The following is a 576716-nucleotide window of genomic DNA, read 5'->3' as shown; positions in this document are numbered from 1 at the left end:
GCTGGTTGGCCTCACGGTTTGGAGTGTAGCTCTGACACAGAGTTTTCCTGGTGGAATTATGAAGAAGCACTCTTGGGCCTGACTTCGTTACAGCTGCCAGCTCTTGGTCCGTGGGTATCAGATAGAAAGATGAGAATCACGAAGATGGTCCCAGGATCTCTTTCCCGCAGCTGCTGCCTCTTCTCTTTTTATGTTTTTGAGCATGACTTTCTTTCTTTTTTTTTTTTTAATTCCTGTTACTTCTATTCCAAGATCTTCCTCCAGCTGTCTGTCTGCCACCTCAGGGTGCTTTGGTGTCCTTATCCAGCTCCCACAGCAGGGCTCCCAGCCTTCCCCCCTTTCCTGGGGGCTCTGAGCATCCCTCCCTCTAGGAACTCCTTTTCCTTCACCTCCTACCTGGGGGACCATGTGGCTGCACTCACAGCTTCAAATCCTTCTGCGCTCCTTCCCCACCAGGCTTCTGTTTATCCCCCGCTTCCCAGAGCATATCCAGACACACTTCAGAATCTACAGAAACGGACAGTGGTTCATTTTTCCTCTCACTGTTTCCAGCAGTGCGAAGCTGCTCAGTGGGCCTGACCAGTGGGTCAGAAAATCCACATATTGGTCCTTCACCAATGGCCCACAGGAGCAGAACACAGGGCACTGCTCTACCACCGACCTTGCCACAGAAAGCAGATAAACAAGCCTTGGCCACTGAATGCACAGCATCAGTGCCTGTTACCCACCATCCTGGATTTCCCTGCTGCACTGTCAGAGACCCTAATCCCAAGGGCTTGGAGGGGCCAAGAGCTGAAACAGACAAGAAGAACAAGCCAGGAATCTGTGGGCGCCACTGAGCCAGGGCTGGAAAAACATTTTTTGAATCTGAAAAACTTTTTATCAGCCAAAAAGTGAGGATGAGGAAGTGCTTGGGTTTCTTGTTTTGTCCCAAGAGGATGTTGAGGATCCAAAGATGAATCATGAACCCCCAGTGGTTCAGGCAACTCTCCCGGGAGCCCCTACCTTTGCCACCCTGCTGACACCCGGAACATGTCATTCTGTATTATAATTGCCTGCCGAGCAGTCAGTTTCCTCATTAGACCCCAATCTCCTCTTGGGAATGTATTTTTTTTCACGGTTGTACCTTCTGCATCCAACACAGGGTCTGCTGTATAGCAGGCTCTCAGTGAGTGTTTGTTGATTGAATAATGGAAGGCAGCTATGCTCGCCACTATACCACCAATGCTATTGATTGACTAACGAACGGAACAAATGATGAAGGCTCTAATCCATAATTCATATCCTGCTGATGCATTCAGGGAGAATTCTGTGTTATGGGCCACTTCGTTTAAAACCTGCAAATGGCTAGAATTTAGTTGTAAGAGAATGGTCAACATTGTTCCCAATTAGAATTTATTCAGTATCTACTATATGCCAAGTTCAAGGTGCTGAATTGCACAGTAAGTAGACCAAAGTTTGGAGCATATAAGGGCTCTGTTTGGGGAAATGGTGGAACATTTGCAAAGTTTATCTCAAGAACTTCCAGGGAAGTCTGAAGTTCAAGTCTGAATTTCCACGACATCAGACCCAAGGCTGCCATACAGGCCTGATCTGGAGTGCCTGAATTGTAAAACCCAGCTTGGATTAAAAACTTGTACCATAGTCTCCAACCTAACATGAAATTTTAGGCCTTTTTCTTCCTGGAGAAATGTTTATTTTAATTTTTCCCCACCATATCTTGAATGCAGAAGTCAAGGAAAGTGAAGTTGAAAGACAGCTTTACAAAACAATAGGGGCATTTCTGCCACCTTGCAGTGTAAAGATAGAGCCAATCAGGATGATAAGACCAGGGGAATGACTGCCACTTTCTCAGTTTACATAGCAAGGGATAGTGTCAGAATCAAGGAGGTGTTCTTCTCGGCAATTTCCTTTTGTTAATCCTGGTTGAGGATCATCAGGGGCTGCTGGGAAGAGGTCAGGATGAACAGGGCTGAGTGGCAAATACACTGTAGCTCATACAGAAGCAAATGGGGGATTAGTCCAAGATCAAGGCACAGGCTGACACCTGATAGTGAGGCATGAGGAACAGAGGTTTCAGGACCATTGATTCCAGTGCAAAGCCAAGACACAACAAAGAGATGAGTCACAATGGAGAACAATAGAAAAGCGGGCTTGAGGTGATAGATGAGTGCCTGAAATTTGGAGTCAGGTTGACCTGAGATGGAATCCTTGCTCCATGTCACTCTTGCTGTGAAAACCCTGGTCGTTTTCATAACATCACTCATAAAATGGATATAAACACATTTGCCATGGGAACTAAATGAAATCTGTATGGGAAAATGCCTGTTTTATTCATTCCTTCATTCAACATAGTTGCGATCAAGGATGATAAGTAGCATTTGTTGGGTGCTTACTAGGCACCAGGTAATGTTGAAAGCACTTTATATGTACTAACTCTTTCAGTCCTTAGAATAACCCTATGAAGTAAGAATGACTATCATTATCACCTTTTTACAAATGAGAATAGTGAGGCACAGAGAGGTTCATCAACAGAAGGAAGGTCACACAGCAAGTGAACTTCACACCTACAATTTGAACTGAGGACAGCTGGCTGTGGAGGCCATGTTCTTTTTTTTTTTTTTTAATTGAAGTATAGTTGATTTACAGTATTGTGTTAGTTTCAGGTGTACAGCAAAGTGACTTGGTTATACATATGTATGTATATATCTACTTTCTTTTTCTATTCTTTTCCATTACAGTTTATTATAAGATATTGAATATAGTTCCCTGTTCTATACAGTAAATCCTTGTTTATCTATTTTATATATTGGTAGTGGGCATCTGTTAATCCTATACTCCCAATTTATGCCTCTCCCCATTTCCCTTTGGTAACCATAAGTTTGTTTTCTATGTCTGTGTGTCTGTTTCTGTTTTGTAAATAAGGTCACATTTTTTTTTTTTTTTTTTTTTTGTGGTACGCGGGCCTCTCACTGTTGTGGCCTCTCCCGTTGCAGAGCACAGGCTCCGGACGCGCAGGCTCAGCGGCCATGGCTCACGGGCCCAGCCGCTCCGCGGCATGTGGGATCCTCCCAGACCGGGGCACGAACCCGCGTCCCCTACATCGGCAGGCGGACTCTCAACCACTGCGCCACCACGGAAGCCCCAATAAGGCCACATTCTTAACCACTATGCTTACTAATGATGGGAATGACTCTAGGCATAGGAGATATAGTAGTGCATAACACCACCAAGACCCCTGTTCTTATAGTATTAACATTACAGTGGGAGAGAGAGATAGTAAAGAGAATAAATAATAAAGAGAATAATTGCAGGTAATGGTGAGAGCCATAAAGAAAATCAGCCAGGCTGATGTGATTGGTAACAAGAAGGGCTACTTCTGATAAGTCAGCTTCTCTGAGTAAATAATATTTGAGTTGAGTTGAGATTCCAATGATTAGAAAAAGCCAACTGGATGATGACTTAGAAGAAAAGTGTCCCAAACAAAAGGAACAGCAGGCATGAAGTCCCCAAAATGGGAACAAGCTAAGAAATATCAAGAAACAAAAGAAAATAACTATCCTAATACTTGGGAAGTGAAATTTCATTGTGGTTTTGATTTGCATTTCCTTGATGATTAGTGACGCTGAGCATCTTTTCATGTACCCATTGGCCATTTTTATGTCTTCTTTGGAGAAGTGTCTATTCAAATTCTGTTGGTGAGGATATGGAGAAATTGGAATTCTTGTACGCTATTGGAGGGACTGCAAAATGGCGTAGCCACTATGGAAAACAGGATGGAGTTTCCTCAAAAAATAAAAATAAATGGAAATACTGTATGATCCAGCAATCCCAATTCTAGGCATTTATCCAAAAGAATTGAAATCAAGGTCTCAAAGAGATAGCAGCACTCCCATGTTCATTGCAGCACTATGTACCATAGCCAAGATGTGGAAACAACCTAAGGGTCCATCAACAGAGGAATGAATAAGGAAACTGTGTTATATATATATGATGGAATATTAGCCTTCAAAAGGGAGGAAATTCTGCCATATGCAACAACATGGATGAACCTTGGGGACGCTATGCTAAGTGAAATAAGCCAGTCCTAGAAGATAAATACTGCATGATTCTACTTATATGAGGTGTCTAAAACACTCAAATTTATAGAATAAGAGAGCAAAATAGTGATTGCTTGGGGGTTGAGGAAGGGGAAGCGAGGAGTTGCTAGTCAGTAAATATAAAGTTTGAGTTATGCAAGATGAATAAGTTCTAGAGATCCCCTGTATGACATTGTGCCTATAGTCAACAATGTTGAATTGTACACTTAAAAAATGTTCATGGGTAGATCTCATGCTAAGTGTTGCTATCACTCTATATATAATGGGAAAAGAAACAGAAAGAAGCTGAACTGTAGTGAGCAAGGGGAGCTACAGTAAGTTAAGAAAAAGGAGAGAAAACAGTGGTCAGATCAAGTAGGTCAGTTCAAGAAGCTGGATGGTCAGGATAAGAAGTTGGGTTTTTCTGAATGCAAAGGAAATGCCACTTGAATAGTCCTTAAAAGAGAAAAGAATAATATGATGCTGCTTTTAAAAGATCGCTCTGTCAGATGTGTCAAGAATGGATCAAACTCCTTCCTGGCAGAAATTAAGCACTCACTAAACATACGTTCCTTCCACAGGCTGGGAGACGCCTGGAGAAAAGAATAGTAAGCTAATACTAAGTGCAGTAAGTGTGCCACTCAAAGCCCTTTCTCCTCCTATAAACAACTGCAGGGAAAAAAGGACTTTGAGACTATTTTGTTTGGCTTTGTGCTTCAGACAGGATGCCTTGTAGAGAAATGAGGTTTGTCCTTTGCCAAGCTCTATCCTCTGTTCAGAAACCTCTTTCCTTGTCCGTTGTGGCCTTGTGTGGTATGTATCTTCTAATGTGACCCAAACTAGCAAGTCCTTTCAGAGCAATATTCATACATCAGTACCCCAAGAGGAGCAATCAGTTTGGCAGAGGGCAAAGGCAGTAAGTTTATGCCCGCTGACCAGTCAAGGCATCTCTAATCAAAAGAATCTTTCCTCAGATTGGCTGCTGAGACATTAATCCCTAATTCTGATGTCTGAAACTGTTTTCTTCTTACTCTGGACCAGGAGGACTGACTCATTCTCTTGGTTGCCAAAAACAAAGACGACAAAACCAAATTTCTTGTCTTTAAAGAAAGACAGGCTTTGGATTTAATAGGAAACAATGCATTTCAACAGGAAAACAAGGCATGTTAGTGATGGTCAACCCAAAGGTGCTGGACATTCCATTTCATGTACAGCATCTTCACACCATTTTCTTTTCTCTCATTTTTGAGTAGCTGCCTACAGACCCAGAACTGGACCTCGTAAAGGTCAGAGTTCAGTTATGTGCTCAGAAGCCACACACAGATATTTGTTCTTCAAACAAGTGTCCCTCAAAATGTCTCTGGGTCTCTCAATTTCATAATGTCCATGCAGTATGGGTTTCAAGACCATGACTGGCTGGAGTCCTGACTGGTAAGAGAGTCCATAAATGGCTACCACTGCAAACCTGGATGATGTCACAAGCCTAAAAGTGGTAGCAAAAAGCTGGTAATAGAAAGCAGGTACTGAAGGTCAGTGCAGGTCACCTGGTGAACCAGGTGAAACAAAAGCGTTGTGCAAAACCCTTTTTTATGCTCAAAACCATTACATTTCTGGATAAAATAATTTCAAATAAATAAAATACAACCTGGTGCCCAAGTCCAGAAGGGTGATCCTCAGGTAATCTAGAGATGATGAGGGACCATACGAGTTCAGGGGAGAGCGGAATCTGAACCTCTGAGGCTGAGATGTTGATGCTCTCAGAGAAACGGTAGTCCAGGTGGCAGTCTCTGTGCACTGCAAGGAGTAGGAATGGGGACCCTTGAATACATAAGGGTCCCAGGAGAGATGCTAAGTCTATAAAAACGGAGGAGAAACTACCTTCCAGCCCCAGGACAGGAGTGTCTTCCCAGGTCGCTGAGAGAAAGTAGTTATTCATAAAGTGTTAGGACCATGGATGTGCATGGGATGTAGACGATAAACCTGAGTTCTAAATCCTTACACAGAGGAGAAACTCCAAGCTATAAAATTAATGTAAAAGCTAGCCAGGAACTAGGGAATCTCTGGCAGAGGCAACTCTGAAACCAGACTGTGGCATTCCTCCCAAATGTGCATGTGCACAGCTCCTGGAGGTGACAGCTCCTACTGACAGTGGGATCATGGGCAAAAATTACAAAATAAACTATATTAAAAACTACATAAGGACTAGGAGAATTTACTTCCAAAGAGAATACTTGCTGAAGGAACTTCTAAACGCTATGATCTAGCAAGAAGAAAATTGAATCCAGGTGAAAGAAGGCTGATGCAAGAAGCAATATGGGGCTTCCCTGGTGGCGCAGTGGTTGAGAGTCCGCCTGCCGATGCAGGGGACACGGGTTCGTGCCCCGGTCCGGGAAGATCCCACATGCCGCGGAGCGGCTGGGCCCGTGAGCCATGGCCGCTGAGCCTGAGCATCCGGAGCCTGTGCTCCGCAACGGGAGAGGCCACAACAGTGAGAGGCCCGCGTACTGCAAAAAAAAAAAAAAAAAAGAAGCAATATGGAGCAAAGAAACAGAACTGAAGGGATAGAAGAAAGCAAAGTAAATATGGTCCCTTCTTGGCCAGACAATTGACAAGTTAGCAAGTGAACACAGATCTGGCTTGGGGATGCTCCCAGACAGATGGGGAGTATCATAGGAAGAAAGAGGGGCTACATTTCCAGCTACATTTTCTCTCCTACCCTGGACAGCTGGCTGCCCACTGTCTCTGGAGCCAGGAGCTGATCCTGGTTTTCTAGCTACAAAGTTTACTCACGGCATCAAAGGTTAAGTGTGTTTGCACCAGGGTGAGGAGACAGAAGAAGAAAGCCAGCTTTCCTCAACCAGTGCAGCCTTCCGATGCATGGCTTGACCCACACACCTGCTCCTCCAAGTAGAACCAACTTCATCATTGTGTTTGGCCCATTAAGAAGCTTAAGGAAGTCAAGAGGCTTTTTCTTTTTTCTTGTTTTTCATGGCAATATCTGCTGACCTAAGCATGGCCTCCTGTGTAGCACCCATGAGCCAGCGATGGCAATGGTAGAAAAATCACATGATGTCAGCACTCACGTATGCATTTGGATGTGAACATGTTGGCAAATTACAGCCTGTCACTCTCAAATGAGTGAACTGAGATGGAAATGTCAATTTGAGCAGATGCCTTTCTTGCATTTTCTCTACAATTTAGGGAGGTGGCACGAATATCATAAAGTACATGCCTAATGGATGAGTTTGAAATTCAATAGTGAAAGGGGGAAGAGGTTGAAAGAGGGTGATAAAAGGATTTTTATGAGCAGTAAACATGGGCTGGGTAAGAGGAATAACACGGACTAGCGAGATCAGCTCTTCTCCTTCATTTAGGGAAGATGCCATGAAAACGACCAGAGCTTGATTTCAAAAGCAGCCTAGCCGGAATACAAGAGAGATCTTAGCAACAGGAACATGTCTGCAGGAAGCTCCCCGTGAGTTAACAATGTGTCATGGCTGCTGGAGCTACTCCAGGGATCTTGAGAGCAGAAGCAAGTCTCAAACACAGCAACATGTCTGATGTCTGCAGAGGGGACCATGGTACCTGGTGAGGATAAAGTCCTTTTGGGTCCCTTTCGAGTCCTATGATATTAAGACTTAAGAGAAATCAATTTCTGTGCTTTAAGCTCCTCGAAGTAAAGAAACTGGGTTCTGTTTACTGTTTCTAGCAAGCAAAGCATAAAACAGCAACGTTGTTTATTTTCTGAAAAGTGTTCTTTCTCCCTGCCACGGGCCCCAGGCATGTGGAGCAAAATATAAACACCGAAAGACAGCACAGTAAACGAGCGCTGTGTTAAGGACCTTGATTCTCTCTGGTTCCAGTTCAAGAGGTGGGAGGTTCGCTGCAGGGGTCCCTGAGAACCTTAGAGGTAAGTTCTCAGATTTCATCACTATTTTCTGCCCAGGAAAGCAAAAGGTTTGGGTCAAGTTTACAAGAGGGGACTATGAAAGGGATTTGGGGTGAGCTATATTGGGCACCCAGATAAAGGGCAGAAGATACTTTAAATCATTTTGACCCTCATTTCTCTCCTTTTTTCTCCTTCCGGGCAGTGTTTCCACAGCTTCCAAGCATCCTATCTTAGCTTCTCTTTTATGGACTTTGACAGCCCCGAAATAATTTGAGCTGGAAGCTTTTATCTTTCCCCTATTTGATGTGAGAGTTGGGAAGACATAAAGAATAAAAACTGCAGCTCACACTTATTGAACACTTACTAGGAACCAGGGATTGGCCTATTTAATCGTCACAGTCTTTGAGAGAAGTACTAACAGTTATCCATATCGGTTTTTGAAACTCAGACTCATAGGCTCAGCAAGAGGTTGAGCAGACAGACTGTGGAAATGTAGGCTTATCCGTTACTCCCTAAGGTGTCCCATCTAAACGGCACGCTGACGGCCAAGTTGATTGGAACGACAACTGCAACTCTTTTGTCAGCAGGTGACAAAAACCGTAAAAAGATGATTCAGTCATGACATGAAACCTTGGAGCAGAAATACTGATGAATTTAAAGGAAGGTTTTGCTACCAACCAGGGTTCTTGGTTAGAAATTGATAAGAGGCCAGACGAGATATTCAGGCAAGGGTCTACTGGGACTCGTGGAGTGAGTGAGCAAAAGCAAGTAACAGATGCCCTTGCTTTCTGAGAGTGGGCAAGCTGGTTCCTTATATGGGGGGAGGTAGGGGCGGGTTCAGGAGTCGGGCCAGAGGCGTGGCTTAGGTGGTCTGCCCAGCCCCTTGGTGGTGCTGTGTGCAGAGTGCATGCACAGGACCCTGTTTTTGCTCCCAGCTTCTCAGAAGTGGCAGCTGGGTTTTGGTCTTTTTGTATCTTGTTATTCATAATTTGCCCCAACTACACATGCATGCAGTTACTTTTAGTCCCATATAGTTTCTTTGTATTTTGTTGCTTGAGGAGAAGTTTGTCCAGGTGCAAGCACTGAGGCAAAGGGTCCCAGGTCCCAGGTCCCAGCCTGTCTCAGTTTCATTTCCAAGGTATCTCTGCCCTTACCTAATGACGTCCCCTGCTAGGAATAAGGTACGGATTACCTCAGCACCCATGACAAACTTTTCAAATAAAAATTAATATACTTCATTTTTTAGCATAGTTTTAGTTTCACAGAAAAATTGAACAGATAGTACAGAGAGTCCTATATACAGACCCCACCTCCACTCTGCCATTTCAGCGCATAATTTCCTCTACTACGAACATCTTGCATTTGTGTGTTGCATTTGTTACAACTACTACACATCATTATTTACTAAAGTCCTTAGTTTACATTAAGGTTCTTTCTTTGTGTTGTACACTTCTATGAGTTTTGACAGGTGCATGACATGTACCCACCATTATGGTATCATGCAGAAAAGTTTCATCACCCAAAAAATTTCCTGTGCTTTGTCTTTTCATCCCTCTCTACCCTCCCCCCAAACCTCTGGCAGCCACTGATCTTTTTACTGTCTCTACAGTTTTGTCTTTTTCCAAAATGTCATCTAGTTAGAATCATATAGTAGGTTTTCCAGACTGGCTTTTTCCACTGAGAAAAAAAATGCATTTAAAGTTCTTCCATGTCTTTTCAGGGTTTGACAGTTTACTTCTTTTTATTGCTGAATAATATTCTATTATACAGATATATCACAGATTGTTCATTCACTTATTGAGGAGCATCTTGGTTGCTTCCAGATTTTGCTTATTATAAATGAAGCTGCTATAAAGCGGTGTGCATGGTTTTTTGCATACGTAAGTTTTCAACTATTTTGGATAAATACCTACGAGCATAACTGCTGCATCATATGGTAAGGCTATGTTCAGCTTTGTAAGAAAACTCCATTCTGTGTTCCAAAGTCACTGTACCACTTAATATTCCCATCAGCAATGAATAGTCCTTCCTGTTGCTCTGCATCTTTGTCAGCATTTGGTATTGTCAGTTTTTTCCTTTTTGGATTTTAGTCATTCTAACAGTTGTGTAATAATACCTCATTGTCGTCTTAATTTGCAATTCCCTAACACACGATGTTGAACATATTTTCATATGCTTATTTGCCTTTTGAATATCTTTTATGGAGAGGTATGTGTCAGATCTTTTGCCCTTTTTTTTTTTTTAAATTGGGTTGTTAGTTTTCTTAATGTTGAGTTCCAAGAACTCTTTGTATATTTTGGGTAAATTCTTTACCAGATATGTGTTTTGCAGGTATGTCCTCCCAACCTGTGGCTTGTCTCTTCAATGTCTTAAGAGTATCTTTCTCAGAGAAAAGTTCTTGATTTTAATAAGGTCCAACTTATCAATTTTTTTCTTTTATAGAGTGTGCTTTTTGTGTTATATCTAAAAACTTATCAACAATCCCAAGGCCACCTAGATTCTCTCCTGTTACCTTCTAGAAATTTTGTGACTTGCAATTTACATTTAAGATCTATTTCAAATTAAATTAATCTTTGTGAAGATTTTTTTAAACATACAGATTTCCAAATGTTTCAGCACCATTTGTTTGAAAGGCTATACGTTCCCTGTTAAAGTATCTCTGCTCGTTTGTCAAAGATGAGTTGGCTATATTTGTGGGGGTCTATTTCTGGGTTCTCTATTTTAGTCTATTGATCATTTGCCTGTACTTTCATCAATACCATGTGTCATAATTGTTGCAAGTTTATACTAAGTCTTAAAGTCAGGTGGTGTCAGTCCTTTGGCTCTGTTCTTCTTCAGTGTTGTGCTAAATACTCTGTGTCTTTTGCGTTTCCATACAAACTTTAGAATCAGTTTGTCAATATCTACAAAATAGCTTAGTCAGATTTTGATTGTGATTGCTTTGAATCTATAGATTAAGTTGGGAAGAATTCGTATGTTAACACTACTGAGTCTTCTTATTATACATATGAAATGTCTCTTCATTTAGTTAGCTCTTCTTGGGCTAGAATTATGCCTAGGTGTTGTTTGTATGGTTTTTCTTTTCTTTTTTTCTTTTTCTTTCTTTTTTTTTTTTTTTTTTTTGGTGCTGATACAACATTGTATTTTGTTTTTAATTTCAAATTCCAATTGTTAATTTCTGGTATCCAGGGAAATTGACATTTATGTATTAATCTCATATCCTATAACCTGGCTATAACTGCTTATTAGTTCCAGAAATTTTTGTTGATTCTTTGGGATATTCTACCAAGACAACCATGTCGTCTGCAAACAAAGATAGTTTTATTTCTTCCTCCCTACACATTTTATTTCGCTTTCTTGTGTTACTGCATTAGCTAGAATTTCCAGTACATTGTTGAATAGGAGTGGTGACAGGGGACATCATTGCCTAGTTCCTAAACTGAAGGAGAAGGCATATTCTTTTTCACCATTATGTATGACTTTTTAGATAATTTTTTTAACAAGTTGAAGTTTTCTGAGGGTTTTTATTATAAATGGGTGTTGGATTTTGTCAAATGCTTTTTCTCTTTTTATTGATATGATCATACGATTCTTCTTTTTTTACCTGTTGATATGATAGATTACATTGCTTGAGTTTCAATGTTGAACCACCCTTGTAAACCTGGAATAAATCCTACAGGGTCATAGTGTATAATTATAATTTCATATATTACTGGATTCTAGTTTCTAATGTGTTGTTGAGGATTTTCACATCTATGTTCATGAGACTGATGTGTAGTTTTCCTTTCTTATAATGACTTTACCTGGGATTTGTATTAAGGTAATGCTGGCCTCATAGAATGAGTTAGGAGGTTTCTCTCTACCTTTATCTTTTGGAATGTATTGTAGAGAATAGCTAGCATTTCTTCCTTTAAATGTTTGGTAGCATTCACCAGTGAAATCATCTGTGCCTGGTTCTTTCTTTTTAAGGAGATTGTTAATAATAATTTCAATTTATTTAATAGATGTAAGCCTATTTAGATTATCTATTTTTCCTTGCATGTGCTTTGATGGTTTATGTCTTTCAGGGAATTTATGTAATCAAATTTGGAGGCATAGAGATATTTATAATATTTATTTACTACCCTTTTAATGTTTCTGGGATCAGTAGTGATGTCCCCTCTTTCATTTCTGATATTAGCAATTTGTGTCTTCTCTATTTTTTCTTGGTTACACTGACTAGAGGTCTACCAATTTCACTGATCTTTTCAAAAACCTGCTGTTGGTTTCGTTGCCTTTCTCTATTGATTTCCTTGTTTTCAATTTTATTAATTTCTGCTCTTTCATCATTTACTTCTTTCTATTTGCTTTAGGTTTGAATTGCTCTTCTTTATCTAGTTTTTTAATATGGAAGTTTAGACTATTGACCTTTGATTTTTTTTCCTTTCTAAAGTGTACATTCCATGCTGTATATCATCCTCTACACCGGCTGGGGGTGGGGGTTAGGGGACAGGGAAGTCCCTACCCCCAGCTTTCTTGGCTGGATTCTGATACTGATTCTGCTTTTGCTAACATTACAGACAATTTCAAAAATAGAAAAATTCAGCTATAATCCCACTTTCCTAAAATAACTGCTGTTACTTTTTGGTTAGCTTTCGGTATACTTCCTTTCATTTTTCATCCTTTGTCATATCTTTTTTTTAAAATTGTGATAGATACACGAAACATAACACTTACCACTGTAACCATTTTAAGGTGTAAAATTCAGGGACGTTACACTCACAGTGTTGTGCAACCATCACCAGTATCCTGTTTCAGAACATTTTCATCACCCCAAAAAGAAGCCCCGTATCCATGAGCAGTCATTCTCCCTTCTCCCCTTACTCTAGCCCCCACCGACCACAATGTCCATCTGTCTGTCTCTGCTAATTTGCTTATTCTGGTTACTTCATGCTGAGTGGCATGTTTTTAAGCTAAGTTTATTTCTAATGTATAAGGGTATCTAATTTATTTTTTAACTTATTATTATACTTCACATAGTCTTCCATATAATCAGTGTAATCATTACGTTTGGTGCTGCATAATATGCTACTGAGAAAATGTCATAGCTGACTTAATCCTTTCTTATTTTGGGTTTGTTACAAAATGTCTTTTTTGGGGGCTGGGGGGTTGCTGCTCTAGCTAACACCACAATGAACTTCTTCATGCATATAGTTCCTTTCCAGGTTGTAGTTCTTTCCTTGGATTTGATTTCTGTATGCAGAATTCCTGGATGGAGGCATGAAGCATTATGGTATTCTCTAAGCTGTCTTTTAACATCTCCAATTTACTTTTCAATAGGGTTATATTAATTTTCAATATTACTGGCTATATCTGAGGTACCTGTTTCATCATACCCTTGCCAGAGTGGCCACAAATATTTTTCTCTGAGTCTCCTTGGCTTGTGACATACGACTTTGAAAACAAAGATGTTTTAAGCTCCTCCATTCCCTCACCACTGGCAGAGTGATTTTCTCCCAAAAACTGGCATATTAAGCCAGATAACATTTCCAATTTATTGCTCCCGTGAAAGTGGCTGCAGGATAAGAACAAATACAGTCTGTGTTCAATCTATTCAATTAGAACAGAACAAGGAATTTATTTCAACGCACACAAATCAGCATATCCCATTCTGGTTGAATCCCATTTAGCATTTATGTAAGCTTAATTAAATCACCAATGGGGTTTCTTACAAGGAGAACGGCCTTCAGGAAATATGCTTGCTAAATACTCTTCAATAATGGTTGGGGAGTGTAATAAATAAGTGATACGTGCTGGTTCTCAGAGTTCCTTACATCTCCTCCAAGTTTCAGATCTCTGCTAGAGCTCTGAGCTTGTAAACAAAGGAGTTAAAGCTGGGGTGGGGGGCAAGGGAGCATTGTGCAGCTAGATTTATAAGCACCAAGCTCTCTGCCAGCCCTTTCGGGAGTAAGCATACCTTCTAACACAGGGCTATTCTTACATAAACAACCCAGCTCTCAACAAAGTGGAGGGTCAAAAGGACAAATATCATATGATATCCCTTATATGTGGAATCTAGAACAATGGTACAAATGAACTTATTTACAAAGCAGAAATAGAGGTACAAATGTAGAAAACAATCTTATGGTTACCAGGGGGGAAAGCGGGGGAGGGATCAATTGGGAGATTGGGGTTGACATATACACACTACCATATATAAAATAGATAACTAATAAGGGCCTGCTATATAGCACAGGGAACTCTACTCAATACTCTGTAATGACCTATATGGGAAAAGAATCTCAAAAAGAATGGATATAGGTATATGTATAACTGATTCACTTTGCCATACAGCAGAAAGTAACACAACATGGTAAATCAACTAGACTCCAAAAAAAATTTTTTTTAAAAAGACGCTATTGAAATCCAAGTTCTAACCACCTCCTGCAAGTTACTCATCCCTATGTGCTCCTGTATGTATGCACAGTGCACGCATTAATAAAATTCTGTCTTTCTCTTATTAAAAAAAACAATAAAGTACATGGTCAGGCAGGAGACAGGGAGAAGGAGGCCATTTGCCTGCTCGGAGCCTACCACCTGGCTTCCTCTGCATCCAAGTGCACTTTCCAAATGCTCCCTACCTCTCCCTCTGTTCTGTCTCTCTGTCTCTCTGTCTCTCCAGTTAAGAAGTATCCAGTACAAAGTGGTAAATGATACTACTTATGGGTGACAAGATCCCTGTGTTTCCAACCACCCAAGCCAGGATGGTATCATTCTGAGGAGTTCAGGCACATCGATGGCCCTGATCATTCTTGATCAGCTGAGCATCTCACTACCTTTCAAGTATGCGGCTAAGATTGTCATGGACTCCTTGGGTCACAATCAAGGAGGGAGATACTGTAATTGCCTCCATTTTACAGAGGAAGAAGCAGGATAAGAGAAGTTAAGGAATGGGAGTTAAACCCAGACCTTTGCTGTCTGGTATCTGAGGTCAATTTTTTAACTACTATCTTAAACCCAGATTATGGAGAAGAGAAACCTAAGGATGCCTTTCCCAAGAGCATGTGCCTCTTGTATGGAGCCCCAGGAAGGCACCAACATAATTTCCCATGAGCGTTCTCTTCTGATAAATCATGGGTTTCTGTGTCTTAAAGCATTTAGGAGAAGCCTGTAGCTAATTAGACCTGAGGGTGAGATCCAACATATTAACAGATAGGCAGAAAAAGAGGAGTTTTTTCTTTTAATTATGCTTCTATTAGTCACATCTTGTCTCCCTAATTTCTTTTTCTTGAATTCCCAGGCTCCAAGATTTTGAAGTCTATTTGGGGGAAATTACTATAAATAGATCCCATCCCAATAAGGCTGAAATGGCCTTGGAAGCACCTCATCCATCCCCTTCCATTTACAGATGAGGACCGCAGAAGGGAAGTCATCTTGCCAGGATCACACAGAGCCAGAGCCAGCCCCTTGGTCTTTATATCCTCAGCTCCATGCTCCCTGCAGGAGACCAATGTCATTTATCTTCTCTTTGAAAAACAGAGGATGGTGTTTCCCAGGAAGGATGAGTTCCAACTCCAGTGATCCTTATTTACAAAGATGCTAACTCCATTTGCTTTGCTTTGCAGGTCTCAGGTGGTGGTGATGTGGTAGATTAATAGCCTCTTTGAATATGAAGACATGAACTGGGCAGCAGCTGAGTGTAACAGAAAATAAATTTGAGAGTCGAAGACTAGGGTTGAGATTCTGGTTCTACCACTTGCTACTTGTTTGATCTGGAAGAGCTCTATAATCTCACTATGCCTACACTATTCACCATGGTACCCTAGGTGTCTATGGCAGAGCCTGACACATATTAGGTGACACCACCATACATTCAAACATAACTCATCCTTTTAAAAATGTCATTGAATAATTGTCATCATGGTCTGTGTATCTGGCTGCCTGACTCAACTTTATGCTAAATCTCTGACCCTAGGAAGTAAGTTAATAATTCAGAACCTCAGTTTTATTGTCTGGAAAATAAGAGCAATAATAGGATCCACTCCAAAGAGCTGTTGAGAGTGCGGGCACAAAACCTGGTACCTAGCAAACTCTTGATTATCTTTCTATGTACATGTAGGGAGAGGTGGAAGGAGGTGGAGACGCAAGTTCAGAAGGGACCCTATTTTGAATGACCTTGAATGTTACACTGTGGAATTGAAATTTTTCTTACAAACATCAGATTTTATGGAACTAATTCCAAATTGTGCAAGTCTTGGGAAGCTTGTTTCTACCATGCTAGAAATGTGTTCATGACAAGCATATCAGAAAGGCTTCCTTCCCTCCTTTCTTCCATTCTTCATTCTCCTTCTCCCTTTTCTTCTTTCCTTTTCCAGCTTGGACATCAGATGGCAGGTCTCATTTGCAAACTTTTCCCTTTTGGTTGCCAAATCCCCAACTAACTGCCCCTCCCAGAAGCAAATTACCTAACCCTGAGTGGGTGGTGAACACAGGGAGAAGTTTAAATCCATCCCACTTGGCAGAAAAGCAAGAGCCTCAAATCTTATTATAATCTCCTGTTCTCTCTCATTCTGTTCCTCGCCACCAAGGTAGTTGGAACCTCTGTCTTCAGCCTCCTCCTCTCATCCTGTCTGATTCATGTGTTGATGTCTCGATTCTGAGCCAGCTGCTGCAATGAACTGCAATATCAAAGGCAGGATTTATTAGCAGCAGAAGCATCTGTCAGGAGAAAGTAGGAGAGGCTGAGGAATACTCCACAGGAAGAGAGATGGGCCGAGCTCAGACTGAACCATGAGTGAGGCCGTTGTACACTGTTATTTACTACTAATAAAAAATAACCTATGTGCTAAGTGCTTTTAAACACATTAGCTTTGATTTTCTTAATATCCCTATGAAGTGTGTATTATTATTCCTATTTTATAGATGAGGAAACTGAGGTTCAGAGGCATTAGTGGCTTGCCCGACTTTGGATATCTAGTCATCGATAAAGCTAGGGTTTAAACGTAGGTCTGAGGGAGTATAAAGTCTGTGCCCTTAACCTGAACTTTCTCCCATTCGAAGACCCTCACCTAAAAGGAAAAGACATGAGGGACTATTCTTTGCACATTCTCAGGGTTAGAACGGGGATCCCATATTAAGACACGTGGAGAAATGTGTGAGGATTGGCATGTGATTTATGCAGGAAGCAGGGAGAGTGCACTGGCTGGCATTAGGCAGAAGACTTACCCTATCGGTCAGAGCAGGTACTGAGAAACTCAGTCTGGCTGCAAATACTGACCTCAGGGGTGCAAGTAAGCAACTGAAGTCTGGTGTTAAGGCATAAACTTAATTTCAATCGTCTGAGATTGTAGCAGACCCTAGTAATACAGAGGTTAGGTGAGCAGGTAATCCCACCTGGTGACTCAGTTCTGGGAATAGGAGTAAAAGATTAGACTTCAGCCCTGGTAAGGAAGGCTGGCTAGAGGCAGGCAGAGCAAAGAAGTCAGCACCTTGGACAGCGAAGGAGGCCCTGGGGTAACCGGCAAAACCTAGGGGCAGGGCTCAATCACGTTCAAGGCCATTCCTGCACCGAACAAAAAGGAATCAAGGATGCCATCCATGTACTTGAGCAGTTAATCCACAATCTACCAGCAGAAAATTGCAATGTAGCATGATAAGTGGTAGCTATCATGGGGAAGCATGTATTCCCATGAAGGTGCAACTATATCTCAGTTTGAAGTGGTGATATCAAAGAAGTCTTCATGGAATGAGTGCACGTTGCCATCTCAGCCAAAGGAAGAAAGGGGTGGGAGGTAGAGGGAAGTCTGAGCAAAAGGGGCAGCAGAGACAAAGACTTGAAGGTGGGAAACTGCCTGATGCATAATGACAATCAAGAGTTAGATTACCATGACTGGAGGGTGAAATGCAGATGGGGTGAGAAGAGAGAGGAGTTTGGAAAGATAGAAAGAGAAGCAAAACCTAAAAGAGCTTTGAAAACCCTGATGAGGAGTTTGGGAAATTATAAATACCAAGGAACCCTGGATGTCTGGCTTTTCTTTCAAAAAGAGAAGAAAAGATCTGGCAACACCTGGACCCATGTTGCTATATAACTTGGAGCTGAAGAATAGCTGTCCCATTTAGGATGTTGAATGTATTCCAATTTCCCATACCTTCCTTCTTCATGCTCTAGCAGGCCTTGGTAGAACAGCTGAGTTTTATTTTGAGTATTTATTTCAAGCAGGAGAGTGACATGATCTTATCTTTACAAACATCACCCTGACTTCTTGAGGAAGGAGAGATTGAAGGGAGAATTATCAATTAGCTATCAACATTCTATAGGTGGAAGATAATGGTGACCTGAATGATGATGGTGGACATGGAGAAAAGGATGGATGGATAGATAGATAGATAGATAGATAGATAGATAGATAGATAGATAGATAGATACAAGGAAGGAGGAAGGGAGAAAGAGAAGGAGAGGGAGAGAGAGAGTTTTTAAGGAATCATCACACTCATAATTGCGGAGGCTGGCAAGTGCAAAATCTGCAGGGTAGACCAGCAAGCTGAAGATTCAGAGAAAAGTTGCAGTTCAAGTCCAAAAGCAAATTGGCAGAATTCCCTTCTCCTCATGAGAGGTCAGACTTTTTTCTACTAAGGTCTTCAACTGATTGGATTAAGCCCACCCACATTATGGAAGGTTCATTTCTTTACTTAAAATCTACTGACTTAAATGTTAATTTCATCTAAAAAATATTTTCACAGAAATGTCTAGAATAATGTTTGACCAAATACCTGGTTACTACTGCCTAGTCAGGCTGATACATAAAATTTACCATCACAGAGAGGAATTGTTCAAGTTTGTTAATATCAAAACACCTATTAGAGATTCAAGAGTGAGTATCAAATCTTGCCTGCCACCTGCTTTGGTAAATAAAGTTTTATTGACATACGATCACATCTATTTACTTATGTATTGCCCATGGCTGCTTTCATGCTACAATGACAGAGTTGGGTATTTGTGACAGAAACCATATGGCTTGCAAAGTTGAAAATATTTACTATCTGGCCCTTTATAGGAAAAGTGTGCTGTCTCCTGATACAGACAATTAAAGATATGTGTCTGGAACTCAACTTTCAAGTCTGCATTGGAGACAGGAAGGTAGAAGGAGTGTGGATTGGAAATGGCATGCGTATCTGGACAGGTTTCTGAGGAGTCCTAACGTTTAGAGGTCAAGCAGAGGAGTGTGGTTGCAGAAAGGAATATGAAAAGATGTAGCCAGTGAGGTTGAAGGAAAACCAGAAGAATGTGGTGTTACAACAGCTCAGAGAGGAAGAAATCTCCAGAAGGAGATAAGCTATGTCAAATTCTCCCTAAATGCAAAGTAAGGTGGGGACCCCTGGACTTGGCAACATGGTGGGGAGGGGGACATTGATGATTTTTGAATCATGTCAATGAAGTTGTGAAAAGGAAACTAGACTGAAATAAAATGAAAAGCAAATGAGACATGGGGAAGTCGATCTATCAAGAATAGACAATGTTTTCAGGAAGTTTTGCCATAAAGTAGAGAAATAAGATGTTACAGGAAGGGGGTCATGGATTTAAAATTAAATATTTTTGTTAAACTCTAACATATATAGAAGATAGCGTAAATCATAGGTGTGCAGATCAAACATTTTACACAAAGTGAACATACCTATGTAACAGCTACTCAGATCATAAAACAGAATATTACCAGCAGCTCAGAAGCCATCTATTAAAGACTGTATGTTTGTGTCTCCCCAAAATTCATATGCTGAAACCCCAACCTCCAGTGTGATAGTGCTTGGAGATAAGGCCTTTGGTATGTAATTAGGACATGAGGATGGAGTCCTCGTGATGGGATTCTTGTCCTTATAAGAAGAATAAGAAGAGAGCTTCCGGGGCTTCCCTGGTGGTGCAATGGTTGAGAGTCCACCTGCCGATGCAGGGGACACGGGTTCGTGCCCTAGTCCGGGAAGATACCACATGCCGCGGAGTGGCTGGGCCCGTGAGCCATGGCTGCTGAGCCTGCGCTTCCGGAGGCTGTGCTCCGCAACGGGAGAGGCCACAACCGTGAGAGGTCCACGTACCGCAAAAAAAAAAAAAAGAAGAAGAGAGCTTCCTTCTTTCTCTGCAAGGAAACAAGGAGAAGATAGCCACCTACAAGCTAAGAAGAGGGCCTACCAGAATGCAGCCATTCTGGCACCCTGATCTTGGACTTCCAGAAATATGAGAAGTATATTTCTGTTGTTTAAACCATGTAGTCTGTGGTATTTTGTTATGGCAGCCAGGGCAGAATAAGATGCCTTCCTTGGACACCCTACAGTCTCTGGGGTGATCTGCTCTAGAGATGAACTTTCAGGTTTTGTTTGCTTGATGAAGTCTTTATTTCACCTTCATTTTTGAAGGAGATTTTCACAAGGATTATATTCTTTTCTTTCAGCATTCAGAATAAATCATTACATTTTCTTCTGCATTCCACCATTTCGGTTGGGAATCGAACCATCAGTTTTACTGTTATCCTTTTAATACAACCTACCCCTACACCCTCTTCTAGCTGCTTTTACAATTTCCCCTTTGTGTTTGGTTTTTGCAGTTCTCTACAATGTGCTTACGTGTGTTTGGGTTTTATGTTTGTTTGTTATCCTGCCTGGGGTTTGTAGTGATTCCTGAATCTATAGGTTTCATCTATTTTGAAAAAATCTATTTTCACTCTATTCTCTCTGTGTGTCTCTATCTCTCTTTCTTTCCTCTCCTTATGAGATTCCAATTACACAAATGTGAAATAATTTCATTTTGTCCAATATGTCTCTCAAACTCTCTTTTTATTTTGAGTCTTTTTCCTTTCTTCTTAATACAGTCTGAATTATTTTTTATAAAGTCCTGTTTTCCAGGTCAATGATTTTTTTCTTAATTTGTTATTAAACCCAACCACTGAATTTTTAAACTTGATTTATTTTCTTTCTTATTTTTTGATTTTTAATTTAATATATATTTCAGTTCTCTGGTAAAATTCTCCACCTTCTCACCTATTCAATTAAACATATTGATCAGAATTATTTTAGCATCTATGCCCCAAAAGTCCAATACCTGAATCATCTATGGGTTGTTCCTATTATAGTTCTCCTTGGTTCCATTTCTTTATGTGCTTGGTAATTTTTTATTGTATGCTGGACATTGTACATGAAAAATTGTATGTCTATGAATGATGTTATTTTCCTCCATAGTATTTATTTTAGCTACTGTAAGACAGATTGAGATAGATCATCTTAATCCAATCAGGTATTGAGGTAATTTAAGGCTGGGTTTCAGACTACGTAAGGTCCTATATCTAGTTTACCTTTATTCCCAAGGTATAGCCCTTTAGAAGTACCTACTAGACTCCTGAGTGTTTTCAGGGCCCTGAAACCAAAAGCCTTGCTTAGATTCTAAGCCTCTTAATAGCAATTCTTATTCAGGTTCTTAATCTTATCCTGTGACGCTTATGAATTGGCAAATGCCTTTGGGGAGAAACTGCCACAGAGTTTTAGGCTTACCTCTCACTGGCATCTTGGCCCCTCAATTTCTGGCTGCTTTAGTAACTTAGAATCCCAATTTTCATTTTCCTAGTCCCAAGAGACTGCCAGAAGTCTGTTTTCTGTTACTTTTTGCTCCAGTTCTTGACATCCTGACTCTTTGTAATTAACAAATATTTTTATTATGGTAAAACATATACAGCATAAAATTTACCATTTTAAAGTATACAGTTCAGTGTATTCAATACACTCACATTGTTGTGTAACCATTACCACTATCCATCTCCAGAAATTTTTTTATTATCCCAAGCTGAAATTCTATATCCATTAAACTTTAACTCCCCATTCCTCCATTCAGCCCTGTTTCCTCCAACTTAACAGGAGGAAAGTCTAAGAAGAGTAAGCAGGTATGAGTAGATTAGTGGTGAGGTAGTGAACAATTTCCTCCATTAACTTTTATTTTCCCAAAACATATGAAGTCATACCATTGTGAGAGAATAGAATAGGCTGCATGGGGAATGAGAATGAAGCGTCTGAAGAGAGAAGAGAAATGATGAAACAGTCCTCTTGAGGATAGGAAGTAGTCTTACTCAAGAAGCACTGTAGGGTGGTAGAGCAGCCATGTGAGGTGTGTGGTCATGAATTTTAAGTGGAACTAGTTGCTCTGCCTGTTTGATTTTTTTCCTCAGTGATGTTTAGCTAGTTAGAGGAGTTTAGCCATCTGAATGAGATGAAAGGAGAGAGAGAGAGAGAGAGAGAGAGAGAGAGAGAGAGAAGGGAGTTTCACTGTTTTCAAGGGAGTAATTATAAAAGTGAGTCATGAAATCTAAGCTGGATAAGGAGACAAGCAAAGATAGAAGATTGATGAACGGTGGAAAGATAATAGGGGTAATGAACCAGAGGATTGTGAACAAGGAAGAATTGTTGTGTTGAAGATTCTGCCATAAATGAGCAGGAATATTGAGTGATGGTTTAAGACTGAGTTCTTTTAAATATATTTCAGATGTGCAGAAAGGATAGCATTACTGGTAGTACAAAGTTCAGGGTATGAACACAGGAGTGGGTGATAGAGGTGGAATAGAACAAAAGGTGGTTGGAGGAGAGTAGGTCAAAGAACCAAGTGACTTAGTCATATGAATTTTTTGGCCACCAAGAATGAGAAGAAGAATTGGGGTAGGAAGAAAGATTGTGAGCCAGGAGCTAATAGACTCAGTGAATAAAGAAATCCAAGGGGTCTCTGCCTCCAATTTTAGACATACTTCATTCTCTCTCTCTCTCTCTCTCTCTCTCTCTCTCTCTCTCTCTTGATCTCACTCTCCTCAACTCTGTCACAAGGCATCCAACGACCAGTAGATCAAACCTCCTACCCTTTAAAATAGATTTATGCCACCCTGAGATAATCCTCAGAAATTTATCTGGATTTCCATGTGCCTCACTTTGAGAAGAGATTCTATGTACTGGCAAAGCCAACATTAAATTACTTTGGGAATCTAGTTTGTACCTACTGAAGTTCTCCCTAATTAAAAAAAATCTATGAAGGCCTGGAGAGAAAGTAACTACACAGGAAATGTGCAGTTCCTCCCCATTATCCATTTATCTTATTGAGAAGTAGCTATGTTGTTTGGGTGGAATTGACTCTACTCAGGTTAATCAGCCTAATGTCGTTCCCTTTGGACATGATTGCCTTAGTGTTAGGCAAGGAAACTAAGTTCTAGCGATCAGAGTAAAGCTCAGAACTTCTTATGGTTGGGAAAGAGGAGCTTTCTCAGGATCTGATACGAATTCCAGACCTGCTTCAGCTATTTGGCTACCATGAGAACAAAGTTGAGAGGGCAAGGCTGGAGGATGACAGAAATTGGAGAAGAATGCTGATCCAACAATTCCTGAAGCCTAATGACCCTAGACTCCTTTTTTTTTTTTTAATGAACCCATAAAATTCTGCCTGTATTTAATCCAGTTTGTTTAGGTTTTCAGTAAATTGCACCTGAAAGGATCCTTACTAATACAGAAATATTTGACAAGCCCCCTTCTTCACTTTTACCAAATATAGCTGAATTCAGAGCATCTTCAAGATGGATAATCATATCTAACCAAGGCTGAATCATGACCAAGGTACACACTGATAAGCTCATGTTCTGTTTTCTGCCATGCTTTTGGCAAAAGTTCTCCAATGGGAGTTCTCCAGTAAAATAACTGAATGCTGAGTGACCTGAAGATTTAATTTGATTTCAGATGCACCTGTTCTCATGAATGTCACTCTGGCATGGCCACAGAGGCTGGTTTCAGGCAAGGAGCAGATATTGTGCAAACACACTTGCCGCCGTCACAGAGGTTCTTCTCTGCATATGCAAGCTTCCTCCAACATTATTTTTTCTTCAGGCCTATGCTCCTTGATATTGGAGCTGATTTAAGCTGCTGGATCGTGAAATATAGCTTTGCTCTGATGCCTTGAGGGAGCTCAGTGGAGAGACCGCTGGCAGCTGACTAGGTCAGAAATGCAGCCCTATCAGACATGCCTATTGACAATCTAATTTGAAAGCCAAGAGTTTCCCTTGCCTATTAGGCTGCTCTAGTTGGCCTTATCACTGTACACACCTAATGAGGAAAGAGACTCATAAAGTGTTCGTAGAAGAACAGTACTTCCTTCTAAACTGGCTACTGAGCTTGTTGTTGCATAAAGTACCATCTGATTTACCTACTGGAGGGAAAGTTGATGTTAAAACAGCTGCAGGATCTAGGGAAGGAAACAGCCTAACTAGACCCTTCTTTAGAAACCTGGGCTTATTGGACTAAGGAGCTAGCGGGACCCAGGATAGAATGTGTAATCCTCTTTGCCAGTGTTTTACTTAATAAAAAATGAGTTTTAGCTTCTGATTTCCTCATCTCCGTTTGGCTGCCGTTGTTTTTACAACTTCAACATGCAGAATAGACCTTCTCAGAAGCTAAGACGTCAGATGAGGAATACACCAGCATCTCCATTTGCATCATTTGCCTCGAAATAGTATTTTAGACATATGTCTATCTTACAGATCGGGAGGCTAAAGCTGTAAACTTATCCAAAGTTATAGAGCTAATAAATGTTGCAGCTGAAATTTAACCTGAGCCCTCCTGATAGCAAACTCTTTCCCCTTTACCAGAGGTTCTCAACCCTGGCTGCACATTGGAATCACCTCGGCACCCTTTTAAAAATTACCAGTAAAGAGATCCTACCCAAGTTTCCACCCAGTTCATCAGAATATTTTGGATTGGGGCTTGGACATCAATATTTTATAGGATCTTACCAGATGAGCTTAAGTTGCTGCTGGAGATGAGAAAAACAGGGCTATCGCAGAGAATCTCAAACTTTAATATGCATATAAATCATGGGGGATTATTGTTAAAATGCGGATCCTGATTCAGTAGGTCTGGGGGTTGGGCCTGAGATGCTACACTTAATTGATCTGCATTGAGAAAACCACCAGCATGTGCAACTTTCTACAAACTTGCCTGCTATAAGAAGAGTGGGTTCCTTGGCCTGATCCCCAGGCGTTCCCTGTGAATTACAATCAATGGGAGGTGAACCTGAGAATCTATATTTTTAGCAAGTATCACAGGTCCTCTTTTGATCAAGTAAGGTTTAAAAATAAACACTAGGTATGAAACAAAATGACCCCAGGAATGTTTAAAGAAAATATTTTTTGCTTTTCTTTGAGTTTGAAATGAATCTCATCTTTCTTGCTGAATCTTGGAAATTTGCACTGCATCTTCTAAAACTTGAAAGCTAAACTTTGGTTAGTGTTAGGTCCCTGCTATTAATTATAGCCATTGTTTGTCTCAAGGTTCTTGGGACTTGTTTCCTCCATTTATAAAGTGAGGGTTGTCCCACTACTCAGCCTCTAAGAATGTTTCTATACCATATTATAGGAAGAAGGTTAGTGAAGTAGACTCCTGTTGTTTGCCTCCCTGGAAACTCTTCCATGTACTTCGAGAAGCAGTCCTTGTTTTCATTTGAGGGTTTTTCTCTTCTCCCACTCTCTGACCCAGCTTCAGGAGTTGATATGTGTATTAGTGAGAGTTCTCCAGAGAAACAAAGAGAGAGGGAGAGAGACAGATGGAGAAAGAGAGACAGAGACAGAGACAGAGAGAGAAAAAGAGAAACAGAGAGAGAGAGAGATGTGTTATGAGGAATTGGCTCATATGATCATAGAGGCTGAGAATTCCCATGATCTGCCATCTGCAAGATGGAGACACAGGAAAGCCAGTGGTATAATTCCAGTCTTAGTATGAAAGCCTGAGAACCAGGGGAGCTGATGGTATAGATCCCAACCCGAGGGCAGAAAATGACATGCGATGTCTCAGCTCAAGTAGTGAGGTAGAAATGGGTGCTTGCTCCTATTTCCACCTTTTGTTCTATTCAGGCCTCAATGGATTGGAGATGCCCACTCACATTGGGGAGGGCCATCTACTTTACTGAGTCCAATTCAAATGCTAAATGTTCAGGAAGCACCCTCACAGACACACCCATAAACAAAGGCCAGTCAAGGTGACACATGAAATTAACCATCACACCATAGCACACAAACTAGACCTAAGTCAATCAATGTATCCCACGCCCTTGGCCCACGATTGGTTCAAGAATGGGCATGTGAATAGGTTTGTGACTCAAATAGAGTAAAACAAAACAAAGAAATAGAGTCTTTTGCTTCTGGGAGAGAAACAAGTCCTCTTTCCCCATTGGGACTGAACCTGATTACATGTGAAGAGGGGCTGCTGTATTCATTTTGCTTTCTGAAAGAGAGTTTGGGTCACTGAGCTTGAGAATGAAACCAACATAATAACAAAACTGAAACTTCAACAAAGACAACCAAATCCTGGATATATTGCTTAGTCCCTGGATCCAGCTATGCCTGAAGACATCCCCCGCTGATTTCTACTGTGTGAGCCAATTTGGATTTTGTGCAAGCCAGTTTGGATTGATTGTCCTTTCTTGGAATCAAAGCACAGTTTCCTGGTGTAGTTAGTATTTAGAAGGTGACTTGGGTGTACGCCACAAGAATATGGAAACTGACCTAAAGCCTCAAAGAATATACATAAAAACTGGTACATGAGCAGAAAAGGCTACCCCCATTGAATATTTTTCACCACTTAATAAGGCAGTAGGAGACAAGAGTGTGGTTTGCAAAGGTAACTGTCTTACATAATAAGAGACAATTTCCTTTATCCATCATTAGAATATTTGAAAAATTCAGAGAACTCTTCCTAGGACTGTACCTTCTCACTTATATCCTCATCAGACCCTTTAGTGGTCATCTAGTGAGTTCAAAGACTACAAAGTTTTGGTATTTTTTGAAAGATTCATCACAATTTTTTCAAATAATAAAACCTAGCATATAACGTTTGATCAGTTATTAGTAAGGACAAAAACGTTCTTTTCCACTAGAGCAGTGGTTCTCAGTCAGGGGCTATTTTGTCCCCAGGAGACATTTGGCAATATCTAGAGATACCGTGGGCTTTCACACTGTGGGAGGGGGTGCTGCTGGCATCTAGTGGACCAGGATTGCTAAGAGTGTTGCTAAATATTCTATCCTCTACAAGAAAGCCTTCAAACACAGAACTATTTAGCCCCAAATTACAATAGTGTGGGTGTGGACGCTCAGTCAGCTAGAGGTCAGATTATGCTTGCAATCTTGCACCTACATTAATCATGGTTGAATCAGCATAGGAGAGGTTCAATATCCAAATTTGTTACCACTTTCTACCAAATTAGAGAATCCCAGTGCACTATTAAAGATTGCTGAAAATAATATAAAATATTTAGTAGCTTTGTCATATAGCGAGGAGATACATTGACTGTAAATAGACCAAAAAAGCTATTCAGGAGCCAAGGAAAGTCAGGATACTAGCTACTTTCTCTGATCCTTATGCCTTTGGTTAGCTATCTTTCATGGTACTTGCCTTTTGTCTTTACCTGTTCCAGTCCTCTCTCCTGTTGGCTAGCCAATTGCTTCCATATTTCTGAGGCCAATTGGTGTGGGTAATGACCACAACAAAGGCACAGGTAACACAGCCACCTTTAGTTCTCAAGGATCTCAAAAACAGCTCATCAGTAGGCATGACTTAGAAATAACAATTCTTTCCATTTGTATAGATCTTTCATGTCATCAAGGCGTGTTCACATACATAGTTTTAGCTGGTCTGTGGTGTAGCTTTGTTAAGGAAGATAAAATGGGTGCCATTAGTCTGAATCTAAAGGTAAGGAGATACAAGCTCAGTGTTTCAGCTACTTCCCTGACGTCACACAGCTGTTAATAGGAAGAGCCAGGTATAGAGTCTGGTTTCTGTGACTGCTACTCTCATCTTATTTTTAAAAAGATGTTTTCTTGTTTTTATTTAAATTAGGAAAGAGTTTATGTTCTGATTAACTAACAGAGCAATGAAAGAACTTGAAGAAACAGTTAAAACTCTCCTCATTTCCAATTTCTGAAGCAATGGTTCTCAACCCTGGCTATGTATTAGAACTATATGGGGATCTTTTTTTAATGTAATGCTAGAAATTCATCCCCAAGGGTACTGGAGTGGTCTGGATTAGGCTATAGACATCAAGGTTTTTCAAAAGTCTTCCAGGAACTAAAAAAAATGTAGTTGAGCTAAGTAACTTTGGAAAATGGTATTTTGATCAGAAACTGTAAGGCTAAAGAGAAAAAGAAGTTTACATAAACACTGAACTCTATTTTTTAAAGTGTTTATCATAGGGATATGATTACCAGTTCTCAAAGTACTTTCATCTACACTAGAGTTGAACAAATAAGTAAATGAATGGTAGATAAGGGGATCCAAATATTTCACTATCAGTGAAAGAAATTATAAATAAGCAAGGAGGAAAGGGGAGAATGAATCCTGAGGTATTGGAATAGAGACAGAAACATTGGTATGAACTTGTATTTAATTTTCGAAATATTATGTGTACATATATAATTATATATTGCACATAATTATTATATATATACTACATATAGGTATTATATACATATATATGGAAAGAGAGAGAAAAAAGAGAAATAATTATAGATATATATGTATACATGGGTTATGTACATATATTTCCTAGTTCTGCTTGCTAAGAGGCCCCAGAAACAGTGACACCTCTGCAGCAATGAGAAAACCCCACCCAGATCTCCATTTCTAAATATCATCCTTCTTGGAGAAATAACTGATTCTAAGGCTGGGGCAGGTACTATACAAGATGAGATTGGAATATCTTACAGTTCCAGAAAGTAAAGAAATGCTCAAAAAACAAAGGTAGGGACATGCCAAAGGGACACACAAGCAAACCAGAAAAAACTCTCAATGGCCAAGGCTGGAACACCTTGAGTAACAAAGTCATAGGGTATTAAATTACAAGCCAAAGTATAAAACAAATATACACAAATCCATACTGATATAAATAAATGACTGAATCTATAAATAAATAGGAGAGAAGAGGGCACCTTCAAGATGGTGGAGGAGTAAGACATGGAGATCACCTTCCTCCCCACAAATACATCAAAACTACATCTACACGTGGAACAACTTCTACAGAACACCTACTGAACGCTGGCAGAAGACCTCAGACTTCCCAAAAGGCAAGAAAGGCCCCACGTACCTGGGTAGGGCAAAAGAAAAACAGAGGCAAAAGAATAGGGATGGGACCTGAACCTTGGGGAGGGAGCTGTGAAGGAGGAAAAGTTTCCTTACACTAGGAAGCCCCTTAACTGGTGGAGACTGGGGGGGTGAGCAGGGGGGAAGCTTCGGAGCCACAGAGGAAAGCGCAGCAGCAGGGGTGCGGAGGGCAAAGCAGAGAGATTCCCGCACAGAGGATCGGTGCCGACCGGCACTCACCAGCCTGAGAGGCTTCTCTGCTCAACCGCCGGGGTGGGCGGAGGCTGGGAGCTGAGGCTCGGGCTTCGGTCGGAGCGCAGGCAGAGGACTGGGGTTGGCGGCGTGAACACAGCCTGAAGTGGGCTAGTGCGCCACAGCTAGCCGGGAGGGAGTCTGGGAAAAAGTCTGGAACTGCCTAAGAGGCAAGAGATCATTGTTTTGGGGTGTGCAAGGAGAGGGGATTCAGAGCACCACCTAAAAGAGCTCCAGAGAAGGGCGGGAGCCGTGGCTATCAGCGCGGACCCCAGAGACGGGCATGAGACGCTAAGGCTGCTGCTGCCGCCACCAAGAAGCCCGTGTGCGAGCACAGGTCACTCTCCACACCTCACCTCCCCAGAGCCTGTGCAGCCGCCATGGCCAGGGTCCCATGATCCAGGGACAACTTCCCCGGGAGAACACACGGCACACCTCAGGCTGGTGCAATGTCACGCCGGCCTCTGCCGCCTCAGGCTCGCCCCGCATTCCTCCCTCCCCCAGGCCTGAGTGAGCCAACACCTCCTAATCAGGCGCTCCTTCAACCCCGTCTTGTCTGAGCAAAGAACAGATGCCCTCAGGCGACCTACACACAGAGGCGGGGCCAAATCCAAAGCTGAACCCCAGGAGCTGTGCGAATGAAGAAGAGAAAGGGAAATCTCTCCCAGCAGCCTCAGGAGCAGCGGATTAAATCTCCACAGTCAACTGGAGGTACCCTGCATCGGTGGAATTCCTGAATGGACAACGAATCATCCCAAATTGAGGAGGTGGACTTTGGGAGCAACTGTAGACTTGGGGTTTACTTTCTGCATCTAATTTGTTTCTGCTTTTATGTTTATCTTAGTTTAGTATTTAGAGATTATTATCACTGGTAGATTTGTTTATTGATTTGGTTGCTCTCTTCCTTTTTTTATTTTTTTTACATATATATATTTTTTTCCTTTTTCTCTTTTTGTGAGTGTGTATGTGTCTGCTTCTTTGTATGATTTTGTCTGTATAGCTTTGCTTTTGCCATTTGTCCTAGGGTTCTGACTGTCCTTTTTTTTTTTTTTTTTTTTTTTTAGTATAGTTTTTAGCACTTGTTTTCATTGGTGGGATTGGTTTTTAGTTTGGTTGCTCTCTTCTTTCTTTCCCTCTTTCTTTTTTTAATACTTTTTTATTTTTAATGATTTTTTTCTATTTTAATAACTTTATTTTATTTTTCTTTCTTTCTTCTTTCTTTTTCTCCCTTTTCTTCTGAGCTGTGTGGCTGACAGGGTCTTGGTGCTCTGGACAGGTGTCAGGCCTGAGCCTCTGAGGTGGGAGAGCCTAGTTCAGGACACTGGTCCACCAGAGACCTCCTGGCCCCAAGTAATATCAAATGGTGAAAGCTCTCCCAGAGATCTCCATCTCAACGCCAAGACCCAGCTCCACTCAACGACCAGCAAGCTACAGTGCTGGACACCCTATACCAAACAACTAGCAAGGCAAGAACACAAACCCACCCATTAGTAGAGAAGCTGCTTAAAATCATAATAAGTTCACAGGAACCCCAAAACACACCACTAAACATGGTCCTGCCCACCAGAAAGACAAGATCCAGCCTCATCCACCAGAACACAGGCACCAGTCCCCTCCACTAGGGAGCCTACACAACCCACTGAGCCAACCTTACCCACTGGGAGCAGACACCAAAAACAACGGGAACTACAAACCGGCAGCCTGCAAAAAGGAGAACCCAAACACAGAAAGTGAAGCACAATGAAAAGACAGAGAAACACACAGCAGATGAAGGAGCAAGGTAAAAACCCACCAGACCAAACAAATGAAGAGGAAATAGGCAGTCTACCTGAAAAAGAATTCAGAGTAATGATACTACAGATGATCCAAAATCTTGGGAATAGAATGGAGAAAATACAAGAAATGTTTAACAAGGACCTAGAAGAACTAAAGAACAAAAAACAATGATGAACAACACAATAAATGAAACTAAAAATTCTCTAGAAGGAATCAATAGCAGAGTAACTGAGGCAGAAGAATGGATAAGTGACCTGGAAGATAAAATAGTGGAAATAACTACCACAAGATAACTACCATAAGATGCCACAAGATCAATCAATGTGATAAACCATATTAACAAATTGAAAGAGAAAAACCATATGATCATCTCAATAGATGCAGAATAAGCTTTTGGCAAAACTCAACACCCATTTATGATAAAAAGCCTCCAGAAAGTAGGCATAGAGGGGACTTACCTCAACATAATAAAGGCCATAAATGACAAACCAACAGCCAACATCATTCTCAGTGGTGAAAAACTGAAACCATTTCCTCTAAGATCAGGAACAAGACAAGGTTGCCCACTCTCACCACTATTATTCAGCACAGTTTTGGAAGTTTTAGCCACAGCAATCAGAAAAGAAAAAGAAATAAAAGGAATCCGAATTGGAAAAGAAGAAGTAAAACTGTCACTGTCATCCTAAAGATGCTACCAGAAAACTACTAGAGCTAATCAATGAATTTGGTAAACTAGCAGGATACAAAATTGATGCACAGAAATCTCTTGCATTCCTATACACTAATGATGAAAAATCTGAAAGAGAAATTAAGGAAACACTCCCATTTGCCATTGCAGCAAACAGAACAAAATACCTAGGAATAAACCTACCTAAGGAGACAAAAGACCTGTATACAGAAAACTCTAAGACACTGATGAAAGAAATTAAAGATAATAAAAACAGATGGAGAGATATACCATATTCTTGGATTGGAAGAATCAACATTCTGAAAATGACTATACTACCCAAAGCAATCTACAGATTAAATGCAATCCCTATCAAACTACCACTGGCATTTTTCACAGAACTAGAACAAAAAAATTCACAATTTGTATGGAAACACAAAAGATCCTGAAAACAAAAGCAGTCTTAGAAAGAAAAACGGAGCTGGAGGAATCAGGTTCCCTGACTTCAGACTATACTACAAAACTACAGTAATCAAGACAGTATGGTACTGGCACAAAAACAGAAATATAGCTCAATGGAACAGGATAGAAAGCCCAGAGATAAACCCATGCACATATGGGCAACTTATCTTTGATAAAGGAGGTAAGAATATACAATGGAGAAAATACAGCCTCTTCAAAAAGTGGTGCTGGGAAAACTGGACAACTACATGTAAAAGAATGAAATTAGAGCACTCCCTGACACCATACAGAAAAATAAACTCAAAATGGATTGAGGACCTAAATGTAAAGCCAGACACTATAAAACTCTTAGAGGTAACATAGGCAGAACATTCCATGAGATAAATCACAGCAAGATCCTTTTTGACCCACCTCCTAGCGAAATGGAAATTTAAAAAAAATTAACAAATGGGACCTAATGAAACTTAAAAGCTTTTGCACAGCAAAGGAAAACATAAATAAGACCAAAAGACAACCCTCAGAATGGGAGAAAATATTTGCAAATGAAGCCGCTGACAAAGGATTAATTTCCAAAATATACAAGCAGCTCATGCAGCTCAATATCAAAAAAACAAACAACCCAATCCAAAAATGAGCAGAAGACCTACATAGACATCTCTCCAAAGAAGATATACAGATTGCCAATAAACACATGTAAGGAAGCTGAACATCACTGATCATTAGAGAAATGCAAGTCAAAACTACAATGGGGTATCACCTCACACCAGTCAGAATGGCCATCATCAAAAAATCTACAAACAATAAATGCTGGAGAGGGTGTGGAGAAAAGGGAACACTCTTGCACTGTTGGTGGGTATGTAAATTGACATAGCCACTATGGAAAACAGTGTGGAGGTTCCTTAAAAAACTAAAAACAGAACCACCATATGACCCAGCAGTCCTACTACTGGGCACATACCCTGAGAAAACCATAATTCAAAAAGAGTCATGTACCACAATGTTCATTGTAGCACTATTTACAATACCCAAGACATGGAAGCAACCTAACTGTCCATTGACAGATGAATGGATAAAGAAGATATGGCACATATATACAATTGAATATTACTCAGCCATAAAAAGAAACGAAATAGATTTATTTGGAGTGAGGTGGATGGACCTAGAATCTGTCATACAGAGTGAAGTAAGTCAGAAAGAGTAAAACAAATATCCTATGCTAACACATATATATGGAATCTAAAAAAAAAAAAATTGTTCTGACGAACCTAAGGACAGGACAGGAATAAAGACTCAGATGTAGAGAATGGACTTGAGGATACATGGAGCATGGAGGGTAAGCTGGGTCGAAGTGAGAGAGTAGTATTTACATATATACACTACCAAATGTAAAATAGATAGCTAGTGGGAATCAGCTGCATCACACAAGGAAATCAGCTCGGTGCTTTGTGACCACCTAGAGGGGTGGGATAGGGAGGGTGGGAGGGATACCAAGAGGGAGGAGATATGGGGATGTACGTATATGTATAGCTGATTCACTTTGTTATACAGCAGAAACTAGCACACCATTGTAAAGCAATTATACTCCAGTAAATATGTTAAAAAACTAGTAAGTTATCAGCTAAAAAAGAAAAAATAGAAGAGACAAATCATCCTCACAGAATAATTCTGAATATATATATGTTTTTTCCCCTGATCCAGAAGGTGGAACTTAAACCTCTCCCCATCAAATGTGGGGTGGACTTAGTGACTCACTTCCAAGAAATAGAGTATAGAAGGGGAAAAGTAGTAACTTAAGAGTGGAGAGCCCTGGCAGACAGCATCTTAACCCAGCGATCAAGGTTAACATCACCAGTGACTGTTGGTGGTGTATGGTGAGAAGGGCACATCACCTCTGGCATTATTTCCCAAAGTCCATAGCCTCCTTCTAATCATAGAAAAACATCAAACAAACCCCAATTGAGGGACATGCAATAAAATACCTGACCAGGACTCTTCAAAACTGTCAAGGTCAGGAAAAATAAGGAGAGACTGAGAAACTAACATAGACCAGAGGAGACTAAGATATGATGACTAAAGCAACGTGGTATCCTGAATTGGGTCCTGGAACAGCCAAAGGACATTAGTGGAAAAAAAATAAAGTCTGGAGTTAGTTAAGAGTAATACTCTAATGTTGATTCTTTAGTTTTGACAAATGTACCATTGTTACCCAAGATATTAACAATAGGGGAAACTGTGTGAAGGAGATGCAGGATAATCTGTACTATCTTTGCAGAAAACTTTCTGTACAATCTAAAATTATTCCAAAATTAAGTCAAAGTTTACTTAAAATATGTAATTTCCCAGTATTAAAGTTCATAGTTGCTCTGGGGGAAAATTTCCCCTGTTATTCCTAACATTCAGCCAGTGTTGAGAACCATCTTCCCAACAATACTTCAGAAAGTAATCTTCCTACATACTGTATGATATCGCTTTATGTGGAATCTAAAAAATACAACAAACTAGTGCATGTAGCGTAAAAGAAGCAGACTCACAGAGAACAAAATAGTGGTTACCAGTGGTTGGGGGGTGATGCCAATAAGGGATGAGGGAGTGGAAGGCACAAACTACTGGGTGTAGGATAGGCTCAAGGATGTATTGTACCACCTGGGGAATATAGCCAATATTTTGTAATAGCTGTAAATGGAAAGTAACCTCTAAAATTGTATAAAAACTTAAAAAAATTTTTTTTAAAGTTTAAGAAATGGTAATCTTCCACACCAGTCCATTAGTGTATACATTCAAACACCTAAAAATACACTTACTTTGAAAATCATCAATGTTTGCTTTAAATAGATCATACTAAACACGTTTCTTTGCAAGTTCTTCTCATTTAGTTGCATCATGTCCCATAATCACATGCATATGCCACCACTTAGCAGACCATTCTTTTCTTGATACATATTTAGTGTGTCACACTCTGTTTTCAGTATGTCCCACTGTCTTATTCCATAAAATGTGTCCGTGATGTTGATGTTAATGCTTTGGGCTAGTATTTTCATGGATGGTTTTGTGATCCCTCCCTGACAAAAGGTAAATTTTCTCTTTTTGTCTGTTGCAAATCCTTTTCTGTTCCCAACGGAACAATGGCACATTCTGAAGGGTTGCCCACATCTCTGATTTTGGATTCACTCTTTGCCCTCTCAAGCCCTCATCTGAAAAACCATTGTCCCCTGTGCACTGAGGCAAGAGGCATTGTGCGTTGCTCGGCAACACAGGGGCAGTGAGAATGAAAAATAGGTGAGTGGCGATCGGTCAGAAGCATGCTCACAGGGCAGGAGGATGGGATGAAGGGAAAGTAAGACCAGGACCAGAGAAGGCGGTGGTCGGGTCCAGACACTATGTCCCAGGGGAAGCACTCTTTGCTCCTTTCTTTACCTGGCTGACTCAGGGATGGTTACAAGATGTAAATCAGATCCAACCCCTCCCTATTCCATGCTATTCGAACTCTTCTATGATTTTCATTTTCACTTGGAACAAAATATAACCTCCATACTGTGACCTCAAGGACTTGTATTTTCTGCTTCTCCTGCTACTTCTCGGGCTTCACATCACGCCTTTTTCTCACTTGCCTTACTCCCGACACCCTGGTCACCTGTCAGTTCATGCAGGGCGTCCATCTCTGTCCCACCTCAATGCCTTTCTACTTGGGTTTCCTTGAGTATTTGAATGATTGGCACCATCTCATCTCTCACTTCTCACCTCTGTGGTCAGCCCTACAGACAAGACTTATCTCACCACGCTATCTTAGTTTTCCTGTTAGTGTCCAGTATTGCACCTTGTGTATTCCGGTCCTAGCACATTTCATAATCTGCGAAGTCTTCTATTTTACATGCCTTTTCTTCCCTAGAGTGAAGTTCCATGAGAGCAGGGACCTGATTATCTGGTTCATCTCTGTATCCCTAGCGTCTGACACATAGTAGATACTCAATAAATATTTTAGTGAATGGATAAACAAATGTGTAAATAAATGTGACATGTCTGAGATATTTCCCTATTTGTAAGCTAACAAATTAGCCTGTTTTTGTTTCATAGGTGTTGGTAAAGACAAAGACTCCTGGGCCAGAGATGAAGGAAAGTTTATCACTTGCAGCAATACCGATAGCCGGCGTATCAGCATACGTAATGGTTCCCTGAGCCCCGATTTCCACAGGGTGATGCAGCGAAAATAAGATGACATCTGCACAAGCGTAGGATGCATTACAGGAAAGGAATCTGCGCTTAGGAAAGCTGAATCTTTTATAACAAGCAGTAAGCGTGCCTGCTGAAAGCAAACCTATTCTACACTCTAGAGGGAGACACTCTACCTTCCAAGGCTGATTACAAACATCCTTGAAAAGATGGTCCAGAATAAAGTCAGTCCCTTTGCTCTCATGACATACAGAAAAGCAAGAGGTCCATGAAGACTCGTCTCCTTTGACTAGTACCTCCCCATTTCCCCCTCCACCCAGATTTTGGCAACCGCCACTTTACTCTCTGCTTCTGTGAGTTTGACTATTTTAGATTCATTGTATTCAGTGGTACCATATAGCATTTGTCCTTCTGTGTCTGGCTTATTTCATTTAACATAATGTCCTCCAGATTCAGCCCTGTTGTCACAAATGACAGGATTTCCTCAATAAGAAGGTTAAACAAAGAATTGCCTCTTAATAGAAAGAATGGATATTTCATTTCAGGGTTTAGGACCCATTTATCCTGATTTATTTAAACAGACCTGGCACAGTAATAATTAATTCAGACTTGAGGATTTCCCAAATAGTCTCGCATAGCCTGTGGAATTCTCACAGCAGGTGTGGAGGTGGAATGCAGTCTCCTAACCTCAGAGATGGGAACAGAGTGCTTTGCAAAGCAGCAGGATCCCAACATATGGTCTAGAATTCAAGGTGAAGTTCTTGGGAGGCAGGTGGACAATAGTTAATATAAAGTAGGGAAGACCAACGTGGACATTTGACTCTGTGAACTGGGCAATCACAGAGTTATGAAGCTCTGTGAGGATGGGGACAGCATTCATCTGGCTCATCCTTGTGTCCCCAGCACCCCGTACTGTGCCTCATATAGAAATCTCTCCTTAACTATTTGTTGAATTAAGGACTGGATATTGAAATGAATGAATAAACCAGAGGGGAAGGTTTTGGGTTTTTTCTAAACAAGCATGTAGTTTTCATCGTGGGGAAAGGGGTCCCCTATCCTGGAAATCTCAACAGCTACAGCTTGTCTCCTGATTCCCAGGCTTCGATGTGGAGAACAAGAATTAATATCCCATTTTTTCTACATTTTCCTGAGAACCAAAACAAACAAACAAAAAACAACAGCAAAAAAAAAACAACCCTAAACTTGGCCTTTAGTAGGCTTGGCTGGGTGGAAGTGAAACTGTAGGCACAAAGGCAACTAGGTTAAGTCGGTTAACTGTTATGGCAGGTTAGGGAGAAGCACTCGTATTTCTACCCGTAGATCGGCAAGCACTTTTTAAACATTTAATTATGAAAACTGGTGGTGAGGCTATGAAGAAACAGTGACTTTCAAGTACTGCTGTTAAGAAAGTAATTTGGCAATATCTGTTAAAACCATCAATGCTCTAAGTGATTCCATTATTGCTACCTGCCCTGGAGACACACATGCATATGTACTGCAGCATTACTTACTTTAGTGAAAAGGTAGGAACAACCTAATATCCATTAGCAGGGGAATAGTTAAATTAAATAGAATAAAGTGGTATAGAGCTATGAAATGCGATATTTTTGAATGAAAAAAAAATCGTCTCAAGAATGATACAAAAAAACCCCCCACACACAAAAAGAGAATGATACAGAATGATAACATTGACTTAAGACACAGAGAGATTCTATTGTATTTATTTGTTGTATTATTATTGTTATTTATTGTATTCTATTTGTATACATGTAACAGATACTTCCCAAGCTGAAGGTAACCACTACCTTTGGGTATGGGAAGAAGAGACAGTGATTGGGTTGGTGATCAAAGGTGACGTTACCTTAATATGAAAAAAAAATAACTTACTGGGAGAATGAATATATGTGCAATGTAGAATAGCAGTTAACTAGGGGCATCATCTTATTTAAATTTGACTATTTGAGTCCTGTCTTTGCCACTTACTAGCTGTGTGACCTTAGGCACATTGGTTAACCTCTCTGTGCCCCATTTTCCTCATCTATAACATGGGATCATAATAATATCTGCGTCATAGGGCATTAAGGAGATTTCAAGTGTTATTGAAAATACTTAGAAAGGTGCCTAGCACATAGTAAGCCATCAATAAATGTTAGCTATTAATATGTTACTCATATAATTAAAATCAATTTAAAATATTATTCAAGATATAAAGGAAGGAAAGAAGAAAAGAAGGAAAGAAGAGTTTATGTTGCTCTTTCCAAAGTAAAGACAGACTTTGATCAAAAGAGTGTGTTTACGAAACAAAATGTCCTCTTGAATCATCTGGAAATGTCATCTTCTTCCTCCCACAATTGAGGTAATTATCGCGGCTGGGAGCTATTTCTTTAACACATACCCAATCATGATGTGGCAGCCCAAGAGTTCAGAGACGGGGAAATGTCTTTCTCTCTCTCTCCCTCTCTCTCTCTCTCTTTTTCTTTTTAACATAATCTAAATTTAACAAGCCCATTAAAGCAAATGTTTCAAGTCGACATTGAACTGATTACAATATTTAATAAATCCTACCCCCAAAGGAGGGCTTTTAACTGCCAGCCAGGAATCAAAGTTGTACTATATTCATCCCTTTTGTGCCAAGATCTTGTGGGAGTGTGAGATGGGGAACCCCCTTTGTGCTCCATCAAAGCAAGGGAAGTAATTATGATCACCTTTAAAAGTGCCATTTATAGTTCCCAATTCACTTCATAATGCTTGAGAGAGCTGGAATCCAGCTTCCCCCCGCCCACCCCCACAGCAGAGTAAGACACTATTTCAACGGGGAGGAAAAATCTCATCCTTCTGAGACGCTAAAACATGGCCAAGGATGTCTAGTTCTCACCCTGGGTATGTGACATGGGGGGTACAACCTCGCCTTCCTGGACTTGACTCAGCTCTAAAACAAAAGGATTTGACCAAATGAGGATTTGCTTTGCTAATTTATGCTTCTGTGATTACAGTTCCAGAGTCACTGCCCTTTTCTAAGTGACTGGAGGGAGGACAAATTTCCCATGAAATTGATTCACAGCCTTCTGTTTCCCATGTGCAGATTATCTTCCTACACACTGAGGTCTTTGTGTTAAAGTTCAACTGCCTTCCTGCTGGGGTCTGCAAGGGGGAAGCTTGGTTCATTCGCATGGCAGGTGGATTGGGGTCTCCCCATTCTGGAAAGGTCTTTCCTGCTATGAGGAAGAGGGGAACCTGCAGACTGGAAATAAAAATGGTGGCAGTGGATCCCAAACATATCCGGGACCGTCCTGGAGAAGAATTGCATCTCTCAGTTTGTCTGTCTCTCAAAGCACCTGAGGATATAAGTATCGCCAAGCCTCTGTGTATCTGGGTCTCTGACTCTTGCCTACATCTTTTTTGGATGAGGCCCAATCCTCCCAGGCGTGTATCTGTCTGTATACCTGCAGCTTTTTTTATCTCCCAAGGGGCAGCTCTTTTGCTGTTCCTTGGGGGCATGTGTCCCTTGGGTATTGGCACCTCAGTCTGTCTCTCCATTTCCTTCTCTTTCCTGTATTTTTTTCTTTGGGGTTTGAAATTTCCTGACCTTTGTGGCTCATGGCTTATGTTTAAACTAGTTGGGGCTTTTAAAGGTTCAAATTTTACAGCCAGATAAAAGAAAAAGTCAGCCTCTGAAAATCCCAGTGCAAGGCACCAGCCCAAGGGTAAGTGCCCTTGACAGCCAGCATTCACTGCCTTAGGGGAATCCTTCTTCCCTCAGAGACCCTCAGCCAGCAGGCCTGATGGGAGATACTAAGATGAATCAGCCTAGCCCCAGGTTCCCCAGGGGAAGGGAGAGAAAGCCAGAGAGCTATGCATCATCTGTGTTTTCCTGCCTCGTGTCTGTGGGCTGCTTAGAAAACAGTCCAGGGAGGTCCCTATATCAGATGGGCTGACGACCTCACGCCCCTCTGGTTCCCAGGGAAATCACGCTTCGGTCGATCATAGGATTTTCTTGGAACACTAGCCTGGGCATAAATACACAGCAGAAAGGCGTATGCCCTCCTGCAAGATGCACGGTATGTTCCGGGGGCTGTCAGCCAAGCTGATCTCTCCTTCCCATCCCTCCTCCAGCACCCGGCTGCTCAGGGAGGGGCAGAAGGCTGAGACACAGAAGGACCGTGCCCGCTCAAGCCACGTGTCCTTCAATTAGCCATTACTGCGTTGTTCCTGCCAGCTTCACCCCCAGGTCTGAGGCTACATGAGGGCACAATCTGGTTTGTACAACAGGATCTAACATGAGGCTTGGTGTGCAGTCAGGAAAAATATCTATTTGCTCGATGTGTAAAAGGTGGTTTAGGTCCCCAGAGAGAAGCAGAAGGAGGTCTCAATCCAATCGGAAGATTTTACAGCCGCCCTCTCCCCACCTTTCCTACCAGGGCTGCATCCTCCATACTCTCCGCATTTTTCTTCTTCAAAAAAGCAAAATGATACGTAAGAACTAAGCAAAATGGCTGCTTCCAAGGAGGAGCTGGGACACATCAGGGGCGGAAAGGAGACTTAATTTAACCTGTATAATCTTTGATTTAAAACAATCATATACAGGAATTGTCTTATCAGATATTAAGATAAGTTTAAATTTTGAATACAAAATATAATACTAGGCATGGAAAGCATTTTAAAAGTACAGCTATATCCAATGACAATGAAGTTTCCCATCTACCCTTCTGTGGCAGAATAATGGTCCCAAGAGATGTTCATTTCCTACTCTCTGCAACCTGTGAATGTGTCACCTTACCTGGCAAAAGGAACTCTCCTGGGCTTCCCTGGTGGCACAGTGGTTGAGAGTCCGCCTGCCAATGTAGGGGACGCAGGTTCGTGCCCCGGTCCGGGAAGATCCCACATGCCGCGGAGCAGCTGGGCCCGTGAGCCATGGCCGCTGAGCCTGTGCGTCCAGAGCCCTGCAACGGGAGAGGCCACAACAGTGAGAGGCCCACGTACTGCAAAAAAAAAAAAAAAAAAAAAAGGACCTCTCCTGATGTGATTAAGCTCAGGATTTTGAGTTGGGAAGATTGTGCTGGATTCTCCAGATGGATCCAGTGTAATCACAACAGTCCTTTTAAGAGGGAAGAAGGAGGGTGACAGTCAGAGTCAGGAAAAGAGATGTGACCACAGAAACAGAGATAGAGAGATGAAGGACCACGAGCAAAGGAATATGGCAGAGTCTCTAGAGGATGGAAAAGGCAAGGAAATAGGTTCTGCCCTAGAGCTTCCAGAAGGGATGTGGCCCTGACCACCCATTTGAGGACTTCTGACATCCAGAACTGTAAGATAAAGGGTGTTGTTTTAAACCACTGAGTGAGTGATGAATTGTTAAAACAACAGTAGGAAACTAATACAATCTCTGACTTCTTAGTTCCCCTTCCCAGAGGCAATTTTCTCCTCCCTGTTCTTTTGTCTCCTTCAAGAAACAATATACAGCTGACCCTTGAACAATGTAGTGGTTAGGGGCTCCAACTCCCCTGTGCAGTTGAAAATACACGTATAACTGCAGTCAGCCCTCCTACCCAAAATTCTGCATCCGTGGATTCAACCAACTTCAGATCATATAGTACTACAGTAGGTATTGAGTGAAAAGAATCTGTGTATAAGCTCAAACCTGTGTTGTTCAAAGGTCAGCAACATACACACACACACACACACACACACACACACACACACACACATATATATAAATTACTATATTGCAAAATATATATACATACACACAAGCATATATGTGATAGATACGTAAATGCAGAGAGGGCAATGGATATATAAATGCATAGGTAACATAGATAATGTATATGTCACATCTATAAAATATAAAAGATACTAAGAATATGTGCATAGGTATGTACGTATATTTGCTTTGTTTTACACAAATAGCACGTACCATACATCTTTCTTCACCTGCTTTTCTCTCCTAACACTATATCTTGGAGACCTTTCAATACCAGTGCACACGGATATGCTTTATTCCTCCAAATAAATATATCAATAAAAAATATCAAGAAATTTCTTGAGACATAGTGTGTTTTGATTTCTTGATTCTAGCTACACTGTCCTGCTTCCTAGGTGCCCCTCCTTTAGTTCCCTGAAGGACTTTATTGATAATTTACTGGGTGGTGATAGAGGGGGAGAAAGCTGTCTTGTTTCTGATGTTCTATCCACTTCTCTCTGCCCCTCCCTTCTCATAGCTGGTACCTCCTTCTAAAAGAAAGAAAGCACAATCAGGCCAGAGGCACTTGCGTACGTAGTGCCTGGACACAGGGCACTTATCCCATAGACGGATTTAGTCCATTTGGAAATTACCAGCCCCCAAAACACTCACGTCTCTGAAACCAGGGAGTCCTGGGTTCAAATTCTGGCTGAACACTTACTAGGGGTGTGAACTTGCCCTGCTGTTTCACCTTCAAAGACAGTCTCTGAGTATACCAGTTTCATCTCTTAGTGGAATATCAAATTAAATGAGATATCACAAATAAAGCACCCAGCACCATGCCTGTGTTGGGGGTCCCCAAGACTGCCTTCAGTTTTCAGGGTTCTCTAGAAAAACTCAGAAAATCTGTTATACTCACAGTTATGGTTTATGACAGTGAAAGGATACATATTAAAATCAGCAAAAGAAATAGACACATAGGGTAAAGTCCTTCCATTTGTGTTCTCCATAAGGAGAGAGCTTAGTGCTCCCAGCAATGTCATATGACAACATGTGTGAAGTATTGCCAACCAAGGAAGCTCATGCAAACCTTGGTGTCCAGAGTTTTTATCAGGGGTCGGTCACATAGGATGGAGCAGCCCCCACCTCAATGTCAAATTGACACAGCATGCTCCAAAGTCCCAGGCATGAAAAACATGATAATTTTTCCTACATCACATTGTTAGCATAAACAACCTGGCATGATCCAGAGTTCAGATATACAAAGATGCTCTTACTGGAGAGAATATTTCAAGGATATTCACAGGTCATCTTCCAGGAGCTGGTCAACGACAGGAAAATCTTTGGAACGTGCAGCCTTTGGGCAAATCACGTCTGCTGAGTTAAACTTTCCTGCACAATGGCTATCATAGTAAATAAATAAAGGTTTGTTTCTCTCTTCAAAACCCTCCCTTTGAGGGGGATGGCGGAGGAGTAAGACGTGTAGATCACTTTCCTCCCCACAGATACATCAAAAATACATCTACATGTGGAACAACTCCTACAGAACACCTACTGAACGCTGACGGAAGACCTCAGACCTCCCAAAAGGCATAAAAATCCCCATGTACCTGGGTAGGGCAAAAGAAAAAAGAAAAAACAGAGACAAAAGAATAGTGATGGGACCTGCACCAGCGGGAGGGAGCTGTGAAGGAGGAAAGGTTTCCACACACTAGGAAGTCCCTTCACTGGCAGAGATGGGGGTGGGCGGGGGCAGGGAAGCTTCAGAGCCACAGAGGAGAGCGCAGCAACAGAGGTGCAGAGGGCAAAGTGGAGAGATTCCTGCACAGAAGATTGGTGCCGACCAGCACTCACGAGCCCAAGAGGTTTGTCTGCTCCCATGCCGGGGCGGGCGGGGGCTGGGAGCTGAGGCTCGGGCTTTGGTCGGATCCCAGGGACAGGACTGGGGTTGGCGGCGTGAACACAGCCTGAAGAGGGCTAGTGCACCACGGCTAGCTGGGACGGAGTCCGGGAATAACTCTGGACCTGCCTATGAAGCAAGACACCATTGTTTCAGGGTGCACGAGGAGAGGGGATTCCTTCCCTGTCTGCCCACAGAAGGCAGAGCACCGCCTAAATGAGCTCCAGAGACAGGTGTGAGTCGCGGCTACCAGCTCAGACCCAGAGATGGGCATGAAAGGCTAATGCTGCTGCTGCTGTCATCAAGAATCTTGTGTGTGAGCACAGGTCACTCTCCACACCTCCCCTCCTGAGAGCCTGTGCCTCCCGCCACTGCCAGGGTCCCGTGATCCAGGGACAACTTCCCCGGGAGAACACATGGCATGCCTCAGGCTGTTGCAATGTCACGCCAGCCTCTGCAGCTGCAGGCTCGCCCTGCATTCCGTACCCCTCCCTCCCCACAGCCTGAGTGAGCCAGAGCCCCCTAATCAGCCGCTCCGTTAACCCTGTCCTCTCTTGGTGGGGAACAGACGCCCTCAGGCGACCTACACACAGAGGCAGGGCCAAATCCAAATCTGAACCCCAGGAGCTGTGCGAATGAAAAAGAGAAAGGGAAATCTCTCCCAGCAGCCTCAGGAGCAGCGGATTAAAGCTCCACAATCAACTTGATGTACCCTGTATCTGTGGAATACCTGAAAATACAACAAATCATCCAAAAACTGAGGCAGTGGACTTTGGGTGCAACTGTAAATTGGAGTTTGCTGTCTGCAACTGATTTCTTTCTGATTTTTTATGTTTATCATAGTAGTTTTTAGTGTTTGTTATCATTGGTGGATTTGTTTACTGGTTTGGTTGTTCACTTTTTAAAAAATTTTTTTATTATCATTTTATTTATTTATTTAATAATTACTTTTTTAATTAAAAAAATTTTTTTTTCTTTCTTTTCTTCTAAGCCATGTGGCTGACAGGGTCTTGGTGCTATGGCCTGGTGTCAGGCCTGAGCCTCTGAAGTGGGAGAGGTGAGTTCAGGACATTGGACCACCGGACACCTCCCAGCCCCAAGTAATATCAATTGGCAAGACGTCTCCCAGAGATCTCCATCTCAATGCTAAGACCCAACTCCACCCAACGGCCAGCAGGCTCCAGCAATGGGTGTCACATGCCAAACAACTAGCAAAACAGGAACACAACTCCACCCATTAGCAGAGAGGCTGCTGAAAATCATACTAAGTTCACAGACACCCCCAAACACATCACCAGATGTGGTCCTTCCCACAAGAGAAAAAGATCCAGGCCAACCCACCAGAACATAGGCACCAGTCCCCTAATCAGGAAGCCTACACAAGCCACTGAACCAACCTCACCCACTGGGGGCAGACGCCAAAAACAATGGGAACTACGAACCTGCAGGCTGCAAAAATGAGAATGCAAACACAGTAAGTTAAACAAAATGAAAAGACAGAAAAATATGCAGCAGATGAAAGAGCAAGGTAAGCACCCACCAGACCAAACAAATGAAGAGGAAATAGGCAATCTACCTGAAAAAAATTCAGAGTAATGATAGTAAACATGATCCAAAATCTTGGAAATAGAATGGAGAAAATACAAGAAACATTTAACAAGGAACTAGAAGAACTAAAGCGCAAATAAACAATGATGAACAACACAATAAATGAAATTAAAAATTCTCTAGAAAGAATCAATAGCAGAATAACTGAGGCAGAAGAATGGATAAGTGACCTGGAAGATAAAATAGTGGAAATAACTACCACAGAGCAGAATAAAGAAAAAATAATGAAAAGAATCGAGGACAGTCTCAGAGACTTCTGGGACAACATTAAACACAACAACATTCAAATTACAGGGGTCCCAGAAGAAGAAGAGAAAAAGAAAGGTTTTAGAAGCTATTGGAAGAGATTATAGTTGAAAACTTCCCTAACATGGGTAAGGAAATAGTCAATCAAGTCCAGGAAGTGCAGAAAGTCCCACACAGGATAAATCCATGGAGAAACACACCAAGACACATATTAATCAAGCTATCAAAAATTAAATACAAAGAAAAATATTAAAAGCAGCAAGGGAAAAACAACAAATAACACACAAGGGAATCCCCATAAGGTTAACAGCTGATCTTTCAGCAGAAACTCTGCAAGCCATCAGGGAGTAACAGGACATTTTTAAAGTGATGAAAGGGAAAAACCTACAACCAAGATTACTCTACCCAGCAAGGATCTCATTCAGATTTGATGGAGAAATCAAAACCTTTACAGACAAGCAAAAGCTAAGAGAATTCAGCACCACAAAACCAGCTTTACAACAAATGTTAAAAGAACATCTCTAGGCAGGAAACACAAGAGAAGGAAAAGACAGGCAAAAACAAACCCAAAACAATTAAGAAAATGGTAATAGGAACATACATATTGATAATTACCTTAAATGTAAATGGATTAAATGCTCCAACCAAAAGACATAAACTGGCTGAATGGATACAAAAACAAGACCTGTATATATGCTGTCTACAAGAGACCCACTTCAGACCTAGGGATACATACAGACTGAAAGTGAGGGGATGGAAAAAGATATTCCATGAAAATGGAAATCAAAAGAAAGCTGGAGTAGCAAGTCTCATATCAGACAAGATAGACTTTAAAATAAAGACTATTACAAGAGACAAAGAAGGACACTACATAATGATCAAGGGATCAATCCAAGAAGAAGATATAAAAATTGTAAATATTTATTCACCCAACATAGGAGCACCTCAATACATAAAACAAATGCTAACAGCCATAAAAGGGGAAATCAGCAGTAACACATTAATAGTAGAGGGTTTTAACACCCCACTTTCACCAATGGACAGATCATCCAAAATGAAAATAAATAAAGAGACAGAAGCTTTAAATGAAACATTAAAGAAGATGGACTTAATTAATATTTATAGGACATTCCATCCAAACAAACCAGAATACACTTTCTTCACAAGTGCTCATGGAACATTCTCCAGGATAGATCATATCTTGGGTCACAAATCAAGCCTTGGTAAATTTAAGAAAATTGAAATTGTATCAAGTATTTTTTCCGACCACAATGCTATGAGACTAGATATCAATTACAGGAAAAAAATCTGTAAAAAATACAAACACATGGAGACCAAACAATACACTACTAAAAAAACAAGAGATCACTGAAGAAATCAAAGAGGAAATTAAAAAATACCTAGAAACAAATGAAAATAAAAACACAATGACCCAAAACCTATGGGATGCAGCAAAAGCAGTTCTAAGAGGGAAGTTTATAGCAATACAATCCTACCTCAAGAAACAAGAAACATCTCAAAGGAACAACATAACCTTACACCTAAAGCAAATAGAGAAAGAAGAACAAAAAACCCCCAAAGTTAGCAGAAGGAAAGAAATCATAAAGATCAGATCAGAAATAAATGAAAAAGAAATGAAAGAAACAATAGCAAAGATCAATAAAACTAAAAGCTTGTTCTTTGAGAAGATAAACAAAATTGATAAATCATTAGCCAGACTCATCAAGAAAAAGAGTGAAAAGACTCAAATCAACAGAATTAGAAATGAAAAAGGAGAAGTAATAACTGACACTGAAGAAATACAAAGTATCATGAGAGAGTACTACAAGCAACTTTATGCCAATAAAATGGACAACCTGGAAGAAATGGACAAATTCTTAGAAAAGCACAACCTTCCAAGACTGAACCCGGAAGAAATAGAAAATATAAACAGTCCAATCACAAGCACTGAAATTTAAATCATGATTAAAAATCTTCCAACAAACAAAAGTCCAGGACCAGATGTCTTCACAGGCGAATTCTATCAAACATTTAGAGAAGAGCTAACACCTATCTTTCTCAAACTCTTCCAAAATATAGCAGAGGGAGGAACACTCCCAAACTAATTCTATGAGGCCACCATCACTCTGATACCAAAACCAGAAAAAGATGTCCCCCAAAAATAAAACTACAGGCCAATATCACTGATGAACATAGATGCAAAATCCTCAACAAAATACTAGCAAACAGAATCCAACAGCACATTAAAAGGATCATACACCATGATCAAGTGGGGTTTATACCAGGAATGCAAGGATTCTTCAATAGACACAAATCAATCAATGTGATAAACCATATTAACAAATTGAAGGAGAAAAACCGTATGATCATCTCAATAGATGCAGAAAAACTTTCGACAAAAATCAACACCCTTTTATGATTAAAAACCCTCCAGAAAGTAGGAATAGAGGGAACTTATCTCAACATAATAAAGGCCACATATGATGAACCCACAGCCAACATCGTTCTCAATGGTGAAAAACTGAAACCATTTCCTCTAAGATCAGGAACAAGACAAGGTTGTCCACTCTCACCACTATTGTTCAACATAGCTTTGGAAGTTTTATCCACGGCAATCAGAGAAGAAAAAGAAATAAAAGGAATCCAAATCGGAAAAGAAGTAAAGCTGTCACTATTTGCAGATGACATGATACTATACATAGAGAATCCTAATGATGCTACCAGAAAACTACTAGAGCTAATCAATGAATTTAGTAAAGTAGCAGGATACAAAATTAATGCACAGAAATCTCTTGCATTCCTATACACTAATGATGAAAAATCTGAAAGAGAAATTAAGGAAACACTCCCATTTGCCATTGCAACAAACAGAATAAAATACCTAGGAATAAACCTACCTAAGGAGACAAAAGACTTGTATGCAGAAAACTCTAAGACACTGATGAAAGAAATTAAAGATGATACAAACAGATGGAGAGATATACCATGTTCTTAGATTGGAAGAATCAACATTCTGAAAATGACTCTACTACCCAAAGTAATCTACAGATTCAATGCAATCCCTATCAAGCTACCACTGGCTTTTTTCACAGAACTAGAACACAAAAATTCACAATTTGTATGGAAACACAAAAGATCCTGAAAACAAAAGCAATCTTGAGAAAGAAAAATGGAGCTGGAGGAATCAGGTTCCCTGACTTCAGACTATACTACAAAACTACAGTAATCAAGACAGTATGGTACTGGCACAAAAACAGAAATATAGCTCAATGGAACAGGATAGAAAGCCCAGAGATAAACCCACACACATATGGTCACCTTATCTTTGATAAGGGAGGCAAGAATGTACAGTGGAGAAAAGACAGCCTCTTCAATAAGTGGTGTTGGGAAAACTGGACAGCTACATGTAAAAGAATGAAATTAGAACACTCCCTAACACCATACACAAAAATAAGCTCAAAATGGATTAAAGACCCAAATGTAAGGCCAGAAACTATCAAACTCTTAGAGGAAAACATAGGCAGAACACTCTATGACATACAGCAAGATCCTTTTTGACCCACCTCCTAGAGAAATGGAAATAAAAACAAAAATTAACAAATGGGACCTAATGAAACTTAAAAGCTTTTGCACAGCAAAGGAAATCATAAACAAGACAAAAAGACAACCCTCAGAATGGGAGAAAATATTTGCAAATTTAGCAACTGACAAAGGATTAATCTCCAAAATATACAAGCAGCTCATGCAGCTCAATAGCAAAAAAAGCAAACAACCCAATCCAAAAATGGGCAGAAGACCTAAACAGACATTTCTCCAACGAAGATATACAGATTACCAGTAAATACATGTAAGGATGCTCAACATCACTGATCATTAGAGAAATGCAAATCAAAACTACAATGAGGTATCACCTCACACCAGTCAGAATGGCCATCATCAAAAAATCTACAAACAATAAATACTGGAGAGGGTGTGGAGAAAAGGGAACCCTCTTGCACTGTTGGTGAGTATGTAAATTGACATAGCCACTATGGAAAACAGTGTGGAGGTTCCTTAAAAAACTACAAATAGAACTACCATATGACCCAGCAGTCCCACTACTGGGCACATACCCTGAGAAACCAAAAGAGTCATGTACCACAATGTTCATTGTAGCACTATTTACAATACCCAGAACATGGAAGCAACCTAATTGTCCATTGACAGATGAATGGATAAAGAAAATGTGGCACATTTATACAACTGAATATTACTCAGCCATAAAAAGAAATGAAATAAAGTTATTTGTAGTGAGGTGGATGGACCTAGAATCTGTCATACAGAGTGAAGTAAGTCAGAAAGAGTAAAACAAATATCGTACGTTAACACATATATATGGAGTCTAAGAAATAACATAAAATTGTTCTGACGAACCTAAGGGCAGGACAGGAATAAAGACTCAGATATAGAGAATGGACTTGAGGATACGGGTAGGGTGGAGGGTACGCTGGGTCGAAGTGAGAGAGTAGCATTGACATGTATACACTACCAAATGTAAAATAGATAGCTAGTGGGAATCAACTGCATCACACAGGGAAATCAGCTCGGTGCTTTGTGACCACATAGAGTAGTGAGATAGGGAGGGTGGAAGGGAGATGCAAGAGGGTGGGGATATGGGCATATATGTATACATATAGCTGATTCAATTTGTTATACAGAAGAAACTAACACAACATTGTAAAGCAATTATACTCCAATAAAGATGTTAAAAAAAAAACAACAACACAAACCCTCCCTTCCTTCCAACTCAAACAAGACACCAAGCTTTGTCTTTGTGTGAAGCATTTTGTTCAGCATCACCCTACTTGAACTTCACAATGATTTTCAATGGTATCACTTGGTTTCCTATTTTACAGAAGATGAAACCAAGCCCAGAGAGGTTGAGTAATTTATTTAACATCACGCTTTCACTGTGTTCAGGGAGAGGATTCAAGTCAAGACTCTGACAACACAGCCTATACTATAATCATTTCTGCTTCACCCACATTTACTAAAATGGGGACCAAACAGAGATGACTGGCTTGGCGATTTGCATGGATGCCCACCAAAAAATGAAATTTTTAAAAATCTTTTTCTTAAATATCACTTCCCCAAGAAAGAATTCTGTGGATCCTCAAACGTAATTCAATCTACTTGTCAGCACCATCACAAGCAATTTGTACTAAGGACAATCAGGAAGAAATGGAGACTTAAGTAATGAGAGGAAGTGGATGAAAACAGGGTATCTCATTTGCTGCCACAGGCCAGTGGACACCCTGTCCTTGACCAAGAGGATGGGCACCACTTCCCCTGCCAACTGTCAAGGAGGCTCATCCTAGACAAACACCCGATTGCTCTCATGACGGGGGAAGTAGCAGACTACAATGTTTGTAAGAAAGGCATTTTCTGAGGGAGAAAGGGCATGACATTTGTACAGTCTTTTAAATCATTATTTTAAATGTTAAGTGTTTCAATTTCTTGGACTGTGGACAAATTCCCAAATCACACTATTATTTAAAGCTTGCACAGTGCTGCATTTTATTGCTTCTTTGAAGTGTACAGGAAAACTGTAATAACAATTATTTAATATTCATAATAGCTATTTTCCTAATATGTATTATAAGTTGCTTGAAAGCAAGAATCATATATGACTTATTCATCATTATATTATCAATGTCCTCAACAATGCCCAGCATGTAACAGACTTTCAACAAATGCTTGATGAATAAGTACATGAATAAATTAATACAGTGTAATAAGAAGTATGTTCTCCTTAAGGATAGTTTCTTACACCCTCTGGGAGGGCTGACCACTTAGGGATAAAACATTGTTTTATCAGGATAGGCAGAAGTGTATATGGACTGAATTGTGTATCCCCAGAATTCTTATGGTCAAGCCCTAATCCCCAGTGTGACTGTATTTAGAGATAGGATCTTCATGGAGGTAATTTAGGTTAAATGAGGTCATAAGTATAGAGCTTTGATCCCATAGAATTAATGCACTTGTAAGAGGAGACCCCAGAGAATTCTGTCTCTCTCTCTCCACCACGTGAGGACACAGTTAGAAAGTGGCCATCTCCAAGCAAGGAAGAGAGCTCTCAGCAGAAACATTTGCCGGCACCTTAATCTTGGACTGCCCAACTTCTAGAACTTTAAGAAAATAAGTTCTGTTGTCTAAGCCACTCGGTCTGTGTTATTTTGTTACAGCAGCCTGAGCAGACTAATACAAAAGCTGCAGAGGTTAAGGGTACCTGCCCAGAAACCAGATTTGCCTGAGTTCATTCCCCATTTCTGCAACTTACTACCTCTGTAAGATTCATCTTATTAATAATCCTTTCTGTGCCTCTATTTCCCCAGCCATATGATGAAGATTATAAAATTAATCTATCTCTCAAGGTTTTGAGGATTAAAGAGCTTATTGTTACAATGGAAAGGCTTAGAACAGAGCCTGGAACATGGTATGAGCTATATGAATGAGATGGGCTGTTTCCAAAGATGGCCAGAGCAAGGTCTCATTTCACATGCTTTTCTGCAATGAGAGCTCACCACTCACTCATGAAGAAAGAGGTGGAGTCCATGGTCCCTTTGCTTAAATATGGGTTTTCCCCATGAGCTGCTTGGACCAATACAATGGGGTAGGAGAAAGCTGTGTAACTTTAGGCTTTGAAAGATCATCTTCCATCTTCATCTCTTGGAACACAGCTTTTTGGAACTTGGTCACTATGCTGTGAGGAAGCTAAATGGTCCATGAGGAGGCACAAATGCAAGAAAACCAAGACCCCAGCTCACATTCCCAGATGAGCTCCAAATGGCATCTGACACCAATTGTCAGCCATGTGAGTGAGGTCATCTTGGACCTCCTAGCTTTCCCAGAACATCAACTAACACCATTTGAAGCAGGAATACCACCACCAACAAACCCACAAAGTCATGAAAGTAATAAAGTGTTATTGTTTTAAGACATAAAATTTGGGGTGGATTTAACATAACAAAAGGTAACCCAAACAAAACTTAATACCAAAAGCTGTGTCCTGTGTAACAAAAACCTAAAACATGTGGCACTAGCTTTGGGATTAGAAAACAGCATAGGCTGAAGGGCAGGGAGGAGACTGCTAATAAAGGCTGGAAAGGCAGTGAGAAAATTGTTGTTGGAGGTTTGGGTAAAGGAGACCCGTGCTAGGTAATAGCACAGCATTTGGCAACACTTTTATCTATAGCAAGATGAGACATAAAAGGCATACCGAATACACTTATGAATCTGATTAAGGAGATTTTCTGAATAATATTGAAATTACCAAATGACTTTTTTTTCAGCTGCCTATGATAAAGTATGGGGGAAATGATGATCTAAAGAAGGAAATGGTCAATATTCAAGCAGAAATTAGAGAAAATATTCTCAGCCTAGGACTTGCAGGTTTAAAAAATAAAATTGTTTCTATTTCTCAGGTTCTCTATGGAGTCAAAGAGTCTCAAAGTAAAAAAAAAAATCTTGTGGTAAAGATCAAATCTAGGATATTGCCACTAAAACAGAGCCTCGGGTCAAGATCAAGTAAAGGATTTGGCTGTAACATTCGTTGTTAAAGCCTCAGAAAAATATAAAGAGGTATGTCCCAGACCCCACCACCAGACAAAAGGACTTCAAATAATGTTGTACTGCAGGATCTTGACTACATCCCAAAGTAGAGAGACATCTTTCCCATAGAGATCTGTGAGGGTGTTTTTCGTCTGGTAGTGTGAACCTCAACAAGATTCATAAAAAAAAACACAGTTTTAAAGAGAATTGCATTAATAGGAGTGACACCAGCTTGAACCAAAGAGACAAAGACAATTCAAAATGCAAAAAAAAAACAAACCTCTGGGCCCCCAAATTTCTATGAGTAGGGAGTAAGTGTAGACAGAAACTCAGCTATAAAATTTTCTAATGGAAAAGAAAAAAGTTACTCAGAAGGAAAAATCCAGAGGTCAGAGACCAGAGCTAAAAGTTACTGAGAATGATTCCAGGAAGCAGAAATGGATCCTAATCAATCCACATCCTCTGCCTGCAGAGCAGGGAGAAGTGGCAACATGCACACTGGATTTCAGAAATGCTATGGCCCAGTGGTTACCATGAGCCTCCCAGTCAGGCTGCTTTTCTTGTTCTATTTGCTGGGCTTGTGGAAGCAGATAGATTGTCTCTTTGGCTCATAGGCCTCTTCATCTGAGGAACTATATCCAAGGAACTGAACCCAAAGATCCTCATTTGGATTTAGGTGACAAGATCTTGAACCTTGAAGCTGAGCCTGATGCCATAATGAGATGGGAATATTAGTGGTCTTTGGAGGAAATGAATACAGTTTGCATGCCAGAGGAATACTAATTGTGGCCATAGGGTGGACTGTGCTGGATCTCGTTTCTAATAGCTCCAGCCATGCTTTCATTCCACATGCCCTTTGCAATGTGATCTTAAGGATGTTGTGACAGTGACAAATCAGAAACAACCTAAGTGTCCAACATCAGGGGATGGGCAAATTGTGGTTACAGGGCATTAAAATAATGTAATAGTTGAATATTTAACAACATAGGGCAAATAATTCTCATGACAAAATTTTTAAATAAAAAAGGCAGAGTACAAAATAAGTGTATATATATTATACATGTATATATATATGTGTGTGTGTGTATATATATATATATATATATATATATATATATATATATATATTTATATATGTAAAACCCCAAATGTAAAGAACATTATCATTACCTCCTAAGTGGGATCGTGGTAATTTTTGTTTGCTTTTTTACTTATTTGCATTCTCTAAAAGTGAAATTTGCAAATTTGGGATGTATATATTTTTACTTTTTCATAATTATATATACACATACACACAGCAACACCGTGACACTGTCATGTCTCCTGGATTCTTGGATTTCAGAGCTCATCTCCTTTCTAATGAAAATTCTGAGGGGTCGGGTGTGTAAATTCCATCATTGAGCCTCAGTTTCCTCATCTGCAAAATCCAAGCTGACCCTGTGACCATTTATAGTCAGTGGAGTGTGGTGGGAGAGGACCATGCAACTTGCAAGGCTGGACCTGAAGGGGGCTGCAGCCTCCACCCATATCTATTGGAATACTGACCGGGGAGAGGCCCACATGGAGGAGAACAGAGACCGAAGTGGCAGCTGAACTCCCAGACAGCATCCAACACCAACTGCTCACAGTATCCATGAGGCCATTTTTGAACTTCTAGTTTTCCTGTGCTGGCCCATCGTCACCTGAAGCAGAGGAACCATCTAATCAAATCCCAGAACTGTGAGACATTATAAGTTGCTGTTTTATGTAACTATGTTTTGGTGTAAGTTATTACACAGCAACAGGTAACCAAAATAAAGAGTGCTTATTTTTACTCTGACTTTTAAAAAAATATATTTCCATGTTGTTTCATTTTTCCTTGCCTTGGATCAGGCTCATACTGGATTCAGTGGAGAAATGGGCACTCAGTATGTTCAGTTGTCACTCAATCTTTGCTTGCAGTGAAGCAGCTCTGCAAATCACCTCTTACACAGCCTGCTGGAACCCAAATTGAGTCACAGATTGAGAGGCACAAGGATGACACAGACACCTGTCAGAGGATATGATAAAGTTTAACAAGGATGAATGCAAGGCCCTGAATTTGTATGAAGAAACCAGCTGCCCAAGGACATGTGGCTTAGCAGAAACGCACATTTAAAAACTCAACTTTTATTTTTCCTTTTTTTTTTGCATTAAGTTTATAAGTATTGCAAGAGTGATGAGGCTGCCAAAAAATCGGATGCGATTGTAGACTCTCTTAATAGAAGTAAAGCACCCAGAATAAGGATGGCTATGCACTTACCGTAATGGGGTCAGACCACATGTAAAAGATTCAGTGTTGCCCAAAGCACTGGAAAAGTGAGACGGACAAACTTGAGTCAATTCAGGGGAGAGTAGCAAGACAGTACTCAAGGAGACACATATTACTCTCAATTTTAAAAATCTTTTTTTTAACATTATTGGATTATAATTGCTTTTCAATGTTGTGTTAGTTTCTGCTGTATAGCAAAGTGAATCAGTTATATATATACATATATCCCCATATCCCCTCCTTCTTGCACATCCCTCCCACCCTCCCTACCCCACCCCTCTAGGTGGTCACAAAGCACCGAGCTGATCTTCCTGTGCTATATGGCTCCTTCCCACTAGCTATCTATTTTACATTTGGTAGTGTATATATGTCCATGCCACTCTTTCACTTCGACCCAGTTTACCTTCCCCCTCCCTGTGTTCTCAAGTCCATTCTCTACATCTGCATCTTTATTCCCGTCCTGCCCCTAGATTCAAATCTAAAAACATATCTTGAGTTAATGAGTGTGTAGATGAATAGTTCAATGAATAAGGGAGTAAATGTTAAACATTTTAAGGTAGCAACACCATGTCCTGGTTTCATCTATGTGTTGAACAAATACTTGCTAAACAGATACTGAATTCTGAGCATTCTTCTAAGCATTAGAGAGAGAACAGTGAGCTTCCTGCCATCTTGTACCTTGTATTTCAGATGAAACCAAGTAAACGAACAAGATAATTTGGGAGTTATGTGTTAGGAAGCAAATAAATAAGGTTGATTGGGTAGAAAACGTCTGTGGTATCAAAAAATTTTCATTTTTGGTTATTCAAAGAAAGCCTCTCTAAGGAAATGACATTTGAAATGAGATTTAACTAATAAGAAAGTTGTGCAACAGAACTGAGAAGTATCTTTCTAGACAGCAGGAACAGAAAGTGGAAATATCCTCTATCAGGGACAAGTTGGAATGTTAAAATTAAAAGAGAGGAAAAGCCAGTGTGGTTGGAGCATAAAGAGAAGAGGAAAGTGGTGTGCGCTAAGATTAATCAGGTGGGCATGTCCATCCTGAACTCAAATGTTGTCCCACTGTCCCCAGAGTATTGTTGACCCTGCCATATTTGGGGGCTTGAAGTCAGCTTTGGGGCTTGACTAATACCTAGAAGATATAAGGAAAGGGACTAGAGAAGCAGCCATAGGAATATTCTAGTTCCCGTAGGAGCCACAGTCAGCTCTCTGGAAGGCTGGCATGTAGAATTTGGGTAGGAATAGCGTCAGGCTTTCTTTGTCCCCAAGAGGTAACACTGTGATATCAGTTGACGGAAACTATAGGGGTTGTTCAGCTCAGCCAAGCTGATAGGTATATGCACGTACATATCTCTAGACGGGTAGGTAGAGATAGAGATGGAACAGTAACAAAAACATTAGGGGAATTTCCTGTTTTGTGCTAATATGGGGGTGGGATCTTCAGGCACCACTTGGTCCAGGGGATCAAGTGCTAATGTGAAGATTTGCTTTTACCCACTTCTTGGCTCTGAGTAGTTTCATCATCAGCCTCTACAAGGTGGCCTTTGTCAGTTCCAGACTTGCATCCTTCAAAGGTCAACTACAAAGTGAAGATAGCATCACATCCCCCAACAGTGCAAACGATTGTCATGGGTCTGAATGCCTCTGCTCTCAATCACATGCTCATCCCTGAGCTAGTTACTGAGGTCAGAGAATGGGGCCCACTATTACCTCAATCACGGGCCTGAGGGTAGAGTGGGTTGACTCCCCAAAAAGAATGAATTCAGGGTATTATCAGAAGTAGGGTGAGAGTATTTGGAACAGGAATAACAGAGCTCCATTGCACCATTGCTTCTCAAACATTAATATACACAAGAATCACCTGGGGATTGGTTAAAATGAAGATTCTATTTCATTAGGTCTGTGATAGGGCTTGAAATTGGCATCTGTAATAAACTCCAGATAAATCCAATACTGCCGGTCCACGGACCACACTTTGAGTACCAAGCCATTATAACGTATGTTACTGCATCCCAGAGGCTGGCTGATAACCATTCCTAATAATAGTAAGTGGTTGGACTAAGCAGGGAGGGAGATTCTGCTTCAACACAACATATTATCAGCCACTACTCACCACTGCAATAAAGGCCTTGGCTTTCACTTCCAGAGGGAGCCTGTCTCTTCCTTGCCTGATGGAGGCATAGATAGAAAGGTGGTCAGATACATACAAAGTGTAGTAGGAGCCCCTGGGGCTGCTCAGTGATATTCAGGGTACGTGAGGACAGATAAAGATGTCCCTGTTACCTGGATGCCTTTGTGTAGAAGCCTGCATTCCTCAGTATTTACACAATTCACCATTTGGATCAGAGAAACAGCCAGAGCTGCTGTTTGTATTCTATGAGCGAGATTCATTGGAGAAAACCAGAGGTCAACGTAGAGTCATATAATTTCATGGTTGAAGACTTTAGCCCATACTGCATACTTCTCAGATAAGGTGTTTATTGATGTAGGGGAAATTTGAACTTTGTTGGACAAAGGAGACCAAAGTCTTTTACTTTCTAAATACCATGTTAGTCTTTCAGCCAAAGGCTTACAGTCAGCCTTCTGTGTCTGGGTTTTAAAGAGTGTAGGATTTGGGAGGTATCTGACATGAGAGAATCATTGAGCCTTATAGAACATGTCTACAACTGGATCAACTGTTCCAAGTTTTATGCCAGACAATCAATAGCTGATTCAATCAGGATTTTAGCTATAACAAGGAACGGTTATATGTTTGTCATTAGGGGCATTTGATTCATCTTTTCATAGTTGATCCAATATTGGATTCAGATATTGGCCACAATGATTATCAAGCACATAAATAAAACAAACACACACAAAAAATTTAGTATTCTTCAAGGAGTTGTGATTATGTCACAGGATTGCGATATGACTTGTAATAGTAATTTCAGCCACATTTCACAGAGAGACAAAATATCGCTCAGCCAGGCCAAGGAAACTTGAGTTCATGGTATGGGGTAGAAGTTGAGTTTCAAAGCCATGTATCCCAGCTCCTTTGTACATCTGCATGGCCTGAAATCAATCTCCCTTGTTACAATAAATTTGAAATGATGAGGATTTATTTCTAAAGTATCTTACTTCATTTCATTTAATCATTTGATTTTTAAGTTCATCCATGTGTTCCTGTATTACGTTCCAAAATGAAACCAAATCTATAATGGAAAAAGTAATCAGGAATATATGAGTATTTTCCTTGATTGAATGGACTTCCCATGAGGACAGAGAAAGTAGGTCTTGCCCAACATGGATCTCTATCATCTAGCACAGTGTCTGGCACATAGGGGGCATTTGACTCTATTATTAAATGGATGATATAATAGATCACTGGATTAAAATATCTAGAAAGACATGTTTTTCCTCTCACAGAGTTGAATCTCTGGTGGGAAGATAAAATTGTATAAGGAAGTGAAAATATGTGTGCAAAGAAACAGAGGCATAAAATTGCCTGGTGTGTTTCAAAACAGGCAAAGATTTTGATACAAATAATGTGATGAATGACATGGTGGGGAAAGGTGAGAAGTTAAGTAGGAAAATGGGAGGGGAGCAGATTATGATATTTATTTGCCACACCTTTTCAGTTGCAAGTGGCAAAACCCAATTAAAATTGGTTTAAGCATAAAATAAATTATATTGGCATATGTAACTGAAAACTCCAGAATATCTGGATCAGGCATAGTTAGATATAGATGTTCAAATGATGTCATTAAATATATATATATATTTTGTTTGTTTGTTTGTTTTGGTTTTGGTGGTTTTTTTGCGGTACGCGGGCCTCTCACCGTTGTGGCCTCTCCCACTGTGGAGCACAGGCTCCGGACGCGCAGGCTCAGCGGCCATGGCTCATGGGCCAGCATATCTTAATTCGGATTGCTGGCAATCAGACTGTGTAACTACAGACACTATGTTTGAAGTTATTCTGATGGTAATCTCTAAAAATCTAAATAATAAGCTGCTATCACATATACAATCAAATGCCAAAACCCTCACCTCCCGGAGAGATTCTTCAGTTTTAGAGGTTAATACTCTAGCTTCTGTCTGGGGGGGTACATTCTTCTTATGAATCAGGAGTAGGGTTAAGGGTACAGTAGGGGGAATAGTAAGCTATTCTAGGCTGACTCAGCAAAGGGTCCTCAATCATTTGCCTTAAATTTGGCCACTCTTCTCAGTTCTCTTCTCTATATTAGCCAACTGTGCTGGGAGTAGGTAATTGAGTGAAATGGTGTCAACTCAGTTTTGAAAAATAGAATTTCACTCCTTTCTTTCTCCCTCTGGTGCTGGCACAATATCAATCCTGAAGGGTGTGTCCCCAGCAGATTGACAGATGGACACAGCTTACTTTTAGTATCCTTTGCCTCCCTATCAGCTTCCTTACTGGTCTAGGGGCCCTGAACAATGTCAACATAACTGATCCTATCCCAGGGAAAGATGAGTTGTGGATGGTAAAGACATTTTCCACACTCACAACATAGAACATACGTCCTTTCCCTGCAAGTTCTTCCTATTCTAGCTACTTAGAAAACCCTTGCTCATACCTTCTTGACCTGACACAAATGTTAATTCTCCTTGGGAAACCTTCAGCACCACTAATCTCCCTCTTTCTTCATTCCAAATTCCCCTTTATATCTTCCTTCTATTAAAGCCCTTAACACTTTTTACTATGATAGCTTATTCCTTTCTCTGCCACCCCAAGATATTATTACATTTTCCAAGGAAAAGATTATGCCATTCATCTCTTCATTCTCTGTGATTATCACAAAGTTTTTCCCATAGTAGATATTCAGTCACGGGGGCTTCTCCGGTTCACTGAATAGAGGAAAGCTAATTGGCCCATATGGGGGAATAAACGTGTGACATTGGCTTTATCTCCCTGAGCTTGGAGACAAGATTTGCATGCTTTTGTTGTCCTGGGTCAAGGGAACCACATGCACTTCAAAGTATGGGGGGTTGAATACAGGGATATTTGACAATACACCTCTTTAGTTAGATAAAGGGGACCTATTCATATACTGTGGGAAGGGAATCATTGAAGCTCCTGGCCCCTTTGTCTTTGACAATAGTCTTTCTGAGCAGCAGAAAAAGAGAGCCTCTGAGAAGGTGATTCATGTGAGCGCCTGCTGGGGACTTCAAATTGATCTTGGCAAAGAAAATGTCATTTCTCTGCCTGACCCTTGGTTTCAGAGAGAAATATGGAAAGGAGAGTTTCAAACAGACTGAAGAGGATACACGAGATTATTTTCAAGGAAGACAGTAAGACCATCTGAGGGTTAAAACAAATGCATTCATCAACTCAGTAATTAAAGTTCATTTCCATACTACATTGCCTCCACAATGAGTTGCCTTGTTGATTGTTATCATCTTCAACAATGACACACCTGACCCTCTATGGGACTTTTATTCGTTGTTTCATGTATTAATAGCATACATACTATTTGCCTGACACTGTCCTCGGTTTTGAGGAAGTAGAAATAAATCAGACATGGTCCCAACCCTGAAGAAGCTTGTATCCTAGTGGAGAAACATATATAAAAACATGAAATTATCATCTACTGTCAGAAATGTTCTAATAGAGATAACAATGAAACATACTGGTGAAACAGAAAAAAGAATTCACTTTTTTTGTCACTTTGTTCATTCAAGACATGTATATTAGCAATGAACATGTGGTATACCAGGCTGTGGGGTTACAGCAGTGAAAAGAACTAGTCGCTATTTTGAAAGGTCCCTGAGCTGATAAACACTTGGATTGCTCAGAGATCTGAAGAGATAACCGTGTGGCTAGAACTTAGTGGTCAAAGGCAGAGTGACATAAAATGAAGTTGCAGAGCTGGGTCACAGTCATGAAGGGCTTTATAGGAAATGCTAAGAAGTTAGTTTTTCATGTTTCTTTTTTTCTAGATGAAGGTAAACGGGGAGTAACAAAATATGATTTATATTTTTCCATGATCATTCTGGCTGCCAAGTGAAGAATGGATTTGGGGTGGTTGAGGGTAAAAGAAAGTTGAGATTTGAAGCAGAGAGATCAGTTGGGAAGTTGCTGTAGTCATTTAGGTGAGAAATTATGGCACATTAGACTTGGATATGGCAGTAAAGATGCAGAGAAGATGGGTGGGAAGGCATTCTTCAGACATACAATAAGGCAGGGATGAGCAAGAAGAATCCAGGAAAAGGGGGAAATGTGTAAAAAATATGGAAGCAAGAAACAGTTCAGGGAACTTTATCTTTTCCTGAGTCACCAATAAGGGTATAATCACACCAGAAACATCACAGCCACCATCACCATAATCATCATCACCAGCTACCCTCACTACCCATCATCATCATCACCACCAACCACAATCATCACCATTATCTTCGCAACCATAATCATCATCATCACTACCATTATCACCATCACCTTCATGTCTTCAATCTGAGTAACCATCATAGTGAACAATAATTTGTAAGGCACAATAGTCTTAGTTTAAAAATGAATTTTCATCAGCATGAATTCATTTGAATTTCTCAAGTTGGCACATCAATTTTGAGTTCCCAATCTCTGAATGCAACTTCCTTATATGAAACCTCTTTCCCCACCACTCCATTCCTTGTCACTGGATGTTCAGTTCCTACACGCCTCTGCATTGTCCTAAAGTCTTTTATCTCTCTATCTTCTTGTGCCTTCCTTCCTAGTTTTATCACTTGCTCTGACATTCCAAAGTTGTCCTTTACAGCCCTGTAGGTTTAATCATTTGTTTGATATCACGTACACACTAACAAGTTCTTAAACTTGGATTACACAAGTATTCAATTTTTCTGATTATGAACATCACAAAATCTTGAAGAAGGAATCATAATTCAAGTTTGCTTATTTAATCCCCTTAGGAAATAACTTACACTTTTCAAGTCAGCCCCACACCATCCAAGCCCCAATATCATCTTTTTTTTTTTAACATCTTTATTGGAGTATAATTGCTTTACAATGGTGTGTTTGTTTCTGCTTTATAACAAAGTGAATCAGTTATATATATACATATGTCCCCATATCTCTTCCCTCTTGCGTTACCTTCCCTCCCACCCTCCCTATCCCACCCCTCTAGGTGGTCACAAAGCACCGAGCTGATCTCCCTGTGCTATGCGGCTGCTTCCCCCTAGCTATCTATTTTACGTTTGGTAGTGCACTGTTGGTGGGAATGTAAATTGATACAGCCAGTATGGAGAACAGTATGGAGGTTCCTTAAAAAACTAAAAATAGAACTACCATACAAACCAGCAATCCAACTACTGGGCATATACCCTGAGAAAACCATAATTCAAAAAGAGTCATGTACCAAAATGTTCATTGCAGCTCTATTTACAATAGCCAGGACATGGAAGCAACCTAAGTGTCCATCAACAGATGAATGGATAAAGAAGATGTGGCACATATATTCAATGGAATATTACTCAGCCATAAAAAGAAATGAAATTGAGTTACTTGTAGTGAGGTGGATAGACCTAGAGTCTGTCATACAGAGTGAAGTAAGTCAGAAAGAGAAAAACAAATACCATATGCTAACACATATATATGGAATCTAAGAAAAAAAAAAAGGTCATGAAGAACCTAGGGGCAAGATGGGAATAAAGACACAGACCTACTAGAGAATGGACTTGAGGATATGGGGAGGGTGAAGGGTAAGCTGTGACAAAGTGAGAGAGTGGCACGGACATATATACACTACCCAATATCATCTTGATCCCTCTCTATTCAGCAGTCAGCTCCATGGAGAAAATGGGAAGAAAGGTTCTAAAGAATGTTAAACACATAATATGCACCAAATACCTTTCTTATTCATTACAAACAGAAGTCCTGGGGCAGGACGGTATGGGTTTGAACTTTAGTTTAGCCACTTCCTAACTTTGTGAGTTTGGAGAAGTTAATTTGACTCTTTTATACTTTAACAACATCATTTCTGAAATGGGAACAGTAACAGTAACCCTGCCTCATTGGGTTTACATAGAGGTAAAAATGTACATAAAGGTTTAAAGGTACATAAGTATACAGTGGAAGAGTACCTTGCACATACTCAGCATGTAATAAGGTTCTGTTGCTAGAATATTGGGATACAATTTTTAATTCCTTTTCACAAGTGAGTAACTGAGGTTCCAAAAGTTGACACCCTTTGTTCCATGTTCCCCACGGCCTGTGATGTTGCCATTACGCATGCATGTGTGGTGCATGGTAAATGAGTATTTACTCATTCCTTATGGATGCCTTTAATCCTTTGCTTGAACACCAGTGATATCACTGTCTCTAGGTCAACTATGTCCTTACTATACAAAACTCTGAATACTAGAACGTACTCCTTATACCTGAAGGACTTTCATTAACATGGTGAATATGTCTTTCTTTGACCCCCAAAGACCAACAGGTGGAAGTTACTAGAAACTAATTTCAGAAGAACAGGAGGCGGGGAAGTAGTATTTCTAAGACTAGTTCTTCCCAGTTGCTGTCTGTCGTTTCCAGCGCTTAAATATGAAATCATCTAAAAGAAGTGAAAGAAAGGATAGGAAGCACAGAGCCAAAATGTGTCATAAAAGCCAGGTAGACCTAAGCGAATTATTGGAAGATGAGGTACATAGCTGAACAGGTGCCAGAGAACCTACAGAGTTAAGGGTAAAGAGCAGAGGACTATATGACTTTGCAAAAGTCATTTGACCTCTCTTAAACCCAGTAAAATGCAAATAAACAAAATAAAATCACATGTAATTAGATAGAATATATCCAACCTATGCATTTAAAAACTGTTCACATTTTACTTATTTTTATTTTTACATCTTTGCCATAGTGTACATGAATAGCCCCTTGCCGCCTTCTTTTTCTTAACAAATTTATTGAGGTGTGATTGACATTTGAAAAGCAGGATGTATTTAATGTATACAAATCAATGAGTTTAGGGATAAGTATACACCCATGAAACCATAACCACCATCAAAGCCAGAAACATATCCATCTCCTCCTAAATGTTCCTCCTGCCTGTTTAATCATTATGATTATGATTATCGTTATTGTTAGTATTTTTTTTAGTGGTAAGAATGCTTAGCATAAGATCTACTCTCTTAGAAATTTTTTTTTTTTGCGGTACGTGGGCCTCTCACTGTTGTGGCCTCTCCCGTTGCGGAGCACAGGCTCCGGACGCGCAGGCTCAGCAGCCATGGCTCACGGGCACAGCCGCTCCGCGGCACGTGGGATCTTCCCAGACCGGGGTACGAACCCGTGTCCTCTGCATCGGCAGGCGGACTCTCAACCACTGCGCCACCAGGGAAACTCAGAAAATTTAAGTATGCAATACAGTATTGTTAGCTATAGACACTGTACTGTATATTAGCTCTCCAGTATTTGTTATCTTGCACAACGGAAACCTTGTACCCTTTGACCATTCACCTCAATATTTCCCCATTTCCCCAGCCCATGACAACGACCATGCTACTCTCTGCTACTTTAGATTCCACATATAAGTGAGATGATGCTGTATTAGTCTTTCCATGTCCAGCTTATTTCATTTAGCATCATGTCCTCCAGATACATCCATGTTGTCACAAATATCTCTGCCTACTTCTTGGCACCCCTATTATTCTGCTCGTCTCTCACTAAACCCCACTGGTGTGGTTTTCATTTTTTCTTTGAAAATGTCTAGCTTCTCCATGCTTCAGAGCCTTTGCATTTGTTCTTCTCTCTATCTTGAACTCTTTTTCTCCACCTCCCCTGGCTGGCTCCTTCTCGTCACTCAGGTCTCAGATGTAGACTGTCCCAATCATCTGCCCTCCACATTTCCCCATTCCTTTCCTTCACTGCACTCCTAGAAACCTGTAAGTCCTTTATTCCCTTATTTGCTTAGCCACTAAACACTCTTTTCCTTTGATGCAGCGATCCCCAACCTTTTTGGCACCAGGGACTGGTTCTGTGGAAGACAATTTTTCCATGGGGGGGCTGGGGATGGTTCAGGTGGTAATGCAAGCGATGGGGAGCGATGGGGAGCGGCAGATGAAGCTTCGCTTGCTCACCTGCCGCTCACCTCCTGCTGTGCGGCCTGGCTCCTAACAGGCCGTGGACTGCTACCAGTCCACGTCCCGGGGGTTGGGAACCCCTGATGAAGAATGTGAACTTTATGAGGACAAGGTCATTTTACATTTACTTTCTCACAGCCTGTCCACCTCCTATTATGGAATCTTGCACACAGTGAAATCTTAATATATAGTAAAAATAAGAATAATAAAGACTGATGGAGTCCTTACACCTCCATGATTCTAAGTGGTTTTCACATATTAAAAAATTTACCCTCACCATAATCCACGGAGTTTGTTGTTGTTGTTATCATTATTATTCCTATTTTATAGATGAGATAGTAAGCTCAGAGAAGTCAAATATCTTCCCCAAAGTCACACTGCCACAGAGTGCCAGAGCTGGGATTCTGCCTCAAGAAGTTTAGTTCTAGAGCCCAAGCTCTTAGCTACTCTCCACATTCTTACCCACAATTGTCTTGATATTAGGAATGAATGAATGAATGATTATCCTCAGGATGATTGGGGGTCCTAAGACTCAGATGGCCTTTTCTGACTTCCCAGCCACATTTGCATGGGCTGGAAAAACTCATTAAAAGGAATTGGCCTGGGGAGGGTCAGGCACCGAGTGGTCTCAAGGCTTCCGGGTCCGTTTATTTTTCTGCGGAGGCACACCCACCATGACAAGCTGACTCATCAGGGCCAAATCAACACTGTGTGATGGGAGGATTACGATTCTTGCGGCTGTTGTTGCATTATTAATGACTAGGGTCAGTCCTTGGGGGCTTGACTATTTACAAAGTGTTAAATTCAGAGTTGCCATGGGAAATTCTCAGACCTTCTCCTTACCCTCTGAAGAAGTATGGGAGCAGAGTCAGAAACTGCTCCCAGACTTTCTTCTTGTTCCTTTTGCCTTCTAGATAGTCTTTAAACACAAGATTCAAGGACCGTGTGAGTTTTTGTGTCCATATGTGGGAGGGTCCGCTTTGTCATCTTTCATAATTGTTTCCTAAATGTTTCCAGAACACAGGTCTGAATGTTGTGAATGGCCCCGGAAAAAATGATCTCCTTTCACTTTCAGGTCTTAGCAATTTTATTCCAATAGTGTCATCAATATTGATTATGTGTCTACTCTATGCATAATGATAATACTAATAACCTGTATTTATACAGTCCATGTAAACCCTCAAGTTTTCAAGGAAACTTGAAGGTCATCAACTCTAACACAGCAGCCCCCCCACTCCCCTGCCATTTACTCTCAGCATTGATTTTATCTTTTTCAATCCTCACAACCATGGAAGGTAAGTTAGATTTTTGGTCCTCCTTTAAAGATGGAGGGAGGCAGCAGGAATGACTTACCCAAGGTCACACCGGCATAAATGACAGAGCTGCCTGTAAAGTGACATGTTGTGATAGACATGAAAATTTGCTGACTCTACCTGGTATGTATTGGTTAGCTTTTGCTATGTAACAAACCTTCCCTAAACTTAGTGGCTTAAAACAAGTCTTTCAGTTACCATGGGTTGGCAAATTAGACTGAGATCAATGGGGTGTCTCTTTGGGTCTCACTTGGGCTCATTTGGGCATCTGTGGTCAGCTACTGGGTAGCTGAGAGTTGCTGGCCTACGATGGACTCAGCTGAGATGGTTCATCTCTAACAGTCTCACCTTCAGCAACCTAGCCGAGGCTTTCATTGATGACTGGTAGAGTCCCAATAGGGGAAATAAGCTGCAAAATCTCTTTTCGCCTAGGCTCAGAACTGGTATAGCGTTGCTTCTGTCACATTCTATTAGCCTAAGCAAGTCACAAGACCAGCCCAGATTCAAGGGAAGGGTTACAAACCCCACCTCCTGATGGAGCTGCAAAGTCCTCTATTGAAAGGTTATGAAAACAGGGAAGGAAGGCACCTATGACCTTTTTTAAAAAAACATCTATAGGGTATTACAAAAAAATCTTTTTTAATTTTTAAAAGACATAATCCTTACATGCAGGACATTTATAGTCCAAAGATTTGATACCTTTGAGCACAAATATATAAAAATAACTCACATATAAAGGTTGAATTTAATGTATATGAATTATACCTTAATAAAAAATGAAAAAAAGCCTTAGAGACAGATCCTTCTCATCTATAAATATATTAATATTTATTTCACTAGAAAACTAGTGTTTTAATGTACCAACACCTATTAGCCCAGTTGGAAAAATGTCAGTGGTTTCTTACTCTCTTCTCATGAGGGGCTAAAGCCATCAACTTTGGAATGCTAGTGAGTTTTGTACTGTTCTACTCAACTCATGACTAATTTTTTTCAAAAACAAAAGCTGTAAGATCTCTGTTTGCATATGTACGTCTGTTTGTGTATGTGTATATATATGTATGTATGTCTGTGTATGTGTATATATATGTATGTATGTATGTGTATATATATATGTATGTATGTCTGTGTATATATATGTATGTCTGTTTGTGTATATATATGTATGTCTGTGTATGTGTATATATATGTATGTCTGCATATGTATGTATGTGTATATATATGTATGTTTTAGATGTGTGGTATTTTTCTACCTCTGGGTGGTATTACCAAAATTAATTTATAAAGAGCTGTATTTAATTGGTTTAGAACTAAACACTTATAAGTTAAGTATTCCTAAAGTTCTCAGAAATATAATGAAAACTAACCCAAATGCTTTTCATGAGGTTTACATGGGCTGGGAAAATACTAATTATTAAAGCTTATTTAAATTTCTTGGTTTAATTAAAATAGGCATGTCTTAGAGTTATCAACATTAAATTAAAAACTTTTATTCCACCTGGGTTTACTAGTCAAGTAAGCTCATGCTATCTCTCTTACGAAATCTGTCAGCAAGAAAAATATATTGGTATGATAAAATTTTCATATCATAATTGTTAAAAACAAATAAATTATACAGATATAAGTAAGATGAGAGTTTTTAGGTGCAATAATTATGATTTATGATATGTGTACTTAAAAATAGCTTTCAAAATCTTTTGGTAAGTTGACACTTTAGGATTTTGCTAAGTTAAATTAATGATGAAAACTTATTGATATCTAGATCATTTTCAAATAAGATAAAATATTGAACATTAATTACTGAATATAAGTTTATCTACTTTTGGCTTCCTATTACAGAGGAACCAAAAGATAAATTTGGGTTTGTTAGTAAACATGTCTTGTGCTTTATTGAAAAGGTGTACTATGAGAAACATATGTGTCTAGAAATTCTTTTAAAAATACTTATGAGTCTGCCTCTGCCTCTCCCCCATCATCTTTTGCCTTTAGCTGAAAGTGGTATTTAAGGTGATGGCTTTGGCCGTTTGGGGGAGTTACTATTTTTCTGGGTATCTCCCACGTATACATGTTATTAAACTTTCATTTGTTTTTCCCCTGTTACTCTGTCTGGTATTACAGGAGGTGTCGCAGCCAAGAACCTAGAAGGTTAGATGGAAAATTATTTTTCCTCCTCTACATTTCTAATGTAGCTGGATTCCTATTGGGTTTGGTCAAAGGCAGGCACTGGCAGGATATGGGATAGCAAGGAGAAAGGAGACATGGGACGTTCCTCCCTTTCTACTCTGTGCAGATGGTTTCTGGGGCAGGAGCTGTCTACCTTCCATGGCTTCAGCTCTTCCCAGGCACATCCTCATGGTTCCAGCTTCTGCCAGGTGCCCCTTCTTTCTACCTCTCTGGCGCAAAGTTGGCAGCAATCTCTGGGTCACCTTATTATCTTATGTTTGGTCTCATCATCTCTTTCATCTGGGTAAATAATTCCCTCCATTACATTCTTTCTGTTTTAAATACTTGAAGTCATTTCTGTCTTCCTGCTTAAATACAGACTGATAATTGTATCACCATCCCGGAGATTTTTGTGACCCTCAGTTTGAAAAACACGGATCTGATTCTCGACTCCTAGTTCGTCATGAATTCACGTGTGCAGTCTTGGCCATGGCAATAAATAGCACAGTTTTCCCAGTTGTAAGGCAAAGGTGTTCAGAGGAGTGATCACTAAGGGCTGCTATCATGCTAGAAGCCTCCTTGCAGGGCTTGGACGCATTTTTTCATCATTAGTCTTACGAACACGTATCTGCATTCTCCTCACCACCGGCATCTGATTGTGTGGTTTCTCTAGGTGGCTGAGCCAATTACGAAATACGCTGAGCTGGATCCAGGTGGTGGAAAATGAGTGGAGTGGCTGAGCGAGGTGGAGACAGCCCGCTCCTCCCATGCCTTGGGGAACACCAGACAGCCAGAGCATCCTCGCCCCACACATACGAGGCCTGCCCCACACTTGGAGGCGTTGCCGGCTCTTCACTCAGCCACCCTAAGGCACACAGCCAGCAGCCCTGCTGGTTCCGTGAACATCACACGTTGAAAAGCCTAGAAATAGGAACACTCCCCTGTCTGAGTTAATTAAGATTTCAGCCTCCAGCAGATGCTACTGTCACTGTGGAAAAAGAAAAAAAAAAAACCAGTTTTCTTTTTCCCGAGCTCTTCCTTCTCTTCATGTAGATATGTTCCCTTGAGACACTAATGGAAGGAACACTGATTCTGACTCAGTTTTCACAGACCATCATAGCAACCACCTATAATGGACCACCTATAATCATAACAATAACATTAACAACAATAATAATACTAGCCATCACTTCCTAAATGTTTTCTATGTTCCAGGCACCTTGTCAGGTACATTCAAACTTAGCACCTCATTTAATCCTCTCTCTACAACCTAAAAACTAAATAAATTCCATGTTCCACATTTTCAGCAGAAACTGATCTTAGGAGTAGTTATGTCACTGCTGAAATGCCTGTCACCTTACCAAGTAGAATTTTCCAGACCCACCTTGTCTGAAATAAAATGCACTCCATATAGGCACACATACACAGATGTATTTTCACCTCATCTGCTTTACTTGTTGTCATAATTCTCATCACCACCCAATATCTATGTTCATTTTTTATCATCCGTCTTTTCCTATTAGAATGTAGATTCTGAGAATAGAGTCTATTATTTTCACTCTTTGTATCTCCAGCGTCTAGAACAGCAACTGACACAGAGTAGGTGCTTGATAAATATCTGTTGTATTGTTGCAGGAAGGGGGACCTCTTCCAGGGCCCGAGAGTGGGCTCTTGTCTAACACTCAGAAATGAATTGTCCGAGGAGACACACGGGCTGACGAAGCAAGAGACTTTATTGGGAAGGGGCGCCCGGGAGGAGAGCAGCAGGTAAGGGAACCCAGGAGGACTGCTCTGCCACGTGGCTCAGTCTTGGGTGTTACGGTGATGGGGTTTGTTTCCAAGTTGTCTCTAGTCAATCATTCTGACTCAGGGTCCTTCCTGGTGGCGAGCCCATCGCTCAGCCCAGATGGATTCCAGGGAGAAGGATTCCGGAAGTTTGGCAGGACCTATGGACCGGCGCCTCCTCTCTCCTTTTGACCTTCCCCAAATTCTTCAGGTTGGTGGTAGCTTGTTAGTTCCACAATCCATACCAGGACCTCCTGTTGTAAGATAACATATGCAAGTGGTGACTATCGTGTCTGGCCAGGCCAGGTGGTATCGGTCAGTGGTTCCCCCTAACAGTATCAACACATTAAACGATACACTCATGTCCCTCAGAGCATTTATTATTATCTGGAATGATTTTCATTATTTATATGATGACAGTGACCATCTGTCTCCCTGAACTGGGATGTTAGATCCAGGAGATCAGAGGCCTTTTTGCCCTTTTGGCTCGCTACTGTATTCCTTGTGCTTAAAACAGTGCTTTCCACCCAGCAGGTGGTCAATAAATGTCTTTTCAGGACCCAGAGCTGATAAGGAACAGAACTGGCATTGAGCTCCTTGCTCTCCTTGATTCCAAATGCCCTGTTTTTGTCCTCCAGCGTCAGATTAGTCCTCAGATTTCTTGTATCACAAACATCCCTGCAACCTGAATGAGAAGATGCCAGCTCCATGTCCTTCCTGACAGAGAACTCCAGAAAGTGAGATCTATTCACATAGACCTTTCTTGACCTTTCCTTGGCCTCCTTGACCTTTCATGAGTTCCAAAGACATCGTCTGTCTTCCCTTCCACCACCTGGGCACAGCTATGGAAACAGGGCCCAGATGGGGAGACTGGGATGTGAATCACAACAAACATCATTGTCTCCCAGCTTTTGAGTGCTGAGAAGGTCAGTGGAGGGACTGCCTGGAGTATTAGGCAGAGAAGAATGAGTCCAGGCATATGCCTGATAGGATAAATAAGGAAGAGAGCTGTTAGTTTATTCACAAACATTCATCGAGCACTGACTCAGTGATAGGTCTTATTCCAAGTGCTAGAGATCAGTAGGTGAAAAGGAAGATATCATTGTCCCTAATTTCATGGAACTCGAATCCCCCCACTGTGCCCAAGGTCCCAAAGCCAGGACCTTAATGCAAAGCACCTGATCTCCAAGTCCACGCATTTCCATATTATGTAGATGGGGGAGCACTTTTGGAGCAATAGTACAACTTGAGGATCAGAAAGGCTAAAAGATGTATGCAACTTCACACAGCAAATCAGTGCCGAATCCAACTTCACAAATACCAGGTGTGGTCCTACTGAGCTAACACTGCAGACCTAGGGCAGAATGAGGCAGGCGTGGTACCTCGAGGAGAAAACAAGTCACCTCTCCTCTCTTCTCCTTTATACTCACTGAACTAAAGCAATTCATTTAAGGGGTTCTGTCCTTGACAATCAGGGACATGTCTACCGCTTTATTCTCTGTTGGAAATGGGAGTGGCCCATTAAGTGGGTATTCACATTCAAAGCTTTATTTTTTTTTTTATCAAAGCTTTTTTTAGTGCCTTGATCTTGACATACTATCCCAGAGTGCTGCTGCCCTAGTCAATGCTGCATTTCCCCATAAATCAAAGAGGCCAGGATCACTCCTCAGGAAGAGGTCCCTCTTCTGGGAATCTCAACGCCCACTCCTCCTCTTCTTAAGCTGAAGCCCACTTTCATGGCCCCCCAGACCTCAGTTCAGATCAACCCTAAAGTTCATTCAGGTCATGGTCTCTTTCTTCCAGGTTCCAGGACTTAGACTCTGTAAAGCCTACATGGCTTCATCACACCCTGGGATCCTCCTCTAAGTCAGGCTTGACTCACTCTCCCCATTTTCCAGGTAAGTGAACTAAGGAGCCCTGCAGTTTCCTGGATGATCTAAGGTCAGACATCCAAGAAGCTGGACAATGATTCTAACCCATACTTACTTTATCCTAAAAGTGCTGACCAGAGCCAAGTGTAATGATAAAAGCCCCCTACATCTTTTTTCAAAATTAAACTTTTGCGATATTTGTAGAGTCACATACAGTTGTAAGAAATAACACAAAGAAGATCCCATACATGCTTGACTCAGTTTCTCCCAGTGGTAACATCTTGCAAAATAAATAGTGCGATGACACAGCCAGAATATTGACATTCCACAGTCAGGATACAGAACGTTTCCATCACCACAGAAATCCCTCACGTTGCTCTTTTAAAGCCACATCCACTGTTCCCCCAACCTTGACCCCTTCCTTATCCTCCGGCAACCACCAATCAATCTGGTCTCCATTTCTGCAAAGCTGTCATTTCAAGAATATTATACAAATGAAATCCTTTGTTTCATTGATTTTCTCTATTTTTTCTGCTTGTAATTAACCAATCTGTGCTTTTTATCTTTATTATTTTCTTTTTCTGCTCTTTTAAGGTTTATTTTGCTTTTCTTTGCCTGAATTCTTGAGGTGGGAGTTTACTGATTTGAGGCTTTTCCATTTTTTCTAATGTATGCATTTAATGCTATAAATTTCCCTCAGTACTACTTTAGCTGTTTTCCACAATTTTTGATATGTTTTATTTTCATTATCATTCCATTCAATTTATTTTTGTTTCTGTTGAAACCTTCTCTTTGATCCATGGATTATTTAAAATTGTCCTGTTTATTTTCAAACTGTTCACAATTTTTTGATATTTTCCTGTAACTGACTTCCAGCTTGATTCCCTTGTGATCAGAAAACATAGTCTGTGGTTATTTGAGTATTTTTACGAATTCCATTTTGATTTATCTGTCGTGCTTTTGAGAGTATCTCCTTGTGTGGCTTTTTCAGTGATTGGTCTCGATATCACCTTTCATATACAAAATTTATCACAGTTTTCTAATGTTGTTATTTTACCAATTCAAGTGAAATCTTACTTTCTCTATCCTCTCCACTTATAATATAATCATCTTAAATGTTTCCTTTACATATATTTAAAACCACATCAGTAGGGCTTCCCTGGTGGTGCAGTGGTTGAGAGTCCGCCTGCCGATGCAGGGGACACAGGTTCGTGCCCCGGTCCGGGAAGATCCCACATGCCGCGGAGCAGCTGGGCCCGTGAGCCATGGCCGCTGAGCCTGCACGTCCGGAGCCTGTGCTCCCCAACGGGAGAGGCCACAACAGTGAGAGGCCCGCGCACCACAAAAAAAAAACACATCAGTGTTATAATTTTCTCTTCCATCAACAAATACAATTTTGAAAACTCAAGAAGAGAAGGAAAATCTATTATATTTACCCAAATTTTTGTTTACCACCTTCTTTCTTTCTTCCTGATAGTCCAAGATTCTTTATTTTACAGTTTTCTTTCTGTTTAGAGACCTTCTTTTAAAAGTGTTTAGAAATCTTCCTTTTTTAGGCAGATCTGCTGATAACAAATTCTCTTAGTTACCCTTCATCTGAGAATGTCTGGATTTCTCCTTCATTCCTGAACGACAGTTTCACTAGTTAAAATTTTGAGTTGACAATTATTTTCTTTCAGCTTGAAAGACAATGTTGTGCCACTTCCTTCTGTTCTCCCTGTCTGATGAGAAATCCTCTGTGATTCAAATTATTTTCTCCTATAGAATAAGGAGGCATTTCTCTCTGCTGTCAATATCTTTCCTTTGCTTTTAGCATTCAGAACTTTGTGATTTTTCTTGGTGTGATTCCTTTGGATTTATCCTATTTGGAATTCACAAATCAGCTTTTTGAATCTATAGGTTCATACCTTTTGCCAAAAATAGGAAGTTTTCAGCCATTATTTCTTCAAGTGCTTCTTTGGCCCCATCTTCTTCTCCTCTTCGTCTGGGACTTTCATGACATATATTAGAACCTTTGTTAAAGCCCCACTAGCCCTTGAGGACCTGTTCGTTTTGTTTAGTCATTTTTCTCTGTGACTCAGATTTGGTAATTTCTCTTGTTCTGTCTTCCAGTTCACTGATTCTTTTTTCCTCTCCATTCTGCTGTTGAGTCCATTCATTGGGCTTTTTAGTTCAATTACTCTATTTTTCAGATCTAAAATTTCCTTTTAGTTCTAATTTAGAGCATCTGTTTCTTTGCTGAGAGTTTCTTTTGTGTGTGTGTGTGTTCATGATATGTTTGCAATTTGCTCATTGAAGCATTTTTTTGTGACGACTACTTTAAAATCTTTCTCAGATAATTCTAACCTCTTTGTCATTTTCATACTGGCATTGATTGATTGTCTTTTTTCATTTAAGTTGAAATTTTCTTGGTTCTTAGAGTCATGAGTGATTTTAATTGAAACCTGGACATTTTGGGTATTATGTTATGAGAGTCTCTACATCTTATTTGGACTTTCTGCACCAGCTGGCTTTCTGTGACACTGCTTCAGCAGGGGAACGGGCTCACCACCTCCTTACTGCTGGGTGGGGGCAGAAGTCCAAGTTCCTCACTGAATCTCTGTGGATAGCCAAGTGGGGGATGGACTTGACTTCTGCTGGTACCTCCCTGGCTGAGAGGGGCAGATGTGCCTTGTTGTTGCTTCCCAGTGTTCACCACTGACACCACAGGGTGTGGCCTCACTGCTGGGCAATGGTGTAAGCCCTGACACCACCCCAATGGGGAGAGAATCAGAGTCAGAAAAGGAGATGTGAGAATGGAAACAGAGGTTGGAGTGATGTGATTACTGGCACTGAAGGTGGAAGATGGAAGAGGTCCATCAGCTCAGGAATCCAACAGCCTCTAGAAGCTGCAAAGGCAAGGAAACACAACTCTGCCAACACCTTGATTTTAGCCCAGAATTTTAAGATAATAAATTTGCATTGTTTGAAGCCACCAAACTTGTGGTAATTTGTTACCGCAGCAATAGGAAACTAATACAGTGCAAATTGCTGATATCTAATAGGCAATTCTTTAACAAGATTATGATGAAGACTGAATGCATTCATTTATTCAAGTTATTGACTACCTACTATGTGCCAGGCACAGTCTTAAGTGTGGGAAGATGACAGAGTGGGTGGATTTAAACGTGAATTGAAGGTTTCTCTGCCCTCAAGACACTCACAGTAAGGAGGCATTGCACCCATAGACAATGGTCACATGATGCAATGATTATCAGTGTTTGTGGAGAAGTGGAGTCTACCAAGATTTTTGGGCAAAGAGAGAATTCATCTTTGCCCAGCACTTATTCCCTTATAAAATATTCTGCTTATAAGCTGATTTAAACCAGATTTGAAGGAACTTCTGGAAGTGTCCTGGTACTGTGACCCAGAAAGCAACAACAATGCATCAGAACCACAGTACAACTCCTGCTTGTTTTCAGTCCTGGTTCCTACATCCAGTTGATCTTGAGCACATTCTAGGATGATAATAGGAGCATTTACTTTTCAGGGCTGTTATGAAAACTAAATGAGTCAGTTTGTGTAAGCACTTAGAACAGTACATGACATATATTAAATGGAATATATAAGATTGCTAAATTAAAAGAAAAATCCTGAGTCAGACCCCAAATCAGAATTTCTGGAAGCAGTGCTTGGAAATCTGCATTTTAACCTCTTGCATACTCAAGATGGGGAACTGCTGTGCTAGCCTACTCCATCTCGCCCCTCCAAGCAAGGTAAGCATTCAACCACTCCACATGCTTTTTTGTTTTTGTTGTGTTTTCTAGAGAAAGGCTTTATGAAGTTTACTCTGTCAACATTTTCTTTCCCAGACTCATGAACTTTCTTGCAACCTGGCCCAAACTTCATTTGTTGCAAATTTACCCATTTTTATAAATGCCAGAAGTTGGCTCTTTATAAGGAAAGATCAATGAGAATTATCTGTATGTTCACTGTGCACACTTAATCATTTATTCACTCATTCACTCATCCAGAGCTATTTAATGAGTCACACCCTGTGCCAGATACATGTGTGTGCATGCAAGTGTGGGGTGTGTGTGTGTGTGTGTGTGTGTGTAATTACATTTATTCTGGAGGAGGCAAAATCTTTAATAGTAAAAAAGAAGTCAACCAATCAAATGTCCATGTGAGGGTACAGAGAAAAAGGTACTCCAGGCAGCCAAAGACAGTCTTTCATTGAGAAAACTCTGCAGCCTCAACTTTTCTCTCCTATGGGTGAAGAGAAAAACTGTGCCTTATCCCTCCATTCAGCACTGCAATGCAGGGCATGACAAGGCTATACTCATAGAGGCAATAGTGGCTGGCACCTGAGGAAACAGAAATTCCATATCCAAATTCATTTATGGTGCAGGGAGGAGCTGCACGGAGGAGGCTAGCATCAACAGGAGGTAGCAGGACAAAGTTCAGGGAGTCCCAGCCGTGCACCAAGGTGGCTAACATCATGGCGCTGGGAGACAGACAGACTTGGGTTCAGACCCTGATTCTGCCAACTACTGGCTGTGTGGACTTGGGTGACTCCTCAGTAAAATACAGACATATAGTCAACATAGCAAAATACAATAGAAGTAAAATTGTACTTCCCCTAAGGGATCTGGGAGGATTGCTGACATAACACTTATAAATATTTAGCCCAACACCTGGCACATAGTTATTTAAAGAAAAGTAGTTGTTAATATTGGTGTGTTTGGGGTTGATCATGGTAGAGCTGGGTATTTTTGTTTGTATCTGTTTTGTTTTTATTTTTTGTTTCTTATCAGAGTAATGAATGTAATACAAGTTCATTAGCAGATAAGAAAATACTAACTGCTTATGTTTCTCCTTAGCCCCTTTACCTGGCCACCTAAGGTACCTCTGCAGCCCACCTAGGACTCCACTGACACAGCTAAAAACCAATAATGCAGGCAAATGAGGCCTTCATGATTGGCTCAAGAAGACTCTGAAGTCTTTTAAATAAGTCTCTCCCTCTCTCCTGTCCTATTAGGATGGGGTGGCCTAAGAGCCTCATGATGGAACTTACTTAGGAGGTAACTGTCCTTCCAATCCAACCCTTGATCCTGGTTCTTGGACAAGGAGTTTCTAGGGATTGGGCAGAATGTAAAGGTGCTGCTTGACCTGTCTCCACAGAGCCTTCAGTGCAAGGGGAGCCTTTCCCTGTCAAGTCCTGGAGGATGCATAAGGCCTTTTTAGAGCTCTATAAAACACCAGCAGTTTATAAACGGTGGTCTCGGAGGCTGTTGAGTGCCATCGTTTCCCATTCTTCACATCTGCTCCATTCTGTCTGTACTACACAGCATGCCGATCATTAGAACCTATTAGGGCAGCAAAATACTCTCAATGAAGTCATGCAACAACTGATCACTGAGCACCTACCATGTATCATTTTCTTAATAGATAAATAATGATGGATGGGAATTAACCAAAAGCAGCAGACCTTTCTAGAGAACACCATGTGACTATGTAAAGACCAGAGAGGAAGCATAGTGTAAAATTAAGGTCAAGGACCAGAGCCAGAGCATTTAGCTCAAATCCTAGCTTGGCCACCCACTACCTGGGTGACCTTAGGATGCTGACAACCTCCATGTGACTCATCCTCCTCATCTATAAACAGGCACCACGTTATTATCATGAAAGAACAGTGTATATTTCACAAGGGTGTTGTGAAGACCAAATGAAGCTCCCTTTGGCATCTACATGTTTGATTTTATAAACTCTGCTGGCGAACGCCCTGACACAAGATATCTCTGGCAACGTTGCACTTGTTTCCAAAAGTTTTAATAACACGGACACCCGTAGGTTCCTGAGCCTCAGGCTTGGGGAGAGAAGAAAAGAAGGCAAAGAATTACAGAAGGTAAGAAGAAACAGCTCTTGGAGTCTATTAAGGAGTCTCCACATATAGCAAAGAAATAGGTATTTGGAAAAAGAAGAAATCAATGTGCTGACTGAATCACTCGATCGGTTCACTCACTTACTAGTGCACAGCCTTGGCTCCTGGCATTTGGGAGGAGAATGGATTTTTATTGCTTAATTCCCTGTAAGTGAAGGACTAGTGAATTGTAAAATCCTGTTGCTTAACATGTAACATTAAGTATTGAACTAGCAAAAAAAAAAAAAAAATCGATTCCAGGTTTGGTTGCTGATTAGTTTTTCTCAGGGAATTGAGAGTAAAGTGCCATTATTGTTCTTCTCTTTAATTCATAAAACACTGTGCATGAGACACCTAAGCAAATGTTTGCTATCTTAGAGCACAGTTCGCACTCAGTGGCCAGCATGTTACAGACCCTTCACGGGCTCCCTTATGATATGATGCCAGCAGCTTCTCTGGGTGAGCCAGAGCTATGGAGAAGAGGGCTCCTCAGTGTGGATGTGCAGAGATTCCACTGCTTTGAAGAAATTCCAGCTTCTGGGGCGCTCTCCTTTGAGCATCAGTCCCCTGCTGTCCCCAGTCTCAATTAACTGCGTGTCCGACCACCTTACCCAGGCATTCAGGGCAATAAAACTTCTACCTCCACCTGCAGGTGGTGTCTACAATTAGTTTGTCTCCATAAACCCTGCATTGCCGTACTGGGAATGTCTGACCCCTGTCTGCCCATGGACCTGCAGTCCAGCTGTGAGGCAGCCTTCTCAAGTCTACTTGATGTGATCAACTCTTTGTTTCTTATTCAGCCATCCACATCGAGAAGGCAGAAATCAATATTTCTATGATATTATTTATTTTCATTTGTTTACATTGATACAGCAATGATTTGGGGCTAAAGAAAATATACCAAAGGCCAAATTCAGTCACAGTTTTGTGACTTTTGAGAGAAGACATCCTACAACCCAAGAGCTCCCTTCCTTCTACCACTGACTCTTCCCTATTCTTGAAGTATCTCTTCCATAAGTTTACTGATTAATTTCATTTTTTGAGAGAGTCTACCTTTCCAGGTCTCTCTTTTTAAAACTGCTTGTATAATTTCTAAGTTACTATAGCCACATTGCTGCTTGTGCTAGTCTGTTCTAGAGAATCCTTCTCTTTCCTCCTTTCCTTCTTTTTCCAAAAAAAATATTTAAGTGCTGAGTATGTCCCAGACACTGGGTTTGAAAAATGAGTCAGAAAGCAAACTTTCATCTTGAAAAACTCACAGACAAGTGGAGTAGATGGACAGACTATCAGGGCATTATGATACAGCATAATAAGCATGATAGGATTGAAAACCAGAAAAGGAATCTTCAACACTACCCTAGGCAGGGCAAAAAAGGCTTTGCAGAGAAGGTAACATTTGAGGTGAGTCCTGACAGATGAGAGGGAGGAGAAAAACAAAGGTTGAAAAGAGGTCATTCAGGAAGGTAAGATACATTCAAGAGATTGCAACTCACTCATCATGAGATATGACCTAGAAATTGGCAGGAGACAAGGGAAGTAGGCAGTGCCCAGCTCAAGAAGGGTCTTGTTCTCCACACAGAGATCTGTTTTTGATCCTACCTGCCAATGGTAGGGCCATCTGTAGGTTCCTAAGCTGAAAATGAACATGTTCTTAAGCTGAAAATGAGCATGGCTTGCTTTTAAGAAAGTTCCTTCTGGCAGCAACATGAAGAATGGTTTGAAGGAAGGGGAGAGACTGGAGGCAGGTAGACAAGGTAAGAAATAACGAGCGTGATCTGAACCACGACAGCAGCAGTAGGGATGAAGAAGAGGCAATAGATAAGAGATGAATTTAGGAGGAAGAGCATCCTCCCAGTGTGTAGCAACTGCCCCAATCCAGGCTGTCTTCCCTTCTCACCTGGACCACTGCAGCAGCCTCCTTAGTCATCTCTGCTTCTAGTCTCTCCCTCTCCAATCTGTCTTCTACCAGAAAGGTTATTCTAAGAATCAGTACTTTAAAAACTGTTTACTTCCTATCAGCTATAACAGTGGCTCTCAAGGGAGTAGAGGCGGGTATTTTGTCCCCAAGATGACATTTAACAACATCTGGAGACTTGTTTTGTTTTCACAACTGGAGGCGGGGGGTTGCTACTACCGTCTAATCAATAGACATCTAGGATGTTGCTAAACATCCTACAATGCACAGGACAGCCTCCTACAACAGACTCATCTGGCCCAAAATGTCAATGGTGCTGAGATACCCTGAGCTGTAGTATAAAATCCCAAGCTCTCAGTATGCTATGACACAGTCCCAACTTACTTCTTTCTCTCCAGCCTCATTTAATTTCCAAGGAACTTCTTAACATCTCTGTGCCCTTGCTCATGCTCTATGCTTTACCTGGAATGTCTTACTTCTCTACCTGAGGAATTTGCTCTCTTCTTCCAAGGTCTGTTTCAGATAGCCTCCTCTCTGAGATCTTTCCAGTTTCCTTTGGACAGTGTTAATATCTACCTTCCTACACCCCTGAGACATAGTCCTATGATAGGACAGCTTCCCCTTTTTTTATTTTTCCTATTTAAAAAAAATTATATTAAAATTTTCAGATTACAGAAATACGTTGATTGAAATAATACAATATAAAATTGTATCTATGAAAATCCAGCATTTCCGTTTTCCCACTTCCTATGTTTTTTTCTCCCCATTACCCCCCAACCCCTCAACGTGATAGAATGTACGCGACTCTTCTTCTAAGTCATACAACTATACATCACCTTATGTATGCATATAAGGGGTTTTCTTTGCTCTTTATTTATGCATTACTATGCAACTTGGATTTTGTGCTTGACAACCTTATGAGTCAATAGATATAAATATAATCTTTTTACTAATTTATTTATGCATATATATGCAGATATATGTAACAAACCAAAAAGGGATCATATCATAAGTGGGGAGTTCTATTCGTCTATTACAATGATTTTTGGGGGGCCCACTCCAAAAATCCCATAACCAGGTAACCTGTGCTAACAAAACAGCTGTAAATTCTTCTCTTTCTCTATTTCATGTAACTATTTGCAAACTTACACACACACATGCGCACACACACACACACACCTTTTTTGTCATTATTAGCTTAATAAAAATAGTGTCATAGGAAACACATCTCTTTGCCTTTTGTTTCTTACTCAACAATACCTCGTAGAAATTCTTCTAACTCTTATAGCTATAATTCATTCTTTTAAGCAGCTGCAAAATATTCTAATATATAGATTTTTCAACTCTTTTTTGTCATTGGCACTTATTTTTGCCACCCCATGCAATGTTGCTATAGACATCCTGGTATATGTGTCCTAATGTATTGATGTTTTTAATACTAAGGGTTGTATTTCCAGAAGTGGAATTGCTAGGTTGAATAGCATGTGTACTTTTAATTTTAAGAGACATTGCCATTTTACTTTCTAAAAGGACTGTAAAAATTTATACTTCCTTCAGTAACTTTTGAGACAAGAATTTTCCCCTTATGCCCACCAGGAATAAGTGTTAAATTTTCCAATTTTTTTTCCAAACTCTTGAGAGCAGAAGGATATTTTGTTGTTACATTGATTTAAATTTTCTGACTGTGAATGAGTCTGAACCCCGACCTCACATCACATAAAAAAAATAAATTCCATATCCCTGCCAAGACTGTACAGGAATATTCTTAACAATATTATTCAAAAGAGCAAAAAACTCTCCATCAACTGGAAAATCAACCGACTTATAAATAAAATCTAAATTAAAATATTAGAAAACAATTGAAGAGACTACACTTACAAATTCTTAAGATAATAAAGCCTTATGAATTGGGACAGGATACACAGAGACTACGGAAGGATATATAGGCAATGTGACTGAATATAATTTTATGATGTTTATATGTCAAAACATATTTTAAACAGTCAAAAGACAAATATAGATTTGAGGGACATTTTTAATAGAGATGATATGAAATGGCTAAAAATCTATAACAGTCCATGAGCTCTTACATGTTGAAATAAAGAGGCCAGTAATAATAGAGATATTGACAATGCCTATCAAATCACAGAAGAGCAAATCCAAGTGGCCAGGGAAAAAAAGGAATTTTAGTTAACCATAAAGTGAGTACATGATTATTGTGAAAAAATGAAATCAATAAACAGTACAGAAGTATCTAGAATGAAAAGTTAATCACCTCCTGTATGAGACAGAGTGTTGACAGGAAGCAGAAGACCTGCTCGAGGGGTTTAACTAGAGAGAGTTAAATGAAGGTGCAGTAGGAAGAGGTGTGGGCAGGGAAAAGGAAATCAACAAGGGGTGGTGAAATACTAAGTCCCACCAGCAGCAAGAAGCTCTTGATGCCCAGGTTGAAAGTGGCCCGGAAAGAGTTTCTAGATCAACAGTTGGACCTGTGGAATCACAGCCATCTGTCAGACAGAAGCTGTGACCACAGAGGGATGGCAGGCTCTGCCAGAACCACAGCAAGGCAGGCAGGGAGTGGGGGAGGACACACACTCCTTCCCCTCTCTCCTCCTGACCTCTGATATAATGTCGCTGACGCCCATTAGCCGAAACCAACTGGAAAATAAAGGGCAAAGGAGTCCTAAGAATCCAGCGTGTAGAGGCCAACCTCCTGAGGCACAGAGTAGGACAGGAAAGGGTGGAGATGAGTCAGGAGAGAGAGGCAAACAGAAAAACTAGCTTCCTTCTTACCACTAACCCTAATGCCCAGAGATAGAATAATGATTACTGATGGTTTGGGATTTATTCTACTAGCATGTTTTCTATGCACATTCTTATCACCGAAAGCGAATATATTTGATATTTAAATAACTTTAGTGGATCCGTAAAGAAAGAAATGAGGAATATACAATAGAAAAGAAGGAGCATAAATTAATTGTTCACAAATGAAGAAATACATATGGATAATATAAGGCTAAAAGAATCATCTTATTTTGCAACCAAATACATGCAAATTAAAACAACAACAAAATGCCATTATTCATCTATCAAATTGACAAAAAGTAAAATTGTATATGGAATGCCTCTTGTTGTCAAGAATGAGATAATACTTTCACTGATGGTAGGAGAATAAACTGCTTTATCCTTCCTTGAGGGTAATTTGGCAAGACATATCAAAAGGCTTATGAGGGCTTCCCTGGTGGCGCAGTGGTTGAGAGTCCGCCTGCCAATGCAGGGGACACGGGTTCGTGCCCTGGTCCGGGAAGATCCCACATGCCGCGGGGCGGCTGGGCCCGTGAGCCATGGCCGCTGAGCCTGCGTGTCTGGAGCCTGTGCTCCGCAGCGGGAGAGGCCACAACAGTGCAAGGCCCGCGTACAGCAAAAAAAAAGGCTTATGAAAAGTGTTTATATTCTCTCCCCTAGTAATTCTGCTTGCAGGAATTTATCCAAAGGAAATATTCAGAAATGTACATGTGATATTATCACAGCATTATTTACAATAGTGATTTTTTTAATATAAATATTCACAGTAAGAGAGTTGTGAATAAATTATGGTATGGACATACAATGAAATATTATACAGCCATTAAAATCATGTTGTAGAGAATATTTAGTGACACAAGATAATGCATATGGTATTTCATTAAGCAAAATAATCTGAATGAAAGCCAGGATATATTGTATATTCCATAACCTTAATTTTATAAAAAACAAAAAGTGTGTGTGTGTGTATGTATACATATGTAGTTCCAGTTTGTACCTACTCAAGGTAGCTACTATTGTGTTGGCCAAAACGTTCATTCGGGTTTTTCCGTAACATCTTGGCCAACCCAGTATCTATCTATCTGTATAGAGATACAGATACTTACATCTGTTATATCTGTACCTACACATAGAGAGAGGAAGGCGAGACACTAGAAGGAAATATACTGAATATTGATAGAGGTTCTACCTGTGGGGTAAATATACTGTATTTTCCACAGTGAACATATTCTATTAAATATGTAAATTTTGTGGAGACAGGCATAGGTATTCTACCAGTCAAGTCATCTTCTATCTGGCCATATGCGGCAGCCACTTCTCCTTCATATGTCCACTGAGTTGATAAGTATGTTAAATTCCCAAATAAGATGTATAAAATTCCCAGAATTTGAAGAAGAAATGTCAGTGTTCTTCCAAATACATTAGGATGCCAAGCTCTATGAGGTTAACTCCTTGTGTGATTTTCCTATTGATGCAAAAATAGTTGGATTTTTAAAAATCTATATTCTGGAAGAGGAAATAAAATCATCCTTTTGCATGTAATTCAACCTCAGAGTTCTGTGTACTTCTGGCTCTCTAAACTGTGATTGCTAATGGATGAACTGTCTCTAACAAAAAGGATTTGTGGGAGAGAACTTGGATGAGAGCATCCTTCTGTGAAACTGCCTTTAACTTTGTGGGTCTCAGTTTGTAAGGACTCAAGAAGGCTATGTGCCACCACACATACACGGAGGAGACCGTATCTCCCAGGCTGGTGTGGCATGTTCCACACAAGGCAAAGTTTTCCATCAAAACATATTTATTGCTACTATGCTAGAGTCAAGTAGAAAGTTAAAGTTCCTTCAAAAAGAGAATCTAGTCATTAGGGTGACAGAGTTCCTACCATATATATTTCGAGACCCCAACGACTGATCATGGTCAAGTGGGCACCAATGACTAATCTAAGTATTACAAAGGCTTCTTTCTGGCCAGTGAAGCGTTGGAGCATGGGAATCGGTGGGTGGGACTGAGAACCGGCATCTTTAGACTTCCAGGCCAGCTGGAGAATTGAGCTGGGCCAATCAGAGCAAAACCCACAAACACCAGGTTTGGAAAATGGAGCCATTGAAACGACTATAGGCCTGGGAAGCAGAGTAGCTCTCGCGCTTCATGAGCTGAGCCGCATGACCTCCTTCTGTGGGAGGGCCACATGCCCAGCACCTGTCTTCATCCACATCTGGTTTCCCTGCAGCCATTCTTGGGCACCTGACAGCTTACACCCTGGAGCTGGTGGGCGAGAAGACCGACAACAGTAGAAAGAGATGTGTCCCCGCAAAACATGTGCATACGGTGATGCACAACCCCCAGCTTAGCCACTAACCTGGGAATGTGACCATCTCACAGGTTAATAAAATGCCTTGATCAAGGGAGAACTACTGATGCTTGGGTCCCATACCCTGGTGTGAGTCTGTCGGTACTAAAATGTCTCACAGGTGAGGGAGCCCCAGTGTTCTGCTATCAGCAAATGCAATTAAAGTTTAAATCAATGGATGTTCATTTGATTCCTCTTAGTTTCAATCGTTTTGAGTTGGAGGTATCTGTAAGACATTCAAGCATATATATCCCATGATAGTTGGAGATATAGAAGGTAATGCTCATGATTTCAGAGAGGGGCAGATTCTAATGGTGACAGTGCAGGGAGTGGCCCCGGGTGGAGATAGCTAGCTGAGGTGAAGGGACACAGAAGACTTCCTCATTGACTTTAAGGAAGTCAAGTCCCTGTGAAGTCGTGATGGTGGCTTGGGGCTTCCTTGGCATGTGGAGTCTCAGAGTAATGGTAATAATTGGGGTGGAGCTGAAGACCATGACTGAGGCACCAATGTCTTTATTCACCTTAGGGAATGTCTAAAGGTGAGATGGCAGTGTGGGTGGCGGTGGAGAGGATGACACAGCAGTTGGTGTGAACTTAAATGGGACAGAAGCTTTTACATAAAGATTGAAGAGTGATAGGAGAAACAACAAAAAATATATCAAGAAGGGGAAAAACAAAGGAAGAAAAAAAACACCCCTAATCTTACAACCCAAAGAAAACTATGACTTGTCTTACATCCATCCATCCACTTTCCTAAATACATTGGCTTTTTTTTCGAAAGTGGATTCAACAATATATCATTAGCATCTTTCTGTAGCAATGCTTGAAGAGTTACCATTTTAGTTATTTCTGTTAAATGAATTTTCATTGTTTTCAATAATTTCTTAGTGTTGAAACATCCCCATGTTTTTTTTTAATCTGAAAAATATTGCTGTGATAAGAACAAATTGTAAAACAACCCCCTTCACTTCCTTAAAAAGAATAAAAATCCATTCACAACCAGACACTGTCATTGAACACTCTTGGGTCTTACAGGTGGAGTCTCGGCTGTTACGGATGCTGTAGTTTATAAGCTCTCACTGGCACTATAGACTCTCTGTCACTCAGGCCCGGAGATCATTCTCCTTGATGTGACTCCCTTCTTTCCAAGGTATTACTTTTCTGAGAATAATCTGAAAGTGCCCCTCCATCCCCTAAGCTTTGGCAAGATAGTATCTGCGTGTCATTTTTCTCCTTTTATGTAGTTTAGTTAACAAACTTGAATGCTTACTGTGTGCCAACGTTCAAAGAATTTTACAAATTTACTAATGTATCCTCACAACAACTCTATAATGTACATTTTAAGTATGGGGAAACGAAGGCTCAGAGAGGTTACTTTGCCCAAATTAGCCAGATAAAAAGTGGCAGAATGGAGATAACAAGGCAGCAAGGTTCTTTTCCCTTCCACATAATTTTGTTGATGGAAAAGAGTGAAAGCTATTGTACAAAGGTAGCATAAACTGTACGCTCCGAAATGTGTGTGGGGTATGTGTGCATGTGCACGCTTGCAGAAGAGAGTAATTTTTTTTAACCTATGAGAACCCCTTCATCCTTATTTTCTTGAATGAAATAATCACCAGCCAAGACAGTGATGGAATCTAAGGGGCCAGCAAGCTGTAACTTTTACAGTCTTGCTTCGTATAAAGGAACCACATCCTTTCTGTTACAGTGTCTGAACTTCTTAGGACGTAACCTTTCAAACCTGAGAGAAAAGGTCAATTTTAACTAGAGAACAAAAGAGGTGTCTGCATTTGAGGGGGGGCAGACTTTCACAGCCTCAGCTTCCCCAGTCTTTCCCCACCTCAGGGATGTTGAAAATTCAGCCGTGTTTGTAGGAATCCAATTACTCCTGCAGATTACACAGAGATTATCCAAGTTATAAACAGCAGAATATTTGCAGAGATCAATGGAGTACAACAAGGCTCACATTTAATGGGAGAAACAAAAGGACGGGAGCTTCCGCAGCCAGTGACTGAGGAGTGTAATGTCACATCATCAGGCTGAAGGTGAAGATGTAATTGAAATCAACATAATAGCACGATGTTCTTCAGCTCTCCTGCACTTTGAGAGCGCAATTCTGATTTCATAGCTGAGCAATTCATTTGTCATAAACAGCGCACGATTAGGAGGGTGTTTTTATTATGTTGCCTCTTCATGAGGTTTGAATTCGGTAAGATAGTGGCAAATTAGGTCGCCTTTCAGCAAACCAGATGATGACAGATTGTTTGCAAAACCTCTGCATCCTCATATTCCCAGCCGGAGATTTAGGAGCTGGAGCCAGATGCAGGATTCTACAGTGGTGAGAGGAATGGGCTTTGATGCTGGAGAGATGTGGCCTCTGGGCTACATTCCCCCACATGCTCGTTGGGTGACCTTAAGCAAGTCACTTGACATCTAGTTGTAGGCCACCTCTTCTGTAAAATTGTGTCTTTCTGGGAATTAAGTGAGATAATATATTAGGGGCTCATAGCCGTCATTCATCGACATTATCTAACACTTGTGCCAATACGATTTATCAAACTCATCATCCCTGACACCTCTTCCAGGAAGCCTTTCTTAATACCCAAAGGCAGAAAAGATTTTCCCACTCTGAGTTCTCTTGGCGCTTAATTTTTTATTAACAATTTTATTGAGACATGGTTTACATACCATAAAATTAATTGGGGTTTTGTGTAATTTAACGGTTTTTAAAAACTTACTGAGTTGTGAAATCAACGCCATAATCCAACTTTAAAACCGTTTTATCAGCCCAATAATATTCCTCACGCCTGTTTAGAGTTAATCTCCCTCCCACACACAGACCCATGGTATGTCCGGGCAACAAAATACTGTTCAGCAGTAAAAAGGAACATGATACTGATACGTGCAACGACCTGCAAGAACCTTGAAAACATAATGCTAAGTGACACACACACACACACACACACACACACACACACACACACACACATTGTATGATTCCAATTATATGAAATGTCCAGAAAGAGGTTTTCCATTTTACCCTCTTTTGACCTTTGATTACTTTGAGTCCCTTTTTCTTTTTAACTGACTTGAAGGAGGGAAGTCAAATTCATCACTATTTCCCCCATGACACCTAATGAAATGTCTTGTAAAGTGCTCAGCTAATTTTTAACATCTGTTGAAAAGTTAGATCAACAGGAAACCAGCTAAGCTTTGTTACCTATAGAAGCAGCGTTAGCGCTGAATTTATGGGTATATCCTTTTAACATCAAGAAGGAGCACTGCTTTTCCACCGAAGGTCACCTCCTGGAGGAAGGACTAATAGTGGGACTATTAACCCAGCAGCTGGAAACTATGCCTATTTCTTGGGGTACCACTGCTGTAGACAGCTACCATTTCTGGAGCTCTTCCCATGTATCAGGAAGCGTTTGGTGATTTCCCTTCTGTTTTAACTCTTACGACAGCCTATGAGGTAGGTATTCTTACTGTTATTACTGTTCCCATATTGCTGGTGAGGAAAGTAAGGTTTAGAGAGGTTAAAGAACCTGCCCCAAATCACACAGTCAATAGGTGTGGAGACAGACAGACATGACTTAACCAACTACAGCAGCTGTTGTTTCCTTAACTCCCCACAAAAAGGTAAGAAAATGGTGCCGGACTAGTCACAATGGCCAAGACATGGAAACAATGGCATACTACTCGGCCATAAAAAAGAATGAAACAATGCCATTTGCAGCAACATGGATGGACCTCGAGATGATCATACTAAGTGAGCTAAGTCAGAAGGAGAAAGACAAATACCATATGAAACCGCTTCTATGTGGAATCTAAAATATGGCACAAATGAACTTATCTACAAAACACACTCAGAGACATAGAGAACAGACTTGTGGTTGCCAAGGGGGAGGGGGAGTGGGGGAGGGATGGAGTGGGAGTTTGGGATTAGCAGAAGCAAAATATTACGTATAGAATGGATAAACAACAAGGTCCTACTGTATAGCACAGGGAACTATATTCAGTATTCTATGATAACCATAATGGAAAAGAATATGAAAAAGAATGTATATCTATGTATAACTGAACCACTTTGCTGTACAGCAGAAATTAATACAGCATTGTAAATCAACTATACTTGAATAAAATATTTTTTTAAATGCAAAAAAAAAAAAAAGAAAGAAAGACAATGGTACTAGAAAAAGCACTTCCCCAGAATTAAAATTCTATCCGTAACTTATTGGTAAAAAAAACAAACACAAACCAAAAAACAATAGTAATATCTAATGCTTATATAGTGTTTACCATGAGCAGGCATTATTCTAATGCTTTACAAATCTTAGCTGTTTAATCCTCATGGCAACTCTGTGAGATGAACACTGCTATTATCTGTACTTTAAAGATAAGGAAACTTAGGCACAGAGACGTTAAATCACTTGCCCAAGTTCTGATCTCTAGGAAATGAGAGCATTGAGGTTTGAACCCAGGCAGTCTGGGTCTAAAGTGTCTATCCTATCTTGTCCTCTTAAATAATAAGCACTTCAGGAGTAGCATTCACACCCCTTGTTCCTCAATCCAAGCACAGGGCATGACCCCATATAGAAAATGAATACTTGGGAAATTTTCCTAGAAAAACATTGTGAAAGGGCAACAATTCACATGGGAGGGAATGAAGACGGCATCCTCTGGGCATCCCTATGTAGAGCCTAGAGGGCTGAACTGAGTCCAGTGGGTGGGAAAGAATGTGCTGATCCTAGAAATCAGGAGACTCAGTTTCTACATTTCGTCTTGGCACTAACTTGCTCTTCATCCTTCATTTACCATTCTTTTATTCAACACATGTTAATTCAGCACCTACTATGTTCCAGGCACTGATCTAGGTCCTGGGGATACAGTCGTGTGCAAGACAGACCTGATCTCTGCTACTTGCAAAGGAAGAACAAACAATAATTTAGTAATCATAAGGGTGATGAAGGTTATGAGAGGGCAAATATATGATGACTAGAGGGTGAAAGCAAGTGAATCTCCCTGGCCAAGGGCTCTAACAAAGTCCTTCATGAGGAAGTAGCTTTCAGATGAGGCCTTAAGGAGAGCAAAAGAGGGTCAGAGTGAAGATGAGGGGAGTGTGGTCCAAGCTCAGAAAATCAAAGGGACCTCATGCCAGGTCTAATTGTTTATGTCCTATTAACAATACTGCTGGTCATTAAGTGGAACCCTAAAAAAAATACGGTGCATGTGTTTATTCTGTGAAAAAAAGAAGAAATAAAGGATCTTTTCTTTATTATCTGCACATACAAATATTAAAAAGCTGCAAATCACAGTAATTAAGACCTTCATGGACTTGGGCTTGAATTTCGTCTCTTAATGTTAACCACTTTTCTTCTCTGAACTCCTTTATGACAACTGCAATCTAGAAGCTGGGTTAGAACTGTATGGTTTCTTCCAGTTTGGTAATTTAAAAAATCTCATGTCTCTAACTAATCACTTAGCTACAGCCAGTGAGGTCTCTCTTGGATCCACAGCTCAGATTTCATTCTCCCCCTGCTGCTCTAAAATCACTTTGTGATTTTAGATATTTTATCTAAATTGGCTATAATTCTAAGCAACATCTAGGCACTAAAGTGTTGTTTGTAGGTCAGGCCTCCATCCTGAAGCAACATGGTGCCTAATCAGTAGAGCCATCACCTGTAATTCCCTAATGGCCTTATCTTCTATAATTCCCACCACGTTGCAATGGATTCTGGAACAAGGACAGAAATTACATGAATATAGATAGATACAGATATAGATATAGGCTACATACTCATACATACATATATATATATATTATCTCCATACACACACATGTATATATATTGACATTACATGTGTAAAATGAGAAATATATGTACGCTCATTATAGAGTTAATAAACCACTTGAATTTTTCAGCCATTCTGTCTGCGAGATCTAACCATGTTTTGGAAGTGGATCAGATGAGGCTTAGACAATGGCAAGAGATGAAGAGACGCTCATTTATCTTTCAAAGAAGCCAAGAGGGCTATGAGCCCAAGCTGTTGGTTGTTCATGGTCACCTGGAAGTTTCCAAATGACTCACACAAATGTGTTTGGACCATGGACATCTTCATCTATAGTTCAGCAAGCGAGACACTTGGGACTTGGGATACTCAAAGCCAGCCAAGAAGTAGAGCCAGGCTCTGGGTTAGTGTACAATAACAAAGGGTCCAGGCCAATAACGGAAGCACAGGAAGTAGGACCTGACCCTTGGGTGAAAAGCTCCAGGTAAGTTGGCTGATTTTCAGAATTGCAATTCATTCTTTGCAGAGAGAGAGAGAAAGCTTAGACACAAATGGTGAGAGAAGAGTCCAGATAGTAAAGCAGACCACACAGGGACCTTGCAGGTGACTATGTCTCAGAAGCTATGTGGATACAGTTCCTCTCCATGTCTGCAAATACCAGTTCTCTACCATAAAAAAAGTGAAAAAATAAATCAACAACTGAAAACATTTCTGCAACATGAATAACCAAGGAAGAATCCACATCATCTACAAATCAAATAGAAAAAGAAAAAAACTACACGATAGAAAAATGAACTTTGAAAGGGAAGGAAATATGAATAGCCCATAAATCTACTATTTTAACATCATTATTAATCAGGAAATTTATTGAGATAACTTTCTACCTCATGAGACTGGCAACATTGAAAAAAGAAGTCTAATATTATCATGCATGTTGAGGATGTGGAACAATAGGACTTCTCGTTCATGGCTAGTGGGCGTGTAAACTGTTACGCCCACTTAGGAAAGGGTCTATCCTTACACGATAGAGTTAAACATGCATACTGTCAAGGCCGAGCAATTCCATTTGTAGGTGTACATTCTAGAAAAACTTTTGCATATGTGTACTGGGAGACAAGTTCAATAATGCTCTACAGCAGTAGCATTTGTAATAACAAAAGAATAAATATTCCAAGTGCCCATCTTCAAAGGAATGTGTCTATAAATTAAGGTGCATTTGTACAGTAGAATGCTACGCAGCAATCAGAGTGAATGAATTGCAAAGCAGCACGCATAGATCTTAAATTATAATTTTAAGCATAAAAAGGAAGTTGTAAAAGAATGCATTCCCTATGATTCTTTGTATATTATCTAAAACAGGCAAAAGCCGTGTTTGGGAATGCATACCTCTGTGGAAAATCTATAAAGTAAAGCAAAGAAAGAATAACAGAAAATCTGAAGAGCATTTTCCTCTAAAAAGGAAAAAAAGAGGTGATCAGAAAGGGACACAGGGATGACTTTCATAGTTCTGATAATGTTTAACATTCTATTTCTCAAGCGAAGTCATACATACATAGGTATTTGTTTAAATGTTATTTTAAAATACACACATCCTTCCCATGTACTTGTATAAAAAGATATATTTAATAAGTAAAAGATAATTTAAAATGAAATACAGTTATGAGGCAGTAAGACTATTTCCAAACTGTCATCAAGATGGTTGTTGTATAGTACCTGTCAAGGAAGGAGATTGGCTTAAAAATGTATAATTGGCTTAAAAATGTATCTCATAATAACAACCAGAAGAAGATGGACAAGGTGAGATTTATCCCACAGTGTTATGTGGACATCCAGCAATTCCTTTTTTTTTTTTTTTTTTTTTTTTGGTACGCGGGCTTCTCACTGTTGTGGCCTCTCCCGTTGCAGAGCACAGGCTCCGGATGCGCAGGCTCAGCGGCCATGGCTCACGGGCCCAGCCGCTCCGCAGCATGTGGGATCTTCCCGGACCGGGGCACGAACCCGTGTCCCCTGCATCGGCAGGCGGACTCTCAACCACTGCGCCACCAGGGAAGCCCCAGCAATTCCTTCATAGTTATGAGTTTTCTAGGACAATTTTCCAAATCCAATATTTGCTGATAGTGGTAGGAAGACTATTCCTACTATAATCCAGCCACTTTCCTAAGTGTCTGTATAAAAATTATTTCCTTTAATCTTCACAATAATCTAATAGGGTAGGTACTAATATTAGACATATTTTACCCATGAGGACACTGAAACTAAGATGTTTGTTTAAAACGAAGAAGCTATAAAGTGGTAGAGGCTGAACTAAACTAGATAACATTTGGACCCAAGTTCTTTGGTCTAAATCATGCTAAACTGTCTCTTTGAGTTCCATATGATTGTATTTAAACATAAGAACCTGAGTTCAAAAGTTTCCATTTACGGGCTTCCCTGGTGGCGCAGCGGTTGAGAGTCCGCCTGCTGATGCAGGGGACACGGGTTCGTGCCCCGGTCCGGGAGGATCCCACGTGCCGCGGAGCGGCTGGGCCCGTGAGCCATGGCCGCTGGGCCTATGCGTCCGGAGCCTGTGCTCCGCAGCGGGGGAGGCCACAGCAGTGAGAGGCCCGCGTACCGCAAAAAAAAAAAAAAAAAAAAAAAAGAAGAAAAGTTTCCATTTACTCCTCTTTTTTTTCCCCAAAGGAATAGATGCATCCACCCTCCTCTCTTTTGAATGTCTTACTTTAAGCGCTAGCTATATATTTCATACAGCACGAAGTGATGAATTTTGGTATATGATTCTACTCATGTTTCCTCTGTCTTTGATGGTAATTCTGAGCTATAATGTGAAAGGCAGACTGAGAGAGGCCTCCTGGGATTTCTTCTAACAATCTATTAATAAAGCTATTATTATGAATAATAAATTTCTCTTTATTAGCTTTTCATTTGCCAAAACTTTTTTTGCCTTATTTAGAAGATTTAAAAAATAAGTTTTTGGCCCCCTAAGTAATTACTTTTATTTCTAAGAATTTAATCTAAGAAATATCCAGAGAAGAGTTTTATGGTGTCATTTTCAGTTGTCCAGCATCCATTCCCTTTTTTCTGATTGAAGCCCTTGGATTTTTCTTTGGGAAATGATTCTTTCTCTTTGTGATTTTGGTAGGACTGTAAATAAAGATGCCATGTGTTCTCTTGGCCAAATAGTGGGCATGGAACAAGGTAAACCTTACGGACCCTCTTACCCAGACTTCAGTGGAGGTGACTCAAGGTCAGAAAATAGTTGAAGTTGATTCATGTCCATGGTAGTGACCTGAATAGACTTTCCATTAGCTTCTGGTACTTGGGTCTTCAGAGCTTCCCAGATACATCTCCTTTCTGATGTCTAGTCATTTCGCTTGTGATTCAATTTCGTAACTTACCTCAATCATTCCAGTAAATTCTTTCTCCCTTCAAGCTAGCCATGATTGACTTCTGTTCCTTAAAACTGAAGGATCCTGGTTGAACTATTATCCAAAAATGTATTACAAGACACTTATCATTGTATTGTTCATACTAGTGAAAAAAGAGGAAATGTCTACAACACAAGAATAGTTTACATAAATAAGGATTTATTCAAATAATGAAGTGTTCTACAACTATTCAAATTAGTGATGTAGTTTTATATTTACTGACTTGAAAAATGTTTGCAACATATTGTTAAGTGAAAAAGCAAGTTACAGAACAGTATTTATAATATGATTCATTATACAATATCATTATACACCAACCTATTAATAGTGATCACTCCTGGGTAGTGGGGTTATGAATGTTGTATTGCTTCACTGTATTTGCTAGTTTTTCTTCAATGTATTTGCAACTCTCAAGAGAAAAAATGTATTATTTTAATTTATGCTCATGAACAAATACATTTTTCTGGAGGAATTTTTAAGCTACATATCTAAGAAATAAAAATGAGAATCCCAAATATACTATTCCTAAGCGTTTCAATAAAGCACTACCGTTTTTCATGGGACAGATTTCTGCTCCGTGTTTTTTGCAGCCTAAGTGATGGGCCAAATCAAAAACAATGAAAAGAACTTGAGAGAAAAGTATCAATGGCTTAAAGAAACTACTGGTCAGCCTTATCACAAATCATAGTATGATTAGTTATACTTTAAAAACGCGTCAGAGTTGTATAGTGGGAAAATCACTGAACTGGAGTCAAAAGAAATGGGTTTCACCCCAGATCTGTCACTAACTAGCTCCATATCACTGGGCAAGTCACTTAACCTTTTAGTCCTCATACATAAAATGAGAGGCAGAAATAGATTCTCTCTCTAGAGTCTAAGATTCCTCAATTTATAAAAGGGTATAGAAACTCATTTCCGTGTTCAACCTGTTGCATTATTTGTCTAGCATCTCCTCTGGTTATAGCACCTGTTGTTGAAGTGGGAAGCCAATCTCAAACCATCAGGTGTTTAATAAATCAGACATAGTGAGTTTGTTCTGGCTAACGGAGAGTCAGTGGTCGGTTCAGATATCACTGTGCACCAGGGACCTTTCCAGGATGGATTGGGAAAGAGGTACTTTCTTTCTACTAGAATGGATTAAAACTGCAAGATAGTTTCCCTTGAAGTCATCTTTGCCACCAGAAGAGGAGACCATGGATGAAAATTATACCCATAGAGAGGAAAGTAAGTCAATATGAGAAGAAAGAGAAAACCCTCATATTATCATTTGAACAACTGAATCCAGCCATTCCCGAAATCATTATGATAGCTAATCAATTAACTTCCCTTTTAGAAAGCTTAAGCCCGTTTAAATTGGGTTGCGGTGATGGTTAATTTTTTACGACAACTTGACTGGGCTAAGGGATGCCTTGATAGCTGGTGAAACATTATTTCTGGGTGTGTCTGTGAGGGTGTATCCAGAAGAGATTCCCATTTGAATTGGTGAACTGAGTAAAGCAGATTGCCCTCCCAATGTGGGTGGGCAATACCCAATTCACTGAGGGCCCACATAGAATAAAACGTGGAGGAAGGGTGAAGTTGCTCTCTCTCTCTGCTTGAGTTGAGACACCCATCTTCTCTTCTCCTGCCCTGGGACAGTGATGCTCCTGGTTTCAGATTCAGGTGGAGACTTACATCACCAGTCCTAGCCTCTGCCCTCCTCCTCCCTGCCATTCCAGGCCTTACACCATGAGCTTTCCTGGATCTCCAGCTTGCAAATGGCAGACCATGGGACTTCTCAGACTCCATAACCACGTGAGCCAATTCCTGTAATTAACTAATTAATTAATTAATTATCCTATTGGCTTCATTTCTCTGGAGAACCCTGATACCGTTGCCGTTGCTAGAAACCAAAAGGGTCCTATCTTTTACTATCTCTTTCTAGGTTGATAAACTTCTTTATGGAGTAAAACTGCATAACATTTATTCTAAAAGTCAAATCTATAACAAAAAACCTACCTGCATAGGGAGTCACAAATTTCATCCTCATTGTCACAAAAATCTGGGAAGGTAGTTATTATTATCTTCATTTTAAGGACAAGGAATGTGAGGGGTTTTTTTAAACATAAATTTATTTATTTTTGGCTGTGTTGGGTCTCCGTTGCTGCGCGAGGGCTTTCTCTAGTTGCGGTGAGCGGGGGCTACTCTTCGTTACTGTGCGCACTGCAGTGGCTTCTCTTGCTGCAGGGCACAGGCTCTAGGCATGTGGGCTTCAGTAGTTGTGGCACGTGGGCTCAGTAGCTGTGGCTCGCAGGCTCTAGTAGTTGTGGCACACTGGCTTTGTTGTTCCGCAGCATGTGGGATCTTCCCGGACCAGGGCTCGAACCTGTGTCCCCTGCATTGGCAGGCAGATTGTTTTTTTTTTTTTTTTTTTGCGGTACGCGGGCCTCTCACTGTTGTGGCCTCTCCCGTTGCGGAGCACAGGTTCCGGACGCGCAGGCTCAGCGGCCATGGCTCACGGGCCCAGCTGCTCCGCGGCATGTGGGATCCTCCCGGACCGGGGCACGAACCCGTGTCCCCTGCATCGGCAGGCGGACTCTCAACCACTGCGCCACCAGGGAAGCCCTGCAGGCAGATTCTTAACCACTGTGCCACCAGGGAAGTCCCTTCCTCTCCATTTTACATAAGAGTGATAAACTTCCATTTTTTTAAGCTACTTTTTTTAGTCTCTCTCACTTGCTGCCAAACATAATTCAAAGCGATCCTGTTTATTTGATGGAACTATTGACACATAGAACTGTAAGATTTTAGAGCTGGAAGGAAGTTTTCAGGGCCTTAAGTCCTATATTCACATTTCAGAAGTGGGGACCTTAAGTCTTTAAAAGAGGGGACTGTTCTTTTAAAGGTGAATCAATAATCATTTTAGTTATCTCTTTGCTTGATAAATGCCCTTACATTTTAATCCAATGGCATAAATTTCTTGGCACCCAAACTGCTCTGATTATTTAGCCAGTTTGATTTCAACTTTCTTAAGGAATCAATAGGAATAATTGAAAAATAAAACATGAGGTTTTTATTTCATATATTCATGAATTTGGATCCCAATTGTATCTACTTTTTGACTCCAGAACTTCCTGGTCCTTACTCAGTTCAATTACTTGTACATTTCAGCTGCTAACACTTACTTTATAAAATTTTAAGAAGATGATATAATGAGTTGATGTCTACGAAACACCAGTGTCAAATACATAGCAGGAGCTCAATCAATATAATTTTATTCTTTCATATGGGGAACACAGCCTCACTCCACAGTTTGGACAGTGTGGTGTGATGTAATAAATATTTATCTGGACACAACCTGGGTTTTATTCTATTACCCCATCCACTGAGTATTTGATTTTTAACAATACTTAACTTATTAAACCCTTATTTTTCAAGATGCAAAATTAGTTTCATTGTATATCATATAGGTGGTGACAATGATTAGATATAATTTGTCCAAAGACTCTGATATATAGTAGGTGTTCACTAAATAGAAGCTATTATTAATGCTGCGGTTCCACTGCTACTCCTGGCAACATACATTTCTTAATATAACAGAAGTTTCTCTGGATTCACTGCAGTAATGAGAGGAAAACTAAGAATAGTCTGACTTTGGGGTCTTCAAACATTTTTATTATTCTTACTGAAAGACATGATGGGATAACTCAAGTCCTTTTTAAGTACATTTAGAGGTACATTTAGAAAAAATGATAAATAATTTAAATTAACTTGCCTCTTTTGGTTATAAATGAGGGAAACCCCAATGAACACTGACGTGAGCACCACACACCCCAAAATGTACTGTCTACGTAATTGAGAAGCCTCAGCCATGGTTCAATGTACATATTTAATCTGCATATTTAATTAAATATGTACATATTTAATGATGCCATCATGCACGTGCTCTCTCCCGCCCTCCTCCTACTCATAGCTCTGCCTTCATCTATTTCAGCATTTTTACTAGTTGAGTTACCCCCACAAGATGGCAAAGATGTCCACCAATAGCGATAAGCTTACATCCTATCAGCTTAGCCACCTATGAAAAAGAGAATGTCACTTTCCCACCAGTGTTTGAAAATTAAATTAGTAGAGAAGAAGTAGATTATGAAGGGCTTTGTGTGCATATCAAGGATTTTGGCTTCATCATGAAAGCCATAGGGAACCATTGAAAATTTCCAAGTTGGAAATATTCTCTCTCCATAATAGACAATGTAAGAGGGTAGCAAGAGTAAAAGCATGGAGATGAGTTGGAAAGTAGTTGCAGAAATTTAGGTGGGTCATTAGATCATGAACTATAGTGATGGCAACAGAGACAGAGAGGAGAATTCTGAATCAAGAAATCGTTTTGAGGTCAAATTGATAAGATATGGCTACTTCTATGGGGAGAAGTAGAAAGAGTGATTCAGGGTATTTCTAAGTTGAGCAAATTAGATCTTAGCGGAGTTACTTGAAACTGGTAATCTAAGAAGAATGTCGGTAGGAGGAAGTGAGGAGTTCAATGGACAACTTGAGTATGACCTGTCTCCACAAGTAGAGATGCTCGTAATTGGAAATATGTCCAGAGCATTGTAGAACTGTGGAGACCAGAGATACAGTGTGAAAAAGAATTGAGGACAATTCACAGAGGCACACTTCAAGTGGGTAACTGACAAATTAGAACAAATTCAGGGCAGGAAGCCATGATGATGAGGTGCCTGAGAGTTAGTATCCAGTGGCCAGGTATTTTATCTGTCTGTTTCTTATTATTATGGTGAATAATTAAAGTATTTCAATGAGTGCAGGGTTTTCTCAGGAGTACTAAATACTCAATGAAAGGAAATTGTTATTAAGAATCAAAGAAGGGGGCTTCCCTGGTGATGCAGTGGTTGAGAGTCTGCCTGCCGATGCAGGGGACACGGGTTCGTGTCCCGGTCCTGGAGGATCCCACGTGCCGTGGAGCGGCTGGGCCCGTGAGCCATGGCCGCTGAGCCTGCGCGTCCGGAGCCTGTGCTCCGCAACGGGAGAGGCCACAACAGTGAGAGGCCCGCGTACCGCAAAAAAAAAAAAAAAAAAAAAAAAAAAGAAGAATCAAAGAAGGAAAGAGTTGCTTGGCTCTAAAAAACAAATAATATGGCAGCTGGTAACGGATCAAGTGATGCACTAATGCATGTACATGTATATCAAATCATACTGTTGTACACCTTAAATATATTATATAATATATTATATTATATATTATATATATAATATTATATATATAATATATTATATATTATATATATTATTAAATATATTATAATTTTGTCAATTATACTTCAATAAAGCTGGAGAATTATCTTAAAAGTCATTAAAACTATTTCCAAGGGATAGAAAAAGAAATTTTCTGCCTACAAAACAAGGCACCCTGAGAACACTCCCCACGACTTAAATAACCCTGCTCATGCCCTTTGGGATTTTGTAGAAATACATTTCAAAGGTAAAAGAAAAGCAATATCTAGCAATGTGCATTAGACCCAGAGAAAATTGAAAACTATAACGTCAATTGTCCTCTATTTGCAACTGAATACCTTCTGCATAAGCCTAGTGAGGCTCGTCAGGCTAATGAAATTTGGGACTTGATCGCATTTCTATAGAAAATGAATTAGAGATGAGACTCACAGAAATTTTAGTACTGGGAAATGCCTTAGAGATGTTTGGTACAACCCACTTACTTTATAAATGTGAAAGTGAAACCCAGAGAAGTCAAATGACATCCTCAAACCCTGGAAGCTCGTTTTAGTAAAAGAGTAACTGCTAGAACCAAGTCAACTTGGAGATGTCTGTTCTCTTTCACTCTGTAGAAAATACACCGCTGCGGTTGGTGCCGATCTGCAGGAATGGGATACCCTTCCAATGCGGGTCACACATGAAAAAGAAGATAATGATTTGATCTATTTGTAAAGGGTTAGCTTTCCTTTTCTCAGTTTGCAGAGAAATATGAAGCATTCAAGTTTTCTCTAAAAATCAGTAATAGGAAACACACTCTTTTCGTAAGCAAGCATTTAAGAACTTGTCTGGGCCCCTGAGAAAGGCAGAGACCAAACAGAGAAGACAGAAGATCAGAGAGAGGAAAAGATACATGTTAGGATGTAATAAGGAATAGGAAAGGTAGAAGAGGAAGAGGGGGGAAAGTAAGAAAAGAAGTAGAAAAGAGCAATAAGAGAAGACAGGAAGTAATAGAAAGAAAAAGGGGAAAACTCCAACGGAAACAATTAATCCCAATATTAGGAAGAAAGTGAACATATAAGGTGAAGCGTACTCCAGAATCAGAGAAAGAGCACATTGGTGTACGAGGTGCACTTACTGGATCCTGTAATATTGTATGAAGAGTTATTGCTTGGCCATACATTAGAGAAATGACATTAGAGAAAATCATGTCCAGTTAATACTATCCTTTGGACAGTATTTTCTATTTATCATTAAGAACAACAGTATCTACCATTTTTAAAGCTCCTACTGTGTACCAGGTACTCTACAAGGGTCAGTGCTAACCTTCAGAATATGTGAGTATTATCATGTTTCCTGACAGAAAGCGAAGGTCTTGAGAAGTAACTTGCCCAAGTTCACCAGGAAACAGCTTTCTTCTTTCCATTTAAAAGTGTTGTTATATGAGGAATAAGGCTAGTTTCTCCCCAAATAAATCAAGAAGATTTTACAAGTTGTAAAGTAAGAACTTTGATTTTAGAAATCCTTTTGTTCTGTAATTCAGCACCAAAAACAATTCTCAGAACATTTTGAGCATTCAAACCACATTTGTTGAATGAATAAGTAAGTGGACGGCTGGGTGGATCCACCAGTATTTGTTGAGAATTATGCCTCCCATACTGGACACTGAAGATACAGAGGTGACTAGATATGTAAGCAATCATAAGATATTTTGATGAAAGTTGAGGCTGTAATTAGAAAACCCGAGTAAACCAAACAAAGACGCAGTTTCTAGGGTCCTAGACCCTGAATTGTAATTTCTTGGAGGTGGGAGGATTAGTAACCTGTAGTGTAAAAACTTCCCCAGGTGACTCTTATACACATTATTGTTGAGAACCATCACTAGGTTCAGGGTTTCTTAAATTTGCCCAAAGATAATATCCCCGAAGGATAAGCATACAAGTGCAGGGTCCCAGCCCAGACCAAGAGAATCAGAATATCTTGGGTTACTGTCTGCGTCTTCCTTTGCTGGTCAGCTAGGACTTGCTGGGTATGTGATAAATTGCAGAAAACGAATAACAAAATTGTAGGGGTGAGTATTGCCCAGTGTACTGAGGACAGCCCTGGTTGCGATTTTCTTCTTCAAGATGACGCCTGAACAAGAATTCCTAATGTAATTACCGTAATCATTAATTAGAAACTTTCTCTCTGCAGGCCACTGGGCTTAGATCATTCATTCAGACAGCATCTCATTACATTCTCACCACGACAGGAGGAGGTCAACATTCTTAGCATACTCTTGTTAGAAATGGGGAAAGCGAGGCTCCAAGAGCTTGAGAAACATGGCCAAGGTCACCCAGCTAGGTCTGAGAGAGCCAGAATTCAAATCCAGGTCTGCCTAGCTGGAACTCTCCATCAGCAATTACTATGATCCTTTATCAACCACATTTTTGTTTATTCTGCTCCCAGCCTCTCACCCGCCTGGATTTCCAAATTTTCCCTGGTTGCCATACAACAAGCTTCCCCAGGAAACTTTTTCCCCCAGGCTAACTATGACCTTTAGCTCTTGATAAGATGTGCTAAGGTATCTCTGCTTTGGGGTGAAGCTAGACTAACAGCGGAAATTGGGAGGCTAATTAGGAAGTTGTAGGATCATAGGTAAGTTTTGTAACTGCAGACAAGCCCTCGGTTATTTAATCTGTCAAATAGGGATATTGAAGTATACCTTGCTAGGCTGTTGTGGGAATGAACCAAATAACATAAATAAAGAGACTTGCACATGTCCGTCAAGGCTCTGACAGATATTAATTCCCTCCCCTTCTCCGACTGCTGGAGCTGAACTTTGCACTACATCTGAGTGGCAGAAAGTTCTATTGTCACCAGGAATTAGCTTGTGAGTACAAGAAGACTCAGGCTCATAGAATGCTTTCAGATCTATTTTAAGGGCATTCAAGACAATGACCTTCCTCTCATCCATCTATATCCCCGCCCCCATCACAGTGCCTGGGGCTGTGTCTGGCATATAACAAGTATCAAATGGGTATTTGAATGAAAGACTTTCCTATGAAAACACGGCAAGCCTGGTCACATTCACCATCTATCTTAAGTCTCCTTGCAAGTGTGGAGAGTTTAGCCTAGAGGTTTAAAGCATGGAGGCTAGAGTCAGACCACTTGGGATTAAACCCTTTCTCCTCCACTTACTATCTGTGTGACCTGGAGGAAGTTACATAACGCCTCTGTGTCTCAGTTTCCTCATCTGTAAAATGGGGATGAGAAACCAACCAACATCATAGTGTTGTCATGACAACATAGTGAATAAAGTGTTTAGAACAGTGCCTGGCAGATGGTACATGTGATAAAAAGTCAGTTATTATCATTGTTATAATCATCCCATCTTATGGATGAGAAAGCTAAGGCTCAAATGATTTGTCTGCAGTCGTCAAGTAGCTCTGTGGCATGACTGCTGTCTTGGACATCTAGCCATAGGCTCCGGCCATTAATGGGGGCTTCTCAAGTTTTCCCTTGGGATTGGAGAAGTGCTGCGGAGGGTGGAAGGCAGGAAAGGAAAGCAAAAGTCAAGCATTTTCCAGAAGGGATCAGCTTATCCCTTATCCCTGGGGAGCTTATAGCTCTCCCCATCTTCCTCGACCTCCTACCCCCATACGTACATTTCAAGCTGCTACTCTCATAGTCTGCAAGCAACGGGATGCCAAACACCCATTGAAAGAAATGCCCTGCGCTAAGGACCCATGGTCTCAACACAGTTTTATTAAAAACTAAGTCGCAAATTATAACACTCACCGGGGAAGACTTGCTTTCCTCCCAATTACAGTTAATAGAAGAAAATTAATGTAGCGATTAATGTGGCTGTTCTTACAGCCCAATGTAATATGTGCAGGGACACAGCTCCCATTATAACCACGGCCTGATGACAGAACCAGGGCCTAGAGCTTAGCAAAGTTTTGCTTTGCCTGTGTTTAAACTCTCAGGTCATAACTTACTTAAGAAACACACGAAAGAAGAGATTATTTAACATTTTAGAGGTTCCCATGAGCCATAAATCATTTTCACACGTGCCATATTTGTTGAAAAGGACAGAACACATTCAATTTTACAGTATATTAAACTTCATCTAATTTGAACGTAAGAACAGGCCAGCAAAATAAATGACCAATTTCTGAAGCAGAAATTACCATTTGGTTGGTGCCATTACAGAGCTGCTGGTATTTTATCATGTTCTTAACATAACATTGCTTGTCTAGCGATGCATAGTTATAATGCTATTCAAAATTAGAAGGCGGTGAAAGAGAAGTGCATGCGTTTTTTTTTTAACAGGTGTCATTTGTCAGATGTTATTCGGAGGGCTTTGTGCTGATGATAATATGCAGATTAAAGGAGAAGCAAATCGGGGAAAAAGGAGCCGCCAGGAGGAAAGAAGTCCCCTCTCTTGGGCTTCTAGGAGCTCCAGCTGTCAGGGAGAGAGCGATGGCCAGGTGGCCACAGCCCCCAAACACAGATAACAGTAATTAATTTGCCCTGACAACGTCCAGGGAAAGGAAGTTGGTGGTGTTCGACAAAAAGAAAAATGCCACCCGGAATTCCAATGTGGGGTCTTAGCCTGTATAGTAACAACTGTAATAACCACTGGCAGGTTGCCGGGTCATCTACGAAACGTTCCACATCCATTATCAGGCTGGATGGGCAAAGAAAGCCCCAGAGGTCGTCACCTCGTTCCCTGATTAAACCTGTGTTAGAGGGAATTAGACCTAGGGTTGATAAAGTAAAGGAACTTGCTGGAGTGGTCACAGGTAGGAAAGGCAGAGCAGGGATGCAAAACCAGGCCGATCAACCTTTATTCATCAATTTAGCCGTTCATTCGACAAATGGTAAGCTGCCAGGCTCTGTGCCAGGTGTATGAATAATACAGAGCTTGGACCCCGACTCTCTGGAAAGCTCATGGTCTAAGGAGCCCTAAGCTGAGCACATGAGTTAAATGAATGGATTTGGAATTAAACTGCCTGGGTTTGAATCCCAGTTTGTCACTTAAAAACTGTGTGACCTTAAGCAGATTACTTAACCTCTCTGTGACTCACTTTTCTTCTCTGTAAAGAGGACACACTAGTAGCACCTATAGCACAGACTCATGAAAGTGAAATCGGTTAAGCTGCACCTGGACAGCGCCCAGCTCACTGTCACTTATTATCTGCTTTACGTCCAACCTGTACATTCTCTGTCACTGGCTAATCCAAGTCACCATCATCTCTCACCTGGAGTTCTCTGCCTCTGACCTGGTCGTCCAGGCTCCTCGGTCAATTTTGCATAGAAACCCCCCGGGGGAAATCTGTGGAGAGAAAATCCGATCACGCTGTGCCTTCTTCCCATTTCCCTTTGGATGAAGTTCAAACTCCTTATCCTGGCTAAAAAAAGGTCTCCACAATCAGACCCCTGTCCACCTCTCCAACATCTTTCTCTCACTACTCTAATCTATTCTGCTCTCCACCATACTGAATGACTAACCACTCCAGAGTTTTCTAACCCGTCTCCCATTTCTTTGACTTTGCAAAAGACAATCTCTCTTCCTAAAAGTCTCATTCATGTTTAAGCTTAAAGAGACCCTCCTCTGGAAAGCCAACCCTCATGCTCAAGACTAGCTGAGATGCTGCCATCTTTGCTCCCTGAATTTGGTTCCTGGACCCAATTCCGTGTGTGTGGGAAAGCTTCCTCATACCAACCAGCAATTCTCAGATACCACCAGGGTGTCCAAGAATTCAACTCAACGCAACTCAGTTCTGACGCTATTTACCCAGAGATAGAATCAGATTCCACAGGTTAAGGGCTCAGCCCCACAAGACCACCCTCAACTTCAGATGCCGATCGCCAGCCCAGCTTGTCACCTGTAATTGATCCCCTCCCTGGGTTCTATTAATTTGCTAGAACAGCTCACAATACTCAGGAAACCCATTTACTCACTAGATCATCAATTTATTACAAAGGATATTAAATGATATAAATCAACAGCCAGATGAAGAGATACACAGGGTGAGGTCCTGAACAAAGGAGCCTCTGTCCTCAGGGATCTTGGGACTTGATACAGTGGCACTGAGGCAGGAGATAGACGGGACCCAGGCTGAGCAGCTGGAGTTTTGTCTCCCGTGGAAGAGCTGAGCCCCGCCCACATAAAAGACAGAGACCACATATTTCTCATTCTCAAGGTCAAGGAGACCTTCCCGAGTATACATGTGCAGAAAGCCTCCTTGGAGGTCAAAAAGGGAGCGATGTCAACCTTCCCATAGGCCTCTTCAGTAGAACCCATCTTGGCTAAGAGATGTGCACGCACGCATGGGAGGATCCTGAGATAAACCAGATACGGACTCAGAACCAGGCAAAGCAAGATGATTGGCCAAAGGAAACCTGGAAGAAATGCCCCATAAAAGTGATACAAACTACCACGAGGGCGCAACTTTCTCTCTGAGTCCACCCATGCATCTGTGTATCCACACGTACTCTTTTCCCTCCTAATAAACACTTTACTTGTTTCACTACTTTCCATTTCTTTGTGGAAATTCATTTTCTGCAAAGCCGAAGGGCCAGAGGCCTTGTCACTGGCCACTGTTCCTGGTGGTCTAGTGGCTCTCACTGAAGCAGACTGACTTCAATCTCTGGCTGGGGAAATGAAATCATGCTTCAAGCCACTGCAGGTCGAGGCCACTTGAGATCAGCACATGGAAGGGCTCTGGTTTCCCAACCTGGAAATTCTCAGAACCCCTGCTTTTGGGTGTTTATGGAGGCTTCATTATATAGGCATGATTTGATTAACTCATTGGCCATTGGTGATTGTTTCAACATCTAACCCCTCTCCCCTCCCTGGAATTCAGGGGGTGGGACTGAGACTTCCAATGCTCTATTCACAGTTGGTTCCCTTGGCAACTAGCCTCCAACCTCAGGTGCTTTCCAAAAGTCACCTTCATGACATAAACCCAGCTGTGGAAAGGGCCTTGTTATGAATAACAAAACACCCATTTCACTTTTATGGCTCTGAAGTGTTTTCAGGAACTGAGGACAAGAGACCAAATATGATAATAAAAGATGCTCTCATTGCTCTTATCACTCAGGAAATTCCAAGGGTTTTGGGAGCTGTGAGCCAGGAACTGTGGATGAAAACCAAATACATATGAGAAATATATCTTGGTCATCTGAATGACCAAATAAGTGTATTTCTCACAAACCACAATACCACACTCCCATGGCACCTTGTGTTTCCCTTATCATAGCTCTTCTTATACCATAATAAAATTATTGGCTGTCTTGTTTATTCCTCCCAATGGAGTATGCGTATCAATAGAGTCGGGACTGTGTCTTTCAAGTTCTCCGCTTACATCCCAAGTACCAAGCACAGGACCGGGCACAGAGAAAGTTTGCAATATTTATTCGTTGAGTAAATGATTGAATAAATGAGACCCAGCAGCCTCTGAGCTTGGACCTTGACCTCATCCTCTGTAACACCCACAGTAAGGTGAGAAGGGGCTCAGGGCTTGTGCTGTGTGCCAAGGTGTGCCAGGCTGAATCAGGGGTCCCTGCAAGCCTCGGATTTATGCCTCCCAGATCACATAAATCATCATGCGGCAATCTGGCTCCCGAGATGGGGAACCTCCTAAGCTCATAGCTCTCTGCAAAGGAGCCATTGGAATTAGGCATAAATCCACTTCTTGATTGAATAAGCAAACACCCCACTGCTCAAAATGATTTACTAAATTACAATGAACAATGGTAGGCTTGGGAGATGCAAGCATGGACCTGCTTAGCAAGCAGACCTCCTCTAACCATATGGCTTCCTCTGCCTCTGCCCCTCTATGGTACCACCTGTGACTTCTCTCCACCTGCTCGGTACAATCAACATTCATGGAGTCCCCACATCTTGCCAGGTTAGGTGCTTACACATGTATTAGCTCGTGTAAGTAAGTTTAATCTATCCAACAACCCCAGAAATTTGGTATCATTTTTTTCTCCCATTTTTCAGGTGAGGGAACTGAGGTTCAGAGAGGTTAAGAAACACCCAGTATCATACAGCTAGTAAGAGGCACAGTTGAGATTCAACCTGCAAAATATCCGTCAACAAGCCCAAGAATAAGTCTACTGCAGACCAGATTCTCTGTTGTAGTGTTTCTTCTTTTCGTCCATAAATACCTCTTTCCACTTCCTTTTTTTATGCTTTTTCTTTTACTTTTTTTTTCCAGCTTTACTGAAGTGTCATTGCTATACAAAACACTGCATATAATTAATGTGTACATTTTGAAGAGTTTGGACATATATACAGTGGTGTTACCAATACCACAGTCAAGGTAATAAAAATATCCATCACCTCCCAAAGTTCCCTTTATTGTTTTTGATTGTTTGGGTTGTCTGTTTGTTTTTGGCGGTAAGAACACTTAAAATGAGATCTACCTCCAACACATTTTTAAACGCACAGTACCCTATTATTAACTATCTGCACTATGTTGTACAGCAGATCTCTGGAACTTTCCCATCTGTATAACTATAACTTTATATCCTTTGAACAATGACCTCCCATATTCCCTCCCCTATCCCCCCATAACCACCATTCTATTGGCTACTTCTTAATGTTAGATTATTTTAGCTGTCTTATATAAGAGCAATCATGCGGTATCTGTCCTTCTGTGACTGACTTATTTCACTTAGCGTGATGTCTTCCAGGTCCATCATGTTGTTGTTTTTCTTTCTCTTCTACTTGCATGAGTCAGGATAGGGTAGGTTATGCTGAAGTGACAATACCCCATATCTCAATGGCTTAATATAACAGAAACTTTTCTGTTTTTTGTTCAACCTCCACATTTAATATAGTCAAGCTCCAAGTCTTTACTCCACATAGACACTCAGGCACTTAGGCTGACAGTCTCTGCCCTTCTGTAGGGCATCGTTTGGAATGCAGGGTCATCTTGATCACTCGGCAGGAAAACAGAGAGAATGGAAAGTTTAGCACGGGCGATTGATGGCTTTGACTGAGAGGTACACCTGACCCTTCTGCTCCCAAGCCACTTGATAGGACATAATTAGTCATGTGGTCCCACATCCCCACAACAAGATTCAGAAGTACAGTCTTCCATGTGTTCTAAAGGATATAACATTTTATTGATGAGTACTGCACCACAGGCTTCTCCCCCTCTTCTTGTTCTCATTCACTTACAGAGGTGAAACCAAGCACACATGATCCCTGCACTCAGGAAGCTTACTTTATGATTAGGGACACATATATTAATTCAATAAGTGTGCAAGTAAACCAGTGTCCAGTTCTGTGAAAGATAAACGAACGGCTTTATGAAAATCTATAACAGAAGTGTGATCTAATCTGGCAATAAGGGAAAGCTTTTGTTCAAGTGAAATTTTTGATGGCAAGCCACAGAATCCAACTCTGGCCAAATTAAATAGAGAAGGAATGTAATCAGAGGCTATTGGGTAGATCACAGAAGTGAATCTACACAAGCCCTGATTCTTTCAATTTGAAATCTGGGACACGTACTTTTGTTTGGCGAAATAATGTCTCTTTTGTGGCTCAAAGAAATTCTGGAAACAAAAGTATCTGGCTTCTACAGATGCCAAAAAAGAGTGACAAGTGTCCATTGCAGCTACTCTGAGAAAGTAATAGTGGAGCTGAGATTTAAGGGAATAACAGGATCTAACAAAAGGAATAGGAAAGGGAGCAATAATCGTATACTTTCCTGTCCCCATCTAAAAAATACAATTACATACAAAAGTAGAGAAGATAATATAAAGAAACTCCATGTACCCATCACTTTGCTTCAACAATAATGAACTCCACATGGTTTCATTTATACCCTCATCCACTTTTCCCTGCCTATGTATAATTATAATATACCTACATATCCCAGACACCATGCAAATAGTTTATTTGTATATATATTATTTATTTTGATATCTTTATTGGAGTATAATTGCTTTACAGTGTTGTGTTAGTTTCTGCTGTACAACAAAGTGAATCAGCTATATGTATACATATATCCCCATATCCCCTCCCTCTTGAGCCTCCCTCCCACCCTCCCTATCCCACCCCTCTACGTCATCACAATGTATATATAGTTATTAAAAAATAACAACTTATTTAGGAAAACAACATAACCCTGATGCAATTATCACACCTAAATATACAATAATTATTTGTTATCACCAAATACCCAATTAGCATTTACATTTCCTTGATTGTCTCAAAAATTGTTATTCAGTGCAATTGATCTGACTCCAAATGAAGTCCATATCTTGTGACTGATTGACATGTCTCTTATCTCTCTTTTAAGATGTAGGTCTGTCCTCTATATATTTTCCTTGTAATTGATAAGAAGGCATTGACACAAAGTCAGATATAGGCATAGATACGAAAATTACCTAGACATAGTTATAGGCAAAAACATAAATATAGATAGCTAGAAAAAAAACTGAGTCACGTGTTCCCATAGTTTGAATTATGCCAATTGTTCCTCTATCTCTTGTATTTCCTATAAATTGGTGTAGACCCAGATGCTTGATCAGATTCAATTTCAAGTTTTTGGAAGTACACATCATGGGAGATGTGTACTTCCATTAGAAGGCACGTCATTTTTGGTTGTCTTCATTTTTATCACGCCATTGCTAATCAATGACTAGACCAATTATTTCATTAGGGATTGCAAAATGGTGATGTTTGTGTTATACTATATCTTCTTTGTTCATTAGGTGGGATGCAGAGTTAATATAGGAAAGTCAGGATAAATGCTTAATTCTTCCCTTTATTTACCAGTTTTCAAAACAATGAATTGGTTCTTCAGCATTTTCCAATAGTAAATAATAGGTTGTTTATTATTTTAGAATCATCATGAACTCATGAATTTAAAAATACTTGATGCAATTTAATTTATTGAAGTTAGGATCCTTGTTTTTTTGCTCTAGTGGTCCCATTTTTGGCCAGAGGGATCTTATCATGTTGGTTTCTGAGTCCTTGTCTCAACCCTACAACTCTCTGATAGCTCTCTTGCTTTCTAGAAAAACAATATACTTCAGGCTTATATTGCACATTTTCTACCATACTCCTGGATTTAGCTATTTTGCCAATCAGCCTTGGCTGCTCTGAGTGAGAAATGGTATTTAGAGATAATAATATGAGCAGTAGAAGTATTCATTGCCAATGAGTTGGTCATTGTTTCTAGGCCTTTTCAGTGGGCTCCCTTCATACTTATTCATCCTCTTCTTCCAGACCTTCTTGACATCAAAGACTATGAGCTTTTACCACTATGAAAGCAGCTCTTTTGCCCCTTTCCCATTTGCCCATTTCTGTTCCCCTGTAACCTTAAAAGAACCTAATTATAGGAATGAGATCACTAGGCAATTTAACCTAACTCTTGACTTATGCTGTCCTGAATGCACACCATGCCTCGTCTAACCTGTTGATTCTTTTCCCAGAAAAAATAAAGTAAGAATGAAGAATGAAGTAGTTAGAGAATGCTTAGCCCTCTACCCTGAACAGCCCCCTAAGGAATCCTGCAGGCAGATCACCCAGGCAAGATAACATCAGAAGAGAGAGTCAGCCAGTCTGCGTGCAGTGGAGATTGGTGCAGGACCGAACTTCTTGCCTCCGTGACTCACTGAGATTCTTCCCCCCATTTTTTTCCTTTAAAAAGTGTCATGGCTGAGCAGAATCTTGGGAATTGGTCTCTGGACACAAGCCTACCTTCTCCCCAGATTGCCAGCCTTTCTGATTGAAGCATCTTTCCTTTCTACTGCATTTGCCTCTTGAATTATTGGCTTTTGAGTGGTGAGCAGACAAACCTGGGTTCAGTAACAACTGCTTGTTGCTGGAGTCTAAGCAACAGTCAGTAGCAAATGTAAAGGCTGGTGGTGAAGACATTGCAGGTGGCCAACCATCGAAAGCAGACCCCCCCGCTTCCCCGGCCAAAGGATTCATTCCTCTTGAGTTGACAAGAAGTTTGAGCACAGTGTCCTTCTTCTACCAAGCAGGGGGCTGGGGGGAGAGCCAGGAAAAGCCTCAAGTCCCTGGTTGGGAAGTAAGTCATTCCTCAGCTCTTCTCTGCACCTCTACCTCCTGATCCAACCCTCCCTCATCACTCGCAAAGCTATTATAGCAACCTCAGAACTCTTTTTCCTGAAGTCTATAATCAAAGTTCCAGCCACTGCAGCTGTTTTAAAGTATCAGTGAGATCCTACCTCTCCTTTACACAAAACTCTCCAAAGGTTCCTCCTCTTTCCCAACGTAAAAGCCAAAATCCTCGCAGTGACATATAGGGCTGCTCCTTGTCAGTGTCACCACCTCTCTGGGACTTGTTGGACTGCTGTATCCCAAGTGCCAGCCGTGTCGAAGACACTCAACAAACGTTTGTCTAGTGAAGAGTAAATGAGGCAGAAGCCCCTTGCAGGGCAGTACGCTGAGACTGACATGATAGGAAATGGCTCTCAATGATCCCTGCCTCCTGGCGTTCACAGCTTTGTATAATCTCTTCCCCTTGAGTGTGGGTGAGACCTGTGACTTAATTCTAACCATTAGAATAGGGCAAGGGTGATAGCATGTATGTGATTACGTGTATATGATTATGTACTAAGATTGTAGTGTTCATCTTGCTGAGGTCTCTCTCTCACACCCTATTGGCTTTGAATGAGCAAGTTGCCATATTGTGGGCTACCTATGTTGAGAGGCTCACGTGCCAGGAACCGAAGGCAGCCTCCAGCAATAAACTGGCTTATAATCAGTCTTATAATCATAAGGAATTGCCGTATTCCAACAAAGGCAGTGCGTTGCTGATTGCAGCCCCAGCTGACACCTTGACTACAGCATTATAAGCATCGTTATGAGTGGAGGTCATAGCTAAGTCATGCCTGGCTCACAGAACTATAAGATAATAAGTGTGTGTTGCTTTCAACCACTAAAGTTTTGATAATGTGTGTGCAGGAATGGAAACTAACACAAACAGGCTAATACTCATGGTCTGTTATCCATCACATGGAAGATTCTAGGTCTAAGATAGTGTATCAGTTAGCTTTTGCTGTGTAACTAGCCATTGCAATAACTCAGTGGCTTAAAACGACAGCATAGTTAGTTTATGACTCTGGCTTAACTGTGGTTTAACAGTTAACCCAAGGGTTTCTTGTGGTCTGGGCCAACAGGATCCAGCTCTGCTCAACTCTCCCATGCATCTTTGGGTAGCTAGCATTCAATCATATCTTGAGCTCCTACAATGAACCAGGACTTATAATTAATTCTTCCATTTATACAAACCACTCTCTCATTCTGATGCATAATCTTTTTTATACAACTAGCACAAACATACCTAAGCCCACGCGTGCGTGCACGCACACACACGCGCACACACACACACACACACACACACACACATCTTATTCTTTTAGACCCCCTTATCTTTTTACATTTTCTTTCATGCTAGTCCAGTGAATCTTAAATAAAAGAAGCCTTTCAAAATTGCTACTCGCATCCAAACTAGCTCTGTGGAAGAGAAGAAAGCACTTGCCACACAAAACGTTCTGGAAACCAGGCTTCAAGGGGTAAAGGTAGGGTGTCCACTGTCGGCCACAGAGGAGTCTGTGCTATGTCCCTTTTCATGGGAATCTGAAGAAGAGATAAGATTTTAGTAGGATCTTCAACTTTTCATTTTCTCTGGAAGAATTGAAGTTCTGGTTTCCCACGAGAATTTTGTGATAGAAGTAAGTATTGGGATTACTTGAATGAATTAATTCACTCAACAGAGAGGTATTCATCCTACATGCCAGGCACTGTGCTGGGTGCTTACCGTGGGTAGCGGGCAGAGATCTGCCCTTATGACGCTTATTCTCTAGTGAAGTGAGATGGATGTTTCATAAGTCAACACATAGATGTATCAATATAAGACACTTTTAGAGTTCAGTAAGTGTTATTTTGGACATAAAGTAGGGTAAAGGGGTAGAGTGTGACAAAGGGAGACGCTAGTGTGGTTGCTTTCTATAGGGAGTTCTTTCTGTGTTTCTCAACCCTACCCAGAACCCATCTGTGAAGCAAGGCAGCCCAAGCAAGGAGACTTAGATCTCTCATGCAAGTGGGAACCATGGTGAGAAGAATGGCAAAGGTGAAACAGATACAGCTAAGACATGTGCCTAAACAAAGCCCGAAGTCACGGATCAAAATTTGGGGATGATGGGGGCTTGGGAAACAGAGGAATCCCAACAGAGATTGTCAATCCTGGCTTCCTATTGGAATCACTGGGGAACAATTTTTTTTTAACTTCTTTTTGATGTGGACCATTTTTTAAAAGTCTTTATGGAATTTGTTACACGATTGCTTCTGTTCTATGTTTTTTTGTCCATGAAGCATGTGGGATCCCAGCTCCCTGACCAGGGATCAAACCCGCACCCCCTGCACTGGAAGGTGAAGTCCTAACCACTGGACCACCAGGGAAGTCCCTCACTGGGGAACTTTAAAACATAACAATATTTGAGCTCCCGGCCCCAGTGAATCTGATGTCATTGGTCTCAAGTGGGACCAGGGCATCAGCCTGTAATAAAGGCTCCCCTGGGGATCTTAATAGGAAGCCATGAACGAGAACCACTGGGTCAAGGACCACCCCAAAGGTTTCATCTCTCTTGCTACAATCCACGTGAAATTCTGAATTCTCAGCTTGCTTCCCACACCCTTTTCTTAATTATCCTGTTGTTGATCTTGTTTCCCTGACTCCAGCAGTGACTGACTCCAGAGTTCTAGCCTCTTCTCTCAGGAAGTTTTCCCTGTCTACTGCAGCCTGATGATCCCAGCTTTCATGCATAATGTAATGCAGGAAGAATCACAGCATGATGGAAGAATGCAAATTCTGGTGTCACAGAGGAAGAACGCAACAACGTGATGGAAAAGCCAGCAGGGGAATTCAAAAGATGCAGTGCTCTAAAGAAATGTGGTATAGGGACAACAAGGCTACCTATTTCAAAGACCCTGCACTAGAGTAGCTTAATCCAGTACAGTGGTTCTCAACGTGAGATCCCCAGACCAGCAGCATCACCATCACCTGGGAACTTGTTAGAAATACAGACTTCATACCTCTTTGAAGCTACTGAATTCGAATCTCTGTGTGGGGAAGGGTGGAGTACAGGAATCTGTGTTTTAGCCAGCCTCTGGATAATTCTCAGGTGAACCCAAGATTGAGAACCATTGTCCTAGTGGATGTTCAAAATGATGGCCATGCAAAAAATTAAATTATTCTTTGAGAAGCTGATGCACGTATGATGCCTGTTAAACAGATTTCCACCAACCCGTCTTCAGTCTACAACCCCGTGGGTGTGACAAAGATTCTCTCCTATTTACTTGACCTATTCTCGGTTCTTCTGTTCATTCATAAGAAATTACTGAGCACTGGCTTCATCCTGAGTGCACAGTGCCTGCCCTCTCTTAGTGGGGGAGAGCTGTGAACAAATCGTGACAACACAGAGTGCAGGAGTCCATAGACCTCGACCATGTCTTTGAAGCCCAGCAAAGGGAGGAGCTGCCTGGAGCACCTACAAGATTCCCAGAGAAAGTCTGCTTGATCTGTGTCTTGCAAGGGGGCAATCATTCCCAAGACTCAGAGTGGGGCCCAGGAGCCCGGGCAGCAAAGGGCAGAGACAGAAAAGAACACTGCATCTCAAGGCACAGAAGGCCCCTCGAATGTCAAATGTGGCCAATTTCAGAAATGGAATGAGGAGGCCTGAATGCTGGGATCTGGTGTACACAAGAAAATGCTTTTAATCAAGATTCTGCTGCAGTTGAATTTTGCACAGGGAAAGTATAGACTTTTCAGTCTGCGCTCACCCTCTCCTACCATCGGATCCTTCAGTAAAACCTGTCAGTTCCTGAGATCAATATTTCTGTTTCTTCTCCTCAGCCTGTCTCCCAGTTTCTCTTATCACGATGCTTCAAACAGGGCCTGTATCTTTCTCAGCTCGCACCTGTCAGCGCTTGCTAGAGAGAGGTAAGAGTCTGTTATGGAAAGTGGGCCAAGGCCTCAGAGGTGCCTTTCTTGCAGTGTGTGTGTGCGGGGAGGGTGGCGTGCACACGTGCACAACTTTGGAGCAGAGAGAAGAGGCCATGACAATTTCAGGGACTGTCATCATGGCACATTTTAGGGCAAGAAAGCCACTTAAAAATTACCTTTCTGTTGTAAGGAAAAAAAAAAAATATATATATATATATAAGAATGTTTATATATGTATAACTGAATCATTTTGCTCTACAGCAGAAATTAACACAACATGGTAAATCAATGATACTTCAATAAAAAATTAAAAAATATAAATAGTGAAGGTAAAAACAAGGAAGTGACCCCAGAGAGTTCAGTGATTTCTCAAAGTCACACAGCAATACTCATGTGGGTAGACAGCACGGAGTCATTAGATATTCCCAAATTTAACTGCCTATTAAAAAGTCCTGGGAAGCTTTTAAAAGAAAATAGATTGTGAACACCCCTCACACTGGTGGAACTAAAAGTTTTTAGAGAATCTGTGTTTTTTATAAAGCTACCTAGATATTCTAGGAAGAGCCTAGAGCCTGAGATCCATGATATGGGAGAAAAAGCAAAGGTCTTGGCATGTGATTTATTAGCATTATTTTCATTCCAAGTTCTTAATTCATACTGGCAAAAGCCAAAACAGGGATTTATTCTTCGTGGAACTAATTCCAGGATTAACGGTTTCAGGCATGGCTGGATCCAGGCGCTTTGAATAATGTCATCTGCAATCTCTCTTCATCTCTCAGCTCTGCTTCATTCTCAGCTAGGTTCTTCCCACCAGTGGCAAAAATAGTCACTAATGTCTCAGAGTTTGCATTTTATCTTTTTAATGACTCTGGCAGAACAAGAGCATCTCTTTTACAACTCCATCAAAATTATCTGGATTATTGCCCTGCCAGTCCTATGCCATGTGCCCATCCCTAAATCAACCACTGTATTGGAGAAATGCTCTGATTAGCCTGGCCTAAACCACATGCCCAACCCTGGATCCAAAAATTTGTGGAACGAGCCCTGCATGATATTCACTACGCGTGGGTCCAAATTTGGGGGCCATAAGTGCTAGAAATGGGACTAGAACTCAAGGTTCCTGAGTAGAGTCTTCCATTACAACACAAGGAGGGGGCAAGATGCTTAAATATCATCTTCTATCATCATCACGTAAGACCCTGCATTAGCTCTAATGTTGTCCGAGTGATTGACTCCTGGCCCCTTTAAATAGACACAAACACACACCTCAGGAAATCCCAGCTTTAGATGCAGCCTCCTCTCCTTGTTTGAAACAGATCACTGGTTGCTCCCCACTCTCCATTCTGTCCCATGTTGCCGTTTCAGCTGGACACATTCCCAGCATCCCTTGCAGCTATGGGTGGTCATGTGACGGTAAACTAGCCACTGCTAACTGATTGGGCAGAGGATCCCCTGATCTCTGACATCCTCCTTATGAGATGGGAGAAGGACAGAAATGGGGCAGCTGATCTGAACCACAGAGGAAGCTTCGTGTTTAGGGTGGCAATTCAACCTGCTCACCACCTGTACCCCTGGACTGTTCTGTGAGAGAGAAATGAAACTCCCTTTTGTTTAAGACACTTTAACTTTGAGTTTCTCTATTATAGCAGCTCAGCCTTATCCTAACTAATAAGCCATCCTTGTAATTCATCCAAATCATCTCCCTTTAGCCACTTCCGACCTACTGATCTCCATTCCATCCTCCCTGGATTTTCTAATCCACTGACAGTTTCTTTATCTTAGCTCACAATGTGCCTTAGGAGCCTAGCATTGTAGGTTCATTTTCCAGATGGGAAAAATAAGGACCAAAGTCATATGACCTTTTAGTGTTGGAGTGAGGAACAGAACATAGATCCTCTGCCACCAGCTAGTTCTTGGAATTCAGAATTCATTCCTAAATAACTTCTAAATAACTTCACCTCAAGAGATGGCATTCCCAGACATGGACATGACATTCTCATGAGAATGTCAGGACTCTTCAAAACACAAATAAAAATCTCTCCCTATTTAATACATGGGAAAATGAGACCCCAAGGCAAAATCAGCTGATTTATCTAATGTTCCCTTTTGAGGCTTTTCCACACAGTGATTTAGAGCAAGGGGTTCATCAACTGGGCCTAAGGGGTTTCATGAATGAGAAAAGAAGAGAAGGAAAGAGGGGAGGAGAGGGAAGGTGAGGGAGGGAGTGGGGAGAGGAGGAGAGCAGAATAAGAGAAGGCGATTACAGATAACATTGTAGTGAAAAATCTTTGTACATATAGATTTTTTTCTTTTCTTGAATTACATCTAGACAATTTTTTGAGGACTTACATATTGGTATATATATGTGTGCACATGTGTTGTATATATATATATATATATATATGCATGTATATGTGTATATGTTGTGTGTTTGTGTGTGTATATATATATGTGTGTATATATATAAATATGCTTTTAACTACTTTCTTAAAGGAGGGTATTCATTTCTATTGCTTTTTACATATTATTTAAAATGTATTTTAGTATCCATAAGCAGTGTGTCTGTGTAAGTATGTGTGTGTGCGCATGTGTACACACACACACACACACACACACACACACACACACACGTAAACCACAAAGGTGACTAATTGGATTATTTCCCTTCTATTGAGAAAGAACCTTTGTCTCCTATGTTTCATTACAGTTTATTTTTCCTGTCCTAATGACAAAGATGATCATAAAAACCACAATAACCATAATAAATTAGATTGATTGAAAGCTTACCGACACATATTAGGTTCAATGCTAGGTTTTTTTAGGCCTTTTTACATCCAATCAGGGAGGTACAATTATTCATTCCAGTGTAAAAATCTAGAGACTGAAGTAAATAGAAGATGAGTAACTTACCAAGTTGGCAAGGATAGAGCCAGAATGGGACCCCATATCTGAGGTGAAAGTTCCACTACGGGAAACAAAGAATAAAAACCAGAAAAAGCTTTGACCAGGTTTTTCCCAGACAGACAATTCTGCAGATGCCTAGGCCCATGTGATGCTTACCTGGAATGCTTTTATGAAGCCAGTACCTCCTCTCCCAGAGGGCACTCCCTAAGTAATTAAGGGGGTAACACATATCTTCTTCCATAATGGGGTACCCTCTGTTTGTATGCCCTGGGCATAAGCTACTTTCTTGGTTATCCCTATTCCCACTGTTTTTTATCATCTGAAGTATTGGAAGGATATAGCATGGTAGTCTTCCAAGTTCAGCTATTTCTTGCATATCACCAGCATGATTGGCATAACTGTGCACTATCTGTACTATAATAGTAATACAGCATGTTAATTAAATTAATTATTTGATATTAATTGATATTAATACACTGTGAATGCTACTTATTGAATGCTTATCAAGTGCTAACCATGTATTAACTCACTTCGATTTGAATATAATTCTATACGGTAAGTACTACCCATGCCCACTTCTCAAAAGAAGAAACTAGACGCACAGAGAGTTTAAGGCGCTTGTCAGAGGTCACAGGGCCCGTACATGGTAGAGCCTCCCTTTTAATTTTTAGACCCAACGATAATAATCTACCTATATTTGTCCTAATCCAAATAAACTTTTTTCTTTTTGAATGACCTATCTCTCTTAGTCTCACACTAAACTCAAGATCCATGAACCACAGCTTTGATAGGTTGGTTATATATTTTTTCTAAAACACATAGTTATTACAATAAAAATGATCTCCATAAAGTCAGCTCACCCACCTGTAGAAGTGTGAGTGCCCACTTTAGAAAATTCTGATGAGCAGAGAGACCCCCCAACTTTGCCTTAATGTCCTGCATTGAAACCCTGACCCTTCCACCTACTGGGTGAATGAATATGGTGGTCTCTTCACCTTCTTGTACTTGAGGTTCCCTGAAGCTTTTCTTCTGTAAAATGGGAATTGGAGCACGTACCTCTGTGAGTGGGGATGAGGAGGGATAATATTTATATGAGAAACATGAAAGCCAATACCATGCTTAGCACAGAGTGATTTTAAAAAAATACTAGCATATTTAGTACCTGTTCTGTGCCCAGAAGTAAGGAAGGTATATATATGCCTTTTGAATACACACACACACACACACACACACACACACACACACACACACACACAAACATACATTCAAATCCTCAATCTCATAACAGACCTGCAAGATACACATTGCTATTTTAAAAACAGAAAAATAGAATCTGGGAAGCTAAGAAACTCATCCATAATGACACAGCCGGTAAGTGAGGTAGTCAGGACTTGAATCTGAGTCTGCTTGTATCCAGAGATTGTATTCTTTATTATGTCCAAATTGCATTCCATTCATCCTTTATATATTTTTTCAACATCACAAATGGGCATAATTGAGCTGTGTTCCAGACACCAAACTAGGCACTGAACTGAAAATAAGAAGATATGGGGCTTCCCTGGTGGCGCAGTGGTTGAGAGTCTGCCTGCCAATGCAGGGGACACGGGTTCGTGCCCCTGTCTGGGAAGATCCCACATGCCGCGTAGCGGCGGGGCCTGTGAGCCATGGCCGCTGAGCCTGCGCGTCCAGAGCCTGTGCTCTGCAAGGGGAGAGGCCACAACAGGGAGAGGCCACAACAGTGAGAGGCCCGCGTACCGCAAAAAAAAAAAAAAAAAAAAGAAGATATGTACTTTGCCGTTGGGGAGTGCAAAATTTGATGCCTGAGACAGAAGTTTAATCAAATAATCACAGTTCTGGGTGGTAAGTCCACAGGATGTTTTGGGGCCCAGAATTGACAGCTGGGCTATCAGAACTGGACAGAGACAGGAGCTGGGGAAACATTACTCAGGGTTCTTTTAGCTGTTTGCTTCCTAGGCTGGAAATCAGATGGTCTTTACTGGGGTGGGGAGAAAGGGCAGTTAGGGGTCTCTTCCAGCTGATGGAGGCAGGACCTAGTGCAGGTGGTGGGCGCCGGCATCACCAGCTCTGTTCCTGCTTATCATCTAACTGAGGGAAATGCATTCAGCTAATGTTATAATGCTGGTCACCTGCCCGGGGAGAAGCAGCTTCAGCCCAGAGAACAGAATGTTGCAGTCTTTCCGGTCCACTCAACAAACATTCACTGCAGGCTTCCATGAGCCTGGCCCTGTGCCGGACCCTGGGGTCTCAGAGATGCTCTGGGGTCTTGGAGGAAAATGTAGCACAGCCAAAACTGAAGCTGCAGTGTTATCTGGGGTCAGGTTATAAAGGTCCTGAGTGCCAGACCGTGGAGAAGGGGGCATATCTTCTAGGTAATGGGAGCTCTGAAAGGTTATTAAACAGAAAGAGGCAGCATCTCTATGCTTTACAAAGCATTCTGGGAGAATCTTGGAAAATGGAGACACATGGTTGGAAGCCCAGGGGTCAGGGAACTCAGACCTGGCAAGTTCACCTGTTTCAATACTTCCAAAAACCGACAAAGTTGGAAAGAGACCAGATTCACATTTTCTTTACTCTGAGGAAGAACTAGAAGTTGAAAAATATGGCTGGAAAAAGTCAGGTCTTTCTCCAGTTGCAAATGGTAGAGATCCAATCCCAACGGACCGCAGCCAAAAGAGACTGTCTTTGTTCATGTATCTGAAATGTGCAGGGATAATTCAGCCTTGGGCAAAGCATCATCTAAAGGCTCAGACAATGTCTTCAGGAATCTGACTGTGTCAGCGCTATCTTCCTCTGCATTAGACCTATTTTAAGCAAACCTTTTCCTCATGTTGACGAGATGGTTGCCAGTAGCTCCAGACCCACCATTATCTCTGAACTTCCAGCAGAAAGAGGGATTCTGTTCCCTAGTGTCTCAAAGACAGCTTTCAGAACCAAGTGTCATTGGTATAGTCAGCCCACCTAAACCTAAATATTCTGGGAGAATGGGTGAAAAATGGTTACCAAAGGAAAATCAGAGTAGTGGTTTTTTGTTTGTTTGGATTTTTTGTTTACGTAAAGAAAAGAAAAATGGATCCTAAGTGAGCAAAATCAATAGATGCAACACTATAATAATGCCCATATTCTATTGATAAGATGTTTCTAAGTCAGTGATTCTCAACCAGGACAATATTGCCCATCCCCGGAGGACCTGGGGCCATGTCTGAAGATAGTTTCGGTTATCACAGTCTGGGGAGAGAGGTATCACTAGCATTTAGAGAGTAGAGACCAAGGATGCTGCTAAACATTGAACGATGTACAGCACAGGCCCCTGCAACGAAGAGTTATCCAGCTCAGTAAGCTTGAGGAGTAATAAGATATTAACTAAAACTATCACTCCATGAGATAGTTATTATCGCAAAGGGGGAAAGAGTAACTTTACACCGAACAAACCTGGCAGACTCAGCCTTAACCACATGATTAAACCATTAGGGAGATGAGTAGACATCACGTGCCTCTGTGCCTTGGATTCGTGCACTGAGAAGAACACAGTGGTCCTTAGGTAGCATTTCTGTCAAAAGGGCAAAGCCTGAATCTAACCATGAGGAAACATCAAACAAACCAAAATTCGAGGACATTCTATATAATAATGGACAGGTACTCTTCAACAATGTCAATGACACGAGACAAAAGAAAGACCGAGAAATGGTTCCCAGTGAAAAGAGACTGGATTTAACGTACAATCCAGGATTTTCTTACTGTAAAGACATTTGGCGGATAATTGATGGAATCTGACTACTAAGGTTTGCACTTAAACAATATTATTGCATCAGTGTTAATTTCCTCATTTTGTAAAAGATTAAACAATAAATAAGGAGGGGAAAAAGTAAGTTGTAGGATATATACATATGTGTGTATATATACGTTTGTATGTGTGTATATATATATATATATATATATATACACACACACACATATACCATTCTTTAAAAAAAATACAAATATTAGAGATAAATTTTCTAAGCACAAAATAAAGGTGAGAAGCATCAAAAAGAGTCATCCAGCCTGAAATATCAACAATGCTGAGACTGAAAAGCCCTGGGATAAGCGATAAAGTGCCTTGGAACATAGAGAGCTCCCCAGCAGGAAAGGTAACCAAGCAGAACCTGCTTGGCCATTCGTCTGGCAATGCTGCATTAAGGATTTAAGGTCTGATGAAAGGTCAGACTACATCAGAATGTCTCATCGCTTAGCTCCTCTTTGGCATGGCATACAGGCTGCAGGGATCCTGCAGGTGCCAGGTAACATAGAAGTCATAAGCCTATGCTTATTTAAACTACACGTTATCCTCTGCTCTCGCTTATACACGAATACAGGTTGGTTCTTCCTCATGAAGGAAAGCATCTCACCAACCAAACTTGGGAATCACTGACTTATTTTTATAAGGCGCCTCTAGTCCTGACATATGATTATTGGAGACATTGAGGCCTTAAAAAATGAAAGCAATTTTGGGGGGACAAGCTTAACAAGGGGAGACTGCAGGCCCTTAGAATTCATTCACTTATTTATTCATATATTCCTTCAGCAAAAAGTTTACCAAGCACTATTCTAGGTGCTGGGAAAAAATAGGAAATAAGATATATTTACCCAACTCTCATGAATATCCAGGTTTGACAGGAGAAGAACACAAACAAATAGAATGGTAATTATAAAATAGCACTAGGAGTATTTTGATAAAATTGTATAGCATGTGCTCTGGAAGCACAGAGTAGTGTTTGCTGAGCCCAACTTGGGTTCAGGGAAGGCTTTCGGGGAGGTGACATTTAAGCTGAAGGATATGAAGGAGGTATCCAGGGGGAGTGAGGGAGAAGGGCCAGGCAGAGGAAGCAGCATGAGAAATGGCTTGGAGGTAAGAAAGATCCCAGTGGTAAGCCTTTGCCACCTTCCAAGTCGGCACCACCATGCGCCAGGCTGGGAAGAAGAAGGTGCTGGATTTTCTAGCTCTTTGGGCGAACTGGCCAAGAATCCAGTTTGGGGCCTGACCCATCTGTCTTGATGTTTCCAGCTCTCCAGAAGTGAATAATTTCCCACTTGCTTCTGGGGTGACATTTTTCCTCCCAAACCATGATCTGTAAAATTAGACGTCTCCAGCAGCAATGTTCTCTGAAGGGAAGACTGCGTGCTCTGAGCCCAGGCTGGAAGATGCGTGTGTGTTTCTGTTTTCTGCCAGGAGAGCTGGACGGAACCCAGACACAGCAATTGCCAGAGACATTTGGGAGGAAATAGAGGGTGTGAAAGACACTGGGTTTTCATACGGGAAAGGCTTACATCTTTGATGCCTTGGGTATGAGAACATTCAGAAGGCTAGTGAGGGGTTGAACTAATAATAAAAGAGAATCCTGCATATTTAAGAATTTTAATATGGCAAACAAGACCCTTGATGATCCAGCTTCTCTTTGCTTCTTCATCCTCCTGTCATGTCACTTTCACTGCCCCCAGACACACTGACATCCTTTTACTTCCTTTAAGCCACCATATTGTCCCTCATTTTCAAGCCTTACTCTCCCTGTGCAAGGAATACTGGAAGATTCTTCCTCTGTGACTTTACCAAACCAAATGTCCTCAGCTCAAACAGCCTTTTCTGGCCTAGCCTACCTCTCAAAAAGATATTATGTTTTATATGTTCATCTGTAGTACACTTACTTATCCCAGTGCCATCTTTATTATATAGCACTACAATGGCTTTTAAATTTGTCCATCTATCCTTGTATGTGTAACTTGCTCTCCACATATATCTGGCAAGTAATAAAGTGCCTTATATACACTTTCAATAAATATTTGATGAATAAATGAGTGATTGAATTAGATGTGGAAGAAAATTTAGAGCTGATGAAAAGCGCACCCGCATCTTCCACAGGAGAAACTGAAGTCTTGGAGGTAGTAAGTGAAAACCAGGATTCGGTGTCAGCCTTCCTTGTTTCCACCAAGGCCAGGCCAATTTCCACTGCAAAACTCTAAATTGGGTATGAGATAAGTGCCCCCAGGGAATTACCACTTTTTGTTTGTTTGTTTGTTTTACTTTTGGGAGCAAGGGGCAGGGCAGTGTCTAATAATGGAAATTTGAGGCCGAGGCGCTCTCTGCCTCTGTTGGCCTTTGACATTCATGACCCTACCATCCCCACTTGATCCCGAATAGGAGCCCCAGTGACTCCACCCATGAGATCCACCCTCCTCCCTAGGGACAGAAACCACTGGCAGTGTCAGCACTTGGCTTTTCCATCTAGAATCTCTCACCTTCCCTCATCTTAGACTCTACTTTTTATGCCTAGAAATCTGGACATGGGGCAGTAGGAATGTCTATGTAAAGCCTCCTTTCTAGAACAGAAATAAACAGGAATTGCATTAGTGTTTTGCAGAGAAACAGAATCAATTGGATATATATGTATATTTATATATGTATATTTATTTACGTATACAAACTATATACACATATTTTATATAGACATACTATATAAAGATACATATATACATATAAAGAAGATAGATTAATCATTTGATTGATTGATTACGAAGGCTGAGAAGTCCATACCCAAGAGAGCCAATGGTATCGTTCCAAGTCCAAGTGCCTGAGAAGCAGGAGAGCTTCTTCTGGCATAAAGTTCAGTCTGAGTCTGATCTTGTGTTTCCCAAGGCAGAAGACCAGCCTTGTGCCAGCCCCAGTATAAGCAGAGAAATGTATATTATAAATTTAACAATTGCTTATAAAGGAGCTCAGCCTAGTTGGATAAGATGAACTGGGCTGGGCAGTAACTTTGGGAGATACAGAGAAAAAGCCCATTGAAAACTAGACGGAGGAGTCTAGCTGACCCAATCCACACTAAAGGGCCACGCAGTGCAGGTTCTTTAGCACCAGATGCCAAGGGACCGTGAGTGGCAGTGATGGGCATCCATTCTGGGCTAAAGCGATTCACGGTTGCTGTGTATCCTCAATACGTCCCTTTCCTTCATGTAGTATATTTGTGGCCTACATTTTACACATGGTGTCGCTACATAATAGTGGAGGATCACCTGACCCACATTACATTTCCCTCCACAATTTGTTATAAAATATTTCAAAAATACAGAAAGTTTGGAAGAATTGTACAGTGAACACCCATATACCTATCATTAACATCTTATTATACTTACTTTATCACACATATCAATCCTCTATCATCATTTAATCCATCCATCACCTATCTGTTTTTTGAAACTGCATCTGATTTAATAAGAACAATTAATAAACCTCGGTGGGGCTGAGCCACTGAGATTTCAAGTTTTTCTGTCGCATCAGTCAACCTCAATTATTCTGACTACTACACATGATCCATTCCTGAAATCAACCATTTTCTGAAGAGTTTAGATACTCAACAAGCTATGGAAGTTTCTCAGAGATGGATGTCCAGCCTGATCTAGCTGTATCTAAAAGAATGGACAGAATTTAACAGGTAGGAAAGTAGGAAGCTCTATATATCCATGGTCCTTGCAAATAAGGTCTAAGGGGTAAGAAAACTTTTCTGCATGAGGGCTAATCAAGCAAAAAGAATAATAAATACATTTATCAAAAGAAATTATTTCATGGTATAAGAAAATTCAGTGTAAATCTCCTTTATCATTTGTTTAGCCCTCCCCCTATCTTTGAAAGGTTTTTATACTCATTTTGCCATGAAAATGTTTTTATTGAGGTAAAATTCACATAACACACAATTAATCTTTTTAAAGTGTGGAATTCAGGAGTACTTAGTGTGTTCACAATGTTGTGCAACCAACAGCTTTCTCTACTTTCAAAATATGTTCATCACCCATAAAAAATCCTATATTCATTAATTACTTCTCACTCTCCCCTCCCCTTCACCCTGGTAACTTCTAAGCTGCTTTTTCTCTGTGGCTTTGCCTAAGGGTTTAATACCTAGAATCTGTAAAGAACTGTTACAACTCAGCAACAAAAAGACAAACAATCCAGTTTTTTAAATGGGAAAACAACTTGAATAGACATTTCTCCAAAGACATACAAATGGCCAACAAGCACATGCAAAGATGTTCAGCATCATTGATTAAGGAAACACAAACCATGGTGAGATACAACATCACACCCCCTACAATGTCTTTAATTTTTTTTAAAAAAATGAAAAATAAGAAGTGTTTATGAAGATATGGAGAAATAAAAACTTTTGTACATTGCTGGTGGGAGTATAAAATGGTGCAGCTACTGTAGAAAACAGTTTGGCAGCTCCTCAAAACATCAAACATAGGTTTACTATGTGACGCAACACTTCCGCTCCTAAGTATAGACTCAGGAGAAATGAAAATATATGTCCACACAGAAACTTGCACATGAATTTTTATAGTAACATTATTCATAATAACCAAACTGTGGAAACAACCCAAATGTCCATCAATGGATGGATGGATGGATGGATAAACAAATTATTGAATGTTTTCTTTTTCTTTTTCTTTTTTTTTTTTTTTTTGTGGTACGCGGGCCTCTCACTGCTGTGGCCTCTCCCGTTGCGGAGCACAGGCTCTGGACGCACAGGCTCAGCGGCCATGGCTCACAGGCCCAGCCGCTCCGCGGCATGTGGGATCTTCCCGGACCGGGGCACGAACCCGTGTCCCCTGCATCGGCAGGCGGACTCTCAACCACTGCGCCACCAGGGAAGCCCGAATATTTTCATTTTTAAAGATAAATCTCAGAAGCTGTTTTTCTTTTATTTATCTTCCCTTGACTGACTCTGTGATTCTCAGATACTTAACTGCAGAATAAGGTTTGTTCCACCATAACTTTCAATATTGCATTATTTTGAAGTAAAGTATATATTTCCAATTGCAAGTAAAGCAAATAGCAATGCTTTTAACACTCACAAAGATGTACTCCTCAATACACGTTCACTGAAATTTCCTTTCATTCGTTACATATCTATTATTGGTATTAACCATAAGAACATATTGAGAAAATAACCCTCATCAGTCTTCCTATATCAGAACAGAATCACTCTTTGCTTTTCCCAGTAGATTTTTAAATTATAAGATGGAACTTAGAGACCACCAATCCGTGTATATCTGAGACTTAGTTATGCTTCTCAGGTCCTGCATAATCTAGTGCCTTACTAGACTACAAACGAGTCTATAAACCAGTCTATAAACTCATCTTGTTTCTCTCTACCCCTTGATCAAAATCCTCCAGTCACTCTGGGTTCCTGGGTTAATACAAGCTCAATTTCAAGTCCTTTGCATCTGCCAGCAATATTTTTCCTCTTGCAAGTTCCATGGTTTCCTTTCTTTATTCAGGTGTCAGCTCACTTTTGAAGTCAAGGAATCCTTCCCTGACTGCCTTCTCTGCTGTGGCCTCCAATCTGGTTCACTTTCTTTCACATTCTTATGTTTAATTCCTTATAAGAAATTTGGCACTCTCTCCAGTTACCTTGTATATTCATTTGTTTCCTTTATTTTATACCTCTCCATAATAGAATGCGTGTTCCATGGGGACAACAAACTCCTTTCACTGGTCTATCCTCAGTGTCATAATACTTTCTGCCATACAGTGAGCTCCCAATAAATATTTGTTTAATCAGTGAGATAATTAGGCTACCACTCCTAATTCTAGAAGGCTTTTCAAAAGAGATGACATTTGATCTGAGCCTTTACAGTAGAGTAGAATTTGTTGTATATGAACAATTGCAGAATCCAGAGAAAACCATAATTTGAAAGGATACATGCATCCCAGTGTTCATTGAAGCACTATTTACAATAGCCAGGACATGGAAGCAACCTAAATGTCCATCGACAGAGGAGTGGATAAAGAAGATGTGATACGTATACACAATGGGATATTACTTAGCCATAAAAAGAATGAAATAATGTCATTTGCAGTGACATGGATGGGCCTAAAAATTGTCATACTGAGTGAAGTAAGTCAGACAAAGAAAGACAAACATCATATGATATTGCTTATATGTGGAATATAAAAAATGGTAAAAATGAACCTATTTACAAGACAGAAATAGAATCACAGATGTAGAAAACAAGCTCATGGTTACCAAGGAGAAAAGGGAGGGAGGGATAAATTGGGAGGCTGGGATTGACATATACACACTATTATATATAAAATAGATAACTAATAAGAACCTACTGTATAGCACAGGGAACTCCATTCAATACTCTGTAATGACCTATATGGGAATAGAATCTAAAAAAGAGTGGATATACGTACAGTATACGTATAATTGATTCACTTTGCTGTACAGCAGAAACTAACACAGCAGTGTAAATCAACTGTACTCCAATAAAAATTAATTTATTTAAAAAAAAGAACAATTGCAAAGACCCAGAGGAGGAAATGAGCATTGATGGGTGTGTGGAGAGGCACTCTCTCCAACCACCTTTAGTATAACAATTACCATGTGCCAAGCAGTGTGCTAAGTGCTTTACCAACATCACCTCATTTAATCCTCATAACAATCTTACAAATATGGCAATATTGTCATTATATTTTCTAAATGAAACAAATTCTCAGATTGAAAAAAGTACTTGAATAAAGGATCCAGTGGTTATGTGTTGGGGTGCTCTTAGGTACTGTGCCTTACTGATGTAGTGAGTAGGAGGAGTGGGAGATAACTGGAAAGTAGGGGGAATTCGTGGTTGAAGTCTTCGTACTCCAAGATAAGAAATCTGGATCCATTTCTATCAGGAATTAGGGATCCTTCTAAGGTAAGGGAAACATAACCAGATTTGCGTATTAGTCATATCACTGTCCAGTGTGAAGACGGATGTGAGGGGGCAGAGATAAAGTTAAGACGTAAAGAAATTAGAAAGTTTAGGAGAGAAAGAAGATCGTTTTGTCCAAAATAGTGGTAGTGGAGGTACAGAGGAGAGCAGGGATTTCTGTGATTTGGGGGAGAGGGTTTAGACCCATGAAGAGGGTTCAATAGCTAGTTGGATAAATAGGGAAATGATCTCCCTAAGAGGGAAAAATAAAGATGCTCAGCCTCTAAGAATCAGACTTTAGCACACAGCTGGAGTAGTACATGCAGGTCTAGTTACTCTCTCTTCGTGAAAGGCAGAGCCAAGCTGTCACAGGTCCAGAGGAGTCTGCCAGCCCTGTTATTTCAACTCAGTGAGAGGAGTCATACACCCCTTTGCTCAAGACACACTCCGTCCTCTGCCTCACTTCCCACACTAATTAGTCATAGCGTCCAGCCTCTTCTCCCTCCACCTAAATCTCCTAAATCCTTCTACACATCACAGTTTCCATGCCACCGCCATAGACGGACACGATCGCCTCCTGCCCAGACAGAGGGGTTCTCGCATCCTCTCTTGATGCACTTGAAATGAATGCCTTTCAAGAGTTTCCAAATGTTCTTACCTCAGATCCATAAGATGATAAACAAGGACCTGCATGATCTCTGCATTTAACTCTGCCTACCTCTCCAGCTAATCTTGATTTTTGTATATTTTGGTAGAATTTCAAATTTATAGAAAAGTTGTATGAACGCCCATATTTTCACTTAGATTGATCACTTATTTCCATTTTGCCCTATTTGAATTACATTTTCTCTAGATAGATAGATGATAGCTAGCTAGCTAGCTAGATAGGTGTTAGATAATATAGAATTATTTTTTCTGAGAAATGGTGTGCTTTTTCAGTGTGTATCTCTCAGAACAAAAGCATTCTCTTACATGTCCAGTTATCAAAATCAAACATTTTAACACTGCAATACAATACTATTGTATTGTATTGTATTGTATACAATACAACACTGCAATGCAATACTATTATCTAATCCTCAGCCATATGCAAAATTTGTCAATTCTCCCAGTATATCCTTTTAAGCTATTTTTATTTTCTAGTCCAGGATCTAATCCAGAATAAGGCATGGGATTCAGTTGTCATGTCTTTTATTGTCTCTTTTAATTAAGAACAGTTCCATGCCTTTGTCTTTTTCTATCTTGACATTTTTGAAGCCTGCAGGTCAGTTATTTTGTAGCATGTCCTTGATTTTGAGTTTGCCTGATGTCTCCTCATGACTGGATCTGAGTTAAGAATTTTTTCAGAACTCTGCAGAAGTGTTGTGTTTTTCTCAGTACATCATATCATCAGGAGGCCCGTCATGTCAGGTTGCCCCAGTATCTGCAATGCTAACATCGATCAACTGGTTAAATTTGTATCACTAAGTTTCTCTACCTATAAAGTTTCTATTTTCCCCTTTTTTAAATTAATAAGCATCTTGTGAGAAAGTATATAAATATCGCATGTCTCATCAAATTTTAGCCACAAATTTTATAATTCATTGATAATCTTCTAATGCCATCATTCCTTCTATATTTATTAGTTATACTTTCTATAAGGAGGAGCTGCCCTTTCTTCTAGTGTTTATTTAGATATTTATTCATCAACTTATGACAGAGATGATTCACTGATTTTTATTTCATTTGATGGATTAGAATCCATTTCTATCATCATTTATCTTGATGATCAAATTGTCCCTTATTTGGCCAGGGGGTGGCCGTTTATTTATTTATTTATTCATTCATTTATTTTATTGAAGTATAGTTGATTTACAATGTTGTGTTAGTTTCAGGTATACAGCACAATGATTCAGATATATATATATATATATATATATATATATATATAGTTTTCCAGATTCTTTTCCCTTATACGTTATTACAAAATATTTAGTATAGTTCCCTGTGCTATACAGTAGGTCCTTTTTGGTTATCTATTTTATATATAGTATATGTTAACATATGTGTATATGTTAATCCTAACTCCCCTTTGGTAATACTCCTGGGCATATATCCAGAGAAAACGCTAATTTGAAGAAACATATGCACCCCAAAGTTCATAACAGCACTGTTTACAATAGCCAAGACATGGAAGCAATCTAAATGTCCACTGACAGGTGAAATGGATAAAGAATATGCAGTACATATATATATAATGGAATATTACTCAGCCATAAAAATGAATGAAATAATGCCATTTGTGGTAACAAGGATGGACCTAGAGATTATTATACTAAGTGAAGTAAGCCAGACAAAGATAAATATAATATGATATCGTTTATATGTTGAATCTAAAGAAAAAGATACAAATGAACTTATTTAGAAAACAGAAATAGACCCACAGATATAGGAGGTGGCCCTTCAGGTTGGTTCCTTGACTTTTCAATATGTCCCTATCTTTCTGAGCAAGTTATCACTTGTAAGGCACAAGATGTTCCAGCCTAGCCAATCCTATACTTCTCTCTAAGAAAATCTCTTATCCAGTCATACTGGCCTTTTTTCCATTCTTTAAGTAGTACAAGCTCTTCTTTCTGCATTAGGGCTTTGGGGCACGTTTGTCCAGCTATCTACATAGTTTTTCCTCCCATATGTTTACCAGATACATAGTAAGAGTACAACAAATGTAGCTGACCAAATGAATAAAAATGTGAAATAAGGAAGCAGATTTCTATTTGAGTTCAGAAGACGAAAATATGGACACATGAGTAGCAATTACAGTGTCAGGATTCTACTTAGTGTAACAAGGAACTTGGGAATGTATTCAAGCAGTTACTTTTGACCTTTTGCCAGTAATATCACAGAGAGAAACCTTGCTCTATAGAAAGGAGTGGACCAGATGGGCTCTGATGTTTCTTCTGATTCTAAGAACCTGTTTCTGGTATTCTAGAAAATATTCTTGGGCAGACATTTCTAATATATCTGAGAGCCCAGCATGTGGGTGGATTTCTAACCTTCCTTTTCTCCTAGCATTTTCACTAAGATTCCTGGGCAGTTTGATGATTTCAGTTGCAGATTTTCCCATCAAGGTTGTCATCAGTTAAGAGGAGTTAACAAGCATACTCAGGAAGAAATCAGTTATAGCAATTTATTCTTTCCAACTTTAGAAGGCATAATTACATGCCTTTCAACATGGAGGAGGGATCCAATCCCTTTTTGCCCTAGGAATCAGGGTGGTACAGAGGAAGGGCAACTGAACTAGTGATGAACAAAGTGGGCTTGTCTTACAGATTCCACATCTGCTGGTTAAGGTTTCGGGCTGGTTTAAGATGAGAATCCTAGCTTAACTATCCAAGAAGTGTGGGAAATTTATAATGCTCCAACTCAGTAAACCTCAATTTCCTCATCTACAAAATGGGAAAATAAAGCCTATCTATCAGGAATGCTGTAAGGATTAAGAGATAATATTGGTGAATTAATTGGCAAAGAGCAAGGCTCATAGTAAGGGCTAAATACATAATGATTGCTATTGTTATATAAAAGACCTTAAGCAAGTTGCTAAGTTCTTCGAATCTTACTCTCTGCATCTATTACACTGAATGATAATTACAAGTCAGCCCTCCATATCCGCGGATTCCACACCCGCGGATTCAACCAACCTCGGATCAGAACCAGCGGGTAAAGAGTGCCGACTGTACTCTACCATTCTATGTAAGGGACTTGAGCATCTCCAGACTTTGGCATCCACAGGGGTCGTGGAACCAATTCCTCATGGACACAGAGGAACAACTTATCTTACAGGTTTTTTTTTTTATTAAGTTTTCACTGCACTAGGGCATGTTTGAGTTTCGAGCATACAGACAAGTTCTAAGTAAATGCTCTGAAATTTTTGTTAAAATTTAATCTGATATATAGCGACTTATACAAGAGTTTAGAGTTTAGCAATATGATATTTTTAATCAAATTCTCAGACCAAAGATAGGCAAAATATAATTTTTTCCATGCAGACTTTACCTTTACAAATTTGCACCAGCCAGGACTTAATTGAAAAATACCTCTTTCTATTTGGTTTCCAAAATACGAAAGTAGTTTAAAAGGCTGTGACATTTTCAAATATTTCTCGTCTCACTGAGAAAATATTTTTCAATGCAAAATGCTTTGGGCTTCTTATTTTTACTAATGAGACTGTATGGATGACAAGAATTGCTTTGGGGACAAGTCCAGGTTGACTTGTTCTAATCAACTCCTTTTTTATTTCCTGGTCTTACTCTGTCCACACACAGTGCCCTGGATAAGTCACCAGACGACTTGCAATTAGACTTTGGGTTCTGTAGAGTGTGGTTGCCGTATGTACTGCAGGTGTGAAATAGTCCTCTCCTCCTGTACATCATTTCACATGATGTATCACCCCCCTGAAATGTCCATCCTCATTGCCACTCTACTCGTGCCCGTCCTCCTGTAAAACTCCTACTCTGGTTTCAAATCCAAGCTCAAACAATTAACAGTCTCTCCATGGTTTATCAAACTTGGAAAGGGGTTTCAAGGAACCTGTTTGAACGGGCAGGAGAGACTAGTAGAATTTCCAAGAATAGTGATAGACCTGTATTGGGAGGAGGGAAAGAGGAAAATTTTGTGTTGGGGGGGTGGCCCAAGAAAACAAACTCACCATTTACACAATGAAAGGTCAAAAAAAAATCTGAAGTTGATAAAAAAATAATAATACAATGAGTGTATTACCTTAAAATATGGTAAATACCACCAAAAGAGCTAACAATGATAATGATTAAATGTGGAGACAAAAAGTGGGGGGAATGATTCAACAAAGACTCTTGCATTATTTTATACGTTTAAAAATCCATATTCCTATATTGTTCTGATATGATAAATTAAATTAAATCATTTCTCTCATGTCCCTGGGTAAGTCATTCCTGAGTGACTCTGGAATCCCCGGATACAACAACACATTGTTTATAATTATGTTTGTTTGTTTGTTCTTCGGTACACAGGCCTCTCACTGTTGCGGCCTCTCCCGTTGCGGGGCACAGGCTCCGGACGCGCAGGCTCAGCGGCCATGGCTCACGGGCCCAGCGGCCATGGCTCACGGGCCCAGCCGCTCCGCGGTACGTGGGATCTTCCCGGACCGGGGACACGGCCAGGGAAGCCCTATAATTATGTTTTTATATTTAACTCTTTTATCAAACTGTGAGTGCCTCATTGGCAGGTACTGTACCTTGGTTAACTCAGTTGCCTTAATGGGTCCAGCACATAGTAAGTACACGGGAAAAGGTTGCTGAATGAATTCCAGAGAACTGGGGTTATGAAAAGGAACTAAAACTGACATGAAGCTTTCATTTAGAAGTTAATTAAATCATCCTATTAGTGAATATGTAATAGCAAACTGATTATAATGCTCTGATGAATAAGTACACAGTTCTAGGAAACCGTGAAACAAAGGACCTGAGTTAGGCTCGTGAGAATATAGGGGTGGTCAGGGAGGTCTTAAAGAAATAACATCTGTGCGGAAAACTGGCATTAGTGGGTCAAAATAAATCAACTGTAGTCACTTGTAAGAAGGGAACAAAGGAATAGCCACTAATTCAGGCTTTACATTCTGCTTTTATTGCAACTGAATGTTTTGGGACAGAAAAAAGGTGTTTTCAGCCAGATGTTTTCTGAGTTCAAGCCAGAGACAGATTCAGGAGCCAACATTTTTGGAAGAGAAAGGGGCTGTCATAGGAAACGATATGAAGCATTCATCGAAAGGGGTAGGGAAATGGTGTTTACTGCTCAATGTGTTGTGGTTTCTCCCATTAGAAAAATAAGTTTTGATGCTTCTTCTACTGCCATATTCTGTCCTATTTCTTTGGTCTCCTTGGCAGTAAAATATATAGTGTTCTACATTTTCTATCTCTAATTCTTCTCTTCCCTTTCTCTCTTAAACTTGCTCCATAAAAACTGCTCTTTTTTAGGTCAATAGTGACCTCCAGGTTGCCAAATCCTGGGATAAATGATTAGCCTTATTAACCCTGAGCCCTCAGGAGCGCTTCACGTCATCATTCTTGCTTCCTCCCAGATATCCTTTCTTCACTTGACTTTCCTGGAGTTTCTCCTATCTCATTGGTTCTCCTTCTCAGTTTCTTTTGTAGATCCTCATCTTCCTTAACCCCTTATTGCTGGAGTGCCAAGAACTCAGTCCTCGGACCTATCCTCTTCTCTAGTTACACAAACCTCTTGGGTTTCATTCAATCTCATGACTATTCCTAGTGACTCCCAGTTTTGTATTTCCAACCCAGAATTCACTCCTAATCTTCAGACACATAAATGGGGCTGCTTAATAAGTATTTCTGCTAGGATGTCCAAGAGACATCTCAGACTTACCATGTCCAAAGCTAAATGCTTGGCATACCCAAATCCTGCTGCAAACACCACCTTTCCCAGCTCCCGTGAAGGCATCTCCCACCGGTTATCAGTGTGGAGGACAATAAACGTTCATCCTTATCTAACATCCTTATCTAAACACTGATGGATTATGAACTGAAATGTAAAAGATAAAGCTATAAAATGTCTAGAACGAAACAGGAAAAAAGATCTTTGTGATCTTGTGTTAGACAAGGATGTCTTAGATAGAGCACAGGAACTCAAAATCTTATCTCTGGCAGCAATAATTTCAAGGAACCGCTTATGTTGCAATCACTCAACAAAAACACTTTCTAATTGGGGTTCCCAGAAAGCTGAATAAGCAGTTAGGGATGAGATACAAAGGGGGGATCGTCAGAAGGCTTTAAAGAAAACATCAGCCCCATCCAGATGTCCTTACCGACTTCATCCTCCCTGAAGGTAGAACTAAGACTCCTCGGGGTTAATCTTGGCTCTAGAGCTGATGTTCTTTTCACAATTATCCATTCAGTTCAATTAAACAAATACTTAAATCTGCCAGTGTAGTGCTGGTACTGTGCCAAACAGGGATGAGCAAGCATCAGAATCACCTAGAGAACTGGTTAAAACATAAATTGCTAGGGCACCTCAGACTTCCTGATAATGGAGCTCTTGGGGGGCTCCGTTTGCAATTCCAGCACGTTCCTCTGTGATACTGACGGTGTTGCTCCTAGTCTGGGGATTTCACTTTCAGATCCACTGCTTTAAGCTAAGGAATCTGGCATTAAAGGTGCAGTTTTTTTTAAAATGAAAAGTGCTATTTCAAGAAAAATAAACGTCTATAATTTTTTTAAAAAAAGAGCTTGTGATTTCTCGTTTGACCAGTGGTGTGCTCAAGCCAGCTTCTGCTGGCTTGCAAGAGCTGATCTGTGGCTTGAAATCCACTATGATGGGAATAGTTCCACCAGAGAAACTGACAAACTCTATAAATGAGGAGTCATTTTTATTTCCTAGAGAGCTCCTTGTTGACATTGACCAACATGCTGTTGAATCAGACACACCTATCCAAGTTCAAATGCTAGTTTTCCTGTACCTGTTAATATGTGAACCCTTTAGCAAGGCACTTAACATCACTAAGCCTCAGTTTCCCCATCTGCAAACAGGCGCGCCTACCTCTACAGGATTGTTGTAAAGATTAGCTGATAATAACATTAAGCATTTAGTACATGGCACATTTTATGTGCCCATAATGGAGCTATTATTTTATTATTAGTGAGCAGACTGCAATGTAAATGCACATTGGAGATACAGTCCGACACATGCCCCCTTAGGAGGATTGGCAGAGTGACATCAGGGTGGTACAAAAGAAGGCTCTAACTTCCAGATCGGAAGGGGATGGTCAGGGACATCTTTCTTTATCATTTCTTTAGAATCCAGCAGGATGCATGTATGGGGGAGGGGGAAGGGAGGGACCCAAGAGCCTGGCTATCATGGAGGAACCTTATGAAATTAGATAGTTAGACTTGATTCCTACACAGTGAAATCCAGGTTCTGCACATCATTAAATAAGTGTCAGCTTCAGTTTGTCATCCTTGATCACATCGAGAGCCCTGTTCCTGTTAGCCTAGACTTCATAGCTGATTGCTGTGGCATTACGGCTGTCTGCTGAAGGCTTTAATAATGAAAAGGACTGGGGTTTATGCAATACTTTACAGTTTGCACAGAATTTTGGCTTTCGTACCTTATTTCATTTTCACAAACAATATGATGAGAAATATAGGTTTATTTGTTCATTTGCCTATTTATTCACAGATATTCCCTTGGTGCCCACACTGTGCCAGACACTATAAAGAACACTTAAGATACTGTAGGACACAACAGATAGGGTCCTTGCACTCACGGAAAGTGTGGATTTAACCCACTCGTCCTTCGTTTCCTAGTTTAATTACTATTGGGAAAATAAAATGTGAGCTCGTAATTAGGAAACTCATGTGTCTGAGAAAGTGACGTTTACCCTGATACCTAAAAGGATGAAGGGGAATTAGCCAATGATGTTGGGTAGGAGATAAGGAAGAGGACCCCATGCTCGGGGAGAACTTTGTACCAAGGAAGCAGCAGAAACTGGGGCTGTCAATGATGTAAAAAAAAAAAAGGGCAGTGTGGCTAGAGATCAGGAAGCAAAAGGGAAATGCATGACATGCGGCTGAGAAAAGCGCCACGGTATGATTACACAGGGCCTTACAAGCCAGGCTAAGGATCTGGGTCTTTTTCCTAAGAGAATTAAAGATTCTAAGCAGGGAAGTGACATGATCAGATTTGCATCTTTTAAAACTCTCTATAGAAAAGGGAAACATCTGAGACAAAGACTGGAAGGATATTCTGCAAGACTTGTTGATTCTTTGGAGGTAGACAGTGAGAGAGAGGGTAAGGTCGAAGACGAGTTTGGGTTTTAGATGTGAAAGTCTGGGTGGGCGGGATGCTCTATTATGGAGATTAACACTGGGGAAGATCAGCTTGGGAAACTGGAGGTGCTGAGGAGGAACTGGGACCATGTGAGATATCTAGGTGGTGACCTCAAGCCATCAGAGATATCTGGGAATGGACCTCAGAGGAAAGATCTGGGCTAGAATGATAAACGTCCAGAGTTTATCAGCAAATATTTGGGGGGGGGGCAAAAAGTTCGTTCGGGTTCTCCACACCATCTTATGGAAAAACCCAAACTAAACTTCTGGCTAACCCAATAGATGACAGTTAAAGCCATGGATGTAAATGCTCTCAACTGGGGGCAGGGAGGCCGTGGGAAGAAACAGGGTCTGGGATGCTGCCCTAAGTAATGACAATGAAAGAACTGGACAAGGAGAGTCAGGGAAGACAGAGGAACATGGTGGGGAGTGTGATGAGAAATAAGCCAAAGAAAGACAATTTTTCTAGAAAAAGAAAGTGGTCAGTAGTCCATATCAGCTAAGCTGTAAGCAGTAAGTGAAGCCAGGAATGGAAAGAGCTCCTTGGACCTATAGCCAAACAGAGTAATTAGTGACCTCAGGGAGGAATCTTCTGGGGGATTGCCGAAGGCAGCGTCCAGATTGGAGGAGGTGGGTGGCAAATGAAGGTGAAGGAGGGGAGTCAGTGAATTTACTGAGACTTTTCCTGTGAGTTGTTTGCCGTGAAGAGGAAGCAAGAGAAATTTAGCTGCTAGAGTGAGATTTAGGAGACATTTTTGTCTTACGTTTCCATTTTGTGCCCGTTACGATGCCTTTCTGCATCTGTATCAAGTAACAATGGCAAATTGATCATTCAGTGAATTGAATTTCTTTTTTCTTTACAGTTTGATTTTAGGCTAATTTCAGTAAATTGACCTAGAGCCAAATTCAGAAGTCCATGTCAATAAAAAACATCAACTTTTGAGTACTTTCTACATGGCAGGCTCCCTGCTGGGTCAGTAGTACTCTATGTTGCCACATTTAACTCCTCACAAATCACTGGCAAATAGGTGGTTTTCGTCTCAATTTACCAGCCAGGAGACCGAGGCACAGGAAGGGTCTGTAACTTGCCTAAGGTCACCCAGCTGGTAAGGGATGGAGTCTGAATTCAAGTTGGACCTGCCTGGCACCAAGGCCAGGGCTCTTCATTGCCAAGCCTGGGCTTGCTTCCAGCACATGGGAAAGGTCTGGAATACCACACCAAAAACTGGCATCCTTAACTGTAAGCAGCAAGGAACTACTTCAGATCCTAGAGTGAGAGTGTGATCTTAGAAAACCATTATTCCAGGCTTTTCTCAGATACCTAGGAAGGGTGGGCTTATATTGGGGAGGGCTTCCTTCTTCTTCTCACCTTGACTTAAATATACTATTTCATCTCTCAGATTTCAGTGTAATTGTCTCTCTGTCACTAAGTGGGAGATTTCCCTTTATGGATGTGGAGTTCCATAGCTCCGTGCTTCACTTCTTTTCAGCACTTAGTTTTCATGTGATTTTGGGATGAGTAACATCTACCCTCTCCACCCCCATTAGAAGGTTAGATTTATGAAGTCAGGAACCGGGAAGCCTTCCTTTGCTCTAGCACATTACACAGTCCTTGGAACGTATTAGTGCTCCGTAAACGTTTGTTGAATTAACATGTTGCGGGAGCATCTCACCAGGGTTTCAGGGATGGGACTGTAGCTCCATCACAACATCTACCCTCATCCTGGATACCCTACAACGCTGAGAGTGCAGGATGTGAGTTCCCTGGGGAGCAGACAGTCACAGGGATGGAAGGGAGGAGGTTGGTTCAGGCACTTAGGTCTCGAGATCTGTCTTAGTGAATCAAAGAGGCCAAATAGCTTAGCCATGCTTTAATCCCCCTGCTGGGGACCCTGGCTGATGAAATTGGCCTCTGGATCAAAAGGACATTGAACTGGATAATAATAATCAGATATTTCTGCTCTGCTTTTTTTTTTTTTTTTTTGCGGTACGCGGGCCTCTCACTGCTGCGGCCTCTCCCGTTGCGGAGCACAGGCTCCGGACGCGCAGGCTCAGCGGCCATGGCTCACTGGCCCAGCCGCTCTGCGGTATGTGGGATCTTCGCGGACAGGGGCACGAACCCGCGTCCCCTGCATCGGCAGGCGGACTCTCAACCACTGCGCCACCAGGGAAGCCCCTCTGCTCTGCTTTTTAAATGGAAGGGCCTTTGGTGTATTTGGCAGGCTATGGACAGATGTCAAATCAGGCTTGCTTGTCCATAGTTGGGTTGGGGATCAGGGTACACCATGACCAGGATGTCCGAGTCAGCTCCTCAGCCATCTTAGAATTCTCCCTGGCCCCCCATCCCCTCCCTCTGCCTTCCTCTACACATGTGCACAAGCTCATAATTATGGCGTCTTCCTCATAAATCTCTCCCTAATTCATCCTCGCTTCTCCAATCCCATTGCCTTAGTTCAGGATTTCACTCTTTCTTACCTAGGGTTTCATTTCAACCTGCCATTGGTATCACCTGCCACCCCTCCACGCAGCAGGCATGATCTTTGTCAAACACCAATCTGCTCATGTCACTGCTCTTAGAAAGCACATCAGCGGCTCTCCATTGCCCTTAGGATAGAGTGCAAGCTCTCTAGACAGGCAATAACATCTCCCCACAGTCTAGTTCCATCAGATCCCTCCCACTCCATCTCTGACCATTTCTCTTAAGGAGGACTTTTGCTTTAGTCATGATGTACCTGGCCTCTCCTGATCGTGTACCCTGTGAATATATTCAAGTCACCATGCCTACGAAAAAGTCACTTCCTCCACCTAGAAAGCCAGGTCCACATGGTGAAGTCCTGGTGACTTTTCAGGGCTGAAATCATTTATCCCCTTTGCCCAGTCATCCCCCAAACCTTAGGATAATTCAGTTGTATTCAGCTGATAGTCAGACGATACTCCATTGTCGGTGAACCCCCTGAACCTTATGCAATGATCTCAGAGCTCTTAACACCTTCTGTTGTATTTATCTGCATGTCTGCCTCCCCACTGGACTGTGGGAAACTTGGAGAGGTTCAGGGTAATATAGCCAAGAGGTTCAGAATTCAGTCTCATAAAGTTCTAAGTCTAAATCCTGGTTATGTCACAGTGTGACCCTGGGGGATTTATTTAACTCTCTGCACTTGAGATATTTTTAATCTGTAAAATGGGCACAATAGCTACCAACTTGTGCTCTTCTTATGATATGGATTGAGTACTGAATGCTTAGCAGCATCAACTGATGGCTTTATCAGACAGCACATAAAGTGTAGAGAGATAATCAGATGAAAACGTTACTCAAAGACACATTTCACGTCCTTTCGTCTTCTCATCCCAACAATACAGTGGTATTAAAGGAGGTATAAAATACTGGGGAATGAATGAGGTAAGCTTTCATAGGGAGATGTGGGGACCAGGAGACACACCCATTTCTTCTATCTGTACTCACAGGCTAGAATTTCACCACCCAGCTTTGAGTCCTTCTAAGCACAGAGGTTGGAAAGAGATTTGACATTTTCCTAAGCAGCCATCATTGAACCCTGTCTGTGCTCCAGGTTACTGTGCTGTATGCCTTCACGTGTGAGCCCGATGTGAGCATTTCCCATTTTTAAACAAGAAAACTGATGCAGTGAAGGTAAGTCAGTAAGTAGCACTGGAAGGGCTTGAACCAAGATCTGCCTGATTCCAGGTTCCAAACTCCAACTTCTGTAGTCAGCAGCGGCAGCAGCATTATTCCCAACTAGAAAGTTCTCCCAGGTTTCCCAGGCAGCCCTGGCATTTCTTTGCAGAAAAAGATTCAGAGGATCGTCCATTATGCCAATGCTGTTGCCTTGAAACATAAATAGTCACTCACTGTGGAACTGTTTGTTATGAGGAATGTGCAGACTGGAGAGAAGTGAGACATAAAACCATTATTTCACGCAGAAAGACATTGCCAAAAGGATAGAATTACTTACTATATTAATTCTGTCCTTCAGCCCCCAGCTCATCTCTCTGCATAATGACTTAGTCACAGAATGTATTGTTGGCAACATTTGGGGACATTTCCACTATGATTTTTGAAGAAATTGAATCATCTAAGACTTCCCGTTCTATTCCCTTTCGCTCTAACTACCTCCTCTCTCTTCTGCTGGTCTGTCAACACTTCTTCCTCTACCCCACCCTATTTCACCCTATGTGCAATCCCTATTTCTTCCCACCCACCTCCTTTCCTTCTACTACTCACTCAAATGCACTTCTTATTTCCCTTTCTCTTCCGCCAAACCCCTCTGTCAACCCTCCATTTCTTCTCTCTCATTTTCCATCTGTTGAATGTCATCTTCTACAGCAGGCTGGAGGAGCTGACAGTGGAAATTCCACACTAGTCTTAAAAATGGCACTATGGGGAGAGTGCACATAGGGCATCATTTAGAATCATTGTCTAGAAGCATCCTATAGAATCACCCTCTGGATTCAACCCATAGATCCGTCATGGAGAGCTATCATAGAGAGCTATCCTATAAAACCACCAGATAGAACCATCACATAGCATCTCAGAATTAGAATGACAAGGATTAAGACAGTGGGGAGGTAAACAACATCTGTTTGCCCCTGTGTTTATGTTTCCATGAATCATTCTTAATCCAAATCATACTTAATGGCAGAACATGATAGGCATTTCCAATTCAGTTAGAAATCCGGTAGCTTTCATTTGGTGTAGTTGGATGGATCTGCTATGGAGCGTGAAGCTGGACTGAGAAAAACAGAGTTAAATCCACAATATTCCAACTTGGACGATGTTTGCTGTCTTGTGGTCTCACTTCAAAAGATTTACGGGCTAACTGTACCAGGTGCATAGAGAGTCGTCATGTGGAAGAGGAATTTTCTTCATGGTCTAGTATGATCGTGATTATCTAAGGCTGTTCTACAATTTCTTTTAAATTAACACCAATTCTTACCATCACAAGTTGAACACCTGCTGTGTTGGGCACTGCTCTGGGAGCTTTAAAATTACCACCTCATTTAACCCTCACAGCATCTGTGAGAGGCAGGGGTGAGCACGTCTGGTTCAAAAATGAGCTGAGGGGGCTTCCCTGGCGGCGTAGTGGTTGAGGGTCCGCCTGCCGATGCAGGGGACACGGGTTCGTGCCCCGGTCCGGGAAGATCCCACATGCCGCGGGGCGGCTGGGCCCGTGAGCCATGGCCGCTGAGCCTGCGTGTCCGGAGCCTGTGCTCCGCGACGGGAGAGGCCACAACAGTGAGAGGCCCGCGTACCGGAAAAAAAAGAGCTGAGGAAGTTCGGAGAGGTGAAGGAATCTCTCCTATATTACAGTGCTGTGGAATATAAATAGTAGTTATAACTGTTGCAAGGTGGACACGAAGTGCTCAAGATCAGTACACAATTGCTACAAATATTTACCGAGAGCTCATAAATGCAGGCTGAGAAAACTGAGACTTGCTATGTGTTTCTTTGGAAGAATAATATTTTAAAACTATTAACTCTCCTAATTTATGAGTGTAAACAATTTAAAACCAAATCTGAGTAATTTTTCACATCTTAACAGAGTTATTCTTAAATTTAAAAAGTAAACATCCTGGAGCAGCTAGAAAAATATTAATAAGCAGTGAGAAGAGTGTATGTTAGTGTAAACTAATAAACTAATTTACTAATATAATAATGTAATGATATGCTAATGAATAATATGTCTGTAAATTATAATATTAATAAAATTAATATACTTGTTTCAAACATTATGGGAACTGGCTCAAGAATGGGTAGTTTGATCAAAGAAAACGCAGAGATAGCCCAAGAAGAGACCAATATATATATAAATGTACAAGATGATAAATATGGCATTTTCCATCAGCAAGAGTAGGGAGAATCTTATTCTATATATGGTCAACCCACTATTCACTTATAAAAATGACAGTAGTAAGAAGAAGAAAAAAGAGAAGCAGAAAGGAGACGTTGAATGGTTACTTGAAGGTATAAAACAAAATAAATAAGTGGATTAAAGCATTGTAATGTTACAAGCACAGGAAGAGAAGAAGGGAGGAAGGAAATAAGGAAAGAAACTACAAATAATGAAAGATACTCTATGTAACCAAACTTGGTATAGAAAGGAAGACTTCTTTAGAGTAACTCGAAGAAAAAATAAAGGAATATATCAATAGATATGATTACCTTAAATATTTTCATATAAATTATTTATATCAAAAATATCATAAAACTGAAAGGCCAATTACAAATTGTGAAAAAGTTTTTGTCAACTATGTAACAGAAATAGTCTAGTTAAGTTTTTTAATGTTTATGTCTATTCTATTATTATTTATGTAACACAAATAGAATATTCTAACTATGCAGACCTCTTAGAAATCACTAAGAAATGACACGTGCCCTGAGAGGAAAATGGGCAAAAGGTGTGAACTAGCTGTTTCCAGGAAAAAAAAAAAAAATCCAAATACTTAATAAACATGGAGTGTTGGATTCCTAGCAGTTAAAAAAAAAAGGGAAGAAAAAGATTGTGAACTATGTTTCACTCAACTTGGGAGTGAATAAAAACCATTGTTGATGAAATGCTATGACATTTTTTTATTGTTGAAGATATTATGGGTTTATGTATCAAAAGCCTTAGGAAACATGCATAACAATAAACAATATGCATGATCCAACCCAGTGATTCTCCTAGAAAACATATTCCAAATAAGCAACCAGAGGTATACTACAATATGTGTGAGGATGAAGAAGTCTCCAGGTAAGAATACAGATATTCATAGCAACCTGCAGTACGCAGCTTCTAACATGACTTTCAATTACTCTGTCTTCTGGTATGTACACCCTTGTGTTACCCCACTGCACTTAGCCACTTGCTTCTATAACAAAAAGAATATGGGAAAATGATGGGCTGTGTCTTCTGTGATTAAGTTACAAAGACTGATTTCTGTCTTGCTGGCACTGCCTTCTCTCTCTCTCTCTCTTTTTTCTTTTATAAATTTATTCTATTTATTTATTTTTGGCTGCATTGGGTCTTCGTTGCTATGCACCGGCTTTCTCTAGTTGTGGTGAGCGGGGGCTACTCTTCGTTGCGATGCGCAGGCTTCTCATTGCAGTGCTTCTCCTGTTGCGTGTAGAGCACGGGCTCTAGGCATGCGGGCTTCAGTAGTCGTGGCACGCGGGCTCAGTAGTTGTGGCTCGCAGGCTCTAGAGTGCAGGCTCATAGCGTACGGGCTTAGTTGCTCTGCGGCATGTGGGATTTTCCCGGACCAGGGCTCGAACCCATGTCCCCTGCATTGGCAGGCGGATTCTTAACCACTGCGCCACCAGGGAGGTCCCTCCCTTCTCTCATGATTGCTCTGACAAAGTAAGATGCCAGGCTGTGAGGTATCCCCTGCAGAGGTCCATGTGGAACAGGACTGAGGGAGGCCTCCAGCCAATGGTCAGTGAGGAACTGAGGCACTCAGACCACCAACTCACAAAGAACTGAATCCTACCACCAACCACATGTGTGGTCTAGGAAGTGGATCCTTCCCAGATGAGCCTTTAGGTATGATCAAGGCTGCAGCCAAGGAATCGGGGTTCCTTGATTACAGCCTGTGAGACACCCAGCTAAACTATGCTCGGATTCTTGAGCACAGAAACTGTGAGATAATAAATGTAGTTTTAGGCCACTAAATTTGAGAATAAATGGGCCCTTGGAAGAAGCTGATCAGACAATTTAAAGACACAGGTTTCCGAAATTCCTCCCAACTGAATTTAATCTCTTCTCCCTCTCCAGGCTCTCCCTTCTCTATCTCAGGCAACTTTGACCAGTATGAGAGTTTCTCATTGGCAACTGGGACCTGGAGTCATTATCATGAACCAAAGCATAGAGCTGGCCTTCAAGGCACAGCACCTCCCAGCCCACGTGAGTTTGTTGGCATCTGTCTGCGGTAGATGCTTTGTAATCCAGCCCCACTGTGCCTCCCGTGGAGCTCTGCAGTGGACATTGGTCACTACGTGTAACTGGACTTCTAGGTCATTCTCTCTGTCATGCAGCTAATTAGCCCAATGGCCAAGGCTCTTCTCCTAGTCTGCTTAATACTGACTATTGCTATAATAACTGACAATTATTAAGCACTTGCTCTGTGATAATAGCATGGTAGACATAATCCCATTTAATCCTCTCCACAAATGTGTGAGGTAGGTATGGCTATGAGAAAACTGGGGTTCAGGGTGGGCTGAACTCATTTAGTGTCATAAAATCATGAAGTGTCAAGATTGAGATATGAGCCCAGATCTCCTTGGTTTCAGGACTTTTTATTTGCCTTTCCCCAAGAAATCACATTTTGATTTCCTCACTTTTTTTCCTCCTCCCTTCCTATCTCATAGTAACTGATTTGGGGTGCTTCTTGGTTTTTGGAAACACATTGAGCAGAACTGTTTCCTGACCCATACAGCCTCTCTAACCTTGCAATGCTAGCCTCTGAAACTGAATCTACCGCTCACGCCAACATTACTCCACTCAGGCCTTGCCTTCCTTCTCCCTCATCCATGCTACCCCTGCTATGAAATGATGGAGGCCGATTGCAATGCAAACTGTAAAGTGATGAGTACATGAGGGTGACCCTATGGAGGATATGGGACACTCAAATCTTCTGCTCTGGGCCTGGGGCCCTGTGTATAGCTTGTTGTGCAGTGAACAACCTATACAGCATATGAGGTGGCCCTGCGTCCCTTATTGTAGGTTTCAGGGTCAAAAATCCATTGGTTTCCCGGCCAAACCTAGGCTGCATAGCAGAATCACCTGACATCAGAGAGAGAGAGAGAGAGAGACATCCCCAAGTCTCACTCCAGACCCAGAGAATGGAAATTGGAGAGCAGAACGTAATCTTTATTTTTCATAAGCATCTCATAGAATTCTTAAGAAGCCTCTCTATGGTCAGACGTTTCCTTTTCCTAAATGGATTATGTCTATAGCACCATTCAGGTGATTATACAGGTGAAACCCAGGTCCTAGGGCTGTTTGCCCAGGAGATGAATTTCCAAGTCTCTCCTGCATCGTCCAGCCTTCATCACAGAGGATGGAATTCCAGGCGTGGTTAATGAATCTGTGGGAGGTTGTGTGAAAGAATGTGGCATTTTATAATTGGGGGTTGCCCACTGAGCCGTCTATTGGCTTTACCCCTAAGCTGATCTTGTTTGTGAGCCCAGGCAGGCCTCAATGATTTAATCCATGTAACTCAGAGACTGTAATAGTGTACTAAAGCTATGTTACAGGCTTAATTGTGTTCCCTCAAAATTCATCTTAAAGTCTTTACTCCCGGGCTTCCCTGGTGGTGCAGTGGTTGAGAGTCTGCCTGCCGATGCAGGGGACACGGGTTCGTGCCCCGGTCCGGGAAGATCCCACATACCGCGGAGCGGCTGGGCCCGTGAGTCATGGCCGCTGAGCCTGCACGTCCGGAGCCTGTGCTCCACAAAGCGAGAGGCCACAACAGTGAGAGGCCCGCGTACCAGGAAAAGACACTAGGGATGCAGGCACACAGAAATGACCATGTGCAGAGGCAGCAAGAAGGTGGTCAGTTGCAAGCCAAGGAGAGAGGCCCCAGAGGAAACCAAACCTGCTTGTTTAAGATACCCCATCTCTGTGGATGGACCTAGAGATCGTCATACAGAGTGAAGTAAGTCAGAAAGAGAAAAACAAAGATCGTATAATATCACTTCTATGCGGAATCTAGAAGAACGGTACAGGTGAACTTATTTGCAAAGCAGAAATAGAGTCACAGATGTAGAGAACAAACTTATGGTTACCAAGTGGGGAGGGGGGTGGGATGAACTGGGAGATTGCGATTGACATATACGCACTACTATGTATAAAATAGGTAACTAATGAGAACCTGCTGTATAGCACAGGGAACACAGTGCTCTGTGGTGACCTAAATGGGAAGGAAATCTAAAAAAGAGTGGATATATGTATACGTACAACTGATTCACTTTGCTGTACAGCAGTAACTAACACAACATGGTAAAGCAACTATACTCCAATGAAAAACAAAAGGAGACCCCGTCTCTTATTCTTTATTAGGGCAGCCTGTGTTCGTCTGCTAGGACTGCCATAACAAAATGCAATGGACTGCCATTTCTTTCTGTGTCTGTGTCCTCTTCTTATGAGGACACCAGTCATATTGGATTAGGGCCCACCCAGAGGACCTTATATATATATATTTACCTTAATCACCTCTTTAAAGACCCTATCTCCAAATGCAATGACATTGTGAGGTACTGGGGCTTAGGACTTCCACATATGAATTTGGGGTCGGGGGTGGGGACACAATCCAGCCCATAACAGAGACCTTAAGAAAGATAAGGAGAGAGAGAAGAACACTGCTTCTCTGGATGACGTGCTTTGGGCCAAACCCTGCACTGGGTGCGTCCAATCCTTACAAAAGCGCTGGGAGGTAAACCACATGGTCTCCCTTTTAAAGGTGAAAGAGCCGAGGCCTGGAGAGTAAACATCCAGTCACCACCCCCAGCCCCAGGTGGGAAGGGAAGGGAAGGGCTTGTGGGGTATGAATTTCTTCTCAGTGTAGCCCTGGGTCACCTAACCCGCCTCTTTTCTAGCCGTTCACAGCTCCCAACCAGAACCAATTTTTGCAGAATTGGCCAGTCGCAACTGGGATGCTAATGGGACCAGGCTCTTAGGCTTGTGGGGGCATGAGATTGCCATGCAGAGCACTCAGCAAAGTGCTCAGACCTGGCAGATGCTCTAAGCAGTGACGGCTCTGCTCATCACGACGATTATTTTGTTGCCTTGAAAACTTTTGAGTGCAGGAGAAAGAGGCTATCGAACTGGTGATTTTGCCATCTACTTCTAGGTACCTCAGCCAACACCTGGAAACTGAGCTAGGGATGTTTTCTCACACATTAGCAGCCCTGGGAAGGAAGAATCATTATTATCTTCCAGGTAGAGATATCCCTGAGGAGGCCCAGCTGAAAATGCAGAAGCCCAGGCTTTGTCAGCTCACTTGAATGGGCTCATCTAAATAGAACTGAACGCCAGCCTCAGCCACTGCCTCAGCCCTACCCCCCCACATCATCGTGCTCCACAGCCCTGGAGATGGTCAATCACAGCCAGTCTCTTCTCAGCCAAAGAACATACAACCTTATCCTCTGTCCCACCTAGACTCTCCTTCCAATTTTCGCTAGTCAAAGCTGCCTGGTCTTAAAAGTTCATCCCTGCAGCTCCGTTCCTGGATCTGCTCTAGGTCCCTGAGGAATCTTCCATATTGAAGGGTAGAGGAGAAATATCTAATGGTTATTAGGGCCTAGGGTGGACCTTTCACGTCCTGTATGCTTTACTGCCCCTAACTAGTGTTATGAGGAGGCAGTGTATTGGTCCAGACTTTAGGGATGACTGAGGTCATAAAAATGTTCAGTAACTTGCCAAGGTCACCCTACCACTAAGGGACAAACCCAAGCCAGACTGACTTCATCTTTCCAGGGTATATATATATATTACATACGTATGTATGTATATATATATATTTCTTTTTTTTTTTTCTGTATTTGATTCTTAAGCCTCCAACCAATTTTACCAATAAGGAAATTGAGAGTGATTTGGTGACATGCTAAGCTCAGTTAGCTCCCAAGATGGAGCTGAGATTAGAAACTAGTTCTTCTAAGTCCAATGGTCCAATCAAGGGTCATTTATTTATTCAACATAAATGAACTGAGCTAAAACTTAGAAGCGACCCCAATGTCCATCCATGGATGAATAGATAAGCAAAATGCGTTCGATACACACAACAGAACATCCTCCTGTCTTAAAAAGAAAGGACATTCTGACGTATGCTGCGACGTGGATGAACCTTGAGGACATTATGCCAAATGAAACAAGCCAGTCGCGAAAGGGCACTCTCCGTATGAGTCCACTTGTATGAGGCACATAGAGACAGAAAAGAGAATGGCGGCTGCCGGAGGCTGGCGGAAGCGGGCAATGGTGAGTTCCTATTTTATGGGCCCAGAGTTTCAGTTTTATAAGCGGAAAAGAGCTACGGAGACGGATGGCTGTGACGCTTGCACAACGTTACGAGTGCATTTAACACCACGGAACTGTACCCTTAAAAGCGGTCTAGGTGGTACATTTTATGTTATGTGTATTTACCAGAATTAAAATATCAGGAAAAACTTGGACTGAGCACTTGCTGTGCACAAGGTAGCCTTCGAGTCAATGAGAATTCACTCTCATCCCTGCCTGTCTAGTGGCAGGGGATGTGGGGCGATGTACAGTTAACAATAAATGTAACATGAATACTCTGGGTCATATGTTAATAGGTAGGAAAAGTTAAAAGGTACGTTAAATGGGAAAAATGGTGGCCATTTTAAATGAGTGAGGAGTTAACCTTTGAGCAAAGACTTGAAGGAGGAAGAGGAATGAGGCTGTGGTTACCTGGGAGGGAAGCATCCCAGACAGAGCAAAGACAGAGAATGAACATGGCGGCCGAGCACGCTGGCTTGGTACACAGCAATAAGGTCAACATGGGTGAGGCAAGGGCAGTAGTAGGAGATGATGACAGAGAGGAAGATGAGTTATGGAAACCACTGGAGGGACCTGGCTTTCTAACATGAGAAATACAGGAAAGCCCACAGTCACAGACTAAATTGTCCCCACGGCCCAGGCTGGTGATGTCACCCCAGGATGGCTCAGGTAGGCAAACAAGTGTGTCTGCCTCTTGTGAATGGGGCAGCCCCTACTCACGTTCATTCCAGATGTCCCCAAAGGAGAAGGCAAGCCTGATGTTGTCTGCTCTGCTTTTCAACAGAAGCCAGAAATCTGGACTTTTACATGAAGCTTCCTGATTTTTTAAAAATACTAGCAATGAGTTCCATTTTGTCAAAGCACCACATCTCCACCCAGGAAGCCTCTGATTATAGAATTGTAACAAATTGACCCAGTTTGAAGCCTGTGCATTATACCGGGTTGCCATGTAATCCTACATCACCAGGCCTGTCTGATAGATTTTGAGGCATTAGGAAGAATCAGGCCATTATATTCATTACCTGTATTCAGACATGAGATTTAACCTCTATCAGTGCAGTTACCTCTTTGTGTTGCAATGATCTGTGTATATGTCTGTTTCTCTTACTAATTTGTGAGCTAGTCAAGGCCAGACACTGAGTTTTCCTTGGCTTTGAACCCCTGGAAGAAGGCTACACACATAATAGGAGTCCAGTAAATATTTATTGAATAAAGCTGTAATGGTGAATGGGTAAAAATAGCTTGCATATGTATTGAGGACAGAAGGAAAAGAAAAGACATGAAAGTAAAATGTGGATTGTGTTAGAGGTTGGCATTTAAGGAAGTTATTTTCTTTTGTTTTCCAAACTCCCCATACTGTTATTATATTGATTTTGTAACTGTTAATGGGAGAAAACGTTTTAACAAAAAAACATCAGTTAGTCTTCTAGGCCTCTCCTTTCAGAGATGCTCTCGTTGGGATACAAACCCTGTTGGGGAGAATTCCCTGCAATATCCCACTTGCTGGCCCCAAGCACTTGCTCACATCACTGAGCTCAGAACCAATCCAACATTATAGCTGGACATATGGGAATCCACACGATAGGCTTGATATCTTCTCTATACCAAAGAGCCAATCCAGCCCAGCCCAGACAATTCCTGCTAAATTCCCAGGGTCTTTCTAAGAAAGGTTGTATTTAAGAAATGCTGGTGTTTCTGCAGGGAGGACAAACATCAGGGAAGCAGGGTCTTGGTGATGGGACAAAATAGATGACATGTTGACCTCACAGGTCATGTGTAACAGGTGTGTGTGGTGGTGTGGGAATTCAATTCAGCAGCCAGGGCATAGCACAACAGAAGCCAAGTGACAATTGAACACTGGGGACCAGATGCATAGTGAACGTCCATCCACTCCTTCCTGTGGCTACCACTCCATGTACTCCATTTTGGAACAAGATGTGATGTGGGTATTTGCAAATGGTGCCTGAGTAGGCAAATGTGCTCTGCATGGGGTGGGGGGTAGGGGTGTCCATGTGGGCTCTGGTGTGTGAACAAAACACTGGTATATTAGGCAGGGCAATCGATCAGTCCTAACTGGAAGCACCTATTACAGAATCTCTGTCCTGTGGATTAAGCCAACAGAGTGGAGAGGAAAATGAAACCAACTTGCTATGATGGATTCTGGTACTAAAGATCTACCTCCATCCTGCTCCAGGGTCTGACTACAGAGAATAAAGAAACTGATAGCCAAGTGAGAACTTGGCCATCAGCTTTATTAAAACCCAATCCCTCCTTGACCCCCTTCCCTCCAGAGGAAGGCCCTCTGGAGAGCATGGATTGAATCTGACCCTAGAGTAGAGGTTTCCAATTCTATTCCTCATGCTTTGGGATGATGCTGTTCTGTACAGCAGACCCAGAGTTGACCCAAGGTCGAATGGAAGAAGCTGGGGAACAGAGCCATCTCCTCCTCCATATCTTCCCTCTAAGCACAGGCAGGTCCAAGAGATCAAGGTCCAAGGTACACATGAGCAGTGATCAAACCTATAGGCAAACATTGTCCAACACATACCATGTTCTCATCAATTATAGTGGCTACTCTACCTCCCGTGGGGAAGAACAAGAAAGATGGGTAGAACCCTTACAACCTTTCTTGGAAGGTTAGAAGCGTTGACAAAAGTCTCCCTTTCTGTAGAAACACAAAAATGAGTAGGAACATACCTACTATGGATTAGACAATTTCCTCTGTCTAATCCTCTATAAGAATGCTACCATGGATTGAGCCCTTTCCAGTGCTCTAGGCATCTTTCCATATATTCATTCATTTAACCCTCCCAACAATCTTATGAGGTAACTAAGATGAGATGAGGCACAGGGAGGCCAAATGATGCAGCTAGTAAGTGACCGAGTCAGACTAAGAACCCAAAGGCATCACACCAGAGTATGGACTCTGAACCTCTGCTCTGGAGCTGATGCAAGCAACATTACACCAGCCCTTTGTCCCGGTTTGATAGCTAAGGAACTTGAGGTTTGCCCATGATGTCAAAGAAAGCTGGGTCTAAACTCCATGCCTGCCTGAACCTAGAGCGTGTTCAATTACACCACGAAAGAGCTGCTGCATATAAGCAGTTATAAAGGCCCCCAAGTCTTGTATCTGATGGGCAGATAGCAACTCACCTGAGGAGATCCCACAATTCCAGTTGAGCCAATGCATCATGGTTCTGACCCGTTATTTAATCCTAAACTCCAGTCAACTGAACGCACACGAGACAAGAGGAAGGCAGAGGTTACTGTGCTCCCTACCTCTCTGGTCTGGAAGGTCTGAGTTTGCAGCTGGCGAGGGTGAAGGCTGTAACCGTCATCCCTGGTTGCACCTTAGAACCACTTGGGATAAATTTTTAAAAACATTTTTTAAAAGTTCCAGTGTAATTGATCTGAAGTACAGCCCTGGCATAAAGGTGTTTTTGTTTTATTTTAAGTTCCCTAGGGGATTCTAGTGTGTAGCCATAGTAGAGAAACACTGGGCCGGGAAACACACCCCAAGCTGACAATTAGAATTAAAATCTTCCCCTAAACTAACCTTCATCTTAGACACCTGGGACTTGACTGAGCAATGACACTTGAAATGGAAACAGTCTGCCATTATTTATGGAGTTTAATTTCAGCTGGTGATCCTAATGCTGGGTCTGTGAGGAGGGCTTGGGGAGGGGAACTTGTGGGGGGAGGTGAAATTGAAGGATGAGGCCATACAGATGGGACAAGAACCAGCAATTCACTGCCCTTGTTTGGTAAACACACCCAGTGCTTAATGGTGCCTAATGGTGCCTGTAATTGATGTCTAAAGTTATTTAAAAGTAAATTTACTAGAAAATAATTAGCAATTTTATAGTTCACTACTTCCTCATTTTGGGGATAAAAATTTTTTCAATGGTTTTATCAGGCACCACAATACAACAGTGCTGTGAAATCAGTTGCCCAAAGTGGAGGTAGACATGGGTCCCCTAAAGAGATAAATACGTTTAAAAAAATGTTTGATTAGCTATTTTCATTCATTGGAATGTAAGCCTATTTTCCCCTCCACTACCACTCCCCACCATGCCAATCTCCCGTTTGAATCTGTAATAAATTATCCTTAATCAACAACAAGGGAAAGTTATAGGAAGGCAGCTTGGGGATGGCTTAGATTTGACCTTGGGAGTCCTTAACCTTAGCAGTGGGAGTGGAGAAGAAAACTGTTCTCTCATTAGGCCAGATACATCTTTCCTTAATGAGCTTGCAGGAATATTCATTACAATACATTAGCTCATCTCTTCCTCTTTCTGCCCAGCTAGCCCAGGGCTACAAGGAGAGATGGAATGATAGAAATAAATTTACTAAAGATTTTATTGAAGATCTACTGAAGAGGGCTTCCCTGGTGGCGCAGCGGTTGAGAGTCTGCCTGCCGATGCAGGGGACACGGGTTCGTGCCCCGGTCCGGAAGGATCCCACATGCCGCGGAGCGGCTGGGCCCGTGAGCCATGGCCGCTGGGCCTGCGCGTCCGGAGCCTGTGCTCCGCAACGGGAGAGGCCACAGCAGTGAGAGGTCCGCATACCGCAAAAAAACAAAAAAGATTTACTAAAGAATTTGCTTGGACTTCTCTTTCTGGAGCCCTCTGCTCACAGCCAATGGGGAAAGGAATTGCTGTTGTTTTCAGTTCAGACAGAGGCTCTCAGTGGCTTTTACAAACTGTCTGCAGATGATCACCAGTTTCCACATCTGTGAAATGGGTAAGACAGTCGTTCCTCTGCTTGTTCATGGCTCAGCAGCATCAGCGACCTTGGAAGTTTGTTAGAAACGCAGAATTTCAGGCTCCTCCTCAAAACTACCCAAAAAGAATCTCTAGGGGTGTGAAGCTAGATACTAGTGTTTTCGTAAGTTTTCAGGTACTTCTTACGCATGCTTGAGTTTAAGAACCAGTGCTTTACAGGAGTGCTGTGAACAGCAAATGAGATAAGTGAAAATATACTCTGGAAAAAAACTGGAAGATGCTAACAAGATTCTGGGTATTACTGTTTCTCTTCATATTATTAAATGTAAATGTCACAAAAATATTAAGAGGTATAGGCCTAGAAGACTCATCCTGTAGCTTCATCAAAATTCTCTATCGGTGGTGTTAAATCTTGAGCCTTTTGGAGGCAGACATATGGAAGACAGAAAGCAGGCTGATGGAAGTCTCTAAGGACATATGGGGAGTGGGGTGAAGTAGGGACCCACACCCTTCCTAGGAGCACTCCAGTTCTGTTTCAAAACAATAGAATTGTGCAGGCCAGATAGAACAGTTCTGCAAACTGAATTTGGTCTGGGGACTAATGATATGCATGGTACAAAAGTTTGGAATGCCCAAGAAAAATGTGTCCCCAATATCCCTTTTATTACTTTTCTTCAATTTTTGATATTATAGAAATTAATTGTTTAAGGGTCTAGTGGAAGTCACTCCAAAAGGTTCTGCCTCATATTAGCTTTCCTGATCATTTATAAATTTATAATTTTATTTTCACATGGCTGTTGGTTAGCTGTGTTTCACTGAACATTTTCATTTTTGGATATCAGTTGTTAGAAAGATAGCTAAATGTGACACCTTCTTACTGAATATCTGGGGTCTATAACTGTGTGTTTACATATGACTTATTTCTTCATCTAGAAAAATATTTTGGCTGCAATCTTACCTTCTTGTAGCATCAACACTGTGCTTGAAATGTGAACTAAACTCTTTTAAAATATTTTTCCCTATATTAAAATCTACTACAATATAACATAGCCATTAAGAATATGAGTTTTACAAGAGAAAAAGACAACATGGGAGAAAATATTTGCAAATGAAGCAACTGACAAAGGATTAATCTCCAAAATATATAAGCAGCTCATGCAGCTCAGTCTCAAAAAAACAAACAACCCAATCCAAAAATGGGCAGAAGACCTAAATAGACATTTCTCCAAAGAAGATATACAGACTGCCAACAAACACATGAAAGAATGCTCAACATCATTAATCATTAGAGAAATGCAAATGGAAACTACAATGAGGTATCACCTCACACCAGTCAGAATGGCCATCATCAAAAATTCTGCAAACAATAAATACTGGAGAGGGTGTGGAGAAAAGGGAACCCTCTTGCACTGTTGGTGGGAATGTAAATTGATGCAGTCACTATGGAGAACAGTATGGATGTTCCTTAAAAAACTAAAAATGGAACTACCATATGACCCAGCAATCCCACTACTGGGCATATACCCTGAGAAAACCATAATTCAAAAAGTCATTACCACAATGTTCATTGCAGCTCTATTTACAATAGCCAGACATGGAAGCAACCTAAATGTCCATCAACAGAGGAATGGATAAAGAAGATGTAGCATATATACACAATGGAATATTACTCAGCCATAAAAAGGAACGAAACTGACTTATTTGTAGTGAGGTGGATGGACCTAGAGTCTGTCATACAGAGTGAAGTAAGTCAGAAAGAGAAAAACAAATACCGTATGCTAACACATATATATGGAATCTAAAAAAAAAAAAAAGGTTCTGAAGAACATAGGGGCAGGACAGGAATAAAGACACAGACCTACTAGAGAATGGACTTGAGGACACGGGGAGCAGGAAGGGTAAGCTGGAACGAAGTGAGAGAGTGGCATGGACATATATACACTACCAAATGTAAAATAGGTAGCTGGTGGGACGCAGCCGCATAGCACAGTGCGGTCAGCTCGGTGCTTTGTGTCCACTTAGAGGGGTGGGATAGGCAGGGTGGGAGGGAGCCGCAAGAAGGAGGAGATATGGGGATATATGTATATGTATAGCTGATTCACTTTGTTATAAAGCAGAAACTGACACACCATTGTGGAGCAATTTTACTCCAATAAAGATGTTAAAAAATTTTTTTAAAAAAAGAATATGCATTTTAGAGCAAGACAAACTTGGGCTCAGATAGTGGTTCTGTGCCTTACTAGCTGTGTATCCTTGGAAAAATAACTCCCACTCTTTAAACCTTAGTTGTATTATCTGAAAAATGGGGTCAATAATTTCTACCTTACAACGCTGTTTTAAGAATAAATGAGATGGGAAATGAGTATCATGCTGTATGTGGCATCTTTTATTATTATTTAATATATATAGGATAATATTGTTGCTATGTTTGTTCATAGAACAGTGTATTGTATTGGGAGATGATATCTTGTAGGAGAATGGTTCCTTATGAAGTGAATAATTAAAAAAAAATAAGAGTCTAGTGGAGTTCAGTAGTTTTCTTGAGTGACAGATTGTTTGGGCCATCTCCCCACGGTCTAGTAAGGTCACCTGGGAGAAGACGTCATCATTTTCCTCTGGGTAAGGGGGCTCTGTTTACTCTCTCTAGCCACAAAGCACTTCATAAGATTAAGAATGCAGAGGGGGTTGGCTAGAGTAAGGTCATCTTGGGTTAGCAACACTGGCTATCCTTGAGGAATAGCTTCTCTGTTTGAATGGAATATAAAGATTTAATGGCCATTTTGTTTTTAAAAAGGAGGAACTTTGCAAATGGAATGCACCTTACCAGGAACTGTCAGGAAGATCCATTCTAGCAAAAAATGACCAATAGCCTTGCATAGTCTGGGTTGCAGAAGGCTTTGGTATGAGTCTGTGTTCTTCCTGCCTGCTCCACATGCGGCTATAAGCTCACTGCCTGGGGAGAAGGGCAGGGAAAAGGAAACTAGACACAGTTGGAAAACTTCCTCTGGGACAGCTCTCTTAGCCTCCCTATCTTTTGTTTCTTTCTCTGCAGGATGGGAACCATAACCTAAATCAGAGTCGAGTGACATCGTGGATGGGAAAACGATTTATAACCTGCAAAGTTAAGAAGTCAGCCCCATAGCTCATCTGTGTCAGTCCAGCAATAGCTCAGTAAATCTCTTTCCTCTGGGGTCCGCATGGTGACAGAGAATGGTTGGCCTGGGAAAATGTCCCACTAGGAACTTGAGAAGAATATAAAATCCCATCTCTGCTTTTCTAGTGAAGCCCAGAGATTCCCCAAAGAGGGAGATGCTCAACTGGACCCTGGGTCCTGGTTCTGCCACTTATTAGTTATGTGACCCCTTAACCCCTCTGAGCTTCAATTTCCTCATCTATAAAATGGAATGATATTAATGCCTACCTCATAGGGTTGTGGGGTAAATTTGAGTAAAATAATCTATGTGAGGTGCTCGATATGTCTTCATCAACTTGGTAAATATTTACTGAGTGCGTACTGTGTGTGAGGCACTTTTCCAGGAGCTCGGGGCAGAGCGGTAGACCACAGCCAGGGGGTCTTTGCCCACTCACCTGTCCCCCCAAGGGTTATGTCCCAGTGGAGGAGACAGGTAGTGAGCAATTGAACACCTTATGGTGATGTATGCTGTAATATAACAAGAGGCACTGAGAAATGCTATGAGCAAAAACAGTACAGGCTAAAGGGATAAAGCTCCAAGGTGGAAGGGTTGTGTCTTTAAAAGGCGTGGTCAGGGAAGGCCTTTCTAAGATAGGGATATTTGAGCAGAGACCCGATGGAATGAGGCGAGTCATGCAGTATCTGGCAGAAGAGCATTCCAGGTGGAGGGAATAGCACTTGACACTTAGTAGGTGCTCAGTAAACACTAGCTTAAAATAAAGGGAAAGCTCTACAAACAGATGGCATCTAGTCAGGCATAAAGGTGGAACTCTTATCCATGATGATAGAATGCTAAAAGGAGTATTGATTGAGGTCTGAAGGCTCTGAAGCCTTTCTCCAAAGAGATAAAGAACTGTCTTCCTCTTGGAGTTCTTAATGATGTTTTCAGAAGAAAAGTCAGATGCCCATTCAGCCTGGCAAAATATACAGGGGAGATGTGCACAGCTCTTCTCTTTCCATTTTTCATCAGGTTATCCCTTTACAAGAGATCAGTACGCTCAGTAGGTAAAAAGGCAACAATGGGAAAGTGAGATTAAGAGAAGGTAACAGGACTTCCCTGACGGTCCAGTGGTTAAGACTCCGCGCTTCCACTGCAGGGGGCACGGGTTCGATCCCTGGTCGGGAACTAAGATCCCGCGTGCTGCGCAGCGCAGCCAAAAAAAAAAAAAAAAGAAAAAAAAAGAAAAGAAAAGAAAGAAAGGGATGGGCTTGTTCAAGGTTAAAGAGTAGGTAACTAAGTAGAGGGGAGTGGGCTCAAATGAAGACTGCAATCTCTTTGCCTGGTGCTCTCCTCATTAAATAACATGTTTACTCATTCGTCGAACCTTTCATTCATCCCTTTGTTTGATACCTGCTGTATCAATCCTAAGATGTGGCATCAGTGGAACAGAGCTGAATAAGACATTCCTATCCCATCCCCCCAAACAATGGCTCAGGGAAATGATTTACAGGGTCTCCATAGCATTGTAGAATCCTTAAAATGCGGAGGATGGGACAACCACTTCCGCCAGGGAATCGTGGAAGGAATATTTCCATCGGGTCTTTAAGCATGGGAAAGAAAGGATTGGTGCAGGGAGTACAGGTGAGCAAAAACTCTGTAGGGGATGATGACAAGTCGGTGCGGCAGGACCACTGAGTATGCAGTAGTCGCCAGGGAGGAGGCTGGAGGAGGGGATTGGTTTGGGGAGCAGACTGTAAAATTCTGAACGCACTAAGCTGAGGAATTTGGAATCTATCATGAAGGCGACAGGAAACTATGAAAAACGTTTTATCGGGGCTTCCCTGGTGGCGCAGTCGTTGATTATCTGCCTGCTAATGCAGGGGACACGGGTTCAAGCCCTGGTCTGGGAGGATCCCACATGCCGCGGAGCAACTGGGCCCGTGAGCCACAACTACTGAGCCTGCGCGTCTGGAGCCTGTGCTCCGCAACAAGAGAGGCCACGATAGGGAGAGGCCCGCGCACCGCGATGAAGAGTAGCCCCCGCTTGCCACAGCTAGAGAAAGCCCTTGCACAGAAATGAAGACCCAACCCAGCATAAATAAATTAATAAAACTCCTATCCCAACATCTTCTAAAAAAAAAAAAACCAAAAAACATTTTATCGGCTTCCCGTCATCTCCTTTTGGAATCACTTCCCCCCATTCAATAATTGTGTTTTCCAAATCATAAGGGCAGGGTCTGCCTCTGCCTGGTTCCCACGTGGGACTAGAGCCAGGCTAGGAGACTGCTTTAGATCCTTGGCCACCGTGACTGCTTCCTGAGTGGCCATGCGATCCATTTTTGATGGAGCTCTTAGGAAAATGTGTTTCCTGGGGAATTGCTAAGAGTCATGTAGGTTGGACTGCAAGTGTCCATAATAATATAATATGAAAACACTTTGAGAATGAAAGACTGTTATCAAGTGAAAAGAGATCAGTGGAGACAAAATATTGGAAAAGAGAGTGGGTAAAGGAGAAGGGATTGAAAAAGAGCAAATCTACTGGTATTATTCAACCCTTGGATTCAGCATACCTTAAGCCAATACCTTCTGGAAAACTCAGTTGCGAGCCAGTCAATTCCTTTAGTCCTTAATATCATTTGAGTCATGCTGTCTGTCACTGCCAGTTAAGAGGTGACTGACTAATCTAGGAGGCATGAGTAGTTTATTAGTAAGGGGATGTTATAATGTTTCCCTCGTCAGCTAACATAGCCCCAGATGCAGAATTGACTGTAAGTAAGAAAGGGACAACACTAGTGGAAGGGAGACCATTTATGTGCAGATCTCAGAAGACCATATGAGAAATGTAAATTGTGAGTATAAATGTGTTTTATGCAATTATTTGCTAAATCCGACAGCCCTAAGTGGAGGCGATGAGAAGTAGCTGAATTCTGGACATATTTGCTTTTAAATTATATGCAGGGGATAAGGAGAAAGAGAAAAATGAGGATGAATATAAGTTTTTGGCTTGGAGAGACAAAGAAGCCATTTACTCAGATGGTAAGACATTGGGGGGCACAGAATTGGGTGGGTTAAAACATCTGGAATTTGACTTGAGTGTATTAAGATTGAGATATCTTCTATACCCCCCCAAATGGACAAGACAAATGTTGTTCAGTATAAGAATCTGGAGTTCAAGAGAGAGATCTGGGCTAAAAATGTGAGATTGAGAGTCACCAGCATAGAGATGGTGTTTAAAACCATGAGAATATATGAGATCACCGGTTAATGATTGTTAACATTCTGAGGTCATAATGATTCCCCAGATACTGAGGTATGCTGACCCATGCATTCTCTTTCTTGTCCCAAGGACTCTAGGGGCTTGTAATTTAGGATGCTTTAACATGCAAGAAAAATTATTCATAATTACAAGTGTCTCAAGCCACAAAGATATTTCTTCTCTCACTTGACAAAAAGCTTTGTTGTCCTCATGGTTACAAGTTGGCTGCCACAACTCTAAATCTGTCATCCTTTTACAACGGGGTTCAAATGTAGAAAACAATGGATTCCTATCATATCTTTTCTTATCATTGGCCACTCTTTTTTTTAATCTTTAAAGATTATATTTCTCAAAAGCCCTGAGCTGTCCACTGCTCAGGACCCACTGGCCATAAGAGGATCACGTGTCTCCTGGCAGTGGGGAATTAAATGAGCATAATTGCTTAGATTGGTCATGGTTCATTTCTTGGGTTGTGGAAGAAGTCCACTTTCCATGTATGTATATTGACACCTCTTTCTAGAACAAAACCAGGGCTCTGTTTTCAAGGAAAAGGGGAATAGATAGCTGTTGGATAGGCTACCAACAACATGTTAAAAGAATTGTGACCATTGACACCATAGTTTTGGGAACTTGCTTATGACTTATAGTTGAAACCATGGGAGTAAATGAGATGGTGCAGAGCATCCACACAATGAGGAATGGACCAAGGATGGAAACCTCCACCATTAACTGAAAAAAAAAAAAAAGACAGGAGGCGGAGTCTGTGAAGGAGAGATAGGAAGAGCTGGAAGAAGTATCAGAGAGAAGACGATATAGAAGATAGAGTAGGAGGGCTCCATGGAGCAATGGGGTAACCAATAGTGTCAAATGCTAAGGAGAGATTAAGTAGATGAAGGCTGAAAATGGCCTGTATATTTGGCAATTGTAACGTTACTGACGACCTCAAGCATTTCTTTAGACTTATGGGAGCTGACCTCAGGACTCAGGGGTGTAAGAAGAGGACAGCAGTTGAGAGACTGCAGAGAAAGTAGAATCTACTTTCCAAAGCTTTAGCTGTGAAGGCGGGATGGCGTATGGTCTTTTAAAAAATAAATTTATTTATTTTTGGCTGCGTTGGGTCTTTGTTGCTGCGCGTGGGCTTTCTCTAGTTGCGGCGAGCGGGGGCTACTCTTCATTGCGGTGCGTGGGCTTCTCATTGCGGTGGCTTGTCTTGTTGTGAAGCGCGGGCTCTAGGCACGTGGGCTTCAGCAGTTGTGGCACACAGGCTCAGTAGTTGTGGCACACGGGCTTAGTTGCTCCGCGGCATGTGGGATCTTCCCAGACCAGGGCTCAAACCCGTGTCCCCTGCATTGGCAGGCAGATTCTTAACCACTGCGCCACCAGGGAAGTCCTGTATGGTATCTTGAAGAGTGCTACAGAAAGTTTTTGTCTTTAAATTAGTGATGGGATGATCTGTTTTAGATTGACCTTAAATGTAAATTCCAGTGAAGAGGGGGCTAAATGAATAAAGTACGTGATTCTAGAGGTTAAGAATTAGGGATTCAAGGCAACAGTAGGACATGATGAGACATGGGTGGAGGAATTAAGGATTCACACCATAGCTAGTAATTTTTATAATAATATATTTATAGTAATGATAATAACAGCAAGCGTACTGAGCTCTTTCTTCTTTCCAGTCCCTCTTTTAAGTTCCTTGCCTGTATCATCTCACTTAGTCCTCACCCTGTCCTATGAGGTGGGCACTATTATTGTTTCCATCTGACGGATGAGGGGAGGCAAGACCAATGAGAGGCAGAGAGAGATGACCTTGACTTTCTCTACTATGTCAATTCTCTTGACCAATAGAACAAAAGGGAGGGGACATGGGTAGGGATAGAAAGCTTGAAAGAAGGTGGAAATTTCTGAAACATATACAAGGGACCTGGGGGAAAAAAGCTGCCAGGGGAGAAATCAAAGGGATGAATAACAGAACTGAGAACCTAGCTGAGGTTAGAAACCAGAAATTGATAGAGACCCCAATCTGCATCGTCTCCCAAGAGCACCAGAGCAGAATAAATGGCTGATGGGATCCATCCTGGCTTGGGGAGTAGTCTGCGAGTCTATGATTTAGACTCAGTGCTCAGATGTGCTGCTGTCTGTGGCATAAACAGTTCCCATTTGAATTTCTGCTTTTTCTTTCCTCTCAGCAGGATGGCCAGAGTAATGAAAGCCCTTCCCCCGAGCATTCCCAGAAGCAGAGCCTCTCCCCTGGCACCCTTTAGAAGCACTTCTACTGGGATAAAAGCGAACTCTTTTCTTCCTTAAATGACGGTAAAGAAGCTATCTCCTTCTCCATCACGCAGTCTTGCCTTTGATCGTCAAAGCCACAGTGGGATCTGCAGCCATCAGCTCGAACGTTACTTGCTCTTTCCTCGTGGGATAGAAGGAAGCAAAGTGATTGCTAAATATTGCTTTTTCCATGAGTTATCAAAAAGAACACACACCACTTTTTTTTTCTTTATACCATTTATTATAGACTTTTTCTTGTTCCCAAGCCTGTTCCCATGATCTTAGAAACAAACTAGTGACAAAAGCACATCCCCTAAAGGCACGTACATTTAAGGGGAAATATCCTTTGTCATAGAGACACTGGTGTAACCGATTTGCAAGTAAGGATATGGCAGAGTTAGGTCTGCCAAGGAGATTGGGCTTCTTGAAATTTTTTAGGGAAAAAAGACTAAATCCTTCCATCCAGCACAGAGCTGTGTGAAGGCTACCCTGTACTGTCCCACTTTTGCCTTTGTGGACCCACTCCCAAGGCATGCAGGACATGAAGTGAGGGGTTCTTAACTTAACCTTTCAAGAACCATAATTTGTCATTTTTCCAACCTGGTTCCAACCTAATCCTGCATTCCAGCTCATCTTACTCCCTTTTCCCCAGAATATTTTGTGTTTCTTCCAGGCAGGGAAAACTAAAACAACAACCCCCAAAGAAAGTTAGTTAGAAATGTTCAAAAAGCTTAATATCAACTCCTGTCTCAAATTGAGACTTAAAGGAAGGAGATATCCAATATCTTCTAGAGCCCCAGATCCCCTTAATAATCAAATTCCAGAAGTTAATGTCCTCTGGGAAACCATCCTAGCCATTCTTGCTTACTGGCTGCATTGCTCTCGTACCTTTCCAGACAGATGGGCAACTTTCTCCTATTACAGCTTCAGGAGGATAGGTAACAGGACTTCTTGTTCACAACCTTCCTCTAACACCTGGCACACCTATGATACATAAATGCTTGCCAACTTAGTGATAGAATTGGATAAATGGTGGGGATTTCACAGCCTACTTGGTTTGCTTTAACAACTGTCACTGCCTAAAACTTCCCTCTTGTGCTTAATTTAGTGGATTCTGGATAGGGATGATTCCCAGTGGCCTCCTTGGGACTTCACATCTTGCTCCTGATCCCAAGATGCCTCTCCTAGTCGACAGATTAAACGTAGAGTTGACAAAGAGCAGTGGAAAGGTATGTGTACTGGTCAAACACACACACAGGTCTAGGTCCACCCAAAGGTGTGCTCTCTGCAGAACTCTGGAACGCTCTCAGCCTGCATCATTAGTATCTCATAAGGTGGGGCCTCTGACTTTGGGAACACCATTAAGAAAGGTTGGACTGCATTCCAACAAGGCAAAGCTGGGGCACATTTAGAATCAAGCATAAATTCATCCCTTGCTTCCTGAAAAAGTCTCCCTGTCAGTATTTGTAGAAGCACCACATTTCTGAGATCAGTCGGTTAGGCAGAGCTCCTTTTAAGACCTTTGGTTTGTCTCCTTAATCTCGAATGTGAGGGTGTGGAAAGTGCATTGGGCTACAAGTCAGTAGATCCAGGTTGGGAGCGTGGCTATTCTATTATCTTAAATGAGACAGGATGCTTCTTAATTTTGCATCTATAAAGTGAAGACATAAGACATGATTCTTCACACCAAGTTTCTCTATTGGTCTGCACCTAGACTCCTACAGTAACTTATTCTAATTCTCAGAGCACCCTAAAGCTTCTTCCTGACTTTCTATTGCCTTTTTTTCTCAGAATGGCCTGTCCTGGAGCTACAGGATCCAGGTGCCCAAGGCACGTGGAATAGATAATCTGGCATCTCTGTAAGGGAAAGCTTCTCTCAGTAGAGACAATGATATATGTGGTTACTGGAAGATGAGAGCAAGAAAACAAGAAATTTATTAGGGAAATAAGCTGTCCAGGAAGGATCCATCCAGGACACCTGCTAGGAAGTACTTCCTGGAGCCAGGTGGCTGAGAGAGGGTATACTGCTCTGGGTCTCACTGTGAACATAGATCTTTGTTTGATCTTGGACCAAGGGCCAGGGAATGACGAGACTGGCCAATGAGAAATGTTCACCCAAATGAGCTCCTTGTCTCACATTCAGACCTACTTACCCCACAACTGTCATAACAACAGCATGTTATAGGTCCACTCAGAGCCAGAAAGAAGCTGTGATGAAGATATTCCTGACCCCAAAACACAACAGACTGTTCCAGCTCTAGTCTACTCATGGCCTCAAGGATGAGCTGCTGACTGGTCATTCATCTGAAAATCATACTTTCCAAGTGATCCAGAATGATTAGATGAAATCAGAGCTATTCAAGGAAAGCTGTTTAAGCCCAGGAGAGGGCTTAGAGAAAAGATTATGAAAATATCCTTTGAAATGTTTCCTGCTGTTCTTTAGAACAGGCTGTACTGAAGCTTCTTTCTCCTACAATCCCCAGTTCAGCACCCTGTGTTGTGATTTTATTTCAGTCATTACACTGATGTGCAACTTTGGGAAAGTCCCCTAAATTCCCAAACCATCATAGTTCCCATCTGTAAATTACAGGGTAAGGCTTGTCGGTAATCCCTGACCTAGAGGACAAGTCTATATCCAACTTAAGATGTGCGAGTGTGTGTGTTTTCATTTCACTATTATTGAGTTTAGCACATTTTCAGAAAAGTTGGAAATTGGTTCCATTGGTCTGCTATATGAATCAACAAGTAGCTAACAGCTAAGGAAAGGGGGGGGGTCATCATTTGACCTTGGCCTTACACAACGCCAAGGACACTATAGTTGGGGGCGGAAATCTCTGTAAGGACTTATGTTCCCTATTAATGGCTTGGCTATGATCAGTTAGAGATACACACCTTTTCTTCTGTGAAAAAATTATCCTTGATAGCAACATCCCTCATGCATACTTCTCTCTTTTTCCCCCCAAATCTCTGCCTTATAACCCTCTTAATTATCCATTCTTGTATTATGTTTTATCTTGCTAGTGTCTACTTCTCTGTGCTTTAGCCTAACTCTAAAGAATAAGAATAGTTTTACGATTTGAGATGAGGCAAAATGCTGCTGAGTAGGGTCTTCGATACCACAAGTACTTGGTGGTCTTTCCTTTTCCCTAGTTATGACCACCCCACCCCACCCCCATTTCATGTTTCCATAGCACCCTATGCATCCCATCTCATAACAGTGTAAACCTTTTTTGTATACACTTCTCCTGTGTCCATCTTCCCCAGTAGGCTGGGAGCCATGTCAAGGCCAGTCAGCTTTGCTCTCTCTTTCAATTGCCCCTTGGTCACTCTACACATATTTGTGGAATAAAATCTGAAGGAAACATGGTTGACTCTGGAGCACAGCTTCTTTCCTGTACCCGGGGACACTCAAGATGCTTGCCTATCTTCCTCCTGTGGACTCACATTTTCTTGGCCTTTATTTTTTGCCTTGATGATGTACTATCATTACCTTGAAATAACATATTTTCACAATTAAAAAAAGTGGTTTCCCATATCTCTTATATTTGAAACTGACACATCCTCACCCACTTGATAAGCTAGAAATCATATGAACTCATCTCTCCCCACCCCAAGTTGTCACACGAAGAACCTCAGGAGGTTCCCCCAGCCCACTTTATTTCCAGAAACGTATGAGACCTGCTCCCAAGCCCCTGCCCTGATTCTCAAGCTTCTTCATCTTCCAGGTAAACGTTTAGGAGTCAGAGTTCCAAGCACAGAAGTCATAGCCTGGAAGCTTGAAGACTTCACTCCCACTTCCATCTCAAGAGAATCTGTGTGGCTCTTTGTGAATGAGCCTTGGTGACTTGTAGCATCTTAAAGAACCTTGAGTGAGGAGAAAGGCCAGAGTGAGGTGACCCTGTCTGGGCATGGGGTGGGGGGAGGGGCCTGACCTGGGTAGGGAGGAGATTTCTCATTTAAATGCCTGAAATCCAGCCAGTTCTGAGCCATTTATAGAGGGCTTTTCTTCTGGCCTCAGCTCAGAGCAAAATCAATGGTGGTCCCCTTCTTCCTGGCCTTCTTATGATTGTCCAGTCTGAGTAAAGATACACCCTTGAAATACTGTAAAGGTATGTTGTTCTGGAAGGGCTATCGGGAGCCTCCTTCCTTCTTCTCCTCCCTCATCTTCTTCATGATCATCAGAAAGGTCACCACCATCATCTCACTATCCAGTGTGTTCTTTTCAAATACCTTCCCACCTATTAATGCAGTTTGGTCATCACAACAACTCTGGGTGGTAGTCCAGTAGGGATCAAATACGTCCGTTTTTGACATAGGAAAACTAAGGTTCAGATAGGGAAGGCTACTTGTCCAAGATGGAGGCAAGGATAAAACCCAGCTACTGGGCTTCCCTGGTGGCACAGTGGTTGGGAGTCCGCCTGCCGATGCAGGGGACACGGGTTCGTGCCCCGGTCCGGGAAGATCCCACATGCCGCGGAGCAGAGCGACTGGGCCCGTGAGCCATGGCCGCTGAGCCTGCGCGTCCGGAGCCTGTGCTCCGCGATGGGAGAGGCCACAACAGTGAGAGGCCCGCGTACCGCAAAAAACAAAAAACAAACAAACAAAAAAAACCCAGCTACCTTTCTTCTGACAGTAGTGAGACAGAAGTGGTGTTTTGGGGGATGGGGTGGGGGTGGGGATGAGGTGGAGGATGGGCAAACGGGAAGGGGGAAGACAGGCTGGAAGGATCGGGGAGCCAGAACCAAGGGGCTGAAGATTTAAAGACGTGAAACTCAGATGAAGACCCCCAGTACCACGGGAATGCGCCGGCCACACTCCCCTGAACTTAAAATTTGGTCCAAGAGGCTCATGAAGTTGCAGGGAATTCCCAGTGAATGGCCACATCCTTCCAACTCTGAAATCAGGGTTTTCATACACAGTCTAAAGATAAATAGGGATGCTGAATGTTTTTGTTATTATTGCTATTGTGTTTGGAGCTGGGAGGTCTCAGTTATAAGGTCAAGGCATTCATACCCTTCAGGTACAGACTATTACCTGCAAAAAGCGATGAACACGAGAACAATGCCAGCTGCACTACTTGGAAGGATGAATTCTCCCTTTTTTATCTTCGAACCACTCGCAGCAGCCTTTCCACGGCTGTGAATCATCCATTCAAGGGAAGGGAAGGGAATAGAACATTAAATATAATTTATGTTTTGCTAATTGAAATCAAATACAAAATTCAGTCTCCCGTGAGTTGCCGTGCTCGTGTTTAAACAGGGCGGAAGTATCATTAACCTGATTCTATTTTAGTAGGTTGACTTAGCTTTTTCTGGATAGGAATGAATTCCTTTGTCAAGTTTCCCCACGGAAGAAGGGGATGTGGCTTAGTGACTCGCTCCAAGTCACAAGGATCAAGCTAGAGGAGACACTGCCGAAAAGAGAACCTAAACATGTCAACTTGGCATTTCTTTTCAGAGCCATGAGCTTTCAACCATATCGCCAGACAGATGCTTAAAATACAAATCCTCCAGATCTCAAGGCTTAGGCCTCTGCCCTATTTCTCCAGAGAACTTTAGCCTACTGTTCTATGCAAGAGTGGATAAATTCTTTAAGGAGGTTTCCCCACTTTGATTTCCCAGGTCAAAATGGCTTCTTAACCATGGGCTAACCATTTTAAAAATGGATTCGCTTGTCCTCTTTATGTGAGGATGCATACTTACTAGGTTTCTTTTTAAGCAGCACTTAAGGTCTTGATGTTCTGGGTTTATGGGGACAGGCAGAGAGCCAGGGAGGTGGCACATGGACAGCAGGTGTGATTGAGGGGCTGAGCTAATAGGTGCCCACCCACCACAGAAGAGATGCTGGTAGGCTAGAGTAATGTTCATCCTTCCTTGGTGGAAAAACATCTTTAAAGCTTTCCTACCAGCAGCTGCTCCTTTGACCTCCTAAGTTATAAGATCATCCCTTACCTCGTTGTCACTGTACTCCCAGAGAGACCTATTCCTTCAAGGAAGCCATGAACCCTAGGGACCATGTCTCTCGGAAGTAATCCCCACAAAAGCATAAAAGGAGGGGAGGAAGGAGGATGAGGGGACAAAGAAATACACAGGTGAGACTTGCCTCATTCTCAATCCCACCTTCCATAAGATGGAATCTTTTGAAAGGATAGACGTCTGGGCCCTACCCTAGAAATTCTGATCCTTTAAAAAGGCTGCAGTGGGGCTTCCCTGGTGGTGCAGTGGTTGAGCGTCCGCCTGTCGACGCAGAGGACACGGGTTCGTGCCCCGGTGCGCGAAGATCCGACAGGCCGCGGAGCGGCTAGGCCCGTGAGCCATGGCCGCTGAGCCTGCGCGTCCGGAGCCTGTGCTCCGCAACGGGAGAGGCCACAACAGTGAGAGGCCCACATACCACAAAAAAAAAAAAAAAAAAAAAAAGGCTGCAGTGGAGCTTAGGAAGCTGTAGCTTGAAAACACCACACATCTGCCTCTGGTGTGTAACTAACTAGATCCACTCCTTGCTTTGCTTATAGAACAAGGCCCCAGACCAGCTAGCCCACAGTACACTCTTCTGATTAAGCAGGCGTTCTTTTTTCCAGTAGGTGTAGATGGGTACGTGTGTACGTATTTTTATATTTATCGTCTTTTACTTTGGTAGTAAAGGCATATATGTCGCCTTCAGCTCAATAACCACTTTCTTATCTGGAAAAAATTTACTTGTTTCTGAATCTGGCACGTCAGTCCATTCTTTGCCAGGATGGGTTAAGACAGGAGGGTACCGCACCCCTTACAGCAGTTGCTTCCTTTGTGCTATTTCAAGAATCATCCTGACCTGCAGACAGAATTCCCTGAAAGATTCTCTAATCTGGATCTTTCCGGCTATCCCAGAGAAGGGATACTCCCAGAATTCGAGGATAGGGGTAGAGGTGGGAATGGAGGTGACCAACACAAACACACCATCAAAACCCATTAATCAGATTGCATTAAGCTTTATAACAACACAGTTTTCAGTTAGCGGGAGAAATGACAGTTTAATAACAGCCGAACAGATTTCACTCCCCCCCAACTCATACATATTTCCAATTTTGCTAGAACAGTTCCTGGTTTTGGAGATCCGTGAAGAGCGCTTTATGTCAAATGTTGCATTTTAATGGAATCAAACTAATGGGAAGGGACATTTTATGCAGCAGCCCCTGATGGGGGCGTCCGCAGACAGCCCTTACCCTCCCCCACCCCCAGACACTGGATCTGATAAATGGAGTCAGCCCTCTTGTCACCGCCCCAATGTGTACCATCTCTGAATTAAGCAAAGGAAGCACGAGATGACCATGTAGGGGAGACGGTGGGACAAAGAGAAGGATGGTGACCGATCCCCTGTGGGTTGTGCTGCTAAAGGTTATTCACGACAAAAGACATGCCAGCTCTCTGGTCCTCGCCCCTCTGGGGACCCTAAGGGACAGAGCCCATCCTGATAGCATGTGTCAGAACCATGCGGCTGAGGGTCTTCAGGGATGGAGACCTCCCACCGAAATGACTGGCTTCCTTTTTTTCACTCCCAGAGATGGCATTCATCTTTCCCAACCGCAGGGCTCTGAGCTCTGCTGCAACCCCCCTGCTCTGAGAGCCGCCCTGTGATTCTGATTCTAAGGAGGCACAGGCTAAGCTTCTCCGCCGCCCAGGATACTCACAAAGAGAGAGACTCAACCCCGCTTCGGGGGCTCCTAGAAAGGCTTCCAGGGGTGTCAGCGTTTTTTGGTGAGAAACATGCATGCCTCTGCCTTCATAAGGTGAGGAGGGAGTAAGTCAAAGGTTGTGGGACGAGACCTTTAAGGAGAAGGTTAGAGACACTTTAAGAGGGAGGACCTTGCTCCCTAGGAGTCCTGGAGCAATTGGCCACAATTAGTATTCTGGCAAGATGCCAAAGCAGAGGTTGCTAGAGCAGGGGCCTTTGCCAGATATGGGGCTAGAACTCGGGCTTCCCAGATTAAAGTGAGAGACTCCGGCCAAAAGTTGACCTTCCTTTCTTTTTTGTCATTTAAACAAACATTCATGCCACTGTCTCTGACCTTGACAACTATTTACGTGTCCTGTCTTCAGACTTGATTAACGAGCAGAAGACAAGAATTAGCAGTGGATTCTGGTGGCCATCTGGTCAACCAGATGCTGCTACCCAGGCAGGCCTGGTACCCTCATGAGTATGCCATGGGATCCATCCCTTTGCCTAAGTCAACAGCGTTGGAAGCAATCCTGATTGGACAAAGGAGGAGATCTACTTGGCACCCCAGCAAGCCTGAGGCTGCAGACCCTGGGGGATTCAGGACTCAGGTAAGGAGCCTCCCTAGCTATTCACCAGCCTTCCCTCCACATCTCTAGCCTCATTTGTCACCCTCTTCCTGTTCCCACTGGAAATTTTGACCAGTCATTTGGTAAAACATCATGTTGAAGGGTTTGTAGAATTTCCGCAGTCTGTGGATCACATCGGGGTCGATGCGGGGATGAGTCCGACCTTTGCTCTTGCCTAGGCACCTGGGGGCGCTGCTGTCTTCTGGCTTCTTTAGGCAAGGGAACCCCTTGGTTTTGTTGAAATAGAAATGCTTCTCAGTCACAACGCGCTTGAGGCCTAGAAAATCCTGTACTTTGGCCATTTCCCCGGCGGGGTCCACTATGAGTCGCTCACCGCTGACGAAGAGGATCTGAGAGAGGGGGAAATACTGGAGCCAGTTTTCCAGATGCAGAGCATAGATCCCTATTCGAATGGCGCTCCAGGAGGCATCGATCAGCCCTAGGGTCCGATTTTTGAAGGCCAGCACCTCGAAGGTGGGGATCTCGGGTTTCTTTGACAGTGTCTGGGTGTAATCGGAGATGGCCCTGGTCACGGGGTTTCTCACCACCACGATGAGTTTGATGTCCTTGGCCATGGAGTGGATGCGCTTGGGGGCCTCATTTGTCACAAAGTAACTTGGTGTCTTCTCCATGGTTAACTGCCCATCCAAAGTCTTAGGCATCACATTTCTGGAAGACGGAGGAAAACAAAAGAGTGATTATTCCTGTCCAGAAATAACTGAACTTGTTGCACGAAATGTATGATATAAATAGCCCAGTGGGGAGCTACCCAATAAAATTCATGTATACTTGGGAGTTCTTTTTGGACTATATATCCCTCTATAGTTCTGATTATAGTATTATCAGAAAAAGCAGCATAAAGCTTGCGCAATTCATTCATGGGAATCTTATGCACCGCCATTTAAATTTCTGCTCTATCTTTTACCAGTTATGTTTAACCTAGATCGACTCTTAATTTCTCTATGTATTAGTTTTATAATCTCTGAAATGAAGACAATGATAGCACCTACTTCACACAGTTGTAAAAAGATTAAGGGAGATAATGCTTTTAAAGCATTTGGCACAGAATCTGGCATGTGTAAGATCTTAATAAATCAGGGATATGATTGTTGTAGTATCTTTGAGAGAGCGTTTGAGCTCAACAAGACCTCAAAGATGATCTAGTCCAGGGGTTGGCAAACTACTGCCTGCCTCCTGTCATTGTATGGCCCACAGCTAAGAATGATTTTTCATCTTTAAAGGATGGGGAAAAAAACAAAATAATAAGACTAAAATTTTGTGATGCATGAAGATTATATGTAATTCAAATTTCAATGCTTATAAATAAACTTTTATTGGAACACGGCCACACATTCCTTTCTGTGGCTTTTTGCATCTACATCAGCAGAGTGGAGTAGTTGCAACAGAGACTGTATGACATGCAAAGCTGAACACATTTCCTATCTGGCCCTTTAAGAAAACATTTCTTGACCCCTAACCTAATCCAAAGGCATCTTTATGCAAATGAGGAAACTGAAGCCCAGAGACAGGGAATCAGACAGGCTTTGTGACCTCAGCAATTTGAATCACATCCCTGAGCCTTATTATCCTCATCTGTAAAAATCCTAAAACTTGCTTCAAGTTCAGTTGAGGATGAAACGAATGACATATAGTGTGACAGCATCTAGCATAGAATTAGTTTTATACATGGAATTTCTTCTTTCTTGGCTCCCAAGGTTGCCCAGTGACCCAGTGATAGATCCCACAGCAGGAGGCATATCTCTTGGTTTCCTTCCCAAGGTTGCTTCTCCAAACCCACCCCTCCATCCACGTTTGCCTTCAGAGTGGCCTTGTCTTACTTGGGAACTTCAAGAGATTAAAGTAGTTTGATGTACTTGTACCTGTCGGTACAGCAGGTCATCTGCCACCACGTGCTCCATCCATCTCCATTAAGTCCATTCACTTCCGAGCCTTGCACCAAAGTGGTACATTTAGGATTACACAAGACCTCTTTGTTATGATGACATGCTTTTAAGTGTCTCAGCTAATAAAACTTAATACAGACGAAGATCCCTCAGCTTCCCCTACCATAATTAAATGTATTTACTATTGCGTGTGTGGAGAAGGAAGGATTCTTCTTTTATCTCTAATTCACATGCTCTGTCAATAGTTAATTGCTACTGGGTTCTGAGCGTTCTCGGCAAGCATTTCTATCAGGCAACAGGCACTTGCCTAATGTAGAGAAATTCACATGGAGGTTGATGTGGTTCGTGTATAATGGTTGGGCAGTGAGGAGTTTTCAGATCAAAGCAATAGCCCTGGCCATAAATAATCATGCTCATCTTGAACTGATATTATCTCCCCAGTATTTTGAAAGTGTTCATGTTTGTGTGCCTGTTTGGCTCTTATCAGGTTTAATTGTGACGTTTGGAGGGGCGGGGCTAAGGACCACAGTTTTACGGGAGTCACGTGAGCCTGATTTAAGACTTCTGACGACCTATGTCACCTTGATGAAGTGCCTAAACCCACTCTGAATCTCCATTTTCTCATCTAAAAAATAGGGTTAAAAAGAGTCCCTCCCTTACAGGATTGTAATGAAGATTGAACGCGATAAGGCAGGTAAACCACTTAGAATACTGTCCAGTGAATGCCAGAATTTTAAGAGGCACAAGAGCATTGGCACAGCAATTCTTAGAGAAGAGTAAGGAGAAGATATTTCCGTTTGACCAAATGGAAAAGGTGAACAACGTGGGAACTAAGGAACTGACCTAGAAAAGAAGGATATTCTGATTCAAGCCAGTGTCATCAACCGTTCTTCCTGATCTGGAGGCTGGTGAGCAATGGGGAAGCTGCTACTAGTTCAGCTGAAGTTGAAAGAATATACTGATATCCTACTTTTCTTCCAGTTGGAGAGAGAGATTCTCTTCTTTTATTACAGAACTCATTTCGTAGTATAAAAATATTAAATAAATGTTGATGCAAAAAATGCTGAAGATAGATATTTTTACATGGCCTCTTCCAGACTTTTGCCCCTCAGATATATCTTGCTTCTTTTAATTTGCTGTATTTTTCTTAAGCAAGGAGCAGCTGCTAGGTTTTTCTTCTCCTCCAGTCTCTGCCAGTCACTTCTTAGACCTCAGTGTTGATCTTTACGTTGACAAATGCATCTCCTTCACTTCAGCTAATTGTTACAGTCTGTCAAGATCTGTGTTGATCTCGAGTCTTTTATCTGAAGCATCTGAGATAAATGGTACCCAGCCTATAAGCCGGCGTGTATAGGAGTAATTATGTGACCAGCTCAGTGCTCGGTGCAGAAGGCAATGAGAGGAGTGGGGCTAGAGAAGGCAATAGAGAAGGTAGAGGGAGCGGAGGCGCCTAAACGGCTTTGATCGTCATGTTACAGATGGATTACACCAGGCACTTGAGGACAGTTCCTGCGTTGGGGGCACACATGGTAAAACCATCTATCTCATTAAGCCAAGATACAACTGTTGTTGCATGAGATACACAGGATTCTTTGCTGGTAAGAAGCTATCCAGTAACTGCTCAAAATCAATGGAATAGCAGTACCCCCTTTCCAAAAATGATTCTGAATCAGTTATATTCATTCATTCATTCATTTGTTCCATAAACGCTCACTTCCATAAATGGCAACATACTATGAACAGAACAGACAAGGTCCGTTCCCCGACAGAGCTTCCAGTGTTACTACGACATCTGATAAAAGGAGAGTTCTTTATAGCATCACATACATGACTATTCTAATCAACAGAGCGGGGTATCATTACTATTTCACTTTTAGAGAGAAGGAAACAGACTCAGAACCTAAAGATACTTTTTCGAAGTCTCACTGGGTGAGTATATCCTTGGTTCCTAAGCTCACTGGCCAAGCAAACACCTACCACCAGTTTCTGGCAAAGAGCAGGTGCTGAATAAATACCTGTTGAACGAATGGATGAATAAACCATTCATCTCCTGTCCTAAGGTGAGGCTTTGGTGTGATGGGTTTTGTTGTCCTAATCTGGTCATTTCTCAGGCCTTGTCCCCTCACCAGTCTTCTCACCTGGGCCCACGACCCAGCATCTATTTCTGTATCTATCCTAGTGTCTCTGTTCCTAAAAGACTAGAGAGGGCAGTCTACGTGTAAGACCAACTTCTCCCAAAGTGGGCTTTGGATGTTGTCTCCCTCTACTTTCTCAGGAATGATTCATCCCAAGTTTCCTTCTCTCTCCTGGTTTTAGGGAAGTTCTTCTCGACTGGGTCTGACATTTTGACTGCCCATGTTCTCACATCTCTATGTGCTTGAGGAATGGGGAGGAGACCAGTCATGCCACAGGGGAGTGAGCAAAGCTAAGGAAGTGAGAAAATAAGGTCAAGGGGTGGGGAGGGAAAGACCACAGGGGGTCTTAGGGGCTACGGGAAGACACTGGGTTTTATTCCATGTGTGATGAGAAACCACTGAAGAACATGAAACAAGACAACATAAAATTTACATTTTAAGAGATTTTTTTTTTTCCTGGCTGCTTTGCTGAGAACACACAGGCATGTGGCAAGAGCAGAAGGAAGGCAGCCTGTTAAGAGGCCATTTCAGGAGAGCAGGTTAGAGATGGGGGTGGCAGGAATGCAGGTGGAGAGGGCAACCTGGGAAGCAGTGTTCACAATTAGGATGCCTTTAAAAGGTAGGGCCAACAGTCCTTTAGGATGGTTGGGATGTGTGTGCAAGAGAGAGAGAGAGTATCATAGAAGACTCCAAGATTGTTGGCCTGAGCTAATGGGTAAGTAGTAGCGCAGTTTATTGACGTGGAGACAACTGAGAAAGAAGCTAGTTTCAGGGGAAGATACCAAGTCTGATTTTGGACTTGGAATCTGAAATACTCAAGTGAAGGAGTTGGTAATCATCCTGATACAGGAGTCTGGAACTCAAGGGAGATCCCAGTTGGAGGTGGACATTTATATCGTGAGTTCACAGCCCACCTGCCAGAAAGTAGGGTGAAGGAATGTCAGATTCTCTTCACCTTCACGAGTAGAAGGTGGGACCTAACTTCTGCCTATCTGGGGAGTTCTCCTGAATAAGGAAAAGCATTCAGATGCTGGTGTGCAAAGCAAATCTTTAAATTCCATAGCAAAGATTTTCACTAACTCCTTTGAATTTCCAGGGTCTTTGATAACTTCCGGTATTACAGAGCTTAGGAGAATGTCATAATATGGTTGGTTCCCACCCCTCCATGGCTAAGCTCAGTTTCCGGAAGCCATGGGCAATGTTTTATTCACCTTTGTATCCCCAGTGCCTGCCGCGTGGCAGCTGCCCCATAACTATGTGTGGTTATTAGATGAATGAACGAATGACATACGAATGGAAACAGGATCCCCAGCAGTCAGGAGAATTGGGGAGCTTGGAGGGCTCCTCTAAGTAGGCTTCCCTCACATGGGGTTCAGTGTTTCTGAATTCCAAGCCATCCCTCATCTGAAGGACCCTGCACTGCAGTGTGTACCATATGGTGAGAAAACACTGCATCTGGGCTTGGAACGGCTCGTTAACAGTATCTGGGGTGCTCAGAGCAGCCGTGACATCAGCGTCAACACACAGTCCTGAAGCGAGAATCAGCCTGCAAGATCACACAGCTGCTCTCACAACCCCAAATGTTTATGAGACACGATCCAACTCACTCGCCCTCCACCACCTCCACTCTGCTGGTGGGGGAGCTGGGCGGAGCACAAGCCCCACCTGGATGCAGGTCAGCATCCAGGGCTTCATAGGAAACAACAATAGCGATCCTACAGTAGTTATCATACGCCATTTATCCAGTGCTCACTCTGTGCTGTTTGGTGGTTGAGAGTTCAAATTCTGACACCAGATCAATGTCTCTAAGCATGTTCAGACACTGGGCTCTACAGCCTGGTGGTTAAGAGCATAGCCTCCAGAGAACCAAATTTGGATCCACTTATTAGCTCTGTGACTCCGGGCAAATTACTAACCCAAGTTGCATTATCTGGAAAACAGGCGTCATACTGATAATACCCATTGCATAGGGATTTTGTGACAATGATATGAGTTAATGCCTAAAAGATTGCCTCACAGATAGTAGGCTCGCAATACATTAGCCGTGAATTTTTAAAACAACTTTCTTAAGAAGGTACTACTACCTTCACCACTTCGGAGGTCAGGAAACTGAGGCTCAGTGAAATTGATCTGTTAGTCCAAAGTAACAGGAGGTAGCGTTGAAATTCAACCCCAGGTCTGTCGTGAACTTTAGCCAGAGCTCTTAGTTACTGCCTGGCAATGCTTAACCAAACGACAGAGGCTCAACAAGGTTACGTGACTGGCCCAAGGTCACTCTGCTGGTAGATGGCAAAGCTGAATCTTAAACTGAGCCTCATTATGTGTGTTGTAAAGGTGGGCTGTCACTGAATCACCCCTGGGAGTTACAGAAACCCAGGCCAGAAGCCCCAGAAATTCTTGCCAGATCAAACTCCACCGTTCAATTTGCGACATCTCTCTCCGGGGCGTCATCAATTGAAGCAAATGGACACCATCACGAATGCCGAGGGAGAAGGCAGTCACCCGTATTAGATGTAAAGAGCCCATGCTCTCTGGAAGGGTTAGCAGCTGAGCTTGCCTGAATCAGAGGTATATGGGCACCTCACATTTTCCCAAATGCATTTTCCAGTGGGATAAATGGTGCATAAATGAGCAATATTTTCTGAGGCCTCCAGATAAACTGTAACCCAAGAGAATGGTGGTTAGAGCCAGGGCATGAGGTAAGGCTGTTTCTTCTGCACTGAGGAAAGAAACTTAGAAATTCAATCGGGCGCCTGCTACTCGCCAAGCATCGAGACGGGCAATTTCACATATTATTCTGGCTGAACTGCACAAGGAGCATACAATTCACTGAGCCCATTACAGAGATGTGGAAACTGAGTCAAAGAGACAATAAACCCCGTTCAGGACTACTTTTCGGCCTCATTCTTTTGGAAAGTTCATGCTGCTTTTCAAATCCAAGTTTATGAATCCTGGAATCCCTGAAGATGAAAAGTCAAACCCTTTGGAAACCACATTTCTTATGTAAAGACCCAAGAAAAGCAGCCTTTGCCAGGGCCATACGGCTAAGGACCAAACTGAAGGTGAGACAGAAGGGATCCTGAGTTATAGCTCTGACTTAAGAACTAACTTACCAAATGCATTTAGGACAAGGACTTTTCCCTCTCCGGACCTGTACCATGAAAGGGCTATGTTAATATGAACTCCCTCATTCATTCCAACGAGTGTTTGCTGGTGCTTGTGATGTCGGGTATATAGCGATGCCAAAGTAGGCATGGTACCTGCCCTGCAACAGACTGTGAGTCCTTTGAAGGACACACCTGAACTTCCCATGTTTGTAAAGTGGTCTGTGCTTCAGATGGGGCATCTCTGGTGTGGGCAGAGGTCTCTTTTCAGACAAAATCACACCTGCCACCAAGAGGGAGAAGGAGGTGACAGAAAAGTGAAGGCAGAGGAGAGGAAAGGAGGGAGAGACCTGAAGCAAAGAATGAAGGCACCTAGAAGCGACAGGAAGGAGAAATGAAGACAAGAGGAAGGAAAGGACTGAGGGAGGAAGGGGAGGAAGAAGGCAAACAGAAGGAGCTGGGCTTTGAAGAAACACAAAGAATTTGAATAACTGGAGAAGAATGAGGAAAGCATTCCAGTTTTGAATGACACATGACCACAGTGGTGTTGTTTTCTTTTTCAGTACACGGGCCTCTCACTGTCGTGGCCTCTCCCGTTGCGGAGCACAGGCTCCGGACGCGCAGGCTCAGCGGCCACGGCTCACGGGCCCAGCCGCTCCGCGGCATGTGGGATCTTCCCGGACCGGGGCACGAACCCGCGTCCCCTGCATCGGCAGGCGGACTCTCAACCACTGCGCCACCAGGGAAGCCCGACACATGACCACATTGTGGCAGAAAAGAGCAAACCCGGATCCCAGACACTTCTGTGGTTTTAAAGTTTGTGCCAGGCAGGTACAGATATTTTAGGATCTATGAAAGAAAAAGAGAGAAAACCATTTATCTGTTCATGAATTTGGCAACTGTCGTGTGCCAGGTACATTAGGAGATAAAATGAAGAGCAAGATGTGCCCTGAAGAAGTTCACATCTCCTGAAAGAATAAAAATAGTCTGTGAGGTCTATCCTGTCTCTGAGGATTCACGGAGTCCCATGAGTTTCAGGTAGAGAATCACTCCTGGCTGAGGGTCGACTTGATTCCAGAGTCCACAGTCACCTCCTTTAGAAGCTTGTCAGTGGGTGCTCATCCTGACAAAGGCGGGTGGCTCAGCGTTTGACTTCGGGGTTCCATCTCTGAACCACAAGTGGCTTTAGCAACTCATTTCATGTCTTTTATCCTCAGTTCCATCATCTGTCAAATGGGTATAATAGCATCTCCTCCTCATTCAGAAGAAAAGGTATCAGGCATCCTGGCACAGAGCAAGTATTGGTAAATGTCCCCCCTTGTTATTGCTGCTAGTGTAACGTAGCACATAGTAGGTACAAACAAATTTATTTGTTGAATGAGTGAAGGAGACCAGCCTTGCTTAAACTCTGAATCTAAATAACTATTACTGGTTGCCTAATATATACACCCCTCTGTAAATGATGACCCTGATTCATGGAAACCCACGTCTCCAATGGGCATTGATACGACCCACTCAGAGCACCAAACAGCTTCTGTTTAGCATAGATTCCAGTGAATTCCTAGAAATCTCTTTCTCCTCGCCATCCCAGGCTGCCCAAGCACTTGGGAAGCTTCAGTGCTAGGCAGAGCTTGGCCACTTTAGGGGGCCCATACCTCAAATGGCACAAATCCTAGGCTTGCTTTTATTTCTCCTTGTCACCCCTGGCTTTTCCCAGTTCCCCCCCAGGGCTTCAGCATCAAGAGGCCACCATATGACAGAAGCTGACTTGTTCATATGGATTTTGTTTTTGTTTTTGTTTTTGCGGTACGCGGGCCTCTCACTGCTGCGGCCTCTCCCGTTGCGGAGCACAGGCTCCGGACGCGCAGGCTCAGCGGCCATGGCTCACGGGCCCAGCCGCTCCGCGGCACGTGGGATTCTCCCGGACCGGGACACGAACCCGCGTCCCCTGCATCGGCAGGCAGACTCTCAACCACTGCGCCACCAGGGAGGCCCCATATGGTTTGATTTAGAAAACACATATGGACAAAAAACAACTATGAATTTGACAATCCCTTAAAATGAATTTGTGACTGAGTCATCACCACTGAATCTACATTTTTGAATGTGGCCATGTGTGCGCGTATGTGTGTGTATGAGATTTTTATTGATGTAGTTTATACTCAGTGTTTGGTATCTATAGGGATGTGAAGGTCCCTGCAATAATTCTCAAGCCCACAGGTTGGGAAGCAGGGTTCTAAAATGTAAACCTTTGCCTACTTACAACCTCAGTTCCATCAGTGCCTTCTTACCCACAACTCTGCCTCCAATCCCTCCTCTCTTGTTATTGGACCATCTCACTCCAGAGATTCGAAAACAAGATGCTCCCTGATTTTGAATTCACAAGATTACGGCTCACTTCACCTGCCCCTGACTGGGGATTCTACCCAGAGTATACTTCTCTGATCCTTTATTCATACACATTCACAGAGTGTCCCACTGCAGAACCTCACACACCAACTTCTATTAGCTGTTTTATTGTATTTTCTTTCCTCGGGCTCAGCGTTTCAAAGGGCAGGTGCCACAATTAAATGATGATTATAGAGGCGCCAGCGTTGTCTGCCTGGGCACCTTGTGCTCACGATTTAACAGACGGTGACAGGAGAGGGCTCCTCTTGGGAAGGCCCCGCTCCAGGTCTCTCCGCCGCACACTGCACTCCCAGCTGTGTGTCTGCTCATCACTGCCTTGGGGGTGCTGCCAGCCCTGCTTCCTTCTCACCTGCATCCTGCGGCTGGCCAAGCCCTGCTTACTCCTGCTGAGTCTGCCTCTGTCACCCTTTGCATGTCTCAGCCCTACTGTGTGGCTCTATCCTGGCTCTGCCATCCTCACTCTAATGGACTTTGGGAAACTTATTTAACCGCCCTAAGCCTCAGTTTCCTCATACAATGGGTATCACAAGCAAGACCTATCTCAGAGCATGTTTTATGAAGGTTGAAAGGGCCGGTGCTTATGATGCTGCTGTAGAATGAATGTGTGTGCCCCCCTCCACACAAGTCATATGTTAAATCCTAACACCCAATGGGATGGTATTGGGGGTGTGGCCTTTGAGAGGGGATTAGGTCCTGAGGGTGGAGCTCTCATGAATAGAATTAGTGCCCTTATGAAAGAGACCCCAGAAAGCTCCCTCCCACCTTCTGCCGTGTGAGGACACAGTGAAAGGATAGCCCTCTATGAGCCAGGAAGCAGGTTCTCACCAGGCAGTGAATCTGTCAGCATCTTGATCCTGGAATTCTCAGCTTTTAGAACTGTAAGAAATAAATGTTTGCTGCTTAAGCCCCTCAGTCTATGGTATTTTTGTTACAGCAGCCAGAATGAATGAAGGCTTAAGCACAGAGCCTGGAAGGAATTAACTGCTGAGTACAAGTGTTAATTATTGTTGCTATTGCATATGAATCCTGTTTACTCACTGTGCATTCACAGAGAATGCCATCTTAGGACCTGTGCTGACCATGAGGTTATTTCATGTTTATCTCACATGCATCCTTAAAACAAACTTTGCTTTTGTAAATAATTTGTACATGTCTCTTCCTTGTGATGCAAGGAATCTAACTGGCTAGATCGATATATATATAATAAAGCACTGGATGTTTTATTGGTGGAAGGGCTGCTCAGGTCGACTCATGCCTGCCCATGGAAACTTGTTAAATAACTCAGTCAAGATGGAGGCATCCATGCATATGAAGGACAGGTGTGAATGGTGCTGGGAAGAACAATATTTTGTCACACGGCCAGGCACCAACTCTAGTGTTGAAGGAAACTTGTTCTCTTCGCCAACAGAATGCAGCCCAGAAACCCCCCTTTTCCCTACATTTGGCCAGGATGGCAGGACCTCCTCTCCTACAAAGTGCCCAAGTAAGAGCCTTCCAGGTGTGTCCTTGAGATATTTCCTTCATAAGGGTGCACCCCCAAATCAAGATCTCTAGCTTCAATGATGTAAAGCACAATCATAAATTCATCAGTGCACCCTACTGTGCCTGTACTTAGACCTGACTTTCACAGCTTGGAGCGCATGAAATACTAAACAGATTTTCAAACCCATCCATCTGATCATATAACAGATGGAGAAATGACAAATAGGAAAGAAGATCAGTGCACAACTAGAAAGATATACATAAACAGGCACACATACTGTGCCCCAAAGATTGAAGATTCTAATGTTATATCATCACATATTCACGCACACTGATCTCCTATGGAGGTTTCTCTTTTTCACACACACACACACACACACACACACACACACACACACACCCCTCTACTCGTCCCACAACTGGCTCCTTCTTATTATTCAAGTCTTGGCTCAAACATCACCTACTCAGAGGGCAATCCCCTTCCCCAGGCACCATCTAAATCACTCTCCTTCACACCAGCCTCTTTTGTGCCCTTCCTAGGGCTTCTTGTTATCTGACATTATCTTGCTTATGTGTTCATTTTCTTGTGTCTTGTCTGTCTGTCCTAAAGGAAACAAGCTCCCAAGAAGGAAGACAGTTGGGCACTTCTGTATCCTGCTGAATCTCCAGCATCTCGCTTAGTGCCTAGAACTGAGACATAGGTCTCAATAAATATTTGCCCAATGATGGAAGAGATGAAGGAAAGAAGAGGGAAAAAAGCACAGTTGGAAAGAAGAGAAGGGAGAATAAAGGAAAAGAGGAAGGAAGGAGGAGAGGGAGGGAGGAAGGGAAGGAGGAAGGATAGGAGGAAAGAAAGTTAGGAAGAAGGATGGAGAGAGCTGGCTTCTTCCCATCATTCAGGTCTCATATTAAGTGTCTGGCTTTGGATTATTATGAAAGCCACTAGCCACATGGAACTATTTAAATTTAAATTAATTAAAATTAAATTGAATTAAAGATTTAATTTCTCAGGGACTATAGCCACATCTCAAGTGCACAATAGCTACAAATGGCCAATGGCTACTGTGCTGGAGGTACAGCTCTAGTATATTCCATCATCACGTAACATTCTATTGGGTAACGCTGGTCTGGTCCATCAGCTATGATTTTTGTGACATCAACATACCACTCAGAAGTCATCTCTCAGAGAGGCTTTCCCTGATCATTCTATCAAAAATCATGCCTGCTCCAAGTTACTGTCTATGCCATTGTCTGGTTTCTCTTCTTGTCCACACCGTGTGGCATTGGTCAAGATTTGGAACTATCTACTTCACTCACCAGTTCACATGATTTCTGATGCCCTTCTACCCGGAACTGCACTCTGCAATGGCAGGACTTCGTCTTACTCACCAGGTACTGTATCTGTCTCTAATGGAGCACTGTATACAACGGGTACTTAATAAATGACACTGTATACAACAGGTACTTAATAAATGACCCCTCTGGATGTGCACATTTACATTTTACACATTTTACACATTTTACTCATTTCATGCACCCATGCAGCAAGACAAGGGCAGTGAAGTAAGGTCTAAGCTGGTGGTAGGTGGGCCTCCATCGCTTCACCTCCAGCTGGTGAGAAGGTGGGAAAGGCTGAGAGCTGATGCTGCCTCTTGCTCACGACCCAACCCCCTTCACTGAGGCTCTGCACATCTTGCCAGACTTCTCAGGGGCTGGACTCAGCGTCCCGGCCAGGCTCTAGCACCAAGGGGCGGGAGCCTTGGGAAAATCCAGGTCCACGGAGCTGTGCTGCTGGCTGGCTGGGGAGGAGCACATACAAAGTCACAGCCTTGGGTTTACCTGGTGGCGCAGTGGTTGAGAGTCCGCCTGCCGATGCGGGGGACGCGGGTTCGTGCCCCGGTCCGGGAAGATCCCACATGCCACGGAGCGGCTGGGCCCGTGAGCCATGGCCGCTGAGCCTGCGCGTCCGGAGCCTGTGCTCCGCAACACGAGAGGCCACGACAGTGAGAGGCCCGCGTACCGCAAAAAAAAAAAAAGTCACAGCCTTTGCTGCATGTCTGATCAATTGCCTACAAACTTCTTCCTCTCACATCTATCCACAGTGACACTGCAGTCATGGTATCAGCATGTTAAGGAAGCTCCACTTCTGGAGGATGTTTTCAGGGGGAATGAATATTCCCTTGCTGTTCTCTTTTTACGCTCCTCCCTAGACCCTCTCACAATAGTCCTGGCAGAGTAAGATTCTGCTTATGCTGAAAGATCCCAGGGAAGCAGGACACTGCCCCCAGATGACTGTGGATCTCATCTTCTGCCTGGACTCACTCTTCCTGGTCTACAGAATTTTTGGTCCCATTCCGGAGCTCAGTGCACACTTGATATGCTGCCTTGGGAAACGGGCTTCCTCTTTACTTGGCAACCTGTGTGGATGTGTTCTCAATAAGCCTCAAACCTGTGTGCCTTGAATTGGGTAGATATGCTACTCTGATTCCAGGGGAATCAGATGTTTCCCTTTCTAGGTCCAGATGGCTGGCTTAGTTGCAGAAAAACATAATACCATTGACTCCTCTACAGACAGATGTTTCCCACTGCCTACAGCTCCCCATCTGCCTTCAGTCACCCCTGACCGTCTTTCATCATTAGTCTCATAGCTTAGCCCTCCTGCACAGAGCCTGGTGTCTTTGGGTGAATATGTATGCACTTGGGAGTATGGTGACACAAATAGTATACTACCCTATGCAGCATTCTAAAATTTGGGTTTCTGCTCGGTGCTTTGTAACCACCTAGAGGGGTGGGATAGGGACGGTGATGCAAGAGGGAGGCGATACGGGGATATATGTATATGTATAGCTGATTCACTTCGTTATAAAGCAGAAACTAACACACCATTGTGAAGCAGTTATACTCCAATAAAGATGTTAAAAAAAATAAAATAAAATTTGGGTTTTCTACTCAAGAATCCGTCTTGATCTCTACGTCTGTGTCTCTGTTTCTGCTCTGCAAATAAGATCATCTATATATGTATACGTATAGCCGATTCACTTTGCTGTACGGTAGAAAGTAACACAACATTGTAAAGCAACTACACTCCAATAAAGTTAATTTAAAAAAAGAAAAAGAAAAAGAAAAAAAGAATACTTCTTGAGATTTTCCCTTATCAGTTCACTTCCCATTTTTAAATGGATGTTGCGTTCTATAGCATATGCAAACCCCAGTTTACTTAGCCATTTCCCTGTAAAGGCTCCTTGCATTGTCATCAGTTTTCCATGACGGCAAAGAAGGCTAACGCGAGCACCTTTGCACACGCCTCTCTTTGTATGTACCCGTTCGAGTATTTTCCTAACGCAGCCCTCCATGGTGGTCATGCCAAAGTATGCTCCGCTCATACCGTGTGAGGATATATACCCCTGTCCCCTCACCAGCGCCTAATGGTACTGACCCTTTTTATTTCCCCAACCTGGTGAGAACCATCCTTCAGGACTCAGCCCACATGCCCTGTTTGCCCCAGGATGACAAGACACTTCCCTGCTGTGGACTCTGCTGCCTGGTCTATTTCTACCATTGACTCATCCCACAATATGGCACATATGTACTTCCTTGTCTCCTTTATCAGACTCTGAGCAACTTGGGGAAAAGGCCAAAATGGCTCCCAGGAAAAGCTTGCTTGGTTGGACCAGATTAATCCCCCTGCTCTTTCCAGATGCTATAACAGACCTTTGCCAGGAATGCCTGTGCCCCTGGCAGCACCAGGAACAGGTGGAGTGTCATGTGAACCTTGGGCATTGAGAAATTCTGATGGGAAAATAATCTATGCAGAAATGAATGTGACTGGGTGCAACCAGGCAGAAGTAAGGGAGGGACAAAACTCAAAGGAAGGGTCTGCTGGCAGGAATAAACTGTAGCCAGGCCCTGCTGACCCCTGCACGTCAGTTCGTCGGTGAGGAGTGCTGTGCTCTGGCCACAGCCCTGCCGTGCGCCCCCTGCACTCTGCATTTTAGCCTCTTAGAATTATCTTGCCATTTCTTGGAAACAATGGATTTTGTCATATCTTAGATTTTGCATATGATGTTCCAACTTCCTGAAATACCCTTTCCTTCCTGCCTACTGACTGGTGGAGCCCTTGTTCATGGTCTGCCTGATCCAAAGGCCTCCTCCTCTGTACAGCTTCCCTGGAACATATATAACATAATATAGTATAGTATAATATAATATAATATGATGTAATATAATATATCATAAATATATATACCAACCCATAAATTACTGATAGCGTTGCATCTATCTGTGTGAAGCTCCCCACCATCTCAAACGTTCCCGGATGTTGTGCCAGAGGGGTAGATGAGAGAAAGAAAGAGGAAGAAGGGGAGGAACAGTGAGTACGTGAGCATTCCGGAAAAATACCACATTGGTAATTAGATGGTCGGCCTGGAAATGATTCTCATCATTTCTGCTAATTGACTGACCAAAACCAGTCTTGTGACCCCCACCCACCCACAAGGGAACAAGAAAGCTGAGAGTTACTAGAGAAATGATCTAAAGACTAAAAAACCCACTCTCCTGAATTTTGAGTTTGCTATTCTCTTGTGTGTGGCTATATCATATGTTGCATTTCTAAACAATATGCTGTTTAGTTTTGTTGGGTTTTTTTCACAATGGCATAATACTCTAGTCTTCTGTTAAGTTTTTTAAAACTTAAACAATACCTTTATAAAATCTATTAATACCATTGCATTTACTGTTAGTGAATCCATTTTCACTGCCGTATAATATTCCATTGCGTGGACATGGCATTATTTATCCATTTTTTCTGATGATGGACATTGGGGTTGTTTGCTTTATGAACAATGCTGCTATGTAAGTTCTTGTACATGCCTCCTGGTATAAAGGGGAAGAATCTCGGGTATTTTCCAACTAATGGAAATACTGAATCATGAGCTCTGAGATGCTCACCCTTATAAGATGATGGTGCTTAAGTTATATTCCCTCCACCTGTGCAGAAGAGCTCACATTCATCCTCCCTGTGACTTAATGTCTGCTACTGTCTTACTTTGAATTTCTCTCAGTTTGGGAGATCTTTTTCATTTATTGATGATTTGTGTTTCCTCCTTGTTGAAGTATCTGTATCTTTTGCCCATTTTTCTAATGGACTGTTTTTCTTTTTTTATTTATAGGGGTTCTTTGTGTATTCTGGGTACTATGCCTTTGTTATGTAGATCGCAATGATCTTCTCCCAGTTTGTGGCTTAACTTATGACCTTCCTTATGTGTATTTGATGGTCAAAAGTCTTAACGTTAAAGTAGATTAATTTACCACTCTTGTGGCTAGCACTTTTGTTTCTTATTTAAGAAATCCTTATCTACCTGAGAATGAAAATATATATATATATGTGTGTGTGTGTGTGTGTGTGTGTGTGTGTGTGTGTGTGGAAATTGAAGGAAAAAATTATGTGGCTCTCTGGGAGAAACCTGTTCTAAGCAGAGGAAACAGTTAGTGCAAAGGTCCTGGGGTAGGAGGGTTCTTAGTGTGCAGAGAGGCAAGGTGGAGGCCAGTGGGACTGGAGACCACGGCAGAAGATGAGATCAGAGAGGTAATGGGAGGCCTGATGATGAAACTTCATTCTGAGTGTGATGGGAAGTCCTTGGAGTTTTTTGAGCAGAAGACTAAGTGTCATGATCTGAATTGCAATTTTCCAGGACCACTTTCCACAGATGAATTGGAATTGACTGCACAGGGATTTAGAAGCTGGGAAGCTCTGAGGAAGCGATTGCAGCTGTCCAGATAAGAGATGATGGTGGGAGTGATGTAGTGGGCAGAGTCTGGGCATACTTGGAAGAAAGAGCTAATAGAATTTGCGGATGGATTGTATTTGGACTGTAAGGGGAATGGGAGGTGTTAGGGTGACTCCAAGGCAACAGCCCCGAGCAACTGGGTTGGAGGAAGACATTGAGAGAAGATCTGGGTTTAGAGTGGGGGAAGATTAGGAGCTCTGCTTCAGACACGTTATGCTTGAGATGATTTTAGACATCCAGATGGAAATGCCTGGTAAGCAGTGAGTCTGGAAGAGATCTGGGTGGAGAAATACTGAATGTTGCCGACATACACAGATGGTATACGCTAAGGTGTATACAAAGATGAGGAAAGGTCCAAGGACTGAGCCCTGGGACACTTCTACATTCATCTCTGGGGTTGGGGGTGTGGGGAGATGGACGTGCCAGGAGATGAGCCTCGGAGAGCAGGTGTCTCCAGATGGACAGGACATTTCTGTCCCAGCTGTGTGCTAATTTCTGAGTCCCAGACCTGTGATGCACTGCCAGGGTACCAGCGCCGTGCCCTGTTGCTCCCTCCTCTCTCTTCCTCTACCCCTAGACGAATTACTAGTGCCAGTTAATGTTTGCTCTGGCTCATAAATCCATAATGCCTACCACACAAACCTCAACGGCCTGTAATTGAGACGCACAAACATGCAGAAAAGATTGTGTGCGTGGAAGGTATAAATGATGCTGTCACCCGAGGCTGCTGCAGGAAACAGGGCCACCGACGTGGTGACTGCATTCTGCATTTACTACCTAAACAGCCTGCCTCCCTTTGCCGCTGCCACCCTGGAAGGTAGAGGAAATTAGCTGTCAATATTTTACAGCTGGTTATTTGCAGGAGTAAATCACAGCTCATCTTGCCACGGAGTCAATGGAAGGAGCATGAGTTTCTTTTTCTTCCAGGGGTTGTTTGTGATGTCATCTTCCTGGTTTCATCCTGCATTTAACTTAGTCCTCAGCATGTTTGTGTCTTTGTAGTGTAAGTTATTCTGTGTCTCCTGGATGGGCAGGAGTGGTGGGATGGGGGTGGGGTGGAGAAAGGAAGCAGGATTTCTCTTAGTGCTCCAACACTGGGGCCCACTGGGTACCAATGCTCATCAATCAGCAATTTATTCATTCATTTACTAAGCAATTTCTGACTGATCACTGTATAACAGATGGTCTGCTAAGTCCCAGAAGATGAAGATCAGTATTACCCGTCCCTGTCATCAAGGAGTTCCACAGCCTATTTGGGAAATCCCTGACAATACCTAAAACGTACTCATACCAACAAATGTTCTGTATAATATTTACTGAGATCTTACTATATGTTCCAAGTGTTTTACAGAATTAAATCCATTTGCTGTGCAAAAGCTTTTAAGTTTCCTTAGGTTCCATTTGTTTATTTCTGTTTTCATTTCCATTTCTCTAGGAGGTGGGTCAAAAAGGATCTTGCTGTGATTTATGTCATAGAGTGTTCTGCCTATGTTTTCCTCTAAGAGTTTGATAGTGTCTGGCCTTACATTTAGGTCTTTAATTCATTTTGAGTTTATTTCTGTGTATGGTGTTAGGGAGTGTTCTAATTTCATTCTTTAACGTGTACCTGTCCAGTTTTCCCAGCACCACTTATTGAAGAGGCTGTCTTTTCTCCATTGTATATCCTTGCCTCCTCTATCAAAAATAAGGTGACCATATGTGTGTGGGTTTATCTCTGGGCTTTCTATCCTGTTCCATTGATCTATATTTCTGTTTTTGTGCCAGTACCATACTGTCTTGATTACTGTAGCTTTGTAGTATAGTCTGAAGTCAGGGAGCCTGATTCCTCCCTCAGAATGGTAGAAAATATTTTCAAATGAAGCAACTGACAAAAGATTAATCTCCAAAATATACAAGCAGCTCATGCAGTTCCATATCCAAAAAACAAACAACCAAAAATCCCCAAATGGGCAGAAGACCTAAGTAGACATTTCTCCAAAGAAGACATACAGATGGCCAACAAACACATGAAAGGATGCTCAACATCACTAATCATTAGAGAAATGCAAATCAAAACCACAATGAGATATCACCTCACACCAGTCAGAATGCCCATCATCAAAAAATCTACAAACAATAAATGTGGAGAAAAGGGAACCCTCTTGCACTGTTGGTGGGAAAGTAAATTGATACAGCCACTATGGAGAACAGTATGGACGTTCCTTAAAAAACTACAAATAGAACTACCATATGACCCAGCAATCCCACTACTGGGCATATACCCTGAGAAAACCATAATTCAAAAAGAGTCATGTACCACAATGTTCACTGCAGCTCTATGTACAATAGCCAGGACATGGAAGCAACCTAAGTGTCCTTGGACAGATGCATGGATAAAGAAGATGTAGCATATATATACGATTGAATATTACTCAGCCATAAAAAGAAACGAAATTGAGTTATTTGTAGTGAGGTGGATGGACCTAGAGTCTGTCATACAGAGTGAAGTAAGTCCGAAAGAGAAAAACAAATACCATATGCTACCACATATATATGGAATCTAAAAAAAAAAAAAAAAGGTTATGAAGAACCTAGGGGCAGGACAGGAATAAAGACGCAGATGTTGAGAATGGACTTGAGGACACAGGGAAGGGGAAGGGGAAGCTGGGACGAAGTGAGAGAGTGGCATGGACTTATACATACTACCAAATGTAAAACAGATAGCTAGGGGGAAGCAGCCGCATAGCACAGGGAGATCAGCTCGGTGCTTTGTGACCACCTAGAGGGGTGGGATAGGAAGGGTGGGAGGGAGATGCAAGAGGTAGGAGATATGGGGATATATGTATATGTATAGCTGATTCAATTTGTTATAAAGCAGAAACTAACACACCACTACAAAACAATTATACTCCAATAAAGATGTTAAAGAGAAAAAAATTACAGCCTAAACTCACCTTAAAAAAAATAAAAACATGACTAAACCCATTTAACTCTTACAAAAATCCTCTGGGGTAAAAATTACTTTTATCCCTATTTTACAGAAAAGGAAACTGAGGCACAGGGCAGTTCACTGACTTGTCTAAGGTCACACAGATGGCAAGATTCCAATAAGGCAGCTCCCTTAGCAGCTCCCTTAACTGCATCAGTGCTACATTTTGATATGCAAACAAGCAAGAGGAAAAGGGTTAATTATGATTAAGTATCTATTACATTTGCTTTATGATGTAGAGCTGTGCTTGGTGATTTCTACAACAAATCCTTTAATTTCTAATTCTGGAAAATAAGCTCTATGATTTTACTCATTTTACCAAAACATTAGGCTCAGAGTGATCCACGGATACCTAAATAACATGCCACCAGGCTGAGATTTGAAGCCAGAATTTTCCGACTCTACGCCAAGCTCTTTTCATGCTCTCGTGGGATGACGGTTGTTGCAGACAAAGGTCTGTTCAAGGCACCACGGAACAGGGAATATCTAACCCCTGAGAGTTTCGGAGGTGAAGAGGGGGCAGCTAGTCTAAATTGTGAAGACAAAAAAGAACAGTTTAGATAATCCAGGGCTGTAATGGCAAGAGAGGCAGCGGACCAGCACGTGAACAGTACATAGCGATGTGAAATACTGTTGCTGGTTTTCTTTTCCTAAGTTCTTGCACACAGGGCGTGTCAAGTCCTTCTGCACCCAGCAGAAGAGGAGAGATTAAGCAGGAAGATGACACAGTAAAGGCTAAGGAGAGAGGCTTTGGAACAGTTCCCTTGAGATCTCTCCTTGCCTCTGCATCTGTGCTAGGGGACCAGCACCTGAAGAAAGGTTTCCGGTTCCACTCTCCTCCGTTCACTTTTTTGCTGTTTCTGAGCAGGTCATTGGTCTGGGCCTTTATCTGCTGCCATTGTTAATATTCCCCAAGTGGCCCAAAGGCAGGGGCTGAATCTGCTGTCCCTGGTCTAAGCAGAGTGTTGGTCTGAGCGAAAGGATCGTGAATGAGGCCCCTTTGGGCTATTTAAACCTCACATCCTTCCACGTTCAGCTCTCGGCTTCTCCTTCAAGTTATATGCACGCTTTTTGTTCCATCATTTAGAACACTGGTTTTCAACAAGAAATGGTTCTGGCTAACTATTTTAAATGGGGAATTTACTCAAAGGATATATGAGGTGACTCATAAGGAATATCTCGTGAATAGGCTTGGAAAGGGTAGGAAATGGGGGAACTGGGAACACAGGCTGCAGGACCTGATCTATAGTTTTTTTAAGGCATCACCATAGGAACGGGTCATATTCAACTGTCTTCCTTTCTGCTTCATTTGATTCTTCTTTTGTTCCTTATTTATCTCCCCCTCCTCCTCTTCTTCTTCTCCTTCTCCTCCCCTTCCTCTCCCCCTTCCCCCTCCCTCTCCCTCTCCCTCTTCTTGTCCTTCCCTTCCCCTCCATCTACTTCTCCTTCACCTTCTTCTTTCTCTTCCTCTTCTTCTCCTTTTCTATTCCTCTCCACTAAAGATCCAAAGTCCTGGTAGAAAACATCTGATGACTCTAGTTTATTATCCAAATGAGTGCCAGTCCCCAACCACACACAGTGGGATAGAGGCAATTCCCTGAGTGCAAACTGGGGTACTTTAAAGCAGAAAACAAGGTCAGAGGGAGCATCTGAATAGGGATACAGAAGAAGTGTGAAAGTAGACAAGGTCAGAGGTAGCATCTGAAAAGGGATACAGAAGAAGTATGAAAGTAAGCCACATGGAGGAAGGCAGAGGAAACAGCCCTTGCAAAATTCTGGGGTGAAAGTGTGTCTGGTGTATCCAAGGATCAGGGAAGGAGGAGGAGATGGGGTGACTAGAAAGAAGTGTGAGATTGGAAGAGTGGGAGGAGATCAGGGCAGAAAAGCAGCAGGGTCCAGGTAATACAAAGCTTTGAGGCCACTGTAAGATCTTTGGATTTTATCTTGAGTAAGCACGGAGCCAGCAGGTGGTTTTCAGGAGGAGAAGGACATGGCCAGCCTTACACATTTAGAAGATCATGGTGATTGCTGTGTGGGGAAGAGGCTCTAGGGGGTAAGTATTGAAGGAAGACCAATTAGGAGGCTACTGAAATCATCACAGGGAGAGGCAACGGGGGCTCGGGCAAAGGTAAGCGTGATGGGGGTGTGATGACATATGGCAGCCGTAACAGCATTTGCTGTGGATTGGATTGAAGGTGTGAGAGAAAGAGAAGAATCAAGGATGACTCCAAGGTTCATGCCCTAAATAAAAGGAAGAACAGAGCAAGGCTTTTTGAGAACAGGAAGACTCAAGAGGAACAGGGTTTGGGGAGTTGAGAAACAAAGAGTTTGCTTCCGGACATGTTAATTTTGAGGTGCTTCTTAGATACCCAAGTGGGAATGTTGAGGAAGCAGTTGGATTTACAAATCGAGAGTTAGTAGGTCTGGATTGAGAACTGTCAATTGAAAATCAGTATACAGGAGATATTTAAAGCTTTGAAAGTGGCTGAACTCAGAAACGGAGTGGGTGAAAATAGAGAAAAGTTCTGAGAACTGAGTCCTGGGTTCTCTGTGAGCCCTGACCAAGCTTCCAAAAAAGGGATCTGCTGATCCTTTAACAAGTGGTACCAGCCCCAAATGGTCATGTTTTGGTCACTTACTAGAGTCAGAAGAGTGAGTCTAAGGTGACTTCAACTTACTGGGCTATTGTCCTTTTTTTTTTGGCTGCGAGGTATGTGGGATCTTAGTTCCCTGACCAGGGATTGAACCCGCACCCCCGTGCCTTGAAAGCTTGGAGTCTTAACCACTGGACCACCAGGGAAGTCCCTACTGTCCTTTCTCAACCACTGTCAATCACGAACAGCATCAAGCCTAAAGACACAGTAGAGACCAGGACAGGTTGGTGGGAGAGAGGCTAAATTCCCAAGCTTCCAGGAGGTACAGCTGGTTCCAGACACACTTAGTTACGGTGACTGGTTAGTAGTATCAGAGGAAGGGACACCTTCAAACAAGATAATGCTGAGCTTTATAGATGCCATAACTAAAGCCCGTTTATCTAAACCAACTTCTCTTAACGAGCAACCCACCTAGTGGTCGGGTCATGAAACTCACACTTCCTTTGAGGAGTTCTAAATCTAGTCAAATGTATTTTTTAAAAAAACGCATTTACAGCACTTTAAGATCTAAACAATGTTTAAAACGCATTTACAGCACTTTAAGATCTAAACATTCCAATTTAGCTTTGTATTTGTAGTGTGTGTTTGTGTGTATGTACGTATCTGTGTGTGTATGTATTTATCATATCTGCACATTTTATGAAAGTTGGGCTTTCTCTGTATTGGTGTGTAAGTTGTCATATTTTATCTACTTTCAAACACTTTAAGTAGTTTTTAATGACACTGATAAAAAACCATTCTTTAAAATTTGGTTTCCAGGGGTAAAAAGAATAGGATATACAAATGGATGTGAAACACTCAACGGTATTGAATTTTAAAGGATATGGTCATTAAGTGAATTTATAGCTTGGTAAAACGGTGTTATTACATTAATTAAGCTGGGAAGGTTTGGATTAGTCATGTACCGAAAGTCTCACTCATGGAAATCAAATAAAGTAGCCAGGGCTCCCCTGGTGGCGCAGTGGTTGAGAGTCTGCCTGCCGATGCAGGGGACACGGGTTCGTGCCCCGGTCCGGGAGGATCCCACGTGCCGCAGAGGGGCTGGGCCCATGAGCCATGGCCGCTGAGCCTGCGCATCCGGAGCCTGTGCTCCGCAGCGGGAGAGGTCACAGCAGTGAGAGGCCCGCGTACCGCAAAAAAAAAAAAAAAAGATCAAGTACCCAGCCAGAGTCCTTTGAAGGTATAAAGTCAATACCTGGGGATGTAGGAGGTGGGGTGGGTAGATAAGAACTTCCTAATGAAGATGGCCAGAGTGCCTCCTGTCTCTCCTATGAAGCCAATGGGGGGTTTACTCCCCCATTACAGCTTTCATGGCCTTTTCGAGAGCTCCAGAGTGACATCTTTTCCTTCCTTAGAGAAAAACTGTGATTCCTTGAGAAGAAAACTGAGTTGGAATCACATGGATCGAAGTTCAAATCTAGACCCTACAACTTATTAACCATAACAATGATGTGGTCTCTTGTAATTTACTTTATGCCTTAGGCCTCAGTTTCTTCACTGATGGTGGTGATGATTAGATTTCTCTGGCCCACTATTGTGAGTATTAAATAAGGCAATTATATAAAAACACCCAACTCTGGGTGGCAGAGTTAGGCTAGCTACTCTCCCAAAGCCATTTTCTCTTTCTTCTGGGCAGATAACTAGGTTGCATTTCCCAGCTTCCCTGAAAATTGAATCTGGCCAACAGAATATATGCTCAAGCGATGTGTTCACTCCCAGGTCTGTCCCATAAAAATTTCCCACTCATGATCTCCATGTTCTTTCCTCTTCTGCCTGGTAGCTGTTTAAAACCAGACTGGTCTTAGAAGCTACATGTTTACCATGTCAGAGCCTCTATCAGCTTGGGCTCCTGAATCACTGTGTGGAAGAAAATTTTCCTTCCCTTGCCCCATAATCTGCAACCCCTTGGCTACTGATGTAAGTAGAAAATAAACTCTTATTGTATTAGCCTGCCCAAACCGGAACGGACAGAATCTGACACCTAGTAAGAAGGAACATGAGCAAAGGAGCAAAAACCCAGAGAGAGAAAATCACCGAACATTATACAACAGAGATGGCAGGTCGACATAACACGTGGCGATTGCTGGGTGGAGGTGGGATGTATCTGTTTTGTATGTACCAGGTCTTCAATGGGATAATGGGCCTCATGCTGCCCAAGGGACAGCTGTTTCAAGGAATGGTATTTTACTTTGCTTGATTTGTTACCATTTGAGGAAATGGATGGGAAGAAAATGGTAACGGCAGGGGAGAAAGAAAGAAAGAGGAATGGTGGTGGGATGGACAGGAAACCCAGAGGCTTTTGCCCTGAAGCAACATGGAGAATTCAAAGAACCACCTTTCCTGAGCCTGGAGGATTAATGACAAACGCCCCAGCAGGTAGGTAATATCAGGATCCTGGGTGATGATGGTGCCAAATACCTTGGAGGCCTTCTTGACAGAAAAATCCTTGCTAGTCTGAGCCAAGAGGCCTGACAGAGACTGGATTTTTGCAATACTTCAGGCTTTCAAGAGCCACGGTCCAGTTTCAGAATTGTTATATCGACCCACCCACCCTGAGGGGGAGCACTGTCTGTAAATGAAGAGCGCTTGAGGTGGGATGTGCTTTTGTATCACCCAACTGTTTTGTCTCGTATCGTTGGAAGAAGGGAACTGATACCCAAAAAAAGGTAAATACTTTCCAATAATAACCCACGTTATTGTGCTATAGCCTTCTGATTGGGGTCACAGAAGAACCTCTTGTCTGTTAAGACAATACAATCCTGAGACAGATTTCAAAAAGCGATAGAGAGAATATTGTAAAACGGAAAGGGAGGTGGGCAATCAGAAAAAGAATATAGCCTGGTTATTTGGTTATGAAAAAAAAGAAAAAAAAATCTGTGAGATCCCAAAGTAAAAAGCAGAAATCCATCGTTCCAGGGAGAGGGTTATGACATGAGGCTGGAAAGGAAGGCCAGGCCCAGGTAGGGCCCAGGAGTTTGGATTTCATTAGAAAGGTCTTAAAGTAAAAGGATGCCTTGAAGTGGGTCAATTTTGAAGAGTCCATCCAAACTCCAGTCGGGGGAACGGACTGGAGATGTGGGGGAATTTGAGAATAGAAGTGAGGAGACTATTTAAGAAGAAAGTTGGCAGCTTGGCTGGGGGTGAGAGGAGGAGATGGGAGGAGTGAGGGGGTTGGAGACACACACTGGAGTAATCAGGTCTGCTGACGGGCTGGATGCAAGCGGTGAGGGACATGGTGACAGCAGGGATGACTTCCAGGCTTCGGTTATTGGGAACTGGGCAGGTGGTATTGCCATCTACAAAACTGGAAGACGGCGAGGATTGGCCCTCATTTCCTGCCTTAACCCTGGCTCAGCTGGGGAGCTCCTGCTGCCCCATCTGCAAAATGGGGATAATAATGGCTTCCTTAACTACCTCATAAGACTGTTAAGAGGATCACAGGAGATGATGTGATGATAATGAAAACACGAATGCAGGAGCTATGGGAAGAACAAGGCTCTCCACGATGCCAGGTGGTGGTTCAAGCAAAACTTTTTAAGACCTGAACTGATGACTGCAGTTTGGTTGGGGAGATTATGAGGCATGAAAATAATGCAAGGGGACTAGTTTTCATAAATCAGAGTGGGAAAGTTTCCTCATTATCGCATGGTTGCACCGCGGATTGGGAACAGGCATAAGGGAGGGTGCAAATGAGTGACTCAAACGTACCGTCATGCCTCCTGCTGTCCTCAAAATCTCGGGCAACTAAGTCATCTTTCGATACCTCGGGGAACCAAGAAAGCACCAGCTCGTGGGCACGGATCTGGAGGATCTGAGAGGGGCCCCCCAGAGCATTTGTGGCTTAGGGTCTCCAGACTTGTCCCAAATATACTGCCACTCCGTGACCTTGAAGCAAGTACCCAACATTAAGTAATCACACCTTTTCATACATAACACTGGGGAGGGGACCTTACGGGTACCACGGTTGTGAAAATGACATGATGTAACAGATGCGAATGTCCTTCCCTCAGATATCCACTGGCCCCTCCATAGTTTCTTCTCTTTCTCCTTCTCAGGGACCCCCTTCTCTTCTCTACTGGAATAGAAATAGGATAAGCCCTACACCCTTTCCTCCTAAAATCATCAGTGACTCATACTTCTGTTCATTTGTGTACTGTCTGCCTCCCCCACTAGGATGTAAGTTCCAGAAGGGCAGGGGTTTCTGTCTGCTCTGCTCACTTCTCTGTCCCTTGGTACGTGGCTCATAACTAGCCCTCAGCGAACACTCATTGAATGGACGAGTAAGTGGATGTGAGTAAACTTCTCATGAAGATGACAGACATGGAGTGCACGTTGGATTTCCCTTCTTTGTTCCCCCTGTTGACCCTGGGAGCGATGTTTGCTCCAGTTCATCCCAGATCTATCCTTCATTTGAGGTTTGAGTCTGACACAGGATGGAGTCTGACTGCCTAGGTTCAAATCCTAGCTCTGCTACATTCCAGATGTTTGACTTGGGCTGAGTTATTTAACCACGCCATAGCAACACTCTCTCTTCTTTCCTCTACCCATCAGTCACTCTATCCATATGTCCATCTGTATATTCACCCATCATCATCCACACATCCAAATTTTCATACATCACCCTGGACATTCCTCCATTTGTTCATTCATTCAACAAACATTTACTGAGCACGGGCTTGGTGCCAAATTCCATGTCACACCCTGGAGATCCCAAGATACCTAAGTGTGATGCTTAATTTTATGTATCAACTTGACTGGGCCATGGAATGCCCAGGTGTTTGATTAAACATTATTTCCGGATGTGTCTGTGTTTCTGGATGAGATTAAAACTGGACTGGTAGACTGAGTAAAGCAGTTTGCCCTATCCAATGTGGTTGAAAGCCTCCAATCCACTGCAGGGCTGAACAGCAAAAAGGCTGAGTGACGAAGGACTCTCTCTCTCTCTGCCTGTCTTCAAATTGGGACACTGGCCTTCTGTCTTTGAACTTGGACTAGAATTTATACCATTGGTTCTCCTGGTTCTCAGGCCTCTGGACTCAGACTGGAACTTACATCATGAGGCTTCCTGCGTCTCTAGCTTGCAGACTGCACATCTTGGGACTTCTTAGCATCCCTAATGGCATGAGGCAATTCCATTATAATAAATCTCAACTCTCTCCCTTCCCTCTCCCCCCCACCGCTCTCTCAATACACAGATCATCTCCTACTGGTTCTGTTTCTCTGGAGAATCCAGATGAACACAATAAGACAAGGTTTCTATTGGAGGAACTGGAGCCTCTACCCCACCAGGTCTAGTGAATCATCAGATAGGATGCCTTGGGACAGTGGTGACTTGACAAAAAGCAGTGAGAACCACATGGCTTATCTGTGGCAGGACTCCTAGTGACATTCCTATGTTTATTGGCTGATCCAATTCATATCACTTCTCTCTGAAAGCCAAACAGAGCTGGGGATGGTCCTGTGGAGAAACTCATTATGGCCAGTTCTCCACCATACTTTTTTTTCTGCCAAGGGAAGTGTAGCCATGAACAGGGTCAGGGACGAGACAAAGACAGATCCCTGAACGATGCCTCAGGAGGGCTCTAGAGGTCCCACAATATAACCTCTTGTGCCCACCCCATTCTGGTTTTTTTTTTTTTGAGAGGACTCCAGTTGCCCCATGCAATGGTGCTCAGAACATGTAAACGGTCACCAAGAACCTTAGCTCAGCATTTCCAGATTTTATCCCAAACCTCCAACCTCCTGCTACTCTATCACTCCTAATTCTATACTATGACCCTCCAGTAGAATTTAAGCCCCATGGGGCAGGGGTTTCCATCTCTTTGTTCACGACTGTGTCCCCACACCAGAGTAGTACTTGACACGTGGCAGGTGCTCAATAAATATTTCTTGAAAAAATGAATTCTTGAAATGTTTGCTTTTTGGATCCCTCTTAGATTTGGGGTCCTCGGTTTGAATCCTCTAAAATTCTTGTCGCATGATGGGCACTTCATCAATACCAGTTTCTTCTCTTCTTCCTCCCTACCTATTCCTGATATTGCAGTTACTGGCTGGGATTCCTAGCCTTTTGGATGGCAATCCAAACGTTCCATCACTAACTCCATTTGGGCATCTCCTTAGGATAGGGTATCTTCTCTTTGCATCTATATCTGTGGCTCAGTAGCTCTCTCCTTCAGTTTGCCCTTTGCACAGGGGTCCCCAGCAGCAAAGGTGGAACAAAGGCTGGTCATCATGATGTACCTAAGGTGTCAGGAAACCAATGCCCAAGGACATGAAAGATGGGCTTCGATAACAAATACTGCCTTGGAAAGGCAGGGAGCAGGTGGCCAAGTTCTCTTCTGCTCCTTTAAAAAAAAAAACCTGTATGTGGATCTGATCAGGCATGATTTATATCCAGCAAGCATTCATTGCGTATCTCTTTTTTGTGCCAGAGCCTATGCTAGATGTTTTCAATATATCTGTTGATTAATCCACACAACACACCTGACAACATGTATTGAACTTATAGAGGCTTAATATTACCACAGATCAAGGTAAATGTTACAAGTGAAGAAAACACACTTCGTAATTCCTCATCTATTCCTCTTCTTTATTAGGGATCGGTTAATTATCAAGAAGGCAGAGTGATTTAAATGTCCAGACATCTGCACATAGACATTGCTTCTTTCTCTAGCCTAGCTTCGTGGTTGTCAAACTTTAACGTGCCTAAGAGAAACCTGACAGGGTTGTATAATAAAACCTCACAGACTGTGCTTTATGGGTGATTTAAGGAATTCTCAAGGGTAATGTGGACTCTATACGTTGAGTGAGCCTCAGGTGCTCACTCCAGAAGCTAGCGTAGTAAACTCAACTCCATTCTATGACCTCATCTTCCCAACACAGGCTCCCCACAAGTCCCTTGATGCAGTCTCGGGGCCAGGGGGAGGGGGCCCAGGCTGGTGGACGATTTGCCAGCTCCTTCTGACGTCATGCCACCCCTTCTCATAACTCAGTGTTACTGATTCTCTTTGCTGTTGCTTGGAGGTTTGGCAACTACAGATTAAGGTCTCTTATGACTATTTATGATTGCATACCCTTTGGATGGTGGTACAAATCTTCTATACGGCTCCCCGGGTTCTCCATGGGGAGGGCCGCCATGTGGCAGTACAGAATTCTCAGGTCACCTTTATGAATCTAGTTGCTTTTATGGGTTCGGCTCTTTGGGTCTCATTCACTGGTTCTTGAGGACAATACTATTCCCGGGGTGGGGAATTAGGTGCACCCTTTCCATGTTCCTCTGCAGAATGAAAGAAATGGGCCATTCTCTAGGTAGGGCCCTGCAGGCTTTTTATACAATCATCCCCGATGTCTGTCAGCCCGTGTACCTCGGGGAATCCTGGCCAACGTGGACACGGCTCAATGATTAATGACTCCTCCAGGATGCATGGAAGGACCATAAACATGCAAATGCTGGGAAGGTTCATGTGATTTATTCAACTCATTCTTTCAAGAACTCTGGAATTGCAAACGGCTTCCAGGCCAGTTCTGCTCTTCCCTTGTTCCAGCTGCGTGATCCTGGGAAGGTCTGTCAACTAATCTGAGTCCCAGTTTCATTTTCTGTAAAACCGTCAATAGGAGAGTTGTGAAAATCAGAAGAAAGGAAAAGAAGGGACTGACATTAAATGCCTACGATGTGCCCGCTACTTCATAGATATAATTTCATGAGAGGCCCATGAACAAAATTATGAAATTAGAATTCGTAATAATAATGATGAGAGTGAAAGTGAATTATTTACAGTGAGCCTGGTACCAGGCCAACTGTTCTCTATGCATTTTCTCATACGGTTCACAGGGCCCTATCACGTAGGCAGTGCTGCTTGTCTATAGGAGAAACTGAGGAACAGAGAGGTTAAGTGACTTGCTCAAAGTTGCACAGTCCAAAATTTGGGGATCCAGGACTCAAACTAACAATTCACTGGCACAAAAGTCCAGATGTGCTCTATCTCCTCATATCATTGTTCCAACACTGTGCGTGTGGAAATTAAAGCTATCAGAGACAAAACAACTGGCCTGGAGTGACACAGCTTGTAAAAGGCCTATTCAGGGTCTGCCTGCTGCTGAAACATGCTGCCTCTGGGATTAATACGACCACGGTGTCAAGGCCAACAGAGTGCACGAAGGAAGCACTCAGCATACGTGAGCAGCCTTGCTTTTTTCCTTCACGCGTCCTTGTCTTTCTATCTGCTCTTCAGACCCACTCTGCAGTGACACTTGGCATGTATCCCTTTTCACAAACCCACCCTAATCTCTCTGGCTCCGGCATCAAGCCCTCCTCTTCCGCCAGCCTTGACAAAAGACGGCAGAATCAGCCTGGATACACCCTCCATCAGGACTTTCAGGTGGTACCTGCTCTGCTCTCAGCTGCCACAGGCTGGGAGCTGCCCTTCCACCTTTCAGCTGAAAGAAGTCAACCTGTACCATCTGGAGATGCAGACAGTCCCGTCCTGATTTCTAGGGGTCCTTAGGTTGCTTCCTCATATGCACCTTCTCTGGGAGGTGCTGAGGGGTTTGGATAAAGGTCTTCTAGGAAGAAGAGTGGGGCTGGGACGAACCTGTTACACCTCAGAAAAACTCGCACTGCTAGGGACGTATGTGCACGTGTGCGTGGGGATGCACTCACGCACACACACATACACAGACCACACACAAATGCAAGGAGCCCCTGCAGGAACCTTGGAGCAACTCTCCAGGCAGGCAACAAACAAGAGGAGACAGGTCCTCCGGGCAGACTTTCATTCAGAGACGATTAAGCTCCTGCTACTGGTGTGTCTGAAGAAAATGGCTGGGTGGACTTTGTGGAATTTACAGGGTATATTTTGGATGGTTTGACATGAAATATACCCTACATGGCCTAAGGAAAATTTAATATTGGGGAACCTTGAAGAGATCCCGGATAGAAAGGCAGTCTGGCTCCAGAGCAGCTGAAACAGAGAAAGGGAGAGGCCTGTGTGATAGCTAACTGGGCGAGGCGTGGCATACCTGCTTGCACTCCAAGGATGGATAAAACGAGCTGTGATTCTGCATCTGATCTGGAGCTCCTCATTGCAGGTGCTGGTTTGCAACGTGCAGCCTTGCCCATGACAACCACACACTGCAAGCTCCTCCCTCACTCAGTCACTGACCATAACTAACGTGGATGTGTTTGGAACGTTTGTACCTGAAATTAGAGCTGTGTGAGCTCGTCGGCCTGCCATTCACCCTACAACCAGCCAGCCACTACCACAACCCACCAACCAATACAAGCGGTCATCAACCCTCACCCTAGCTGACCATGCACCCTGACGGCCAACCAACCATGACAGCAAAACCAAACGTCACCACACAAAGCAGCCGGAACCACAGCCGGTCACTCTCTCAACCAACCATCTGCTACAACCAACTAGACAAGACTGCGATCGACCACAGCCATCCATCAACCACAACCCTAATTAATCAGAGACCATCCCAGCTAATCAAACGTCTCAACCGACTTCCAACACAATCGACCACCAACACAACCAACCAACCAAATGCATCTGTATTCAACCAGCCACCCTCCAACCCAACACCACGACAGCCAACCAACAGCTAGCACACCCAGCAGCCACCACTATTAGCTACTTTTATTTATTTATTTAACTTTTATTTAGTACAAATACCATGTGCTAGGAACTGTGCCAAGTACTTCCTATGGGTTGACTCACGTTATCCTCACACTAACGCGGAGGGACAGGCGTTACTGCTGCTGCTGCTGCTACTGCTACCACTACTAGGGTGTTCCATTACATTAGTTATACTGTATTATATCCTGATGCAGGGATCCTCATAAGCGATGCAGAAGGTGTGCGACAGAGAGGTTAAGTAGTTTGCTCAAGGTCACACAGCTAGTAAAAAGCAGATCTGGAAATGGAACTCAGGCATTCTGGCTTGAAACCAAACACTCATCCACTAAGCAACATTACTCTGAATGACAGGCGTCGTGTGCTGAGCACCTACCCAAGGACAGGCACTGTGCACTGCTGCCCACGGAAGGTCCGTCCACTGGGTGGGGACATCTCTCATCAACACCACGTGGGTGCTGAGCATTCTGCCAGGTCCTGGGAGAGGCAGCCCACCGTGGGCCCTGGGGAACCCTGCACGCTCTTGCTAAGTGAGCCAAACCACCCGACTGATCCGCTGCTGCTCGGATACTGAGCCGTTTCTACAGCCGGTCGCCTTGGCCACTTAGTAGGTCAAGGCAACCATGCTGGCTGTCATGGACCTGTTCATTCCCAGGGGAGAGGACAGCCTCATTAATGCTCGCCTTCTTATGGTGCTGGGCCCTCGGCCCTGGGTTCTTCGGGGGTAGGACAGCATGAGCAGAATGTATTGGGGGCATCACATTGCCCGTGGGGCTCGGGAGTTGGTGTGCTACGTTGAGGCTGTTTGCTGTGCTGTCCTAAACGTCTCACTCTGATCCATGGAGTCTCCCCATCTACCCTCAGGGTTAATCCTTGCTGTCCTCTGTATGGCTGGGGGCCCTTCCCCGAGGGTAGCTGATGGAGCTAAGTATGAGCAAACACGGATATGGTCCTGCCCTGATGAGCTTTAAGTCTAATGAGAGACACACACAAAATCCAATACTTGAATCAATTATTAGAGTGACAAGTGCTGCAAAGATGAAGCACAGTGAATTGTAAAAGCCAATCATTTAGGTGTTAAGTTTTGTTAAAGTTGGATATTAAGTATATGAATTTCATAGTCTTGGTCTCTCTATATTTTTCTATATTGTGAAACTTCTCCTATTAAAAATATAAATAGTAAAGGCAAGGATAGCAATCGAGATATATTAAAAAAAAAAAGTCTATCATTTAGGGATCTGACCAAGCCGGGTGGACAGGAAAGTCTCCCATGACGAAGAGCTGAAGTTGAGCTGAGATCTGAAGGAGGAGAGTTAAGTAGAAGAAGAGGAGCTTGTGTCCCACATGTGATGAGACCAGAGGGAGCGTGGCGGGCCGAATGGCTAGAGACGCCAACGTGGCTGGGCAAAGCGAGGAACATGACATCTTTCAGAACCTTGGACAAGGCCACACTCATGCAGGATTTTATCCTCATCTGAAGAGAAATGGGAAAGCACTGCAGGGTTTTAAGCAAAGGGAGATGTGAGGGGTCTAATCCAAATCATTCTCTGTTTTTAAATGATCACTTTGGCTACTATGGGGAAAATGGTTTTGGGGGAGGCAGGATCAGTGTACAATGGAGTGAGTGGGGAGGGCTGGCACCAATAATCTGAGCAAGAGAGGTCACTGGCTTGGCCCAGGGTGGCGGAGATGGTGAGAAGTGGAGAGATGTGAGTTACTTCAGGGTTTAAATCAGAGAGCCTGCGGGTGACTTTGATGTTAGGGGAGTGAGGGAGCCAGAGGTGTAGGTAGGTCCCGGGTTTGGGCTTGGCTCAGCAGAATGACAGGCATTGCCTGGTTCCCTTAAGAAGCCTGGGTTCAGCTGAATCCCAATTCCGGTACCAGCTTGTCCCTTGATGGGAAAGAAAGAGCCTCTAGTGAGCGGGAGGTTCATTATGCAACTCTCCAGGGCAGCTTGGGGCTTGCTCTAACCAAATCAAGGGGATTGAAATCCTATTCATTGTAAGTAAATATGTCTAGCTGCTCAGAGATGCCCGCTCTGCATGGCCAGCATCATGCCTGCCGCTGACTTGAATGGTCAAATTACATAAACTTGAGCCCCATCAGGAGTCTGTGAAAGAGATGCCAGCGCACTCTTCATGATCCTGGCTCATTAAGGTGCAGAAACTGGAACCCCAAAGTGTTTAAAGAACAATTAACCAGCACGTTCTGCATTAAAGGCTTGGAAAAAACATTCCTGCACAATCGAGGTGGTCTGGAGGAAGAAACTGTTCGCTTAACAATGACAGCAGTTGGGCTTTCCTGGTGGCGCAGTGGTTGAGAGTCCGCCTGCCGATGCAGGGGACACAGGTTCGTGCCCCGGTCCCGGAAGATCCCACGTGCCGCGGAACGACTGGGCCCGTGAGCCACGGCCGCTGAGCCTGCGTGTCCGGAGCTTGTGCTCCGCAACGGGAGAGGCCACAACAGTGAGAGGCCCGCGTACCACAAAAAACAACAACAACAAAAAAAAACAATGACAGCAGTGGCGTGGAGGAGGAGGGAGAGAAGGCAGTGGCAGTGAATGTGCTGCATCTGGGCCAATACGTGTAGATGTCCGAGACCCAACTAAACTGCAGTCAGGTTGTCCGAAAATACAGAGAAAAAACCTAAATACACACTTATGAAAGATGCAATCGAATATTAGTTGGTAGAGAGATAAGTGAAGGAAGGAACTGATATTTATTAAAGGTCAAGGGTTTTCTGCATTTCATTCATTTGTCAAGTATTTCTTATATACGTGCTAACAGCCGGACATTGTTGTAGGTGTTTGGAAAACAGATGCAATCCTTACCCTCATGGTACTGACATTCTGGTAGGTGCATCAGACAACAGAAGATAAGCGAATAAAAATGATATGCTCTTTTGTAGTTATAAGGACTACAAAGAAAAATAAAACAAAGGGAATAGAGAGGGAGGGTGCTGTCATAAGCAGAGCAATGAGGAGGTGACATCTGAGCAGAGGTCCTGAGTGATGTGAGAAAACAGGCATTGGGATTAGCTGGGGGAGTCAGCATTCCAGGCACGTCTCAGATAAATTCCATTTTATGCTCACGACCGGTTCATTTTATAAACCCATTTTACAGATGAGAACATTGAGGGCCAGAGAGGTGAGTTGGTATTTCTGGGGTTATAAAGCTTGTGAGTAGCAAAGCTGAGGTTTGAATCTGCACTAGCCTGACTTTAACTAAATCAGCCACTCTTTCAGTTACACTCAACTACCTGTCTGCTGTGACATTTCATTCAGGTTTCTATCAGTCAGTGCGGGAGTTCAGTTCTTCAAATAACTAAACGTGGATAAGGCTGGCTTAAAGAACCAGGTCTCAGTTGAGGGGAAACACAGAGGGGAGTGGAGATGGACAAGACACCGGCCACAGAGGAGAGGAGGATGGGTCTGTATTCCTAACTTGATTCACACAGAAACCCTCTATGTGATTCACTTCTCTCTGCTACAAAATGTCGCTGCTAAGGGTAGGAGAACATTGAGGAGATCACAGCTGTAAACTAAGGGTTTAATCAATGACAGCTATGACAAAGGCTAGAAACCTCCCATGTGTTCTTTGAGACCCTTCTTAGGATCACCTCCTTGTTGAGATGCTCTGGCTACCTCCAAGTAGGATTCATCTCTCCTCTTCTTGTTTTACAAATCCCTATTAACGTACTTATTTGTATTTAAATAGATACATAAAGTATGCTTTTGGTAGATGAGACTAAAAATTTTTATGTGGCTCTAGGGGCCTCTGCAATACCCTGTGGAATTTTAATCAATGTCTTCATGGTTAACACATGATATACAATCTAAGATGCCCTAAGGATTCTGTGGTATATGGCGTACATGAATTTCTGAAAAAAGAAGTATCTGGAACATGAACTACAAGTTCTAAACAACCATTATAAGAATCGCTTAAAAAGGTTCTGCCCCGGGCTTCCCAGGTGGCGCAGTGGTTGAGAGTCCGCCTGCCGATGCAGGGGACGCGGGTTCGTGCCCCGGTCCGGGAAGATCCCACATGCTGCGGAGCGGCTGGGCCCGTGAGCCATGGCCGCTGAGCCTGCACGTCCGGAGCCTGTGCTCCGCAACGGGAGAGGCCACGACAGTGAGAGGCCCGTGTACCACAAAAAAAGGTTCTGCCCCTACCCCCGAAAAGCAAGACCGAATAAAACAAAATCAGTGCTGAATACTCAAACTACGTCTTCCAAGGTTTTAACCAGAATAAGCTCTCTTCCCAATCTGCACAAAGCCATCAGTTACAGCATCTAGGAATTCCACCATTCTTTCCACTCTGAGCAGCATGTTTTATTGGTTAAGGGCACTGGTTTTAGAGACAGACTGATCCACCTAAGATTCAAATCCTAGCTGTGGCCCTATTATTTCTATATTAAATATTTTCTATTAAATATTTTCCTTTTCTTAGTTTAAAACTATTTGCTAACTATGAAATGATGTAAGAAGTGAAAAATTTCAAATACAACATACAATAGCAAGAAACACATAATAGGAAGGTCACCATTCCTATAACATTTGAGGAGATCTTATCCCAGATAGACTAGTTTCTGTCATTATTAATGAAGAAACATGGAAACCACCTTTATTTTCTCAGTTTGTTTAAAGGTTCATAAGAGAAACTGGGTAGGCAGGAAGGAGAGAAAGGGAAGCTAAAAAATTGAGGATAAAAATCACACTTCTTATGCAATGGATCAAAGAAATTACTGCCAGGAAACAAAATAGGCCCCCAAAAGTATTAAAAAGTCAAACTGTAGGCAATCCTAGTCTGATACAAAGCAAAAAGAAATGGACAATCTTGGGTATGATGAAGTTTAAAAAGATGCAGCAAAGCTCTGTACTGTTAGGAAATGATGACAGAGATGAGTCCAGAAAATCCAGAAAATACCAAAAATAAATGGGTAGGCTTCTCTTGAGGAGGAAGAAGAGAGTCCAAAGAGGAAACCCGAAGGTTGACCAGACTGGAAACCCATTATCTGTTGACCTTGGGAAAATCCCATAACTTTTTAAGTCTCAATTTTCTGATATCTAAATTAGGGCTCATCTATACATTTTTCATAAGGACTAATTGAGATCATTCATGTGCTATCACAGAGTACGGTTAAAATAACATTCAAGAAATGGCAAGATATTATATTTATTATTATTATTTCTGTCCAGACCGTAAGCCTCATAAAGGCAGTATCCGTGCCTGTACTGTTCACCAATAATCTATAACACTGCTAAACCTCTGGATTCCTACACAGGGGCTGGTATATACTATACCTTCAATGAATATTTTTTGAATGAATAAATGAACTCACGTTCACATGTGCTACTTAAGTCTTCATGCAATCCCGTGAGATGGGTATTATTAATATGGTTCCCATGTTAGGGTTAAGATAATTAAGGTTTCCAGAAAGTGGTGAACTAACTTGCCCCGAATTACAGAGTTGCTAGGGAAGAGTCAGGATCTGCATCTAATTTTTCTGGATCTAAAGCCTAGCCTCATTCCAGCTCACTGAACTCCCCCCAGAAATCTCCAGGATGCAGGATGAGAGAGAAGCCAGTGGAGGCACGACTTTCCATCAGAGTCATATCTGGAAGGCCAGGAGCTGTGTCCCACTAGGCGAGCCACTGAATGGAGGAGAGCTACATTCAGATGCAGGGTCTGCAGAGAGCATCACAAAGGCATTAGCAACCAGGACTCAAGGGATTTATAAAGAACAAAGGAAACTACAACAAACTCCAATCCTTTGGTTGGCAAAAGAAGGGTCTTAGGAGACAAAAAAGTGATGGAAGCATGACCACTGTTCAGACTGGGGAGCATTTAATACTTCAATCCCTATAATCTTGCAGGAGAAAGAAATGGGAGATTAGCTGGGGTATGAGGTTTGAGATTGGACTTCAGAAAGAAAAGCAAAAGGAAGAAGGGCTAGGGAAAGTGAATTGCAGTGGAGAGGCTATTTCTGAAGGTCCCTGGTGTCTTGAGAAAGACAAATCCCCTAAGGTCTCCATAGAAAGCCCTTGACTGGAGGCACTGAAGGAACAGAGAGGGATTAAAGAAATTAAGTCTGTTTAGTTTGGATAAGCAGAGCCGAAGTGGAGGTATAGTAACCGCTCACCGACGTCTGAAGAAAGGACATGCTCAGGAGGGACAGATGTTATAGAAGCTGGCCCATGGGGATCCGGCCAGGAACAAAGGGATAAAGCCAAGCCAGGGGAAATTGGACCATCGGGACAAAGTCCAAATTTGGCAGGGAAGCCATCTCACCAGGAGCTACTGGTTCCTTTGCTGCTCCTCAACACACTATGTCCGTTCCTGCCACGGGACCTTTGCACTGTCACTCCTCTGTAATTCTGTATTTCTCTGTAATTCTCTCCTCCCCAGATCTCACAAGGCTGCTTCAAGTTCATCTCATATGTTCTCTCCCTCAGAGAGGCCATCGTGACCTCAAAGTCCAAATGAAGTTAGCCCTCTAACCCGCAACCCCCCACCCCCGGCAGCAGTCATCAAATTACTGTTTTCTCTTACTTAGGGCACTTGTCACATGTGAAACTAGTGCCTTTATTTAACTCTCTATGGGATTATTATTATTTTTTTTTAATCTGACTTTAAATTTCCCTTTATTTTTTTAAATTTTTTTTAACATCTTTATTGGGGTATAATTGCTTTACAATGGTGTGTTAGTTTCTGCTTTATAACAAAGTGAATCAGTCATACATAAACATATGTTCCCATATGTCTTCCCTCTTGCGTCTCCCTCCCTCCCACCCTCCCTATCCCACCCCTCCAGGCTGTCACAAAGCACCGAGCCAATATCCCTGCGCCATGCAGCTGCTTCCCACTAGCTATCTACCTTACTACGTCTGTTAGTGTGTATATGTCCATGACTCTCTCTCGCCCTGTCACAGCTCACCCTTCCCCCTCCCCATAACCTCAAGTCCGTTCTCTAGGAGGTCTGCGTCTTTATTCCTGCCTTACCCCTAGGTTCTATGGGATTATTTTTTATCCTCTCTGCACTAGAATATAAGAATGTAAGCCCCTGTCTGTCTAGATCAGAGATTTGCCAAGTACTGACCACGGGCCATATCTGGCCCTTCACTTGCTTTTGTAAATACAGTTTAATTGGAACACAGCAACGTCCATCCACGTACGTATCGCCTATGGCCAGTTTCACTTCACAAAAGCCAAGCTGGGACTCGAGTTTGGTTGCAAAGTCTAAAATATTTCTACCCAGCCCTTTACAGAAAAAGTTTGCCAACCCTTGGTCTGGATAGCACTGAATATTCAAGTGCTTGAGATAGATTTGATGGAATTAATGAACAGAATGAAATAAAGGTTAGAAGGGGACAAAAGTCTCTGATGCTCAAATTAGCTGCAATAGCTACAGAAATATTCAAATTAATGCAGCTCACTCACTTTAATACATTTTTCCAAACGCCCACTCTACTGCCATGCACCATGCCTACAGCTGGGGAAGAAATGATAGAAATAATAGACTTTTTTAAGTGCTGGAGACTAAGAGCTGGCGTGAGGAAGAAACTAACAAATGAATTGCCGTAATTCTACGAGCTGCAGAGGTTTACAGAACGTGCTGTCAGAGGGCAGAGGAGGAATAGCTAATTATGTCAGACAAGGGAACAGAGGCAGGTGAGGGAGAGCATCACTGAATCTATGTCATTTCACGTTGGCCTTGAATATCATGAATAATGGCTCCTATTTATTGAGCATTTCCTTTATTCCAGGCACCGTATAAAGGCTTATCACATTCAGTCCTTACAATAAACTCCTGTGGCCGACGCCTGTATCAGAACAGGTTAGGCTATGCTACAGCAACAACCAATCCCCCCCGCCCCGTCTCAGTGTCTTAAAATAGCCAAGGTTGATTTATTGTTCATATAACATGTGTAATACAGTTGGCTACAGTGAGGGGATGGGGGTAGTTGCAGCGTGAAGTCTGCACATAGGACCCCAGGGTAACAGACACTCCACCAACTAATGAAGCTACTTTTTTTAACATGAAGCTCCGGGTTTGTTACTCCAGGGTGGGAGAGGATGGAGAATCACACACAGCTCTTAAAATCTTCTGTGCAGAAGCGTGGTGTGTGCCATGGTTCATTTGTCCAAACAAGTCACGTGACCATGCCTAACTTCGAGGGTGCTTGAAATGTGCCAGGAGAAACAGGAAATACTGGTTGAGCGTTAGTGATGTCTACCAAGGTGTTATTTACAAATGATGAAACTATAGTACAGAGAGGTTAGGTCACGTGCACAAGTTCACACCACTAGTGAGAATGGAGTCTGGGTTCAAAACCCAGTCTGTCTGATCCTATCACCTGTGTCCTTCACCAAAATGGCTAAAATGATCCTAAAGGCTGGACAAGAGCTTCTCAGGGAGAGAAGGGAAAAGTGAAGGCATCTTTAAGTAAATGATTTAAAAAACAGAGGGTAATGATCAGCCAGGTATTAAGGGCTGATGGAAGACAGCAGAGCCATCACTGAAGCCTGGACATGCTACTGGGTGAAGAACAGCTGTAGTCATGTCAAGGCTTAGAGAATTTTAAGGGCATATAAAAGTGACTGACAGAATAGGACGCCCAGAACTCACCTCCATAAAGCCTATGCTATAAGAACCCTATGGGATACCAGTTCAGTTAGTTTCTACCTCCCTCCCACTTCAAAGATACATCTCCTGAGATAAATGGTGTCTGCCTCTACTGGCAGTTCCTAAATGGCTTGGTGTCCTGTTCTTGGCCTCCAACTCTTAGGACATGCTATTTCCTCTCCCTCTGACATTCTTCTGATTTCTTCACCTGGAGAAGTCCTCCTGGCCCTAAGACACAACTTGGACACCTCCTCTCTTGGAAGCTGAGCAGGGTGTATGCCCCAGAGTGGACCTCCCAGGACACTGTAAACTTACCTTATCAATAGACCTAGTGTACAGTATTTGAAATGCCTCATAAACTCCTCAAAGACCCACTCTTGGACTTATCCATCCCTGAGTCCTCTGCACCTAGCGGAGTACCTGGTACCTTTGAGACTTTCAATCAATGTCTATTGAATGAATGACTATATTTGCAAAAACCCTGTAGCCCATTGCTTCCCAAACTTTGCTGTGTATATTTATCACCTAAAGGTGTTTTAAAATCAGATTTTGATTTAATTGGACTGGGGTGCTGACTGAGATTGTACATTTCCAATAAGCTCTTAGGTGATGCTACTAAATGTTGGTCCGTGGACACACTTTGATTATCAAGGCTGTAGGGATGCTGTGGATGGCCACCCATATCCTCTCATCTCATTGTTTCCGTGGATGCCAACCGGACAGACTGCAGCTGCCAGCACCTGTGACTCTTTACTTGAGGTCTTTCTCTGGCTGCTGGACCCCACATGGCCCTGTAGGAGGAAGACTGGAAGGGGCTTAGAATTAACGCCCCAAGGAGAAGCCATCAACCAGTGACTGATGGGTATCGGTGAATAAATACCCCAGCTCCCTCATCCCTTGGTTGGAGTGGCCCTGAGACGTTCTCCATAGTAACTCCCAGAGTTTCCCCGTGGGACTGTGCTCCCATTGCCCACATTGGTAACCTGCCTGTTGGTGAATCTGCTATTTGCTTTCTTCCCTTCTCTGTCCCTCTTCTACTCCTTTACTAGGGTTTCCTGGGATGACTACCTAAATGAACCACTTGTAATCCCATCATGGTCTCAGGGATGCTTTCAGGGGAAACCAACTTAAATCAAGTCTCTAAAACTCTAGCTATCTGTTCTGTCTGTCCTTGGACTTCTATTAGGTACTCATTCATTCCTTCATTCCACAAGTGGGCATGTAGTGAAAGATCAATCAATACTTGAGGGTAGGGAATAATTCTGATTTTTTTTTCTGTGTTCCCAGTTCCTAGCAGAAAAGCAGACAAAAACAGGTTTGCAGAAAATGTTGGTTGGTGAGAGAAGGACGAAAAGAAGGAAAGAGCTATTCTGCCCTGACTTCCTGAATCCAGCCTTGGCCATGGTGGGTGGTGCTCTCCAAGTATGGGGAGTTAGGCTGTCAGGCAGATAAGTTCAAATTTCCCTTCTGCCATTTTCTTATAAGGTACTTGAGTTCTCTGTGCCTTGATGTCCTCATCTTTCAAACCAGGCTATCAGTAGGACTTATTTTTTGGTGTAGTTATTATGAAGATTACATGAGATAATGGATGAATATCAACTCCCTCCCCAAACATGCCTGACACAGTGCTTGGAAAGCAGTAGATCCCATGATGTTGTCATTATCACTGGCTTCCTTCAATAAGCCGGCTCCAGTGCTAAAGCCTCTATGACTATTGTCTGAAAGACTCCAGAACAGAGACGGGAGGTAGAGCTTGATATGTGGGCCCCAAGAGGAAATTCCCTTCCCTCTGCCTGAACAGAAATGGTTTTGCCTATCACAGGGGAGGTCCTGGAATCAGACAGACAGGGTTGCGTTCAAATCCCAGCTCTGCTACTGGTGATTCTGGGCCGTTACGTAACCTCTCTGAGTCTCAGTCTCCTCATCTGTCTAGTGGGCGCAGTAATAGTACTCATCTCATAATGCTACGGTATTGTGACGTTTAAATGGCATCAGGCATATAAAGCACCTGATAAATTGTAAGAGCTAGTAATGTTATCTTCTTTATTATTACTGTTATTAATATCAGACCTATGGAAGCGACGGCTTTCAGCTCAGGCAGCATTTGCTCTTCGTGAGTCCAGGCATCCAGGCTGGACTGGTTCTCCTTGACTGCCAGCTTCAAAAGAGCCTTTCTTTTTCAAAGGATACATTTGTTAAGTATGTGAATTTGCATATGCTGCCCAAAGCCCCCCGGGACTCCTGTAAATCCAGATTATTCTGTTTACTCCTTCCGTCCCAGCTGCTGTTGATCTTATGGAAGTAGCTCGTTTATTATGTCTCTGGTTCCCAGGCACCTGCTCAAGGCAGCCTTGGTGAACTTCAACTGCCACCACTGCCACCGAGTTACAGGTTGATGGCAGTACCCACGGTCCTGGTCACCCACAAAGGGGCCTGAGGAGATGCCGGGGCTGAGACGTTCCGGGGAAGAGCCCCTTCCTTGCATCCTGCCGGGCACCAAAAGCAACAGAGCTGCCTGTTTCACTATCATTTCTCCAAATTGGTACCAACAGCTGCTTTCATTCTCATACAAGACAAACATAGTCGTTTCGCTGTTTTATTATTAACACGTTCTGGCATAATTGCTTGGGCTCTCAACTGTGACCTGTTAGAGATGCACTCGGCTGTGGAATTTTTAAGGGGAACACAGCTTCGTGGTTAAAGATGGCAATATGCATGTTTCCCCATCAAATCTATTCATCTGTAAGCCCCCAAGTCAAATCTCTTGTTGAATTTGTTCACCCATAAATTAATAGTTGAATTTACATAGATTTAATGTCTGATAATCTTTCTGGTCTGAGAATCTATATGCAAGACTAGATGCATCAGCTCAGATAGATCGCATTTAAGGCTGAAAATAATTTTAATCCCTCCAAAGCCCAATCCTTTTGCACATTACTAAACCAGAACAGCCAATCGTTTCTAATAAGACACAGAAAACCTGCTGCTGCCAAAGAATAAACACACACTTCTAGGATTTGGGCCATGTGCATGGGTCTGTTTAAAAAAAAAATTAAAGCACAAACAACTTTGGCAAGGGAAATGTGGTCACTTGTTATTCTTGTCCCCCTCCCCCAAATGATACAAGCACTGCTCATCACTGAGGGTTATTCAAAGTGCCCGGGATAAACATTCCTTCAATCAATCCACACAAATGTCAGTTGAATGAACTCAATTCATGCATGCAACCAATATTCACTGAGTGTCTGGTATGTGCCAGGCCCTGGCCTGGGTGCTGAGCACACAGCAGAGAAGGCCCTGCTTTCCTGGAACTGAGATTTCAGTTGGGGAGGCAGACAAGCAGACCAACACAGATAAATGTGTAACACGTGGCAGGTGGCGATAAGCGCTCAGAACATAAGTACAGCAGAATAAAGGCTAGAGTGACAGTAGTGGGCAGGACACGGCAGCGTTGTAGCTTATTGGATAAAGGCGGTCAGCTTCCCGCAAAGGCTGAGTGAAATGGGCAGAAAGCCATGCAGATAACCAGATGTTGCAAATGGAGAGCATCATGGCCGCTGATCAATCAGGCCTCGCTGTGACCACACCCTTTTGCAACATCCGTGTTGCTGCTCCTCCCATCAAGAGGTGGCATCTATTTCCCCACCTCCTTGAATCTGGGCTTGCCATTGGTCAAAGCAAGTCATACTTGCAGACCTTCTTTCATTCACCCTCTTGCAATCCTGAGACCACCATGATGCAAAGAGGCCCAGGCTAGCCTCTTGGAGGTCAAGTTACCCCAGTGGCTGGACAAATCAGTGAGGTCACTAACGACATCAGAGGATTGCAGCTGTGTGGATAATCAGGTGAGACAAGCAGAAGAGCCACTCATGGGGGAAAGTGGCGGGGGTGGTGGTGGTGGGATGCATTGGGAGATTGGGATGGACACATATACACTAAAATGTATAAAATGGATAACTAATAAGAACCTGCTGTATAAAAAAATAAAATAAAATTCAAAAAAACCCGATATATCTACAAGGTTGTTTCTTGTAAATGGATGGAAATGCAAAATTGGAAACAATCTGTATGACCAGCAATTGTGTTTATCAATACTATTGTAGCAATTAAAAATGATTAGGTAAATATATGTGTACTGAGATGGAAGCATTTCCAGTATATACTATTAGGTGAAAAAAGCAAGTTTCAGAACAATATGTATAGCTCCTAGCATATACATGAAAAACACATTATAACTACGTATATGAAATGCACATGCATAGAAAAATTCTATGAATGGTGAATAACAAAATTTTAACAAAGATTTCCTCTGAAGAAGAGAGTGGCATTTATGTTGTGGGTGAGCAGCAGTATCTCTTTTTTTAAAAAAATATTTATTTCTATATTTGCAATGTTTATGAATGTAATGTTTCTATTCATGTATTACCTGAGTAATTTAAAAATACAAATAAATTTTATAAATGGTTATAACATTGTCATCTCAAAAAAAAAAGAAAAAAGAAAAAGAGCCACTCAGGTGCCACTCCACTGAAACATGAGAAAATATAAGTGTTTGGTGGCATTAAGTTTCAGGTAGTTTGTTACGCAGCAATAGCTAGCTGCAACACTGGGGAAAAGAGTGTCCCCAGAAGAAGGAATAGTAATGCAAAGGGCCTGAGGCAAACTCTACTTATTGGTGTGTGTGGGGGGCAGGGTTCAGAGAACCACAAAATGGCCAGTGTGGCCAGAATGAAATGTGTAAGAATTCTTAACCATTCTGAATAATGTCTAAGGAATGCAGAGTTCCAATTCTATGAACCTATAAAAGCAGCGGCTACTCCTGCCACCCTCATATTCCAATAACAAGGGCTGCTAGGATTGACATACTTTCTTGTTACCTCATTTAATCCTCACAGATTCTTACGCGGAACATCTCATTATTCCCATTTGAGACATGAAGAAACTCTGCTTGGAGATGAGAAGTTTTGTACCCACCTAGTGAGTGGAAAAACCGAAAATGGTTCTAACTCCAAAGGCCATGTTTTGATCACGATGCTTCCCTGGTTCCTAACCCTTAATTCTCTCCCAGGCTCAAGCGGTGGGATAACTTCTTCTTAACCCACTGCCTTGACTGCAGCCATTCTCACAGTATGGGTGAGGCTGAGATGCTCTTCCCCAATCCAATACTTTAATTGATGCCAACACCTTTAGCCTATTAGAATATGATCTTTTGGGTAAAGAAAGCCCATTTCAACGCCAGAGTCACTGTTCTAACCATGTAAACCCCAATACTGTGCCCTTACTAGATTCCTGGGCTGCCCATCTCCCTCCCTACCACATCCACACAGATACAAGCACATATGTCTCTCTGCTGGTCCCTGTCCTTGATCTGTACCTGCAAGTGCTTCTGTACTTTAATGAAGCTTGCAGGCTCAAGCTACAGCCTCCAGCACAATATAGTACCTAAGAAGGTACTATAATTTAAGGGAGATCCATGAAACTGGCTGGGTCTGGGACCAGCAGTGAAGGTGGAAAGGAGAGATTTTTTTCTGTCATTGATGGAAAAATGGATTATACTCAGGAATAAAGGCTGGGGATAAACCATTATATTTCTAGATGACCATATCTAACCATCGTGGACATCCCAGGGAGGAGTGTTGGTACAAAACTGAAGATATTGAAAATTATTTCAAAAAAGGAAATGTCTAACAATGCAGAATATATTCTTTTTCAGTAGCGAAAAACCAAGCTGGCATCAAAGAATAACTGGAGTGTGGGAAATAGCCTGGGGATGCCCTTTGGGAATATATTAGGCAATATATTTAAGAAAAATGAATTGCAACCATATCTATATCCCAACCAGTTGAGAAAAGTAACTAAGACTCATGCTATACTGTTTCCTAAGCACTTCTGTCTAGTTTACTGCCATGTTCTCAAAGGTCTACATAAAACCGCACGAGATCACATCCCAGCATGAGGCACGCAGGTCTCCAGTTAGATTCATAAGTGATAATGACAAATTCTAATAGAAAATATTCAGTTATTCATTCATTCTTTTAGCAAACCTTTGTTGAGTATCTATTATTGATCAGGCATAGCGCTGAGTGCTAGAAATGTCGTCCCTATTCTCAGGTAACTACTATCTGATAATAGGAGAGACAGCGTGTTAATGATTGAAATAGAGTATTGTAAGCCCAGCGGCAAATAAGAACAGGTGGTAGGCAATCACCCTGGAGGCCTGCCAGCCATTTTGTGAGGGAGAGAGTTGGCCAAAAAACATAGTCTGGAGAAGTTTCTTGGACTCGGTAACACACGTTTTGAGCTTAAAGTAAGAGTTAGTCAGACAAAAAATCGGGACAGGCATTCGCCCTAAATGAACGCAGAAGCTCAGCATTCTTGCTTGAAGTTCAGAGTCAAGACACTGGCAGAAAATATATGGGGAACATGATAGTTGATGGACAGTAGGTAGGAGTTAATATTAGAAAGTAAGAATACTCACATTACAAATTGCATTGTGTGCCCAGTCTAGGAACTAAAGCTTTTTTTCTGATTCCAAAGGTCAAGAATCCGTATAAAAGAATGATAAAAACATAGTCGGCTGATAAAACATGTCTTTTAAAGACCCAGCCTCTTTCTAATTTCCCTTCCATCATTCTCAGCCAGTTGGCTTTTGTCTTTGCGACCTCTCATTGTCAGATGGCTACCCAGCTCCAGGCATCACATCAACACTCAAAATGGGAAGAAGGAGGAAAGTGGCACCAGTCCTAAATGTCCTTTTTATCAAAAAACCAAAAGCATTCCCAGGACTGCCTCCACAGATACCTATTTACATCTCACTGTTCAGAAAATGCAATGGGGCCCCTATCTAGTTGCCAAGAAGGATGGAAACGTCTGAAGCTTTTCCAAACACAGAAGTAGGAAAGGAGCCGTTTGAGACTGGTCAGTCAGATAGTTGAGCCTGATGAGGGATTTTAAGCAGAAAAATTTCATTTGGGGGAGAAAAACAAATACTTCTAGAGAAGGAATTCCCTGGTGGTCCAGTGGTTAGTTATGACTGCGCTCTCACTGCCGAGGGCCCGGGTGCAACCCCTGGTTGGGGAACTAACATCCCACAAGTGGCGCAGCGAGGGAAAAAAATGCACTTCTGGAAGATGTGGAGAAGCCACAAGTTTCCTACCCTTAGGGGATCCTGAGAAATGATGTGGGAGTGGGGACGAGGGGCGGTATGGAAATGATATTTCATATTAAGTGAAGGGCTTTTAGTTTGGAAACTGGAAGGCTGAGGGAACTGCTGAAATATTCAGTAGAAATAATCAAAATTGGAAAAATAATTCAAGTTGTCTCCCAATTTCTATAATTTTCATAATAATACCCAGACAGTGCATTAGAACGCATAACATAAATAGTTACGCTTTGTCTTGTTCAGTCTTATGACAACTCAGCAGGAGAGAAAGCTAAGGAATCACAGAGTGAAAGCAACAAAGTATCCATCCAAGGGTGACACAAGTAACAACCGGCAGAAGTCCTCAGACCCAGGATTTTGCACACCACATCCCCGACACACTATCTCTTTGACAGAATATTAAGGAAATTTAATGATACCTAGAGTATGTATGATGTTTTAAAGATTATTTACATTTTAAAAGTACAGGTTCTGAAGTCAAAAAGCATTGCAGGTCTCCAAATCTGCATAATCCTGAAGAGTTTTCAAGAATAATTTTGACTCTACACAAATTCCACCCTCAACATTGACATTAGAACTCAATCTCCCTGCAGAATGGGACCATGCTCTTTCTAATGGCGGCTGTAAAAAAAATAAAATGAAATAGTTCATGTCAAGTGCCCAGCACAGGGTCTGGCGTAGATTTAGGGCTCAATAAATGTCTGTTGAATACATGAATGCACAAAATAGCAAGAACTTACAATAGTAAGAACTTATCGTAAGAACTTATAACTCCGGAACTATGTGCTGGACACTGTTCTAAGTCTTTGCATGTAGTAACTCATTTAAGCCTCATTTAAGCGAGATAAGGGGTAGTGTTTTGCCCCATTTCATAAAAGTGCTTTTGACCAGTATACTGTACTGCCTCTCATGGACAAGAAAAGGAGTTATTATCTCTTGGGTGCCATCTTAAATTTCTAAGACTGAGGCAACCACCACATAGATATTCCTTCCAACTATGTCAGGGGCTCTAGAGACCACTGGTCTGACGTGGGTACCAATTCTGATGCTCCACATCCCATACCAAAGGCACCCCCAGCTCACCAGCCAAGATTCTCCCTGGCAGGTGAAGATGAAACATCCCTCTTCTAGGGCTTCCCTGGTGGCGCAGTGGTTGAGAGTCCGCCTGCCGATGCAGGGGACACGGGTTCGTGCCCCGGTCCGGGAAGATCCCACATGCCGCGGAGCGGCTGGGCCCGTGAGCCATGGACGCTGAGCCTGCGCGTCCGGAGCCTGTGCTCCGCAACGGGAGAGGCCACAACAGTGAGAGGCCCGCGTACCGCAAAAAAAAAGAAAAAAAAAATCCCTCTTCTAGACCACTCTTCTAAAAGCTAACACCCCCTCATCCAGAATCCTAGGCAGTCTGAGTCAGAATGGCCCTAAGAAATAGCTCATCCAAATATTTTCTGAGAATTGAGAACAAGCCCCAGAAAGGAAAGGCACTTACACAAGATCACGCAATAAGTAAGTGGCCCACCTGCGTCCAGAACCCATTCCTTCTGGTGCTGGGTTTTCCACATTACTCTGTGCTGACTTTCTCAAATGATCCTTCCATGTTTGATGGTCCTTCTCTCAGTTCTGTCAAAACCCAAGGACAGCAAAGGTGGGACCCATCGGAGGAAAAGGTGGGAGGGTATCTGGCTCAAGTCACACATTTCTGACCGGGCTTCTGATGAATGTTCCAGATGAGATCATGCATTCAGCAATGGTGACACGCTCACGTGATTGAAAGAAAAGGTGCATTCCAGGAGGGCAAGGAGAGAGTGAGGACCGTGAAGTCCCTAAGGCACAAAACCAAAGGGGGCTCCATCCTGACAGTAAGCGCCTCCTAAATTCTGTCCCCAACGAGCCTCACCTTCTTCACTTTAGTCCTGTCCCTGGTGCATCCTGAACTTTAAACCTGAGTCCTGGGACCAGCTTTTGGCGTACTACTAATGAACACACTGAAAAATAAACCTTCTAATTATTTTGTGAAGAGCATGACTATTTTGCATCATATTTTCCTTAGTAAAAGTTTACATGTAAACATTTGATAAATGCCACCGTTCATAACCGTTTTGACAGTTAATGACTTTTTAATACAGCGAAGCCTCAAAAAATGTAAGTGCCTCAGGCATCTCAGAAAGGGAGACGTTTCTAAGTTCAGAAATACTTTCTTTTTGCTCTGGAATCTGCTTTTGGACTTGGATGCCCCAACTCCTTGCTCCCTGCCTGGCCTCCCTCTCCTCTCCTGAAGCATCACTCAGGGCCTCAAGCTCCCTGCCGCCCCCCCCCCCCCCCCCCCCCCCCCGCCCGGCCCCGACCCGAACTTCTCTCTCCCGAAGTCCCTTCCCTGACCCTCCCCCCTCCCCCACCCCTCATCTACTCCCACTGATGTTTCTCTCTCTGTTTCATGTGCCTCTTCCTCAGAGCACAAAGAATTTCATCTCCAGGGTTTGGGGAGCTGTGTGTAGGGGTTCCTATGGGGCTTCATGCATAATTAATGACAATTCAGCTACACATGTTTTCTGTTAGCAATTCAGGCTCTTTTAGGACTTTTTAAAACATACTTTGCAATTCGCCAAAATTCGGAGAGGCATTTAAATAGGAAAAATCCATAAAAGGACAGAATGTCGGAGGGTTTTGGAAGGAGGCTTTAATGAAGACTTTCTCCCCAGAGACGCATTTCCTGAAATGCTTTTTGCTCGGTCCCACAAGTTTCTTCAGATGAGTATAAGACTAAATCGCAGGTCTCCTCAAAAACAATGTCAATGGAATACATTTTTTAAAAAAATGGTCCCAGGTTACCATAACAACCAAGGTTCCAACATCATGTTGACTAACTGCAAAGTGATATGATCAGGAAGACCAGAGCAGAGAACAAAAGTATCAGGTTGCTATAGCAACTGGATATACAGAAAATGGAGTTGTTTCAATACGGAAGTTTTCAGTGCCAAAGTAAATGTACAACATCTTTCTAGGGTAAATGATCGCCCAGGCAATTTTTACATTAGTCAAGCGTTAGCCCATCATTTTGTTTGGTTAGCAAAGCTCTAAGGCAGGAGTTTTATCAGTTAGCTATTGTTGTACAACAAATAATCTGAAAAATGTAGGGGCATTAAACAATGACCATTTATTTTCCCCAAGAGTCTACGGGTTGCCTGGGGAGTTCAGCTCATCTGGGCTGGGCTCAGGTTATCTGGGCCAGGCTCGTCTGATTTCTGCTGGGCTTGTTCAAGAGTCAGCAGTCACAGTCAGCTAGCAGCTCAGCTAGGGCTTGGCTAGTCTAGGAATGTGTCAGCTGGGATGACTTGCTTTGTTCGTTTTGGTCTTCACTCTCCAGCAGGCTACCCTGAATTTGCTCTCATGTCGGAGCAGTTCCAAAAGAAAAGCAAATCTCAGAAGACCTCTTGACCCCTTGAGTCAGAACTGGCAGGCTACCACTTCTACCACATTCTGTTGACTAAAGCAAAGCACAAGGCCAGCTCAGATGCAAAAAGTATGGAAACAGACTCTATTTCTTGATGGGAGAGGCTGTAACATCCCATTTCAAAGGGTATGGGGAGAGGCAAGAGTGGAGAATTGGAGTCCTTTTTGCAAACAACGTACCAAGGTGTCAACTTTTATATAAGACATACCTTGAAATCACACACAAAAGTTGAACATGCAAAAATCAAACAATCCAACTCCATATTAAAAGTCAATTATCTTCCAGGGAGCAAAACAATATCATAAAATGCCAAGTTACAGCTCATGCATTGAACGTAACTTTTGACGATGTATTTTCAGGATTTTGTACTTGTTCTTTAATTTCATTCCCTTCCTTCAAAACTGAAGAGGGTCAAGTGACCACTTGAGTCCCAAAGGGCATATAATTGAAGCTGGATCTGAGATTGCCTGAAATGTTCGTTCATCAGCTGATGGAAAGAGGCTGTTTGGTGAAGTGATTAAAGTGTGGGCTTTGGAGTCAGATTGTCCAGGTTCAAATTTTCTCTCAAAATCTGCTTACATGAACTTGGGTACAACACCCCCATAATTCCCAGTTCTCTCACCTGTAAAATGAGGGTAGAATATTCTGTTGATCCTATGATACAATTTTCACTTTTTAGTATCTCTGAAGTTGAAGTTGGGGTGCACCACACAATTGATACCATGTTAAAAATCACACACAATCAAACTGCTGTGCATCCAATTAATGGCATTTTAGACTCAATGACTATGGTGGTGCCTTCCTCAAAGGGTTGAATTAAGCTAAGTTGACTGATTAGGACAGCGTCCATCCCCAGTAAGTGCCCAATAAATGAGAGTTGTGGGGAGGAAGAGGAGAAAAACTCACACTTGGCTAAGATGTTGGAGGTTTAGGAAAGTAGACATACAATTATGTACATCCAAGTTGTGCACAGTGTGAATGTTTGAAAGGGAAGGACACTTTGAATCTGCTCCTCTGTGGTGTCTTTTCAGGAGAAGTGAAGAAACTGAACTTCCCTGATGACTGGCTGGCGCCAGAAGCAATTTTTCTTGATTACACAAAACTGTCACATCAACCCTGAGAGGGCAGTATCATCTTCCCATTTTACTGAAGAGGAAACTGAGAAACAGCAAGGTGGAAAAAAAATGTGCCCGGGGTCACAAAGTCAATTAGTGGCAGAGAGATATTGAACCCATATTTCTCTGATTCCAAATTGCCTTCATTTATCCCCCCGGGACAGGAACAAGTAGAGAGGGGAGCACGAAGGACTCCATTGTTTTGGTGCTTAGAATTATTGTGAGTCACTGCTGATTCAGAACTTCTCTCTAGAAGGACTCAGAGGCAGTAATTTGGTTGGAAGTGGGGCTGGGGACTTTGTCCTATGGACTGAGTATTTGTGTCCCTCCCAAAATTCATATGTCAAAATCCTATAGGAGGTGAGGACCTTGGGAGGTAATTAGATCCTAAGGGTGAAACCCTCATGAACGGGATTAGTGCCCTCATAAAAAAGGCCTGAGAAAACTCCTTGTCTCCTTCCACAACGTGAGGTTACAGCAAAAAGATGGCTGTCTAGGAAGTGGGTCCTCACCAGACACCGAATGTGCTGGCACCTTGATCTTAGACTCTCCAGTCTCCAGAATTGTGAGAAATAAATTTCTACTGTTTATAAGCTACTTGGTCTATGACATTTTGTTACAGCAGCCCAAGTGGGCTAAGAGAGCCTGGAAATAATGTTTGCACAGGAAACGTGATTTTTAATTAGACTGCATGTTAGTTTTGGGGTGCTTGGGAAGTGTTGGTTAATACAGATGATGAGGGACAAGCCACCCCTCAGAACAACATTGCAGCCTGTAAAGTGCTATTCAATCCCACCTACCTCTCTGATCCATGGGCTTACAAGGGCCTTCCTACCCCATCAAACTCCTTGGAGTCCCCACATGTCTTTATCCATGTCTGCATCTCTGGTCCTTGGCACAGACCCTGCCGCTAATTATTTGCTACATAAAATTTGCCGAAGCCTAAAGAATCCTACAGGAATTCACTTCATCTACAGATTTGATGTTGAAGGAACAAATGTACCTGAACTTCACACACTGCAAAGGGATCTCCTTCCTTTGGCTAGAAAGACTCTAGAGTGAGACTCTCATTCCAAAATGAGGAGGAAGAAATCATTTGGAATTTTGCAGAGCCAATGAGGCAGGAGGAATTCTGCACTGCACTCAAACTGCAGTTACGCAGGTGCATGATGTTTTTCTGTTAATTAACCTTTCACATGTCTCAGCATTGCAGCTGCCTGTGGTGAGTCTCACATCAGCTAGATTTCCATTTACCTGAGGGATAGCTTCCTGTTGGGAGTCATCTAGGTTTCTTGCAGATGCTCAGTGAATAAGCAGAAGGAAAGTGGCAGGAAAGGACAGAGGGATCAAGGGACAGAAGGGAACAAGATGAATGCACCAAAGGAGAATGAGAGGAAAACTTTTCCACCTTTGGTCACTTTTAATGTAGAAGGTTTCATTTCTTCAATTAACACAGATAATATAAAATGATGGGATGATAATATTCTTTCTCTCTAGGGGACTGTCTTGGTCAGTTGGGGCTGCTCTAACAAAGTGCCACAGACTGGGTGGCTTAAAATAACAGAAATATATTTCTCACAGACCGGAAGTCCAAGATCCGGGTGCCAACATAGTTGGGTTCTGCTGAGAACCTCCTTCTGGTTCAGAAAGTTTCAGACTGTCAACTTCTCATTGTACCTCCACATGGTAGAAAGAGAGTGAGCTAGCTTCTATCTTCTTTTTATAAGGGCACTAATCCCATTCATGAGGGCTCCACCCTCATGACCTAATTACCTCCCAAAAGCCCCACCTCCTAATACCATAACATTGGGATTAGTATTTCAACATAGGAATTTCAAGGGGACACAAACATTCAATCCATCACAGGGACCATCTGCTAAAATGTTCACTGTCTCTTGCAGAAAGAATACCTTTCCCCTCACCTCCCTTAACAAATTCTTCTTGAAGTTTAGGGGGAGGAAAAAGCAAGTTATATATGATGGACAAGTGTAACTTCCTTTATCTCACGATCAGGTCACTTCCCTCACATTGTTCGTGAGAACCCTTCACCGTCTCTGCTGTTGCCCCACACGCAGGTGACTGTGTCATAAGCAGCTCACTCACAAAGCAAGTTTCCTACTGAGAGGGTTTTCTTGCACCTTGCATTTTAGGGTTCATAGTGGAGACCGCCCTTTGTTTTTACCAGATTGTAAGGACCTGACATGTCATAATCAACACTCGATTCCAGTTGTCACATAACATATTCAGGAAGATCATCTCAAACACACCCTCCAGACTGTGGAACTCCATCCAGCTGTTTTGAATGAAATAATAACTTAAAAATGGGCAAAAATGTATTTTATTAATGTAGATGAAATATAGATGATTGTCTTATTTTATTGTCTTATTTTGCCCCTTTCTACCACAATGAAGACGCGAGAGCAAAGTTTTAGTACTTGGTATCAAACTGTCTTCTCTCTGGACTTCTTCATATCAGGCTGTGAGTAGTTCAAAGTGGGATCTGCTTCCTATTTACTTTTGGTCTCCTGTAACTAGGCTGGTGTATAGAACTTGGAAACTAGGGGTCTTCAGTAACTGTTGAAATCCGTGGGCAAAATTTTCCCTCCCTTCCTTTTTTATTTCTTGCCTTATGGTTTACTCTATGCTGACTGTCCAATCTTACTACACTGCGTTTTTAATTCAACCTCAAGGTTTTTTTTTACCATTGGGCATGGAATAAATAGCTAAATATATAAGAATATATTTCTAGCTGCCATCTCTGCTCCTAGGCTTTCTCCACTCTGTCCTGGTGTACACCCTCTGTCAGGTTTATTCCCTCAATCCTGATGCTCAATAACCTACAAGGATTCCCCACAGCCCATGAATCATATCTAAACTATTGTACTCTGGATAACGTCAAGTCTCTCCCTTATCTGACTCTATGTACCCTGCGTTATTCCCGCCAGTCCTCAACCCCTCCAGGCCATTCACATGACTCACTCTGGCTCTTGTACATGATGCTTCTGGGACTCTGTTCACGGTCTACCCACACCTGAGCTGACTCCAGTTCTCTCATCCACACCCTCAAGACCTACTCTAAACATTAAGACAGATGTTGGAAACTATTTTTTTGCTAGTGATTAAAAATAGCCAACATTTAAAAACTGAGTTTAGTTTAAGAAATCCAGATTTCCATCATCTCTTGAAAGAGTGGAAGATTTGGCTATGCTGAAGTTTCCTTCCTACATGACAACTTTTGGAAGGATCTGAGTCATGGCTTGGTTTCTTTAGAAGAGGACTGCATTGTCTGGGGACCATAGTCCCCATCACTCAGACAACACGTGTGTAAACGCCAGCCCCATTCACCCGTGTACATTTACCCACCTAGCCTCTTACATATTTCAGTAGTGAACCCAAGTGAAGCCCTAAGACCTAATTTAAGGTAATTTTCTCCATAAGGTATATCTTAATTGTGTTTTAGTTGTTTCCCTGAGGAAGTATGGAATGCCGATTGTCAATGGCCTATTTTAATTTACTGGAGTTTACCAGTCACCCACAGTTTTGTTGGAATCCTAGGGGTTCACAATTGGCTTCCAAACAACCCTCTCTGTATCCGGCTCCATTCACACAGCTGGGACTTTTCCCACGGGAATGAAGTTGTATCAGATGACCTCTAACATCTTTTCCAACTCAACTCAATATGGCGCTGTGAACATCTCACCCACTCAGTTTCTCCCTATCACATTTCATGACTAGGCTGAGCATGGGTTTGTTAGCTGAAAATGGATAGGACAGGGAATAGCCAGGGACTATACAGTGCACTGAAAGGACTGGGGAAGATGTTGGCTGTGATGCAGACGGATGGATTGAGCTCTAAGCTATAAGAGGAAGTCAGACTAACCAGAAACTCTGCAAAGTATTGATATATTCATGGGAAGGCTCAGCATGGGGTAGAGGGGTTCCCACAGTGTATGATGCATGGCAATGAAGATGATTCAGAGATAAGTCAAGTATGGCAGGTATGTATGAAAAAAGTAGGCTAGCAAGGCTGCAGATAGCTAGCCAAAGTTCAGGTATAACTATCGCATCTTTGGGGGCAAAAACAGATAGGTAGGAGGAAAGTAGGTCTTCCTTTGACTGACAGTACCAAAAAAGTTTTCATGACAGAAATCTAGATAGAAAGACCAAGCCAGATTCTCATTTAGTAAAGTTTAATGTGCACCAGTCACTGTGCTAAGCACTGCGAAAAAGCTACTACTCTCCCCATTTTAAAGATGAGAAGACTAAGTCCCAGAGGCATTAAGCAGCAAGTTAGTATTGAATCCAGAAGTTGAACGAGATCTTATTCCAATGTTCCCTTCTCTAATTTCTCTGAATTGGATCTGAGAAACTTAGCTGGTTTTAGTCTTGGGGATCTGGCTCTGAGACAGAAATCTAATGGTTGGATAGTAGACACATGCTCTTTTAGCCACTTAACCTTCATTAACCTCTTTCTCTCACTTTTAGCCCATGAGCTTTAGGGAGAAGTCCATTATTGACTCCAGAAAGTGGAGCACATGACCCAGCCTAGCTGTTTAGAAAAGTTCACTCTCCTGGCTACATTTGTTCAAGGATGAACATGTGACCCAAGCCAATCCAAGCAAGGATGAATCTCAGGAGTTTTTTAGGGACAACTGGGAGAAAAAACAAAAACAAAAGACCTTTTTTTCCCATGGGACCTGAACCTTGAGAGAATTGGAAGCTAAAGCTGCTGGTTCTACCTTGTCACCGTAAGATCAGAATTGGCCAGAGAGTAAAGTCAGCACAGAGATCTGAGCCCTGAGGTGGAAGAAGAAAGAGAAACTGAGAAACAGTCTTGGTGACATCATTTGAGCCTGAGTCAAATTGCACGTGAAGCTAGAATGACTCTTAGATTCTTCATCTTCCTGAGCCAATAAACTCCCAGCTGCTTAGACCAGTGTGGTCAGGTTTTCTGCCACTTACAATGAAAAAGTTCAACCCGAATTCTGGGCACAGAGTAAAGTTAAAAGGATGCCAAGCTCCCAATTATCTGGCCAGGATTTCTTATATCCACCCTCCTTCTGGTCATAATTGTTCCCAGATGCTTGTGTGCTGCCAAGATGGTGGGTGGAGGTCAAGGAGAGCTTGAAGGAAGAAGAGAGGTGTGGAGACTTGGAACTAGGTGAGCCTGGATATTCTCTACCATGACCTAGGCTTGCACTCTGAGCCAGGAGCACACAGCGCAGCAGTAAGTACACACTGTGCAATGAACCACCTCTTATTACAGAGACAATACAGTGTCTGCAGTCAAGCTCAACCAATTTATTAGTGCTTTCTGAGATGGCAAATAGGCATCTGGCTAAAGGAGTCTGTGGAAATAATTTAATTAGACAAAAAAAAAAAGAGAGAAAGAAAGACAAGAAAACCTTTGACAAACTTCCACATCGAAAGCTGTTCAAAACACTGCATCACCATGGGATTGGGGTGTGTGTGTGCCTTATGCCATGAATAGAGAATGTGCTCGGAAACCAAGAACAGAGAAGTAGACAGGACCTTGAAAGGAAGGGAACATGTAATAAACAGTGTTCCTCAAGGATCAATGATAGCACTTGTCTTACTGATCTTATGAAAGATGGAGGAGGCGTTGCAGAGTAGAAAATCCCATCATGGGGGTAGTAGCGAATTCTTCCAGTTAGCAAGCAGCCAGAGGGAAGGGACAGAGACTCCCACTGGAATACCCAGCCACTCAGCAATCAGTGACTGACCAGTTCATTACAAATCCAGGGTGATCAATTGCAGGGTGGTGTTTGAAACTACTCTGCTCTTATGGGCATTTCTAGACCAAGGAGAATTAGAAACTGCTGCTTTGTTCCCAACACAGTATCTGCTAGAAGGTTGAACACATACCAGGCACTCAATCGATATGTGTTAGTTGTTATACCAGATTTCAGATGACAAATATGCCACCTTGGCTATCTTCCACCTTGTGGCTAATTAGAGAACCATGTTGAGAAAGCGTCCCGGTGCCTGTCACGTCTAAGTGTCAGTGTTATGATTGATTGGCACTGTCTGCTATGGAGGACAAAAAAAGCAGAGGGCAGTGTTAATACATTGAGTGTCTGAAGACCGTACAAACTGAGCTACTTGAGAGCAGGAAGCAAGGTACTCAGGTGGGAGTGCATTTCAGCAACTCAGTGGCCACCAGGAAATTCTCAGAGCAAGCGAGGGAGATAAGATAAGATGTGTCACTGGTGTTTACCCTAGGTTACCAGCCACAGACACCCCCAACACTCCAATATAAGAAGAGCACAGGTCAAGTTCAAATTGCTACACCTCCTTCCCAGGGCTTCAGCCTCCTCATACCTCTTAGGGAGTTTGAGTAGTCATCCGATCTTTCCATGCGGGGCAGGACTGGGTTTCTCTGAATTGACCATAAGGAAAACCTAATGCACAGACTCGGGGCTCTGACAGCAGTCAACAATCGCAAGTAAAATCATCATAATTATACACACACACACACACACATATAGAGAGAGAGGCTCTGACAACAGTCAACAATCACAAGTAAAATCATCATAATTTTATATACACACACACACACACACACACACACACACATAGAGAGTTTTATGTTTTATGAATTTCACAATGCAATGTGTTTACCTTCCTAGAGTAACACATTTAATCCTATCAAAATCCAGTAAGCTGTCATCATCATACCATCTTCACAGCTCAGACCAGGAGTGTTTATACGTTCTACCTGCCTCACGTAGTGAAGAATGGAGCTGGGAATCTAGCATATATTAGGCTTGTTCATGAATCAGTAAATGAATGAATGAATTGGTTAATGAAGCCAGCCTTTCTGACCCAAGTTTAGTGCCTTGCCTAGTTTTTCAATATCGGTACCTAAAGGGTTCTCTCTTCCTTATTGTAGTTCGTTGTTAGGAATAAAAGATAACGATTTTGTGAAAACAGTTCTGCCTCTTCTAGCCTGGTAGTTTTCTGTAAGAAAACCAGATCTCACGTCTTATGGATAGCATTCAAGAAAAAGAGAGAGAGGGGAAACAAGGGAGACAGGTAAGGAGAGAAAAGAAGCAGCCCAAATACCCCAATATTCATCATCCCAAACCCATCATTTTGACCAGGCCTTTCACTGCTTCCCGACTGTCCACTGATGCCTTTTTACACATTCTGGGGTTGCAGCTGGCTATGCCTCATTCTTTGAACTAGAGGCTTAGGACAGCTGATCTGGCTTCCCTGTTGATCCTGACTTGAAATCATCCTTTTTTTTTTAACATCTTTATTGGAGTATAATTGCTTTACAATGGTGTGTTAGTTTCTGCTTTATAACAAAGTGAATCAGTTATACATATACATATGTTCCCATATCTCCTCCCTCTTGCATCTCCCTCCCTCCCACCCTCCCTACCCCACCCCTCTAGGTGGTCACAAAGCACCGAGCTGATCTCCCTGTGCTATGCAGCTGCTTCCCACTAGCTATCTATTTTACATTTGGTAGTGTATATATGTCCATGCCACTCTCTCACTTTGTCCCAGCTTACCCTTCCCCCTCCCCGTATCCTCAAGTCCATTCTCTAGTAGATCTGCATTTTTATTCCCGTCTTGCCCCTAGGTTCTTCATGACCTTTTCTTTTTTTTTTTGGATTCCATATAAATGTGTTAGCATACGGTATTTGTTTTTCTCTTTGTATGACAGACTCTAGGTCCATCCACCTCACTACAAGTAACTCAATTTCGTTTCTTTTTATGGCTGAGTAATATTCCATTGTATATATGTGCCACATCTTCTTTATCCATTCATCTGTTGATGGACACTTCAGTTGCTTCCCCTGGCTATTGTAAATAGAGCTGCAATGAACATTTTGGTACATGACTCTTTTTGAATTATGGTTTTCTCAGGGTATATGTCCAGTAGTGGGATTGCTGGGTCATATGGTACTATTTTTAGTTTTTTAAGGAAGCTCCATACTGTTCTCCATAGTGGCTGTATCAATTTACATTCCCACCAACAGGGTAAGAGGGTTCCCTTTTCTCTACACCCTCTCCAGCATTTACTGTTTGTAGATTTTTTGATGATGGTCATTCAGACCGGTGTGAGATGATATCTCATTGTAGTTTTGATTTGTATTTCTCTAATGATTAATGATGTTGAGCATTCTTTCATGTGTTTGTTGGCAATCTGTATATCTTTTTTGGAAAAATGTCTATTTAGGTCGTCTGCCCATTTTTGGATTGGGTTGTTTGTTTTTTTAATATTGAGCTGCTTGTAAATTTTGGAGATTAATTCTTTGTCAGTTGCTTCATTTGCAAATATTTTCTCCCATTCTGAGGGAGTTTTGTTTTTAATTAATTTTTATTGGAGTGCAGTTGATTTGCAATGTTGTGTTAGTTAGTTTCTGCTGTACAGCAAAGTGAATCAGTCATATATATACATATACATATATCCCCTCTTTTTTAGACTTCCTTCCCATTTAAGTCACCACAGAGCACTGAGTAGAGTTCCCTGTGCTATACAGTAGGTTGTCATTAGTTACCTGTTTTATACATAGTAGTGCACATATGTCAGTCCAAATCTCCCAATTCATCCCACCACCCCTTTCCCCCTTTGGTAATCATACGTGAGTTCTCTACGTGCCCAATCTTATCTGCTCTCCAAAGCTAAGCAGGGTCAGGCCTGGTTAGTACCTGGATGGGAAATCATCCTATGAGTCACACTCTCTCCACCTCGCTCTGAAAGGTGTGACCTACTTACTTGCTTCCCACCCCGCAGGCTGAACCCGGATGATGAATGGGGCCAAATGACGCTCCCCTGGCACGTGTGCATCTGACCTGATTGTTGGGACGTCAGGGTCCAGCCCTACAGCTGTGGTTCTATGACCTCCCTCTCTCTCTCTCCTTCTCTGGGCTTCAGTTTCTCCATCTGTACCAGAAGGGGCTGGGTGAGATGTTCCATGAGGATGCTTCCAAAGCCAAGATTCTGGAACTAACTGCGTTCATGTGGAAGAAAGCAGAGGCGGATGATATAAAAGAAGCCATTTCCAGCCCCGCTGATTCCGCCTGAGGGAGCAAAGGGGCCAAACAGAAATACAGCAGTTCTTCAGGGCTGCTCTGAGGCCAAGACGTGATGCACAGGAAGGATCCCTGTAATCAGCGAGCAGGAGAGCGCGCGATCCATTAAGACCTTTTAGTCAAAGCCGCCACCGAGCTGTCCACCTCCTGCTGCGCCCGTGAGCCCTGTCACTCCCCAGTATTTTTTTGTTTGTTTTGTTTTTTTGCGGTACGCGGCCTCTCACTGTTGTGGCCTCTCCCGTTGCGGAGCACAGGCTCCGGACGCGCAGGCCCAGCGGCCATGGCTCACGGGCCTAGCCGCTCCGCGGCATGTGAGATCTTCCCGGACCGGGGCACGAACCCGTGTCCCCTGCATCGGCAGGCGGACTCTCAACCACTGCGCCACCAGGGAAGCTCTCTTTTTTCTTCTTTTGACAGATGGAAAATCTCCAGGGGTTGCTCTGAGCTAATGCCCAGATAATACTCAAATAACAGGCACGTGTATAGCCCCTAGCTTGGCCCCTTTACCCTATAGATGGGGAAAGTGGGCTTCAGAAAGGTGCGGGGGCTTCCTAGAAATCACACAGCCACAATTACATAGCTCAGAGAACCTCTGTAATTCAATGCTCTAATAGGGCCCTTTCCTTGCAATGACTTCCTTGCAATGACTCTCCCGCCTCCACCAGGACCTGATGCCCCCTTCTCAGGAAGGACTTCTCAGATTGCCATCACTCTATATTTTAATTCTCTCTCCTATTTTCTGGAAGGACTGTGCCCTTCTACCTTGGACCCCCAGCGAGATGTCCCCCTCTGTCTCCTCTAAGATATTCCACAGTAAGATGGAGACCCCGCTTGGTTCCAGGCTTCTGCATCTCTCCTCTTGACAAGAAAGACTGGATACATTATTTAATCTCAAAGCCTTGGTTTTCCCACCTATCAAATGGAGATAGTATCAACTTCACAAGGGCACTGTCGATATGACAATATAACATGAACTACTCAATAAAATACACTTAGTGCTAATTATAAACAGGAATACACCTTATAATACTAATAATGACACATACATTAACTTGTCGTCTCTGGGTAGTTACAGAACTGAGAACGCCAAGTTGATAGGCTGACCTGTGTTATCATGAAAATCAAGAAGGGCAATAAATAAATAAATGCCTGTGTGTCATGGCTCATTATTGGGTGAAACACAAGGATGCCCTTAGTGATTTTTTAGGACATTGCATGGAGGGCATTGGCAGAAACTCCATTTAGTGAATAACAGAAGAGGACGGAGCTTCAAAGGGTGAACACACACGGATAAAGAGCGACCAGAACATCTGCCTCGTCCTAGAGAAGGCTGCTCGAGCACCTGCTCCACCCTGAGATGGACGTTGGAGCATCTTAGAGCCCTGAGCTCCTCACTATGCATTCATGGAACCCACGGCCACGTTCTCTGTCCTCAGCTCAGGCTCTCTCTGGAGACTTTGGATTTCGATGGGGTCTTTGCCTGTAAAATAATGTCTTGTTGCTGACACACCTGGGCTCCCATTTCCCATCTTTCTGTCTCACTTTGGTGGAAACAGCCACTCTTTTTGCACAACCCTTTCCTGATTACTAGCTCTCAAAAATTTCCAGCCTGGCTCACTGGCCACAGTTTTATTTCAACTGACCAGCTTTCCTGGCCCCTTGATAGAAATTGACAAGGATTCATGGAAGCGAGGCATTCAGCCCTTGCACTGGTAGGTAAACTGAGTCCATTAAGAGGGGAAGTTGATTTGAATGGACAAGAGTTAGCATCCTTCTGAAAAATAAGAGATATTGATGCATGTTCTCTTTCTTCCTCTCTCTGTCCCTCTCCCTCTCTCTCAGTGGTGAGGATACATTAAGATGTAAATCCAACCTGTCGAGTATGGTATCTACAGTCCTAGGGGATCTTTACCAAATGTCCAGGGAGCCTGAACCACGTAGACAGACAAGCCAGGTCTTTTAGAACTCTTGGCTCAAACTGTAAAGCTTCCTTATCTGTAGGAATCAAATCAACCAGATGGTTAGAACGTAACTTCTTTCTGGTCAATGTATATTCAACTGTTGTGAGTCACGATACCTTAAGGATGGTATTCATCCCAAGGAAACCTAAGAGGAGAGGAAAGAAACAGAGTGTCCCTCACCCAGTGGCTCTCCAGAGTGGAAGACTTTTAGTAAAGGGACAGAGACTAGGTTCAGAGGATCTTAAAGTAAGTCATTTGGGAATTCTCATATGGGAAGTTGTTCTTCAAACCCATAAGGTTTGGCATTTATTTGTAGCCACAGCTCCATCGGTGGGTAACACCTAGAACTAGGCTGTTGCCATCGATCAGCAGTTATGCCTGAGACCTCCCTGAGAGCCCCCAAATCATTGTATTCCTCATTCCCCATCACCATGACCCAAACACAGTGCCCGAGTTTCCCCTAAATCATCATCAACGTTGGTCCCATGCCGGCTCTGAGCTAGGCAAAGTACGGTGTTTTACAAATATCATCTCCTTTACCATCATAACTGAAAGCTGAGCCTCAGAGAGGGTAAATCACTTACCCAAAGCCACACAGCTTCTCAGTGCCAGAGCTGAGATCTGGGGCTGGGCCAGTCCAGCTTCAAATCCTGTGCCTTCCCCTTGGATCTCAGCAGGCTCTCTCCCTGCTGGCAGTCCTGCCCCTCTTATTAATGATCCACATTAAAGGGCAATTTGGGATGATCTAAAAAGACCAGCTCATCAATTTAAGAAAGGATGACGGAGATGTGCAAAGCCAAGCCGAGTGACTCTGAATTCAATCTCCCAGGAACAAAATAGAACAAGCCGATCTAACCTTCAGCAGGTCCTCAGAGAACCACTAGTCCAGGGGCTGGGAATGCATGTGACTTCAGGCGCCACCTATGAAATATCGGAGAGGCAAGCCTCTCTGCCGGGCAGGGGAGCAAACACCCTTTTGTGGTCAAAGCCTTCACAAACATTTGCTTCCCTCGCCCTGGGAACACGGTAGAATCACGTGTCTTCACCCACTCACTCTCAGACACGACTGTATGAATTGCTCTGACCAGTGAAATGTGGGAAGAAGCGACACATGTCATGTTAAGATCCAGGCATCTACCGCCACAGTCTCCTTTGCTGGCCTTTGTGGTGGCAGAAGTCTGTGTTTCAAAAAAGCCTCCATCAGCTTCCATCCTTGAACCCCATGCTGGGCCATGCACCCCAGCTGATGCACAATAGACATGTTTTCTGAATGTGGAATAAACACTTAACTATTGAGAGTTTTGCTGTGATTGTTACTGCAACAGAGCCTAACCTATATTGTTACACTTGCCCAAACATCCATAGTAAATGCTAATAATAATAACAAATATGGAAATTTATATATATATGGAAAAAAATCACAAATACATATAAGATTCTGATTTTCAAGTCTCTAGACAAGGAAATTGGGTCCAGAGAAGTCCATAGTTGACCCCAATGGTGCACAGGGACACACGTCGTAGTCCCAAATCAAGATCTCCTTGTCCCGGGTTGATTAGGACCATGTTTCCTACAGTCTCAATTTGGGTCTTCCTGGGAAAGAATAACCCATGTTCCCTTTACATCATTGTAAAGTCTGCTTCTTTCCTAAGACCCTACTGTTTACATCTTCTGCAACCAGATATGTTTATCGTCCTCTACATGATTTTTCTGTGACTTGGGAGGTTCATGCTGGATGATAAAAGCAACAAATGATAACATTCATTAGTTATTCTCAGTGCCGTGATGAGCGTTTTAAAACGACTTATCTCACTTAAACTTCCTAAATGAGAAACCTCAATCTGCCAGCTGCTCTCACGGACCATTATAGAAAGACAACGTGTCCATCAATTTATCGGGAAAGTGGGTTTTTGAGTGATGTTTCTTATGTTGCCAGGATATACACATAGATGGCAGAGCTGGACGGGTGCCTAGAGAGTATCATTCAGATGGGGAAACTGAAGCCCAGAGAGGGAAAAGGGCTTGTCCAAGGTAACACAGCAAACTAGTGACCTAGAACTTGATCCCAGGAGTCCAGTCTTGTGGTCTTTTTTTCCCCAACAAACCTCACAGAATCATCTGAAGGCAACTAACAACCTACATTACATAAGATGAAAAGAGTTCAAGAAGGTAGACAAGGCATATTTTTAGTCAATCAGAAGTCTCCGTCTCAAATCAGAAATCATCTGCAGAGATAAAGGTCCCTGCATGGAGGCAAAGCAGCACAGGGTACAAAGAAGGACGCAGAAATATATTCTGGCTTCAGGGTCCAGGAAGCATCAGGAGTGGCAGGGACCACGGCAAAGCATGTCACATGGTCTGCAGCTACATGCTCCAGCTGCTGTCACCATGGAGGAATATAGTGCCAGCATTGTCAGATCTTTTGAGTTTTTTCAGAATAAGCCACAATTCTGGATCTTACATTTTTTAAAAAAAAATATGCAGTCTGCTGACTTTTAAACGTTGCCCTTTCCCCTCAAGAGAACACTGTGTAAGACAGACAGAAAACTTTTGCAACATCTGGAAAGCAGAAGGCTGGATGGGCCAGTTCAAAACAAAGGGAAGGGGAAGGAGCGGATGGCAGGGTATCCCAGAGTCTTGTCCTGCCTGCTCACAGCTCCCTGTCCACACATGGACAGTCTCTCTGCCTTAGCCTACAAAGCTGGACATGATCTGCTCCCAGCTTTCTCGTCTCTGAACCAATCTCCTCCCAGTCTCCCCATTGCTCACTCAGGCCCAGCGCCAGCCCCATGGACCTTCTTGCTGTGCCTTAAACACACCGAACTCATTCCCGCTCAGCACTGTCATGGCTCAGGTTTGTGTTTCTCCCAAATCCATATGTTGAAGCCCTAACCCCTCGTGGGATGGCATCTGGAGATGGTGTCTTTGGGAGGTGATTAGATTTAGATGAGGTCATGAGGGTGGAGCCCTCACGATGGGATTGTGCCCTCAGGAGAAGAGGAAGAGACACCAGAGTCTCCTTTCTCCAGTGAGAAGGCGGCCATCTGCAAGCCCAGAAGAGAGTCCTCACTAGGAACTGAAAAGGCCAACACTTTGATCTTGGACTTCCAGCCTCTAGAACTGTGAGAAATAAATGTTTGTTGTTTAAGCCACCCTGTCTGTGTCTTTCTGCTATAGCAGCCCAAGGAGCATAATACAGGCACCTTTGTGCTTGCTGCTTCCTCCACCTGGAACTCTCACGGGGCAGATTTCACAGAGTTTACTCCTTTACACCATTCAGAGCAACAGTAACTTCTCAGGGAGGCCTCCTATGGGCCTCCACTTGAATGATGCTTGCTTGCCATCACTCTCCATCACCTTGACCCTTCCCTGAACGTATTTTACATGCTTCCTTACTTGATATTATTTTTGTTTCTTATCTGTCTACCCCAGTGACCATGTAAATTTCATGGAAGCCGAGACATGGCTTTCCATTTCTCTACCTGCAGTGCCGAGACCAGCATCGATGGGTATTTTGTTTATATTTGTTAAAAGAAAGAGGACGAGAAGAAAGAACAGCTGAAAGGATGGAAAGAAGGAAGAGAGGAAGGAAAAATGGAAAACAGAAAGAGGGGTAGGAGAAAAGAGACTAGGAAAAAACCTGTCCTACTCCAATCTGGGTGATCCTGGATGTTATCATTTCATATCTTTAAGCCTCAGCATCCTCCTGGGTAAATAAACGTAAGAATGCTGACTTCTCCGGGTTTCTTCTGAAATAAAGAGACAGCCCAGGAGAAAATATGAATAGATTTACTTGCCCTGTGAAGGTGGGTTTCCTGGAATAACGCTCATCCTTGTCAGGAAAGCTCGTGGGAAGATAACTGTGTTACTTGTGTGGAGGGAGCCTAGGCAACCTGCACAGGGCTCCTGCACTTGTCAGCCTCTGCTTGAGGTTTGCAGGGTAATTAAAGGTACAGTAGGCAGGTGTCATTAACTTGTTAACCTGAAGTTTTCTCCCATCCCCGCCCCTACTGGAAGAGAGCTTGCAAATGGGCTCCCACGAACCTGGTCTGACTTAGATGGTTTCCTTTCAATTATTCTTCCTGGAGCTCTGCACGTTTGCTGGGCTCGTTATTAAAATTCAGGGGCTGCGTTATATTAATCCACAGTACCTCTCTAGATGAACACAGCGTGGATGCCACGCTCCTTAAAAGTCACTGCTTCCCAAAGGAGATCCCTGACCTCCAAACTTCACAGCCCCCTCCATCCCAGCTCCCTGCTGCAGAAAGGGCTTTTTTTTTTCCACATTTCCAACTAAATTGCCCAAGTTAGGCAATTAGGTCTTCTGAGGAGCTGTATCTTTTGCATGCTTCTAAGTGAGGGCTGGAAAGGCAAGGATTGTCTGAATGGCGCTTTGGAAGCGCTGAACGTAAGGCTCACGGTAAGAATGCTGACCACGTGCCTTTCCACAATTTGCAGTGTGTGTTCATACATCTTGGCTCACTTAGCACCGGGACTGATAGGTGGGGTAGGTCTCTGACATGGGAGGAAGATGAGGCTCAAAGGCTCAGAGTTCAAATCACTTGGCCAAGGGCGCATGGTCAGAAAGAGGTGCTGCTGGGAGTCACAGACAATTCTCTGACCCCTTAGCCGGGATCCCATCTGTCTTAACCCCTGTTGTAGCTACGGTATCTTGCACAGGGCCTGGCACATGGAAAAGACTCAATGAGTTTTGCTGTTTCCAGAAAAACAAGCGGAATTCATATTATTTTGTACTTCAGAGCATGCAGCTATATTTACTTCTATTTATAGAGAGGAAACAAAGGCAGAGCCAATCTTCCGAATTCATCCCTGTCGACGGGGAGACTCCAAGGTATGAGAACACACACACATTCACAGGCACACAGGTCTCCCTCCAACACACACATACACATACACACACATTCACAACGGCATCCTCCCCCAGATGCTTTTCCCAATAGTTGTCACCATTTTCCTTCCTCTTCTTCCTTGCCTCAGCCCCACAAAGGTATTTCCCAGGGTGCAGGCTTTTGCATTCCACCTTCGTCACTTTTGCTGTGGCTTATAAGAGTTAGTCTATTTTTTTTTCCAATATTTTCTTTAAATCAACCCACTTCAAAAAATCTTGGCTACCTTTAGGTAATAAAGGAAAGTTTTTGATGATTATTCCAAGTGGAAGCCCAGAATCATCTGTCATAAATGAAAGGCAAGCATAAAAATTAAAGAAGATGAGGGCTTCCCTGGTGGCACAGTGGTTGAGAGTCCGCCTGCCGATGCAGGGGACACGGGTTCGTGCCCCAGTCCAGGAAGATCCCACATGCTGCGGAGCGGCTGGGCCCTGAGCCATGGCCACTGAGCCTGCGTGTCCGGAGCCTGTGCTCCGCAACGGGAGAGGCCACAACAGTGAAAGGCCCACGCACAGCAAAAAAAAAAAAAAAAAAAAAAAAAAAAGAAGATGAGAACAAGAGTATTCTCAAATTCTAGCTAGATTCCATTATCTTCCAAGGCTCCTGGTCTTCCTCTTTGTTCAACAGGGGATACTAGCAAATGTCAGAGAGGTGTGAAAGGCATATTAGCACCAACTGAGATCTTCCTGAAAAACTGCAAGACAAATGAAAAGGGAATGGCTTTCTTGTGGAGTGATGCAATGTTATTTAATGTCGAATCCTTACCACTTAAAACCTTGTCACACACAATCGCGTGCGCATGTGCGTGTGTTTTTTCACACAATCAGTGCTATGGGTTCAGTGAACAGGTGATCTCGAGGAAGGATTAAGTCCCAGTTCCCCCAAGCGGCATTCCAAGTGCTGTGCTGCATGATCTGGTGTTTATCTGCAGCCTTTTTCATGATGCCACCTGGACATACCATTGGTCCCAGCTCATTATGGGCTGAGCTGTGTCCCTCCAAAATTCACACATTGAAGTTCTAAGCCCCAGTACCTCAGAAAGTGACTGTATTTGGAGATAAGATTTTTGAAGAGGTGATTAAGGTAAAATGAGGTCATTAGGGTGGGTCCTAATCCAATATGACTGGTGTCCTTATAAAAAGAGGGCTTAAGACACAGACACACACAGAGGGAAGACCACGTGAAGACACAGGGAGGGGGCGGCTGCCTGAAAACCAAGGGGAGAGGCCTCAGGAGAAAACAACCCTGCAGAAAACTGATTTCAGACTTCTAGCCTCCAAAACAGTGAGAAAATACATTCATTTTGGTTCAGTCACTGAGCCGGTGGTACTTTGTTATTGCAACCCTTGCAAAGTAACACACAGTCAAAACAGAAGTTGCACACTTCCCGAAGTTCACTTATTCTCCAACGCTCAGCCTCTGTCTAGGCCATTGCATCACATCTGGTTGACTCAGAAGCTATGTCGCTCTTCAAGCACCACTTCAAATGCTTTTGTCTTCATGAGATATTTTCCAATCGTTTACACAAATGTAATTTCTTTTTCTTTTTTTTTTTTTTTGCGGTACACGGGCCTCCCACTGCTGTGGCCCCTCCCGTTGCGGAGCACAGGCTCCGGACGCGCAGGCTCAGCGGCCATGGCTCAGGGCCCAGCCGCTCCACGGCATGTGGGATCTTCCCGGACCGGGGCACGAACCTGTGTCCCCTGCATCGGCAGGCAGACTCCTAACCACTGCGCCACCAGGGAAGCCCCACAAATGTAGTTTCTGCTTTTGTCAAAAGCCTGCAGGTTTCTGTGCATTGCCCTGATGGAACCACCACTTTCTACCATTCTCTTCTCACCACGAGCTCCCTGGGTGCCAAGCTCTGGTCTTTCTTATATAATAGGAGCTCAGTAAGTACATCTTCAATAAGACTGGATTAAGTAAAAGGAAATAAAATGATGGGAGATAGGAGAAAGTGAGTAATAGCTGAGAACACAAGGGCTTCAGAAACAAGATCTGGGCTTGGGTTCTGCCCTCTGTCCTTTGCTGGCTGTGTGACCCTCAGTGACTTTTGAGGCACTCTGAGCTTTTGTTTTCTCACCTGTAAAGCAGGGTTAATAACAGCACCCTGCAAGGTTGCTTTCAGGATTAAACTAGATAATGAGGCCTTCCAGGGCAAGAGACTAGCTAGCAAATGACGAGATTCACCCTCCACCAACTTCCCTCCGAGGTATTCATGAAAACGCACACACCAACACATGCAAAGTTGCTGCAGCCCTGGGAACAAGAAATATTGGTCGAAATCTTTGGGGCCTTTGAGGGTGTCCTCTAATCAAAGAAAGGAAGTGTCCTTGCTGATAAACAAGGCCAGGCCCTTCTGCAACAAATTCTTAGTACAAAAGCTTAGGGCCCAGGGCCCAGGGCCAGTCAGAGGCAGGAGAGCTCCCTGCACTACATGGGAACTATTTCAGGAGGTGCCCACACATACCTTTTCTTTCTATTCCTCTAATTAGTGCATCCCTTTCTATACTCATTCAGGACTACGATGCCCAGTTGTGGAACAAAGCTCTCATGCCACTTCTTTTAAATAGGAAAGGAAAGGAAAGAAAGAGGCAACAAACCACTTTCTGCTGCTTTCCACTTTTTTTTTTATTTCTTTTTTTTTTTGCGGTACACAGGCCTCTCACTGTTGTGGCCTCTCCCGTTGCGAAGCACAGGCTCCGGACGCGCAGGCTCAGCGGCCATGGCTCACGGGCCCAGCCGCTCCGCGGCATGTGGGATCTTCCCGGACCGGGGCACGAACCCGCGTCCCCTGCATCGGCAGGCGGACTCTCAACCACTGTGCCACCAGGGAAGCCCTGCTTTCCACTTTTTATGCAAGAAAGGAATGAAAAGGAAGCATATCATAGTAGTTAAGAGCACATACTCTACAGCGCCTTTGCTCAGCTTTGAATTCTGGCTCGAATACTTACTAGCTCTATGATGTTGGGTAAATTATACTGACTCAGTTTTCTCATCTGTCAAGTGGGGATACTAAGACTACCAACCTCACAGGACTATTCTGCAGATTAAATAAATGTAAAGGGCTTTGGAATAGTGCCCAGTACCACCCCAGTAAGCAATGTTTGTTAACTAAACTGTGTATATAAATATATATGTGTACACACACACACACACACACACACACACACACACACGTATTTCTCTGCATAAAGCAGAGATAGAAAATTCCTCCTTAATCTTAAAGAACCACCACACTGGTTAAAAGTCTTCCAAGATGTCAGAAATTCAGCTCAGAGTGGTGAATATCACTCACAGGAAAGAAAATCTAACAGCAACCAGAAGTACCATGTAGGAAGTACAAATGAATCCACAGAGCCTAACATGGGCAAACAACAGGCTTGAATAAGAACTCTTCTTGTCCTTTCATAGAAACTGTCTTCTAAGTAGAGTCAAATCTTGTACAGCAAGAAAGAATGTAGCTCTCACATTCATGCAGCACAGGTAGAAAATGCCCATGAAGAAGATATACTCTAGGCCACAAAAGAAAATTTCTGAAAGCAAAAATGTTTTATGGTCTTTATAAAGTTTCAAAACTATAAACTCAATGAAATAAGAAATAAAGTGGAAATGATAAAACAACTAACTGAAATGGAAAGAACTGTTTCAGATAAGGTAGTATGGAAAACAAGAATATCATCAGAGAATTAAAATATGCATTAGGCATGGTAAAGGAACAGGTTATCTGAAACGGACAAAAATATAATCATTAATGTCAGAGAAACACTGGGATGTTATACAAGTGCAGAGAAACAGCAAAAAAAAAGAAAAAAGAAAATGTTGAGAGAGATGGAAAATTCACAAATGATGGTTGTTCCTAAAGAAAAGACCAGAACACATACAACCAACATTCACAGGTTTAGGAAGACACAGTGGTGAGAAGTTAGGCACAAAGCCTGCATTAGCAGAGCTCACCGTCTGGTGTGAGAAAATCCTAGCAATGAGGTAAAATCTTCCAGGGAGGACAGTCTACACTTTTTTTCTTCCTACCTTCTGCAAGCTCTACTGCTGTGCTCGACTAAATCAGTATTTCCTAAACTAAATTCTGGGGAACACTGTTTGCGATGCTACTGGCTCTTCTGGGTAAAAATAGTTCTCTGGTCACAGAAATTTGGACAAGAATATGTTAATCTAAACTAAAACCAAATTCTTTACTTCATGACTTTAATGCTGAGATGCATCATGAATTTTGAAGAGTGAGATATTATGCCACATTTTCAAATTCAGAAAAGGTAGAGGTCATCTATGGCTGATCCTTTTGACCATGATGCCAACCCCCCTGTCTTTTTCATCTCTCATAACAGCTACTGACATCTCCTAGACATGCCTGAGAAATGCCAAGGTAGACCCTGAGCAAGCAAATGCCAGGATCGTAATATGTCAGGCTCTCACGGATGTGCCCTCAGTGCTACACCCGCAGCCTTCAGAGCAGCTTGATATACAAATTACACATTCACACAGGCTGTCAGTGTCTTCTGCAAAATCATGGCTGGGGAGACCACTGTCAGTCTTGCAGGAGAGCACTGAGAACCACAGACTGGTCAACCAGCAATCCTGCCCCAGAACTTAAGTGCCTCTGTTTACTTCTCCTGCCACTCTAGAGCCAGTAACCACAGGGCATGGGAAAGCCCTGAGCTGCTGCTTCCATCTGGCTGCAGCTTCATTGGGACATGGATAATGTGCCCCTATGGTGGTACTATAGCATCATGTCTACCTGGGATATTGCTCCAAACCAGCAACCTCTGCTACCACCAGAATCCAAGCATCATCCCAACTTGTAAATCTCCCATATCAGGCCCCACCCACTGGGCTGGATCCTGGAATGTTGAAATGGATCTGAAACACTACTTTCTCCATCTCTGGTCCAGCCTTCCTCCTTTTTGTACGTGGTCTGGGTCTGCCTCTGGACAGCGTGTTATGATGCATTGACGGTCTCCCACCAGAAGTCTGTAGATTTCTGCCTTTCCTCCTTCTCCTGCTCTCTTCCTGTGGAATGACTTGGTGGCTCCTTGGAGCTCCTGCAGAGTCCATGTAACAATTAGAGCAGCTCTGATGGAACATCTGGTGAGGGAGAAACAGGACTCACTTGAGGTGCAATTACCAGATGTAGGAAGCACTGCTGGGTTTCCTCGGCCAAATAATATACTGTGCAAGGAAGAACAGAGATCTTGGAGCTGGGCTGCTTATGTTGGAATCCTCGTATCACCAATGACCAGCTGTGATTTGGGGCTATTTACTGAATCTCTCTGGTCTCAATTTCTTAATCTATAAATTGGGGTTAAAAATGGATCATGGAGGCACCAAGCTGAAGACAGAGAAATTGGCTAAGAGGTTCTTGCATTAATCCAGGCAAAAGGTACTAAGGGCCTGGACTGAGACAGTGACAGAGAGGATGAAGGTAAGGAGGCAGAATTTGAAAATTATTTAGGAGGTCAAATGGCACAATTTGGTGACCAAGTGACCATGGGGGATGGGGTGCAAGAAGAATAGGAGGTGTAAGATGAGAATGGAACCATTCAAGTGTAGCTCCTAACTTTCTTACTAGGGTAGTTGAGGAAACGTGGGTGCTATTCAAAAAGACAGTCCATAGAAGAGATTCATATTTGCTGTGTATGTGGAGGGGATCAGTGTATTCCCAGGAGTTCTGTTGGAATGATTACTATCTCTGTTCATTTTCCTCACCACACTGTGATTACAATCCTCAGATGAGGAAACTGTGTCTGTTGCTCAACATCTGTTACCTACCTTAATCCTCATACCAGCCCCATGAGGTAAGTGTTCTACTCTTATCTACTCTTAGCTCCATCATGTAAAAAAGTAAAAAGCATCAGAGAGGTAAAACACCGGGCCAAGGTCACACAGCACCCCGGCTGGGACTGATTGATTGATTATTTTAATCTTTTGCAATTTTTTTTACATTATTTATTTATTTTTTGCTCTCGAAGCTCTTCTTTTTTGATTTTTAAAATTTTTATTGAGGTATAGTTGATTTACAATGTTGTGTTAGTTTCAGGTGTACAGCACAGTGATTCAGTTTTATATATATATAAGTATGTATTATTTTTCAGGTTCTTCAGCTGGGATTTCAACCCAAGGATGAGACTCCTTGAATTATCAGCCTTCCAGTATTACACACTGCCTCTCAAATACACTTTACCAGAGAGGCATTCTGAATATTGTCATCTATGCCATCTTCCTGCATGAAATAGTTCAGTCTCCTACATCATTTTGATTTGAACCCCTCCTTGTATATTTGAGAGTTTGCCCTAGCTAGTGCAAAGGTGTTTTACCATATTATGCAGTTGTCACAGCTGTTCTCCAAACCTGTGTGGGCATTATGTTTGCATCGTGTGGTTCCTCTAATTAGTGTTGAAAGCTATGACATGCACAGATAGATAGGTATACAGAGATTAGGAACACATAGCGATACCATTTTAACATCAAAGTACACATGCCTTAGAAGAAGAAGAGCCTATTTTGAACTCTTGGGCACTATCTGCTTAGCGGATAGCTAAGTGAAATTGGGGGAATGTTAGGAAGCTGTGAATACTGTTCAATATTCATATTATAGGTTACTTGGGAAAAGGGGTTTTTACGGTATAAAATGATACTGCCCAAATCCAGCAAAAGGCTTCAAAGTCCAAACCACTCTAAATATTGATTTGACTCAATTGTTCAATTTAGAACATTCCTATATCCCCGGAGAGGAGTCATTCCTGAGGAAAATTGTGAAAATGAAATGTAAAAAAGGAGAGAGAAGAAAAAGTAATACTGCAGATCTACCACGGACAGAGTTCACTTTCATCTTTGGGTAAATTTCTTTCCACCTCCTGAAAAAGAGAGCCGCAAATAATGGTTCTCCCGATGAAACCATCCCAGCTGGATCAGGCTAAAAAGCTTTTAGGAGGCAAGCGGTAAGTAAATTCAACTGTTCAAATGCATTTGGATGTAATCCTAAATCAGTAGCATGGGAAATCGCCAAGCCATCAATAACTAAAAGGATTGAGACTATTAGATGTGGACAGCAGAGAAATAATGGACGTTAAAGGGGTCAGGAAACAGAAATGATTGCATTCACCCACCACATTGCTCTAAAGCTGATGCCGGGAGAATGGGAGCTCCATTTTCTAACCACTGAACTATTAAAACACACACACACACACACACACACACACACACACACACACACACACAGACACACAAACACTGATAAATGTCAGCTTCAGTTTTATCCTATAGGTGGTTAGATAGTTTCTTCTTCAGTGTTTTGAAATAGAAGAGGAATTTGGTCTTTTACTCATTTCAGAGTAGAAGGGGAAGGATGTCTGTCTTCTCCACCAACAGTTCAGACTGGGAGGGTTGGAGGCTGGGGCATCAACGATTCCAGAACCTTGGAGGCAGGATACTGGAACATAAGGCAGGCAGGGACACACAAAATGTCTATCCATGATCTTAAAGGATTTTTGAAGAAGAGCCAGTCCTGCTTCTCCAGCCAAGCTTTTGCTCCTTGCCAGGACCATGACGCTTCAGTAGATCTGGGATTCTTGCAGTATGAACCCATAAAGCCTGCCCACGTGAAATCATCTGCGTTGCTTGTTGAAATGAAAACTCCCAGACGAAGGTCCCAATGTACTGAAGCAGAATCGCTTGAGGTGAGGCAAGGATTCTTATGCCACTGACCTTGAGAATTACCATGGTCACTAGTGGAATCAGAAGTTGTGGTTTGAGTGGGATGATATTAAATTCCAGGCTCTTTGAAGTTATTATGATATAGACCAGGGGTGAGCAAGCTACTGCCTCCTGGCCAAACTTGGCTACCACTTGCTTTTGTAAATAAGGTTTTAATTGGAACGCAGTCATGTTCATTCATTTTTGTCTTTGAATAGTTGCCACAGAGACTATAAGGCTTACAAAAATCAAAAATATTTATTAACTGGCCCTTGACAGAAGAAGCAGGCTCACTTCCACCGTAGACCAATGGTTTTCAATTATTTCTGTACGTCAGAATCATTTACAGATTTTTTTTTTTTTTTAATGCTACTTCCCAGACCTATTCCCAGAGATTCTGAACCACCTGGATTGGGGTTGGACTGGGATACAGGTGTTGTTTAGAAGGCTTTTCAGGTGACTCAATGCTCAGCCAGGCTGATGAACAGGCAAACTGGCTAAAAAGAACTTGTTTGCAAACTGGCTAAAAAGAACTTGTTTCATAATCCCATCTCCCCACAGCTGAGCGTCCTGGGGTAGCCTAAGTAATCTGTGTGAGTCTCAGTTGCCTTATCTGTAAAAGAGAGATATCGATAGTCACTTTGTTGGGCAAGGTGTTATGAGGATTAGAGACAAGGAATGCATACCTCCCAAGACAGGGCTTAGCATCCAGGAAGTCTACATAAATGATGTGGGTGACGAGGGTGATGATAATGAAGACAACTGTGATTGAAGCCAATGCCTATGCCTTTAATAATGCAATTAAGTATGCATTCATTAAGCACTAGCTGTGTGCTTGGGAAGGGGAAAACGAGACACGTAAGACGTGACGACCCTCTGAAGGAGCTCACGGCCAAGGAAGCGAGGCAGGCACATAAAAAGATACTGACTGCAACAAAACCAGTCCAACCTCAGTAATAATCAGGGAAATGAGAAATAAAGCGTGAGACATTTTCTCCCAGGAAACATGCAAATATTAGAAATATTGAAAATATTCTGTTTTCACGGAAGTGTAATTTTATAGACTTTTTAGAGGGTAAATAGTCAAGTTAATATCTGTGTTCTTCTTGAATCCTCTATTTCCCTTCTAGGTATCTAGTCAGTAGGAATACATATGCATCTGTGTAAGAACATGCACTGTGGCATGGCTGCAATAATGGAAACCGTGCAAATACCCATAAGGCGGGGAATGGTTAGCTAAGTCATCAGTCTATGTAATTTATCAAGGGTTTTTTTTTTTAAATGAGGAATACATACAGGTATAAAACAGACAGCTGTCCCAAGTATTTTATGAAGAAGTTGCAAATAATAGAAAATGCCAAAACCTACATATAATAAAGCACACATACAGATGCCACTGATGAGTTTCATTAGGTGCCTATGAGGACAAGGTCAATGGTAGGATGATGGGATCAGGTTTGCATTTGGGGAACATCCCTCAGGCTCACTCTGAGGAAGAGACGGCATACAACAAGACTAACTGGGAGACTGTCAAGAGTTGCAGGGAAGAAGATGGAACTTTGTAAGTACTTTTTTTTTTTTTTTATTCGGTACGCGGGCCTCTCACTGTTGTGGCCTCTCCCGTTGCGGAGCACAGGCTCCGGACGCGCAGGCTCAGCAGCCATGGCTCACGGGCCCAGCCGCCCCGCGGCATGTGGGATCTTCCCGGACCGGGACACGAACCCGTGTCCTCTGCATCGGCAGGCGGACTCTCAACCACTGCGCCACCAGGAAAGCCCAAGATGGCACTTTGGACTGAAATATTGGCAGGAGTAAGAGAAGTAGATTGACTCAAATGACTTTTAGGAACTAAAATCAACAGGCTGGTGATAAATCAGATATGGGGAACTGAGTGAGAAAGAGATGTTGCAAACGATCCTTAGCTTGTGCTTTGTGCAAATGAATGGATAATGGTGACTCCACCAATAAAGGGGAATCTAAAAGAGAACCAGACTTGAGCAAGGGATTCGTGAAGAGCAGGGCTTCCGTTTGGAATATTTTGAAACTCCTAAGAGGAAGTGTTAAGAGGCAGCTGCATATACAAATAAGGAACACTGAGGATGTGTCTAGGTTGGAGATATTAACTTGCCAGTCCATGTACAAAGCTAAGGATATGCATAATATCAATGAGGAAAGAAGACAGAGCCAGAGACCAACTTGGTAACCGTCCCCTCTGTGTTCACGTTGACAGCTCTTTCCATCTTACATTGATGCTGTTGGGTTTCCTCCCTCTCAAAATGTACCCACCCATGACTTGTTCCTGCCTAATTAAACCTAATCATCACCACAGCTAATTTCTGGGGATGGTATTTTGACTTTGTTAACTAGTTTTCATGGTGCCATTGTAACAATGCCTTACATAGGGGTGGTTTAAGAGATCTGACCAGGTGATGAGGCTAATTCCATTTTGTAAAATTCGTTCTCCTAATGGAGACACCAAGCATCTGGAATCTGAAACCCTATCCTCTGTTCGGCTGAGACCTCCTTCTCCCACTTCATGGAGCATCTCCAGTTTGGGGGATTACACATTAGGGCAGAAGTGGACAAGTTAGATTATGTCTTACGGACGAGGGTCCAGGACAGAGAGCAGCCTGGAGGTGCTGCAGGATGGAGAACAAGATAACCTGGGGGGTATGATCAAGAGGTCTGGCAAGAAAAAGAGAAACCTGACTTATTCTGTGTGGCCCCTAGAATAAGGACAGTATCCATGACTTATGGCTCGACTTATAGCTCTTGTGTTCTCAGGCCAGCATAAGCCCAGTACAAAGCAGGCTTCAATACATGGGTGTTGAATGACTCTGTCGATGATGATGAACGTATCGAGCAGTGACGAGGCTTAGCTGAGGATGCTGAAGATGTCGTTCAGGCATCCTGTGCATGCGTCACCCTCAGATGCTGCCTGGTGACTGGGCATGCGTATTTAGCACCCACCAGACTCTTGCCCCTCACATCATGATGTCCATGGGCCCATCTCCAGCCAGTCCCTCCCTTGCTCTACCCTCTTCCCTGGAAACTATAGAAGCCAGAGTCAGACAGCAGGGACTCCAGAAAGGTCCTGGGGAGGAGGCAATCAGGGTGAGACTCAATCATTTACTGCAGCTCTCCTTGTCTTTTCCCGGGATCACCCAGAGCTGAAATCCGATTATGGAGCCTGGGCCACTAGATGGTGGGGACATGGATGGCAAAGTATTTATTACAGGGCTTCCCTGGTGGCGCAGTGGTTGAGAGTCCGCCTGCTGATGCAGGGGACATGGGTTCGTGCCCCGGTCCGGGAAGATCCCACATGCCGTGGAGCGGCTGGGCCCGTGAGCCATGGCCGCTGAGCCTGCGCGTCCGGAGCCTGTGCTCCGCAATGGGAGAGGCCACAACAGTGAGAGGCCCGCGTACCACAAAAAAAAAAAAAAAAAAATATATATATATATATATACACATATATATTACATAGGACGATATGCAGTGTTATCCTACCAGCCCCTTCACCTCTCTTTGTTCACGTGATTCTCATCTCACACCAGTATTCTCACTACCTTTCTTCAGAGAAGAGGGAGTTGAGGCTCAGAGAGGCTCGGACCCATCACCCAGCTCGTAAGCCATGGAATGTACTTCAGACTCCGAGCCTGTGCTCTTTCCACTCAACTTCACAGCCACTCTCCAAGGTTCTAATGAGTGGGTCTCACCTCATATAAACCCTCCAGTGAGTGTCAAGAGAACACGTGAGCTAGAGCCACTTTTTTGTTTCAATTTATGATGAGGATATTTTGGGCCAGAATCCAGATCAGGTGAGAACCACGCCTCCCTCTGCCAGGCTGTGCTGCTGGTGGATCAGGCCACAAAGCACTGACATGCTTTCTGAATGATCACGCCTCCTTTTTTTTTTTTTTTTTTAATTTGGGACCCATTTGCTCCTCTCTGCTTGACTGGGATCTAACACTAGCTTAGCTGAAATAGATGTAATGATAATCAGCGTTTGCCTCTGTGCAGTCTTTTAGTGGAAGAAGCCTTCCCAGGCTTCCTCCCTGGCTGGGATACAAACATCTTCCTTGAGCAAGTGATGTCCGATCATGATTCTAAACTTATTCTGATAGAAATGAGTGAGACATCTTTGCCAGAGGGAGTCGGGGCTGGAATTGTTCCTGTCAATTCCTGTGTGGCTGGGAGCTGCTAAGCGATCTGTAGCCATCTTCTGCCCCTGGTTCTATTGGTGGTGCGGGGAGGGGGGTCCACGTTCCTGGGTTTACACTTCAGCTCCTCAGCCCCTCATTGCAGCATCAGATTCCTCCTCTCCATCCCAGCATCCTGGGCAGGCAGCAGGGACGTGCAATCCTGCTCCAGACGGAGCTCTTCGCTGGACTCAGTGTTCCCACCCACCCGCCTTCTAACTACCCACAGCTGTTGCTTTCCTGAGTCTGCTGCACAGGTGCCCATCTCTGTGCTTGGCACTTTGCATAAATCATGTTACTTCATTCTCTCCACAGCCCTTCCCTTCACAAATATTTATTTTGCATTTCCTGTGTGCAAAAGGAATACAGTCCAAGGAATGCAGCAATGAATACAAAGCAGGCAACCCTCTGTCCTTACGGGCCTCGTGTTCTTGAGCAGGGGAACCTCTCTTTAAATGGTACTGTTATCCTCCTTTTTAAAGAGAAAATAAAGTTTGGAGAGTTTTCATAACTTGGAACCTCACACGGCTGGTAAGTAGAAGAGATGAAACTCAAGCACTGGTTTCTAAGACGAAAACCCACCTTCCATTATATTGGACCACTTCCTGCTGATGGCAGGTCTTACTCGTAGAATCCCTATGACTGAGGGGGTGAGATCAAGATCTAACAGCTTGTGCCTTGGTCTGTACACCTAGCACATTCACAAGGGAAGCTGCAAACTGGTTTTGACTGATGCAAAAGGTCTTTCATTTAATCAGGTTACAGAGAGCAGAAAAGCACGATAATTCTAGCTTATCCGTAGCAGGCCTACTATGGGCCAGGCATAGTTTCAGATGCTTTATTTGCATTGCTTCATTTTCTCTTCTTAACTAACCTACAAATGTGGGTACTTTTAGTATGATTTCCATTTTACAGATGAGACTAACAGATGGACGGTTTATGAAACTCTTCCCAGAGTCATGGAACTGGGAAGGAGCAGAGCTTGGGTGTGGCCCCAGGCTGGCTGGGGCCAGGGCTAGTTCTTGGATACCACTGGCTGCGTGAAGATGAGATGCAATTGCTCTCACGCTGGAGGAAGCCTAGATTCCCAGATGTCCCTCGGGCCGTGCTACCACATCACATGCTCTCAAGTTTGACAGGTCTTGCTCTTATAAAGAGCAAAAGATATGAAGGACTAGGGATCTGGTTTTGACAAACAGGCAGAGGAAGGGTGTACTTAGCAAAGAGGACAGTGTGAGCTAAGGTGCAGGGGTGAGGAAGAAGCATCCTGGTTTCTAAAAAGATGAGTCAGAGGATCATCACTCCTTTTGACACCGGACATGGCAACAGTGGTCACCCAACCAGGAAGATCCCCTCTCTGGTCAGTCCCTTCAGGCCAGCATCCTTCTTCTCCTGGGACTGGTGCAGAGATAGACCCGGGGACTCTCCCAGGCAGAAGCAGCTACATACTTTGCAGGGCCCTGTGCAAAGGGAAAACGTGGGGACCTGTGTTCAAAAATTATTGCAAATGTCAAGGGGGCAACAGTAGATCATTAAACCAAGTGTACGGCTCTTCTAAAGGCAGGGCGCAGTGCCTCCAAGCCAGTTGTGCTCCCAGGTCTCTCCGAGCAACACAGTCACCTCCCTTATCTCATCTTTTCCTCAAGGCAATTCTGGGAACTGAATATCATCACGCCCAAGTTCCAGGTGAGGAAACTGAACGTCCAAGGCCAAGAAGGACCTGATCAAGTTCTCAGAATTAATGAGTAACTGTGTCAAGATCAGAATAATAATGAAACGACAACCAACAGTTAACATCTGTGGAGTTCCAGGACTCGAAGCTAAGATTCTCTGAAGCCACGTTCATACACATGCTGCCACTCTGTCTCCTGCCTATAGCTTGGGGCTCCTGTGTCTCATGCAGAGTTTGGACAGTTTCCTGCCTGGATTATATAGTCTGGTCTGGACCACCCCAGAGGTGGAATCAACGCATGTGTCAACAACTGTCCAGGGCCATGAGTATCTTCCCCAAAGCCTAGAGAAGATGCCCAAGTGGAGACAGCAGGTAGCACCTTTACAAATTGCTGTCGCTGCCAAGTCAACCTCATCCTCGGGGTGGCACAGGCTGCCCTCAACAAACAGATGGAGGAGTTTCTCTTCTTGATAACCAGACATGCCCAGTAGAGTTTTCTATTTAATTATCACAATTTTTAAAGGGAGTTTAAAAATATAGGCCCATATTCATACTCACTCTTCTACTCTATTTAGTCCAAAATTAAGACTCTTTGTTATCCAGATCGTTTCTTTCCTGTGTGATGCAATCCAGCCATACCCTTAGACAGGTAATGTGTTTAAGACCAAAGAGTCAGGCATAACTGAGTTTAGGTCCAGCCCCTTGTGTTACCAGATGTGTCAACTCGAGCAAGTATTAAACCTCTCCTAAGCCTCTGTTTCTTCATCAGGATAATAAAAGAATGTAGAGTTGTGACTATTAGGTGCATATTAGCACCGTGCTTAATAAATGTTAACAATTAGCAGTAGTGTAATTAGCAGTAACACTCCTAAATTGGTCTCATCTAATTCCTCTGCTAACTCATTCACTTTTTCATTCATTCATTTGACTTAAAGAAATCTTGCTGAGTACCTCCTATGTTCCAGACCTGTACCACAGTTTGGAAAAGCAGAATGAGATAGAGGTCCAAATCTAGAGGAGTTCACAGACTAGTCAGCAAGGAGGGAGGAAATGTTGACCTAAATAGTTATACTACAGAGTAGACAAAGGCAGCAGCCAATCCTAGCCTTTCACTCTTGTCCAATAGTTGGCCTCACCCCCTCTTCACTAGCTAGCAATTAATGAACCAATGGTGCATCACCAGCCAATCAGAGATGGCCTTGAGTTCCAGGGAGCATTTTGGACATCAGATGTGGGACCCAGGGTACGAATGAAATAGTAACAGACAGTGGAATGATCAAGGAAAGCTGGCAATCAACCAAACCTGCAACTGGGATCTATATTAATATCAAGTCATGTTATAGCACTTGCATGGTGGAAAAATTTGACCTTCGTGTTAAGCAGTAACACATCTTCTCCCTTACATCAGAGGTGGTGATGAAGTATAATTTTTATTCTCTGCAAAACTACAGAAGAGTAACTTGTGCCCCATGGTCTGGAGGAGATATGATGGAATTAATTAAGAAAAGTAACATTTGAACCTTATCCATTAGTAACTTTATTACTAATGGAATGGGAGAGAGGAATCCATAAAATAAAGACAAGTCGGGCTTCCCTGGTGGGGCGGTGGTTGAGAGTCTGCCTGCTAATGCAGGGGACACGGGTTCGAGCCCTGGTCTGGGAAGATCCCACATGCCGTGGAGCAACTAGGCCCGTGAGCCACAACTACTGAGCCTGCGCCTCTGGAGCCTGTGTCCCGCAACAAGAGAGGCCGCGATAGTGAGAGGCCCGCGCACCGCGATGAAGAGTGGCCCCCGCTTGGCATAACTAGAGAAAGCCCTCACTCAGAAACGAAGACCCAACACAGCAAAATAAATTAATTAATTAATAAACTCCTACCCCCCAACATCTTCTTTAAAAAAAAAAAAGACAAGGCATACCCTACAAACTAGCTCCTAGCTGGCCATGCAACTCTAAGCAGATTGCTTAGATGGTCTGGCCTTTTGTTTACCCATCAAAGATAAGGAGGCTGCACTTGACTCATGGCTTCTACTAGATTATATTTTGTCAATTTGGCTAAGGCTGGGATTATGTGAAGATCAATTAAAGAGGTACTGAAAGTGTTTTGCAAATCAGGAAGCATTATGTTAAACGAGACTTGTTTTAAAAACAAACAAAAGAAAAAAGAAAAACAAATGAAATAGTTCTAGAGTGCTCTTCTTGCACGTCATAGTTCTAAAGGGAAGACAGACGTAACACCAACTAATGGTCTATTATAATAATCAGAGCTCTCATTTGTGGATGCCTTCTCGACACTGTGCACTGATCAATCCAAGTGTTTTCTATACATTCCCTCTATTACCTAGAATGACCTTGTAGGAAATGCATTTTCAGATGAGGACACAGAGACTCAGGTTGGACAATGTGCTGAGGTCACATGACTAATAAGTAACAAAGCCGGGGTGCAGCTTTATATATGTCTGGCCCCGAAGCTCATATTCATTCTACTCTACTGTGCCGTATCAAATCAAAAGTCTGAAATAAGAACCATTCCAGAAAACTCTCTTATGCATTTTGGATTTTCAGTGCAGTCAAAATTGTTTTCTAAAATTCTGTCCTCTGTCCATTTAAATGCCATTCCTCTTACCAAACCAGCTGTGCCAAAATTGGGGGCAGGAAAAAAAAACATACACATGCCTATACACATGGCCCATGGATATACACAGTCTTTATGGGGAAGCAGGTGACACAGATGGTACATCAGTATGACATAATCTTCAGCCATTAACAATAAAAATCATTAAGTTTTTTAAAAATTTACTTATATTTTATTTATTTACTTCTGGCTGCACTGGGTCTTCGCTGCTGCGTGCAGGCTTTCTCTAGTTGCTGAGAGCAGGGGCTACTCCTCCTTGCGGTGCGCCTGCTTCTCATTGCATTGGCTTCTCTTGTTGTGGAGCACGGGCTCTAGGCATGCAGGCTTCAGTAGTTGTGGCACGTGGGCCCAGCAGTTGTGGTGCCCAGGCTTAGCTGCTCCGTGGCATGTAGGATCTTCCAGGACCAGAGATCGAACCTGTGTCCCCTGCACTGGCAGGCGGATTCTTAACCACTGCGCCACCAGGGAAGTCCCAATCATTAAGATCTTTTGTGTTTTGTTTTGGTTTCGTTGGCTGCACTGCAGGGCATGTGGGACCTTAGTTCCCTGACCAGGGATCAAACCCGCGCCCCCTGCGTTGGAAGCGTGGAGTCTTAACCACTGGACCACCAGTGAAGTCCCAAAGATCATTAAGATTTTTTAAATTGAAGTTTAGTTGATTTACATTATTATTAGTTTCAGGTGTACAGCACAGTGATTCAGTATTTTTACAGATTACACTGCATTAAAAGTTATTACAAGATAATGGCTCTAATTCCCTGTGCTACACAATATATCCTTGTTTATTTTATACATAGTAGTTTGTATCTCTTAATTCTATATCCTTGTGTTGTCCCTCCCCCCTTCCCTCTCCCTGCTGGTAACCACTAGTTTATTTTCTATATCTGTGAGTCTGTTTTGCTACGTACATTCCTTTACTTTTTAGCTTTCACATATAAGTGACATCATACAGTATTTGTCTTTCTCTGTCTGACTTATTTCACTAAACATAATATTCTCTAGGTCCATCCACATTGCTGCAGATGGCAGAATTTCATTCTTTTTTATGGCTGAGTAGTATTCCATAACACACACACACACACACACACACACACACACACACACACACACACGCCATCTTTATATTCATTCATCTGTTGAGGGATATTTAGGTTGCTTCCCTATTTACTACCATAAATAGTGCTGCTATGAACGTTGGCGTACATGTATCTTTTCAAATAGGGTTTTCATTTTGGGGGGATATATACCCAGGAGTGGTATATATGGTAAATCTATTTTTAGTTTTTGGAGGAACCTCCATACAGTTTTCCATAGTGGCTGCACCAATTTACATTCCCACCAACAGTGTATAAAAGGTTCCCTTTTCTCCACATCCTTGCCAACATTTGTTATTTGTAGACTTTTTGATGATAGCCATTCTGACAGGTGTGAGGTGATATCTCGTTGTTTTGATTTACATTTCTATAATTATTAGCTATGTTGAGCATCTTCTCATGTGCCTGATAGCCATCTGAATGTCCTCTTTGGAAAAAATGTCTATTCAGGTCTTCTGTCCATTTTTTAAAATATTGAGTTGTATAACCGGTTTATATATTTTGGATATTAACTCTTTGTCAGTCATATCATTTGCAAATATTTCCTCCTCTTCTGTAGGTTGGTTTGTTTTGTCAGTGGTTTCCTTTGTTGTGCAAAAGCTTTTAATTTAAATTACGTCCCATTTGTTTATTTCTGTTTTTATTTCTTTTGCCTTTTTTTTTCTTAGCAAAAAAATACTGTTATGAATTATGTCAAAGTATGTTCTACCTATGTTCTTTTCTGGGAGTTTTATGGTTTTGGGTCTTACATTTAGGTCTCTAATCCATTTTGAGTTTATTTTTATATATCATTCTTTTACATATAGCTGTCCAGTTTTCCCAGCACCATTTATCGAAGAGGCTGTCTTTTCTCCAGTGTTCTTGCCCCCTTTGTCATAGATTAATTGACCATAGGGGTGTGGGTTTATTTCTGGGCTCTCTATTATGGTCCATTGATCTTTGTGTCTGTTTTTGTGCCAATACCACATCGTTTTGATTACTGTAGCTTTGTAGTACAGCCTGAAGTCCGAGAGGGTGATACCTCCAGCTTTGTTCTTTTTTCTCAAGATGCTTTGGCGATTCAGGGTCTTCTGTGGTTCTATATGAATTTTAGTGTTATTTGTTCTAGTTCTGTGAAGACTGTCATGGGTATTTTGATAGGGACTGCATTAAATCTGTAGATTGCTTTGCATAGTATGGCCATTAACAATATTAATTCTTCCGATCCAAGAGCACAGAATATCTTTCCATTTCTTTGTATCACCTTCAATTTCCTTCATCAATGTTTTAGTTTTCAGAGTATAGGTCTCTCACCTCCTTGGTTAAGTTTATTCCTAGGTATTTTATTCTTTTTAAAACATGGGGAAATGATTGAGAAATAAAGTAAGGTGAAGAAAGGGAAAAAATGTCAAATGGTATAAACATTGAAATGACTACAATTATTAAAAAAGCATTGTCATAGGCTAGAAAATACTATGAAAATATGGACCTTCTTATTGACTTAGAGCAGGATAACTAACAAAGGTCCATGGACCAGATTGGACTGGCCACCTGTTTTTTGCAGCCTGAAAATACAGCCATACGCCTTCATTTATGTGTGTCTACAACGTCTTTTACACTACATGAGAAGAGCAGTGGACTCTGGGCCCCCCAAAGCTATCTGCCCTTTACAGAAAAAGTGTGCTGACCCCTGACTTAGAGGCCTGGGATTGTGAACACGTCACACTCATGCTCGGTATTAATCCTACAGGATATCTCAGATAAAGAGTAGGCATTAGACATTATCTATCGCTAACGTTTTTGGATTTCGCTTTCTTGATTTCAACCAAGATTCACCCATGAGATGAGTATTCACCATTACACTGAGAAGAGAACTTTGATGGGATGTGTTTAGGAACCTTGAGCACTGCGGGCAGACCCATAGCCTCACAGATCTGTGGGTTTCTCTTGCAAACACAGCAACTCAGAAATGGCCACTTTATATCATTTCCAGTGAAACTCACATAATAAAGTGTAGCAGTTGCTAACTCAGAGGTCTAGAGGGGTTAGGCGGGTAATTCAAATGAGAAAAGCTGGTTGTGCATAAGACAATAGGGAGTGTTGGGGACCCAGGTAAATGGGGAAATAATGCCCATCTCATCCCATCCTGCCCATGATGGACGCTGGCTACCGATCCCCAGGTGGTCACTTCTCTGCTTAGCAAAAATGCAGGTCTGCTGTGGCCAGATCTTTTAACTTTTCTAAGGAAGCTGAAAATCCAGATATTTAGGTAACATTTCCCATATTTAAAAGTTGGCAACTTTTTAAAAACTCATCACGTAGAATAACAGAAATCTGCCAGACAAATTTGTCCCATAGGCTGACAGTTGTCCAAGTCCGCTGAAATTAAATTCACAAATGTGCGAGTCTGCAATGATTTCAAGAAGTACACCTGATGGATATTCAAAGATCTACTTTGAGATCTGAAAGCTCCAAACACTCAAATAAATATGAGCAATCATGTTTCATGAGTGCTTGCCATATGGTAGGTACTGTTGCAAGTGCTTCACATCTATTCCTTTAGGAAGCAAGGACTGCCTTCGCCATCCCCATTTTATAGATGTGGAAACTGAGGCATAGAGAGGTTAATCAATTCACCAAAGATGGCGACACTAGTAACTGTAGGGATTGGGTTTGAGTCTAGGCAATGTGGGTTCCAGACTTTGGGTTCTTAGCCGGAGCTTCTTACCCTTTAATGTACACACAGATCATCTGAAGATCTAGTTAAACCCAGTTTCTAGTCCAGGAGGTCTGGGTGAGGCTTGAGATACATTTGCTAACAAGCTCCCAGGTGATGCTGCTGGTCCATGAACCACACTTTGAGTAGCAAAGCTCTTAACCACTACAACAGGGGTTCTCAAAGTGCGAGTCTTCAGGGCCGCACCACCAGCGTCCCATGGGAGCTCCTTAGAAATGACATTCATCAGGTCCCATCCCGAACCTGAAAGTCTGGAGTGGGGTCCAGCAATCTGTGTTCACCAAGCCCTCCGGATGATTCTGATGCAAGTTCCAGTTCTTAGAAATGCAAAGCCTTAGTCCTAGGGCTCCCACAGCCCCATCCTTTTCCAGCATCCCTAGCTTGGCTACGGGAATAGTCAGGTGCACCTTCCTTCTGTCTTAGAGCTTTGATTCTTGCTTGGACCAGGAGACACGGTAGTGGGTGACGATGGTTCTGAGTTTATCTATAATTCCTGGAGGCCCCACAAAGAGCAGCTCTTCCTTAAATAGAAGCAAGGGCTGTCTCTGTTATACACATTTATCTTCTACTAAGGCCAAGATCAAGGGAGATAAAATTATCCCAGTTTGACTCAAGTCACCTCTTTGATTCCACTACCAATTGTCAAAGGTGACTGCCACTGTGTTCTCTGGACTTGACATCCCTTCTCAGAAGTTCCCCACATCCTGAGCTTTAAGCATTCATAGACTTTGGGAGGTAAGACTGGTGGGAGCTGGGTGTAATTGGGGGAGGGGGTGGTGTCCGGAGAGCACAGACACACCGCACAGCTGTTATCTGGAGCACCAGACGTGTTTTGACAGTTTTCGAGATGGTCATTAAATCACACACTGGAGAGATGGTGAAGTGGGTGTCAGTCAGACTGGGGATGGGGCTGGTGCAGCTGGCGAGTAGCAATTGCAGTGACTATGCGATGGGAGTCAGAATGAGAATCATAAATCTTGATTATTCTCTGTCTCAGCTGATTTGATCCAAACGCCTGGGACAGGAACAGAGTTCACATCTCACTGAAAACTGCAAAAAAACTGATTAAATGTACAGACTGATATAAATAGCCCTCGATCCATGTTAATGTTCAAACTGTCACCACTGCGGAAAAGAGGTTACATTTTGCAAATTGGGGACCTGTTTTGATAAGAAGAGGCATTCTGGATCCTTGGGAGCCAGAGGGACCCACCGCCCTTTCTCTGTGTTTTCATTCTAGTCCCGGAGAACAGCTATCTCTGTGTTGCCAGAATGCTAGCTGCTCTTATAATGAAAGCAATTAGTACAGCCAGCCCTCCTGATTCAGAGTGCTCTCCTGTTAAAATCAGGCACCCTATAGAAAAATGGAAATGCAGAGTTGTTACCATAAAGCAATAATTAAGTAAACCATTCAATTATGGATGAAAAAAGCACTTGGATTAATAAGAATATTGTACGCTTAAGAGCATTAAAATACCAGCGTATTACCATTTCTGCATACATAATGAATGAACTTGGAGACCAGAATGATTAGGATATAAAAATACTAACTGGTGGCACCCTTCCTCAGAAACCAATGTTGCTGCTTGGGGTCTAGGGGTGAGGGAATGTGTGAATAGCACGGGACCCCTGGACATTCCTATCATTGCTTAGAAGTAGGGACTGAGGGGTGAGATGGAAGGGAGAACAGATGAGTAGCTGGCAGCTTCCGCTTGCACGATGGGAATGTGGCTGGAAGAGCCTTTAGCGTCCAGATGAGGCAATGATGGCAACGGTGTGGAGCAGGGGTTGCAAAGTCACATGACTACAGGGGCCAGGCAGGTGACACTAACAGGCGAACTGGGCCAGGGGAAAGGTCATGAGGATGGGGTGACTGTAATGAAAGTTGGCGACTGTCTGCTACTCAGCTCCTGCCATTTTCCCGCCAACAGGAAGCATGGGCCCAGGGCTGCCAGATCTTCTGATTTTCAAGACAAGGTAGAAAAGCTAATGTTTGCCTGAAGTTTCCCGAGTAAAACACTACGTGGACCACACACAGGGTTGTTGAGGACCAGATATGGCTCCTGGGTCACTAGTTGTGGTCCTTGGTGTAGTGTCAAATGCTTAAACGTAGAGGGTCAGGAAATCGTGTCCTTTTCTGACCTTGTCAATAACTGGTTGTGTTACCCTAGAAAAATCTCATTGCCTTGCTAGGACTCAGTTTCCTTGTGTGTCAGATAAAGTCTTCTAGACTGTACGCACTTTGAGGGCAGTTATGATGTCTGTTTTGCTCACCTTGATACTCCCAGAGTGCAACATGCCTGGCATATCGCAGGTACACAGATGTTTGTTGAATGACTGAATAAGTAAAAGAATGAATAGGCGTCATGCTGTGAGTTCCCACAACCAGTCTCCTGCTTTGTGACCGTCAGTTCTGACCAGTCCTATCCCCCCAGCTCTTTTTCCTTCTGGTCAAAATACAAACCCTGACTCCTGACTCTGTCACTTTCTCCATTTATACTTTATTTTATCCACTTTCCCAAACCTGTTCATTCATCTGTGAAATATTAAAGTGGCCCCATTGTTCTGGGTTAGGTCCTATGCTGGGCACTGGACACAAAGGGATAAGACAGCGTTAGCCCTGCTCTCAAATAGCATCCAGTCTAGAGAGCTCGAATATCAAGCGAGCATCAAAACAAAACGCAATGGGATCAACTCTCCAAGGTAGATGTGTGCAAGGCTCCATTTTGGTTTACCTTTTAACCCGGCCATCGAACTCACCTAGAATCCTACCTTAGAAAATAGATTCTAGGACTCTGGTGCTGCTACCTGGCTTCAGAAAATTTGTGTCAGAAGTTCCTTTCTGCTCTTTCCTGACAGTTCTTCTCAGCATAATCCTGACTGGCCCAAATCTCCCCTTAGTACCATCTCTGGGGGCTGCTTTCCTTCCAAATGGCTTTTTTTAAAAGAAAAAAAAAAAAAACAGGCTAGACAGGTCTCTTATATGTATAAGGAAACTTGATAGAACTGACATCATTTGCCAGAAATAGATAGGAAGCACAAATAGATCAGAAACAAAGCACACTTTGAAATTTCATGTCGATGTTGCTGCTGAAGGGTCCAGGTCTAAGACTCACTCTCCTTTTATTAAAAAAGGAGGTAAGCTAATGATAGAGAGAGAATAGAGATATGTTAGCCCCATACTGAGACACTTTCCTCCTTGGCATAAAGAGACAAAAGAGAAGTAAAATGTTAGTAACGTCCCAATGATGTGATTCAGTATTATTTAATGCCCTGTCCATTTAGCCTCTAAAGTGATCTAGTATATACCAGTGGTACTTACACCTGTGAATTACTCTGACTCTAGAGCGTGTCTGGGTGGACAGAATTAGATATTTGGGCCCTGCTCTGACAGCCACACTTGCAGGAAGATTCCTAGATACTGTAATCATAAGAAGAGCCTCATCAGAGTGCTCCGGTTCACAGGAGCAAGACATCATGGGAGAGGGTGAAATCTGTTTGCTCACACTGACTCTGTGCAAGCCATGTGTGTATAGGCTCAGTTCTGGATTTACTTTACCCCAGGGTTTCTCAATCCCATTGAAACTGGGCAGGTCACTGTGGGGCTCCCAGGTACAAATCCTTTCTGTGTCCTCGTTTCTTGTTTGTAGGAAATAGGCTTCTTTCAGCCTCCCAGACCTTCCCTAGGTTCCTGAGGGCAGACTGATGGTTGCTAATCAGGGAAGGGAGGGAATGCAGAAACAAAGGAGGAGCAGTCGAGAACAATAGTGCAGCCTTGGGGCAGGTCCTGGTTCCTCCTCAAGGGATGCACATAACAATATCTTTGAGTTTTTCTGCAGGTACTAAGACCCCAACCCAGCAACTTCAGGCTGATCACCAAATTCCTGGAACATCACCCTGTTACCTTATCACCAACCAATGAGAAGAAAGTCTGCAAAGAGTGGAAGATGATGAAGACTCTGACCCCCTCCTCAAATGATTCTCCCTTTAAAAACTTTCATGGTCCAGCAGAATCTTTGGAGTTGGTTTTTGGACATGAGTCCACCTTCTCCCCAGGTTGCCAGCCTCCTGAAAAAAGCAACTTTTCCTTTCCAACCAACACTTGTCTCTTGAGTATTGGCTTCCGAGCAGCAAGCAGTGATGCTGTTACCTGAGTTTGGTAACAGCATCACTACTGACTTGGCGGCCAGATAACTCTGGTGGAGAGAGATGGCGTCTTGCACATTACAGAATATTTAACAGCATTCTGGGCTCACTCGTTAGATTCCTCCATCCCCAGTTGTGACAACCCCAAAATGTCTCTATTCCTGGCTAAATGTCTCTAGGTAGGGGTTACAGTCACCCCTAGCTGAGGAGTACTGGTTTAACTTAAACCTAAAAAATTAGAGAGACAATCTGTGGATAAAGGAGTTTGGCCTCCAAAGAGAGGTCTGATTTTTGTCCTCACTCCTGGGAAGTAACCTCTAAACCCTAGGAATTTCCCTCGGTACGATCATCTTTGTTATTCATGCTGGGCCACACCTGATAGTTTATGCTAATTTGGTGACACACGGTGGGCCCTTAGATAGTCTGTGTTAACCAGATGACTCAGGGTGGGGTCTGGCCACACCACCACAGAGCACAAACACGTGATTAGAAGCTCTGAGTCACACAGTATCCTGACCTCTAAGGAGGGCAGGAGGGCTGGAGATCGAGTTCAACCATGTAAGCAACAATGCAATCAGTCATACTTAAGTAATGGAGCCCCAATTAAACCTCTGGACACCACAGCCAGGTGAGCTTCCTGGATTGCCCGTAGGATAAGGCATCTCTAAGGATGACAGAAGCTCTGTGTTTGGAACCCTTACCCTCTGCCACCCACCTGAGTCTGCCCTATCGATCTCTTTCTTTGGCTGGTTCTGAGGCGTATCATTTGCTATAATAAAATATAATTGTAAGTATAGCACTTTCCTGAGTACTAGTGAATTATCACATCTGAGGGGAGGCATGGGAACCCCTAAATTCGTAGCCAGCTGGTCTGAAGTGGGATGGCCCTGAGGACCTCCAAACTTATGGCTAGAGTCAGAAACCTTGGGCAAACCTGACATCTAGACGATTACATCCTTAACCTCCAGTTTGACTAATTCCGAGTACAAGTGTAACAGGGTCATGTATTTTTCATCATCAATTTTGTCTTAAAAATCTTTTCTCCAGCAGTTCACCATTGCTCTTTGTGGGGAAGGGCTGTGCATCATAGCTCCAGTTCACCATGAATAACCAGGAGGAGTTTCCAAGGTGGTGAGTCACAGGGTGTGGTGGAAATGGCTCAGATCTCTAAATCATGAGCGTAAACCCTAAGTCTATCCCTTTGTCTGTAATGGTGGTCAAGTCACTTCACCTCTTGAGACTCGCTGTCCTCACATGTAAAATAGTGATGATAGAGCTTTCACTCATTCATTCATGAAGTATTCATGGAGTGTCCACGATGTGACAGGAACTGATTTAGCCCCAGGGATATAGTATCAAACAAGACAAAAATCCCTGCCCTCATGGAGTACGCTTTCCAATAGGAGAGATGGACAACAAACAAATAATTTTACGTGATGAGAAGCACCACAAAGGAAAATAAAGCAGGGTAAGGAAAGACAAAGTAATAGCAAGAGAGGATACTTCTTTCAGTAGAATCCTTTAACACCTCTCTGAGAATCCTTTAACGTCTTGTGCAAAGGCCCTGAGGTAGGCACAAATTTGGCACATGTGAACTATGGAAAAACTTGGCTACTGAAGAACAAATAAAATAAAGCCTACAAAATTAATGAGCTTAGCGCCCGGCACTTAAATGAAAGTGTAAGCATCCATTAGGTGATTCTGCATAAATGCACACTGAATGTTGCTGGAAAACATCCCCGGGAATAAAAATGGTTGAATTCGATTGTGTGCTTACCATATATTTTATATTAATTAACATATTTGATCCTCACAACACCCTCTTGAGGTCGATAACATTGTCTTCACCATTTTTACAGCTGAGGACATTGAGGCCAGAGTCTTAAGGAAATTGCCGAAATTCACAAAGCTTGTAAGTGACAAAACCAGGAATAGGAACCGGCAGTCATGTCTTGAGTACCCTGCCCCTAACCACTCAGCTGTCCTGCCCATTTTGACAACAGCTCTAATCCAAGATCTGGTCTCCTTTTTCTGACCTCTCAAAACACACTTGGACCTTTCCTGTGAATTTATCATCTGATATATTTATTCAATGAGCATTTATCAAACACCTGCTAAATTGCCGGCCCTTGAACAGGCACTGAGAATATAAAGAATGTGGCCCGGCCCCTATACATGCTGGAGCGTAGGAGTAGAGACAAGTGCAAAATTATAATGCAGTATTTCAAGCCTTGAAATGGCATTTCACTGCCTCATGTGTCTTCCGCTTGTCTTCCCAACAACAATATGTCAACAGAGGTTGTGTTGTATGAAATTTATTGCTAGTGTATCTGGACATTTTCATAAACAACGGGGAAAATATTACTGGCTTCTGAGAAACAAAAAATTACAGTAGTAGAATTACAAATTTCAAGAAATCTTCAATTATGCTTAGAAGAGACTTCGCTGACCAGGTTTTCTCAGCTGCCCAAATCTTGATTTTTCTCCTTTGATCTTCCCTCTTTATTCGAAAATCTGGCTCACTGGATGAGATACAAAGCTTCCCTTCCTTTTTGCTACTGTTGCATATTATTTCTTCGCTCCCTGGTCCTCAAGCTCATACATTTGACAGGAGTCCTTTCCCCACGGGCCACATGAGAGGAGGTTAAGACATTAACCTCTGTCTCCTTGTTTTATGGTCAAATAGGATTGTCTGCAAACCACGCCCTGCTGGCTTATCCACTGAGACATGAGGCCCTGTTGCCTTGTTTGATTAATTCTTGAGACTGATTTGGAACTTGTACCTATCTCCTCCACAATCATCAGAGAGGCATCAATTGGTTATTCAGGTGTAGAATCTATTCTGTTCTCCAACTTTACAGCCCTCTCAATCTCTTCCAGAAACTGCAAGGGCTGTTTGGCCCTGGTAGGGCTTTCATTCATCTTGGCTTGAGCAATACATAGGAAAAGAAGCCTAGAATCTGTGGACCTCGTCACCTCATTTCTGTAACTTAGATCTCCACCTCATATATCCGTAAAACATGGATTTTGCTTCCCTTTCTATTATACTTTCCACATTGTCTCCATTCCAACTACGTTTCCTGCGTGCACACACACACACACACACACACACACGCATGCACACACACATACACACTCCTGTCGCCAGATTGTGATTGGCAGTCCACCAGCCAAACCCAGCCTGAAGTCATGTTTTACTCTCCCTGTTCATGTATTTTAAACAGTTAAATTGGAATGCTTTCAATTCCTACTAGGGCTCTCCGGCAATGGTGGGTACCAGAGACCCCATCAATCTTTATTCTCCGGTTCCATTTATGTATCTCACCTGCCTGGTGGCTGGAGGAATCTGAATTTGCAATCTCTTTCTCTAGCCACACAAAACTACTTCCAATTTCCTAACCATGCGACACTGTGTCTTCACCTGATGCCACCACACATGCTGCTATTCACGCTTGGACCCTTTTTCCTTCCCTAGCTAGGGCTAAAAGCTGAGAACGTGGTATGGGTAGGGCACTATGATCATCGTTCAAAATGAAAGAGGGACTGTTGGTATCCCATCTTATAGAAGAGGAAATTCAGGCTTCTGGACATTAGGATAATTGTGTAGTATCATACAGCTAATAAATAGTAAATCCCAGATTAGAAATCAGACCATCGGGGCCTCCCTGGTGGCGCAGTGGTTGGGAGTCTGCCTGCCAGTGCAGGGGACGCGGATTGGAGCCCTGGTCTGGGAGGATCCCACATGCCGCGGAGCAGCTGAGCCCGTGTGCCACGACTACTGAGCCTGCGCTCTAGAGACTGTGGGCCACAACTACTGAGCCCACGCGCCACAATCACTGAAGCCCACATGCCTGGAGCCCATGCTCTGCAAAGGGAGAGGCCGCCACAGTGAGAGGCCCGTGCACCGCGGCAGAGAGTGGCCCCTGTTCGCCGCAGCTGGAGAGGGCCCGTACACAGCAACGAAGACCCAACGCAGCCATAAATAAATAAATAAACAAATAAAAAGAAATCAGACCATCAGCTCCCCAAACACACCTCTTTTCCAATAAGTTATCTGTCATTCTGCCTTATTCTACAACACCCAATTCAGATAAATCCCTCCTCTGACTTCTTTGAGTTCCCACGGGCAGAATTAGTTACTCCCTCTTAAGCATCCCTACAGGATTATAGGAGTCTTTGTGAAGTTATCACACTTTATTGCATTTATTTGATTCCATGTAAGTATCCCACTGGACCAGTATTTCTCAGACTTGAAAATGACAAACGTCCCAGAGTACACATCCTGCAGGTTCCCAGGTTTTCCTTGAACCTCAATTTAAAAGCCCTACCCTAGCAAACATAAGTATGTTTAAAAACTACAGATTTCACCTTGTAAAGCCCCTTAGACTATAAAAATATTGAAAACTCCTGCCCATACTAGTCTATGCCTCTCTCGAAGGCAGGGGCCATGTCTTATTCATTTTTAGATTGTTACTGCTCAGCCTCGGACCTGGCCTGGAATGCAGCTTCTGAAAATGTTAGTTGAATAAATGAATGAATGACAATTTGGGCTTCCTAAGAAGACAGGAGCCACAGCTCCTGTTGTTAGGATCAATTAAGCTAAAATGGAAAGCTGAATTTGCAGAGCTAATTCCCCAAGTTCAGTGGCTGCAGTTTATACCAGTCTCATAGCTGAGACAGTTGGACTGGTTTTTTTTGGCCACATCTGCATTCTTCTTGCAACATAGAAGTGCACTTCCCAGTCCCAATGACATTTGGCAAGAGTGTGTGACTTACTTTAGCCAATACAATGTGATTAGAAGTGAAATACGTTGCTTCTGGGTGGAAGGCTGTAAGAGCTGGTGAACCATCTGTCACTTTCCTTCATCTGCAACATTCCAGATGGCAGAGGTTGCATGTGCTTACACACCTGAACAAGGATGCCACGGGGCAAAGGCTGGAGCCGACTGCAATGGACAGGAAGCATGGCTGAATGGGAAATGCCCCTTTGCAGTGTTAAGCCACTGATATTTGTTGATTGTTACTGCAGCAAAACTATTTACTTATTCATTTAACAAACATTTATTGAGCACCTAATATGTTCCAGGCTCTAGGCTAGGAGCTGAGGATAGAATGGTGCAAAATCAGATACGGTCTTTTTTTTTTTTTTAACTTTTTATTTTATATTGGAGTATAGTTGATTAACAATGTTGTGTTAGTTTCAGGTGTACAGCAAAGTGATTCAGTTATACATATATATGTATCTATTCTTTTCCAAATTCTTTTTCCATTTAGGTTGTTATATGCAGTCTTTAATCTCACAGAAGTCATAGTCTATTGGGAAAGACAAATATTTACTAAGGAAAGACATACATTTAAATATACAACGTGACAGATATTTTGAGATGAGAAGTATGTCGCTATGAAATAAACTAACAGAATCAGCTGATCAGAAGTGACTTCCCCCAAGGAATTCACAGTTGAGCACAGCACTGTAGGAAGAAAAAGAGTGACTAGGTATGGGCTTCCCTGGTGGCGCAGTGGTTGGGAGTCTGCCTGGCCATGCAGGGGATGCGGGTTCGTGACCCGGTCCGGGAAGATCCCACATGCTGCGGAGTGGCTGGGCCAGTGAGCAATGGCCGCTGAGCCTGCGCGTCCGGAGCCTGTGCTCCGCAAGGGAGAGGCCACAACAGTGAGAGGCCCGCCTACCGCAAAAAAAAAAAAAAAAGTGACTAGGTAAAGGCTTTGGAGGACGGGAGAAGAACAGGTGAGGCAGGGAGCACGTGCAAAGAGCCCAGGACAGGACCCCATGAGTTTAAGGAACTGAATGAAGGCCAGTGATACACCAGTAAGACCAGCTTGGAACTTCCCCACCTTCTGTGACAATCAGACAAGATGGAAGCACGGGAATTCTATCCATGGGTGCAGCTAAGTGAGACGGTGCACATGAAATTACTTAGGACCTGGAAGGTACTAGAACTTAGTAGGTACTTCACAGATGCCAGCTGACTCTGACTCTGTGGCAGGTACCAAATTCCTGACTTCCTGCTTGCTTTTTCTTTTCTTTTCCTTTTATTTTTTCTGTCTTTTTTTTTTTTTTTTCCAACAGAGACCCTATATCTAACTGCCTTGGGTCCTAAAAGTTTACATCCTCGGAGGGAAAAGAGAGAAAAACAGTGTGGTGCATCAGTTTCCCTGGATATTGCTTCATAAACCCCAATTTCCACTCATAGTTCATGAAAGCAAAGTGTACGTTCCCTGAAGGACATGGTCATGTGATGGATAGAAGCTCTGGTCTTCACTGCCTGAAAATGCAAATTAGAAAGAGAGGAAATGACCTGGTCTTGTGAGCCTGCACACCTTGTGAGCGGCACCCCGGATGATTTGAAAAAATGAGACAGGGGAGCAACATTTTATTAAGTTCTAGGGTACTTTTGGATACTGTCCCTTCTACTTCCCTAACATCCCTAAATTGTACCTGGAAACATTCCCATTTTGCAGATGTGTGCAGAGCCTACAGCAGACAACAGATAAGGAAACAGAGCCACACAGAAATCCCAAAGCTCGTAACTAGTCAAGCTAAGATCTGAACCCAGTTCCATCAGATCCATCAGATCAGAATCTTCCCGAGGCTAACAAAGAAGCTTCAGATTGTGCAAAATTGAAAGCAGGAGTTATAAAAGTAAATACCTCCCGGGGCCTGTGCAGGGCAAATGAGGGGAGAAGCAGCCTGGAAGAAGCAGAGAGGGGCCTGGCGAGCATATGCTTTTTTGAAAAGGGGCAGCTACTAACCGGCCACAACTGGTAATTGCCATGTGGCACTGAGGACAGATCTCCCCATATTTCAAGAGAATCCTCAAATATAGATAATAATGTAAAATCTCTGAGCTGTTAAAATGCTAGCATCTAAGATAGATAGATAGATGGATGGATGGATGGATGGATGGATGGATGGATGGGTGGGTGGGTGGGTGGGTGGGTAGATGGATGGATGGATGGATGGATGGATGGGTGGGTGGGTGGGTGGGTAGATAGATAGATAGATGGATGGATGGATGGGTGGGTGGGTGGGTGGGTGGGTAGATAGATAGATAGATGGGTGGGTGGATAGGTAGGTAGGTGGGTGGATAGATAGATAGGTGGGTGGATAGATAGATAGATAAATAGATAGATAGATAGATAGATAGACAGATAGATAGATAGAAAGACAGACAGAGAGACAAATACCCAGTCTCTGCAGGAACCAAAGCTGTACTGAAGCCTCATTTAACCCAGTGGTTCTCAAGCAGGTGTGATTTTGGCTCCCAGGAGACATTTGTCAATGTCTGGAGACACTCTGAGCTGTCACAACCAGGGGCAAGGAAAGCTGCTCTATTCTGGTGGATAGAGGCAAGGTATGCTTGGAAATAACCTACCATTCATAAGGCAGCCCCCCATCCAAAAAATTATCCAGCCCCAAATGGCCATAGTGCCAAAGCTGAGAAATCCTGATTTAACCTGTGGTCCCTCAAGGTCTGATCTCTGATTTAAAGGTTTCTTTACCCAGTTAAGTCTTCTCCAGGTTTCATCATCCCTCACAGCTATCCTACGGCAGGGATGGCATGATATTTACTTGCTTTTCATTTGGTTTGCCTCGTTCCGGACCCAGGCTAATTCTTACTAATGCTGAAGGTCTTGAGTTACACTTGCAAATTCAGCTTAATGTTCAAGTGTATAAGAAACAGGAGCAATTCAACTCCCGTCAATAATGTAAACAAAGTCTGGTTTAGATAAACCCCATTACCAGACCTGAAGTGGCCCAGGGCACCTCTGCTACTGCCGATTAGCATAAATGCTAAACACAAACCAATTAACACACTCTAGGCTGCTTATCTCCTGTCACTTAGCGCAGAAATAAAGCCCAACACTAAATACACATATTGATTTGGCCATTAAATCTAGCATCACTCAAAATAAAACTCATTATATTATTGAGTAACAACAGAGTCACCGCAGTTTTCAGGATGGGCTGTATTATTAAGAAATTTCACTTTTCCACTGTTCCACCGATTTCCCAAACCACCCTGAGCACTTCCTCCCAGCGTGGGTCTTACCAGCTCCAGGACAAACCTAGAAAGTAGAGTTCTGCATTCCCCTTAACATGATCTTTGCTTTTCGCCCTCAAAATGTCCATTCAGAAGGGAATCCTTTTTCTTTAAAATGCTATTTCAGCATAGACAAGGACATTTTATGCTTGAAAGAAAGGACATTAAAGGGGAAGACGAACTGGGATATTAAACAACAAATACAAAAAACACAGGCGTTATAATAAAAATGGGTTAACTCTGAACATTAACCACAGGCATTGATCCGATGCTTACGGGCAAAAAAACCTGCAGAAATATCTTCCTTGTTTAGGTGTAAACAACAGACCGAGGCATCTGACAAAAATGTCATCATGAAATCACTTTGAATAGGCATTTTAATTTATCCTGCATCAGGTGCCACGTGCCATATCCTATATTCTATTGTTTTGGCAGCCATCCCATTTTTCCAAAATGAGTTAAATCCCCTCAGTGGGAAACCAAGCCCCAGTGAATGCTTTGTCTTATTGGCCTTCATATCCCATATGCTAGTTTGGCGTGTTTGCATGTAGAGGACACTATTCCATACGGGTAACAGAGACATTGGCCATGAACTGATTGTCTCAAGAAATGCCTGCTTCTAGACGTGCCCATAGAAGTTAAGGGTCTACTTCTTGGGTTGTGTTTTCCCACAGATTTCATTTGTGGGCTCTTTTACCTTTATTTCTAATTGATAGGATTGGACACATGATCTTAGCCCTTGTAAATCTCTCTCTCCCAAATGCTGCCCTTACCACAGCATCCTTGTAAAGTACTTAATAACCAGTGTATTTATCAGCTGCTCTTAACACATGACTCTGGTATGTTACAGATCAATGGTAGAGAGAGAAGTGTACTTACAGCTCAGGGAAGTACACATGAGCCACAGTATCTCCTATTTATCCAACACACCTTACTGATAGAAATTTGTTATACTAAAGAAACTTATTTGTCAGGATGGCAAGAAGCCCTGTCTTAAAACAAAACAAAACAAAACAAAACCTTCCGTGGGGACTCAGGATTACAAAGTGGAGTGAATGTGTGCATTTATCTCCTTTCCCTCCAGAAAGATCATTAAAATGTTAGTAAATACATGTTAAACTCTAATTTCTAGGTTTGTTAAACATGTATAGAAATACATATGGACAAAAAGAACCGGACTGGGACAAGAGTAGATGAGGAAACTGACTTGACAGGATGGAAAAAAACTGGAACTGAGCACCCACACGGACAGGCATCAAAAAGAAGCAAGAAAATGTGTTCCAAAGAAACATGGAAGGCCCAGAGCGTGGAGGTTCCAGGCAGAAGGAGTGGGCACAGGGCATGGCGCTACATACGGCGTTGTCAGTTGAAAGTCTACTCATCCTACATTGCACTGCCAGGCAACTCCTTCACCTCACTCCAAAACCCCTGTCAGATGTCAAGCTGAAAATACCTCCCACACAAAAGAAACAGAAACAAACACAGTCTGTGACTTCAGAAGGGGGACACAATCAGTGCAGCTCATCCCACTGTCCACAGTGATCCGTTCGGGAATGGCCACACTACCTAGCTGTTCCAGTGAAAGTCACCCTTGGAACTTCTGCTGGAAATGTTAAGCAAAAGGCACATTCCTCCTGCTGGGATTGCTAAACTGGTAGCATCCGAGCCTGCAGTTTCTGGTGGTCACCTTTCCCCAGCGGAAAAACTGCCTGGGAATAAAGTCAACAGGGAAGCTGGTCCAAAAAATGAGAGAGGCAGATTCATGATGGGCTTTGTTTGAGCACCAGGATCCAGCCATACCTGAAGCCAATTATCCCTGGATAAAATCAGCAAACACTCAGTGAGCAATTATTATGTGTCAGCCCCGCTTCTAAGAGATTTATTTATATTAAATCAATTAACCCTCACCACTGCCCTGTGATGAAGGAACTATAATTATCTCTGTTTTACAGATAAGAAAATCATTTGGACAAGTTAAGTAACTAGGTCTAAGACTCTAACTCAGGAGGTATGGTTCCAGAGCCTACAAGTTTAAAACATTAGAGTATATGATCCCTGGTTGTTACTTCTGTGGGTCAATAAATTCATTGAAGTCAGTTGGAGTTGGATTTCTGTCCCTTCTATCTGAAAGAGACTTAACCAATGTACTGTCTTGTCTGATAGGAACAAGAAAGAAATCTTTACTGATGGGAGCCTGCCAAGCATGTAAACACTATCTGTGGAAAATGCCTTGACAAACCCTCCTCCTATGAATTGTTTTCAAGTAAGGAATTCTAAGGATGCATCTGGGAATCCAAAGTCCTTTCTCTGGAAACACTGAATAATCCAAATCTTTCTAAAGTCCAAACGTTCAGTAGCTCTTATTTCTGGGTTTTTCCTAAGATCTAAGCCCCACTTTTCCACCATTCCTCTGAATTTCTCAGCTACTCAGATTTCTGGTCAGCAAGGAATTTACCTCTTAACCTTTTCCACTATTTCCAGCTTACTTCCTCTATAATAAACAAACTAGAACTTTGCCCTACTGCCCCACTTGGCCTCATGAGATACATTTTAAGTGTGGTGACTATTTACTGTCCCAACTGCTCTGGAGTAATCTTTAAAAAACAATGTTCACAAGCTCCTAAGTTAGTCACTCTCTGTTTTTATGCCTCCACTTTTCCTGAGTAATCCCAAGGCTTTAATGACCCCCTACACACTGATGGTCCCTAAACTTCTTAGGGAGTTTTGGCTCTTCTGAACACTACACCTATAATCCCAGTTTCCTACTACATCCGTGCACCTGGAAATCCCACGGAAGCAGCAACACCGAAACAGTCTCAGTCTCTTCCACGCTGTGCCAGAAACCCCACCCACCTACTCCTCTGCCTGTATTTCAGTTCTATGAATGGTGTTATCATTCATTCAAGATTCTAAAACAGACAACTTGGCTTTTTCATCTTTCTTGCCCTGGACCCCTTGTTCAATTAGTTACCAAGTCCTGAAAACTCTCCCTTAAAATATCCCTCAGAGAAAAAGAAACCGTTTTACACTGCTGGCGGGAATGTAAATTGGTACAGCCACTATGGAGAAGAGTATGGAGGTTCCTTAAAAAACTAAAACTATAGAGTCACCATATGATCCCGCAATCCCACTCCTGGGCATATATCTGGAGAAAATTCGAAAAGATACATGCACATTTATGTTCATACCTGCACTATTTACAATAGCCAAGACACGGAAGCAACCTAAACGTCCATCGACAGATGAATGGATAAAGAAGATGTTTTATATATATATATATATATATATATATATATATATATATATATATATATATAAATGGAATATTACTCAGCCATAAAAAGAGATTACATAATGCCATTTGCAGCAACAAGGAAATACCTAGAGATTATCATACTAAGTGAAGTAAGTCAGAGAAAGAGACAAATATCATATGATACCCCTTTTATGTGAAATCTAAATAAAAATGATACAAATGAACTTATTTACAAAACAGAAATAGACTCACAGACATAGAAGACAAACTTATGGTTACCAAAGGGGAAAGGGGGGAGAGGGATAAATTAGGATTGGGGGATTAACATATATACACTACTATATATAAAATAGATAACCAACAAGGACCTACTGTATAGCACAGGGAACTACATTCAATATCTTGTAATAACCTATAATGGAAAAGAATCTGAAAAAGAATAAATTTATATGTATATATGTATATATTTACACACACACACATATATAACTGAATTACTTTGCTGTACACCTGAAACTAACACAATACTGTAAATCAGCTATACAATTAAAAAATAAATAAATAAAGGGGAAAAAGGAAAAAAATTCCTCAGAAACATCCTCTCTTCTCTTCCCTCATTATTTCTTGGCCGAACTATTGCCGATAGCCCCCTCTATCTCCCCTCACCTCGAGGTCCTTTCCATCCTAATCTGCCCTCCCCACTGTAACCAGCACAATCTCTCTTCAAAAACCATGTCGGTGGGCTTCCCTGGTGGCGCAGTGGTTGAGAGTCCGCCTGCCGATGCAGGGGACACGGGTTCGTGCCCCGGTCCGGGAGGATCCCACATGCCGCGGAGCGGCTGGGCCCGTGAGCCATGAACGCTGAGCCTGCGCGTCCAGAGCCTGTGCTCCACAACGGGAGAGGCCACAACAGTGAGAGGCACGCGTACCACAAAAAAAAAAAAAAAAAAAAAAAAAACCATGTCGGAGCCTTGGATAAAATGGCACAGTAGATGCAAGCAGTCGGGAAGCCCTTTCTTGAATCCCTTTAAAATGCCCTCAAACAACCAATGAGAGGATGGTGTGATATCTTTGCGAACAGGATAAAATCAATTACATTCTGAATCAGGGCCGAGTTTATATTAATTGCAGCATCTTTTGAAATGGATTTTAAAACATATTATATCACAAGCTTATTGAAAAATCTCTACTACTTTGTTATTGCCTAAAGAAAGATAAATCCCAGTATTTTTTAGACTTTTTATTTGGAACTAATTTCAAGCTTAGGGAGAAGTTGCAAGAATAAAAACAGCACAAAAAATACCTGTACTCAGATTCACCTATTGTTAACATTCTGTCTCTTCTGCTTTATAATTTGTCCTATATAAATATTCACACGGACTGTTATTTTCCACACCAATTTTAGAGTACATGTACACATAGTGGTCTTTTACCTTTAAATAGTTCAGTGTCTATTTCTAAAAATAAGAGGTGATTTTATATATCCACAGTACAGTTATCCTCTTCACTAAATTTAACACTGATTCAATATTTTTATCAAATCTACCATCTGAATTCCAATATTGTCAATTGACCCAATCCAGTCCTTTATTGCTTTTTCCTTCCCTCAGAGATTGCATATAGTTGTTATGTCTCTTTTCTCCTTTAATCTGTAACATTTCCACAACCTTTCTCTATCTTTTATTACACTGACATGTTTTGAAGAATACAGTCCCTTTTTTTCTTTTAAACAGAACTTCCCTCACTTGAGGTTTGTCTGATGTTTCCTCATGATTAGATTCAAATTGACCACTTTCCCATTGAATATCACATAAGTATACCCTGTCCTTCTCAGGGTAATATGTCTAGGAAGCCCAAATATTTCCAGTGCGGCATTCAGGGTCTTTACATTTTGACTCTCCCTAGAGTCCACACACCCACTGAACCCTACCTGCCTGACCTCCCAGAGACCAGCCTTTGGAGAATCTGTTTACCCACCCATCATCCATTCCTTTGTGGAATGCCCTCCCCAAATTCCTTATGAACGCTGCTCAATCCTCTTGGTTTTCATAGGGTAGATCCCACCTCTCTTGTTCCAGAGATATCATCTGGGACCAGGAATGGCCAACAGGTCCCTCCTCTCCTTAGACACAGAAATGCAATCAAGGATGGGCACATATCACTAGGGAGAACAGTATGGAGGTTCCTCAAAAACTAAAAATAGAATTGCCATACGATCAAGCAATCCCACTCCTGGGCATATATCTGAACAAAACTGTAATTCGAAAAGATACATACACCGCAATGTTCACAGCAGCACTATTTACAATAGCCAAGACATGGAAACAACCTAAATGTCCATCAACAGATGAATGGATAAAGAAGATGTAGTGTACACACACACACACACACACACACACACACACACACACACACACACACACAATGGAATACTACTCAGCCATAAAAAAGAATGAAATAATGCCATTTGCAGCTACATGGATGGACCTAGAAATTATCATAGTAAGCGAAGTAAGTCAGAAAGAGAACAACAAATACCACACGATATCACTTATATGTGGAATCTAAAATATAACTCAAACGAACTTATCTACAAAACAAAAACAGACTCACAGACATAGAGAACAGATTTGTGTTGCCAAGAGGAAGAGGGGTGGGGGAGGGAAGGATTGGGAATTTAGGCTTAGCAGATGCAAGCTATTATATATAGAACGGATAAACAACAAGGTCCTGCCATATAGCACAGGGAACTATATTCAATATCTTGTGATAAACCATAATGGAAAAGAATATGGGAAAAAAATATATATAATACTGAATCACTTTGCTGACCACCAGAAACTAACACAACATTGTAAATTAACTATACTTCAGTTTAAAAAATACGATGCACACATATCCCAAGTTAGGCCATCTTGGACTTTCTCCGGACCTCTTAGGACATCTCTTTTCTTTGAGCTTTGTGAATTATGAGAGCACATATGTTTGGATTTGTGGAGGAAGAGCATCTTACCACAGTGTAGAGAGATCCTTCTTGAGAATGAGGGAAAATGTAGCTGTAACCTGAAGTGAGCATATGAGAAAGAAAAAGACATAAAGAGATATGTGATGGCCTCATTGAAGCACCTGATTCCTGCCATGCCTGAAGTCTTCATTACCCAGGACTTTTCCGTTACTTGAGCTGGTAATTTCCTGCGTTGGTTAAGCTAAAAGTGGGTGTCTGTATCTTGCAAACTGTGTCAGACTGACTTTGTCACCTTTTTCACACTAGTCTGTGTTGCCGATGTCCAGCATGGTAACAGATTGGGCAATAGTACATACATTTACTTTTCAACATTGTGTACATTTATCTACAGACTAGATCAGCATTTCTTAGATTCTGTGTTCACCTATTGCTGTGCTGACTGTTCAATACTGCTCATGAGTAGCCTGACAGAAGAGATGAGTACATAACTATTTAAAATTATATTTCAAATTGAAAGTTCAACATGAATTTTTGAGAGTCCTTAGGATGTGTCTAAAGTAGTTATCAGAGGAAAACTCATAGTTCTAAATGGTATGAATTTTAAGCTACACAAATGAAAATAAATTACACTTAAGGATCTAGAAAAAAGAACAAGATATGCGCAAGGAAAACAGATGGCAGCAATTTAAAAAGATAAAAGCAGAAATTACTAGATTACAGAGTAGAAGAAAAATACTTGAAATGATGAATACAATCCCAAACGTGGTTTTCTGAAAAACCACCTGCTCATCTAATCAAGAGAAGAAGAGAAAAATGTGAGTTAACAATATTGAAATGAGAATGGAGAAACAGTGTCAGATGCAGAGGCAATTCCATTATGCAAGAAAGAAATATATGCTCAGAAAGATTCAGAAGTGAATTATATTAAAACTTCAAGAAAAAAAAAAAATCTTGTGCCATTTAACCTGTTATAGAGCATCCTGTTAGAAGCATAATGTGATAGGTGCTCAGAGAGAAATCGTAAACACTTATCAGGGCACTTCAGAAGGAGCCTTTTGCTAGTTCTCAAAGCTTGAACTTCCTGCTCTTGTCCATCAAATGGACGAGAGCAGGAAGTTCATCCCAGACAATGGGAATCTGGGGAGAAAGACTTGGATTATGAACATATGGAGGAAATAACTATTCATCAAATGGCACAAGCCTGGGAAGAGTGAAAAAAAAAAGGATTAAATGTCGGGACCAGGAATGAAAAATATTCTGATAAATTGGAGTCGTGGAGCCGATTTCTAAAAATACCTGGATATGGTACTGAACTTTGGTAGATTGGCCAGAAAAGTAGACACACCTGTGATAGCAGTTATGCAACACTAACTCACTATAACTCAGAAATATGACGTGCGTAGCAAAACCGTGAAGTAACCTGATGTTATGTTGCAGAAGTATACTATCTCGAAAGAAGAAGATGACAGTCTCCGTCTACAGTACAAGTCAGTACACTTGGACATAGTGCTCAGTTTTAAAGAAATATCAACTTTTTTAAAAAAGAAAGAACATGTCCAGAGGAAGACTAGGATAATTAGGAGTCACTTGATGGAATCTATTGTTCTGCTTTTTCTCATTCTTTGGGGAAAAATAATTCATTTCTCCTTGCAGAAGCATTCGCCATTACCCTCCTCCACACACACAATACACACACCATCCTTAGCCCATGTTGGGCCTGAAAATCGTCCAGAGCAGTGGATACATGATCCAGGCATGCCCAACCACAGCCTTATCCTCTTGGAAAAAAAGGAACTGATTAGTTTTTAGGCTCATGATCACCAAATTAAGTCAAGAATTGAGTTGGAATTATTAGAAAAATATTCACTTCTTGCTGGGATTGCTGAGTGGAGAGGACATAAGTCTGGGGCTACTAGGGACACTGTGACCACGAAGTCAGTGGAGAAAGCATCATTGATAAGAGATGGAAAGAGACAGGTTCCTGATGCCATTAGTGAGAACCTTGGTCCAGTCAGTACGAACTTTTCGGTTATGTGAATCTACAATGCTCTTTAACTAGTTTGAGTTCAGTTTCTGCCATTCACCACCAAAAGATTTCTGGCTAGTTCAGCATGCCATATGAGAAATGATTAAAGGAACTCTTGATTTAAAATTCAAAGGACACACAGAGACCATTACTGCCCTCTTTAAACTCTCAAAAACCATTTCACTGAAATCAAGACAAGGTAAGGATGACCTGCATCGCTAGTATTAGTTTGCATTTTCCTGCAAGTTTTAAGAATACAATAAGACAAGAAAAATAAATTAATTTCTGAACTACTGGATAAGAAGAGAACATTCTTTTCCTCTTTGCTGATATGATTATCTAGATAAACCATTTTGGTTTGACAAAGTGGCTGGATGGAAGATAAATACACAAAATCAGTACATTTTCTAAATCAAGTACTAACTAGAAATGAAAATGGAAAGAAAATTCATAAACATGATAAAAGAAATACTTAGAAATGCATTAAACCCAAAGAATATGAGACTTAGCTAAAGAAATCTGTAAAACTGTATTTAAGAATATCAAATCTACATATCAATAAGTGGGAAGATATAGTATGTCCATGGATGGGATGACAATATATTATATCAGTTATTTGAAAATTACCTTATTAATTCAATGTAATTTCAATTGGATACCAAATTTTTGTTAATTTTATAAAATGATATTAGTTTTTATATGGAAGAATAAATTTCCCAGAATAACCAAAAATATGTCAAGAAGAATAGTGAGAAATGACTTGCCTTGCAAATTATTAAAACATATTATGAAATACCGTAATCAAAACAATGTGGTATTGAAACAAAGAAATAAATAGATGGGGGGGTGGCAGTAATGAGCCCTGAGACTATATATATATCTCCAGTAACAAAAACATAGTTTTATTTAATAAATAGTGCTGGCATAACTGCTTATTATCTGGAAGAAAATGGAACCCATTATCTTACACTGTATATTAAATTTTTGACAGATTAAAAATTTTAATGTAAAGAAATAATAATCCAGTGAAATCCTAGGTTATAATTAAAAATTATATGCATACCTCCAGATATTTAAACCACACAAAATACCCAGAAGCTATAAAACTCTCTCCTAACACTTTATCTTGCCCTCAGTCTTATCCCAGTCCTCTGGTGGAGAAGGATGGATGCAAAGCAATCACATAACAAATAGAGGATTCTTAGAATCTATGAAGGTATCAGGGGATAGTGTTGTCACCACCAATGCCTGCAGAGAATTGCTATAACTAATAATTAGAAGGCTTTTGGTTCCAAATTTTATCTGGGCTCTGATCACATTTCTTTGCTAGTTCTCAGCCAAGAAAAGAATTTCCTGTATCATTATTTATAATGATTATCTCCTGGTCCATCTTATCTACAAATATACCCTTTTTTAAAAAAGGAGAAAGAACAAATCAACTGAAGCAAATGTGCTTCTTAGCAAGGTGACAGTCACTTTTTGAATACATAATCCTGGTAGACTCTAGGGAAAATGGAAGTGGGAGCATCAGAAGAAGAGAGAAAAATTCACATTTACTGTTCACCTACTATGTGCAAAATACTTTCAATATCAGAAAAAAAACAACCAAACAAAAAAACCCAGTTTGTGTCATTACCCCTGTCTTATAAATGAGGAGACTACCACTCAGCAAGTTGAAATAACTTGCTCAAGGTCACTGTGGTAAGTATCCTGATGTATTTTCCCACATGTTCCCTCCTTTCAGCAATCTGATTTCTCTTTGAGAAATCATACACCCCCCTTCTCAGTCCTTGTGTATCCAGGGATGGGCACATGGCTGAGGCACAGACAATCACTTTGTTTCATCCCCTCACCACAGTGATTGGGCTAGGCATGGGACTCTGGTCAGTCCTATTAGTGCAAATTTAAAAATTTTTTGTAACTGTTGAAAAACATAAGTTTTTGAGCTGGTAGTTGAGCTGGTAAACTGTAGGCCTGAGCTGCCCTATGGACAGAGCCAACCTAAGAACTGAGCTGGACAGATGAAGGCTTTTTCAGGAACTAGGGCAAGAGACAGTCTTGATTGTACAGTTTGAGCCCCTGGATCTAGCTATACCTGAAGCAAATGCTGCTTTTGAATTTTGCAGGTATATAGACCAATAGATTCCTGTATTTACTTAAATCACTTCACATTGGGCTGCTGTCCCCTGCACAGAAAATGTCTTGATTAATTGAGTCACCACAGAGCTAAGAAGTGATACAGCCAAGATATAAATGTCTTTCTTTCTGACTCCAAAGGTCATAATCTTTCCACAACGTCATGCTTCCTAGAAAAGCACTATTTATTAGCTGGAGAAAAATAGTACACTTCAAAGAATCTGCTGTGATACCTGACACATCCTTAGCCTGCTGTGAAAACTACACTGTCTTTGATGAATGGGATTAAGGAAGAACATTCTGGGAAAGTTGATGTTAATGTCATTTAAATTGTATTGAAAAAAAAACAATGAAGTCTGGTTACCAACGATTTGGCTGTTACTTGGGGAAAAAGCACATGTTGAAGAGGAAAGATCAATGGACTCTGAGTAAAAAGAACAAAAAGGTAATTCTGGTTTCACCATTCAGCTGTGTGATTTTAGGCAAGACGGGGGGTAGTTCTCTGAGCTTTAATTCTTTCTCTTCCTCCTGGCAGAGATTTTGTAAAATGAAAATAAGATCTTGGCTGTTAAAGTACTTTTATTTTTTTAATTGTAAAGGGCTATAAAGTAATACTATTAAATTTGCTGGGGTATTTGAGTACAGTTTAGATTTCCAGTGCCTTTATTACAACATATAATAACGAGTCTTTAGACTCAGCATTAAAAACAAACAACACATTTAAAGAAATGAATATTGGTTAAAAAATAAATAAGTAGGATCAAGTTAATTGCATTTACTAATAGAAGACATTAGCTCAAAGGCAGTATTGGAAAGATAAAAATGGTGACTCATAAGTAAACAGCATATATTATATTGTCTTTCCAATATTGTATGAAATGGTAAGATATGTAGATAATGTAAATAAGATAAAATGGGCAAATAAAGAGAATAAATGTTATAATAAGACTGAAAAAATAAATCTAAAAGACTAAAAATACCAAACAAGACTACGTAGAATAAAAATTAAAACATGATTAGGTCATAATAGGGAAAAGAGGAAGATATTACAAAGCTAAGAGAGTTAAGTAAAACAACGTACATAGAGGAGTAGAGAGATTCTAAAGCCAGACAACTACCTGGATCTGTACCTGATATTTACTGAGTGCAGAGTATGTTCCCAGAACTAGGTATTTTATATTCAGTATCTCATTTATCCTAACAGTAACACTGTATGCTCGGTATTAACATTCCCATCTTGCAAACTGGGGAGCCGAGGCCTGCAGTGGAGGTGTGCCATGGTCTCACAGTAGGTCCAAGTACAGCTGAAATGGGAACTCCAAGGTTTGGTTTCTAAAGCACATTTACTTTGCCCCACACTGCCTCTAAAACAGCTGTGGCTACCTCTCAGCGCCCCCCAAAGGTTGCCTCTAGGTGTCATTGGGATTTCAAGACAGAATTAATATCTTTAGGGTGTGACGGACGTAAATGCACAACGGTGCCCACGATCCACCCGGCGTTATTCCAGTAACCAGCCCATTCTTCCCTTGGGAAACCATCCAACCACACTCTCACATCTCAGCTCTGGGCGGGGCACCAAACCTAGGCCTCAGCCAATCAGGTTATCGCATTCCTTTCCTAGCAGTGATTGGCTCCAAGGTGGTCAGATGACCCAAGCCGGGCCAATCGGAGCTGTAACCTCAGATTGCAGGGCTTCCGTTGGACCTCACAGAGAGTTCGATTTCTCTTCCCCACTCATCCCACACCCACCTACCTCGATTAAAAAAGAAAATAAGAAGTTTCCCACTGGCGGAAGCCATCTATCCACCCCAAAGGGGACGGCCTGCCTGGGAATGGGCCGCACAGAGTGCAGGACGCAGCTGAGCAGTGCAGAAAGAACGACAACGTCCTCAGGGCTCAGCTTTATCCTCAGTCACGCTGAACCTGAAGTAAAATTACCCCTGCACCTTGCAAGTACCTGAGCCAGCGTGCCCGGCGGTTTCTCTTCCTTACAACCTAAAATTTACAGAGACATCAACTTGAAGCCTTGTATCCCTATTGTGAGAAGCCATGAAGGAAACCAAGAACGTTTCTCACCCCTAGCCTCAAAGTCCCAACAAGATGCTGACTCTAATCTGGGGCTATGGGTGTCACTGTCAGACTGCTATGGTTCTAATTGGGAGCTCCCAATAGACCTCAAACGACTTGGATGTTTCCTTTGAAGATTATGTGGCTAAGAAGACGACAAATTCCCTTTTGTGGGTTTCAGTGTAAAGAGTCAGATAATCCTGGATTCAAATATTAGCTTTGTCACATACTAGAGGATGATCCTTGGGAAGTGAGTGGCTTGTCCCTACCTCTGTGTCTTGATACATATTCCTCTACCTGGAACACTTTTTCCACCCCTCTTCACCACCCCCTCCCCTTTGCCTGGATTAGCCCTGGTCATATCCAGATCTCAGTTTAGACATCACTTCCTCCAGGAAGCCTACCGTGACTTCCTTGACTAAGGTCTAAATCAAGTTCACCTTAACCAGATTCTCAAAGCACCTCCATTCTTTCCTTGCCCCAGCACTTGTCTCCCTATAATAATCATAATAATCATAATCAAAAGATAAATATCTAGGTCTCCCCCCAGGATAGAAACCCCATGAGGCAGGGAATGTGCCGTAGTATTCACCATCGGATCCTCAGGGTGAACTAGCACAGTGCAGGAGTTTTGATGAATGAACAAATATCTCAGCCTTTCCATTTTCTCATCTGTGTAATGGACATCATTGTAGCCAGAATCATAGGATCGCTTGGTGATTTAACTCCAGGTGTAGACAGCCCATCACGTCTGGCACACACTGGGTGCTCCATAAATGTTAATTCCCTTCTACTTCATTTACCCTTTCCAAGACATTTGTTTCTTATGGAGTCATTCTCTGCTAATCACTAACTTGATCTCCCTGAACGCCATTAATAAAGCTAATAAAATCCTCACTATTTCTTCAGGAGACCATGACAACTCAAGGGTTAATAATAATCTGTCTCAGCTTGCCAATAATTCCTGGGTCACAATCACCACAGAAAGCTCTTTTTTTTCTCAGTAGCTGTCAACACAGAAATAAAGTGATTAAACGTGTTAAATATCAGATATAATAAATGGCACCAATATAAAACTTAATGCCCCTAATATTTCTTTTGAGTTGCTACCTTTTGCATTAATTGAAGCAAGAAATGTTCCACTTAGTTAAAATATCTACTTAGTATCCTGCACATAAACACATCTGCAACCCGAGCTCACTGGTTCAGTGGGTTTAAATTAGTTGGTATCAATGTTATTGATGATACGAGGATTCCGAGAGCATGCTGAGGCCGTAATGAGGAGGCCGATGCTTTAGGTTCTCGTATTCTCCACAGGCATGGACACAGTTCTGTGGACGTGTGTGGGTGAGATGACTACAGGGCCTTACAGGAAAAGTTACAAGGCTTTTTACAGAGACCCAGTAGCATCATAATGGATCCTTTGCTGAAATGAATAGCACCTGCCCTGCTATGTGCCAGAGGCAGGACGACATTTTTACTGAACATCTATTATATATGAGGCAATGGGTATCATGGTGGTTAAAGGCACTGGCCCCAGAGCCAGGCAGATTTGGGTTTGAATCTGCCTCTGCCACCCCCTACATATCCATGAGCACAACACTTTCTCTCTCAGATCTGCTGTTTCTTTATCTGCAAAATGGAGCTAAGAATAGCACCTGAGTCACGAGGTTACTGTGAGGATTAAATCCACAGTGACCGGCAGGTGCCAAACGCTAGGCATTATCATTATCACAATACTTGTGTGATGCAATTTCATCTTCACACTGGTCCTATCAGAGTGCATTATCCTACTAGAGGGCTCACTGGATTTAGAGCCAAAACATCTGGGTTCAAAAGTTGTTCAGAATGGCCAAAATCCAGAACACTGACAACACCCAAGGCTGACCAGGACGCGGAGCAACAGAAGCCCTCATTCATTGCTGCTGGGAACGCGAAACGGTACAGCCACTCCGGAAGACAGTTTTGACAGCTTCTTACAAAACTAAACGTACTCTTTACCACACAATCCAGCAGTCACACTCCTTAGTACCTTCCCAAAGGAGTTGAAAACTTATATCTACACAAAAACCTGCACGCAGATGTTTATAGCAGCTTTAGTCATAACTGCCAAAAGCTGGAAGCCACCAAGATCCCTTCCTTCAGTAGGTGAATGGATAGATAAGCTACGGTACATCCAGACCATGGAATATTATTCAGTACTAAAAAGAAATGAGCCTCAAGCCATGAAAAGACACGGAAGAACCTGAAATGCATATTCCTAAGTGAACGAAGCAAACCTGAAAAAGGCTACGTACTGTATGATTCCAGCTACGTGACATTCTGGTAAAAAGGCAAAACTATGGAGACAGTAAAAAGATCAGTGATTGCTGGGGATGGGGGAAGGGGAAGGAGATGACTAGGCAGGGTACAGAGGATTTTCAGGGCAGTGAAACTATTCTGTACAATACTACAGCAGTTGTTGTATGTCACTATAAATTTATCCAAACCCACAGAATGCACAATACCAAGAATGAACTATATTATGGACTTTCAATGATTAAAAAGAAAAACGTCCGAGAGACTAGGTAGCTGTGTCACCTGAGACCATATATTCACTCTCTCCAAAACTCCATGTTCTTATCCGTAAAATGGGAATACACAACCCAGATGAGGTCACTATGAGTTTAAATGAGGTCATGCATTAGAAAGTCTCTGGCTCAGGGTAGGTGGTCAACAAGTCAGTGTTAGACTCAAGACTAAAAAGCATCCGCAGTCCCACTGGCCTCAGCTTGGGGTAGGGGCATCTGTTTCCAGAGGCACAGCCTAGGATGGTGGGGATCGGAGGGAGGCACAGAGCCAGCGCCGACGGAAGGAAGCCAGAGTCGTTTACATTCCTAATTACAGGAACCAAGGCTTCAGCACAGCCAGGTGTCATTCCAACAGACAAGGTTAATAGGACGTGAACCGGCCAAGCTGCCGCCACTCTGCTCGTGGAGGACGGGCGTGGAGGCGAAGCTGGCAGCCGGGCCACACTGGTCAACTTCACCTGCTTGGAGGCATGGGTTAAAATTCAATCTTGCAGATCCTGAGTTTCTCCTACAACCTCCTCAAGGTTGCTGTAGGTCTGTTTCACAAAAAGGCACTGTCACAGGGCGGGGTGGCGGGGGAGCCAGGGTCAAGTCAGATATCTGGCCAGGGGTTTCAAACAGTGTCCTCTTTCCCCTCCAGCCGTGAAGTTTAGGGAGGAGAAATGCATGTGGCCGTTAAGGGCACAAGCTTCAGAATCCAAACCCTGGGGGAGATCCCACCTCTGCCACCTGCAAGTGGTGTGAACAGCAGCAAACCATTTAACTGTTTCGGAATTCAATTTCCTCATCTGTAATATGGGAATAACCCTTTTAGAGTTGTTGGGAAAATAAGCTACTTACAGGCACATGGGAAACTAGCTCAATAAATATTAGTGAAAATGATTAGCAGTATTGCTTTAACGGGCTACCTGGGCAAGTTCTGAGCCCGGGCATCCCTCAGTCCACAGTCTGCGCCCTGCCAGCCAGCAGACGCTTTAACCAGACCGATTAACAAACTGTTTCTGATCAATGATTTATGGCTTATGTTTCCCTGTTAATGAGATGTAATTGCCAAGCCTGAGATGTACCACGGTGGCAAAACAAACCGCCTTCTGAAAATTACATCCCGGGTCCCATAAGAAAAGCTGCAGCCACACGCCGGAATGTCTTAGGATCAGAGGCAAGCGCTGCAAGGCCTCGCCTTCGAGGCGCTTGTTCTGTTTGAAGGTGGAAGAGGCGCTCCTCGCCAGTGTATTTTCTCCATAAAAATTAACGCCGTAACAGGACGCCAAATGGTTTCGGCTAATGTGCTTCTGAATGAGGACTAAATTTTATTCATAAGCATCCGTGTCAGGACGAAAATAACATTTTTATGGACACCGTGAGTATAAACAGCAGTGCTGACTCAACCAGGTCTGCCACTGAATTGCCTTGTTTCCCTCCGGGTGGCTGTTCAGACAGCAGGGGACTGGAAATGAGAGAGCCTGGGCTGGGGTCCTGCCTCTGGGTTCTCCTGTTCTGAGATATTGGAGGCAAATTAACCAGAAACAAAAATGAAAACACAGCACCCCCGACCTTCCGGCTCATCATCTAGAAAGCGGGGATAATAATAAAACCAACTTCAGACTGATGTTGCAAATATAAAGCTCACTTATTCATTCATCCATAGTTCCAGTTTCCCATCTGGATTCTGGGCACACAGCAGTCATCAAAAGAGAAACAACCTTGGTCTCGTGCAACTTACGTTCAGACAATAGAAAGTGAATAAGTATACTGGATACTCTGCTAAGGAGATGTCGCTGCTAGTGAGAAAAATTAAACAGAAGAAGGAGACTGGTCATGCCAGTGGGGGTGGAGGTTGCAGGCAGTTTTAAAGAGGGTGGTCAGAGAAGGCCATCCTGAGAAGATGACACTGAAATAGCCCCGGAAGTGGGGGGTCAGTATAGATCAGGAGCAGAGAGCCAGACTCACACAGTAAACATCCAATAAATGGTTGCTATTGCTGTTGTTGAGTTGCTGCTGTCGTTACGGGGAGAATGCTGTGAGAATACCCATGTGAGAGCTTTCAAAACTGCAAAGAACCATGCAACCTAAGTCAATGGATTCGTGCGTGTAAATGTCCAAGGAGACTTTTGTCACCCTTTCCTGCGATAGAGATTAACCTTAACATGGGTGCCCTGGGCAGGAAAAGCTGCCCTTGCCTCCAGGAAGACCAGAGTGTTGTGACTCATTTGTTTAACAGTGGGTCCCCTCTACCTCCTAGAGCATGCCACTCAGAGATTTGCCCAGGGACTAAAGAAGGCCAAGAGATGTGGGGAGAAAGGCGAGGAGCCTTGACTTTTCAGTAACTACTTGAATTCTTGAGGGTACTTAGGGATGCAGGAGTATGCTACCTTGTCATATTAGCCTGTGAATTTCTAGAGACTCTCTAAAGTTAAAAGTTCTAGATTGTGATTTCCACCTTCTGGAATCAAAGGACCAAAACTCAAACCTGCACTTTGAAATTTCTTAACTGTGTGATGTTAGAAAATGTCACTTACCCTAAAATGTGGATTGAAAGAGTAGCTTATGAGGCACAGAACCAGCACGGGGGTAGAAATGGGACCTAAATGCAGGTCTTTCCGACTCAAAATCCCACGCTCATATGGATTTAGGATGGTGAGAACATATCTCTAGTAGAAGCATGAGGAAAGACTCCACACAGTTTGACCCTGCCTTAGCCATCTAACTGCACTTCCTTCCAACAAAAATTTCTGATAACAGGAAGGCCGTGAACTTGGGATTCAGAGAGAGTTATACTACACGAGTTACTTACCTTCATCTGAGAAGGAAGAATCAAACCAACTTTATGTCATTGAAGGGATTAAAAATTACATCAAACATTTATTGAGTATTAATATGATACAGACGCAATGCTAAGCATTTTAGGGACACTACCGGCTTTAATTCTTAGAGCAAAAGTATTATTATCCCCACTTTGCAGAACAGGAGACTGAGCCTTAGAAAGTTAAGATTCTTCCCAGTGTCACATAGCTAGAAAATGAGGATTAAACTCAAGCAGTCTGACTCCAGAGCAAATGCAATGAATCTCTACCATGCGCATCCCTTAAAGGAGCTAGATCACTTCTGGGTACACGGTAGGTGCTTCATCAAGAGACACTAGTCCTAACCTTTCTGTACAGTGAAACCCTATCCTTAGTGCCTATATACACTGTTTCTCCTCCCACTTCTAGGCCTTTGCTTAGAAGGGTCTTCCTGCCTAAAGGGCCTTTCCTGATTCTCTCCTCAACATAGTATCTGCCCACGTTTATCACAGTTAAAGGGAAGATCCACTTCCTCGTGAAGCCAGCAGAAATTGTGATGGGATGAGTGGGTCGATCTTAAACTCCAAACACTCTACCTGCAGTGCAAGTACAGTACAAGTTTTTTGTTTGCCTGCCTTTTTTGTTTTATTGCCTGCCTGTGTCTCTTTACCTCTTTTTCTAAAAATCACCCCAGTTTTCTTTTGAGGGCATCTTCACATCCAAATTATCAGTCCAGGTGGTTTATCTGAAATAACTCCAGGCTCCAGGAATGACACACCACCCAACCTAGGTCACCCAGTGTACCTCAGAGTGTCTACCAGAAATATATTGGGATACATACAATTTTCATTCTGGGATGACCAAGCTGGTCATGTGTAATGCCCAGGGAGATGCCCACGCCCATCTTTTCCCTTACTGAGGACAGCCTTGGTAAGAATAAGAGTAAAACAAAAGGAGACAGATACCTGATTGTATTGTTTGAACCCCTTGATCCAGCCATACCTGAAACAGTTACATGATCCCATACATCTATTTTTTTTTTCCTATGGCCATTTTGAGTTGGGTTTCTGTCACTTGCAACTAAAAGACTCAATGCACACAAATTCTTTAACATTTTAGCTCTGTAGCCTAACCCTTTTGTAATTTTTTATTACAAAAAATGTATTGTTACCTCAGTGATCTTAGAGACTCTGTAAAGACAGCAGCAGATTCCTTTCCCAAGTCACTAAGAACCTGTACGACAGTCAAGGGTACCTGGTGACTGATCACATTAATTAGAATAACCTATATAGCAGCCTTGGGTTTTTATGCTTACAGCATCTACGGTGTATGGACAGAGATGGGAATGTGAAGTCAGGTTCTAGAACTGGTCCCATAGTTTACTGTGTGACCTTGGCAAAGTCCTTTCACCTATCTAAGTCTCAGTGTCCTCATATAAACTGGAGAAAATAATAGAAAATGACAATGTCTAGGATATTGGGTGTAAAAGTGAAGTGATAAGACTCATTTCTTGAGAAAGGCAAGCAGTTTCTCCTACTTCTCTTCCCTTTTCCTTGGCCCCTAACTCTGTCTCTACTGACACAGGCAAATGGACCTATTCCAGGTATGTGAACAAGTAGAAATTAACTTATCCAAACAGACATGCCAACTCTGCTTGGAAACACAAGGGAAGCCTGTTGGACTGGTTCATACCATGGCAACAGGAAAGGCATCAGCCATCACCTACCACAGGACTCTTGTGTAAATTACATGATGCTTGGGAAAATCATTTGCAAACTGCAAATCACTATATGAATGTGCACCAGGAGAACCAGGTAACTAAAGGGTACAAGCTTTCTGGAGGTCAGCAAGCAAGGGGCTATGAATCCTCCTCAAAGTTCAAACAAATCCCTGAGTACATGTTCTCTTTTACTGGGTAAATGAAGTGCAATAAAATGCAAAAAAAAAAAAAAAAAATTCACGGAGTGTCTTCTAAGTGTTGGCCGTTATATTGAACCTTAACGTATATCTCTAATCATCACAATGATTAGAGGTATGTACTGAGTCCTGACTATATGCTCCTTCCTAGAGGAATGAGAATAAAGAAATGGTCCCCAGAAACTCAGACCAGTGGAAGAAAAGAACGTGTGAACAGTCACACAAAGAGAGGTCTGTTCAGGGAACTAAATGAGGCCCCCATGTAGTAGATACTGTCAGTTCTAGTCTATATATATTCCTGGGACCCACTAGCCAGAACCACTGGCTGATGGGAGTTGGTGTACAAATGCCCCAGCTCCCTCACCCCTTGGGTGGAATCACCTTGAAGTTCAAGTTCAACATTCGCTCCCGGAGTTCACAGTGGTAACTTACCCATTATTGGATGCCTTCCCTGTCTTCTTGTCCTTCCCCACTGCCCTACCTCCGTTTCCTGGAATCATTTTCCCAATTCATTATTTGCACTTGAGTTGTTGTCTCAGGTCAGCTTCTGGGACAACCCAAACCAGGACATCCTATGAGGTGAGAATCATTGTGCCTACTTTATAGACTAGGGAACGGAGACTTAAGGTCACACGGGTGCTTCTCCCATGCCCTCCCAGTTGGATACTGGGGTTCACACCAAGTTATGTAACTACATGCACAAACCAATGGGAGGACCTTCCCTGAGATTCTCCACCATCGACTCCAGTGTTGACAAACACTGCTCATTTCTCTCCCAACAGATGAAACCCCAGGTAGTACTAAGTGGTGAATAATTCACTTCACTCATCTTTATTCATATGCATTGAGGTCCACTGAGTGCCAAGTGCTGACCCATGCCATGCTATAAATATTAACTCAGGACCATGACACGGATCATGACTTCAGACACCTGTTTGTGGAGATGGAGCCAGACACTTAACCCCAGATCCCATAGCTCTAGGACGCAACTCAAAGGGATGTGAGAATGGCGTTCGCAAAGAAAGAAGGCCAGAATGCCAGAGGGTGTCTTCCCTAGCTCTCCCAGGCTGTATCACCACCCTTGTCCTCTCTCTACAATCCTAGCTCCACCCAACCTCTGGGTCGTTCTTGACCAGCCCCGTGTCCACCCACACTGAGTCTCTGGAATAAGTTTGCTTCTGTGGTAGGCAGCTTCTAAGATGGCCCCAGTGATCCTCTCCTCCTCGTGGTCATGCCATGCGGCACCCCCTCCCTGTGAGCGTGGACTCAACTCTCCAACTCATTTCTGATAACGTGGCCGTCGTGACGGGATATCACGAGGGTGTAAGGCTCTCACTCCCCTCTTGCTCACACCCACTCTGGCTCCTTCCCGTGCTCACTCTGACGGAAGCTACACTGCACGTTGTCCCAGTGGCTGGGAACGGAACCCCGCCAACAACCAAGGCAGTGAGCTTGACAGTGGATCCTCCCCCTTCTGGAGCCTAAGATGACCCTGCAAGGTTGGCACCTTGATCGCAGCCTGTAGACGCTGAGAAAGAGGATCCAGGTAAGTCGTGCCTGCATTTCTGACCCAGAGAAACTGAGATAATTCATACGTGTTCTTTTAAGTCACTAAATTCTAAGATAATTTATTACACAGCAATAGGTAACTAATACAAATGCCTTCTCATCATCTTCAATGTTGTCCCTCATATGACTAGGCTAACATACTACAACTAGTGCTAGGACTACTTCTACTTCTACTACTTCCATTAATACTACATTGCCTGGAGCAGTGGAAGTGCTCAAGAAATACTGGATGCTACCTGTCTTAGTCTGTTTGCCCAGCTGTAACAAAATACCACGGACTGGGCGGCTTATAAAAACCAGAAATTTATTTCTCGCAGTTCTGGAGGCTGGAAGTCCAAGATTAGGGTGCCAGCACGGTCGGGGAGAACCCTCTTCCAGGATGCAGACTTCTCATTGTGTCCTCACATGGCAGAAAGGACAAGGCGGTTCTTTCAGACTTCTTTTATAAGAACACTAATCCCATTCATGAAGGCTCCACCCTCTTGACTTAATCCCCTCGCAAAGGCACCACACCTCCTAATACCATCACCTTAGTGGTTACGATTTCAACATATGAATTCTGAGGGGATACAAACATTCAGACCTTAGCACTACCATCATCGTCATCACTATCCTCACCATCACCATCATCACCATCGTCATCATCGTCATCATCCTTATTATCATTATTTACCAACTGCTACTGTGAAGCAGCTTCTGTAACAGGGGTAACAAATAGGGCTATATTATCATATTTAAACCTCAAAACTGAACTCTTCAGGATGCAAATCAGTTCCCCCACCCCTAGGCCCCCCTATCAGGCTAAAATGTTGTATCGATTTTCCAGTTCCCTTATGATGTGGACCAAAATCCCTCACTTGTTCCAGGCTTTCTTCCACTCTCTCTGTGTCAGCCACCTGCCCTGGCTCTCTTTCAGCTCTTCAAAAACCCCCTTGCTTCCTGCCACCTCAAGTTCCCTGCACCTGCTGCTGCTGTGTGTGCAATGCTCTCTCCTTCCCTGTGCCTTTTATCTCCCGAGTTCTCTCTCTCTCCTCTGCTCAAGCTCTCAGCTTTCATCGCCCAGCTGACCAATGCCCTGCCTGACTCTCAGAAGACATGTTCATCTCTTCACCACATCTTTCCCACAGCTGACTTTCTTGACTGGTTGATTCTCTGATTAATTTCTATCTCCCTCCCTGAATCCCAAACTCCGTGAGGGTAGAAACTACGAGTGTCTTCTTTTGTTAAACATTCTAAGCGCCTTGTTGGGTACACCTTTTTTTCGTTAGCTCCCCAGCAGCCCTGCACAAATACGGCCCTCGATATGTATTGAATGAATGAAGCAAAGCTTACTACCCATATTTTTAAAATGAAGAAGCTCAGACAGGTTAAGTAACTTGCCCAAATCACACAGCTGATAAGTGGCAAAGCCAGGATTTGGTCTCAGACAGTGTAAAGGGTTAAGATCTTCAGGCAACCCTTAAAAAAGCATTGCGTGCCTCAGGCCTAAACTGTTCTGTTTTCTTGATAAACCTGAGAGTACAGAAAGTACTTTTCCCGAACTTGTCTTAAACACCTGTTTCTTATATAGCCCCAAACCACAGAACGTAGGAATGTATTTGCCCTGGGCTTACTTACCTTGGGTCATCTTTTCTGTGAACTAAGCTCTGGAATGAACTTCTCTAGACTTTAGAGTCTCTTTTCTGGAAACTGAAAACAATGACCTAATCTTCATAGAACTGCGTTCCCTGTTTCTCAAGCCCCCTCCTGGAGAACACATCACACCTCTGATAACTGACAGGATTCTAGCAGTGTGAATTTCAGACTTTCTCCCCTACTGTAGTGGAAATGAAGGTTCTTCTTCCCTCACCTGTTTTTCTGTGATTACTCTAGGACAGTGATTCTCAACACATGATACCAGACTAGAAGCATGTGTGTTCCCTAGAAACTTGTTAGAAATGTGAATTCTTGGGCTCCATTCTACCTACCACATCAGGGACTCTGCAGGAAGGTCCAGCAATCTGTGTCTTCACAAGCCCTCCAGGCGATTCTGGTGCAGGCTGAAGTGTGAGAATCATGGACTGACAGACTGATTAACATCCCCCCCCAACTTATCTCCCCAAGAAAAGCTTTTCAGCAGAGAACGAGTCAAGTTAGAGCATCAAGAAAGAGGTGAGGGCTCACACTGGCCAGAATGGCCATGATCAAAGAGTCTACAAATAATAAATGATGAGAGGGTGTGGAGAAAAGGGAACCCTCCCGCACTGCTGGTGGGACTATAAATTGATCCAGCCACTATGGAGAACAGTATGGAGGTTCCTTAAAAAACTAAAAATAAAACTACCATAGGACCCAGCAATCCCACTACTGGGCATATACCCTGAGAAAACCAGAATTCAAAAAGAGTCATGTACCACAATGTTTACTGCAGCTCTATTTACAATAACCAGGACATGGAAGCAACCTAAGTGTCCATCGACAGATGAATGGATAAAGAAGATGTGGCACATATATACAATGAAATGATACTCAGCCATAAATAAGAATGAAATAATGCCATTTGCAGCTACATGGATGGACCTGGAGATGATCATACTAAGTGAAGTAAGTCAGACAGAGAAAGATAAGTATCATATGATATTCCTTATATGTGGAATCTAAAAAACAGTACAAATGAACTTATTTACAAAACAGAAACAGACTCACACACTTAGCAAACAAAATTATGGTTACCAAAGGGGAAAGGGAGTGGGGGAAGGACAGATTAGGAGTTTGGGATTAACAAATACACACCACTATATATAAAATAGATAAACAACAAGAATGTACTGTATAGCACAGGGAACTATGTTCAATATCTTGTGATAAACTATAAAGGAAAATAGTCTTGGTACATTTCTCATTCTCCTGCAATTCTCTATCTTCCGAAACTGTGAACCACCCCCTAGCTTCTTTGATACTCATCTTGTCTCAATTCACCTACTGCGAGCAATTCCTAAATGCCAGGCACTTAAGTAGGTATTTTCACAGGTCTCCTGTAGTTCCTGCAGCAACTCTGCCATGGAAGCATGAGAGACTCATTTTATAAACAAGGAAACTGACGAAGAAGACATTCCAGTAACCTGCCCAAGGTTACAGGACTAGTCACTGGTGGCTTGGGAATGTAAACCCAACAGCCTCATTTCCGAGCTAACACTCTTAACCCCATATTCCACCTCCACAGTATGATGCCTACCCAGCCCCAAGACCCTCAGTCCCTCTCAAAGGACCGGACTGGAAGTTAGGTGGGCAGAATTCCCCTGGTACAGTCGTCCCTTGGCATCCACAGGGGATTGGTTCCAGGACCCCCGGGAATACCAAAATCCATGGATGCCCAAGTCCATTATGTAAGACACTGTAAACAGTCAGCACTTCATATCCGCTGGTTCTGCATCCGTGGACTCAACCAACGCAGACCTCCCGGGTAGGTTGAATCCGCCGGTGCAGAACGCCGGCTACGGAGGGCAGACTGTACACCTTGCCATCTTGGAATGAAGCTGAACTGCTGCTCCAGTTCTCTAGGAAACGTGCTGTGTGTCCCACTGGGATCCCGAGTCACTGTAGGACTGAAGACAAAAGAAGCCACGGAGCTCCCAAAGCCCACTGATGAGCTCCTTTATCCTTTAATGAACCTCCATTCCTGAAAGCTCCACCTGTGTGGGTCCACCCCTCCGGATTTTCAGGAACCTGACTCTGGTGAACGGTGTGTGCATGTGACACAGTATGCACTTCACCCTTTCGTTCATTCTCTGCTGGAGCCCTGACTAGTGGGGACCAGATTGCTAGGAGCTGGGGAATCCGAGCTGAATAAGACAAGAGTCTGCTCTCCAGGGATGCCGGCCTCCACCACCAATTCCAACACAGGGGTTCTGCGGCCAGGAAAACAGTTCAGAGATGTTCAGAGAGCTGATCAGAAGAAATGACCACCCGAAGGTGCTGAGGGAAGCCACTGAAGGAGGCAGAAAAGGAGAGAAGAGGATTCCAAGCACAGGCGGTGCCTTGTGAGAACACGTAATACTGAGTGCAGACCTTCCCCTGAGAGTCTTACGTGCTCCATCCCGTTTGTCCTGCACCAGATCCTGGGATGTAAGTATTGGTATTATCTTCACTTTTCAGCTGAGGTTGAGCCTATGGTCACATAAAGCAGGGAGAGCAGTTCTTCCTCACTCTGAAACCTGGGGATGCTTCACCCTGGGGAGGGTGAAGATGTTGGTGAGGCTGAAGCGAAAGTGGACCAGGGTGGATGGGGTTCAAAGTGAGCTGAAGAAGGAAGCTGGACTTCGATAGTGGAGGGACCTGAACAGCGTCCTCGTCCCCTATCCCATATTCCCCTTGCTTCCTTCTACCCATGTTTCTTCTAGCACTTACTGTCACGCAACACACTGTATATTTACTTATTTGTGTGTTATCATTTACCTCCCTCCACTGGAATGTAAGGGTTTTTACCTGTTTTCTTCAATCTTGTCTCCACACTGTCTAGAACAGTGCCACTCAGCTGGGGTTCGATAAATAATTGCTGAATAAATAAGAGATCGTTGCAGACTAAGGACTAGGACTTCCAGCTGTAGACACAGGTTTTGAAACAGGGAAGTGCCGTGATCAGTTTTATTTTAATAAGAGAGCTGTGGCTTGGGAGGCGTTTGGCCCCAGGAAGTAAAGCCGGGCACTTGTTTATGACAAGGGAGCAGAGGTTGAGGCAACAGAGAGTTGGGATGACCCTACACAGGTGACCAGATGTTGCTCCAACTCGAGGCCTCTTAGCAAACATGGCCTGACTTCCTGCCCGGGGCTTTTGGAAGGCACAGGGAGGGCTATTTGTCAAAGCACATCCAGAAATTCAGAACCCAGCTGGGTGAGTGGCGAGCAGAGAACTCGGTGAAGATGGAACCACCCGTTCATCTCCCCCTAACATCCTTCCGCAGCTGCAGCTGTGTCCTGGGCCAAGTGGGATGCTCTTTACTTTCCTGGGGAAGCTTTCCGGAAGGTGGAGTGTGTAGGCGCAAACAGGGCCATCAGGCACGTGGATGGAAATCCCGTCCTGTGTGTGCATGTGTCTGTGTGAAAATATACACGTGTGCTGGTGTGCACTCGTAGACAATCTCCTACATTCCCCGTGAAACATGACTGTGGCTGCTGGTAGGAGTTCAAGGCACCAGAGGCCATTTTTTGAGCACTAACTACAGGCCACAGCCGTGCTGAGCGCGTTTCATTTATTACCTGTGTGATAGGTATCGCTGCCATTATCCCCATTTTGTCCATAAGGGATTGAGGCTCCAGGATCGGGTAGTCAAGATTGGAAGCAGAGCTGCAGAGCCCACAACCTTGGAAACCACACTTACAGCCTCCCCATAGAGGTTTGGTCCCTCCATTTCAGCCTTTCTGTGGCCTGTGAATGACAGGTCACAGCCACCTACAGGTCACCTACAGGATGAGGTGGCAGAGGAAGCCTGTGGACCCTGGACAGACCACAGGTGAAAGCCCTCTGCTTCCTGGGCACCTGCTCTGGCATTTACAGACTTCTTGAGTGGGCCGAGGGCCTTGTGACAGAACCCAGCTTCTCTGTCCTGTAATCTCTGAATAATCACCACCAGAGTGCCACCCACCCTGAACTCTCCGCTGTAGGGGTTGGCAAACAACAGCTCCTAAGCTAAATCCAGCCACTTCCTGTTTTTGTGAATAAAGTTTTATTGGAACACACCCACACCCATTCATTGATGGGTGCCCTATAGCTGCCTGCAGCTTACAACCGCAGAGGTGAGTAATTGCTATGGAGACCGTTCAGCCAGCAAAATCTAAAATATTTACTATTTGCCTCTTTAGGAATAGTTTGCCAACCCCTGCTCTACTGGGTAGTTCCCAAGGCTGGTTAAAGAGAGGAATGAACCAATATTTTTTAGCACCTACTATTTACTTGGTTTTTTAAAACTCCTAAGAGAGTTTTTATTTCTTTTACTCAAAGTAAAAGTAACATTTCTATTCTGATAAAGTTCAATGCTGAAAATTCAAATTAAAAAAACTTGAGGGCTTCCCTGGTGGCACAGTGGTTGGGGGTCCGCCTGCCGATGCAGCGGGTGCGGGTTCGTGCCCCGGTCCGGGAGGATCCCACATGCCACGGAGCGGCTGGGCCCGTGAGCCGTGGCCACTGGGCCTGCGCGTCCGGAGCCTGTGCTCCGCAACAGGAGAGGCCACAGCAGTGAGAGGCCCGCGTACCGCAAAAAAAAAAAAAAAAAAAAAAACAACTTGAGATTATATATATAGGTGTGTGTGTGTTTATATAAAATTACTATCATCTGAATTTTCACCATCCAGAATTAAATATTGTTCACATTTTGTTGAATACCACTTCAGGCACACATAGAGACACTGTATACGTGTGTGTGTGCGTAGATTTATATACGTGTGTGTGTATTTAGACAAATAAGATCACGCTACACGTGACCTTCTGTAACCTGCTTTGTACATTTAATAATATATTACAAAACTCTTTCTATGGGAATGAATATAAATGTGACAAATAAAAGATGAATAAAGGAATTATTAAAGCTAAAAGCAAAATTTAACAAACCAGAAAACAAAAGAATGATAGTGCTGGTAATCTCATATGTTCATTTAACAAGTATTTATTGAGTGCCTACCACGTGCCAGGCTGGGAATACGATGGAGAGAAATACACCCACACCTCTGCCCGCTTGTCTTATAGTCCAATGTGGTACACACACGTTTATTCTAATAACCTCATATTAAATAAGCTGTATGATGAAAAGGTATCATGTGCTATGTATGACTAACAATCTAGCTGGAGAAGAGATTCAGAGCTCAGGGGTGAATAGGGGAAGGTGTATTAAGCATGCTTTTTGGTGTTTTTTTGTTTTTTGTCTTTTTTTTAAATTTCAATGCTCTGACAACTTGGGGCCTTGCTGATACTGGAAAGGACTGCCCCTCCCAGGATAACCTAATTCCTAGAATTAGCAAAGAATTCGGCCTAAAGCATGCCTTTCATGTGCAAACCACCCAATCTGAAGCTCATACCCCCCAGCTACCCGCTTCCTGGGGCTCTCACCTGCCAGGCCACTGTCCCTCTGCTCTAATCACTCTAAGGCCAGGTACCAGAGGACTAGGGACAACCCCTAGCCTCAGAGGATGTGGAAGCTGTTCAAACCAGCCAATCCTAACTCTCCTTAGCCTGCTTACCCTAGCTGGCTCTTTCCTTCCCAGGGAAACCACAATAAAGGCTCTTGTCTACCTTTTCCCCTTGTTCCCTCTGCCTCCTGCTGACACTGGTGCTCCCCATGTAGCCCTGTGCGGTGTGCCCCCATGTAGCCCTGAGCGGTGTGCCCCCCATGTAGCCCTGTGTGGTGTGCCCCCCATGTAGCCCTGTGTGGTGCCCCCCATGTAGCCCTGTGTGGTGCCCCCCATGTAGCCCTGTGTGGTATGCCATGCCTCTTGTTTCTAGGGATCTGTGAGGATAAAAACTTCTTCCTTCAGGACAGTCATGTCTCTGTCTGTCTGTCTTGCCAAAGCTGAATAAAACAAATCCCCCAGTACACTTTAAAGCAGGAGTCTGTCAGGTGGGCATGTGCAAAGTGGGGAGATATTGTAGGATGGAAGAGGGCTAGAAGCCTTTGACTGAATGTTGGTGGATGGCTCCGCCCATTCTACCGAACTTCTATCCCCAGCAACCACAGGAGATGCTCACCTGGCTGGGAATATGGAGAGTACAGCAGTGGCTGCCCTCCTGGAACTCACAGTGTAACCCTCTGTGATAAATGATGTGGTCAGGAAGTACCAGGGGTTAACATAACAAGAAGAGGGGAACTTGATCCAGACTTAGAAGAAGAAAGGGGGTCAAAGAACGTCTCCCAGGCAAAATGACATTCGAGTTGAGTTCCAAAGTTATCCAGGAGAAGCAGGAAAAGGTAAGGATGGGTGTGTACCAGGATGAGGGCTGAAAGCGTGACAGGTTTAGGGAACCGCTGGGCAAAGTGCACAAAAGGAATGATGTGGATGAAGCTGGAGAGGACACAGTGCCTGGAAGGTCACACCTGTGAGTTTAGAACTCATCCTGGGGAAAACCTGGAGCCACTGCAGTCTTAAGCAAGGAGCAACCGGTCAGATTTTTGTTTTACAGACACTCGCTGTGTGAAGAGCAGATTGGGGGAGGACACGACCAGAGGCAAGAAGACCAGGAAAGAAGCAGGTGGGATGACTGAGGGAGCTGATGAGGCCTGACATGGTAGCAGTAGGAATGGGATGGAGGAAGCAGATCCAAGAGAGAGGCGTGGAAGGGGGGCTGCAATCGAGGATGACGTCGGGTTATAATCGGCATCACTGGGTAGGTGGTATTACCATTCACGGAGGAGTGATCCACAGAAGAGAGGAAGCCAGCTGTGGGTCCAGGGGAGGGCAAGTACCAAATCCAGTTTCAGAGCCTCTAAGGACATCCAAGAAGAGATACCAGTGGAATGCTAGAGGCAGAGTCCAGGGCTTATGAGAGACAGCAAGTGAGCAACCCCCTTTGGGCAGAGTTGTAAACTCTCTCCAGAGCCTTGCTGTGCTTTTTACTGCCTTTTCTCTATAATTTCTGCTCCTAATCCTGAAGAAGTCAGTCATGAGGAGGAAAAGGAGAGGGGGAAGAGGAAGGAAGGGGAAGAGGAAGGAAGGGGAAGGGGAGGGGGAGAGGAAGGAGGCTGAGACTTGTCTGTGTTCATCTGAATTTTGGCAAAACACTCGTAAAGGAAGCAATGACTTTTACGCTCATTTTCAGATGCGGAAACTGAGGTCTGACTTAGGATCACCTGTGAGATCATCTCTATATCTCTATCTCCATATCTCTATCTCTATCTATACCTATATCTAGTTTGAAGGAGGAGAGCCAGTTGGTGAAAGTTCTAGTCCAAGTCCCAAAGCAGGAGAAGACCAATGTCCCAGCTCCTTAGACTGTCAGGCAGAGAGCAGATTCTCTGTTGCTCAGTCTTCTGTTCTATTCCCACCTTCAACGGGTTGGATGAGGCTCACCCAGCTTGGGGAAGGCGATCTTCCTTCCTTCCTGAGTCTACCAATTCAAAGGTTAACCTCAGCCAGACACACCCTCACAGACACACCCAGAATAATGTTTAATTAAATATCTGGGCACCCCAGCACCTGGTCAAGTTGACACATAAAATGAACCTTTCCAGAGGTGAACTATGGCCCCAGGCCAAATCCAGTGCCCATCTGTTTTTGTAATAAAGTTTTACTGTAACACCATGCATGCACATTGAGTATTTTCTACGGCTGTTTTTTGCACTACAATGGCAGAGTTGATTAGAGACTATATGGCCTGAAGAGCCTAAAATATTTACCATTGGGCCCTTTAGCAGGAAAACGGTTGCTGACTCTTGCCTAGAAAGTTGCCTCTGTTCTCTCTTCTAATGATTGGAATTTCTGAAACCGGGAAAACCAACTGTCATTGTCCCAGGTTATTGTATAACACATGGCAGCCCCCTTTCCCCATCCTCAATTCAAAGCCAGCGTTGGCTGGAACAGTACTAGTGACACCCTCCAGGCTGGAGTACCTACTGTGTGTCAGACATTTTAAGGGCAGCCTCACTCTCCTCCACCACACTCTTACATAGTAGATATTTTCCTCATCATTTTGCAGATGAAGAAATAGAAGCCTGAAAATGTGAAGGTACTCGCTCTAGGTTAAACAGCTAGTAAGTGGTGGGGCCAATTCCACACTTCTCTCTAAAAGCCCTGCTCTTTCCACTACCACCTGGGAACCTCCGAGAAGGATGCCTGGTGGAGGGTTCCAGGCTGGGGGCAGCAATCTGTGTTGGACATCGCAGGGCACCCACCCTGGTGCCTGGAGTGCTTGGAGTTCCACTTCCTCTCCACAGAGGAGTTTAAATCAGACTGTCATCAGCTTAACAACTACTGCTTTAATTAAAAAAATAAACAATACCCTTCCTCTTTAGGTCAAGTATCATAGGACTGAAGATTTGAATTCCAAAGAAGCCAGCAACTTGCTATGCTGTTAAAAGGGTAATATTTGGGGATGGGATTCTCAAACACATTCAAGGGCAGGTTCAGACAACTTGAATGTGATTCTATGGGGGAAACTATTGACATGTACGCACTGCTATATTTAAAATACTTAACCAACAAGGGCCTACTGTGTACCATAGGGAATGCTGCTCAATATTCTGTAATAACCTAAGTGGGAAAAGAATTTGAAAAAGAATAGATACATGTATATGTATAACTGAATCACCCTGCTGTACACCTGAAACTAAAACACATTGTTAATCAGCTATGCTCCAATATAAAATAAAAATTTTAAAAAACCCAATAAAGCAAAGTACAACTAAACAGGTAAAAAATAAATAAATAAAAACAAAGAGACTTTGGGTTGGAGAATATAATGATGGATGTGTAAAGACCTTTTAGGTCCTAGGGCTCTGTTAGTATTATTTATTATTTCAGTATTGAGAGGAAACCAGCTGCGCTATGTTTAAAGGATTAAGATATGGGGCTTCCCTGGTGGTGCAGTGGTTGAGAGTCCGCCTGTTGATGCAGGGGACACGGGTTCGTGACACGGTCTGGGAAGATACCACATGCCGCGGAGCGGCTGGACCTGTGAGCCATGGCCGCTGAGCCTTGCGCGTCCAGAGCCTGTGCTCCGCAAGGGAGAGGCCACAACAGTGAGAGGCCCGTGCACAGCAAAAAAAAAAAAGGATTAAGATATGGAATGTGATGAGAATTGAAAGGCGAAAGAGGGCACGGTGCGTTCAGAGAACTAAAAGGATTTCAGTCCCTTGGAACACAGCATGCAGGTGAGAAGCAGTGACAAGTGATTTGCATATACACAGGGCAAGAGAAACAAAGGCATTAAAAGTCTGTGATGTACCGGGGATGTCCAGGCAAATTAGATCATCTTAGTCATGGTCCAGCAAGTATGTAAGGAGAGAATTAGCCCTTATTTTAAAAATGACAATTCTGATAATATATTACAAAGTTGTATTAGTGAAAGAAAAATAGTAATGATATATGCTAAGGTCTGTGCCAAACAACAGGCCAAATTATTTACAAATATCTTCTCATTTAGTTGTCCCAAGGCACTAGGACGGGAGTCAGCAAACTGTAGCCCATGGGACAAATCCTACCTGTGAGCTAAGGATGGTTTTTACATGATTAACTAGTTTAAAAAAACAAGAAGGAGATTTTGTGACATTATATGAAATTCAAATTTCAGTGTTAATAAATAAAACTTATTGGAACACAGCCATGTTCATTCATTTCCACGCTGTCTACAACTGCTTCAGCACCACAGTGGCAGAGCTGAACTGTTGCAACAGAGACAGTGTGGCCCACAAAAGCCAAAGATGTTTACCATCTCTGGTCCTTTAGAGAAAGAGTTTGCTGACTCTGGCTCTAGCAGATGGGCAGGCATTCTTCCTAGACCCGTTTTCCTGGTAGTACAGAGCTTTGGAGAATCTCCTCTCTGGCCAGCTTTGTACAGCCAGGACACAGTAGAGCCGTGGCTGAAAACCAGTCCTCTGATCCAGACGCTGCATGTCTAAATAAGACCCCACACTGCCACCCGCCAACCTCTCCTTCCCAAATATGGGTTTACAGGAAGCCCCAAAACTCTACCGGAGATTCAGAGACCAGTCAAGAGAGAGACTGACACTCCTGGAGAAACAAAGGCAGAATACACAAATAGACAACTCACAAATGATAATAATGGTTTGAAGAAAAAGGTACGTGAGCCGCCTGTAATAACCTAAGTGCCATTAAAAACAGATATCATATTTAAAATTATGAAGCTGGGAGACAGGAAAAATTTGTAAACTTCACTGCTGTTGAGGGTATAGTTTTCCAGATACTCGCAGACACATTTGATGGAAATATAAACTGGGACAAAGTTTCTAGAAATTAAACTGGCAGCATTACTCAACTTCTCTCCTTCCCTGATACAACTGGAGGAGTTTCCTTTATTTAGTTCCTTTTATTTAGTAATTCCACCTCTAAAAATCCATCTCAGATAAATCATATGAGATCACCGCTTACACGCATCATGGTACACTGTTCATAAAACTGGTGGTGGGGGGGTAGGAGTCCACCAGTGGGTAAAGAATTTACTGGCATATCATACTATTTAGCCTACTAGCCATTTTTTTAAATCATGTTTTTGAAGACTATTTTATGTATGAATTTTCTTCTGAGTGAGAACAGAAGCCACAGAGAGATTTGACAGAGAAAGGACCTGCTTGGACTTAACATTTAATGATCTCTCTGCCACATAAGGAATAAATCAGAGGAGGGGTAAGATGACTGATTAGAAGGCTACCGCAATACTCTAGGCGAGAAATGATGCTGGCTTAGGCCCGTGTGGTTATGGCAGAAAGAAGAAGTCGTCAGGATAGTTTTCGAAACTAGACAGGACAGGATTTGCTGACACATTACTTCATGTAACTGGTGAGAGCAGAAGTCAAGGATGATTCCAGGGCTTTTGACCTGAGCAACAGGATGAATGGAGTAGCTATTTATTGAGATGGAAAGGCCAGCATTGGAGGAGGTTTGGGAAGAGACAAATAAATAAATAAGAGTTTGGTTTGGATACACTAAGTCCAAAATAATTATTATAGCAATTTCATGTGATCCTGTAATTTTGAATGTCTCAATGATCTACTACAAGTTATTGAAGGTCCAGAAGCATACCATTTTTATTTTTTTTATTTTTTATTTATTTATTTATTTATTTTTTTGTGGTACGCGGGCCTCTCACTGTTGTGGCCTCTCCCGTAGTGGAGCACAGGCTCCGGATGCGCAGGCTCAGCGGCCATGGCTCATGGGCCCAGCCGCTCCGCGGCATGTGGGATCTTCCCGGACCGGGGCACGAACCTGTGTCTGCTGCATTGGCAGGCGGACTCTCAACCACTGAGCCACCAGGGAAGCCCAGCATACCATTTTTAAATGACATTTGTCTAACTGTAATTATTTTGTAAAAATTATAAAATAACACATTCATTAGAGAAAATGTGGAAAATTTTATATATATATATATATATATATATATATAAAGAAAATTAAAATCGCTTATAATGCCCCCCTCACAGATAACCACTGTCTTCTCTTGTCTCTAGACCACAGATTTCATGCTATGTTCTTGAAGCATGGTCCTCGGTCACTCAAAGACCCCAAAGGGGAGTTTCTTTGCTACTCTGAGCTCTAAGGATCTAGCAACTTCCTTTGCTGCCTTCTCAATCAGGACACATTTTCTATTCCCCAAACCAGATGAAAGGACCTCTCTGGAAGAACTTGCATCATTCAGTTTCTGAGCTTCAATTGCAACATAATGTTCATGTTATAACAGTGGCTTTCCCAGAATGCAGTGTTGCCAAGTGGCTAAGTAGCTTAGTGCATCCATGTCCCATAATGCTATCTGAGACATCACAAGAGGGTGTTAAAAATAGCTCCAGCGGCAAGTAGCCCTGGAGACCACGCAGGGCCCTCTGATGTCTCAGAAAATCTAGTGTCAGATAAAATAGTAACAACTAGTGGCTTGATGACTGCCAGAAAGGTATGTAGATAAATATAGCTCAGAGAGATTTAAAGGTGAGTTCTCGAAAAGAGAGGTTGACAGATTATGGAGAAATACGGAGAATATATAAAATTTAAACTCCCTCGGTCATGTAAACAAGTATATATAAGAGCTTTGTCTCTGATCAGAAATGAGCAAGAAGCTGAGGTAAGTCTGACCTGGTCCCTGTCCTTATGAGCAAGCTGCCTTGTACGTCTAATCCTCAGGCAGATGGAAAGTCTCTTCCTTTTCTCTGATAGTTTGTTTGCAGAGCAGGAAGGGCCATTTCTTAAGCTCTCAGACATTGGCACTACAGCAGAGGCACTTAAGCTACAAAGTCAGATAGCCTGAGGGTGTGCTCTGCCAATTACTGGCAAGTCATTAACCTTTCAAGTCTCAGTTTTCTTACCTGTAAAATGGGCATAATAAAAACCTACAACACTGTTAAGTTTTTTAAAAGTATCCATAAATGGTAGCAATTTGTGTGTGTGTGTGTGTGTGTGTGTGTCTGGTTGTCAAAGTATTCAAGGTCAGCAAAATCATCCTAATTTCAGATGAGGAAATAAAAATGCAAAAAGTTCAATGACAAGCCCAAGGTCACAGAACTAGGCACTAGGTTCGGACTCAGCATTAGCCCCGAGTTCTTGGGATTATTTTCCATAAACCAAGCAGGACTCAAGACTGGGAGGAAGAAAATGGTACTCTCCTTTTGGGCACTTTTGGAGAAGAGGGTCTTGCAGAAGAAACAGTTGGTTTTCTTGCACTGCATTTTCTTCTGTTGGACTCTCATGGCCAAGAAAGATAATCTCTTTTCTTAACTTTAATAGGTGGCTTCAGAGCCTCCAGTCTTGTCCCCTCCTTTCTAGGGCAGCCATCTATGCCTATGACAGTCCTCAGCTTAAAAATCCTTCCTGGTTTCCCACTTCATAGGAGATGGACTCCAAACTCCTGTCACAATCTGGCACTAACCTGACTTTTTTTTTTGCGGTACGCGGGCCTCACTGTTGCGACCTCTGCCGTTGCAGAGCACAGGCTCCGGTTGCGCAGGCTCAGCGGCCATGGCTCACGGGTCCAGCCGCTCCGCGGCATGTGGGATCTTCCCGGACTGGGGCACGAACCCGTGTCCCCTGCATCGGCAGGCGGACTCTCAACCACTGCGCCACCAGGGAAGCCCTAACCTGACTTTTTTAACTTTAAAGTGTCCTGCTTTCCAGCCAAACTGAACAACTGCTAATCCCCATGCACAGCCAGGGCCTTCCAGCACTGCATCTCTGCCCTCCCCTGACAATACAACAGTCATTTTCTACTCTGTGGTCTTTACTTTTTAAATGAACATCCATCCCACAGGAGACCAGGAGCTCTTTGAGGAAAGACTCCCTAATAATTCATCTTCTCCCAGCAATCCCTCTAATAATTCCCAATAGTACTGACGATGATGATGTTGATATAGTTGAAAGCTTAACAAATATTTGCTGAAGAAAAGACATACATAATAATATTAGTAATAATAATAGCTAAGAGTTTTTAAGTGTGAACTATGTCCCTGACACGCCTCTCAAGGCTTTACATGCACGACTCATCTAATCCTCACAACCACTGTGATGGGAGCTTCACACATGACTCCCTCGGATCCCCCAATCCTGGCGTTCATGCCTTGTATAATCCCCTCCCCTGAGTGTGAGCTGGACCAGAAGACTTAACTTCTATTGCAGAGAATACACAAAAGTGATGGGGTGTTACTTCTGAGATGAGGTTACAAACAACTAGGACATCTGTCTTCCTGGCACTCTTTTTATCTCTCGTCCTCTCACTTGATCTCTTTCACGAACCAAGCAGACACGTTGTGAGCTGCCTTACGCAGAGGTGCGTGTGGCAAGGGGCCAAGGCAAGTCCCCGGCCAACAGTTTGGGAGTAACTGGGACCTGTAACTCAGATCCAACAACCCTCAGGAACTGAATCCTGATGACACCCTCTTGAGTGAGCTTGGAAACTTCAGCCTTAAAATAACTGCAGCCCCAGCTCACACCTTGATTGTAGCCTTGAAAGAGGCCCAGAATGAGAGACCAAGGTACGACATGCCTAGATTCTTGACCTACAGAAACTGTGAGATGATAAATGCTGTCCTTTCAAGCCACTACGTTTTGGGCTAATTTGTTACACAGCAATAGATAGCGAATATAACCACTTAGGTACTCTTACTATCCCATTTTGTAGTTGAGTACACCAAGGCCCAGAACGGCTCAGGAATTTCACATAAACTATGTAGCTAGGAAGCAGCAGAGCCAGGATTTGAACCCACACAGTCTGGCTCCAGAATCTTCACTCTTGACCATGATGTGATGATAACAGGCGGAATGAACAGGTGGATGCTTCTCTCCCTTTCCTTACTGAAGGGGACTGTTGCTCACCCCTGAGCATGATCTCATTATTTACCTCATCAAATGGCACCATCAGCCCCAGACAGAGCACTTTATTAAAAAGTAGTCTCGGGCTTCCCTGGTGGCGCAGTGGTTGAGAGTCTGCCTGCCGATGCAGGGGACACGGGTTCGCGCCCCGGTCCGGGAAGATCCCACATGCCGCGGAGCGGCTAGGCCCGTGGGCCATAGCCGCTGAGCCTGCGAGTCCGGAGCCTGTGCTACGCAACGGGAGAGGCCACAGCAGTGAGAGGCCCGCGTACCGCAAAAAAAAAAAAAAAAGTAGTCTCCGCAAGAGTGTCTACGTCTTGGTGAAGGTGATGTTTGGGTGGGGAGGGACGGGAGCAATGCATGGAAACAGACTGCATGAGTTGGGGAATGATGCACTTATGCAACAGCTGTGAGCTTGGAGCAGAAAGACTGTAACATCCTCAAGTGAAGTATTTGGTGTTATTAACTTTTGTATCCCCAGTGTTTCTAAAAACCGGTGTCCCTCTTTGAGGAATGAATGAGTGAATAAGTCAAAGGAAAAAATGAATGGATGAATGGATGGATGGATGCATAAAATGCATTTATGATGATTAGCATATGGATGTATTCAACCAGGAGCCTCTTTAGTATCTAATTCATACATAAAATGATTATTCAAAGGCCAAAACCCTCCCTTCACTCTAAAACAACCAGAGGAAGGGGAAAAGGAAACTAACATTTACTGAGCACTTATTATGTTCCAGGCCTCGTCTCGAAATCATACTTAATCCCCCCAACAGTTTGACTGCAGAATTTCCACTCGGCAAAGGGGAAACTGAGACCCAAGCAGGTAACGTGGGCCTCCCCAGAGCTACACACAGTGCCAGACTTGTGAATCCATCGCTTCAGACTCCAGAGGCCATCTCTCTGCCTGTCCACTCATGCCTGCTGAATGAGTGGCTGGGGGAGGGCAGGTGTGTTCTTATTTAGAATGGAGAGTCCCATCCTGGTTTACTGACTGTAAGGGTACCGTCCGTGTATTTGTTCCGTCCACAAGAACTGACGGTGCAGGCACTACTCTAAACACTGGGGGCAGCACGCTGGTTTGGGGGGGGTTGGGGATGGAACTTTGCTCCCAGGGAAACTCAACACGGGTGCCTGATCTCAGAGCACGTGACCAGAATAGCGCTCACACCAAATAATCAGCTCCTCTTCCCAGGCTCCCAGAGGGTCTGAAACGGGTACCGCCTGCTCCTTATGGGTACATGGTGAGCTCAAGTTCAAGTTCATGCTATGGCAACTTTCATTTTCCCTTAGGGAAAAGAAGGAAAAAGGCATGAAATGGCCGAGTCTGCAGTGGGCCAGCCTCACACACGCATACTGTCTTGTTCAACTCGGACACGAGCTGACAAGTTACGACTGCCCTTGTTTTAAGGAGGAGAAAGTTGACACTCAGAGAGGCAAAGGGACTTTGGCCCAGGTCACAGGTAGGAGGAAGAGGGTCTGGAATGAAATGAGGCCATATAGCTCTATAGCCTAGACTCGTAACCACAGTGCTGTGATGTCCACTGACTGCTTTGCAATGTACTTTTACACACACACACACAGACACACACAGACACACACACACGACCATGCCGCCACCCCTACCGGTTCTGTACAGATGAATTGTGGGCCCCCCACCAGCCCAACAAGTTAGCACTATTTCTGAATGAATTCAGCTAGAAGCCGTCATGTGGCCAGGATCCCGGAACACTCCCTGTCTCAAGGAATAAGATATCTATTCAGGGCAGGAAACTACCTCTAAGCTTTGTGTTCCAAAGACTTTGGGGCCCATGGCATGGGAGCATGAGAGAAGCACTAAAAGAACACTAAATCAATAGTTAGTAATTCAAATATTGGGGTGGTAGGTGTATAATACACACGATGACTAGCAGTAGTAACAATGATCACTGGTAGTCATTAGAGCCTTCACTGGATACTAACTACCAGACACGATTCTATGCCCCTCACTTGTATTAACCCATTCATTCTTCATAGCAATCTTGTTTTATGAATTTTAAAGTTGAGGAACTACAGTGCACAGAGGGGTTAAAGAACTAGGCCAAAGTCACACAGCCAGTGAGGGGCAGAGGCAGAATCTGAACCCCAGCAACGGGGATCTAGCATCCACACTCTTTTTTTTTTTTTTAACTGAAGTATAGTTAATTTACAATGTCATGTTAGTTTCAAGTGTACAACAAAGTGATTCCGTTATACATACATATATATTCATATTCTTTTTTAGATTCTTTTCCACTCTAGGTTATTACAAGATATTGAGTACAGTTCCCTGTGCTATACAGTAAGTCCTTGGAATCCATATTCTTAAATAATACATTACACCACTTATCCTTATTATGAATACAGGAAGGAAAGTGTGTGTGGGACAACAGAACACAAATGAAATTAACCAACACCTGCCAATCAACCTCAGTGAATGAGTGGGCGTGGCGGGGAAAGGGGCGAATTGGAGCGCTCACGCCTCATCTAAAGGGGCGGCCCCTGTTCATCTCCCACTGCTGGCGGCCTGTAGAGGACATGGCTGCTGTGTTTCCAGATGTCCTGCTTTTCCAGATATGAGTGGAAATTTCCAGATTGTAGATGCTGGTGCTGTGCTAGCCACGTGGGATACACGCTCAGGCCGCAAGTGCCTGCGCGCTGCCCTTTGCAGCTCATCCTCTGGTCTCAGGCCATGAGCTTCAACTTCGTCAGGCGATCCTTCCAACTCTGATTATGGGAGTTAAAATCTGCCCCATTCAGCCTCCATCCCGCTCCTTCCCTTCCCTGACAGAGCCTCCCACTTCTCCTGTAATCACTGAGATCAATCCCTCTTCCCTCTGACAGCCCTTCACATATTTTGATCATTGGCATGATTTCTGAGCTGACAAAAATCTTATCCCATCTAACAGGGATGGTAAAGCGGGTACCATATTCCCAGGCAGATTAGAGCAGCTGAGGGTCACTGCCTCTAGGGCAACTCTGCCAGCCCCACCTGGCCCCAGGCCTCCCCCAAGGCAGGCACACAGGGTTGGAGCCACAAACTACCCCGAGGGCCCCCAACCCCATCACTGGGTCAGATGTCTCAACCCTACCTTCTTCTTCTTCTCACCTGAGTCCAAGAAGCGATTCTCAGATTAACTCATCGAAATTAGGGCAAACCAGTGATACCCTCATTATGATTCGCATCAGGAACAGTCTCAAGAGAAATACTAATAATGGTTACCTCCTGCTAAGAGATAAAATTAGCGGGCAACTTTCTTAAATTTTCTTTCTGCAATTCCTAATTTTTCTAAAAGAATATTGTATGTTTTATATTATAAAAGTAAAATATTTCAAATTTTTTATTTTAAAATAAGAACTATAGGGCTTCCCTGGTGGCGCAGTGGTTGAGAGTCCGCCTGCCGATGCAGGGGACATGGGTTCGTGTCCCGGTCCGGGAAGATCCCACATGCCGCGGAGCGGCTGGGCCCGTGAGCCATGGCCGCTGAGCCTGCGCTCTGCAACGGGAGAGGCCACAACAGTGAGAGGCCCACGTACCGCAAAAAAAAAAAAAAAAAAAAGAGTGCAGGCTCTGGAATCAGCCCGCCTGCTGTCAAAACCACTTCACCATTTCCTAGCTGTGGGACTTGGAGCAGGTATTTAAATATGCCTCAGTTTCCCCCTCTGCAAAATGGGACATCATAGGGTTGCCATGAGCATTGTTATTAGTTGAAACACGTCAAGCACTTAAAACAGCGTCTGTCACATGGTAAGTAGCCAATGCTGTATATACTTTCATGATGAGAGGATTTGTGACGTATTTTTTTCCAAATATTCTCTAATCTTGTTATATTGAATGGTCCATTTTCAAGAGCACCCCTTAAATCCTGCCCACAGAGCACACCAAGTCACCTCGCCAGCTCCTCCCCCGCCACCCGTCAGCAGGTCCCCGACATGGCTGTCCTGACTCAGCCGAAAGACCTCAGGTCTACAAAGGACAAGGACGTAGCGCTAAACCGGAAGGACGTTTGCGTCCAGCGTTACGCCACTAAATTCCTTGACGATTCTGAGAACAGAATGCTGATGAAATCCTTATGGCAGTACATGCAGGTACAGGCAGTCTTTCTAGGGATAGGAAATTCTTAGGGCAGACAGAGATAATAAAAGCAGCTCTGGACACGAAATCAGAAGGGCAAGTCTGAGGTCCAGCTGTATCCATAACTGGCTGAGGTTTCTTTTTCTAGAAGATGGTGGGAATAGCCCCAGGATTCCGGGGACGAACATGCTGAGATTGGCCACAGGGAGCAGCACCTGAGATAATCAAAGACACTCAGGAGAGGGGAGACAGACTAGAAGCCGGCAGAGGTGAACTGTTACAGACATGATGTTTAGCAAGCAGAAGAATGAGGAACCTGAGTTGGGCAAGGAAGGGCGAACATGGTCAGCCTCGCCTGGGGAGGGTATTACGGTTCATGAACAAAATCCGGAAACTGAAGATTCAGGCCGTGCTGCATGTCTCTGCTTGCAATTTGGGGTACAGAGGTGACGTCAATGTAACATCAAGAAAGGAATTTTGCAAAAAAAAAAAAGAGAGAGAGAGAGGAATGAAGGAAGGGAGGGAGAAAGGAAGGAAGGGAGGAAGGAAGGAAGGGATTTTGCATTTGTTCAGAAGCCCACCTTTGCTTTCTAGACCACACTTGATTTTTATTCCTGTTGCTACTGCTGCCCCAGAATTTCTCCCTGGCATTCTCTCTGGGTTTTTTGTTTTTTTTTGCGGTACGCAGTCTCTCACTGTTGCGGCCTCCCCCGTTGCAGAGCACAGGCTCCGGAGGTGCAGGCCCGGCAGCCATGGTTCACGGGCCCAGCCGTTCCACGGCATGTGGGATCCTCCCGGACCGGGGCACGAACTCACGTCCCCTGCAATGGCAGGCGGACTCTCAACCACTGCACCACCAGGGAAGCCCCATTCTCTCTGTTTTGATAGGACTATACTTCCCTCTGCATCTCAGGTGGAAGAAGGGGTAATAGTAGTTGTAGTCACAGCATCTACTGAGTGCTTATTATGTGCTGGACAGTGTTCTAAGTGATGGTACACATGTTAACTGATTTAGTCACAGCAACCGTATGAGACAGTGTGGGAGAGATTCTTAGTGTTCACCAACGACCCCTCCACATCTCCCAGCCTGCCTGGGTTTGGTCAGCCATGACTCTCATTCTGAAAGGAGTAGGACAATGTGTCACTCCAGGCTCAGGTACTCAGTGCCCATCTTGCCTTCCCCATGTTTTCAAGGCTGGATTTCAGGGCTATGAATTCCAGAGTGGTAGAACCAAACGATGGACACAGCTGGATCCCTGAGTCACTGCTTGGAGGAGAGCCATTCTGGAAAGATGTGAGACCCTCATCGGTTTGTATGAGGAAGAAATGTTTAATATGGATGGGCACTGATATTTGGGTTTGTTTTTATGGAAGCTAGCATGAATTGATGACTCTGACAAAAACAGGTAGAGACTGTCTTCATGCCCACTTTACAGATGAGAACACTGAGGCAAAAAAAAAGGATAAACAATATGTCCACGGTCAAAAACTATGGAGTGGTAGAGCTGAGATTGAACCCAGATGAACTGAGCTCTAGAATCTATGCTCTTCCTTTTTTTTTTCTCACTTTGTTCATGGTTTTTGTGGCTCTCTTCATATTTTCCAGGATGGGTATCATCTTGTACCAGTTCCAAGAGTTAAAGTGAAACCCAGGGGGGAAATCCATCCTTTTCCCTGGATATTCGGGAATAAAATCTATGAAGTTCTACCTTTTGTCCTCCCTGGGTATACATGAGAGCTAACTACACCAGAAATTTTACTGAAGATGCTATTGAGTGTGTTCAAGAACCATTTGTCTGTAATTCCTTTCTTTTTATAATCATATACTATAGTCACACCTGGCTAAAGAGAGAATTAGTGACGAATAACCTTGCAAATCTCAAAGCCTAATGAGTTTTATTTTCTAAATATCAACACCACCATCATATCTTGCAACTCGTTTCACAGTTAAAAGAGCAGATATCCATATATAATTGGGAGCAGGAGGCGGTACAGCAAGAACGTTAATGGCATTAACTTTTTAAGTCAAAGAAAACGATTTCTTTGTCTAACTCTTTCATTTACTCCTGTGTGACCAGACCTAAGTACATAATCCATGCATCCATTTATCCCTTTTTAATAACAGATATTTATCTCACCAGGTTGCTGTGATAATTCAGTAAAATAATGCTTTGGACTCCTACATTTGAATGAAGAGTAAGCTGAGGGGAAAAAGTGCCGTGTGCAAAGACGTACTGCCCCTTCCTCTAGGTAGGAAACATACCCTGTGTAGGTATTATTAATTCTAATTTTCATTATTCCTTGAGGGCAGGAAATACATCATGTTCATCTCTGTGGGCCCCTTGTCTATCAAAAGTGTAGGACAAAATAAGTGTTCAGGGCTTCCCTGGTGGCGCAGTGGTTGAGAGTCTGCCTGTCGATGCAGGGGACGCGGGTTCGTGCCCCGGTCCGGGAAGATCCCACGTGCCGCGGAGCGGCTGGGGCCGTGAGCCATGGCCGCTGAGCCTGCGCGTCCGGAGCCTGTTGATAAGCGTGTCCACATCATGGCTGGCTTGGGGACCAGGAGCCTCATCCTTCTAATCACTTCTTATCACCATTCAATACATGCCTGGCTCCCAAGGAGACAGAATAAGTATGTGTTTGACAGATTCCAAGACACCTACTGGGGCACATTTGCAAATGGGTGTGGTTACTGTACCTCCACTAATAGATTAGCTTAAGAGAAGCCATCTTGTTCTCTTCTCTCTTCCAACCCTGTGGAAGATGGAAGATGCAGTAAACTGTCCCAGGGACTGTTCTGAGGCCAGTCCTCTCATATTTGTCCTTCTATGTGTCAAAATATATACGTGTTGGACTATAGGAAGAGGCAGCATAGGGAGTGAGGAGAAAAGTGCAGGCCAAACGCATCAGTTTAATTCTTCAATGTGAATTATCAGCAGTGAATTTGAGGATTAAGCCCCGTTAGCAATGGTCACCCACGTTTCCTCAGGCAAAGTTTCATGTTTGCCTCAGGAACTCGTGTAGAGGAGCATTGGGCTGAGCAAGGTAAGTTAACACATGTCACTCTGACTTTTAACATTTACTGTCTCATTTGCAACTTCCCAACAACTCTGCCTTTGCCAATATTACTGAAGTGGTCCCCTTTATACGACCTGGAGGCTTTGGCTTCGATATATAACATCACTGGGCCAAGATAACAGGGCAAGTTTGTAGCCAAGGTGGGCAGGGACTCAGACCTTCAGAATTCACCCCCAAAGAGTTTGAAGCACAGTTCTCCCAGAGTTTATTCTAACAGTCTCATAGACTATGTGGCTTATTCTACTAGTCTGCCGGACCAGAGAATGAGGGCCCCCCCTCATTTATTTTATTTAGAAGAAATGTAGCATCTGAGAAGCACCAATGACCATGAATCCTACAGAGTCATGTCAGGAGTTGGGTTGAGCCCCAGTACTATGTATTTGCCACCTTCCATCATGATGTCTTTTTTTTTTTTTTTTTTTTGCGATACACGGGCCTCTCACTGTTGTGGCCTCTCCAGTTGCAGAGCACAGGCTTCCGACATGCAGGCTCAGCGGCCATGGCTCACGGGCCCAGCCGCTCCGCGGCATGTGGGATCTTCCCGGACCGGGGTGCGAACCCGCGTCCCCTGCATCGGCAGGCGGACTCCCAACCACTGCGCCACCAGGGAAGCCATGATGCCTATTTTTTAAGGTCCTGGCTCCCCATCCCCAGACAGGGGCCCTGTCTCTGGGTTCTCCTGGTAGATTCTATTTCCAAAGATGGAAGCAGCCATGGCACCTGTCCCATGGGTTCTGCAATGTGATCTTGTCACTTACCCACCTAAGAGATAGAGTCAGTTTATTTGCCCCTTGTCTTGGGGCTGGCCCTCTGACTGCTTTAATCCATAAAATATAGTAGAAGTGACATCAGAGCTCAGATATTAAGAAGGCCTGGCAGCTTCTGCTTTTGTGTAAGAGGTCTGGCTACTCTGAGACCTCAGCATTAGGAGAAGCCCATGCCAGCCAGGAGAGGAAGCCACGTGGAGGGCACTGTCCTGTTTCATCCGAGCTCCAGCCCAGAGCCAGCACTGGTTTGACAGCCTCGCGAGTGAGACCATCTTAGAAGCAGACTCCTAGCCCCACTGAGCCAGCTCAGTTGATGCCACGTAGATCAAAAAAGAGTCTTCCTAGTTGCACTCTGCTTGATTTGAAGACTCATAAACAAAAGTATGATTGTCACTGAAGCCACTAAATTTGGAGGTGGTTTGGCAGCAAAGACAGCCAAGAGTTTCCACAGCATCTCCCCCAACAGAGAGGTTATTATTCTTAACATTGATGATTGTCTCATTAGGTATCTCTCCCTAATCTGACTCTCTAGGGCCTGCTCCCTGTGGAGTACCGAGAGCCCAGAACAGTGCCTGACACACAGTAGGCATGCAAAGAGTCCTCTCAGAAGGAAGTAGATGGTGGTTTTGAACCAGGCTGTGCTCTGTCTAGCCTGCGGCCGACACACCTGCAGTGATGCTGCCCGGCTGCACCGCGGAAGGAGACCCCAATGAAGAGTCTACTCATCTGTCTCCACACCTACCTGCATCTCAGAATTCACAGCAGCTCCCAGAAAACACTAAACTGAACCAAACGACGCGCTTCCTTCCTTCACGTGGTTGTTTTATGACAAAAGTGCTTGTGTTAAGAGGGCTGTGGAAGGTTTGCTGATTTTTCATCGGCTACATAACTTCAGATAAAATTTAATTAAACAGATCCCTGCAGTCCTATGCCCACTGTCCCAGATCGAGTCAACTATTTTCCTTTTCTGGCCTTTACGAGAGAAGATGCAGGGGAAGGGGCTGAAGCTTGGGACGTGCGGTGTGACAGACACAGGAGGGCTTCTCTCCAAAGGAGGAGTTAGAGGGGTCTGTGGGAGGGCCAGTAGTGGGAACCCTGGCTATCTCTGGCCACAGGATTCTCCAGACCCCTCATTCTCTGAGCTCCTCTCATCCTCACCAATACCAGCCAAATCTGGGCTCTGATGGTCTCTCTACGGAAATATGGCCATATTAATATTATTATTATAATATATAATAATTTATATATATTATTATATATTATATATATAATATATATATTATTATATATATAATATATATATAATATATATATAATATATATAATTATATATATAATATATATATTATTATATATTATATAATATAATATTAATATTAACATATTAAACGAGCCTCCTCGTTTCCAGTTTCACCCAGATCCAACATCAAACCCACACTTAAATCAGTTCCCCTCCCCTTCTTTTTTTTTTTTTTTTTAAGACACAAACCTAATCACACCATCTCTTGCTCCTGGAAGGCATCCACAGGAAATTAAAGTCTTTCATATTCTGACCTTGCCATTTCCTCTTCAGGCCTCCTATAGCTAAGGTGGGTGGGGATGGGAGCGAGTGACCTAGCTTTGGCCAGTGAGACTTCATTGTTGGGTTCTAGGTTTTACTCCATGAAAAATGAAACAGGGAGGGGACCTGTCTCTTCTTCATGCCATGAGCATGGTGGTGTGAGATCATGATGCTCAGACTTGGGGCGGGCATCAAAAGGCTGTGAGGCAACCAGCCAACATCTCAGGGGAAGGCAGAGTGGAAACCCAGGCAGAAACCTCACACCTGATGACATTTCTCAGCCACTGGACCGACTTCGGGTAAGGCAATTAAATATTTTTAGTGTCCATGCCTCCAAATATGTTGTTGCACTGAAACCTTTACTGCTACTACCAATAATAATAACACACATATAATGAATTGTGGGATGAATTGCTTTGCCAAAGGAAATTGGCTACCATGCTGGCTTAGATCAACCGAGCTTTACCACCATGGCTTGACCTCCCAGAAATGTTGCCATTTCTCCCCAAACAAGATTCTATAAACCTGGAGAAAAGGAGAGCAACTTTTGGGTAGGCTACCAACACAGTCTGCCATAGCCTTAAAATATGAATAAGATTTTGACAAGGACGGTAGAAAAGATAAGGTGTCTGGACAGAGGCCTCAATATGCACAAAAGCATGGGGCTGTGTGAAGAATGGAGAAGAGTCTAGGGTTGTGGCTTCTCTAACTCCTTCAGGTGAATTTAGTAACCCTTTCCTCTATATGACACCTTAAAGTATGCATGTCATTACAATATAATTGAGTCCATTTCCCCCAAGACACTGCAAAGTACAGCACTACATCCTATTCATCTTATTCCTGTTCGTATCATCTTCCACTATTCAGTGCCTAAAACATACTAATTACTCCAATAAATGCTTGTTGAACAAACACACAAATGACATTATCTCATTAGAAGTGCCCTGGGAGTAAAATAAACCAGACAGAGAAAGACAAATACTGTATGTTCTTCACTTATATGTGGAATCTAAAAACAAAATAAAACAAAACCACCACCAAACTCATAGAAAAAGAGATCAGACTTGTGGTTACCCACTGCAGGGGGTGGGAAAAGGGGAAATTGGAGGAAGATGGTCAAAAGGTACAAACTTCCAGGTATAAGATAAATAAGTACTAGGGATGTAAAGTACCAATGATGGCTATAGTTAACATGCTGTACGTTATATATGAAAGTTGTTAGCAGACTATATACAAGAGTTCTCACCAGAAGGAGATTTTATTCTTTTCTTTCTATTGTATTTATATGAGATGATGGATGTTAACTAAACCTACTGTGGTAATCATTTCACAATATATGTAAATCAAACCATCATCATGCTTATATCTGAAACTTATACAGTGACACAGGTCAATTACTTCTCAAGACTGGAAAAGAAAAGAAGTCCCCTGGGAGTATATCTGCCACTAGACAGCCTGTGGCCAAACTCTTAGAGCCCAGAGACTGGAGGGATGCCCACACCAGAGACAAATACACTTTGCATGTTCATCTATTTACAGAGCCATTGTAAATATTCCCAGTGGGAAATGCACTGTAAATGCTCACAGAAAAGGCAACTGCTTACAGTTCTGGACTTGTATGGGCTTCCTAGGTACAAACTATCAGTGAATGAACACTTGCACTAAGAAAGAAGGGAAGCTTGACCACGGTGGATTGGAAATGCATTCTGAAGGCTATAAAGTTACAAACGAAGCTCATTACATCTTTAGGACAGTTTGCAGAGCCTGTCTTGTCTAGTCTCACGGCCCAGTGCCATAACCCTCTACAGCATCCCTGACCATTTGCCAACCAGCCTCTGTTTGATCAATTGCAGGGTGGGGGCCAAGGCTACCCGGTCACAGGTTTAGCAGGTCAAGAAGAGGAGCTGTGAGTGGCAAGGGAGGGAAGGAGTAAGCTTTTCAGAAATGCCTTGCTCTGAGTCTCTCTCATGGGGACCAACCATTCCCTGGCCTGGCCCTGGCCTTACAGAGTTTCTAGAAGAGCTGATCCTGTCCTTTGCTACAGACCTCTGACTCAGCTCTTCATGTTGCCTTTTTATGAAAATGATCTATTTCACAAGCACATTCACAGCTTCATCCCATCCCAGGTTTCTGTCTTTGCCAAGACTCAGGCTCTCGGGCATTATACTTCAATTGCTTATAGGATAAGATTTCTAAACTTTTCACCATGACACAGAGGTTAAGAGCTGGGGAGCTGGAAACAGACTGAGAAGGGTTCAAATCTTGGCTCTTCCTTTAATGTTTTCTCACTTATTCATCCATTCGAGACATATTTTCGAAGTGCTTGCCATGTATCAAACACCCTACTAGGTACCAGGCAAGAAACAGGCCAGAAAAGGGCATAAAACTTACCTTTGTGTGTGTATGTATGTGTGTGTGGGAGCCGGGAGGGTGGGACTGGGTAGATAATAACAAGTAGACTCAAATATCATATGTTTAATATGTGCTAGTTATCTCTATTACCATTTTAATTATCATCGTCATCATCTAATCCATCATTTGGGATTAGGTTTGGCTGTGAGTGACAGAAAACCCAACAATGGCTTAAACAAGGTAGATTTTTTTTTCTTTGACCTAAACTCTAGAGGTAAGCTGCCCAAGCCTGGTGTGATGGTGCCACAGTCAACAGGGTCTAAGGCACCTTCTTTCGCTTTGCTCACCATGTTTAAACTCTTGGTCTAGAGCATCCCATAAATATTCACCATCACAAACATGCTGACAGCTCCTGACTGCAAGCCCCTGAGACTCTCAGAGTGTTTGGTCCACATATGAAAGCCTGGAAGTGCTGGGGAAGTAATGTCTCCAAGAGCAGCCCTCAACGAATGGCAGACAGGTGTTGGTGTATAAATACCCCAGCTCCCCCATCCTTCAAGTAGAATGTCTCTAAAGCATGTGTCACCCAATTTCCTCGAGTTTTCCAGCAGGATGGAGCCACCATAATTCATTCATTAACACACCCTATACTAGCTTCCTTCCCTTCCTATCTCACATTCCCATCCCCCATCAGTGCTTCCTGGGATTACTCGGCACATAAATAACTTGCTCGCGAATCTCTGACCGAGAGTCTGCTCTTCAGGGAGAACCTCATCTAAGACATGGCCTAAAATGGCCACTTATGCTCTGCCCATCTCATCCACATCCCAGCCAGCAGGAAGGAGGAAGCAGTGAAAAGGGGTGAGCCTCTCCCTTTAAAGAACATTTCTTGGGAATTCCGCAGGATACCTCTGTTTACACCCTATTCATTGGGTAGCGAAGGAAGCTGGGAGGTTTAGTTCTTATTCTGAGTGACTGCATGCCCTGTGAGATCGGGCATTCTATTACTAAGGAAAGAGGGGTAAGTGGCTCGAATAAGCCAGTTTGTCAGTGTCCAGGGGATAGGAAAGGCAGAGCCTTGTGGTGTAGGCTGAGGACCCACAAGCAGGTGTCTGGGTTCCTGGTCAACCATAAATAGCATTTCACAGACACCTTAGTGCCTGCCTCCCCACCTGCTCCCCAGCACAGTCTCAGCAGAACTTAATCTCTCCAATCCTGGGAGAAAAGCCAGGACTTAGCTACATCAAACCATGCCAGGATACAATTTGTATATTAAAATCACTCGAGCTGGCTTTTCCTTCACCTTAATTTTAGATAAATAACAAGCGGCACAAAAGACCCCAGCCCTCCAAGTGCTGAGATGATTCATAAAGAGGCATGAGAGATGCATTAAAGAAGATGTGGGATGACACACGGCTAATGACAAATGAGTGGTCCAGGGGTGAAAGCCATAGTGGGAAGCATAGTGGGAAAGACGAAGAAGCAGGCTTCCCTGGTGGCACAGTGGTTGAGAGTCCGCCTGCCGATGCAGGGGACGCGGGTTCGTGCCCTGGTCCGGGAAGATCCCACATGCCGCAGAGCGGCTGGGCCCGTGAGCCATGGCCACTGAGCCTGCGCGTCCGGAGCCTGTGCTCCACAACGGGAGAGGACACAACAGTGAGAGGCCCCCGTACCGCAAAAAAAAAAAAAAAAAAAAAAAAAGATGAAGAAGCTAAGGCTTTGATAGACAGAATAACTTGCCCCCCAGTCACACAGCCAATAAGAAAGACTGAGAAAAATATTTTTTAAATGTGAATAATAATACATATTCTAGCTCTTTTTTTATGTGCCAGGCACTGGGCTGAGTACCTGCCATGCTTACACAATTGAAGTCTCACAATAGCCCTTGAGGTAAGAATGACTGTTATTCCCATTTTACAAATGAAGAAACTGAGGCTGAGAGAGAGTTAAAAGCTTGAACAGAGTGACACCAGGATTTAAGAGACCAACTCGTCCAACTGCCAATCAGATGCCTGAATCCCCTTTATGGACGTGTCTGCCTGTGGTTACAGGGCCATCGGCTAAAATGCCCCGTGTCAGAGAACACACAGCCTCCTGGACCCATCTGTTCCTTTCCTGGAGAAAGCCAGCTGAACAGTCACTGCTTCTGACATCCTGGACTCTGACCCCCATGGGGAGGACCATTTTTTCTTCTTTGGCCACACCACGCAGCACGTGGGATCTTAGTTCCCCGACCAGGGATCGAACCTACATCCCATGCAGTGGAAGCTCAGAGTCTTAACCACTGGACCGCCAGGGAAGTCCCAAGGACCATTTCTTATACTGAGTAGCCCACCCAAAAGTTTACCCTAGGACAGAGCTTGGAAAACTTTTTCTGTGAAGGATCAGAGAGTAAATATTTTCAGCTTCATCACCCACATCGTCTCTGTCACCACTACTTAGCTCTGCCCCTGTAGCTCAAATGCAGCCAAAGACAATACATGAACCAATGGGCATGGGTGTACCCTAAGAAAACTTTACTTATAGATACTGAAGTTGACATGCCATGTGATTTTCACGTATCACAAAATAGAATTCTTATTTTGATTTTTTCCCCCAACCATTTAGAAATGTAAAAAGCATTATTAGCCCATGAATACTAAATCAGGCAGCAGCCCAGACTTGACGTTTGGGTTCTAGTTTGCCAATCGCTGGCCTAGGATCTAGGAAACTATCTGGACAAAAGTGGTACTTAGGAGCTCTGGTTTCCCTCCCCACATACAACAGTGCAGAAAGATATAATGCATTGCTTTTTTATAAAGTGGCAAATGGTTAGAGAATTGGAGTATAATTTGGGGCTGGCCCACCTCAAGTTCAAGGGCTAACCTGAAGTTTAGCCTGCAACCTGAAGGCTAGAATGGAAAGTAGAACCCATATAATAAGAGCCCACATAGCCTCGCTAAGCAGGTTGAACTTTTTTTAAGTTGCCATTAGGTGCGTAGTACCATGTGACAGTTCCCGGGATTAGTGGGCTAGTGTTCTATTGCTGCGTACCTCCATCATGACAGTTAGGAATATCTTCTTATCCCCACTTCACAGGTAAGGAAACCAAAACTCAGAAGGGTTAAGCGACTTGCCCAATATCCCCCAGCAAGCAGAAGGAATTCACAGGCAGAGTTGCCTGATGCCAGTTTCTAAGCACTGCGGATCCTACACAGGATGAGCAGAGAGGTGAAACACAGTCAGCTTCCCCCGGAAAGACTGGCAGTGGCTCCAAGCTGGTCTGCTGCATATTCGTTGCTTCAGGCCTGATCTAGGAACATCCACCGCTGATATCAGTCTCTAATCTAAATCCCCTCTCAGCTTCCAGAGCTACCCAGAACCAAGTGATGCTGGAAGGCCTACGTCTTAGCAGCAGGCGGGTGTCAACCTTACAGAGGGAGGGATTAATTAGAAGACTCAGTGGGCTGCCCCTTGCATAATAGAATCCATGCTTCCTTCAAAAACGACTTGTGCTTGGAGTCTACCTGCTGCTCAGGACAAGGAGTGCCCCGTAGCGTAGGGGCAAAGGAGTTGATCCATAGGCAGTGTTTTCAATAATAAAGGCAAGAGTGATCAAAGCTGGCATCGTGGAAGACCTTTCCTCATGCTGGGCTTGGGTCAAGAGGCATGATATATATTATTCTACTTAATCCTCAAGACAACTCTAGGAGGTGGGTCTGCACTTATTTGCAGATGAAGGAACTGAAGCAGCTCAGCTGATCCATGCATCACGCTGAGAAAGAATGTTGACTCCAGAGTCCACGCTCATGTGCCTACTGGGCTCAGGAAGGCGGCCCCAAGGTGTCAATCTGGACCTTTATCCTCCTTTGGCTCGCAGTGGTTCGACAGCCATTGACCCAGATATGTTTGAAACGACCCAACAGAACTGCTTTAAAAATAAATATTTCAAGGAGGAAGGGCAAGATAAGGGTATAGGATTAAGAAATACAAACTACTATGTGTAAAACAGATAAGCAACAAGGATATATTGTACAGAACAGGGAAATACAGCCCTTATTTTGTAATAACTTTAAATGGAGTATAATCTATACAAATATCGAATCACTATGCTGTACACCTGAAACTAATGGAGCGCTGTAAATCAACTGTACTTCAATATAATTTAAAAAACTATTTACAATAAAAAAAATAAAATAAAAACCAAGGGAATTTCCTGGTGGTCCAGTGGTTAGGACTCTGTGCTTTCACTGCTGAGGGCCTGGATTCAATACCTGGTTGGGTAACTAAGATCCCACAAGCCACGTGGTGCAGCAAAATAAATAAATAAATAGTATTTACATAGGGGAAAAATTTTTTTAAATAAACATTTCAGGCAAAGAGTAGTCAAACCCATATAGCATCAAACAAGAAATTTTATAGTCATCATTTGTTTATTCATCTGGTCATCCATCCATTCATCTGTCCAAATATCTGTCCATCCATCCGATTAATCAATCATTCATTTAAACATATAATCAATATTGCCCGGGTGTCCCCTGTTAGTCAGGCCCTGAAGAGGGAAAGTAAAATGATGAATAAGACCTACTCTCAGCCCATTCACAGGGGTTAACATTTTACAGGGGCCACATTCCTGAGTGGCCAGGGCGTCCCTCAAGGCCAGGGGGTCCGATGGGTCATCTACCTGGACATGAATGAATCTGTGTTCCCTGACTACTTCCACATCTTTTCCCTCCAGCCCACTGCCCTCACTGGTGCCAAAGCCATTATGCCCTAAAAGATCAGAATCTGGGGCAGTGAATAGATGTCACAAGTTGGTAAAACAAAGGTACTTCATGACGCTGTAAAGAATTCTTAATCTGAATTGTCCTGCAAAGGGATATGCACTAGAAGGCACTGGTTTCTTTGGGGTTATTCAAGGAGACTCTGATGACCACCCCAATGTACAAGAGTCTCTCCTTGACCAAACTTGGGTCAAGTTCCTCTGAGCTCCATTTTGACAAGACCCAACCTTGGGCTCTATCCTTGGCTCTTTAAGCCCAGTTTTAGCAAGAATTCTGCAGGGTCAGTTTAGCAAAAATCTCCCACCCTTGATATCTGATTGGATTCCTCTTCCCCCACCCTCAACCTCTTATCACCCCACCTGTCTTCAGCAAGAATCCTGCTGAGTCAGTTTCGCCAGAATGGCACTTATCCCTGAGGTCTCCTCTAGTGATTTTCCATCCACTAACCTCCACCTCGATTCTTGGCTATAAATCCTTACTTGTCTTTTGTTGTACTGGGAATGGAGCCCAGTTCCATACTGAAGTCTCTCTTCCCCTAATGCAATGGCCCCTGAATAAAATGTACATTCACCACTTTAAGTACTGTTTGCCTCTGCTTTGTTTTGACACATGGATGGCATGGAAGGAAGGTCCACATGGAAAAGATTGATTTGTTCTCTCAAAAACAACTCACTAGATGATACCTGCTCTGAAAAGCAATGTAACCCAGTGGTTGCTGAGGCAGAGGGAGTAACAAATACCATCTGGACATGGAAAGTCTTTGGGCTGACTGTCAACTCAATACTCTCATCCTCAGATTCCTGCTTTTATTAACTGGCAAGGTATTGAATCTTTCTTTGCTTTAGTTTCTTCAACGGGAAAATAGGCCTAATAACAGCATCATTGCAGAGAGATGGGAGGATCAAGTCAGGTGATGATTCAGGTGATGGTCAGGTGATGATCATCGGTCAGGTGATGTTCATCATCAAGTCACGTGATGATCAAGTCAGGTGATGATTCAGGTGATGATTCAGGTGATGATCAAGTCAGGTGGCTGACCCACCGCAATGCTCAAAAGATACCAGCAATGATAACCATTGCTACGAATGGTAACTAGTCATGTAACTAGCAGTAGTCATTAATATTAGGTGTGAGAAAAGTGACTAGGTGATGGAGGTGTATAGCGTCTGAGTCAGAGAACATTTATGCAGTGCATGCAATTTTACACTATCCCTAAACTCAAGAATCAATACAAGTAATTAGAACAAGGGGGTACAGAGTGATCAATGCTATGAGAAGGCAGCAGCAGCAGAAATTATTTCCAGCTTGGGGGATGACAGGTCTCCAAAGAATGAGGTGATGTTTGGGATCGTGGCAGGACTAGAATTTATCCACGAAGAGGGGTCTGGAGGGCATTTCAAGAGGAGAAGCACAGGACGCACGCAGAGAACCACAGACACACCATGTTTCAAAGCTAACACTGGCCATGATTCTTCATCCACAAGCCTAAAATCCAAAATGCTCTGAAAACCAAAATATGTTTATAACTAATTTTTGTGACAAAACCTGAGCTGATCTGATACAGATCAGCTTTTTGTTTTTCCATTTTGTGTGAATGACCATGTTTCATGGCAGAATAGTCAAGATTTTGGTGACAAGTTTTTGCTCCAGAACCCACTGGGGATGTAATGTATTTACTATATTGTGTGTGTATCACATTGCCTTTCTAAAACAGAAATAATTCTAAATTTCAAAACATGTCTGGTTTTCAGTAAAAAGATATCAAGCTATACTAACAATCCCTAATATTTATGGAGCACTTCTTATATTCAAGCAGTTCTCTAAACACTTAACTAAGTTAATCCTCCTAAGGCAGGTAAGTACTGTGATTTTCTTTATCTGCATGGATGAGAAAACTGAGGCACATGGTGGTTACTAACCTGCCTGGACTCACACAGTTAAGAAGTCTCAAAACCAGGATCAAAGCCACAAAGCCTTGCCTCAAAACCTTTCTTTGTTCTTAAATGCCACACTCAACCACATCTACACACTGTAATTAAGAGCAAGTGTGGTTGACTTATTATTTATTCATAATACTTTCCTTCCTCGTTCTCCTCTCGCCATGCCTTCCGCTTTACAGAAGGATTCTACTTCCCGCTGCAATGAGGCTGGACCGCTTTAGCCAATGAAATGCTAGTAGAGGTGGCATAAGTAGAGGCTTTAAATGTGCTTTTGTGGTTTGGCTTGGCCTCTTATACTCTCATGGTTTATTATGGAAAAAGCATGCTCCAGGTAGCTGAATGCATCTCAGAATAAGGGACAAGTACACTAGACCTCTACCCAACCCAGAGCCTGAGGCAGAGCTACCTCTGCCAACTCACAGACTCATGAAGGAGAAAAAGCAAAATGCTGTTGCTGGAAGCCACTGAGATTTGGGGACTGTTTGTTACCCAGCATTATCATAGCAATAGCAGACTCATTTCAACTGCTCAGCATTTTCTGAGATGAGGATTTAAAGCCGATGAGGATTCATCCATAATGGGAAGAATCCTAAAAGTAATGTTAAAGATTTTGGATCCCATCCCAAAAGCAACGGAGAAGCATAAAATGCTTCTAGGCAGAGGCATAAAATGATATGACTTCTATTATCTACATTGCAACAGTCATCTGTTACACAAAATGAGTCACTACCTCCATCCCCCATCACCACACATACACTTACCTAATACCTGTCAACAGCTTTCCATTGGTCTTAGGATAAAACCCCAAATCCTTAATCTCTGGCCCCTGCTCAGCTCCCAAACCACATCTCGCCCCATGCTTCCCCTCACACTGTGCCCTAAGTCCACTGTCCTTTTTTCAGTTCTTCGAATGGGATCACTCCTTTTCACCACAGGATCTTTGCATACACTTTTCGCGCTGCTAGAAAAACTCTTTCTCTAATTTTTTGCCTACTTTACTCTCAGCTTAATTGTTGCTTCCTTCTGGAAGCCTTTCCTGGGCTCTTTGGTAAGTCAATTTCCCCTGTTATAGGTGCTCTTGGCACCACGCGTTTCTCTTTTATTTCACTTATTATAGTTGTAGTTTCACATTTGTTCATAAACTTTGATTAGTGTCCCTCTCTGCCGCTAAATTGTCGACTTCCTCAGAGCAGTCACAGGGTCTTTTTCTCCCCCTTATCTTTGTATACCCAGCGTTAGCACAGTTCCTGATACGTGACTGATGTTCAGTAAAATTTGCTGAATGAAAGAATGCTGTTGGATGATAGCTCAGACAGCAGTGAGGGCAATGGATTATTTTGGTTGCCTAAAGCACACAAGAACAGAACTAATCCTTCTTTCTTGCATCAGCCCTTTCAACTCTCGCTTGCTTTCTTTGAGAGCTGGCCAAGACAGACCTGTCACAAAGCAAGAGTGTGGTGGAAATGCATTACCAATCTGTTAGGACCAATGGGGAAATAGGACCTCAGCGCAGTGCAAAATGGTCCGTCTATGTGGCAGGTGTTCACCCTGTATCCCCCAACATCGCACTGTAATTTTACAATCCAAAAGACTCCCATAACTGGAGGAGGATGAAACATCTGGATGCTGCAAACTCTCTCGACAGGTTGTCTATACCATCACCTTCAAAATCAATGCACAAGAAATGAGAGTTTCTGGAGTAGCAGAATAGTGGCTGGCATTGGAACATGCTGTTTAAGTCCCTTCTTGGTATTAAGCAAAGACTACCTGGATTTCCTTTGGGAGTGATGTGGAATATGGGATCTGGCAGTCAAAGAGGCCATGGGTAGGACGGAATGATGACTTCATTTCGAATGTGTTTGTGCTTAGGGAAAAGGACATCCCTGTTATCACATATTATCTGTGAAATAAATAAATGAATTTGGTAAATAATTAACCAATACCCTAGGGTCATTCTGATCATAAGATGGAAGTCTGTATCTGAATAAAGGTCAAATGAGGAGTAGTTAAGCGTGAGCATGGAGAAGCTGGAGTTGAAAACAAGCAGTAGGCAAGTAGAGTGCTGGGAACTATGATCTGAACTCGCTAAATCAAGTGCAATGGCAACAAAATCAAGTGCCATGGCACCAAAGAGAGAATAAATTTGAGAGAGCACAAAAATCAAATTGGTGACCTCAAACGTTGGTGGGAGTAGAAATTGCCCTGATTGCTTTGCAAGGCATTTGGGCCTTCCTTATATTTTAAAAACTGAGATGCGTATATACTTGCTGTACGATTCTTCTCAGTATATTCCTAGAGAAGCACTCGTCCAAGTGCAAAGGAAGGCAGATGATGGGAAGTTCACTGCAACATGTTCATCACAGCAAAAACTGAGAACAACCCGGCTGTCCAGTATTAGAGGACTGATCAGACAAATTAATCTACGTAGCCATCCATGGCAGGGGTCCCCAACCCCCAGGCCACACAGCAGGAGGTGAGTGGAAGGCCAGTGAACAAAGCTTCATCTGCCACTCCCCAACGCTCCCCATCTCTCACATTACTGCCTGAACCATCTCCCCACGACCCCCGGCCGTGGGAAACCTGCCTTCCATGAAACCGGTCCCTGGTGCCAAAAAGGTTGGGAACCACTGATCTATGGGATACTAGGCAACAAGAAACATGTTAATACAAGTAAACGTTTCCAAAAGATATTGTAAGCAAGTTGTCAAATGACGGAACTAGCATGTTATAATTGTCTTAAATATACATATCTAAAGTAGCAATACTGTATATTGTGCATTTTTTGCTGACATATATATGTGTGGAATCATGTAGCGGGTGGCCCAATAGGTGACATCCCAGATTGTTAAGAGCAGTCACCTTTAGAAATGGGGTGGGGACTGGAATTGGGTGTGGGGAGTCGTGGAGATTTGGGCACTGTCTATAACATTCTATTCATTTCACAAGGAATAATAGAGGCAGCCTTAACTAGTGAAATTAAAAGTTTTTTAAAAAAAGAAAAACAAGTTGTTCAAAAGCATGAACGTGTAACAGAGAAACCAAGGTACTGAGCTGAGTGAAATTGCACTTGAAGTTGCAGCCAAGAGAAAGGGAAAGTTGCTCAGAGTGAGATGGAGGTTTCTAGATGTCTCGATGTGGTTCTGAGGGCTTTTACTGATGGCTGGTCTCTCTGTGGACATTCTCAGCCCTATGTCACCTCTGGGTATCAAGGAACTTCTGACAAATGTGGAAGAGGAGGCTATTTCATCACGGATCAGCAACTTGGAGGTGGAGGGGCGCAGAGAAAAGAAGTAAAGAAGCAGGGAAATCACCACATCTCTTAGATAAAGAAAGGTTCTCCAGGCACCACTGCTGACACTACTGGGCTTATTTACAGTTTTTACAAATCATCTGAAAGGGATTTATAGTTAAATATTTAAATGTACAAAGTACACTGAAGCTCTGGTGTAGGAAAATGCCAAGCAGATAAGGATAAACAAACCACAGAGCAGAAATGACCACAGGTCCAACCCAGTCTAATAATTCTTCCATCTCTCCAAGTTGTTGTTGAGGATTAAATGAGATTGCTTATGAAAGCCCTGGGAAAATTGTAACATGGTACACAAATGTTGCTTATGACTATGATTGTATCATAGCTGGTTTTACATCAGAATTTGATAACAGAGCTAAAAGTAGAATCCATAATGTAGTTTGGGAGTCTATTCAGCCGTCTACCCTGACTGGGAGCATTTTATAAGAATGATTCCGCGTTTGTAAGGGATCAACCTCACTTTTTTGCTTGTTTTGGCTTTTTTTTTTTTTAATGGAAATAATCCATCCAAATTTAAAAGCTGGGGAAGCAGAACAGGAAAAAAAAGTTACTCATAGTCTCAATAGCCCCCAAGCGTCCCCAGTATTTGCTATATGAGTGACAGAATAAATGAAACAATAAATCCATTTTTATCATTTTGCTGCCTTCCCTTTCAGTCTTTTCTCATTAGCATGTTTTACATGATGGTAAGAGAAGCATAGCTCTACATTTTTTTTTTTTTCGGTACGCGGGCCTCTCACTGCTGTGACCTCTTCCGTTGTGGAGCACAGGCTCCGGACGCGCAGGCTCAGCGGCCATGGCTCACGGGCCCAGCCGCTCCGCGGCATGTGGGATCTTCCCAAACCGGGGCACGAACCCATGTCCCCTGCATCGGCAGGCAGACTCTCAACCACTGCGCCACCAGGGAAGCCCAGCTCTACATTTTTATAGCCTGCACTTTCCACTGGGACCATAAATAGTTCCTCATGGTCCTCCACAGCCTTCAGAACTGTGCAGTATTTACTGGATTTTCAGGGGGTATCTTGGTACAAAGATACCGCCTTTTCAGGGGGTATCTTGGTACAAAGTTTTCCATTCGTTGGCCTGCACCTAATGTTTAAGAGTTTCCCAGTGCTAGGGAATTATATCCAATATCTTGTAATAACCTATAATTAAAAATAATCTCAATATATATATATGTATCAACGGAATTACTTTGCCGTACACTTGAAACTAACACAATTTTGTGAATCAACTGTACTTCAATTTAAGAAAAAGAATATTCCAGAGCTTAGAATATGGTTGACGGCAAGGGCTCCATTTTACAGACCTTATCATTAGTGTTCTGGCTCTGGTATCGTTATCACTTTGTGTTAATGAAGTGGATTGCCTTCTGAACTGCTTCGTTTATTTACTTAATGTTTAAGCTAAAGAAAGAAAACACTCTCCAAGAACTAGAGTTGATGTTAAAAAGGAGACAGGGCAGAGGACACACATTATGGTACACTGCACTATAAAATAGTCTGCACAGAAATAATTCTCTGGACAGACAGATGATTTCAGAGAACAAGTCAGCTTGGACTGATGAAAAGCTCTCTCCGTACTCTCTGAGAAAGGATATGGAATAGCAGATGACCCTACTCCCCGAGGCCATCAAGAGGCGGCAAATAATACAGTAAGACGTGATTGTAATCCATGAGACTAACTGCCCCCAAAACATAGTGTGTTCATTTGTTCTCGACTTCCTTCTTCCAAGAATTCTGCCATTGGCCAGATTTTTCAAGACCCACTTTACATTGTTCACGTTGTAATGGATACTCTATCAGGTCCTGTTTCTTCTCCCCCAGTCCCCAGGTTTGTGGCTCCAGGGCCCATAACGCTACTGAGCTTGAATCCATCAACTGGAACAGCTCCCACTACCTGAGACTTGCTGCCAAATAATTAGGGGACCCAGTGACACAGGGGGATTCTATTCATCCCCTGAATTCTTTCGAATGGGCTAATTCTGACCTACAGACCAAGCTACCATTCATTTGCTGATTCATTCCGTAAATATTGACTTCACACCTATTACGTGTCATGCATAGTTATAGCTCTGAAGACAAAAGAACAAAGATCCTGCCCTCATGGAATTCCATTCTAGTGCTGGGAGATGCATAATAAAGAAGGGAATCAATAAACAATTCAAGTACCTATGGAAGTGCTATGAAGGACACAAAATAGGGTATTGGATTGAAAGTAACTGAGGGTGGAGGGAGACTACTTTTGTCTGGATGGTTAATGGAAGGGCTCTCTGAGAAGTTAATGTCAGAGATAAGCCCTACATGAGAAAGAACCGGCCAAGCGAAAATCTCCATCTAAAGTGTCCTAGGCAGAAGAACGGCAAAAGAAAGGCCCCAGAGCAGAAATGAAGTAGATGTGTTCAAAGAACAGCAAGGAAGCTATTGGTTGGTTTTTCTGGTTGAAGTTCAAAGGACAAGGGGGAGAGTAGTAGGAGAGGAGGACGGTGAGGAGGTCAGAAAGCAAATGACTTGGGTAGTAAAGGACTTGGTAAGGAGTGTAGTATTCACTAAAATGAAAAGCTTCTGCCTTGATAAGCACTGTGGTCCATCTGGTCAACCTACTTCACACGCCACTCTCCCAACAGAACCCCTCTTCCTATTATTTACACAGAGTCCTTATAAATCTTCTTCCATAGGGGATTGCCTCTGCTCTCTATGCTTCTGATCAAGACTTGCAGACTTGCCTAAAAAGGAGTTGGCACATCTGGACCTAACTCCAACCTTCTGGTTCATTCTGTAAATCCCTGCTCATACCAGGCCTTCTGAACCATGTCTAATTCTGCTTTGCCTTTTGGACTTGACACCTTGGCCAATTTGAAATCAAGTCGGCACACTCTCAGCCCACATCCTATCCCTACTACATGGTGTTCCACTTGGTCCTGTGCCGTTCCTCCTCCCCGATGGCCCTGGGACTGATCCTAGCATGTCTTGTCCTGACCATGCTCTTGTTAAAGCTTAACTGCACATCACCGTGCCCCCCGAACAGTACTGTTAAGCTTACTTATCAGACTAATTCCTCCGACTTAGCGCCAGGTAACTCTTGGCTGTTCCAAAAAGCCAAATCTGGAGATCTGTCACAATTGAGGACATTTAAAAATTATGTTCAGACTCTGATGGTAATTTTCAAAAATTTCAGAATGGCTGGGAAACTGCCATGTAATTGGAATAAAGCTATGACCTCCTCAGGGGTCTGCTTGGAAGAAGGACCACATCCATGTGGAAGCAGAAGAACCAATCAATTTGTTAATAATTGGCCTCATTACCCACCTACCACCCGTGTGGTTGTGGTCATAACTCTTGTAGCACTTTGGGGTCTAGATTCTTATCTGGTAAATTAGGCACCAAACTGGGAGAGCCAGGGCAGCAAAGCTGAATAGTTCCATTAAATATCTGCATTGGGGGCAACTGCTCCCTTCATGGCATGGCCTCCAGACCTTTCATCATTCTGGCTGCCCTATTTTCACCTGTAGTTTTCAATAAGCCTTTTGAAAAATGGTACTGAGGTTAGAATTCTCTCCTCCCAATGCCGTCTGAGCAGTGCAAAGAGGCATGTGTACTGAGCTTTTCTCCAGAGAAGGCAACCCATTCCCCACAGGGCCAGGGCCACGGCCAGCTCCCATATGTGACTGCTTTGATCAATATAGCATTTACCTTAAAAAAATATTGTTGTCAACATTAAAAAATTGAAAGGAAACCCATCAAATCAAGACTTCAAAACTTTCTTAACAATATTGCCAAGACCTGTCCACACTGAGTCCACAAAGCTCCTTGTAACAAAACCAACAGCTAACGCACTGTAGCATCTGCTCCCTTTCAGTCGGGATATGAGCTCCCATTCACCACCATCCCCACCTGGCCCAACACAGTGTATGTGTCTCTGATTTCTGCATGTAGGTTTCATAAGCCAAACAATTCACAGTGGCAAACTTATCTGATCTGGACTCAGAAGGGTCCACTTGATGCATTCAGCCCCCGAAATCATCATTGATCATTTATTCGGTGTCAGATATCACACTAGACTCTGAGGATACAGTTACGAGCAAGAAGACACAGAAGTTGCCCTTGCAGAACTTCTATTTCAGCAGGGGAAAAGGGCATAAACAACTAGACTTGCCTTACTTACTAACTGCAAAGGTGAGAAGGGTTTCCAAGGGAAAACAGCACCATTAAAACAAATACAAGAAAAGTCTGCTTTCTTCAGGGAATCAGGGAAGCCTTCTCTGATACAGTGACATTTAAGTTGAGGTTTCAAGGACAAGAAGAAGCAGACAGGAGATGTGAAAAATAGAGTAAGGAGAGTTCCAGGATGAGGAAATACCAAGTGCACAGGTCTTGAGGCATGAAGGTTGGCGCATCTTGGGAATTAAAAGAAGGTTTTCTTTTCTTTGTATTTTTAATACTGTAGATAAAAGCCGGGGAGGATTTTATTACTGTTTCTTTCTTAGGGACAGGTACCAGCTCCCTATCACAACGACGATCTTTCCAATATGCTCCCTATTGTTGAGCAAGAGATAGGTATGCGGGCTCCTGCCTGTGTTCTCACACGCGAATGCATGAATCCCCGGCAGATGATGGGCAGTTTTATTTTTTTCCTAAAAAGGCAATGAAATATATGTAACTCATAAGTCCCCAACCTCATCAGCCCGTGACTACAAAAATGAGATTATGCTCTTCTCTCACAGGCAAATTATTATGGCCGGAGGCCTCCCAACTGTCTCCCAGCTGTTTCTGAGAGTTTCCCTGGGCCTCCTATATGTCCAGAATTATGTTTTTAGCTTCAGTTTGCTCCGAGCTTCTTGTCTTGCTGGGCCCGTCTGTCCTCACTGATGGCTACTGCTGATGGAGTTCTTGGCTTTGGGGAGAGGATGCTCTTGCTTAGGTCCAAAGGGACAGTCCTGGTGAGTTTCAACACTTGCTAGGGTGATCTGAATGCAGAAGCATCTTTGAAGCTGGGAAACTTAGCACTGCTCCCAAACATTGGCTGCCCCAGAAAACCCAGGTTGCAGTGATGCTTTCATCCTTCCTATCCCCTCCTGCCTCCCTGTGGCCAGAAGGCCGCTCGTTCCCACCAGTGCACCCCTCCTTCCCACCAGTGCACCCCTCGATACTGCAGAGTTGGGCTTCTTCACTAGATAATCTTGAGCTAACTGCTAAATCTCTCTGTGCCTAATTCTGTATTTACAAAACGGATACACTCACCAACTTCACTGTGCCCCTGGGAGAACAGGACAAGCAAATGAATGTAGGAGGATTCTGGACATCCTGAACAATATCCAGAGAAGCCTTGTACAACAGACCCAAGCTCTGCCCAGTTAAAAACCGTAGTTAGCATCTCAGTGCCGACCTGACAACATGGGACAGTGATCCAAGCTCTGCCCAGTTAAAAACCGTAATTAGCATCTCAGTGCCGACCTGACAACATGGGACAGTGATCCAAGCTCTGCCCAGTTAAAAACCGTAGTTAGCATCTCAGTGCTGACCTGACAACATGGGACAGTGATCCAAGCTCTCTGCCCAGTTAAAAACCGTAGTTAGCATCTCAGTGCCGACCTGACAACATGGGACAGTGATCCAAGCTCTGCCCAGTTAAAAACCGTAGTTAGCATCTCAGTGCCGACCTGACAACATGGGACAGTGTAGGCCAGGGTATCCTCAAGACTTACCAGAATCTAGCCTCTACCCTCTCTCCAGCTGCATCGCCCACTAGAACCTTCTGCAAACCCACTGACACACACCGCTCAGATTTCATGAGCACATGACGCTTCCCTGTGCCTCCGTGTTTCATGCATGCTGTCCCTCTGCCTAGAAGATCCCCTCTCTCCACGTGGGCCAATAAAATCACATAGGATTCCCATTCTTTGAAACTGAGGAGATCATTCAACTCAAAGTCATATAAGAAAAGTAAAAGTGAATTGACAGGTTAGTGTAACTAAACAGTCCGTGTTTAACTAGGTCTCAGGTTCAAATGATAGCACGGGGCAGAATTTCTCTTTCTTTGTTTCTTGTTTCTTTTTTCTTCATATTGACTCCATTTTTACCCCCTATAAACTCACCACCCAGGTGAAGTAGTTTCTAGATCTTTCTCTCTTGCTGGCAACCAACTAGACAAATGTTCAGCTTTCCTACTAACCCAAAAAGTAGTCTTGGAAGGGTATAGCCTTGCCCCTAACTGGTCCATCCTGGGTGGCCAGAAGCAGAATGTGCCGACTACGGATTCCACCTGAGATGCAGGAGCTGAGTTAACTTCATGCAAAGCACGAGGTCTGAGAGAGCTCCATAATCTCAATGCCTCATGCCAAATACCGGGGGTAAAAAGCACAAATATCTACTACTGCTATTCCAACAACCGTACTCTCTGTTTTTCACATGAAAAGCTCCTAATCTTCCTTCAAAACCCCATTTTGGGACTTCCCTGGTGGCGCAGTGGTTGACAGTCTGCCTGCCGATGCAGGGGACGCGGGTTCGTGCCCCGGTCCGGGAAGATCCCACATGCCGCGTAGCGGCTGGGCCCGTGAGCCATGGCCGCTGAGCCTGCGCAGAGCCTGTGCTTCGCAGCGGGAGAGGCCACAACAGTGAGAGGCCCGTGTACCGCAAAAAAAAAACCCCATTTTGTTAAAAGTCCCCATCACAAGAAAAAAAAATTGTAACTATGTATGGCGATGGATGTTAACTAGGCCTACTGCAGCGATCTTTATGCAATGTATACAAATATCAAATCACTATGCTGTACACCTAAAACTAATACAGTCGTCCCTCTGTATTTGTGGCAGAGTGGTTCCAAGACCCCAACCCTCTAGGATACCAAAATCCGATGCTCATGTCCCTTATATAAAATGGCATACTATTTGCATATAACCTATGCACATTCTCCGATGTATTTTAAATCATCTCCAGATTATCTGTAATACCTAAAACAACATAAATGCTATGTAAATAGTTGTAAATACAATGTAAATACTATGAAAAAGGGAGCAGGGTGGCAAATTCAAGTTTTACTTTTTGGAACGTTCTGGAATTTGTTTTTTCCTGAATATTTTGATCTGCAATTGGTTTAAGCCTCGGATATGGAAACTGCAGATACAGAAGGCTGACTGTATAATGTGATATGTCAATTATACCTCAATTTAAGAAAAAACTCATTTTGCCTCCTATGTGAAATTACGTAATGCTAGAAAAGCAGGCACTGTATATTCTAGACTCCCATAATTCTCTGTAGAAATCTCTTCTGCAGAATTTATCCCACTGGACGGTAATGTATCTGATTCTGCTGCAGGGACAGCATCAAAAGCAGCAACACAGCCTTATTCATCTCTTTATTCCCTACATGTAGCCTGTTCCTGGCACAGAGAAAATGCTTAGGAAGAGTTGATGAATGGATGACTATTTGTATATTTTTGGCCTCAGTTTTTTATTATCTTTATCAAACTGCTGGCTATATTCATCTTGTGGTCAAACAAATCCTCCCAGATCTTACTCTTTTCCTCCTTTTACACAGACACATTCCAATTCAGGTTTTTTTCTCACCTGGTGAAAAGGCAATTCATATTTTAGACCTAAACACCAGACTTGGCCTTAGCTCCTACCAAGTTTCAACTTAACTGGTATGTTTCTAGCTCTCCAACTTGATCAGAGAGTTCTGAGTCCTGATTTCATTGTTCCTCCTAATAACGATTACACTCAGCTTGGCGTCATCTGCATATCTGATTACTAGACCTTCTAGGTTCTTGTCAAATCACTGATTAAAATGTTCACTAGGGCAGAAATGGACGCTAGAGGATCATGAGTGGACCCATGGGTCATGAACAGAAGTCTTTCTCCAGGTGCAAAAAGAACTATCCAGCGCATTCTAAGGTTCAAAGAGCTGGAAGTCAACAAGATGGTGTCATCCTCCATGAAATACATCACCATCTCAATCAACAGGGGCACACAGATACGCTCCCTCAGTTATCCAGTAGAAGTCAAGAGATCCTGGTACCCCAATGTGCTGTTGGTCCCACAGATTTTTTTAAATTGACATTTTTTTAATGTGGGAGATTTCACATAAAGGTCTCAATTTCTGGCTTTTAAGAAAGCTCCCCAAACCCGGCACCATGGGGCCCATGTTACCTAACTGCAGATTTCCATGCACGTACCTCAGTCAACGCTCCAGCAGGAGAGCAAACGGCCTCAGTCAGAACATTCCCAGTATCAAGGGGCTCGCTGTTCTGCAGGGGCAACTCTGTCTTTGCTAACAGAGCTGATCATTACTGTTCTTTCTCATGAGGAGGTAAAATTTCCCCCTCCACCTCCCTTCTTTCTCCATTGGACTGGATCTCATCCTCTGGCGCCATGTTGGAAATCATGACCACCTCTTCCACACACCAGGGCATCTACGTGTTGAGGGCTCTGCCTCCTATCGCCCCCTGGTGGAGTGAGTCTTTTCTTTTCCCATGTAAATAACCTCAGTTCCTTCCATCATTTTTATGGGTCATGGTTTCTAGACTCTACCTATCAGCCTGGTCACCTCCTCTTAACCCCGTGAATGTGTGGCAGTCTTCAGAGAGCAGAACGACATCAAGAACCAAACAGGAAGCAGACACTTAGAAACAAGTCAAAAAAGAGGCAAGCACCTCTTGCCAGGAATCATCAAGGAGTCTCAAGGTTGGAAGGGACCTCAGCGATCACCTGGCCCTTTCTAATATACGTTTGAAGATGTTTCTCACGGGCACTGAGAAAACCAAGTGTGACTGACCCTCCTCGAGGTGATCAGAAGAAACAGCAGATAGACTTGTACAACAAATGCCCTTGTGACAACTGCCAGACAGTTCCTAGGGCAGGGTCAACCTTCACCATGGGATCTAAGGTTTCTTTTCTGCCCCAAGAAACACGGGAAATAGGGATTTTTTTTTTCCCAACTGTGCTAATTCTCACTTTAAATGCAACTGAAGGTAGAAAACCAGTGCAAGACGCCTCTGCTCGGGATGATGCTTCACCTGGGAACCAATTATCACCAGGAAGAGTGTTAGAGAATTAGGGAGACTAACCTCTTCTAATCCGCTAACAGGAACGTCTCAGCAGCCAATCAATAACAGCTGCGGCGGAGGGGCACCTGAGGTCTCTCTCTTCATCTTCACATAAGCGATTAAAGCCAGTTTAATGAGATTGCCCAAGAGCTGGGTGTCTGAGAGCAGGAGCGGGTAGACAGCACTGAGTGAGAGCGAGCTAGCGGGTGTGAATCACCCTGAACCTCTGTGGCAGAATGGGATGAGGACGTCTGGAAACAGGCCCCTGAGTAAACAGAAAGGCTATGATTGCCTGCTGCGGTTGACAGCCGAGGGAAGGAGAACTCAAGAAAAAGACCCACGACGTCTGAGATCTGCTCCCCCCGCCCCACCCCCATTCCCATCTTTGCAGAAAACTCAGCTCCGAAATCTCACTGTCCCTCTATGGAATGGTGGAAAGAGCTAGATTTAGAAACCAGATTGCACAGAGTTTAAAGGCCAGTTCTGCCACTTAGAAGCTGTTCTATTTTGAATAAGTCCCTTCTATCATAAGCAAGTTCCTTCACTTTCTTAGGCCTCAATCGCCTCTTCTGTAAAATGGGATCATAACAGTACATAGCTCTGAAGGATTTCATGAGGGGTAAGTGGGATCGTGCATTTAAAGTGCTGAGCACAGTGACCAGCTTCCGACGAGCAACCGTCGGGCATGGTTATCAGCTATTGTTTTCCCTCATTGTCTCAGGCGCTTCATCCAGGTAATGGGAGGAATAGCATCCCACACAAGGATGATGTTAGCGAAATGCAGCCTACGAAGGTCCTAACGAGGCCCAGCAGGAAGCAGCCACAAAAAAAACGGCAACTCCTATTCTTTGTCTGGACTAAACACTGCAGACAGAACATCAGCAAAGAATTACCAGATAGAAAACTGCTTTCCACAGTGCAAACACTGCAATTTTGAGGGTGGCAGAGAGGGATCGGGGAAATGAACTTTCAGTACAGTGTTTTGCTCCTTTTCTTTCAAACATCTCCGTTTGAGGGAAATGCAGCCTTTGGAAACCAAGTCCCATCCAATAGACTTGTTTCCCCACAAGCCACCCATTGGAAGCAGCGAGGCAGCCTCTGCCATGACACCTCTCAGAGACGGAAAGCCTTGAAGGTACAGCAGCAACAGACAGGGGTGCTGGCAGCCCCCCAGACAGAACCGTAGGGCTTGCTACACGTTCCACATAAATTATCTATTGGCACTGAGCTAAACAGAAGAACTCAAAATCACCCTGCATTTGAATAACAGCCTCCCTTTCTGCAGCATCTTTCCCACCAAACAGAATCTACCTGCATATGCTGGTGCCACATGCATCCTGGTCAGCTGGACTGTGGTTGAAGACCAGCTGTTTCTCGTCTCCAACCTACATAACCAAGTCAGTCCCATTTTATTGCCAAATGGCCCTGGTAATGCCTCTGTAACTGCCCATCCAGGGTGCTTTGGCTTTTGGGAATAAAGAGCGAATCTGAATTTCACCAAGATAAACTCATGACTGGGTCAATACATCGGACGGTTATCGTGGGTGCATCTGTTTTTAGGCCTTGTTCCTGCAGGGGAAATAAAAATGGATCACCTGACTGAGTAAAAGCCATGGGCCTGAGGGAGAGGAGGACCAATTGGGAACTGTTTTTTGAGGGTGGGGACCAGACGAAGCAAGCCCTTCACTGCTGGTAGAAAAGAAAAGAAAAAAAGCAAAGCGGGAGGAATGAGGAGGGGGCAATAAAAAGAAGGAAAAATCACTGACTCCAGTACTGACTTTGTACTTCATAAGAACTTCTTTTTCCCCATGGGTGACATTCAATCTTCCAAGAGTTTTGAGCGATGAGCCTCATTTTACACAAGGGGAAACTGAGGACCAGTGGTCAAAGGGGGCTTTTTCAAGGTCACACGGGGATTCTGGAACTTAGATGAGAACCATGTTTCCAGTTCTCTCGCCTTCTAGACACATGGAAAAGTCACACCCTGGCCCTTTTGGAGTCAGGTGTGATCCGTGACTTATTTTGGACCACGGAGCGTGAGCAAAGGGAAGAGTGTCACCTCCGGTGGAAGCCTGGCCAGCCAGAGTGCAATTCACCACTCTCTCTGTGCTGTGACCAAACTAACATTCCAGACGGTGGCTGCCCTGGCAACCTGGGAGTGAGGGGATACGAAGCAGAGCTCCAGCCCAACCACGATGGACACGAGCAAAAGTGAGAAAGAACACTCTGCTGTCTCACACCCCCGGGACTCGGGTACTGCTTGTTACTGGGGCACGACGGAGCCCATCCTGACTCTCAGCTCCTATGCTGAGCTCTTCCCTCCACTGAGCAAAGCCAGAAACTGAGCTCGGGTCTCCCAAGTCCAAGGACTCAATTTTTCTTTGACCTTTCTTCTTCCATTAGGAGGTTCTCAATTTTTTTACTCCCTATTTTGTAGAATATGAGATTAAATTTTGGAGAACTCGCTTGCCTGACAGCACAATGCCGATGAGTGGTCTGATGATGTCTGCTTTAGTACCAGAGCTCCTCTCAGCATCCTCTCCTTTTAATTCCTTGTCCTCACTTCCCAGGAAATCCTGTAGTCCAGGGATTGGCATCACAGGCTGTTGAGTTGGATTCAAATGTGACTTTGGGCAAGTGTCTAAACTTTCTGAGCCTTCATTTCTTCGTCTATAAAATGGGTGCCAACAGTAACAGCACCTACCTCTTGGGGTTATTGCAAAACGTGTAAAAGTGCTCCACGCCATTCATGGCATGCATTAAGCGCCCAGTGTATGCTCACCCTCACTCTCCTTCATCTGACAATACTTTGCTACTCACAGAGGATGCCAGCCTTCTCTGGGCATGGTTACTGCCAGTTCTCCCATGGTTCTCCCACTGTGTCCACCAGCCTGTACTGCTGAGATGCCAGCAACCCTGCCCCTAAACCTCAACAGTGTGGGAGGGGGACCCCACTTGCAGCCCACACCCTGGAGGTCCACGGGCAGGTGGCTTCTGGCCTTGGGCCAAGGTTGCCCAAATGTTGTCCTCTGTTGCTCACTCAACCTCACAAACTATAATTATTTGTCTTAACACTGTTATCATTACTTCAGATCTTTAAGAACTTACCTTTTCTTCCATTTTCCTTCATTATTTACAGAGTGGCTGCCTGGTGCCAGGAACAACGCTAGGTGGCCGGAATACAAATGGCGATTCAGACACAGCCCCCCCAAGATTCACAAGGGGAGCAAGGGAGGTAGGCCCACAGGAGAGCAAATCTAAAACACTCTGATCAGCACTTATGATAGAAGATGTATATGGCGTCCTGGAGGCATATTGCTCTATTCAACATTTACTGAGCATCTATTTTGTATATAACATTTTGTTCAACAGTGAAAACACAGTGGTGGAAAGCCAGGAACTATTCTTTCTCACACGGAGTTTAGAATCTGATATCTGCACCAGCTTCTCTCCATATACTCCCTACGGCTGGTCTAGATGGCTTAGGCATGCCTGACTCTACTCTCTGACTCCGAGGATGGGTTTGTAATCAAGACTTGGCCAGTGGGAGTTTGGTCACAGTCACTGGTTAGGCTTAGGCATGCCTGACTCTACTCCCTGACTCCGAGGATGGGTTTGTAATCAAGGCTTGACCAGTGGGACTTTGGTCACAGTCACTGGTTCAGGAGTGGGCAAATGATCCAAGTGTCCATTGAGCGCCAGCACCTAGACATTTGCTGGAGCTACCGAAAAAGGGGTCATCTCAATTTGCTAGGATGTAAACCTGGAGGGACCAATGTATCTTTATCAATATTTAGGGAGGACCAGGCTGAGGATGAAAGTATCAGCCAGGAAAAGAGAGACAAGAGATGAAGAAAGAAAGACTTCTGTTGACATTCTTTTAGCCACAGTCATACTGAATGATGCTGGACGTAGCCATACCTGAAGACATTATTACACCTTGATTTTATAGTTAACTGAGCATTTTTGATTCAGCCAGTTTTAAGGGATTTCTGTCACTTTCAAATGAAAAAATTCTAATGCACTAGGCAAAGAAAGAGGAAGTAGAAAGTTCTGTGAAGAGAGAACAGCATTTCCCAGCCCAGGACTTTGCAGATTTCATATCAAGTAGAGATCTGTGGGAAGAGAGGTCTGATGGAAAAGGCAACTTAGTGTGCCAGTGATCCCAGTGGATGGGGCTCAAACACCAAAGCCAGAGGTTACAAACTGATCCATGGACCAAGTCTGACAAGCAAATAGGATCTGTTACTTGCCTACATGTTTCTAATTGACCAGGCAAGACAAAGGCTGTATCTCTTCTGTTCAATTACATCCTCAGCGCTATGTGAGCAGTATCCTCACATAATAAGTATTGAATTGATGGATGAATGCATACTGGAGTTGGGTGATTTTCAATAAACATCCAGATTTCTAGCTCCTTTTGAAAAATCAGAAAAATTAGGAAAATAGTAAGCTGGGGCTGAGTAGCAGCCGTTCCCTGTAGACAGAAGCTGTTCCCTCCATTTTACCACAGTCCTCACCACTCTCTATTGTCTCATATAACACCCACTTCATTTCTACACAACAGTGCCAGCATGTAAGTATTTATGTTTGCTGACCTCAGCCATTATGGGATTTTTCCAGGTTAAATTGACTCTAGTCCCTGAAAAGGGTGCAGCCAGAGAGCCTGGGTTATCACTTGCCTTGCTAGCCCTTTAAGCATCCCTCCTGAGAAAGCAGGACCTCACTTCTGCCAGAGTCTGTGGGCTTTAGGAGGTCAAAAATGTCACAAACTCACCCCACATCTTGTTCTTCCTTTGCTTCCAACGTTTCCAAAATGGGGAACATGAATCATTCAAAATTCAAAATAACCTATTTCATTTTTTTGTTTGTTTTTTTAGTAAGATCACAGGCAGGTTTTTTTTTTTTCTAAAATGCTTTACAAATGCTAAGTTTGTTATTATTACTGCATATTCCACTGGGCCATTGCCTGCAAGGAATCAATGGGGAAGGAAAATGTAGTTGATTAAGCTGATCAAGAAAATCAAATAGCTTCACACTAAATTAGTCAAAGACCTTAAAGTATTTGGAATGGTCCCACTCCTGTCAGAGAGAGGGACCCCAAAGTGAATGCAATGGGGGGCGCTCACTGACCAAATCACAAATTAAAGTCTACAAGGTACAGACCTATTGAGATCCCAGGAAATCCATTAGGCAAGGCTCTTGTGGATACCCTGTCAGCAGCTGGGAGGCACTGCAAGTTTGTGGTTAAGGGAATGGATTTCTTGGCTAAACAGCTCCAGATTTGAGGTCTGGCTCTGTCACTTACTATCTGAAAGTGCCGAGTTTCTCAGGCTCCGTCTCTGTAAATGCCAATAAGAATAGAAAACACTTCTTCAATTGAAATGAAGGTTAAATAAGGATCGTGAGGTTTCGGTATTAATACAAACACTTAGCAGAGCTTCCAGCATCCAAGAAATGCTGAGTAAACATGAGTTATGCTATTCTAAAAGAGAAATGGCATGAAAGTTTGCCCCAGATCAAACAATAAACTTCATTCATGCCCATGCTCACTCATATATAGACTGTTCTATTCGACCTACCATCTGCAGGCATTCTGCTAAGCCCCAGGGTAAGGAAGTGATCTTGGTCTTTAAATTCTAGCTGGAGAAACACACACATAAACAACAATTACCAGATCATTTTACAAGTTCATACAAAGGACGAACAAAGGCCTAGAGGATGAAATTACTCTGCCAGGGAGCATCTGAAGTTCTTAGAGAGGCAAGTCTATAGAAGCAGAGAGTAGATTAGTGGTTGCCTGGGGTTGAGGGTAGGAATGGGGATTGATACAAAAGGGCGCGAAAGATCTTTTCCGGGGAGAAGGAAATGTTCTAAGTTGGACTGTGGTGATGGGTGCACAACTATGTAAATTTGCTAAAAACCACTGAGTTGTATACTTAAGTGAATTTTAGTAAATCGTATCTCAATAGATTGTTTTTTTAAAAAAGAGTTCACAGAGAAAATACCGTGTAAGCTAAGTCTGCAGGTTGGGTAGGATTCACCATAAAGAGAGGATTTAGTTTTCCCCCAGGTCCTGGCATACAAGCAAAGGCAGAGAGTGGGCAGCACTCAGCTGATCAGGGACCAGCAACATGGCAGGTGGAGGGAGAGATGCGTGAAAAGGCGGGATAAGGCATCCCACCTAGTGGTGAACTGTGGGGCAGGGGGCTTCCCCAGGATACGGCCGTATTACCGCACCCTCAGAAATGCCTGGTCTCTGCTGTTTCACCTTCCGTCTCCCACGCAAATGGTGGGCTTCGGCTTTGCCAAAAAAAATACGTGCTCACTGATTAAAACCAGATGTCACCTCACAGGACAGGATAACAGAGCGAAGTGTTTGATTTCTCCGCTGTTTCTCCAGTTGAAGCTTCCCCTTCACTGGTACTTAGGGGATTTGTAGCTTCTTTACGGAAACGGCACAAGAGGTTTCTCTGCTTAATCCCCAGATCTTCATAGTTCGGGCGGCATTCGGTTTCTGTTTCAAGAGCACCACAGTGAAATGTGTGACAGCCAGCTTCGAGCTGGGAGACATCAAGGCGATCAGAAAGCTTTTAAAGATGAGAAAGCTGAGGCCAAAGCAGCACCTTTCAAGATTTCTACCCAGGCCACAATTTCCCCTCTGCTCTCCCACCTGTCAACATAGCAGACGGGGTTATAGTCTCTGACCCCACCTTCCTGACCTAGGGTGACTGGATCCCTGGTTCCAGCTGGGCCATTTACATGATCTTTCCAAAGGGTTTAGAACACAACTGAGGAATGTGCATTGCTCTGGGCTGGTCAGTGGACCTGCATCCACGTGGAATTGACATCTGCTCTGGAGAGAGTGATGGACTTGACCTTTCCCCTCCATTCTGACAGCTTTCTGGTTTCCAAGTCTAGTCCTCTGTGAGATGGGGTTCACTTTATGACACCCCTGGGATTTATTAAATGCTCTGGATGCTTCCAGTAAATTCCTATATTTTGCTTACACAAGTGGGAAATGGATTCCTTTCACTTGTAACCACAGTGTCCTAATGGAGTCAGGGAGTGGTTGGCCCAAATCACAAAGCAAAATTGACACCAGAATCCTTCTCTCCTGCCAGACCACGGATCTTGATGTTCATTACCCAAGACGGTAGAGGTCAGCTGCTCATCAAGTGTGGGCACCCACACAGAATTCATGTGATTGTTTCCAGAAGCAAGTCCACCTCAAGTTCAACCTGAGAAGGGAATGCATTTTATAAAAGAGGGAAAGGTTGTAGTGTGGAAATCATAGATAGAAAGACAAGCCAGGAGAGGCAACCAGGGCTTAGAGTCGCAGGACTTTACGGCCACTGCAACAACTTTAGTTTGGCTTAAAGGGGGTGATGCAGGAAAATGGGTTGAAATATGTAAAACACAGAGCAGTGTCTAGTACAAAACGCTGTGCTAGTTATTATTAAATACTAGTTATTATCCTGAGGGTAATGGGAAGTACTTGAAAGATTATTAGCAGAGGTAATATCACTTTTAGATTTTGAAAGGTCCCGTGGATGTAGGATGAAGAATGAACTGGTAAAGAGCCTCAGAGGGTTGAGGAGGAAGACAGAAGGCTGCTGTTATCCTCAAAATGGGAAGGGACAGTATCTTTAATAAGAGTGGCGCCAGTGGAGAGAGAGAGAAGCTGATAGACCTAAAGGGATGCTTAAGGACTTAGTGAGAGACTGACTATTTGGAATAAAAAAGCAAGCAGCTCAGAGACTACTCTCAGATTTTGGACTGAACAACTAGATGGCTGGTCATGTCATTTAACAGAGACAAGCACTAGAAGAAAACTAAGTTGCGTGGGGAGGTGATAAGTTTAGTGTCTGGGCACTTTGCATGTGAGGTGAATGTGAAATAGCCAAGTGAAGATGTCAAGTAAGCATCTAGATATTGATGTCTGAAGCTGGGAGGAGTAAACCTAAAAAAGAAAACATTTTAAGTCATTGTTGTTGCAAAGTTGAAGCCATGAGTATGGATGAGATGTTCCAATGGGAGTGCCCAGAGTCACATTCCAGAGAAAGCCAATGGGATCTCCTTAAGCATGATGGATGCTGTAGCCCACGTGAGCCGCCACCAATGCCCCAAGCCCCAGCTCAATAAATAGTTACTTACTGAATAAACAAATCAATAAGTCAATTCATGAACGGGATTGAAAGCTAGAGCGGCATATCAGATCCTTCTGTGGAGGCAGTGAGAGGGAATCATAGCCTGGAACCAACTTTGGGGTTTTTTCCCCCAGTTTTATTGAGAAATAATTGGCACATAGCACTGTATATATTTAAGGTATACAAAATGACGGTTTGATTTACAGATATTGTGAAATGCTTACCACAGTAGGTTCAGCTAACATCCATCTCCTCGTATAGACAGAATAAAAAGAAAAGAAAGGAGAAAAGAAAAAGAAATTGTCTCCTTGTGATGAGAACTCTCAGGATTTACTCTCTTAACTTTCCTATACATCATACAGCAGTGTCAGCTGCTGTCATCATGTTAGATATGACATCCCTGGTACTTAAGTATAACTGAAAGTCTATACCTTTTGACTACCTTCCTCCAATACCCCCATCCCCCATCCCCAACTTAGATAACCACAAGTCTGACCTCTTTTTGTATGAGGTGTTGTTGTTGTTATTGTTTTTTTTAAGATTCCACAGATAATTGCAACAAAAAGAATAAAATACCTAGGAATAAACCTACCTAAGGAGACAAAAGACCTGTACGCAGAAAATTATAAGACACTGATGAAAGAAATTAAAGATGATACAAATAGATGGAGAGATATACCATGTTCTTGGATTGGAAGAATCAACACTGTGAAAATGACTCTACTACCCAAAGCAATCTACAGATTCAATGCAATCCCTATCAAACTGCCACTGGCATTTTTCACAGAACTAGAACAAAAAATTTCACAATTTGTATGGAAACACAAAAGACCCCAAATAGCCAAAGCAATCTTGAGAAAGAAAAACGGAGCTGGAGGAATCAGACTCCCTGACTTCAGACTATACTACAAAGCTACAGTAATCAAGACAGTATGGTACTGGCACAAAAACAGAAATATAGCTCAATGGAACAGGATAGAAAGCCCAGAGATAAACAAACACACATATGGTCACCTTATCTTTGATAAAGGAGGCAGGAATATACAGTGGAGAAAAGACAGTAAGACTCTTCAGTAAGTGGTGCTGGGAAAACTGGACAGCTACATGTAAAAGAATGAAATTAGAACGCTCCCTGACACCATACACAAAAATAAACTCAAAATGGATTAAAGACCTAAATGTAAGGCCAGACACCATCAAACTCTTAGAGGAAAACATAGGCAGAACACTCTATGACATAAATCACACTAAGATCCTTTTTGACCCACCTCCTAGAGAAATGGAAATAAAAACAAAAATAAACAAATGGGACCTAATGAAACTTCAAAGCTTTTGCACAGCAAAGGAAACCATAAACAAGATGAAAAGACAACCCTCAGAATGGGAGAAAATACTTGCAAATGAAGCAATTGACAAAGGATTAATCTCCAAAATTTACAAGCAGCTCATGCAGCTCAATATCCAAAAATCAAACAACCCAATCCCAAAATGGGCAGAAGACCTAAATAGACATTTCTCCAAAGAAGATATACAGATTGCTAACAAACACATGAAAGAATGCTAAACATCATTGATCATTAGAGAAACGCAAGTCAAAACTACAATGAGATATCATCTCACACTGGTCAGAATGGCCATCATCAAAAAATCTACAAACAATAAATGCTGGAGAGGGTGTGGAGAAAAGTGAACCTTCTTGCACTGGCTGGTGGGCATGTAAATTGATACATCCACTATGGAGAACAGTGTGGAGGTTCCTTAAAAAACTAAAAGTAGAACTACCATATGACCCAGCAATCCCACTACTGGGCATATACCCTGAGAAAACCATAATTCAAAAAGAGTCATGTACCAAAATGTTCATTGCAGCTCTATTTACAATAGCCAGGACATGGAAGCAACCTAAGTAGCCATCAACAGATGAATGGATACAGAAGATGTGGCACATATATACAATGGAATGTTACTCAGCCATAAAAAGAAACAAAATTGAGTTATTTGTAGTGAGGTGGATGGACCTAGAGTCTGTCATACAGAGTGAAGTAAGTCAGAAAGAGAAAAACAAATACTGTATGCTAACACATATATATGGAATGTAAAAAAAAAAAAATGGTCATGAAGAACCTAGGGGCAAGACAGGAATAAAGAAACAGACTTACTAGAGAATAGACTTGAGGATACGGGGAGGTGGAAGGGTAAGCTGTGACAAAGTGAGAGAGTGGCATGGACATATATACACTACCAAACATAAAATAGATAGCTAGTGGGAAGCAGTCTCATAGCACAGGGAGATCAGCTCGGTGCTTTGTGATCACCTAGAGGGGTGGGATAGGGAGGGTAGGAGGGAGGGAGACGCAAGAGGGAAGAGATATGGGGACATATGTATAACTGATTCACTTTGTTATAAAGCAGAAACTAACACACCACTGTAAAGCAATTATACTCCAATAAAGATGTTTAAAAAAAATTCCAAAAAAAAAAGATTCCACACATAAGTGATATCATACAGTATTTATCTTTCTCTGTCTGACTTATTTCACTTAGCATAAGGTCTTCAGTGCCATCCATGTTGTCTCAAATAGTAGGATTTCCTTATTTTTATGCCTGAATAATATTCCCTTTTATATATACGTATGTGTATATATATATATGGAATATATATATATATACACCACATCTTCTTTATCCATCAACCACTTAGGTTGGTTCTTGTCTCGGCCATTGTAAATAATGCTGCTATAAACATGAGAGTTCAGGTATCTTTTTGAATTAGTGTTTTCATTCTCTTTGGATATATTCCCAGAAGTGGAATTGCTGGATCATATGGTAGTTCTATTTTTAATATTTTGAGGATTTCCATCGTGGCTGTACTTGCAATCAATGTTTATTTCCTGAATTCTAGGCTGTCTTTGACTATTATTCATATATATATATATATATATATATATATATATATATATATATATATATACACACACACACACACATTTTTTTTTTTTTTAGAAAAAACATAGAGGCAGAAGTTGCAGGTACATGAAACATGTCTGAAATCTCATTCCAAAAACAAACAAAAAAATCCCCAAACTTGATTGTATTGTAGAAATCCACTCATTACTAGTCTTCCAATATATCTTTCTCTTTGATAGATGTCTTAGGTTTCAGGCACCAGAATTATAGAAGAGCCACCCCTGAGCTTTCTAGCATGGACATAGGGAAACAGAAAAGTATCAGACAAGCCTGGCTGAGAGCAGACATTTAATAACTTTGTTAAATATGAAGGCAGAATATAGCCTTGAGTATTGTATCTTCCTTCCAACTAACATCAGCTTTTCCTCCCGACTCAAAAAGCTCTTAAAAACCCCTGCCACCTTCTCAAAAGAAATTCCAGAGAAGAGTAATCTGGAATTTGAAGAGTGTCACCCTATAATGCCTTGTTTGAAATTCATTCAGCATATGGATTTGTGCAACAGTGGTGGAAAAAATGGAAGAAGCATAGAGCAATAAAAACAAGGTTGGTGAACGTGATGTAGCAGAGTCACAAAAACTAATTTCTAAGGGTGGCTGCTATGGTCATCAAGCAATTGTGTATCTATCGAAAAAGTTTATATTATATTCTAGGTGCCACCACTCCAATGGGCCCTTCGGAAGAAAACTGACTGATGGCCCTGGCCTTCCGCCATAGCTGAGTGGACCAGGGTGAGACCCAGCCCAGGGCAGCAGTAGTTCTTAAATTTTAAGGTACAGAAGAATCACCCAGAAAACTTGTTAAAATACAGTTTTCTAGGACACATGCTCTGAGATTGGAATTCAGTAGGTCGGCAGGTAGCCCATAAATCTGCATTTCTAACAAGCTCCCCTGTGGTGATGCTGACGTTGCTGGTGCCTGGGACTGGTTGCAAGCATTGTGCTTCACAGCTGCTGTCTCTGCCATGGCAAGGATGCTCAGATACCCAGCATGCCCAGAAGAGTGCCAGGCCATAGTAATTGCTCAATAAATATTTGTTGAATAAACAGTCCTCTCTTGAGGAGTTGCAATATTTAGAGACAGCCAGGTAGGAGATAAGAGAAAGGCCAAAAATACAAATAAAGAAGGCAGTGGAAGAAGCCACGAGATAGCAAAAGCCACAAGGCAACCAAAGGCATAGGCTTGCAGTGGCCATGTATGAGTCAAAACTTAGAGAGAAGACGGAAATTCATCAGTAGTGTCCAGGGTAATAGAAGCAAAAGCTAAGATTCACTGACTTGCCTACAAATAACAAATGCTGGATAGGGTGTGAAGAAAGGGAACCCTCCTACACTCTTGGCGGGAATGTAAATTGGTGCAGTCACTGTGGAGAACAGTATGGAGGTTCCTCAAAAAGCTAAAAATAGAGCTACCATATGATCTAGCAATTCCAGTCCTGGACATATATCTGGACAAAACTGTAACTCGAAAAAATACATGCATCCCTATATTCATAGCAGCACTATTTACAATAGCCAAGACATGGAAGCAACCTAAATGCCCATCAAAAGATGAATGGATAAAGAAGATGTGGTACATATATACAATGGAATACTACTCAGCCATAAAAAAGAATGAAATCATGCCATTTGCAGCAACGTGGGATGTACCTAGAGATCGTCACAGTAAGTAAAGTAAGTCAGAAAGAGAAAGACAAATACCATATGATATCACTTATATGTGGAATGTAAAATATGGCACAAATGAACTTATCTACAAAACAGAAACAGACTCACAGATACAGAGAACAGACTTGTGGTTGCCAAAGGGGAGGGAGTGGGAGGGGTAGATTGGGAGTTTGGGGCTAGCAGATACAAGCTATATATAGAATGGATAAACAACAAGGTCCTATTGTATAGCACAGGGAACTATATCAATATCTTGTGATAAACCATAGTGGAAAAGAATATGAAAAAGTATATATATATATGAATCACTTTGCCGTACCCCAGGAACTAATACAACATTGTAAATCAGCTATACTTCAATAAATTCGTTTTAATTAAGAAAAAAAAGAAAACAAGGGCTTTTGAGAGAAATGAAAGACGAACAGGGTGGAAAGAAGCACAGATCCCATAGTCACATGAGGAAGAAGACTTCAATCCACACTCTCTGCTTTATAGATGCTTCACCCCTGGCTTCACTGATAGTTACTGAGGAGAAACTGGGCCTTTTTCTTGGGCCCCTTGGTTAGCCAAGTTTCTTGGAAGACTTATTTATAGACTGAATTTAATTCCTTTCTTCCCTTTCATTTTTCAACCCCCTCAGATAGGGTTTATTTCCTTATCACTCCTCTAAAATGATTGCCAAATCCTCAGGATACGTTTAGGCTCTCACCTTCTCACACCTCCCAGCAGCCTTCAGGCACAAGTGGCTATGGCATCACTTTGAACACTAGCCCTTCTCAACTTTGGTGGCATCAGCTTTGCTATTCCCCACCCCCACCCCCAAATCATGTGGCCACTCTTTCTCCTAACCTGGGTCCTCATATTCTTCCTACCATGTTAGAATTTGCCAGGGCTCAGGCCTGGACTGATTCTCACTCCACTTGGTCTCCCTAAGTGATGCCCTAAGTCCCATGACTTGCAAAACTAGTTATTGCCAATGACACCCCAAATTAACTGATGCCCTGAGCTCAGGCTAATACCTACAAGTACTTTCTCAAGCACTCTATCTGCATGTCTACTAGACATCTCACACTTAACATATCCAAACAGAATTCTTGATGTCTCCCCAACCCCCAAACACGTCCCATCTTCTCTAATTAGTTCCAGTAATGATAACTTTTAAAATGCATTGCCAACCTTTAACCATCATGGAAGTTCCTACGAAAAAAATGGAAAGGTCTGTTAACACGGGGCCCCTATTCCCACAGGGTGAAGGATTACTCTAGGAAGCCCATGCACGTTCCAGTTTTTAAATCCCTGGCTGGCTCACTGCACACAAATACATCACCTACCTAGCCTCTGTGGGCATTTAGCGTGGCACTCCTACACCAGCCTCCTCTTGCACTTTTCTCCCCACTGAGCACACTAGCATCCATCCACATGGGCTTTATTTTCGTTCCTTAACTGAGCCTGGTTCTTTTCTGCCTCAGTACCTTCCCTATGTCATGAAAAAGTCCTCCTTCTTTACCAAGCTGCCCCTACCCATCTTGCAGATTTTGGTCACATGTCACTTCCATTAGCCTCACCACCAGCCCCCATCTAAACTGCCCTTGTCACGTGTTCCTTCATGGCACTCCCTACAATTTCTAATGCTGCACATGTGTGCTGAACAGTTTAGGGCCATCTCTCCTCACACAGGCTATAAACTCCTTAAAAGTCCATTATCTAATGGGATTCATCTCTGGATATCTAGTGCTTGGCATAGAATAAATATCCAATAAATACTGGCTAAATGAGTGAATGAATGAATGTCATCTACTTTATAATATGCCGAGGGTCGGCTTCCTCATCTGCAATGTGATGACAATGATATTTGCCCTTCTTTGGACACGTATTACTTGACAGACCAAATAAAACCATAAGCTAGCATACCATTTTATTACATTTTTATTCTCCAGGAGAACAAGGCTATTCTACCCACATTTGTATCATCAGCACCTGGTATAAAGTTACTGGGCAATGAATGTGTGTTGAATTGAATCGCTATTATTATTTGTCTGAAGAAAGATCAAAACAAAAGTTGATGGTAGCTCCCCAGTCCATAGTTAATGCTCCTACCCATCTATCTCAAAAAGATGCTTTGACCCGATCATAAGGTTTGGAAGATCTTAAAGTAAGCATATTTGGGGTGAATCAATACATTTATGGCCTAGGGCAAAGGGTTTTTTGTTTTGTTTTGTTTTGTTTTTTCCCTGAACGAGTTTCTGTTTCTTACCTGTTTATCTTTGGAAAGGCAGCTGAAGTTCATCAATAAAGGCGACGTTCATTATCTGAAGGTTTAGGCAGCAGAAGAAAACAACTGTAGATTATAGAAGGTCTGCTTTCACCCAAAGACGTCAAATATCTAGATCACATGTACAGCAACGGTTAAAGCTAAGCTGTACAGTGATGGGGAGGGGATGCCCAAACCTGGTCTGTGGGTATGGGCAGCGTATGCATCCAAAAAGCTCACCTCCATGACTCCCCAGTGCACATGTGAGAGTAAGCCATATGGATTCAGTCTACGTAGCTCATCTGTGGCTCTCTTGTCCAATTCACAGCCTGCTGCATTTAGAAAGCGTGATAATTGTGATAATAGACTGCATGCTTGGGATTTCCCTGGCAGTACAGTGGTTAAGACTCCATGCTTCCAATGCAGGGGTCGCCGGTTTGATCCCTGGTTGGGGAGCTAAGATCCCACATGCCCCACCGTACAGTCCAAATAAATAAGTAAAATAGGCTGCATGTTTACTGAGCCCCTACTATGTGCCAGAACCTAGCGAGCATCTTCCCAGCTCATTTAACCTCTACCTAGGAGGGATCGTTACCTCTTTTTAGAGATGTAGAAATGGAGGTTCAAGTAGGTTAACTTGCCCGAGAACATAAAATTGGCCAATGATGAAAAGCAGTGGTACCCACACGGAAGAATGGATTCAAAGAACACCACAGCAACAACAAAGGATGGACTACACCAAGACACCTGTACGTTTCAGAGTCTGCGCTGCCCCACAGAGCATCAAACAGCCAATCACTTTCCTCTTGAGCTAGCATGGCCACATCTCAGCGCACATCATGATACTGTTGAAGGAACATGCGTTTTGGAATCACATCTCGATCTGAGTTCTTCCTCTGCTACTAATGAGCTATGTGCTGCCAGGAGATTTGTCTCTCTGTACCACTGGTCAGATGATCACGTGTTCTGTGGTTGTCTGGCCTATAACAGACCCATAATGAATGATACTTCCACTTTTCCTCCTTTCTGCCTCAAAGAAGTAAACATCACCATGATGTTTACCCTAAAAATCGACACTGATAACTTTTCTTTTTTTTTTTTTTAACACGCCAAGGCACCCAGCTAAGCCTTTAACATACCATACTTTCATTTAATCCTCACAACCCTTTTTCTTCCAGATCATGGAACTGAGTCCTGGAGAGGTTAAATAGCTTGCTCAGTCTTAGTAATGGGGCCAGGACTCTGACTTGAACCCTAGCCTGTTTTAAGCTGAATTCCAAGCTAACACTATGCCACACTGCCTCTTTCCCTACACCCCTAGACAATAAATATTGAGAAATATAAGCTTTTTTTGTTCATTCGTGTTTTTCACAATAATATTCCCTAACCTGGCATTCTATGTTTATGCATAATCACCAGAAAAACTTAAAGGTAGAAAGATCAGGAGACATCAGCTCAGGTTGTATAAAAATCAGCCAGCCTGATCTGATATTACGATGGGCAGGAAATTACTAGAAGTTCAATATTATCTGCGGGAGTCTACTTTGGATATTACGTTACCTTTAAAGTATTCTTAGAACTCCAAACACATCCACAGATGTTAAGCACTTGAAATTTTCATGACGTGACTGTATTTTCCTCGGCAATTCCTTGTGCATCAAGTAGAGGGAAAGGGCCGAGAAATGGAGGGAAGAGGCAAATTTTAGAACAGAATTTAGAAGCAGGTGCATTTGTGTTTCTCACTCCAGGCCAGGCTCTCCTCTCCTCGCTGTCGCTTCAAGAGAAGCAGCAAAGCGATCGATCTGGCTCAGAGGTGATGCTCTTCACAGAACCTCTTCCAGGAATCTTGCAGGGCTACTGAATGTTTGAAGGATCTGGGCTTCCAGGAACGAAATACAAAGAAGAATGAAACATGTCATGCTTTAGAGCAGTGGTTCTCAACCAAGGGTTATTTTGCACCCCAGCAGACATGTGACAATGTCTGGGGTCACTTTTGGTTGTCACAACGGGGAAGGGCGCTCCTGGCATCGCGTGGAGAGATGCTAATAAACACCCTACAGTGCACAGGACAGCCTCCCACAGGAAAGAATTATCTGGGTATAATGTCAACAGTGCTCAAATCAAGAGACCTTGCCTTAAGGAAGTGTCTCTGTTTTTGAATTTTTTAAAAAATTATCATCGAAAAAGCAAATTACTACCAGCCTGTCAATAAAATGGTCTTTCTAAAACACACTCCTTTAGATTACTTCCTGAATGAGGCTCCACAGCTCATTGCCCCTTACAGGGTGCCCTGAAGCCCTAAGCACCACATGCAAGAAACTCCATGACCCGGATTGGCTACCTTCTCCTCACCTCCTACCCCACCAAGAGCCAATGGCGCTGGACTTCCTACCATCTCCCAGGCCAGCCTTGAACTTGCACCCCGCCCTGTGCCTTTGCACACCACTTTCTCTCAGCCTGGGAATCTTTTCTTTCTTCTCCATCTTGCAAAACTCCATTCATCCCTCAAGGCTTCATGGCATCACCTTTTCGGAAAACACTTTTCACCAAAGCTTGTGTACCAAGAGCATCAGATTCACCTCGGGGTTTATCAGAAAACCGGAACCTCAGGCCCTCATCCCAGACCTAGTGAATCAGAATCTGCCTTTCAACAAGATCCCAGGCGCTCTGTTTGCACATTAAAGTGCAAGGGAACTGCTGTAGGCAAGGTGAGCTGCCAGCCACATCTCCATACTTCCAGGACATCCTAAATAGCCCCATACACCCAGATCGCTGGCTATACAGCAATCGTCTATTTGTGCGTCTGTCTTTCTCTCTACTTTGTGACCCTGATCTGGAGAAGGATGCTATTTTATTTCTCTTTGTATCACTGGCATCAAGATAGAAGAGACACATAGCAGACACTCAATATTTACAGCTAAACAAATGAACAGCCTATTTATCCATGCTTCCTCCATCCCTGCCAGATGGAAACCCTACATCCTTCTCCAGACAGCTGAGCCCAGCGTAGGTCCAGGACTAGCCTCAGGGGTATGATAACACTCCCCATCCAGTAGTTCTTAGAATTAAGAAGAGCCAGGACCCATCCTATAAAATCCCACTGAAGCTTACTGTGTGCCAAGCCCTTTGTCTGGCAGTGGAGATACAATGTTATAGAAAACATACCTGAAGAGGACTCACACCAGTGTTTAGCAGAGTACTGATCAGCATGTGAGAAACCAACAGACCTGAGTTGAGGGAGGGAACCATTTGAAAGGACTAGCTGGAACCCTCTATAGCAATCAAGGTCAAAATAGTGCCCATCCCATCAGCTAGACCAGAAAACTTCACAATTTCGGAGTACTGGGTAGAGTACTCAGAGAGTCCTGCTTCAGTAGCCCTAAGGTAAACAACGTTTTAAATACTCAAATATTCGAAAATTAAGCAGAGAAATGGCAATGTCTAAGATAAAAATTATACTGGATTGGATTAATGGAAGATTTGCTATCACAGAAGAAAATATGAGTGAACTTGAAGGCATAGGAATAGACACTGCAAAATGAAACACAAAGAGAGAAAAAGGAATTTTTAAAAAATCAATGACCTATGGGTCAACGTCAAGTAACCTAATATACACATAACTGTAGTTCCCAAAATCAGGTGGACAGAAAAATACTTGAAAAAATAATAGCTGAAACTTTTCCAAATTTGATGAAAACTATAGACCTACAGAGCTGGGAAATTGTGCGAATCCCAAGCAAAGGAATAAAGAGCCCTGGAAATGGAAAAAAGAAAAAAGAAAGGAAGGAAGGGACGGAGGGAGGAAGAAAGAAAAACACACCTGGTCCCTATTTACTGGGGCTGATATTCTGGGGAGGAAAGCAGAAATGAACACGTCATCCCAGGGTGGTGGGTTCTACCAAACAGGAAGTCTGGGATGCTAGGGGCGCAGGTGTGACATGGTGCGGGCGTCGTGCTTCTGCTAACGTAGTGTTCTTCCTGAAAGAGTGACATTTTAGCTTAGGGGTTAAGGGTGAATGGGAGTTAGCCAGGAAAAATGGAGTAAAAGTCTTCCGGGATGAGAGGAAACAGCAAAGACCCTAAGATACAGAGAGTGTGACTGATGCGTTCACAGCATTTTCTACCCCAGGGGCCCGTTGCGTCCTCTCTACACACACTTCTGCTCCCTTCTGATGGGCCTTATCTTCTTTGCTTGACTAGTGCTTGCTTTCCCAGCTGGACTTGAGACCTTCTCAATCAACAGCCCTCTTAGCCAAGGCCTGGACACCCTTCCCAGGCTCCTTAGAAGGCTAGACCCTGCTTTTCCCAAGACCCATCTTTCACCTGTTTCCTGCTGCATTTAGACAGGTGGCCATCCCTCACTCATTCACTCATTCATTCACTCAGTATATTTATTTTGAGTCCTTCTCCGGGCCAAGTCCTGGGCCCACAGACGTAAATAAAATAGACATAAAGCAGGGCTTCCCTGGTGGCGCAGTGGTTGAGAGTCCGCCTGCTGAGGCAGGGGACACGGGTTTGTGCCCCGGTCCGGGAAGATCCCACGTGCCGCAGAGCGGCTGGGCCCGTGAGCCATGGTCGCTGAGCCTGCGCGTCTGGAGCCTGAACAAAACCAAAACCTGTCCTTCTTCTCTGGACTCTGCCAGGGACTGGCAGCAGGAGATGGGTACGAGGAGGAGAGAGCTCCCAGGCAAACTCCGCCTGAGCCAGCCCTAAGATGCCCCGCCTGCCCATAACGCCATCTCCAGGGCACTCAGACCTTCCCACCACCTCCTGCAGTCTACTGTGGTGACCCCCATTTCTGCATGCCCCCTAAGTAAATGGGAGGTGTTTTCTAGGGAATCTGATTTCATGATTCCTTAAGGAGCTATCGGCATGGAAAGCACCCAGGACGGAGCAGCCTCCCCTGACTGATAACACTTATCTGGGTTACTGTCTCACAGAGATTCATTCTGTAATTTCTGGGGCCTCAGAGAGAATGTCTTCGTATTTCTCAATACATTAAACTGCACTCACTATTCATGGGCCCTAACAGCTCCATTATCAGAAAGCCCAATATTACTACCAGGCATTAAGTTATCTACAATTATTTTGTTTTATTCTCCATTTTGGTGAGATAAGCCATGCAGACTGGGCAAGTCTGGGCATCGTTTGCAATTTGTATGTGAGTTCAACAAAGAGCATGGAGCCTTAGCTAAACTCCTTCCTGGGGTTTTTCGTTGGACTTCTTGCTGTGCCTTCTGCTTAGTAAGAATGTTATAATAATGCTCCACATCAGGGGTCAGCATACTGTGGCCTGAGGGCCAGTGTGGCTGCTTTTGCCAATGGAATTTTCCTGGAAAATGGCCACACCTGTTCATTTACTTTTTTTTTTTAATTAATTTAGTTTTGGCTGCATTGGCTCTTTGTTGCTGCATGCAGGCTTTCTGTAGTTGTGGCGAGCAGAGGCTACTCTTTGTTGCAGCGCGTGGGCTTCTCGTTGCAATGGCTTCCCTTGTTGCAGAGCATGGGCTCTAGGAGCATAGGCTTCAGTAGTTGTGGCACGTGGGCTCAGTAGTTATGGCTCGCGGGCTCTAGAGCACAGGCTCAGTAGTTGTGGCACCCGGGCTTAGTTTCTCCGCGGCATGTGGGATCTTTCCGGACCAGGGCTCGAATCCATGTCCCCTGCATTGGCAGGCGGATTCTTAACCACTGCGCCACCAGGGAAGCCCTCGTTTACTTATTGCTTATGCTGCTTTCATGATAAAAACAGCAGGGCTGAGTAGCTGCAACAGAGATCATGGGCCCTCAAGCCTAAAAATACTATCAGGTCTTTTTCAGGAAAAGACTGCCAACCCTTGAGCAATAGCTAATGTTTGTAGCATATAACTCCTGTGCAAAAATCCTTTATGTGGTTTGTGTCCTTTAATCCACATAAGATCCCATTTTACAGATGACACTATCGAGGCTGAGAAGTGATGGTCGGTCCAGGGTCCCAGCAGCACTAAATAGCAGATTCGGGGTTCAAGCCTTTGTTGCATCAGCTGTGTCCGATTGACACATTCACATGCCTCTTGATATCTGAACTTGCACTGACCCTCTCGAGCTAAGGGACTTTGTCAAATGAGGCAGGTAAGTCACTTTTTCTCCCCTGATAAAAGCTAGTGGGCTGTTCGGACAGCTGGATGAGCTATGGTAGGTAAGAACGTACTGAGTCTCGGTTAAACATTCCGGTTGCTTCCCAGGGGACATATGTCCATCTGGAGACAGCAGGCTGTGTTCCCTGATGCCCCCAGCTGCATCCAGTCTGATAAGGCTCCTCTACTCCCTTGCTTCTCAAAGCATGGTCTGCAAACAACCTGGGAGCTTGTCAGAAATGCAGAATCTCGGGCCCCACCCCAGACTTACTGAACCAGGATCTGCAGGCCAGCAACATCCCCAGTGACTTGGTGGGGATTTGAGATGCTCTGCTGGTATCCGCAGCCTGATGAAATCCTGATGGTAATGCCACCAGCCTCAGCCGGTATCACGGACTGGAGCATCTTGACAATCTCACCATGCTAGCCAGACGGACTTCTGTCCTGGTTTCCCCTATTTAATGCTTTCAATAAAGGGCACCCCAGTCTGTCTCCCAAGACCACATGGATGGACTCTTGATGCCTTCCCAGGGGCTTGTGGGCCTCCTCTCCTAAGGATTTGCCTTTTATACCTTTTGCTATCTCCTCCACACCTGCTGTGCAGTGATTCCTGACACTTAAATAACAGTACACTCCTGGCATTGAATATCATACTCTACCATGCCAGGGCAAGACACGCCCCCTGGATACTCGCAGAAACAAGCTGATGCTGCCCTCCTACTTCCTTGACCTTGAAGGCTTATCCTCACTGTGGCTCATATTCCTGATGCCCCAGCCAGCCTTATGCCTGGGATGTGAAAGTCAGTAATTCCTCATGGGCAATGCAAAGGATATACACCTTCACCTTAGGGGGGGATGCCTTATCTATGTGGATGTGGAATGTGCCTCACCAGCCCCAGCTTCCAGCACAGGGCCCAGCAAACAACAGACGCTCAATCATGCCCTGACGATGAACCAACTAGCTGATCTCCAGACTCTATGAATCCCAAAGCTGTATTTCTGACCTCAGGTCTCCCATCCCCCGCTTCCTCCATCTCTCTCATGCTTATAAGAAAGAAAGGGAGTGATGCCAGAAAACACATCATCCTATCAACTTGACCCTCTCCCTGACCCATTAGCTGGTATCTCGGCTTCCCAGGGACTCAGCTGTGGCAGATGTTACCAGGTTCAAGCAGCCCCAGCCAGGCTGCACCCGTACTGTTTGCCAAACTCCTGAAATCAGTCAGATGTTCTGGCGCAGATGCCAGTAGGTTTCTCATCTCTCTCCACACACCTATGATTCATCCTCCTCCTTCCCTTTTCTATCACAAACACACATCTGTTCTGACTTAGGATAACTAAAGGAAAATTAAATGAATCTGTTTCGTGAGTCACCAAGGTTATTTATAGGACTTTAATATAGGCTGATACAAAATAAAGAAACAAAGAGAGAAATAAAAATAAGTTATCTCCTCAGGAAGCCAAGCAAAGTTCAAGGAAGAGAAGAATAAGTCACGTCCTTCGGGCTGATGAAGCCGTACGCGTCTTTGGTTTATCACGGTCTTTCTTCCAGGTCCCAGGAAGATCAATGAGGCTTGTTGGATTTTGAGAGATCAATGTTAAAAAGACGCGCTTTGCAATGCAGAACATGTGCGCGGTGTGCGTGTTGCAAGGGGCCCCAGGCCGATGGAACAACCCTAATCCAGCACTTGGAGGAGTGTAAATATTGACTGTGGGGATAAGGGCATCGCCAGGTCCTTCCTGTGCTGCCCCTTCAACTCCTCTCCATGAGCTTTGAGCTGCCTCTAGCCGGCAGGTGGCTGAAGCTTGGGGTCACTGATGGACTTCAGCTTTCCTTAGTCCCTGCTTGCGAGGACGCCTTTCAGAAATAGGTCATACAGAGTTTATAATAACTCTGTATGGAGTGTAGTCTATAAAAATATCGAATTACTATGTGGTACACCTGAAACTAATATAATCTTTTAAGTCAACTATACTTCAAATAAATAAATAAATAAATAAACAAAATTTGGGGGAAATGCTATTAGGGGCCTGCATAGGCATGGGGACCTAGTATACTGTTTCCAAACAAGGATATTCTGAAATGCCATGTTACTGGAAGTAACTACAGCATTGCCTCTTTTTTTCCTCATGGTCAGGGATATAAAACTAGCCAGAGGGCTTCCCTGGTGGCACAGTGGTTGAGAGTCCGCCTGCCGATGCAGGGGACACGGGTTCGTGCCCCGGTCTGGGAAGATCCCACATGCAGCGGAGCGGCTGGGCCCGTGAGCCATGGCCGCTGAGCCTGTGCGTCCGGAGCCTGTGCTCCGCAACGGGAGAGGCCACAGCAGTGAGAGGCCAGCATACCACAAAAAAAAAAAAAAAAAACTAGCCAGAAATGGGGTGTTTGACATTAAAGAACACAAAGAGATGGTTCCTGGACGTGAACAGGAGGAGATGGTGCCTGGCCCTATGAAGAATCTTCATGTGCAATACAGAACAATAAACAAGTGCATAATCACCTCTTCTTGAAAGAAAGGAAGGAAGAAAGAAAGGAGGGAGGGAGGGAGGGAGAGAGGGAAGAAAGGAAGGGAGGGAGGGAGGAAGGAAGGAAGGAAGAAAAAAGAAATAAGTCAGAGAGAGAACTATAGGCTCCAAAGGAAATGACCAGAAAGGCAAGATCAATGTTACCTCTAATCTGGGAAAGTAGGTACCACGTCACCCTAGACACCTTTGACTCATCTCCCTCTTTCCCAGCATCCCCAGAGTCATCCGCTCACCAAACTTCCCTCCTGACGTCTGCTAGAACCAGGCCCCAGGTCTCCACCTCTCCACCTCTCTACTACTGTCTTGGTTCATCCCATGTCTGCCATCTTCCACGCAGTTGCTAGCATAGTCTTTATTAAGACAGGCATCTTATTATGTTTCTCTAATGCTTGAAATCTAACATTTTTGGCAGTTCATTAGGAATTGACTTGATTTTACTTTCGTGGGGAGCTACCCCCAAATACGTTTCCCCGATACCAGTCACACTGGCACTTAACATGTCTTGTCTTTTCACACCTCCACACATTTGCTTAGTAAACAACTAGGTATCAATGTGCGGTTCTAGAGCCTTCCCTCTGTCCTCATATTTATCTGTTTACTTGTTTCACTGTCCTCCTCACCGGAATATAACCTCTTTGAGGACAGTGGCCTTCTCGTGTTTACAGCTCTAACCCCAGCACCCTAAGATTACTGCCTGGCACGTAATAATCACTCAAAATATATTTGTTGAATGAATGAATAAATGAAAGTCTACTCCCGGGGGCTAGATGGTGAGTTCGCTGAAGCCAGAATTTCTTGCTCATTTCATATTCTGGGTACACAGTTAAGTGCCTGGCACAGGGTAGGAATTCAAAAACTAATGTTTTGTTGAATTGAATTGGCTTGAAAACCACTCTGCAGGGGGAACTTACCAAGGGGGTCCTCAGAATTGCTTCTCCATCTCTGTGTACAAAGCCAGATTCAAAGCTAAAAAGTGAGACTGCTTTCCAAAGAAAGAGAAGGGAGTCTTCAGTGAGGCTCAAGGACAAAAGAGCCCCAAATCTCAACACCCCAAATCGGCAATTATGCTTCTCAGGCTTCACAGTTCCATTTATGATGTAAATCCTTACCTTATCTCGAGGAAACATACCACCACGTCAACGCGATTTTCAAAGACCTTTATAGTTGCCACAACTCTGATACATATATTTTATTGTGGCACCATCTGCACTGCTAAAGTTAAGGCTGAGTCAGCACTTCTAGAAGGAAATCCATGTTCTGGGGATTTATACCTCAGCCATAAACACTTAGCTTTGGCTTTGGTGATACAGAAATGAAATCTGCCCCGATGTGCAAAGATATGTAAGTGAACCCATGAGCTCAAGGAGAAACCATGGTTGGCCCTTTTTAGAATTCTAATTCTAAATCAATATCAAGGAGAAAATATCACTAATGAGGAACACAAGCTTCTTCCATTTCTCAAGAAACAGAATCCAGTATGTGTGCTCGATTATGTGGACACCCTAATTCCTAATTCCTTACCTCACTTTCCCCACACCCAGGTGGTCGCCAAATCCTAGTGGGTCTAACCTGCTGTCCTCCTCAAGCCTTAATGGGCCTGTGAATCACCTGGACATCTTGCTGACATGAAGTCCGGGCTGGTACCTGAGAGTCTGCATTTCGAACAAGTTCCCAGGTGATGTAGACGGTGCTGCCCCAAGGACCAGTCTTTGAGAGCCCCCAGTATTTGAAAACCCCCAACATGTCCCAGGCTCTGCATCCTCCCTCTTCCTTAATGCAGACCCTCCTCATTTCATACCTGGCCTGTTTAACACCTGCTCCTCGATCCACTTTTCTGCCATCCCATCTGCCTTTATTGTATTTCATCCCCAAATTACCTTCCCTATGCAATTAGGCCAGAATTCTCTAGCCATCTCCCCATCTCCCCACAGAGAGGGTGAATCATTCCCTTCCCGGTCCTACCACTTCCCACACTCTGCCATTAAATCCGTCAGAGTTTCTAATTATTGACCCACGTGTCTGTCAGCCTCAACTGACTGTGGGGTCTTAAACGGTAGGAAGCATGTTTTACTCAGCTCAGGGTCTGCCGACAACAGGAGTTCAGTAGTGTTTGAAGACAGGAGGAATTAATGATTAGGGAGTTTATAAGAAGAGCTATCATTTATTGAGCACTGTGTGTTTACCAGGCGCTGCGCAATAGGCTTTACATTTATTAAGATGTAAATTTTATGCTCAGAACATTTTATGCTCAGAACAACCTCGGGAGTTAAATACGGTGAGGCCCGCACTATACAGAAGAAAGTTGAGAGAAGCTACATAACTGTCCCAAAGATGTACAGCTGCTAAGTGGCAAAGCTGAGTCCGAACTCAATTTCATTAAAATTCCAAAGTTCTTTCTCCTAATTGCCAAGCTATTATGAAAGGCTGACGGAAGAAATGAAGACAGGAACGACGGCATGAATGGCTTTTGTCATTCATTTTGTTGCCCTTGTCATTCATTTTGTTGGGGATCTGTGAAGCCAGGCAAGCTCTTCCTACCCTATTCCGACGGCCAAGTGCTTATACATAAGAACAAAAAAAAAAAGGTAACTTATGCCTCTGGTTTACTGCTCTGACCTCTGGCAGCTCAAAATAAGATTTGATTTTTAAAACACAAATGCCTCCTCCACCTGTTATATCAGCTCCTTGACACCAAGATGAAGGACATGAAGATGCTTGACTGACACTCTGGACCCAAGAAAGTTAAGAGCAGTGAAAATGTTTTACCTACAGATATCACTAGGTGTGAAAGGCCAGAAATACCACACATCATTCATTCACTCATTCATACATACATACATCCACCCATCCAACCACCCATCCTTTCACTCACTCATCTTTCATTCATTTATTTATTTTTTTTTTTTTGGCGGTACGCGGGGCCTCTCACTGTTGTGGCCTCTCCTGTTGCGGAGCACAGGCTCCGGACGCGCAGGCTCAGCGGCCACGGCTCACGGGCCCAGCCGCTCCGCGGCATGTGGGATCTTCCCGGACCGGGGCACGAACCCGTGTCCCCTGCATCGGCAGGCGGACTCTCAACCACTGCGCCACCAGGGAAGGAAGCCCTATTCATTTTTTATTCACTTATCCATTCATTGATCCATCCTGATGTTCATTTTTTCATTCACTCAATATTGATCAAGACTCAGTGTGTTTTAGAACTATTTAAGCCTGAAAATGTGGCAAGGCTGGAAGGGAGCTGTCAAAGGAATTTTCCTACAAAATTACTTCTCAACTGATACTTGAAAGATACACAAAAATTATTCAGGTAAATAGGTATGTGGATTACAGCATGTTACGTAATGGATAAGGGAGGGATGAAGGTAGTTCTAGACATAAGTAACAACATGTGTGCAAGCTGTGTGTGTGTGTGAGGAGTCTGGCACACTTGAAGCATGGACGAGGTGTGGGATGGCTGAACAGAAGTTAGAGTACAGAGCAACAGGAGGAAGGGAGAGCGATGAGATACAGAGATGCGGGCAAGAGTGCTCGGTCCTCCTCTTCACTTCTAGTAATTAGAGGGTGTCAGTAGCTCTGTGGATCTACCAGCGATGCCCTGAGAAAGGACTGTGTCAAGTTGAGGGGATTTGATACAACCATATCCATATTGATGTCCATATCCTCATAGGTTAACAAATAAATGAAGAATCAGGCATACCTGGAACACTCAAACACGGAAGTACAAATACATACATACATACACGTATGTCTATCTCTATGTCTGTCTGTCTATCTACCAATCATCTTCATCTTTCTGTAAAGCAACTTCAGTTCTGACCCTAAGTCTTTAGCATAGCGGGGGGAAAAAAATCCCAGCTTCTTTCTGATGCCTTCCCCTGACCTTGAGATTCAACGCCACGGTGCTGGAAGTTTGACAGTAAGAGGCTGAGGACTCCCGTGATCTATCCGGCCAGGGTGGCTGTTTTAGCATTGCCCTGCTGCCTCCAAGGCTCTCTGCTACTTCTGCATCATGCTCAGCACCTGCCATTTTTTTAAAGCTGCCTGGGATCCCATTTGCCCAGAAGTTCCACATTGACATTTTCTTGCAGAGTCTTGTGGTCCCCCCCGCAGGCATCCAAGAGGAATGGTCGCCTCTCTTTTGCACCCAGAGATCTCTCCCTCTCCCTCTCCGCTCTTCACTCATTCTCTAACTAGATGCGTTGAAGGGAGTGATTCTCCTTCTAGGATGGTAAAGAGGAGGCCACACTCTTCCCATGATGTTACTTTACATCCCAAATCCCTGCCCCGTCTACAGTTTCAGCTTTTGAACACAAAAAACACAAAGAAAGTGTGGGGCAGGCAACATTGGTTTTCTTCCTGCTAGGTCCCTCCCCAGAAGCAATGAGCACTGAAATGAGTATCTCCTTTGTTGGGGCAAGATTAGGAGACAGAAGAAAGAAAAGACAGGAGACATGCAGAAAAAAGAAACATAATTAATATCCATATTACCATAGACATGTGCTGTGGAGGTGAATATAGACAGAGACACAGTGACAGAACCAGTAGATAGTAGACATATACGTAGGATAAGATAAAACAATGTTAACATGCTTGTATTTCCCAACTTCTAATCCCTGCAGGCTAAACTCATTTTTCCCATCTCCCAAACTGTAAGGAAGGCCCTGTCTGGACAAACAGGTTTGGGGGGAGTTTTGTAACGGAAAAAATGAAAGCAAGGGGCAGAGGACAAGACAAGGCTGAGGGAAGCAAGGGTGGAAGAACACTGCTATATAGTTTAGGAAGAGAGGTGCTGAAACAGCTCTTCTGTGTGAGAATGGGGAAAGGAAAGGGAGGGAAATGAAAGCATTTTAAGAATGGTTGCTGAATATTTCCTACTACTCCCTGGAGCTGGAGGTGGGATACTGCGCTGCCAGTTCCCATGGGGTTGGTTAAGTTTCCACAGACGCTGAGAGCTGCTCTCAGATGACTATACATGGCCCTGGGACCGCATGGAGCCACAGTGAACATCCTGGGGCAGAAACAGAGAAATGTGTTTAGGGCCAGGGATGAATTTCGTCCCGGGTTCTTCACCAGGAACCTGCAGGGGAGGAAGAAAAGTAACTACTAGCTGTGGAGGAATTAATGCTTATGGGCTCAAGGAAGCCAAGAGCTTCTCCTAATACCACAGAGGCACACACCCAGCTCATTCACTCCAGGGATGAACTGCAGGGTCCCTGTCCTGACTTCTAAGGGGAGTAGATCAAATTCAACAGCAGGGAATCATAGGGTCCTCAAGCAGGTGTCACTCAGGTGACAGAGTACGCAGAACAGGGCATGCAGAGTTTCACAGACTGCATCTTCAATCTTTCTAACTCTATCCTTCCTCTGGTAACAGCTACATCCCAGTGTGGCTGTGTTACGTTAATCCACACACCTAAGAAGCACATAAGAGGATCTGAATCCACCCTAATCCTCTCCCCTTATTGCCCCCCTAAAAGCTCAAGAATATACAATTTCATGAGTTCAAGTAAGGGAAGTTAGAAAACAAGAAAAACAAACCAAAATACAGAACAAACGATGGAGCCTCATTTTTTAAATCCTAATATTAATAAAGTTGTGAAGTAAAACTGGCATAGAAACCAATTCTGCAAATCCTCCTGCTGGTAAGTTATTCATTCATTTGTTCATTCATTCCACTTTGATCAACCACCAGAATTATACCGTAAGGGTGAAGGCTCTGGAGCCAGACACAGAGTTTGAATAAATATCAACTGTTTCCGTTGCTAATAATAATAATAAACACTACCATGCCCCAAGCCCTACGTGAGCGAGGGGATTATTAAAGATAAACACTCTACACCTACCTTAGAATTGCTCAAAATCCAGCCAGGGGTGGAGTTTCAGTAAAGAAACTCTGTTGGAAATGTTTTCAACTGCACGTCACAGAACTTCTAGTTAACTGTGGCTAAAACCATGAAAACATTCCTAATTTATTTAACAAGAAATTTAAAACCAGGCAGTCCCAGGGTTGGCCTGGCAGCTCCGTGATCTCCCAATGAGATGTGTATCCTTCCACTCCTGTCGACTTATTAGTCCTATGCATGTTGCTATGTGACCATAACAAGACTACCACTGAAAGAGGTACCATGTTTGCCTTGAAGACTGGAGGAAGGAGGAAGGGACCATTCTAGTGGAGCCTTCTCCCAGGCTTGCCCTGACCATCAAGAAGCGAAACACCTTTCTAGAAGTCACTCGACAGACTAGTCCTAAGATCTCATTAGATGCAACTGGGTCACAGGCCCTCCCCCCATAGGTTCAGGGAAGGCTGGTGAAGTACATCTTGAGTTTTCAGCTTCTAGAAGATGTGGGGATGCCTGTTGGGTTGGCCAACTAACAGGACCTTCCTCAGAAACTTCCAGCATGTAGAACGAACAAAACGGAGGGGGCACATTTAAATTGGGACCACAGGGGAGACTGACTGATTCTCTTTTGGGATTTAGGACACACTTTATAGAGGAGGCAATGTTGATGAAACATCTGGAGGAAATGGGTGGTGGTGTGTCAGCTGGAGTTGGAAGGACTTCCTGAAACAGAGAACAGCAATGCAAAGGCAGAGATGAGAAAGTGTAAGAAATTGAAGAATTGTGAGACTGGAGCCGGTAGAGGGGGAAACTGGTGGGAGTGGAAAGAGATGGAGACAGTCCAACAGATCAGGGTCCCACTGAACTGGAGCTTGTCATACAGTACTTTTCAAAATGAGGGACTGCTTTTAGCGACTAGGAGATGATTTTAGAAGAGAGGAACACAGTACTAAAGGGCATTGAGTCGTATGAGAAAAATATTCCCCTATAAACTCTCGTTGACGTCTTGTTTTTGCATCAAGGAGAAAGTCTTGGTTTGGGGTTGCTGTATCTTTAACATCTCTCTCTCTCATTCACGTCCCTTTGTAGCACAAAGAATGCAAGCCTCAGGCAGGCCACCCTGTGGACAGTCCCCAGTTCAGATCTAATAATGCTGTTTAGTTTTGTTTGCATGATATTTATACTTATGGTTACCTTCTAGGGATGGCAACTGACACTGCATTTGAACGACACTGTGCGTTTCTCTGATCTTAATCTATGTAATTTTTTTCAGAAGTGAGTTAATTTACAGAAACACCTTGAGTAAATCATGGCACAGGTGGTATACAATCTGATAGGATTCACAGAGACCATCCACAGTGATATCTTCCTGTTGGAAAACCATGAAGGTGGTGGGCAAGGTGGGGAAGTTTGGGAAATCTCACCCCAGCACCCAGGGACCGTATTAGTGCAGAAAGGGATGATCAGACCTGTTTTACAAAGACCTGCTGTGACGAATATATGAGTTCATACATGCAAAGAGCTTAGGATCATTCCTGACACATAAAATAAACATTAACTATTGGAATCCTATCAGGACTACTAATATCATCATCAGCTGAGAGGCAAAGTGAGTTCAAGGATGAACGATCGGATGCAGGAGATGAATCAAGAGGTTGTTAGTGCGATATAAGCTAAACAAACTCTGGGGAGAGTGGGGATGGAAAGAGGGACTGGAGACATTCAGGAAGAAGAATCTGCAGGTCTTGGTGCGACGGTGGTCACGGTGAATGTCTCCTTTCTCTCCGCTGGGGCTGGAAGCTGTCTGAGTCCCAGGCTCACGGTGACACACTGCATGGTCTCCCTGCACAGACTGACTCTGATGAACACCACGCACACACAGATAAGACTCGCACAGCACATTCTGTCCCCAGTGCGGCACCTTGTCATTTTCAGAATATCACCTGTCACACATAGTGAGAGCTCTCTTCTGCTGAAACGAAAAAGGAAGAGGAAAAAAGGAAAAGAACCTGAACATAAACTAAAAAGAGATCTGAAACCTTGGTCCGAAGAACGTATCATTGGCCACAGAGCCCTATTAACGAGGCAGGGTCTCCAGGGACATACTTCATACCTCCCCCAGGCAGGAGGAAGGGAGAGGAAAGAAGCCTAATTCAGTGGGTTTGCCTGGCCAGCAATGCCCCCTACCCACCAATGCCCCATCCCCCATCTGATTCAGTCCTCATCACAGTCCTGTAAAGAGACCAGAGCTCAGAGGAATTAGGTAGCTTGCCAATGGTCACACAACTAGCAAAAGGTCATGGGATATGAATCATGTTTGACCAGCCCATGTTTTACTCAAACTGCACCTATGGGCCAATATTTAAGGAAACTGAAAGAGTAGGCAACATGAGGGCTTGAAGGCTAATACTGATCGAACCCTGCAGTATTACTTTTGACTTCACTGTTGACTCACCCGAGACATATTGCTTCACTCCTCTCTAACCTAGTCTCAGCATCCTTCAATATTTCCACAGTTAGATGTGTGGCAGATTCGATAAACAAAAGGGCACTGGAATTAGATGACGTTGGTTTCAATCCTAGGAGACTCTCTAACAAGGGACTGAGATTCTGTTGGTCAGGAGTGGGGCCCAGGGGGATGTGGGGAGCTGAGCCTAGCCCATCACCTCCTACTCCCTGAAATAAGTCACTCACCAGGGCTGTTGATATTACTCCCACCCTTTCTCCCTTCCTTCCCCATTCCTCTCTGTCTCCCTGGCCACTGCTATGGATGGAATGTTTGTGTCTCTCCAAATTCCTATGTTGGGTTAGGAAATCCTCAGTGTGATGGTGTTTGGAGGTGGGGCCTCTGGCAGGTGATGAGATCATGAGGGTGGAGCCCTCATGAATGGGATTAGTGCCCTTAGGAGAAGAAACACAAGAAAGGATCTCTCTCTTTCTTTCTCTCTCTCTCTCTCTTTATCTCTCTAGCCCTCTCTCTGCCTTGTCAGGATATAGCAAGAAGGTGACTGTGAGCAAACCAAAAGGAGAGTTCTCAGCAGACACCGAATCAGCCAGCACCTTGATCTTGGACTCCCCAGCCTCCAGAACTGTGAGAAATAAATTTCTGTTGCTTAAGCCACCCAGTTTGTGGTATCCCGTTACAGCAGCTTGAACTGACTAAGATAGCCACTGTCTCAGCTCTGGTTTTCATCCTTCCCTGCTCCACTGCCTGCTCATCAGGCCCCTGTCACTGGTCTTTTGACCACCCCAGTCTCTGTCCACACTCTACAAATTCAGCAGAATGATCTTTCTAAAACACAACACTGATCATATTACCGTCCATGATTGAAACTCTCAGTCATTCCCCACTGCCCTCATACACCATGTCCAGACCTAAACTCTCTGATCCTTTTCTACCAACCAAGCTTAATATCTGGCCATAACCCATCTACCCTTCCTCCCAGTCATATCTGAACTCACATCATCCTGTTCTCTCAAGCCCTAGTGGCTTTCTTTGTATACATTGTTCCCACTGCCCAGCACGCGCACACACACACGAGTGTGCACACACACATGCATGTATGCACGCGCGCGCACACACACACACACACACACCCTGCCTCCCTCATCCATCCTTCTTCCCTCTCATAGCTCCGGTCTCAGGCACTTCCTGGAAGGGTCCCCACTAGCATATACTCTTATTACAGCCCCAATCCCACTTCCTTGCCATTGCAGTTTCTCTTCTCTGCTCCCATATCACAGTCTAGGAGATGTGTCTGCTCCTTTCTACAGCCCTACTGTCCAGTACCTGGTATGCAGTAGGTACTCAACAGATGCTTGCTGAATGAATGACTACAAAACATGAATTCCGCACTAGAGGAAAATGCGGATGGGATGGGAAGAATATTCCTACCAACTTTGCTCCCGTCAGTAAAAAAGAGACCCACCAAATACAGGACGTCACAAATGTTACAGAAAACCCAAAAGCCCCCCAGAAATATCGCCCTCCTAGTAACACCCACTCTGCTTTTCAAGCTGCTTTTTGCTGACCTGGGCTCTGCCGACATCAATAATTATTAACTAGTGACTTTATCTAGAGCTGGGAACAACTTCATTTGCATACGATACTGTTTTATTTCAGCCTAAATCAGGCTTAAAGTAAGAAATTGCTCCTGTTAAACTTGAAGTCCCCCCACCCCATTAACAGAACCTAGCATTTGAAAATCTGATGATGTCTCAAGCACTCCAAGGAAAGAATCTAGAATGGTAAAGACACTGTGACCTGAGTAGAGAAAGCAATGAACTGAGGTTATTTAGGGCAGAAAAATAAGTATTTGAGATGTTGCTATTCCCTTCAAAAGGGCTACATGGAATGGTATCTGGGCTCACCTGTCAGGCTAGTGAAAACTGCCCTGTTTTAAAACCTGGAGGAAATGCCTTTCCATTCAAGCAGTTCCCCAGTGGCTGCTCTGGTGAGTGGCAGAGAGGAACTCCCTGAACATCACTGAATGTGCTCAAGCAGAGATGGGATGTCCACACTTCAGGAATGCCATTGAGCGGCATAAAGGACTTCTATCACTTTTGCCTGCCCAATACCCATCAACACATTTGTTAAGTGTACCCACAATTTTCATTTGTGGAATTACTCTTTCATTCTCAGTGGATGAGTCTCCAGAAGTGGGTATATAATCATTCAAAATACCACATCAGGGCTTCCCTGGTGGTGCAGTGGTTGAGAGTCCGCCTGCCGATGCAGGGGACACGGGTTCGTGCCCCGGTCCGGGAAGATCCCACATGCTGCGGAGCAGCTGGACCCGTGAGCCATGGCCGCTGAGCCTGAGCGTCCGGAGCCTGTGCTCCGCAACGGGAGAGGCCACAACAGTGAGAGGCCCGCGTACCGCAAAAAAAAAAAAAAAAAAATAGCACATCATCATGGCCACAGTGACTGGTCTGTAAATTTGCATGTGACCCAAGGCTGACCAATAATATCCCTCCCTGGGACTTTGTCTGGAGGGGCTGCTAATTGGGAAAGATGTCAGCCTGGACTCAAGAATGCCCGTCTTTGCCACTACATTCCCTACAAAGAGTGATCGTTTAAATAGGCAAATAAGAACATACCATTTCCCTACTTAAAAATCACCAATGGCTTCTCATTACACTTAAAATAAAATCTAAACTCCTTCTGATGGCCACAATCCCTGTACCATCTGCCGCTCTCACTTGTGCTCACATGACTTTCCTCTTTGGTCACTAAGCCCCAGCCATAACAGCATCCTTTTAGTTATTCAAACACAGCAAGATCATCTCAAAGTCTTTGAAGGTGCTATTCCTTCCGCCTGGAACTCTCTTCCCCTCAACAGCACATACCGGGCTCCCTCTCACTACACGTGTGCCTTCTTACAGGTCACCAGCTCAGAGAGATGTTCTGTGATCATTCTCTTTACTCTCACTCTCTATCTCTATACCCAGCTTTATTGCCTCCATTACACCATTAATTGCAATTATACACACATTTTCATTTGTCTATTCATTTATATCTTTCCCCCTACAGAGATAAATTCCATGAGATCAAAGACTTTGCCGTCTCATTCACTGCTGTATCCCCAATGCCTAAAACATGGCTAGTGCAAAATAAGCCACTAGTAAGTATCTGATGAGTGAATGAGTGGATTTATTCCAACTGAGAACAGGGCAAAAATTTAAAAAATAATTAAAAAAAGGAAAGTGGCTTTGGAAAATAGAGAGAGACAGGATTCCTAACAACATCATTGGAGCACATGGACCAAACCAAGGTTATCTCCACCTGGACTTTTCAGTTAAACAAGCAAATGAATCTCCTTCTTAGCTTAAGCTGGTCTGAACTGGGTTCCTGTCACTTACAACCAAAGAACTGTGACTTACACCAAGATGGTGCGTATAGCCAGTGGTGAAGCATGAGCATGCAATCACTCTCCTCTGTTTCCACTCATATATTCCCCAGACAGATCTAGACAGGCCTTGGTCACAGTGGTTTAGGCCTGTTTCATCTGTCACTCACCGGTAATTTAACATGGCTTAGTGCCATGCCTTTCACCTGGAAGTAAGATGAGGCAGGATGAGACACAGAGCGGCTTACATTGAGAAAGGTGAGAGCAAGTGTGGTGGGGCCAGACATTTATTAAATGTGGCAGAACCAGACCCTGTATTCTTCCTGTGTCTGGGATCCATCTCACTCCTATAGGGGCCACTGGCCCCCATCTCCTGCCTGCCCTTAGAAGAGAAGCCCTATCTCTGGGATCAGTTCTGATCCAAAAGCGAAGCAATTAATCATCTCTAGTACCACATTCTATGTCAGCATCAGGACCTACTTCCTAACAGGTTAGCCTGAATGTTGTTCCTTGGTTTAAGTCTTTGAACTGTTCCTGGCTGGTTCCCTAAGCCTGAGTCTCTGCCTTAGAAGCCTTCTTAGTCATGATAATAACAGTAAATTCTTGCCTTTAGCTTACCATGTGCTGGGGTCTGTTCTGAGTATTTCTCTTCTTCTTAGTTTTTTGGTTTTTTTTTTTAATTGGGGTATAGTTGCTTGACAATGTGGCGTTAGTTTCTGCTATACAACGAAGTGAATCAGCTATATGTATACATATATCCCCTCCCTCTTGGACCTCCCTCCCACCCCAGCCCCCATCCCACCCATCTAGGTCACCACAGAGCACCGAGCTGAGCTCCCTGTGCTGTAGAGCAGGTTCCCACTAGCTATCGATTTTACACATTGTAGTGCATATATGTCAATCCCAATCTCCGATTCATCCCACCCCAGATATAATCAGCATCACCAACAGACATGCGAGTGGAGATGCCCCCAGATGGTTCCTGCTTTGAGTCATTGAGTTACTCCCACCCTTGAGTCTTCCCAAATGAGGACCCAGACATCAAGGAGCAAAGACAAGCCTACCCGAATTCCTGACGCGCAGGACACATGAGCCTAACAAAATGGTCACTGTACGCCCCTAGGTTTTGCTGTGGTTTGTCACACAGCAAGAGTACCCGGAGCATCACCCCCGACCACAACCTTGTATATACCGTCTATAGAGCTCTACCTGTGAACAGTATCTGGCTCAGTCCCTAATACCCGATGACAGGTCCATCATATTCTGCTAGCCTGATATGTCACCCCATCATTCCTTTTTGGACTTCCTGAGTGCCAAAAGCCACCCTCAATTACCTCTCTTGTCTCTAACCAGATCTTCACGACACCAAGTGTTACCAGCTAGACTGAACTTGCTCCTACTTCCTGAAGCTGTTTCTGACCCTTCCAAGATTGTCCAGAGATCTGTTTCCTGTCTCATTCCTCTCCCATCCAGGCCCATCCATTTTCAGGTGACTCAGTCATGGTTCAGAAATAGAGATAATCCAGCTTTTTCATTTGAGAGATGTAAAAATAGAGGCCCAGGTAAAAGGAGATGGCACGAGCGGAGATTCACCTGGGGAGTGAGAGGCACAGATTGGGTGTCCCCTTCCTGGGGTCCTGTGCGGGGGAGATGAGCCCCCTAGGCTGGTTGCAGGACTGCTGGGACTAACGGGAAGGCTGTAGGAAGCCTGGACTCCACTCCTGAGAAGTGTGTGCACTGATTTGCCCCAAGCAGAGCAGAAAGGGCAAACTGAAACCACACAGCTGGCTGACTCACTTCCCACAGCTGCCTCAATGCATGCCCCAGCCAGAACAAAGCAAGCCCTCCAGCCCTGCCACAGTGCAGTACTGGATCTGGGGCGACCCAACCAGGGAAGAGGTGACCCAGTCCCAGGGCGGAGCCTGGGTGGGCAGCAGAGGGCACATCAGAAGCAGCCCAGTTCTCCGACGGCAGTTGCACCACCACAGTTCATGCCCTGATACACACTGAGAGGCAACATGGGCCCCACCCACCTGCCCTGCAGTGCAGCTCCACAACAGGGCCAGGGTGGCAAGGGTGTGGGGAGGTATTGGCTCTGAGGGACTAAGAGGATTTGGACCCAGGGCTGCGTCTGAGCAGAGCGAGGGAAACAATTGCTGGCACTCGCAATGGACAGAGCAACGGAGACAGCTCAGATCCCTGTCTTCGGTCAGCACAAACTGAGACTTGACCCAGGCCCCCACCCCCAGCCGACTCTGGCGCTCCCTCCCTCTGGGGCAAGGATCCCAGTGCGGGGAGAGGGGAAAGCATACATTTAAAGGGAACAGACCCACCTTGGGTCCGACCCTCAGGGCTTCTGCTCCAACAATTTGGGATCAGACCCCGCCCCGATAAAGTGACAGCCACTGAGCAGAGGGGAAGCTCCAACCCACACCTAACTCCAGCTCTAGCCCCTTCATCTCCAGCCCCACCCCTACCAAGGTGATAGCTGCCAGCACACCCTGGGGAAAGACGTGACTTGCATTCATGTCAAATCCCGCTCTCCCACCAAAAGCATTGGGAATACACAGTCTGTACAGGGACGTACCCACCTAAGAACACCCCTTTCAAGACTGTACTAGGTAACTGTTCCACCTAAATGCATGAAGGCAGAGAAAGTTAAGCAAAACAAAAAGGTAGAGGAACTGGTCTCAATTAAAAGAGCAAGCGAAAACTTCTGGAAATATAAACAATGAAACAGAAATAAACAATTTACCAGATAAAGAATTCCAAGCACTGGTAATAAGAATGTTAACTGAATTAGGGAAAAGAATAGATGAACTATGAGAATTTTCACAAGGAACTAGAAAATATTAAAAGAAAGACTAAACTTAAAATGGATTAAAAACCTAAATGTAAGACCTGAAACCATAAAACTTAGAAGAGAACAAAGGTAGAATATTCTTTGACACAAATTGCAGTATTTTTTGGATCTGTCTCCTAAGGTAAAAGAAATAAAAGCAAAAATAAACAAATGGGACCTAATTTAACTTAAAAGCTTTTGCACAGCTAAGGAAACATCAACAAAACAAAAGGACAACCTATGGAATAGGAGAAGATATTTGCAAATAATATCACTGACAAGGGATTAATATCCAACACATATAAACAGATCATACAACTCAATAGCAAAAAAACAACCCAATCAAAAAATGGGCAGGGAGCTTCCCTGGTGGCGCAGTGGTTGAGAGTCCACCTGCCGATGCAGGGGACACGGGTTTGTGCCCCGGTCCGGGAGGATCCCACATGCCACGGAGCGGCTGGGTCCGTGAGCCATGGCCGCTGAGCCTGCGCGTCCGGAGCCTGTGCTCCGCAATGGGGGAGGCCACAACAGTGAGAGGTCCGCATACCGCAAAAAAAAAAAAAAAAAATGGGCAGAATACCTGAATAGGCATTTTTCCAAAGAAGGCCTACAGATGGCCAACAGGCAATGAAAGATGCTCAACATCACTAATTATTAGAGAAATGCAAATCAAAACAACGAGAAACCACCTCACACCTGTCGGAATGGCTACCATTAAAAATAACACAAACAGCAAACGCTGGCAAGGATGTCAGAAAAGGGGACCCTTGTACACTGTTGGTGGGAATGTAAATTGGTGCAGCCACTATAGAAAACAGTATGGAAGTTCCTCAAAAAAAAGAGAACTACCATATGACCCAGAAATTCCACTCCTAGGTATATATCTGGAAAAAACAAAAACAGTAATTCAAAAAGATACATGCACCCCAGTGGTCACAGCAGCACTACTTACAGTAGCCAAGATACGGAAATAACCTAAATGGCCATCAACAGACATGTGGATAAAGAAGATATTGTTATATATGTAGGATGGAATACTACTCAGCCATAATAAAGAATGCAATTCCGGGGCTTCCCTGGTGGCACAGTGGTTGAGAGTCCACCTGCCGATGCAGGGGACATGGGTTCGTGCCCCAGTCCGGGAGGATCCCACATGCCGCAGAGCGGCTGGGCCCGTGAGCCATGGCCGCTGAGCCTGCGCTCCGCAATGGGAGAGGCCACAGCAGGGAGAGGCCCGCGTACCGCAAAAAAAAAAAAAGAATGCAATTCCGCCATTTGCAGCAGCATGGATGGACCTAGAGAATATTATCCTTAGTGAAATAAGTCACACAAAGACAAATACTATATGATATCACTTATATGTGTAATCTAAAATATAACACAAATGAATGCATATAGCAAAACAGAAACCGACTCACAGATACAGAAAACAAACTAGTGGTTGCCAGTTGGAAGAGGGAAGTGGGGAGGGGCAAGATAGGGGTATGGGATTAAGAGATATAAAGTACTATGTAAAAAGTAGATAAGCAACAGGGTATACATATAATACACCACAGGAAATTATAGCCATTATTTTGTAATAACTTTTAATGGAGTATAATCTATAAAATACTGAATTACTATGTTGTGTACCTGAAACTAAGATAATATTGTAAATCAACTATACCTCAATAAAAATAAACACTCCTATATGATATATAGGAAAGTTGTTAAGTATCCCCAGAGTTCTCATCACAAGGAGAAATGTTTTTTCCTTTCTTTTTATTGTATCCATATGAGATGACGGCTGTTAATTAAACCTACCGTGGTAACCATTTCACAACATATGTAAATCAAACCGCCATGCTGTACACCTTAAACTTATAAAGTGATTATGCCAGCTATTTTTCAATAAAACTGAAATTAAAAATGCCCTTGAAAGAACAGTAGCAACTGACATCTCTTAAATCCCTAATGTACATTACTGAATTTAACCCTCCTAATTTATCCTGTGTAATTAATAATACTGTTGACTCCATTACACAGAAGAAACTGAGGCTCACTGACTCCATTACACAGAAGAAACTGAGGCTCAGAGAAAGTAAATCAGTTTCGGTCATGCAGTTGTGTTAAGCTACCTCGGTGGCCCCCTGAGAGGTCAGATCTTGGAAGGTTGAAAACAAGATAAATTATGGATTCCAAGATGGGAAAACCACTGGGTTTTTCTCCAGGCACAGAGAGAATCCACCTGACATTCCAATAAGGCAACAGCTCTGGTCTGGATTTCCTCCACTTTGGAAATACACCTTATATCATAAGTACATCTAGGAAAGAAAGATGGTCCTTCCTCGTGAGTTGCTATGGTGGGTGTGGCCAGTACAGAAGATTTGTATTGGCCAGATCCCTCCAGTTTTTCTTTCTTTCTTTGGGTCACATTCCAGAATGTCATACTGTAAATCTGGGTCCTTACAGTATGAAATCCGCCTTTGATGAGTGTACGATGCCTTCTCGTGGCATGAAAATACACAGTGGTGGCTAAAAGAACAAACTTTTGGTATCAAACAACGGTATAAATACAGGTCCTGCTTCTCACCAATAATATTAGTTGTGTGACCTGGGGCAAGCTGTGTAACCTGGTAAGTTTCCATGCAGTCATCAGCATAGCAGGGATAACAGGACCCATGTCACGGGGTTGTCGTAAGGACTAAGTGAGATAATGTAGACAGTCTAGCACATAATAATCCCCCACATGATCATTATTACTGTTATTATACACGGAAATGAAAGAATCCCTACCAAACAGAAGTAAGTAGAATCTTACTACAGTCTAGATAAAAACCACCAAATTTTCTCAAACTACAGTATTAACAATCTCTAAAATCCCACAAAGAGGCAAGAATGCCAACTCCCAGATTCCCCAGTGTTTATTCAGCCCCTTGTTGCTAAGAAGCATTTTGACACTCATCATTCCCTGCAATCTCCAGATACTAATCACTACATTTCTATCTTCTCTGGTCAGTCTAGCGATTGGAAGACCCAGCTTCTGAACTAGAGGCTGCAGGTGGGAGCCCTGACCTTCTTAATCTCTAGTCTAAAAAAAAAAAAAGCAAAAGAAAACGTAGGCAAATGATGATATCAGAGTTCCAGCCTTCTGGCAAAAAAGGAGAGACCATAAAAGCGAGTGAGAAAAGATTCAATTGTAATCTGATTAATGCTTCTCCAGAAGGTTTGCTATCTGCTGCAGAGCACACCCCATTAGAGAAATCAATTTAGCATTCGACTTCTCCTCCTGTGGTGCATATTGAAGTGGGATCTGACAAGGATGGAAAACAGATTTGCGTTAAATACTGCCAATAACGCCTGTAGCTCAAGGTTATAGCAGTCAACGGAAATCCAGTGCCACGGAAACCCTGAGACCCTCATCCATCAGCCAGAGTCAGCAGCTTTGAAAGGAAATTGTAGGTCTGGCTCAGGAAGGGGGACAGTTAACAAAATTGGGTGTTGGGGCCACAGCAGCCTAAGATGCTGCTTTTGCATTAGGTCCTCAAAGCCTGAGCTTCCAGGTCTCCAAGGATCTTCTTGGTTTTTCTTGGTTGTAGTGGATATCTCTTATTTTTGCCTGCCTAGCATCCATTCAACTCTTCCTTTTCTATCAATAGCACCCACTTTATCTCGGGGAAAAGCTCCTTCTCTACGTCTCAGTCCATGAGATTTGGGCGGGATTTAGCCCACCTCCAGCTGTAAAGGTAGGTAGGCGTGTGATCTCGCTCGGTCCAATCAAAGCTAAACAGCACCCTGACCTCAGTGAATGCTTCCGGGATGTGCACAGGATCCACAAAGGCCAATCAGAGCCCGTGCGACTCAGTCTTGGAGTTTATCGTAATTGTTTGTTAAAATAAGTCATCTCTCCACTGGGATTGTTGGGAAGACAGGAAGCAAACCTGAAGCTTCTGGAACATCGTCTTATCATCATACGGAGAGAACGACTCAACCCAGAGAAAGACAGAGATAAGAGATGGAAAGAGATAATCCAGAATCTGATTAGATCATTAGAGCTCCTAGAATCAAGCTGTACCCGAAAACCATCCCCTGGACTTTCCAGGTCCAAGTTCAAACAAGTGCGATTTTTCTTGGTTTTAAGCCAATGTGAATTAGGTTCTCGTCACTGCAAAGTAAGAAAGAGCTGAGGACTGCAAGGTCACTGTGTGTCCCAGATGAGGCAGACCTGTTTGGACAGCGTCAGCTCCCTGGGGAGCCAAACTGAAGACCACACTCAGCAGTTAGTCACATATTCCAATCAGATTCAACTGATTCAACATTTTTTTTTCAGATTCAACGGGCACAGTTTTGAAGATTGCACACGAGTCCTGGGAAAGCAGATACAACATCCCGAACCAAGACTACGGGTACCGGTGACCCTCCACATACCCCCTCGGAGCCCCCCACCACTGCCATGCCCTCCATTCTCACCTTGATCAGTCAGAGCTTCCATCTTCCTGAGAAAGATGCCCCAGGGTTCAGAACCCCGCTTCGCCCATGCCCACGACAAGTCGGTAGTGCCTGGGAATTGGGCAGCCCTTCCTTCACCATTTACTTGCCCTTTGGCAAGGTTTGATTTGGGAGCATTTTTAAACCTCATTTCTCCCACAGGGTTGAGTTTTAGGCCCCAACTGTGATAGCGGGATTACTAACGTCCCGAAATCAGCTGCCTCCCCTTCCCCCATCACCTCCCTACACCCTTGGTGGTGTCCCCATACCTCCTAAATCACCTACAGGAGCTCCATCACTGTCTCAGTATCCGCTTCTGCCTTGAGAGCAGAAATGTCGTCAGATCTCCCATCAGACACCTCTGTGATTGCCCTAATGGAAATTCCGCCCCCGACAGCCTTTTTTTCCTTGGGCTGCCCAACCTTTTACAAATCCGCTTCCATGAACTCTAGAAACTCATCTCTCCCCTCAGCCTGAAGATCCCATGAAGCAAAACAAAATCCTAGAAGCTCTCACAGCCTTCCCACCCGCCCCCAAAACTTATCAATATATTCACGCAGCAGAAACAGATTTCTTCCTGAAGGGAATGCTGTTGCCACCCAAATGGGATGCACCTATAAATACCAATGCAAAGGGTGGCGAGCAAGCTGGTGCCAGAACTGCAGTCAAAATGAGGGGCGTGGCCTGCTCCCCAGGGTCTGCCCCTACCCCACCTCACCTCTCACCCCTCTCCCACCTTCTTTCTCTTCAGCATTTTATGTGGACCCAGCCATACTGAATTAACTACTTGCAGTTTCTCTAAAATAGGTCATGCTGTCTCTTTCCTTCTGCCTTGTTAAATGTCGTTCTATCTGCCTGAAATATCTCGTCTTCTCAGAGGCTCCTAAGGATTCATTTCCTTGTCACTTTACTAAGAAGGTCCAGCGTTCCAGGACCTTCTTACCCTAAACAGAGACAGAACTTGGAGAGGTTGCATTAGAAGACTGAGCTTCCTTCAGAGCAGATGATCAAGACAGGTCTAATGATAACTTGGCCAGATGTTAGAGATGGGACTGCAGATTTGAATAATGAAGTGGTTCCCAAAGTTCTGGACAGACATAACCATTATTTCAGGGGTTTTGCCAGATGTCTTTAGGTGATACATAAATACAGCAGTCAACTATTAAAATACACAGTACGAAAGATACTCTTTTCAAATTTCTTCCATTCCTTCTGATTGCTTTCAACAAAGTCTAATGTTTGTTATTCATATGTCTTTAAAACCTAACATTTATTAATCTCTCATTTTTAAAAGACACAGCAATAATAATATTGTTCTCCACAGCAAAGTAATATTAATATTAATAATATTAAAATAATATTTTTTAAAGACACAGCATTAATAATATTGTTCTACTTAAGGTTAGTGATACCTTTGGTTTCTTTCCCGTTTACATGAATGATATAAAGTTTTCATTTAAATGCAAAGAGTCAAAATAATTAAAGGCATTAAGTGTTTACACACACAGATATTTATATGTACGGGGTGATACATCTCTATAATATATATATATAACATAATATAATATTATACATGTAATTGCATATATTAACTGCAGATGGTGCTTGGATATGACAAAAATTTGTGATGTTGACACTCAAATAAGTCAAGTTTAGGGGAAAAACCTAGAAGAAGGAGCTGGAGTAACTGACTTTTAAGATGCCCTCCTGCCAATGAAATAACGCCATTTGCAGCAACGTGGATGGACCTAGAAATTGTCATACTGAGTGAAGTAAGTCACAGAGAAAGAGAAATATCGTATGATATTGCTTATATGTGGAACCTAAAGAGAAATGATACAAATGAACGTATTTACAAAACAGAAACAGACTCACAGACTCAGAGAACGAACTTATGGTTACGGGGGGAAGGGTAGAGGGAAGGGATAGTTGGGACTGACATGTACACTCTGCTATATTTAAAACAGATAACCAACAAGGACCTACTGTATAGCACACGGAACTCTGCTCAATGTTATGTGGCAGCCTGGATGGAAGGGGAGTCTGGGGGAGAATGGATGCATGCATACGTATGGCTGAGTCGCTTTGCTGTGCACCTGGAACTGTCACAACATTGTTAATTGGCTATACTCCAATATAAAATTAAAAGTTTAAAAAAAAAGATGCCCTCCTTCCTTCATACCCATGAAGGGTTTGGTGGGCAGAGCCCCGAAGCAGGTGTACTCCCAAATTCTCCAAAGAAGCAGAATTTGAGAAACGGGCCGAAGCGGATCTTCCCAGCTTCATAGAGGGCTTCAGAAACCAGCTAACAATTTGAACTTTCCTGTTCTCCCTCCTCTTAGGGTGTCTAAGCAAAATTTTAACATTCCTGGATTATTTCAGAGTTGAAAAACTACTGTTTTAGCTACATTTGCCTCCTCGGAAGTACAGGGCCTAGCAAGTTCCCATCTTGCCAAATCCCAGCTGTGATGCAGGACAAAGGCTCTGCTGTCTTTGATAAACAAATGAAGCTAAACATTTAAGGTGCTTTCTCATCCTCACTTAAAGAGGCAGCCCCAAAGCAAGCCAGCCAGACCTTTCTAAGCAGCTTCTGACGTCCGGGTTGAAAAGCAATGAGTGGTTAAGCGTGTCATTTTTATTCTGAAATGTGGCTTAGAGGTACACGAGATGGGGCTTTTCTCTTCCTAATCTTTGGGATCGCTCCTTCTCACTCAACCAAACTCATTCAGATGTATTTATCGAGCAGGGTTTCTGAGACTGGCACTGTTCTAAACACCAGGGATAAACAAGAGGCCAGAACCACAAAGTACCTACGCTCCAGAGACTCTAGAAAGGGGAGACAGACAGTAAACACACACAAACATCAATAAATGAAAAGATAATTCCAGAGGAGGTAATGCTACTTAAAATATGAAATAGGATTCATCAAAATACGTCCAAGGGTGTGTGTGTGTGTGCACGCAGTGGGTGCTTAGATTGGGTGGTCGATGATGACCTTTATAATATTTTGATCTGAAACTTGCATAATGAAAGGACCCAGCCTTAAAAGATCTGAGGGAACAGCGTTCCTGGTAAAGGGAGACACGTGTACAACAACCATGCAATGAGACTCCTTCAATTTACCTCTTCTTTATCCAACTTCCTCAAGTATCGACCCTTCCTTCATTCCCTCCACTTCTTTTCACGTGGCTTAAAGATGTGGCTCTAAACTGGTTTGATTCTTAGTTCCATCACTCAGTAACCATGTAACTAATCTTCTGTATCTCAGTTTTCCCATCCCTAAAATGGTAACAAGAATAATAACACTTATTTCATAGGATAGCTGTGAAAATATGACGGTGTATCTAAAATGCTCAGTTGACTTCTTGGGTAAACACTCAGCATTGGTTATTCATCACTCTAATTTCATTGCTTTCCTTGGACAAACTCCAGAAAGCACTTAGACTCAAAAAAGCGAAAGGACTAGTCCTCTGTACAAGCTGACCTGAATTTGAATTCCGAGTCCCTTCTTGTTTGAATGGGTTTGAGATTGATGATTGTGCAATAGGAGCTGATGTAAACTTTATTTTAATTTTTTTGGTTCCAGGTACCCCTTCAATAGCTGGAAGAGTCTATGCCCACTGTCTTCCCTGTAGGGTTTTTTTCCCTAGCAGGGATCCAAGGAGAAAAAGAGTCTGTGTGTGGCCTCTGAGGTTAAAAACAGGTCTTTGAAACTCAAGGCAAGGACTACAGTCTTGAGTAAAAAGGCTTTTTGAGTTTCAAGAGCCAATATACTCTGAGTTTCAAAAGACCAAAACCCTGTGGTAAACAAACACAGAAGAAAATGCTCATTGATCTGTGAGAATGAGTTTTTCTCCCGCCACAAAAAAATCCCACAAGCTGGGGAGAAGCAGTAGAGGAGAAACATGAGGGTTAGAATCTGGTCAGGGTACCTACGGAAGTCAAGTCCAGTGGAATATACGAGTTAGGAATAAAATTGCAGATATGAGGGGATAGGGGAACCACTTCTCATTTCCCAAGTGGAGACCGGAAAAGTGAACATGAAACCAAGCAGGGCCCTATGGGGCTCCTAGGCACAAAAGCCTTCTGTGTCCCCTTCCCCGAGTTCCAAAGAGCAGGTTCAAACAGTAGCTAATGAGGGAAGGGAGGGGATGTGGAGTTAAGGGAGGAGCAGTCAAGAAGCAACAGTGCAGCCCTGGGGCAGGGTGCTGCCCCCCCCTCAAGGGATACACATAACAATATCCTTGAGCTCTTCTGCAGAACTAAAACCGGCAACAAATGGAAGATGTTAATTGCTTGATGAAGCACTCTTCATTCCAGGGAGAAGGTCACAGTGTGCCCATCACCACCAAACTCCAGACATCTCTGGATTGAAGGAATGCGGGCCCTGCACACACCCTGATCCTTATCAGCAACCTGCCCCTGGACTATAAGACTCCTCACAGGCCTCCCCCAGGTTGGGACACACAGTTTTGAAGGCATTAACCCGCCGTGGCCCCCTTTGCCTGGTAAAGCAATAAAGGTATTCTTTTCCACTTCACCCCAAACTCCGTCTCCGAGATTTAATTCGGTGTCAGGGTACAGAGACCGGATTTGTCATCAAACAGGATTCGAGAGTCCTCCAACACCTTCCTGAGGGTCAACACTGGCCTGGTGTTATCGATGAGGGCAAAAAGCTACAGGGTTCCTGGATCTGGAGACGCCTTGTGGATAAAGGTTGAAGCTGGTGCCTGCCTTCCACCATTCAAGGGAGCACCGGGCATCACCATGTTAATTGCTCTTCTCCTGTGCACCTGGTAAGGACAGCAGCCGGCATCCTGGACAAAGAGAAACCTGTCTGTGCCCCAAGACCTGGCTTAGCACCATCTGCATTACCCCACGTGGACACATTCCCTTTACCACGGCTCAGAGTAGTCACAAGCCCTTAAGATGGCATGGTGGCTCTAAAAATCAAGATGAATCAGCCTCAGCACTGATGCTTCAGTGGGAATGAAAGGAACCCCCGTGAGTTTCCCCTGGAGCTAGAAGGACAGTAAAACACGCTTTCATTATACACTTGCAATCAGAAGAGATTTTCTGGAAAGACAACCCACCATCAATAAAGAAATGGTCTAGAGAAAAAGCAGACGAAAGCTGCCTGACGTGAAGCTGGCATAGCCCTCTGCTTTCCCCTCTTCATTCACCTTCTCTCCTAGAACTGACATGAAATTTCAGGAGCATAAACTTGGGCAACGTAGGGTTAGATGGGGGAGGGGATACACGATGCCCCAGAGTCTCCCAAGCTCATTCCTTTCACTTTCTGGACTCCACGCTCCAGAAATCTTTCACGGGATGCTAACAACTAACTGGACAAGGGAAGGATGGAGGAAAGTTCTCAAAGGGGCATTCAGCTGAGGAACACGCCTTAGTCCTGGGCTGCCGTCTGAACACTGTAGCAGAAGGAACACAAGCCACTAGCTTGACTGCATTTACGACTCTGTGTACGTTCACATCGATGACAGAGAGGAATAAAAGGTAACTGCCTCGGTTTCCCCAAGGGGACATCTTAGGTTTTCGAAAGCAAAACTATCTAAGATACTAAAAGCAAAACGTTAATATAGGAATGGAGGAGTGGGAGGTACAAAGTACTGGATGTAAGATGGGCTCAAGGATATATTGTACAGCACAGGGAATATAGCCAATACTTTGTCATAACTGTAAATGGACAGTAACCTTTAAAATTGTATGAAAATAAATGTTTTTTTAAAAATCAACTAAAAAAATAAAATAAAGTAAAAATAAAATTCCACTGTGAAAATAAATAAATAAAAGCAAATCATTAGGAAGCAAAAGGTTAACCGACTGACTCCGTTCAAAAAGTAGAACTTTCAGGGCTTCCCTGGTGGCACAGTGGTTGAGAATCCACCTGCCAAAGCAGGGGACACACGTTCGATCCCTGGTCCAGGAAGATCCCACATGCTGCGGAGTTACTAAGCCCATGAGTCACAACTACTGAGCCTGCGCTCTAGAGACCGTGAGCCACAACTACTGAGCCTGCGTGTCACAACTACTGAAGCCCGCGTGCCTAGAGCCCATGCTCTGCAACAAAGACAAGCCCACACACTGCAACGAAGAGTAGCCTCCACTCGCCACAACTAGAGAAAGCCCGCATGCAGCAACGAAGACCCAACACAGCCAAAAATAAAAAAATTTAAAAATAAAAACTTTTTAAAAAGTAGAACTTTCCAGACTGCCCCTAAAAATCACTGTTAGAGACCAGCCTATGATTCTGAAGCCTTTTCTTATAAATTTTCATAAAATTAAGTGCATAGTCAATGTGACTTGTACCTGATATGAACAAGCTCTACAGGTCACTGGGTTTGCTGAGGTCTGAGAACTCAGTTGTCCTCCAAGGTTTTCGGGCTCCGGGGAGCACATGCCTCTCCTGTCCAGATGTTGGCAGCCGAGCCCCATCCCCCTCCCGGGGGCCAGCCTCACCTAGCCAAGGGGAGCCTGGCAAAATACAGGAAGCCCAACAATTGCACTTCTAGGAATGTATCCTAAGGAAATAATCACGCATCTATGTGGAGGTTTAACTACAAGGATGTTCATCCCAGAATTAATTAAAATAATGAAAACTGTAAATAACTTAAATACGTGACAATTGGGTAAAAGGATTAACTAAATTACAGGAAATCCATGGGCTATTACATTGGCCTTAAACATCCTGTTTTGAAGAATATTTAACAATGTGGGAAACTGCTTAGGGTATAACATTTTTAAATTACATTACTGTGAGTGGGTACAAGGTTTGCAAATATTTCCATGTGTAAAGAGGTTCACCAAAATAAAACAGCGACTCTCTGAATGGTGGGATTATGGGGGTATTTAAGTTTATTATGTGTGAGGGTTCAGGCCAACGGCAAAATTAGAGGGCACAGTCCCCAAGACTGCTCTCACTTCTGACACCAACTACAAGTTTGGGGGGTTGCTGGGCTTCGGTTCTCCCCAGGCCATGCACACTTTTAATTTATTTCAGCGAAACTCTAATTGTATTTTCACTGCAGTATCTTGTATTTTTTTGTTTGTGATTTAAGAAATGGGAAGAGAAAATACACAGACATGTAATGTTTCTTTCATTCCTTGCTCTAGAGCTAACCACTCTAAAGTTGTTTGGTAATGTCACTTAGTATAACTCATTGTTACATGTTCTTTTACATAAATTTAGTTACCGATGAAACTAAAACAAAACAAAACAAAAACACACAAAAAACAAACCTATCACCACCCTAAGTTTGGATAATTCTTTAGAAAAACTCACACTTACTTAAAGTTGTAATGCTCATCGTTACAGACGATACAGGGAAAGGATACAAAGTTCAGCCAACAGAAGAGGTGCAAAGGGCAGAGTCCAGGAAAAGTACCAAAAGGGGAGCTTCCATTGCTTTCTCCCCCTGGAGTAAGGATGCATTACTTTTGGGACATCCACGCGCAACAACTCTCACGGAGTATTGCCAACCAAGGACACTCCCTTAGCCTCAGCGTCCAGTTTTTTGGTGGCTCCATCATGCAGGCATGACTAATGGCCCATATGGCTGATCCGTCTCCCATCTCCACCCCACTGGGCATGACCCAAAGCCCCAAATCACACTGTTGGTCTTTCTGGCATGGCTCACCTTCATCCTCATGTGTGGCCATCCCCTACCCTAAATCATATTGTTAGACCATCCTGTGTGACCCAAGGTCCCAAGCAAACACATTCCAATCATGCATGACATTAGTTCACCTCCCAATAGCCGAAAATAAAGACTGGACTTCTTAGGCAAGGTTAAATTCTTTACTACACACTATGAGAAACAATAAAAGTTATTCAAACAATAATATTAAGAAGTAACCCTGCATTAGGTAACTAGCGTGTTTGAAATCTGATCCTGGACACCCAGTGATGCCAAAGAGCTGGTTCGACCCCATCCTCACCACCTGGACACTGTCTAGATGGGCTTCTGCCTTTCTTTGGTTGCACCTTAAGTCTTCAGCGGGGCTCTGACCCTCTGCCATTTTGTTGTTGCTATTCTTATTCTTGTTCTATTACAATTTCAATAATGCCAATGACAACAATAGCAACCATTGCCATCACGTATTGATCACGGACAGTGTTCCAAGGACTGAGATACATTTTTAACACAGGCCGTGAAATATTTTCATCTCAAGTATCCGTTCAGTATGTGCTATTTTAGCCCCATTTTGCAGATGAGAAAACTGGACAACGAACAGGTGACGTTCTTCATCCAAAATCTCACTGCTCAGAAGAGACAGAGCTTTGATTCAAACCCAGATCTGTCTCATTTCAAGTGCCCTTGACTTTGCTGCTGCACTAACAGCCCCGCCCCTGGAGAATCACCATTCTCCGATTCACGGTCCCCCACTCTGGCCCAAGATAACCAGCTAGGAAGCCAGGTGGCCACCCACCTGAGGCCAACGATGAATCTTCCACCAGCCTCATGAAGTCCTTCTGAACAGAGCCCCATGCCCACCGAAAGCCCTGGGAGCCTTCTGTCTGCGTACTGGACACCAAGAAGGAGCTCCCTGTCCACTTGACGCAAATAAACACTTCACCTGGACCCAGATCACCTCTCAAACTTCCCTTTTGGGTGTCTGTCCATTCATCCAGCTATTCTTTATTCCCAGTCTCTGACATCTAAGGATTTTTTTAAAAACTAATTTGTCGAAGGACAACTTCATCATAATTTTACACATCTAATAAACACCTAACAAATCTCAAATACATTTTAGGAATGTTTTATATACTGAGGGACTTCTTTCTCCGTTTACTTTTTTTTTTTTTTTTTTTTTTACTTTGAACCTCTAAAGACTCAAATTTTGGTTAAGTTCCTTCCTTCAAAATGTATTTTAATTTGTACTGACAGATGAAAGGCTATGAAAACACACAAAATGGAACGGAAGGTCTTGGTCATGAAGTGAAAGGGTTTAGACGAATCTGCCTGCAAGGGGCTTTCACTGGACGAACTGGTCCTCACCCCTGTCCCCTGACTTCCATTGTTCCTGTTTATTTCTCTTTCCCACTAGACCAGCACCTCTGTGCATTTCCTGCTTGTTTTCAATCGTCACAAAGGCATTTTCCGGTCACAGTTTTACTCCTGCTCAAGAAAGCCAGCTGCTTCTTCTGACTTACCTCCTTGACAGGTGAGCTACCTGTACTGATATCAGAGCATAAGAAGACAAACTACCCTCATCCCACAGGACTTCATGCAGAACGAGAGGAGACCACCCATCAAATACAGCCACTGCATCCTCCCACAAAACCACTGAACTAGCCCAAAGTCTATAAAAATCCATTCTTGCAATCCTAACTCGAGTCATGCTCTTTATTTATGAGATGTACAAGCAGAGAAAACCTCTGTATCTGGACGTCTCTATTCATTCCACACACCTGTTCCTAATTTCACTCTATTATTTTCCATCTATTAATTTAGCAACCCAAGCGCTCTGTGAGTTATTTAGCAATTACTGGGGGACGCATAGGATGGGGAGAAGGTTGACAAACGCCCATTAGCACCAGGCCCAGTAATGGTCCCATAATGCTGCCTTGCACTTAGCCAGATGAAAGCAGCTATATATTGCAAGGAATTTTAAAGGGTGTCACCAACCTTAATTAATTCTCAATGCTCCCAGAGGAAAGTGTTTACTCCCATTTGGGAGTCTGGGAACGGCCGCACGGAGATGGTTACATGTCACAACAAAAATACCCTAAATCAAGTTTACCTTAGAGCCTATTGAAGTGGTTTCGAGTGCATTTGCACCTGGAGCCCTCAGCTCATTCAACAAATATTTATAGAGTGGTAGCCACGTGCAGGGCAGGGTGCTAGGGTGTACGGAAGAAAGATGAGCCAAGAAGACATGGTCTCTGACCACGTGAAACCGAGTCTCACGAATGCAAACAGCCCTTAAGCAAATGTATTTCATTAACTGGTTAATCACACAAGCATCCCGCTGAGCTATGTAAAGAAAAGTTGCTTGATGCTAAGAGAGGAGCCAGGTGTCACCCAGCGTCTCAGGGAAGAGAGGCCTGGGTTTGAGTAACTATAGGACCAATTATTAGCCACATGGCCTTAGACAACTTTTCAACCTTTCTTCGACTCAGTTTCCTTATCTACCAAGTAGTGATGATACCAAGCAGGACCCCGTGGGGCTCCTGGGCATGAAAGCCTCTCTGTGTCCCCCATTTCTTGATTACAGGAAATAGGTTTCATTCAGCCTCCATGATCTTCCCTGAGTTCCAACCAGCAGGTCAAACAGTTGTTAATTAGGGAAGGGAGGGGATGGAGAGACAAGGGAGGAACAGTCAAGAGATACAATAGTGTAGCCTTGGGGCAAGGTCCTGGTTCCCCATCAAGGTACACACACAATATCTTTGAGCTGTTTTGCAGATACGGAAACCCCCCCTAGGTGGGAGAAGTTAACGGTTCACGAAGGTATGTTGCCCACAAGCTCATAGACTCCATACCAGTTGGAACCAGAAGGTGGATGCTGGTGACTCCCACTGACCTCACCACCAACCAATCAGAAGGATGTCCACAAGCTGATCACGCCCTCTTTGAACCATTACTATGACTTCTCACTACTCCCTCCAGGTTGGGGGACACAGTCTTGAGGGCACTAGCCTCCTGTGGCCCCCTTTGCCTGGCAAAGCAATAAAGCTATTCTTTTCTACTTCACCCCAAACTCTGTCTCTGAGGTTTAATTTGGTGTTGCAGTACAGAGGCCGGATTCAGCTTCAGGGTCCACATCAAAATTCTGTTGAAAGGATTAAGTGAGTCCGTGCATGGTGCCCGCCCAAAAGTAAGTGCTGAATCAAGGTGAACGTGTAGAGCTATGATTATTATTCTTCAATAGCCACGGAAAGTGTGGGTCCACTGCTCATTCAAAGACACATCGGTTAAACCTGAAAGAAGTTTCTGGAATCCTTCAGAACTAAATGGACCTCTAAAGGTCTGCCAAGTGCAACTGGGTCTAGAGTTAACCCCAGGGAATTCGGCTTAGATGCCTGAGACAGCGACATCCTCCCGTCCCCCTAGGATAGGATCCTTGCCTGGGGAGCGTAAGAGCCGGAAGAGACAGCAGCGCTGGGCGCTGTTTCGAAGCAGAGGACAGCTGATTCGGGGAGTCTTTTCTGGAGCTGCCACCAGGGACTCCAACCTACTGCCAGAGCAGTGTCTTCACCACTTAGCCAGGAGGGAAGGTGGTCCAGGGCCTAAGAGACAACATTTTTATCGAGGGCTCAAATGAAGGCTGATAAAAATCTGCACGTGACACAAAGTTGGGACTTTATCATGTATGCAATAGGCTACCTAATGGAATCAGGTTCCCAGAAGACCTCCACCAGCTGGTGCGAAGACTGAATTACACAACATGAAGTGTACCAGAGATCAACACAAGGTTCTGCCTTTGGGGCCCAACAAACAGCTGGACAAGCCCTGAATGGGGAAGCAGGTGTGAATGCACCTGGCTGGTTTTCATTCCCTATAAGCTCAATACCAGTCAACAGTGTCATGTGGTTCTCAAAGGACAGTCAGATCATTTTTGGTTGCATTACTCAAAGTAGAAGTCTAGAGAGCAAGGGAGGTGACACTTCTGTTCCGTCCTGCTTTGTGTTGTCGGTTTGGGTGTCATTCTGCCAGATATTAGCACTCTTGAGCCTCATGGAATAAGTGTAACCAGGGAAGTGATGGGAACATCAAATCACATCCTTTGTGGCTGAAGAAACTGGGAATGATTAACATGGAGACAAAAACACTTGGGGTAGCAGGACCGTTATTTTCACATTTTTAAGAAGCTATAAAAATAGCAGTGGATTTGGGCCAGGCAATGGTCTGAACACTTGGCATGCAGCAACTCCTTCCTCCTTCAGTGATTCCCCAACTGAAAATGAGGAAACTGAGACTGACAGGGATTAAAGGACAATTTGTCCAAGGTCACGCATCCAGTGAGTGGCGAAGCTCAGATATGAGTTCTCTGGTCTGTCTGAGTCCAGATTCAGCGCGTTAACCAAGATGAGATGTGCCGGATGGAAGACACCCCTCCCGGGAGACGAGTCATAGCATACGGCTTATGGGTGGGATGCCCGCTTGCCTGTGCACTTGCCAGGAAGATCCTGACCGTATGGGCCCTGTCTTGGCCGTCATCACACCTGCAGTGCCCAGCACACAGTGATATCTAATAAACAACTGCTGAAGAAATGAGTGCATTAATGAACAAAGACAAGCTGCAGGGTTGCATAAGGAACAACTCTCTACAGCAAGAATCGTCACTGTGCTGGGTCCCAAGGCTGCCATAACAAAGCGTCACAAACTGGGTGGCTCAAAGCCACAGGAATTTCTTCTCTCACAGTTCTGGAGTCTGAAAGTAAGGCGTCAGCAGGCTATGTTCCCTCTGAAGACTCCAGAGAAGAATCCGTCCTTGACTCTTCCTAGCTTCTGGCAATTGCTGGTCATCCTTGGGGTTCCTTTGCTTACAGCTGCATTGCTCCAATTTCATTGTTCCGTCTTTGTGGCATTCGTCCCCTCTGGCTGTGTCTCCTCTGTTTCCCTATAGCTCTTCTTATAAGGATCCAGTCATTGGATTAGGGGCCGTCCTAATCCAGTAGGACTTCACTTTAACTAATTATATCTGCAAAAATCCTATTTCCAAATTAAGGTCTCATTTACAGGTTCTGAGCGGACATGAATTCGGGGGGACACGAGTGCAATCACTGAATAGGAGGGGCGATTCTAGGGAGGTAGGGCGTGGCTCCACCCTAGGGATGATCAGGCGGAAGTTTTCAAATTTAATCATGAGGACTCAGGCAATAAAATTAAAGCTCCGTCTAGAATATGATCCTTTCATTCGATAAACATTTACTAATCCCAACTGTCTACCTCGCATATAGTCACGTGGTTGAATAGTCCAACATGAATAAGGCACAGTGGTTCCCTCGGTGGATCTCAAAGCCTGGGGGGAGACAGATGTGCAAAGAAACAACCAAAATATGACACAAGGAAGTTTGCTCTGAAGACCTATGGAAACATAGAAGTTATAGTAATTAACTCAGCCTGGAAAGAAAACAGGGAAGAACAATGAAAGTATCAAGGATGAGCGGAGTTCTCTGGGCAGAAAAATTATGGCAAAAATATGTGTCTCCAGCCCAGGTTCCATCCTTCCTTCCTCCTTCTAGTAAAAACACAAAACTTTCCTTTGGGAAACCACTCCTTCTCCATTCTCAGCACCGCCCACTGAGTAAAATGATCCCACCACAGCTCCAACAGTTTCAGGCCAGTCAGTATATTCCATGTTCTTGACTAACTAGAGCCAATAAGAGACGAGGAGACAGTGGCCGAGGTTGGGGGAAAGAGTGGTTTGGATTCCGCTGCATTCAGTGCTGTAAGAATACGAGGCTTGCAGCAGCTGGAACCATCGTGCAACCCAAACGGAAGAATCTTGAAGCTGCCAAGAAAAACAGCAGATCCTGGGAATGGAACCATTCACAAGAAGCACGGTCAAAGGCTAGTCCCGTTAACATTATTTATGTCGTGAATCAAACTGTACCTGAAACCAGCCCTACCCATGGACCCTCCGTTATGTGAATCAATAGCTATATTTCATTTTGCTTAAGTCCATGTGACACCTACAACGAAATGACTCTTAACTGAAACAGCAGTCCAGGATGCAGAAAAGGCACGTCAGAAGTCACAGAGGCCAAGAGAGCAGGGTGCTTTCTAGAAATGGTTGTGAATTTAGTGTGGTTGGAAAATGGGCAAAGAGATGCTGGAGGTGTCATCGGAAGGGACTTTAGGTCAAGTGGGGTTTGGGTTTCATTGTGAAGGTTTTATACCCTTTCCAACTCTGAAATTCTTTGGTTTGAGTCTGCATTCCAGAAATCTTTACAGGAGAAAAGGAACTTTAGCCCAAGAGTAGCAGCCTTGCCTGAGTTACAGCCTCAGATCCGAGTGTACCTGTTATTGGCCATTTTATCTGTATCCATCAATCTACAGGGAAGCAGGGGTAAGAATTACTGCCCGGGGCTCCTGGAGCCCATGGTCCCTGGGTATGCTGATCACACACGTGGCAGTAACCTTCACAGACTGCATGAGCTATACCTCCATGGCCAAGTCTCCCCCATCCTCACGTACCTATAATCCAATCACACTTAGGGATGCTGGAAATTTCCAATTCTGAGCTCCTGAGCATTCTCAAGAGTAGGCAACAGAGTTGAAGCCTGCAGTCACATCTTAACATTCACATGGTCCCTAACCCTCATACTGGGCTTAGCAGCTGTGACACAGAGGAGAGAATTGCCCAGGGATCACCAGAGACTCATTCTGGCCACTCCACATGGTACACACCTGTCTGTGTCTGGGGAGGAGATGGGGTCTGCAGAGTCAGCTGTCAGCCTGGACATGCAGACTCGACTGGGCACATGGACACCAAGAGACTGCTTGGCATCCTCATTAGTGCCATAAATGAACAAAGCCACATAGAGGGGGCAGTGTCCCCTCCCTCCTGAAAGGGAGCCAAGGAAAAGAGTAGCAAGGCTCCCATATACCCAGGTATCCAAGAAGCAATGACAGGGACAAGGGAACTAGTTCAGATAAAGGTGAAGTTGTAGGAGAGTTTGCTTAGCTGTACTTGTCTTGGTTACCTGGTTGACTAATTTGCTAAAATGTAGGTTCCATGATAGCAGTGACCTTGCCTTTTTTTGATGAACACTGTATCCCATGCATATAATGATTATAAACCAATAGCTCTACAGTGGGGCCACAGTGGTCAAGCAGTAGTCTAAGAGTGTGTGTGTGTGTGTGTGTGTGTGTGTGTGTGTGTGTGTGTGTGTGTGTGTGTGTGTGTGTGTGAATGTGTTTGATTCTCTCAATAATCGCAGGAGGTGGGCACAATCATTAACCTCTCAAACAAATGAGTAAGCTCAGGCAGAGGCTGGATAACTTGCACAAGGTCACACAACTCGATGGTGGAGCCAGAATTTGAACCCGAAACAAACTGGCTCCAGAGTCCAAGCTCTAGTGATTCCTATGCTTATACTGCCTGGGACGTTCATTCAACAAGTACTAACTGAGTATTGACAACACTCCAGGTACACTTCTAGGTGCTGGGGATTCAGCTATGAATAAAAAGAAGTCAGAGGCTTCCCTGGTAGCGCAGTGGTTGAGAGTCCGCCTGCCGATGCAGGGGACGCGGGTTCGTGCCCCGGTCCAGGAGGATCCCACATGCCGCGGAGCGGCTGGGCCCGTGAGCCATGGCCGCTGAGCCTGCGCGTCCGGAGCCTGTGCTCCGCAACGGGAGAGGCCACAGCAGTGAAAGTTCCGCATACCACAAAAAAAAAAAGGAGTTCATTAAACATTTGCTGGATGGATGGCTAGACAGATGTAGAATGGATGGCTAGAAACATGAAGCAATTGACGGATGGATGAGTTGATGGATGGGTGAAGAAGGTGGGAATCAGAAATATGGAAAGGATCCATTGAATATTACAGGTGAGCCATCAATAAAAGAGGCTGTGGATCTCTCTTCATGTGTTTTTTTCCCCTACATTTGACAGTAATTTGTCAGTGGAATGCATGCATGCTGTAGGACCAGAAGCCTGGCTCCATCGCTCTACCATCTGCATCATCTGGAGCAAATCACTTAGCCCACCGAACCTGTTTCCTCACTTATAAATTGAGAATAACCCCAGTTACTCACACAGTTACTGTGGATTAAATGTTATTTGCTATTGTTTGGAGCCCAGTCCAATTGTTATCTCTTTTCTGTAGCTTTCAGTTCAATGCAACGATGTTATGAAATGTGTCCTCTTTGCAGACATTGTGCTGGGGGTAAGGATACAACAGTAAATTAGACAAATATGGCCCTTTTATTTGGGGAAATTTTACTTTAGCAGGGAACAGGGGAAAAAAACATATCAGATGAGTGTTAAGAAAAGGAAACTGTAGGATGCTAAGGGAGTGTTGAACATGGATAGAATCAGCCTCTCTTTCTTTATGCTCTCATATTACTTCACTTGGGTTGGCTACTAGTGTGCACATTTCTCTCCCCTGTCAATCAAGGCTCTTAGAGAGATGCCCACACAACCCTTAAAGAGGAATCAATTGCACCAAATGAATACATGGATGGATGATGGATGGATGGATGGATGAATGGATGGGTGAATGGAAGGAAGAAAGGAAAGACAGATGGAGCAGTTGATGGATGGGTGGAAGGAAGGAAGGAAGGAAGGAAGGGAGGAAGGGAGGGAGGGAGGGAGGGAGGGAGGCAGGGAGGGACAAAAAGATAGCTGCATGGATGGATGCAGGCATGGATGGACAGATGGCCAAAAGGAAGCTGAAACAATGGTCCACAATCAGGGAACAGTCAGGACTTCACAAAAGCCAAGTCCAGGGCAAAACACAGTCTACTCTGAGGTGATGTCCACATATTTGAAACCTGAAAGGAACCAGAGCATTAGAGGCAGATCTGGGGCAAAGCCAGAAACTTCAGCTGAGATGATACGAGGAAGATGAAAAATGGGGCTTGGCTGCAGGAGACGAAATTGGCAAAAAGAACGCTTTAGACAGCTGGACTCAAGGGGACAGGCGTAGTATGTCACAAAAATGGCCACAAATGTCTCCCACCGTTACTGGTGCACCCCTTCACGATACGACTTCGCAGCTCCTCTCATCAAGAGTGGAACTTTTTCATCTACATCTTGAAGCTGACCTTGCCCATGTGATTTGCTTGGGTCAATGGGACATTAGCAAATGTGATACAAGCAGAGGCAGAAAAGCACTTGCGGAGTTTGCTCTCTTGCTGCTTTGGGAACCCCAGAGACCGCTGTGAACCGCCAGGCTCACTAAGCTTGCTAGATAACGGGAGACACGTGGCTGAGTCACGCCTATCGCCCCGACTGACGCAGAGCCAATCGTCAGGCATGAATGGGACCATCCTAGAAAGGCAGCCTCCGCTGTGCTGCCAGCTGACTGCAGAGATCAGGCTGCGTTGGTCCATAACCAGAAGAACCCCCCAACCACAGAATCATAGGAAATAATAAAATAATGACCATGTTAAGCCACTAAATTTGGGGTGGTGTGTTATGCTCTGAGAGCTCATTGAAACACAGGAATCACGAGTAGCCATGCCCACCCCAGCAGACTCAGCGAACAAGCTGGTACGGATGAAGCCGTTCCTTTCTATTTGCCAGTCCTTGGAGCAGAGGGATAATTTCAGCAAAAACCCTTCTCATCGGCTCCAGCACACGAGCTGACCACTCTCTAGAACTCGAGAGCCAGCTTGCAGGCATGTCTTTATTCCATCACTTTTTAATTGTTGAGTAATTTATTCAACAAACATTAATGGAGCACCCATCTGGATTAAGCCCTGCAAAGACAGTGGAGGCAAGCTAGACATGGGTTGTATTCCAACATGGCTAAGTGACCACATTAGGGGCTGGAAGGGGGCTTTGAGCAGAAAGAGAGTTTTGACAGGAAGTGGCATGATGACAAGTGTCTGGCCTGAGCCTGGGTCTTCAGCCAAAGGATTTCACCCCCATGCTGACGGCCAGCACCCAGGAAGGAGAAACGACAGCTGTCTTCACTCTTCACAGAGCGGTTAAGAGGACGGACTCTACTGTCTGAGTCAGGATTCAGGACTTACTATTTGTGTTAATCTCCCAGTGCTTCAGTTTTCTCATTTAGAAAATAGAGCTGGTAATAGCTGCTACTTTGGAAGATTGTTGTAAGGGTTAAATAGGGTATTCCATATACCTAGAGTACTGGGCTCTACGTAAGCACCAGTAAGTATACGTCATTTTTTAAAATTTATTTTATTCAAGTATAGCTGATTTACAGTGTTTCATTAATTTCTGCTGTACAGCAGTGACGCAGTTATACACATATACACATTCTTCTTCATATTCTTTTCCATTATGGTTTATCACAGTGTATTGAATACAGTTCCTTGTGCTGTAAGTAGGATCTTGGTGTATCCATTCTATATTATAACAGTTTGCCTCAGCAAGTCCTAAACTCCCAATCCACCCCTCCCCCCATGCCCCCTTAGCAACCACAAGTCTGTCCTCTATGTCTGTGAGCCTGTTTCATAGATAAGTTCATTTGTGTCATATTTTAAGTTCCACATGTATGTTGTTATTTTTTATTATCCTTCCTGTCACCCTCTTCTCACTCCTCATTCTATGAGGCCCCTGACATGTGGCTCTGACTTTTTTGCCCTGAAATGGTTTTTCCTTCCCCAGTTTACATTCTGGGCATCCTCTTTGAGGCAGCCGTGAAAATGTGCCTCTCGAGTCCACCGCTGCGGGAGCATAACTGACAGGTAGTTCTGGTTTCAGGGCTGTCCGCTGGCCTGGCCAAATTTCTTTGAGAACTGTGTCAGCAACAAGTCCTACCCAACCGTCCTTCTTTGCTCTCTCCTTGGCAGGTGACAGACCTGCACTGCAATCTGCAAACTTCCCTGCCGTCTCCATCTTCCTTGCCTTTTTCCTTCACATGCTCCCCCAAACCTCTCATATGGCTCATCTTGTACTGACATCTCCTCCTGATCCTTGGAGGACCCAAGGTAACACAGCCTTTGACACTATATCCTACCCATTGTTACCACAGGCAATCGCCTCTCAAACAACTAGAGTTCCAAACCTAGAGCCTCTGTCTCCCTTCTCTATGGACCAGGAGAGAGTGCGAGAGGGAGAGGCATCAGCTCTTTCTCATACCCCACATCTTATCTATCTTATCGCCTCTACCTGAAAATACAGCAGAAACCTGACCACTTCCCCCTCCTCCACTACCACCGTCTCGGTCCAGGATGCCATCCTCTCTTGTCTGTGTGTTGGCAATAGTATCCTAGCTGTTTCCCCGTCGCTGCGCTAGCCCCTCTGCAGTCTACTCTGTTAAAACAAAGTGACAGGAGTAACATATACACACTACTATATAAGAACAGATGACCAACAAGGACCTACTGTACAGCACAGGGAACTATACTCAATATTTTGTAATAGCCTATAAGGGAAAAGAATCTGAAAAATAATATACATACATATATATATGTGTATGTATAACTGAATCACTTTGCCATACACCTGAAACTCACACAATATTGTAAATCAACTATACTTCAATATAAAAAAATTTTTTTAAAAACTAAGTGTTCCTATTAAAGCTAAGTCAGATGATGTCAGCACCTCTGCTTAATGTCTTCTAACACATTCCCATCACTCTGACCAAAGGCTAAAGTCCTCACCATAGAGCAAAGACAGCGGAGTAAGGTGCGCGAGGCTATCTGGCCTTGGGGCCAGGGGAGGTCCGGCCCCCGGGCGCTTCAGAGCTTCTGCTGGCCCATGCAAGGAAGAACATTTTCCTTGACTTGTAGGTGCTTTTATATTCATCTCAAAAAGAAAACAAAATTCTGAACTCAGGATTTGCCAAGTTTTGAATCAGAACTGTCTTGTCTTCCACCAGAAGAGGTTGTTCAAGCTCAGTTTGGAGTTGAGGTATTTCTATGTTGTCTCCCGGAGTGGGGTCGCCCTGCTTCTTTTATCAGGCTACCTTCCCTATTCTTGAACTGTGGATATCTCTTCTCTACACTTTACCTCCATGATTTGGACTGGAAAAGGCTGCTTTTCTTTTTGTTCCACCTCTCAGATTCAATGAAGAGAAACCCCTGGGATGCAGTCATCCTGCAAACTTCTCTAGGAAAAAAGAAGCAACTGACATGCATCTTCTGCTGCAATTTGCTTAATCACAAATAAATTATTTTACAAGCTGAAAATAAATAAATAAAGTCCTCACCGTGGTCTGAAAGGCCCTCCCTGACCTACTCCAGCACAGCCACTTGCTCATTCCACTACGTTTACATTTTTATTCTGATGCTTCCACCTCAGGGTTTCATCATTTGCTGCTTCTCTGTCTGTAAAGCTCTTCCTGAAGACAGCGTTTGGTTCAATCGTCTCTTTACTCCAATGCCAGCTTCTTAGGGAGACCCTCACTGGCCACACTGCCTGAAATTCCAAATTCCCCTCCCTACCCCCTTCGCCATTTTTTTTCCATAACACTCATCATTATGTAACATAGTTTATACTTTATCTTATCTTGGGTATTGTGCATCTCTCCCTAATAAAATGTAAGTTGCAGGACTGCAGGTAATTTTGTCTGTCTTGTTCACGGTTGTATTCACAATACCTACTATGGTATCTGGCACATAAGGGAGGGAGGGAGGGAGGGAGGGATAGAGGATGGAAGAATGGAAGGAGGGAGGAAGGATGGGTGGATGGATGAATGGATAGAGAAATGAAGGGAGGGAGAGATGGATGAATAGATGGAGGGATGGATGGAGGGAAGATGATTAGATGGAGAGAGGGAGGGAGTGAGGAGAGAGGGACGGAGGGATAGAGGAGGAACAGAGGGACAGATGGAAGCATGGATGGAGGGATAGAGAGATGGAGAGAGGAATGAAGGGATGGATGAATGGATGGCTAAATGGATGAAGAAATAAAAGGAGGGAGGGAAAGAGATGGATGAATACATAGAGGGAGGGATGACTAGATGGAGGGAGGGATGAAGGGAGAGATGGAGAGATGGAGGAATGGAGGGAGAGATGGGGGAGGGAAGGAAGGGGGGTGAATGAATAGATGGAGGGAGCGATAGGGAGGGATGGAGGATGAAGGGAGGGAAGGAGAAAGGTAGGGAGGGATGGAGGCCTTCATGGAGAGATAGAGAGATGGACAGAGGGATGGAGGGCCGGATGAATTGAGGAAAGGAGAGAAGAGAAGAAGGGAAAGAGAGAAGGAGGGATGAGAAGGGCCAGCCAGGTGCTGCAAGTACCACAAAGCTCATCCGAGAGAAGCAAACTGCTATCAGCAAGGATATAACTGATGCCCACGTGGGCTGAACCCACGGATTTTCCCTGAAAATCCTCTTCTGTAAAATCTAATGTAATTCATCCTTCCAGACCCTGAGTTGGGTGGGAAAACATAAGGTTGGATGGCCTGGGACCTCTACCTGTTATATCTCAGAGATGGAGATGTACACTGCAGGAAGATCTGAAGCTTTAGCGTAAGACAGAGATCTGAATCCTGGTCCTGGGCAGTCTTGGCCAAGTTACTGAACCTCTCTGAACCTTATTTTCTTCACCTCTAAAACTAAGATAACAATATGTTTATATTAAGATAACAACAGAGATATTCTAAGAATTAAATGACACATATAAAAGGCTTAACACAGAGTCTGGAATTTAATAAATGCCAATTACTCCCAGAGACAAGTCATTCTGTGTCTTAGTTTCCCCATGAGGAAGAAGGGATTAATAACACCACCTACTGATGGAGTGTCTGTGAGGATGACACAAGTTGACAGTGGGCTCTGAACAAATAACGACTCAATAAATGTGAGCAGTGTTGCTGCTTCTGCTGTTGGAGATGACGGGCTCTGCAGATGAGAGACGTGCACGCAAGGTCCCGCAGATACCCTAGAATAAGCCACTGAACTCCTGAGCCCTCCCTGTAACTACTCATGAGATGATTATCTTCACTTATTTTGCTTCTGAGAAAAAAAGTCAAAAAAAGGTCAAATAACTTGCCTAAAGCCACAGAGTTTACAGGTGGCAGAACTAAGATGGAATCCATGGGGTGGGGGAGGTCTGCATTCAGTGTCTATCCACTTCCCCAAATCCCTGAGGTCATTCTGACCACCCCACATGCAGGGGAAAGTTGCCACAACTTGTCCTTCCCCACCTGTTAAGAGACTAGTATTATTTCACAGTCCAGACCTTCTCTTGCTAAGGGGAATCTGTGAACTTGCACCATCAGGGCTGTTTCTCCACAGAGCTTGAATCACCAGCCTGGTCCCTGGGGCTGCCACTCGGATACAAACCCCTCCTGCTTCCCAGTAGCAGATGGCTGCCTCTGAAACCATCTTTCACTGAGCTCCTTTCTGGTACCCCAGGAGCCTTCAGTAATTACTGCTATTATTCGTACATTAAATGAGTTAATAAAATCAGAACTCCAAAGGTACAGTGGGAATACACACAGATATGCACACACCCAGAGACACGTAAGCACACACACAGACACACACAGACACAAGCACTTAGATGCCACAGAGACTCTTCGAGGCTGTGACACAAAGAAGTTCTGGGAGCATCATTCTACTAGTGGACCTGTCTCCACAGAGATCTTTTCATCTTGTTTTCTCTTCCAGGCAGATCCAGGGTTTATGAACCACCTTACCCGCAATTTCCCTGCGAGGAACGTGGCAGGGGGTAGGCAATGACTATGGTTGACAAGGGCAATCTCTGTTTCTCTTGATTCCTAACCGGTTTTTAAAGTTGACAATCTGACTGACAACATTTGCCCCTTAAGGAAATTACTCACAAGGAGTTTTAGCCTCTGGATGAGACGCTCGGTTTTTCTTCTGTTTGTCTCAATTCTGAACCTTTTCAAAGTGACGGTTCACCCACTGGTTTCTGTTTACGAAATATTTTCTCCTCCAACCTAAACAGTGGTTGCATTTCTTTTTCTTTTGAGATGACCCTGAAATGGAGCAGGCTGTCGCTCCGTGTCAAGGTACTCCTGGGCGTCTGCTGCAGGCTGACAGAGGGACATCTGTTGTCAGGGCCGCGGCCTCCTACGGAGGGGAGGGGGGCAGGGAGGAGAAGAGAGGAGCAGGTTGTGATGCCTGCTGTTCCGTCCGGATTTAGAATCTTACAATGAATCTTCAATTTGTAAGAAAAATCAGCTTTTTGGCAAAGAAGTTGTTGCAGCCGCCAAAGTTCTAAGTCTGCTTCAATTCTCTTTTACAGGATTCCAAAGAAAGTGACTGGGTCCTGGCGTTTTCCATCTTGGGAGCACCCAAACCTCATTCAGGTGGGAGGCAGGCAACGGCAGAAGCAGCAGGAGCAACAAGACAGGGGTGCAGGTCCAGATTCTGCTCTCGCTGATACCTGTGCATCCAATATGAACCATCCTCGAATCTCTATTGCTTTATTTTTCTGATATCTCAAAAGAATACTCTGAAGGAGAAACATACATACCTAAATCTACATACCTACCCGTCTCCCTATCCATCCATCTATCTATCTACCTACCTACCAATCGGTATCTTTATTTTACTCAGTTGAGTAAACTGAGGCCCAACAGATACTTACCAAGCTCCTGTTACATGTCAGTTTCTGCGAGGTTTAATGCAACTTGCTTGGATATGAGTCAGTGGAGATGAACTCGGCTCTTCCAACCTCACTCCCAATGTTCTTAATCAGGATCCTAGTCACTTAGTAATTCTTAATCATGACTGTAAACAATTTCAGCATTCACTCAAACTAGATTTGTTGAGCACCTAGTACGTACCAGGGCCACCTGTGGCTAGTGCAAGAGATATTGGCTGAGTCCTGGGGATTAAAACCCCCATAGAAAATGCCTTAGTAGGCCTGTGTGCATTGAGCAGTGCGTGTGTGTGTGTGTGTGTGTGTGTGTGTGTGTGTGTGTAAATGTTGAAGGTGAAGACAGATGATACGTACATCTAAAGCAAAGGGCTTGCACTGCAGCAGAATACGTTTGGTTAGATTAAAGGAGTCAGTCTTACCAGCACGAGATCCGAAAGCCACACAGAGGGCACTGGAGGGTCAGCAGACTCTCCTCTCAGGGAGAGTTTCAAATCTTAGGGGATGACCTAATGTCTCCCCTTCCAGCTCTGCCAAATCAACAACACAGAAGAAACGGTAGCATCTGCTCCCCCACCAGTGAGGCTGTTAATGTCCCCATTGCCCTCTTCACCCTAACACTCTCCCATGATTATCCTCCAGGCATCCTCCTTAAGCCCTTGGGGAATCTCCTGAAGCATGCCATGGCTTTGTAAACCGGGCCCCAGAATCCAGGCTGGATATAAGGTTTAGGGTCTGACAAGTCTTCTTTACTCTCGCTGGAAGGTAGGATTTAAAGGATGGATTTTTATTTTAAAGTTTGTTTTCATTCTATCAAAGAAAAGACAGCCCAGGTTCGAGATGTTTTCCGTGACTCTGTGGTCGGATAAGATTGGGTCCACTCCTCTTCTATATGAATGGGTGAGGGAGCTTTCCAGGGAACCAGGATTCCCTAAATATGTATAAAGGATGAATACAGGCTCAGAGAAGCCAATGAAATGGATGTTCTGACCATTAAAATTCCTCTGCAAGATCCCAATGCACGGAATAATAAACCTTACTGCCTCCTCTGCAATAAATGTTACCTTTAATATAGAAGAATAAGCCCTCTACGCACAAGGCAAGTCTCCAGCCCTTTAGAGAGATCCATGAATTACTTAGAAGTACAAGTGAACTCACAGCAATAGATGACACACATGAAGTCTCAGACCATTAGCCTCTGTTACAGACTGAATCATGTCCCCTCAAAATTTATATGCTGAAGCTCTAACCCCAATACTGAATGTGACTGAATAAGACAGGACCTTTGGAGAGATGATTCCATTGAAAAGAGGTCATCAGACAGGCCCTAAACCAATCTGAGGGGTGTTTTTATAAGAAGAGATTAGGACACTCAGAGAGACACGGGGAGGGGGGGATGGGCGGCGGGTAGGGCGGCCTACACAGAGGGATGACCACGTGAAGAGGCAGCAAGAAGAAGGCCCTCTGCAAGCCAAGGAGAGAGACTCTCAAGTAAAGTCAACCCTGCTGACACCTTGATCTTGGACTTCTAGCCTCCAGAAGTGTGAAAAAATAAATGTCTATTGTTTAAGCCCCCCAGTCTATGGCATTCTGTTATGGCAGCCTGAGCAGACTAATACGTGAGTGCAAACATTGAACATCTTGCATAAAATGAGGTAGCATTAGAGAAAACCTTATGCAGACCGTTTCTATGTTCAGGTGACTTTTAAGGAAAGAGATTTTTAAACCTCTATCTAGCTTAAATATATCTTTCCAGAAAAATGCACAATATAACACATGTCTATAAAATCAAAGCAATGTTTAACTTCAGTGGATGACTTGACCTTTTAAAGCAAGATTGAATATTTATATATATATATATATGGGGATGCATGTATATGTATAGCTGATTTAAAAAATATATATCCAATTGTTCAAAATTATAAGACTTTTAGAGGGTCATATAGGAGAATATGTCCATGCCATAATAGTAGACAGAGAAACCTCAATAAAAAAAAAAACTCAACACATAAAGAATAACTTTTGATTACCTTAAAATTAATAAGTTCTATTTCTCATGAAACATCATTAAGAGAGAGAGAAGTAAAGCCACACAGTGGAAAATATACTTCAAACACGTAAAACTAACAAAGAATTCATATCCAGGATATATTACAATAAGAAAGTGTGCTGCACAAGAGAAAAAATGAGTAAAATACAACACAAAGAAAAAAATCTAAATAGCCAAAAAGAAAGAATGAGTGTCCAATTCCATTAGAATTAGGGAAATGCATATCAGAACTGTAATGACCTACCACTACACATTTCTGACAAAGATGAAAAATTCAAACAATATCAAGAATAAGCAATATGAAGCAACAGGAACTCTCATATACTGCTGGTGGGAGTAAAAATTGGTAGAACCACTCTGAAAAGCAATTTGGCATTATTCATTGAAGTTGAAGATACAAATACCCAATGATCCAGCATTTCTACTTCCGGACAAGTACTGGAGAGAAACTCTTGAACACACACACCAAATACAGGTACAGAAACATCCATAGCTACTGTGACACTGTGATATGATAAGAAATATATATCCCTGGATCCTGGTCAGAGCTCCAAAAACCTTTGTAGTTTCCTAAGTGATAAAGGTACTAGGAGCACCTTATGTTCTAATATTTGGTCTTTGACCCCCATTTCCTGACACAGAGCTCCTAAAACCCTTAGAATTTCCTAGGTGATAGGAGCATCTTTTTTTCTAATGAGGTGGCTCTTGGTGAGCTCTGGGATAGCTCCTGGATAAGGGTGTGTGATATTGTGATTTATAATAAGAAACATACATTTGGTCTTCAATGATTCCTGGCACAGAGCTCCGAAAGCCCTTGGAATTTCCTAACTGATGAGAGTGATAAACGTGTTTTTTGTTTTGTTAACGTGGTGACTAGACCACACCTAAGGATCCAGGCTGGTAACTAGGAGAACAAACCAGGTGATGAGAGGGCTGGAACTTTCAGTCTCACCCCACTCCCCACCCCCAACCTTCAGGGAGGGGAGAGGAGCTGGAAGTTGGATCAACTGCCCATGGCCAATGATTTAATCAATCGTGCCTATGTCATGAAACCTCCCTCAAAACTTAGAAGGATGGGATTCGACTTCCAGGTTGGTGAATGCATGGAGATTTGGGGACAGCGGTTCAGAGAGTATGGAAGCTCCATGCCCTTTCCTCACACCATGGCCTATGTGTCTCTTCATCTGGCTGTTGATTCGTATCCTTTAATCTAGAGTGGGAAAAGCTTACCTGAGTTCTGTGAGCCTCTCTAGCAAATTAATCAAACCCAAGAACAGCATGGAGAGAGAGCACGGTGGGAATCTCCAGTTTGTAGCCAGTCAGTCAGAAGCACAGGTGACAACCTGGGCTTGGGAATGGCATCTGAATTGGAGGGCAGTCACGTGGGACTGAGCCCCTAACCTATGGAATCTGGTGCTATCTCCAGGTAAATGGTGTCAGAATTGTGTCAGAGAATCACTTGCTGATGTGGACAAAATCCTTACACATGCTGGAATTGGTTCCGGAATCTTACAGGGTTGGTCACCAGAAAAAACAAGCCATGATTAGAAGTTTGGAACTTCAGACCCCATCCTCTGGGGAAGAGAGAGGGGCTGGAGGTTGGGTTAATCAATCATGCCTATGTGATGAAGCCACCATAAAAATCCCTTAACTAGTGGCTTTAGAGAGCTTCTGGGTTACTGAACACATCTACATGCCAGCAGTGTGGACTATCCCCACTCCATGGAACAGAAGCTCCTGTACTCAGAACGCCTGTAGGGCTCAGACCTTGCCCTATGTATCTCTTCATCAGATTGCTCATCTGTATCCTTTATTGTATCCTTACTATATAATAAACCAGTAAATGTGTTTCCCTGTTTTCTGTGAGCTCTTCTAGCAAATTACCACATCCAAGGAGAGAGTTGAGGGAACCCTGATTTCTAGCAGGTCAGTCAAAGTTCGGGTGACACCTGGGACTTGGGACTGGTGTCTGAAGTAAGGACAGTCTTGTGAAACTGAGCCCTTAACCTGTGGGATCTGATGCTAATTCCAGGCAGTTAGTGTCAGAACTGAAATTGAATTATAGGACACCCAGTTGATGTCCACGGAGAATTGGAGAACTGCTTGGTATGGGAAGAAGGGACACACATCTGGTCACAGAAATGTCCTGTGAGGGCTGTAGAGGAGAAACACAAGAGCTTTTTCTCTTCAGTCATATCACTCATCATTGTCATAAACCGGAAGCAATACAAATGTCTATTATTACCAGATGGTCTAGTTACACAATGGAACACTACACAAAACTGAAAATGAACGAAACTACAACTATACACGAAAGTCAGGGACTCTTTCAGACGTTATTTTAAGCGAAACAAGCAAGACATAAAATAATACACATGATTTCACTTGGGCAAATTTTAAGAACTGGCAAAAATTTATTAAGGGATGACAGGTGGTAAAATTAAAAAGAAAAGCAAGGAATCAATTACTGTAACTCTAGATAATGTGTCTGTTTTCTGAGAGAAAGGGAAGAAGGTGTGACCTTGATCAAACTATCTGAGGGGACATAAAGGGGTCTTTTGAGGTGCTAACTAGATTATCTCCCTGATCTGAATAGTGGGTCTATGACTGTTACATTGTTTCTCATTCACTATACTTTTGGTGCACTGTTTCATGTTTTATTTTACAATAAAAAAGTAAAGAACAAACAAATAAAAAGCTTTCACACATGCTAATAATTTAAAACATTACAATAGGAGTAGGCCTTATGTATTCATCAGAGGGTTTGTTTGTAAATAACACGATCTACTGGGTTTTTAAGAGCTAGTAAGCAGGACGGAATTCACTGTGGTACACGGCACACAGAATCATTGGGACAGTTGAAGAAAGAGACTCTAAGCTGAGCTCACAGAACTACACAACAGAACTGGGTCACCAATGGAGCTGCTGCCATCAGGGAACTCCTGAGTCAAGAGCCACCAGTGCAGCTATAGATGCCAGGGCCCCATGTCTACTGCTCTAATCTATACTTGAACAATGATGCTACAACTCAGTTCAAATCAATGTTTTTCATACAGGTGCATCTAATAACAACACTGAAATCATTTGTACCCTGAAAGTAAGGTGGGCTGGGAAATGCAGGTTTGTGTGGTTCTGGGATATATGCATGTGGGGGGTGTTCGCTTGTCTTTTGTTTCTTGTTTTTTGTAATTTTACCTGGACAAGACAAGATTTATATCATTGGGTACTATAAAAACAGTGTTCAAAAAATTGTGGGCACCCATAAGGGGAGGTATTCACAACAGAGTCCAGGTAGTTCAACCTTGTTATTTTGCAGGTTGATGAAATGTTATCAGAGAAAAAAACAACTCAGTTGCTTAGAGGAAAGCATCTTCAAGGGCACATCAGAAAAACTGATTTTGTCCTGACCCTGCACTTACTAGGAGAATTCTCTACCTCTCTGAGCCCTCGGTTTTCTCAACTATAAAATGGACATCATTAAAGAGTTACCATACAGTACAGCTGTGAAAATTAAATAAGATAATGCACGTGAAATAACCCGAGAGAGTATGCCCTCATTTAATTTTTCGTTTGCCACTATTCTTTTTAGAGATTTGCCAAGAATTGCATTGTATCTGTACTGTCTGTCCCAACAAACATAGTTCTGTTAAAACTGCCGGTCCATTAGGAATATACATAGAGAAGATTGAATTCATGTGTGGTTTCAGAACAAGTTTCTCTTTTCTCCCTCCAAATTCAAAACAATGCCAAAAAACACATTTTTAAAAGAATAAGTTCAGAAAGCCAAGGAACGATGCCCGATCTATGGGGGAATGCTGGAGTAATCCCCACACTGCAGGAAATGACTGCTTCAGAGCAAAGAGTGGTTGACACTTTCCAAACCTAAAATGAACAAGTACAGGAAGTCGTAAGTCCCTAGGGATAGTCTCAAGTTGAAAAACTGGGAAGTTACCTTCAGAGCTGCTAGACAAATAAAGAGAAGACACATACACAGCAAAGGTCTACGAACGTGGGGGATCATTTTAAAAATTATGAGAGCACTATGTAAAATGTATACATGCAAAATGAATGACTTCTTGGGAAAACATAATTTACTGAAACTGACTCAAGAAGAGGTAGAAAACTCCAGTAGACCACTAATCATCGAAGAAATTGGAAATGCTGTCAGAAAAACTACTCAAAATAAGGAACCAGTGAAAGGAATTTGGAAATAGCTTTTAAAATTAAAAACACACATACCTTTCAACTCAGAAATCCCACTCCTGGGAGTCTCAAATGGAAATAAAAGCACTAGTACATAGGACATGTGTTAGGGTTGTTAATGCAGAATTATTTGTAGAAGAAAAAAGCAGGGGAGAAAGTGAATGGCCTCCCATGGAAAATTATATAGTCATAAAAAAATGAGCTAGATTTTTATCAGCTGATTTGGAGCAATCTGCAGAATGTATTGATAGAAGAAATGGCAAAAGACACAGAGAAGCACATATAAGCGTATTCTGATGTTTGCAAAACAATCATCAAAACAATTCCGTGTGGTGTGTGCACACACAGGTATTTGTATAATTTTATGAACACAGAGAAGATTCTGGAAATGTCCATACCAGACTGAAAGCACTGGTTATAGAGTGAGGGTCAGGGAACGAATTCCTAAGGAAAGTGGAGGGAAGGTAAAAGAAGCAAAAAAGGAGAAACAAGAAGAGTACATGTAATAAATTAAGGATTCCATGGCAAAATGTTTTCCTGCTTTGGTTCCTTTGATCTGGCATCAGATATGTGTATGTCTGAATATGCATGTGTGTGTGTGTGTGTGTGTGTTCTGTGTGTATTCATCAGTGCAAAAAGTTAATGAAAAAGACACTGACCCAAGCTTTTCACAGGTTTCCCAAACCTTTAAGATACAATAAAAAGCCCTAAAATTTAAAAGGAAGGAAGCTTCTTAGCTCATTCTTTGAATCCTGATGGCAAAGCCGTACAAACAAGATACACATACCAATGGAGAACTACAGCCTAGTCCCACTGATGGACAGAAAGGCAAACTATGAGGTAATCCTCTCCAGAAGGGCACGAAAGAACATCATGGTAACAAAGGGTTCATTCAAACAATGTGAGGAGACTTCCGGTTTTGGTTCCAGCATGTAAAGATCTCGGAAGTCATCACACCCATCCTTGCAATAAGAAAAAGTTGAACAAGCAGGAAATCAATGACTTTTCTTGGATCCATCACAGAACTGAAGTCATAGGGTAAAGCTCCACCTTGTAACGTACAAGTGAATCTAGAGTTATGGTCAGGATCTGCTCATCTGGAGTCACAGACTGCAGGAACACTTACATGGTCATTTTGACAAATTGCTGGAGGCCAGGTATGGACTAGTGTGAGAATGAGAGATTCCTGGGGGCCCCAGTCTTAGGGAGTCTCTGATTCTACGACACCAACTGGGTGTCCGGTGATTCAACTTAATTCTGACACTAATGACCCAGAGTTAGTGCAGACCCTACAGGCTCACAGGCTTCGTCCAACACGACAGCCCCACTTCAGATGCAGCCACAAATGGAGTGCTCAGGCTACCCACACTTTTGCCAGCCAACTGCAAATGTGATGGTTCCTATGACTGCCTTCTTTGATTCTATAACTTGATAGAAGGACTCACAGAACTCAGGAAAACACGTTATTTACATTAATCAGCTTATTATAAAGAATACAACGCAGGAACAGCCCAATGGAATGCATGTGTAGCGCAAGGTGTGGGAGTGGAGGGTAGTGCATAGTTTCCATGCCCAACTTGGGTGTGACACCCTCCCAGTGCAGCACTTAACACAAAAGCTCTCTGAACTCCACTGTAGTTTAGGGGTGTCTGTGGAGGTTTCATTACCCAGGAATGATTGGCCATTGGTGACTGAACTCAATCTCCAGTCCCCCTTCCCTACCCCGAGGTTGGGGTACGGGGCTGAAAGTTCCAACCCTAAAATCATGCCTTGGTCTTTCTGGTGGCCAGTCCCCATCATGATGCTCTCTAGGGCCCTCCCCCTCCCCTGCCAGGAATCATCGTATTAGCACACAAAAGAGTAAATTCCAAGGATTTTAAGAGCTCTGTGCCGGGAACTAGGAACAAAGGACAAATATTTATTTTTTTATTACACCACAGAGGGCCTCCACACTTTCACAGGTTTTACCTTCAGAAACCCCACCAGCAACTCACAGCAAACAGCAGAGAAAGATCAGCTTGTGGTTCTGGTGAGGGAGAAGGGAGACAGTAGAATTTGTCCAGCGCATTCTCCATTACAAAGGACCACTTTCTGGGGATGTGACTGTATGAGTTTTATCCTACCTGGGGGAAGGGTATTCCTGTACTCCTGAGTTTGAAGTCGCTGGCACCTACAGCTACAGCAAGTACACAGCCCAGCCCACAGCCATGTTCACATGTTCAAACTTCACATGATCTATTTACCTCAGTTCCTATTACCCAATACATCATGTCCAACTTTCAACAGAAAATTACAAGGCACGTTAAAAGGCAAAGAATGAAAGAACTAATGAACTTTAGGGTTTCTATTCATATCATTTCACTACATTACAGAATAAGAACAAATATATTTGATTATTCAAGTAGACACTGGAAAAGCATTTCATAAATTTCAGCCTTTAGTTTTTTTTAAGAAACCACTTAGAAAATATTTCCCAAGTCAAGAAAGTGTATCTACCAAAAGTCTATAATAAATGCCAACATAAAAAATATTCTCAATGAAATCAGGTGTGAATGAAAAATGTTCCCTGCATATCAGTAAACAAAGGATGTTGCAGCCGTCAAGACACCAGTCACCCCTGCCCCACGATGAGCCCTGAGGGAACTCAGGGAGACAAACAGGCAGCCCACTGCCAAGCCCTCAGCCACTGCAGCCGCCCCCAACGGTGCACCCTGAGGGGACTCGGGATGGGAAAGAACAGGATGCTGGCCCTAGACAGCTAAGGTGCATATCAAACGAATAACTACAGTGAGCCCAGACTCTTGCATCTTCCCCTACATAAAAGAGCGCTAAATTCCTTAACTTGAGATATCTGGTTTTCTTTAATTAACAGTAATCTTTTGATGTTCCGACTACCTGAACTTTGTTGAAAAACTCCTATATATCCTGGCTCCTCCCTGACCTCCTTGGAGCAGTCCCTCAGAGCCATCTGAGAGGCTGCTCCTGGGCTTGAAGTCCTCAGAAAGTCCGCCAAATAAACCATAATTCTCAACTTTTAGGTTGTGCATTTCTTTTCAGTTGACATAGGAAAAGACAAAATTCCTGATACTATATTTTTTATATAATGTTATTCTGGAGTTTGAATGAAAGCAATAAGACATGTGAAGAAGATGAAATATTGGAAAAGAAAAGGTGAGAGTCATTATTAGTAGAAGATATGATTGACTTACCTGGAAAAATAAAGAAAAGCAACTGAAAAACTATTCAAACTAAGAATGCAATCCAGTTAGGTGGTCAGATACTTTATAAATACACAAAAGTTGTTTTCTGTCCTGTACACAAACAACAGTGAATTAAAAGGATTAATGATAAGCTATATCTTCTTCAAACAAATGAGCTACAAAGGAAAAAACTAGGCAAGACAAATATAAAGAAAATTGCATAAATTTATAGAAGTATCTTAAAGAAGATCTGAATACCTCAAGAAGGCAAATATTTAAAATCTCCCCCAGAAAGTATCTATAAACCCAGTCCTCTACAAATTAAATTATCACAGTATTTTAATCAAATTCAGTCATCTATTTTTAAAGGAAATATTTTTTAAAATCATAAAATTTCTGTAAAAAAATAGTGGTGGACACATGCTCTATCTGCAACCAAAACATGTTAGGAAGCTAAAGTAATTTAACAAGTGTGTTATTGATGTAAAAAGAGACAAATGGATTAAAAAAACAGAAGAGAGTCCAGAAATACAATCACGACTTGAAGGAAAGTTTGTGAGCCATGCAGGTGGCACTGAAATCAGAGGAAGCTCATAGAACTGACTTCAGCAACTGGGGCTGGCCTAACTGACTATACATTTGGAAAAATTTTAATGACATTCATCCATCACATTACACACACACGATTAAACTACAGATGAATTAAAGACCTGAACATCAGAAATTAGATTAGAGGACAATATAGTATAATACTTTTATAATCTTGGGCTGGGAAAATATTAAGCAATAAACAAGAGAAAGAATCAATGAAAGAAAAAATTACTGATTTGACCTTGAGGTCAATTTAAAACATCTGTTTGACAAAAGACTAAAGAAAGTTATAAGGTCAGATTCTAGGAGAAATTATTTGCATCATATATGACAGAAACAGGGTATCGATGTCCATAAAATTTCAGAACTCTTATAACAGATTTTTTTTAAAAAAAAGAAAGGATACTAATTTTTTTTAAATCGGGGAAGATACATAAGACATTCAGACAAGAAGAAATATAAATAGCAGATAAATATTTGACGATATGTTCAAGTTTACTAGCAATCAGGGAAATGGACTTGACTCTCAAGCCACTGGAACTGAGGCATTTTAACAGTATCAAGAAGAAACTGGGAATTCGTTCCTGTACCCAGGCCCCAGAACTGGCTGGGTTCCCAGTCTTTCTGCTATCTTTTTATTCAATGTGATCTTTAATCCCACAAGCTACCCCTTATCTTTCCACTGTATTTGCCCTTACGTTTTCTAGGCTCATCTTCTGTTACTTACAACCTTAGTTGACAGAAATTTTAAGGAATATTTAGCAGTCCAAAAAGCCACATTTTCTACTTGTATTATTCCTATTGTAATGAAGTATCATGAACTGCATGGCTTAAAACAACAGAAATTATCATCTCACAGTTCGGGAGGCTGAAAGTCTAAGTCAAAATGCCACCAGGCCATTGTAAAGCAATTATACTCCAATAAAGATGTTAAAAAAAATGCCACCAGGGCCAATCTTTGAACCCTGTAGGGAAAGAATCTTTCTTTGCCTCTTCCTAGTTTCTGGTGGCCCCAGGAGTCCCCCGGCTTGTGGCAGCATCCCTTCAGTCTCTGCTTCCATCTCCCCCGGCTGTCTTCTCCCTGTGTGTTCTCTGTGTTTTCTCATGGCATTCTCCTCCCTGTGTCTTCCTTTTCTTCATATAAGGACCCTAGTCATATGGGATTAAGGACACACCCTACCTACAGTGACCTCATCTTAGCTAATTATGTCTGTAAGGATCCTGTTTCCAAACAGGTTGCATTCAGAGGTAATAGGACTTCAACAAATATTTGCGGGGAGCAGGTGGGAGGGAAGACACAATTCAACCATAACTCAACAATAAAGACAGTGAAGTATAAATACACACAAAAACTTGGATGGGTCTCAAGGACATTATACCAGTGAAAGAAGGCAGTCTCAAAAGGTCACATATGGCATGATTCCACTGATATGACATTCTCAAAGAGACTGAATTACACGATAGAGAACAGATAAGAAGTTCCCAAGGGGTAGGAGTTGGGGGAGATTGTGACGAGAAATATGTTGGCGGGCTGGTGGAACTATTCTGAATCCTGACTGTGGTGGTGGTCACATAAATCTTTACATGTGTTAAAATTCATGGAACTCTATACTTTTAGAAAAGTGATTTTTTTACCACGATAATTTAAGAAATAGAAATTTTAAAAGCCACAAATTAGAGTGCTGTTAGACCTTCAGACTGTACTCACAGAGCAAAAGGCTGATGCTTTGTGGGCCATCAAAATATTTAGACTAAAGTAATATCCTGTGTTGTTTCTGCCTCATAAAATCAGCCCCAAGCAGAACTAAATGATTCTGACATATTCCCAGCTTTACATGTATAGCCCTTGATTTGATAGTTTTTCCTCCATTGAGAACTTTAATGCAATATTGTTTACTCATCATATACCTCACAAATTGATGATTATAGAGTCATTCCTATAAAACCACAGAAGTTCTTTTAAAAAAAAAAAAGGAATAGCGGAAACTAAGCTACTTTGATGTAATTAATGCAGCTCAGATGCAGAATCTGTTGCTATCTCTGACCATTCCATCCTTAACAGAATTATTGTCTTTGGTATTGCCCAATGATCATGTTATTTTGCTCTTCCCACAGCAAAATACCTGCCACATAACGATAATGTGCATGCCTTCTTGGTTCAGTCCATGTTGATATGTAGAGATTTCTGTCGAGAGCAATGTATGATTTTTATGGATGGTATGGAGGTCTATTCTTAGATTTCACATTGTGGAATCTGAACAATTTTAGCCCATCATTCACCAAAATGCACTGAGCCCCCAAACGTGCCAGTATATTAGCACGGATGTCATCACCATCATCACCATCATCATCATCACCATCATCATCATCAACATCACCATCATCATCATCACCACCACCACCATCATCATCATCACCACCACCACCATCATCATCACCATCATCATCATCACCATCACCATCATCACCACCATCAACATCATCATCATCACCATCATCATCATCACCATCATTATCACCATCATCATCACCATCATCATCAACATCATCATCACCATCATCATTACCATCATCATCAACATCATCATCATCATCATCACCACCATCATCACCATCAACATCATCATCACCATCATCATCATCATCACCATCATCACCATCATCACCATCAACATCATCATCATCATCACCATCATCATCACCATCATCATCACCATCATCACCGTCATCACCATCATCACCATCAACATCATCATCATCATCATCATCACCATCATCACCATCACCATCAGCAGCAGCCCTGTGAAGAACTGGCATTTATTTCTTGCTCCCACTCTATACCCATGGGCTAACTGGTTGGCTGGGGGCTCTGTGTTACATCTTCCTTTTTCCAGGACCTGGTCTGCTCGTCACCTTGGCCAAGAAAAACAGGAGAGGTCTGAACATCTCAGGTGTGGTGGTGTGGGATGTGCCATGAGGAGATTGCCAACAAAGGCTAACGGCTAAGAATGGCCTCTGGACTCACACCATTTGAATTTGAATCTCTGCTCCATCACTTACTATCTCTATGACCCCAGAAAGTAACTGAACCTCTCTGTGCCTCCATGCCTTCATCTGTAAAATGGGGGTAATAATAATAACTAGTTGACAAATCATGAAGATTCAATGAACCAACCCAACGCTCAGCGAATTACTATGTTCTATGCTTGATTCTGTCTTAGAAGTGATGGAGGCAACTTAACAGACTTAAAATAGGCAGTAACAACATCTGCCTTAATTGCTTTAAAAATAGGACTCATTCTAGCTTTGCTGTGGAAAGTGGATGGAAGAGGGGGGTACGGTGGATATCAGGTTGAGAATGAATTTGCTGTCCTTTCTTCTGTGTGTATACATTGGGGTGGTTAGGGAGTGGAGGCATCAAGCATGAATTTCAAGTTTCTAACTAAGAGACTTCACTAATCAAACGAGTTACCAAAATGTTGAGTTGAGGATTTGTGAATCATTCAAACAGGGGTACCCAGCATATGTGTGGCACTATAATTAGGGAAAGGTCTAGGCTGTGGATATCAACATGGGAGAGTCAACATATAGAGAGAGGGGAGCAGAGAGAGGTGATCATACTGCAGAGAGAGTTGGTAGAGTAAGAAGCAAAGGCCAGAGTTTCAGGAGTACTTAAAGACTTTCAGAGGAAAGGGATTCAGAAAAGAGACAAAGAAGATTCAAAGAGAAGCAAGTAAAACTAAGGGGAGGTAAGAAGCTATCTGTCAGGAGAGGCTCTGCTGCTTTTCTCATCTATCCTTAGCAGCACTGATTCAAATCCCAGCTCCACCGTTTACTCACCTGACTTTGGGTGATTCCCTTATGTCACCTTCCTCATCTCTAAAATCAGATAATAAGAACTCACCTGATACTATTGTCATCGATGAGCGACTGTATAAAATGTGCAGGCCGGGACACGTAGCCCATGGTCCCTAACTCTCTACCATTGTTACTGTATCACAGCCAGACCCCTTAACGACTTTTCTGAAGTGTCAGTAGGTATTTCTCATTAAGAGATTGTATGTCACCATCAAAACCAAACTGAATGGTACCTATTAGGAGAAGTGTCAAATGTGATATATTCTTGGTTGTTTACTAGGTCTAGTGTGAGTATTTCAAACACACTAGCTCCTGATCTGCCTGTGCATGTCCCACGGTTTTCCCACTTAACCCCACTCTCCCCTCTATTGAAGTAACAGCCGCCCAAGTCCTCTTACTGTGCCCCACCAGCTATGCCCCAAAGCTTTCTTTCAGAGGAACCTGTGTTTCAGCTACCTCTGGTCTCTAGAATGTGGGAAGGGGGCAGTTTCAAGAGTAACCACAAAAGATAACAGTGTTGGGAATTATTCTGGAAGAAAGAGAAGGTCACACGATGGCAGTACACTCAACAAATACATTGGAAGCTGGCTCTCTGTGGCAGAGGACAAATGGGAGGTTCTTTACTCAATCAATCCAGTCTCTAGGACCACATGAGCATCAGTGCTCACAGAGACAGGAACAACGGGAAACAGTGATGACGGCCATTTGCAACTTGCCCTCCTGTGTGGAATCAAGGACAGTGAGCAAATAATAAACACGAAATAAAACAAAAGGGGCATAGTGCCCAACGTGCCAGGCATCTGTGTGGAAAAGCGAGCGCGTATTATAAACCCCCAACGGAGTCAAGTGCTAGTAGGGATGGGGCAGAAAAATGGGAATGTGTTGCATTATTTACGAGTGCCACAATGCTTGGCCATGTCTCAGTTCCCTTGGCAAAATATTCCATGAGCGATTTCTCCAAGCTCCATTCTTTAGGAGTCCAAGGATTGCCAGCTGTTCAACTATAGGAGTGAAATGGGAAATTATCAGGTAAAAGGTCCAAGTTGAGTCCAAAGACTTCGTAATGGGCCAATAGACTCAGCATCGCCCTTTGCGGAAAAAGTATTTCCACATGAAAACCTATGCCTTTTTCGTCCTCACCTATCACCACTTCTTGCTCCCTCCTTAAAAGAAAAATAGTTACTAGCCACAATGACCTGCTAGTAAACTCCCAAACAGGTCCAGTGTTTTTATGCGTTGGTGTCTCTGTATGAAACTTCCCTCTCTTTCTTCACTTTGAAATCCTTCTGCACACAGCAGGCACAGCCTCTGAATACTCAGGAGACCCCAGGTCTCTGTAGGGGGTTGTAGAACCAAGAATAACAGTAGTAATTGTTTTTTTGGGGGGAGGGGGCGGTGGTGCTGGGAGCAGGGAAATTGAAGTAGCAAAGAAATAAAAATTTTGTTTTTTCTTTCATGAATCCTAGAGAAAGTTAGTTGAGTAGATACAGATAATACAATGTACTAAGAGCTAGAATTTAGATGTAAGAAAGTGACAGAAACAGAAAGGAGAGATCCACTTATATTCAGGGCTAAGAATTTCTAGAAAGGTTGCATATGGGAGGTGAGATCTGAATATCATCTCAAAGGCTGAGTATAATTTCTCAAATCAGTCAAGATGTGAGGCTTTTCCAACCCATACAGAATTTTCAAACTTCTGATACCACAAGGAAGAGTTTCAAAAAATATATACATAGATGCTCATGACAAGACACACTCCTGGAACAAAATAACTCGAAAAGATTGAAAATAAAAGGGCAAACTGTCAGTTAAATGTAGAGAAAAAGAAAATAGTATGAGTAATTTAAATATCAGAAAAAAACAGAATTCAATATAAGAGACATCATAAGCGACAGAGGAGGATATTTTATTAATAAAAGATGAGCAGGTAAGAAGCTACAAAAGTTGTGAAGAGCTATGCATCAAACAAAAGAACTTCAACATAAATACAGCAAAATCATTCAGAATTCCGAGGAAAGACCACATATTTCCTACTCAGACTTTCACAGATCAAAAGAAAAATTTAGAAAATATTTCAATGACAACAATTAACAAGTCTGAGTAAACAGAGGTATGATCAAACATATACGTATATGTACGTAAACACAGTGGACCCTTGAACAATGTGAGGGTTAGGGACACCACCGACAAAAATAATCTGCATATAAACTTACCATTGGCCCTGCATATCCGAGGTTCCACAACCCTGCATTCAACCAACCACAGATTGTGTAGTAATGTAGTACGCATTTATTGAAAAAAAAATGCACATATAAGTGGACCTGCATCATTCCCACCCATGCTGTTCAAGGGTCAACTGTACACAGGTCTGCACTTCACATGGACATTTTGTACCCAGAGGACATACATCCTTTACAAATAAATTTACCAAAAATTCCAATGTTTTTCTCAGACCATAAGCAAAATCTCAAATTCAAAAAAAAGCCAAAATTGTGAAAGGTGCATAGCAGAATTAATGTGGGACATTTAGAAATTATTAACAAATATATAGCCAAAAACCAAAAGTAAATAACAACATCACAAAACTATCCGCTTTTATATTGAACCCTGTTTTCTGAATAACTCTTGGGTTAAACAGAAATTCTAAAGTGAAATTTCAACCTGTTTAGAAGTGAACAACTAGAACACTATGTATCTAAATTATGGAATGTGGCATTACTCAGGAAAATTTATAACAGTAAATGCCTGTATTAGAAAACAAAGAAGACTGGAAATAAATGACTAAACATTCAGCTTCGAAAGCTGGAAAAGAACAACAAAAACAACAATAAAAAAACTGAAGAAAGTAAAAAAAAGAATGAAAAAAGATAAACAGGAATAAATGCAATAGAGAACAAAAGAAAACTAGGAGACTACAGCAATAAAACTAAAAGCTAGCTCTGTAAAAAGAGCAATAAAATAAACAAACCTGTAGCAAGACCTACCAAGGAACAGAGCACAGATAACAATTTTAAGAATGATAAAAGGTATATGTATAACTACAAATGTACTGGAGTTTATACTATATATAAATTTATATCAATAAATCTGAAAATTCAGATTAAATATTTTATTATTAAGGATTGTTAACCTACCAAAATAAATTCCAAAGAGTTTTTAAAAAGCAAAGAGAAATTTTTAAAAATTACAAGTCAGCAAAATAACACCCACCCTACAAATCAACAGACTTAGATACTTTTATGCCTGAGTTCCACCAACATTCTTATAGCAAATAACCTGTACTTTATTGTGACTCTTCTAGAACACTGAAAAAGATGGAAAGCTTTCCAAATCATTCTCAAAGACAAACATAAAACTGAAAAGAAAAAAAAAACTGTATTTCAACAGAAACAAAAACACTCAAACAAATGTAACAATTTAATACATAAATATGAATGCCAGAAATCAAAACAAAAGTCAGTTGTTTCCCACACATGGTCACCTTATCTTTGACAAAGGAGGCAAGAATATACAACGGAGAAAAGACAGCCTTTTCAATAAATGGTGCTGGGAAAACTGGACAGGTACATGTAAAAGAATGAAATTAGATACATCCTAATACCATACTCAAAATGGATTAAAGACCTAAATGTAAGGCCAGACACTATCAAACTCTTAGAGGAAAACATAGGCAGAACATTCTATGACATAAATCACAGCAAGATCCTTTTTGACCCACACCTCTTAGAGAAATGGAAATAACAAAAATAAACAAATGGGACCTAATGAAACTTAAAAGCTTTAACACAGCAAAGGAAACCATAAACAAGACAAAAAGACAACCCTCAGAATGGGAGAAAATATTTGCAAATGAAGTAACTGAAAAAGGATTAATCTCCAAAATATACAATCAGCTTATGCAGCTCAATATCAAAAAGACAAACAACCCAATACAAAAATGGGCAGAAGACCTAAACAGACATTTCTCCAAAGAAGACATACAGATTGCCAACAAACACATGAAAGGATGCTCAACATCACTGATCATTAGAGAAATGCAAATCAAAACCACAATAAGGCATCACCTCACACTCGTCAGAATGGCCATCCTCAAAAAATCTACAAACAACAAATGCTGGAGAGGGTGTGGAGAAAAAACCCTCTCGCATTGTTGGTGGGAATGTAAACTGATACAGCCACTATGGAGACCAGTATGAAGGTTCCTTAAAAAACTAAAAATAGAACTACCATATGACCCAGCAATCCCACTACTGGGCACATACCCTGAGAAAACCATAATTCAAAAAGAGTCATGTACCACAATGTTCATTGCAGCACTATTTACAATAGCCGGGACATGGAACCAACCTAAGTGTCCATCAACGGATGGAATAAAGAAGATGAGGCACATATATACAATGGAATACTCAGCCATAAAAAGAAACGAAATTGAGTTATCTGTAGTGAAGTGGATGGACCCAGAGTCTGTCATACAGAGTGAAGTAAGTCAGAAAGAGAAAAACAAATACCGTATGCTAACACATATACATGGAATCTAAAAAAAAAAAAAAATGGTACTGATGAACCTAGGGGCAGGACAGGAATAAAGACACAGACGTAGAGAATGGACTTGAGGACACGTTCTGGGGGAAGGGGAAGCTGGGACAAAGTGAGAGAGTAGCACTGACATATATACACTACCAAATGTAAAATAGATAGCTAGTGGGAAGAAGCCGCATAGCACAGGGAGATCAGCTCGGTGCTTTGTGACCACTTAGAGGGGTGAAATAGGGAGGGAGGCGCAAGAGGGAGGAGATATGGGGATATATGTATACATATAGCTGATTCACTTTGTTATAGAGTAGAAACTAGCACAACATTGTAAAGCAATTATACTCCAATAAAGATGTAAAAAAAAAAAATCAGTGGTTTTAATCTAGCAGTATCTACACCAATAATACAGCAGGATCACATAAGAGTTTTCTCAGGAATACTATGATGGTTCATCATTAGGATTTCTGAAATTAACCACCTTCATGAAATAAAGGAGAAACTCTATATGACTATCTCGATTCACACTGATAATTTTGATAAATATCTACCTCAATTCCCAAGAAAATTGCACAGCAAGTGAGAAATGGAAGGAGATTTGATTTCATCTGATAAAGGATATCCAGCAGATATCTATTAGAAACACCACACTTAGGAGTGAAACATTACAGGCATTCCAATTAAAATGAAGGATTAAATGCAAACGTTTATTATCACTGTTATTACTCAAAATTGTTTGGGATATACTAGACATTGTACTTAGTGAAAAAGAAGAAAAATCTGAGACGAGTTAAAATTATAAAGAAAACTACAAATTGTCCTCATTTGAATGTGTTTTAACTCCTGACATAAGGAAAAAAAATCTGCTAAGGGCTTCCCTGGTGGCGCAGTGGCCGATGCAGGGGACATGGGTTCGTGCCCCGGTCCGGGAAGATCCCACGTGCCACGGAGCGGCTAGGCCTGTGAGCCATGGCCACTGAGCCTGCGCGTCCGGAGTCTGTGCTCCGCAACAGGAGAGGCCACAACAGTGAGAGGCCCACGTACCAAAAAAAAAAAGAAAAAATCTGCTAAAATCAACTTAATATTTTTAATTAAGAAGAACGTTATAAAGGTGGCCAATTGCCAACAAAAATCAATAGCTCTCCTCAACATCAATAGGAATTTACAACGGGAAAAGATCCTAATTATAATGATACCAGTATGAAATACCTAGTTACACACATAACACAAAATACACAGGATGAAAGGAAAATTATACAATTTTACTGAAGTACATTAAAAAATACTTAAAAGATTAAGTATTAACCTTTTATATTACTTATTTTATTGAGTATTATTTCAATGCAATCCCATAAAAAATTACAATGTGATGTGTAAATGAAACTTAATAAACTGCTTGTAAAATTTATCTAGAGAAGCAAATAGAGAATATGCCAAAATAAAAATCTGGTGTTAAGAGACGGTTGGAATAGGCAAAGGTATTTGCCACTCTGGAGTTTGATTATGATACTGAGAAACTCACTATCCAGAGAGTGACAGGATGGTGGGCTAGGAGGTCCCCTAACAAAAACAGTGATTTAACAAGTACCCATCAGCAAAAACAGTTCTGGAGGAGCTCTGGAGTACAATTAAGAAACTGTAGCAACCCAGCAGAGCATAAAAACAGAGAATGACTGTGTAGAAAAGTGTAGAAAGCATTTTACTTGCATTATTTCATCCCCAGGCTGGCACAGCTCAGTGTCAAGAGGGATCTCCTTGGCCACAACTTCCCGCCATGGGGGAAAAGGAGAGCAGGAAGACTCCAGCAGCCCTTGCCACCACTGCAGATGCCTGCAGCCTTCACTGCTGAGGACCCCTGAAGTCTTGACCGACACCAATGTTGACCCCAGCTATTGGAGCTGCCTGCAGTCCATGCTGCTAGAAAGAGTTAGAAATCACACACACAAAAAAGAACCAAAGAGAAATTGTGGAGCTGAAGAATACAATAAATTTAAAATAAAAATTGCAATAGAAAGTTTCAAAAGCACACTCCACAAACAGAAGAAAAATCAGCAAAGTCAAAGACAGACAAAGACACCACAAGAAAAGAAAACTACAGGCCAATATCCCTAAAAAAGATAGTAGCAAAAATTATCAACAAAATACTAGCAAACCGAATTTAACAGCACATTAAAAAGATCATGTAGCATGATCAAGTGGGATTTATCCCCAGGATGCAAGGATAGCTCAACATATGCAAATCAATAAATGTGATACACCACATCAATAAAATGAAAGACATATTGTCATCTCAATAGATACAGAAAAAGCACTTGACAAAATTCAACATCTTTTTATGATTAAAAACTCTCTACAAAGTGGGTATAGAAGGAACAAAACTCAACCTAATAAGGCAATATATGACAAGCCCACAGCTAACATCATACTCAATGGTGAAAAGTTGAGAGTTTTCTCTCTAAGATCAGGAGCAAGAACCCAAGAGTGTCTACTCTCACTACTCCAACTCAACCTAGTACTAGAAGTCCTAGCCAGAGCAATTGGGTAAGAAAAATAAATAAAAGGCAACCAAATCAGAGAGGAAGAAGTAAAATTGTCCCTGTTTGCAGATGTGATCTTATATGTAGAAAATCAAAAACAAAAAAACAAAAAAAAAACCTCCACCAAAAACCCTCTTAAGACTAATAAATGAATTTAAGTAAAGTTTCAGGATACCAAAATTAACATACAAAAATCAGCTGCATTTTTATACACTAACAGTGAACTATCTGAAACAGAAAACGATCCCCTTTATAATAGCATTACTACTGTATTTGTACAATAGTATTATACAAATACTATACTTAGGAATAAATTTAACCAAGGAAGTGAAAGATCTGTACACTGCAAATGGTAAGATGTTGATGAAGTAAATTGAAGACACACAAATAAATGGAAAGATATCCCATGTTCATGGAGGAAGGGTTAATATCATTTAAATGTCCATACAACAGAAATCCATCTATAGATTCAATGCAATCCCTATCAAAATTCCAATGACATTTTTCACAGAAATAGAAAAAAACAATCCTCCAATTCATAGTGAACCACAAAAGACCCTGAGTAGCCAAAGTAATCATAAGAAAGAAGAAACTTGGAAGCATCACATTTCCTGATTTCCAAGTGTATTACAAAATAAAAAAGCTGAATTCATACAAACAGAGTAGATTGGTGGTTGCCAGGGACTAGGGGGTAGGGAAAATGAGGAAATGTTGGTCAAAAAGTACAAACTTCCAGTTATAAGAAGAATAAGTTCTGGGGATCTAATGTAGCATGGTGACAATAATTAACAATATTGTACTGTATGACTGAAAATTGCTAAGGGAGTAAATCTTAAATATTGTTACCACAGCAACAACAACAAAAAATGGTAATTGTGTGAGGTGAAAAATGTGTTAAGTAACCTTATTGTAGGAAAGATTTTGCAATATATACACGTATTGGATCATCACATTGTACACCTTAAATTTACACAATGTTATATGCCAATTATGCGTCAATAAAGCTGGGGGTGGGAATATTATAAAGCAATAAATAAAAAGGAAGTAAGAAAAACTCCTACTCACAGTCGCAACAAAACAAATAAAATAGGAATAAACTTAACCAAAGAAGTGAAAGATTTGTATAGTGAAAATTTTAGAACATTGATAGAGGAAATTAAAGACACAGATTAATGTGTCTTCCTGTGTTCATGCACTGGAAGAATTAATATTGTTCAAACGGCCATACTACCCAAAGTGATCTACAGATTAAATGAGATCATTCACATGGAACCACAAAAAATCCTGAGTAGCCAAAGCAATCTTGAGCAAGAAGAACAAACCTGGAAGCATTACATTTCCTGATTTCAAAATATATTACAAAGCTACTATACTTCTACAAAAGTAGTATAGTAGTGGCATAAAAACAGACACATAGACCAAAGAAACAGAATTGATATTCCAGAAATAAATAACACATATCCACTGTCATGTGATCTTCAACAAGGATGCCAAGAACACACAATGGGAAAGCATAGTATAGGAAAACTGGATATCCCTAGGCAGAAGAACAAAACTGGGCCCTTATCTCGCACCACATATAAGATCAACTCAAAATGGATTAAAGACTTGGAGGTAAGACTTGAAACCATAAAACTACTAGAAGAAAACACAGAAAAAAACTGCCTTGAGACTGGTGTAGGCAATGATTTTTTGACTATGACATCAAAAGCACAGGCAACAAAAGCAAAAATAGACAAATGAGATTTCATCAAACTAAAAAGCTTCTGCCCAGTAAAGGAAACAATCAATAGAGTGAAATGGAAACCTACAGAATAGGAGAAAATATTTGCAAACCGTATAACTGATAAAGGGTAGTATCCAAAATACATAAGGAACTCATACAACTCAAAACAAAACAAAACATAACAAAAACAAACAAACAAAAGAAAACAAACCTAGTTAGCAAAAAAACCCCTAATAACTCAATTTTTAAAAATGGACAAAGGACCTGAATAGACATTTCTCAAAAGAAGACATACAGACAGCTACATGAAAGATGTTCAACATCACTAACCATCATCGAAGTGCAAATCAAAACCACAATGAGACATCACTTCACACCTGCTAGGTTGGCTATTATCAAAAAGACAAAAGATAACAAGTGCTGGTGAGAATATGGAAATAAAAGAACCCTTGTACACTGTTGATGAGAATGTAAATTGATACAGCCATTATGAAAAACAGTATGGAGGTTCCTCAAGAAACTAAAAATTGAACTACCATATGATCCAGCAATCACACTTCTGGGTATATATCCAAAGGAAATGAAATCAGTATCTCAGAGATATCTGCATTCCCATATCCACTGCAGCACTATTCACAATCGCCAAGATATAGAAACAATCTAAATGTCCATTGAGGAATGAATGGATAAATAAAGTTTGATATATAAAAAGAGTATTATATATAAACATATAAATATTATTATATAAATATTATTCAGTCTTAAAAATGAATGAAATCCTGCTATTTGCACATGAATGAACCCACAGGACATTATGCTGACTGAAGTAAGATAGACATAGAAAGACAAATATGGCATGATCTCACTTATGTGGACCGGGTGAGGAGGAAACGGGGAGATGCTGGTCAAGGTATAAAGTTTCAATTAAGCAACATGATTAAGTTCTGAAAATCTAATGTATAACAATGTGGCTATAGTTAACAATACTGTATTGTATACTTGAAGTTTGCTAAAAGGGTTAATCTTAAGGGTTCTCACCAAAGGCAAGAAGTAAGGGAGGAAGGAAGGAAGGAAAGAGGGAGGGAGGGAGGGAGGGAGGGAGGAAAGAAGGAAAACAAAATGGTATCTGAGGTTGTGAGGTGAAGGATATGTTAATTCTTTTGATTGTGGTGATTGTAAACATATATCAGTGCATCATACAATGTAAACAGGCATCAAAGAATCAAGTTATATACCTTAAATATATACCATTTTTGTTTGTCAATTACACCTCAATAAAGCTGGAAAAAACTCCTCTCACTGTAATCTAGACCTTTTTTTACATAAGAAAAATAAACTTCCTACTTGTTTACAAAAAAAACAAAACTATTCATTTGTGGGGTGGGCGGGGTAAAAAGTATTTTCCCACATAAATAAAATCAAATCCCAGATTGATTTTTTAAAGAAACATAAAAATCAGAAATATGAATACATGAGAAAACAGAAAACAATTCATAATGGAAATAATGAAAACTAAAATCACAAACAAATGTAATAACAGAACTGACTACCTTCAACATGTAAATTCCTGTGAGCTGAAAGATACTCGAAACTTCATTAAGATACTGATGACAAATGGGAAAATGCGACTTAAATGGCAAGCAACAGGAGACATTAATACCAAAGTGGCAGGCACTGTTGGTGAGTTAACCCAGAACTCCTTGTCAACAGTCTTTTGATTGTTCCTATCTCCATTCCAGCCATTATAAACTTCCTTGCAGATCTGGGGAAAGCTGTAGCTTTCTGATAAAAAGGACAGAAATATGGCACTAATATTCTGTGATCAAGAGGAAAAAGCCAAGAGCCTTACAGAGATCCCAGTCCTGAGAAGACTGAGCCACAGAGCAAATGCCAACAGCCTCACACCTCTAGGCTTCTTGCTGAGTAAGAAAAGTAAACCCCTACTCGTTAGTCCGGTTCCCGGTTCCCTGTTCCTTGCAGGCGACACTTCCAAATACCATCAGTAATATAAAGGAGTATAGTAGGAATCACCAAGATAAAAACAACGCAACAGAAAAATGGACAAAGGCCAGAACTGGTAATTTAGAGGAAAAGAGAAACAAATAAACAAATGTGCATTAAATTTATAAGAATAAACTTTACCAAAGGACATATTAAACAGTAAGATGGCATTTTTCAGCCTTCAGATTGGCAAAAATTAAAGAGAGAGAGAAAGAAATACGATATCCAATGTTGCCAAGAGCACAGGGCATCACTATTATTATCATATGCTATTCCTTGGTACAGCCATTGTGAAAGTCAATTTTTCAGCATCATTTAATCAAAACTTTAAACGGGCCTTCTCCTCGACCCTTGACCCCCAGCATTTCCACTTTCTCAGACTCAAACAGAAAAAAATGTTGTGTATGTGCCCAAAGATACACGTTCAAGGAGGATCACCGTTGGGTTGTTTGTAATGTCAAAAGAGTGGAAAATACTATGTGAGCATTATTAAAGGAAGGGCTAAATGAATAATCTCATTCAGCAACTAAAAAGTATGAGGACAGCTATATGTACTAATACAGAAGAATGGCCAAAGTACGTTTTTTTAAAAAGAAATAAAATTTCAGACGTACTGGCACTCAGAAAATAATTTCTGAACCAATAAATGTGAATGTCTAGTTGAATGAACAAATGATCCCAAATTTGTTTAATAAGCAACAAAACTATAAATATATCTTTGCAAAAGAATAGAAAGCGGTACTGGATGGACACTGAAGTGTTAGAAATGAATACACACAGGGAGAATAATTAAGGATGGACCAGAATGGGGATGAGGCTTGTTCAGCAGTTGGGAATTATTGCTTTAACTCACTGCAGATAAGCTCAGGGATATCAACGTAAAACTTAAACTGGAGGGAAATACTGTCTGTTTCAAGAACCCAGGATACAGATTTCAGGAGGCTAGGCCAACTTGAGAGGAGAAGCCATTCAAAACCCATTAGAATGAAGTTCAAGCAGTGTCACAGGTGATCACCTTGCATGAAGCAATCCTGATTCTTCAAATGATAATGCAGTCCAAGACTTGCATGATAATCAGAAAATCCTGCACACAGTGCTGCAGGCTGCTGCCATATAAGTAACAGGACGCATTAATAGCCAGGACTGAAAGATTGAAGTTGATTATAGTTGTTAAGGGTAGAGGATCTTTTGACAAATTCCCCCACCATGTTTATTTCCAGACTCTCTGCCAGAGAAGCTGAGCTCACTTTGGTAGCTCATCTCTGAAGATAAGCTTCTACCCGATCTTCCCCCAGTAAACCATGCCTCCCAGTATTCGTGCCCTGATATAGCTTCCTCCTCTCAAATCTGGGCTGGTACTGGGATTTAGTTTTGACAAACAGAATACCGTGGAAGTGACACAGGTCAGGTCTAAGGCTAGGTCGCAGAAATCTTGCATTTGGGCTGGGTCTCCTGGAATGCCTGCTCTTAGGATTGCTCCCTGTTGGAAATCAGCTGCCCTGGAAAAGGGTAACTTCCTTGAGACCTCCCTGAAAACCCCAGGCCTTATGGAGAGGCCATATATAGGAGATCCAGTGGATAGCTCCCAGCTGACAGCCAGCATCAACTGACAGCAGAGGAAGTGACCCCAGACAAGCCTTCAGAAGCCACTATGTAAGCATCCAGGCTAGGGGATGCCCCGAGAAAGAGAGCCAGGAATGGCTTTTTTTTTTTTAATTTATTATTTATTTATTTATTTCTCTGGCTGCACCGGGTCTTAATTGCGGCATGCGGGATCTAGTTCCTTGACCAGGGATCGAACCCAGACCCCCTGCATTAGGAGCGTGGAGTCTTAACCACTGGACCACCGGGGAAGTCCCAGGAATGGCTTGCTTGACATAAGAGAATCCATTCTGGTCTAAGCCATTTTGTGATCTAAGCCTGGCCGCAATGCTTGCCCTTGAACAGGTCTCAATAATTAATGACCTTAAGGGAACAAAGGAATGAAGGAACAGAAAAAAGGCAGTCAAACAATGGTGCAGTGATAAGGGAGGGTCCTGGTTCCTCCTCAAGGGATACACATAATAATATACCTTTGAGTTCTGCAGGAACTGAGGCCCTCACCCAGGTGGAGGATGGAAAGATGCTGTTGACCCTCCTGACTTTTATCAACTAAAGCTTGGACTCCGTTGACCTTTGCCCCAATTCTATGCTGACTTTTCCTTTGCTCAAGCCCGTTCATGAATATGCATGTACCCTTCCCTTGAAACTTCCCCAGTTTTGCTGCTGGGGACACACTGCTTTGCAAAAGATCCCCGGCGTTCTCCTTACTTGCTGCAAGGAATAATGAATCCTTTCTTCTTCCAATCTTTGGCTTAGTTGTGTCTACTGGCTTGACACCCACCAAGAAGTGAACTCAATTTTCAGGTAACAGCTATTTTACGGGAACTGCTCTAGAGACCATAATGAGAACTGCCCAGCTAAGCCAAGTTAATCCACAAAACTCTGAGAAATAATGATAAATTGTTGTTTTAACCCACTAAGTTTGCGGGTGCCAATAACAATCATTCACTTTCCAAGAAGACAATGGTCTGAACGAGGAAGGAATGAAAGTTGTGCTGTGGAAGTGCAGGGAGGTATCCATCCTTCTTGTCAAGACTTAGTCAATGGCTGACAGCTATGACTCAGGTTGCTCATCTCTTTATATGCTAATTTCATGAAATCCACTACCTCCCAGGTAGATACTATTATCAGCACCATTTTCTAGACGAAGAAGCTAAGGCTTTAGAGAGTCAGCAATAACTTGTTCCAGGTAGCATAGCTAGTAAACAGTGAGGCTAGTACATTCAAAATTCCCTATTCTCTCAGGAAACACTGATAGAACACCTATATGATCAAATACTTACAAAAGGGCACTAAGCTCCTTGAGTTCAAAATAGTCATTGGTCCCTGAAGATTCTGATTCCTAGGATTCTGGTGGTAGAACCATATTTCAATGACTTCCTAATAATGGGATTAATCAAGCAAAAACACAAAGTTTTCAGGACTCAATTCAATTAATTTACTGGGTATCTAAAATGTGCCCATCCAGGTCCTAGATTCTGGGAATAAAAAGATGAAAAAGACACAGTTTCTGTCTTCAAAAATATCCCAGCCCATGGGGGAGGGGGGGTGGGAGTAGGGGAAAGAAAGAAAAAAGAAAACCCACAGTACAGTATGATACATACCATTTTCAAGTTGTCTGAAGTGTTTTAAAAGTAGCTAAGAAAAAGCCCACATTGTTTCAGTGTTATCAATTATCCAAACTTACTTTAACATAAACTCAGATCTTTGGGTGTGAAATTGTTAGATTTCTACATCAATACTGCAAGTATTTCACTCAACCTAAAAGAAGTGGTTCATAGTTGCCATATGTAATCCCCAAACTTCAGCCAAAGCTTCAAGACTCCCTGAGGTGACCTCTTCTTCAATAAAAAGCAAACTCATCTGAGCCACTTCCCTGCCCACTGGAACAGGGCATGATCTGTAGCTGGACCTGCCATATGACGAAGATTCCAAAATGTCAAGGAGCCACTGACTTCCGTATTTGTGCCAACACATTGCAAATATGGTTTCTTATAGTGGTGGGGCTGGGCTCAGCCCCAACGTGCCAGATGGTCCTGAGTACTTGAGAATAAAGCCATCTGCAGAACGATTCCTTCTACGGCCGTTACAATTTGTACTGATTATAAGTCTCTATCAGAATGTGTTTAGAACTCTTAGCTATGGATAATCCTAGCCTCTTCATTACAGCTCTGGGGTTAAGACTATACTTTCAGCTGTAAGAATGGGAGAAACATATTGAATGAATCTTCTGCCTATCACCCACTGATGTAGGTCCTAATGTGCATTACACCACCCCCACTGGAAACTCACAGACCAGAGGACAAGTTAAACCCACTTGTGGAAGCTAATCTAATGATGCAAGATGATCCATGGGACTGACCATGGTTTTGAATTAAACATGAAGGAATAAAATGTTAGAAGAATTAAATCCTGGATTTCATTTGGCAAATGATGAGACCCTTCTGTCTAGGACAAAAAGCCTACTTTACCATGGATGGCCTAGGAAATGGGTGGAGCACCACAAGCTCACCCATGAGTAATATTTACATGGGTGCTGGCTGCAAAAATAAAAACTCTTCACTGTTTATTCGATTCAGGACGTTAGCATGTGTAGTATCTCATAAGAGGATATTCTGTAGGTGATGAAATTCTTTTCTGAATCAATTTTGGCCCCAGTAGTTGATACATTATATCCTCACAGTGCTCAAAGCATTAAGGTACTCATAAAATTAGTTAATGACCCATTTACAAATGCCCTTTATGGAAAAAAATCACTTTTCTATTCCAGGAAGCTGACATTACATTATCTTTATCATTACAATGTGATAGCATCTGAGAACTATTTACATGAAGGCACTGGCTAGACTAGAAGTTACACGAGGACCAACAATTTATTTGATATTGAGAGTAAAATAAAATACTAAAGTTATTTATTATAACCTATCAAAACACTCTCCGGTGGAACAGTCAAGATGTCTTGCTCACATGACAGAGCCATACTATGGGGGGAAACTTCTGGTTCATTATAGATTGCTTCTCAAAATGGCTAAAGGAATCCTAAACCAATTTCAAAACTTCTATTGCAATAACCAAAGCTTTCTGTCCAGTATTTTCAACAGAGGTTTCCCAGAAAGGTTTTTAGGACATTTAAGGAATTCTGGACAGGAGTCTTGTCTGAACTATCTCCATCACACCCCCTCATTTTCCTGTGAGTTATTAGGATAAAAAGGATGTGCAGATGATCAAGACACCTTACTTTGTTGTAAGAAGAGACCAACCAAAAAGGGCATTCTGGTTTCTCCTGATCAACACGCCATAGGTGGTATAACTCAACCATTCCATTCTGGGCTGAACCCATGTCTTAGATGATAAATATTTAATAAGAAAAGCATTCCAGATTTAGCTTCTTCTCTGCCTATACTTTGCTTCTTTTAATCAGTAGTGTTTGCCTTTTACTTGAGAAGGACTAGATCTGCCCTAAAATTCAGCCCATGATCCCAATGGCACATAAAGCTCAAAGTCCTGGTTGGCTTTTGTGATCGTTACTTTATCAATAAAATTAGGGGACAGGACGAGGGCAGAAAACCCTGTCTAGGACCACTTAAGGCTGGCATTCTAAATCCTCACTCGGCCAACTTATCCAAGATGAAAAAGTAGAGTGATGGTCACTGATCATCACTACGGTTGTTCAAGGCCCCTGTATTTTAATAAATGCTAGAATAGAGCACAATATCCTCTTGCCAGAAAAAAAAAAAAAAAGAGATCATGTAAGTAACTCAAGGAGGGATCTCCTGTGTGTCAGAGATCACTGAATCAACAATAATTCTGTGCATTTGTGTGCTGGGGGGAAGGATGGGAAATGAGTGGGAGGTGCTTTTATTTTGCTGGTAACCCCTCATAACTGCTGAGGAACTACTACTAATTGTCCTAACGCAGAAAGTTCTGGAAAAATTCTTTAAAACTGGGGGAAGGGAGGATCAAGCAGGGAATGTTATTTTTTAAGCCTTTGTCTCTCATGAGAAGAAGGCCACGGTAGAAGGACAAATAGTCTTCTTTTGCGAGATTTCCTTTGCTGTCTGTATGATGTCTTCATACAACCAGATATTTCTTCCCAGACAGATACATAAATAGTACACTCCATAAAGACATTATCTTTGTTCCGAGAAGTTAATCTTTAAAGATCTGTTTTAAAAGGATCAATACCAAGGAGGATATAAACAGAGTGCTGGACTTAACGTGTGTCAGATACTTTAATTTTCCAAGACGTTTTATGCAGAGTTGGTTCCTATATGGTAGCCAGTCTTCAGGTTACTTGACAACTTTAAAATGAGGACATACCTAAACCTGCCAGATCCCCTTAACCAATGGTCAAATTTCACAGTGCCAAGGCCAATTTGGTTCCATTTATTTATGTGGAGCAGTGACACCTAGTGGCAGGGAAGGCAAATCACAAAAGACAATTCTCTGGTGGTACCTCCCCATCCCTCAAGGGATCCTTAATTTCTCATCGGGATTACTGAAAAAAAAAAAAAGACCCCAAAAGGGCTTACGTATTTTCTCGGTTGAGCACAGGTCTGATTTTGAAGATATCCAGTGACTTATGATTAAGGGCCATCTCAGTGGGCTGGATCTACTGCAGCTTCTCTGGAAAGATGCAAACCCCGTATAGTGCTCAAGAATGGGAGGATCCATAAAGAGACATAGAAGGCACTGATGTTCTAAAGAAGGACCGTGAGTAAATAGGGCATCACAGCTCTTCAACAGCCAACTGAGGACACTGGGCGATTATCCAAAGATTCTGGAGTGAACAGCACACTGAGGACATTTTACCAGAACACGATGAGATGGAAGAATGAACTGCAAATATGAATCACCACCATAGACTCATTGGTTTTCTGCCATTAGACTGTGAGTTCCCTGAAAGCTGAAACTATTATCTTTTCCTTTTGTTAAAACCAGCTACATGTGTCTGACAAATAGCAGGTAACAGTAAATGGTAAATGAAAGGGAAGTAGAGCGATAAAGAGAATGAATCAGTCAGACGAGTACTTCTGGGAAGACCGCATAAGATAAGAAGCCTGCAATATACTTCCACTAAAGCTGAGACAGCTTTTAGCAAACTTGATGTAGTTAAGTCATAGTACTAGTAGTTGATATTCAATGAATACTTATGATACACTATTCAAATGTATTCCTCTCTTAGCATCCCCATTCAGCATCTGGGAAACCAAAGCACCCTTCATCCAGCTAGGGAGCTACAGGGCTGGGATTCTAACCAGGCACCTGACTCCAGCACCCCTGCTCTTCCCCATGATGCTATGCTGCCTCTCTTCAATAAAAGTGATTTTTTAAGTTCTAAAAAAAGCACTTAACTTACAACAAGACTTCTTAAAGAGTGAGATCCATTATTGCAATGAAAATATGATTCACATATATTATTTCTTCAATGATTCTGTTATATCGAAGGAATCCAACCTTCCATACACCATGCAATGAACGGGCTGTCCTGGTTGGAATATCCACATACCCCCTTCAGATAGATGGAGGTAGGCACTAAGCCCTTCCCCACCCCAAAGACATTTGTTTTGTTTTGTTTTTTATGACTTCAGCATATTTTACAAGAGATAGGCTCTCCACTCCTCCACTCCCCCCGCCCAGACTTTTTAAGAACAAGATTATATCATTTCTTAAGAGTTCCTGGAAAATGTCTGGAAAGTGGGCCTTACAGTTTTTTTTCACAAATTCCTTATTGAAAAACTCTTCCCTCCTGAGGCCATACAGAACCCCAATTTTTCCACCTAGGACCCTGGTCATTCAGAATGAAAGGAAAGCAGGTTATGGGTATATTTCACATTTGGGGTTCATATATGCCTCATCTGAACATGAATGAACTGGAAGGCATCCAGAGAGTTTTCTGACTTGATAATATTCTGCAGTGGAAAGATCTTAACTGGCCTTAGGAAGGAAATGTGGTATCTCCTAAGCTCCACTTGTAATCACCCATGAATTGAAGATTGAAAACTCCACTGTAATTGGCATCAACCCATACTGAGCTGAGAAGATCTGAGGTCCCCAAGAGGGGCTATGAACACATAACCACATAGCAACTCCTCCTTAAATTCTCTTTCTCATTATTATTGTACCCAGTGTTACTGAAGAATAGCTCTCAGATACATTTTGGGGGTGCACTCAGAGACCAAATCAATAGTCTCGAAATCACCTTAACTATCAATTGTGAATTTATAATCTGAATTCTTGCTACCATAGGTTTTCTGTTCCTCGTATCCTTTATTCAAGAATTACGCAATGTTGTATTCTAGGTCTATTGTGATTTAGCATTCACAGTCCACGGTGCCTTTGGGACTAGATTACCTCCCTGCGTGATATCGTTTTTCATTTCTATGCTGACAAATACACCATTTCAACTGTCACTTAAGCAACCAGTTCAAGCTCTACTGTTATTTTAGCTCCATATTGTCAAACAGGTGGATTTATAAACGTGTCACCTGAAGGAAACGTTCCCCCAAATAGCAGAAGTCGAGACTTTATTTATTTATAATTATTTGTTAGATCTGTAAAAATGTTCCCGTTGCCGAAAAGCCTCTGGCGAAATACAAATTAGAACACTTTCGAATGTAGTAAAAACAGCAGTGGCATCATTTTAATTACCCACTGGGGGAAGCCAGGCAACAAAGATGTATTTCTTTCTTTCTTTCCTTGCTTAATGTAACTGCCTGCTTAGGGATATGAACTTCCGATCTGTGTGTCTGCCACACTGACTGCATTGCCAGCACCCATTTACCCCTTCTTAATAACATCCTGATTTTTTTTTTTTTGGGTGGGGGGCAGTGGTAGGAGGGAGAAAGAGATTATTTTCTCTTATTTTGTAGGCTTAGGAAGAAAGTAATTCAGGTTGACTTTCTCCCAGAAGAGAAGACTAGCTCTTCTCTCCTCCTGGTCTGGACATGGCTGTGGGTTTTGCTGCCCAGCCCTCCAGAATATACTTCTATCCATTTCCATTTCTTCCAGTCTTCTTTTCCATTCCTCTTGATATTTTCCCACTAAGCTCTCTTCTGCTTACATGAGCCAGCAACAATTTATATTACTTGCAATCAAAAAACCTGACTTACATAGAAGGTTAAACCAAAAGCAAAGAAAAACAGTGTGGACCACCTTCTGGCATAAGAGACAGTATGTAGGCTGGTTTCCAAACCCAAGCGGGTTCGGACAGTATGTAGGTTGGTTTCCAAACCCCTAGACCAGTTAGGGAACCACACTATTCTTTAAAGATAGTAGAGACTAGTCACTAAAGCAAGGTTCTGACCTTCATACAGATCTGATTTTGACTTCTGACACTGCATGTACTGTACTTGAGCAAGTTCCTTTAACCTCTCTGAAACTCAGTTTCTTCACCCATCAAATGGGTTAACTCTAATGACTACATGAGAAAATGTGTGTTAAGCACTTCTCTCCAGAGATAGCAATAAAGAGTGCTCAATAAATGTTGGCTAATTTGGGTTTTTTATCATCATCTGTCAACTGAGGAATAATAATACCCACACTCACTCGTGGAGTTATTTTCAGGACGAAGTATGTGAGACAATACTTTGAAATATAGAAAGAGTCCACAAATATGAAACCGGAAAAAACAGACAAGCTGCTCTCCGGCTCACGCACAGAACTGAACTGGTTCATACAGCAAGGCAATGCTGGCCCAGCGTTTCCTCTGGTAAGGGATGTTCAGCAAGTAGTCGGAGGTTTTCATGTTCCAACAGAGGTGGGAAAAGGGAAATTACCCTGGAACAAAGAGACCTATTTTAGGAAAGCCTCTCTTTAAAATTAGTTGTTGATGATATATTTTAGACATTCAAACAAAGAATAATTTAATGAAAACCAACATGCCCATCACTCAGCTTAAGAAACAAAACCTTGCTAATAGCGATGAAATCCTTTGTGTAGCTTTTCCTATCACATTCCTTCCCCTGTCCCCTAATTTTTCTACATATGCATTCATCCCTCAACTATACGTAACTATATACACATAGCTATATAATTCTTCTTGCAAATTTTAACATTATAAAATAAATGGTGCTGGTATACTGCATGGAATCTTAGGCAACTTGCTCTTTTTCCCTCTCTCTCAACATTATGTTTTTTGTGGGTTTTTAAAATTTTACTGTAGTTGATTTACAATATTGTGTTAATTTCTGCTGTACAGCAAAGTGACTCAGTTATACACATATATACATTCTTTTTCATATTCTTTTCCACTATGGTTTATCACAAGATATTGAATATAGTTCCCTGTGCTATAGAGTAGGACCCTGCTGTTTATCCATTCTGTATATAATAGTTTGCAACTGCTAATCCCAAACTCCCAAGCCTTCCCTCCCCACACCCCTTCCACCTTGGCAACCACAAGTCTGTTCTTTCTCAACATTATGTTTCTGAGATACAACCTGTGTTGTGTATGGTTTTGTTCAGTTCTGAATAGTATGATTTCATAGGAATGTGTCATCATGATGGTGATGGACATTTATTAGATCACTTCCGGTTCCAACACTTTCTCATCCGACTCCTTTGTGCCTCAGCTCCAGAATACCTCCAGGCTAGTCGTTCTCAAACTTGAGAGTCCACCAGCATCACCTGGAGGGCTTCTTAAAACAAAGGTTGCTGGGTCCCTCTCCCAGAGTTTCTGATTCAGTAAATCTGAGACGAGATTCAAGAATTGAGACCATATTCAAGCCCCTGGGTCCCTGTCCCTTGAAGTAAAAGCCTTTTGCTTTAGTCTCCTGGGCCTCCCTTGAGTCTCAAAAGGCTGACTCAAGAGTTAAACGATTAGGAATGTGAAGATGTAGAAACGAAGACTAGCTATTGAGTGGGGAAACTGGTACCAATTTAGACTATAAACCTGCCACATGGTGGAATCACCAAACTCCCAGTTCCCTGAAAGACACAGATACAGGCCTGACACACAGTCCTGAGTCGTTTTTACAGGAAGCCGACCCCCTCCAGATGGAAACTGCTGACCACAAGAATGCAGACCCTAGACTGGTTAAAACCAGAAGGTTGATGATGCTTGAAACTTCACCTTGATTCCCCAAATCCCAGTAGTACGCATGCACTGACCATGCACCCTGCAGCCCCCTCCCTCCCCCTGCCTTTAAAACCCCTTCCCTGAAAGCCAACGGGGAGTTCAGGTCTTTTGAGCATGAGCTACCTGTTCTCCTTGCTCGGCGCCCTGCTATAAACACTGCACTTTCCTTCACCACAACCTGACGTCAGTAGATCGGCTTTACCACGTGCAGGCGAGCAGACCCAAATTTGGTTTGGTAACAAAATGTGCACTTTTAACAAGTTTCCAGGTGATGGGGGTTTTGCGGCTCCCTGGGGCCACACTTTGAGAACCATCCCTCTAGGTTATATTTAAGAGGGGAAGTGGCAGGACTTAGAATACAAACACCTTCAGCTTTGCTAGACATCGCCAAGTCGTTTTCTAAAGCAGTTGAATCGACTATATATGGGCATTCCCCACTCTCCAAATTCTCATGGACCCTGGGAAAATAGCTTTATCATTTTTTTCAAAGTCGCCAATTAGTATTTCCCGCCAGGCAGAAAGCTGCTCATGTTGTATTGGTTCCATCAGACCTACCACACGACACACACCGCAAAGTTGGTTATAAATGGGTGAATGCTTGGCAAAGCCTCCAAGGTCACCTGGCAGCATCCTTACCCCAGGGTAGAGAAGACTCCAGTCTGCGAGGCAAGAACTCAAACATCTTCTATGACAGGGACATGCTTGGTGACTCTAGTTACTAATTTCCTTGGATTTCAAATTCTGCCTTTTCATCCAATTATCCTCTGTGTATAACCAAAATGGAGCTCATGCTGGCCAAGTTCCAGCTATCCTTTGGGGTTCATATTACATGAGCGCTCGGCGGCGGGGGCGGGGGGTCTGTCCTCAGGGGACAGGTAGAAACCCTCATATGTACTGAGTTTCCACCACATGTCAGACACTTGATCTCATTTAATTTCCATAGAAGTCTATGTTGCAGGCCTCATTATCTCCAATGCATATAGTTGTAGTAATAATAGTAATAACATCACCTAAAATTATTGAGTGCTTCCTGTGTATAAGGCACTGTCTAAGCTCCTTGTATGGATCAATTCATTTAATCCTCACCACAGTCCATGGTATGATGAGCAATGGTTTAGAGCAATTAAATAATTTGATCCCAGCTGCATCCCCAGTCAATGAAGTCCTAATCTGTTTGACTCCAAGATCACTGTTCCTTCCTGTTTTACCATCAGTATCAGTCACTTCACTTGTTCACACACAAAATGGAATCCCAAGTTTGGGGAGATGCAATCTCAGCTTTGTTTCTATCAGTTCAGCTGGAATGAGTCCCAAGGATTCCCAAGCCATTGAGGAGAAACACACAAAGACTTACATGAACAACTCTTTTTTTTCCCCCAAAGGAAACTAGCTAGATTCAGTGGACCGAAACTCCAACTGGAAAGCTTTTAAGGAGGGTGGAAAATAAACATGAAATTTAATTTGAAAATATATTTACTGACACCCCTCTGTCAATCAGATGTCTCCCTGGCATTTGCCCATGTCTAATAGCCGTGAACTTCAGCTGAAGGAAGGCTTTCTGTTACTGATCAAAATTATTGTATCACAGACCATTCACATTCAGAAGCCGTTGCCTTTCCTGTATCTTATTTTTTGTTTGGGGAAATATTGAGAGAGTCTTTGCTACAGACTGTGCTACCAGACAAGATGAATGATCATCAAAATACAGTCAGTGAAATTTAAAAATATGGATAAAGAAATTAATATCCTTTCTAAGGTAATCAGTACTTTTTGTTTGACAAAGAAATTGCCCAGTGTTTATGGTTTATGCAAATAATATATGTTAATGTCAAAGCTGCAGAGTATATAGCTTTGCATGTGAGTGTTTGTGGAAAATACCTGCCAATACATTCTAAACCTTACCCTCATATAAACACGACGATTTCATAAATATACAGCACCTTGTTCTTAAAAACATTGATTATAATTTTATGCAATGCAAATCCCATTAGAATAAATTATTTTTTGCTAAAATGGCGAAGTCAGCAAAATTACAGGGAAATATAAAGTCCCTGCCATTGTGTGCTTTTCGATCACATCAAGATGAGCCCAATACCATGTTGAATAGAAGTAGTGAGAGAAACAAAGAACCCAATCAAAAAATGGGCAGAAGACCTTAATAGACATGTCTCCAAAGAAGACATGCAGACGGCCAGCAGGCACATGAAAAGATGCTCAACATCACTAATTCCGAGAGAAATGCAAATCAAAACTACAACGAGGTACCACCTCACACCGGTCAGAATGGCCATCATTAAAAAGTCTACAAATAACAAATGCTGGAGAGCATGTGGAGAAAAGGGAACCCTCCTACACTGTTGGTGGGAATGTAAGTTGGTGCAGCCACTATGGGAAACAGTATGGAAGTTCCTCAGAAAACTAAAAATAGAATTACCATATGATCCAGCAATCCCACTCCTGGGCATATACCTGGACAAAACTAATTCAAAAACATAATGCACCCCTATGTTCACAACAGCACTATTCACAATAGCCAAAACACGGAAACAACCTAAATGTCCATCGACAGAGGAATGGATAAAGAAGGTGTGGTAGATATACAATGGAATACTACTCAGCCGTAAAAAAGAATGAAATAATGCCATGTGCAGCAACATGGATGGACCTAAAGATTATCATACTAAGTGAAGTAAGTCAGACAGAGAAAGACAAATACCATATGGTATCACTTATATGTGGAATCTAAACTATGGCACAAATGAACCTATCTATGAAACAGAAACAGACTCACAGATATAGAGATCAGACTTGTGGTTGCCAAGGGGGATGGGGGGAGGAAGCGGGATGGACTGGGAGTTTGGGGTTGGTAGTTGCAAACTATTACATGTAGAATGGATAAACAACAAGGTCCTATTGACAGCACAGGGAACTATATCCAATCTCCTGGGATAAACCATAATGGAAAAGAATATGTAAAAAAAGAATGTCTCTATGTGTGTAACTGAGTCACTTTGCTGTACAGCAGAGATTGGCACAGCATTGTCAATCAACTCTACTTCAATTAAAAATTTTTTTAATTTCACTGACAATTAACAGTAAGTTTAAAAGACAGAAAAACCTTTAAAGGGATTTGAGGAACTGCAGTTTATTCCGTAACTGTCAGTACATGTTCTGGACTCCCCATCTCTACCTGAATGATATCTGCGTCTGTCCTAGACACCTGTGGGGTGGAATCAGGGCACAGATGACAGTCACTCCCCGCTTACTGCTTGAATGGAGGGCACACAAGCTCTGAGACTGTTGCGAGGCTGACCCCATGCTTACTTGACCAGAAGGAAGCCAGTCTGTAGGGCTGTGTGGCTCTGAGTGGCTCCAAGAAAGAGGCTTAGAGAGTAGCTACCTTGGATCCCAGTGGCGTTCTGATTCTCGGTTCTCGTCGCTCGTTCCTGCTGAGTTTCCAATTTCTGACTCTAGCCTCCTGAGAGGTCTGGCTCTATTTCGTATTAAGTCCCATGTTATACCTTTGAATCCTTATAATAAATCTCCCTTTCATTTTTCCTTAGCCTGGTTTGAATGATCTCCTGTTACTTGCAAATGAAAGGCATCAACAACAGATGCAGCTTTCACGAAGGTGGGAGCTAAAACCGCGGATCATCACTGCCCTGAAGGGCGCGTATTCTGGAAGGCTTGAAAAGGGCAAGCATGTCTACGCGTTACAAAGAGATAAATGGCTCAGAGAAATTATATATCATGGAAGGTATGAAAATCACCTCTGAAATCACTAACATAATCACCCCACTCTACAACCACAGCTTCCTGATCCCTCCAACTTGCCTATTCAACTGCTCCCTTCATGACCCCCTTGGCGTCACCAAGACACTTTGTCACGGCTCCACTACTCTTTTCCCTTTCTTTCTGTGTCCTCCCCACACCTTCGTTTCCCTCTCTGGTTTCATGGTCCTTGGTCCTTATTTCTACAATTTCCTTGATAATATCCTTGCCCTTTTGCATTTCCCTACACTCACCAGGACAAAAATCCCAGCCCCAAATGAACTATATCCTTCCCTTTTCCATGTGTTATGGGCTGAATTGTGTTTCCCCAAAAATTCATGTTGAAATCTTAAAACCCAGCACTTCAGAATGTGACTGTATTTGGAGATAGAGTCTTTAGAGAGGTAAGTAAAGTGAGACCATTGGGGTGGGTCCAATCTAATACGAAGAGTTAGGGGAATTCCCTGATGGTCCAGTGGTTAGAATTCTGCATTCTCACTGCCGAGGGCACGGGTTTAATACCTGGTTGGGGAACTGAGATACCGCAAGTCACGTGGCATGGCCAAAAAAAAAAGAAGAGTTAGGACACAGACACACACAAAAGAAAGACTACGTGAAAACAGAGAGGATGTTCATCTATAAGCCAAGAAGAGAGACCCTCAGAAAAAACAACCCTGCCAACACCTTGACCTTGGACTTCTAGCCTCCAAGGCTATGAGAAATAAATGTCTGTTACTTAAGCCAACCAGTCTATGGTACTTTGTTATGGCAGCCCTGGCAAACTAATACATGATGCAGGCCCCTGAGCATCTGAGAGTTGCTGGAGAAAACTACACACCTGGTCAGGATGCTTTCATTATAAAGTTACGATCATTGCCAACCCTAACTGGACCCTCGGCAGTGCCCAGGAATCCTGCTACAGTTCTCTCTGAGCAACTTACGTGTCCTATCCTTAATGACTATTTCTAATTTTTTCCAATCTCCTCAAATCTCCAAATGTCCCCCACTACACTTCCCATCCCTCTCAAGGATGACCTTAACTCCTACTGCACACTACAAGAAGAGCCATCAGAAGCAAAAGCCTCCAACTCTCTACCCATACACCTACCATCCTATCTACAACCTGCTTCACTCACGCTCTGGTTCCCATGCCCCGCACCCCAGCCTTCTTAGAATCTTCTCTGTTTTCAATCATTCTACCTCAACTAGCTTCTTTCCATCAGTATGTAAAAAGTGCTCAAGTTTCTCCCAGGTTATTTCAGTCTCCCTGACTATAAGATGAACATAATTACAGCTACCTTAAATGGCTGCTATGCAAGTGTCTAGCACATGCCTGGAACACCACAGACACATACGATCCTACTTACATTTCCATCAGAATGTCAATGTCTCTGTCTCTCTGTTTCTCTCTGTCTCTCTCTCTCTCTCTATATATATATATATGTATCTAGATTTATATTTTACATTTATATAAATATATGTAAATATTTACTATAATATATATTATATGAAAACTGTATGTCATAGATTTTGCATATAAGGAAGAAGAAATACTTTTCTTTTCCCAGTAGATATTTAAAGTTTAAAAATAATTGTTTTCATCTCTCAACTCTGACACACTGGTTTAGACTGTGCTTGATGAGACCCCCGGAGAATAAAACACGTTCTGTGTCACATGAAGAGGCCAGAACATGTTGTTCAGGACAAAACCAGTGAGGCTGCTGGCACTGCTTCTGGTGATTTACATGCAGAAGTTGACACTATAAAGAAAACGCTGCCTTGGTTAAAATAAAGTACAGGTCCTTTTCCAGACAACACAGAAGGAGCACAGGGACAAAGGATGGGGGAAGTGCTGCTCTGGGACAGTCACGCTGGGGAGGATAAACTCTGGAGTGTAAGCATGGAATCTCTGTTACCACTGCTGCTCTGGCAGGGAACCACTAGTCCCCCAGCCTGGATATCTTCACCATGGAAATGACCTTTGAGCCCCTGGCCATCACCATCACAAGAAACAAGGGGACCAGCATATACAGTTGTCACTACCGATGCTCTCCTCCTTGCCACTGGACAAGAAGCACCACATGCCCCGTGTCACGCATCAGTACTGCTCTGACTCGGCCAGCTCAGTCCACTCCCTTCACCCTGAGGCCAGCATGCCCTGATGCCCGAGGAGGAAGAAGAACCACTGGTGCCTTCCGAGTAGTTACTGGCCAACTGTGTGTTCAAGAATCTGGTGGTCACTGCACGCACAAGTTCTGTAGGAGATGTTCTTTGAAGTCAGAGCTATGTCTCAGGAAAACACCAGGCTGATGGTGGTGATGCAGTGACCAGCAGACTGAGGGGCTCTTCATCCACTGTGGGCATGTCTGCAGAGCTGTGGAGGGTGGGCCTGTGTCAGTGCTCCCTCACTGTCAAGCTGGCAGTGTCCCACATCTGGCTCTACTTGGGGGCCATGGATAGGACATGGGAAGATGGGATTTGCTCACAGAGTCTCCAGGCCGGGCCTCGGCTCTCCCTGGAAGTGTCCTGAGTCTGTCTGAGCCAGACCACTTCATTAACAGGCCTCTCTGTTATTGTGTTTGTCATGCAGGGATGTGTGGTTGAGCCAGTGTGCTCCCAGCCCCGGACTCAGTGAGTTTCACTCTCCACTCGGTCCTGTTTCTCCAGGGCTGCCAAGACAACACCAGGTCACCCACACTCTGTTGCCAGATACAGTGCCAGCTCCACCCACCCTTGTTCCCTCCTAGATGTACTGCAGACCACTCTAGTCAGGTCTTCTATTGTTTTCTAGACTGTATAGAAATTTGATTACTTTTGGATTTTTTTTCTCACACACACACACACACACACACACACACACACACACTGTATTTTATTTTTTATTTTCTGATTTAAATAAAAACTGAAAAGGCAAAAATATGTAAATATATAAAGAACAGTGGCCTTAGAGGAGATTTCCGGCAAATCTTATAAATCCAATATATAATTAATCATCCCAAATGATTAAAGGAAAATTAAGACTGGGAAGAGTTGTGTAATGAGATTCACACCTCATTCCTGAATTTCCTTTTACCTGTGGCCCTTCTTGCTTTTGGACAGATAACAGTCATTGTCAAGGGGTGGCTAAACAGACAGAAGCACAGAGTCCTTCTCTTGCTTTTGTCTTTGAAAAATGTAGACCTTTGAATTTCAGAAACCTAAGCCCTGAGGGAAATCAGGAAGCAGAAAATACAATGTGTAAGTGCATCCTGTGAATAGAAAGAAATCCCTGGGTTAAAAGAATCAAGGGCACAAATATGACCACTGGTACCAATTTCTAGGAATCCTTTTTCAGCAAAGCAGGGACAGGACTAAATGTCAAGAAGAAATTGGGGCCTGAATTGCAAGTCTCTTCCTGAGAAAGCAGCTTATTGTTATGAAAATGAGAGCAAGAACCCAGAGGAACACCACCAGCCCCACTACCCCTCCCGCATATGGAAGAACAAGCGTTGAGATACAGACACACGGTGGGGGGACTAGAGGAATCTCTATAGCCCAGTGGTTCACAGCAGGGGATGACTTTGACCCTGAGGGAACACTTGGCAATATCTGGAGACACATCTGGTGTCATAAGTGGGAGGGAGGTGTTGCTACTGGCATCTATTAGGTAGAGGCTAGAGACACTGCCAATGACCCAGCGATGCACAGGACAGCCGCCAACAAAGAGCAGTCTGAACCGAGATGTCAGTGGTGAAACTGTTGAGTAGAATCAGCTACTTAACTGCAGGACCCAATGCAAAGTGAAAATGTAGGTCCACACGTTCAAAAATGTCCAAGTGGTGATGGCAGAGCGTTAAACCAAGCACAGTTCTTTCTAAGCATGTGGACCTGAGAAACTACACAGATTGCACATCCATGAAGCCATTCCTGCTGCTGAGAAGCCTGTGCAGGTAGCCCTTTTATCATCCAAGGGCCATGAGGCCATCCCCCTAAAAGGAAGTCTGGGAGTGGCTGGGCTTCCCTGGGACTGTCCTCTGACCTGCAGAAGCTCCAAGGAAGAGACCAGACGTAGACATATCATGTACCATGAATACAGGGGAGGACAAAAAACAAGTAGATTTAGGAAACCAGTCTATGAGGCATCAGATTCATCCAACTAGAGAAGAAATTTCAAATATGCAAAGTTCCCCAACTGTGACTGCAGGAGAAATAAAAGCGTGTTTCTAAAGGCACTGGTCCTGAGGAAATCGTCAGGCAAGAGAGTTATAAAAAAAGCAGTAGAGGGCTTCCCTGGCGGCGCAGTGGTTGAGAGTCCGCCTGCCGATGCAGGGGACACAGGTTCGTGCCCCGGTCCGGGAGGATCCCACATGCCGCGGAGCGGCTGGGCCCGTGAGCCATGGCCGCTAAGCCTGCGTGTCCGGAGCCTGTGCTCTGCAACGGGAGAGGCCACAACAGTGAGAGGCACGCGTACCGCAAAAAAAAAAAAATCAGTAGAAAAACAAATGTTTCTCTAATTCAGGGGCCCCCAACCTCCAGGCTGTGGACTGCTACTGGTCCTGTTAGGACCTGGGCTGCACGGCAGGAGGTGAGCAGCGGGTGAGTAAGCGAATCTTCACGTGCCGTTTCCCATCTCTCCCCACTGCTGGCACTGCCACCTGAACCATCCATCCCCCATCTGTGGAAGAACGGTCTTCCACAAAACCAGTCCCTGGTGCCAGAAAGATTGGGGACCGCTGCTCTAAGGTACCTAAATTCTTTCATTTGCTAAATAGCAGGACAGGTGTTTGAACCCAGATCTGCCTTCTCCAGATGCAGGAACTTCAACAATAAGCAGGTAGGTCACAGGAGGTCAGTAAGCAATTGTCAGTGGGTCAAACTCAGGGCCGGGACCATCCCTCTCTCTGCACATGACATGACAATCATCACGAGCTGGTGGGATGGGAGAATGATACATTTCTAGGGATCTAAACTTTCAGCAAGAGGAGGAAGATCCTTTAAATCCTTCTTACTCAGTGGGCATTTCCTCAGGACTCCAGGCCAGGATCAGACTCTGTAATGCATGTTGAATCCCTTGCCCCGTCTGTTCTACAAACAGCCAACCCATGGTGTGAATGAAAGACATCTCTCCCGTTAGTAAGAGCCTTCGGGTTATGAATGAGAAACCATTTCCTTCCAGAGCATCCCTGGAGCACGTGTCTAGGGAGGTTGAAATTTCACCTGGGACCGCACCTCTGAGTGATGACTAGATTCCATGGATGAACGACCATAGAATCACCAGCACAAAACAGACGGGACACGCATTTCCACAGGCAGAAGTCAGTCTGATGATCCCATTAGAATTAGGAAGGAATGGACACAAGACTTCCAGGGGCAGAGGGCGGGGAGGATCTGTGATCTCTTAGTGTACTTCATCTTTGGAAAGCTGCCTCTCTGCAGGGCAGACATACATCAGCAGAAACCATCCAGGCCTTGGTGGGACCATGACCCTTTGTGGTTTGCAGCACCACCCAGGGCAACCCTCAAATGTCATATAAGAGCAAAGGCCGGGACTGCAATGGATTGATGGAGGAAAACTCTGTGTGTGATAACACGTTGTGTGTGTGTGTATTTGTGTGTGTGTGTGTGTTATGGTTCTTCCCAGCCTTGCAGAGTTGCAGACTCTGAAGCCCCCACCAATGGATCAACCCTACTGTGTTTCTTCAGCCAAATCCTCCTGGGAAGATGATGGTCTTACCAACAGCTGGGGATTGGGGGACCCTAGGCCAATCCTCTCTGACTTCCTTTCTTCTGCCTCAGTTCCCCTGCCTCTCATGCAGGTGGTGAAGAGTCTGGAGTCCTGTAGGGAACCCCAGTCTGTATGCCCAGTCAGTTCACACCCTGCTTAGTTCTCTGAAGTGACCTTTTCATAGTAAGTTTGACCTCCATCCTCTCTGTCCCTCTCTTTAATCTGTCCCCTCTTCACACACCCCAGCCTGCCAGCACAGGCCTGTCTTCAGGGATCACCACTCCTGAGAACATCTCTGAATGAGAAACACAAAGATAGAAAGTGGGAGTGAAAACAGAAAGAAATCAAGACTTAACTGAACAACCGGACCCAAAATCGGGAGCCTTTACAGTGTCACACGGTGGCTAAATGCAGACACCCAGGGAGTTTCTTTTCCCTCTTGCTTTTATTTTCTAACTTTCTCGTTTCTTTATCGAAGATCTTTACAGCAGCACTGTTTATTCTTATCTCTTGATATATAATAGAACTGACACCTCTCATAGGAAATGGGCATATTCTCTCCTTGGCCAAAATAAATGACATGTAGGCCAAAAAAGATGCTTGCCACCCTAGAGATACTTTGGACTGGTAGAACATTTACTCTGCAATTTCCATGGTCTTTTACAAACATTAAGTCATCGGTCCCTCCCAACACTCTGCTGGATCCACATTTCACTGGTGAAGAGATTTTGGCCAGGAGAAGTCAACTAACTTCCCCAAGATGGCAGTGAGTGCCAAGGCAAGGGTTCTATGACTCCCAGGTTCCAGAAACAGTCTCATAGGAGAAAAATATTAAGTAAATCATATCACAAATGCATAATTATAAACCACAATAAGTAAAACTGGAGCTGTATCTCCAGCAGCAGATGATGAGTCAAATAAATGATGGTTCATCCGTATATAATAAGTTACTAGTGTAGGCAATAAAAATGAATATGCATAAATACATTTACTTATTTACAATATGTGCTCTATACGCTGATACATAAAAAGAAAACAGGGTACAGAACAGATTATAAAATACGATCCTTATTTTCTTAGAAGAAAAACAAAAGACATATAGACATAGCCCAGACTTCTAACTGCTATGGCTACTGCCCTTCTTCTGGGTACAGACCATCCTGTTAGCCCATCCTTTAGGACAGGGATGGGAAAACCATAGCCCATGGACCAAATCCACCCTGCTGTCTGTCTTTCCAAATAAAATTTTACTGGAACACACACATCCACTCATTTACATATTGTCTGAGCCTCCTTTTACGCTACAACAGCAGAGTTGTGTAGTTGTAGCAGACACTGTATGACAGCAAAGCCTAAAATATTTATTATCTGGTCCTTTACAGAAACAACTTGCCAACCCCTGTACTAGCCTGCCCAGGAATCTGAGGGTATGCATGTTCTGAAATTATAGTATCTTTAGTCCCATCTAAGTGCCAGTCTTTGTGCAAGCACCCCTCACTTCATTAGCTCAACAGGCCTGTAAGGTAGGTACTGTTATTAACCTCACTTTGTGTAATAGGGCAGAATGAATCTGACTCCATAATGAATCTGTTTCTTTCATTGTAACCTTTATATTCTATTGCTTTTGCTACAAGTTAAGAATGTTGCCTATAGCCTGAAGTACACAGAACAGCCCATTCTCAAGGCTCTGGCCTTTAAAGGTGTAACAGTTTTCCATTCATATAAAGATAAAAAGTTGCAGAACAGAGAAGAACATTTGTCTTGTTGGAGGTTGTTGACAGGAACATCGTGACCTGACCTACCTGGACAGTTCCAAGAACAAAGGATTCCGGCACCGAGAAGTTTGCAACAACAAACCACACCCCCTCCCCTTTCAGTATAAAAGAAGCTTGAATTCTAACTTGGGGAAGATGGTTCTTTGGGACACGAGTCTACCATCTTCTCAGCCTGCTGGCTTTCCAAATAAAGCTGCTATTCCTTGCCCCAACACCTCATCTCTCGATTCCTCAGCCTGTCGTCTGGCGAGCAGTATGACCTTGGACTCAGTAACGTTTGCAGATGAGAAAACTGGGGTGCAGGGAGGGTAAGTAACCTGCCCAAGATCACACTGCTGGTAAAAGAAAGAGCTGAGATTCAAATGGAGCTTTTCCCAGGCAAGGACACGCTGACTCCAAAATTAGTGTAAGAGAGACTCATATGCTTCTCCTTACCTCTTGGTTCTAACCTCTGGCTTCATAAATAGAGCCACTTCTAGCCTTATCTCTGTCCGAAGTCCTGTAATTCTGTCAGTATCTCTAACTCTGGACATAAATGATTAATAATATGAATCAGATCGGACATCAGTAGGAACGCCACGGTGCAGCCAGGGCAAACCACAAGTCTGGACGGATGTCAGAGGTACAGATGGCAATGGTATTGATCACCACTAGAGCAGTCAGCTGTCAAAGGAAGCTTCTGGATGGGGGCCACCACCTGAGCCCTTGATTGTGGAGGATTTTAAAAGCTAGGACAGTGGGGGAAACGCAGTCCAGCGAGAAGGCATAGGGTATGCTAAGAGCAGAGCTGGAAATGGTCTCATGGAATGCTCCCTAACACTGCAGGTACCAAAGCCCGCAGGGCAGTGGAGGAAAGGAAAGGGGAGGGTAGTAAATCGTAAGTACATGTTTAGCCCTTTGGTACCGTCATGAACAAGCATTTACGCAGTGGTATGTATATTATTTTACAATAAATTCCTTTCATTTTAATTTCTCCTTTATATTACAATTAGGTCACATAGATTTTTTAATTATACGTGTGGATTGGTTACATTATCTATGAATTTCATTTCAGGGGGTCCTACAAAATATTTTTTATAAAAAGGGAACACTGGGTTAAATGGATGTTGAAAACCAATAGCCTAGTACATTCAGGGAATAGTAGGAGTTCCATGAGGCTGAAGCTGGGTGGAGGGTTGGAGATACGAGTTGTAAGAGGATGAGTTGAGTGAGATGGGAAGGAAGCAGATTATGGGAGAACCCTTGGGCACAGAAGCCATTTTACCTTGAAGCTAATGACACTGAAGTTTCAGTTAGCCCCTCACATGCTTGGGGCCAGTCCAAGACCTTGGGAGGAACCCTACAACATATTCAGGTGGTCATGTTTTTTTTTTTTAATTTGAAATATATTTTAATTTCCGTTTTGCTTACAGAGGGTCTTCCCCAAAATTGCATATGGAGGGCCCCACAAACTCTGGACAGCTCTGCTTGGGTGGAATTCATGCTTCAACAATGTGGAACACAAGGGTGTGTTTAAGCAAAGAAGTGACAAAACCCCTGGTGCAGAAAAATCACTGGGCACTCTTCTCTCAAGGAGATAAATGTTCTTGCTTCTCATTTCCATTCCAGAGCAGTGAAACAGGCAATGTGGTTCGGATTTGCTCCGTGCACCATCCATATATGGAACTAGACACATCGCTGCATGGTCATGATGGTCCATCCGCCATCATGCTCTCCATCCAGCAAGTCCCGCACATCCGACTGTCCCAGACACATTTCCCTCACGGAACAAATGAACTATTCCTGGGTTGGAGGTAGGAAGACCAGTCCTTGCACCAACCCTAATGAGGACACTTTTTTTTTTTTTTCGGTACACGGGCCTCTCACTGTTGTGGCCTCTCCCGTTACGGAGCACAGCCTCCGGACACGCAGACTCAGCGGCCATGGCTCACGGGCCCAGCTGCTCCGCGGCATGTGGGATCTTCCTGGACCGGGGCACGAACCCACGTCCCCTGCATCAGCAGGCGGACTCTCAACCACTGCGCCACCAGGGAAGCCCCCAGGACACATCTTTATATTCCTCATACCTTCCTGAATTTGTGGCTCCATTGCCTGGGTAAGGCACAACTACACCAGCACTCATTGCAAATATGTTCATTCACTCTACAACCATCCTTTGTACTCTTGCTACATACCAGGTCTTGTGGTAGATGCAAGAAAGATGGGTAACAAGGTGATTCATGTGTAGTTTTTGGAGTCTTTGCACACCACTTACTAGCTAGGTGAATTGTGCATGATGTGATTTCAAATTTATCTTTACCATAAAATGGAAATGATACCGGTGAGCATCTTGTATTTCTGTCTGTCCCACAAGTCTTTCTCTTTCTTGTTTAAGTTTCCACTGTATTTCACAGTTATCTTTTTGAGGTAGAGTTTTCACATGATAAGATGCAGTTCTTAAGTGTTTAGTTTGATGGGTTTGGATAACTGTGTACGTCCAAGTAAACTCCACTGAAAACAAGACATAGAACACTTCCATCACCCCAGGAAGTCCCTTTAGGCCCCTTTCAGATCAATCCTCCCCCACCCTGAAACAACCACTTCTTATTTCTATGACCGTGGATAAATATTTTCATACATAAGTATCTTTTTTGTGTCTGGCTTCATCTCAACATCATAATTATATATTCACGTTGTCATATATACCAGTTGATTCCCTTATTGTTGTTGTTGAGTGTTATATATTCCATTGCCTCTGTATATCCACAATTTGTCTATTCATTCACCCAATGACGGACATTTGGGTTGTTTCCAGAGTTTGGCTATTGTGAATATAGCTGCTGTGAGCATTGCTGGGCAGGTCTTTTTGTGGCCACATGATTACATTTCTCTTGGGTAAATATCCAGGAGCGGAATTTCTGGGTCATTGGGTAAATGGGTGTTTAACTTTATAAGAAATTAACGAACAATCCTCCAAAATGGTTGTAACATTTGATACCTCCCCCAGCAGGCGACATAATGTTCCTGCAGCCTCTCCACATCCTAACTCTTGCTTTTGCCAATTCTGGTTTTTCTTTTGTTTGTTTTTACCATTCTAGTGGTTGTAAAATGGTATCTCATTGTGGTTGGAATTTGTATTCCTTGTTGACATGATAATGAACACCCTTTCCATCCACTTATTGGCTATTTGTGTATCTTCTTTTACGAAGTGTATGTTCAAGGCTTTTGCTCATTTTAAGGTGCTTGTGGATTTGTATTGTAAAATTCGTAGGCACTGTGTATATGTTCTGGACATGGGTTCTCTGTCAGATAGCCGTACTGTGAATAATGTTTATCCAGTCTGTGGGCTGAACCATAAATGAAACCACACCTACCACCAGGAATTTTCAGTGATATGAACCAACAGAATCCTCTTTTTTAAAGTTCAATTAAATTGAATCTCTGGACTCTGTCCTTTTCAAGTGGGAGTCTTGTTTGACACATTGAGAAATACCTACCTCACAGAGCAGATGTGAGGATCAGATGAGATTGAATGTGATAATACGTGGAAAGTCTTTAACACAGGATCCACCCATAATAAACTGTTTCTGTTGGTTCTACTAACATAAAAACAGCCCTTTCTATTATCAAGAAAATAGTATTTCTATAGGAGAGGAGAGGCAAGAAAAAACTATGAGGATTTATGGTACAATCTCATGACTGAATATAGAAAGGCATGTCAAATAAACTTTCCAACAAAAGACTGGAAGATTATTAGGCAATAGTAAAACTTGGAAAGGAAGATGGCAGAGGGGATGCAGTTTCTAGGCAAAAGGAAGGGTATGAAAAAGTTCAATGGGATGCAAATACCTGTGGCATTTAGGCAAGGCTGCAGTGTACAGGTTGAGACATGATGGGAAATGAGGTTAGGGATGTAGGTGAGGTCAGATTATTGAGGGTCTTTGCTACACAGTGTTTGTTCTTTGTCCTACAGACCTAGTTTCTCAAAATGCATCCTCAAAGCAGCAATATCAGCACCAACATTATCTGGGAGCTTATTACTATTGATCAAATCAAAATCTGAATTTTAAACACACTCCATGTGATTCATATTCAAATAAAGTCTCTAGAGCACTGCTATAGACCAGGGGTCCCCAATGCCCGGGCCGCGGACAAGTACCAGTCCGTGGCCTATGAGGAACCGGGCCACACAGCAGGAGGTGAGCAGTGGGCGAGCCAGCAAAGCTTTATCTGCCGCTCCACATCATTCCCCATCGCTTGCATTACTGCCTGACCCATTGCTGGCTCGCATTACCACCTGACCCATCGCTCTCATTACTGCCTGACCCATCACTCGCGTTGCCGCCTGAACCATCACTCACACCACCACCTGACCCATCGCTCTCATTACCGCCTGACCCATCGCTGGCTGGCATTACCACCTGACCCATCGCTGGCTGGCGTTACCGCCTGAACTATCCCCACCCCCACCCCACCCCCGTCCGGGGAAAAACTGTCTTCCGGGAAACCGGTCCCTGGTGCCAAAAAAGTTGGGGACCGCTGCTACAGACAAGGAGAGTCACCTGAAGATCTGAGCAGGAGAGCGATTTGATCAGATTTACGGGTTAGGAATTTGGAGGCAACACGGAGAATAGTCTGGAGGAGGTTAGACCACAGACAGGAAGATCACTTAAGAGTCCACTGCTGTTAGATCTCACCAGACCTCAAGAGTTGGTGTCATCTGTGAGTAAAACACTTTCAGAGCTCAACTTATACTGAAGGTATCCCTATAATATTGTTCTAAGAACTTCCTGGAGACATTTACTAATATTACTAAATCCTACTAATAATCATCATCATTATAATATCAAGAGTTATCTGACACGTAATGAATAATCCCAGGCACTACAAAGGGTACCCCTGCATATTATTTCTAATCTTCATAACAACTTTGAAATACTGGCAACTACAACAGACACGTATTTGTCTGCCTCCTCTGCACCCATTTCCCATTTAGATCCAGGAAAGACCCTTATTTTCAGCCAAGTGGTTTGACTGGGATTGACAGCACCCTCAGTTCCTCCTTAATAGTCTTGGTGACTGGTTCAGGGAAGGTCATGTGATCCAGTGAAAGCCAATGAGAAGCAAGAAAAATGTCTGGGGTCATTATAAGGAAGAAGTTCCTGTAGGAGCTGCCCAAGGAGATGTTCACCCTTTCTATGTAAACTGTGATGGGAAGGTGAGAACCTGAGACGTTATTTCTGCTACTATGAGGGAAGCCACTCTAAGGATACAACTGCCACTGAAGACCAAAATTACAGAGAATCACAAAAAATAATAGCTACATTCCCTGATGAGGAAATGAAGCTCTGACTAGATCAAGCCACACCTGGAATGAGTTACTTCCAAAATTTTCCATTAAAGAAACCAATTTTTGTTGTTACTTAAGCCAGCAGTTCCGTCATTGTCACCAACTGTTTCCCAATTGACAGAGTGCCGTCTTTTTCATTTTCCAACTAAGAATCTGAGAATTAAAGAAGCTAAATTATGTGTTTGACCACACAGTGGATATTTAAAATCAAATCTGTCTCACCCAAAGTCCATGCTCCTTCAGCTAAGTTTTGATCCTTCTCAAACGTAATTTTTAAATCAACATTAAAAAACATAAATGAGGAATAAGATTTAATTGAAAACTATATGCTGCATAATTTGTACAACCAAGGGGGGGAAAAATCACAGCTTGAGAAAGTGAAACATTTTCCATCGTTCACTTATGTACTTATTTAATTTTAACTTGCTAAGTCATTCAGGCAATATCTGCTGAAAGCCTTTATTACATGTGGACACTGTATCAGAAACATAAAAATGCATAAGAGAATGATCCTGAGTGTGTACTCTCCAAACAACAAAGCCCCAAAAAAAGAAAAGAAAAAGATAGTTTTTTTTAAAAGGAGAAACAGATAAATCCGCAGTTAGGGTTGGAGGCATGAACACCCCAATCTCCGCAAATGATAGAACTACTAGACAGAATATCAGCAAAGGAACAGAAGTTCTGAACACAATTAGTCAACAGCATCTAGCGGACACATACAGAACATTCCATCCAACAAAGCAGAATATATATTTTTTTTCAATCACCACAAAGCATTCAGCAAGAGAGAGCATCCTCTGAGGTATAAACTATATCTCAAGAAATTTTAATGAATTGAAATCATACGAAGAATTTTCTTTGACCACAGTGGAACCAAACTAAAAAGCGATAATAGAAAGACAACAGGTAAAATCTCTGAACACTTGGAAAATGAACACCATGCTTCTAAAAACAAAAAATTTATGAGTCCAAGGGAAAGTCTCAAAGGAAATAAAAATTACTTATAACTAATAAAAATGAAAATACAAAATATTTGGGATGCAGCTAATGCAGAGCTGTCAGCAAACTCTATAGCATTAAATGCTTACTTCAGAAAAAAGGAAAAACAGCAAATCAAAAAGCTAAGCTTCTCAGAGCACAGGGAGGTCAGCTCGGTGCTTTGTGACGACCTAGAGGGGTGGGATAGGGAGGATGGGAGGGAGGCTCAAGAGGGAGGGGATATGGGGATACATGTATACGTATAGCTGATTCACTTTGCTGTACAACAGAAACTAGCACAACATTGTAAATAAAGATATTTAAAAAATAAAATAAAAAACCCGAAAAAAGTTTAAAAAATAAAATTTAATTTAAAAAAAGCTAAGCTTCTACCTCAAGAAACTAGAAAAAGAACAAAATAAACCCAAAGCAAGCAGAAGAAAGCAATGATAAAGAGCAAAAATCAACAAAATTGAAAATAAGAAAACATGGAGAAATCAATAAAATGAAAAACTGCTTCCTTGAAAAAAATCAATAATATTGGTAAAACTCAAGAAAAACTGGTGAAAATAAAAACAGCAAAGCCAAAATTCACCAATATCACAAATGAAACAGGGGATACCACTACAGATCTTACAAACATGAAAAAAATAATAAGGAACAACCATGTACAACTTTACATTCATAAACTTATCAACTTAGAAGAAATGGACAATTCCTCAAAAACCACAAGCTACTAAAATCAGTGAAGATGAAACAGAAAGTTTGAATAGTCCTATGACCATTGAAGAAATTGAATTCATATTTTTAACACTACTGAAAAAGAAAATCTCCAGACCTAGGTGGTTTTACTGGAAAATTCTACCAAACATTTCAAGAATAAACACCAACTGTACATAATCTCTTCTCAAAAATAGTAGAAGAGGGACCACTTTTCAAATCACTTCATGAAACCGGTATTATTTTGTTTAAAAAAAAGAGACAAAGGCAATACCAAAAAGAAAAATACAGATCAATATTTCTCATGAACTTAGATGCAAAAACCTTTTTAAAATATTAGCTAATTCAACAATGTATAAAAAGAATTATACACCATGACCAAGTGCGAATTACTTCAGGTGTGTAAGGGAAATTGAACAGCATCCCATAAGGGCTCTCTTAGGATAGGAAGCCCCAGTCAGTATCCAGTAAGTAGCATCACGAAAGGAGCCTGATTCAGTCACACCGCTTTGCTACCCAGAAACCAAACAGACACAGGCACCAGAGTTTTAACAAACAGAGAAGTTGCTGACTGGACTGGCTTGGTCCCCAAAGGCCCTTTGCATCCTACCTGAGGCTGTGGTCTCCTTGATCTTCTAATGCCAACCTAGGTCATCCTCTTCTCCAGCTTGAGAAAATACTGTAATGACAATAATAGTAACTAACAATTATTAAGTGCTAGTGGCAAGCGTTAGCCAATGAAAGAAGCTCATTAAACATTATTTCACTTCATCATTCATGTTACGTGATCAAAGGACCCCAGAGGACATAAGGGCAAACAGAATAAAACCCTAGAAAAATGCTGTGCGATTCTGGGGCAAGTAACAAGCTGGAACATGACTGTCCACATTCAAGGATAAATTTAAAAGAGAACGAACACCACCTCCACCACCACAAGAGGCTTGTGAAAAGAACGTGGAACTTTGAAGGAGGATTTAAACATAACATACAACAAGCAGAGGAGGATCATATTTTCAAGAAAAACTGCTCGAGAAATTTTAGATACCATCTGCTTTTCACTCTCAAGGAAATCATAGAAAACACAGACCCTGTAAAATAAGAGGAAATAATAAGGCAAGTTACTGCGGGAAAAATAAAAGAGACGCTGATAGAGTTAGGGAATTAATTCAAGGAAAGAAATAACAGTTCACAGAACTAAAACATTAAAGGGGCTAAACAGCTGAATTGACACTCCAGGAAATTTCAACACCTTGTTGAGCAAAACAAATTGAAGAAGCTCTTTCTGAATGCACAAGAAAAAGGAAAGGAGATAAAATTAATTAGAAATGACTCTTATAGTGGTTCCTGTAAATATGTTGATGACGGTGAGACAAAATACAAACTCAAAATCCTGAGGAAGAACATAGGACCAATGGGATAGAAGCTATATGACCACAGCCAGGGTGATCACAGTTGGTCCTCACTTCCTACAGATGAGGCAGACCTTTTATAAGCTGCATTCTGCAGATGAGCAAACTGAGGCCTTAATAAGCTAGGTACCTGCTCAGGGTTACAAAGCCTGGGAACAGAGCTGGAATTCACACCCAGAAGCTAGTCTGCGTCTAGAGGGAGGGGTGAGCAGGGGGGGACAAGGAGACAGAGAAGAGAAAGTGGGGGCACAAACAGAAGGAAGCTACAAACTACAAAAGGGAAGAGTTCATTTACGAACCAAAGAAAAAAGTGAAAATACAGCCACATCTGGATACACCTCGATACCGCGCAAATTGGTTCCGGGACCCCTACCGATACACAGCGCAGCAAATACAAGTTTTGCTTTTCAGAACTTTTTGGATCCCCCATCCACTCACCCACCCAATGTTTCCCCATCTGAGGATGTGGAAGCCTCAGATGAGGAGGGCCAACTGTATGCAGTTCTGATGAAAACCTGTTGCAACCAGGCGACTGTACATTCGGGTAAGTTGAAACTCCCTGTGAAAGCAACAAAAAAGAAACTCTCTTGACAGAAATTGACCGAGAAAATGAAGCCCTCACTGATGACCTTTCATGAAGGAAAAGAAAGTCGATAAGAAAACTCAATAAAATGAGGAATGAATTAAAAAATAAAAATAAAAACCTCCCTTGTGAGGAAGGCGCGTCATAAAAGCACCAAAGTCATGAACTGCGTGCTGAAAAATCTGCACATAAAATTCTCGTGACCTCCAGCACCTAGCACAGTGCATCACCTGGGAAAGATTAAGTGCTTGAGAAACAGGAGCTCCATCATATTCAGTGATGACAGGAAGGCGGAATTCTCATTAAAGTCAAGAACAGGAAAAGGAAATTGTCTCAGTTTTTCTTTTAACATCATTCTAGAAATCGTTGGCAATGTGAAAATATAAGACGAAGCAATACTGGATAAATTTTGGAAAGGAAGAGGTAACTATAAGATTATTTGTGGATCATACATACCACTAAGAAATCCAGATTCCACTAAACTTATTACAATTGTTCAGTAGGGGGTCCAGGATACATATCATTAAATTATTATATGTTTATATATTAAATTATGCATATAATTTAAAATCTTCTAGCTTCCCCAGATGGCAATAATATCTAGTCAAAAAACATAATACCCGATTACCGCATTTACAATAGCAACAAAAAATGTAAAACACCTTGAAATAACTTTGTAGAAAAATGCACACAACTCAGATGAAAAATATTTACCCTTTGATGGAGAATATAAAGCTAACAGAATACACTGTTATATAAGCCAAGTTCTTAGATAGGACAACTCAATACTGTATCAACTGATTTTAAGTTCTTACACATTGACCTACAAATTTAATATCACTGAATAAAATCCCAAAGTGATTTTATTTGGAACTTCACAACATTATTCTAAAATTTATCAGCAAGCATAAGAAGATCAGAATAGTCCAAAAAATACTGCAAAAGAATGAGAAGGGGGAAAGTTGCAGTTTTAGAGAATAAAATATACAGTGACAACTTAAAAAAATTGTTCCTGAGACCATAACAGAGGTAGATCAATGGAACATAATTTTTAAAAAAGAAAAGAAAATGACCCAAATATATATGTTTAGTGCACCCTAAAGATATCTCAGATATGTAGGAAAAGAACAATGTTTTCAAGAAATATACTTAGATAAAAGACAGGCTTAAACCACACCTCAAGGTTTTACACCAAGATAATTTGTAAATGAATGAAAAATTGAAAAATAAAATAATAATAAACTGAAGAAAATCAAAGTGAATATACCCGTCATCCTTCCCTGCTTTGTTTTTCTCCATAGCACTCATCAGTTTCTAAAACATTATATCAGTTCTTTATTATTTCGTTTACTGTCTAGAATACAAGCTCCAAGAGGGCAAGATTTTTAACTATCTATCCCCAGTGCCTTGGAAAGCTTCTAGTATGTAGTAGCTGAGCAAAAAATGTATGACAAACAAATAATATCAGAAAAAAAAATCAGAAAAAATAAATGAACAAATAATATCAGATTATGAAAAGTACATGAAGGAAAAGAAATACGCATAAAAGGCAAATTAAATTTTTCTCTTCATCAAAAAAGGCAAATAAGGGCTCCTCTGACGGTGCAGTGGTTAAGAATCCGCCTGCCAATGCAGAGGACACGGGTTCGAGCCCTGGTCCGGGAAGATGCCGCGGAGCAACTAAGCCCATGCGCCACAACTACTGAGCCTGCACTCTAGAGCCCACGAGCCACAACTACTGAGCCTGCGTGCCACAACTACTGAAGCCTGCACACCTACAGCTCATGCTCCACAACAAGAGAAGCCACTGCAATGAGAAGCCCGCGCACCACAACAAAGAGTAGCCCCCGCTCGCCGCAACTAGAGAAAAGCCCACACGCAGCAACAAAGACCCAACGCAGCCAAAAATAAAATAAATTTTTTTAAAAGGCAAATAATATGATTAACGGGTAAAATATCTCCAACCTTAAAAGCTGACTGTTTATGATTAAATGACCAGCTTTTATAGAACAGTAAGAATGAAAGTGAACAAAGATGACGTCCAAAAGAAAAAATACTAATGGCCGATAAACATTTAAAATGTGTAACATCACAAAAAACCAAAGAAATATTAAAAGTGAAACGTACTTTGTTTCTCCTCTGACTGGTAAAGAGTGATCACACTCTGTCTTTGCCCAGTATGTGAGGAAACTCTTAACACCAGTAAGCAGAAGTAAATTTTGGTACGATTTTTCTGGAGATCAGTGAGATGTGTCAAATTTTATATAAGCGTGCACGTTTACCAGCAATTCCACTTCGAGGAAATTGTCCTACAGAAAAGCCTGCACAAATACAGTATTCAGACAAATAGGAACACAGATTTTTGATGCACTGCTATCATAATAATAAAATGGCAACAATTTAAATGCCTCTGATATCAAATAAGATGCACTCTGCTGCATACGAAGGTGGGTCAGAACTACATAAATACTATCTGTGATAAGCTGAGCAAAAGATAGGAAGTTAGGGGCTTCCCTGGTGGCACAGTGGTTGAGAGTCCGCCTGCCGATGCAGGGGACACGGGTTCGTGCCCCGGCCCGGGGAAGATCCCACATGCCGCGGAGTGGCTGGGCCCGTGAGCCATGGCCGCTGAGCCTGCGGGTCCGCAGCCTGTGCTCCGCAACGGGAGAGGCCACAACAGTGAGAGGCCAGCGTAATGCAAAAAAAAAAAAAAAAAAAAGATAGGAAGTTAATGAACAGTATGGGTGCCTTGTCTGTGTGTCTAAACAACAGTGGTTCTCAAACTGTGGTCCCCAGACCAGCAGCACCAGCATTATCTGAAACTTGTCTGAAATGCATATTCTCAGGCCTTACCCCAAACCTACTGAATCAAAAACTTTAGGTATGGAACTCAGAAATCTGTGTTCTAACAAGCCTTCTAAGACATTCTAATGCACAATAAAGGTTGAGGACCATTGGTAAATCTTGAAAGATAGACACCAAACTGTATATAAAAGCTGTCTTGGGGAAGAGTTTCATGGGAAATTTCATTTTTCTCCTTTATATATTTCTATATCCCAACTGACATGTATCACATTTGAAATTAGGAAAGTTATTTCCATCAGAGAAAGAAAGAGGGGGAGAGAGGGAGAGAGAGGGAAAGAGATTGAGAGAAGAGTGTGACTGACCAATAGAAAAATGGACAAGAAATTTAAATGGGTGATGACACTCCCACAAAAAGGCAAAAAAATTTCTAATAAAGGTACTTTTTAAACATTCATTTTGACTAGAATTAAAAGGAATTTGTATTAAATTTTAGCAATTGTTTCCACTTATCAGATAAGCATCATTAAGAAAAATACTAAAACTGAATGGACTCACTGGTATAGTGGACCCAAAGGTTTCTGGCAAATGTTACAGAGAGAGCACTGGAAATTTATAGCAAAAGATATAAAACTGGCCATGTATTTGACCTGGTGACCCAAATTCTAAGGATTTCTCCTAGTTAAATATTTGAGGGTATGTTTTTTCAATAATAATGAAAAATAAATTGAAAGCACCCTAAATATTCTACCATATAAAATTGATTAAAAGAACTATGTTATACAGTGCTATTGTAACATAATTATTTCATTAAAAAGGATGGCATGACTACAGATATATTGATATAGAAATATACTAACATGTAAATTATCCAGAAAAAAATATACCTGTCAATATTAAGCATTTAATATGTCAGGCAGTATTCTAAGAACTTTATAAAGAATCACTCACTCAATCCTAACAACAATATGAGAAAGTAAAATTACCATCTTACAGGTGAAGAAACACATTTGGAGAATTTGAATAACTTGACAATCAGGTTATGAGTAGTGGGGGCCAGCTGTGCTGTCAGCCTCCACACTGGTAATTGCTGTGCACATAATATCATTTATATTGATGATGGTTCACAGAGAAAAAGTCTGAAAGGTTAGCCACTGCAACAAGAACAATGGTTATCTCTGGATCATGGAATTAAAGGTAATTTAAATCTTGTTTTCTATCAGTTTATCTTTTGTCTCTAAAGATTATATAAGACTTGTGCTATGTAAGTGATAAATATTTAACTGGTGACATATTTTTTTGTATATTAACAGAAAAGAATGAGGAAGAGCTCACTATGAGGGTAAGACCTACAAAATCCAAGCAACAGAGAAAAAACCTTTGAAAGGCATGGAGTTTTGAAAAGAAATGATACTTCAAAGTAACAATGAGAAACTGAATGTGGGTGGCATGGAAACCACTTGTAACACCATCATCCCACTTCAAGACTGCAGCTACCAAAAAAAGGTAAAGCTCAGGAAAATTTTGGTTCCAGTCTGCTCCATGAAAATTAAAATGGCAGCTTTTCCTCACTGAAGAGACCCCAACAATTGGGGTATTCAAATTGCACAGGACGTTCCTGCTCCATATACAACATCAACAAGATTATACTTGGATTCTTCCAGAAAGCCTTTACTTGCTCATTAAAAGAGGTCACATATGTTCATACCTGTGTTCTGCTAACAACAATCTCAACTCAATGTCCAGGGAAATGCTGCAGGAGTAGACAGGTGGGCATTCCTGATGCATACAGGTCTCTGGATGAGACTGTCACACTGGGATCACGGGCTCCGAGAGAGGACTGGAGACAAACATCTGAATAATTAGGATGCTGCAGAGACTTATATGTCTCAGCACTTCCCAACTGCCAGCAGTCGGTATTCAGATTTCTCCAATCGAGCCATACTAGGGCATCCAAACCCTTTCTTTGTGGGTGAACCTGTCCCTGTGGTAGATTATATGATTGTTCAAAGTTTTCACTGCCTGTCCCTATGCAAGGTTTATTTTTCTCCACCCCACTAACGTCAAAATTGTCCATGAGACTTTCTTTGGCTAATGAAATAAAAATGGAAGTTTCACATAAACACTTCCAATAGAAGCTTTAAGAGTCACTTTGCGCTTACAGTATTCAGCTATTATATTCTCTTTTCTCCTTGCCGTAAAACCACTGATACAGCAGATAGGTGCAGCTCTATTAGCCTGAATCCCAGAATAAATAAGTTGTGTAGCATAATTACAACTGACCCATAATGGACATGAAGTGTGAGAAAAACCTGTGTCGTTTTAAGCCAGAGACTTTGGGGCAATTTGTTACTGCAGCAAATCGCAGTATAAACGGACTGATACACTACCAAATCCCTGCTTTCATACTTGGAGACCCACTCAACACCAAGACTCACATCCTCCTAGAAGCTCTGTGAACACTCACAGGTCACAGAAGCTGGCCTGTGTGCACTTTCCTTGCTGTAGCTGAAGGAGTTTTTAACTCTCCTTTGGATTTGATGATTTGAATCACTGATCCCTCTCTGGAATAAAATGGCAGGCTGATTTCCTTACCCCTTCCTCCTACCCTAAGCTCACCATGTAATTATACCAAAAACCTCTCCTTTCTTCCAGAATGTCACATGCCCTCTGCCACTCCTGTGATGACAGGATATGAGAAGCAATGGACAGCTTCACCAGCAGAGAATGAAGTGGGCTTCAGACAGCAGCCAAAAGATGACGAAACAGGAAATCCCTTGTTACAGTCAATATCCTCGAGGGCTTTTGGTTTCTCAAGCCTTGCATAAAGAAATTTACAGTTTGAGTAACACTGTTTTCCAAGAATCCAGGATTCCAGCTGTTATTCATAGTTCTACCCACTGATGACAAAGCATAGTTGTCATTGGCAATAAAATGCAAGCATCTGCTTTCTGAATGGTTTATGAGCAGTACTTTTGGACCTCTGCAAACCTATCACTTGAGTATTACAGGGGAAGACTTGGAAGGAAATGAAAATACAGGGAGCTCTGGGACTGGTCAAGAGGCATTAGTAACAACAATAGCAAAAACAATATCAATAATATTATCATTATTAAATATGATAGCTAACAATAGCTCTTGCTGGATGGCATATAGTGTTCTAAAGTCCCCACTTGCATTAGTTCTTTTGCCATTCCTAACTTACCTGAGAATAAGGTACAATTTATTATCCATACTTTAAAAGATGACAAAATAGAAGATTAAAAAGGTAACTTGCAAAGGGTCATATCATAATTAAATGGAAGATTTTGAATTTGAGTCTCTTAACAGCAAAGTCCAAGCACTTATTCATCATATTATATTGCCTGAGATTAAGGATACAAATAAATAAAAATACCTGGGCATTCTTCCATATCTAGAATCTTCTTTCAAGAAAAGTAACATAGATGAAGGAGAAAAATTTACTGTGTAGATGGCTTATGTTTGAGTCCAAACAGTGGCATTTTTTCACTGTGTGATTTTGAATAACCCACTTTAATCACTCCTAAAAGATGTTACCTCATTTACAGAATGAGGAAAATGATTCTCATTTTATCAATATAAGATTGCAATGAAAACAGAAAGTGGTAATAGATGGGAACAACTATAAAGTCCAAAATGCTAAATAAGTGTCATTTATAATACACAGCTCATTTTTGCAGTGCCATAATTGCTTGCTCAATGGCAACAATGGACTGATACTGACCAGCACTATTAGACCAAAGACAGGAAGTCTGAGTATAATATGCAATTCACAGCATCCACTGTCTTCTAAACTGGAGTAGCTTGTAACAGACCAACACTCCCACCAAGAGCAAAGATAAAAAACCAATAACATATCAAAAGTCATTTGTTTGAAAGCACCAGAGTTTCTGTGGCAGTCAGAATTTAAAATCCAGACCCCAGAGAAAAGGAAAGCTCACTGAGCTTACCCCAACTCTCTGAATGCTGGTATTTTCCACAGGACATTTGTCAATTTTTGCCGCAGGTTAGGAAGCTGAAATGATAGGCAGGGGTAATTGTTACAAGGGATAGAAACCAGCAGAGGTACAGGCAATTTCACAGGGCTGGGGTTAAATTAAGTTGGGGTCCAGGGCTGCCAAGTTATCCAGAACTTGAGGAGCAAAGATCAGAGACAAGGAAAGACTAGAGATTTGAGACCCATATTCAGTACCAGTTTTCTTCTTGAGGCATTTACCTATAAATGTCACAGAACAGGTTAAGAAGCCAGACTAAAAGGGGTAAAAAGAAAAAAGATTTTTGACAGCCTCACAGTGCTAGAGAGACAAAAATTAGATTTGAAGACCTGCCAAGGAGAACAGTTCTAGACGTGATAAGCCCTAAGTTGGGACACCTAGAGGGTGAGACCCTAGGATGGAGGTTGAACAAAAGGTAGATTGACCCTGAATGCAATCCAACCTCAAGTCAGCTCTACCCATGATGATATGAGATGATTTGTCCCCTGCTGCCTGCTATAGAAAAAGGTGAATCTTCTCCGAAGAGAAATAACACCATCCAGAATTTCTACAGTTTGACATCCTTAATGTCCAATGTCTACTGAAATTACCAGACATATCAAAAAGTAGGGAAATAAATAAACAATTAAAAGAAACCCACAAGTGACTTAGTTATTGGAGTTACAAGACTCAGATTCTAAACTTTGATTAGAATGTCCAATAAAATAGATGAGATATTAGACAAGTTGACCAAACAACTGAAATATATAAACAAGAATAAAATGGAAATTCTAGAGCTGAAAACTACAATAACTAAAATTTAGAACTCAGTACGCAGGTTAAACAGCAGATGGGACACAGGGGAAGAGAGCTGGAAGAATGCATGGGTAGAAATACTCAGAATGAAGCATAAAAGGTAAAAAAAAAAAAAAAGATGACGAGTACGGAAAAGAACATGAAAGAGATATATATGTAACCCTGTGAAAAGGTTTACCATATATGGAATTTGAGTGCTACAAGAGAAAAATACGGAGAACAGGACCAGATCAATATTTGGATAGATAACAGCTCAGAATTCTCTAAAACTGGTGAATGACATCAAGGTATGGATTAAAGAAGTGATACAACTTCCAAGAAGGACACCTACAAAGAAAACTACACCTAAGTACCTCATATATAAATGATTGAAAATGAAAGAAACAGAAAATCTCAAAGCATGACGTTGAGGGGATATTGTCAAAGGAGCAAAGTTTAGACTAACAGCTGACTTTTCAATAAAACTGTGGTAGCCAGACACACTGGAATGGCACCTTGAAAGCAGAGAAGGAAACAACCACCAACCTAAACTTCTATACTTAGAGAAAACATTCTTCACTAAAGAATAAAGCAAAATAAATGAAATGGATTAACTGAATAAAGGTGAAATAAAAATATTTCCAAACATACAAAACTTCAAAGAATTTATTGCCAATAGACCTGCACCAAAGAAACACTATAAGGAATTATTCAGGAAGGAGGAAAATATTTCCACACAGCAACAAGAAATGCAGAAAGGAATTTTTTTAAGTTTAAATATGAGAATTAATTTAAAGAAAAATTGTACAAAAAAGTATAAAGTTTTGTAGTATATAAGATATATGTAAAATTTAAATACATGACCACAATCACACAATAGGCTAGAAGGGATAGAATAAGTTAAAGTGTTCCATAATACTAGGATTATTTGTGAATTGATAAATATTAGACTGTAACAATTCAAAGATTCATGTTTTAATCTCTAGGGAACCCATAAAAGAATATCTACAAACTAACAGATGGGGAAAATGGAATATTTTTTTAAAAGGTTGAACTAACCAAAAAGTAAGGAAACAGAGAGAGAGAGAGAGAGAGAGAGAGAGGGAGGGAGAGAGAGAGAGAGAAAGAACTATAAAACATAGGGAAAATTAAAAATTAATGGCTAGGGCTTCCCTGGTGGCGCAGTGGTTGAGAGTCCACCTGCCAATGCAGGGGACACAGGTTCGTGCCCCAGTCCGGGAAGATCCCACACATGCCACGGAGCAGCTGGGCCTGTGAGCCATGGCCGCTGAGCCTGCATGTCCAGAGCCTGTGCTCCGCAACGGGAGAGGCCACAACAGTGGGAGGCCCGCGTACCGCAAAAATAAATAAATAAAAAATAAATGGCTATGCTATATAAAAATTGCAACATATCAGCAATTAAACATAAATAGTTTAAATTCACCAACTTAAAGTACCACACTGAATTAAAATTAAAAACTATATACTGATTTTATAAGAGACATACCTTTAATATGAGAACAAATAAAGGCTGGCAGTAATGGGCTGGGAAAAGTTATAGCTTGCAAACACTAAATAGAAGAAATTGATGTAGCTATAGTTATAAAAGGCAAGGTAGACTTTAAAGCAAGACATACAACTAAAGATAAAGAAGAATATCTCATACAAATAAAATGGTCAATCCTCCTGGAAGATATAAACATTCTAAATTTGTCTGCAGCAAACAGTATAACACCAAATATATAAAGCAAAAAAGGATATAACTAAAAGAAGAAATAAGCAAACACATAAATATAATAGAAGACTTTCACAAATTCTTCCAGTAACTAACAGTAAATGGTAGAACAAGCAAAGCAAAATACTAGAATTAAGTTTTTTAAATCTTAACATGATTAACAGTATTTACCAAAATGAAATATATAGAATGCTACACTTAACAATGATATGATAATAAACAAAATTTTCAAGTTTATCTGAATGTTTATTAAAATTTATCATATTCTGGATCATAAAGTAAGTCCAAGAAAATATAATTCAGAGTATGTTGTTTGACTACATTAGAATTTAGCAACAAATCAATAACAAAACAAAAACTAGGAAATCAAAAATGTTTAGAGACTAAGCAATATAATTGTAAATAAACCATGGGGAAAGACCTTATTAACATGGAAATTAGAAAATAGTTTCCTGTGAATCTTAATGAAAATAAAATTAGTAGAATGTAGCTAATGTTGTAATTGGAAGGAAATTTATAACCTTAAATGCATCTATTAGAGAATAAGAAAAGCTGAGAACAATAATCTACTAAGTTAAGCTCAAAATATTAAGAAAAGAGCCAAATAAACTAAAACAGAAGGAAATAAATAATAAATATAAGGGCAAATTTAATATTAAAATAGAGAAAAATCAAAGAAGGTGGTTCTTTGGAAAAAAATACAATTTCATAACCACCTAGCAGATAGTCAAGAAAAGAAAAAAAGGAACAGCATAAATTACAATATCAAGAGTGAAAGGGGCATCAATCCTCAACTAAGTATTAGCAAAACAAATTCAACAGTACATTAAAAGGATCATACAACAATACAAAGTGGGATTTATCCTAGGTATGCAAGGATGGTTCAATATGTGCAAATCAATCAACATGATACACCACAATAACAAACTGAGGAATAAAAATCATACGATCATCTCCATAGACACAGGAATAGCTTTTAGCAAAATTTAACATCCATTTGTGATTAAAAAAAAAAAAAACTCTCCAGAAAGTGGGCATAGAGGGAATATGCATCAACACGATAAGGACATATATGATGAGCCCACAGCTAACATCATACTCAATAGTGAAAAACTGAAAGCACTTTCTCTAAGATCAGGAACAAGACAAGGATGCCCACTCTCACCACTTGACAAGAAAATGAAATAAAAGAAATCCAAATTGGAAAGGAAGAAGTACAACTGTCACTGTTTGCAAATGAAAGGATATTACACATAGAAAATCCTAAAAGATGCCACCAAAAAACTACTAGAACTCATCAATAAATTCAGCAAAGGTACAGAATGCAAAATTAATATACAGAGATCTGTTATACACTAACAATGAACTATCAAAAACAGAAGTTAAGAAAGAAATCCCATTTACCATTGCATGAAAAGAATAATATACCTAGAATAGATCTTAACTAAGGAAGTAAAAGATCTGTACTGGGAAAACTATAAGATGCTGATGAAAGAAATTAAAACAGGTAGAAATATAAACTGTGTCCAAAGATTAGAAGAATTAATATTGTTAAAATGACCATCCTACCCAAGAAAATCTATGAGATTCAGTGCAATCCCTATCAAAATACCATGGCATTTTTCACAGAACTAGAACAAATAATTCTAAAATTTCTATGAAAATACAAAAGATTCTGAATAGCCAAAGCCATCTTGAGAAAGAACAAAGCTGGAGGTATCACACTCCTTGACTTCAGGTTATACTACAAAGCTACATAATCAAAACAGTCTGGTTCCGGCACAAAAACAGACACATAGATCAATGGAACAGAACAGAGAGACCAGAAATAAACATATGCATTTATGATCAATTAATCTATGACAAAGAAGGCAAGAATACACAATGGGGAAAAGACAGTCTCTTCAATAAATGGTGCTAGGAAAACTGGACAGCTACATGTAGAAGAATGAAATTCGAACATTTTCTGATACCACCTACAAAAATACACTTAAAACGGATTGAAGACTTAACTGTAAGACCAGAAACCATAAAACTTCTAGAAGAGAACAGAGGTAGAACACTCTTTGACATAAATCATAGCAATATTTTTTGGATCTGTCTCCTAAAGCAAAAGAAATAAAAGCAAAAATAAACAAATGGGACATAATTAAACTTAAAAGCTTTTACAAAGCAAAGGAAATCAACAACAAAACAAAAAGACAACCTGTTGAATGGAAGAAAATATTTGCAAATAATATGACCAATAAGGGGTCAATGTCCAAAACACATAAATAGCTCATACAACTTAATATCAAACAAACAAACAACTTGATTTTAAAAAATGGGTATAAGACCAGAATAGACATTTTTCCAAAGAAGATATACAGATGGCCAACAGGCACATGAAAAGATACTCAACATCACTAATCATCAGAGAAATGCAAAGTAAAACCACAATGAGATACCACCTCACACCTGTCAAAATGGCTATCATCAAAAATTCTACAAATAACAAATGCTGGCAAGGACATGGTGAAACAGGAACTCATACACTGTTGGAGGAAATGTAAATTGGTGTAGCCTCTATGAAAACAGTATGCAGGTTCCTCAAATAACTAAAATTAGAACTACCATATGATCCAGCAATTCCACTCCTAGGTATGTATCTGAACAAAACAAAAACACTAATTTGAAAAGATACATACATCCCCAATGTTCACAGCAGCATTATTTACAAGACAGCCAAGTGTCCACTGACAGATGAGTGGATAAAGAAGATGAGAAGATATATATTTGCAACAACATGGAAGGACCCAGAGGGCATTATGTTTAGTGAAATGAGTCAGACAAAAGAAAGACAAATACTGTATGTTATCAAACAAATATAACAAAACAGAAACTGACTCAAAGATATAAAGAATAACCTAGCACTTATCAGTGGGAAGAGGGGAAGAAAGAGGGGTAATATAGGGTAGGGCATTAAGAGGTTAAATTACTATGTATAAAATAAATAATCTACAAGGATATATTGTACAGCACAGGGAATATAGCCAATATTTTTATAATAACTTTAAATGGAGTATAATCTATAAAAATTCTGAATCACTATGTGTACAACAGAAACTAATATGATACTGTAAATCAACTATACCCCAATAAAAAGGAGCAAAACCAGCAACAGCATTACAAATCCTACAGACATTTAAAAGATAATGTAAGAATATTAAGGACAACTTTATGCCAACACATTTGAAAATTCAGATTAATGAAAAAATTCCCAGAACAACACAATTTAGAAAACAAGTATGTGACATTAATTAAAGAAACCTCAGCTAAAATTGGAGCCCAAACAGGCCTGTATGGGGAGCTCTCATACCCTGTCATACATACATTGGCAATTACTCCAAACAGGAAGAGAACTACACATGCGGCACACATCTCTGACAGGAAGGTGTTGCCCACCTTACTATACAGCAGGAAGAAGAAAACTCTCTGTCCAAAGACAGCCCAGCCAATCAGAGGCTGTAGCAGCCCAACCAATGAGAAGACTTCATACTCTGAACTCTCAGCTTCCTCCAATGGACTCTTTGGTTATTGCAGCCCCTCCCAATGCCCTCTTTTTCCCTGTAAAAGTAAGTTCCCCTCCCTTGTTCTCTGGGTTTGCCTAGGTCTGCCACAGTTCATAGATCCTGAATTGCAATTCCTCTGGCTAGTCCCAAGTGAACCTGCTTTTGCCAGTAAACTAACTAGCGATTTTATTACTAACGTTGACAGATTCAAGAAGAAATGGTAAATGTGAATACTTCTGTATCATTTAGGGAAATTAAATTTAAATAAAAACTTCAAACACAGAAATCTCCAGGTCCCATCAGTGAATTCTTCCAACCATCTAAATTATAATTAACACAAATATTACACAAAACCTTCCTAAGAATAAAAAGAAAAAACAAAAACAAACAAAAAAACCCAGGATTACATCCAATTTGTTTTGTGAGGCTAGGATTACCTTAAACAAAAACCAAAATCTTACATGTCTAGTACAAGAAAGGAAAATTACAAAGCAATCTCTCTAATAAACATGGATGTAAATATACTAAATAAAAATTACAAAATGTATCCAATTAATTATTGTAATAATACAACTCAAAATTCTTTTTAAAAAATCAATGTAACTCACCATATTAACAGGAAAAAATCATACCAATAAGTAAAAATCATTTGATAAGATACACTACACATTCATGACCATTTATAAGCAAATTATTGATAAAATGATATTTCCTTTATCTGATAAAGAGCAACTTAAAAACTCTAGAGCAATTATAATTAAATTTGAAATGCTGAAATAATACAACAATATACAGGAGATAAAGTGCTATAAGACAAGAAAATGAGAGCTTCCCTGGTGAAGCAGTGGTTGAGAGTCCGCCTGCCGATGCAGGGGACATGGGTTCGTGCCCCGGTCCGGGAAGATCCCATATGCCATGGAGCGGCTGGGCCTGTAAGCCATGGCCACTGAGCCTGTGCGTCCGGAGCCTGTGCTCCGCAATGGGAGAGGCCACAACAGTGAGAGGCCCACATACCGCAAAAAAAAAAAAAAAAAGACAAGAAAATGAAATAAAACTGTCTTCTTCACACTTCACAGGCTCATATACATTAGAAAATCCAAAAGAATATATAAATTACAAAAAATGAAAGTGAATTTGGACAATATCCAAAAAATCTATTGTATGTCTATATACTAGTAACAAATGATTAGAAAATGAAAAACGTTTAAACATACCATTTGCAATATCAGCAAACACTTAGAACTAAACCTAGCAAACGATGTGCATGACCTGTACCTAGAAAACATTACTGAGATAAATCAAGATACCTTAACAGATGGGAAGATATAGCACATTCATGAGTTAAAAGAGCAATTAAATAAAGATGCTAACTGTCCCACAAATCAGGCCATAGATTTGACATAATTCCAATCAAAATCAAATAAGTTACTTTTGTGGAAACTGACACAACGAATCTAAAATATATATATATATGGAAACACAGACGGCCAAGAAAAACAAGACAATCATGAAGAAAACGAATAAGCCCAAAGGGCTTTGACTTTCAGATATCAAGAGTTATTATAAAGTTACAAGAATTAAAATGGTGTGAAATTGGTTCAAGGATAGACAGTCTAGCAAAACAGAATACAGAAATAAACTCACAAATATACAATCTCTTGATTTGTAACAAAAGTGACATTATATTGCAGTGATGGAAATTTTCAATAAGTCGTTCTGTGTCACCTGGATACCCCATCTGAAAAATAAATAAATAAAAGAAAGAACAAATCTTTACCTCTACTTCACCCCTTGCCAAAAACTCAGTCATATATGGATTGCAGATCTAAGTTTGAAAAATGTAAGAAAAAATCCTTTAAGAAGACACAGAGTATCTTCAGACCCTGAGATAAAGCCTTAATTTTTAAGCAGGCTGAAAAAAGCACTTATTTTAAAGAAAGATATTGATAAACTAGGCTGTATAAAAATTAAGAATTCCTCGGGGGCTTCCCTGGTGGCACAGTGGTTGAGAGTCCGCCTGCCGATGCAGGGGACACGGGTTCGTGCCCTGGTCCGGGAAGATCCCACATGCCGCGGAGTGGCTAGGCCCGTGAGCCATGGCCGCTGAGCCTGTGCATCCGGAGCCTGTGCTCCGCAACGGGAGAGGCCACAACAGTGAGAGGCCCGCGTACCACAAAAAAAAAAAAAAAAAAAAGGAATTCCTGTTCAAAGGACAATATGAAGCAAAAGGACATGTCACAAACTGCTTGAATATATCCAACATGGAACTTCTATCCAGAATACATAAAGAGCACCTAAAAAATCAATAAGAAAAAAAATTAATAAACCATTAAAAACAATGGGCAAAAGACTTAAAGATCCACCTCACAAAAGAGTATAGCCAAGTGTTGGATTAGCATAAGCAAAAGTACTCAATCTCATTAATCATCAGAAAAATCTTGAAAGCCATAATAAGATACACTACAACCACCAAAAAAAAAACCCTAAAAATTAAAACAATTGACAATACCAAGTGCTGGTAAAGATGTGCAGCATCTTGAACTCTCAGACACTGCTGGGGGTAATTTACATTGTCAGCAGCAAATTTCAAAAAACTATCACCTAAATTTGAAAGCACACATCATGACCAAGGAATTCCACTATTTGGAATATACTCAATAGAAATGTGTATATATGCCCCGCAAAAGAATATTCAAGAATGTTCATGGTAGCACTGTTTATAATAACAGAAACCCAGACTCATCCTCAACATTCATCAAGAGTAGAATGGATACATTATTTTCAGTATACTCACACAGTGAAATACTACACAGTGATGAAAAAGAATGAATGACACGAATGGATCTTACAAACCATGTGGCACTAATGAAACCAGATGCAAAAACTCTAACATTTTATGATTCCATCGATGTCAAGTTCAGACAGGCAAAATTAATCTGTGGTAACAGAAGTCACAATAGTCTTAGGGATTGGATGGTAGTGATGGTGTGGGATGCAAGCGGGTAGTGTTCTATTTCTTGATCTGGGTGCTAGTTACATGGGTATATTCATTTTGTGGCAATTCATCATAGTGTACGTTCAGGTCTTATGTACATTCCTGTATGTGTTATATTTCCATTAAAAATTACTTTTAAAAATCCAGTTCTACTCATTATTATTTTTTCATGAGATAATAAAAAAGAAAAATCTCTTTTGACCTGGGTTCTTTTATCAGTAAAGGGCAAAATTGGAATTATATAAGATCTTTTGTAGCAGTCATTTCAACTTCTGGTAGAAAACATCCATGCCCCCCCTACTCCCAGACCAGGAATTTCAGGTAGAATTGAGCCCCAATCCCACAAAACCCAGGCCTGGCCAATCAGAGCATTCCACCTCCTGGTCACATCATTGATTGATTAAGAAATGAGCATATAACCCAAACAGGATCAATGATTTTAGGGCAGCTTTTTGATGGAATTATTCGACAAGAACAGCAAAGGTTGCCACTGAGACTGATTAACTAGTGAACACAATCCTTAGCATTGTTATCACACTGTGAGATTCTGCCTGAGAACAACAACAAAAAAAAAAACAGAAAAAAGCAGAGATGATGATGATGATGATAGATAGATAAATAGACAAAAGATGACAGATGGAGCCGTAGACAATACACAAGTGATGGATAGAAAGAAACAGAGAATAAGCAGATTATTCACAGAGACTGACTTATGATGACATTATTTTTGAGAATCTGAATATAGTCACATCCAATCTTGGACTTTTCAGTTTTGTGAGCCAATAAATTCCCTCTTTTGCTTGAGGCAATAAGTTGGGTTTCTGTCATATGCAGCCAAGAGCCCTAACTGTTAAAGTTTCCAAGGCCACTTCCAGCTTTAATTCCATGACTTAGACAATGCATTCCAAACTTTTCCAAATAAGCATCCTTTATGGCCTAAGGAGAATGAACAATAGATTCAGGAATCAAGCCCTTCTGCGTGCAAGCTTGAAGTTTCTCTGAAGTCTCATATATTATTTAAAAAAAAAAAAAAAAAAAGAGGGCTTCCCTGGTGGCGCAGTGGTTGAGAGTCCGCCTGCTGATGCAGGGGACGCGGGTTCGTGCCCCGGTCCAGGAGGATCCTGCATGCTGCGGAGCGGCTGGGCCCGTGGGCCGTAGCCGCTGGGCCTGCGCGTCCGGAGCCTGTGCTCCGCGGCGGGAGAAGCCGCAGCGGTGAGAGGCCCGCGTACCTCAAAAAAAAAAAAATCATGCAAATTTTCAAACCTATTCCATAATATTCTGTCTTAATGTGAAAATATTTCTTCCATATCATCGTGTAAAATCAACACTGTATTATTCTGAAGTTATCCATGCCACCCATATAGTACCGCTACTCCTAGGGGCAGCATATCCCTGCTTTAAAAGAACAGACATAGGGAAGGGGTTCAGACTCAAATTCCTACAGGGGTCAGGCAGGTAAGACAACAGGGTACAGAAGAGGGTGAATACAAGCCAGCCAAGGCGGGTAGCTCAGCTCCACTCCGTTGTGGCTACCTAGGAATGTCTTTCCAGTCCCCATGCAGGCCAAAGACATCTGCAAGATGAATAAAGTCTGGGCAAGACTCCTTCCCCACCTCTGATTTTGAACGCACACTGCTCTATTTTTCCATCTAAGACTGAGGCAATACTTACACAGTTGCTAACATCCATTCTCCAAACACCCAATATTTTTCTCCTTATAAAAGATATTTCTTTTAAACAGAGACAAGGCATAGAAGCTTTGGCATATATTTATTTAGTGAAACTATATTATACTTTCTGAAAATCAGATAGCTTTACCTATACAAGTTCTAGAAGGAAAATTACCCTATTCCAACAGGCACCCTCACATTTTATGTGACATTTTTAACAGCCTCGAAGTTCCAACCTCAACCAGCAATGTCTGAATTGCTTTTAATTTAGCCAGTATGGAGAAGAGAATAATCTGGCAGCTCCTTCTTAAAACATATCAGAGGCGGGGTCCTCCCAGGAGAATCTGGTGTTCATAAAAGTAATTTTTTTCCGTTCATTCTGCTGAGAGCCTCCTCTTATAGCACAGTCATGTGGCTGTCACTCTTGAGGCAGACACCAGCCTCTGAAATTACAGGGTGATTTTTCGATGGTTTGATTATTTTTTTAATAATATAATCAAGAATTTGATCTGAACTATTAAAGAAAGGAAAAAATTAATTTAAAAACTGACACCCGTGACCTTTAAAATTACGTATTGTGGCTCTTGCACAGCGTGCATTCAAAGGTGACTGTGTGCCTGATTTATCTGTAATAAAATGTCCTTTATGGGGAACAAGACCACATTGTTCAAGAGAGTCCATTGTTAAGTCAAGAAGGTTTGGTAGGTAGATACTGAAAAAGTAAAGCGTTACCCACCCTTTCGCCCAGAGGTCCTCCAGTATTTTAGTTACAAATCATTTCAGAATAATAACAATGGGGATAATGATAATGATGTAGGTTACTAGACTGAGTGCTTAGCATCTGGAGAACACTGGGCTAAGTGCTTCGGGCACATTTTTTATTTAATCCTCTCAACGCTTGAGGGCAGGTACGATAATATCCCTTTGACTCAAGAGGAGTCTGAGCGAGTCTCAGAGAAATGACTGGAAGCTGCCAGAAGTTTCAGCGCGTGGACTCCAGCCCACGTCTGACGCCAGAGACTATGTTCTCAACCACTCACTGACTATGAAGTCGGAGCGCCCTTCTGAAATCGGCTACCCAGCTTCGACTCCGCACAGATGCTGATCTTTCCCCCCAGATCTGGCCACTTTCCTGTCCATTCTCGCTCAGTGACTATCACCAGCTTCCGTTTAGCTGCTCAAGCCAGAAACCCAGGAGGCGTTACCGATTCATATTCTATCTCCCCCCCTCCCTGCCCAAATTCAATGCAGCTCCAAGACTTGCTGATGCTACCTCTTCGAAAGCAACTATTACCAATTCACTTCTTTCGCCTCTCTACCACCACCAGCCTTGTCCAAGCCACCAACACTTCTCTAACGCAACAGCCTCCTCCTTCCACACAGTCCGTGTCCAGTTTGTGTTTACGTGGCTGAAATCTGCTAGAAACGCAAACGCCATCCTTCCTGCTCAAAATCATTGGATGGTTTTCCGATACTCTCAGAATAAAGACTGGAAGCCATAACCCGGCAACGCTAGCCCTGCACCCCGCCTGCCCGGCACCGCACCCCTCCCCACTTGCCTCACCCACTTCCCCTCTTCCTGTCTGTACTCCGGAAGCCACACCGGACCCCTGGGTTTCTGAAAGCTCTGTGCTCCCTCTCTGGTCACAACTGTCCTGCATGCTGTTCCCTCTGCCCAGAATTCTCTTCCCTTCCTTCTCACCCGGGTAACTGCTATACGTCCTTCAAGTTCAGCTCATTATCATTTCCTCAGGGAAGCTGAGGCAGGGAAGGTTGGACCAGGTCAAAGCCCTCTCACAGAACAGCCTACCGCGCTGGTGAAACACTCACCACCATTATGATGTTCTATTTATGTGTGTAACCACGTGATGCCGGGCCCACTTATTTGGACTAATCAGAAACAAATTCTTTCTGCATGTCTGAAATTTCTGAGTTAACCAACAGTCAGAGGCAGCTCGGTGAAATGGTAGGCATCCGTGTTGGGAGGTCAGGGACCTGAGTTCAAATCCTGACTCTACCTACTAGCTGCGTGACCTTGAACAAAACACTTCAACTCCCTGATGCTCAGTTTTCTCATACATAAGATGAGGATGGTGTCAACACCCACCCCTTCCCTCCCAGGGTTGTTGTTAAGCTTAATGAGGCAGAGAGGTGAAGATATTAGCTCATCCCTCCCGCCACGTGGTAAGGATCCAACTAGCATTTATTGGAAGCTTCATTTCCAAGAAATATTGCTTAGTAATAGAGCAAATTGCAGGTGGTCCAAAAGTACAAACTTCCAGTTATAAGATAAACAAGTATTAGGAATATAACATACAGCAGCATGACGATAGTTAAAACTGCTGTATGGTGTACTTAGAAGTTGTCAGGAACTCTACTCAATGCCCTGTGGTGACCTAAATGGGAAGGATATCCCAAAAAGAGGGAATATATGTATACGTATAGCTAATTCACTTTGCTATACAGCGGAAACTCACACAACATTGTAAAGCAAATATACTCCAATAAAAATTAATTTAAAAAACCCAACACTGTCAACCAACTATACTACAATAAAATATTTTTTTCAATAATTGCAATTATCAAAAAATCTAGAAACAATAAATGCTGGAAAGGGTGTGGTGAAAAGGGAACCCTCCTGCACTGTTGGTGGGAATGTAAATTGATACAACCACTATGGAAAACAGTATGAAGAGTGCTTAAAAAACTAAAAATAGAACTACCATACCATATGACCCAGGAATCCCCCTACTGGGCATATACCCTGAGAAAACCATAATTCAAAAAGAGACACGTACCACAATGTTCACTGCAGCACTATTTACAATAGTCAGGACATGGAACCAACCTAAATGTCCATCAACAGATGAATAAAGAAGATGTGGCACATATATACAATGCAATATTACTCAGCCATAAAAAGAAACGAAATTGAGTTATTTGTTGGGAGGTGGATGGACGTAGAGTCTGTCACACAAAGTAAGTCAGAAAGAGAAAAACAAATACCGTATGCTAACGCATATATATGGAAACAAAAAAAAAAAGAAGAAAAATGGTACTGATGAACCTAATTGCAGGGCAGGAATAAAGATGTAGACATAGCGAATGGACTTGAGGACGCGGGGTAGGAGGAGGAAGCTGGGGCGAAGTGAGAGTAGCATCGACATATATACACTACCAAATGTCAAACAGTTAGCTAGTGGGAAGCAGCAGCATAGCACAGGGAGATCAGCTCGGTGCTTTGTGATCACCTAGAGGTGTGGGATAGGGAGGGTGGGAGGGAGGCTCAAGAGGGAGGGGATATGGGGATATATGTATGCATATGGCTAATTCGTTTTCCTGTACAACAGAAACTAACACAATATTGTGAAGCAATTATACTCCAATAAAGATCTATTAAAAAAAATAATTACCTTCGTAATTTCACTGCGTTAACCCTAGATACTATAGTTTCATCTTCAAAAATCTTAGTACATCTTCTTATGTAACAACACTATTAACACAACCATCAAAACTTAAAAATATACGTTAACATATTCTAATACCAAATCCATTTTCAATTTTTCCCAGTTGCCCTCAAAACAACTTTTTATGTGTGGTTTCTTTGGATCAAATTTCAAATAAAGTCTCTTTTAATCTTGAAAAAAATAAAGTAAAAGTTGTTAAGAGAGTAGATCCCAAGGAAAAAAAAACTTTTTTTTCTTTTTCTTTTTTTTTTTTCTATCTGTATGTGATGACGGATGTTAATTTAACTAACTGTGATAATCACTTCACGATGTATGTAAGCCAAATCATTACACTGTACACCTTAAACTTACACAGTGCTATATGTCAATTATAGTTTAATAAAACTGGAAAAAAATAAAACGAACTGCTCAGCCATACATACAATATAATAGTATTTCTGTTTAAACACCCATGAAACAGGGCTAGAGAGTACACATCTATAGAGAAAAAAGACTAGAATGATACAATCCAAATACATTATTGGGATGGGGTTTGAGAAGAAGGCTGGCATGGAGATCAGAGTAAGGGGGCTTTGGCCTTATTTCTCTAAAAAGGATAATGTACTCACATACATGTGTAATAAATAAATGTCAAATAGCTAAATAAGACATGTAAATCACTCCAGTCAGCTCACTAATCTATGAGCCTTGTGTCTTTCTAGTTATCACTGTACCTAGAACTATGCCTAGATTAGCAAAAACACTCGATAGACATACATTAAATAAGTGAAAAAATTCATTGAAATATAGTTAATGAACAATGTTATATAAGTTACAGGTGTACAATATAGTGATTCACGATTTTAAAGGTTATACTCCATTTATAGTTATTATAAAATATTGGCTATATTCCCATTGTAAAATATATCCTTGTGGCTTATTTTACACATATTAGTTTGTACCTCTTAATCCCCTACCACTATATTACCCCTCCTACCTTCCCTCTCCCCACTGGTAACCACTAGTTTGTCCTCTATATCTGTGAGTCTATTTCTTTTTTGTTATATTCACTCATTTGTTGTATTTTTTAGGTTCCACACATAAGTGATATTATACACTATTCGTCTTTCTCTGTCTGACGTACTTCACTTAGCATAACACCATTCAAGTCCATCCATTTTGCTGCAAATGGCAAAATTTCATTCTTTTTTATGGCTGAGTAGTATTCCATTTTGTACACACACACACACACACACACACACACACGTGTGTATATATATATATATATATATATATATATATATATATATATATATATATATATATATATATATATACCAGTTCTTTTTTTTTAACATCTTTATTGGAGTAAAAGTGCTTTACAATGGTGTGATAGTTTCTGCTTTATAACACAGTGAATCAGATATACATATACATATATCCCCATATCTCTTCCCTCTTGCATCTCCCTCCCTCTCCCACCCCTCTAAGTAGTCACAAAGCACCGAGTTGATCTCCCTGTGCTATGCAGATGCTTCCCTCTAGCTATCTATTTTATGTTTGGTACTGTATATATGTCCATGCCAGCTTACCATTCCCCCTCTCCGTATCCTCAAGTTCATTCCCTAGTAGGTCTGCATCTTTATTCCCGTCTTGCCCCTAGGTTCTTCAGGACCTTTTTTTTTTTTTTTAGATTCCATATATATGTGTTAGCATATGGTATTTGTTTTTCTCTTTCTGACATACTTCACTCTGTATGACAGTCTCTAGTTCCATCCAGCTCACTACAAATAACTCACTTTCATTCCTTTTTATGGCTGAGTAATATTCCATTGTATATATGTGCCACATCTTCTTTATCCATTCATTTGTTGATGGACACTTCAGTTGTTTCCATGTCCTGGCTATTGTAAATAGAGCTGCAATGAACATTTTGGTACATGACTCGTTTTGAATTGTGGTTTTCTCAGGGTAGATACCCAGTAGTGGGATTGCTGGGTCATATGGTAGTTTTATTTTTAGTTTTTTAAGGACCCTCCATACTGTTCTCCATAGTGGCTGTATCAATTTACAGTCCCATCAACAGTGTGAGAGTGTTCCGTTTTCTCCACACGCTCTCCAGCATTTATTGTTTGTAGATTTTTTGACGATGGCCATTCTGACCTGTGTGAGATGATATCTCACTGTAGTATTCTTTTTTTCTTTTTTTTTTTTTGCGGTACACGGGCCTCTCACTGTTGTGGCCTCTCCCGTTGCGGTGCACAGGCTCCGGACGCGCAGGCTCAGCGGCCATGGCTCACGGGCCCAGCCGCTCCACGGCATGTGGGATCCTCCTGGACCGGGGCACGAACCCGTGTCCCCTGCATCGGCAGGTGGACTCTCAACCACTGCGCCACCAGGGAAGACCCTCATTGTAGTTTTGATTTGCATTTCACTAATGATTAATGATGTTGAGCATTTTTCCATGTGTCTGGTTGGCAATCTGTATATCTTCTTTGGAGAAATGTCTGTATAGGTCTTCTGCCCATTTTGGGATTGGGTTGTTTGCTTTTTTAATGTTGAGCTGCATGAGCTGCTTGTAAATTTTGGAGATTAATCCTTTGTCAGTCGCTTCATCTGCATCTCCTATTCTGAGGGTTGTCTTTTCGTCTTGTTTATGGTTTCCTTTGCTGTGCAAAAGCTTTTAAGTTTCCTTAGGTCCCATTTGTTTATTTTTGTTTTTATTTCCATTTCTCTAGGAGGTGGGTCAAAAAGGATCTTGCTGTGATTTATGTCATAGAGTGTTCTGCCTATGTTTTCCTCTAAGAGTTTGATAGTTTCTGGCCTTATATTTAGGTCTTTAATCCATTTTGAGCTTATTTTTGTGTATGGTGTTAGGGAGTGATGTAATCTCACACTTTTACATGTACCTGTCCAGTTCTCCCAGCACCACTTATTGAAGAGGCTGTCCTTTCTCCACTGTACATTCCAGAGAAACAGAACCAAGAGGGGGGGATATATACATAGAGAGAGAGAGAAATACACACTGATATAGACATAGAAATAGACTTAGATGGTAGAGACAGAGAAAGAGATGGAGACAGAGGTGGACAGGGACATGGAGATTGAGATGGAGATTGAGATGGAGATGGAGACAGAGACAGAAATAGAGAAGGAGGTAGAGACGGGGGTAGAGGTAGAGACAGAGACAGAGACAGAGACAGAGGTAGATTCAACTGATCAGACGAAGCCCACCACATTATGGAGGGTAACCTACTTCACTCAAAACCTACAGATTTAAATGTTAATCACATCTTTAAAAATTTCTTCTTCCTGCTGTACTTGAGCCAGAAAGGACGTAAGAGCAGAAAACCCAGGGAAGTGGGTAAGAGGCTCAAAGGGAGGACAGGAGGCAAGGCACCACGGGGTTTCAACCTCCGGAAGCCAGTCGTCAGCCACGCAGACCTGACAGGCTCAGGAGTCGCTGTCCCAAACCAAATGGCCAAAGTCCCTGGAGAACGTCTGGCGATGCCGAGAAGTTAATCTCTCACATGGATTACTGCGCAGCCTTCTAAACGGTCTCTCCACCTTTGGGCCCATACGGTCTGTTCTCAACACAAAAGCAAGAGTAATGATGTGAAAACATAGAGTCAATCATGATTCTCCATCAGAACTCTCCAATGTCTTCCCACCTCACTCAGAATAAAAGCCAGAGTCCTTACAGTGGTCTTCCAGCCCCTATGTGATCTTCCCCCTTTGCTGAAATCCATCAAGCCCTCTTCCACCTCAGGGCCTTTGCACCTGCTGATTCCTCTTCCTGGAATGCTCTTCCCCCAAATATCTACCAGGCTTATTCTTTCACCTCTACTTTTCTCCATAGTTCTCTCATCTTCTCTCATAGTATGGAATTTAGTTATGTATACAATGTATCAGCTATACCGTATCCCCAGTGCCTCGATCTGTGCCTGACACAGAGGCAAACAATAAATATTTGCTGGGGGAAAAAAAATGAGTGATTCCTGAATCCTGGCAAAGCTATATGGGGGTATGAAGGATACTGGCAGGTTTTGAGTAAAGGATTCGAGAAACAAATAAAACAGACAAAGCGGGGATAGCAAATGCTAATGTATCAGTCGTGCCCGTTGTCACATGAGTTCAACTCGCCAGTGTGGAGACCAGGGTAGATGCCCAGTAGTGGGATTGCTGGGTCATATGGTAGTTTTATTTTTAGTTTTTTAAGGACCCTCCATAGTGGCTGTATCAATTTACAGTCCCATCAACAGAGAATGGCAACAGAGAATTCCGACCCACACTGCAGGGGCACATCAGAGACACCTCATGCTTTTCAGAGAGGAAGCCCTACAGGAATGGGTGCGGGATGACGCTGATCAGGAGCGACATGGATTAAAATAAGGAGAAAGTATTGACTAAGCAATACCCATGGGAAAAATGCACCTTGTAATGAAGGCATGCATATTTGGGGGTGGGGGTTGGTTCAGATTATTGCTAATAATAGAATGAATTTAATCAGCAAAACTAGACAAACGTGACTCAGTCACCTAGACGTGTAGAGACTTAGGAATGACGCAGAGGAGGAGATTTTTAGAGTTGAGACATTCTTGTGTCCGCGAGACAAAGGAAAGAGCTGAAGAACACGTGGCCCAGGTCTAGAGCTTCAGATAATAGGTCATGTACTGAGTGTGTGCAGCTGAGCATATACGGAGCCTAGTACCCAACTTTTTTTTTCTCCCAGGGGCATGATCACAGCCAGTGTGATTAAACCGAGCATCTGAAGACTGAGGTCTAGTCCTTGCACCGAGGTGTTGAACCAGCAGAAACAGTGAGCTGACAGTCTACTGAAGAAGCAGCCATCATCAGTACTAAGGCTGCAACCCAACTGAAGGCCAGGCCCCTGGCCTGGGAGGAGAAGGCTAACTTCCTTGACAGGATATCACTGCTGGACCCCAGGCTGAGCCTCACCAAGTAGGCTTGGCCCTGCAGAAACCAGACTTCTTTAAACCAGGATTTCTAACTCATCTTTTTTTGTAATTGAAGTATAGTGGATTTACAATGTTGTGTTAGTTTCAGGTGTACAGCAAAGTGATTCAGTTATACATACATATACATGTATTTTTTTTCAGATTCTTTTCCCTTATAGGTTATTACAAAATATTGAGTATGGTTCCCTGGGCTATACAATAGGTCCTTGCTGGTTATCTATTTTATTTATAGTAGTGTGTATATGTTCATCTCAACCTCCTCATTTATCCCTTCCCACTTTCCCCTTTGTTAACCATAAGTTTGTTATCTATGTCTGTGGGTCTATTTCTGTTTTGTATATAAGTTCATTTGTAGCATATTTTAGATTCCACATATAAGCGATACCGTATGATACTGTCTTTCTCTGTCTGGCTTACTTCACTTAGTATGATAATTTCTAGGTCGATCCATGGAGCTGCAGATGGCATTGTTTCATTCTTTTTCATGGCTGAGTAATATTCCACTGTATATATACACCACATCTTCTTTATCCATTCCTCTGCTGATGGACACTTAGGTTCTTCCCATGTCTTGGCTATTGTAAATAGCGCTGTAATGAACACTGGGGTGCACGTATCTGTTCAAATTCTGGTTTCCTCCACATATATGCCGATCATATGGTAGCTCGAACTCATCTTTCATTCCTATAATATGCACAGGGCTAGGACTATGCCAGGAATTCAAAGATAAATGGCCGTCAAGGAAAATGAACCAGTGGAGAGACGTAACGAAAAGTAAGTGCATCCATTCCCATGTCAGAGAAGAGAGCGGTAGAGGAGGACAGAGGGCAAGTAATTTGGCTTATGGGCCTTGCAGAAGTCTTCTCCAAAGGAAGAGTTACCGGATCTGGGTTTTGAAGGATAAATAGGAGTTTGCCATTGGAGAAAAGGAGGAAGGGCATTCCATACAAAAGGAAGTGAATATGCAAAGGCAAAAGCTATAAATGAGTAGAAACTATCTGGAGACCAGTCAAGAAATTCAGTAGAAAGTGATTACGGGATACGTGTGGTGAAAGCAGGTAGATTTTTGGACACAGCTGGAGATGAGGGGCCTAAGACTGTAAAGACCTTATGTGCAGTGCTGAGGACTTTGGGGTTGATTTTGCACCTAACGAATAGCCAGGGGAGGTGTGCAAGCAGGAGGGTAAGATGACTGGATTGGTGTAAAAAGGGCTTTTCCCACTGAACCATCTAACAAACCCTGATGTTTTTTAATGACAGAATCTGTGTCCCTTCAGCCACAGAACACTCTGCAGTGATATGCTGCTTTCTTTTATGGGAAGGTAAGAGGCAGGCAACAGCTGCTCATCCTGCAGACACAGGCCAGTCGCACTCATTGTCCAGATCCATTCTCTAGAATCTTCAGTACTGACGTTGCGCGAGCTGGGGGCCCATAGCAAAACAATCCTCCAGTATATCAAACAGACAGCGTGACCAAGGTCTTCAGAGCAACAACAGAATGAAATGCGCTTCTGCTTCTGGAACCCTTGATGGCTCAGTCTGCCAGTTCACAATCTACTGGGTGCAACAGCAACGTAGCCACCAAGGCCCCTGCATAAATAACATCCTATTTCATCAGTGCTAAAAAAGAGATCCCTGGGATGCATCATCTTGCAGAAGAAAATAATAACGTCACCAGACTGTAAGCTACGAGCTGGGGCATTATGCAGCAAAGGTTTCTGTGTCCCTGGAAACTCAGTGTTAGCCAAGAAAGGGATGGTGGGTGAAAAGTACATTGCGACATGCAAACAGACTCTGCTGTCAGCCAACTGGCCCATCAGGAAGATGAATGCAAAGTTACACAACAAATAGATCAAGTAGGTATTGTGTGTGTGGAAGAGGTCGTCTTCTGTAATAACAACAAATGCTTGTGTGGTGCTGGCTGTGTGTCTGACACCGTTCTTGGCACTTCACGCATATTACATCATTTAATGCTCACAATGACGTAGGAGGCTATCATTATCCTCGCTTTACAGATGAGGAAATAGAGGCACAGAGAGGGTAAGTCACTTGTCCAAGGTCACACAGCTCATAAGCAACAGAGCTGGAAGTGAAACCCAGTCTGGAAGTTTGGCTTTAGAGTTCATGGTCAAAACAATCATGGCCACAGCAAGGGAAGAGACTGTATCTTGAAAGTGGGAGACCTGAGCTTGAACCTTAGTCCTTCTAATGCTCTAGCTCTAAGTCTTTGGGAGAGTTGCTTAATCTTTTGAACCTTGATTTTACCAACTGTGAAATGAAAATACTTGTAAAGCTTATCTCCGAAGGTCCTGAACCGACTGAGTGAGCCCCTGGTGCACAGGGGACAGCCGGTGGATCCTGGCTAACTCCCAAGCTGAGAAGCTATCCAAAGGGCCCTCCCTGCGGCTGCTCATTCTAATTTAAGAGCTCACACAACGAGCATTAATCACTTCCCAAAGTGACTCCTTTAACCCGCTCACCTTGCCCTCCAGTCATCCTGGATCAAACCTCTTCCTTATCTACACAATGACCATAACTAGTCCAGAGCGTCAAAATCTTCAGATCCTGGGGTGTTCCTTGAAGAGTGGCTCCCTTCCCTAGGGCTCCCACAAAAAAAAAGCCCTACAAGACTGATTTTTGAATGACAGAGCTCCCAGCGATAAAAACAATCACAACAGGTCTTTGAGTACTTTTTTTTGGTCACTAGGATGCTCTGAGATTCATCAAAGACTTATTAGCAGGGCTGGTTTAAAAGGCTGGACCACTCAACTTTGAAGTCAACACAAAACTTTTTATCCAGACTGCCAGTATTTCCAAGACATTTTCAGTATGTCAACTTGCAAATATCTCCACGTTTATAAATAAGTTCCTATTTTCAAATTCAGCAATATGTATCAGGCTTTTATTAAGTGCCCACTACCATGCTAAGTCCTCAAACTAAGAGGATTAATAAGATATGGCCCCTGTCTTCAAGGAGCTTTTAATCTGTTAGGGAGACAAATTCACAACCAAGGTCAATTCCATGTTTTAAGTGTTCTGGGGTATTATAAACAAGATGCTATGGGGCTGCACCAGGAGCATTTCTTTCTACCTTGGGGAGGGGCCAGGTCATGGTGATAAGATATAAAAGATCACCAAAGCTCAGTGGTAAAAAACATGAAGGTATTGCAGCTAAGGAGTGTGGAAGGCAGCTTGGACCAAATAGAGACATTTTCGAACGTTTACAGAGATGCTGTCTGGGAACAGAACTGGGGAAATGTGGGCAGATGCGGAAACTGACAGTTCTCTGTGTGACATTTAGTTGCCCTACACCACATGCAAGTAGCTGTACAATGTATAAACTTCTGCTATGTGGCGGGTATAGATATCCAGCCTCTTCTTTTTCCTGATGGAGAGTCTCAATTCTTACTCCTTCTGGTCCCCGAAGTTTCATAAGGGTCTCTTCGATATCTTGTAGGTATCAGATCTACCTGCCTTGAGGAGCTGAGCACAGCATCTCTGCCCTGGGTCCGCCGACTGCTTACCTGCCACCTCCGTTTCCCTGTCCCCTGACGTCATAGCCACCTTTGATTCCCAGGCTTACATTAGACTTGTAACATTGCAGGTGTGAAACTGAAATGTCAAATTTTTCTCACTCTCTCTCTCCAAAAGAATGGTGAGACAGTTAGAAACGATGAATTCCTCAGACTGAAATGTCTCTCACTTTTCAAAGACTCTTTCTAGAATTCCAAAGACACTGGGCCTCCCCCGGCTCCACTGACTTTCACAGTTTACATTTCCATGTTTCTATTAAAAGGTTGAGTTTTGGATAAAAGTCTGCAAGGAGACAAAGTAACTAGTATTTGCTCAATCTCTATTATGTGCCTGAAACACACTAAATATTTTCCACCCATTAAAACCCTACAAGGTAAGTATGATGATCTAAGTAATAGAGATGACAAAAGTGAGGATCAGAGAGGCTCAGTAACTCACCCAGGATCACGCAGCTCAAATGCAGAATTCAGACCAAAATAGTTGACTCCAAAGCCTAGGTCCTTTGCACTATAACCTCCGGTAAGATGATACCTAAATGGGCTAGCAGTGCTGTATTCAGAGTGATATGTATATGACACTGAGCAGATAACCTTTTCTTCAAGGTCTAGTTTAAGACAATGGCTTAGGCACCTAAGCTAATCTTGACTGTGATAAGAGAAACCCAACTACCATCCTGCAGTATCTGTCATGATAAGAATACTCTAGAACAGGGATCAGCAAGCTACAGCCCATGTGCCACATCTAGCCTGCTGCCGTGTTTTGTCAACAGTTTCATTTTACGCTACAACAGCAGAGTTGAGTAGTTGTGACAGAGACTACACAGCCTGCAAAGCCTAGAATACTTACTATCTGTCCCTTTACAGAAAAAGCTTATCAACCCCCAGGCTAGAAACATCATTCCATCTTCCACTATATGCTATTTGAAGCCAGAAGATAACAAAGAGGTGGGAGAGAGAGCAAAATGATGAGAAACCATCATTAAAAATGTACTGAGTACTGTGATGGTTAATTTCATGTGCCAACTCGCCTGGGCAAAGGATAGCCCAGACAGCTGGTAAAACATTATTTCTGGATATATCTGTTTCTGGAACACACTGAATCAGAGCTTGAGTAAAGAAGATCCCCCTCATCAAAGTGGACGGGCATCATCCAATCAGCTGATGGCCCGAAGAGAATAAGAAGGTTAGAGGAAGGGCGAATTCTCTCTTTCTTCTTGAGGTGGGACATCGTCTTCTCCTGCCCTGAGGCATCGGAGCTCCTGGTTCCAGGGCCTTCAGGCTCAGCCTGAATTATACCACCTGCTTTCTTGGTTCTCCACCTTGCAGATGGCAGATCCCGGGACTTCCTGGTCTCCATAACCACATGTGAACTAAAAATGCCACCTGCCATATCAGTGGACAAAGGATGGTGCAGCTATCAAGCCATCACATCACAGGCGCCCTGACAGCGCACCCTGAGGAGACTCAGGGTGAAAAGCACAGGACACTGGCCCCAGAGAGCTGAAGTGCATATCAAATGAATGATTTCAATCAGCCCAGACTTTGCATCTTCCCATACACGGAAGAGCTCTAAATTCCTTAACTTGAGATATCTGGTTTTCTTTAACTAACAGTAGTCTTTTGACGTTCCAACTACCTGGTCTTTGTTGCAAAAACTCCTACATATCCTGGTTCCCTCCCTCCTCCACCACCCTTGTCTCTTCAGAGTAGTCTCTCAGAGCTCTCTGAGATGCTGTGTCCCACGCTTAAGTCCTCAGTTTTGTCTGCTAAATAAAACATAACTCTCAGCTTTTAAGTTGTGCCTTTTTTTCAGCTGACACACATAAGCCAGTTCTTATTATAAATCTCCCTTATATGCATCTATAAATATTGTTGTGGTTCTGTTTATTTGGAAAGCCCTAATACAAGCAACCTATCGTAAGTACTCAATATGACTGTTACTGTCCTCCAGCTGGGCGCCAGCAAGAGAAGGACTCATTTACTCACTCAACAAACATTTATTTAGTACCTACTATGTACCGGACATTGGAGCAGGTGCTGGGGAGACAGTGATAAACATAAACTGCATATTCTAGTGAGATACATACCTCATAATCTCCGCCTCCAAGAATTTACAACTGCATTGGTACATAAATTATGACAACACTATGTAAGGAGGCTAGTAAGAGAGTCTAAAGACACTGGGCTTCCCTGGGAGGAAGGAGGAAGAAGCGACTAGTTTTTTTCCCTAGAACATGAGGAAAGCTTTTTGGGGTGACATCTGAACCAGGTGCTAAAGCATAGTTTGCCAAGCGGAGAAGAGGACGAAAGGTGTACCAAGAGGAGAGAAGAGGACGTGCAAAGGTCCTGAGGTAGGAAATCACTTTGCATGTTAAACCAACGGCGAGCAGCCATCCTGGGGCTGGAGCAGAGGGCACTAAATGGTGGGAGAGCAGAGAAGGAAGCTGCAACATCATGGGCTGTACAGTAGATTCTGCAGACAGGCTCCACAAGTTCAATCCCAACCCTATCCATCCTGGTTCAAATTCTGGCTATAGGATCATGGTCAGTGACTTCCATACCCAGCTCTCAAAGTCACTGTGAGGGCCAACATGAAAATGCATTTAAAGCACTTAGCACCATCCCCGGTACACCTACAGCACTGAATTTTCACTTCTATTGTTAATATCATCTTATGGGGCCAATCCGAAATGTCCAGCAAACTAACCATGCTTCATAAATTGCAACACTCAGCCTCCACTGATCTTCAACTAATGGAGAGAAAAGTACCAGGAAACACACAGCCAGACGAAATGTATCAACATAGGCTATAGTACAGCAATGTGTTCCACTTAAGAGAATAGGTGGAGCTCAAATCCAAACACCACCATCCACACTGTGTGGCCTGAGAGAGGTTACCTAACCTCTCTGTGCCCTGGTCTCTTGATCTGTAAACTAGCGATGATAATAGAACCAACTCCCTAGACAGTTGTGAGGATTACAGGAGATGATCACGGAAAGCACACAGCACAATGTCGGGATGTAAGGAGCGATCAATAAATGTTAGCTATTCACTTATCACCTTCAAGGCCATCATTACGCGAGCGAAACAAGTATACGTTTTCTTTCTCACACTCTAGGAAGCCCTGATGGAGGAGCAAAGGCTTTTACTCATCTCTCGGGAAAACCACTTTAGATTCCAAACATCTCTAGTAAAAGCAAAGAATATTCACCGGGTGGGAGGCAACTATGAATCCTGAAATTTCTAAGTTTCATTTTAATGGTCAACACTCTGTCCCATCATCTTTACTGGAAACTCCACTAGGTTAACAATCAAACAGTACTTCCTTGTCTGCGTTTCACATTTAGAAGTGAGGCACAGGAAAAAAAAACAAAACCTTGGAGTGACCACAAAAATACGGCAATGGAACTAGAAGGGAGAAACAGGGGCAGGACAGAGTCTGCATGGGAAGGACTGAGGAGAGGAGAAAAAATTCCACCTGTGACTGCATTTGTCGTCTTCTCCCCCCACCCACCCCCAATAGTTGTCAACAACCTTGTAAATATCAGGTTAGTCCCCAGGCTGGTGAGGAATTACCGCAGATGGCCCCTTTCATGATCTAGGAGTGGAATCAATTAAAATATTGTTTGCTTGTTGTAAGAATATAATCCAGCCCGCAACTCAAGCATCAACAGTTAAATATGTGCTTATTTAAAAATCAATCTAAAAGTCAAGGTTTCCTTTTCAAATCCTTTCCATAGGAGGGCAGTGACGGCGGAAAGGAGGGATAAAGCTTTGAGTGGTACCACCTGCTGAACGCGCGCATTCAAGGAGACGGCTACAGATTTCAGAGCATCACAAATGGAAAATGATTGTGAGAGGCAAATGATGGGTAAAATGCCAAGATCACCGGCCACTAAAGGGGCCTGCCATAAGCCAGAAGATGCCCAGTCCTCCCTGCATCAAATAGCAAAAGGTCGCATCGTCAAGCCTGAGAGCCAGGGCTGAAGACTGCAGAGATGACTGCAGAGGAAGCTGAAAGACTGAAACAGACGTGAGAAGGATCAAACCCGCATGACATGTGTACATGTGTGCACACGCAGAGTAAATGCAGGTGTGTGCACACACATACACACACACACACTCAAACCCAGACAGAGACACACACACACACACCCCTTACACCAGATGCAGGTAAAAAGGAAATGAGTCTTGAAGCAGGAAGATCCCAGCAGGACTCACTTTGCCCCTGGGACTCATCTCCTGCTTGGGAAGAGGTAGCGCTCTGATTCTTGCTGCCAATCCACAAGGACACCGGGTGAGAAGGAATGCCCCTTCTGTGTTCTGGCCCAACACAGATTTGAACCTGGGATCACAAATTCAAATGCCAGAAAGATCAGAAAGATCACACTGGTAACTGAAATGGGCCAGAAGCCAGTCATAGGGAGTGGTGGGGACTGTGGCAAAATAAAGGGCACCTAACTGTCTAAAGGGACTGCCACCACTCAACGACAGCAGACTACGACTGGGCAAGGACGGGGATCAAATGGTTCTCCATTGTTCCCTTTTTTTTTAAGAAGCCAGAAACCCAGATTTTTATGTGAAATCTCCCAATTTTAAAACATTAGCCATGGATTCAAAGTAGTCTTAAAACCCTCTGAGCTAAACAAATCAAATCCCTTGCAGGGCAGGCCCTGTTCCTCTCTACATCTGGTCTGCAAAATGTCCCATCTGCTCCCTCAAGCAACATTCTGGCTTGTCAGCTCCCGGCCTGCTCATGCCCTGTGGGATCCCCTGCCCTGAATTCCTATCACCCAGGAGTTGGTCTCCTGATTATTGTGTTTGTTCAAAAACAAGAGAAACAGAGAGAGAGGTAACACAGCTGCCCTCCTAGGGATCAGTCTGATTTCCCCCGGAGACACACTCCCCTTTCAAGCACATAGCAGCGCTGTGACGATTCTAAAAGAAAAATAAATGACACTGGAAGGGTATGATCCTCAGGAAAATTACACACACACACTCATACACACATGTGTGTATATACACATATAGTATATATATACGTGTATGTGTATGTATGTGTATAGTATGATTTAATCTCTGTTGACTGAAACGTGCATGGGTGAAAAAAGACAGGAAAGCCACAAGTTTGGGGTATTAGAAAAAGCACAGGCTTCAAAAACCTAGTTCTGCATCCTACTCCACCCCCCATACATGACATGGGCCTAGATCTTTCATCTCCTGGGCCTCTGCTTCCTCCCCTATAAAATGGGAAGGTTTGGGCCTTAAGCTTTAAATTTTTTTTTTCAAAAAAAAATCTTTATTGCAGTATAATTGCTTTACAATGGTGCGCCAGTTTCTGCCTTACAGCAAACTGAATCAGCTATACATATACATACGTCCCCATATCTCCCCCCTCCTGCATCTCCCTCCCTCCCACCCTCCCTACCCCACCCCTCTAGGTGGTCACACCTAGATATGGTCACACATGCGGAAGCTTTAAATTTCTAGTCTCCACTGTGAGTTCCACAGCGACACAGATATGCTTCTATTTGCCCATGTACCCACTACTAAGAACAGCGCCAGGGACACAGCACATGGTAAAGGAACAAACCTGCCCGGGTTCCGTAAGAAACTGAAAAGGACAAGCCAACATGCGTCTGAGTGGAAGCTTTGTCACTTACTCGCTGTGCAACACTGGGGGTGTGACTTAACCTCTCTGAGTTCCCGTTTTCATGGAGAAGTGTTTACTGAGCATTTGCAACGTGCCAGGCATTGCTAAGTACTCGAGCACACAGGAGGCGCTTCGAGCAAAGCAGTCATCATTGTCCCATTACCAGCATGTGGTTATTCAGCGATCAAAACATCTCAGCCTATGACATAAAATGGCCTGGCCGGCAAGCGTGTTTCTTTGGTTTAGCCCACAATATGGGTTTTGTTTCCTTTTGTTGAAACTGTATTAATATTTAAGTTCAGGGCTTCCCTGGTGGCGCAGTGGCTGAGATTCCACCTGCCGATGCAGGGGACACGGGTTCGTGCCCTGGTCCGGGAAGATCCCACATGCCGCGGAGCGGCTGGGTCCGTGAGCCATGGCCGCTGAGCCTGCGCGTCCGGAGCCTGTGCTCCGCAACGGGAGAGGCCACAACAGTGAGACGCCCGCGTACCGCAAAAAAAAAAAAAAATTAAGTTCAATATACTACGCATAAACATTTCATTTATGTTTCTCTTAAACTAGAAGCACTGACAATGTTGAGCACCCTTAAACCCTCCACCTCCCCGCCTCCATGGGAATTGCATGGAGTTGAGTGGTGGTCACCCCCGGGAGGGTGGATCACTCTCAGATCCAACAGCATCCCCACCAGACTCCCTTCACTTATTCTGACACCTGTCCGGTCCCACTGGGCACTTGCCTTGTAGCCCCTGGACTAATCCAACAAGAAAGGAGAGGCATCAAGAACGCCGGGCTAATGTCAAACCAGAATAATACGGCACACTTGACCGTGGCATCGCATTACCAGTAAGGATAAATATTTGCCTGGCATTACAAGAAAGTGAAGTACCCTGAACCACTCAGGGAAAGTGTGCTATGGAAATTTAAAACCAGAACTGAAAATATAAGTAACTGAGTGCTTCCCTGGTGGCGCAGTGGTTGAGAGTCCGCCTGCCGATGTAGGGGACATGGGTTCGTGCCCCGGTCCAGGAAGATCCCACATGCCACGGAGCGGCTGGGCCCGTGAGCCATGGCCGCTGGGCCTGCGCGTCCGGAGCTTGTGCTCCGCAACAGGAGAGGCCGCAACAGTGAGAGGCCCGTGCAAAAAAATAAAATAAAATAATAAAAGTAACTGAGTGAAGCTATTTTCTTCCCCTTTGCCGTTCACGGCACTTCTTAAGGTTGATTTACAACTCTTATTTTGAAAAGCTTCTCTTTCTTTTCTGTCAGTTATATTTCTTCCTTCACCCAGGAAGTTACATTATGGGGAATTCCAAAGAATGCAGGATTTGGAGTCAGGAGGCTCTGCCCCAGACTGGCTGTGGCCGCCTGGTGAAATTGATGCCCCTCCCAGAGCCTTACTTTCCTAATCTTTAAAATGGGATGATAAGACCCATAAGAGATGCTGTGAGGATAAAAGAGGCAATGCAGGCAGAAGCTCATTACACTGTCACTATCCGCAGTGAGTTTACTTTTACGTATCATCTTCTGCACCATCTTTACACCCAAAATGTAAGCTCTGTGAGGTCAGGGGGCTCGTTTTCTTCGTCACTGGATTCCCAATGCCTGGCACATAACAGGCATTCAATAAATATTTCTCAATTAAAAAATGATGCGTGTGGACATAGATGACTGGTGGGTGGAATAATAAATAGATGATATAGAGAGAGATGGGTTAAATAAAAGTGAGTGAATGAGTGAGCGCGAAAGACAGAGAGGCAGACAGAACTGTCACCACTACTACCATCTATATCTCTCCTCTCTGGATACTGACCCGAAGTTTGGCCACAGTCTGCCAAGCTCTTTTGGCCACAGTTACTAACATCTTTACACATGTTATGCCCTTGGGTGGACACACTCTTGCCACAATTCATTCTACACTGAAAGGTCACTTGTAAGTGACCTTCACTGTAGGGAAACTAACGTCATTACGTGCCTCCTGGGTGCCAGGAGCGAGGGCAGGCACCATCATCCCACCCCATCCTCACAACCCTGGGTGAGGGTGGGGGGAGGAAGGGTGGGCACTGTTGTCCATCCAGCTCACAGTACAAGAGACTGAGGCTCTGACTGCTTAGCTGAGCTTCCCAAGAGCTCACAGCTTCTAAGTGGTCGTGCCTATTTTTGAACCTTGCCCTTTGACCCCAGTCCAGAGATACTCCCACATCCCTGATAGAATAGACTAGATAAGCCTGGGAGGGTCTTTGCATTATCCTGGGATTCTTGACTTGCTACTGAACACGTGTGCTCTTGTGGTCCCATTCTCTAACCACAGTGGCCGATTAACACACCAACCATTAACCAGTCTGGTAACTGAGCCAAGCCTTCGCCCACAACTAGAGTGTGCCTTGGGCCAGTCAGCCATGGTTCAGCCACATCCAACTCCCCCTCCCAGAACGGTGCACTCAGTAAAATAACACGCTTTGTCTGAGTTGGTCACTGATCAGACCAGAATGGGTACCCCACCTACAGATACATTCATGGGTTGGCCAACAATTACCAGGAGGTTTGCTATAGAGGGTTCCACCCACTAGGGTGCAATGGTACTTCGTTAAACCAATGAGGGTGTTCCCGCTGGACAAGTCGGAGCAAATTCACTGAGATGCAGAGAAGCGGAGAGCCAAGGCAGGGTCTAAAAGGGACTTGAAGATTGTCACAGCCCTTCGAGGAAGATGTTCTACTCCTGAATCCTACTCGCAGAAGGGTGGAGTCAACACCCACTGCATCTCCCATCAAAACAATGACAGCCCCTCTCATCTTTGGATCTGATTTAGAATCTGGCCCATGGGCTCTAATACCAGCTCTAAACCCCATCTGAGCTGGCCCTTATTTCAAGGAATCAGCATTTTCAGTCCCAGCTCAACTCTAACAATGTCAAGGGCAACCAGCTCCTCACGACTAGGTCTTGACAACCCGAATCCCTCAGAAATGCCTTCTCAGTGGCACTGCTGGATTCCCATGATGCCTTGGCCCACTGAATAGGAGCATCTTTCAGAATAAATTCAGTGGAACAGAACTTCACGCCAGGATTCGTTTCCTTTACACACACACACACAAGAGTCTGCTTCCAAGGATCAAAACATAACTTTTAATAAGGTGACGGTGGCCTCTAGAAGCCCAGTGGCTGTGGCCTTGCTCTCCACTTTCACAAAATGTTTCACGTGATGCCCACCCTGCCACGCTCCAACGGCCAAGTGTGCTGCAGACGTGGCTGTGCTACCCATTGCCACCATTTATTTCTTCCCCCTCTTCCATCTCTTCCCCTTAAGGTATTTCTCTTCTTTTATGTCTAAGCTTTTTTCTGGGTGCAGGAGTGAGCTGGCAGGATCAGAAGGGGGCCTTTCACAAGGTTAGTCTTAGCTCAGATAATTCCGTGGCAAGTTCATGCACACACAGGGCCGAGTGGAATTATTTTCTGATCTCCTGTTCTTCAGTCGAAAAGTGATTTCACCAAGATCCACAGTCATGGCCACGGTAGCTGGCCACAGGGCAGGGTGCAAAAAAGAACTTGCTACACTTAGCATTCACCAGTCATGGTTACATTATTCTCCCTTCGTTTTCCGATCCATCCACTAGCACCCATTTGTGTCCCAAGTTACTGGTATCGATGTGCCATCCCTTTCTAGGGGCAGGCAACGCTAGATGTCCCATAGAAGGAAGCCAAGTTGGCAAAGGCAACTGTGATATTTTCAAGCACTGGCTGGCACAGGAAAGAGTGATGACAGGATTGCCTCTTGGGGAAAACACACACACACACACACCACACACCACACACACACCACACCACACACACACACACACATACACCACACACCACACACACACCACACACCACACGCACACGCACACACACACACACACACACAGGGTGTGGTTCAAATCTCAGTGTGGACACGAAGCCATGTACGATCCTTAGCCTTGCTGTGCCTCTGCTTCCTCACCTGTAGAATGGGGTTGTATTATGAATATTAAAGGAAAAGAGTTTGACGGATGTGTCTATACTACACTAGGGACGAACAGGCCCTTTCTCACCCTCCCCTCCTCTTGCAGCTCTGCAAATCATCTCCAGTCCAGATCAGCTGCTGGGCTCAGGGTCTGACTGCCCGTGGGCACCTCCCTTCGATGTCCCAACATGTCCTCAACAGAATTCATCATCTTCCCCCACACACCTGCTCATCCTTCTGTGTTCCCTGCATCACTGCCTGGGACCTCCTTCCAGCCCGTTGCCCAAGCCAGCAGTCAGCCTGGAATCCGTGCTCTCCTTCACGAGTCCTTTAGAATCTGCCTCCTATTTCCTGACTTCACCCACTTCTTTCCATCCCTGCTCCTGCCGCCCTAATGCAATCCAGGCCGTTACCTAGCCTAGTTTTCTAACTGCTCTTTCTGAATCCTTTCTTGCCCTATCTCATCCATCTCCAATCCCACACAGCTAAAGCAATGTCTCCAAACACTCAAACCTGAACAAGTCACCTTGCTTAGAAATCTTCAGTGGCTTGTCACTGCCTTCAACATAAAATACAACCTGTCGGGCTTTCCTGGTGGCACAGTGGTTGAGAGTCCGCCTGCCGATGCAGGGGACACGGGTTCGTTCCCCGGTCCAGGAAGATCCCACGTGCCACGGAGCAGCGCATCCGGAGCCTGTGCTCCGCAACGGGAGAGGCCACAACAGTGAGGGCCCACGTACCGCATAAAAAAATAATAATAATACAACCTGTCTACATCCCACGGCTTAGGAAGACCTTCGGTGTCCGATCTTCTCCATCCCTCTGCAGCCACACTTGCAGCCCCTCCCTCCTGGCTTTTAAGATCCAAGCACAATGACTTTCTTTCTGTCTCCTGTATGTATCCTTCAGAGCTCTGAACTTGTTCCTTTCCTCTTCCTGCAAGACCCATGTCCCTCCCCCAGCCACACCCCCTCATCTGACAAATTCTCATCCTTCCGATACTTGACCTAGACAGTGTCTGTCCTGTCGGTGCTCGTATCCCAGCACCCACCACAGTGCCTGGTACTTGGCAGATATCTGGCAAATACATGAATAATGTGACACTCAAAGGTTTGCCTAGAGGTGGCAGGAAAATGTCTGCTCTGGGCCCCTGAGGGCCTGGGCTGGGTTTACCTTTTCAAGTCCATTCTCACAATTGGTTGAAGCCTGCCGGGAGGAGACCTGGGAGGTGGCCATCAGGTGGCATTTCCTATTGCCTGGGCTGTCTTCCATCCTGCAGAAGCAGCTGAGCAGAAAGCAAAACAGCCCCAAAGGCAAGTTTCTCCTATAAACCTGCAGTTTCCTACCGTAACTCCTGGGCCTCAGAGGACCTTGCTTGAGGATACAGCAGCCTTCTAATTAGGCAGCCTGCTACCTGAGATTGCTGCTGCTCTAAGATGCATCAGGTGAAGCTGCCAGAGGGGTAAGAGTGCAGGAAGTGATGAGAAGCGGGTCGACGAGACGAGCTCTTCAACTTCCCGCGTCCTCTCTGCCTCCTGGGCACCTGGGTGTCTGTTCCTTTCCCACCACGCATTCCACTACCCTACAGATTCGAGTCTTATCACTGTGTCTGGACGCCCCGCCCTTCCTGGTTCAGCACGTTCACTATCGGCTTTCGCGCCACCTTTTGCTTGAACTAAATCTCTTGGCAGGTTTTCCCTGGTGGCGCAGTGGTTGAGAGTCCGCCTGCCGATGCAGGGGACGCGGGTTCGTGCCCCGGTCCGGGAAGATCCCACATGCCGCGGAGCGGCTAGGCCCGTGAGCCATGGCCACTGGGCCTGCGCGTCCGGAGCCTGTGCTCCGCGATGGGAGAGGCCACAACAGTGAGAGGCCCGCGTACCGCTAAAAAAAAAAAAAAATCTCTTGGCAGACGCCTTCAGATGCCTCACCCACAGCATCCTCCTCGCAGGAGCTGGTCTTGCAAGTGACAGCATCTCTAAAGCCCAGCAGACGTGCTCCTTCTTCTGTGGCGCTCCGTGCAACTCCCCAGCCCACGCCCTTCACCTGCAACCCCTCTCCCGTGGGATCTTCCAAAAGAGGACGGTGATTATGAGTGTGGACTCTGGAGTCAGACCGACCTGGGTTTCAATCCTGCCTCTTCCAATGACCTGGGCAAGTCAGTCAACCTCTCTGAACTCCACTCTGCTTGACTGTAAAATGAGAAAGAGGATAGCTGCCTCAGAGGATCGCTCTGAGGATTAAGTTAATACATATGAAGTGTATGTAGCCGGCACATGGCAACCACTCAGTAAACAGTATAATTAGGCAATAACTATTATGCCAGTGGAGCACAGCAGTGATGCTAGAACAGAGGCACAGAGTAGGCATTTAAGAGATATTTACTGAGTGAATAAGTAAACTCTGCCCTTTAAGATACTGGAGAACAGCCCAAGAACTGGTTCCCCTCGGCCTCTTGGCTCAGTCTCGGTGTCAAGTGGATGTGGACAAACGGCTCCACGTAACACATGCATTTCTGGGTGGGACCCACCCCAGGCCTGGTTCATGGAGATCCCCACTCCTTCCTGGATGGTCCATCAGTCAGCAAGGCTGCACTGTCCAGGTCTGAGGCATCCAATATGGTAGCCACTAGCCACATGGGACTTTTTAAAATTTAAATTTAGGCAACCCCGTGGAGGTCCAGTGGTTAGGACTCGGTGCCCTCACGGTCAAGGGCCCGGGTTTAATTCCCGGTCAGGGAGCTAAGATCCCACAGGCTGCGCGGCATGGCCAAAAAAATAAACAAAATAAAATTTAAAGTTGTTAAAATTAAATAAAAATTTAAATTTATTAAAATTAAGTTAAATTTTAAAAGCCTCAGTCACATGCACGAGACACATCTCTAGTGCTCAACATCCCCATGTGACTGGTGGCCCCCACGTTCAAGCACACAGGCAGAGAACGTTCCATCATGGCACAAAGTCCTGTTGAAAGGGCCGGTGCAGGGCCATCTGAGTTAGGATGGCAGCTGTGGAACGATGCACATGATGACCTGCTGAGCAAGACGTGGCTGCAGGAAATCCACTGGACAGATCCTGACCAGGCCCTGGTTTCCCCAGGACCCTAACCTCCCCTGGCTTTGACCTGGCTCTCTCTGACTCTGGTATCTGGTTTGGAGACCGCTCTGCATGCATCCAGTCACCCTGGCGAGCCACAACCCCCCGTGCCCTGTCTGGTTTGACCATTTGCACACACTCCTGTTCGAAGCCCCGCATCAGGGAGGTTCTGTAGTTCGTCTCCCTTGACTCCGACTCAGCACCACGCCTACAGCCCACTTCCTCAGACTATCCCAAGCCCTCTTTTTCGGTAGGGTCACTGCTAGGGGCTGAACTGTGTCCCTCCACCAGAAATTCATAGGTTGAAGCCCTAGCCCCCAGTTATCAGAATATAACTGTACTGGGATACAGAGACTTGAAAGAAAGAATTAAGTTACAACGGGGTCATGAGGGTGGGTCCTAATCCAGTATGACGGATGCATTTATAAGAGGAGATTAGGACACAGAGAGACACGCACAGACCAAGGGACAACCATGTGAGGACACAGCTAGAAGGCGACCGTCTGCAAGCCAAGGGAGAGAAGCTGATTCTGTCTTGGACTTCCAACCTCCAATACTATGAGAAAATGTATTTCTGTTCTTCAAGCCTCCACAGCGTGTGGTACCTCATTAGGGCAGCCCAAGCAGACGAATACAATTGCCCAGAATGGAGTTCAAGTCTCTGCCATTTACCATGCCACCTTCGGCACCTTTCCGAACCTCAGCCTCAGTTTTCCTATTTATAAAAGAAGGAAATGCCCATCTTCTATCTCCTAGGGTTATCAGTCCCTTGTACTGATCACTCTCTGGCCGCATGGCTGTTTCCTGTGCGAAGGAAGTTTTCCCTGCCTCCCCTCTTCAGCCGCCAAGCCCTCGCTTCCACATCTCAGCTGACCAATCACACTCCAACTTCTAAAACAGGCCTGTTACAAGCACATGGCCCCTCTTGTCCGCTCAGGATGACTGGGGCCCTCTCTTCTCTAGCACCTGGCCTCAGTGTCCATGTGGTTGGTAGAAAAGAAGCTACCTTCTTTTCAAGCTCCCAACTGGGGAGCCGATATATTAAACATTTACTGTGATTCTTCAATGTTCCTGACAGCGTCACAGGGGCTGGACACTCAACACAGAACAAGACAGGTTCGGTCCTCGACTTCCCGTGGTTTTGCTTCTCCTCAGCCTCCACCTGAAGAGACATGTGCACCCAGACAATCTCCATCTTAGTGTCTAGGAAGAAAGGCTCAGGAGTCTGAGATTCCCCCTCAATGACGCACCTGAGGAAAGGAAAAGGAAAGGAGACAGGAATCCCGTAACATGTGACCAGAATGTAATGGATAGACATAAAAATAAATTACAAAGGAGGCTCCGCATCGTATGTCATCAGGGACATGCAAATTAAAATAACAAAGAGATAGCACTACACGCCTGTTAGAATGGCCAAAATCTGGAACACTGACAACACCAAATGCTGACAAGCATGTAGAGCCACGCAAACTTGCCCTCACTGCTAGTGGGGATGCAAAGTGGTACAGCCTCTCTGGAAGATGGTTTGGCACTTGCTCACAGAACTAAACATCCTCTTACCATACGATCCAGCAGTTGTGCTCCTTGTATGTATTTACCCAATGCAGTTGAAAATGTATGTCCACACAAATACCTGCACACAGATCTTCAGAGCAGCTTTCCTCGTAAATGCCAAAACCTGGATGCAACCAAGATGTCCTTCAGTAGGTGAACGAATATATAAACTGTGGTACCTTCAGACAATGCAACATGATTCAGAGCTCAAAAGAAATCAGCTATCAAGCCATGAAAAGACACGGAGGAACTTTAAATGCATATTATTAAGCGAGAGAAACCAATGTGAAAAGGCTACATACTGTACAACATTCTGGAAAAGGCAAAACTATGAAGACGGTAGAAAAGGTCAGTGGTGGGCTTCCCTGGTGGCACAGTGGTTGAGAGTCCGCCTGCCGATGCAGGCGACACGGGTTCGTGCCCCGGTCCGGGAAGATCCCATATGCCGCGGAACGGCTGGGCCCGTGAGCCATGGCCGCTGAGCCTGCGCGTCCGGAGCCTGTGCTCCGCAACGGGAGAGGCCACAACAGTGAGAGGTCCACGTACCGCAAAAAAAAAGAAAAAAAAAGGTCAGTGGTTGCCAAGGGTTGGGGGGAGAGGGATGACTAGGCAGTGCACAGAGGATTTTAGGCAGTGAAAATACATTATATAAAATTATAATGTTTGATGCATCTCATTAGAAATTTGTCCAAACCCATAGTATGTACGACACCATGAGTGGAAGCCAGTGTAAACTATGGACTTTGGTGACAATGATGTGTCAGTGTAGGTTCATCAACGGTAACAAATGTACCTCTCTGGTGGGGGGATGTTGACAATGGAGGAGGCTATGCATGTATGGAGAAAGGGGAATATGGGAAATCTCTGTACCTATTCTATTTGGCCGTGAATCTAAAATTGCTCTTTAAAGAGACTATTGCTCTTTAAAGATGCATAAAATGGCAATAAATAAATTATAAAGTATAAAAAGGCAAACTATTTAATCAATCAAAAATAAAATTTTAAAGTATAAAAATAAATTTATTTGTACAGAGTAGGACGCTACTACCATTCCTCTACCAAAGGAAAAATTTTACAATCTCCTGCTTCAATTACTTGAACTGGGACTACCTCGTTCTAGTCATCTCAAAACCCCATTGGCAACGTTTATGTAGCGTGTAGCAGTCATCCAACTATCAATAACCGAACACCTGCTATGTCTCAGGCCCTGAGATCTTCTCCAGGCCCTACAGAGCAGGGGGCAAGTTCTGGGGGAGACATAACATCTTAAACCCACAAAACAAGCAATACTTTGCTCTCTGAGTTAAAATAATAATCTTTATCGAGCTATTAATGTATACCGGACATTGCACCAAGTGTTTACCATAGTAAGAGCTGGCCTTTATTGGACACCTACTATGTGAAGTACTCTGTTCTAAGCAATTTACATATATTGACTCATTTAATCCTCACAAGTCTATGATGTATGTGCTATTACTATCCCATTTTATGGATGATAAAATGAAGGCACAGAGAGTTTAAGTGAATTTTGTCAAAGTCCCTCAACCAGGAGGTGGCAGAAAGCTTCAAACCCAGGCAGTCTGGCCCCAGAGCCTAGGATGAAGGTAAGTATCAAAATTGTACCTGGTTTAAAGATAAGGAACATAAGGCTCAAGGTAGTTAAATATCTTGCCCAAGGTCACATGCCTGTAAGTGTTTGACATTTGAACCCAGGTTTTAAAAAGTTATACTATTGAACAGAATAAAGTTGGAGGACTCAACACTTCCTGATTTCAAACATACAACAAAGCTACAACAGTCAAAATAGTGTGGTACCGGAATTAACTAATCTACCAGGGCCACTTAGTACAGTTGTACAAGTTGAACAGGGCATAAATCTAGAGAGCAGAATTCACATTGGGATCTATGTGAAGTGTTGTCCTAGAGTTGAGCAGTGCACAACCTGTTCAATCTTACTTGGCAATCACGAATGGATAGGAAACTGATTTTATTAAACTATAAACACAGGTAAGAGCTTATTAAATTAATATTGGAAACATATGGCTAGCTACCTGCCCTCAGGTTATTCTTTTTTTTTTTCCCCCTCAGGTTATTCCTGATCTTATTAAATACATAAGAAGTACTTTCAGGATGAGAGCTGAAGGAGCTATTCTAACAAATTTTGCTCCACTTCTTTCAATGAAGCATGACGTTTCATAGGCTTTCACCATGAGGTGCAAGAAAGACATAACTTCAAAGCCGTTTTGCTTCTTTGCTGTGCTATGCTGTTAGGTCCTTTTTTGTTGTTTTACAGTGTTTTCAACTCCATTGTAATTCTTTATCTTTCCTCATCTTTCTGCACCAGCACCAGTGACATGTTTCACTAAGGATTTTTATCAACAAAGCAGTTTCACTACAAGGTTAGATTGTAGGTTTTGAGGGGCTGCAGATACCTCTGCCTCCACAAGAAAGTTTGTGGTCAATATTGAACTTGGAGGCCTCGGTTCTTCTTAGGGGGTGAAATGAGAGGAGGGGAAGTGGTACAAACGGCTGCCATGTGATTCACCCTTTCAGGTTCTGTCTCAATCTCTTCTCTTGCCCTTGCTGTCAATTATTCCTGCTGCTGTCATATTTTCATTCAGACTCACATCTTTCCTCAACTGGATAATTGTAACAGCCTTTCTATTTTCAGATTTGTCCAGCACCCTCCCCTCCAACTGTAGAACCCTCACCATCAGCAACCAGAGTGGTTTACTAAATCACTGTTCCAACAATACCTACGTCACTTCTCTGCTTAAAATTCTTCCAAGATTCTGTGATTCCTGCAGTAAGGGTTACAGACTCAAATGTCTTTCAGGAGCAAAGAGTTAACATAAAGGAAAGAAACCGGCGTGTGAGAGTGTGTGTGTGTGTGTGTGTGTGTGTGTGTGTGTCTATAATGCCACCTAGAGCTGTGTCCTTCCCACACTGACATACTTTGTTTGCATATTAAAGATGAAGGAATATTCTTCACTTCCACAAAGAAATATGTTTTCTCTCTCACTTTTCTTGAAAGAGACAGACCTCTCAGTCTAGCTTTTGTTTTTCTTCTTTTAACAGAGACATAGGAAAAGGAAATCTTTTACATTCCTCTTTATCCTCAGACAAACAGCAGTACAAGCGTGATGATAAAACAACACTGATACTCAGCTTCAACGTGTGGAGTACCGTGGGGAGGGCACGACTAGGGCAAGCTGGGAGACACGTGCCCCAGCTTCAGAGAGCAGCTGTGACTGGATGGTCAGCCCAAGGTGGGCCCAGAGCTGCTGAATTTTCTGATTTTTCCAAGAGAAGCTGGAAATCTGGGTTTCTGTGTGTGAATCTCTTAATTAAAAATGGGGAAACTGATTCATTTTTGAAAACCTCTGTCCAGGCAGAAAACAGCACAGCTGCAGGCCAAATGTAACCTGTGACTTTCATTTTATGACCTCTGACCTAGAATACAAAGGTCTCCTCACCTCCCTGCACTGCACCGACTCGCTCCGTTCACTCTTAGACCCGCTCCACGCATGCCATGACTCACCCACCTCTGCATCTTTGCGCAAGCTGTTTCTTCTTACTCCTTTTCGACCTGAAAAAACTCCTTCTCCTCCAAAGCATGAATGTCACCTCATCAGTGAAGCCTTCCTGATTCCCCTGGCAGAGTTCATCACTGTCCCTCCAGGGCTCCCTTAGTACTCTGAACATTACATTGCGAACCCACTTTTCACGTTGTTTATATTAATTTCTGTCTCTCTTAATAGCATGTGAACTTCTTAAAGGTAAGAATTATGTCTTACCCATCTCTATGGCTCCAATGCTACCAACGGGGCTTATTGCAGAGTAAGCCTGCATGAATATTGGTTGGATGGATGGGTGCCTGGCTGGCTGGCTGGCTGGCTGGATGGATGGATGGATGGATGCATGGACTGTGTGATTGGAGGCTCCTCACCAAGACCTTAGGGACAGCTGTCAAGGATTAGTTCCGACCCTGGCTTTATTTAAGTTCCTCAAACACACTAAGCTCATTCCTTTACCAGGGACTTTGACCTTGCTCTTTCCCCAGTTCTTTCCAAGACAAGCTCCTTCTCATGATTCAGGCTTCAACTCAGGTGATACCTCCTTAGAAAACCTTTCTCAACCAACCCAATCATAAGAACCACAACAAAGTCAATAATTATCACATCGTTGGGCTCGTTAGTAATTCTCACTGAATAAACCTGCTTTGTCTATATTTCTGTTCACACGTGTATTCCATGCCTCCCATCCACCTACATTAGAAAGCTTCATGAAGGCACTGCTACAGATTTATGCCTACCATCGTTTCTGGAACATTGTAGATGCTGATCAAATATGAATAAAGTGATTACTAGGAAGGAAATCATCAATTAAATGAATGAGTAGAACCCACTTCTCTGGTGCTTTTTACTGGCCTTTGTGGCAAAACAAAACAAAACAAAGCACAAAACAACACCGGGAATAAGAAAAGAAATCTCTTGTCCTTATTAAGATTTCCTCTAGGAAGCCGCACGGTATAGCTGTTAAGAGTTTGGGGTTTAGAGCCAGATAGACCTGAGTGTGAGACCAGGACTTGTCACTTATCATCACTAAGTGACCTTGGGAAAACCACTTAACTTGCGAACCCTCAAGTTACAGAACACAAACTGAACACCCAACTGAACAGCTGCATCACGGGGGGGCTGTGAGGCCCACTAATGTCATGAGACATGGCCTGTGAAACAAAGACATCAACACATCTGACTCCTTCCCAAAGCACTTTACTTACTGGGGCTTTGCAAGCCAACAGCTCTGTGAAAGCCTGTTGGGCTGGACAAAGGTCACGAGTGATACATCACCCTCTGCGCTATTCACCAGAGAGCTTCAGGGTCTCCCCACCACCGCCACTGCAGCTGAGGGGGAATGGTGTCCACACCCCATGCCAGCCTGATCAGAAGCAACCCGTGCCAGGACAACACTTGTTTCCAGCTGACTTCCTCTTGGCAATGCCATTGTCCTGGGGAAGTCTCTCCTGAGCCCCGTTTCCCTGGAGGTCAGACCACCACATAAGTGAATCTTCTCTGTGGGCCCAGCATATGTCAACATGGTATTTTGCTAGGAAAACTCACAAAGAGGACTGCGGGCTGCAATACAACACTCACTCTATAATACCGTCAGTCTAATTGTTTCCCGAAGCAAACAATTAAAACAGTTTATGAGAAAAACTCTATCTGTAATTGTGGGTCCTCCACACCTGCTTCCCAAGTACGGCAGCTGGAGAGGAACCGGTGCAGATATGAAAGTACAGTATGTATTTAGCAATATGGCACCTAAATGCATCACAGCACACCTATCGGGGAAATAAACGGCGTTCAAGTGTATTTTTGGAAGACAAATACTCAATACTTCATTTAATGTATGTTTGCAGTTAGTGGTTAATCTCAGACAATGAAGAGAGAGCTGTGTTTCACGTGGCTACTGAGGAAATGCAGAAATGATTGAGGATTTTGAAAGAACCCAAATCCCAAGCCAGCAATGCCCTTTGTTGCTTTTTCTCTCCTTCTTTTAAATTTGCCTATAATCCATTCAGACAAATCCTTTTATCGCGTTGATTTCCTCTCCTCATTATAACCAAGGTGATTAATTGCTAAACTTTTCTCTCATTCTTGCCCAACTCTTAAGATCTCATTTTTCACGTGCAGAATGGCTTTTCTTTTCCCAGTACACATATCTGCGCTTCCCCCAAAGCATCTCTATTTTATGTCTCCGGGTTAGTAATAAGAGTTTTCAATTGGCCCATCCGGCTGGCCATTTGCAAATGTGAAATATACCTAGACCCGGCTGAGCAATGCCGGAGAAGAGCCCAACACCTTGATTCGACAATCAGTCAGCATAATTAGTGACTGTGACCCTCAGACTCTTTCATGAAAGTCCTCTTTTCGTGACATATTTATTCATGGAGTAAAACGAACCGGGAAGACCCTTCCTAAGCCCATCTCCACCTGTATCTCCCAAAGCTGGTCTGAATCACTCCCTGGCTTGGAAGCTTCCAAACAGTCCCAGATTTAATCTTAGGATATAAAAGAAAATAAAAGAAAACGGAAGCAGTAGAGCAGATTTAAAACTTACGTGTCACAGAAACACAGTGGGAAAGCCATTTTTTTTTAACAAGCGAATGCCTAACAACTTAGGGACTTCCTTTCATCATCGTAGGCTGAGATCACTACCAACGGCAGCAGACCTGTCTTTTCTTACTCTAACCTCCAGCAAACAGTCTAATCCTCACTTCCCAGAAACACTACCACTGTGTGTAAGCCAAACAGCAGTGGAAAACATGAAAGGCAATTAGATTGAAATCCAGTCCTACTTACTCCCCACCAGTTCATTTTTCTTTTTTTCCACTAAGAGACTCTTCGGTCTAGTAACAAATACGATTCCTGTTTAGCACAGTGTAAAGCAGGAATGAAATGCAGGTCTGTTCACTATTCAGCTAACTGATGACATAAACTCCTGAAAGGAGACTCAAAACACAGATTGCTAACAAAAACCCGGAGTGCTTTGTAATAACTTCTATGTCATCCCTACATAATCAGTGTCGCTCTGGCACTCACAGAGCTTAATTCCTGGCTTTGTGTAACATTCTCTGACATTCTTTGAGTCATATTAAAAAGATCCTCAGCTCGGTCTCTGCCACGTACTGCATCTTCCCAGCGATGGCCACAGTGAAAGAGCATCTCCATGCCTGGAGAGTATAGAGGGGAAATGAATGAAGCCGGGCTCACATACACTTAAGCACACATGCATCCATCCACATCCTCACACACTGTCAGGGGAAATCTCTCTTCTGAGGTGGACAGAGGAGTGATGGCGATGAGCCGTTGCAAACCAGGCTCTGGCCAGGACCCACACAACACCCTCCTGTAAGGTCATGGGTCTCAGCATGTGCACACACCGGGGAGGGGTGCGGTTTTAAGCATGCTTCATCAATTATTTATGTCATGAGACCATCAAGTGGCAGCTTCTTGTCTCCTCTTCGGCAGCCCTCCCACCACACAACAGGGACTCCCTGCAAATTAACATTCCTTTCCTTCCGCCCGCCCTGCCCTCAAGTTTTCAAACATAACAACAATCTCAATGAAATAATGAGAGAGACTCATTCGAATGCTGTAGAGGGAACTGTTTTATTGCTAAGGGAGCAAAGAGAATTAATTGAATCCACTGGAAAGAAAGAATTAGAAGGGAAAAGGAAAAAAGGAGAATGAAGTAACAGGATGGAACGACGAAGACACACACACACGCACACACGCACACACACACAGATGCAGGGCAGGTGAGCGGGAACCTGAATATTCATAGGAGAGAAACTGTGTACGTGTGAATGCAAAGAGCTTCCAAGATGGCAACACCGCCGAGGGCTGGGCTCAAGAGTACTGAGAAAGTTCCTCAACCGCTGTATACTCTGAGCTTTCCAAGAGCTACACAGTATTAGTTGGAGCAAGTAACAGCAGTCTACATCCAGGCACAAAGGTAACATCGAGTCCCAACAGCATGTGTGGTGGCTATAAAACATAGCTGCAAAGTCTATGACACTCATTCCATAGAAAATGGAAATCAATTCAGGTGGGTTCATCACCTTTGACCCCTGGAGTATGAAGTGATGTTATGTGACTTCCAAGGCTACGTCACTAAAGACCATGAGGCTTCTACCTCTGTCACCAGAAGGCTAGCTCTGGGAACCCTGAGCTGCAATGTGAGAAGTCTGACTACCCTGAGGTCACCATGCTGTGAGGAAGCCCAAGCCATATGGAAGCATTCTAATCAACCATCCCAGCTGAACCCAGTCTTTGCGACATACCAGCCCAAGCCCAAGATATATGAATTAAGAAGCCTCCAGAGGATGCTAGCACCAAGCTGTTTGGGTTCTCCCGGCTGAGGCCCCAGGCTCTGTGAAGCAGAGACACATCAACCTTGCCGGGCACTGTTCCATTTCTTCCCCACAGAATCCATGAGCCTAATAAAATAATTGTTGTTGCATGGTACAAAACTCTGTGAGTGAGTTACAGCATAACAGCAAATCAGAATAGCATGTGTTTATTCTCTCTGCTTCTTCAGAAAATAATCAATTTCTACATTATTAACCTTAATTTCAGCATCTGGAAAATGGAACTAATAATATCTACCTCACAGAGCTTTTTGAAGAGCCACTAAAATATAATCATAGTAACGGTAATAATAATTAATAATAAACTAACAACATTTGTTCAGAGCGTCTTCTGTTTCTGGACCCATGTCACGTAACTTAATTCTCTTAACAAACTCATGAAGCACAAAGCCATTATTATCCCTTCTAAGAGTGGGAAACTGAGGCACAGAGACAAATGTAGTTTTCCGAAACTCACACGGTAAGAGGCAGAATATGAATTCGAAACCAAAGCAGGCTTCCTCTAGCCTCTTAACCACTTTAAAAATCTGCTTATAGACAGTCAACCACAGAAGACAGTGCCTAACACGTATTTAAGCTTGAGCGATGTTTACTTGTTGTAATTATTATTGTTGTTGCTGTCGTTCTTGTTTAAGAATCTGATAACTAAGAGATACAGACTCGGGAAATACCAGAATGGGTTTTTCCTACTTCCCTGTGTTAGCATCTGCAGGTGAACTTGGCAGTGGTTTGTCCACTGTCTATAATCCCCCCAGAAAATGGGAAGACTATTCATATTGTACATTTCATACGCCAAAAAGATTTCAATTTCATGCTGTACTGAACCTTAGAAACGCCCCCCTTAATCCTGTTTTTATTCTAAACCAGTATAAAAACTTTAACATTTCCTAATGGAGCGTATGTTTAATCATTCCTACCAACCTAATGGCAATTTATGAGAAGTCAAGCAATAGCCAGTAAGATAAGCTTGAAGCTTTGGTTCCAAAAGTTCAATCAGTTAACCTAGGACAGCAATCACTTCCCCAGAATGAATAATGATGTGGAATAATATGTGGATGGAGATAAACCCTTTTTGCGTAGAAAATTGCATTATCGTGTGCAGTATCTCAGCTGGATATGTAAGTTTACCAATAAGGATACGGCTTCATGCATTTTTATCATGGAGCTTTTGATTCTGAGATTTCCAGAGGATTCTGCCTTGAGAAAGGAATCCTTAATGTTTGTATAATGTGTGGTGCTCTCTGAGCTGCAGATACGAGGGTGGGAAGGCAAGAGCTGGGCTCTGCAGCTTCTGAAAAGCTGCCACCACACTTTCCCAGGGGTTCTTCATTCCACTTAGCAAGGCAGGGAAAGCTAGCAATGCACAGCGAGACAGAGTTCCTTAAAGAAACGGCACTGAAAATAACCGTCATGTCAATTTCAGCTAATGGGGCACAGTATGGGCTCATTTTAAAACAAGGAGGAGTGGCATGCAACCATTAAGAAAGAAATGCTTATGCCATATGTAAGCACACCCATCCAAGCACAGCCAGGAGTTCTCTGGGGAGAACTCAGTGCGTCTCTCCCACAGACTTGGAGCTGGACCTCCCACTGACCAGATCTCAGACAATCATTAAGGAAGTATAATTATAAAGGAAATTATGGAGAAAGTAGCCAAAGTTTTTTTCCACTGGATCTTCAATGACTCCTACTGGCATGAGAGAGAGAGAGAGAGAGAGACTAAATTCCTGAATTCTGCTAACTTCCCTTTCACAGGTGCAGTTGAGACAACATCAAGATGCACACACCTGCTTGCCAGCTGACACATTTATCTGAGATCACCCTTTCAAATTCAGGAGGAAGCAAGCTAGGAAACGCCCTCTTTCCTACCACCACTCCTGCTGGCTCAAGCAAGATTCCAACTATGAATCTACAATGCTTGTCTCCACTGAGAGGATATCCACACTTGGCCATCTGAAGGAAGTTGGAGAGTTCCACAGGAGTCTTTTGGTGCCCACTGTAAGACAAGTGTAGTGGCTCAGAGCACAGATACTGGTGTCATGAAGACCCAAGCTTGAGTCCTAGATCTGCCACCCATCTCTCGTCTCTGTGCCTCAGTTCACCATTCTGTAGAAAGAGAAGTAAACATGGCATCTACCTGAGAAGAGCTGTGAGGATTCGATGGAGAAATGCAATACCCCTGGGCCAGTGAGGTACCTGTTACTTTTTGATTCTGAAGTATAGATGCTCTGGACCACAGGTTTAGAGTCCCATTCTGCTGTATGTCCAGCATAGAGACAAACCAAATATCTTGGCCTGCAGAAGGCAGCAAAAGCTCATCGTTGCAATAGGTGCTGTCCACAAACATGGTGCTGAAAATGAGCCATACCTCTGCCTCTGGAACTAGCACTCGTGGCTCTCTCTTGACTGTCATGTCCACAAGCCTCTATTTGCCAGAAACCAATGGAAAGAGGAGTTACACGAGTATCAAGTAATAATGCCCAGGGTATGTTTCCATGTCACACATAAGTTTCTCTCACTTCTTTCTGATTATTGTAATGGTTATCATCAACTTTGGACTCACGGTTTGATCCCCTCCTCGCTTGCTACACACCTCATGCTCTGATCACCTGTAACTCTTCTTTCCTCTTCAAACACCTCACATCCACACATAACTCCATACTTTTTGCACACAAGGACCGCTTTACTCAGGATTCTCTCATCCCATTCTTTTGCCCAGCAAATTTCCTTCAAGGTCCAGATCACAACTTCTATAAGTCATTCTCTGAATCTCCTCAGCCATATTTCTTTACTAACCTGTAGCACTTCACATCAAATTACTGCACTTGTAACACCATTCTGTGTTCAATCAATCACTTGAAAATATTTTTCAAGTACTGTCACAAAACCAGATATTAGCATAGGCACTGAGGATTCAATGACAGGCAAAGAATAGGCACTGCCCTTAAGAAGCCCACAGTCTAATGGGAGCAGACCTAGAGTAAGCTTAGAATCAACAGGTAAGTCCATGGAACAATGGAGCATACAGAACAAGCACATTTGATGCATGACAAGAGGAGTGAAGAAGGCTTTACAGTGGAAGTGAAATCTATACTAAGAGCTAAAGGATGACTTAAACGGGTGAAAATGAAGGCGAAAGCTTGTATGCAGTGGACATTTATATCTCAATATTTGTCAAATATCTGATAGATTGTCCCATGATACTATAGACACCAGACTAAGAAATTAGAGCCAAATGAAACAACAGTTCAGTCAGAGCTTATTTTTATTGAAATCATGTAGATCAGTGAATCTCCAAGTTTAACGGTATATAAATGACTATGTACTATATAGTCTTTTATATAAAATCCTAGACAAGGCAAAAATAAAACTGACATAAAGCATATTTCTTGGGAGGGGACAGCAAAGGGAAACAAGGAAACTTTGGGGGTGACAGAAATGTTCTATACCTTGATGGTACACATGACTATATATTTATCAAAACTTATCAATTTAACACTTAAATTTTATGAATTGTATTGAATGTAAACTATACTTCAATAAAATTGATTTTTAAGGGAGTAATAAAATATTTAATGTGCATAAAATATAGGACTTGGCCCAGTATTCCGCATCTTTAATAAGCATCTCTAGCAAATTGGATATTGTCTAAGAACAACCATTTCAGAAACACTGATGGAGTGATCATCTATTCAGAGTCATATTCGGGAAGGTCTCAAGTTGTGCAACGCATGACCCAATGCTTGACCTTGTTCAAAAATGTTATCACCAACATATCTGTGGCCAATATTGTCAGTTGCCCAACTCACCATTTATTCTTTCTTCCATTTTTAGTAACAGAACTCTTATTTTTATCTGAGTACATAGTTCCCTAGCCAAAAGACTGTATTTCCCAGACTCTCTTGCAACCAGACATGGCCATGTGATTACGTCCTGGCCAATGAGAAGTGTTCTTCAAGATTTCCAGGAAAACTCCTGTAAAAGGAAGAAACGTGACCTTCATTTTCTCTTCTCTATGCCTCCCACTTGCAATGGCTGGAGTCCCAGGAGCTATCTTGAACCCTGAGGCAGCATATTAAAGATGGAGAAACACCTGTTAAAAGGAGCCTGAGTCCCTGATGGCCACGGAGAATTTATAGACTATGTTAGAACAAGCTCAACTCTGGAATTCTTTTATGTTGAAGAGAAAAACAAACTTCTGTCTTATTTTAAGTCACTGTTACTTGGGATGTTTCCACTAGATGCAGCCAAACCTAACCCTGTCTCATACGTGCAGTTTATTAATTTTGTATTTCACACCAAGCTTGTTTCATTATCCAGTGTGCTGGGTGACAGAATCACACTTCAGGCAACTATAAAAGATATCTGGGGTATGGAGAAAAAGGAACCCTCCTATACTGTTGGTGGGAATGTAAATTGGGGAACAGTACGGAGGTCCTTAAAAAAGCTAAAAATAAAGTTACCACATGATCCTGCAATCCCAGTCCTGGGCATATATCTGGAGAAAACTCTAATTCGAACAGATACACGCACCCCAATGTTCACAGCAGCACTATTTACAATAGCCAAGACATGGAAGCAACTTAAATGTCCACTGACAGATGAATGGATAAAGAAGATGTGGTATATATAATGGAATATTACTCAGCCATAAAAAAGAATGAGGGGCTTCCCTGGTGGCGCAGTGGTTGGGAGTCCGCCTGCCCACGCAGGGGATGTGGTCCGGGAGGATCCCACATGCCGCAGAGCGGCTGGGCCTGTGAGCCATGGTCACTGAGCCTGTGCATACGGAGCCTGTGCTCCTCAATGGGAGAGGCCACAACAGTGAGAGGCCCGTGTACCGAAAAAAAAAAAAAAAAGAATGAAATAATGCCATTTGCAGCAACATGGATGGAGCTAGAGATTATCATAGTAAGTGAAGTCAGACAGAGAAAGATAAATATTATATGATATCACTTATATGTGGAATCTAAAAAGATGATACAAATGAACTTATTTACAGAACAGAAATAGACTCACAGATATAGAAAACAATCTTACGGTTACCAAAGGGGAAAGGGGGGAGAGGGATAAATTAAGAGTTTGGGATTAACGTATACACACTACTATATATAAAACATAAACAAAGACTTACTGTATAGCACAGAACTATATTCAATATCTTATAATAACTTATAATGGAAAAGAACCTGAAAAAGAATGTGTGTGTGTGTGTGTGTGTTACTGATGTTTTTGCTGTACACCTAAAACTAATACAACATTGTAAATCCACTATACTTCAGTTTAAAAAAAGATACCTGGCCAAAATCGGGATGAATGGAAAAGTCTACTGGGAGTCTTAGTTGACCACAGGACTCATTTTAGTCAACCTTGTGATGTAGATAATTTTTAAAAACTAATTCAATATCAAATTACATTAAAGGAGGTAGAGTATAAAGAACAAAGAAGATGAGCTTTCTGACAGGCTTTTTAGACAATGGATGAAATACTGAATTTATTCTGAACACCTCGTTTGAAGAAGAATGTTGACAAACTTGAGGTGATCCAGAAAGGAATAGAGAGAGTGGTCAAAGGCCTAGAAAATGTCAACTGAAGAATTTAGTCTATCTAAACCTGGGAAGGGAATACTGGGATGGGATGATACAGATGATGGGAAATATTTGCAAAGCCACCATGTTCTAGAACAGTAAGGCTCATTCTGTGTAGCTATAGAAGCAGCAAGCAGAACAGGATGTGAGAGTCAATGGAAATCAGCATAAGAAGACTCATCAAACAACAAGAAAAATGAACTGCCTTACAAAATACTGACTTCCCTGATATGTTGACTGATTAATTGATTTACACCTCACCTTGTGCCCAAAATAAATATCTAACATTTTAAAGTGATTATGTGATAACACTCTTCTGAGTGCTTTATATGTATAATTCATTGGATTCACGCAACAGTCTTAAGTAGTTACTATTATTATCCCTATTTTTATGGATGAGCAAACTGAGAAAGAAAGGTTAAATAACTTGCCCAAGGTCACACAGATAAGAGAATGGATGCTAAACCAAGATTCAAAGGCAAGAGGGAGGAGATATGGGCACATATGTGTATGTATAACTGATTCACTTTGTTATACAGCAGAAACTAACACACCATTGTAAAGCAATTATACCCCAATAAAGATGTTAAAAATATATATATATGCCACCAGGAAAAAAAAAAGATTCAAAGGCAAGTGTACTGGCCCTGGAAGCCCACGTGTTCATCACCAGACAGCTACACTGTCTCTTCCTTGCTGAAACATGCAAGGCTTCCTATGATTGTCCTGTTACTGGAGTAGACCATAACAATTAGCTGTCTAGAATGTTCAGGTGACAACTGGGTATGATGGAACTCTGATATCTTCAATGACTTGGGACTTTGGGGAAGCTCAGTGGGATTCTGGTTCTGTGGAACTGCTGATATGCTGGGTTTGTAACGTGTACAATTTGATGTGAATGGAACACAACTGGAAGGTAGTTCAAGGGAAACATTAGAAATCAGAGGCACACACTTGTCACAAAGGTCGAGGCCAGACATAAATCTGAAATCCCTGTTTGGATATGTGACCAATGAAGCCATGAAGCATTCACATTTGAGAAGGTAGAAAGCAGAGACCGAAGAAGGCAGATGCTAAGGCTGGAACCATGAACCACGCAGTGCACACAGAGAGCAGAAAGAGAAACCAGTGGCAGCTAAGCATGGAAACAGCCTCGTGCTCCAGAAGATAGTACAAGAATCTTTCAAAGGGTTGAACAGCTGAGAAGTGTGAGATCTCTGTTGCTTTTGTTTGCCAAGAATCCATTCCCCCTTATTCTTCCAACAGCACCCCGTTTTCCTCTGAGAACCATCCCTCTCTGTCATGTTTTCCTGGTGTGGTTGACCCCATACCCTGGAGAATCCAAGGCTGCCCGTATTTCAACCCTGGCCAATAAGCATAGTCTATTCCCCTGATCACCACGGTTGGTTTAGGGTGAACAAACGTAAGACCCAAGTGGGTCTAATGAGAATCAACACTGAAACGTTTGGTGGAATTATTAGGAAGATACTTCCTCTTTACCACCCCGGGTACCTAAGCCAGTAAGATGAACGCATGGAGCTACCAGGGCCATCTTTACCGCTATGGGGAGAGCTTGCCCATAAATGAACCAACGCGAAAAAAAAGTAAAGCCAAGGCACTGGCTGGGGCCGGGGGGTGGGCATTTGTACTCCCAGATCCTGTTATTTGAGTATTTACATATACCCCCTAGATTTTTCATTTATGTGAGCAAATAAATTCTCCTTCCCAGTTGGTTTTTGTCATTTCCCCCTGAAAGCGATGGCCAATATATCACCTATGTCTCAGAGATACCTCTTTCTTTATGTATCCGTGCCTCTCTACTACATCATAAATTCCTTGAGAGCAAGAAACGTGCTTCCCCACATGGCAGCGCCTAGCACAGAGCCAGGCACATTCTTGGTAGAAACAAACGTCACTGAATTATTTCACATCAATTAAATGAAATAATACAGGCAAGAGGGTGTTATAAGCCACAGAGCATTCTTTTACTATTGTTTCAAAGACAGATGATATCATAGCCTCTCTTTCCGTTTAAAGCTGACTGAATCTGAACTTCAATCAAGTTCATTAAGTAGAGGTGCCCTCAAAGTACTTTGTTCAGCCACGTATAATCTTAACAATCTTGGCGTACTGCGTTTTCCCCCCTCTTCTTTCTTGAATGTACCCTTTAAGGAAATGCAGTGCTGCCACTTAAAATCAAATCTTGGCAAGGTAAATGCTTTCCTTGATACGAAAACAAAACAAAACAAAAAAGACTGAGGAGTAGTACATCATTTAAAGTAATTAAAAAAACACAATTTATTATCCATCTCTGATGTTCAAATGCAAAATGGGATGGAAAATGTCTGTGTATAATGAATTTTGCAACATTTGCTGAAGCCCTGCATGAGAAGGAAAGAAGAAAATGACTCAAAAATAGAAATCTCTTCAATTCCAATACTTTTCACAAAAGGAAGAGTACACACACACACACACACACAAAACTGTACAGTATAATCAGAAATATAATAGTGACAGATTCTAGACAGAAACTAACAATCTGTGATAGGCTCAGTAATGAGAAACTCTCACCATATCTTTCAACTATATTTACCCTTTATATACTCTTTCCTTCCCTGGATCTTAGCAAACAGAAATTTAAAAGTAAATTAAGGGGAGAGGAGGAAACCTCAGCAATTAAGAATGTGGGTTTGGGAGGTCAGGGAAGATGAGAGTCCCTGGACCTGGCACTGTGTGACTTCGGGCAAGTCATCTCAACCTCTCTGAGCTTCAGTTTCTGCATCTATGTAAGTGGTGATATAATCATAGGTCGCTGGGATTAAGTCAGAAAACGGCAATGGAAAGTGCTTACCACAAAGGAGTGATCACTCTAAATTATTCTTTCATTCTGCGTCGTTTAAACCAGCCTCCATGACATCAACAAGACTCCTCTCCATGAAAGAAGCCACAACCAGAATATCTGACTGCCGATCGTGGCTCTGCTTCTAACTATCAATACTTGTCCCACCTTGACCAAGTTAATTCAACGTCTTGAAAGGGAGTCCCTTGGAACCTAAGATCTTTGAGGCTCATTCCGTCCGAGAATCGACCTGTTCAGAGCAGGCAAATACCTATATTAAGGGAACAGGCAGACACATGTCCTGAGCACTGGTTAAATAGTCTCTCCTGTGTCTCCTCTCTGCCTTCCCGGAGGAGGCCTTGAAGGGCGCCAATACTTTAAATACTTCAACCACAGGAAGATGCCAACGCATCTTTGCTCCCCTGTAATCAAAAGGTCTGTGAACTCACACTTGAAATCTCAGAGAAAGCTTAAGTGGAAAGAACATCTTTCAATAACCAACAACATAATCCTCCTCACGTTTTGCCATCCCGACGTTCAGGGAGTCACGCTCCAGAGAGCACTTTTCAGGAAACAATCAGCTTAAGACATCATCCATCCAATTCACTTTGACACTGATGAGCGATGACACTGTTCCTTAGAAAACAGAAACAGAAATGGCAGACCATCGCTACAACAGCCAACTGCTGGGCAGTCTTTTGGGTTGCTTTTTTTGTTTTGTTTAAGTTTGTCATTCACTAAAGAGGAGACAGGGAAAATGGGCAGGTTACAAGTAGCTTCCTGTCTAATTGGAGGCTTGAGATAATTAGGAGACAATTCTGATTCTTCACCCATTTGTTCACTTATTCAATAAATATTTATTAAGTGTGAGGTTCTGTTCTGGATGCGGAGGACATAGCAGTAAACAAAATAGGCCAGATCCTTGCTCTCAATGTATATACTAGTGGAAGGACACAAACCCAAAATAACAAAGCAATAACGCTGCCAGGAACACTGAGGTGCACCTATACTTTCCTATTAGTGTTTTCATTTTCTTTGGCTAAATATTCAGGAGTGGAATCGGTGGATCACACGGTAGTTCTATTTTTAATTTTTTGAAGAACCTCCATGGAAGCGACCTGAGTGTCCATCCACTGAAGAATGGATAAAGATGCTGTGGTGTATGTGTGTGTGTATACAGATATATACACCTATATAGAATGGAACATTACTGAGCCATAAAAAAGAATGAAATTTTGCCATTCGCAGCAACATAAATGGACATGGAGGGTATTATACTTAGTGAAATAAGTCAGACAGAGAAAGACGAATACGGCATGTTTTCAAGTATATGTGGAATCTAAAAAATAAAACAAACAAATATAACAAAACAGAAACTGACTCACAGAGATGGAGAACAAACTAGTGGTTACCAGAGGGGAGAAGCGTGGGGGAAGGGCAACATAGGTGAAGGGGATTAAGAGGTACAAACCACTAGGTATAAAATAAATAAGTTACAAAGATGTAATGCACTGCACAGGGAAGACAGCCAACATTATGCGGAGTATAATCTGTAAAAATATCAGACCCTTATGTGGTACAGCTGAAACTAATATAGTATTGTAAGTCAACCACACTACAATGAAAATAGTAATAATCAGATGAACAAACAAGATAATCTCAGGCAGTGACAAGTACTATGGTGGAAATAAACTAAGCAGTACGATAGAAAGTGACCCAGGCTGGAGGGAGCAAGCCTGCAGCCTATGCAGGCAGGTTATGCTCTGAACACTTCTAGAAGGTACCATTCACACCATGAATGAGTGACAAGGAAGAGACAGCCATGCAAAGCCAAGGGCAAAAGCCACTGAGGTCAGGTTTCCTCCAATGGGATGCTACTGGCATTTGGCAGGGGGGTTGTTTTTCTTGCGCGGGTCTGTCCTGAGCATCGCAGGATGTTTAGCGTCCCTTGACCCTCCCCCATACCCAATATCTGTAGGGTCTTCTGGGTAGTCATTGGGGTAGCCGAAAATGTTTCCACTCTTTTCCCTAGAGGAAGGGCTACAACTCCCCTTGTTGAGAACCACTGATACAGCAGAGAACAAAGGCCAGGGCCCTGAGTTAGAAACAAGCCTGGGCTGTGCAATGAACAGCAAGCAGGCCAGTGTGCTTGGCATATAATGAGTGATGGGGAAAGAGGCGAGAGTTGACTTTATAGCCATGTATGCTTAGCTGTGGCATACTGAGTTTGCTTGCTGTCAGCTGGGAAGATTTCATACAGGAGACAAGAGGATGAGCAGAGCACAGAAGCCACAGTTACACACACGCTTTCTGTACAGTACCAGGAAAGGGGATACGATTCTATGGGCAATTTGATGACATTCTGCTGCCCTGGTGCTGCAATGAGCAAAGCTGGGAGGAGAGGAAAGTGAGCAAACTACAATATTTCATCAATCCTAAAATGTATCTTTTTATTCACATTTCAACCTAGCTGGAATCAAAATGTGTGTCACAATCATCATCACGTATTGTCACTGCCTGAGTCTGTGCGTCAAAACCAGCAGCAGCCTGGAAGAAAATCCTGAGGGCAAGGATGGAGCACTTTTTAAGAAATGCTGCCAGAGCAACAGCCTAGGTGGGATTAGGAACGAGAGCACGAAGAACACACAAGAGGAGGACACTGCGAACTGGGGGTGGCTCAGAAGGGTCCAACTTTGAATAAGAAATGTCAGGAATCCATGGACCAATTTATCTCTTTTATTTTTTTCTGATGTATGAATGCACAAGAGTGATGGAAGATAAATGTTCCAGCATAAGGATTCTCTTTCCAATAAATGTGAAATTTTAAAATTCTACATGTAGAAGTACCGCCATGGTTTAATTAGCAATGCTCTCTTCCTAGTGATAAGAGTAAGAGTGCACATTACAGATTCGAGGAAATCTGAGAACCTCTACTGAACATCCAGCCGGTGCCAGGAATTTTATATGTGCTATACAGCAAGGAATCTCACAGCAGCAGTCTAAAATCCACAGGATGAACTCCACTTCACAGACATTAATAAGTAACTTGGGCTTCCCTGGTGGCGCAGTGGTTGAGAGTCCGCCTGCCGATGCAGGAGGCGCGAGTTCGTGCCCCGGTCCGGGAAGATCCCACATGTCGTGGAGCGGCTGGGCCCGTGAGCCGTGGCCGCTGAGTCTACGCGTCCAGAGCCTGTGCTCCGCAACGGGAGAGGCCGCAACAGTGAGAGGCCCGCGTACCGCAAAACAAAACAAAACAAAACAAAAAAACAGAAATAGTTTCAGAGTTGACACATCTTAAATTATACTTCTCTAATACATATTATCTGAAGGAACACTGCCAATTAGTGAGTCAAAGTTTTATCCAGGACTTCCCTGGTAGTGCAATGGTTAAGAATCCGCCTGCCAATTCAGGGCACACGGGTTCGAGCCCTGGCCTGGGAAGATCCCACATGTTGAGGAGCAACTAAGCCCGTGCACCACAATGACTGAGCCTGTGCTCTAGAGCCCGTGAGCCACAGCTACTGAGCCTGCATGCCACAACTACTGAAGCCCGCGCCTAGAGCCTGTGCTCTGCAACGAGAAGCCACCACCATGAGAAGCCCATGCTCACCACAACTAGAGAAAGCCCGTGTGCAGCAATGAAGACCCAGCACAGCAAAAAATTAATTTATTTATTTATTTAATTTTAAAAAAAAAGTTTTATGCAATGGTTTGCTTTTTTTGTTTTTTAAGGCTACGGCACCCGGTATTCCCAGGTGGTCTCCCATCCAAGTACTAACCAGGCCTACCCTGCCTAGCTTCTGAGATCAGATGAGATTGGGTGCACTCAGGGTGGTATGGCTGTAGAGTGCAATGGTTTGCACTTTTATAATACGTGCACTTTTTTTAAATTCAACTATAGTTGATTTACAATATTGTGTTAGTTTCAGGTGTACAGCAAAGTGATTCAGACAGATAGATAGATAGATAGAGTGATTGATTGATTCAGGTTATTTTCCATTATAGGTTAATACAAGATATTGGATATAGTTCCCTGTGCGATACAGTAAATCTTCGTTGTTATCTACTTTAATATATAGTAGTACATATCTGTTAATCCCATACTCCTTATTTATCCCTTCCCCCTTTCCCCTTTGTTTTCTATGTCTGTGAGTCCGTTTCTGTTTTGTAAATAAGTTCATTTGTATTATATTTTCGATGCCACATATATGTGATATCATACAATAGTTGTCTTTCTCTGTGTCCCATTTCTTTTTCAGGAAAAGATCGCAGGAAAAAACTCCTAATTTCCCTACTTAATTCCTTGGTTTGCTGCTCCCAGCCTGGCTGCTCAGTGGGGCCCCATCTCTCCAGACTCTTCCATCATGCCCCCTCAAAACCCACAGGATTAAAACTTCTTAAGGGTTTACTAGTTATCAATACTGAGAAACAGAAGACACAAAGAAACAAACACTGGAGATTCTCCTGGAATCTTGGCTTGTACAGCCACTTCCCCACTGAGTCTCTCAGTCCTTATTCCTGAAGGTGTTGTTGCTATGACCCTCCCGACCCTGAAGAGCCCAGATAGCTTCTTAATGCCCTCTGACACCTTCCTAATAACAAGAAACAGCTTTCAGTTAACCAGGATCTACCAAAGGGTGGCCATCAGGCTAGGCACTTGATATAATTTACCTCCTTTAACCCAATCAACAGCCCTATGACAAAGGTATTACACTTTTCACTTTTTAGATGAAAAAATAAAGTTCAGAGAAGTCAAGCAATTAGCCCAAGGTCACAGAGCTAGGATATGGCAATCCTGTGATTGGAGCCTGAATATAAATCTACTGAAAATCTAATCAAAACAGATGAGTAGTTAATTCAGGTGATAAGTGGTGTGAAGTGTATAATGCACATCCCCAGGGTCTCCACATGGAGCCAAACCTCCTCTCTTCAAGCTCACCCCATTGTTTCCATGAGGTCTGTAATGCTGAAATCAGATATACTGACTTTATCACAGTAAAGTGTGTGGACCAGAGGGCAGACAGCAGAAGCAAGAACTACAATCCTGCAGCCTGTGGAACAAAAACCACATTCACAGAAAGATACACAAGATGAAAAGGCAGAGGACTATGTATCAGATGAAGCAACAAGATAAAACACCAGAAAAACAACTAAATGAAGTGGAGATAGGCAACCTTCCAGAAAAAGAATTCAGAATGATAATGAAGATGATCCAGGACCTCGGAAAAACAATGCAGGCAAAGATAGAGAAGATGCAAGAAATGTTTAACAAAGACCTAGAAAAATTAAAAAACAAACAGAGATGAACAATACAATAACTGAAACGAAAAATACACTAGAAGGAATCAATAGCAGAATAACTGAGGCAGAAGAATGGATAAGTGACCTGCAAGACGGAATGGTGGAATTCACTGCTACAGAACAGAATAAAGAAAAAAGAATGAAAAGAAATGAAGACAGCCTAAGAGACCTCTGGGACAACATTAAACATAACAACATTCACATTATAGGGGTACCAGAAGAAGAGAGAGAGAAAGGACCAGAGAAAATATCTGAAGAGATTATAGTCAAAAACGTCCCCAACATGCGAAAGGAAATAGCCACCCAAGTGCAGGAAGCACAGAGAGTCCCATACAGGATAAATCCAAGGAGAAACATGCCAAGACACATAGTAATCAAATTGGCAAAAATTAAAGACAAAGAAAAATTACTGAAAGCAGCAAGGGAAAAACGACAAATAACATACAAGGGAACTCCCATAAGGTTAACAGCTGATTTCTCAGCAGAAACTCTACAAGCCAGAGGGAGTGGCATGACATATTTCAAGTGATGAAAGGGAAGAACCTACAACCAAGATTACTCTACCCGGCAAGAATCTCATTCAGATTTGATGGAGAAATCAAAAGCTTTACAGACAAGCAAAAGCTAAGAGAATTCAGCACCACCAAACCAGCTCTACAACAAATGCTAAAGGAACTTCTCTAAGTGGGAAACACAAGAGAAGAAAAGGACCTACAAAAACAAACCCAAAACTGTTAAGAAAATGGTCATAGGAAAATACATATCGATAATTACCTTAAATGTGAATGGATTAAGTGCTCCAACCAAAAGACACAGGCTTTCTGAATGGATACAAAAACAAGACCCATATATATGCTGTTTACAAGAGACCTACTCCAGACCTAGGGACACATTCAGACTGAAAGTGAGGGGATGGAAAAAGATATTCCATGCAAATGGAAATCAAAAGAAAGCTGGAGTAGCAATACTCATATCAGATAAAATACTTTAAAATAAAGAATGTTATAAAAGACAAGGAAGAACATTACATAATGTTCAAGGGATCAATCCAAGAAGAAGATTAACAATTATAAATATATATGCTCCCAACATAGGAGCACCTCAATATATAAGGCAAATGCTAACAGCTATAAAAGAGAAAATCAACAGTAATACAACAATACTGGGGGACCTTAACACCTCACTGACACAAATGGACAGATCATACAAACAAAAAATTACTAAGGAAACACAAGCTTTAAATGACACAAAAGACCAGATAGATTTAATCGGTATTTATAGGACATTCCATCCAAAACCAGCAGATTACACTTTCTTCTCAAGTGTGCACGAAACATTCTCCAGGATAGAGCACATCTTGGGTCACAAATCAAGCCTCAGTAAATTTAAGAAAATTGAAAAATTGAAATTATATCAAGCATCTTTTCTGACCACAATGCTATGAGATTGGAAATCAATTACAGGGAAAAAAATGTAAAAAACACAAACACACTGAGGCTACACAATACGTTACTAAATAACGAAGCAATCACTGAAGAAACAAAAGAGGAAATAAAAAAGTACCTAGAGACAAATGACAATGTAAACACAATGATCCAAAACCTATGGGATGCAGCAAAAGCAGTTCTAAGAGGGAAGTTCATAGCTATACAAGCCTAACTCAAGAAACAAGAAAAATCTCAAATAAACAATCTAACCTTACACCTAAAGGAACTAGAGAAAGAAGAACAAACAAAACCCAAAGTTAGCAGAAGGAAAGAAATCATAAAGATCAGATCAGAAATAAGTGAAATAAAAACAAAGAAAACAATAGCAAAGATCAATAAAACTAAAAGCTGGTTCTTTGAGAAGATAAACAAAATTGATAAACCATTAGCCAGACTCATCAAGAAGAAGAGGGAGAGGACTCAAATCAATAAAATTAGAGATAAAAAGGGGAAGTTACAACAGGCACTGCAGAAATACAAAGCATCCTAAGAAACTACTACAAGCAACTCTATGCCAATAAAGTGGACAACCTGGAAGAAATTGACAAATTCTTAGAAAGGTATGACCTCCCAAGACTGAACCAGGAAGAAATAGAAAATATGAACAGACTAATCACAAGTAATGAAATTAAAACTCTGATTAAAAATCTCTCAACAAACAAAAGTCCAGGATCAGATGGCTTCACAGGTGAATTCTATCAAACATTTAGAAATGAGCTCACACTCATCCTTCTCAAATTCTTCCAAAACACTGCAGAGGAAGGAACACTCCCAAACTCATTCTATGAGGCCATCATCACCCTGATACCAAAACCAGACAAAGATACTACAAAAAAAGAAAATTACAGACCAATATCACTGAAGAATATAGATGCAAAAATCCTCAACAAAATACTAGGAAAGAGAATCCAACAGCACGTTAAAAGGATCATACACCATGATCAAGTAGGATTTATCCCAGGGATGCAAGGATTCTTCAATATATGCAAATCAATCAACGTGATACGCCACATTAACAAATTGAAGAATAAAAACCATATGATCATCTCAATAGATGCAGAAAAAGCTTTTGACAAAATTCAACACCCATTTATGATAAAAACTCTCCAGAAGGTTGGCATAGATGGAACCTAACTCAACATAATAAAGGCCATATATGACAAACCCACAGCCAACATCATTCTCAATGGTGAAAAACTGAAAGCATTTCCTCTAATATCAGGAAGAAGACAAGGATGTCCACTCTCACCACTATTATTCAACATAGTTTTGGAAGTCCTGGACATGGGAATCAGAGAAGAAAAAGAAATAAAAGGAATACAAATTGGAAAAGAAGAAAGAAAACTGTGACTGTTTGCAGATGACATGATACTATACATAGAGAATCCGAAAGATGCCACCAGAAAACTACTATAGCTAATCAATGAATTTGGTAAAGTTGCAGGATACAAAATTAATGCACAGAAACCTCTTGCATTCCTACACACTAATGATGAAAAATCTGAAAGAGAAATTAAGGAAACACTCCCATTTACCATTGCAACAAAAAGAATAAAATACCTAGGAATAAACCTACCTAGGGAGACAAAAGACCTGCATGCAGAAAACTACAAGACACTGATGAAAGAAATTAAAGATGATATCAACAGATGGAGAGATATACCATGTTCTTGGATTGGAAGAATCAATATTGTAAAAATGACTACACTACCCAAAGCAATCTACAGATTCAATGCAATCCCTATCAAATTACCAATGGCATTTTTTATGGAACTAGAACAAAAAACCTTAAAATTTGTATGGAGACACAAAAGACCCCGAATAGCCAAAACAGTGTTGAGGGAAAAAAACAGAGCTGGAGGAATCAGACTCCCTGACTTCAGACTATATTACAAAGCTACAGTAATCAAGACAATATAGTACTGGCACAAAAACAGAAACATAGATCAATGGAACAAGATAGAAAGCCCAGAGATAAACCCATGCACCTATGGTCAACTAATCTATGACAGAGGAGGCAAGGATATACAATGGAGAAAAGACAGTCTCTTCAATAAGTGGTGCTGGGAAAATGCGACAGCTACATGTAAAAGGATGAAATTAGAACATTCCCTGACACCATACACAAAAAAAACTCAAAATGGATTAGAGACCTAAATGTAAGACCAGACACTATAAAACTCTTAGAGGAAAACATAGGAAGAACACTCTTTGACATAAATCACAGCAAGATCTTTTATTATCCACCCCCTAGAGTAATGGAAATAAAAACAAAATTAACAAATGGGACCTAATGAAACTTCAAAGCTTTTGCACAGCAAAGGAAACCATAAACAATACAAAAGACAACCCTCAGAATGGGAGAAAATATTTGCAAACAAATCAATGGATTAAGTATGATTATGATTATGATTAAGATTATGATTAAGTATGATTAAGTATGATTGAATGATACGGGTTCTCCCTGGGTGTAAATGGGTTGGCAGTGCACAGGCATTCTGGGAAGTGGAGTTAATTCTTTCCAAGTGTCTATTCGATCCCCAGGGGATCTCCTCCACCCTCAGCTCAAAATTCTCAATCCAGGGAGGGAGGGAGGGGGAAGGGATGGATTGGGAGTTTGGGATTAGTAGGTGCAAACTATTATATATAGAGTGGATAACCAACAAGGACGTACTGTATAGCACAGGGAACCATATTCAATATCCTGTGATAAACCATAATGGAAAAGAGTATGAAAAAGAATGTATATATGTGTATAACTGAATCACTCTGCTGTACAGTAGAATTTAACACAACATTGTAAATCAACTAGACTTCAAAAAAATAAATTTTTAAAAAACTCTCAATCAGAAACAACACAGTATCAATGTAAGACAGTTGAGGTGTTTTCTGATGGGTATTTTTCTAAAATGCCTTAGACACTTGCTAATCTTTACTTTTTTCCATTATCTATTTTAATTGAAGTAATACAATCAGAGGATTTCAGAAAAAGAGACCTGCACGCTGTCAAGGATTTATACGAGACGCCTCTCTGCAGCCTGTTTTTTCTCATCAACAACAGATCTTGGAGTTTTTTCCACGGCTATATGCACAGCGCTGTCCAATTCTTTTAAACAACTGCATTGTATTCCTTCTGTGGGTAAGCCATAACTTACACAACCCATCTCGTACTGAGGTACACTTAGGTGGCTTCCAATCTTTTGCCATTAAAAATAAAACAACTCGTACACACCTTTTTGCTGGACAATTAAGATTTCTCCAAACTGAACACACAGTAGTGTTGTTCTCAACACAGGCATATACCTGTTCTTCCAGAGATGCTATGATCCAACTCAAAAGTAAGGACAACAACTAAGACATAAACTGGACCAACAGAGAGCAGGGACATCTGAAACAAACTGTCCGGAAAATTGCACAATGCATGGTTACTGCATCTATACTCTTTCTGAGAGAATCAGAGGGTCCGCGGCCAACGACAACGGAAAGACGCACAGGATGTAGAGAGCACTGTGCAGTGTTTAAAATAAGCACTTCTTCTTGGCGGTGTACAAGAGAAATAGAAATGCTAAACCTCGCCTGCAAAGCACACTGCATGGGACATTAACGTAATACAATTTAGACACAATAGCAATCTTCAGTCATAGAGCAGACTTCCATCACTGCCAAAAACATTTCTCCCCTCACTGTTGAATGCTGCTGTGAATTTCATCTGTGACAGAGATTCTAAGATAACTCAAAGAATGTAGTTTTTACTGTGAGGGCAGGGAGAACTGGGCATCCCCAGACACAGCAGGCAAGAGTGTAAATATTTATATAAGCTTCCTGGAGGGAAATTCAGCAATGTGTACCAAAAGCTTTAAAATCATGCTCACCGCTCACCTCTTGACCCAGTAATTATATGACCATGTATGCCCTGGGATTCATCCTAAGAAACTCTCCGTGTGTGTGTGTGTGTGTGTGTGTGTGTGTGTGTGTGTGTGTGGGTGTGTGTGTGTGGGTGTGTGTGTGTGTGTGGGTGGGTGTTTTCTGTACCCATTTGTTCACTGCAATGTTTTAGGACCAGAGGAACACTGGAAGCAATGTAAATGTCCACCTGTAGGGTATCAGTTAAATACATTATAATGTATTCATGCCATACAATGAAAACCACACACGAATAAAATTCATGTGTTAAAGGAGGAGTTTGCAAGCTGTGGGTCACAAATCATTAATGAGTCATGAAACCAGTTTTTGTGGGCCATGGACAGCTTTTTAAATAGAAGAATATCAGAGGGCATCACACAAAGTAAGTGTCAGTATGGTTTCATGAAACTTTATTTAAATGCATGTGTGTTTATTCTGGGTCAGTATATAAAATGTACTTCTTACTTTAGGATATAGTAAAAAAAAAAAAAAAAAGCTGAAAACCACTGTGGCAACAGAATATTCACTAGTATGGAAATATGTCAACATTCTACCTTTAAGTGGGGGAAAACAGGTTAAAAATTATATAATATAATCCCAAATCTGAGATAATACCAACAATCAAATATGTATGTGTATATGTACACAGAAAAGAAACATTCTCTGGATAGTAGTATTAGGGGTGAAGGTAATTTTTCTCTATTTTCCCTACACGCTTCTGGTATTTTTCTAAATTTCCTCTAATTTCTGCTTATTATGTTCATAAGCAGAAAAAAACAGAGGGTATTTTCAAATATAGTTTTGGTAAGTATGTTAAGTATTTTAAGATGCTCCCAAAATGAGTCAAGGGTGACAATAAATGAATGAGGTGACCAGGCAATCATTCCATCCTCTGACACCCTCCTATGAAAAATCTTCTCTCAGAAATGTTGCACACCAACACATTGGGACAAGCAGCATATGGTCCTACAAGAAGGCGTACAGGAAACGTAAAATAATAGTAGTTCAGAACTGCAAGGAAGGAAGGAAGGAAGGAAAGGAGGAAGGAAGGTAGCAAAGGAGGGAGAGAAGGAAGGAAAGAAGGACGGAAGGAAGGAAAGGAGGGAGGGAAGGAACAGAAATAATGGAAGGGAAAAGTGAAAAGAAAAGAAAGTACCAAAAATATCTGATATGTTAAAAAAAAAAAGAGAGACAGAGAGAGAAATAAAGCTTGTCTTTAATACACAGCAGCAAAAAAATTGGACAAAGCTTTCATTTTATGACTAGAGGTTTCAGCCAGCAAATATCGTCCTGAAGTTATTAAATTTTAAAATGCCCAGGAACTCAATAAACCCTTTTTTAATTCATAATGAGTTAATGAAGTGGCCAATGACCTGACCTCTTTTCAAACTGGATGAGGAATTTGATGAGTCAGTGCTAATTCAGGTTCAGGTGATCACTTCACTGTTAGGAAAACATTGTTACATTTTTTTTTTTTCTGAGGAAGAGGCTTTACTATGGAAGCATAATCATTAGTGATGCTATTTAATCTTCTTCTTCACCTCAGTGGTACCCCAGTGAGGCACATAACTAATGGAATTACTCAGGGTTAAACAAGGAAATGGCAGCTTTTCTGTATGAATTCCATTTCTTCACTTTCCAAATCTTTCTCAAGTAGAGATGGGACCCTGTCCTCAAAATGTTTATATTCTGTTGGGGGAGACAATGGCAACTCCTGGATTTCTATTTAAGTAGGTGATATAGAGGTTTAGGTGGCTTGGAAGAGAATGCTTGCTGATGGAAATGATTGGTGATAAGACTTAAAACCACCCTTCTCATTGCCACTCAGACGAAACATAAATAACAAGATACGAAGAAGATTGGGAAAAGAGCGTGCTAACTCAGGAAGAGTAAAATCCCTTCTAGGCTGAAGGAGAAAAGCATTTGAACCTCACCAGTTATATTTTGGGAATAAAAGGTACAAAATTGTTAAGACAGATGGACAAACCCATCCTTTTGGATGCTACTGTGAAAATCTGGAGCCAAACTAAGGTTGATCACATATGATTTCCAAACAGTATATTGGTCAAATTTATATCACTTTTTTCAAATCTTCTGATTTATTTGTGTATCCCTAGCATCTTGCAAAGCACTGGAGAGAGCAGACAGTTATAAAGTAATTATCCAATATTAGATAAATACAGTTGCTTGATTTTTTAGTGGAATCCAATAAGGATCTGAGGAAAGAAACATAGATGCTTAAGGAGAACAACTGGTATACCAAAGGCACATGGATTAATTTGTCTATACTGACAGATAACTGACTTCTCATTTTTAAAAATCTCCACATTATTTGCTTTGCTTTATTAGTATTCATTTTCCAGAGCTTTGCATGTGTATCTCATTTAATCCTTGTAACTAACCTATAAAGTACATACTATTAATATCTCCATTTTAAAGATGAGGAAACTGAGTCACAGATCAGTTTAGTAACTCATTCAAGGCCCCACAACCAGCAGGTCCCACAGCCCATACTCACAGCCAAGCAGTTGGCTCCAAAGCCCATGTTACCCTAGTGCCCCCTATTTCCAAAGCACTCTAAACATTTGGTAGATGGTATCTTATTCTTTCTCCCAAAACCACTTGAAGTAGCTTGTTAAAATACTGTGACCTTCCCCAAGTCACTGTATGCCCTTGCTGGGTATTGTCTGAGAGACGAAGGTAATTTCCCACAAGGCCAGCTTTATTCCTCACCAGCTGAAAAGCAAAGCAAATGAAACAAAAGAAAAGGAACATGAGGGGTTCTTTGGGCACATTGTGTGTTGGACGTAAACAAATAAAATGGTTTTAATAAAGGGATGGCAAGTGAGAACATATATCAGTCACCTGGTACCTTGGTAGACCAGATAACCCTCCTCATGGAGTCTCAGAGACATGAGGGAGGAAGTGCCCTTGTGTCCTGGGTTTTGTACCTTCCGAGATCCGATAGAGGTGTGCAAGTTTTAATGAAAACAATTTGCATTGTAGAGTGCCGAAGGTAACAGGCTAATGTTAGGGTGGAGTTGGCTGGCTAGTTTTATTCTCCAAAAAGTCTGGTTATGTCAACCCACTCCCAGTAGAGTCTCCCTGACAGTTATCTAATAAACTCGAGTTTCCCACTGTCAAAACATACTGCTGACAACAAAGGGTCTTTCTTCAGCATTGAAGAACACTGAGTGCATTAAGGAAATCTGGCCACAAAAGAACAAGGAGACCTATAAAAGCTCCCCCACGTCTTCCATGCCTTCCTTCCAGCTTGATGTTTCTTGTCAAGAGAAGGAAAACTCTCAGTATAAATATGCATTTGAATCATAAAACAAATCCACCCAGTACTTTTGCAGAAAAAGAGAGAGATAAAAAGAGGCTCCAGGACAAACATCTAAGTAAAAAATATAAAGTGCTTTTACCCCCTCATCTCACGACGTGCCTGTCTCTTCCACTCTCCTCTTGCACTGAGCAGTATGTACACTTTACAGAGAATGCCAGCTATAATCCAACAGATGTCACTGTGAACATGGAGGAGAAAATGGCCAGAAACAGCCTCTCATGGGTTGTCTGCACAAAAATACACTGACCAGCTTTGATTTTCAGTGCCACGGTCAACTAGACCAGCCCACGTGTGAGCACAGGAACTTGTTCCTGCCGTAACCTGAGTCAGGTGAGCTGAGAATGCTAATTCATTTAGATGAGATTTGTGAAAAAAATTGCTTTGGGTGGCTTCCCTGGTGGCGCAGTGGTTGACAATCTGCCTGCATATGCAGGGGACACGGGTTTGAGCCCTGGTCTGGGAGGATCCCACATGCCGCGGAGCGGCTAGGCCCGTGAGCAACAACTACTGAGCCTGCGCGTCTGAAGCCTGCGCACCGCGATGAAGAGGGGCCCCCGCTTGCCACAACTAGAGAAAGCCCTCGCACAGAAATGAAGACCCAACACAGCAAAAATAAATTAATTAATAAAAAAATATTGCTTTGGGTGAAAGAAGGGTATCTCATTGCTATGCAAACATGTATTATCAGGGGAAGAAAAGCAAAAAAGACTAAGGTTAGCCCACATAAGATAGTCCTTCGAGGCAACCCTCAATCCAGAATACGAGTGTGCCTCAGGAATCAGCATGGTTAGACTGCAGTTAACCCCTTCTCTGTAATAATCCACACTAAAGTCACGTTTAAAGAGAAGAATCATGTCATTTCACCATCACATGTGTATGTATCTCATCTCTCCTCCAAGCCTTCACGTATTCTGTTCCTTATGCCCAACACCCTTCCCTCACCATTGACCCTTAGCTTAAAAGGCTAACCCCTACAAGTCCCCTACTTCTCAGCTTAGGTGTCACCTCCCTTGTTTTATCTACAAATGTGCCTGGCAGATAGTAGTGAATGAAGAGATGTTTTAGAATAAATGCACAGGACCCATTTGTGGCCAGTGGGTGTAGAGGAAATATACCAGGGTCTCCTAGAAGGAATTTTCTCCCTAATGAAAGGTAAGAGCTGCCTGAAGAATAAGCCTTTTTGTCACTTTCCCTCCCTTCCTTCTTTGCATACTCTCATGCAAGAACATAATACCTAAGGCTGCAGCAGCCATCTTCAGATCACGATGTAACAACCCACAGTTCAAAATCCAACAGGCTAACATGGCAGAGTGGAAGGATGTAAACAGCTTGAACCCTTCATAGCCTGGTAAACTGCTGACTCTATCCTGGAACCACCCATCTGGATTTCTTGCTAAGTGAACTCTAAATATCCTAAGTCACCGTTCATTAGGTTTTCTCTCGCTTCAGCCAAAAGCATCCAGACTGGCATATTCTGCACTTATTAACCTAAATTGTGATTGGCATTTGCTTGTCTGTCTTCCCACCTAGACTGTGAGTTCCAGAAGGATGAAAGTGTCTTGTTTACCTTCTTCCCGGCGTACAGCAAAGAATGGGATGCCTTAAACATCTGTTAAATGAGAGACTCATTTCCCTCACACCTGCCTCCCCCAGTTCCCAAGAACTAAAACTCGAGGCTGACCCACTTCTATCTTTCTGAACCTTTAGAGGTATCTTTGATGTTAGATCTGGCACCTCTCAGTTCTCAGAACACTGTGACACATCTTAAGAAGTCCACTCTTTTTCAAGCTTTCTCTAAGCCCAATGGACATTTTTCAGACTTCAATTTAGAAAATCTCTTAGTGACATTCAACGTGGTCGATCACTCCTTCCTTTTGAAAATCCATAGTGCCATAAAACTGAGTTGCTTTCTTTTTTATTGAAGTAATACTGATTTACAGAATGGAAGAAAATATTAGCAAATGATAAGCAAATGTCAGGGGGTTAATATCCAAAATATACAAGCAGCTCATACGGCTCAATGTAAAAAAAAAAAACCAAACAACCCAATGAAAAAAAAAATGGGCAGAAGACCTGAATAGACATTTTTCTAAAGAAGACATACAAATGGCTACCAAGCACAAGAAAAGATGCTCAATATCGCTAATTATGAGAGAACTGTACATCAAAACAACAATGAGCTATCACCTCACACCTGTCAGAATGGCTATCATCAAAAAGTCTACAAATAACAACTGCTGTCGAGGATGTGGAAAAAAGGGAACTGTGTGCAATGTTGGTGGGAATGTAAGTTGGTGCAGCCACCGTGGAAAACAGTATGGAAAGTCCTCAAAACACTAAAAAATAGAACTATCATATGATCCAGCAATTCTGCTCCTGGGTATATACCCAGAAAAAACAAAAACACTAATTCAAAAAGATACATGCACCCCAATGTTCTTAGCAGCACTATTCACAACTGCTTTCTTATTGTCCTCTACACTTTTCTCTTTTACAAGCTCACCTTTATGTACTCTGCACCCAATTTCAAAGCCTAATTCTAAGCCTTCCTCTCTTGCCACCATACACTTGCCATCATTGACCATGGCTTCAGTTATCACTTTACGTTGATAAGTCCCAAACTTATATCTCCTAGCCCTGTCCTCTCCTCTAAGCTCAGCTACATACATCTACCTATTTGATGTATATATATCAAATATATATATAGTCTCAAAACAATATATAAACAATACATATATACATATATATATATATGTATATATATGTCTCAAAACCATCTGAAATTCAACATTTTTGAAACTGAACTTATTATCCTCCCTGACTCATCGGCATCCTGATGAAGGTATCAAAAACCTACCTCAAGCTGACCTAGGGCACTAAAGGAAATGTATTGGCTCAAGGAACCAGAAAGCTCTTAGACAGAGCTGGTCTCAGGCATGCATGAATTCAGGAATTTAAACAACAAAATAAGGTCTCTCTTGCCATCTCTCATCTCTATTAATCTCCATCTAACTCCTTTCTCTCTCACTGCACACCAGCTTTCTCCCTAGGGAGGAAACATCTCCACAGGTAGAAGCATCTGTAGGACTCCATCCTTCCTGCTCCAAGACCCCAAAGGCAAGCCCCCTTTGTCTTCACCTCCAACATCCCACAAAAATGAATCTCACTGTGCAAACCTTGGTCACTAAGCCAATGCCGGTTACAGCCAGGGGAGGTGGGTTTTCCTGAAGGGAAATCTAACCCAAAATCAGATGACTGGATTAACAGTTCTTCAACAAAAGAGAGCACAGGGTTTTCTGGACAAGTTAACTGCGTAGATGTCCTGCAGCTACCCCAAGCCAGCTCTTCTTCTTGTGGTCTCTGTCTTGGTAAGTAAAGCCATCCTTCTCCCATCCACTTACACAAGCCAGAAACCCAGGAGTTCCTGAAGACTTCCCTCGCTCTCATCCCCTGAAGGCAAGCCAGCACCATATCCTTTCAATTTTGCCTCCCAAGTGTTTTACACTTAAAACAATGCCCAGAACACAACATCACCCACTTCTTTCCATCCTCACTGCCATCTCCCTAGTCTAAGCCACCAGAAACCTTTCCTAGACTATTTCAAGAACCTCCTACAGGTACTTACTCTCATCTCCCAGTCCATTTCCTACGTAGCAACCAGGCTGATCATTTCAAAGTGTGAACCTGACCCTGTCCCCTGTCTGTTGAAACCATTAGACAGCCCTCCATCTCCCTGAGGATAAAACCCCACACCTTTAACGTGTCCTGCAATTCCCCATAGCTATCTCCTCTCCAGTTCCATTCTAAGCCACGCCTCTCCCTCTTACTGAGTTCCAGCACCGTGGGTCTTCAGTTCTTCCAACATGCCACCCATCTTCCTGACATGAGGTCTTTACATGTCCTGTTCCCTCTGCTTGGATTGCTACCCTCCCCAACATACACACTCTCTCTCTCTCTCTCTCTCACACACACTTTCACCTCCTACTCAACCTTCAGATCTCTTCTCAAATGCCACTTATTTAGGAGAGTTTCCTCCAAACCTCTAATAGGTTACAACTCTTGCTAGATGTTCAAACTGCACCCACTTCATTCTAGTCTCTTACAGCACTGGATACTGTTCCTTCACAGTACTCACTCTGCTCATCATTTTAACTTTATTTACATTGACTGATTATATCGTTCTTCTCCATTGAAAGACAAGTGCCACAAGGCCAAGAATCAACTGCTTTTACTTACCTTTCTGTCCCCAGCCCCAAGCACAGTGCCTGGCACATTTGGAGGCAATCAATATGGAATGAGAAATAAATGTCTGAATCATTTCTGGAAAGGACAGAGATTAAAAGTACAAGTTGTGGAGTCAAGCAGGTTAAAATCTTGGGCCCACAGGGACTTCCCTGGTGGTCCAGTGGCTAAGACTCCACACTCCCAATGCCGGGGGCCCGGGTTCGGTCCCTGGTCAGGGAACTAAATCTCGCATGTCGCAACTACGGGTTCGCATGCTGCAATAAAGATCCTGCGTGCCGCAACTAAGACGGGCACAGCCAAATAAATAAATAAATATTTTTTTAAATAAAATAGAAACAAATAAATAAAGTCTTGGGCCCATAGAAATACAAGGTGTGTCACCTTGGACACATCACTTAGAATTTCCCTTCTTTACGTTTCAATTTCCTCATCTGTAAAATACAGACAATAATAAGGATACCTTTTAGGTAGGTTTTTTACACTTAAAACAACGTCCAGAACACAGAAAGCAGATGTATCCATTACAATTAAGTTTATCCGAGAACAACTAAAGCCCAAAATAGTATGGCGGAAGGAACACAGAAAGGTATCCCTCTCTTACCCAGAGGTTTCCATCGGGCTCCTTCTGTCCTGCTGCTTCTTCATTCTCGAGATGACGCTCTCTCCACAGAGCACCAAATTACTGTTGAACTTCAATTCTCGTACTCGCATTCTCATCAACAGCAAAGAGCATTCTTGTAAGGACCTTTCTCAGAAGTCGTACCCAGCATCTGCTCTCAAATCCCACTGGCCCGAACTTAACCTCGTCAAGCCACATCAAGTAGGAGGAAGGTCGGGAAACATAGTCTTTATTTCAGATTGTCATGTGCCCAACGAAAATTGAGAGACGAACAGTAGCCTCTTTTACAGCAAGACAGTGAAAGGAAAATTCTTACACGGAAATTGGACGTTTCATGTCAAGGAGCGCCTCCAGTAAAGATGCTGTGGGCAAATGAGATTGTAGAAGCACCCTCCCCAGAAACACACCCGCCACAGTAACAGGCGCATAAATGCACTCGGTGGATTTTAAAGAAAACCACCACCATCACCCCATATGTGAACTTCCTAAACCCCTGGGTCCTGGGCTCCAGGGCAAGTGTGCTTGCCCAGAGAGAAGCCTTTAGAGGTTCGTCCCATTGTCATTCACTTAGGCCTGCCTTGATCTTTTCTCTCTGAATGATGCAAAATGCTTACAGGTGCCAGGCAGGACTTCTCAGGGTGCCCTGGGGCAGTCCTCTGCCTGCAGAATCCCTCCAGGGCAGGTCACCTACAGGAGGACTGTGGCTTTGCCTACCTGACGCATTGAGGGCCTTCCCAACCTGTCACTAACCACCACCTCAGAAATCCAATCTTGCTTTACAGCTAAATCAATCCTGTCACTCCAATTAAATTCGCTTGGGAACAGTTAAAAAAGGAATCTCTGGCCTCACTGTGAATTCTCAAGTCTGATAGAGAGAGAACGATTCTGCCGCAGTTCAAAGAGAGAAAGGAAGTATTTACTCTGTCCCCCTTCATGCAGAAGGGAAAGGGGCATTGTTATTTTGATACTAGAAACTAAACTCTAAATAAGATCATCCGAGAAGGATAACCATATTCAAACTGCGTATTTTCTTCCACCTCATGGAAATGGTACATGGAATCACCATCCTTATTATTAAAAGCTTTTATCAAGGTGCCTGGGGCACAAAACAGGCTGAGTTGTACTAAATCTGTAACATTACTTGGGGATGACGTGGAGGTCTTTCCCAAGAACTTAGAAATAAGATTACCATCTGACAGCTTATCAAAATAGATCAAAGTGTATCAAAACTTTAACAGTGCATACTCCTTCCATTTTCTCTGGAGACATGCATTCAAGAGCACAAGGGTATCCTCTGTAGCCCTGCCTGTAAAAGCAAAGGATGGAAACGACAGAGATGTTCACAAAGAGTAGAGAGGTTACGTATATCATGATACCACCTTACAGGGAAACACAACGTCAAGATTACGAAACAGTGAACTCAGCCTCGACACAGTGTCATGAAAAAAGTGTTCACGCTCTCACGCTAAGTAGCCATAGCAAATGCACGCTCTGAAGCCAAAAGGTCTCACTTAATTGTTTCCCAGCTCTGAGACTCTGAGTACGTTCCTCAACATCTCTAAGCCGGAGGTCGCTTATCTGACAAATGGGGTAGTAACAGCACTACCTCATAGGGTCCTGTAAGCACTTAGCCTAGTAGATGGTGAGTTGGCATGAGGTAACTGTTAACTCACTCCAGTTCTGTGGCAGTCTAAGTAGTATCAATGACACCTCACCAGTGTCATCAGACTATATCAGTGAACACTTCTTCCTCCACTGTATACATCACTCGAAGGGAAACGCAGCCCGACTAGAAGCAGTGGCTCCTTTCTGGGAATGAGGATGGCAGTGCAGGAAGCAGGATGGAAAAAAAGGAAAGAGGAAAAGTCTTTGGCTGTATTTTCATTTATATGTTAGTGTTTTTTTCTTCTAAAGCCAGCTCGCGTTACTTTTATCATAAAGTGGTGTTTTTTTTTTCAAGATTGGCCTCTAAGAATTAAACCTTAATTGCATCTCTTAATGGATGAGAGCAGAGATATGCAAAGTTCCCAGGAAGGAGATTCTGAGCCTCAGGACCTGGTGTAACTCAACTGAAAATAGTAACATATCTAAAGCAAGGATATGACTACCTATGGGCTGAGGGTGGGGATGGCATCGAGTCCTAGTAGCCCAGGAAGAACAGGCACAGCAGAGGTGGCAGGGCACGCAAGCAGTTCTCAGGTGACAGGGGATTTGGGTCCTGAGACTCGTATTTCCAAGTGTGTCCTCCAGGCTCTTCGCTTGGCTTCTGCTCTGTGTTAAGGACTGAATTGTGTCCCCCTCCCCAAATGCATGTGTTGAAATCCTAACCCCTAGGACCTCAGAATATGGCCATATTTGGAGATAGGGTCTTTCACGAGGTAATTAAGGCAAAATGGGGTCATTAGGGTGGGGCCCCAATGCAATAGGACTAGTGTCCCTGGAAGAAAAGGAGATCTGGGCACAAACACACAGAGGGAAGATCATGTGAAGACACAGGGAAGAAAAGACAGCCATCTGCAAGCCAGAGAGAGAGGCCGGAGAAGAAACCAACGCCGCCAACACCTTGATCTTGGACTTCTAGGCTCCAGGGCTGTGAGAAAATACACCGCTGCTGTTTAAGGCCCCCAGTGTGTCATATTTTGCTGTGGCAGCCCTGGCAAACTAATACACTCTGTTCGTGATTCTGTTTCCATACATGAATTTTACATTTTCTATGTGCAAATCCATCAATCTTTCCCTTTATGGATTCTGGGTTGTCACTTTTTTTAAATCTTGATTTAAAAGGACTCTGCCATCCCAACTTTATTAAGATATATCCATCCTGCCTTCTTATCATCTTTGCTGCTTTTACTACTGCTGTGGTTGTACTGTGGCACCTCTTTTGTTTCGTTCCTTATCTGAAATATATTTCTGTAATATGGGTGTGGTCAGGCCCTAACTCTGGGGTGACCCACTGTCTATATTACATTTATACTCATAAGAATGTTCAAATTATACTACAGAAATAGATTTTAGACACAGGAAAACATTCACGATACACATTTAGGTGAAAAGAGGGAATTATATTTAAAAATACACATTTTTGAAATAAAATGATTTATATATACTTCATAAGTATTGAAAATGTATGAAAGAACATACACTAAATTATTAGTAATACTTACCTCTGGGTGATTAGGATTTTTTATGCTTTCAGTATTTTCTAATTGACTTTATTGAAATAATAATTTAAGTGAAATCCTACTGTGTCTCAGATCTCCTTTTCTTAAAAGGACACTAGTCCTATTGGATTAGGGCTCACCTGACGACCCCATTTTGCTTTAATTACCTCTTGAAAGACCCTATCTCCAAATACGGTCATATTCTGAGGTCTTAGGGGTTAGGATTTCAACACATGAATTTGGCGGGGGTGTACAACAATGACAAGAATACAAAATTTGATAGTGAAACTCTGGGATTCAGACCAACTCATGTTAGGATCAGGGTGACCTTTGGCAAGTTATTTAACTTTCCCTACGTTAGTTTTCTCATGCGTAAAATGGGTATAAGAACAGGTGGTCATGGGGTAATCAGGAGGTCTGTTGTTTGGGAGAGAGTGCATATAAAAGTTCTTGGTGGGAATAACATTCAGTAATGTTATTCAATAATAACATTCAATCAGCGGCACTATAATGTACCTTCCAACTTCGAAGAAGGGCAAAGCTCCAGGAACAGCAGGTGTCCATCATCAGGACAGGGAAATTCCATAGGTGTGGTTCATAACGTGTAGTCAGGGGGACAAGCAATAAAGTTGGGCTTAAGGAGGAGACAGGATTCAGAAGCTCTTCTACTCCACACCAGCCACCCTGCACTTTATAAAGGCCGGTGGTATGCATGTCACAGAGCTTTGTAACAAGGGGTGATGTGATTGCTAAAATTTCAGCCAAAGTACTGTTCATGGAAACACTTTCCCAAAGCCAGCTGTCAACCTGAGGGGGGTTAAACGTTCTTCATCAGGAACAAGAATGTGACCACGATTTCCCTGAGCAAAACAGCCCCTGTGACCAGCCCCTCCCTGCAGACATCCCACAACCAAGGCAGCAGGTAGAAAGCATTCCTAAATAAGATGCCAGTGAAGAGATGCTTTTCCTCCCTCACACGGCTTTGAAATAGCCAAGCCTGAAGGATTTTTTTTCCTTCCCTTTCTTTTTAAAAAATATACAGCCCAGGGCAAATCTCATACCTCCGCTGTCCCTAGAAGAGGTAGCTGAGTCACTGGGTCTCTGAAGCTGCCAGCTCACAGCAGGGCTTGGAAAATCAATACCTCTCTCTGAAGTTATCCAAAGTACTGAGACCTTTAAACCAAACTCCAGTAGATAAACATTATCAACAGTCTTTCACAGCATTAGGAGATGTGGGTTTATTTCCCAAGCAGCCTTGAAATGCGACAACGGGAGCTGTTCTCTAAGATGTGGACATGTGGAATTTGGCTGCAGAAGTGGTTTCCAGAGAATCAGCACTCTGTCTGCCGACAGGAACAAGAGACAGCTGGACTGTGGATGGAACACTCCCTCAGCATTACAGCTGTGTGGCTAAAAGAACGCGCCCTAAATGCCTATGTTGGAATCCAGGTCGCATCCCTATGGCCCTGTGTATCTCTGGGAATCACTCTTCACCTCTCTGTGCCTTAGTGTTCACCTTAAAACCAGGTACCCTAGCTCAGCAGGGACTGCTGGGAGGATTAAATAAGATGAAGGAGGGACATGTATGCACTGGGGTTTTCTTTTAATCCTATAAGCGCATCAAGGAAGTTAGCAGTTGTTATTCAGAAGGCATGATATGCAAAAGCACAACTGCTAGAAAGGAGAAATCACGCAAGTTCACTTCCCACCTAACCTGTTCGTTTTGAAATTTTGCCTTTTTCTGAACCAAGAGAGAATTTGGAAGAGGTCTTCAGACTCTTAAAATAAATCACAAGAAAGCTGGAAAAGAACTCTCTGAAAACAAGGTTCAAATATATGAGCCGCCAGAGGCTGGAGGGCCGTTCCTAGTTCCTCCATCTCTTTTCCCTCCAGCAGGTAAACCCTTCAAGAGAAGAGTCCTGTGGCTTTCTTCTGGGGGGAAATGATGGGGAGGGACTCTCGGCAAAGGGGAAAACATCACTGCGTGCTAATGAGAATCCCCCGGACAACATAAGGTAATTATTTTTCTTTTTTTTTTTTTTCGGTACGCGGGCCTCTCACTGTTGTGGCCTCTCCCGTTGCGGAGCACAGGCTCCGGACGCGCAGGCTCAGCGGCCATGGCTCACCGGCCCAGCCGCTCCGCGGCATGTGGGATCTTCCCGGACCAGGGCACGAACCCGTGTCCCCTGCATCGGCAGGTGGACTCTCAACCACTGCGCCACCAGGGAAGCCCACAAGGTACCTATTTTTAAACAAAACACCAAGACACTAGACTTGACCCCAAAAAACTCCCCAAAATGTAGACTTATTTTTATAAAAAGTCTTACAAAAGCATAAAAAATTAAATCACACTTAATATTCTATCATCAGCCTTACCTTAACTGCAAAGAGGAAAATGACAGAGAATCAGGGTTGTTCTAGAAATTCTGGGCTATCTAGTTGTCCCATTAAGGCTGATGAAATGCCAAATCATTTTTCCCTCTTGACTTGAAGTGAATCTGGGCAGGAACACTTCATGTGATGAAACGATTTCCCTTGCTATTTGAAGAATTTTCTTGTAAGATATAAAATCTCTTTAAATTTTCCCAGGCAGCTGCTAAGGGTTGCTAAGGAAGTGATGGAAATAGAAAATATTCTAAATAAACAATTAGTGATTTCTGAGGGGCAGGTACTTTATATATTTTTTGCAGGATGTCACGCATCTTAGGTACTAAGACTGGACAAGTGGTCTGTCTTGTCTTCCCTCCCTCTCTCTCTTCTTCCCTTCCTTCCTTTCTGTGTTAAGGAAGATAAAATAGTTAACTAATAAGGACTTACTGTATAACACAGGGAACTCAGTACTCTGTAATGGCCTATATGGGAAAAGAATTTTAAAAAGAGTGGATATATGTATATGTATAACTGATTCACTTTGCTGTACACCTGAAACTAACACAACATTGTAAATCAACTATACTCCAGGAAAAATTATTAAAAAAAAAAAAAAAGAATCTTCAAGCAGTGAGCTGGAGAGGGAGATTTTGAGCCATGGCGTGCCCAACTTGCTGGAGAGACACAGAGGAGGACCCAGGCCCTCCATCCCCACACAAGTCAGAGGAACTCTCAGTGTATCTGTTTTAGTCTGTTGTGCTTTAGCAAAAGATTATGTCTGAACAGAAGAATCTTAAAATAGACATCTGTGGTTTTGGCACCAGCAACCATTTCCCTTCTTTGATAACCGTATCCTGGTTCTGTTTTGGGAAAATGCCCGCATCTCATCCTCCGTGCCCCCAGGAGAAGCATCCTGCCTCGGCTCCACAGGGGCGAGCACCTCAAGCCTCACACCCGCTCTGGCAACAACAGCTGGTTGCAGGATGCGTGTGTGTCCCCATAAGAGGCAATGAGACTTCAGCAGACGCTTCTGGGGCAAAGATGGCACATTTTCCCTACTGCATTTGGGGTGAGAAGACTGCGCTGGTGCCCACTCCCATCCACAAGGGGGCAGGTTTTCAGAAAGCAGCCGACCACCTCAGAGGCAGTAAAATCCAAAAATGAGAGATCTGCTGACACTGTTTAAGCCCTAATTAAGCCATTCCCACCCCCAACTTCTTAAATATATAAGCCATTCAACTCCTTTTTGGTTCATGCTTGGTTCAGATTCTACCAGGAATTTCTGCGTGTTATAACCAGAAGACTCCTAGACAACAGAGTTCCACAGCTACACTTCAAACCACTGGGAAAGATTTCCTTTTAATGTCCTCTGACCTATTATGATTGGGGGCAATTTCTTCCTCCTGGTGGAGGAGAGGGAAAGAGACATAATCCCAAGAAATCTAGGAGCACCAAGGTCAACAGCTGAAAGTAAACTAAAAGAAGGGACTCTCAACACAGCAAGTCATACATGAATGAGAACCAGTGAGTATAGAACAAACTCATATTTTATTCTAAATAAGAAAATCGGTGGTTCTGGGTAAGGTCATGGGGTTTTTGTTGGCTGAAATCGCCATGTGATTTTCAGAGTCTAAGTAGGCAGTACACCTATTTAATATCTGGCATATATGTTATAATAATAATTTCTAATATTAAATGTCTTAACATATGTTTTTGGAAACATGGTACGTTTATTTTGTTTGTCCACATTCAGACATTCATAGCTAAGAAGGAAAGAAAAATGCCACCTGGCAATATACTCTCTGTATCTGAACACAAATTTTAAAAAGTGGCTAAGAAGTGGGTAGAGAAAAAAGATAGCCAAATGTATTTGAGTTTGTTTGTTTTAAACAGGCTCTAAATATCTGTTTTGATTTCTGTTTATTGTTTACTGAAAGTGAACCTTTTATAAAGTCTCTAATTTTGCAGGGGCAAAATATGCAGGATTAACCCAAGCTGGAAGGAGCCTGAAACCATTCATATCTTTTATCTCAGGAAAAGCCTCACTGTACTTTGAATGAGCCTATGTCACATGACCACCACCTAGTGGCAGTGTACTTAAATAGCAGGAACAGCTGAGAGTTACAATAAACATCTTTTAAATGGACCCCAGCACTGTCACGGTCATTTTGATCAGAACTAGATTTTCCCTCCAGGATGGTGGAATTAAGAACCAGGAAACTAAGAAACCAGAAATCTGGGTAAGAGCAGAATAACTGTGGAATTAAGCAACTGCTGGTGGTAACATTGTTTTTACCAGCATTTTCCAATGACTGGACCTCCTACCACTAGGAATACACAAAGTGAGTCCAGGTAGTACAAGGAAAGGTCATATTGAGGAGGGACAGTTGAGCAGAGGCGCAAATGAATGGAAGAGCAAACCATGCAATTTTCTAAGAAAACAGCACTATAGGCAATGGAGGAGGCAACAAGTGCAAAGGCCCTGAGGCAGGGCCATGTTTGGCTTCTCAGGGTACAACAAGGAGCTTAGTGTGGTTCAGCCAGAGAAGCAAAGACAAGAAGGCAAATGAATGTGGTGGACGAGGTGGGCAGGGGTCAGATTCTTTAGGGTTTTGTAGATCATGATTGGGACTTAAAATTTTTTTCTACATTGACAAAAAGCCACTGGAAAATGTGAAGTAGGAGAGTGATGTGGTCTGCTTTATGTTCTAGAAGGATCACTTACTCTAATCACTGTGAAGAGCAGACTACAGAGGTCAAGAGTGTTAGCAGAAATAAGAATAGAAGTCTACTGCAACAGTCTGGGCAAGAGATGCGTGTGGTACCAAGGCAGATTGATAGATACATAGAAAGATAGGTAGACAGTTATCTATGTATACAAACTTAAATGTGTGTATGTATGTATGTCTCCACCTCATCAAACACACTTATAGCAATGACAGTCTTTACAAATACTGAAAAAAATTATTTTTCATGTAAAAAAATAATCAATATAGGCGAGTAGATCTATATGGCAAAAAAAAAAAAAAAAAACTGCAAGAGTAATACTTATGACTGACGTTTAGAAGATACCAAACTCTCAATACCAAAATACACTATTAGAGAATCAGGTAAATTTTATGTGTTCCTCTAAAATTTCCTGTGACCTCCTAAAATAGTTCTGTGTCCCAACTGCAAAAAACATTACGCCTACTCAATTTATTTCATCCTTCCAACTAGATTCCCTTCTTGATGGAAGAGAATAAAAAGAGGTCTAGTACGACCATATCCTTGTGTTAGTTACTTTGGCAGATAGCTGACCCCAGACTCATTCTCCCCTCCTTCCTGGGCACAGAGACATTCATATGGTCCCCAGAATCCTCTGCAGTTGGATCTGGCCATGCACTGGAATTCTCACCAACAGAAGGAGACTGGAAGTCATGAGGGTCATCTCTGCTACTTTCTTAAGAGAAAACCGCTTCCTAGACTTTGCCCTCTTTGCCTGACTGTTGGCTGGAAGGTAATGGGGTGGAGCCTCAGCTCTGATCACACAGGAGAAAAATCCTCTAAGGCAGGGGTTCTCACTCAACCACAGGCAATTTTGCTTCCCAGGGACACCTGGCAATGTTTGGAGGCGTTTTTGGCTATTCAAATGAGGGGTGAGGAGTCAGCTACTGGCATCTGGGGAAGGCAGAAGCCAGAGAGGTTGCTGAACATCCTACAAGGCACAGAAGAGCCCCCCACCACGAAGACTTTCCTGACCCCAAATGTCCACTATGCTGAAGTTGAAGAGCTTCACTGTAAGGCCACCTTCTCAAACTTTGCCCAAAATTATTCCCCAAGTATCTTCTTAAAATTCTGCTTCCGAAAGTTGGTGATGGGATCTGAGATTCTGCACCTCTAACATGCTCCCAGGGGGATGGTGGAGCCACAAGATGGAAAGAATGGAACTTGGGTCTCTGAATGGTCTCCCTGAGCACAGCTGCTCCAGCAGTCCAGTCTGGCTGGAGTGCCCATGCAGGGCTGCTACTCAAACATATACACCTGCACACCTGAACTCACTGTTTGCAGCTCGTGTTCCTTCTGAGTGGTTGGTCTCCAGGCAGCAACAATCGCTACAAACTTTGAGTATCGACTTTCATTATGCGGGAGAAAAACATCATCTATCTCATTTAATCCACTGTAGGTTGGGGTCTCTTTGTTGCAACAGTTCAGTTTTTTCCCTAACTAATACAGTGACCATCTGCAAAGAGTGGACAGTGACATCTATGTTGCTGTTTGGCAAGAGACCAAAGAGCCCCGGAGATTATACTCTCCAGAAAAAAAGAGAAAAAGCAAAGGGAAGAAAAGAAACAAGATGGTGACTTCTAAAGATATGTGGGAAGAGTGTTTTGCTGCTGTAACAAATGGCCACAAACTAACTGGCTTAACGTGCTAGAAGTCAGAAGCCTGAAATGGGTCTCCACGGGCTACAATCGAAGTGTCAAGAGGGTTGCATTCCTTCTAGAAGTTCCAAGGAAGAATGCATTTCCTTTTCTGTAGCTTCTGGAAGCTGCCTGAATTCCTTAGCTTGTGGCCACTTCTTCTATCTTCAAAGCCAGCAACAGCAGGTTGAGTCCCTCCCGTGCTGCCATCCCTCTCATTCTCTCTCTTCTGCTCCCACTTCCATTTAAAAGGACTCTTGTGATTACACGGGGCTCATCCAGAGAATCCAGGATAATCTCCCATCTCAAGGTTAGCTGTTTAGCAATCGTAATTCCATCTGCAACCTTAATTCTTCTTTGCCATTTAATGCAGCATACTCACAGGTTTTGGAGTTTAGGATGTGGTTATTGGGAGACTGCGTTATTCTGCCTTCCACAGCTTAGAAAGTAGGCTAGTAAGGCAGCCAGAAGGTGGGAATTTAATACGCCCATCTGAGAAATGCAGAGAGAGTGCACAGGAAGAAGAGATGACAGGTCATTTGAGAGCAAAATGAGAGAATCTTCTGGTCACTCCCAAAGCTCGTCAACTGCAGGACAATCCTAAAAAGCAAATGTGCCCTATAGCTTTTTCTGTTTTTTCAGTATGAAAGAATGATGCATCGGTGGTCATGAATCAGATAAAAGAATTATGCAGACAGAGGTTCTCCAGGAATTCTCAGGATCTTTATGCAGCCTGCCCTCCCAAGGTTTGATATCCATGGTATATAATAGTTTCTGTAAATTAAACTTCTTAATCTAACTTTATGATAAGAGTGCTTGTCCTGTATTTCAGATACTCCCTGGAGTGCAACATTCCAGAAAACCAATTACCTGGGGGAGTTCATGAAAACGTGCGTGGATTAACAACAACTGCAGAATGTACACAAAGCAGATACGAGCACATCACCGTTATTCTGCCCTTGCAAAATCACTGCGGGGTTATTGGCAACTGTTATTCCCATTGTAGAGATGAGAAAACAAAGGCTCAAAGGCTAAATACTCTCTATGCACACAGGCAAGGTAGACACAGAACTCAGACTCCAAATCTTTAACTTCTGATTTTAGGTTCAGCTTTCTTTTCTAAACATCACAGAGCTCCAAGCAGGCAAAGTGCCCTATGATGAAGGCACTCAAGCAGTTTGACTCAAATTTCCTCAGCTCCGGGGACACCCAAACCTCCAACCCCCGTAGAGGCTTTAACCTGGAGGCAGAAAGGTGTATCTGCACCTACAGTGAGCCACAAATCGAACACAGCCTCGATGTAACTGTTTGACTGTTAAATGGCAATAACGTCATTTTGATAATGCATTTAGAGAAACACCATCTAAACTACTCTTGGAGCGTAACAGTCTGTCAGGAATAATCCAGGCTCTTCTAAACCTTTGGCAACTACAGCAACAAAGGCTAGGAACCAAAAGCCACCAGTTACAATGTAAAGACACCTGCTGTGTGACTCCGGGAACGTCACCTGCCCTTCTGAAGTCTCATTCTCTTTATTTGTAACACTGGGATAAGACAGTATCTACTTCAGGAGGCTGCCGAGAAGAATAAATGGGATAACGTGGTATGCCGCTGGGACCTTTTGGGGAGACTGTCTAGCCCACACAGCTTGTTTGAGTGGGTTTCTCTTTCTTGTACCCAAAATAGTCTTGCAAAAATAGTATGTGAAAGAGCTGAGAACAATTCTTAGCCAGAGTTCCCAAGGAATGTGAGTGTGTGATTGCTCTGCAGAAGCCTGGGGTTTTGAAAGAAAACAGCACAAAGAAGGTACCCCTTTCATTCAATAAGTCATTGATTCAGAATTAGTGATGAATAAGCCACCATTATGGATTGCCTAGCATGTGCCAGGTACCGCTTCTGGTTCAGAGCACGGGCTAGTTCATGTGGGACAAGGCCCTGCTCCCCTGTACTTGATCTTCTGGGGAGGGAGAGGTAAGTCATCAGGATGATTTGGGAGAGCAATACATGCTCTGAAGAAAATAAAACAGTGTAACAAGCTCAGAAGTGGAAAAGGGTCTTTAAATTAGGTAGTTAGTAAAGATCTTGGTGGGGGGGAGCTGAAATATAAGCCAAGATCTGAAGGACAGGTAACGAGATACCTGCAGTCTAGGTATCTGGGGACAGAGACTTCCCGGAAGAGGAAACAGAGATTTAAATGCCCTGAAGTGGGAATGAGCTTGGTCCCAGCACAGAAAGGGAGACACTTCCATGGTCTGTTTTGGGGGCAAAACCCCACAATTAGCCTGTCCTGTAGGTAGGCCGTGCACACACAGGAAACCAAAACCTTCTAGCACAGAAATGCTGGCATTTCTTATTCACCCCCAGGATGCTGGACGACAACCCTTCCAGTGGAAAAGAGCTTGGGGACAAATGAAAGGAAATGCTGGGGACCTCCCTCGAAGTCCAGTGGTTAAGACTTCGCCTTCCAATGCAGGGGGTGCAGGTTCGATCCCTGGTCAGGGAGCTAAGATCCCACATGCCTCATGGCCAAAAAACCAAAAACATAAAGCAGAAGGAATACTGTATCAAATTCAATCAAGACTTTTAAAAAAATGGTCCACATCAAAAAAAATATCTTCAAGAAAAAAAAAGGAACTGCTGTATGTTTGGAGCCTAACACCTGGGTTTGAATCCCAACTATCTTAAGCAAGTTCCTTGACCTCTCTGCGCCTTAGTTCCCTGACCTGTACACCGTGGGCTATCACGCTACCTGTCTCACCAGGCTCTTGGGAAGACTGAATGAACCCACCGCTCGGGGCAGAAGCTGGCGTATACAGTACGTGTCCAGCACCGCGATTCTTACCACCCTGCTACTGTGACTCTTTCAGGTCCAAATCTTAAATCTTCATCTCCCCGTTCCATTAAATAACCATCATTTGTCTGTGATTTGTTTTTTGCTTTGTAGCAATAGGAGTGCACCTAAATTTACTAATTTACACCAATTCAACTGTTAATCCTCCCCTTGGCACGATCCTACCAGCCCTGAATTTGGGATGTAAAGCAGCCAGGACCCACCCTCCTCCACGGGGAATTCTAACACTGTTTATGAATCTGAACAGGAGTGGTCATCTTACCATCCTCTCCTCAGACAAATAAAATGTAGAAAGTGAGGGACACCTACATTTGAACTGCAACATTTTGGCCATGTTCCTAGAGATGGTATCTTCAGACCACTCTCAAACACACCTGACCTCAATGTAGTAGCAAAGATCTCCAGTTAAAAAGGGCGGGGGGGCGGGGGGGGGAGGAGAGGGGGAGGGAAAGCAGGAAGTGGGCAGGGAAGGAAAAAAAAGAAGTGCTATCCTACAGAAAGAGCTCTCTTTCCATTTACTGTTTTCTTCTCTGACACCCCTGAGGAAAGTATTAAAATTTTGTTCTTGCAAGTCCCTTGCAATTCTTGCTAAATTTATTCCTAGTTATTTTGTCTCTTTGGTTGGTTCTATAAATAGGATATTTTCTCTCATTATATTTTCAAAATGCTTGGCATAGGCAGATAAGAAAACTATAGATTTTGCATAGTAATTTCCTCACATTAATAAATCCTATTATTATTTCTAATAGATTCATGGGTTGGGGGAGATTGCTTATCTTAGGTTTTCCAAAAAAAGATGAAATTACTGGCAAATGGTGATAATTCTAACTTCCCCGTTCTTATTCTTTTTTGCATCTAACTGCATTATCTATTCATTCCTGAGCAATGGTAAATCATAGTGATGATAGTGGGCATTCTGATCTTATTCTGGATGTAATGGGAGTGTTTCTAGTGTTACAACATTAAATACGATGCTTGCTTTGGGTATGATCCGATTTTATAAGCAGACGTTCTAAAAATCAAAAATAAATATTTAGTTTTATCAGACTTTTTAGCATCCATAAAATAATCATAAGATTTTTCTCTAAATGAGAAGTGTTACAAGTAAATCACAGCATTTATTAGATTTCCCAAGATCAAACCATCCTTCCATTCCTAGAATAAATCGCACTTTGTCAAGACTTTAATTACCTTGTAATGTAGTCACTTACATGTTCATTTCCCCGCTGAGTTCTTTCAGATCACAGGGCATGACTGATTCATGTCTGACATATAATTGACATTAAATACGGGTTTAACGAATAAATAAATGAATAACTGAAATAACAAGTACATTTAACCTCCCCAAACTAACCACTTGTACCTCTTCCCAGCTTAAAATAGTCAAAGAGATCATATGCCTTCCCCAGAGTGGATCTTTATATGTTTAATGAATATGTGGTTTTAACTGGTCCCTACTTCTTATATCAATAGAACCCCTGAACACCTCATTCTTTATGGGGAAACTACTCCCTATGGCTGTATTGGGAATAACCCTGCTTCCCTACTCCCACCATCGCCCCAAGCCAAAGGGGTGGCGACATCCCCCAGGCCTGATTAGAGTAACTACACAATGATTGCTTGAGGATGGACACCTGACCCAACCTGGGTCAACAGCATCTCCAGGAATTTCTCACAGAAGCTCTTTAGAAAAATTTTTTCCAAAAGAATTGATAAAAAAAACACATGTCTAGGGTTGCTGCTTACCATCTTGCCTAAAAGGTAGTGAGACAACCATTCTGAGAATGAAGCAAGGTATAGACAAACATGGCAAAGAATGGAAAGAGACAGAGACCTAGTGCCATTATTTGGGCCCCTGGATTCAGCTTTTCTTGAAGCCATTACCCCTTAGACTTCCTAAGTAATAAGCCAATAATTATCTTTCTTGGTTTAGCTCCATTTCTATCCCTTACAACCAAAAAATATGGCCTAATTCATGTGCTGCTTTGTTCTCCTCCATATATGCTTTATACATTCTTAAATAAAGGTTGAAAAAAAAGTTTTTTAAAGAAAGGCAATCCTAACTAGTGAGTGTTAAAAAAAAATCAACCACCTGCTTTTAATTAACGGCAAGATCTGCTGAAAGGCTTCCTTAGTGAATTATAATTTCAGATTGAAATTCCCAAGACAGTTAGAGAGGAGCCTGTTAGACCGCAGAAACCAATGGAATCGAGGGATTACTTTAACAGGGCAGTGGTTCAACCAGTTTCAGAGATACCATCCATTATGCAAAACCAAAACCTTTAAAACTTTCTACCGTGCAGCCCTAGCAATCCCTCATTCACCTGAAGTCTGGAGGCCTCTCTCCTGACTCAATTTAAAAGTAAAAATGCTTGGTATGGTTTACAAGAATAAAAATAAAAATAAATAAATCATGTCATGATGGCTAGAGAACTCCCCAGAAAAAAGCCGCCAAACCTCAAGACAGGGAGTTTCGTGGAGTCTTCCTGAACCATCCTGCATTCTCAAAAGCTTTCAGATCTGCAGGAAAACTGAAGGCAAGCATGCCCTTGGCATCCTAAATATCCCTGTACCTATCGGGGCAATCAGCATCAGTTCCTACCATAGGCTCAAGAAAATGTCAGTGGGCCAGCCCAGAGAGCCTAGCCACTTCCCTACCCCATCCCCTTTATGGAGAATTCTGGTTGCACTTACCTCCTGCAATCAGACTCTTCTCCTTCAGCTCAAGTTACAATAGACCAAACTCTGGAATCTGGTTTTGATTATTCTCTGGAGAGCTACTTAAGCGCTGCTTCAGGGTTGGAAATCCCTCATTCAGGCATAATCTTGAAATAAAAGACTATATTCAAATGAAAAATGCATTACCGCATTCTCTTTAGGGCCTTCTGTACTGACAGGCAGGATAAAAGGAAAGAATGGAAGGAAAATGAAGAAGAAAACCAAGGGGGAAAAGGAAAAAATGGGAGTAAAAGAGAAAGGAAAGAAGGGGAGAGAAAAATGTATTGTGTCACAAACTGTGTAGGGCACTGTGAATGTCATTTCATTTCATCCTCAGGTCATCCCTTCAAAGTAAATACTATGAGCCCATTCTGCAGATAAAGAAATTGAGGCTTGGTGATATCGAGTAATTTGCCCAAGGTCACACAATGAGGATGCAGTGGATTCAGGCTCAGAGATAAAAATACATGTTCCAAAGTATGTCGCTACTACTTGACTAGCTTCCTCCTTCTGAAGAGTCTAATACAAGTGTTTGTTCTAGAACCAAAATATTTCAGTGGTTGAATGGACCCTATGAAGATAACATAGCCGCATCATCTAAGTAATAGAGAAGGAAGGAAGGAAGGGAGGTAAGGAGGGAGGGAGAGGGAGGAAGATATTAAGGAACCTCACATCCAGTGGAACTAGTATGTGGCAAAGAAAAACCTAGAACCCTAAAAAGCTCTCAGGTCTTACTCCGTCCATGTGACCAGAATCTATTTTATAAGTGCAACTGACCTAAAGGGATCAAATACAGATACTCCTGATGAAGGACTGAACAACTGAGAATTTCCCCTCCTTCAAGAAAATGTTCACTGGGAACAAAAGGGAAATTTATTTGTGAATTGTCTTTTTCTGCTTATATCCAGTTTATATCCAGTTCCTGTTTATATCCAGTTTCCTTTGTTGCTGTTGCAACATATCTCAGAGGGAGTTCCCCCATGCTGTTGCAAAATCAGTTAAGGGGGAAAATATCTAAACTAAAATAGCACAAGTAAGCCACAATTCTGGCAACTGCAGAGGGTGTGGGTATGCCAGGTACTTTCTGAAATGAGTTTAAACCATAGGTCGCTAGCCAGTAGCCAGCTGGCTGTGTCCAGCCCACAGATGTGTTTTGCTTGTCCTGCAGTGCTGGCCCACACCACGCTTTTAAGAAATCTCAACCTGTTGCCAACATTAAAAACCAGGCCACTTCACACCAAAACCTGGACTTCCAGTGTCTTTTACCAAGTGGAAGACCTGGCTCCCCTGATGCCACATTTGCACATGGAAAAGGGTAGCTGGAATATAGCAGTAGCTGCTCCTTTGGAAAGAACATCTGTGCCCCAGTTTCTCCCTACCTAGTCTATTTCGCTCATGTATATTATCCACATGAGCCCTGAAGGCATCTGAGTTGGTGACCCTTGGTTGAAAAGGTTAAGCAGATGTAGATTTCAAAGCCAATGATTATTAGGCTTTTCCCAAAAACATCCCCAATGACCGCCTCCAGTCAGTATGAGGACGGCTGTGAGAGAAGGCAAGGCATGTGAGACCAAAACTCAGTAGCTGGGTTCATTTGCATTTCTGCTCTAGGATACTCACTTTTTGTTTCGAAAATATATTCACTTTTAGTATTTCATTTATTCTTCCTAACAACCTTGCCAGGAAGGCATTACTCTCAGATAAACGGAAGGCAAGTGATGTTTTGTCAGTTATCCAAGCCAGATCAACCGACAAGTAAGTTTTGCAAAGCCTGGTTTTGAACCCAGTTTTCCCGCAGCTACAAACACTGTGCTTTTGGAATCATGAAAGAACACTTTGGAAAGCCATGAGGCTTGTTTCTACCTCAGAGCCTTTGCACTTGCTGTTCCCTCTGCTTAGAAACCTCTCCACCCAGGTCTTCACGTGGGAGGATCTTAGTCTTTCATGACACTTCTATCACCTCCACAGAGAGGTTTTCCCTCATCATTTGATGTAAAATAACACATGCACACACATTTGCACACACACACACACACCCCAATTACTTTCTAGGCCGCTGCTACTCAGAGAGGTCCAGTAATCAGCAGCAACGGCATCACCTTGGAAATCAGAAATGCAGAATCTCAGGCCCCATCCCCGACCTACGGACTCAGAACCTGCACGTTAACACCACCACTCCCCACCCCCGCTCCCCATGTTTTGTGTGCATTTAAAGTTTAAAAAGCACTGCTCTACAGGAGTGCTGCCCGGTGGAAATAAATATAACAGGAGTCACAAGTGTAAATTTTAATTTTCTAGTAGCCACATTACAAGAGTAAGCAGAAAGACTTGTTTGTTTGCTGTCTCTCCTTCTCCCACTCCCACCCCCACTAATACGTCAGTTCCAAGAGAACAGGTGCTTCACCTGTCTTGTTCACCCCTTTACCCCCAGCACCTGAAACAGTACACTGCGCACATATTAAGTATCATTAAATGTTTGCTGAATGAAAGAAGGAAGGAAAAGACCTTGCTAGCACTCTATATACCAGCACTTTGGACAGATGTGGCTTCAAATGTCAGCTCAACCCCTGGCCAGCTGAGCAACCTCGAGCAAGTTGTTTTACCCTCTGGGAGCCAACTGTAAAGCAGAAATGCTGTTCTTTTGCTCACAGCCTCATCATGCCACCCAGATGTGATAATACGTCTATAAAACGCAAACCCCCACAATAACAGGCGTTCAGTACACGCCAGCGCCTTATGCTGCCCTCCTTCTTTCTCTCTCTGGACACCACGTCCGAATGATGCTGTGGACCACTCTCCTCTGCGTAGCACAAGCATGACTACTGAACGCCAGCTATTTCCCTCCAGCCGACAGGATGTGTGTAGTAACTGCTGGCAGTGAAGACAGCTTGAAACCATGGAGGGTCACTTCGCGTCACCCTACAGCTGAATGGTTTCCAAAGCAAAGTGGTCGCAGTCACTGTACAGTCTGTAGTCCACGAGGGAGACCACAGCCCAAGTCATTTCCGTCACTTTAATGAGTTCTGCCGTGGCAGCCACTTGGCCTGCCACAAGGTCCCACCCCTTAGAGGAGTTTAAGGTCTCTGCCCAGTGTGCATGAGCGCACATTGAAAGGCGTACTGTGGCTTGGCCCTTTTAATTTTTTGAGGGGGGGAGGGACGGAGAGTTTAATCTACCCCCACTTATTAATCACTGGCCTGTGTCAACCCACCAAGTGAGGCTTGCTGTGCCACAGCTTTAACGCACCCTAATCCATCAGTCTATCTTGTCCTGCAAATCTGATGCGTATGTTCTAATCGCAAATGTGCTTTTAAATCACATTAGATCAACAGCATAGGCGAAAGCAAAACCCGGATTTAGACATGACCGGACTGACACCAAGGAAATAAAACTGGGGCTGCTTAGTTGAATATGAGGAAACCCTTGCCAGCTCTGCCGAGAGCAGCCCCAATTTCTTCCTTCTCTCCCTCTCATGGAAATCACAACAACCATGATCACCCGCAGAATCAGTAGGCTACTGGGAAGCGCGTCGAAATGAAAAAGAAAAACAAAACAAATAATGGGAAGAGGGGATCAAAACCTTTAATTAACCTGTGAATCTCTATCAGGCAAATAGTAGAGTAAGATTCCAGATAAGGTACAAGGCATATGGGGAGGAAATGTAACCACTTAAGTACAGATGCCACCATTTAAAAGACTGGGACCAGGGAACCAGGAGGAAGGGAGAGGGAGAGAAGAGCCTGAAGAGATGCGGCCAACGGAAATCCCCAAAATGCCCTCAAAAGACGGCTGCCCCTGTTAGGGCTAGAGAGCTATCCTAGGATCCAAAGGGTTTCTGGGAGTCATCTCAACAGCCAGGTTTGGGTGGAAAATGATTCCTCTACGTTAGATAGATTCTCCTCCAGCAACTCCAATCAGCACCACTAATCATAATAAGGATCTACCATGGGTGTGATGCTGGGGCAGGAGATGAGGGATACAGACATATCACATGGTCCTCTTCAGTGAGGATCAAGGGAACCCAGGTCCATCTACATCTCTTAGTCCTATGGGGCACTGAGCCCCAAATACCACAAGTGATGGCTGAGGGTACCACAGATCTTCAACAGCCATGTCCTGACAGCGAGGCAGTTTACATATACCTCCTTTTCCCAGCCGCAGTATAAAAGAACGTAAGAAGACCTGGCATCTTTTATCTTTTCATTCAGAAAATGCTCCAGACCCTACGATGGGACTTCCTGACATGCAGTCCGCCACACACCCTTCGTCAACTTTATTTTAACGCATCCAAATAAAACACCCCCTTCTCCATTTCCAACTGCAGTAAAGCAACCCAAACACGTGTTAGAGAGATTTGATTGTTATGCCTCCCTCTCCCCCAAAGGGCATTTGACACTTCTCACAAGATACAGGGCTTTAAAATTAGAATTGCAAAAAGCCATAGTTACCCTCTTAGGGCCATGGCTGCCTCACAGCAGAAACCAGAACATTCTTACAATCAACAGTTAAACAACTGAAACCTTCCCAGACATCATACCTTTTTTTTTTTTTTTTTTTGCTGTTGTTGCACTAACACCTTTTTAATTATAATTGCAAACTGGAAGCCATGGCTTGTCATGTTATAAATACTGATTTTCCAGTTAAATTAGGTATTTGCTGTTTTTTATTTTGATAGGAAGGGGCTGTTTGAAGCCTCCTAAAATATCGCAATTAGTTCTCTCTGTTGAAACAGACAAGACATGAACAGTCGCATTTGCTGTTTCGGTTTAATGTGCTGGAATGTTCATCCCTAAGTGTACTTCTCTCAAGCTTTGAAAGCATAAGGCATATTTTTAAAACGGAAAGAAATCAATCACAATACACACATTTATCATATATTTCCAAAGATAAGTTATTTCTAAAACTTTCCTAGGCTGTAATTTAAACTTAGAAAGCACATCTCTTCAACAAGAAGGCGACTTGTCAGGAAACAATCCTTATTTTACCTATTGGCTCTGCTAAGATGATAACATCACTTTAACTGACAAAGCCTGTGTTTCTGGTTGACAATTGCAATTAATTACTGAGATACAACCGAGATGGGGCCAGCCATCCAGATCTGTTTTCCAGAGAAATTAAAAAACAAGAGGAAAGGAGGGGGCGGGGGTACGACGCTGAATTATTAATTTATTTTACCCACACTTAACTTACTACTCCTCTCTTCTCCCTTTCCCTCAACGCTGGCAGACGGTGGAAAAGGAGGGAGATGAACAAACAACTCACTAGATACAAGCTCCAATATGTTGCAAAGGAGGCACAGGTTAGAAAGGGCACAGGTGCAGGGTATGAAAACTCTTAGGGCACCAACTGTCATGTAGGCACGGATACTCCTGATGCAAAATCAACCCAGTGTTCATGCAGCCCAAGAGGGATAGAAAGTTCTGGAGACGGGGGACATCCTGAGTTTTTACTAGAAAGCCCGAACTCGCCAGCATCATCCTTTTAACTGTTCCCTGTTCATTTTGCTCTGAACTGAAAACACTGGATTCCAGCCACGCAAATGCGTCTGAGGGCGATTTTGAGAGATTCCAGGGGATCCCAAAGCCCTCTGGTCAATCTAGCTGTCCTGTCCATTCCTCAGCGTCCCCAGCACAGAAGCGCACCGCCCCGCAAAAGCCTGGGTTAGGAAACACCCCGGGGGCACGAGGGCTGGGGATTCCCAGGCTTGGAACTAGGCAGATTCGGAAAGCAGCTCCCTGGACGAGGAGCCTGAGGCAGGCAGATCAGGGGGACCCCTCTCTCCTCGCCCTAGAATTAAGTGATCCCTGGCTAGCCTCCAGCCCTCTCCGCCGCTCCCCCAGAGCAGCTCCGCCAGGGTGCGCAGAGCCCGCGCGGGGTTAAGACCTCTCGGGACGCTGCCCGGATCCCCAAAGGCCAGGGGAGCGGCAGCTTCCCGTGCTGGTCTCCCCTACGCGCCTATCCCATCCGCCGAGCTCGGGGTCCTACCTGTACCATTCCAGTCCCTTTTCATAGTTCCTGTCGAAGAAGTGCGGCTCTACGCCCACCGCCCGCACGTCCGGGTGCACTCGGATCGCCTCCAGCAGCGCGCGGGTCCCTCCTTTCTTGACCCCGATGATAAGGGCCTGTGGCAGCTTCTTCTCCCCGTAGTCGGGGGTGCTGACGGCGCCGCCCCTCACGCTGCTCCCGTTGGCCGCCCTCCGGCCTGCGAGCTCCTCGTCTGTGGTGCTGGACTCCTGCGCTTCCCTCTCCAGCAGCGCGCTCTGCGCCGTGACCATCTCGCCAGAGGCCAGCGGGGTCCGGAGCCAGGCGTCCCGGGCGCCCCCGCCGCCGCTCGCCAGCCCCCAGCCGTCGGCCCCGGGGGCGGAAGGTTGCTCGGGGGGCTCGGGCGGCTCCCCGCGGCTCGCGCTGTCCGGCGGCGGCGGCGCGGGCGGCTGCGAGGGGGCGCCGAGGCGCACGGGGGGAGGCGGCAGCGAGGGTGGCGGCGGGCTTGGCGGGGGCTCGGCGGCGGCGGCCGGCGGCTCCTGCAGCGCCAGGGGGAATTGCAGGGAGCCCGAGCCGCCCAGGAGGCTGTAGCACAGGTAGGTGACGGACAGAGACAAGGTGCACATGAAAAGCAGCTTGCGCGCCGGCGGGCCCTTAACCGAGGCGCCGGGCGGCGGCGGCGCGGCGAGAGGTGGAGGCGGAGGCGGAGGAGGTGCGGACCACTGGGCCATCGCGGCTCCCGGCTCGCGGCGGCGGCGGCGGCCCCCGGCGCTGCCCGGACATGGTTTCAGCCGCCGCCCCCGCCGCCGCCGCCGCCGCCGCTGCCCAGCCGCCCCGGCTGCATGAAGCGACGCCGCTGCGCCCCCGGCCCTGGCCGCTGTCCCGCTGCGCCGGGGGTGAACCCGGCCGCATGGCCCCCCTCCTCGCTCTCCTCGCGGCGTCCGGGGGGCCCCCCACCACCCCCCTCAGCCTCTGGCAAGGGGCCCGAGGGGGGCGCGCGGACCCGCCGGCTGCACCTTCTCCGTCTGCAGCGCCCCAGCTTCCCTGGCTCCGCCGCGGCTCCCGTTTCAGCTTCTGCCGCCGCCGCCGCGCGCTGTTGCAGCCCAGAGTTCCTTCCCCGCTGCTAACTTTCTGCCGGGAGAGAGGAGAGGCGCGGCAGGGAGGCGGAGGGGGCCGGGCGCGCGCCCCGCGCCGCCGAGGGAAGGGGGAGTGCGCCTCGCGCGCGCCTGCAGGGGGGGGGGGCGGGGGCCGCGGGAGCGGAGGCGTGCGCTAGGGCTGGGGCACCTGGGGAAGCGGAGATCGTACCCCCCGCCCCCCCGCTCGGCAAGCACTCGCTGGAGGTGTTCCCCGCCGCACCCCGCGTGCTTCCCTTCCCCTGGGAGCCTGGGACGCTGGGTTCTGCATCCCTCTCCCAGTACTTTTAGGGACATAGAGCCAGACGCCCGCCGCCGGTGCCGCTCACCGAGCTCTCGCTGTCCCCTTTCCCCCTGGGACTCCAGGCAAACTCGGCCCATCCCTGACGCGCCCTTCTCTAACCCTGGATATCCTCCTGCCTTTGGTCCAGGAGTGGTTTCTGCTCCATAACAGCTCTCTCATTCCAACTTCCGTCTTTCCAGCCTCCCCATCTTATCTTGAAGCTCCTGACGGGTTGAGCTTGGACACAAACCCCCAGGTTTCCCTACCCACAGAGTTTTTGCCTCTGTCCCGCCACAGGGGGACTGCGCTTTCTGCTCCGAAAAATGAGGCTGTCCCTTTCTCTACACCCTTAACCAGAGGTACACCTGCGGCCCTTGGGGGCGTTGCCGCGAAAGGAGTTAGATTTCCCTGGACTGAAACCGCCTGAGACCGTCATCGCTCTAAACATCTAAGAAGCAGAGACAATTTGCGTTGCAGGGTGTCTGTGCATCGCTTCATTGATTTTTTTTTTTTAAGTGCATTCTTTTCAGCGAGATTTCCATCCCTCACCTCCCTCTCCTGGGGAGGTAATGGTAAACATCAGAAGGATTTGGGAGATTCGAAACTAGAGCCTTGCTTCTTGGAAGGGGGGAATTGGGAGTCTGCAACGGGAGGGAGAGGCAGAGCAATCAACTCTGCTTGCTGGGGACAGGGGCTGCCCCTGCACCCACCCAGGGCCAGTATCTCCCAGGGGCTGGCTCGCTGAGTCCCATTTACCCCATTTACCCTGCCAGCCACAGCTGGGTGCCTGGCGGGTCCGTCTGTTTTCACAGATGTGTTTGGCATCTCCGGTTTTGTTTGATCATATAATGGGAACAACAGCTGAAAGAAAAAGTATATAATGTCTAAATATTAACTAGATACCTAGTGCCAAAGAGGGGAAGCAAATGTTAATCAAATAAGATGAAGAACACGGACTTTTCCCTGAGTGAACCAAAGCTCACTGCTGCTCTCAGCTGGACACGAGTTTCCTTCACTGCAGCTTTAGTTCAGATAAAGATTATTCCTTTATAATATATTTTTTACGGTACACTGGAGACCTCTGAAATGCAGAGTCTGGTGTCCTGTAAATCATTCCGTGTAACTAGAGATGCTTTTTTCAAACACCACACGACTGCATTACTGTAATGTTAATGGGAAGGGGCCAGCTAGAGCTGGGAGAAACCGCGAGCTTGGCCCATCTCTCTTCCCACTCCAAGCCCAGCTCTGGGTGGTCAGCCAGGAGGCCCCAGTGGCAGCAAATATTGCCGCTGCCGTGCCCCATCTCCCTTTGCAGGCCCAGGCACCAGGCTACTCAACATGTGGCCCAGGGCCACCCTGTAGTCCAAGTGCCCAAACTTTTCCATCTACCCTCTCAGCAATCCAAATAAACCTTCTTTGTACCTAGTTTTACTAAAGATGTGCTTTTTCACATTTGGCAAGGTTTTGATAAAACTGTGTTAAAATTTAACCCAGAGGTGGCAAACTGGTGACCAGTAAAGCTGAACAAGGCCGGCACAGTGATATGAAGAAATTTCAGCTAGTTGCAGTATTTAAATATTAAGGGCTTTCCAGCAAAAAAAAAAAAAATCTGGAGATGAGGTTTCTGTTGAAATGACAGATCCAGCAGATTTGGGCCCCTCAGCCAGAGCTGAGAAGCCTCCTTTAGGTGGAGCACGTATGCCGTATTCTTCATGGGGCACCCAGATTGTCCCCCTGTATTTATGTTACTTGCCTGGACGATGCTAAGGAGGAAATTTCCCGGAATCCCTTCTCCCTCTTGTCCCCAGATAGTCACACTTTAATAAAAGACTCTTGAGAGAATGGAGCCCCACTGGTAAGGTGTCAGCCCCACAACTGATGGTGAAGAGGTGATTTGGGGACCAGAGGAGTTTTGTAGATTTCTCGCTTAGGCAGTTGTCTATTTTTTTATACTCTTGATCCAGCGAGTTCTTGAGAAACCTACAATAAAAAGCAGGAGCTATCTACATAGGGAGAACCCAGACTTCATTCAGCAAATCCCAATGGATCTGGAGACCAGATAGAATTTTTTTTTTTTTTCTGTTTCCACTGCCAACACCCATGCTCATTAAGGCCTATCTGAATTTTTGCAATATTCCTCCAACTGCTCTCCAGGCCTCCCTTGAGCCAAACGTGCCTGTTTCTGTTCATCCCAGGGCACAGTATTTCTGAGACAGAGCTCTACAAATGCCCTCAGTGACTCTGTACCCTTCCTCTCACTGCCTCCGAACTCATAGACTCCAACCTCTTTACCTTTGCGCTAGGGTGCCCTTCCACCTTTTATGTGTCTCACAGTCACATTGCCAAACCAAACAGTACCTACCATTCAAACATGCACGCTGCATCATTGTTTCATCTCCATATGGTCAGACAATAGAATTAAAACAAAGCTGTCATTTGCTAGCTAAGTGGGTCTCTCGGACAGGTCATTTCACCTCCCTGAGCCTCATCTTCTGCATATATAAATTATGGACAATAAGACTCACCCCAAATTGTTTTTATAAAGAATCAAATTGACTTACAGAGCATATGCAAAAATACCTGGCTCCCTGCCTGACATGTGGTGGCTACCAATAATTGTTTGGATCTAAATATTGGCTCATCCATGCCGGTCTTCTTTTCTTATTAAAACCTTATCCGTGAAAAATATGTGTGCCCTTTCTTCAAAACCAGCGGAATGTGTCAGCTCAAGTTCACTTTCCTAAGCTGCTCAGTTGCATTGATAATGCCAAGTCCAGAGCTTTCGATAGTTTTTTGGGTTTCTTTAAGCAATGGAAACTAACTCTGACCAACTTCGGTTTGGTTCAGTTTTTTATTAAAGAAATTTACTAGAAGGATGTATATAACTCACGTAACTTAGGGAATTTTTTAAAAATCAACAACAAACAAAAAGCAACAGTCAGCTTTGGAAAAGGCAATAAATGGGGCGGATAAGTGTATAGCTGTCATCACTGCCATTCAGCAAATACTGTCGGCTCTCCTGTGGCCCACGGGAGGCATGTGTTTTCTTGGCCCCTTGAAGTTAGGTGTGACTCTGTGCCATGTTGGCTAATGAAGCAAGAGGAAGTGAGACTGTCTCTTCCAGGAAGAAGGTTTGAAACACAGCGGGAGATTTACCGGTGGGGATGTTTTTCCTGCCTGGCAATTGTGCAAGAGGGGGCTTGAGCCACTCTTGGCTGCCATCTATTCAATCCTCCACACTGAGCAAGGACAGTAAAGAGCCAGCCCCTGATCACTTGTAGCATAAAGAAAAAATAAACCTTGCTTGTTCTCAGCTCCTGACACGTGGAGGGTTGGTTTGTGAATACAACACAACCTAGGCTATCTGACTGTTGAAAACATACATATTATGAATTTCCTCTGCTGTGGACCAAAATGACTTCCACAAGCCAATATTAGAATTCCCTTTCACAGAGGTGGATGAATGATGGATTAGAAGTCTACATTGTCCCAGCAGTATAGACAGAACCTTTGTCTCATATACAGCAAATGTATTTCCCCATTTTGTCTTTTACCTGTCAATAAAAAGGTATATCTATAGAAATCCAGAGGTAAAGCTCCAACCAAAAGCAACGTGGTGACAAAAATGAACATTATATACTTATGTTACTTATAAGTAACTTATAAAAGGAGCAAACGGTTAAAAAATAATAATAATGGCTATGAACGTACAGGACCGTGCATTGAAAAGGATCTCACATGGGAAATCAGGAAATACTTAGAGCTGAAAGCTCTACATGACAAAATCTCGTGGGTGGAATTCAGCAATACTTATAAGAAAGATTGTATCTTCAATATACTTATCCAAAAAGAAGAAAGATTTAAAGGAAATGAAGAAGCTAGAAAAAGAGCAAGAGGCTCAGTAAGGAAGAATGGAAATGATCAGTTGATTGCTGTGGATCGAACTGTGTTGCCCCAAAATTTGTATGTAGCAGACTTAACCCCCAGTGTTGCCATATCCAAAGACAAGGTCTTAGGAAGGAAGGTTAAAATGAGGTCATAATGGTGGGACCCGAATCGGATAGGACTGTGGCCGCATAAGAAGCTCAAGAGATACCTCTGTCTGTTTCTTCACACACATATACACACCCTGCCGTCTGAGGACACAGTGAAAAGCGGACCTTATGTAAGCGAGGAAGAGAGTCCTCACCAGAACCTGACCAGATCTCAGACTTCCAGCCCCCAGAACTGTAAGAAAATACATTTCTGTTGTTTAAGTCATCTGCTCTATGGTATCTTGTTATGGTAACCCAAGCTAAGACATTTATCTTTTACAGTTTTGTAAATAGGTTCTGGTACCAATTCCAATGTGTATGTATTTTTGGGAGGTGGGGCAGTCCCCACACCAACAAGAAATTCTTGTGACGCCCACTGGGTGTTCTACAAGTCAACTCAATTCTGACACTGTCTACCTGGAGACAGCATCAGATTCCACAGATGAGGGGCTCAGTCCCACGAGAGCTCCCCCACCGCAGATGCCAATCGCAAATCCAGGTTGTCGCCACTGGCTATAAATCAGAGATTGCCAAGACCCCCTCCTTGGGTTTGATTAATTTGCCAGAGGGGCTCACAGAACTCAGAGAAACATTTTAGTTACTAGATGACCAGTTTATTACAAAAGGATACAATCAGGAGCAGCCAGGCAAAAGAGATGCCCAGGGCAAAGCAGGGGGACAGGGGTGCTCCACTCTCCCAGTATCTCCCTGTGTCCACCAACTTGGAAGCTCTCCAAACTCGTTCTTCTGGGTTTTTATGAAAGCTTAATTACGCAGGATTGATTAACTCGTTGGCCATTGACGATTGATCCAACCTCCAGCCCCTTTCCCCTCCCAGGAGGTTGGAGGGGAAGGGGGTGGGGGCAGGGACCAAAATTTCCAACCCTCTGATCACATGGTTTGTTCCCCTGGCAACCAGGCTCCATCTTTAGGCTGCCTAAGGGCTTTCCAAAAGTCACCTCACTAACATAACAAAAGACACCTTTATTGCTCCTATCATAGAAATTCCAAGGGTTTTAGGAACTCTGTGTCAGGAGGGGTGGGGATCAAATACATATTTCTTTTATAAGTCACAATATCACAGTCTACCCCCTACTCCTCTAACATGGATCCCTTAGAGCAAAAGAATCAAAAAGGGCAAAAGATACAGGCACATTACTAGAATCCCACTCAGTCATTACTATCATCAAATGGTATGAAAAAGCCTCCCAGGGCCAGCCCACTCAGGTTTTCAGGCTTCCGTTCAATCTCTTCAGGTTCCAGAAGCAGAAGTGGTCTCAGCAATATGTGGCTTCACCCCTTCAGGCGCCTGGTATCATCAAGCTAAGAGACAATAACATCTCTTCCTGTGAGCCCTTCGGAGGTGTTAATGTAATACTAGGTTTCCCTCATTGCATAGCCTATTTATTGATTCCCCTTCCCTCAGCTACTATTTTTCTTTTTCTTTTTCCATTTATACCCAAACATTTCCACCTCTGAAAAGACAGTAGCTTCAGCCCCTGTGCTGGTCTAGATTGCAGGCGGCAATGCTGGTCTAGCAAGTGCCTCCCCTTCTGTTCCATTTCTATTCAGATAAGTGAGGGTTAAACAGGCACAGAGCTAGCAGGCTATCTTTCCCCCCAGACAATATATCTACATTCACTGTTAATCCCAGTTTTGCTGGGTGGGGTGAAGGTACATCCTGCCCCCCAGGATACTATTCCTAAGGGCCCCCATCAGGCCCTTAGGAATTCTGTCTGACATAAGGTTAAAAGCACAGTTACAGTGTTTTGTTTAGGAATCATCCCTACTTCTAGCCCCTTTAGTTGCAGACCTGGTCCTGTGACCACTGCATCAAGTAGGGAGGAAAAAAGTTGAGATGATGTAGGGAAATTTTTTAAAAAGTATAGTCATCTCTGGGCATCGTCCCCCAGATCCACCAGAATAACCGAGAACTCTATCCAGTTGGGACACACTTTTAGCCCCACTCATGTTCATGTTGAGTCTGAGCACACTCTTGTGAAGGTGTTTATTTTTATTTTTATCAGTTTTCTATTGCTTAGTTGCTATTTCTTACTGATTCACAAAAGTCTCTTATGTGGTAAGGATATCAGATTTTTTTCTCTTTCATATATATTCCAATTATTAAATTACCAGTTTGCCTTTATCAGTAAAGTGTTTTTTAGTGTTTTTTGATTACATAAGTTTTTCATTTTTATGTACACAATTTCTCTATTATTTCCTTTGTAGTTTCTACCTTTGGTGGAAAACCATGTCCCCAAAGTATGTAAATGTACATTTTCTTCTAGTACATTTTTTTGGTTTATTTTCTGCACTTAAATGTTCAAACCATCTGAAATTTATTTCAGTACGTAGTCTTACAGGAGAACCTAACTTTATTTTTTTCTTCATTTCCCTAGCACTAATTATTTCCTAACAGTTTGAAACCCCAATGTTATATAATAAACCCAGAATGTTGGAGTTTTCCCACCCAGAAATATAGAAAGTGAATCTTCATTCATTCAATCTTCTTTTATATCTCTTATTGGACTTCTGTAATTTTATTGACATAAACCTTACGCAAATCTTTGGATGAGTGTTTTCACAGCTAATTCTGCTTTGTTCAATTTCATAGTTTCTTGCTTTCTTTTTGTTTCATTCATTTACTCATTCTTTCAGTTGTCATTTTCAAGAGACTAGTATATTCTGGGCCCTGGATTAGACGTGGAGGATAAAATAGCAAGGCAGAAAGCAACAACCCTGTCCTCATGAAGGCAGAAACAGTTACACAAGCAAGTTTAATAAAGTTAGGCATTTAGAAGAGAGAAGATACAATGTACTATGGAACACATTGGTGGAGATTCCTAACTAGTATACAGGCAAAAGAGAAGCCTTCAAAGAGGAAGTGACATTTAAATCCACATATAAAGGGAAAACTGGATTAAGCCAGGGAACGCAAGATTATTTTTAGTATGTGAAACATCTCACCCACTTCATTCATTGTCAGTATACTTGGCAAACTACATTGAAGGTAACTTGACTAAGAGAAAGGTTAAGTTATTTTTCCCCATCTGCCAAAAACCTACAGCAAACATTATAATGAGACATTACAAAATATGAGAGCTGAACCTTTAAAGACAGGAACAAGACAAGTATACCTGCCATCACAGGTCCTGAATAGCCTTAAGCTGGGGTTCTCAGTTAATGCGATAAGAAAGAATAATAAAAAGCATGAGACTTGGGAAGCAAAAAACAAATGATTATTATTTGCATACTATGTGTTTGTTGGCAAAAGAAAATGTATGAAAATCTACAAACAAAAGCGTTTGGCAAGGTTGCTGAATAAAATTCAAAATACAAAGAGTAATAGCATTCTTATATACAATCTAGATACGTTTAGAAAATATAATTGTAAGAGAAGATACTCTTCAGAACCACAATAGAATCCATTAAGTACTTAGAAATAAACGCAATGAAAGGCAAGTGAGTCCTTTATTGATAAAATTATACAACTTTTTGGAAGGGCGTTGTTTTAGTTTCCTAGGGCTGCCATAACAAAGTACTACACACAGTGTGGCTTAGAAAGAAATTCATTCTCTCGCAGTTCTGGAGGCTAGAAGTCTGAAATCAAGGTGTGAGCAGAGCCATGCTCCCGCCGAGACTCTCGGGAGAATCCTTCCCTGCTGCTTCTTAGCACCTAGCAGTGGCCATCAGTCCTCGGCGGTCTTCGGCTTGCAGCTGCGTCACTCTGATCTCTGCCTCTTTTGTCACATGGTCTTCTTCCTGTGTGTCTCTGTCTTCATATGACACTTTCCTCTTCTTATAAGGACACCAGTCATACTGGCTTAGGGCCCACCCTGATGAGCTCATCTGAACGTGCTTAAATCTATAAAGGCCCTATTTCCAAATAAGTTCCCTTTTTCAGGTACCGAGGGATAGAACTTCAAAATATCTTTTTGGGAGACACAATTCAACTCACAACAGGCGTAAACTTGTATGAATAAACAAACCTACACATTTATTCATTTATCATATTTATGAATGAAAAACTCAGTACTGTAAAGTTTCTCACCATTAATCACGAAATTCCAAGTAATTTCAAACAAAATCCCAATAGGGGTCATGTGTAAGTATGCATTATGTATATTTTGATAAGTTCCTTCTAAATTTCACATGGAGTTATGGAAGCAAAGTGACATAAACCCCTCTTTGAGAAAATAAAATGTGTAATCAGAAAAACTAGTCTCCCTTTAAGAAGGGAAACAGATTTTTTAATTAAATAGAAAGATTAAAATAAATTTCTTAGTCCAAAAAGGACTTTGTTTATTCAGGTGCTACAGTGTAAATTCTTTCCATATTCTGATAAAAAAGCTAAATTGACAACCTCATGAACTAATCAAGGAGCTTAGGTTTGTTGATATTAAACTAAGATGAAGTTCTCAAGTAGGGAATATTGCAAGTAGAGATAAATGTAACTATGTAATCTGATCTCCATCATAAGTGACAGATTTGAGCCTGTGTATTTCCCTGCCCTACCATGTACAAAGAAAAGAAGTCTCTAGTTGTGAAGTAATTTTTATAACAGAGTATGTCTTTACCTATCTGAAATGTAAATATTTACATGTGCATGAGTGTTAGAATGTGCAAAATACACTTTCTATAATTACGAGGAGCCATACAACATGACTCATGTAGGAGGAAGTAATGATTGCTCATTGTTATTCATGTCAGTGAACTCATTTACAATGAACTCACTGGGTTTTTTAAAATGTTTTTATTTTGTAATAATTTTAGAATTACAGATGCGTGTCAAGATAGCACAGAGAGTTCCCTTTATACACTTCATGCAGCTTCCCCTAATGCTAACAACTTACATAAAGCATGGTACATGTGTCAAAACGAAGAAACTAACCTTGCTAGAGCACTACCAACTAAACCACATATTTTATTTGCATTTCCCTATTTTTCCACTAATATTCTTTTCCTGTTCCAGTAGCCAATTGTGTTGTATTTTATTGTCATGTCTTCTTCGTCTCTTCCGGTCTGTGTGTTGGAGGACGTCATTGAGAGGATGTGACTGCTGGTTGAGGCTGGAGCTGGACCCTGGCAACTGGAGGCCCCTCACCCCCATCCCTGTCCTTGGAATGTACGTTCTGCTCACTGTTTCCACAGTTGGAGCCGTTTTCAAGGAGGCAGGCTTGAGAGGGTAATGTGTTGTTGAGACCATCTGGACAGTAAACATGATTAAGCCCCATTAAGGTCTCTATATAAACTTGGAGGATTCTGGAGGGCAGGTGTGGAGATCTACTCATATTGTGGCCACTCACAACAAGCCTTGTAAGTTCCCTTGCTTATTGAACCTGCCACCTACCAAGCTGGAGTGGCTGCCTCTTTCTCTGGTCTTTCCTTGCCCTCCTGTGTATGGGGCTAGTTTCAGATTTCACCCCCGGGAACGCCCGAGGCTGTGAACCAACACTGTGGGAGTTTCTCAATCTTCCCAAGACTTCTCAATCTTCAAGACTTTTGAAGAGCACTGGACAGGTATTGTGTAGAACCGCTCAGTTTGGGATTTGTCTAATGTTTTCCTCATGATTAGTTTGGGGTTATGGTTTTGGAGGAAGACGACCACAAAGGAAGCGCTCTCCTCATCACATCCTATCAAGGATACAGGACATCGACATGACTTCTTGGTGATATCAGCCTTAAAACAAGATTAACGTGGTGTCTGCCAGGTTTCTCCACTATAAAATTATTTTCTTTCTCTTTCTAGACTCTATGTTTTAGAAGTGAGTGACTAAGTTCAGGCCATACTCAAAAGGAGAGCAATTAAGTTTCACTTCCTGGAGGGAAGACTATCAAAGATTATGCAAACATATGTTAAAACCAGTACGATAATTAATAAGTATTGGGGGTGAGATATTTGAGGTTATGCAAATATCTTGTTTCTCTTTAAAGTTCCATCCACTAGTTTTAGCATTCAGCAGCGGCTCTTACCTGCAGCAATTATTACTGTGGTGGGCTAATGGTGATTTTCTATTTCTCTCATTTTTTACATTTATTAATTGGAATTTTCATCTAAGGAAGATTCGTCCCTTCCATTTTCTTGTCTATTCAATTGCTTACTTACATCAGTATGGACTCACAGATATTTATTTTATTCTTTGATCTATACAATCAGTATAATCCTATATAAATTGTAATTTATTTTGTTGTTGAAAATGTTCCAACTTTAGTCATTGGGAGTTCTTTCATGTTGGCTCCTGTATCCTTTCCACTTGTTCTCATTTTTTGTTTTTGTTGTTGTTGTTTGATACTTCCTGACTTCTTTCTGGCCACTTCAAGATGCTCCAGGCTTATCTATATGTCTGTGTATGTGTGTATGTATGTATGTATGTATGTATCTCTCTCTCTCTCTCTCTCTCTCTCTCTCCATATATATACAGGAGAACCAAATCTGGAAGCCAACATATAGGTTTAGTTTGAATGTTGTCTCTCAGTTTGGCACTCATGTGTTCAACAGGGTATGGGATGTCTCTTGGGTGGCCCTGTTGGTGGGCTGGCCAACGCTGGCTGCCATGGGTAGTCATCTCTTTGAGCAGTCATGCCCGTGTCCATGAACTCGGGGCCAGGGCTGTGGCCTAGATGGCTGGGATGCTGAGGACCCCATGTGAGAACTGAATCCTGGAGCCCCAGGCTGGGGAAAGAGGAGAGAGGACTGTGGGGTGGAAGAAGGTGGGGGTAGGCCCAAAGAGCCTCCCTAGACCAAGCCCTTCCTTTGGCACCATTGCTGGGGGACACTTTCTTCCTGGAAGGTGACAAGAAGGGTCTTGGGCACACCTGGCACTGAGCTTCCCCACAAAGGACCAAGCTCACTGTCCTTGTTTATATCCTGTGGCCCTACCCTGGGCTGGAATCAGGAATGTTCCAAAGAGTGATAGTCTTTTCTTTTGGCAAAACTCTACTTAATCCAATGGAGTATATGTATATATATATATAGAGAGAGAGAGAGAGAGAGAGAGAGAGAGAAGAGAGATTTATTATAAGGAATCAACTCACTAGATTATGGAGACAGAGAAATCCCAAGGTCTGCAGGGCAGATCAGGGATCTGCAGGACAGTTGACGGTACAGCTCTAGTCCAGCTATGAAGGCCTGAGACCCAGGAGAGCCAGTGTCTCAGTTCAAGTCCAAAGGTAGGAAAAATTCCCCCTTACTGAAGGGACCTTTTTGCTTTATTCAGGCCTTCAACTGATTGGATAAGGCCCACATTAGGGAGGGCAAACTGCTTTATTCGTTCTACTGATTCAAATGTTAATCTCATCCAGAAACACCCTTAGGGACACACCCAGAGTAATATCTGAACAAATATCTGGGCACCTTGCAGCCAATCAAGTTGGAAGATAAGATTAACCATCACACCTCCTGTACAAAATAGCTCATCCAGCTTTTACTCTCAGCTCCTCTCAACCTTGCTGCCACTTAATTTCTGGTATAAACTTTGGAATTTTGGACTCATCATTGTTGAATCAATATTTTAACTGTATATCTTCCTTTATATTTACATGTGTTTTCCATCTATATTTATATAATCATGGATTCTCAGTGCATGCAATGTTAAACTTCAATTATTCATTCCAGTCCCTTCACATTCCCTATAGTTGGGAGGTGTTTTGATTTGACTTGATTTTCTGGAATATATCGCTCCACATTTCCACAGGGTGTGAGCTTCTAACTGGAGCCAGAACCTGGCAGGGCCCCCAATTAAGCAGCCCGCTTTTACATAAAAGACTAGAATCAGTGGTTTCTCTGGACACAAAGGATTCTCAAACTATAATTAGATCCAAACAAGCAAACAAACAAAAAACATTTTTCATGAGAGGATAAAAATGTACAGAAATGCAATGCATTCAGCCCACCAGTAGATGACACAATTATAAGGTATCTTTCTTTTCTGTTGTTTTCTGGTTTGATAATTACAAAA

General features: G+C 42.7%; 1 protein-coding gene and 1 pseudogene across 1 annotated transcript; both read right to left on the bottom strand.

Moving 5' to 3' along the window:
* Nucleotides 1-171140: 171140 nt before the first annotated feature.
* HS3ST4 (heparan sulfate-glucosamine 3-sulfotransferase 4) lies at nt 171141-564165 on the bottom strand. The gene is made up of 2 exons (XM_060031941.1): nt 563312-564165; nt 171141-173162 (listed from the first exon to the last, which is right to left on the bottom strand). Exons 1-2 carry the CDS (start codon nt 564037-564039, stop codon nt 172526-172528), a joined length of 1365 nt encoding a protein of 454 aa, XP_059887924.1. The 5' UTR covers nt 564040-564165; the 3' UTR covers nt 171141-172525.
* On the bottom strand, nt 526653-526770 carry LOC132439064 (5S ribosomal RNA; annotated as a pseudogene).
* Nucleotides 564166-576716: the final 12551 nt, after the last annotated feature.

Source organism: Delphinus delphis, chromosome 15, assembly GCF_949987515.2.
Source record: "Delphinus delphis chromosome 15, mDelDel1.2, whole genome shotgun sequence".
NCBI lineage: Eukaryota > Metazoa > Chordata > Mammalia > Artiodactyla > Delphinidae > Delphinus > Delphinus delphis.
This window is presented reverse-complemented; position numbering and strand designations above follow the sequence as displayed.

Excerpts from the sequence above, each read along its gene's own strand:
- HS3ST4 (XM_060031941.1), bottom strand. The coding sequence starts at position 564,039 with ATGGCCCAGTGGTCCGCACCTCCTCCGCCTCCGCCTCCACCTCTCGCC. Across the intron at positions 173,163-563,311 it reads AAGGGACTGGAATGGTACAG|AAATGTGATGCCTAAGACTT; the intron begins GTAGGACCCCGA and ends TCCGTCTTCCAG.